General features: G+C 46.4%; 4 protein-coding genes across 6 annotated transcripts in view; 1 reads left to right on the top strand and 3 right to left on the bottom strand.

Moving 5' to 3' along the window:
• The window catches only part of CAPN13 (calpain 13), a 52,113-nt gene extending 18,797 nt beyond the window's left edge, over positions 1-33,316 (bottom strand). The window contains 9 exon segments of the mRNA XM_028168805.2: positions 339-413; positions 4,431-4,516; positions 9,941-10,015; positions 10,937-11,111; positions 17,402-17,535; positions 22,789-22,904; positions 24,182-24,260; positions 33,120-33,157; positions 33,160-33,316. Of these exon segments, the coding sequence (XP_028024606.2) occupies positions 339-413; positions 4,431-4,516; positions 9,941-10,015; positions 10,937-11,111; positions 17,402-17,535; positions 22,789-22,904; positions 24,182-24,260; positions 33,120-33,157; positions 33,160-33,316 (935 nt within the window).
• Positions 33,317-144,939: 111,623 nt separating this feature from the next.
• GALNT14 (polypeptide N-acetylgalactosaminyltransferase 14) lies at positions 144,940-369,333 on the bottom strand. Of its 2 annotated transcripts, none has more exons than XM_057558278.1 (15): positions 368,562-369,333; positions 232,281-232,450; positions 197,008-197,106; positions 190,944-191,011; positions 188,809-188,874; positions 188,545-188,675; positions 181,377-181,464; positions 180,520-180,604; positions 177,883-177,986; positions 164,249-164,375; positions 162,014-162,106; positions 157,749-157,832; positions 157,118-157,262; positions 146,735-146,854; positions 144,940-145,517 (listed from the first exon to the last, which is right to left on the bottom strand). In XM_057558278.1, the coding sequence occupies exons 1-15, from the start codon at positions 368,688-368,690 to the stop codon at positions 145,359-145,361; spliced, it is 1,668 nt and encodes a 555-aa protein (XP_057414261.1). In that variant the 5' UTR covers positions 368,691-369,333; the 3' UTR covers positions 144,940-145,358. The 2 variants fall into 2 exon arrangements, with proteins under 2 accessions (XP_057414261.1, XP_007191436.2); XM_007191374.2 differs by having other exon boundaries at positions 188,554-188,675.
• Positions 368,797-425,515, bottom strand: CAPN14 (calpain 14). Its single transcript, XM_057557894.1, is given in 21 exon segments — positions 368,797-369,035; positions 370,797-370,938; positions 401,016-401,071; positions 401,422-401,538; positions 402,177-402,255; positions 402,915-402,983; positions 404,620-404,684; positions 407,223-407,280; positions 408,624-408,680; positions 409,183-409,219; positions 410,746-410,983; positions 413,561-413,728; positions 414,743-414,906; positions 415,916-415,990; positions 419,156-419,241; positions 420,992-421,054; positions 421,669-421,843; positions 422,220-422,356; positions 422,492-422,610; positions 423,470-423,539; positions 425,504-425,515. Coding segments are annotated over 21 exon segments (2,226 nt in total).
• A 28,628-nt stretch (positions 425,516-454,143) lies between these two features.
• EHD3 (EH domain containing 3) overlaps positions 454,144-467,500 on the top strand; it is a 30,336-nt gene continuing 16,979 nt past the window's right edge. Inside the window, exons 1-2 of one of the 2 annotated variants that reach the window (XM_007191376.3) lie at positions 454,144-454,954; positions 464,863-465,039. In XM_007191376.3, coding sequence (XP_007191438.1) covers positions 454,728-454,954; positions 464,863-465,039 — 404 coding nt within the window. In that variant the 5' untranslated portion in view covers positions 454,144-454,727. The remainder of the gene's footprint in view (positions 454,955-464,862; positions 465,040-467,500) is intronic. The other variant, XM_007191375.3, reaches the window with a different exon arrangement.

Raw genomic sequence — 467,500 nt, 5'->3', positions numbered from 1 at the left:
CAAAAAAGATGGCAAAAGAAGTTACAGGCATGATAACCATGCATCCTGGTTTCCAGGAAACTGTTGGTTTCAAAGCTTTGGTGCCAATATTCCCTTTTACCATTAACATCTCCTGCGAGTTCTAACATTTCAGAGAGGAAATACCTTTCAGGCAAAGAGAGAACACACAATTTCCTTTTCAAAGCTTTTGTGTCTTGGTGGAGGAAATAGCCTCCTTCTACCTAGGTCTCTGAAAAGCGAATCTTTATTCTCACAGAAGTTTAGGGAAAAGGGTGGGGATTGAGGGTTTGGGCAATAGGTAAAGATTTAAAATCTAATTTTGAAAAAAGAGTAAGTACCAAAACTCACCATCATCCTTATTCTCATACAGCTGGCTTTTCTGGTGGTCATGAGTTTCCTGCCACTCCAGAGACCTGGGCATGGAGAGACAGACGATAGGATGAGACTTCCTAGGATGTTTCATCTCAACCACACATGGCCCGACAGGGGCCCTTTGCACAGGCCTCCAGTAGTTTCCGGGTGCGAGTGGACAGTGTCGTTCTACCTGGTGATTCTAAGCTGATGTCTTCCAAGCTGTCCCCCAGCCCCATCCTCTTTCCTGAGCTTTAGATGGATACATACTATGGTCCACTCCTTGTCTCCACCAGAGCCCCACCGTGACCTTGAAATCAACGTATCCCAAAATGTACTCATCCTCTGCCTCCTTCTATTGCCCAAGTGAGAACATGAAGGGTTATTCTCTCTCATACCCTCCATGTCCAAGCCATCACCAAATATTAATGATTTATTGATTCTACCTCCTAAACCCCTCTCAAAGCCATCTAATTATTTCCATCCTTATCACTGTTTTCAAGTTCAAGAAACCTCATCTCCTTCTTGGACTTCTCACCGGTCTCCCAGAACTCAGTCCGGCCCGCTTTCCTATTCATACTCCACACCTCCAATCAAAACAATCTTTCTAAAACAGAAGTCTGGTGAGGGCACTTCCCTGCTTAAAACACATCAGTGCTGCCCTTTTACCCTCAGGATGAACTTCAAACTCTGAAACAGAACTTGGCCTCTGCCTACCTCTCCAGGTTTACCCGACCAGCTCCCTGTCCCCCCGCCCTTGAACTGTACACTCCAGCAATAATGAACATCTTCGTTTCCTTAGAAATACCTGTCTGCCTGGTGGCAGTGGCAGCACCCAACCCAGACCCGCCTTGGCCTTCACCATGATGCTCCCTCTGCCTGGAATACACTTCCTCCTTTCAGTCCTATAACCCAATAACTTGCACTCATCTTTCCTCCTAAAGGCACTTCTGCCGGGAAACCTTCCTCGTCCCCCCTGTGGAGCCCTTCCTCTGAGCCCGCATGGCACACTGTACCACTCCCATCTCAGCGCTCAGCACCCTGTGTTACTAGTGCTTGTTTATTTCTCGCTGTCCCCCATTAGGCTCCCAGTGCCATGAGGTCAGTGACCTTGCTCACCATTATATCATCCGTCATACGGCTTTAACACAATGCCTTGGCACATAGTAGGATGCCATAATTTTTTGCTGGCTTAATTAATTAATAATTAAAGCTGTCTACTTCATTGGGATAATGTGTTCCAGAAGCTAGTCCTAGAGTCTGCGGTGAAGGAGGGAGACCTCACGGGCAGAAGGGAGCATCTGTCACTTCCCAGCCCACTCCTGAAAGTGGAGGCACATTCATAGGCGACGGGCCCCCAAGGCACAAAAGTGTAATGAGATCCTTCTCTGGGACTGACTTGCATGGAGGGCCTGGGTCACCTCTGTGCCGGGAGAGCAAGGCAGGGACCACTCAGGCTTCTGGCTGCAGGCTGAGCCAGTCAGATGTGTTATTGTAAAAAGGCCAGTTTATAATTAAGTGATAATTACATTTTCTGCAGTGTGTAAGGGAAAATAAATGTAGTGTAAATCAATATACTATCGATTCATGCAAGTCTGTCTTTAAGTGTGTGTGATTGAAATTTCCATTATGGTTGAGATTAGACCCCCCGCCCTCCCCATCCGTCTCCACTCCTTAAAACGTCAGGAAGGGGCTTCCCTGGTGGTGCAGTGGTTAAGAATCCGCCTGCCAGTGCAGGGGACATGGGTTCGAGCCCTGGTCCGGGAAGATCCCACATGCCATGGAGCAATGAAGCCCGTGCGCCACAGCTACTGAGCCTGCGCTCTAGAGCCCGTGAGCCACAACTGCTGAAGCCCCCGTGCCTACAGCCCGTGCTCCACGACAAGAGAAGCCACCGCAATGAGAAGCCCGTGCACCGCAACAAAGAGGAGCCCCCGCTCACTGCAACTAGAGAAAGCCTGTGTGCAGCAACGAAGACCCAATGCAGCCAAAAATAAATAAATAAATAAATTAATTAATTAATTAATTAATTTTAACGTAGGGAAGAAATCGACCAGTGCACGGCCATATCGCTTCCTTCCAGCCTGGTTGCTGGTGGGGAACGGGGAGCCTCAGCCCTCAGCCGGGGTACGTGATCCTCCAGAGTAGGTGTGGAGGGTGCATCCCCCGTCCCTGCTCTGCACACTTCTCCTCCCTGCTCGAAGGCCTCTATGAACCCCCACGCGTGTAGGTACAAACCCAAACCTCTCAGCTGGCACCAGGCTCTCCGGCTCCAGCCCCCGACACATCTCCCCCAGGTTCCTCTGCCTGCGGCCAGCTTCTTGGCCCTGAACACACTACAGGTGTTCCTGGCTCAGCGCAGCAGCCGACACTTCCCGCCTACCTAGGGATGGCTTTCAAAGTGAGTCATACTTTTTTTTTGGTTGAACTCCAGTTCAACCCCATTCATGAAGCCTTCCCTGAACAGGCCCGCCCATGGGAAGCTTCTCTTCCCTGACCTCTGGGGTCCCTTATTGCCTTCACTGGTCATTTGATCTTTAACCCGGGGGACGTGGGCAGAACGTCAGCTCACGTGAATTTCTTGCCTCTTCTACTCAAGGGGACTGTGCCTCTGACGTCTGCCCTTCCTCCACTCCTACTGCAACAGCCAACCCCGAATCAGGGATTCTGGCTAATCGGATCCCCCCCTCCCCCCGCCCCGGGCCATATTGGGCAGCTTGGGGTGATGATTGCGAAGGAGGGCCATGGATATCCCCAGGGAGGAAGAAAGGACAGAGGCAAGATAAAAGGAGAGAGTGCGGCGGGGAGTAAAAATATTGTCCAGTGGTTCGTGGTTTTGCAATTTCATTCCCCTTCTGTGCGGGAGGAGGGGATTCAGTTGCCCTGCTCTCCAGGGGGGCATCTGAGGGAGGTCACACCCAGGTTTATTCTAAGAATTCATGTCTCTCCCTCTCCCTCATATTCCTACCCTCCAGCCCCACCCGTGCAGGCACCTCAGCTGTTGGGCACCGCCCAGCCTGGGGCATCAGGCTCAGGGCAGGGACAGGAGAACTCTGCATTAGCCTCCAGAACACGCTTCTCCCTGTATTGATTTCCACCGCTGGCTGGGGCCTGTTCTCCCGCTTGAACGCAGCGTATTTCCTTTCAGATCATGTTCTCCCTCGTGCTAAGCTGCCACGGCTGGCCAAGGTGTCTCGACTCTTTCCGTGGATCTAACACAGGCCCTCAGAGACCTGCGGGCAGGCTGGGCCTCGCTGGCTACCGAGAGGAGCCAGTGCCCTGTGGCTGGCCTGCCATCCCTCTTAGGACTGCCATCTCGTTCTTAGTCAGTAAAGGGGTGGGGACCAGGGATCAGTCCTCCTGGCAGCTGGGAACACCAGCCCAGCTCTCCAGGAACTACAGACCACACAGCGGGGGCCCCATAGGTCAGCTGGGTCAGCGAGCAACTGCCTGGGACACGGCCAGCAGGGGCATCTGAGGCCCACTTAGCTTTGTTCACTCCTACCACCAGCAATGCATCAGCTGCTTGTGGGAGTCTGGACCAATAGAGCAGGATGGACGACACAGGTGGACTGAGTCAAAAAATCAGCCAGATCTTCGCCTCAGCTCCCCAACTCCCCCTAGAATGAAGTCTTTTCCATCCTGATGACATGGCATCATCTGGATCAGAATCCCATAGGATCCTTTTATGGAAGGAGACTCCTTCTCTCTATCTCTGTCTGCCAAGTAGAACTTGACTCCTGCCCTACCCTACCCCTCTTTTAATTTTGTACTTATTCTAGGTATATGGGTTCATCGCTCAAGACTGTTCCCTTCTGGAGGACAGACACTGTCTCTTGTCATCTGTATGCACCCCACAGCACCCACCCAGCACAGTGTACTTAGTCCAGAGTACACAGCAGGTGTTTAAATGATGCTTGGTGAATGGCATCATGGGAGTGTGAGTTCGACTGAAAGTCACACACACATGTGAGCTGGACAGACCTGCAGTGAGATCCACCTGCTGCCCTCATGGGCCAGAATGCTCTCCAAACACCAGGTCTCCATGAAGGAGAGAGAGAGGTTTCCAAAAGCCATACCTGTCACTCCTGCGCCCTCTCCATTCGCTCTTGCTCCAGGGGTTCCACAGGCGGATAAGATATTCCCAGCCGCTCCTGTACTGAATCTGCAAAGAACAGAAAAGGAAAACTGTCAGTGTTCTCCAGCAAAATTCAGCAGAAGGGATATGAATGCAGCTGCTTTTCACCTCCAAGGACTAATTTAACTTCTGACCTCATTGGGCTGCAGCCAGGGAAAAAAAATGGAAAGGAAAAAAACCAATGTCTCTGCCTGTGTGGAGTTGGAATGAGACCAAGGAGAAAACAGTCCTTCTTTCTGTGCAGCACCTTGAAGGGCAGGTGCAGCTTCCTCAGTCTGTACGATTGCATCCTAAAACCTGCGCTGGCTGAGACAACAGCAGATAAATAGATGGTACCACGGGCTGCAGAGGGGAGATCTTTACGGGTCTCCAGCCTCCTCCACGCCCTGTCACAGCCGGCATCTCTATTCCGCTCAAATAGCTGTTTACTTGCTGGCGGCCCCTTGGGAGCTGTGCTGGGGTCTCCACAGCACTGTCCTGAGCAAGGCCAGTAGGAGGCTGACTTGAGCAAGACAGGACCTTTGAGGCCTGGGAGCGGAGCCCTCCTGGCCTGCGGCCCCGGGGCTGCACCCGGCCCCCCTGGCAGCCTGCCTCTGTCAGCGAGCAGGGCATCTCCGTGGCCTGAACGTTCCTTCCTTCCCCAGGGGATCACATCATCATCTGTCCCAGATACAGAGGCTGGCACACTTGCTCCTTCAGACCACTGAGGCCAGAGGGCAGGACTCTTTGTTGAAAAGTTACAACAAAACAATCACAACCCTTTGAACTTATGTTCCTGGATCCAGGAGGCCTCCGCCTGGTGAGAGGAATTAAAGCATGATTGAGTTGTAGCGGCAGTATTGATCTGCGCTAATGTCGTCTGAGGAGACAGAGGCCTGGAGGGGTGAGGAAGGGGCGGACTTGTTCACTGATTCCAGGTCACAGGAGAAAGTCCCGAGTGGAATATTCCCACGTGGAAAAGAAACCCATGTGTGGAGGCAGGGCTTGCAGACAGGCCTGGCTGAGTGTGTGACGTGCACTACGGCCTTCAATCCTGAGGTAGATATTCATATAATCCTCATCTTGCAGAGGAGACAGCATCAGAGAGGTTAAGCAACTTTCCCAAGGCCACAGAGTAAGTGGCAGAGGAGGAATTCTGATCCCAGCCACTGTGAGTCTCCAAAGCCCAGGCTCTTAATTTTGGAATTGGGAGTGGATAAAGCATACAGCTGCTCCAGGGCCCAGCTCATTCTCACATGTGGATGAGACCCTGACCTTGCACGTAAATCCTGGGCCAGCACGTGATCACCAGTAGGGCAGTGCCATGAAGGAGCGATGTGGTCAGACAAGGGCCCAAGAACCCAGCTTGGGTATGGTTCTTTTCTTGTCTACTTCTGTCTAGCTGACACTGCAGTGGAAGGTACTCTTTTAATGCCACATGGGATGGGGGTGCCCCTCTCTGACCCCACCAGGCACCCCAGGCTTTGCACACAGTGTATTATTAACTGCCAGCACGTGACAGAGCCCATGGAACAGGGACGTGAGAAATGGTCGCCTGGTGGCCCAAAGAGCTTAATGAGCCACCCTCAGTGCCTAAGGGACAGGCAGGGGCTCAGGCAGGCACAGGGGAGAAGAGTGGCCAGTGGCCGGAAGGGGCTGAGAGCGGGGCTAAATGAGGCATGCAGAGAAACACGCACCCCTGGCCCCGGGGAGTCACTGACCCAGCGAGGTGCATGGTATAAAATGCCAATTTCATTTATCTTGCTGTCTGTGTCCCGCCCAGAGGGTGGATGGGATTACAAAGCACACTGCGTTTATGGGCTGATTTAATCTTAGCACTTGTGGTCAGAGTTACAACCTTCTCTTTCTGCAGCAAGAACCTGTAATCAAGTTCTTGGGCTCTTGTCTGACTGGGTCACGTTTTGTTTTTTTTTTTTAAAGGAACTCCTTTAATTATTTATTTTATTTATTTATTTTTGGCTGTGTTGGGTCTTCGTTTCTGTGCGAGGGCTTTCTCTAGTTGCGGCGAGCGGGGGCCACTCTTCATCGCGGTGCGTGGGCCTCTCACTATCGCGGCCTCTCTTGTTGCGGGGCACAGGCTCCAGATGCGCAGGCTCAGTAGTTGTGGCTCACGGGCCTAGTTGCTCCACGGCATGTGGGGATCTTCCCAGACCAGGGCTCGAACCCGTGTCCCCTGCATTAGCAGGCAGATTCTCAACCACTGCGCCACCAGGGAAGCCCATGTGTCACTTTTTTTTTTTTTTTTTTTTTAGTGATTCTTTTTACTTTTTTTTTTTTTTAAATTTAATTAATTTATTTATTTTTGGCTGTGTTGGGTCTTCGTTTCTGTGCGAGGGCTTTCTCTAGTTGCGGCAAGCGGGGGCCACTCTTCATCGCGGTGCGCGGGCCTCTCACTGTCGTGGCCTCTCCCATTGCGGGGCACAGGCTCCAGACGCGCAGGCTCAGTAGTTGTGGCTCACGGGCCTAGTAGCTCCGCGGCATGTGGGATCTTCCCAGACCAGGGCTCGAACCCGTGTCCCCTGCATTGGCAGGCAGATTCTCAACCACTGCGCCACCAGGGAAGCCCGTGTCACTTCTTTTTGACAGTGCTCTGTTGGTGATCACATGGGCCTTGGCCAAGTGCCTCAGGCGTAACCTTCGAGGCCAAGGTCACAGCTGCATCTGAGAATGGGCGGGCTTTCTTGCTTCACTCTCCTGGCTGCTGATGGTACCCTGGCCCTGGTCAGATCTCTCAGAAAGGGTGCCACTGGGAAGAGGTGATCCAGGTTATCTATCCTAGGATAATAATTCCTTGAAAGTATTCTCTTGAAGGCAAGTTGCAGAGGCAGTTAATTGTTACTCCTAGAAAAAATAAGGTTTCATGGCTAATGGTAGATTAAAACCAAGCTGTACTTATATTGTTAATACAGGCCTTCTCAGAGCCTTTAAAATGTTAATATCCAAATACCGCTTTCACAGAGCATCTCAGCAGGCCGATGCTCCTTACAGCACAGGCTGGGAAGTGTCAGCAGCCACAGAGTGGCAAGAATGGCGGGTCACGCGGGACACGGTCTTCATCACCTACGGTCACAGGAGAGTGTCCTGTTTAGACTGCTCAGTGTGTTATAAGAACAACTCAACGTGTGTGCTGTGGGGCAGGAAACATCCGGGCTGTGGGTAGAATCATTGGGAGCCCAGCCAAGCCCGCACTTCCACTCCCCAGTTCACCTCCATGACCTTGGCCCTAGGTGTTTACTTGGCTGCTCTATAAGCCGGCAGTCACTGCCATCCCCACGTCCAGCCTCTGCGGGACTCACATTCCGTGGCCGTCTGGACCTCTGGATACACAAGTCCCTTCTCCCCTGCATTCAGAGGAGAAAGGAAGGCCGTCTCAACGTATAAAAAGGGCCTTGCCAGGAATGGCCAGCACATCACGCAGGTACCATGGCTCCTTCCTTCCATGCCCAGCACAGATATCATTCATTGATCGCAGCTCTCTTTTTCCAAATCTGGAAGCAGAGCCAAAGTCTTGTCAACACACTAATCCAGGCAGCATTGCCTGGATGAAGGCCGGCACACAAGAACGCTGACTTTCTCTCCCTAACCTAGACTTGTCCACATCTGGGATGGGGAGCTACGCTGAGCAGAACGTCCATCCGTGGCCAGATGTGATGATGGTATTGCCTGTCTCCACTGAGAATTCAGGGAGGGGCATGGGAGGTTCCAGAGGAAGAGCATCTGGAGCCCCTGGGACTGGGATCTCTTGTGGCTTGGGTTTATCGGGGCCTCTTCCTTGCTTGTGGGAAATGTCATTTGAGCTCCTCACATACTCTACGATGGAGAATCCGTGATGTCATCCTCATAGGCCAAGGACAAATGCATTCATTCACTCATGCAAGCACACTCACCCATTGATCCAACAGGCATTTATTAGGTGCCTACTCTCCTCCACTTGCTGTGCACAGGAAGCATTTTGGAACTGATTTCCTTAGGGAGGAAGGTGGGAGACAGAAAATATTGCCTCTGGTTTTTTTTGTTTGTTTGCTTTGTTTTGTTTTGTTTTTTAACATCTTTATTGGAGTATAATTTCTTTACAATGGTGTGTTAGTTTCTGCTTTATAACAAAGTGAATCAGCTATACATATTCATATAACCCCATATCTCTTCCCTCTTGCATCTCCCTCCCACCTTGCCTCTGTTTTGCAGATTGGAACATTCACCCAAACACATAACAATGGAGTAACTGGCCTTAGGTCAACGGACAGGAAAGACAGATTGACACACAGAGAGGGAAGGCAGATATGAGAAACAGGCCATAAATAGAAGCTGATACTCTGCATTCCTTGGCCCATAAATACCTGTGAAAAATGGACCCTGGGGTTTGCGACACTGTCTCTTATGACCTAGAAGACATTATCAGACCTCAAGAGTTGTGAGAACTACAGAGATGGGGGAACATTTGTGGGAAATCATCACAAGGCCAGGAAGTGCTGTCCCTGCACGGCTGCGTGATAAGCATAGATGGGAACTGAGGAGTCGTGGTGTCTGGGCCCAGCCATTTCAAGCAGCTGTGTCACCCTGACCTTCCCCTCTCAGGTGTCGGCTTCTCATTTATGAATGGAGGAGGCTGGACTTTAGTAGTGTTTTCTAGACCAAACGCTACTGCACACACTGATGATATGCATTTTTGTCCACCCAAAGTCGGTTGTTGATCAAGGGGAAAGACTGTCCCCCCCAATAGCCATCCTCCCCTCATTCATGGGAGTAAAGTTCTAGCTGGGCATATAGCAGCCCAGCTAGATGGTATGTTTCCCAGACAACCTTGGGCCTCAGGTTGGCCCATGACTAGGTCCAGACTCCTGGGATCTGAGAGGCAATGGTGTGTGCCTTTACTGATACGTGCCTGCCTTAGGGATGTATAAGTGTCCCCGGCCTCTTTCTCGTACCCCGGCTGGGAAATGAGGGGACCTGAGGCAGCTGCCCTGGGCTCACAGATAGAAGCCCCATGTTGCAGATGACAGAGCCAGCTACCAGCTCTGGAATCACCTGCCTAGCTGAGAAGTGAACTTGATCTTGTTTGAGCCCCTGCATTTTCGAGTGTCTTTGTCAGAGCAGTTTAGTTGGTACGTAACAAATAAAACCCTTTTGGGGCAAAATTTCCTCCGAAGTCAATTGGGTAGTTAATTCTGCTTTCTTTTGGGGCTAATCCCCCAGCCTAGTTAGACACTCTGCCTGTCTGAGGCCATTCAAGGATAGTAAGATTTCTGGTGGGTCCCTGGGGGATGAGGATACTGGGTGCCAGAACTTCTGGATGAAGAGAGGGAATGAGGTTGTCCATGATGGGCCTGGACATGGTGGAGGCAAGGGTGATCACTACTTGTTTCAGCTTGCTGGGCTCACCGAGGCAAGTGATTCTGACTCCTGTGTAGGGGAGCAAGAACCCTGGGGCACTGTGTTCATGGGGAGCCTTACCTGCTCGGCGCCAGTCACTGTGTAGGCATGCCGACTCACCAGCCTGTTTGCCATCCTCGTGGACTCACTTGTCGGCTTCAAAGGAGGAAAGCAGACCAAGCGTTAAACATTCACACATTCTTCAAAAAGATAGAAAAGCACTATTCAATCAGCAGCTGGGCCGTGGCCAGATGAAAAGCATCCCACTGACTCACGTTGGAATGGCATGTGTTCCTGGATTTCTTTCCTAGAGAGGCACAGTTTGAAGGCTGTAGGGTGCTTGAGGCCCCAGGATTTCACACCTCAGGAGACCACCCCATGACAGACAGAAGCCCACCGAGTCCTGAGGACCTGGGCTGCTGGCTTCTCCAATTACTTGCTATCAACGAGACACAACACAAGACATAACTTCTGGGCATTTTGTGGGAGTCGGGAAGACCTACCACCTCCAGGCTATGAGGAATTGGGGTTTAAAGTGCATTCTGGTTTCATGTGGCATTTCAGACTAGGGGTGTGTGACTCAAAGCCCACATGGTTAAAGAGTGAAGGAAGTGTCCTCAGGGATACGGTGTTGGCTGTCTCAGAACAGACTCAAATAATTTGGAGGGTCATCCAGGCTTTTCAGAATGGGGCACTCTGCCTTTGGGATGCTGCCTTTAAAGCCAGTGAGAATCAAAGGGCCCCCCGATCACTCTAGACACCACTGCTTCCGGCCACAGGGAAGCACTAGGCAAAGGCTTCAGTATCAGACAACAGCATTTGAACCCCTGCTCAGCCACTCACTGGCAAGCATTTTACTTAGTCTCTCTGAGCCCATTTCTTCTTCTGTAAGTGAATTCTGCAATCCCTATTTCAGATGGAGGGCTACTGTGAGGATTAAATGAGGTGGTGTCGGTAAAGCACAGCATCAGAGCTCCGTGATGGTCACTTGGCCATTCCCCTGAATGGGCCAGTGGCTGAACACTCCTGGGTGAGGAAAGGCTCGAACCAGTGCAGTGAGATTCCTGGTCTACTCACCCCGGCCAGGGTGCTGCAGGTCATCAGGGAGCCTGCCTCGGCTACCATCTTCACCATTGTCATCAGGTCAGACGAGGAGGAATGCAGGCTGATGTTGGTGACCACCCCTCCCGTGAGGTCCACCAGGGCATCAGGGAGGTAGCCATAGTGCAGGTTGACACAGGACGCATGAAACCTGGGAGGGAGAAAGGCAGATCAACCCCTGTGGTGCCTTTGGTGCCCCCAGAAAGGGAGGTTGTGCCCGGACCTCTGCATATTTCCCAGGAAATGGACTTCCCAACCACCCTCGGGCTATGGCAACCTGCCCACCTTCTGTTCTTCTGGATAAAGAATCTAGCAATGTGCCACCATTATCACTTCCTTCCCCTGGCCTCTCGGGCCTAGGGAGCCCCACAAGTGGCACTGTTGTCTAGAGCTTAGGAATGCAGGTGCTGCAGCCCCAGGCCAAGTGTTCAATCCCAGTCTCACCAGATATTTAGCTGCTGGACCTTAGACAAGTTACTTAACCTCCTAGGGCTGGGCTTAGTGTAGTGCCTGCCACATGGGAAGCCTTTAATAAAGACTGGCTCTTATTATGATAAGGATCCACTGTTTCAGTATGGAGGTTCCATAAAAAACTAAAAATAGAACTACCATACGACCCAGCAATCCCACTACTGGGCATGTACCCTGAGCAAACTATAATTCAAAAAGAGTCATGTACCACAATGTTCATTGCAGCTCTATTTACAATAGCCAGGACATGGAAGCAACCTAAGTGTCCATCGACAGATGAATGAATAAAGAAGATGTGACACATATATACAATGGAATATTACTCAGCCATAAAAAGAAACGAAATTGAGTTATTTGTAGTGAGGTGGATGGATCTAGAGTCTGTCATACAGAGTAAAGTAAGTCAGAAAGAGAAAAACAAATACCGTATGCTAACACATATAAATGGAATCTAAAAAAAATAAAAAATGGTTATGAAGAACCTAGGGGCAAGACAGGAATAAAGACACAGACCTACTAGAGAATGGACTTGAGGATGCAGGGAGGGGGAAGGGTAAGCTGGGACAAAGTGAGAGAGTGGCATGGACATATATACACTACCAAACGTAAAATAGATAGCTAGTGGGAAGCAGCCGCATAGCACAGGTAGATCAGCTCGGTGCTTTGTGACCACCTAGAGGGGTGGGATAGGGAGGGTGGAATGGATGGAGACACAAGAGGGAAGATATATGGGGACATATGTATATGTATAACTGATTCACTTTGTTATAAAGCAGAAACTAATACAACATTGTAATTGTAACTATTGTAACTATTGTATTGTAACTAATACAATAAAAATGTTAAAAAAAAAAAAGGATCCATTGTTTCCTGTTTAACAACAGTGGTAAGTACTGGCTGTGTGCAGGGTACCTTGCTAGGCACTGAGCGTTCAAAGATGGATGAGACCCTGTTCCTGCCTTCCAAGAGTCCCCAGTCAACAACTGTGATGCTCGCTGTGGCCATAAGCAGCCTCTATTCTTACTCTGTGCGAAGCTTGACCCAGAATCCCCATTCCCATCCTCAAAACTAACCCACTCCCCCCAGAATCACCAGGGAGGTGATGTCACTGAAGGTAACACAGGTGAGGGTGAGGCTTACATAACACATCCCCAAAGCAAACCACCTAGAACTCTCAGACCTGTTCTCCAAAATGCCTCTTCCGGGACTTCCTTGGTGGTCCAGTGGTTAAGACTCCATGCTCCCAATGTAGGGGGCCCGGCTTCGATCCCTGGTCAGGGAACTAGATCCTGCATGCTCTAAGTAAGAGCCCGCATGCCACAACTAAAGATCCCATATGCTGCAACTAAGAGATCCCGTGTGCTGCAATGAAGATTCCGCATGCGGCAACTAAAGATCCTGAGTGCCACAACTAAGATCCAGCTCAGCCAAATAAATTTAAAAAACAATAAATATTTTTAAAAACAATAAATATTTTAAAAAATGCCTCTTCCCACCCTCCCATGGGGTTTCTGCTTCTGGATGCACACTCTGAGAAATGCCCTGTCTTATTGCCCTATCTTGCCCATCTCCCAATTCTCCCCCAGTCACCTATTAGACAGGCAGATAGTCTCCAGATTCAAGAGCCAACCTGCTCAGCCCAACTGCTGGCCTCCCCTCTCATGAGCTCTCCTCTCGGGCGGGAGGCTGAGCTTTTCAAGGCCCCCTTTGCTCCTCTGGGAAATGGGCTCTTGCGGTCGTGCTGCCAGGTGAAGCGCGCACAGCACAGGGAGAGGGTCTGGCTGGTGGAGGTGTGCTTGCTGTGAGCACGATCAGGACAGCAAGTCCACGCTCACCTGCTTCTACCGCCACACTCGTCCACCCCTCCACAGCAGCGCTCACCACCCACATGCTCTCCCCTTAGAAGGACACGTCGGGCTGCTTTGCCTTCCTTGGGTGTCTATTTGCTGTGAGAGCGCGTGGATCACCTTGGAACAGAGAGGAAGTAACTGGGGGTCCCGGGAAGGCTTCTGAGAGGTGGCACAACTCTGAACTGAGTTTTATCCAGGTCCGGACAGTGGGACGGACATTCTGGGGAGGAAGAGTCAAATCAGGGAGGCTCCAGAGCCAGAAGAGCATGGTGGAGTGGGGTTGATGATGGACTGACTGGTATTCCCGGGAGAGAGGGCAGATGGATCACTCACATGGAGAACCACTGAAGCAGGGGCCAGAGGAGGTCAGATTTGTTTTGAGAAATCAAGTTCCTGTCGATGGGGTGAACTGGAAAGGTTCCCATGGGCTCCTAAAATATAGGCAGGGCAGACCCACAACAGCATGGAGCTGAGCCAGGCCAGGCAGGAGACCCTGCCTCTTGGTGTCAAAGCTGTCCAGTGGGCATGTTCCCACACTGCCTGGTCACTCGGGCCTCCGGCCGGGACCTAAGCTTTCCTGTCCCTGACGGGGAAGCAGAGGCCAAGCCCCTTACAGGTTGGTAGCCGCAGGAAAGCTCCAGCTGTGGCTTGCTTTCTGGTGATGCAAAACCACGTGGGGGTCAGGCGTGGGTCCACCCTGCTGCCGCCTCTACTGGGGCCCGAGACCTCAGACAAGACCCCTCCCGGTCCTCGGCCCTTCACCTGGATCAGCTCTGGGGCCCCTCAGACACCCCTCTCTCACCATACTTCCACCTCTGAAGTTCTCTCCTCCTGGGGTCCCCCAGAATTCACGTAAACTCACCTCAGCCAATACAGATCAAGCAGCCGCTCTCAGCAGGACACCGTCCCAGGCACGAACACCATGGACGGCTTAGAGAGTCTTGTGTTAATGAAAGCAAAGGATCCACAGAACCCAAGGGCCATTCTACAGGAACCAGGTGGCAGATGGATCTCAACTTGTTATTAAACTGGTTCTAAACCTTATCTTCCTGTCTCTCCCTCTCTCTGACCAGGGTTGTCTGGTATTAGACTCTTATCTCTGCAGTGTTTTTTAGTCAACTGCAAAGCTTCCCTTTGGTCACGATCTTAGCCTAGGTAGGTCTCAGCGTCTGACTCACTTGATTTTCCACATGTTTTCTGGCTCTGGGTCCTAGATTAAGGGGGCTTTGTTGAGGGTGCTGGAAGATCACCAATACTACGGTTCTGGAACCCATTCCAGATCCCACCAGCATGACCTCCCAGAAGGGGTCTGGCTTCAAATAGAGCTTCACCAGAGCCACACCAGGAAAGCAGCTGTTGGCTCTGCCCCGTCACTTCAGGGCCACTGCCTCAGTGTCTGCAGGCCTCGTCTGATGGTCTGACATCATGCACTCCCCCCACCCTCTGCAGTTACCACAGAGACACCCAATGCAAGGGGAGGGACACATGGCCAGTGCCCCCCTCTCGGTGTCTTCCACAGCCTTCTCTCGCTGTGTCTCCACGATGCCCACGAAGCCTGTCCCAGCAGCAGCTGTGTGTTTAGACAACGAGCTCTCCCTCTCTGCTTTACAAACACGAGCTCAGAGATCCTGCTCATGCTTCAGGGACAAGTCAGCTCTTCCTAGCTCCCTTTGCTGCCAGGAAATAGAAAGGGAGGGAGAGAGAGCCCTGTGTTCGCCACACCTGTCACTACACGTGTCACCTGAACCCAGGAATTCTGAGAGCACCTTGTTCTCACCCCTCGGCTTCAGCCTCATTTTGGGGAAATGTCTACGTGCCTGGCAATGATATGAGAGAGGGAAGAATTCAGATGTCAAATCGGGATCCAAAAAGGATGCTGAAAGGTTATAATTCTGAGCCACAGAGATTCCAGAAAGGATGCTAGGCAGCTTACCAGATCTTGTCTCCCACTCTCCTATTTTATGACCTCTGGGGAAAAAAACCCTGCAAACAAAGATTTTTTTTCCCTCCACATCTGACTCACTTGACCAATTCATTTCTGACTCCCCAGCTGCAAGAATTGTTGAAAGTTTGGGATCCACATGTTCACTTGGTATTGCCTATACCCTTGGAGGGAAAGAGGACCATCTCCACCTGGACAGGTGGGTCCTCTGTGCTTGCGCTGTGGTCCCTCTGTGCCAGACACTGAGTTCCAAAGAAGCAAAAAGACAAATCATTTTCCTCTAGGACTGACAGTATCAAGAAATGATGGAAAAGCACGTGACTGGGGAGGACAGACCTGATCCCAGCTTGGCCTCAAACACGGTGTGACCTTGGGCAAGTCATTTCACCGCCCACCCCCCCCACCCCGAGCCTCAGTTTCCTCATCTTTCAAAGAAGGTAGGGTTTGATGCTGACAGAGGCTCCATCTAGCTCTCATGTGGTATAATTCTATTTGATTTCCTCCTGCATTCTATAACCCCCTTCTTTGGATGGAGGGGAAAGCTTTTAAATAGCTTTGGAGTTTGAAACATTTTCTCCTGCGCTAGATTTCTTCAGGCAGTGGAATGTGGATTCTGGGTCCAGTTTCCCATTTCTTTTCAAGCTGAATGATTGCTTTAGGTCAGCTGTTAACAAAATCGGGTCAAAGTCATCATTTCATCTGCGAGCTTTCTAATTCTCCAAGTGAACTGCCATGCTCCCCCTTTTAATAAGGAAAAAAACGAGGCCCTGGAGCGGTGAGCACTGAATCCACCCCGGAAAGATAATGGCAGTGTTTGCATAAGTAGCTTAGAAGTGAAGTAACCTCCCCAAACATACGGATTGCTTCATCCACCTCGCCTGTTTTCTGGGCTTCATTCTCAAATGCTAACGACCAGCTCTTCCTGACACTGGAAATGAGCAACAGCTTTAGCTTTGCACAAGCTGGCTCAAAAGAAAACGCACAAAAAGAGCCCTTGAGATGTGTCTTCAGAAGGACAAGGACTGGGGTAGTCTGTGGGGTCGTAACCACTCCTCAGGGCCCAGGATTGGATGGGGCGGGGTCTTCAGTCTTGCCAAATGATGTCACCTGGTCAAACGACCAAAAAACTCAGGAGACTCAGGTTAATCGCTTACACCTGCCATCACATCACTATTCAGAGTCTTGGCTTCCCCATTTGTCATTATGAGGCATTGGTTAGGAAGATTTTTGGGGAACCTGATTCCAGGACATTCTCCACTATTCATTTTTCTCCTGAAATATGTGGTCCCCTGACCTTTTGTCTCCTAGCATTGATTTCCAGCTCTGATGTGTTCCTCACTTGTGTGGGTCTTGATGACAGCGACCTCTTACACACACACATACTCTTGCACACCCCACCTGAGCTGGCGTGAGCGTCTCTTCCAGTCCCCAGCACAGTGCCCGGACTATGAGTAAATGCACCATACACATCTGCTGAATAAAAGCAACCCAAATTGTCTAAGTGAAACCGGTGACTTGGGGAGTTTATAAGTCCTCGAGCTTGTTAACACCAGAAGGTAGTCCCTGACTCACGGTGTTTGGACCATATAATAATAAGCAGCTCCCGCCCTGCCCCCAGTCATAAATGCAATCTCACGGTAGCCACACCAGGTCCCCAAGTGCCCTGCCCGGATCACTGCTCAAATCACTCCCCCGCCTCATATCTCCTCTCTCTCTTCTGAAATCCTACCCATCCTTCAAGGCCTCGCTCAACGCCACCTCCTCTGTGCAGTCCCAGCTGAGTCTCTGTGAGTCAGAACTGCTGTCTCTCTCCTCTGCTGTCTCTCTCCTCTCAGCAGACTTTGAACATGATACTACATTTTATTTGGGCCTGTACACCAGCCCTTACAATAATACCGTTGTCAGTGCCCATCTCTGTCCAGCTCTGCCCTGCCCACCCCTCGCCATGTGTCTCTGGGTCCCTCCACTGGCTCCAACTGAGCCTTGCGCACAGTGATTATTTACAGAGGATGCCCAGCGAGGTGGCAAAGGCTCTGGAGCTCCCAGGGGCATAGCGTGCATTGAGCAGAGCTGCCAAAAGCCTTGGCGCCGGCTGGTGTGGAGCATAAGTCAGGGCAAGTGGCTGGGCAGGCAGGGCCAGCATCCAGGCCCTGGGCAGAGGGGCGGGCCCATCCTTACTTGGCGCAGGCTTTCTCCAGCAGGCTCGGCCAAAACTCTTGTTTGTTGCGAGGATTAACAAAGAAGTACTCATTGTTCAGGACAGGTAGGCGATCGTCAATCACCACTTCCACCCACTGGCCACACTGCCAGAACTGGAGGAGAGAGAGAGGAATATATGCCCTAGTAGAGTTGGGGCAGGAGGGAGGTGCTGGCCCCCCGACCCAGGCCAAAAGATAACCACCATCGCCACTTAACCACCACAGAGCAACAAGGAAGTCTATCCAGACCAAAATCCCAGCCCAGGTTGGCAGACAGGGGACAGGATTGTCATCTCCACTGACAGGTGAGTCACAGATCAAGTTAATCAAGGAAAATACAGCAGGGAGGAAGGAGTCTTGGGCTCTAGCTGGAATTTATGGCTAACTCCTGCCTCACTTTGGCAAGTCCCTTGTGAGATTCAGGCACACTGAAGACTCTCCGGGTACATCTTGTATACAAAATGGCAGTAGGGGGAGCAGATGCTGAATAGCAAAGGAGAATGGGAGATACAGAGTGTCGTGATGGGGAAGGAGAGCCTTTGGGGAGCTGAAGGCTTGAGAGAGGAGGCAGGATTCCAGCAGGTGGCAAGGAGCAGGGAAGGCAGCCCAGAAGCGGCGGCGACAGAGTAGGCGGAAGCCTGGGGGCCGAACGGTGAGGTTGCTCGGGAGGACTGAGACTTACAGCCTCACCCTGGCCCTTCTCTCCTCACGTCCAGGCGTCCCTGCCAGCAGAGCAGCAGCCATGAAGCGGGCTGGCACTGTCGCTGCTAAGAGTGCAAAGGAACCAGATGCTCCTCTCCAAAACAGAGTGGTTTAATCTTCAGCATTCAACTCTTAATGGTTCACCCGGGGGCATTGCCAAATGAGGATAATTCATAACAAAGCCAGCTTTTTGGAGTTGGTTTGCTGGTCTCTGGATCAGCAACAGGGCTTCTGGCTTCAGGCCTGAGTCTTGACAAGACTCAGGCAAGCCTCCGATAGTTGGGCTTGGAGTAAAGCTGGGTGGATGCAATCCATCATCTGCTCGGTGGTGACAGGGAGCCTGGCCCACAGCTGGATGTCCCAGATGTTGGGCTTTTGCATACAGATGAGGATGCACTTTCGAAGCAGGGAGGGAGACCAAGACAGAGATGTCAGTGGAGACAAGACAAAGAAGATGTCCTCGCAGTCTTTAATGAACCAGCGCACTGGAGCTGGTGTTGCCCCAGCTGTGGATCTGCGTCCCGACTGCAGTAAGATGCACAGGAGGGTGAGGCTGGGAGCCAACAGGGATGTTATTACAGTGAGATCGTGAGACCTGGCTGAAGCACCAAGGAAGCTAACTCTAGCTCCTTGAAGGAGGATACTAGAAGCACAGACCCATCTGGATTTTGGGTGTAACTGGATAGCAAAGTGGAGTAGGCGGTATCCAGTCAGTGGAACCGTGCTCCAGTCCTGGTTTTGTTTTTTTTGTCCTGAGCAACAGATATTGGATAAGACACTTAATTCTCTGTGATTCAGTTTCCTCATCTGTCAAATGGTGGTAAGAGTAAGAGCTACCTCCTACTGTGATGGGATCAGATGAGTGTGTGAAGGTGAGATCACAGTTCTGAAAGTAAGAACTGTTTTTCGATAGGCTTTTCGTTCAGCACTTAGGATAGTGCCCGGCACACAGTAGGCCATAAAGAATGAGTGAGTCCTGGCTTGAACGAGATCCTCTTGTCGGTTCTACCCTCACTCACCATCTTCCCACACCAGTAATGCTGACCAGACTTGTTCTCCCTATACAAAGGGAACCTCAGATAAGATCATCGTTCCCAAAAAGGATGAAGATGGCCTGACTGGTGGTGAAGAAATGAGGCCACCGATCTGTGTTTCCTGGTGCACCGCTCTGGGTGAGGAGGGCTGGCACCTGGATAATGTCTGCACCCTTCAAGAAGCTGGCTGGTACCATTTAGCCAGCACCCCAGTGTCTGAGGGAAACCGGAAGTGCTTTGGGCAAAGCATGCAAGTTGCCCAGGCACCGGGCCCTTTCCAGAGAAGAGTGCCCAGGCTCAGAATGATGAGATGTACAGAAGTCAGCACTTGTAGCTATTTCTGGGGAACTGTGGGACTATCTTCACCACCCAGAAGGGCAAAGCATGTCCAGCCTGGGCCTCAGTTTGTCCTAAGTACCTGTCACCCCACCAACACTTGCACCCTTGAGGTGAGCCCAGACACAGCTACACACTGCACCCTCTGGCTAACTCCTCAGTGTGACCCTTGGACCAGCAGCATCATCTGGGAGCTTGTTAGAAGACCTAGCATGCAAATAATTGGACTTCAGGAAGAGAGAGCAGGATAAAGGAGGACACCCAGAAAAAATGGAGGGAAACAGCTGAGCAGAAAAAGGAGGCAGGTCTTCAGAACGAAAGTGCTCACTGAATTCCAGGCAAGATTAATCTTGTGTGGAATTCACACATCTGGACATTTCTAGAGAAATTTCTGAGCCAAGGAGAGAGATCGCCTCATATAAACTTGCAATTTGAGAGAATATGTCGCATACCAGGTCAAGAGAATAGATTAGCATTGGATTTTTCTTCTGCAACACTGGGGAAGGTACAAGACAATGGAGAAATGTTTACAGATTCTTGAGGAAAAGGAATGTAATCCAAAAATCCTAAACCCAACCGAAATATTGTCCTTAAGTAAGAGCAAATGAAAAATACTCATGTAATCTGAGGAAACTATTCAAGGAACTACTCCTACCAAATGTGGATGAAATTAGAACAAAAATCTTAAGAGGAAATGAAGGCTGAAAGAAACAATGGTGAGTAATGAGCTTTGAATATGCTTTGGACAAGAAATATACTGGTAACGTAGTGAAAATGAAATTGATAGTGAAAGGATGAGCAAAGATATAATAGGGAAATGTAAGTAACAGGAAGCTGGAGTAGCAATGTGAATATCAGATAAAGAGGAATTCAAGTTCAGAAGCATTAAATATAGCAAAGAGGGATACTGTGTAAGCTTTATTGCAACAACCGGAGAGCAAGAACATAAATATTTGGGCACCAAAGAATATAGCAGGAAAAGTATAAAGCCAGAACATAAGAGGAACCCTCTAAACTATAACTTTGGGGAAGAACTTTAACTCACTTCTTTTAGAATATGACAAATCAAACAGACAAAAAATAAGCCAAGATAGAAGAGATAATTGCAGATTATACAACCTGCAAATCAGAGAGCTTGATTCCATATATCATGGATATATTATCATGGATAATATATACTCTTCTCATATGTCCATGAAGCATCTATAAAAACTGTTGTGGGGGGCTTCCCTGGTGGCACAGTGGTTGAGAATCTGCCTGCCAATGCAGGGGATATGGGTTCGAGCCCTGGTCTGGGAAGATCCCACATGCCGCGGAGCAACTGGGCCCCTGAGCCACAGCTACTGAGCCTGCGCATCTGGAGCCTGTGCTCCGCAACGAGAGGCCGCGATAGTGAGAGGCCCGCGCACCGCAATGAAGAGTGGCCCCCACTCGCCGCAACTAGAGAAAGCCCACGCACAGAAACGAAGACCCAACACAGCCAAAAATAAAATAAATAAATTAATTAATTAAAATACTTATTAAAAAAAATCGATGGATACAGATAAGATCTGAGAAGGAAAATTTTAGTCTTAAATCTTTTATCATGAAGAAAAAAAGAAAGACTACTAAGTGTATAGTTTCAGAAAACAAAAAACCAATAAAATTGACCAAGAGAAAGTAAATGGGAATTAATAAAAATAAATTAAAATTAATTATATGGAAATCAAAACCCTAAAAGAAAAAGAATAGAAAGAACAATGAAAATTGAAAGTTGAGTCATTCAAAAACCAATACAGTAGATTGGCTGGATTAAGAAGAGCTGGATTAAGAAAAAAAGGAAAAATAAAAATATAGTTTAGGGATTAATAAAGTTGACTTAATCACAAATTAGAAGAAATAAAATAAAATTTCAGAGAATTATATAAGCAACTTTGGGGCAATAAATTTGGAACTACAGAAGAAAGAGTTGGTTCTCTTGGCAAAATATAAATTTCAAAAATTAACTCTAGAAGAAATAAGAGGCCCAAGCAGATCAACAGCTATTGAACACGTCAGAAGAGTTTAAGAAATCATATTTCAAAAGGAGATAGGTCCAGACGATTTAACTATTGCCTATTTTACTTTTAAAGAACAGATAATCAGTGATTAACAACCACTATACAAATTATTTCAGATCAAAGTAAATCTCAATAGGTTCATATTAAAAAGCAAGCATAACTCCATAGTAAAAACAACAAACAATGGGAAGCCAATTCTACATGTGATATAGATGTAAAAATTCTAATAAAATTTTTAGCAAATTTAATCTAACAGTGGATTAAAAGAATGAAAAACCAGGAAAGTATGTCACTAAAACCAAGAGACAACAGGATTTTGCTCGTCACTCTTATTCAAAATTGCAACCTTCTAATTAATGCAACAAGGCAAAAGAGCAAAATAAGCTCTATAAATATTAAAAGAAGAGACAAAATTATCTTTGTGGATAATATTAGATAACTAAAAAAAAAATCCAGACACTACTAAAGAAAAAAATTAGAACTAATAAAAGAATTTGGTAAGGTGGCTAGATACAACTTAATATAAAACAAGGAATAGCTTTCCTCTTTTTAGCAACATCTAGTTAGAAAAATCATTCATCTTAGCTACAAACTTGTAAAATATCTGAGAATACATTTACCAAGAAGGGTATAGCATGAATATCAAAACATAACTATAACATTTTACTGAAGGGCATAAAACTAGTTCCAAATAAATGGAAAGATATACTGTCTTTTTGGAAAGGAATAACTATAATAATAAAAGTTTGATTTTTCCAAATTAATACATAAATGTAATGCCACTCTATTCTGCATCACAGTGGCTTTTCTTTTTAAATAGACACAATGATTTAAAAATTCTCATAGAAGAATAAATGTGCAAGAATCACCAAGATAAAATATTTTTGAGGCAAGGATAATGAATAATGAAGGAGAACCTATGCCACCAGATATTACAACTCATTCTAAAATGACTGTAATCAAAATAACAAGATATGGCATGGGAATAGACAGACAAAATCTCAATGACGTACAGGGTTCTTGATGAATGACTCTTTTCTTTTGCTGACTGTTACTGCCATTCTTTACATTTACATGAAAACATTTTAACTCTCATCCTCCCTATGTGTCGTCAGATCACGAGCCAACACAGAGTAACTAACACATAAGTGTCTCTTCCACATCTCGGGCTGCCAGACCAACAGAACTTTCAAGACGGTCGCCTTCCTGTGCTCACAGAGAATCCCATTTAAGGAGCATCCCAGCAGCACACTTACCGGAAAACGGAAAATCCCCGCATATTGTTATGAAAAGCTTTGGTCCATTCGGATCTTCTGCAGGTGCTGTGGGTTCTGTGTCAAGGAGCCCTGTGCTGCCAGGAACCAGCAATCTCCTGGGAGGGGACATAAGCCATGAGAGCTGACTGGACACAGCTGGAAGCCCCATCCCATGTACTGCACAGAGTCAGCATACCTCCTTCTGAATAATGCATTTTTTTCTGTCTGAGAGAGGAGAACTGGAAGAAAGATTCACTGGGTTCAGTTTCAAGCAAAATAGAGAAGGTGATGGTAGTGGTTATGGAGATAGTGGTAGTGGTGAAAGGGGTGATGGGGGTAGAGGTGGTGATGGGGTGGTGGTGGTGGTGATGGGAGTGATGGGGGTGGAGGTGGTGATGGGGTGGAGTAGTGATGGGGTGGTGGTGATGGGAGTGATGGGGGTGGAGGTGGTGATGGGGTGGAGTAGTGATGGGGTGGTGGTGATGGGAGTGATGGGGGTGGAGGTGGTGATGGGGTGGAGTAGTGATGGGGTGGGGGTGGTGGTGGTGATGGGGTGATGGGGTGATGGGGGTAGAGGTGGTGATGGGGTGGAGTAGTGATGGGGTGGTGGTGAAAGGGGTGATGGGGGTAGAGGTGGTGATGGGGTGGAGTAGTGATGGGGTGGTGGTGGTGGTGGTGGGGTGATGGGGGTAGAGGTGGTGATGGGGTGGAGTAGTGATGGGGCGGTGGTGATGGGAGTGATGGGGGTGGAGGTGGTGATGGGGTGGAGTAGTGATGGGGTGGGGGTGGTGGTGGTGGTGATGGGGTGATGGGGGTAGAGGTGGTGATGGGGTGGAGTAGTGATGGGGTGGTGGTGGTGGTGATGGGAGTGATGGCAGTAGAGGTGGTGATGGGGTGGAGTAGTGATGGGGTGGTGGTGATGGGAGTGATGGCGGTAGAGGTGGTGATGGGATGGAGTAGTGATGGGGTGGTGGTGGTGGTGATGGGAGTGATGGGGGTGGTGGTGGTGATGGGAGTAATGGTTTTACTGAAATAGCACATACAAAGTATCTAGCACAGCCTTGCAGAAGTTCAATTAATGTTTGCTTCCCTGATGCTTCTCTCTACTCAGTGCTCAGATTAAACTCTGTGTCTATTTGCTCCTTTTCTTTGATAACTGCTCTCCCCAAAGGGCTCTGCACCCCCACTGCTGAGCCGACTTCCAGGCTGAGGGTCTGGGCATGAATAGTCCGTCCACAGCAACACCGAGGGTGCCAGCCTTGCCTCCTCAGAAGATGGGGCAGCATTCTGTGGCTCTGGGTGGGCACTGCTCTTGACCACCCCCCTACTCTGAGGCTGACTTTGGGCAGCCTGCCTCAATCCAGGGCTGGGAAGGAAGAGGTTGAGTTCTTACCTGCCTCCCCCTGTTGGCTGTCGAAACTGCTTGCACCTTCCAGGATGAAGTGAGGCTCTGATTTACCCTTCAATAAATCCTTAGAAAAGAGGGAGAAAAGCCATGAGCATCTTTCATTCCTCTATCTCCCAGTGTGCTACCCAAGACATCACTCTCCTTGTCTTTGAGGGGTAGAGGTTACTTCTTAAACAGGTGTTTAAAATCTGAGCTAGGAAAGCTGCCCTCATTCTTCAGGTTTTATTGCTAACAGCAAGGCAGATGTCAAAAGGGTGTATCTGTAACTGACCAAATAGGCAATAAATGCATAAGCAATCTGTGCCAAGAGATAAGGACTCAGGATCCTTACATCAAATGATCAGCCATCCTGGTACCAACAGCACTGCTTCATTAAGAGTTTATAAACAACCAAAAAAGAATAGGATGCATTTATTAGAGGAAACTTTTATAAGCATAACGACGCTTTCCTTGTGAAATGTCATCTCTCAGAAGTCAGTGTAGACATTCTGAGCTCCAGGTTCAAGTCCAGCCATGTGCTGTACAGGATAGAGGATGTGCATTACTCAGGTCTCTGTCCACTCCCTGGCTAACACACACACTGATTCTGGAAGACCCCAAGCAGCCTCTAGGTTTTCCTGCTACCAGGAGCCCACACGATTATCCTCAGCATCTCCTCTGTGCATCTCTTCCTGGATTTCCATTGCGTGGATTTGTATAATTTGGTAACTGTTCCTGTATCATTTCTTTTCACATTGACAAATAAGTCCCCAGAGAGCAGGGCGGCAAAGTAGATTCATCTACTCAACAGCCATGAACGTGTGGAGTCCTGTATCTTGTGAAACCTGTCAGCCCTTAGTATACTGCCGGCCAGTTTCCTGGTGGAGCCGCCAAGGGGCAAACAAAGGTGTGCGTGTCTGCAAACAAGTCAGCCAGCCCACCTCACCAGGCCTCCTCCCACCATCTTCTCTGCACATAACCAGCCCTCTCTGATGGCCAGGGCAGGGCGCTTAGGCCCAGGCCCTTGCAATGGAGGCATCAAGCTGACCCTCTGCCCTACCCTTGGCTGCTCAGAACTCGGGGTCTCTCCCAACACCAGCAGGAAGGGCAGCTCTCCACAGGGCCCTGGAGGGAGCGACTCTCCCAGTGTCAAAGCAACTTGGGGGCACTTCAGTGGCTTTAGCTGTCCCCTCACCTTCTACTGGAAAAGGGAACTCAAGGTCTCAGTGGAGGCTAGCTGGAGAGCCTCCACTCAGGAATTAAAGAAGAGGGTGGGGCCATCAGGTTTTTGGATGGGGTAAAAAAGACAGTGTGGCTCAGTTTTCTTGACCCAGCACAGCTGCAGCTTCTTCGTCGTTTACCCCTGGTTTACCCCCATGATGGGCAGAGGAGGGGTAGGTATGCCGAGAGTGAGTGAACGGAGCCTGGTGTGGAATCCTGCCTGCATTGTTCCCTGGGTGACCTTGAGCAACTTTCTTTACTTTGCTGAACCTCAGTTTCTTCATGTGTAAAATGGGAGTCAAATGAGAAAGCCATTGGTGCCCTGGCTGCTGTTACCAAACCCTCGCCGAGGACTAGATGCTCCATTCGCAGTGGTGGCCCGACAGAGCTGCAAAGCAGGAGTTTTTGCATTTTACAAACGAGGAAGGATGTGAAATACTTAGTGTAGCATCAGACAAGGGACCTGTTCAATAAATATTGATTCCCTGCTTCTGTAATATTTGCAAAATTAAAAAGACCACACTCACGGATAAACCCAGCATCTCAAAGGCATTCACTATTAAACGAGAGAGAATAAAAACGTGGATAACACAGTCAACTTTTAGATATTAGAAAGACAGAAAGAGCCTCACAAACATAGGCGGAAGGAAATGATAAACAGAACAACTGGTGAATTACAAAATAGAAACACAGCAAGATCAATAAAGCAAATATTGAAGACATTGTATTTGGGGAGAAGGTTTACTTAGACCCAACCTTTGGCTAATATGCTAGAGAAACCCAAATAAAATTAGAAATAGAAAGGAGGTTTTAGCAGTATAAAATCATGACGTAAAATTCTATACTAATCAGTTTAAGCATACTGATGATTTTCTGACAAGAATTAACATGGCCAAAATGATCCAACTTGGTAAATAACCTGAAAATCAATAACCTTGAAACAGTATTTTTAAATGATCAAAGAATATCTCCCTATTATCTCTGTCAAGGCTTCTAAGTACACAAAATTTTCTTGCTGAGTTCTCTCAGACTTTCAGGAAATAATTCCTGTGTCGCTTACAGTTTCAATGTTTAAAAAAAGAAAGAATCCTGCCGCCGTTTATTTTAAGAAGTCAGCACAGCCTGGATGCCCAACCTGAGAGAGAGACACACACACACACACACACACACACACACACACACACACACATATACACACACATACACACACACACACACACACACACACACATCACATCATAGACTGATTTCATTTACGGAAATATACTGAAATAAATACCCGGCAAATGAATCAACGATAAATTATACAACTAACCCACTATCATTAAGTAGGGTTTGCCATAGAAGTGCAGGATGCCAGGATGGTTTCCTATCAGGATATCTAATGGTATAAAATACCATTTACATGGGCCAAAGGAGAAACAATTGCTATCTTTCCAATAAATGCCTTGAAGGCATTTGATAAATGCATAAATTTCTCTGATTTACCGAAATAACAAAATCGAAAATGAAAAAAACCAGAATTTTAGTTAATTAGGAATAGAAAGATACTTTAATTTATTAAAATTAAAGGATAATTATTTCAAATAAAAAATCAATTGTCAACATCAAATTTATGGGCAAACACTAGAATTGTGTGCATAGAAGTTGGGCACCAGACTAGCATTTTTTATCTCCTGTCCTGAGCTGCCTGTTCCTTCCTCACTCTGGGCTTCAGAGGGGTCCTGGGTGATCCAAAAAGAGCAAAGGTTAGGAGGAGACAGAAATTATACCCAGAAGCATTTCAGTCTGCCGGGCCGACTTTCTGAGACCAGGCCCACAGAGAAAATAGATCAAGATGGTTGGAAGATGAAAATCCCCTGGCTCTGGGCAGGTCCCCTGTCACTAGGTGGGCTGGGCACACCAGGGCAGTGAGAGAGTGTGGTAAGGCTGGTGATGGGCAGTCTCTACCCCGAGTGTGACTCAGAATCACGCAGGAGCTTCGCAGACATGGAGACTGCTGGAGGCCGCCCCCCATGACCTGGATTTAGTAGGTCAGATGGAGGTAGAGTTAAGGATCCACACAGCTCCTCAGGTGTTTCTGAGGCCCAGCCAGGGCAAGGAGCAGGTTCAGAGAGGTTGAGTGATTTACCCTAGGTCCCACAGGAATCAGGCTGTGCATCAGGCCCTCCGCTCCCATAATGCCTTCCCCATGGACCACACCGGCAGGCAGGGTCTTCAGTGTTTTCTGATTCTGTGAGATGGATTCGCCCTTTGAGGTCTCTGCAACACCATTTGTACAGAAGGAAGCTGTGATAGTTCATTTTATGTGCCAATTTGACTGGCTCATGGGGTACCCAGATTTTTGGCTACACATTATTTCTAAGGAGTGTTAGCATTTGAATCAGTGGACTCAGTAAACAAGATTGCCCTCCCCAACATGGATGGACATCATCCAATGTATTGAGGGCTTGAATAGAACAAAAGGTAGAGGAAGGGAGAATTCACCCCTTCTCTGCCTGACTGCTGAGCTGGGACATTGGTCTTCTCCTGTCCTGGGACTGGGAATTACATCATCAGCCCCCCTGGTCCTCAGGCCTTCCCACTTGGACTAAACTACACCATCAGCTTTCCTGGGTCTCCAGCTTGCAGACAGCAGATCTTGGGACGCCTCAGCCTCCATAATTATGTGTGCCAATTCCTCATGATAAATAAATCAACAGGATATATCTATATAGTTCCTGTTGGTTATGTCCTATAGGAGATCTCGACCTCTCCCCTCTCCTCCTCCCTCTTCCCCTCTGCATCCACACCCATAACCCATATCTGAAGTGGTACCAAACCAGGCACTGCCCTGCAGTTGTCTCTGGAGGTGTCCCTTCTAACATGGCATCACTTCCTATGTTTTGGACAGTGATTCCTGTGTTCTTGTCAAAGGCTCCTCATGCCCTCCCCCAGACGGTGTGCTGCTTTTGGATGAGGAAACACCCGGTTTAGCGTGTTGGTCTTCAGACACAGGCCCTTTCAGCCGGTGGCCAGAATTCAGGCCGGGCCAGGTGGCAGCGTCACTCCCTTTTCTATTTTTGCTAGAGAACTTTGCTTTATTGGAATCAAAGTTCTTTGGCTCAGTGGCAATTGGCTGTTGGCATGCTCTCTTTCTGTCGCCTTCTTCTACCTGTTGCCTTCACAACCTACATTCAGAGCTCCACTTTGTTAACCCCTTCCTTTCCGGAATAACTCATGCTGAAACCAAGGTGAATCATTTATAGTAAATGATCCTTTCGGAAACTCTGCTCTGGCTACTTGGAAGATGAACATCGGTGTCTGGGTAGGCAACACTTCATTCTGGGATGGCCACAGGCCAAAATCCACAGTGGGGAGGGGTGCTAAGTCCTGAACATGTTTTGGGCCCCCAGCCCATTCTTCAGTTGAGAAATGAACATGTTTTTCACTAAAGAATGGGGACAAAGATGAAATTTCAATCCCTCAGTCTGACACAGTGGCAACTCTGCTGTGAAGATCTACGTCTACAATTCTGTGTCTTCCAATATGGTAGCCACAAGCCATATTGGCGACTTACATTTAAATAAAATCAAATAAAATAAAATTAAATTAAATCAAATCTTCAACACCTCAGTCACACTAACCCATTTCAATTGCTCAATACCAACATGTGACTAGTGGCTACTGTATTGGCAGAAAGGACATTTCCATCATTGCAGAAAGTTCTACTGGACAGTGCTGATCTACTGAATGAGGATAATAATATTATCTACCTCATAGGCCTGTTATGGTAATTAAATGAAATGTTGTATGTAAAGTGCTTAGATTAATACCTAGCATAGGTACATGCTTGATAAATGGAATTTGTTATTATTCATGAAATAAAATCTTTAGAAGAAAGTGACTCTAAGTGCCAAATTCAGTTCAGGGAAATATCACATAGAGTCTCCAGGTAGAAGCGTAATTCTCAGCATTGTCTCTTGCTGAGGCTGGTGTTGCAGAAAGCATTGAGGAGGATGAGGAGTTGGATCCTTTCAGTGCCATTTGCTCCAGGCACAGTCACAGGCATTTCCAGAACCTGACTGCCTGCTGGTGGGGGGAGGGGAGGGTGTGGGGAGTGGGTTACCAATTCCTCAAGCCCAGAAAAGCTGAAGGAAGCAATAGAAGGAGCTTCTACAGCAGCAAAATGGATTAGGGTTAATTGTTAGAGAGAGGGAAGATAAGAAGGAGGAAGAGGTAGGCAAAAGGAGAGAGAGAGAGAACATGAACTATGGGATGCGAAGCAACTTTTCTTCTTCATGGGGCATAGAAAGCTGAGCCTAGTTTCATGCCCCTGACTCTTGCACTGTTGTTGAACCCACCTAGCCTAGATGAGTACGAGAGGTAGAATGATATCCATGATGGTTTAACAGTTGCCTAGAGTATGAAGCTTTCCCATTATCTAGAAAAGCCTAGAATGCAGAAATGGCCTAAGGAGCCTTGGTGCCACCTCAGCCATTATATAATTGAAGTTTAGGGGATGCCAGTCAGGCCTCTGGTCAGGCACTGAGCAAGCTTTAGATTGGGAGGCAACCTTCTAATAGTGATAGGCAGCAGAATGTGAGAAGAAAAGCACTATGCACACTCCCTCCCAGGCTACCCTGGCCTCCCCAAATGGTTTCCTCTGACCCACATTTCTCCTTAAAAGTGTTTGCTGAAATTGGCTGAAGACTGAAGATGAGATGACTGGACAGTGAAAGCCCAAGAAATCCGAGGGGATGGCCCCTGGGGCTGCTACTCTATGCCATCCCTCCCAAATTAGTCATAGTAACAATAGCTAGTGTTTAGTAAGTGCTTACAATGTGCTAGACAATGTTCTAAGTATTATCTTCATTTATTCCTTAAAATAATCTTGTTAGGTACTGGTACCATTTTTATCCTCATTCTTTTCACCTATAAAAATGGAAAGAAGGGCAGAAGATAGACAGGGATTGATTCTGTTACCCAGACAAAGTAGGAGATTCTATTGGTGCACAAGATATTATTAGCAGCAAACAGGAGCCTAAAATATATCACGAGCTTATGATGAAGCCTTACAGGAGGTGATACAGTTGTGGTGTTAGGAATATGTCTCAGAGCCAGACTCCAGGGTTCAAATCCCAGCTCTAACACTTTAGGCAGGTCACTTAATTCTGTTTCTGTTTCTCATCTGTAAAATGGGGCTAATAATAGTACCTCCTCATGGAGTTATTATGAGGATTCAGTGAGTCACAGCACCTAAAGCCAGGCCTGCCATGTGGTCAGCACTATCTAAGTGTTGGCCATTACAGGTAGGATTGTTCCACGCTGGCTGGAGCTTCTCTTTCAAGGCTCTTTTCAGTCGCAGCTGTGAGCTGTGACAGTTGAGGACGTCACCATGTTTAAGGGGTGAGTACATCAGCTTTCTCCTCCACCATCTTACTTGGAAAACAGACCAACTCAAGAATTCTCTATTATACATGTAGAGCTTGAAACCCATTTCAGGTGCCTGTGGACAGAGTCATTCATTCACTCACTTATTCATTCACCCAAATCCTAACAGAATCCTGTGGGGCACACAATCCTATGTGAGGAATAGTACAATATGTGGAGTCAGAAATTTTAGTTTAAATCCTGGCTCTTTCCTACACTGTGTCACATTGTGCAAGTCACACCACCTGTCTGAACCTGTTCTCTCATAAAACTGGGAAAGAACATGAGACAAAGTAAGAGAAGACACATGGAAAGCTCTGGAAAATACTATACAAGCGTAAGTGCTGCCAATTGTGATAAGGGATACAAAGAGATATGACATATCCACATATACATTTTAAAAGAAATGTTGGAATGAAAAATGACCCCCTGGTAGAGCTTTTGGATGGGTAAGCTTTCGGATGAGAAGAAGAATGGGAGTAAAAAGTATCTGGCCCCTGGCTTCCTCTATTTTGGGTTCCTGGAATGGTTCTGTGTGAGTCATTTCATTTCTGTTTGCCTCAGTTTCTCCTGGACCTCAAAAGACATCACAATTTGAGATGTTGCTGGAATTCGATAATAAAAAACTCCCAACCCTTTCTAAATAAAAATGTTATAAATTCTTTAACACTATAAATATGGTCTCACATCTATTGCTCAGTACCTTGTGAAAAAAAAAAACATTCTAAAAGAACCTCATCTGAAAATAACAAAGGGAGAAAAATATAATCCTTCCAAGCTTTAAATAGAGTTCTCTGCTCAGCTCTCCGTAGGAGTGAAGTCCAGAAGTAGGGAGTCATTGTTGGGGACTTACTGCCTCTGGATGGTAAGATGGATTCTAGAAGCTTGAAGCACCCTCATCTTAACTAAGCAGCATCCTAAGCCCCACCTGATCCCCACTCACCCTCCCCTTCCCCAAAGCTACAAATTGGTCCTGAGTTAGGACAAGAGTTGTTACCTCCAGAGTTTCCGTCTTGTTCTACGTCATCAGAAAATACCTATTCTGCATAACCTAACCTGGCTTTATAGAGTGTGTTGCACAGAGTGCTTAGCATTTCATTCGCATTCAGTAATGCTTGCTGATATTATAACCATTAGCTTACTAGACATTATATTCTTTCCTCTTTTTTTTTTTTTTTTTAAGAAATTCACGTTCTTTTATTTATTTATTTATTTATGACTGTGTTGAGTCTTCGTTTCTGTGCGAGGGCTTTCTCTAGTTGCGGCAAGTGGGGACCATTCTTCATCAAGGTACGCGGGCCTCTCACCATCGCGGGCTCTCTTGTTGCGGAGCACAGGCTCCAGACGCGCAGGCTCAGTAATTGTGGCTCACGGGCCCAGTTGCTCCGTGGCATGTGGGATCTTCCCAGACCAGGGCTCGAACCCGTGTCCCCTGCATTGGCAGGCAGATTCTCAACCACTGCACCACCAGGGAAGCCCCTCTTTCCTCTTATTCTAGGCTCTGCTGGCTGCTTTTGGAAGCATGAACAGGGGGTTTGAGCATCAGGGCCCGCAAAGTGGCGCTTAGCCAGGTCCTTTGCATCAATGAAAATGATATTATGAGAATGCTTAGTGGGCTGAGAAATTTCCCTTGGAGCTTCATGCCCTGAAACTGAGATAGTTCTAGAAAAACCAACAGGGCTCACCTGGCTTCAAGGTGGAGTTAGTGGTCGTCTACTGGGGTGGGGGAGTCAGGGGGTTTGAACATTGCCATGAAATACCTCCCTAATTTTACAGCTGATGTTTACAACTCTTTTATAGGTGATCAGCCTTTACAAGATTGAAAATACACATATACATGACAGAGGCAAGGCAATTGTTGAAATTCATCCTATTGTATAAGTGACTGACATGTTATCTTCCCTTTGAGTAAATTCTAATAAGGAAAGAAAAAAGATAAAGATCGTAATACCTGACAGAATAAAGAATGATGAAGACTGACAGAGGGGCTCATTTACGGAGATTGAAGAGACCCCACAGCTACTACTACAATCCTCCTACCCATGCATTCCCATTTTTAATGTGGGAATCCTAAGGCATGTAATCTAGTGACATGCTGTCTTAGAACTGGGATCCTGCTTCCTGGTACAGGGTCATTCCATCCCACTGTGGATACAACAGTATAGCTGAGGGACCAGATGAACTTCAGTCTCCTTCCAGTTTAGTTTGGGCCAGCCCTGAAAACTAGGTCTCAGGCCCATCATTTCAGGGGGAGGCGCCATGGGAGGCACCATGTCAGAGGGTCCAGGAGCTAGAGAGGAGGCTCACTTACCTTTGGCCGCATCCAGCTTAGGCTGGAGAGGTTTTTCCCTTGAGCAGCTGTAGACCTATGGAATAAGTCTCAGCAGGGAATGTCTTGTCCTCAAACAGCAGGCCTCTGTTTAGGCAATAATCCCGTAAGGAGTAAAAGTCCTGTTGCTTGAACTTGGTGATGGGGGTCTTGGCTAGAAGCTCCTGGTTGTGCGCCATGAGTCTTCTTGGAAGAGGTATAAGGTCTTTCCCTTTCAGTGAGAAAAAAAGATATTTTTAGGGGCAAGCCATCAAGTCCTTTGCATCATTAGATGTGAACCCTTGAAAGGCACTCAGATGTCCCCCACTTTTACATGTGAGGAGACTGAGACCCAGATCAGTGCTATCCCTGGTGACACAGCCAGTTGGTAGGTGAGCCCAGACTACAATCCAAGCATCCTTCCTTGTAGTTCAGTTTTCAGTCTGCGGTACTGAACAGCTTCTCAGGATGCTCTTACGTGCGTGAGAGACTATTCATACATTAATGAACATTTATTGAGTACTGACTTTATACCAGGCACTTTTCTGAATGCCGGTGATCCAAAGATAAATATGACATGATCTTTATCCCCTGGGGGCTCATTATCAAGTGGGAAAAATAGATTAGACATTTCAACAACTAGCTCTCTTTCAACAGAAACGGTCTAATTAAAAATGTGTACAGAGTCCTGTGGATGGATATAAAGAGGAGGAGCTAGGAACTGCCAAGGAGAGTCTGGGGTGGTTCTCCCACAAGCAGTGACATTGGAATTGGCCTTGAGGGAAGAAGAATCTGCCAGGTGGAGAACTGGCAAGTAGGTTAAGAAAAAAAAAAAAAAGTCCCTCCAGGTGCCCTGAATAGCTAGTACATGGAGGACCAGGAGCTGGACTGGAGAAGTCATGGGTGTTAAGAGGGGGTGGGAGGGGCTGGAGAGTCAGTGGGGCGAGGGTTGGGAGTAGAGAGTCTTGGCAGACAAGGCCAGGAAGGTAGGTTGGAAAGCTGGATTGTTTTCGTTTTATACCCTGCAAGCACTGCAGGGCCACTGAAGAGGTGGATTATGATCCAATCTGTGTATAGGATTGTGGAGCAAGTTGGAGACCACACAGCGGGATGGGGAGGGTCTGAGACAGGGCAGAGGCTTGGAGGCTGCTGCATATTTGTCCACGGGAGAGACAGCGTTAGAGCAGCGGTAGTGAAGATGGTGGAGAGACAGATTCCAGAGTCACTTTTTAGGTAGAACCCGTAGGATTCGATGATGAATATAGGGGCGGGAAGTTGAGGATGTGGGGGAGGAAGAAGAAGAGGCAGTGCAGTGAACAATCAAATGAGCTTTGAAGTTTGCTCTCTGCTCTCACCACCTACCTACCAGTTCTGCAATAGTGCGTTAGTATTCAAGCCTGTGAACCTATCTCTCCACTTGTATGGATTAATGATACCAACCTCAGAGGGTTTATTGCTGTATTAAATGAGGTTGGACCTAACAGACTGAACAGAGTGACTGGCAAACAGTAGCTACTCAGTAAATGTTGGCGCCCTAATTTCTCTAAACAGCAGTCAAGGTAGCCTGGGTTTTCTTGTCCAGGAAGCCACAGGGGTGTAACTGATGCCATTTACCAAAATATGCATCACATCCTCCATCTGCAAGGCAAGCTGGCTTGGATCTGAATCCTAATCCACACTTACTAGCTGTGGGACTTGAAAAACCTCCTTAGCCCATAAAGTCGTGCTTTTCAATCTTCTTTGACCAGGGTCTATAAAGGTGACACAAAAGACCGGAAGGTCCATATGTCCTATCCATACCCACTTCACAGCGAAAAAGGAATCAGGTAATGATAAAGAACTGGAGAGGAACATGAAAGAACAACTCATAAAGAAAGAATATGAGCTTACAATCAGGATCTCGGATCACAGAAAAAATATGCAAACTTAAAAAATAACTTACAATTTTCTTACGATTAACATATAATAGTAGTATGTTGCAAATTATTTAGATAGCACAAATTCATCGGCAAAATAGCACCAATAAATATCATTGTACACGCATATTTGGAGGGAATGATGCATACAATTATCTAGCAAAAGAGATAAAAATAATTTTTATTTGAACTATTAGGTTGGACCATATGAAACTGCCATTTTTATAGGTCAAAAATGGTTGAATATAGTCAGTATCATACGGTTTAACCTAAAGTAAAAATGATTGAATATGAGCAATTTCCTTTGGTTTAGCCCAGTATGATATATACAGTTCTTCAATCTAGTTCTTGGAAAATAACAGGTGAAAATACGTCAGTGTACCTCACCACTCCCTATAGGGTTAAGAGGAGAACCTACAACAAACTACATAAATAGTGATAAAGCTGAAATAACAGTAAGGTATCGTTCAAGAACAAGAAAATGTTAGTAGAAATTGGTTGCCAATTGAAGACAATGGCAATGACACCTGATAAGTGAGAGTTGTGAAAACTGTGGGTCCACCATCTGTACACATACTTAGGGATAGTGGAGTCAATACAGCACTGCCAAGCCACCCACCTATAATTACGAGACTGTTATTAAGCAGTCCTTAACTGCAGGTAAAAATGAGTCTGAACAGTTTGGCTTGACTTCTCTATCAGAATCTTGCAAAAGGGCCTTATATTTGGGGATCAGTTCCCAGGCTCATCTGCAGGGCCCTCACTGCCCACCACTGGCCAGTGCACCAGCTGACTTTAGGAATTCCCCTTCTAAGACTCACTTCCCTCATTTGTGAAATGGAGATGCCATTAATATGCATGTTATAGAGTTGTTGGAAGACTCAGACAAAACCATGCCTGTCGAATACTTAGCACTGTGACTGGTGAGCAGAAAGCAGTCAATCAACAGTGGTTATTAGTATAATTAACATTCTTATCATTTTGGCCATGAAAGGATGGTGCAGAAGCCCCACACCCTCTAAGAGGAGGACCTGCACTTATGAGTGACAGGCTAGGCTCAGAGGGGCCTGCAGGGGTGAGGGCCAGGGGTGGGACATCAGACCTGTGCCCTCAGCTCTGCTACTGCTCTGAGAGCCCGGAAAGGAAGGAGAAGGCTCTGGGGGACAGGAGGCAGGTCTGGGTGTCCGCTGCTGGAGGAGGTGGTCTGCTGCTTCGGGAAGGAGGAGAATCTTGATGTGGAAAAGAGAAGACAGGCTGGAAAGGCAGCCTCCACCTGCACAGACCTCACACCTACTGGGCCCACCTTCTTGCTCTCCAAATTGCTAATGGCTTTACCAGGGAACAGCCTGTAGACTCACTTTCTCAGGCAGGAAGGGTTTACATAATTTGACAACATCTTGCTTGTGTGTGCAGCAGAAAAGGCCAAACAATTTTCCCACCTGTCACTTTGGGGAGGGCTCTTTGGCTTATTGCTTTCCTTCTATGTCCTACTCGCCTCACTTTGCAAAAAAAAAAAACAAAGGCAGGAGAAGACTCTGCTCTCTTGATAAAGAAAGAAAGATAGAAGGTCTACCTGATATTCAGGATAAAAACCAGTCTTGCTGCTGGGGTATCTCTTGGGTCTAGTGAGAAAAATGGCACAGGAGGAGCTAGAAAAATGGCAAAAAGAGTTGATATCAAGTTATTTTTTTAAATTGAAGTATAGTTGATTTACAATATTGTGCTAGATTCAGGTGTACAGCAAAGTGATTCAGTTATATATATTTATATATATATATATTAGATTCTTTTCCATTATAGGTTATTATAAGACATTGAATATAGTTCCTTGTGCTCTACAGTAAATCCTTGTTGCTTATCTGTTTTACATATTGTAGTTTGTATCTGTTACTCTCATACTCCTAAATTTATCCCTTCCCCCTCCCTTTCCCCTTTGGTAACCAGTTTGTTTTCCATGTCTGTGAGTCTGTTTCTGTTTTGTATATAGATTCATTTGTATTAATTTGTAGATTCTATGTATAAGTGATATCTTATCACTTAATATTTGTCTTTCTCTTTCTGACTTGCTTCACTTAGGATGATATTCTCTAGGTCCATCCATATTGCTGCTTAGGACGATATTCTCTAGGTCCATCCATATTGCTGCAAATGGCAATATTTCACCCTTTTTTATGGCTGAGCTATATTCCATTGTGTAGGTATATACCTTCTTGAACCATATGTTGATGGGCACTTGGGTTGCTTCCATTTCTTGGCTAATATAAACAGCAGTGCTATAACAGTGGGGTACATGTATCTTTTCGAATTAGAATTTTCATCTTTTCCAGATATATGCCCAGGAGTGAGATTGCCAGATCATATGGTAGCTCTATTTTTAGTTTTTTAAAGAACCTCCATATTGTTTTCCATAGTGGCTGCACCAATTTACATTCCCACCAACAGTGTACAAAGGTTCCCTTTTCTCCACACCCTCTCTAGCATTTATTATTTGTATACTTTTTGATGATAGCCATTATGACCAGTGTGAGGTGGTACCTCATTGTGGTTTTGATTTGCATTTCTCTGATAATTAGTGGTGTTGAATATCTTTCACGTGCCTGTTGGCCATCTGTATGTCTGCTTTGGAGAAATGTCTATTTAAGTCTTCTGCCCATTTCTTGATTGGGTATTTTTTTTTTTGATATTGAGTTGTATGCAGTTTGTATATTTTGGATACTACCTGTTAAAGTTCTTAAGGTGAGAACTGTGTGAGCTAATGAATCAAGCCTCAGAACTAGGATGAGAAGCAGGTAAGAGGTATATAGTTGGTGGTTCAAACCTGTTCTTCTGCTCCCATCAGTGTCTATAAAATGAGTTTGATTCAGTCCTTCCCTCTGTCCTCTACTGATATGGGCAACTGTGTTAGTCTGCTCTGGATGCAACAAAATGCCACAGACTGGGGGGCTTAAACAACAGACATTTTCTTCATCACAGTTCTGGAGGCTGGAAGTCTAAGATCTGGAAGCCAGCATGGTCGGGTTCTGGTGAAGACTCCTTTCCTGGCTTACAGACGGCAGCCTTCTCGCTGTGTCCTCACATGGCAGAGAGTGACAGAGAAAGAGGGAGACCTCTCTCTCTCTCATTTTCTCTTCGTATAAGGCCACAGGCCTATTGGAGTAGGGCCCTAGCCTTATGACCTCGTTTAACCTTAGTTACCTGCTTAAACGCCCTTTTTCCAGATACAGTCACATGGAGGGTTAGGACTTCGAACCGAATTTGGGAGAAACACAATTCAGTCCACAGCAGTGACTAACCCCAGGCTGTACAAACAACTCTCACGACCCCAGCTGCATATTTCAGGGAGTGTGCGGATCAAAGAGGACCTGGGGGCCTACCAATACCTAGATCTTAGTATCTTTGGTCTGCCAGCACCTCGTGCCAGGCCTGGCACACAGTAGGTATTCTATAAAATTCTTATGAGTGTTGGTGGAATGAATGTCACATGTCAACTATTCTCAAGCGTGTTCTGTGGAGAAGCCTCCATGAATAACAAATTATGAGGTCAAACTGTTTTGGAAAATATTTCATATTGAATACACTTTATGAAGATTCACAAAAGACTCCAAGAAGTCCTTCAATAAAGAAACTAATTTAAGTTTGCTTTCAGTGTTTCAGACATATATAACCAGCAAGTCTTTTTATTGGAAAGTTCTTATTAATGTGTGGAGAAGATGGACAAAAGTTAAAAGACCTCAGAAGAAAAAAAAAGCCCCAAAGTTAAATGACTACAGAAGATCCCAACTCAAGTCCTTATTCTGCCCCTTAATAGCCATATGAGCCTGAGGAAGTTTTTTAAGCACTTAGAACTTCAGTGTCCTCTTCTGTCAAATGGGTACAATGATACTTTGTTGAAAAATAAAATGAAAAATATGTGGGAAGGGATTTAAATCATGAAGCATTAAAAAAAAAATCATGAAGCATTATACAAAGATATTATTTATTTCTCTGACTCAAATAATCTTGTTCTAACCTTTCTTGTATTGCTCCCACTCAGAGGTGGATAGTTGTTAAGAATACACAGGTGGGGGCTTCCCTGGTGGCGCAGTGGTTGAGAATCTGCCTGCCAATGCAGGGGACATGGGTTCGAGCCCTGGTCTGGGAAGATCCCACATGCCGCAGAGCAGCTGGGCCCGTGAGCCACAATTACTGAGCCTGCGCGTCTGGAGCCTGTGCTCCGCAACAAGAGAGACCACGATAGTGAGAGGCCCATGCACCGTGATGAAGAGTGGCCCCCGCTTGCCACAACCTAGAGAAAGCCCTCGCGCAGAAACGAAGACCCAACACAGCCATAAATAAATAAATAAAGAGTAAGAGAGAGTCAAAAAAAAAAAAAAAGCTAAGAATACACAGGTGGATGATCCAACTACTTCAGCCTGGACACAGGATTAAGGGCATTTATCCCACAGACAAGACGCCCCCCCCACCCACAAACAATTGTGTTGGTGTTCTACATGGAAATTCCAGACTGGGTTATCTTTGGAAATGGAGAAGATAAACATGTATGGGTGTGTGTATAAATGCTCTTACAAATAACTTTAATATATACCAAGACAATTTCCTGTGAATTTTCCTAACGCTTTTTTTTTTTTTTGAAGAGTAGTCATCGTCCTCTCAAGACAAGTGAGCTTCAGACATATTTAAAAACAGGATTTTTTTCCCCCAGTGGGTCTCTCAGTTAATAGAAATCTTCCTAAGGATGGTTTAACAATAGGTAACCAAACTCTTTAAACTATACAAACCAACACATTCTTTAATTTTTAAATTAGGCCACTTTTGATACATATAAGAGAATATGTAAGCTATATAGGTTATAAAATATCATAATCTCATGAATACCCATGAGCCTACCACCAAGATTATGAACTTACCAATACTTATGAAGGCACCTGTGATTTCCTCCCTGATGCCACTCCCTCACCTCCCCCAGAGGAGGCCAACACCAGAATGCTGTGTTTATCATTCTCTTGCTTTTATTGAAAAATAGCTTTATCACATATTTATGCATCTCTACATTGCCTTGTTTTAATTTTGCTTGTTTCTCAGCTTTTAAAAATTATAGAAGAGTTCCAATTCCTTTATGGCAATGTAAGAAGCCCCCTATACAGACCACCTCTTGAGCTGATTATAGCTATAGCCTCTGGAAACAACTACCCGAGAATCTGAAAACAAAGGCTGGCAAATCACATGGGGGAGTCAAAACTTGGAGAAGAAACAAGCACGAAGGTGAATTTCCAGGTCTTTGATATTTGTCTCTCACATTTTTGCCATGAGGGTGGGCCCCAGTCATGAAGTGGCCTGGTGCAGATGACTGAAAGAAACCCTGCCATCTTTCTGGGAAAGGAGTTCCTACAGACCTCGGGGGAGAACACCAGGGGAAAGAAGCAGAGTAGAGAGGGCACCAGAGAATGAGATACTCTAATTATGTAAGTAAACTTGCACAAGTCTTAGCCTAACCCATCTGTATTACAGATGTGTGGTATGTATCCAAACCAGCACAGCAGAGGCTTAAAGAAACGAATTGAGATTTGAATTACTTCCCACAGAAGGTGAGCTAGAATGCATAGTCTGAACTTAATCAGGTTGATTCCTGCTTTAAAAAATTTAAAAAAAATCAACATTCCCCAGAGGATTATAACAGAACACAAAGTCTACCCAATATAACATTCACTTTGTCCAGGATACAATCCCAAACTTCTCAAAATAAAAGAGTAAGAAAATGTGACCCATTCTCAAGAGAAAACACAACTGACAGGTGCCAACACTGTAGTGACCTAGATGTAGAAATTGTAAGAAAAAGATTTTAAAGCAGCTACTAAACTATGCTCCATGAGATAAAGGAAAACACACTTGAAATGAATGAGAGGATAGGCAATCTCAATAGAGAAACAGAAATTATAAAAAAGAAACAAATGGAAACTTTGGAGTTGCAAAATATAAAATCTGAAATAAAAAAATTCACTGGATGGGCTGAAGAGCAGAATGGAGGTGACAGAGGAAAGAATAAGTGAAATGAGAGGAAAGAATAAGATCAATAAAAAGTATCCAAGTCAAGAACAGATTGAATAAAACATTGAAAATGAAGAATAGAACCACAGGGAGACACGTGATGTGATATCAAAAGGTCTGACTTATGTGTAATTGAAGGTCCAGAAAGAGAGGATCAAGATATTAGGGCAGAAAAAGTATTTGAAGAAATAATGGCCCCAAACTCCCCAAATTTGATGATAAATTTATGAATTCAAGAAGCAAGTAAAGTCAAGAAAACCATAACTAAACACATCGTAATCAAGCTGTTGAAAACCAAAGATAAAGAAAAAATCTTGAAAGTAGAGAAAAATAACACATTAAATAGAGGGAACAATGGTGATAATGATGACAAATTTGTCATCAGAAGCCATGGAGGACAGAAAACAGTGGAATAACTTTAAAGTACTGAAAGAAAGAAATGTCAACCTGGAATTCTATATCCAGTGAAGATTTCAAGAATAAAAGTAAAATAAAGACATTTCAGATAAACAAAAACTAAGAGAAATCATGTAGAGACATGCCTCAGAAGAAATGATAAAGGAAGTTCTTTAATTTTTTTTTAATGTGGTGAAAAATTATTTTATTTTTTTCAGTTTTACTGAGATATAATTAACAAACAGCACTGTATAAGTTCAAGTGGTACAGCATAATGACTTGACACACATATACTGCAAAATGATTACCACAAGAGGTTTGGTTAACGCTCATCACCTCATACAGTTATAAAAAATGTTTTTTCCTTGTAAGAACTTTTACTATTTGCTCTCTTAGCAACTATCAAGTATACCACACAGCAATGTTAACTATAGTCATCATGTTTTATATTACATCCCCAATACTTACTTATTTTATAACTGTAAGTGTATACCTTTTTACCACCTTCATCCAGTTCCCCCAATCCCATCCCCTGCCTCAGGTAACCACAAATCTGGTCTTTTTTCTATGAATCTGGTTTTATTTATTTTTAGCTTCCACATATAAGTGAGATTATTTCTCTGTCTGACTTATTTCACTTAGCACAATGCCCTCAAGATTCATCCATATTGTCACAAATGGCAGGGTTTCCTTTTTTTATGGCTGGCTGCAAAATATTTCATTATAGATATGTACCACATTTTCTTTATCCATTCATCTATCCATGAACACTTAGGTTGCTTTCATGTCTTAGCAATTGTAAATAATGCTGCTATGGGTGTAGCTATCTTTTCAATTTACTGTTTTTGTTTTCTGTTTTTCATCTTTATTGGAATATAATTGTGTTACAATGTTGTGTTAGTTTCTGCTGTATTAACAAAGTGAATCAGCTATATGTATACATATATCCCTATATCCCTTCCCTCTTGCGTCTCCCTCCCACCCTCCCTATCCCACCCCTCTAGGTGGTCACAAAGCACCAAGCTGATCTCCCTGTGTTATGCGGCTGCTTCCCACTAGCTATCTATTTTACATTTGGTAGTGTATATATGTCAGTGCTACTCTCTCACTTCGTCCCAGCTTACCCTTCCCCCTCCCCGTGTCCTCAAGTCCATTCTCTACCTCTGCATCTTATTCCTGTCCTGCCCCTAGGTTCTTCAGAAGCTTTTTTTTTTTTTTTAGATTCCATATATATGTGTTAGTATATGGTATTTGTTTTCCTCTTTCTGACTTACTTCACTCTGTATGACAGACTCTAGGTCCATCCACCTCACTACAAATAACTCAATTTTGTTTCTTTTTATGGCTGAGTAATATTCCATTGTATATGTTGTACACATATATACAAAGAAGATATATATAAAGAAGATTGTGTCACATCTTCTTTATCCATTCATCCATCGATGGACACTTAGGCTGCTTCCATGTCCTGGCTACTGTAAATAGTGTTGCAATGAACATTGCGGTACATGACTCTTTTTGAATTATGGTTTTCCCAGGGTATACGCCCAGTAGTGGGATTGCTGGGTCGTATGGTAGTTCTATTTTTAGTTTTTTAAGGAATCTCCATATTGTTCTCCAAAGTGGCTGTATCAATTTACATTCCCACCAACAGTGCAAGAGGGTTCCCTTTTCTCCACACCCTCTCCAGCATTTATTGTTTCTAGATTTTTTGATGATGGCCATTCTGACTGGTGTGAGGTGATACCTCATTGTAGTTTTGATTTGCATTTCTCTAATGATTAGTGATGTTGAGCATCCTTTCATGTGTTTGTTGGCAATCTGTATATCTTCTTTGGAGAAATGTCTATTTAGGTCTTCTGCCCATTTTTGGATTGGGTTGTTTGTTTTACTGATACTGAGCTGCATGAGCTGCTTGTATATTTTGGAGATTAATCCTTTGTCAGTTGCTTCATTTGAAAATATTTTCTCCCATTCTGAGGGTTGCCTTTTTGTCTTGTTTATGGTTTCCTTTGCTGTGCATAAGCTTTTAAGTTTCATTAGGTCCCATTTGTTTATTTTTGTTTTTATTTCCATTTCTCTAGGAGGTGGTTCAAAAAGCATCTTGCTGTGATTTATGTCATAGTGTTCTTCCTATGTGGAAGTTCTTTAATTTGAAGGGCAGTAAAACAGGGAAAACTGAATTTTTGGAAATGGCATATAGTAAATACCTGAATAAACATATAAGACTATTTTTCCTCTTAAATTCTTTAAAATACACACATGTGTTTAAAGCAAAAATTATAACATTGTCAGGAGAGGTTTCAAATGTATGCAGATATAATTCATATGACAACTATAATGTAAGGAACAGTAGGAGGGAATTAAAGGGACCTATATGGTTGCAAATTTTCTGTATTTTACAATGAAGTGGTACAACAGAATGTAAAAGGTAAGGTATGTGCATTCTAATTCCTAGACAACCACTAACAAAATAGGTAAGTTAAAATGGAATACGAACACATATTCAAATAATCAACAGAAATCAATTAAGGTGGAATAGTGGATAAAACAAACAAAATGGACCTAAATCCAAGCATATTAATAATTAAATGTTAATTTAATTCCAATAAAAGGCAGAGATTGACAAAATTGATAAAAAAGCAAGACTCAACTATATGCTGCCTATGAAAGACACGCTTTAAATATAAAGGCATATGGGCCTCCCTGGAAGTCCAGCGGTTAAGACCTCACGTTTCCAATGCAAGGTGTGCAGTTTCTATCCCCGGTCGGGTAACTAAGATCCTACATGCTGCATGGCGCAGCCAAGAAAATTTTAAAAATAAAATAAAATAAACAGTTGTTTAAAAAAAATATAAAGGCACAAATAATTTGAAAACAAATAGATAAAAAGAAATATACCATACAAACAGTAAGCATAAGAAGGCTGGGATGAACGTTAGTAGATTGATTAGTCAGACTTCATAACAAAGAGTGTTACCAGGGATAAAGTGGGGCATTTAATACTGGTAAAAATATATCAGGAAGAAATAAAATCATACATGTGTAGGCACCTAATAATAGAACCTGAAAATATATGAACCAAAACTTAACAGAATTAAAGGAAGAAAGGAGCAATCCCACAATTGTAGTAAGAGATTTCAGCATGCATTTTTCATCAATTAATAGACAAACTAGACAAAAAAAAGTTAGTGAAAACATAGAATATCTGAATAACACTATCCATCACCTCAATCTAATTAACACATATATTGATACTACACTACATCTATAAACTGCAGTATATACTTTCTTTTCAGATGTATGATACACATTCACCAAAACAGACAATATGCTGGGCCATAAAACAATATTATTTCCAAAGATCAAGTCACATAGGGTATGCTCTAACCGCAACAGAATTAAAATTAGAAATCAATAACAATATTTAAGAAAACTCCAAATATCCTGAATTAAACACACTTCTAAATAATCATGAGTCAAATGTGATATCATAAGGGAAATAAGAAAACCTGAAACAAGTAGAAGTAAATAAAGAGCAGAAATTAATAAAGGAGAAAAACAGTAGAGAAAATTAACAAAGCAAAAACTGTTTCTTTGAAAAGATCAACAAAATTGACAAACCCAGAGTCAAACTAGGCAAGGAGAAAAGAGTGAGAACACAAATCACCATTATCATCATTGATAAAAGAGTTATCACCACATATTTTATAAACATTAGAGATCTAATAAGAGACTACTATGAACAAGTTAATGCCAACAAATTTTGTAAGTTATATGACATGGATAAATTTCTTGAAAAATATAAGCTTACCAAAGTTGACCCGAGAAGAATCTGAATAACCTTATATCTGATCAAGAGATTGAATTTGTTATTAAAAGCTTTCCAGGGACTTCCCTGGTGGCGCAGTGGTTAAGAATCCGTCTGCCAATGCAGGGGACACGGGTTCAAGCCCTGGTCCGGGAAGATCTCACATGCTGCGGAGCAACTAAGCCCATGCACCACAACTACTGAGCCTGTGCTCTAGACCCCACGAGCCACAACTACTGAGTCCACGTGCCACAACTACTGAAGCCCGCACACCTACAGCCCGTGCTCCGCAACAAGAGAAGCCACCGCAATGAGAAGTCTGCGCACCAAAACGAAGAGTAGCCCCCGCTTGCCGCAACTAGAGAAAGCCTGCACACAACAATGAAGACCCAATGCAGCCAAAAAAAAAAAACTAAAAAAAAAAAAAAGCTTTCCAAAAAGAAACCCCCAGACCCAGGTGGTTTTACTAGTGAATTCTATTATACCTTCAATGGAAAAATAGCACTAATCTTACACACTCTTCTTCAGAAATTAGAGGAGAAGGGAAACACTGCTGAATGTATTTTATCAGGTCAGCATAACACTAACAACGAAGCCTTATAAAGGAATCCACCCCCACCCTGCCCCGAAAAAAAATTATGAATCAGAGTCCCATGTGAGCAGAGATGGCAAAGATCCTTAACAAAATTTTAGGAAACCAAATGTAAAAAAGAAAAAAAACAAGGATAATACATCAAGACTAAGCTGGTTTTATTTCAGGAATGTAAGTTTGGTTTAATCCCACAAAAAAAAAAATCAGTGTAATTAGCCATATTAAAAGGCTAAAAAGAAAACCAATAATTGAATTAGGATTATTTGACAAAATTCAACACATACTTATGATAGAAACTTTCAGAGGAGAGTTACCTGAAAGAGTAGGTAATATTCTCAAACTGATGAAGGACATCTATGAAAAATCTACAGCTAAAATCATACTTAATGATGGAAGAGTGTGTTCTTTTTCCGCTATGATCATAATTAAGGCAAGAATGCCTGCTGCCACCATTTCTATTTCACATTGTACTAGAGGTCCTTGCCAGTTCAATAAGAAAATAAAGAGTAAAAAGATGTGAAAGAAGAAAAAAATGGTCCCTATTTGATATTTGGATTGTAGAAATGAACTACTAGAATTAATAATTGAACGTAGCAACATCACAAGATACAAGCAGCAAACAATAGGAAAACAGTAGCATTTTATTAAAAATGTTTGGGGAAAAATCTAACTAAAGACATCCAAGCTCTCTATATTGAAAACTAAAAAACACTGCTGTGAGAAATTAAAGACCTAAATAAATGGAGAGATAGATCAAGTTCATTGCTCAGTATTGCAATTCTCTCCAAATTAATCTATGGATTCAATACAATCCCAACCAAAATTCTAGCATGCTCGTCTTTTAGAAATTGACAAGCTGATTCTAAAATTTATATCTAAATTCAAAAGATCTAGAATAAGCAAAGAATTTTGAAAAAAGAAAAAGAAAAAATTGGAGGACTTAGCCAACCTGACTTCAATACTTGTTATAAAGCTATACTATTGGCAAAAAGATGGATGAATAGATCAATGGAGCAGAGTAGAGAATCCAGAAATAGACCCAAACATATATGGTAAGTTAATTTTTGACAAGGTTCCAAGGCAATTCAATGGGGACAGAAACATCTTTCAAAAACTGATGCTGGAGCAGCAGGATATCCATGTGGAAAAAAGATAAACACGAACCCTTACTTCATGCCATATACAAAAATCAGTCAAAATGATCACAAACCTAAAGATAAAACTTAAAATTATAGCACTTTTAGAAGAAAACATAGAAAATATTTGCGATCTTGGGGTAGGTAAATGTGTCTTTGATAGAACACAAAAATGAGCCTTAAAAGAAAAAAAAATGGATAAATTAAACTTCATGAAAAGTGTGAAAGACACCATTAACAAAAAAGCAAACGATGGACCAGGAGAAAATATTCATACATAGCACATATATTAGGCAAAGGACTTGTATCCAGAATATATAAAGAACTCCTATAAATCAATAATAAGAGGAAGACCACTGATCCAAAATGGTCAAAAGATTTGAGCATTTTACCAAGAAATATATAAAAATAGTCAATAATCAACATGAAAAAATGTTCCACTTCTTAAGTCATCAGTGAAATGGAAATTAACACTACGATGAGATACCACCACACAGGCAGTAAAAAGACTAAAATTAAAAATACTGACTACAGTAAGTATTGGTGAGGCAATGGAACAGCTAGAACTTTCATTTACTACTGGTGCATATGGGAAATGGCACGACCACCGAGTACCAGTGGTATAGCTTTTGCATATATTCAACTTCACTAAATATGCCACAGTATTTTCCAAGATTGTATCAATTTATAATGTCACCAGCAATGTAAAAGAGTTCCCACTGCTCTATCTCCTTGCTAACACTTGGTATTGGCAGGATTCTTATTTGTATGCATCTGGTGGGTGTAAAGCGGCAACTCCTTGCAGTCTTAATTTATGTCCCCTTGAAATTACTGGTAAGACTGAGCATCTTTCAATATGTATATTCTTCATTCACATTCCCCCTTGTATGAAATGAATATTCATATCTTATGCCCATTTGTCTATAAGTTATCTTTTTCTTATGGACTTGTAGGAATTCTTTATTTACTCTGGATATTCATATTTTGTTGGTCATATGTGTTCTAAGCATCTTCTCCCAGTCTGTGGCTTATCTTTTTACTTCCTTTACAATGTCTTTGGATGAACAGAGATATTCTTCACTTTATACAAATATAAATGTGTTATGAATCTTTTCTTAGAAGTTTCATTTTTATAAATTGAGCCAAATGTTAATTTTTATGGGAACTTAATGTAAGAAACTTTGTGATTCTCTTTTTATAAACAGAAGGCTTATTTGTAATTTACACATTCATTCCCCCAAAGCATTGGTTAAAATTTTTTATAGCTCTATAATAATATTTTTAAGAAGTATGATATTCATAGCAAAATTCTGAAATGGACTTGCAAAGAAACACTGAGTACTTAGGAAATGATGTGTGTATTTCTAGAAGCAAATATAGCCTTACCAAAATAAGTTACTTAACTTTCCCGCTCTTTTTTTTTTCTGATTCTAAAAATAGAGTTCCAACTCCAGAGGAACAGGAGAATGCCATATATATGGTCATATGTATTGATTTATATAAATATAGATAGATAAAATATCTTGATTTTTAAAAAGTGTTTGATAAAATCACCCCTTATTCCTTATATATAAGATGGTAAAACCAAACAAGACCACTAGACTGGGTAGGTTATATGCCACAGTATTGTACATAAGTACAGTGTAGAGTAGCACCGTAAAGTAAAATATAGTAAATATAATTCACAGTTTGAACCAGAGATCATAGATTAATGATTCTGGATTATCTTGGAATCACCATACTGTAATAGTCACAGAACTCTGTCCTTTGCACTAACATTTTAAATCTTGGTCCTGGATGAAGATGTTGAAATGAAAACGAAGTTACTTTTCAACGTTTTCATCATTTTTAATGATAGAAAGAAAACAAGAACAATTAACCACACAAATGGCAGAATCCAAATTCTAAAGGACCTCAAAACCAGGAAGATGGAATTTAACCAAAGGAACTGCAAATCTGTCTTCACATTTAAAAGTTAACTGTGCAAGTGAATAGTGAGTGGGTTCTGCCTTGGCTAAATTTCATTTCAGAAATATTTTGTGTGGCTTACTTGACTTCCTGCTTTAAATGAGGCAATGCGGTGAAAGACTTGACACAATCTGAACTGCTATCACAGTAGTAAGGGGTTGCTCTAGACAGGATAGCTCCAGTCCCCTGTACAAAGCTGCTCGACACCACATGGACTGTTCAGTTCTGGGGGCCACATTTCAAGAGGTACATCAACAACCTCAGTGGTGTCCAGAGAAGGTATTAGAGTAGCATAGGGCTGCTTGCAAGGATGGTTTCCTGGCATGCGGTTATAGCCACCGGGAAAACGTGATGACTTTTTCTAATTGGCACAAACATGCTATCAGCTAAGCATGCAAGGAACCTAGAGATTACTTCCTGGGAAATTGGAAATCTAGAAACGTTTATAGGGAGAAAGACAGACTGAAAGACTTACAATGACTGTCAGAGCCAGCCCTGCAGTCCTGATCCCCAGCCCTCTACAATAATCCCGGTCCGAGAGAGCATGGATTTAACCACCTCTGGTCCCACAGTTGGGCTCCTCCTTGCTGCTTCTCTAACCCCCAAGGTAACACTGCCTTTCGGAAAACTAGGCTTTGCCTTGTCTCTTCAAAAAAAAAAAAAAGATATCATGGAATGATGGTCAAGAGCATGTGGAATCAGGCTGAAACTTTGGTTCAAATCCAGATGTGGCTTAGTGACAGACTGACTGAGCAATGCCAAGCCCTTAATATCTCTGAGCCTCCTTTTCTTACGTATAAAATGCACTGGAGGTGGTGGTAGTAAAACCAGCCTTTTAGCACTAGGTGGGTATTAAAGGAGAAGCTTCTTGTAAAGGACTTGGCATGGAACATAATGAAGTCTAGGTAGGTAGGTCTCGTGACCATCACCCTGTCAGGATCTCCCCAGGTGCCCACTGCCCTGTCCCTGTGACAGGTGGAAGCACCCCAGGCATTGGTCAGTTACTCCTGGACTTCCAACAGTAGGTCTCCTCAGGTCCCCAGAGTTGAGTCCAATAGAGTAGCCACTAGCTCCATGTGGCTTTTGAGCACTTAAAATATGGTAAATGCAACTAAGGAACTGAACTTTAAGTTTTATTTAATTTTAATTAATTTACATTTAAATTTGAATACCCATACATGGCTAGTGGCCACCTTTTTGGACAGAGCCAAGAGTAAGAGCTGCTAATGGCAGCCATGACCACAGAACCAGGAGGGCCCTGAGCACCCTTCAATGGAGATAGTCAAGCTGAGGTTGGATGATTATTAAAGGGGGGTGCAGAAGCATCCCTGAATTAGACAGATCCTTTCACTTTGACCTGCTGGGGTTCTCTGCACTCAGCTGCTTTTCTTCAACATGGTATTTTTGCCACCAAACCACCCAGTTGCTTTCTGTCAGTGACACGACAGGACAGACCTCACAGTGACAGGTGCAAGGCTTGCCCTGGTGACCCGACTTCCAGGCTGAGCTTAGAACATCCCAGCCAAAAAGGGGGATTCTCTTTGCATTTTGTTTTCAATCCGCTAAGAAACAGGAAGCAGCGTTCAATTGTTCCCTGCCCCGGAATGATGCACACCGCTCTCTCCTGGCTGGTGTTTTCCAGAACAATGGAAATAAATCTGATGTAACGTAGCAGAACACGACAAGGGACAGATTGCCCCTTAACAAATACTCATTTGAAATGGTGCCCACACCCTGCACGAGCAGCGATCTATTTCCCACAACAGTGTTCCGGCAAAACCCATTACTAATTCCACAACTCAAATTAAAACTAACAGAGCTTGAAGGCTGGGGCTGATATGCTCCCTGCCAACAAGGAGCGAGGAAGGGTGGGGGGAGGGGCCCGGCGCATTTCGTGCGTATGTGTTTAATTACACTGTTTAAGCATCGAGAATAATTTAGCCACCGGAGTGGAGAAAATAAGGCACTTAACTGCTCTCTGGAGGAAAAAAGCCCCGTGCAAACCACTCTCAGCTGTGTGATACCTCGCACACCTCAGGGCTTTGTGGGGCGGGGAGAGAGAGAGGAAGAGAGAGAGGGAGGGAAGGGAAGGAGAGACAAAGAGGGGGGAGAGGGAGGGAGAGAGGGAATTTTGTGCATGTGCAAATCTACTGTGAGTTGGGAGGACATGTGACTGTTTCTCAAGAAGAGCTGGTATGCAGTGGTGTAAAGGTGAGAATGAACATATGTTTTAGGTTTTAAGATTCAACTTAACACCTAGACCAGTGCTTTCCCTGGGTCACTCTCCCACTTCAGAATCATCTCAGTGAGGTTCCCTGCCTTGGTGGCCTGAAAGCCATGAGTGAGGTTTGTGGCCCCCAAAAAGGCAGTCCTCAGAGGAAGACTACCCAGGGCTCTCTTTGCAGAAGGGAGCATTTATCAAACAAGAGGCGTTTGGACAGTGCTTGGAGTAGACGGCTGTCCAGCCCCCAGCTTCAAGGCTGGTGCCCTGGCCTGGACGCAAAGCTTGTCCCTGCCAAGGGGCACCTTACTTTCTGTTTCATTAGGGCTGAGAGGGGTCTGAGATAATCTGATCCAAGGGCCACGGGAGAGGGAGTAATGAGAGAAGCCTCTTCCGTGGCTTCAGATACACAGTGCCGCAGCGCCTCCGATGGGGAACAGGTGCCAGAGAAGTGAGTGCTCAGAATAGAACTATCCATGGCCTGCCAGTGACTCTGGGTTCAGGGCCAGCCCGACTGCCAAGGAGATGAACAGCCTGGCAAGAGAGAGGCAAAAAGCAGAAACCGCTTTGCATGGCCCACAGACGATGCAACCCTACCCTGCTCTCTCTGCTGGCCTCGCCATGTGCACCCAGCCTCCTTGGGGACTCATGGCCTAAGGGAGCTCGGAGACCTCAGCTGATGGGTCCCGCCCAGGCACCCTATGGGGTAACAAAGAGAACGCCTGCCTGGCAGAAAGGAGTCTGCCCTGGTCCACTAAATTTGTGAGCCGCGCCTCTCCTCTGGCCTCAGGTTCCCTGCTTGGAACACTGAGCAAGTTGGATTTACTCTTCCAGGTGCTTTTCAGCTGTAATGTTCTGTGTCATGGGAACTGAGAACGTGAGTTCTTACGCACCCTACGTGATATTGTTGAGCAGGCAGTGAAACAGGGATATAGTATTCCTTTCAGTTAGGTTCGCCACGTGCAAACACAAAAAATCAGAACGTCTTTGCATGAAATGATTCTCCTTACCATCCCCAAAGTGCTTTGGTACGTGTCATTCAATTACAGAAGAGGCCTAGAAAGCTCCTGAGTAGACTGTCAATGTATTCTGAGAACAAGGCAGAGTGTTCTTTCTGGGTTCTATAATTACATGTGTCCCAGAAACACCGTGTAATATTCGGTATGATCTTGGATTTCTGGGCATGTTTCTTTTTTTTCCCCCCCCATCTATAAAGAGAGGATATACTTCCCATTTAGCTAATTCAAGCTCCCTCTTAAGCTAATTAGGGGGATTTAGGAAGTTGGGGCCTGTCATGTATCAAATGATAATCTGGTCTTAAGAGCTACTATTTCCAACCCATCTTCCCCAGGCCGCTCCAGACGGCTCACCTCCCAGCGGCAGGAACCAGAGAGGGCTAGGCAAGCACCGTGCTCACTGAGTTTAGGGCCTTTTAAATAATTTCTTTGGAAGGCGATACCACATTTAGACAATCAGCATATTCTTAAACAATTTCCTTTTGGCCTATCTTCTTAGGCTTTCAATGAAATGAGACAAAGAGAAAGAGAAAATGGATAAAACATAGAGACAGGGACAAAGAGACCCAGACAGACGGGGGCAGAGAGACAAAGACAGAGACAGCCAGCCAGCGGAGATGCAGATGGTGATGAAGAGAGTGGGAGGAACAAAAGGGCCAAGACGTGGAGAAGGGCAAGTCCACTAATAAAAAGCATCCATGTGCAATGCCAGCATACGACTGTGCTGAAATCACACCCAAACATCACCATGCTTTCTCACCCCTCAGACGTGAGCACTTGAGGCACACCTGGAAAACAGATGTGCAACGGCTGAGACTCCCTGGTGGCGCTCTTTGAAGTTCCCTCCTGCTGTGACAGAGCCACACGGGGAGATCCAGGGGATCACCCAGGGGAGAGAAAAAGGCGGACAGCAGCAGTTGGACCTCTGGCCAGGTCACCTCGGGCATCCCGGTCTGTACCCGGCCACCCCTGGGCACCTCAGGCCTGTGGAGGCCACAGAGGTGAGTGGGCAGAGCCTTGGACTTGGGCCTGCTTCTGGCTCTGCCAGTGTCCACTCCTCACTGTGGTGTGAGGGTGCGGGTGGGGAGAGAGGTACACTCGCACCAGCACCCAAGCACTGTGAGGGAGAGACTCCCTTTTCTGACCAGCTCAAGGACATAAGATGATGGTATGTCCCCAAAAGGCCCAGGCCAAGCTACTTGGTCTGAGACTTTTCTGAAAGCAGGCTTCCATCCAAGTGGATGGAGTCATGCTTGTGGGGTTGGGGACAGGGCACGGGTCAGCAAGAGGGGAGAAGTTTTTTTGAAATTAAGAGTTTTCTGCGGGAGTTCCCTGGTGGCGCAGTGGTTAAGAATCCGCCTGCCAATGCAGGGGACACAGGTTCGATCCCTGGTCCGGGAAGATCCCACATGCTGCGGAGCAACGAAGCCCGTGCACCACAACTACTGAGCCTGTGCTTTAGAGCCACAACTACTGAGCCCGTGTGCCACAACTACTGAGCCTGTGCGCCTATAGCCCGTGCTCCGCAGCAAGTGAAGCCACCGCAGTGAGAAGCCCCCGCTCACCACAGCTAGAGAAGGCCTGTGCACAGCAACGAAGACCCAATGCAGCCAAATAAATAAATAAATACTTTTAAAATTAAAAAAAAGAGCTTTCTGAATTAATTATGTTGAAGAGCATCACAAAAGAGAATGAACTTAGAACACGACTCTGTGTGTGAGCATGTGTATAAACGTGTGTATAAGCGGGTGAGTGAAGCAGTTTTGAAAAGCAGGTTGAGGGGGTTCTTAAGCCTCTCAGGGCTCCCATGCTCTTTTCTTCACTCTTAAGAAGCAGAGACAGTAGGAAGAGAGAGGAGCAGAAATGGTCTAGGAGCCTGCTTGGAGGCGGGGCCGAAGGGGAGGTGGTGGGAACGACAGGCCAGGTGGGAGAGGGACCGCGCCTGCATCCCTCCAGCGGAAGATGGAATGCAGACGCTGCCACAGGAAACCTCGGCCTCCCTTCCGCTGCCTGGGCTGCAGGCCTGAGGGGGGCAGGTGAGTCCTGTGCCCATCTGGGGAAGTGACCTGGTTGAGGAGGTAGCCAGGGTCCTCAAACAGCATCAGAGGGGGACAGCGTCTGGATCAGGACAGACTCCGAGGCATGTGCCTGCGGCCTAGCTGCTGGCCCGTCCTGAACGCCTCTGCCCTGAAGTTCTCCCCCCGGCAATGCCATCTGAAAGTTTCTTCACTTTGGTTCCTGAAAAGAAGCCGAAAATTTCAGACATGGAGCGTTATGATGTAGCTCGGCTGGCAGCAGCCTCTTCTCATTAAGGATTAGACTGGGGAGAAAACAGAACATTTGGCTAAGAGACCCAGGGAACAATTCCTGTGACCTCTCCTACCTCAGGCACTTGAGAACCAACTGGATCCAGATGTGAGTCATCGGCTGTGCCTCCAGAAGGCAGATGTGTGGTCCGTCCAGATGGAGACAAGCCCCCAGGGTCTCTAGTCCCCAGGCTGTGATGGGGTCTGGCTCAGTTCTCTGAGCTGTGTGGGAATTCTTGGTCAGGCTGGATCCACAGGCATGGCAGGGCGGACCTAGCCAGTGATCAGAGGGCAGAGTACTGCCCAAGGGACCACTCTTTCAGAGAGAAGTCAAAGTTCTTGGCCACTTTCGGTTTTAAAGGTCCCCTGTGGCCGATGTGGCGCAGTGAGAAAGTTAACCCCAGAGCTGCAGCTCTCTACCAGCCCAGGGACTCAGAGGCAGCCCATCACCAGGGTCACTCCCCTTAGTACACAGTACTTCTCTCATCTTAGAAAAACTCTACCAGAGGGGGCGGCATTGGGGCAAGTCTTCACTTCCACATCATCGCTTCAAAATTTGCATTTGTTTATTAGCTAAATAGATCATCTCTGAGGCAGCTCAGGAGCTGGATGAGATGACCTTCAGCTGCCTTTCAACATGATCCTCACAGATTACAATGGTTTGGAAGGCTCCTTAGGGATCACCTTATTCAACGACCTTAATAATTAAGATGAGGAAATTGTGTTTGGCCGAGATTTTCCTGGTTTTTTATTGGGAGAACCAGCTTTGCAGACTAGTGAGCATGCATGGTAGAGAAGAGCTTCCTGAGAATTCAGGGATAGAGACAGAGAGAGATGGAACCCAGGGTCGCTAGGGTCCAAAGCAGTGCTCCCGACCGGTGTTGAGTATGGGAATTGCTGATGCACTCAGTTCAACCAGTTTCTTTATTTTGCCTTCTCAGAGCCTTTTATGTGAATCTGAGTCATGACTCTCCAAAGAGGGGAAGATAGGCGGCAACATTCACCCAAATGTTTGATCACAGAAACTTTATATCAAAGAGCTCCCAGCAACAGTTCCTAGAAGTAGTGTTCCATGTACCATGCTTGCCCAAGAGATAGAGTCCCCAAAGGTAGCAGAAAAAAAAAAAAAATCAGCATTCGGCTCCTGATTCTGTTCTGCTCTTTTGCACAGCCGTAGACTTTCTCACTATCAAAGGATGCTCTGCCTTATAAAGGTTTGGGAAAGTGAAGGATGTACTCAGTCTGACCTCTTCCAAACACTGAGGAGAGATGGGATAGACCTGAGGACTCTTTCATGGTTGTCTCATGGGAGAAAGGGGGAGGTGACTCCCTCATATCAGGAAACATTAGTGCCTTGCACAGTGTCCTGCAAATAATAATGATAATTTGATCCGTATTGGACTAATCTTATGTGCTGTCTCAGGTCCTCTTGGTCTCACCCGTCTCTGGGTCTCTTACTCCTCTTTGGGGGGTTTTCTTTGACCCCAGGAAAAGAAGTGGCTCTTCTCACCACTTCTGGACTCAGATGAGGTGCCAAGCCACAAGGAGTAGGATCTGGATTTCCCAGTGGCTGCCAAGGGGCCAGATGGCACAAGCCAGAGGTTCAGAAGCATTAATTCCCCACGGGGCAAACTCTGAGCAATGAGAGATGGGACACAGGAGGGAGCCCACATGTAAATTTCCTCTCCAACCTCTCTCGTGTGGACTCTTCCAAGGCACAGCATTTCTGCAAAGCTCGTCCACAGGTGTCCTGCTTTAGCCAAGTAGCTGGCTATATCTCTTTGTGAAGAGAGGTGGGTGACACATCATCTTATATTGCTTCCCATCCTCCTCTCCTCATTTCTCATTTCCCTCACTCTCACTGCCCTGGTATTGCAACTCCCAGTGAGGCATTAGCACTTAAGCTTTGCCTCAAGCTTTGTTTTGTAGAGAACCCAGGCTCAAATAACGTCAATAGTAACTACTAAAATGTTTTGAACACTTACCATGTGCCAGGCGCTGCTAAGTACTTTACATATATTATCTCATTTAATCTAATTTATTGTTATATTCTAGTGATGAGGAAACTGGGACTCAGGTTGTGTAACATGCCCAGATGATAGTATCAGACAGCACACATGGTAGCGTCAAGCACAGTGCTAGACATAGAGTAAGCCCTCAGGGTCAGTAGGTGGATCATTAATTTGTATACTTCTCACTAGCACCTTTTCTTCTAAGGCATTCTTTCCAGTGAAATCACTCACTAAATACTACCAGTGAAGAAATCAAAGAGGAAATCAGAAAATATGTCAAGACAAAAGGAAAATGAAAGCACGACACTCCAAAAATCTATGGGATGCAGCAAAAGCAGTTCTAGTATATGTGCTGCCAAAGCGAGCACGCAAAAGCAGTTCTAAGAGCGAGGTTCATAGCGACACAGGCCTTCCTCAAGAAACAAGAATATCGCAAACAACCTATTTATAACTTACCACCTGAAAGACTTAGTAAAAGAACAAAGCCCAAAGTCAGCAGAAGGAAGGAAATAATAAAGATCAGAGAAGAAATAAATAAAACAGATCAAAAAGACAATAGAAAAGATCAGTGAAACCAAGAGCTGGGTTTTTTTAAAAGATAAACAAAATTGATAAACCTTTAGCTAGGCTCACTAATTAGAAAAGACAGGACCCAAATAAACAAAATAAGAAATGAAAGAGGAGAATTAATAACTGATACTGGAGAAATGCAAAAAGTCATAAGAAAATACTATGAACTATGAAATACTGTTCTATATGCCATCAAAGTGGACAACCTAGAAGAAATGGACAAGTTTATAGAAACAGCATGCCAGGAATAATATAACTATTAACTCAGTCATTTGCATCTTGCTTAGTAGCAAGTGGCTCACCAGGTACCTTTCTTATTCCATCTACAAATTGGGAATAATAAGTTTATGTTACATATAACTCTTGCTTATTACACAATTGGTAGATAATTATATTCTCAACAACCAATGTGCTAACTAGAGTCCTCCTGCAGCTATCACCCACAAGAACAAAAATTAGGTCCAGTTGGGTACAAGTGGGCCAATTCCAGAGAATTGCTGACTGAATATTCAGGTAATGCCATCTGGGGGGTCATCAAAGTTCTGTTTCTGTCCCAGGACAAACAGGGTAGTTGGCAGGTCATAACTGTAACTGCAGAGGGAAAATGTCTGCACTCATTCTAATCTGGTCAGCTTGGGTTCAAGCAAAATAGCTGTGGCTCTGTCTCCCCAAGTACAGAATCACATCTCAGATTCCACAACATTTGTAGCCATAGAGGCACATGCATTGACCAGGAAGCAGCTCTAGGGGTATAGGAACCACCTGAATCTCTGCAGTGGTGTTGACCAGCCTTTGGGGATTAACACAGATTTTTCAACTTGGTATAATTATTAATCTAGATCATTAGAAAACAAAAGGCAAGCCCTGGGCCCCATTCCTCCAGCAAATATTAAACACCGACTATGTGTCAGAAACTATACAATGGTGAACAAAGACATGGTTCCTGCCATCAGGGTATCCCTTATGACAATGTAGCCCTCCAGGTTGTAACTAAATGAGCAGAAATCCAAGGTGACGCAGTGATTAAGAGATCCTCTCACGGCATGAAGTGTGCAAAGCTTAGGTTATCTTCTCTTAGGGAGTCAACTCACCCTTTGCCCTAGTTTTTCTTAAAACTTGTACTTGGACCCTTTGCATCAGAAACACCCACTTTTCGGAGCTACTGAATCCATATCTCTGGGGGTGGAGATTTAGATCTACAGATTTAAGACTGTCCCTGAAACATTTATGTGCTCACCAAAGTTTGGAGCACTGTCTTGGTCCGAAGCCCTGGGAGGTCACCACTCACATCCTACCTGTTTCAGAGGCAGGTGGTTTGACAGAGCCTAGTCAGCAGGATTCCTGTGGGGAGCTGAGCTGGGACCGGGCGGGTCCCACAGGCTCGGTGGCAGCAGCAGCTCTGCGGGATGGAGAGCGGCATAGGAGACTGGTGGTGGAGGACCGCGGCAGTCCCTCCGGAGAAAAGGCAGGCTGAGAGCCCCACAGCCAAGCATCTGCTTGCTTCGTCCCCTCGGGCTCTTCCTTATACAGGCACAGTAGGTACCGCCCCACCTTAGTTAAACAATGACTCCAGCCTGGCGCCTGGCTCCTCCCTCTCGGAGAGAGGATATTGGATTTAATTGCAAAAGTTCCCCAAAGATGCTCCACCCTAAGCCTGTCTCCACCTGATCCCACCTCACTTCCTGGAGCCCCGAGCTTTCGACTTCTTGGCTGCCTGAGTTGTGGTCGTCCGTTGTTTCCAGATAATTCAGTTGCTTTGTTTTTTACTTCAGCAACTTCTCCTTCAGAGGAAGTGCTGAGACAGGGAAGTGTCCTTCCTTGGTGCCGCATTCTCACACCGGAAGTGCCTTCGCCAGGTGTTGCATGTCAAGAGCAGATGCTCAAAGTAAATCACACCACCTGGGCTTTCTGCAGGAAGAAGATCTTTCCACAAATATAAATGGCAGATCCCATGAACCCTTGGGCATGGAGAGACCCGGGGAAGGTCTCCGCATCATCCCTGCTTAACGGATCAAGGAGAAAGGGATGAGGCATGTAAAGCAGGTGCTTCCTGACTCCAGACTCCCGATAGCATGTCTCACCCTACGTAATAGGTGTTGACTGAAAAAAAAATGCACCACCTAAAAGCTGAGAATTATTAGGACTTCAAGCCCAGGAGGCAGCCTCTCACATAGCTCTGAGGGACGGCTCTGAAGAGGTAACGGAGGAGCCAGGATACACAGGAGTTTTTGCAACAAACACCAGGTAGTTGGAACATCAAAAGGTTACTGTTAATTAAAGAAAACCGGACATATCAAGTTAAGGAATGTAGCACTTTTCTGTGTATGGGAAGATGCAAGAGCCTGGACTCACTGCAATCATTCCTTTGATATGCACCTTAGCTATCTACAGCCAGTATCCTGTTCTTTCCCAACCTGAGTCCCCTGCGGGGTGGGCGTGCTGCGGTGCCTGAGGGCTTGGCAGTGGGCAGCCCTGTTTGTCTCCATCCTGAGTTCCCTCAGGGCTCACCAGCGGGGGCTGCTTTAGTGGCTGATGGCTGCAACATCCTTTGTCTGCTGATATGGCAGGCAACATTTTTCATTCACAGCCTAAAAGAGGGAAACCTCATCTCTACGGATGAGTCATGGGAGTGATGGAGGGTGGGGAGCCTGCCAAGAGAAGAGGTTGGTGATGTGGTCCAGGCAAGGGTGAGCAGAGTGAGAAAGTACAAATGCCAAGTGGACAGCTTGAGGAATTTGCAAGAAGTGAAACCCAAATCACCAGCACCCAGATAAAGAGACAACATTACCAGTACCCCAAAGCCCACTTGGGACCCACCCTTCCCATCACTATCCTCCAGGATAGCCCCAAGACAAACTATCCCCAGCGACACCCCCCCAGCCCCGTGCATTTTGATAAGCTCCATCCTCTTCCTCATTTTTAAGAAAACAGATTCAGTGTTTTGTCCATTATACCCCAATAAAGCTGAGAAAAAAAACCAAAAAGAAAAAACAAAAAAAAGGAAAAAAAAAAGAAAACAAATTCAGGGTTGATTTAGGGGATTAAATCAAATGTCCCTGCAAAATATGACAAAGGAGACTAGTGCGGTAGGGCAAACAGGTGTACAGAGTATTTGCCATGTAAGCAAATGGCTCATCTAACAGATTTCACGTGTTTTTACATTCCTCTCTGGGTGGAAAAAGTCGTCAACAAAGTGAGATGATTTTTTTTAGTGCCAAGCAGTGTGAAGTGCAGGCTCACCCAGCTCCGGTGCTGTGCTGTGGGCTGCATTCTGGACGAATTAGGCAAGTCATGTTCTTAGACTCAGAGCAGTAGGTGACAAATCGAACAGTATCTTCAAGAGAAGCATTATAAACACTCAGGTTTTCAAACCAGAATGTCCCGGCGCTACCACTTACTTATCGTGGAATTTTGGACAAGCAACTTAACACTAAGCCTGTTTCCCTAACTCCAAAATAGCGATGATAATTGAATCTAACTCATCAGCCATTATGAGAATAATAATAAAAAAAAAAAGCAAAGGCAGGTGAATTGCTTGCTACTAAGTCTGACACATAGTAATTATGCAACAAAGGGTGGCTATTATTTAGTAAAGCCAGACATAGTACTTGGCTGGTGGGAGTTTAGGAGAACTAAGTCAGAGAGAGGCTGGGACTTCTAAGGTGGAAACCTTGGACTCTTTTGGGAAGGATAAAGGTGATGCCCGAGGCTAGGGAAGTAGAGCCTTACACTGTTGGAGAGAAAGTCTGGAAAGGGAAATGAAACTTGTCTTCATTCATTTCTTAAAATTCTGTTTCAGTAACAAGTAAATCTAACCTAATTGTCTGTCAGCAGAGGAATGGATAAAGAAGGTGTGGTACATATATACGACATATGGCTTTTTTACAGCCATATAAAAGAATGAAATAATGCCATTTGCAGCAACATGGATGGACCTAGAGATTGTCATACTGAGTGAAGTAAGTCAGACAGAGAAAGACAAATATCATATGATATCCCTTATTTATAGAATCTAAAAAAAAGGGTACAAACGAACTTATTTACAAAACAGAAGTAGAGTCACAGATGTAGAAAACAAACTTATGGTTACCAGGGGTAAGGTGGGGGAGGGATAAATTGGGCGATTGGGATTGACTTTGATTGACTGATATGTTGATTGATATTGATTGATATGTATAGTAGTAGTATACATACTACTATATATAACACTGATAACTAATAAGGGCCTACTGTATAGCACAGGGAACTCTACTCAATACTCTGTAATGGCCTATATAGGAAAAGAATCTAAAAAAGAGTGGATATATGTATATGTATAACTGATTCACTTTGCTGTACTGCAAAAACTAACACAACATTGTAAATCAACTATATTCCAATAAAAATTTAAAAACAAACACACAAAAAATAAACAAACCAAAACCAAGTAAATCCACATAAGTATTGCCTGAAGAAACCAACAGAGACCGGCATGATGTGTTTGTTTCTGGTGTTGCCACATGTTGCTGACCTGAGAAAGACAGAGGCATCAGGCCAAGTAGAAAGGAGCTCTGCTACCAAAGTGGAAACCTTCGTAATGAGGGGGCTGAAAGGAGATGGACCCCTTTCCCTGCCTTCTGATGTGGTGGCCATGGTGAAGGGAAACTGGGGAAACCCACATCTTGCTTGTGCTGAAGGAGCAGGAAGCCAGCACCCTGAGAGATGTGTGTCTGTGTCGGGGCAGGGTCCCTGGGCGCTGTTCTGGCCCTGTCAACGTTCCAGCATCCCTCAGGGTAAGCTCCGTTGTTGGATGCCCAGTTCCACAAAAGCACAGTCTAAGGGTGGTCACTGTCATGGCAGCCTGAGGAGGACACATGGACCAGAACTGCAGAACTGTCCTGAGACTACAGTATGGGTGAGGATAGAGGACTGTTATTGCTGCTTCCTTCTTGGGTTACATCCCCAGTAAAGAAGTTCTCAGAAACTGGAGGCAAGAAGGCTTAGGTCAACCAACACACGTGGGTGGATTAGGGAGGATTAGAGTCAGCTGACTCCCTACTTTCATTCCTGAGCGACCCCAGGGGACTGTGGAAAACTCTCCCTTCTTCCTGAAAGGTGACAAATGGGGTGGAGTAGGAACAAGTACAGATAAGAAGGGTTCAAAGTTGGTGCAGAGTGGCTTGAGACGAAGGGCATTTGGTAACCAGGCTGGGAAACACTGCACTTGCCCAGAAAGGTCAGTGACTGACCTTGGAGGTGAGCAGACCTCAGGGAGGAAGAGGCAGTGTGCCCAGGACAAAGGATGACAAGCAGGTTCTTGCAGGGACTGGGAATCCATCTAAACTGGTGGCAGCATCAACCCAAACTCACGTGGGGCTACGGCGGGCTTGCTTAATTTTGAGTCATTTGCCTGTAAAGACGCTCTCAGTCCTGATGGCAGAGAGCTCCAGGGAACCTCTAAGAAAACGATCCTGCAGAGCCTGGTCAAGCCAGTGCAGCTTCTGCCTATGGATCTCTAGGCTTCTCCATCTGTCTCCCAATGTGATGGACAAGAAAACTAATTAAAAAGGATGCTTATGCTCATTGGGGAGACAGAAGGCTCCACCTAAGCCAGTCTTGGGGTGACAAAAGGAACTACCACAGAGCAGATAAATGAATCCCCATGAAAAAAGAAGAGAGAGCAGGGGGGAGCCTTGGAGAAAAAAGAAAGGGGAAACCCTGGGTCTGAACCAGCAGAAAATCTGCACTGTGCTCTTTATGGGGCTGCAAACTGTCCACTGACACACTCTCTGTGAAAGATAATCAAAATAATTTCATTATTATGGATGCGGCACCCTCACAAAGTAACTAAATGAGGATGTTAAACTGCCCAGTACCGTGTATAAGGAATACACAGAAGTGCCTCATAAAGATGGGGCTTCAGTCAAGCTCAGATATACCGGTTTTGACTCCCAAAAGCCAAGATGGGAAGTCAAAGAAATAGTTGTGCCTCTTTGATGAGAAGATGCTACTGGGGGGTGTGGTGTGTACAAGCCTATGAATATCTAGTTTTATCCACCTCAGGGCCTTACTTAATCTTGAGAGCGCACTCATTAGACAATGGGCCGAGCCTGAAGAGAAGTACGGGTGCTCAGTGGCAGATCTGCCTCCGAACAATCAAGCTTTATTCATTTCTTGTTTGCTCACCATGTTAACCGTTTATTATGCAAAACTGTCGACTCAATTGCAGGATGCCAAAAAAAAATATTTGGGCCAATTCACAAGCCATGTTTACCATAGCTGCTAAAAGGAAAAAAAAAAAGAACTGGAAAGAATTTGCTGAAGAGGATTCTCAGGCTCTGCTCTCAGATCCTCACTGGCAAGCTGATCTTGTCCTCCAGGGACCTGACTGCCTACTCCAGTGTGCGTTAGAAAACCAGGAGCAGGCCAGCACTCCTTTGCTGCAGAGAGAGCAAAGCTTTCATATCAGCAAACTGGTGTGTAAGAGAAAGTTCCCTGGAAGTGAGCTCTCAGTAGCAGTTCTCAAACTTAGGTGCACAAGATTCATTGGAGGGGGTAGGGGTGTGTTTAAACTGTGGATTTCCAGGCCTCACTCCAGAGATTCCTATTTAGTAGGTTTGGGGTAGGGCCAGAGAATCCACAGGTTTGACAAGCATCTCAGGGTTCGGATTAGGATCGGGCATTGAGAATAAATCCCTGTAGTAGACTGGTTGGGGCTGGTCCCCTGCTTAGAAAAAGCAACCCCCTCATCACATGCACACATGGGCCCTGCTGAGACATGGGTGCTGTCAGAGGGGCCTTCCAGCCTTCACAGGGTCAGGAGGTGGGGCTCCCCTCTGTGAGCTCAGCCTGGGGCCCAGGAAGTGGTGAGTCAGGGTTTGTTTAGCAGGGGGCAAAGTAAACTTGCAGAGTAGATTTTAGGGGACGTCATTAGCCTTCCCTGCCTGCCCACCTCTGTTAGCCAAATGATTCTCCATCCTGCCTATGCATTAGAATCACCTGGGAAGATTAAAAAAGTGCTTAAGACTGGGCCCCACCCCTGATCAGTCAAGTCACAATCTTGATGAGTAAGGGTGCTCCTGGCAATGATAGATTTGAAAAGATCCTCAGGTGAGTGTAGTGTGCAGCCAGGATTGAGAACCACGGGTTTAGTCTCTTTCTTACTTCCTGGGTCCCTTCTCTTCTGTCTCCCTTGTGGGTGGGGGCACTTCCAAAAGTTCAGTGCTCAGACCACACCCTCTGGCTGCCTAAAGGCCCCTGTTCTGCCACCCCATCCAGGCCTGCTCTTTCTCGGAGCACCTGTGCATCCCCTAAACACACTCCTGTCTTCCCTCAGCGTGGTGCTGGGCGAGTATGCCAGGCTTCAGGAGTCCTAGAGGGAAGATGTGCATTTCTATATCCCCTTTGTCCACAGTGTGTCAATGACTAATGGTTTAATGGTCTCAGGGCAAGTTCCAGAGAAACAGACTCTAAGAGATTTATGTATACAAGGTTTATTGGGGACTGTTGCTGGGATCACTGCTTGCCAGGTAAGGGAATGAAGGAAGAAGTACGAAGAGAGGGAGGTTATGGATAGAAGTAAAGGGATAGAGGCCATTGCAGCAAAGGTCTCAGCTGACCCCACTGGCAGGTCTAGACTCTGGATGGCCCTTCAGAATTATCCTACTTTACGGGCAAGAGGGCAAGCCCTTTAAATCCCCCAAGTGGACCAGTAATGGGATGCAGGCTGCCTTTGGGGAGGAGACATGACCTCGGATGAGGTGATTCTCTTCAGTCAAGGACAATTCAGGGAAATGTCTGGAGAGGGACTCAGTTGAGAACCATCAATTGTTAACATGCCCAGAAGGAGGGGAATGATATTCAGGACCAAATGTCTCAGTCCTGAACCAGGGACTACCTGCCACACCACATCACCCACTATACCAAACATACCCAGGGTCTTTATTTTTTGAGAGAAGCCTGCCAATGTAAGAGAATACTAGTTAGTTTCCTCAAGGAAGGGAGGCTTCTCAGTGGCCTTGAGAGGCAACTTGAGTGTGTTATAAAAACTTTGAATTTGGATTGGAATCCCAGCACGGCCCCTTACTTATCTCGGGCAACACCTAAAAGCTCTAGGTCTGCATTAATTTGTCTTAAAAGTGGGGCTGATGAATGAGTACCTTGTGGAGTCTCTGAGATTAAATGTAATGGGTGGTGGGGGAAGGATAAATTGGGAGACTGGGACTGACATATACAAACTACTATTTATAAAATTGAGAACTAATAAGGACCTACGATATAGCACAGGGAACTGTACTCAATACTCTATAATGACCTATATGGGAAAAGAATCTAAAAAAGAGAGGATAGGGCTTCCCTGGTGGCGCAGTGGTTGAGAATCTGCCTGCTAATACAGGGGACATGGGTTCGAGCCCTGGTCTGGGAAGATCCCACATGCCGTGGAGCAACTAGGCCCGTGAGCCACAACTACTGAGCCTGCGCGTCTGGAGCCTGTGCTCTGCAACAAGAGAGGCTGTGATAGTGAGAGGCCTGCGCACTGCGATGAAGAGTGGCCCCCGCTTGCCACAACTAGAGAAAGTCCTCGCACAGAAAAGAAGACCCAACACAGCCAAAAATAAATAAATAAATAAGTAAATTGAAAAAAAAAAAAAGAATAGCGTTCTTCTTAAAAAAAAAGAAAAGAGAGGATATATGTATATGTATAACTGATTCAATTTGCTGTACACCTGAAACTAACACAACATTGTAAATCAACTATACGCCAATAAAAATTTAGAAAGCAAGAAAGAAAGCAAGAAAGCAAGCAAGCAAGCAAGAAAGAAGTGTAATAGGTGGGCAAGTATCTGGGGCAATGGAGTATGTGTGAACTGAGCCTTGCCCACCTGGGCTCTCTCTCCCCATCTCTGACCCCACAGGACACTTAGGACAAGACTTAGGAGCCACTTGTCTCCAGTTCATGCTGCCTGTCCTGGTGGCTGAGATGCTGAGAGAACACTGGCAATGTCCCTGGAGGGATTGTTGCCCCATGTTTGGTCCTAGACCTCCTTGATTCTCAGATCCCCACTTTTCTCACTGGAGTACCAAGCAGTACCTTGACCAATTTTCCTTTAACTGGTGGCCTGGCAAGAGGGGGCTTGCAATTTGCAAAGAGTGTTATAATGGTAAATAAGACCCCCCAACCCTCCCGGACCTGAAGAAATCCCAAAGTCAGTGTGGAGGACAACCACCAGTGGAGCCAAAGAATTGACTCAAACTGGATTTCTGCTTCATCAATGGGTTGCCAGTCTCCCAGATAATATTCATTATGAAGTTGATTAACAACCAGCCTTAGCAAAATGCTATGAGACTATCAAATGGAAAAAAAAAGTAAGGCTCAAAATAATATATTCAATAAGATTTCAACTATGTTAAACAATGGTTCAGGAAAATTCTGGTAGCAAGAATGCCAAGATGTCACATAACTGCCTCTGTATGGCAAGATTGTGGCTGATTGCTTTCATGCCATCTTTACATGTTTCTATAGTTTTAATCTTTTCCACAATGAGCAGAGGGTGGGGAAAGAAAACTGAAAATGCACTCCCACCAGGGGAACGCACATGCCGACGTTTCCCACTGGTTTCCCCCACGGGTGACAACGGGCCTGAAAGGGGCATGCAAAGCTGGATGTCCATCTTACTTTCCCAGGCTCAAGTGTCTGTGTGAGGAGATGTTAGCAAAGCAGAAACTTGTGGTAATACGTGCTTGGAGTTTGGCTGCTGAATGTTTTTGGGGTACCTCATTCTTAGCTGCAGGCTGCCTGCTGTGTGGGGTGCGTTTCCCAGCCCTCACAGGATAATTTTGTCACCAAGGACAACATTTGTAGTTCTGCATGAGCAGCTCTCCTTGTGGGATAGAGAGGGAGACTGCAGCTCAGGTATTAGGGCCGAGGTGGAAGTGTGAGAAGGCTGGTATACCAGATGTCTGAGGGAATTGGAAGCTGTAAGTAGAACTGAAGGGCATTTGGAGGCCCATGGTGGTGGGAGCAAGCTTTGATGGATCCTGGTAAGTCCCATCTGTCTTCAAAACATATTCTCCCTCTGATACTCCACTGCTCACCCAGTTCTTATAAGCCTTGCCTTGGGACCTTTGGGGCAAACCAGTTGAGCTTGATTCCTTAGCTAACAGCACTTGGGAGCTTCTTGGGGTCTGTGAATGACACCTGTCTTTAAAATTCAAGAAAGAACAGAAGCAAGTCCAAATCTGATTTTATTTTATGACTCAGGCCTGAACTCTTCTCCAAAGAGGACATGCAGATGGCCAACAGGCACATGAAAAGATGCTCAACATGGCTAATCATCAGGGCAATGCAAATCAAACCCACAATGAGATATCACCTCACACCTGTCAGAATGGCTATCATCAAAAAGAACACAAATAATAAATGTTGGCAAGGATGTGAAGAAAAGGGAACCTTCCTACACTGTTGGTAGAAATGTATTGATAAATTGGAGTAGCCACTGTGGAAAACAGTATGGAGATTTCTCAAAAAACTAAAAATAGAACTACCATATGACCCAGCAATTCCACTACTGGGTATATGTCCTAAAAAAACAAAAACACTAATTCAAAAAGATACATGCACCCCAATGTTCATAGCAGTGTTATTTACAATTGCCAAGGTATGGAAGCAACCTCAGCATCTATCAACAGATAAATGGATAAAGAAAATATGATATATATGTACACACACACACACACACACACACACACACACACACACACACAATGGAATACTACTCAGCCATAAAAAAGAATGAAATTTTGTATTTGCAGCAACATGGATGGACTTGGAGGGCATTATGCTAAGTGAAATAAGTCAGAAAGAGAAAGACAAATACTATATGATATCACTTACATGTGGAATCTAAAAAATATGACACACTAGTGAATACTGCATAACAAGAAGCAGACTCACAGATATAGAGAACAAACTAGTGGTTACCAGTGGGGAGAGAGAACGGGGAGGGGAAATATAGGGGTAGGGTATTAAAAGAAAGGGTTATAATGGGATTATATGAAATCATGTTTGTGAAACTTTTGAAACTCATAAAGCACTATAGAATTTAAAGAATCTTTTGTTTAATTAAAACAAAAATCCCTGGGGATATAAGGTACAGCATGCTGACTATAGTTAGTAATACTGCATTGTATATTTGAAAGTTGCTGAGAGAGTAGATCTGAAAAGGTCTCATCATAAGGAAAAAACATTGTAAATATGTGCGGTGATGGATGTTAACTAGACTTACTGTGGTGATTATTTTGCAATATATATGAATATTGAATCATTATGTTGTACCCCTGAAAAACTAATATAATATTATATGTCAATTTTACCTCAAAAAAAGAGGCCTGGGATAGTTCTTCTTGAGTACCTTCAGAGGGAACATGGCCCTGCTCACACCTTAATCTCTGACTTCTAGTCTCCAGAACTGTGAGGAAATAAATTTTTGACGTTTAAGCCACTCAGTTTGTGATACTTTTATTACAGCAAATTCTGGCAAATTAATACAGAAGGTTTGGCAGAAGAAGGACTTACAACATTAGCCCTGTTGGATGGAAGAGGAAAATCTATGAATTCAGTCATCTATGCCAACCCTGTACCTCATGACCATTAACAGTGAGACTGGAAAACTCATAGACAAGCTAGATTATTTGCTGCAAAGTTGGAAACTCAGCTGATCACTCAAGGACCTAAGAAACGAAATACTGTCTGTGGTTTGGTACAGCCACACACAACACGTCCATCAAGAGATTGCCCCGGGGCTTCCCTGGTGGCGCAGTGGTTGAGAATCTGCCTGCCGATGCGGGGGACACGGGTTCGAGCCCTGGTCTGGGAAGATCCCACATGCCGCGGAGCAGCTGGGCCCGTGAGCCACAATTGTTGAGCCTGCGCGTCTGGAGCCTGTGCTCCGCAACAAGAGAGGCCGCGATAGTGAGAGGCCCGCGCACCGCGATGAAGAGCGGCCCCCGCTCGCCGCAACTGGAGAAAGCCCTCGCACAGAAACGAAGACCCAGCACAGCCATAAATAAATAAATAAAAAGCCAGACCCTTAGCTCTTTAAAAAAATAAGAGAGATTGCCCTGGCTCCACGGAAGGTGGCTGACTCTGGACCAGGACAGAAGAGCTCAGGTCTGAGTCATGAAATAAAAGATTTGGACTTGCTTCTGTTCCTTCTTGAATTTCAAAGGCAAGTGTCAGTCACAGACCCGATAAGCTCCCAAGTGCCATTAACTAAGGAATCAAGCTTAATTGGCTTGACCCAATGACCAGGTGTGTTAGCATGAAAGCCTGGAGAGGGGCTTAACACACTTTGACATAAACCACAGCAAGATCCTTTTTGACCCACCTCCTAGAGTAACGGAAATAAAAGCAAAAATAAACAAATGGGACTTAATTAAACTTAGAAGCTTTTGCACAGCAAAGAAAACCATAAACAAGACAAAAAGACAACCCTTAGAATGGGAGAAAATATTTGCAAATGAAACAACAGACAAAGGATTAATCTCCAAAATATACAAACAGCTCATGGAGCTCAATATCAAAAAAACAAACAATCCAATTTAAAAATGGACGGAACACCTAAATAGACATTTCATCAAGGAAGACATACAGATGGCCAAGAGGCACATGAAAAGATGCTCAATATCACTAATTATTGGAGAAATGCAAATCAAAACTACAATGAGGTATCACCTCATGCTGGTCAGAATGGCCATTATCAAAAAATCTATAAACAATAAATGCTGGAAAGGGTGTGGTGAAAAGGGAACCCTCCCGCACTGTTGATGGGGATGTAAATTGATACAACCACTATGGAAAACAGTATGGAGGTTCCTTAAAAAACTAAAAATAGAACTACCAAATGACCCAGCAATCCCACTACTGGGCGTATACCCTGAGAAAACCATAATTCAAAAAGAGACATGTACCACAATGTCCACTGCAGCACTATTTACAATAGCCAGGACAAGGAACCAACCTAAATGTCCACTGACAGATGAATGGATAAAGAAGATGTGGCACATATATACAATGGAATATTACTCAGCCATAAAAAGAAACGAAATGGAGTTATTTGTAGTGAGGTGGATGGACCTAGAGTCTGTCATACAGAGTGAAGTAAGTCAGAAAGAGAAAAACAAATACTGTATGCTAATGCATATATATGGAATCTTAAAAAAAATGGTACTGATGAACCTAGTTGAACAGCAGGAATAAAGATGTAGACATAGAGAATGGACTTGAGGACACGGGGTCTGAGGGGGAAGCTGGGGTGAAATGAGAGTAGCATCGACATATATACACTACCAAATGTAAAATAGATAGCTAGTGCGAAGCAGCCGCATAGCACAGAGAGATCAGCTCGGTGCTTTGCGATGACCTAGAGGGGTGGGATAGGGAGGACGGGAGGGAGGCTCAAGAGGTAGGGGATATGGGGACATATGCATGCATATGGCTGATTCACTTTGGTGTACAACAGAAACTAACACAGTATGGTGAAGCAATTATACTCCAATAAAGATCTATTAAAAAAAAAAAAAGAGAGAGGCAGGTGATGAATAAAATGCAAGAAATATAGTTTCTTTCCCATTATTAATCAAAGTTTTCCTTGAATCCCTTCAGGTCAGCACCTGAATTCTTTTTTTTTTCAGTAAGAAGTGAGGTGTAGGGACGCATGGCTGTCAGAGATGCTGTCTGGCCAGGACCAGTCTTGGAGACAAGGGGGGGTCAGACCAAGAGTGCTTTCTCTCCTTTCTTTCTTTACCCTGTACGCTGCATTGGAGCTCACAAAGCAGTGAGGGGCCCCTGGATTAGAAATTGCCTTTTTCTCAGATACCTCTGTTTCTAGGAAAGTGGCCTGAAATTCTAATCTGTCGACACCTTGTCAAGTACACTGATTTAGCTGGAAAAATGCCATACCATCATTATGGGGAAAGATTTATCTCAAATGATTAAAAAGCAACTTGGAACTTGAAGATGTAACTGCCTGAGGATGCCACTGTGTATAAGGCAATGCAAAACTCTGAAAGAGCCCTGGCCTAGAAAATGGGAGATGAAAGAGATTAGCCATTTTGAAAATACATTTTTCTTAAAAAAATCAGTGGAACTGTTTCTTCAAATAATTATCAAAGAATTACAAAGAGATAATATACCCATTCTTAAGAAATTCACCGTCTAAGGGGAGAAGTCTATTACAAGACTACTCTTACTAAGAAAACAGCTTAAGATTTGAAAGCAGACACACCCTAGGGACTTCACTGGTGGTCCAGTGGTTGAGACTTAGCCTTCCAATGTAGGGGTATGGGTTTAATCTCTGGTCAGGGAATTAAGATCCCACATGCCTCAGGGCCAAAAAACCAAAACATAAAACAGAAGCAATATTGTAACAAATTCAATTCTTTAAAAGTGGTCCACATTAAAAAAAAAAAAATCTTAAAAAAAAAAATAAATAAAAATAAAGCAGACACACCCTGTTCCTGAGAAATCCTTATGTATTAATAGAGGTGTGTATATACTTTGAGTCTGGTTCACTATTTAGATAAATGTTCACTCCTCAGATGACCATATTGATCACAGCAGGACCTGCCAACAGTTTGATCTCAGGTTCCTGGCTGAACCTGAGATACAATTGGCTGTGACATGGGACCAAGGGAATTTCTCTTGGTTTCACATTTTTTTTTTTTTTAAATTTTTTATAGCTACTTTATTTATTTATTTATTTATTTTTGGCTGTGTTGGGTCTTCGGTTCGTGCGAGGGCTTTCTCCGGTTACAGCAAGTGGGGGCCACTCTTCATCGCGGTGCGCGGGCCTTTCACTATCGCGGCCCCTCCCGTTGCGGGGCACAGGCTCCAGACGTGCAGGCTCAGCAGTTGTGGCTCACGGGCCCAGCCGCTCCGTGGCATGTGGGATCCTCCCAGACCAGGGCTCGAACCCGTGTCCCCTGCATTAGCAGGCAGATTCTCAACCACTGCGCCACCAGGGAAGCCCCTGGTTTCACATTTTTATGTGAGACTGTACCTTCTAGAAGATTTCATATCAAGGATTTTTTAAAGAGCTGTGATCTAAACCCTTCTGAAGGAAGCTTATTTTATTTTATTTTACTTTGTTATTTTATTTTATTTGAAAAGATTAAGTAAGATTTTGCTAGGTTGAATTTGGATATGGCTTGGAATCCTGCCTGTTATGATAGAGATATAGTAGGCAGATTTCCCTATGGGCAATGTTTCATTTCTGAAACTTGTTTTAAAATGTGTTTTTAATCTAGTTGGTTCCTTGGGAGAATGATATGCAGACAGTAAGCTATAGCACTGGTTGACATGCAGGCAATCTCCTTCTAAACGTCAAACTATCCGCTTTTGTGATGATTCCATGTGTTTGGGGCTGTCCACAAGTATAATCCCTTACATGGACAATCAAAGAGCACTTTGTTTTGGAGAACACTAATTTGAAGGGAGTTTGTAATTCAGGAAGGTAGACTCGGTATTATTTGTAAAATATATCCAGAAATTTATTTCTCTCTCTTTATCATTGGCTCTCAGTGTTTGTGTGTATATTTAAATGCTAACTGGATCAGAAAGTATTTAGGTGGGTCATGTCAAGTGGGATCAGTCAGAGAAAGCTTCCAGGAGGAGGCAAAACATGTGAGCAGTGATTTCAGGAGAAGAGTCACATGGTTCAACAGGGAAGAAAAGGGGAGGACTTTCTCAAAAAGAGGGAAGCCTATGTATGGTAGGTAGAAAGTTGATTTGTTTGAATCAAACAGGGTCTAAACACAGTAGGAATAAAGGGTCTTGTCTAAAATCATGAACACTGGGAGGTCAACCAAGATGGTAACATAGAAGTTCTTGGACTCCCCTCCTCCTACCGACACACTGAATGTACAGCTACACACAGAACAATTACCTCCGAAAGAAATTCAGAAACTAGCTGAACAACTTCTACACATAAGGTGATTGACATAATACTCACATTGAAATGGATAGGAAAGGCTGAGACACACACTCATCATAAACCCCATGCATGGTGTAACATCATACAACTGAGAGGGAACTCCTAACTCCCAGCTTTTCTGTGAGGTGTGAAGGGTTGGGACCCCACATTTTACTGCTCCAACTTTTAAAACTGCCACCTGAGCAATAGACCCCCAAAACATCTGGCTCTGAAAGCCAAGGAGGTTTGTATCCAGGAGACTCACAAGACTATAACAAAGGGGCAGCTGTTAATGGGCATGCAGGCACTCTCTAGGATCAGTACAGAGGGAGCAGAGAAAACCGCCCATGTCCCAGTCTCTCCTTGAAAGCGGTTCATCAGAAAACTTTCAAAGCTGCTGCCTGAGGGTCAGGTTTCTAATTTAACACATCCAGGGGCTGCTATGATCTTCCCCAGGGGCTGGATAGCTGGCAGACACCTCCCCCATTGTCTCCTTATAACTTGCTCCAAGTCACCAGTTTCTCCCAGAAAGAAGCTTGGGCACACATTTGCACCAAAGCTTTTGCAGCTGTTGCCCAAGGTACATGTCCCCAAATTGCCTGGGTATCATTGCCAATGGGGCTTCCATTTGTGAATTCCACAGGACTCTACAAATCAAAGAAGGAGTTTTTAACTGACTCAGCACAGAGGGGACAGACAAAATGCTCATCTCCCAGTCCTCTCCTGAAAAGACTTCATCTCATACTTTAAGAGCTGCTGCCAAAGTGTCAGCCTTCTAATTTATCATATATCTAGGGGCTGGCTTGGATCCTCCTAAGGACCAGGGAAACTGGTGGACACTGCCACTGCTATCTTTGTATACTCTGATCAAAATTGCCAGTATCTACCTGAAAGAGCTTATACACACCTCCATGCTCTACTTTTTTGCAGCTGCCACACAGGGATGGGTTCCTGGATCCCATGACTCCAACAGCCAAAGAGACTTCCATTCATGAGTCCCATAGGGCTGTAGCAATCAAAGAAGCAGTTCTTAATGGGTGCAGGAACACCTGCACCACAGCTATACACATGGGCTCAGTCCAGAGGGAGCAGACAAAACTACCTATCTTCCAGTTTATCCTTGGAAGGGGCTTAAGTACATACTTTCCCAGCTGCTGCCTGAGGATCTAACTTCTTATCACCCTGCATACAATTTACATATTATAGAGGTCCCAGAAGGAGAAGAGAGAGAGAAAGGGGCAGAAAGCTTATTCAAAGAAACAATGACTGAAAACTTCCTTAATCTGGGGAAAGAAAGAGACATCAAGACCCAGGAATACCATAAAGTATGAAAAAAGATGAACGCAAAGAGACCCGCACCAAGTTACATTATCACTATATAACCAAAAGTTAAAGATAACGAGAGAATCTTAAGAGCAGCAAGAGAAAAGCAACTTGTTATATAGAAGGAAATCCCCATAAAACTATCAGCAGATTTGGGGCTTCCCTGGTGGCGCAGTGGTTGAGAATCTGCCTGCTAATGCAGGGGACACAGGTTCGAGCCCTGGCCTGGGAAGATCCCACATGCCGCAGAGCGGCTGGGCCCGTGAGCCACAGCTGCTGAGCCTGCGCGTCTGGAGCCTGTGCTCCGCAACGAGAGAGGCCCGCGCATCGCGATGAAGAGTGGCCCCCGCTTGCCACAACTGGAGAAAGCCCTCGCACAGAAACGAAGACCCAACACAGCCAAAATCAATCAATCAATCAATCAATCAAACATACGCATCTGATTCAAGATCCTCATTAAAAAAAAAAAAAAAAAAAAAATGGTAAAACTATCAGCAGATTTGTCAGCAGAAACTTTGTAGGACAGAAGGTAATGGTTTGATATATTCAAAGTGCTGATAGAACAAACAAATCCTGCTAACCAAGAATATTCTACCCGGCAAAGTTGTCCTTCAGAATTGAAGGCAAGATAAGAATCTTCCAGACAAACAAAAGCTGAGGCTGTTGATCACCACCAGACCACTCTTACAAGAAATGTTAAAGGGAGATTTTCAAGCTGAAATAAAAGGTCACTAGTCAGTAACATGAAAACAGATGAAAGTATAAAACTCACCGGAGTAAAAGAAAATATATAGTTAAATTTAGAATACTCTAATGTTGTAATGGTGGTGGGTTAATCACTTATAACTCTAGTATGAAGACTAAAATGCAAAAGTGTTAATATAACTATTATTACAATAATTTGTTAACGAATACACAAGATAAGATGTAAATTGTGACATCAAAAACATAGAATGGGGGAGGGTTAAAAATGTAGAGCTTTTATATGTGTTAGGAGTTAAGTTGTTATCAGCTTAAAATAGACTGTTATAAATACAAGATGTTTTATGTAAGACTCATTGTAACCACAAAGCAAAAACTCATGTAGGATACACAAAAAATAGAGAGGAATCAAAGCATACTACAACAGAAAATCATCAATTCTGATGATTAAGAGAAATAAGATAAGAGAAAGAAAGGAGGAAAAAAGGAACAAAGGAATTACAAAACACCAGAAAGCAATTAACAAAATGGCAATAGTAAGTCAATACCTATCAATAATTATTTTAAATGTAAATAGACTAAATTCTCCCATCAAAAGACATAGAGTGGCCAAAAGGAGAAAATAATAAGACCCAAATATATTCTGCTTACAAGAGACTCACTTTAGCTTAAAGGACAGAATGGACTGAAAGTGAAAAAGATATTCCATGCAAATGGAAACCAAAAGACAGCAGAAGTAGCTACACTTATATTAGACAAAACAGACTTTAAGCCAAAGACAGTAACGAGAAATAAAGAAGTCCATTATATAATAATAAAGGGGTTAATTCACCAAGAAGATATAACATTAGTAAATATTTAGGCATCCAACAGAGGAGCACTTACATACATATATAAAAGAAATATTAAAAGATTTAAAGAGAGAAATAGACAGAAATACAATAATAGTAGGGAACTTCAATACCTCACATTCATCAATGAGTAGATCCCCTAGACAGAAAATTAATAAGGAAATATTGGACTGAAACAATATGCTAGATCAGGAGAACCTAATAAACATTTACAGGACATCCCATCCAACAGCAACAGAATGCACATTCTTCTCAGGCACACAAGGAACATTCTCCAGGAAAGATTATATATTAGGCCACAAAACAAGGCTTAATAAATTTAAGAAGATTGAAATCATATCAAGCATCTTTTCTGACCGTGATGGTATAAAACAAGAAATCAGTTACAAGAACAAAACTGAAAAATTCACAAATATGTGGAGATTAAACAACATGCTCCTGAACAACCAATGCATCAAAGATGAAAACAAAAGAGAAATAAAAAATCTTGATGTGTGATAATCATTTCATGATATATGTAAATCAAACCATTATGCTGTATGCCTTAAACTTATACAGTGATGTATATCAATTATTTCTCAATAAAACTGGAAAAAAGAAAAAATACTGTAAGACAAATTAAAATGGAAACACAACATACCAAAAGTAGTGATGTGCAGCAAGAGCAGTTCTAAGAGGAAAGTATATAGTGATAAATACCTACATTAAGAAAGAAAAAAAACCCTCAAATATGCAAGCTAAGTTTATACCTCAAGGAACTAGAAAAGGAAGAACAAAGTAAGCCTAAAGTTAGGAGAAGGAAGGAAATAAAAAAGACCAGAGTGCAAATAAATGAAATAGACAGTAAAAAGACAATAGAAAAGATTAATGAAACCAAGATCTGTTGTTTTGAAAAGATAAATAAAATTGACAAAACTTTATGTAGACTTAACAAGAAAAAAAAACAGGATTCAAATGAATAAATTTTTAAATGGAAGAGAAGACATTACAATTGATACCACAGAAATACAAAGGATTATAAGAGAGTACTATGAATAATAATATGCCAATAAATTGGAAAGCCTAGGAGAAATGGATAATTCCCAGAAACATACAACCTTCTAAGATTTAATCATGAATAAATAGAAAATCTGAACAGATCAATTACTAGCAAGGAGATTGAAACAGTAATCAAAACCTCCCAACAAACAAAAGTCTAGGACCAGATGGTTTCACTGGTGAATTCTACCAAACATTTAAAGGATACCAATCCTTCTCACAATCTTTCAAAAAATAGAAGAGAAAGGAACATTTCCAAACTCATTTTACAAGGCCAGCATTACCCTGATACAACAGCCAGAGAAGTAAACTACAAGAAAAGAAAATTATAGGCCAATGTTCCTGATGAACATAAATGCAAAAATCCTCAACAAAATGTTAGCAAACCGAATTTAAGAACACATGAAAAGGATTATACAACATGATCAAGTGGGATTTATTTCAGGACAAGATGATGTTTCAACATCCACAAATCAATCAATGTGATACATCATGTTAACAAAATGAAGGAGAAAAATAATGTGATCATCTCAATAGAAACAGAAAAAGCACTTGACAAAATTCAACATACTTTCATGATAAAAAAAACTCTCAAGGATGAGAGGGCAGACAGCAGAAGCAAGAAGAACTACAATCCTGTAGCCTGTGGAACAAAAACCATATTCACAGAAAGATAGACAAGATGAAATGGCAGAGGGCTGTGTACCAGATGAAAGAACAAGATAAAACCCCAGAAAAGCAACTAAATGAAGTGGAGATAGGCAACCTTCCAGAAAAAGAATTCAGAATAATGATAGTGAAGATGATTCAGGACCTTGGAAAAAGAATGGAGGCAAAGATCGAGAAGATGCAAGAAATGTTTAACAAAGACCTAGAAGAATTAAAGACCAAACAAACAGAGATGAACAATAAAATAACTGAAATGAAAACTACACTAGAAGGAATCAATAGCAGAATAACTGAGTCAGGAGAACGGATAAGTGACCTGGAAGACAGAATGGTGGAATTCACTGCTGCGGAACAGAATAAAGAAAAAAGAATGAAAAGAAATGAAGACAGCCTAAGAGACTTCTGGGACAACATTAAACACAACAACATTCACATTATAGGGGTCCCAGAAGGAGAAGAGAGAGAGAAAGGACCAGAGAAAATATTTGAAGAGACTATAGTCGAAAACTTCCCTAACATGGGAAAGGAAATAGCCACCCAAGTCCAGGAAGCACAGAGAGTCCCATACAGGATAAACCCAAGGAGAAACACGCCGAGGCACATAGTAATCAAATTGGCAAAAATTAAAGACAAAGAAAAATTAATGAAGGCAGCAAGGGAAAAATGACAAATAACATACAAGGGAACTCCCATAAGGTTAACAGCTGATTTCTCAGCAGAAACTCTACAAGCCAGAAGGGAGTGGCATGATATACTTAAAGTGATGAAAGGGAAGAACCTACAACCAAGATTACTCTACTCCGCGAGGATCTCATTCAGATTTGATGGAGAAATCAAAAGCTTTACAGACAAGCAAACGCTAAGAGAATTCAGCACCACCAAACCAGCTCTACAACAAATGCCAAAGGAACTTCTCTAAGTGGGAAACACAAGAGAAGAAAAGGACCTACAAAAACAAACCCAAAACAATTAAGAAAATGGTCATAGGAACATACATATCGATAATTATCTTAAACGTGAATGGATTAAATGCTCCAACCAAAAGACACAGGCTTGCTGAATGGATACAAAAACAACACCCATATATATGCTGTCTACAAGAGATGCACTTCAGACCTAGGGACACATACAGACTGAAAGTGAGGGGATGGAAAAAGATATTCCATGCAAATGGAAATCAAAAGAAAGCTGGAGTAGCAATACTCATATCAGATAAAATAGACTTTAAAATAAAGAATGTTACAAGAGACAAGGAAGGACACTACATAATGATCAAGGGATCAATCTAAGAAGAAGATATAACAATTATAAATATATATGCACCCAACATAGGAGCACCTCAATACATAAGGAAACTGCTAACAGCTATAAAAGAGGAAATCGACAGTAACACAATAATAATGGGGGACTTTAACACCTCACTTACACCAATGGACAGATCATCCAAAATGAAAATAAATAAGGAAAGAGAAGCTTTAAATGACACAATAGACCAGATAGATTTAATTGATATTTATAGGACATTCCATCCAAAAACAGCAGGTTACACTTTCTTCTCAAGTGCACACAGAACATTCTCCAGGATAGATCACATCTTGGGTCACAAATCAAGCCTCAGTAAATTTAAGAAAATTGAAATCATATCAAGCATCTTTTCTGACCACAACGCTATGAGATTAGAAATGAATTACAGGGGAAAAACACGTAAAAACACAAACACATGGAGGCTAAACAGTACATTACTAAATAACCAAGAGATCACTGAGGAAATCAAAAAATACATAGAGACAAATGACAATGAAAATACGATGATCCAAAACCTATGGGATGCAAAAGCAGTTCTAAGAGGGAAGTTTATAGCTATACAAGTCTACCTCAAGAAACAAGAAAAATCTCAAATAAATGATCTAACCTTACACCTAAAGGAACTAGAGAAACAAGAACAAACAAAACCCAAAGTTATCAGAAGGAAAGAAATCATAAAGATCAGAGCAGAAATAAATGAAATAGAAACAAAGAAAACAATAGCAAAGATCAATAAAACTAAAAGCTGGTTCTTTGAGAAGATAAACAAAATTGATAAACCATTAGCCAGACTCATCAAGAAAAAGAAGGAGAGGACTCAAATCAATAAAATTACAAATAAAAAAGGGGAAGTTACAACAGACACCACAGAAATACAAAGCATCCTAAGAGACTACTACAAGCAACTCTATGCCAATAAAATGGACAACCTGGAAGAAATGGACAAATTCTTAGAAAGGTATAACCTTCCAAGAGTGAACCAGGAAGAAATAGAAAATATGAACAGACCAATCACAAGCACCAAAATTGAAACTGTGATTAAAAACTTCCAACAAACAAAAGTCCAGGACCAGATGGCTTCACAGGTGAATTCTATGAAACATTTAGAGAAGAGCTAATACCCATCCTTCTCAAACTCTTCCAAAAAATTGTGGAGGAAGGAACACTCCCAAACTCATTCTATGAGGCCACCATCACCCTGTTACCAAAATCAGACAAAGATACTACAAAAAAAGAAAATTACAAACCAATATCACTGATGAATATAGATGCAACAATCCTCAACAAAATATAGCAAACAGAATCCAACAACACATTAAAAGGATCATACACTATGATCAAGTGGGATTTATCCCAGGGATGCAAGGATTCTTCAATATATGCAAATCAATCAATGTGATACACCATATTAACAAATTGAAGAATAAAAACCATATGGTCATCTCAATAGATACAAAAAAACTTTTGACAAAAATCAACACCCATTTGTGATAAAAACTGTCCAGAAAGTGGGCATAGAGGGAACCTACCTCAACATAATAAAGGCCATATACGACAAACCCACAGCAAATATCATTCTCAATGGTGAAAAACTGAAAGCATTTCTTCTAAGATCAGGAACAAGACAAGGATGTCCACTCTCACCACTAGTATTCAACAGAGTTTTGGAAGTCCTAGCCATGTCAATCAGAGAAGAAAAAGAAATAAAAAGAATACAAATTGGAAAAGAAGAAGTAAAACGGTCACTGTTTGCAGATGACATGATACTATACATAGAGATTCCTAAAGATGCCACCAGAAAACCACTAGAGCTAATCAATGAATTTGGTAAAGTTGCAGGATACAAAATAGATGCACACAAATCTCTTGCATTCCTATACACTAATGATGAAAAATATGACAGAGAAATTAAGGAAACACTCCCATTTACCATTGCAACAAAAAGAATAAAATACCTAGGAATAAACCTACCTAGGAAGACAAAAGACTTGTATGCAGAAAACTATAAGACACTGATTAAAGAAATTAAAGATGATACCAACAGATGGAGAGATATACCATGTTCTTGGATTGGAAGAATCAACATCGTGAAAATGACTATACTACCCAAAGCAATTTACAGATTCAATGCAATCCCTATCAAATTACCAATGGCATTTTTTACAGAACTAGAACAAAAAAATCTTAAAATTTGTATGGAGACACAAAAGACCCCGAATAGCCAAAGCAGTCTTGAGGGAAAAAACCAGAGCTGGAGGAATCAGAATCCCTGACTTCAGACTATACTACAAAGCTACAGTAATCAAGACAATATGGTACTGGCACTAAAACAGAAACATAGATCAATGGAACAAGATAGAAAGCCCAGAGATAAACTCACGTACCTATGGTCAACTAATCTATGACAAAGGAGGCAAGGATATACAATGGAGAGAAGACAGTCTCTTCAATAAGTGGTGCTGGGAAAACTGGACAGCTACATGTAAAGGAATGAAATTAGAACACTCCCTAACACCATACACAAAAATAAACTCAAAATGGATTCGAGACCTAAATGTAAGACTGGACACTATAAAACTCTTAGGGGAAAACATAGGAAGAACACTCTTTGACATAAATCACAGAAAGATCTTTTTTGATCCACCTCCTAGAGTAATGGAAAGAAAAACAAAAATAAACAAATGGGACCTAATGAAACTTCAAAGCTTTTGCAGAGCAAAGGAAACCATAAACAAGATGAAAAGACAACCCTCAGAATGGGAGAAAATATTTGCAAACGAATCAACGGACAAAGGATTAATCTCCAAAATACATAAACAGCTCATGTAGCTCAATACTAAAAAAACAAACAACCCAATCAAAAAATGGGCAGAAGACTTAAATAGACATTTCTCCAAGGAAGACATATACATGGCCAAGAAGCACATGAAATCTGCTCAACATCACTAATTATTAGAGAAATGCAAATCAAAACTACAATGAGGTATCACCTCACTCCTGTTAGAATGGGCATCATCAGAAAATCTACAAACAACAAATGCTGGAGAGGGTGTGGAGAAAAGGGAACACTCTTGCACTGTTGGTGGGAATGTAAATTGATACAGCCACTATGGAGAACAGTATGGAGGTCCTTTAAAAACTAAAAATAGAACTACCATATGACCCAGCAATCCCACTACTGGGCATATACCCACAGAAAACCATAATTCAAAAAGACACATGCACCCAAATGTTCATTGCAGCACTATTTACAATAGCCAGGTCATGGAAGCAACCTAAATGCCCATTGACAGGTGAATGGATAAAGAAGCAGTGGTACATATATACAATGGAATATTACTCAGCCATAAAAAGGAACTAATTTGGGTCATTTGTTGAGACGTGCATGGATCTAGAGACTGTTATACAGAGTGAAGCAAGTCAGAAAGAGAAAAACAAATATCATATATTAACACATATATGTGGAACCTAGAAAAATGGTACAGATGAACTGGTTTGCAGGACAGAAATAGAGACACAGATGTAGAGAACAAACATATGGACATTAAGGGGGGAAAGCCGTGGGGTGGTGGGGGTGGTGGTGGGATGAATTGGGAGATTGGGATTGACATGTATACAATGATGTGTATAAAATTGATAAGAACCTGCTGTATAAAAAAATAAATTAAAAAATTAAAAAGGAAAAAAACTCTCAAAAACCTGGGAATGGGGGAAATGTACCTCAACATAATAAATGCCATATATGACAAGCTGACAACTAACATCTAACTCAATGGTGAAAAGCTTAAATCTTTCCCTCAAAGATCAGGAAAAAGACAAGGATGCCCACTCTTGCTACTTTTAATCAACATAGTACTGGAAGTCCTAGCCCAAGAAATTAGGCAAGAAAAATAAATAAATGGAATCCAAATTGGAAAGGAAGGAGTAAAAGTGACTGTTTTTGCAGATGACATGATATTATATATAGAAAATCTTAAAGGTCCCACCAAAAAACAGTTAGCACTAATAAATGATTTCAGTAAAGCTGCAGGATACAAAATCAATATACAAAAGTCAGTTGCATTTCTATACATTAACAATGAAGTATTAGAAAAAGAAATTAAGAAAGCAGTCCCATTTACATGGTATTGTAAAAGTACCAAAAGGAATAAATACTTAGGCATAAATTTAAGAAGGTGAAAGGCCATATGAAAACTAAAAGACATTAGTAAAATACATTGAGAAAGACACAAGTAAATGGAAAGGTGTTCCATGCTAAAATGCCCACATTACCCAAAGTTATTTACAGATTCAGTGCAATCCCTAACAAAATTTTAATTACATTTTTCATTGAAATAGAAATAAAATCCTAAAATTTGTATGGAACCACAAAAGACAATCTTGAGAAAGAACAAAATTGGAGGAATCATAGTCCTGATTTCAAACTATAGGACAAAGCTACAGTAATCAAATCAATATGGTAATGGCAAAAATATAGACATATAGATCAGTGGAACAGTAAAGACAGCCCAGAAATAAACCCATGAGATATGGTAAATTAATTTTTGATAAAGGAATAAAAAATATACAAAGGGGAAATCATGTAATTCACAGTTAAATGTTCATATGGTCACTTAAAGTATAATTACTCAAATTAACTACTTAAATACAAAATCATCAAAATGATGATTCATCAAAACCAAAAACAAAAGCCACCTATAAATTCAATGCAATCTATCAAAATTCCAATGGCATTTTTCATATCAATAGAAAATAACCCCAAAATTTGTGTGGAACCACAAAGACCCCTAATAGCCAAAGGAATCCTGAAAAAGAAGAACAAACCTGAAGGTATCACACTTACTGATTTCAAATTATACTACAAAGATATAGTATTCAAAACAGTATGGAACTGACATAATAGACCAATGGAACAAAATAGAGAGCCCAGAAATAAACCCATACAAATATGGTCAACTAATACTAGACAAGGGAGCCAAGAATACTTAATGGGGAAAAGATAGTCTCTTCAATAAACGGTGCTGGGAAAACTGGATAACTACATGCAGGAGAATGAAATTGGATCCCTGTCTTACAGCATTTACAAAAATGAACTCAAAATGGATTAAAGACTTAAATGTAAGAACTAATACCATAAAACTCCTAAAAGAAAACATGGGGAAAGCTCCTTTGACATTGGACTTGCCAATAATTTTTTGTATACAGTACCAAAAGCACAAGCAACTAAAAGCTTCTATACAGCAAAATAAACAGTCAATGAAATGAAAAGGCAACCTATGAAATAGGAAAAATATTTGCAAATCATGTATCTGATAAGGGGTTAATATATAAAGGATTCATACAAACCAATAGCAAACCCCCCAAACAATCCAGTTAAAAAATGAGCAGACAGGTTTTCCTGGTGGCACAGTGGTTAAGAATCCATCTGCCAATGCAGGGGACGTGGGTTCGAGCCCTGGGCCAGGAAGATCCCACGTGCTGCGGAGCAACTAAGCCCCTGTGCCACAGCTACTGAGCTTGCACTCTAGAGCCCGTGAGCCACAACTACTGAGCCCACATGCCACAACTACTGAAGCCCACGTGCCTAGAGCCCATGCTCTGCAACAAGAGAAGCCACTGCAACGAGAAGCCCGTGCACCACAATGAAGAGTTGCCCCACTCGCTGCAACTAGAGAAAGCCCGTGCACAGCAACGAAGACCCAACGCAGCCAAAAATAAAAATAAATTAAAAAATAAAAATAAACAAAATAAGCAGAGGAACTGAATAGACATTTTTCTAAAGAAGACATCCAAATGGCCCACAGATATATGAAAAGATTCTTGACATCACTAGTCATTGGGGAAATGGAAATCAAAACCACAATGAGATATCACTTCACATCTGTTAGAATGGCTATCATCAAAAAGACTAGAGGCAAGTGTTGGTGAGTTTGTGTAGAGAAAGAAACACTTGTGCACTGTTGGTGGGAATGTAAATTGGTATAGCCACTATGGAAGACAGTATGGAGGTTCTCCCCAAAATTGAAAACAGAACTACCATATGATCCAGGAATCCTACCTCTGGGTATATATCCAAAGAAATGAAATTGGGATCTTGAAGAGATATCTGCATATCTATGCTCACTGCAGGTTTATTCACAATAGCCAAGATGCGGAAACAACTTAAATGTCCATTAAGGGATGAATGGATAAAGAAGATGTGAGATATATATATTCAGTAGTCAAAAAGTGGAAGCAATGCAAGTTGACACACACACACACACACACACACACACACACACATTCCACAGTGGAATATTATTCAGCAATGATGAAGGAAATTCTGCCATTTGTGACAACATGGATGGACCTTGAGGGCATTATGCAAAGTGAAATAAGTTAGAGAGAGACAAATACTGTATGATATCACTTATGTTTGGAATCTAAAATAGACAAGTTCATAGTAACAGAGAGTATAATGGCGATTACCAGGGGCTGGGGGCTGGAGGAAACAGGGAAATGTTGGGCAAAGTATACAAACTTCCAGTTACAAGCTGAATAAGTTTGGGGGATCTAATATACAGTACAGTGATTATAATTAACAACATTGTATTATATACTTGAAAGTTGTTAAGAGAGTAGATCTTAAATATTCTCATCACAAAAATAAATGATAATTATGTGAGTTGATGGAAGTATTAGTTAACACTACAGTGGTAATCATTTCATAGTATGTAAGCGTATCATATCAACATGTACATCTTAAATTTACACAATTTTATGTATCAATTATATCCAATAAAGTTGGAATAAAAAGAATTTTATACAAGAATAATTTTAATAGATACTTTTATTGATCTAATTTAGCTATGTCCTATAAATAATGAAACATTTATGCAGTGGGATACTGTATAGCCATTCACGCACATACACGCATATTTATCAACACTTTGAAATGCTCACAATATAATGTGGAATAAAAGAAAAAAAATCATAATTGTATAGATAGTACTATCTAAATAATTCTGCTTGAAAAACACAAATAAAATCATCTGAGGCCCATAAGGGTAAAGTTACAGAGAACAAAGATTGGACAGAAACATTTCAAAATATAAACATAGGTTATCTCTGAATGATGGTATTATGAGTAACTTTTATTTTCTTTTACAGTCATTTCCATATTTTCCAAATTGTTCATAAAGCATGTATATTATCCTTAAAATTAAGGAAAATATATTAAAACTATTTTTGCCACTATGAAAAACAGCATGGTACTTCCTCAAAAACTTAAATATAAAATTACCATATGATTCAGTAATTTAATTCTAGGTGCATGCCCAAAAGAATTGAAAGCAAGGACTCAAACAGATGTTATCACCCCCATATTCATAGCACTATTTGACAATAGTCAAAAGTGGAAGCAACCCAAGTATCTATTGATGGATAAATGGATAAACAGAATGTAGTGTAAACATACACTGACTAGTGTTCGGCCTTAAAAGGAAGGAAATCTGCCACATGTTACAACATGAATGAACCTTGAGGACATTATGCTAGGTGAAATAAGCCAGTCACAGAAGGACAAATACTGTATGTTTCCACTGATATGAAGAAACTGGGTTAGTCAAATTCACAGAGACAGAAATTAGAATGGTGATTACCTGGGACTAGGGGAGAGGGCAATGGGGAGTCACTGTTTAATGGGCACAGAGTTTCAGTTTTGCAAGATGAAAAGAGTTCTGGAGTTGGATGGTGGTGATGGTCCCACAGCCATGTGAATGTACTTAACATCACTGAATTGTACACTTTAAAAAAGTTAAAGTGGTAAATTTCATGTGATGTATATTTTACCATGACTTTAAAAAGTTTATTTTCATCTGATTTGAATTAAAATCCAGATAATGCTAGGTCCTAGATAAAGTGATAAAGTTGGTGACAAAGCTGAAAGGCAGTGGGCCAAATGGTGGACCAGGGCCTTGACAGCCCAGCTGAGCTGTGACATAAGAGGAGCTATGGGAAAGTGACACGGAGAGAATGGGACTGCAGGAGAACCTGTTACTCTCAGGATGAACGAAGCAGGAGAAACAGGAGAGGAGAAGGAAGCCAGAAGTCACCAAAAGCCTGTTATATCCTGGATGCTCTGCATATGCCTCCATATTGATGGATAAGGAGATGAAGCCTAAGAGAGACTTGCCCAGGGTCCCAGAGGTAGCAGGTGGCAGATCCGTGTCTTGAGCTCAGACGTCACAGATTGCACATCTCTGCTCTGTTCTTCACACCATGCTACTTCTCCCATATATTATAAGTGAAAGAAAGGAAGAAGAATGGTGGGAGAGGAGAAGAAGACAGAGAGAATGGGAAGAAAGTAGAAAAAGAGAGGAAAGAAAGGGGATGCCAGGAGAAAGGAAGAGGAACTTCAAAGCTGCAAACAAGAACAAACTGTTAAATAAGGCCCCAAGTCTGCATTGAACTTTTGACAATTACGTTTTGTCAGCATGTTAACTGATTCATAATTATTTCATGGGATTTTAGCAACTCTCTATGTAACTGTCTTGGAGCAGTTGCAGAGCTGTTAATCCTGAATGTTTATTACCCACCATTCAATAAATAGCTTAATAAATCTAAAGAAGTCCAATTTATGGGGATGGTTATAGCATGCTATTCAAATTCCAAGCAATTACAATAAAATCACATCTATTGATGGTAATGCAGTTTTTTAAATTTGATACTGGAGGATGCTAGAACCTGATATCCCTTTGAGCTATTCTTTGTTCTGTGTCTGGGCCACAGGGGCCAGAGCAGGATAGAGGTCAGAGGCTGTCTCTGGGTTGCTGTTTGCCAAGGTGACAGAGTGAGATGGGACATATGTTCATCAATTTGAATGATGTTTAGGGATCTGGGTTCTGGGTAACAGTGACATTTCAAGGCTGTTTGGTTCTCCGTTCAGGGCTCACCTCTGACCCTGGTGTGGTAAAGTATGCCATAGCCCAGGTTGGGTGGGCTTTGGGCATCTTCTAGAAGGTGAGTGACTTGGGAAGAGTCAGGAGTGATGACTTCTCTCCTCACAGATCCTGTCAAGATCAGAGACTTCTCTGCTCATTTCCAGGAGCCCAGTGCAGCCACACAGAGGGCTGTATATAGCATAGAAAGGAGGCAAACACACAAAACACACACACACACACACACACACACACACACACACACTTGATGGACCCCATGGCCCATGGATTTCCTTTCACTCTCTGACACTTTTCCTTCCATTGTCTCCCATTAGGGTGACAACTGGTTGAAGGTGGTGCAAAGAGGGAGCAGAGAGAGACAGGCAAGTGGGAAGATACTGTCCTAAAGAGAACTGTCCTAAGGGGCCCTGGCCGTGGCTCTTATCCTTGCCATGTAGCCTTGGACAAGTCACTCCAACTGTGGGGCCTCAGTTTCCCCTTCCAGTTCTGACATTCTGTGGTTCTATACTTCAATAAAAGAGAATGGCAGGTGAGCTAGAGAGGCAGGCAGAAGAAGTGCTCCACCGAAAAGGACGCCTGTCCAAACGGGAGATAAGATTTTACATCATCTATTACCCCATGCCTGTTAGAATGGCCAACATCAAAAAGACAAGAGAAAATAAATGCTGGCGAGGATGTGGAGAAAAGGAAACCCTTGTGCACTGTGGGTGGGATTGTAAACTGGTACAGCCACTGTGGAAAACAGCATGGAGAATCTCAAAAAATTGAAAGTAGAACTACCATATGATCCAACAATTCCACTTCTGAGTATTTATCCAAAGGAAACAAAGAACACTAACTCAAAAAACCATCCGTACACCCACGTTCATAGCAGCATTATTTACAGTCGCCAAGACATGCAAACAACCTAAGTGTCCACTGACAGATGAATGGATAAAGGAGATGTGGTGTATATATACAATGAAATACTATTCAGTCATAAAAAAATGAGGAAATCCTGCCATTTATGACAATATGGATGGAACTTGAAGGCATTATGCTAAGTGAAATAAATCAGACAGAGAAAGATAAATCCTGTATGATCTCACGTATATGAGGACCCCACCCCCCAAAAAAAACCCAAAAGCCAAATTCATAGAAAAAGAGATCAGATTTCTGGTTACCAGAGGCAGGGGTTAGGGGGAGAGAGAATGGCAGGAAGGTGGTTAAAGGTACAAACTTCCAGTTATAAGATAAATAAGTACTAAGGATGTGATGTACAGCGTGATGACTATAATTAACACGGTTGTGTAATACATAGGAAAGCTGTTAAGAGAGTAAACCCTAAGAGTTCTCACAAAGACATTTTTTCTTTTTTCCTTTTTTCAGTTATATCTATATGAGATGATGGACGCTAACTAAACTTATTGTGATAATCATATCACAAGTCAAACCATGATACTGTACACCTTAAACTTACACCGTGACATATGTCAATTATATCTCGATAAAACCGGAAAAATGTAAAAAAAAGAAGACACATTTTTAAAATAAAAAGGCTTAGAAGTGAATAAATAAAAAAAGACTCTACATCATCAAAAGGCAGACACCTTCTTTCTGCTCACTTACCGAGCACCTACCTATTCAGTGTGAAATTCAGTGTTTGAAACTGTACATGAGTGAGACACATTCCTCTCCCTCCAAAGAGTCCAAATTTACTGAAGTTGAAGACACACATTCAAATAATTGTAGTACAAGGAGGTAGATGCTAAAACCGCACTTTGTAGAAAATGTTACAGGAGCCCAGAGAAGAAAAGTCACTCGTTTTGAGTTGGGGAATGTTGTGTTAGGCCAGATTTGATGGAGAAATTGATATTTGAGCTAGACCTCGAAGGATGAATGAATACACTCACCATGGAGAAGAGAAGGGAAAAGCACCCCAGGTGAAGGGAGCAGCAATGGTGCAGAAGCATGGAAATATATCCATCCGCCTGTGAAATGCCAGGGATGGTTTCAGGGTACTTGGAATATAATAGTTAATAAGACAGTCTCTGATATCATGGAGCTCACAGATAAGCGGGTAGGGACAGGTATTAAAAAGGCAAACATATCAATGAATAGGGTGGTCTTAGGAAATAAACAAGCCTGTGTGCCTGAAGTGTGGGGTGCGGTGGGAAAAAACTGTACATGAGCTTGAAAAGATACAAACTTCAAAGATTGTGGAGGGTCTTGAGCGCACTGCTAAGGAGTTTGTACTTTGTCCTTTAGGTAGTGGGGAACCAACAAAGATTTTTGTAGTGGAGAAACATTACCAGATATATGTTTAGAATTAAAACCAAGTAAAAACTACATTAGCGGGAAAGAGACTGGATGCTGAGAAAGCAATTAGAGTGTTATTACTATAATCTAGGAAAAAGAGGATGAGAATGGATGCAGGGCCTTATCCATGGGAATGAAGACAAGGGCAGAGATTTGAAAGGCATTTCAGAGGCACAAAGAAGATTTGGTGACATGAGCAATGATCGAGAAAGAGGCAAATATACAGTTTACAGATTAAGTGACTTGGGAAATATTTACGCAATTCTCCAAGATAAGGAATACAGAAGAAAGGAGAGGTTAAAGGAAAAACATGCAGTTGAAGTTAAGGTGCCTATGGAACAGCTTGTAAGTTGATGGAAGTGTCAGCTTGGATCTCGTAAGTCCAGGCTGGAGCTAGTGACTAGAGAATCTTCAATCTAAAAGTGTGAATTTATAAATAAAGAAGACATTTCCCGTCTTTCCCCAGGGGAATGCATGAAGCCACTCAGAAAAGAATGAAGAAGAAGACTAAGCCACACTGATGAAACTCATGCAGAAGGAGGTAAGTGAAGAAATTTAAACTACATGCTTAGGGAGAATGCTGCCCTAGAGTCAAGGGAGGGAAATAAAGATGAAGGGGCTTCACAGGAGAAATGCTCCCTGAAGGCCAAACAGAACCAGGGGAAAAGGGGGTCACTGAATAATTCAGCAGCGAGAAGGCTAATGGAGACTTTGGGTTAAGCCATTTTATTGAAATGATGGGAGCAGAATGCATTATGTAAAAGATTATGAGGAATCAGAAGTCCAGAATGTAGAGAAAGCAAGCATATAAAACACTCTGATAGAGCATTCCAGCAAAGAAGGACTCGAAATGACTGGATATTACAGTCATGGCATTCATTCACTCATTCAATAAACATTTTTCAAGCTGATAATACATTCCAGGTACTGAACTGGGAGTCATTATAGAAATCAGTGAGATATAATTACTGCCTTCAAGGTGCTCATAGTCTCGTAAGAGAGGCAGATGCAAATGCTGCACTAAAATTAACAGTGGAGGTGTATAGAGGTGCAGGGGTAGCTCAAAAGAAGAAAAAATTGTTCCACCTGGTGGAGAAGTTGGGGATACTTCCTACAGAGATGCCATAAAGCTGGATTTTTTTTTTTGTAAAAATCATCTATTGTGCTTTTTTTTTTTAACATCTTTATTGGAGTATAATTGCTTTACAATGGTGTGTTAGTTTCTGCTTTATAACAAAGTGAATCAGCTATACATATACATATATCCCCATATCTCCTCCCTCTTGGGTCTCCCTCCCATCCTCCTGATCCCACCCCTCTAGGTGGTCACAAAGCACCGAGCTGATCTCCCTGTGCTATGCGGCTGCTTCCCACTAGCTATCTATTTTACATTTGGTACTGTATATATGTCCATGCCACTCTCTCACTTTGTCCCAGCTTACCCTTCCCCCTCCCCATGTCCTCAAGTCCATTCTCTACGTCTGCGTCTTTATTCCTGTCCTGCTGCTAGGTTCTTCAGAACCACTTTTTTTTTTTTTTTCAGATTCCATATATATGTGTTAGCATACGGTATTTGTTTTTCTATTTCTGACTTACTTCACTCTGCATGACAGACTCTAGGTCCATCCACCTCACTACAAATAACTCAATTTCGTTTCTTTTTACGGCTGAATAATATTCCATTGTATATATGTGCCACATCTTCTTTATCCATTCATCTGTCAATGGACACTTAGGTTGCTTCCATGTCCTGGCTATTGTAAATAGAGCTGCAAGGAATATTGTGGTACATGACTCTTTTTCATAAAGCTGGATTTTGAACAATTAAAAGGAGCTTGCCAGGTGGAAGAAGATGGGAAATTCATTCCAGAGAATGGGAAGAGTACATGCAGTAAAATGAAGGCAAGGAAGAGAATGTAATGTATTTTGGGAATTCAAGCAATTAGGTATTATTGAAGCATGAATTGTGCTGGGGAGTGGCAACCGATGGGGCTAAAAGGCAAACAGGTACTAGATCATAAATGACTTCAGGTGCCATGCTTTAGGCTAAGAAGCTGGTCTTCACCTTGTAGGTGGAGATAAAACATATAAGCAAGGAAGACTTGGGGTTGAAAGAGCTCTTTGATTTTAATTTTTTCTTTACTGATTCTTTTTTTCCTGATTGTTTGGTTTATTTCACTGGTATAGTTAAAGTGAGCCCTTGGTTCCTTTATTTTCCAGTGTTCTTCTTTAAATAATTGCATACTGCTTTTATAGTGTCTCATATTATTTTTGTATAAAGTGTTATATTTTTCATTGGTATGAAGCTAGTAAGTAATTTCTTTTTTAATTTCTTCTTTGAAATCAGTGAAATGGAAATTTTAAAAATAGAAAGGATAAATAAATACTAAATCTAATTTTTTTGAGAAAAGTAATAAAACAGATATACCTCTTGCAAGCCTCATTAAGGGGGAATAAAAGAGAGCATAAACATAGACAAGATTGGAAATGAAAAAGGAGACATGCCACTATTATGTGCTTGAATTATATACAAGCAAAATTTAAAACTTAGAGTAAATGTATTAATTCTAGGTAAAACATTCCCAATTAGAATAAAGAGGAAATGAAAATGTTGACTTGATCAATTACTAGAGAAAAAATAGACAAACTGATTAGTGAATTATCACTGAAAATGTCATTAGGCCTATAAGCTAAGATTTTATATAACATAAGAATAGGTAATTTCCATTTAAGTGTTCCAGATGATAGAAACTTGCCAAACAACAAAGAAGAAAAACTATATCCCAATATCACTTATAAGTATAGGTACAAAATTCAAATTGAAATATTAGCAAATAGAATCTGGCAATGATCTAAAGAAAAACATATTGTGATTAAGTAGATTTTATACTAAGGGTGGTTCATTATGAGAATATCTATTAAAACAATCTGTTATGGGGACTTCCCTGGTGGCGCAGTGGTTAAGAATCTGCCTGCCAATACAGGGGACATGAGTTCGTGCCCTGGTCTGGGAAGATCCCACATGCTGTGGAGCAACTAAGCCCATGAGCCACAACTACTGAGCCTGTGTGTCTGGAGCCTGTGCTCCGCAACAGGAGAGGCCGCGACAGTGAGAGGCCCGCGCACCGCGATGAAGAGTGGCCCCCGCTCGCCACAACTGGAGAAAGCCCTTGCACAGAAACGAAGACCCAACACAGCCAAAATTAAATAAATAAATTAAATTAATAAGAGGATTCCCAGCCATTGGTCACTGGGGATGCTTTAAAAAAACAACAACAACAATCTGTTATATCATTATGTCAATATACCATTATATAAATAAATTGAATATGTATGTGTGTTTACACACATATATGATGTATATTGTTTGTATGTATCATATACATGCATATAATTATACATTTATATTACATATAGGGTATTTATGCATTTCTATATATATTAACCTAGGAGACTGCAATCTAAGGTTGAGCAGACTCTGCTAATGAACAGTGGACACCCAGAATGAATAAAATAAAGCAGAGATATATTTAACTGTATACAAATTAAAGTAAACCTTTACAAGAAAATACAAATTAAAATTAACTTTTACGTGAAAAAAAGATATAACAAAGACATCAGTGAAGATGGCAGAGTAAGAACTTCCAAAAATTCTCTGCTCCGAAAGGTAATAATAACACTAGCAAAAATGTTCAGAATCAAGGATCAACTTTTTCAGAACTCTGAAAATTAACAAAGGCTTGCAGAAATCCAAGGGGCATTTATATAAGAAAAATGGCTGAATTTTTGATAAGAACAGTTGACATACAGCATTTTAGCTTGTCCTATTTTCATCTCCTCTCACCAGCTCTGCAGTTGCGCTGAAGACCAACAGCTCACAATCTCAGTGAAAACCAGCAGCCTGGCAGCCACCAGGGCAGCTCCTACTTTGAAAATAACTAAAAAATATATAGTAAAAGAAGTGACAAAGGACTTAAGGTGAACTATTAGAAAATATTTAACACAATGACACAGTACGGAGGACTGGAGTAACAGAAAAGACATAAGATAGGTAAAAACAAATAACATAATGGCTAATGTAAATAATATCTCATTAGTGATTGCATTAAATGCAAACATATTAAGCATTAAATGTAATCATTAAACTCCAATCAAGAGGCAGAGATTGGGCAGAATCCATGAAAAATAATCCCACCCTATGCTGTCTGCAACAGATACATTTTAGATTCAAAGACATACATAGGTTGAAAGTATAAGGATGGAAAAGATATATCACACAAACAGTAACCAAAAGGGAGCTGGAGTGGCTATACAGACATACCTGTCTTATTGTGCTTCACTTTATTGTACTTTGTAGATGCTGTGTTTTTTACAAATTGAAGGCTTGTGGCAACCCTCCATCCAGTAAGTCTATTGGCACCATTTTTCCACCAGCAGTTTCTCACTTTGTGTCTGTTTTACATTTTGGTAGTTCTTACAGTATTTTGTATTTTTTTTATTTTTTATTTTATTATTTATTTTTGGCTGTGTTGGGTCTTCGTTTCTGTGCGAGGGCTTTCTCTAGTTGTGGCAAGCGGGGGCCACTCTTCATCGTGGTGCGCGGGCCTCTCACTATCGCGGCCTCCCTTGTTGCGGAGCACAGGCTCCAGACGCGCAGGCTGAGTAACTGTGGCTCACGGGCCTAGCCGCTCTGCAGCATGTGGGATCTTCCCGGACCGGGGCACGAACCCGTGTCCCCTGCATTGGCAGGCGGATCCCTAACCACTGTGCCACCAGGGAAGCCCGTTCTTACAGTATTTTAAACTTTATTTTTATTGTTATATTTGTTATGGTGACCTCTGATCAGTGATCTTCAATGTTACCATTGTAATTGTTTTGGGGTACGATGAACTGTTCCCACATAAGATGGCAAACTTAATCAATTGCTGAAATGACAACAAAGGATTTAGAATATTACATAAATTTAGTTGATAAAACAGCGGCAGGGTTTCAGAGGATTGACTCCAATTTTGAAAGAAGTTCTACTGTGGGTAAAATGCTGTTAAACAGAATTGCATGCTACAGAGAAGTCATTCATGAAAGGAGAAGGTATTCATGAAAGCAAAAGTCAATCAATATGGCAAATTTCACTGTTGTCTTATTTTAAGAAATTGTCACAGTCACCCAACCTTCAGCAACCACCACCCTGATCAGTCAGCAGCCATCAACACTGAAGCAAGACTTTCCATAAGCAAAACGATTATGACTTACTGAAGGCTCAGATGATCGTTAGCATTTTTTAGTTAAAAAAGTATTTTTAAATTAAGGTATGTATATAAATTGTTTTTTTTAGACATAAATCTATTGCACACTTAATAGACTACAGTATAAACATAACTTTTATATGCAGTGGGAAACCAAAAAATTTGTGTGACTCATGTTATTTTGATCTTTGCTCTATTGTGATGGTCTGGAACCAATCCTGAAATATCTTCAAGGTGTGCCTGTACTTTTTAAAAATTTTATTTTATTTTTTTTGGCCACACCACACGGCTTGTGGGGTCTTCCCTGACCAGGGATTGAACGCAGGCCACCACAGAGAAAGCCCAGAATCCTAACCACTATGCCACCAGCGAAGTCCAAGGTATGCCTGTACTAATATCAGAAAACAGACTTTAAGACAAAAATTGTTACTAGAGACAAATAAGGACATCAAGAAGATATAAAAAGTATAAACACATGCACCTAACAACAGAGTTCCCAAATGCAAGAAGCAAAATATTATATGACAAATTGAAGGGAAAAATAGACATTTTAACAATAATAGATTGAGTCCTCAATATCCCACTTTTTTTTTTTTTTTAAGAGTTATTTTTTTTTTATTGATTGATTGATTGATTGCTATGTTGGGTCTTCGTTTCTGTGCTAGGGCTTTCTCTAGTTGCGGCAAGCGGGGGCCACTCTTCATCGCGGTGCGCGGGCCTCTCACTATCGTGGCCTCTCTTGTTGCGGAGCACAGGCTCCAGACGTGCAGGCTCAGTAATTGTGGCTCTCGGGCCCAGTTGCTCCGCGGCATGTGGGATCTTCCCAGACCAGGGCGCGAACCCGTGTCCCCTGCATTAGCAGGCAGATTCTCAACCACTGCGCCACCAGGGAAGCCCCTCAATATCCCACTTTTAATAATGGATAGAACAACTAGACAGAAAATCAATAAAAAAATAGAATACTTCTATATATAGAACAACAACACTACAAGCCAACTAGACCCAATGGACATCTATAGAACACTCTACCTGACAAGAGCAGAATAGACATTCTCAAATGCATATGGACATTCTCCAGGATAGACCATATGTTAGGCCATAATACAAGCCTTAATAAATTTAAAAGGATTAAAATCAGGCAGTATGTTCTTCATCCACAATGGAAGGAAATTGTAAATCAATACAGAAGGAAATTTGATAAATTCACAAATGTGTTAATATTAAACAACAAACTCCTAAATAAGCAATGAGCCTAAGAAGAAATCATAAGGAAAATTAGAAAACAGTTTGAGAAGAATGAAAATGAAGACATGATTTTCTGAAACTTATGGGATACAGCAAAAGTGGTGCTTGGTAGAAAATTTATAACTGTAAAGTACTATATGAAATAAGAAGAAAGATTTCAAAACAAAATCCTGTCTACCCGAATTAAAAAACTAGACAAATAAAGTAAACTAAACTTCAAGCAAGGAGAAGGAAGGAAATAATAAAGATTAGAATGGAAAGAAATAAAATATAGAATAGAAAATAATAGAGAAAATCAATACAATCAAAAGTTGGTTCTTTGAAAAAAAATCAACAAAACTGATTAATTTATAACCAGATTGATAAAAAAAGAAAGAAGACTCAAATTACTAAAATTAGGAGGCATTGCTATTGACCATATAATAAACAGAATTATAAGGGAATAGTATGAACAATAGTGGGCCAACAAACTAAAGGACTTAGATAAAATGGATGTTTCTAGAAAGTTACACATTAATTTCAGGAGAAACAGGAAATGTCAATGACCTATAATAAGTAAACAGACTGAGTTAGAAATAAAAAAATTTCCCACAGAGAAAAGCCCAGAATCTAGTTTCTTCACTGGTGAACTCTACCAAAGCTTGAGAGAAGAATTAGCGCTAATCCTTTTACAAATTCTTCCAAAAAATAGAAGAGGGGGCAAGTTGAAAGCTTCATATGTTACTGGTGGAAATGTAAAACGATGCAGCTTCTTTGGAAAACAACTAGTTTGGCAGTTTCTCAGAGGTTAAACATGGAGTCACCATGTGACTCAGCAATTACACTCCTAAGTATAGACTGAAGAGAAATGAAAACACATTTGCACAAAAACTTGTATACGAGTGTTCATAGCAGCACTGTTCACAACAGGCCACAGGGAGAAGCAACCCAAATGTCCATTAACTGATGAATGGTTAAACAAAATATGGTACGTCCATACAAGGGAATATTGAGCCATGATAAGGAATGAAGTTCTGATGCATGTTACAACATGGACGGACCTTGAGAACATTATGCTAAGCGAATGAAGCAGACACAAAAGGCCACATATTGTATGATTCCCTTTATATAAAATGTCAAGATTAGGCAAAGTCATAAAGACAGAAATCAGATTTGTGGTTGTCAGGGACTGGGGAAAGAGGGAAATAAGGAGTGATTGCTAACGGGTACAGGGTTTCTTCAGGGTGATGAATATGTCCCAGAATTAGACAGGAGTAATGGTTGCACAACCTGTGAATACACTAAAAGCCAATGAATTGTACACTTTAAAAAAAGGTACATTTTATGATATGCAAATGTTATCTCAATAAAAAATTTACTTTATGCATTCTGGCAAAAAAGAGAGGGCAAAGATAATATACATACAACACAGCCATAAAAATGTTTGTAATTCAGATGGTAGATAAAGTGTCAATTCCATTACTACACAAAGAGAAATTATAAATTGACAGAAAGACTAAATCACAATAAACAGAACAAATTATATCAAAATACAATTCATAGAAGGGCATATGCAAATGGCACAAAATGTACTCAGTTCGCTGATAGTCACAGAAGTCTAAATTAAAATAACAATGAGGTATATTTTTGCACCTATCAGACTGGCGAAAATTAAAAAGAACTATCATATCTATTGCTGGCAGGGATGTGGAGAATAAAGAGCGTTCTCATACATTGCTGGTTGGGACAGTGATGTAGTTATAGCTATTTTGGAAGCTAGCAAGCAACAATCATTAGTATTCAAAGTACATATATCCTTTGAACTGGCAGTCCCACTTCTGTGAATCTAGCCTATATAAATAAAAAGAATAGTTTCTAAGGACACAGACACAGGTGGAATATGTATATATATATATATTTGCTGAATTGGTTATTGATGTTTATAGTGGCCCCAAACTGAATAGACTGGTACATCTATACTGTGGATTATTATGTAACCATAAAAAAGTAGGAATTGGAGAACTACCAGAAGACTTAGAGGAAATTCCACGGGTTTTACTGAATGAGAAAAGAAAGATACAGGAGGGTCTGTATAATATAATCAATCCCCTCTTAATAAAATAATTACAAAGAACAATATATATATATATGCATATATTAAATACATAAATCTATATATGATTATACTTTTAATATACCTATAAACACAGAGGGGAAAAGATAACTTTGGTGGTTCTAGTGGGGAAGATACTTGAAAGGAAGCAGAAATGGATGGTACAGAGACTAGGAGGGAGGCTCCTGCAATGGTCCAGGAGAGACACGATGAAGACCTTGACTAAATCAATATCAGAGCCCCGGGGATAGAGCACGTCTCCAAAGTGCTGCTGGGACATCCTCTCTGGGGCTGCCTTTTGGATACTGGAGCCCCTGTGTGCCTTTTCTCCTGCAGACCGGGTGACAGGCCTACTGGGTTTCTGCTCTCCAACCACCACCCACTCCATCTTGGATTTTCTTTTTTCCACAAGGTCAGTGAGAATGAAAGCATCTTCACAGCTTCTCCCTACACCCACCCCTGCCGCCTCATGGTCCTGAGCATGCCCTCATATCCTTCTGATACTCTGCACGAATTTGGACCGTGGAATCCTCCCAAAACACACAGGGTCAACAATAAGACATCCAAGATGATCTCTTAATGGCCTTTTCCCATATTTATCCTCGGTCTATGTGGATAATAACATCGAGCTGTGACCTTTCTTCACCTCTTCCCTGCCCTCTGCACGTTTTCTGTCTTCATTCTCCTGGGAGTCAGTTTCCCTTTGTTTTCTTTCTTTTTTTTTTTTTTTTTTTACTATCTAGAGCTTCTGAGTTCTCCCGGAACACCATGTACTCCTCCATTCCAACCCAATGCTCTTATCTTCAGACCTAGACTAGAGAGTCTCATGTTGGGGGTGGATGAGTTTATTAAATCCTGTGGGGAAAGATTTTCAAAATACACACGCCTACCACTCTCCATCCTGCTTCCCTCCCCCATGTGTCATAGGTTCCTGAAAAATGAGGTTTTAAAAAAAATGATAGTAATAAGATGGTACCGTCCACTATCTCCATTTTGCAGATTAGGAAACTAAGGACCAATGAGATTAAGTGATATTCCTACTATCTGACTCTAGAGCACATACTATTTCTATTGCACTCCCAGCTTTTTAGGGGAATTCATCAAAGACTCGGAGGAGGTACCTTTACTTCTCAGAGGAACCCTTGGGAGTCTAATGCCCAATAGCTTGTTTGGGTTTTCACTGTTCTGCAAACAATTATTGAGCTTCTAATATGTGCTAGGCATTATAGTAGGTCCCTGGTGTTAGAGGTGAGGAAGTTCGAGGAGAGATATGGAAACAGAAAGATGAACAAAACAGGGCATCTGCCTTTGATAAGCTCATATCCAGCGGGAGAGTAGATCAGTGCCTTATGAGAGGCACTTAAAATCAATGTGATTAGCGCCTTTACAGGCTAGAGAAATTTGGGATTTATTTAACCTCTGAGTGCCTGAGAAGCTTCCCAGCGAGCAGGGGTTAATCCACTTAATGTAAATGGACCTATTTAGACTCAGCTGTTTATAAAAGGGAGTAATCCTGTCCTCCCTTAACAGAGTCTACCGTTTCCCATGATTTCCAAGGGCTGTTCATGAACCAGGATGTCATGAGAGTTTTTGTTTTGTTTTGTTTTTAAAGATTCTTTTTGATGTGGACAATTTTTAAAGTCTTTATTGAATTTGTTACAATATTGTTTCTGTTTTTGTGTTTTGGTTTTTTGGCTGCGAGGCATGTGGGATCTTAGCTCCCCAACCAGGGGTCAAACCCACACCCCCTGCATTGGAAGGCGAACTCTTAACCACTGGACCGCCAGGGAAGTCCCATGTCATGAGGTTTTGACAACAAGGTCTTTGGATGCTCCCCAGCCTCGGGCAGACAAAATAAATGCATGAAAAAGCAACAAAGTGAGTGGGTCTTTAAAGTGTTTTTTAAGAAGTGAGTGTGATTTTATAGGAAAGATTAGAGGTTCATCAGGTGAAGGAAAAGAAGAGATGAGAATTCTGAACAGATGGAGGAGCATGAGCAGAGGCAAAATTTCAAAATGCTTTTGATTTCTGTTAAAAAAAAAATGCTTTTGAAATTTTGCCTCTGTTCCATGGGCATGTTCTTCATAGATCATGGACTATGGAGCTAGCCTGCCTGGCTTTGAACCCCAGCTCTGCCACTCTCTAGCTGTGTGGTCTTGGGCCACTTATTCAGAAGGAGAAGGACATTTCTGATTCTGAAACAGAGAGAAATTTGGGGGGAGGGTGTGGAGGAGGTGGTGGTGCTCCCAGTAGGTTGGTCCAGACTGTAAGGATCTTACTTGAGTTTGGGCCTTAGCTGGGGGAAACTGGGGGCTAGAGTAGATTTTAAAGTGAGCATTGCAAGGTCCAAAAAAGATTATTTTTGATCATTTCTTCATAACTCCCCAGTGGTTTTCCTAACTGGCAGGGATTTCTGTGAAGCATTTGAAGAATGCCTGTGAGTGAAATCAGCCACAGAGAGATGGCAAGAGAACACACATCTGACATGGGCTGAATCACATATCTCTTCAAAGCAGAGCGGAACCAAGGGAAGAAGGGAGGTATCCCAGGTGAGAGAGTGGGAGCAGGTCCGCAAAGCCAAATGTTTGTGCAGTTTTTGCCTCTGGGGCCAAAGAACTCCTGAAACCTTTGCTCTCCTTCTGTGCTTTCAACCTATAAAAACTGCCTCTTTGATGTAAAAGAAAAAAAATGGATTCAGCCTCTGGGTTAATGTTGTTGGCTAAGTACTTCAGAGAGGCTGCATGACTTAAGCATGAACAGAGAACACGGCATCGGAAGCAGCAGCTGTGGAATAAAGGCAGTCCACTTAACCTCTATGAATCACAGTGTTCTCATTTATGAAATGGGGGATGTAACCCCTGTCCTACATTCCTTCCCAAGGAGGGGACACAGGAGGTCATACAAGGCAAGTCTCCTCATCAGATATCTGTTGCCACATTAGTGATGTTGAACAAAACCCTCAAAACCACAGTAGCGTACAGCAGTCAACACTGAATTAGGTCAGGAGTCTGTGGGGTTCAGCTGATCCGCGCTTGGCTGCTCCCGATTTGCTTGCTTGCCCATGTGACTGTGGTCAGCTGCAGGTCACAGGTGAATGGCTCTGCTGATATGAATGTGCTGGGCTCATTCATATTGCTGGGAATTGGCTAGCTATTGCTGATCTAGGATGGCCTTGGGACAATTGGGATGCCTTGCCTCTATTCCATGGGCATGTTCTTCTAAAGGCGATGGCAGAGGGCAAAGATAAATGTCACGTCTTCTGACAACCCATTAGCCAAAGCAAATCACATGGTTAAGCCCAACATGCAAAGTTACAAAGGCATAAGGTGAGGATGCAGGGAGTGGTGAAGAATTGGGGCCATTTCTTGCCATCTACCATGGCCCTATACACCATAAGCTATGCAAATAAATGTAAGGTAATATTACTATCCAAACGTAATGTAATCAATGTGTTCTTGTTGAATTGATTTATATGGCCATTGGCCTGTCTCAGACCTGATTACTTCCAAAGTTTTTCCAATTGCACCATAGTTTTTCATAGCCAGAATAAAACTCCATTTAAAAACTATCTGCAAGTTTTTCTTGGACAGCTGAAGCTCTCTGCTTTCTCTCCGCCTGATACTACAGTGCATGTATGTGTATGTGCCGGGGTGGTAGGTGTTAGTGGTGATTTTGTGTTTCCATTTAGCTTAACTCATCAGCGATAACTTTAACTTGGCAGTTTCATCAGGGCGCTTTCTAAATGTGCTGACATTTCAATTAAATGTCAGTGGCATCATTCTGTTTACCAGCTGGAAGATTTGTAATGGGGAATATTGGTAGTGCCAGAGACTATAGAGATTTCCATTTGGTGAAATGCCAGCCAATGTCTTTGTCTCTGCTGTACCCCGAGGGTCCTCTGCATGTGTGTTTTGACAGACTGATTGTTCCTTCAGTATGTCCCTGGTGCTCTAGGTCAGGAATTTCAAACTGTTCCCCGAATCCTAATGGGGGTGCTTCAGGGGCGAGGTTGTCTATTATTTTTTATTAGAACATGGAATAAGACTTCTCTGCCCTCCCAGTTTAATTAAAGAATAGCCCGAGATTGCAGGGCAGGCGATTAAAAAGTTATTCTTTACAACTATGTATTTATATATATTAGGCTTTTCATTGGGAGCAGCAGAAGCAAATAGTTATTCGAATCCTGGACTATAGCGTTGGCTGCCTGGGTTTGAACCCCAGCTCTGGCCACTCCCCAGCTGTGTGATTTTGGGCCACTTAACCAGGTCTCTGGGCCTCCATTTCCTCCCCTGGGAATGATAATATAATCTGTTAGAGTTCTGAGGCCTAAATGAGTTAAAATGTTTGAAGCACTCAGAGCAGTGCTGAAGTATTAGTTATTATGCATTATTAATACAATACACCCCAAATAAAATGCAGCTATAAATCAGATGCTGAAGCTGATATAAAAAATGCAACTGTCATCTGCAGTTCCTGATTTAATCTTATTTGTTAATCAAAACAACCTCAGTACTGTCACAGATTGACTTTGAAAAAAGTATTATTAGTTAGAAATTATAAAATAACCACATAAATTCCAGACGAGATTTCATTTGGGGAAAAAAATCCTCTGCTGCTCAGAAATTTTGAAAGCCACAGTTCTCAGCTATCACATATGATTCTGAGTTAGGGGCTTAAAAAGCGATTCAGATAAGGAGCCAGCTCCCAACCTATAGTGGCCTTGGAGGACAGATTCCAGGTCGAGTGCTTAAGTATAAAAGCACAGAGCTGAAATCATTCCCTCATGGTTTCCACTAGCACACACAGTTGAACCCAACAATTTGTAAGAACATTTGGTGACAATGATCGTCTATGAAAATATGTAGTAGTAATTGCCTTGTGCATTGACCAGAGTCTGGAAATGGTCCTCTAAATGGTTGCTAAAGCATGAGAAGTCCCGCGGGTATGTGTGGCTATTACCATCATCGCTGTTAGGCCCAGTTCTAATATTCTGGTTCAGCAGAACCCACAAATACAGCAGGGCCCCAGGGGGAGTCATGGTGGGTCCATGCCTCTCCACGCCTGCCACCGTGTGGACAGACTGCTGCACATCAACTTGACTCAGGTTATGGAAGAACCCGGTGGGCGGGCAAGTCCAGACAGCAGCGGTTGGCCCCCTCTTCTGCCAGGGTGCCATGCTGAAGCTGCCCTCACTCTCCCTGTGCTTGGAGAAAGCCCTGAACGACGGAACAGCAGGGAGACACGCTCCTGGGAGTGCTAGCGGCTACCAGTTGTGCTCAACACAGCTCCTCAGTAGATGGAATCCTCCCCATTTTACAGATGAGCACCCTGAAGTCCCAGTGACCCAAGCGGGCCTTGAACTAATGGTTTCTGACTCCAAGTCCATTGCGGTTTTTATTCTCCCAGCTACCTCAGGCACTGCTCCAAGGAGAAGCTGGCAAGTGCTGGAAACTTTAACTTAGACATGAATACAAAGCTTGATTCACTCGCATTATCACTGTTTTTGTTGTTATTATTATCCTGGGGTCCATGCCAGCCATTTCTGGTTCTGCTCATATACAATATGCCCAGGACGCCTCAGGGAGAGAGACTTGCTCTTCCTTTAGCTACGACCATTGTGGGGAGCCAAATGCTCCCCTGTCATGGGCTCCTACTTCCATTTCAGCGGCTCTTTACTAATCTACAGAGTTGAAATAGTTTATTCTTAACATTTTGGTTATGGTTGACCACGTATGTTGTTTTTACTTTTACTGTAATGTATATTGATGTAATAAACATCTTTGTGTTTAATGCCAAAACATCTTTCTCAGTATACAGGTATGTAATTTGTGTGTGTGTGTGTGTGTGTGTGTGTGTGTGTGTGTGTGTATACATATATATTTTTTTTATTGTGGCAAGAAAAACAGCTCAATTCTGAGAGTGTAGAAGGAATGCAAATATTGGACTTGCTCAGACACCTCACTTGACTGAGTAGGGTTGGGGGATGGTGCACGGAAGGTTGACCAAATTGTGGGGGGAGCTTGGATGGCAAATGAAGGTATTGTGACTTTTTTATGGGGAAAAGGATACTGCTAAAGAGGAAAGGAGGGTGAAACGTGGAGTGTGGGACTGTAAATCTGAGGTTGAAGGGTAGAACTAAATGGAGCACAAAAACACGAGGTCAGGCCCTGATTGCTGGAGTTCTTACAACTTTCTGGGTCTCTGTTTCCTTGTCCATGAGATGATTGGAAAGCTCAAGGTACAGAGCAAGAGTCCCAGCCTCAGAGCCAGACAGATCTTGATATAAATGCTGGCTTAGCTACTTACCCATCTGTAAAATGGGGAGAATTTTACATACCCCCATACAATTATAATGGAGAGAACACAGTCCAATGGTTGCACAAGCCTGGATAAGTAGTAACTGTTTCAATTGTATGGACTGGAGGTTGCCTAAGCTGTTTTTTAGCTCAGATGTACCATGGTTCTATTATGTGATGAGAAAATAATTTAGAAGAATAAGGGCTTAGAAATTAAATCACTGGTTAATGGATACATGCTTTAATCTATTTTTAAAAAATCCTCTCCTGGCAAGAACCCAAAGGAAAATAATAGGTAGTAAAGATCCAAACACTTCTCTGAGGAAAAACTAATGTTGACTAGAGAGGTTTTCTTTAAAGTGGGTTTAATTCACATCACTTGATGCCGTCCAGGCCTTACAGGTCAGTACTCCCAGTTCCCAGGAGAGGAACGGCATGACATGAGGAATACACCTTGAAATTCTTGGATGATAAAAAAGGATTAAAAATCAATAGTCTTTCAGCTTCAACTCTTCCAATTTTGTTTTCACCTCCCTTCTGTAGAAAGAAGCACAGCTACTGAAGAATAACTGGAGCTTCTGGGGGACCTGGTGTGTTCTGCCAAGGATGTAGGAAAGTTTCTCCAAGTGTCACCACCAATGGCAAACTTCCACTGCATCACAGTTTGGCAGAGGCTGTGGTGCTGGGCCTTGGGGAAGAGAACACGCTAGAGCTGTGCTGTTCCAACATGGTAGCCACTAGCCACGGGACTTAAAGTCTCTGCTCCTCAGTCACACTAGCCACATGCCAAGTGTTCCACAGCCACGGCATGTGGCTAGTGGCTATTGTATAAGACAGTGAGGTATAGAGCATTTCCATCATTGCAGAATGTTCTACTGCCTAGCACTACCCTACAGACTAATTTGCTGATCCAGAATCCAAGTGTCCAGCTATTGGAGAGCACAGAGGGCTAGTAGAGATTGTCCAGTCCTGCCCCAGACCAGACTAGGAGGCAGAAGACCTAGTTCCAGTCCCAGCTCTGCCATAAGTCATATATAGCCTTGGCCTATCAACTAGGGATAACATGCCTTGGTTTACTCATCTGTAAAATGGGTTTATGCACTCATTTAGTCTGTCGGTGAATTATTTTTTTAACATCTACTAAGATGAGGCATTGTGCTACCCACCTGTTGAATTTCTAGCAGCACCCCTCAGAGCCGATTGAAACACCGGTGTGTCACAGCCCTGACAGCACGAACTGCCCAGATAAAGTGCATGAAGTGCCTTCCACTGGGCCTGGCACAGAGGAGGGCTCAGAGTGCTAACTGTGCTGTCAGAAACCACTGAGATCAAGTGGTCTTTTCAGAGAACTCCTTTCAGCTTCTCCCTTCACGTTCTGCTGGTCTTTTCATATTTTTGCAAGCTGAAAAGGGCTTAGGGAAGAGACAGAGCAGAGATACAGAAGCTGTGTGTCTGGCCAAGGTGTGGCTTTAATCTCAGGCCACCTCCCTACCTTCCTACTCCTGCCCAGCCAGGTTACAGCCTCCAGGAATCAGTGGAAAGAAGCAGCCCATGTGAACCCACACAGCTCAGATGACCCTGGAGTATCTGATCCAGAGGGAGAAGCTGGAGGAAGTGTCTTCACCTTTCACCTTGGCCCTACAGCATCTTAGCCTACCAGCATCTCCTGTTTATAGGTGAGGAGGTGGATGGAAGAAGTGAAGCCCAGACAGGAGAGAAGACCCACCCACACTCAGATTCCTCAGAATCGCTGGTACTCAGGCCTCCTGTGGTATCCAGCGTGAGGACCATGCTTTAGGTGTCTGGCCCTCATGCCCACCTCAGTACTGTCTCCATCATGTGTATATCCAGGTGAGGACACCTCAGCTCTGCAGCCCTGTGCTTCCAGAGGAGCGTTCTGGGCTAGAGGAGAGGAGACCCAAGGTCCCATCTCAGCCCTACCATCAACCTAGCTGTGTGATCTTAGGTAAGGCAACCAACCTCTCAGGTGCGTGCATCAGTAAAATGACCGCAATGCCTATCTCGCGTGTGTGTGTTTTAATGAGAACCAGAATTTGGAAGCTAAAAGCAAAGACTGTGCACAAATTAAAGCCCCAGGCAAAGGTATTGATACTTTGCGACTAGGATGGGTGCTCTGGAGAAGGACTGGTGATGCCTGGGGTAATATCCCGTGTAAGGAATCTGAAGCTTCAGGACCACAGAGAAAAAGCAAAGAGCTAGGACAGGCTCTCAAACCCTTCCTCTATTGCTAATCTGCAGCTTGTGCTAGTACCCCAGTTTCTTGCTGAGCCCTCTCTAATCACAGAATCTCAGGGACAATTGGATCCAAATCTTCACCTGTGATCAGTTACCCATTACAGCATCTCTGCATGCAGATTACACAGCCTGTGCTTGAATACCACCAGTGACTGAGAGCTCACTATCTTCTCAGCCTGCCTATTCCATCTTTGGGCAGTCCTAGCTGATAAAAGGGGTTCTCTTTGAGAGCTGTCTCTAATTTCCTATTAATGACTGCCTGAACAGCCAGGTTAAGGAAGATGCTGAGGCCGTCTAGGCTCAGTGGCAGGGTGATTGACTAATTAACCATGTCTGCCACGGGTATGGAAGAGGGCAGCTGTAGAATGGATGCAGCATATCTGCCCCCAGTGCTAGAAGCTTTTCTTTCTATGAGTCATCTCTGCCTCTACCTATTGGTCCTTGTTTTCCCCTCTAGCAAACAGTGTCCATAGCCTTGCCAAATATCAATCTCCTTTCTTCCTTCCCAACAGAGCCCAATACTGCTCAGGTTGCCCCTGAGATCTGCCAGGAATTTCTCCCCTGACATCTCAGGGGAAGCTGACCTGCAGCAGTTCCAGGTGAGCCATGATTAGTCTTAACCAACCACAGTAATACCATCCTCCCTACCACAGTGAGTAATTTACAAATGAGCACGCGACCCAGTTCCAGCCAGTGAGATCAGAGATATTCGCTGAAGGCTTCTAAGAGCTCTCCTCATTTTTCTGAGAGTTATGGGAAGTCAGCTCTTGCTTTCCTATTGGAAAAGAACAAGAGAAGATGTAGCCCTGATTGCTACTGGCAGCCATCAAAAGCACACTGGAGGGCTTCCCTGGTGGCGCAGTGGTTGAGAATCTGCCTGTCAATGCAGGGGACATGGGTTCGAGCCCTGGTCTGGGAAGATCCCACATGCCGCGGAGCAACTGGGCTCGTGAGCCACAACTACTGAGCCTGCGCGTCTGGAGCTTGTGCTCTGCAACAAGAGAGGCCACGATAGTGAGAGGCCCGTGCACCGCAATGAAGAGTGGCCCCCGCTTGCCGCAACTAGAGAAAGCCCTCGCACAGAAACGAAGACCCAACACAGCTAAAAATAAATAAAAACAAACAAACAAACAAAAAAAACACACACTGGAGTCACCAATTTATGGTAAGGCTGATAAAGTGAATAGCAGAGTGGAGGAATGGAAAGAACCTGAGGCCTAGATTATATCACTGAGCCCCTGAATCAACCAACCCTGAAGCCCATCTACCTCTGGACCTCCAGTTATACAAACTAGTAAATGCCCTAGTTATTGAAACCTGTTAGAGTGGGGTGTTCTGTTATCTGCACCAAATTCATCCTCCTTGGGCCGTGTAGACGTTAACACATAGAATTCATCTTGGAATGTCAATAAATGGCCACCTTGTCTTCTTTTTTCCTGGTTCAACTTCTTTGGTTCCTTCAACCACTCGGCATATAGAATGGTTGGGAGTAATTCAGCATTTTGGAGACTCTCTTCCAAGAACGTTCACATTGTTTTGAGTAACTCTATAACACCTGATAATAGTTTTCATCTTCCACCTCTAGGCATTTGTGAGGCCAGTAGAAAAGTGAGCCCCAACTGTATACTCTGCCACTCTGCCTTCTGCCATGGCCCTGGGACTCTGTGCTGCTAGTGGTCACAGGGGGTTTCTCTTTGTTCAGCTTGGCGGAGGCAGCCAAGTTCTTCCTGGCTTCTGGGTAAATAACTCATGTTCTCGTCACTGCGCGTCACAGATAGAGAGTTTTCAGTGGGGTTCAATGTAATTGCTACCATCTATCACTTTAATAGCCTAATGAAGGTGAGATGTAATTAGAAAGGGTGTCAGTGGAATATGGAGTTTGTTTTACAATTATCTATGCAGCCGGGGACCATCGGCACAGAACATTGCCTTTTAAAAGCCCAAGAAACATATGGCATAAATGTTCATCGTTGAATGAGTTAAAGGTACCTGTGGTCAAATTCCACCGGGTTTTCTTGTAGCTCCTTTGAATACTGATGCAGGTTTGTTTGCTTTGGACAATAGGTGGGCTCAGAAGAAAGTTGCATAAAAGCTGAGTTTTACTGAACCAAATCCTCATTTCCTCATTGAGTTACATTAACATTGCAAAGCTGTTTCTCTTGTCCTGTCATCTCTTGAGTGTTTTTGGCTGCTCCTTCTTTGATGAGCAGTTAATGATTGCTAAACAAACATTATAATTGTCCTGGACTCATTACTGAAAGGCACTCTGGTAGCATAACATTCCCATTTCTTCAAGTGAAGCATTTCTCCCTGAGGGCTTTTTTATTGTAGTAAAATATACATAACATAGGATTTACCATTTGAACCATTTGAAGTGGACAATTCAAAGGCATTAAGTATATTCACAATGTTGTGCAACCATCAACATGATCAATTCCAGAAATTTTTCATCATCCCAAACAGAAACTCTGTATCCATGAAACAATAACTCCCATTTCGCCCTCCCCTCAGTCCTTGGTAACCTGCATTCTACTTTCTGTCTTTATGAATTTGACTGCTCTAGGTATTTCATAGAAGTGGAATCTATAGTATTTGTCCTTTTGTGTCTGGCTTGTTTCACTTAGCATAATGTCCTCTAAGTTCATCCATGTTGTAGCATGTGTTCCTATTTCCTTTGTTTTCAAGGCTGAATAGTATTTCACTGTGAGTATATACCAGCTTTTGTTTATCCATTCATCCATCAATGGACACTTGGGTTGCTTCTACCTTTTGGCTGTTGTGAATAATACTACTGATACTATGAACAACATATATAAATATGTTTCAGTCCCTGCTTTTAATTTTTTTGAGTATACACCCAGAAGTGGGATTGCTGGATCATATGATAACTCTATGTTTAACTTTTTGAGAAGCTGCCATACTGCCTTCCACAGTGGCTCTGCCATTTTACATTCCCACCAGCAATGCACAAAAGTTCTGATTTGTCCACATTCTCACCTACACTTTTTATTTTCCATTTTTCTATTTTTTTTTTTTTTTTTTTGCCTGCGTTGGGTCTTCATAGCTGTGCGCGGGCTTTCTCTAGTTGTGGCGAGCAGGGGCTACTGTTCGTTGCGTTGTGTGGGCTTCTCAGTGCGGTGGCTTCTCTTGTTGCAGAGCACGGGCCCTAGGCATGTGGGCTTCAGTAGTTGTGGCTCACGGACTCTAGAGCACAGGCTCAGTAGTTGTGGCACACGGACTTAGTTGCTCTGCAGCATGTGGGATCTTCCTGGACCAGGGTTCGAACCTGTGTCCCCTGCATTGGCAGGCAGATTCTTAACCACTGCGCCACCAGGGAAGCCTTATTTTCCATTTTAAAAAATAATAACCACCCTAATGGGCGTGAAGTGACATCTCATGTGGTTTTGACTTGCATTTCTCCCTGGGGTTTTAAATATTCAAGTCCCTCAAGAGGCGCTTACCTGTCTTAGTACCCAATGTTAGCAAGGCCTCAGAATTGGAAGCAACCAGAATCCATGCATAGCAACCTCCCAGAGTCTCAGCTGCCAGGTATGTAAGCCAGGGATTTTCACTTCTCCATAAGAGGTTTAAGCACCAGATTATACTCTAGTTGGAATAGGGGAGAGAAGCCTTGGATTTGAGAATAAACAGATATAGCCCTCACCACTATCCTGTCATTGGGTTGGTCTTGGGTTGGTCATTCAACCTCTCCAAGTATCAGTTTTTCATCTGTAAAATGAGGACACCTTCCTCTCAGATTAGTTATAGAGTGTTAAACAATATAACGACGTGGAAGTACCTGGCACCGTTTAGCACACATCAGGCCCTCAATAAGTAGGACCCACCTACAGAGCGGTTCATGATTGTGCCTTGGCTTCTATGAGGTTCATTTTGTCCAAAAGTGAACCTTAATAAATCCCATGAGGGCACACAGACTAAATCACGTATTCTTCTCAAATCCCCATAGCCTAGTACAGCCTCAGCTACACAGGACTCTCTACTGATTGACAGGACTCACTACTTGGACCATAGCTCTCAACCTAAGACCAAAAGAGGTAAAATAACAGAAAGAAGGCCAGCCTCTCAGTCAGTAAGACGAGTTGTGCGGGACAGTGCAGGGCAAACAACCTCGACAATATCAACCAAACCCTAGACCTGAAGGGGAGCAACGGTAGGTCACACGTGAAGAGCAATCCACAGTCCACACGGCGTTTCTTAGATACGGTATTATTATCTCCCATAGGCCTCACAACAGCCCCTGAGAAAGGGGTCGCTCCCATTCCCATTAGGCAGATGAGCAAATCAAAGCTCAGGGAAGTTTAGGGACTTGCCTGAGGTCCAGGATCCTGGAATCGGTGGAGCCTGGACTTGAATCTCGGTCCTCTGATGCAGGGGCCAGGACCAGTTGATGACAGTTCATTCTGAGCTCCTCACTCGAAACCCATTCCAGATTCCGGTCTGATGACAGGAAGACAAGCGACAGAGATCAAGAGCTACAAGAGCCTGTTCTTTCACCTTCCTCACATCCAGAGATTTCCCTGGATGGTCTGTGACATTTATGTATGAAAGTCTGCTGAAGTGGAAATGAGGGTTCTCCCTGGTGCTGTCTTCCGTCTTCTCCCAAACTTGTCAGAATCAAAGCTCAGGCCAGTTTCTCTGGCTCAGCTGCGGAACGACCTCCTCCTTAATCATCTTCTCTCTCCCTGCCCCCACCCCAGTGCCCTCGCTTCCTTGGTTTCATCCCACAGGAAGAAATCAGCGACAGACAGAGCCCTGGATGGCTGACCCTTATTTAGAAGATACTCTCAGTGGGAAGAACATCGCCACCAGATAATGATTGCTCGCTGCTAGATAAATGCCAGGGCTTGTCTCCTGACGGATGCTGTGCAAGAAAATAACAATCACTCACCCTAGCTTTGCTGTGGGCTCACCCTTGCCAAGGGGCACAGACACCCAATTGGGACTGAGTCGCTGGGGACCAACAGCAGCCTCCGTTTGACACCCAGTGCCCAGACCAGGAGGCAGGAGATGCAAGTGGGTAATGGAGAGGGAAAGAGAGTCTCCATCTCCAAACTGCTGTGCGACTTTGGGGTGCTTTCCTGATCTGACAGTGCCTCAGTTTCTCCAGCCTGTACTATCACAGTTGTCACTTGCCACCCCAGGCTGTTTCAGGTGTTAGAGAAACACTTGAAACCAACATTAGGATGTCAAATGGCATTCCCAGCCCTGGTGAAGTACCTACATCAGCTCCATTTTCACAGCTGGCAGGTGGCAGGGGCAGGAGGGTTGGAAGGAGAGACGGTGGGGTGGGAGAGAGGCATGAAACAGGCCGGGAGATAACCTCCCCCCTCAAAGTGGGAGGACATTGGCCAATAAAGGAACTCTCAGGACAACACAAAGCCCAGTTTTCCTTCCTGGGCAGAAGAACACTGGATTTGGAGTCAGATGGCTCTGGATTCAAATCCCAGCTCAGCCGCTCATTAGCTGTGTGACTTGTGAGCCAGACAGGACTGTTGGGTTTCAATTTCCTGATTTTAAAATGGAAATATGATCCTGCCCAAGCCTGGATTATTGCAATAGCCTCCTAACTGGCCTCCTGGTTTTCCCCGTACCTCTCTTCAATCAGTTTTTAAAAACTCAGATCAGATCATTACACTCTTGTATTTCACTCCCCCTGTGGTTATGGCTTCTGTTGCATAGAGAGTAAAATCTACAGTCTTCACGATGACCTAAAAGACCTCCCAAGACCAGGTCCCCTGTTCCCTCTCCGACCTCACCTCCTCCTACTCATTCAACGCAGCCTCCTTGGCCCCTCCCTGCGGTTCTGAGCCTTTGCACTGGCTGTTCCCTCTACTGGGAAAGCTGTTTGCCCAGATATTTGTCTGATTCACTTCCCTCATCTTCCTCAAGTGCTTGCTCAAGACCTTCCTTCTTAAGGAAACCTACCCTCATCATCCTTTTGAAAACTGGAAGCTCAACCCCCTTCGACTTTCCCAGTTCGCCTTATCTCACTATATTTTTCTTTAGTATATACCACCTTCAACCATACTAGATACTTTAGTATATACCACCTTCAACCATACTGTTAACTTCTTAGATTATAGGTATTCATTAGGTTTATTGCCCGTCTCTTCTCACAGGAATGTTTGACTACAAAAGGTGCAGGGATTTTTGTCATTTTTATTCAATGCTGTAACTCCAGCATCTAGAAAAGTGCTTGGCACGTAGTAGATGATCAGTAAATATGTATTAAATAAAGTGAGTGTTGAATTATGCATGTTTTTCAGGGCTTTGTGGAGGATCAGAAATAATACATATAAGGCACCCAGCACAGGACTCAGTCCCCGGACAATGTTCCATCAACGTTAGTACTAAATGTGCATGCAAGGGGTATGGAGTGGTGTGCATGATGTGGTGTGATGGGTAGTGTGTGTGATGCTTCAAACTCTACCTGCTTCACTGATCGACACACAAGACTTCCTGGGACTCATATGAGAATATGTATATCAGCACAGAAGGACTTAACAAATGCTCACAATACTCTTTGCAGGATGTATTATTATCATAATTCTCATTGGAGATAAGAGCCTCATCTTGTCAAAGTCACACAGCGGGGCTTCTAGTGGAACCACTCCACCCCCACCCCCAGCTCCCAGTAAGGGGAATAATTGTACCTATTTTGCACAATTGGTGGCTCACATTTTAAAAAATGTTTCTTGTAGAAACATTTGAGAATAAGAGTGTAAAGAAAATTAAAATGTCCCAAATACCACCACCCAAAGCTAGGTATGATCAACATTTTAGTATGCATCCTTTCAGGCATTTGTTTTATATATAAGTTATAAATGAATAGCTTTATTTAATAAAAGTGTATTTGTATCAATACTATAAATATTATATATCAACTTGCTCTTTTTTAAAAAAACATTATGGATATTTTTTCATGCCTTTGCATTCAGATCAGTTTCATTCTTTTCACTGGCTATGTAGTATTCCATAAACTTAACCAATCTTTTATTGATGGAATTTAGTTTTTCTCTAGTTTTTCCCCATTACAGATAATGCTGCAATGATCATCCTTGTATATATTACTGTTTCTGTGGGCTAGAACCTAGAAGTGGAGGTTCTGGATTGAAGGACATGCACATTTTAAATTTTGATTAAGGGTCTCATTGTCTATAGTGGTTTCCGAAAAGTACGTGGACCAATGAACAATATTTCTGTCCAAACTCATCATTCATGTGGAATTTTTCCATACCACATCTCTCTCTTCCATTTGAAGAGGAGGCAAACACTTCAGCCTGAGAACATGTGTTTAGAACATTTTCCTTGCAGCCTCAAATAATAAACCAATAACTGCCCCATGGCCCACTAGGCTTCTACTGGAAAAGCTCCCTGCATAAGCAATAGACTCTATTACTTAATAAGTATCCAAAGTTCACAATTAAGTGTAATGAAAACCATAAGGTTTGTACCCATTTTTTTATCCAATTGAAGAAGTTCTTTCCCTAATTTACTGAGTATTTGTTGGGTATTATTGAATTTTCTCAAATTCTTTTTCTGCATCTGTTGAGATGATCATATTATTTTTCTCCTCTACTCTATTAATGTGATGAAATATATTGATTTTCAAATGTTGAAAAAACCTTGCATTCCTGGGATAAACTCCACTTAGTCAAGATGGATTATCCTTTTTTCGGGATGTGACTTGCTATATTTTGTTTATGATTTTTGTATCGTGTTCAAGAGGGCTATCAGCTGTAGTTTTCTTTTCTTTTTCAGAGAAAAATCTGGCTTTGTCAGATTTTTGTATGAGACATATGGTAAAATACAGTGGGGCATGTTCCTCCTCATAAAATATAGTGGGGCATGTTCCTCCTCTATTTTCTGAAAGCATTTGTATAAGATTGTTGATAAAATTCAACAATAAAACCATCTGGATTTAGAGGGTTTTTTTTTGTGGGAAGGTTTTAGATAAATCTAATGTCTTTAATATAGGGCTATTCAGATTATCTAATTTGTTTGTGTCAGTTTTTGCAAATTTTGTTTTTCAAGGAATTTGTCCATTTCATCTAAGTTATCAAATTTATAGGCATAAACTTGTTTATAATATATCCTTATTATCATTTTAATGTTTGTGGGATCTGTAGTGATAACAGACCCCTAATATAGATTATTTGTGTTTTCTCTTTTTTTTTTCTTGATCAGTATTGCTACGGGTTTTATTGATTGTATTAATCTTTTCACAGGACCAAATTTTGGCTCTGTTAGTTTTCTTTATTGTTTGTTTTATAGCTCATTAATTTCTGCTCAAATTTTATTATTTTCTTTCTTCTATCTACTTAGGGTTTAATTTGCTCATTTTTTAAATGGTAGAAATGTAGATAATTAATTTTAAACCTTTCTTCTTTTCTAATATAGATATTACAGCAATGAATTTTCCACTAAGTGCTGCTTTAGCTGTATCACCAGTTTTGATATATTGTATTCTTATTACTATTTAGTATGAAATATTTTCTAATTTTCCTGTGATTTCTTCATTGACTCATGACTTATTTAGAAACAAAGAGTTTAACTTCTAAATATTTAAGGCTTTTATACATATCTTATATTAGATTTCTAATTTAATTCTGCTGTCAACAGAGAACATACTCTAAAAGAGTTCAGTCTTTTGAAATGTATTGAGATTTATTTTGTGGCCCAGCATATGTTTTATCTTGGTGACTGTTCTGTGTGCACTTGAAAAGAATATGTTTGTTGTACTTGTTGAGTGTAGTATTCTATAAATGTCAATTTGATCAAAATGGTTTATAGAGTGGTTCAGATCTTCTGTGTCCTTGCTGACTTTTGTCTCCATTTTTATCAATTACTGAGAGGATGATATTGAATTTATCTAGTTCTCCCTTTAATTTAATTTTGGTATGTTGTATTTTTGTTCCATATACTTTAAAGATCTGTAATTACAAAAAGTTTCTGTATTTGTGCATACAAATTTATTATTGTTATATTTTCTTGATGAATTAATCCTTTTATCATTATGAAATGTAATATTGCTTTACCCTGAACTCACTTTGTATGATATTAATAGAACGACTTCAATGTTCTTTGATTAGTAGTTGCATGCTGTACCTTTTTCTGGACTTTTACTTACAACCTGTCTCTTTGTATTTAAAATGTGTCCTTTGGTGGACCGCATACAATTGGGTGTTGACTTTTATCCATTCTTATGACCACTTTTAATGGAAGTGTTAAACCATATAATTTAACATAAAAATTGATAATGTTGAATATGGACTACCATTTTGATATTTATTTTCTGTTGTTTCAATTAGTTTTTTGTTTTTCTGTTTCTTCTTTCATATCTACTTTTGGGTTAATTGAGTATTTCTTACTATTTCATTTTAATATCTCTATTGATTTTTCACCTGTACCTTTTGGCATTAATTTTCTAGGGATTACAATGGAATCTTCAACTTCTCACAGAAATTAGAGTAAATATTGTACCATTGCACACTAAATGTAAAGACTTTGCAGCAGTGGTTTTGTTTAGTACCCTCCCTCCCATTCTTTGACTATATTTATCATGTAGCATCCTGGCACTGGGGCAGTCAGTTCAGACACCATAGGTATTTGGTTTGTTCCAAGATGCCAGCTCCTCCTGTTGAGTGGAGATCAAATAAGTCCTCTCCATGAACCAGGGGGTGCCCATAGGCCTGTGTTTCCTCAGGTAAAGAAAAAACATAGAGGGAACTGGAGATCATCTTGAGGATACCCCAAAATATACAAATGGGGTAATGACCAAGTTCCTCAGTGTCTAACAATAACCTGTGCAGGGCTGAGGACACATGACATCCGAAAGCTCTGAAGAATGTGCACAGGCTTAGGATCAACCTGATCTAACTTATGAGAATTCAAAATTAAAAACTAAAGGATATGAATAAAATACCTAGGAATAAACCTACCTAAGGAGACAAAAGACCTGCATGCAGAAAACTATTAGACACTGATGAAAGCAATTAAAGATGACACAAACAGATGGAGAGATATACCACGTTCTTGGATTGGAAGAATCAACATTGTAAAAATGACTATACTACCCAAAGCAATCTACAGATTCAATGTAATCCCTATCAAACTACCAATGGCATTTTTCACAGAACTAGAACAAAAAATTTCACAATTTGTATGGAAACACAAAAGACCCCGAATAGCCAAAGCAATCTTGAGAATGAAAAATGGAGCTGGAGGAATCAGGCTCCCAGACTTCAGACTATACTACAAAGCTATAGTAGTTAAGACAGTATGGTACTGGCACAAAAACAGAAATATAGATCAATGGAACAGGATAGAAAACCCAGAGATAAACCCATGCACATACATATGGTCACCTTATCTTTGATAAAGGAGGCAAGAATATACATTGGGGAAAAGACAGACTCTTCAATAAGTGGTGCTGGGAAAACTGGACAGCTACATGTAAAAGAATGAAATTAGAACACTCGCTAACACCATACACAAAAAGAAACTCAAAATGGATTAAAGACCTAAATGTAAGGCCAGACACTATAAAACTCTTAGAGGAAAACATAGGCAGAACACTCTATGACATACATCACAGCAAGATCCTTTTTGACCCACCTCCTAGAGAAATGGAAATAAAAACTAAAATAAACAAATGGAACCTAGTTAAACTTAAAAGTTTTTGCACAACAAAGGAAACCATAAACAAGACGAAAAGACAACCCTCAGAATGGGAGAAAATATTTGCAAACGAAGCAACTGACAAAGGATTAATCTCCAAAATATACAAGCAGCTCATGCAGCGCAATATCAAAAAAACAAACAACCCAATCCAAAAATGGGCAGAAGACCTAAATAGACATTTCTCCAAAGAAGATATACAGATTGCCAATGAACACATGAAAGGATGCTCAACATCACTAATCATTAGAGAAATGCAAATCAAAACTACAATGAGGTATCATCTCACGCCAGTCAGAATGGCCATCATCAAAAAATCTACAAACAATAACTGCTGGAGAGGGTGTGGAGAAAAGGGAACCCTCTTGCACTGTTGGTGGGAATGTAAATTGATACAGCCACTATGGAGAACAGTATGGAAGTTCCTTAAAAAACTAAAAATAGAACTACCATATGATCCAGCAATCCCACTACTGGGCATATACCCTGAGAAAACCATAATTCAAAAAGAGTCATGTACTACAATGTTCATTGCAGCTCTATTTACAATAGCCAGGACATGGAAGCAACCTAAGTGTCCATCGACAGATGAATGGATAAAGAAGATGTGGCACATGTATACAATGGAATATTACTCAGCCATAAAAAGAAACAAAATTGAGTTATTTGTAGTGAGGTGGATGGACCTAGAGTCTGTCATACAGAGTGAAGTAAGTCAGAAAGAGAAAAACAAATACCATATGCTAATGCATATATATGTAATCTAAAAAAAAAAAAAAGGTTTTGAAGAACCTAGGAGCAGGATGGGAAAAACGATGCAGACATAGAGAATGGACTTGAGGACACGGGGAGGGGGAAGGGTAAGCTGGGACGAAGTGAGAGAGTGGCATGGACATATATACACTACCAAATGTAAAATAGCTAGTGGGAAGCAGCCACATAGCACAGGGATATCAGCTCGGTGCTTTGTGACCACCTAGAGGGGTGGGGTAGGGAGGGTGGGAGGGAGACGCAAGAAGGAGGAGATATGGGGTATATGTATACGTATAGCTGATTCACTTTGTTATAAAGCAGAAACTAATACACCATTGTAAAGCAATTATACTCCAATAAAGATGTTAAAAAACAAAAAAAACTAAAGGATAAATAAGGGGGTGATTCTCTCTCTACAGTAGGATTCCCCATAGGGTTCCTTTAAGCAGTGAGCTCTTTTACTGCCATTAAAATATTATTTGATCTGCAAAATTTTAATTAGACCTAACTTTTCCGGAACACATTTACTGTGCCCCTGGCTACCTTGGTTTTGTGTAGATTTCACTTGCTCATGTTTATTTGAGCATTTATTATCAGGTGCTTGTGCTCAAGAATATTGAGGTGAGTGAGACTCAGTCCCTGACCTCTAGGAGATCAGTGTTTCATGGAGGAGTTGGCTGTGTGCACATCTAGCTGGAATGCAGTAACACAAATGTACACAAAGTGCTCTGAGGACACAGAGAATGAAGCAGTGACTTCTGTGGTGGCAATGGTGAGGACGTATACTGGGAGCCTTAACAGAGGAGGCAACACCTAAAAAGGAGTTTCATTCAAACATTCAGGTCACAAATATTTGAGTCCCTGCCCTGTGTCAGGTATCATGTAAGGGTCTGTCATACCACAGGGATGACAGTCAGGGTTCCTGCCTTCATAGAGCTTACATTCTATCTGTGGAGATAATGAACAGGTAAACAAGATAATTATAGATTGTAAAACATGTTATGGAAGAGGTAAAGAGGATGGTATGTGGGGGAGGCCTATTTTAAATCCAGTGGGTTGGGAAGTATTATAGGAGGGGGCACTTGAGCTGAGACTTGAAGGATGACAATAAATCTCTTACAAGAAGAGCTGGTGGAAGCTCCAAATGGAGGAAGCAGCAGGTGCAAAGGTCCTGAGGTGGGAAAGAGATCACTGTATCCTGGGAACAGAAGGAAGATGCTGTGGATAGAGCGTGCTGGGCAATGGGAGAGGATGCACCCACAGGGTAAAGAGCTGCCTTGCTGCTTTGGGGAACAGGGGAGGTGTTTAAGCAGGAGGAGGAAGTTCAATTGGCTTTTATGTTTAGAAAGAGGTGCATCCCCTGCAAACAACCTCAGCACTTCCCATCTAGCTTGGGGCAACTCCACTGTCTGACTGATCCTGTTGATACTATCTTTACTTAAATTATAAATTTAAGTTCATTATACATTTTTGCATTAGTTTTGATTTTTTTGTAATATTGTATTAGAACATGATTTATCTTGATTACTGAATTCTTGGCACCCCCTACATTTTGTGCCCGAGGTGAGTGACTCACTGCCATCATCCCAGTTGCAGCACTGCTTCCTAGGCTTTTACCCTCTTCCTCAGATGCAGCTCAAAGGGAAGGAAGTTGGCTCAGCTTCTATTTCCTGCCAAGAATTTTAACACCTCCCACCTCCGCCCCTGCACCTTTCTCTGGCACGTTTATCATGTGAGCACAGAGACATGGCTCTTCTCCACCATCTAATCTTTCTCAAATGCAAGGGAGCTGGAAAACCATCAGCCATCCTCAGAAACTGGTAACCAAGGAGGGTTTCAAAGCAGACAGACTCTCAGATGCTTGGGGGCAGAGCCCCACTCTGTGGACCCAAAGAATCTGGCTGTGCCACATGGGGACCACCAGTAGTCTTAAAAAGGGGCTTGCTTTCTACTTGGAAGAGCCAAAGGAACCAACAGAGTCTGGGGACGGGTAGAGATCAATGAAAAATTTTAACAAAGGGCCTTTGGTAAGCTCTTAACTCCAGGCCAGGTAGCCACTGGCACGTGAGCCAGGTGCAGATTTTGATGTCTTTATCTGGCTTCCTCTGAAGCCCTGGAACACTTCCTGATGTTGGGCTAAATAAGATGCCCTGTGAAATCAGAGCGTGTATTTGAGAGGCCTTGTGGGAGGAGCCCCGGGTAGGTAAGGGGATAGGGGCTCAGCTCTGTGCAAACTCCATGGCCACATCTGTTTCATACCTCTGAGCCTCTGTGATAAAACCCCCGCAGGGACTTCCTAATTCCCTACTGGACACTGAATCTTCAATGGCTGGGATTTGTCTTAATCCATTTTTTAAAATCTTATTTGCAGCCTGTAGTGTGTGCCTGGCACATAGCACACCCTTAATAAATTTTGGTTAAATGAAATAGTGAATGATGCCTAAGATTAAAAAAGAAAATTGGCAATGGTGACGTGAAGTCCTATGCCAAGGAAGGAGGGGCTGAAAGCACCCTGGAGCCTCTTTAAGTTTTCCTTAACTCATCAATCCTTGTCTTCTACTCTCTGCATTCTCGACTGGATTTATTCTTCCTAATAAAGTCTTCCTCTCATCAGAGGCTAAATTGGAAAATTCTTCATTGTTCTTGAAGAACTTTGAATAATGTCTCAAGTATATTTAATATACTAGACGGAAGGTTGGATTTAGGGAAGGATATAGATTTTATGCATAACAGACCTAGGCTTGGAAATTTATTTTTTAAAAAAAATGATTTCTTAAGTATTATGTGAACTTTGAGTGCAAGGGAGAGGCATTCACGTAAATTCCTCAAACTCTTGCCATGGTCAATGGTGAGCTCTTTGTGGGAAATCCAGTGGGTAAGATTTTGTGGGAAATCTTTTTGTGCTACTGATTTTATGAGTCCTCTCTGCAGTATGTCACTAAATGCTCTTCCTGGAATTCTCTCCTCTCCTGGTTTCCATGATTATATCTCCTTTCTTTTCCCCTCTCAATCAGTCTTTGCTGTTTCCGTTCCCTCCTCCTGACCCTTAAACATTGGAATTCCCTGGGGTTCTCTCCCAGGATGGTCTCATTGCCCTCATGCACTGTGTCACTTACATGTCTATGGCTTCCACATCTTTCCCTCTGGCTCTCCCCTCATCCTGGGGCTCCAGGTTCAAATACCCATCCTCCTTGGATAACTCCACTTGGGCTCTTATTGTGCCTGCAATTAAATTTGTCTGAGAAGAAACCATTCGCCTTTCCTCTCAACTCCCCTCACCTTCTCCCTGACCTGTATTCTTTGTCTCCATTAATGACTTCACCAGCCATTTAGATGTGCTGGAGCAACCTTCGAAGCTTCCTGCCTGCTCACCTCCCATACACATAAACGCAAATGCTACGGGTTGTCCTTGGGAATGTTTCTCATCTGCACCTTCCTCTCCATATCCATTAGCCCTGCTCTATTCAAACCGTCACTTATTTTGTCTCTTGCACAAATGTTGCAAAACCCCCTAATAGGTCTTCCTCCCCTTAGCCTCCTTTTCCAATCTGTCCTCCACCCCCTGGTCCATTTTATTGCTGTTTTACTGTCTGGAACCTGCCGCTAGGATCGGTGTCCTTCCCTTAGCCAAATGAATGGACCTGGGGAGCCACAGGACCGGAAGGTGGCTGGGACAACGCTCCCCCCGTGCCCCTGTGCCCTGCAGATTGCCCCTCCCTTACCCTGCCTGAGGAGGTGGGATGAGGGTGCATGTAGCCTTCATCCACAGCAGTCCTGGTGTGGCAAGAGCTGACAGTAAATCCTCCTCTGGTTTTTCTCATTCCCTCTGTAAGCTCCCACTCAATGGGAAGCAGAAAGCCAGCTCTTGGATCCAGCTGCAGAACTAAGACTGAAGATTTCAAACATCTATGGAAATAGAAAGGTATAATAAATCCCAATGAACCATCATCCACCTTCAACCGTGTTTAGCTCATGGCCAATCTTGCTTCTTCTCTACTCCCTGCAACCCACTTCCCCACCCCCAGCCTGGGTTATTTGGAAGCAAATCCAAAAATGGTGTTTAAACAGAGCAGGAGAACCAGGGGTACAAGTCCTTTGGTGAGTCACAGACTTGGGGCTCACGTAGCAGCTCTCGAGGGCAGGGCTCTACCAGGGACTCTGGGACTCAGTCATGGCTAATCAAGGCTCGTGACCCTTGCTCCGCTGTCATCCATGGGCGACACCACCCCATCTCCGAGGGAGCTGAGAGAACTCCTTGGGGCCTCATGCCAGGATTCCCTGCACTGTGGCCGGTTCCCCACCCAAGCCCCCCAAGCACTGCCCTCTGCTGGAGGGATCTGGGACAGCCAGCAAAGCACTGCTTTCCACCTCCCCAGGCGGAATGCCTCACCACCAGGGCGCTCAGCCGACTTCTCAGCAAAAGTTAGAATCCATTCCTGAGCTTAATGAGGGGCTGAGGGAGAAGGAGCAGCTGCACAAAGGGAAGGAACCTGGATTCTGGGGAATTAAGGTAGAAAAGACCATATTTAGGTTCCTAGGGACCCCTGGAGGGACCCAAGAGTATAGTCTGGGGCCGGAACAAGGGTGACCAAGCCACGGGTGCCCGGCAAGGCTGTTGGAAGAGAGGAGTGTCAGGCCAGAAACTGCAGTGGTGGTGCGTTCCCTGAGGCCTCAGCATAGCCTTTTTTTTTTGTAATCAAAAACATTTGCAGGGCTCTGGGCTCAAGATACAAATTTGCATATTGCTTTACATAAGTCAGCATATGGAGTTCGTTCACCCCTAACACCAAGAAAGAGAAATTAAATTCAATTAGATTAATTAGTGCAACTGATTGCAAATTGTTTTCAGACCTTCTATTAAGGGCTCTACACGCAGGAAATACAGAATGGATTATTTAATTGGGAGAGCGGGGAGGATGGGAGGGAGCCAGCCTGGGCAGCGCAGCCAGGTTTGCTAGAGAGGACTGAGGGCGAGAAAGAGCCAGGGTGGGCGGAGGGCGCGTGCCTGTACTTCCATGGGACATTTCAGCACCCACACCCACCCCTGCATACATCACTCCAGGTTGGGCAGAGGCTGACTCCCCTGGAAGATGAAACTTAGGCTTGGGGCCATTTTCTGGCACGACTGCTTCCAAAACCCAATGTTGCGTTTTCATATTTTAAGAGAACCCCCCAAATTGTATGAGTTTTAGGTCCCTGAAAACCTGCATCTGTCCCTAGTACTTTCCTATTATTCCCCTCCTCCCTCCTTCGTTGGTTGGCTTCTCTCCTTTCCTGCCTTGTTTCTTGGAATTCAGAGCGGGAGAAAAGGGCTCAAGGGAAGGGAGGTCTTGGGGGTGGGTGCTGGGGGCCGCCCCTGCCCTGGTCAGCCCTGCAGACCTGCAGCCCTGTGAGCCGGTCCTGACTCCCAGCCAGGCTCACCCCAGCAGCCTCTAGCTCCCTCAGGGTTAGGAGGTAACGGCCCACCCTTATCAGGTGTCTGCCTGGGACCAGTCTGTTTGGGGCTTGCCCCTCCCTGGCCTGCTGGGGTTGCCCAGTTCACGAGGGGGATGAGCAGGTGCTTTATGCCCTGGGCTGAGAGGGCACCTGTCAAGACGCCCAGCTCACATGGCTGGGGCCCTGACATCCTGTGAGCCCTTTCACTGCCCCCTGGACTGCCGGTGCTAGCTGGCAACCTCCCGCTAATCTGGCAAATGACACAACTCTCCCCTTCCCGAGTGGCCTATGTTCCTGAGGTCCCAGCATGCCTAGGGCTGAGTCGGTCTCAGTTTTGATAAAAAGGGACTTCCTTTCTTTTTGCTTTCCAGGCCTGGTCCCTTTGATGAAATACTAGAAGGCCAGGGCACTTCCCAGAGCCTCTGCCCTACTTCCTTTTCATTCACTTTCTTAACAAGATGCCATAGACGGGCTTTCTGCGCGAGAAGTCACAGTTGGCGGCACAGCGATTCCTGGATGGCTAAGCAGTGTCCTGGAGACTCTTCCACATGATTCAGGTTGGAAAAGTTCGTTCGTTCGTTGATTCATTCATTCATTCATTCACTCAACAAACACATATTGTTTTACATGTACAAACACCCTGCACTGGTGTGAGACGGTTCAGAGGTAAACCCATACAGCCTAGTAAGGCGCGTTAAGACAAGTCCAGAAATAACCATGATTTGAGACAGAGTAGGATACACCGTCAAGAGAGGCACAAACAGGTCCTAGTTTGTTTAGGTAAGGAGGGCATATCTGGGTGGGCAATCAAGAAAGACCTTGAAATGGAGACTATGTAAAGTGGCCTTCCTGGTGGGGTACGGTGACAACAGGTGGGGCTGGAGGGTAGGGTTCAACGTGGAGGGAGCTGAAGCTGACACAGGGAGAAGTGGCAGGAGTCTCACCCCTGGAAGAGCAGCCATTCAGCTTGGCCTTAGAGTTTGGGTAGGGAAGACATTGACAAGTTTGGAGAGCTCTGTGGGCAGAAGGCAGCCTAAGGGGAAATGAGAAGCCCAGGAAAGAAGAGGGGGAGGGTGGGCATATGGGGGTGGAGGCATCAAAGGCCTCTTGTTCCTTTTCACAAATTCCTTTCCTTTCCCGCTACTCCCAGCTGATGGCACAGAAGGAGGTTGGAAGACCTCAGCTCAAGGTCCCCAAAGCTTGGCTCTGCTTGGTCTGGGCTGAGGCCTCCATGCGTGTTTCACGCTGCAGCTGGGGGTTCCTGGGAGGTTCTGCACTGGGCCTCAGGCTTTCTGAACCCACTGCCTTGGGCATCTGACTGGGGGCAGCACTTCTCCACACCGACCTCGGCCTGTTCTGTGTAACGATGCGCTCCCCCGACACTGCTAACGGCTGCCTTCTAATAAACCCCATGCTGGTGGGTGCAGTGCACGAGGTAATGATCACTCTTCCCGGCTCCCTCAAAGTGTAGTCAGATTTATAAAGACGCATGAATCAGAGATGGCAGCCTGTAACAAAAGCTTTACCTCCAGCTGTTTTGTTCATTTTCCGAACAACAACAGAACATTCCTTCCCGTCTCTACCCCTCCCGTCTGTTCCTTTGTGATTGGGATCCATTATCAGCCAAATGCATTCGTCGAAAGCTCCAGGCTCACACAAGTGGAGGGAGGGAGGCCAGAAACAGCTGAATCATAGGAGCTGACCTGTGTCCCATGGTTTCTTGCTTGTGCCTCTCCTTGCTAATAACTTCCCCACTGGAAAGAGGATCCCAGGTTCCTCTGTGCCCAGTTAAACATAGTCCGTCTCCCCTGCTGGCTCTGCCCTGACCGTCTTCCAGGGCTACACCTGCCTGGGGAGCCCTGGCCCTGTATGCTGAGGCTTCGCACCAGACCCCCTGGCTAATAACTGGCCTACTGCCTTGTACTGAAGACTTGGTCCACATCATTGATACCCCTGTTCAAGTACCCGGGAACCTGCCTTGGTCCCTGCCTGGCGCCAACGTTGTTCTAAGCTCCTGACTTATTCTTTGTTTTTAATTGAGGTTAACTTCACATGACATAAAATTCACCATTTTAAAGTGACCAGTTCCCCGGCATTGTACATTCATACATCCGTAATGTTGTGTAACCACTACTATCTTGTTCCAAAACATTTTCATCACTCCAAAAAAACAAAAACAAAAATCCCACACCCATGAAGCAGTTACATTTCAGTTTCTTCTCCCCCCCAGTCCCTGGAAAGCACCAATCTGCTGTCTCTATGGATTTACCTATTCTCGATATTGCATATAAATGGAATCACACAATATGGGACCTTTTGTGTCTGGCTTCTTTCATTTACCATAATATTTTTGAGGTTCATCCACATTGTAGCACGTATTAGTACTTCATTCCTTTTCATGTCGGAATAATATCCCATTGTACGTATACACCACAATTTGTTTATCCATTCTACATTTGGCGAACATTTGTATTGTTTCCACTTTTGGCTATTGTGAATAGTGCTGCTATGAATATGCATGTGCATGTACTTGTTTGAGTAGCTGTTTTCATTTCTTTTGGGTATATATTTAGGAGTAAAATGGCTGGTGCATGTGATAAACTCTGTGCTTAACTTTTTCAGAAACCACCGACCTGTTTTCCATAGTGGCCAAACCATTTACATTTCCCATGTGTTATATTTATATAACACAATGTACAAGTGTTCAATTTCTCCACATCCTTGTCCACACTTGTATTCTCTCTTTTTTTTTTTGTATTGTTATTATTATAGCCATCCTAGTGGGTATTAAGTGGTATCTCATTGTGGTTTTGATTTGCATTTTTCTAATGACTAATGATGTTGAGCATCTTTTCATGTGCTTGCTGGTCATTTGTATGTCTCCTTTGGAGAAATGTCTATTTTATTCCTTCATTCATTTTTTAGTTAGGTTGTTTGTCCTTTTACTGTTGAGTTGTAAGAGTTCTTTATATATTCCGGATACTAGACCCTTATTAGATATATGATTTTCAAATATTTCCTCCCATTCTATAGGCTGTCTTCTCACTTGCTTGATAATGTCCTTTGATGTACAAAAGTTTTTAATTCTGATGAAGTATTATTTATCCACTTTTTTTTTGTGCTGCCTGTGCTTTTGGTGTCATATTCAAGAAGTCACTGCCAAATCTGAGGTCATAAAGATTTATCCCTATGTTTTCTTCTAAGAGTTCTATGGTTTTAGCTCTTATATTTAGGTCATTGATTCATTTTGAGTTAATTTTTGTATATGATGTGAGGTAGGGATTCCTAACTCTTAATTCCTGCTCCCGAGCCCACCTCAGCTTGGGGTCCAACCTCGGTCCCATAGCCTGCTGGCAGTTACCCCTGATGCCTGCCCTGCTGAGTGTTTCTTGCCTGAATTATCTGTTGGTCTGGGACACCCCTCCATCCTATGTCAGCTTCCATGAGGTGCATTGCTTGTCTGGACTGTTACTCTTGCCTTCGATTGGATTCCATCAGACAGAACTTCATCTCAGCTGACCAGCTGGGTCTGTTCCTCCAGCTCTAGCCCATCCCTGTCATTGGTCTAACCCAGGCTCTCTCCCTCCCCTGAGACTGAGCTATCCTGCTATTGCATCAAGCCACTCTAGCAATATCTTGTGACAAAATCAAGTTTCATCAATAGAGTGCAATTGCTAAGGGCACAGACTCTGGAACTGGGGACCAACTTCCAGCCCCGCCACTTACTACATGGGTGACTACAGAGAGAGCTGTTTGCCATTTTTGTGCCTCAGTTCCCTCATCTACAAAATGGGGATACTGATTACACCTACCTCACAGGGTTGATGTAGCAGTTAAGTGAGTTAATACATAAAAAGGGTTAAGAAGAGTGTCCAGCGTATTGTAAATCCTCCATGGGTGTCAGCTCTTCTTAAGAATTTCTGAAAAGACCACTGGTCCCCTGGGAAGAGTATTGCAACTGACCAGAACAACATTTTAGTTTGAATGAGCTCATCCTTTTCCTAGGTCTAAGGTTGGAAGGGGTTACCTACCAGACCAAGGAGGACAATAAACCTACTCATGCCAATGGCCAGGGCAAGCAACTAGACACAAGGAGGGAAGGAAAGGAGGGAGAGGTGCAGGACCCCAAACCAATCTTGCTGGTTGCAAAATTCTGCTGGTACCTCTAGGTTAGATAAATCTACAGCAAATTCAGTGGCATGATACCTGTGATCTAATAAAAGTGGCAGAAAGCAGGAACAGATTTTGCTGAGTTGTCCTTGGTTGTTCTATTCCGCCCCCCCCCCACCCCGATTTGCCTGCTATTGAGCTCTGAGGTAATCTTGTTATATCTGATGTAATTACCACTGGCAGGTTTGTGTCCCAGGGCCAGAATCACAAAGGTCCCCCAGAGTCACCTATAAAGAAGCCTGGGAGGAGTCCCCCTCCCTGTTGCCACCCCTGTGGCTGTGTCCTTTGCAGAGTTTCGGATGATTCATCCTCGGGAGGGAGGTTAGCCACCAGATTTATTGTCTGTCTGAATAGGCTGTGTGCAGCACGACCAAAATAAAAGGGAAAAAAGAGAGCTGTCTCAGCAAAATCTGCTGAATCAGAATTAACAAGACAATCTTGTAACTAATGATCAGAAATTGAAATGTACTCAGGAGTTGCGGTGTTTAAGTGAATAGCAGGGCTGTGGGGGGATGATGAGGATAATGGGACTTGGAACAGCTCATATCCTGCAGTGGCAATGAGGGTAGCCTGTTCACAAGCTAATCCAGGTGGGAGGCTGGTCTCCTAACAACCTGGGGTAGCCCCCACCCCCCGACAGGATTGCCTTCTCCCCTCGCCCCAGCCCTCTACTCCTCTCATCAAAGGGACCTCATCTTTCTAAAGCACATCTTGGTTTACAATCTATAGCCCACTAGATTCTCATGACAGCCTCATGGGACAGCTTAGTCTGACATCTCTCCATTTTACAGAGATGAACACTGAGGTGCAGAGAGGCTATGCCAGTAAGTGGTAGGGCCTGACCTAGGATTCAGGTTTTCGAATTATTGGAATTCCTGTACAAAGGCATCCTGGTAAACAAACGAATAATCTCCTCTAGTTTAACTTTTCGGTGAAGTTAGATTTTCATGGATTGTGTACTTACAGGGCCACGCATGCTGGCAAATATTGGTGTCTGAAGTGCAAAAGTGGGGTTGTTTTCTATATTTTAAATGTTAAAAATTGCTTTCGTTAGAACAAAAGTCAAATATTTTCTTGCTTGACTAACTCTAAAAGCACTTAACAAGTTTTACAAAGTAATTCAGATCTGGGGCTGCATTGAACCATGAATGTTTTCAGTCTCTGAGTAAATGTCTCAGAAAGCTATGCGGAATGAAAAAGAAGGGTGTAGAAGAAAACAGGCTTGCAGCGTGGCTGTGCCACCTCACCTTGCAGACAACTCTCACGGTCGCCGAATTACCAAGATCACGGCTGGCCACACTTCGCCTACCACAATAATGGACGCCCGTGGGGGAGGAACCTGGTGATCTACATGCTCGGGGGGAGACACAGTGTGATTTGATTTGAGTTTCATTTGCAGCTGTCTCCCTGGGAGGAAAGAGAAGAGGCTGCTGCCCCCAGAGGGGAGAGCTGCTTTCTTTAATTACAGGGAAGCAGCAGGAGCAAACCGCAAGGAGAAAAGAAACCAGTCAGCACACTGGGCTGCCGGTCTTCCTCTTAGCACTTAGTATTCTTGAGGTCTTGAGAGAACAATTCTCCTCTGTGCCTCATTTTCCACATCTCTAAAATGGGGATAACCATGCTTCCCTTGAGGGTTGTTGAAAGTCTCAAATTATATATATATATATATATATATATATATATATATATATATATATATATAATATACATATACACACACATATGCAGTGCTTATCCTAGAGTAGGGATTCAATGATAATGTATATGAATATTAGTAGGAATAGTTATAGTAGTAGTACTTGTAGTAGCAGGAGGCATTTGGTAAGTATTTCCTAGACTTCACTTCATCCTCCTCTATGACTATGCAAAAATACTCTTCCGCTAAAAGTCCAGCTGAAATCCCATTTCAGTGTGACACCCCCCTGAGATGCCAGCCCGAGGTCATCACTTCCTTCTCAGTGTTCTTTGTCTGCATCGCTCATTAGACCAAACATCGTAACACCCAGTAGCATGCTTTCTAGTTATGGGACTCACAGCACAGGCAGATCCAGATGGGTCAGGGCAGAATGAGGCAAGATATCAGACTTGGGTGTGTGTGGGGGGGGGGGCGCGTGGTGGGTGGCAGGTGATGGGGCAGGGAGGACATGAGTTCTGGCAAGGGCAAGTAAGCCCTCCTGAGTCCAGGAAGCCAGTGTGAGGACAGAGAGGAGCCACGTGGGAGGCCCATAGCTGAGTGAGGATGCAAAGTTTAAGGTCCGGGGTTTAGGTCCTGTCCAACCAGGGCAGTGGGTGGGCAGAGGCTGGAGTGGGCAGGTAGTCTGACCCAGGGACATGTGGTCCAGGACATCAGAGCTCCAAATTCAGGCATTAGGCATGAAAGGCAAGGGTGTGGCAGACCCCTGTCAACTAGGAGGTGACCAGAATCACTTAGGTGATCTTCTCAAAATACAGATTCCCAGGCTCTAAAGCCAGTGAGATTCTTTTTTTTTTTTTTTTAAAGATTTATTTTATTTTTTTTATTGATTAATTGATTGATTGATTGCTATGTTGGGTCTTCGTTTCTGTGCTAGGGCTTTCTCCAGTTGTGGCAAGCGGGGGCCACTCTTCATCACGGTGCGCGGGCCTCTCACCGTCACGGCCTCTCCCGTTGCGGAGAACAGGCTCCAGACGCGCAGGCTCAGTAATTGTGGCTCACGGGCCCAGCCGCTCTGCGGCATGTGGGATCTTCCCAGACCAGGGCTCGAACCCGTGTCCCCCGCACCAGCAGGCAGACTCTCAACCACTGCGCCACCAGGGAAGCCCGCCAGTGAGATTCTGATAGAGTAAATCAGACGCACTGTTGGAAGAGACGATGGGCTTTCCTGCTCTGTGACTGAACGAGCTTACCCAGTGATGACTAAAGAAGGCCTTCTCACAGCTATGACCTTGAAACTCAAAGACTTAACGAAGGTTTACCAAGAGGCAGGAGGACTTCAAGGCACATGAACCAGATGCTCAGAAAATGAGTGTGATGAGTTTACAAACATTCCGTGAAGAAAAGTTTTAAAAAAGAAGGGTCCCAAGAAACCGGGATCAAATTACATAAAGAGAAATAGGAAAGCAGTCATTTTCTGAAGAAAGCTCCATGAGGAAATATCACCACCTGGACCCCAGGTTCTCTCTTTAGGATGTCCTACATCAGATGTCCCTCTTCAAACAGACCCACAAAGAATGACAATGTCTGCACGAGAGAGCACAGTATAAATCAGGAAGTATTTGAATCACATGTCCTGTTGATTGGATCAATTTGTAGGTAATTTCCTCTACAAGACAAGAGGAGTCTCAGGCTCTAAGCTAAGGCCCACCTGTCAGAGGCTAGGGATGAGGGCAGGACCACCATAAGGATAACTGGGTCAAGTGCATTGGTTAACCAAATGTATTTATTTCTTCTCCTTCATAAAAACATGCTTGGTGAAGTGTGGCAGCCTCAGCTCTCTTCCCTTGCCTTATTTCCAGAAAGCCAAGCCTGGCATAAATCTCCCAGGTAGGAAACCAATAGACTGTTTTCTGGAGAAACTAGAAGAGCCAAGAGCAAACACCTACTGATTTTGACAACTGGGAGCTCCCACCCCAACAATGAAAAGGCCAAATCACCCTTGATCACCTTATGGCTCAGCTTACCAGGTGGCAGGCCCTGGCCAAACACACGGAACTTCCAGCTGTTTTAGTCTCTCATTCTTTTTTAAAAATTTTTTATTTATTTATTTTTGGTTGCCTTGAGTCTTCGTTGCTGTGCGCGGGCTTTCTCTAGTTGTGGTGAGCGGGGGCTACTCTTTGTTGCGGTGCGTGGGCTTCTCATTGCGGTGGCTTCTCTTGTTGCAGAGCAAGGGCTCTAGGCACACGGGCTTCAGTAGTTGTGGCTCACAGGCTCTAGAGCTCAGGCTCAGTAGTTGTGGCGCACGGGCTTAGTTGCTCTGCGGCATGTGGGATCTTCCCAGACCAGGGCTCAAACCCATGTCTCCTGCATTGGCAGGTGGATTCTTAACCACTGCGCCACCAGGGAAGCCCTAGTCTCTCATTCTTTTTTTTTTTTTTTTTATAAATTTATTTATTTATTTATTTATTTATGGCTGTTTTGGGTCTTCGTTTCTGTGCGAGGGCTTTCTCTAGTTGCAGCGAGTGGGGGCCACTCTTCATCGCGGCACGCGGGCCTCTCACTATCGCGGCCTCTCTTGTTGGGAGCACAGGCTCCAGACGCGCAGGCTCAGTAGTTGTGGCTCACGGGCCCAGTTGCTCCGCGGCATGTGGGATCTTCCCAGACCAGGGCTTGAACCCGTGTCCCCTGCATTGGCAGGCAGATTCTCAATCACTGCGCCACCAGGGAAGCCCCTCTCATTCTTAAATATACTCTGACAACCATAGGTAATGGGAAACGAGGAAAATCCTCCAACCTGAATGACAAAGCAAATACATCTAAAGAAAACTAGAGAATTCCATGAGGGGATACAAGGGAGAAAGAGACCATCTAATAATCAAAGAAATGGTGTAAGAAAATTCTCTAGAAATGCAGGATGTAAGAGTCTCCAAGTTGATAGATGGAAATTTCAGAAGACCAGGTATAAAGAGATGGTCCAAAGGCTTTCAAGGGAGGAAAAAAAGGCAACAAACTACAGAAAACAGCTGCACAGACATCAGTGGCAGCTCAGGAGCAGTGGGGGAAGCCAGGAGGCAAGGAGACACTTTTTAGCAGACACTTTGCCATGTGTCTCTTGCATTTCTGAGTGTCTTACAAGAGAGGCCCTGACTGCCTTTTGGTTTGGATGGACTATACTTTCAAGCATGTTCGTAGAGTGAACAGCTTTGGAAGACAGAGATAGTGTTTCCGTCCAGAGCAAAAGGCAGGCATGCCCATTATAAAAGATTTGGGTTCCCTAAGTGCAGGGTTCCTCTCTTATAACACAACCCATTGTGTGTGTGCAGGTGGCATTTGGTTCTCTTTACGTCCTCTATGAGAACTGGGGTTAGGGGCATAGGTGCAAAGAATGCTGATATTCTGGCTTCTCCCACAGCTGTGAGTAATAAGCTGTCCTATGTCTGACCCAGGAGCCTCAGGCCTTCTGTCTCCGTGAAGCTGGAAGCTAGTTGGTTAGCTTGCCAGGAGGGTAAAACCTGACCCTTCATAGTTGTGGACAGCAATGCATTCAGAATTCTGAAGGAAAATGACTTTCACCTTAGGATTTCTTTGTTTGTTTTTTTTTTTTTAATTAATTTATTTATTTATTTTTGGCTGCATTGGGTCTTCATTGCTGCGCACGGGCTTTCTCTAGTTGCTGTGAGTGGGGGCTACTCTTTGTTGCAGCACGCAGGCTTCTCATTGCGGTGGCTTCTCTTGTTGCAGAGCATGGGCTCTAGGTGTGCGGGCTTCAGTAGTTGTGGCGTGTGGGCTCAGTAGTTGTGGCTCACAGGCTCTAGAGTGCAGGTTCAGTAGTTGTGGTGCACGGGCTTAGTCGCTCTGTGGCATGTGGGATCCTCCCAGACCAGGGCTCGAACCCGTGTCCCCTGCATTGGCAGGCAGATTCTTAACCACTGCGCCACCAGGGAAGTCCCCACCTTAGGATTTCTTATACAACCAGAGTAGAAAACAAATGTGGAGCAGAATAAAGACATTTTTGCAATTCAAAAATTTTGCCTGTACAAATTCAAGTTCAAAAAATACAATGTGCCCATTCTTAGGAATGCACTCTAAGATGTTGTTCCGCAAAAAAAAAAAAAAAAAAAAAAAGTAAATCAAGAAATAAGAAGATATCTGATCCAGGAAAGAGGGGAACCAAAATTAGAGACTGGAGGAAAAAGTTCCCAGCTTGTCTGCTATGCAGCATGCACTGAAAACAACCGATAATGTTGGGACATAGGGACATTAGAAAAGAGAGCCTCTTGTGGGAGGACTCAAGGAAAACAAAATAAAACACAACAAAAAAGGAAATGAGGATTTGTTTGAAATTATGGAAAGTATTATTATGACATAGACAAATTTGGAGAGAAGTGTGAAAGATTCACAGAAAACCAGGTAAATTTGTAAAAAAAAGGAGGCAATTATTAATTCTAGGAAAAACAAAAGATTATACGAGAAAGGAGGTTTGGTTGTATTTCACCATTTGGCTCAGTGTGTCACTGCTGATTATTGATTTTTGCCAAAAATTATTTTATAAATATGTCACAGGGATAAAAGGAGAGAAATGTGGCCAGTGGTATGAAAAAAGGAAATCCTTATCTACCATGGCCCAAAGTGGATAGATAATGTCTAAAGTTGATATTTCAAGAAATAGCAGTATGATTTTAAAGGACAGAGGTAAATGCTAGGGGGAAGCCCTGGAAATGTGAGGGGTGTTCTCTCTGGGGAGAGGGAGCATGTGTGGAATGGGGGATTTCTGTACGTAAATATTACTTCAAACAAGTATTACTTTTATAAAAATAGTTAAAACATATAAATTTGAGTTTTAAAAAATGACATAGACAGCTGCCACAGCCTTTTAGTGGGCTGGATCTTTTTTCAACCAAACTAGTCATCAAACCTCAGCTTTTCTCATCGTGAACAAAAAGGACAATTTTTAAAATGTGTTACATTTTGAACTCCTTAGTTACACTATATACAGTATCAGTTTCATGTTTTTCTTGATTAGACTTTTAAAGTTAGACTTTCTTGAAAGAAAAGGAAAGAGGACAGGGGCCTGGGATCTGGAGCTGAAAGAAGTGGGTTCCAGCCCTGACTGTCCCCCGCCCCCCCTTACTTGCTGTGTGTCCTCGGAGAAGTTACTGCACTGCTCTGAAACACAGTTTCCTACTCTGCAGATGAGGCAAACACTACCTTCCTCACAGGGCAGTTACAGGTGGGGCAAGGGCACTTCATTTCACTGTAGCCTCAGTAGACCCTGACTGCTTACACAGAGTAGGCGTTGCTGAGTATTGATCTGATTTGAGCAAATTAAGAGTGATTTCTAAAGGCACTTAAAAATAGAAGCAAATGGCTGCTATGAGTTGGGGACAGGTCTGCCAAGAAGCTGGAGTTGGACTAGAAATGCTCTTTCAAAGTTCTGTTTGTGCTCACTATTCTAGATTTTTCTTTCATTCTACCATAGGAATACAGAATCCAAGGCAACGCAGGCGTGCTGTTACAATTAGAGAGACTGGGTAGAGCAGAGGCAGAGGTAATCGAGCCTGTTTTTCCCGGAATGACTTTGGTTCATACTGGAGAATTCGTGTTGGGCCGTGCTGGATACCCAGCAGATGCTTCCGCATGGGAGCTTCTGGTTCTAGAATCTGAACTATGGAACACGACTGCTGGTACCCGCCTTGTCTTCCTACAGATTCCCCTCCCCAGGCACCACTTCACAGGTTGGCTGTTACCCTGAAGCTGACTGAGTCTGGATGTCCCAAACCCAACTGCGGCAGGGGAGGGCGGTCAGCGGTCACCCCTCTGGGCTCCTGGCCTACTGCCCTGCCATCCTCGGAAGGGCCGGTCCTGCTCAGGGCGGCTGAGTAGCCCCCGAGGACAACGGGAGCTCCCTAAGGCAGTTCTGAATATTGCAAAGTCCCTGCTAGGTTTGTGCTGTAAATCCCCAGGGCCGCAGGGCAGGGGCACCTGACTATCCATCAGCAGAGGTCAGGTTTGGGAGGTTTTCATCACTTTTATGATCCAACAGAAAGAACTCTTGGCAGTTAGAATGAACTATGGCCTGTCTGTGCTGCTTAAGTTGCAAGGGCCTGTTCTGGACAGAAATATGTCTATGACCCTGGCATGGCTGGTCGGATGTGGGACCAAAGCAGGGAGCAGCTTCACCTGGAAAATCTGGTTCGGTCCACGCAGGGTGGTTCAGTTCAACATGTACCCTCTGAGGGCCAGACGCTACCAGATGCAGGTGGGTCCCCTCCCATGAGGTGTGTCCAAACAGATGAGGGTGGGCGGACAGACACATGAACAGAGGAGGTACAGGCCACGGAGTAAGTGCTCCGTTAGCTGTGCCGAGGGTGCTGTTCCCACGGAAGGACCCGGAGACAGAGCCTTCCATGGGGACACAGGCTACCATGGGGATACAGAGGGGACAGCCAGCCTCTCTGCACCCTTCCTCCTGGGGGGCCCAGAAAGGGGTTCCTAGGAGATGGCTCAGCCTTCCTCCAACCTCTCGATGAAATCGTCGCAAGTTCATAAAGAAAATGCCACCCTTACATTATCGCCAGGGTTGAGCCAGGGGCTCCAGGACGGTGTGGAGACGCAAGCTCGGGTTCCTGTGTCTGGAATCCCGCCTTCTCTTCCTCTAGTCCTGTCAGCCTTACAACTCAGCCGCCCCATCCTCTGCGAAGCCTGCCCATCCCCTCCTCTGTGCCCCTTGCATTCAAGTGACCTCTTACAGCTGTGGTCATGCTGAGCACTCCCTCCCTCCCCCTCTGCTCTTCACACCCCAACCCCGGCCCCCACTCTCTCTAAATAGAACCCGGTTCTCTCCTCTGCTCGTTTTCCTTGAGGGCACGGTCAGTGGCCAGCTCCTGGCATAGTGCCTGCCATATGACAGGTGCCCAGGAAATATTTATTGCTTAGTGATTGCCATAGGCATTTGGGGGCTGAATCCCCACGCTCGTGAGGCAGCAAGGTCACCAAGAAGAGGCAGACAGCTCTGCCACATATCAGCTGGGTAACCTTGACCGGTTATTTCATTTCTCTGAGACTCAAGTTCCTCATCTGTAAAATCTGAAGGATAACCTACCTCATGGGATGCTGTCAGCATTCCACAAAATAGTGACTGCAGAGCCCATAAGCACACAGTTGGCACATAACTCTAGCTCCCTAAATGCTGATTCCCTTCACCCTTCCTACCTGATGCAGGACGACTGATGGATGGATGAATGGAGGCTCAACATGGCTCACCATTGTTAAAGATGTAGAACTACGTAATTTGACAGGTGAGCCCACTGGGGAGCTGTGCACGAGGGACTTCCCTGCATTTGCAGCCTTTTCTTTCTGGTGAGGACACGGGTATCTGTTATTCTGTCCTCCGAGTGAGAAGCAGCAGAGGCTAGTGGTTCGGAACCCAGCACTCTGGAGTGGACTTCCTGAACTTGAATCTCACTTCTACAATATTAACCTTCTTGGCTCTCAAGCTACTCACTTGTAAGATGGAGATAGTAATAGCTGTTATTATATTATATCACTACTATTTTCAAGAGGATTGACTAAGTTAGATTCTTTAAAGCTCTTAGAACAATGCCAAGCGCAGAGGAAGCACTGTGTACGCAGTTGCTATGCTACCAGTCTTCTTCTGTGTGTCGGAAATGTGTTATAATTGAATAATTAAGCCTGGTTATCAGATACTCAGTTAAATGTAGGCCCACGAAGGCACTTGCTCAGCCGGCAGAGCAGAATCCCTCTGACATTAAGGCCCTTCTCCTGCTTTGCTCCGTCTCCTCTCCCTCCTTCTCCTCCCCTCCCATGTCCGCCGCCAGGATCTCCCATAACTGTTGTCTGTTTTCCCCTCTGACTGATGGTGACACAGTGCAGGCCTCATACTACTTCTGGAGTCTCCATCAGGCCCCTCTTCACGGAATCTCACCTCCAAACCACCTTACTCTCTGCTGTCCCATCCGTCTTCCTCCTCTTCCACCCTGGCCAGTGTTACTCCCTTGCTCCAACACCTTCAGTAGCTCAAAAGCACTTACCCAATTAAGTTCAGCATCTTCTGCCTGGCATTCGAGGCCCCCTCTCTTGCCTTACCTGACACCCTCCTCCCTCCCCGCTCTCTTCCATGTCTTCTACACCTGCAGCTAGCTGAGCTGCTCCACATTCTCTGAAAAAGGTCCATCCTTTCCTGCTTCTGTGTCTTTGTTCATGCTGTTCTTATCCCCTAGCATGTGTCTCTGTGTTCACCTTTTTGAAGTCTCATGTATGTTTCAAGTTCATCTCACATGGGGTCTTTTCTTCCTTTGGACCTCATAGTTCTTTACTGGAATCTCTTTTCTGGTGCAACATTCTGTCTGCACTTCTTTGGGCCCTTAACATCCTATCCGCCTGCTCAGGACCAAGTGTCCTGTAAAGCCGGTGTGGTGAGATAGATCAGACCCTACTCCCGGAGCAGGGGACCCCACAGGAAGGCAGGCGGAAGCCTGGGGCACTGAGCGCCGGCACCCGAGCCGGACCCGGTGTCCAACAGCATCTGGGGGTAACACCAAAACTGAAGAATCACGCAGGGGCCAGGCCGATGAGGGAACAGAGGCAGAGTTCAGGTGTGAGAGCTGAACTCTTAGGTTAGACTGAAGAGCCAAACAGAGGGTCGAAGCAGAGCTGGAGACGTTTCCTGGGTGTTGGGGTGTGGTGTGACCACCGTGCGAGGGTAGAGGGGGGTTCTGGGGGTGCAGGGCCGGGCCGGACTTCTCTGCCAGGCCTTACCCGCATGCCTGTCCGCTGTCCTTGTCTATGACACCATTGGCGCTGTGCACAACGTGGCCTCCCGCGGGGCTCTGCACGGATCAAGGCGCACACAGGGCCTAGCGCACAGGTGACAGACCCGTCAGTGTGAACCCCCGAGCAATGAACACACAGGCTGAGGCAGCACCAGGAAAGGCGAATGGTGAATTGCAGGCAACAAAGGGACAAGGCCAGTGAGGGGCATCGCCATTCCCTCACCGTCCTCACTGTCTCTCTTTGCTTCCTCCCCTCCTGACACCAATTCAGAATCAAAGAGCAGGGCTGCCGGGGCTTCTCCTGCCAACCCCACAGAGAGTCTCAGGCCCCAGCCTGACCTCTAAGTGGCTGCTGAGGATAGAGGCTCAGCCCTCCCCACTCCCAGGTCCTGCCCTCTGCTCTGGAAACTGATGTTTCATTCTCACAGTAAACCTATAACAATGACCAACATTTTTAGACATAATACGTGCCTGGCACTGTGCTGAGAACATCGCATGAGTCATTTCATTTAGTCTCACAATAAACATATGAGGTAGGTACAATTATTAGCCCCATTTAGAGAGGAGAAAATTGAGTTCAGAGAAGTTAAGTAATTTGCCCCTAGTCACACAGATAGGAACTAGAAGAGCCAGGATCTGGACCTAAGTCCATGGGACCAGCTACTGTGCTTTCGAGGAGCGTGTTGGCCAAAGAAAAAGGGGAGACCAGGTTCAAGGGAAGGCTTTTATCTTTATGTCAGGGTGGGAGAAACCGGGACACTGTTCAGTTAATGGGGAGGGGGTAGCAGAGGCGGACGCATCACTGCAGGAGCAAAGGGAGGAAGATGAAGGCACAGGTGAGGGGTCAAGAATGAGGAGGGGGAGGAGAAAGAAGGGGAGGGGAAGGAGGTGGTGACTACTAGGGGAAAGAGGAGGGAGCTCGTTCCTCAAGTCCCCAAACCCCTCCGCTAACCGAGGAGAAAGTTATTTTCAGTACAAGGCAAGGCAGGAACTTGGGCCTGGGTGGAATGGAGTTCAGTCTCCTGGCTGTGGGGAGAGGCCTGGGGCATCGCCTCAAGCTCTGGACAGGTCTGCAGAATGGAATAAAAGGCCCACCTGAGCTGGCTGCCCACCCTGATCTTACACCTCAGTGCTATAAATGAGAACAGCTTTGGAAAGAGCTTTGTCTCTCTGTTGACTCTTATTTAGCCCCTGGCTTTCAGCTCATACGGAGGAAGGGACCTATTCTTTCCTCCATCCTGGGGATGAATGAAGGCCCACTGGTGAAGCCACTGTGTCTTCTGGAGGGAAGGGAGGTGCAGTGCACACCAACACCCCAAGACCTTGCCCGGCCATCACCAATGGCAGCCCTTTGCCCCAGCGCTGTGGCCAGCCCAGGGAGGGCTGAGCTCTTGGAAGCTGGAATTTCTCAGAAGGCCATCCAGTGAGCCTTTTGCAGGGGTGCTCAGGGCTCCTTGCTGTGCTGGGCAGTGAGTTATTGCAGCCTGTTAGCTTCAGCAGCAGGTGGAGGCGTCCTGGGCTGCGCTCCTTCCTGCGAGTGAAGCCAGGTAATATCTACTGGTGCCAATGAATAAGGTAACCAGCCCTTTCGTGACACAGAGGATGCATCTCTCACCCAAGGTTTTTTTTTTCCCCCTCCTTTCTTTCTTCATTATGTTTGTAATTTTGCTTTATTATTCCCCATTGGAAAGCTGTGAAATGAAAATGATGCAATCTACTGCTGTGAAATAATGTCGTGCTCGAGTCCTTTTCCAATAAGCCCTGAGGTTTGCTCTGTGACGGCTTCATTAAATTAGTCGGCTCCATGGCAAATGGAAAAGCGCTCGGAGCTTTGGATTTTGCTAATCCGAATTGGGCTGCCTGAGACCTTAGACCACCAGGGAGCTCGAGAGGTTGGCTCTGCATGCTGGGGAGAAGAGGCTCCCTCCTACCGTGGGTGATGTCCCAGAGGCCACCACGTGCGCACGGCTGCCAGACCTCTCATGCAACCCTTTGCCGTGCTGCTCTGCGTGCCAGATGCTGCCCCAGGTGCTGTCACGTGCCAAGGGACCCGATAGGTCAGGGCACTGTCTCTCCAGGAGCACAACATGTGGGGTGGGGGAACGGAGGAGGCGTAACTGCACTGCAGGTAAACTATGATGGAGCACAGGTAAAAGGTGAGCCTGTCCTTGAAGGCTGGCCAGGACTCAGATTACCAGATGCCAGTGAATATGCCTGAGATACTTGCAGAGGAGATGTGAGGGCTCCCCACTTACCCTCCCATCTCCATCCCCCAGAGTTTATGAGAACAGACTCTCTCTTGCCAGGCTCTATTGTAGTGTTAAAGATTTCCATTACTGATAGTTCTTTCTAGTTAACGCTTCCAGGATTAATCTCTGTCATTATGAAGTAAAATATGCATGATCCCTAAATCTTTGTGTATTATAACGAGATTTCATTGTTATAAATTTGTCTTCTCGGTCCTCCATTTCTGCCTTTGCTATCTTTTTAAAACTCTAATGTCTGGTAGCTATAGCCAGGAGGTAATTAGGAAGTAGTACTAAAGAATCACGGGCTTATTCTCTCACTCACTCACGGAAATTTATTGAGGGTCTACACTAAGATATGGTCCCAGAGCCAGTGGGAAAGACAGTGGTGACAGCTAATTATAGCACTAAGGAATTTTGGTCTGAGCTGACACAGGAAAGCCCCCTGCCACAAACACCTATAAATATTGGATAAAATACAATAAAACAATTTGAAATCACAGCTGCATTTGAAAGGAAGAAAAGAGAAATTCCAGATTCCAAAAATGAGTGGGAATTCAAAGCCAGCATGGTGAATGAGAGCTGAAAGGGAGTGGAAGCCAGATATCTGTGCAATCAGGACTGGGGTTTCAACACCCCAGTGGAGGCAGATATGAAGACCACAGCTTCATGAGTGGCTGGGGCCAGAAATGGGACCCTACACTTAAGTGGGTGCTCAGAAGGGCTAAACAAACCCCACCTACCAGCCGGCATGGGAGCAGGACAACAATTTGGGTAGAGGAAAGATAATCTGCAAAGGATCAAAATCCAAGATTGTGCCAAGCACAGATGTGGGGTCCAAATTCACTGAACTTTCACAGTGTGGAAACTACAATTGGAAACATCAGTGTACATACTGGTTTGAACTCAATGGAACCCAACAGAGGCAAACTTGAACCTTCCCTGAGGCATGCTTCCACAGCCCAGAGGAAATAACTCCTGCTGAAGATGAGCTCACACACAGAGAAATTACACAGTACATAAGAAAAGAAACTGCCAAGAGAGTGAGTCTCAGATTCAATATAGCACCCAGTGTGGCCACCTATGCTGCCTCCAGAACTACTGAAAAACTCCCATTTCTGCCCATCCACTCAACACCATCATCCCTCCAACTCTAATCCAGGTCCTGGAGAGTGCCTGAAGCCCCTGTCTCTCTTCTTTCCAGTTCACAAATGTATACAACGTATGTATAAATTCCCTTTCGTTTAATTCGCACATCACACCATTTAGATACTTAGGAGCCCATATTGCTCATGTCTGTTCGCACTAGCCAGAGGCAACCCCTGGTGAGGCGTTTCTGCCACACCTGGCCACCTTCTCGCCCGGCAGTGCGATGAGATTGCTGCAGAGTGGTGACTCGCCAAGCTGGGTTTGGGGTCTCTATCTTGCTACCCCATAAGATATGAAGAGAGTAGGTCCTTTTCTGCTTTCATATGCTGATGTCATTGACAAACTTTCACTTTCACCCACAATACTGCTGGCCTACAAAGTGAGCCGTTCCAGGTTCCTGAAATCTGGCATTCAAACTCAACGATCAGAGCTGACCAAGGACTCTAATTCAGCACCCACTAAAAGACCTTACTGCCCGGCAAAGCTTGGCCACACTTGCTCTGCTGCATAATTGCAGGACACAGGAATCTCAGACTGGGGCAGGTTGCTGTCCCATCCAGGTATCATCAGCTTTGTCTTGAATCGGTGGAGCTTTGGAACTGCTGCTATTCTTGCTTTTAAATCACAAATTACTCTTGCTTTGGCTCCATCACCATCAACTTAGTGAAGAGAGGGTATTTGGATAACCCTACACAGTTATAGTGATCCCTACTGGCATCAGTTTTTAAGTTCTGCTTTCCACTAAGGAGGTCTTAAGATGCACACCCTGAAGCCCAAATGTGAACCTTTGGCGTCTCCATTAGCAAACTACCCCCCACGTCCTTCACAGAGTCTTTGTTACTGTCCCAAGTTCTTTCACTAGTAAGAGGAAGGTCAGTGGGATCCCCGAGTCTTAGCTTTTCTGCCACATCTAAGCAGCTGAGATTAAAAAAAAAAAAATGTTTGTCCCTCTGGGGCAGAGGCCTCCATTCCTGTTTCCCCGTTTCCATGGGTATTCAACAGATATCTATGGCCACCTACACTCTGTGACTTGACAGGGGGAGTAAAATAGGAGTAATGTCCCTTCCTCTTGGACAAGGAATAGTGTTTCCAATCACCCATGTAGGAAAATATCCACTGAGAGCTTGATGTGCCTGACTCAGTGCTGGGGCTAAAGTCAGTCACAAGCCAGCTTTCCTGCCACCGGGGAACTCCCAGACAGGCACAGATACAGAGGGAGACAAGGACACAGATGGGGACAATGCCAGCTCCTTTAGCTATTTTAGTGCAGAATCTGTTTCCCCGATTTAGGGGAGAGGGCGCTGGTGAAACTGCCTGTTCTTTCTTCTCTGCAAAGCTGGTTTAAACCCCGTGGACCTATAGCTTGAGGAGCCAACAGAACATCTTCTTCTATAGATGTCTTTATCACACGGCCTCCCCTCCTGTCCACAGTGGGGAGTGAGCCAGCCCCACAAAAGAGCCGAATGGTAACTAAAGAAGGCAACAGGAGGATTGCATAAACAAATGCACAAATGCACAAATGCAACCACCAGAGGACACGCTGGATCTGCAGGCCCAGCCCTTCACTTTCCATGTCTGCAGTAGTCCACAGTCATGGATTTTTTTAATGATGAGCTTGAACAACAGCCATCACGGAAGGCTTTCTGGATGAAGGGGAGACAGACACCTGTTCCGGGTATAAGATGGGAGATGGATTCCGAAGTGGATCCAAATGACCCCCACCTCCTGGTACCAGCTCTCTTGTGTAATCCTCTCCCCTTGAGTGTGGCTGGGCCTAGCGGCTCACTTCTCTCAAATAGAATGTGGCAAAAGTGATGGGAGGTAACTTGTGAGACGAAGTTGGGAAGGACTGTGGCTTCCGTCTTGCTGGTACTCTTGCCTTCCTGGCTTGCTTGGCTTGGTGGCTGGATTAGAGAGGCCGACACGGTAAGGAACTGAGGGCAGCTTCTGGCCAACAGCAAAGAGCCAGATCCTATCAAAAACCACTGCAACACCTTGATTGCAACCTTTTAAGTCACCCTGAAGCAGGGGACCCAGGGAGGCTGTGCCCCGTAGCAACTGTGCGATCAAAGATGTGTGTTGCTTTGAGCTGCTAAGTTTTGGGGTCATTTGTTTCTCGGCGATAGATAGCTAAAACCATTACTAATTAGCACGTGGTGAACTTACCTCGGCTGAGAATGTACAGGCATATTCCGGGAACTTTTAAACAACATGGGTCGGTTCTTTTCTTAAAGCCTAGTTACTAAGAATGGACAACCACCATACCCAGTTCCCAGAACACACTGGGGATTTGTTAGAGGAAGAAACTCCCACACCGATGGCCACAGACTATAAAGCCATCAGGGCCCACAGAGACGCCTAGAGCAGTGATTCCAACCAGGGAGGAGCCTGGGCCCTGCCCTGGACCTACTGCAGTGGGATCCCCACAGGTAGACCCTAGGGCTGCTGAATAGATGCAGTTTCCCCAGATGAGACAGACTGTGTATCCCTAGGTAGGAAACACTACTGTCCTTCGCCTCCCCCACTTGATGTAACAGGAGATGAAGGGCCAGAGAATTATGTGTCTTCTCCAGGTCACACTGCCTGCCAGCGGCAGCTCAGGATCAGAGGGCAGGTTTCCCATCTCCCCGTCCTCGTTGTCGACTCCCAACAAGGCCCCACCAACTGCCCACCCCGACTCGAAGGAGAACTCAGCCTAGCTCTGAGCTAACCTAAGTGGAAACAAAGGAGGAGAGACACAGACAGAACTTCCACGGTTCCTTTAATTGTTTTGAAAAGCACCTCCGCCCTTCATCTCTCAGTCGAGTCCTGGCCTAGTGACGACGAAGGCTGTTCTCTCTGGCCTCTTTCGTTAAGACAGGGAACAACATCAACACTTCCCATCAGATCTCTGCCTCCAGATACCGTGCAGGGGCAGACCCAGCCAGGACTGGAACTTAACGGTCTTGAGAACGCGGGGATCTGTCTGTCTCTGAGTTGCTCTTGGCTTGCAGTCTCTTCCTGCATCCTCCCTGACAGCTGCTCCTGTCCTGGGGGGCTCTGCCTTCGCCTCCCCATTCAGGGCTTCTGCAGTAGTTCGGGGCTTCCTGCAGCCTGGTTTCCAGTCCGATTCTCATCCGGGGAAGCGCCACCCCATGGCCCCTGCCGGTTCCGACACGGATCTTCAAGAGCTCACCAGGTCCCAGTGCTGGCTCATGAGTGAGGACTCACACGGATTGACAACGATCTCCCTGCCGTTCTCAGTGCCATCGCCAAACATGTCCGTGTCTAGGCAGAGGTGGGATGCCACGTGCTCGATGCGGGACCCAGTCTTGGTCCATTGCTGGGAAGATGGAGAGGGGAGAGGATGAACCAGAATTCTCCGGCTAAGGTCCCGGGTCCTAGCAATAGTATTGGGAGTTCCAGCGTAATCAGAAATGTTGACACCACATGGCTAGGGTCATCCAGAGACTTGACTTCATGGTCTCATGGAGGAAGAAAACTGCAACTAATTGCCTTGCCAGGTATTGTTGTTGGTTTTCTTTTTTTTTTTTTTATCGGATTAAAAAAAGTAAACGCGAAATCAATGTTTGCTAGGAAAACTCATTAGAAGGCAATAACTTTCCAAGCAATAGGCCAGAAAATATGAAGCGAGTTAGTCACAGGAGCAGCGAAAGAAATGATCCACGCTCGGTATCTGCACCGTCATGAAGAAGTGGGTGAGAATGAGGAGGGGGGGATGGCGAGGCAGGAGGGGTGGAGGGGCTCCTGGGCAGCACCTGAAGCTGAACCTCTGCTCCTCCAAAGTGCTTCAGCACACGAGGGGCCCAAGCAGAGAGGGGGTCTCATGCTGCTGCTTCCCAGACCTCACCTCACCGGGCAAGGAGGGAGGGGATGGGCACGTATTGGGGAACTACCACTGACCAGGTATCATGGATCATCTCAGTGAACTGCTCTAAACAGCTACCCTGTGTGATGGGCATCATCAACCTCATTTCATAGAGGAGGAAACGGAAGCTCAGAGAGGTCCAGTAACCTGCCAAGGGTCACACAGCCAGTGAGCCATAAAAATGGGTATTTGAATCTCGGTCTCTCCAACACCAGGACCCAGTTGGCAGGAAACTGAGTGGACCCAACACTGTGCCGCCAGAGAAACTAGGCACAAGGTGCATCCAGAGTGCTATGAACTTTGCTGGACGTCCTGCCAGAGCCCAAGGCCCCCGAAGGCAGAGGTTCGAATCTTGTTCATCCTTGTGGCCCTGCAGGCTCTGTCCCAGTATGCTCCTGCTCTGGGATCCTGGGTGGGCGTCGGAGCAAAACAGGGCAGTACAAGATACGCATGCAAGCTGAGGTCCAGCGCGGTCAATAGGCTTTCACATGGCAGCTGATCGCTGCCGCGTGCACCACGGATGGTATCAGAGGCCCCTCCCTCCCTCTCCTAACCAGAAGGACCTCTTCCTTATCACCCCTTCCTCCTCTGAAGCTTCTCTCTTTTCCTGCACACGAGACTTAGACTTACACCGGCGGCCACGTGCCAGGGCAGACGCGCTGAGCACTTACCTGTCTGTCATCTCCATTCTTGCAAAGGACAAGAACCACTGGGGCGCCAGGGAACAAGGTGACGACTGACAGGCACAGTTCCTCCTGCAGGATCTGCTGGGTGTATGTGAAGGCCCAGATCTGGAGGGGAAGAGGCCAGAAAGGGTCACCTCAGGATGCCTGGAAGCCACCCCTGCTGGGATACTACTGTGCCTACGCGTGACAATTAGCACAGCTTGGTACGAAGCACTGGGGGGGTGGGGGGGAGGTCCTAGCGGGAATCGACTGTCAACAGGTCACCTGGGAAAATGCTACTCAAGAGCCAGAGATTCTTGGGTCACACCCTCGGTGAAGTCCCCGCCCCACTCCCAAGAAGGGGCCTGGCCTGGGGCATGCAGCTGCCTCTGAGAGGCAAGGAGCAATTCTGGGCTTTGGGCAGGAGACTGAACGACACCTCGGCCTAGCTGCATGGTCCCCAGTTTCTCCGTTTGGATTGGTGTCTGTTCCCCACACTTGATATTTCATGCCGCTACCCGGCAGGTCACACCCCCCGTCCCCCCCAGCTGTCTTTAGAATGTCCCTTCTTTGAAAAGGAGTCCAAATCGGTGCCCTGAGAACATGAGAGTTGTGACAAGAGGCAGATGGAGGGGCAAAGGGAATGAGGAGGGGGTGGCAGAGGAGCAGGAGGGAAAGAAGGAAGTTGTGAGAAATAAAATCATTCCAAGAGGGCGCATGCACGCCAGCACTCCAGGACAACGGAGCACTTGGCCCCGGAGCTCCTGCAGGGGGAGCAGCTGAGAAATCGGATGGACATGCAGAGTTCTGACGGCGGCGAAGGGAAAGGGGCATTCAGTGAGGTTCATTACGAGGAAGGAGGAACGTTTCCTTCAAGTGCCAGAGACCAGAGAGCAACCAACTGCTGAAGCGGCCCGGGACACCGCCCAGCTCTTCAATCAGGGGCGGAAATGCTGGCGTAATAGTTGTCAAACGTGAACCTTCAAGAGGTTTTTCCTGGGTTGTAAAACAGGGATAACATCTGTCCTTTGCCTTCATCATGGGGCAGAGAAGACTTGTGAATTGGATGCCCCGAGGGGAGCTGCAGAGAGGACCCCTTTAAGGGCTGTACCCCTCCTCTTCCACGACACCCTTACCGTCCAGTGGACCCTCTGTCCCTGCACCAGGCCACTTGGTGTCGAGAGAAGACCTAGACCAGAAAGTACTCCCTGGGGAGTGGATGGAAATAGAGACGAACAAAGGCTGGCTGTGAGTTGAGAATTCCTGAAGCCTGGGGATGGGTACACGGGGGTTCTTCATACTCTTCCACTGAGTTTGATTTCTGCATCTATTCAGTTTTTTTTTTTTTTTTAATAATAAAACGTTAGGAAATGTACTCTTCTGGCCTTGTGAGCATCACCATGCTATGCAAACTATTTGCCTTCCTCCAGGGTAAGCTGCAACGGGAAGACGCCTGTGTGCATGGAGGTAACGTCGGAACCATGACAAGATGGCTAACAGCGGCTCACATTTCTTGAGCACCTACTATGTGCCAGGCACCGTTCTGGGACCTTTACACATGTTAACTTAATTACAAGACTCCAATTAGGTAGGTGTTGTCATTATTCCCCTTTTACACATGAGGAAGGTAAGGCTCAGAGAGGTTATCCTAAGTCAGGTACAGTAAGTCGCCCCTGCACCCATTCTCCCCAACAGCTCTGCTCGAGCTACTGCTGCCGCTGGGGTCATGGCTCGTTCCGGGCCCTTTGATTCAATTTAATCTGGGGAGACCCCTCCTCCAGGTCGTAAATATTAAAACGCTAGATCAGCTCCTCCTTGACAGGAGATAGCTGGCAGGGGCTTCCCCCTGTTGGCCAGTTCCCAGTGGCAGCCCCTGTGAGAAGGGAAACCAAGCTCACACCCCGTGTCGGGGGCTGGGGAGGGGGCAGACCAGAGAGTAGGCCCCTCCCCTGACCCTGATGGGAACTGGGCAAGAGTATGAACGGAGGCCCACCCGCCGCGGACGCCACACCAAACCAGGGGACACGTGTGGCGCTGGCTTCCAGCATGGGCTACCCCCCTTTACTTCCCACCCCACCTCTGTCCCCCACTGTGAACTCCCAGCCTGCATCTCCCTGCTTGGTCACTCCCCTCTAAAGGGTCCCCCTAGGGCCTGGGTGTGTGGACCTGGGACACAGTCCATCCTCTGGAACGGACCCAGGGGAGAGAGATCCATGCAAGTCCTGAAATCAGGCTCAGGTCATTAGGGTGGTGGGTTCTGGGGTCCTACGCATTTGGGGAGTGTAATGTAGAAGGTAGACACAGGTCCTAGGCGTGAGCCCTGAGAATTCCTTGGCCGGTGGTGCGGGGGGAGAGCAGGGCCCAGGTTCAAGGGCAGCGCTGCCAGGGGGCCATTTGCCCAGGCCCACCGTACCACTGGCCTCAGTGTTAGACTTCTGCATTGTCTGGAAATGAGGATAAACACACAGTCACGGACGTGGAAAGAAGAAGAGGCTCATCGCTCCGTCCAACTACCCGGCCACACAGCTTGCAGTGAACCATGAATTAGCATTTTAAAAATAAACCCTGTAATTATCTTATGATCACTACAATACACTGGGCTTTGTGTTTTTTACGTTAAAAGCATTAACTGATTAAATATAAAAACTTAAAATATACCACAATTTCTGGTAGCCCATTTTGGCATTTCTTTTTGAATACCCTAGGGGCTTCACAAACCAGAAGTGCTGAGGATGGCATGGGGTAGGGTGGGGAGTGGTGGTCCTTTTAACTCTGAGACACCCCATCCACAAATGCCTTTCGGGAAGGAATGTATATGGTACCCCGGGGGCTCTGAGGAAACCACCTCGAGACGCCCCGGGGGAGAACGTGCACAGGCACAGACAGGTATTGAAGCCCTCATACTCTGTGGACTTTCCATTAGCTGGTGCTTTACTGGCATCGAAATAATTCAGCCTCGCAATTCCCCAGAGGAACGCAGCTCTGTGGTCACATATGCAAGAGGAGAGAGTTGAGGGGGAAGCAGAGCACGGGAGCAGGCGGGGCAGGAAGCAAGGAGAGGTTTTCCGATTCCTATTCTGCGGCCTGTCAGGCTTTGCAGAATGGTTGGTGATGAATGGGTTTATTAAATGAATCTCAGAGTCAGAAATGAATTCAAGAAGGCAGCACTGGTTGCTCAGGCTGGCCTGGCCTCGATCGGTGAGCACTGACGGCTCCATTTCGGGGACTGGCAAAGTCACAGCTTTCAACCCAATGCACACAGACACGGCCATATCCATGGAAGCTAACCCAGAGGCCATCCTGGAGGCGGTGTGGGATGCCTCGCCCCTCTGGGACAGGGCTGGTAAGGGGCTGAGGAGGAGGCAGTCCATTCCTGGCCCTCCAGCCTCTTTGCCGCTGCCCTGGAAGAGGGGAACTGATGATGGGGAGGGGATGGTCCAGGCCGGACAGCCTGAAGACCTTCTGTGCTCAGAGGAAGTCTCTGGAGCTGCCAGTGTGGGCGGGAGACGGGAGTGGCCCGTCACTGGGGGAGGAGACTTCTCGCTAGTAAATGCTCACCTGGCCACGGCAGCCAGCCTGGGGCTTACTGTCCTGTACTGGCTGGAGAAGCAGAGAGGAAAGATTTTCTTCAGAGGAGATACCTGAAGGAGTAAAGTTCTGAAGGGAGCAGGCATGAAGCTAAGTGGGGGCCCAAGCCCAGGGGCTGATCTTAGAATGGTCCAGAGCCACCGCTAGTAGGCAAGGGCACTGCTTCTCAGCTGGGGCGCTTTTGCCCCTAGCCACCTACGCAGGGGACAGCTGGCGGTGTCTGGAGGCATTTTTTGTTATGACTAGGTCGGGGCTGTCACTGGCACCTGGTGGGTGTGGTCAGGGATGTTGCTAAACATTCTACAATGCACGGACAGTCCCTGCAACGAAGAATTACCTGGTACTAATGCCAACTGTGCTGAGGTTGAGAAACCCTAGCCTAGCCTTTTTTTTTTTTTTTTTTTTTAGTTTTTGTTGGATACAGTTGCTTTACAATGTTGTGTTAGTCTCTGCTGTACAGCAAAGTGAATCAGCCATCTGTATACACATATCCCCTCTTTTTTGGGTTTCCTTCCCATTTAGGTCACCACAGAGCACTGAGTAGAGTTCCCTGTGCTATGCAATAAATTCTCATTACCTGGCCTAGTCTTAAGAGCTTGGTATCTGGAGGCGGCAGGCCCGTGTCTGAACCCTGCTCTGGCGCTACTAGCATATGACCTGGGTAGCCTTGGTCAACTCCTCTAAGCCTCGCTTCCTCCATCTGTGAAATGGGGGTTATCGTGAAGATGAAACAGGCAGATGCACGTCGAGCACTCAGCCCGTTGCCCAGCCCCTGGAGGAGAGTCTCCGTGAACCATCTTTTTCCAACACGTGGGAAGGAGGAGTGGTTGGGCGAGGACAGAGAAACATTGCCATGTGGACAGACGTTAGGGGGCTGTGTTTTCCTTAAGGCAGAAGCACACATCATTTTCTGCTGGTAGTGAGTCCCCTGTTCAAAAATTCTCCCGTGTGCGGAAGAGTAAACAACGGAGAAGAAACAGTGAATGGGAGGCAGCCCTTCTGGCTGTGCTGTGGTTAGACGGCCGAAATAACTCGGTGCCGAGGGACGCTTCTGTTCTAGATTGTTCACCTTCCATTGTCTACGTGACCCTGACAGCCACCCTGGGAGGTAGGTACGATTGGATGGAAGGCGGACTGAGGTCAGTGGCTGCTCTGGGCAATGCCAGGGGCAGACCCTGGGGTTGACTGTGAATGCGGGACCTCCCTGATGAGACGGGATCTGAGCCAAGCACGTCCAGGGCCACGGGCTGGCCTCAAACCTCGTAGGCCACACTGGGCATTGCCCTCGTCCATCGAACACGCCCTGAAGCCTGCTTCAGACAAGATGCTGGGAATGAACAAGTGGGTTCAAGCGAACCTTTAGTTCAGCCGACCTCTTGATGCACCTGTGTGGCCGCGGGATCCCCCAGACGCATTGACTGGCTGTGCGGGGGGCCTTCATCACCCGCAGGGACAGAGCTCAGCCGTGCCCTGGTGGGGGCCCTCTGACCAGGGGCGGCTCTGAGATGCTCCTCTCCTTCAACTGGGACTAGACTCACTTTGGGGACCTTTGTTTCTAGCCCATCGTGTCCTTTCCTCCCAAGTTGTAAGAATTCACCCAGTACATATGGTGTTGGGCCAGGCTGTTGGACTCTGGAGTGACTGCCGGGGCTAAGACCCTGGCTCGCTTGTTTTTTTAACCCCATAAACTTGGGTGAGTTACTTAACTCTGCACCTCGGTCCCCTCAGCTGTGAAATGAAGATAACAGCAGCCCCGAACTCGGAGGGTAATACATATACGTGTCCAGAAAGGCGCTGACCATGGAGCAAGGGCTCAGTTACTCTCCGCCTGTTGGCTGTGATGCTGGAGGATGCCAGCAGGAGGAGAGACAGCCCTGGAGATCCTCCTTTGGAAAACTGCCTTTGCTTTGCCTCCCAGGACAGACGCTGCAGAGGCAGTAATGATGGGGCCATTCCCAAGGGTGTGCTGAGAAAGCCGGGGAGGAAGGGTGGTATCAGGCAGGGAAGGTGACTGCTGGCAACCTGTCCCACTGGCAGACTCACCGAGAGGTGCCAATGTGAGTCCAGGTTTGGGGGAAGAGCTTTGATATTCATCTCACCCACCCAGGCTATCTAGCAGCCTGCATGCATCCTTCACAAGCCAGTAGCCTGAACTGCTGGGGATCCAGGTGGGAGGACACACTAAAAAGTCTTTCATTTATGTTTTCCCCCTTTCTTTAAATTGGGATACAGTGAGATTGGTGCATCTGTCTTCTTTCTATCTTTCACAAATATTTTTCTAGGGAATCCAATAAAATTGAGAGGAAACTTACTACCCAGAAGGCTCCTGGGGCTTCACACATTTACAAACTGATGATGTATTTCTCTTTCTACCCAAGGCATCAGGTTGCTGCCATCCTGAATACACACTCAGGTTAGATATTTTGTTCCCAAGGTTGACAAACCAGCCAAGAAAGGGAAGCAAGGGAGGGTGAGGGATGGAGGGGGCTGGGGTGGAGCACGGTCGTGAGCCAGCACTGGAGCCAGAGGACAGCCACGGTCGGATGGTCTCCTTTCAACAATGAGGACAGCCACGTGCACGGGGACACGCCACCTGGAGACTCAGTGGCCAGCTGGAAGCAGAGCTCAGGGCCCTCGAGCCCCATCCTCTGCTGCTCTTTCACCCCACACGTTGAAGACCCCGGAATCCACCACCCAGATAACCTGAGCCTGATTTCAGGACTTGCATGGATCTCTCTCCCGTGGGTCTGTTCCACAGGATGGACTGTGTCCCTGGGCCACACACCCAGGCCCTAGGGGGACCCTTTAGAGGGGAGTGACCAAGCAGGGAGATGCAGGCTGGGAGTTCACAGTGGGGGACAGAGGTGGGGTGGGAAGTAAACGGGGGCAGCCCAGGCTGGAAGCCAGCGCCACACGTGTCCCCTGGTCTGGTGTGGTGTCCGCGGCAGGTGGGCCTCCGTTCATACTCTTGCCCAGTTCCCATCAGTGTCAGGGGAGGGGCCTACTCTCTGGTCTGCCCCCTCCCCGGCCCCCGACATGGGGTGTGAGCTTGGTTTCCCTTCTCACAGGGGCTGCCACTGGGAACTGGCCAAGAGGGGGAAGCTGCTGCCAGCTATCTCCTGTCGAGGAGGAGCTGATCTAGCGTTTTAATATTTACGACCTGGAGGAGGGGTCTCCCGAGATTCAACTGAATCAAAGGGCCCGGAACGAGCCATGACCCCAGCGGCAGCAGTAGCTCGAGCAGAGCTGTGGAGCCAGGTTTCCAAATCCTGCCTTCCTCGCTTACTAGTGTATGACCTTGGATAATCTCTCCAGGTCTCAGGTTCATCATCTGCAAAACGAGGATAATAGTAACACCTCCTTAATCGGCTTGATATGGCCTCTCAGAGACAGAGAGGTAGGGGCAGGAGAGAAGGTGAACAAGTCACATGAAGGGGTCTGAGGGGCAGATGCAACTTCTCTGGACAGGCCAAGAGGCAGAACAAGCTGAGAGACGCAAGAGGGGAGAGGAGGCAAAGGAGGGTTATCACATTAGCAGGAGGCGCTGGGAAGCAGGACGACAGGACGGGTAGTTTATGTAGGAAGGAGGGGCAGACACCGAAAGCATGAGAAAGGTAGTGTCAGTCAGTCCTGCAAGGGTATATACTCCACGCACACACGTGCACACACCCAGAAACACATGCACACGCCCACACACTTGGGGGGACGAGTCTAGCTGAAATTGCTTTGCGGATTTCTATCAGTGGGTTCAACGCCTTCAGAATACTTGGACAGGCATCCCAGGCCTGATGTCGGCCGCGGGTCCCGCTAGGAGCGGTCTGTGTCTAACCCGGCGTAATACCACCCGGCACCGCAGCATGCAGCCTGGTGCCCAGGGCACCGTGCACACTCGGTGGGTGCCATCTGTTGAAGGGAACTGAACATCGTCCTGTCTCCTGTGTTCTTCCCATGTCCTGAATTCGCTCTGCTGCCACACACACCCAACTGTTCTCTCCAAAGCAGAGAAGAGTGACAGCTTGGCACGATTTTCTACAAAAGAACTCTTTGCTCACTTGAACGCTGTTACTGTGCTAAACCTTAGTTTCCCACAGTGACAGCTTTTTTCTCTCCCCTTTCTCACTCCGCTGGAACGTCAGCCAGAATAGGTGCCGTTCTCCTCTAGTCAAATAAAGGCCTGGCAGCTTCTCCCTGGGCCAGGCTATTGGGTGGCCCCTCCCTGAGATCCAGAGATCCCATGGCTCCCCCCGCCACCTTCCTTATGCAGCCAAAGACATTAAGTACCAGAAAAAACCCTACTTTGCTAGAAACAGATGAGGCAAACTTCTGTCTCAGGGAAAGGGGGATGGTAACATTTTGGCTGTTTGCGATCCCCCATGAGCAGGGCCCACACATAGACTCAGAAGAGAGGGATGTGCATTATCCACTCACACATTCTACAAAATGCCACTAACAAGTGGTATCATTCTCAACCAGGCTGCCACACCTAAAGCAAAACTGACACCTCTATTTCCTTCCCCTTTTCCTGCCTGACTCAGGCAGCCCCCTTCCGTGTCTTGCTGGAGCAGAGATTATTTTTGGAAAAACTCTCAGCAAGCTGGAGGCTGGTGGTGCAATGCCTCAAATGTCAGGCTGAGAGTGTGGGTTTTTGTGGTAGACAATGGGGAGCCATTGAAGGCTGTATGGAGATGGGGAACAATGGTTTGGTGATCACATGTTACTGGAGGCTGTGGCCATAATCTAACACAGTGGTTCCCAAGCAAGGTGGTTTTGTCCCCCGGGGGCATTTGGTAAAGCCTGGAGACAGCTTTGACTGGCATGACTAGTATGTATGGGGCGCTCCTGGCATCCGGTGGGCAGAGACCAGGGATGCTGCTGGACAGCCTACAGGACACAGGATGGTCCCTGCCACAAAGAGTGATCCAGCCCCAAATGTCAATAGTGCCGAGGCGGAGGGCCGCTGATCTGGCATGAAGAGGTGAACGTTGGGGCCAAGAGCAGCTATTCCGAGGGGAGAAGGGATGGGATTTGCAGGAACGGGGGATGTGGGAGAAAGAGGAGCCACGGAAGATGGACAGAACTACAACCATCTGGAGAGAATTAGTGGGATGGTGAGATGGCCGGGGAGCCTGACAGGTGCTTGGGGCCATCTGTTGGCTTGAGTTTCAGAGGCGTTTGTTGTGGCTGTGGACTCATTAGATCACCCCGTGTTTGAGAGGGAGAGTCCGGCAGGGATGTCTAAGTGTAAACCCGCCACCCTGGAGCCATCTCCTGGGCGCTCACAGCCTCCTACCCCCGAGGATAAAAGTCAGTCTCCTCAGCTGGGAAAAGAGGCCATGACGTGCCTCTTCCCTCCTCTCCAGTCTTACCTTTGCTGCTCCCTCACCGTTCTACCCCTCTGACCACAATCTCCCTGCAGCCTTTCAAAGGCATCCTGGCTCCCAGCCCCGGGCCTTGGTACATGCTGGATTTGCCCACCTGCCCTTTCTTCCCTTCGTGACCTGGCCTATTTCTACTCATCTCTCAGGATACAGCTCATCTTCAGGTCCTCTGGGAAGACTTCCCCAATCCTTGTGTAGAAGTTGGATATCATCTCTCTGCACTTCTATAGCACCGTGGACCAAACTCTCTCCAGGACAGAGATTATATCAAAATGGCTGCTGACTTGCTTCTTTTTGCGTTAGATCCCTCGAGGGGCCATGGGGGCCTGCAACCTAGCCTTTCACCTGTGCATCTCCACAGTCAGCAGAGAACATAGATGTTCGTTGAGTGAATGAATGAATAAATGAATGAATTCATGGATGGATCAAGATACAGAATTGGTGAATCAAGAAAACAGAGGAGGTTGCCAAAGCTGGAAGCATGGATAAAGTCTCCAAGGAACCAGTTACAGAGAAAAGAACAGTGAATTGAGAACTTGGGTGATTACTCACCATAAGGGTATGAGAGTGGGGAGAGGAGCCAGCCAAAAAAAAAAAAGAAAAAAGGGGTGGAAAGAACAGGAATGCAGGACAGTCAGGATCATGCAGTGTCTCCAGAGCCAGGAGGGAAGTTATAAGATGGATGTGCTTTCACGCATCCAGCAGGCCAAGTGTTACAGAGGTTGAGACAGGCTGTGAATTTGTCAGTGACTTTTGAAAAGAGCTCTATCCTCAGAGGGGAGTGCACTGACCCACAGCGTTGATGAAACAGCTAAGGCACAAGGAAACCTCTCTGAGAAGGGGCGACGATGGTCCCTCCAGACCCGGGGGAAGCAGGAGACAGCAGAGGTGGAGTCACAGGCCTGCTGAGGGCAGAAAGGGGATGATCGACGGCCCTGCCCAGAGATGGGGGGCGGTGGATGGTGGGGAAGGCTGTACCACATCTGTCGTGACTGTCTGGAAGTCAGGGTTAAATCAGCGGGGAGACTCACAGAGCAGGCGTTTCACCTGGAGACAGTGTCACCCAGCAGGATGCTTTTCTGTCTGCATCTCATATTTTCGAGGTAGCTGTGCTGTCCACCCTGCCTGATCCAGCCCACATTTACTGCCAGCAGCTTGGACACCAGTGACATCCTCATTAAATGCCTGCTAATTTAATGGTTAATTCCTATAGGCGCTAAGTTGCCTGGTGAGGCGTCTTTCAGAGAAGGTCTGTGCATTTGGAAACCAAGCGGAGCGAACCCAGTCCCAGAGTGAGGGGGATCGTGCTTCTCTCGCTCTGCTGTTGAGCTCCGGGTATAACTAGACACCTGATTCCCGTAAAAGCAGGAAATAGAGGCCAAGTCCATTCACATGTCCAAGTATCCCCAGCCAGTTACTTTACCTGGGACTTTGCTTCCTTGTCTTCAATCTTGACACAGGGGCTTAACTTGAGGTTGGAGATCTCTTGGTCTTTCTGCTTTTGAGACTCGAGGCACTTCTGCCTCTGTCGGATGCTGCCCTTCTGGATGGAGGACTCCTTGGGTACTCTAGAGGAAAGCCACGGGAGGGATGAGAATCCACTACTCTTTGGATTAGTAGTAACACCAGCAGTTGGAGAGGTCAGGCAGTGTTTGGAGAATGGCAGGGGCATTTCGCCCCGGCTGTGTTACAATGACTTGCACTGCTCGGGGCCTGGGGATGGGGGAGGTGCCACTAGGAGCAAGGCAGCAGGGAACAACCCAGGAGACTGGAGCCTGGAATGGAATCAGTGAGTCCATGCCCTGAGGTCACACCCTGGAGTTCAAACCCCAGCAGTTGAGAAATACTGCTACAGCTGACCTCAATTCCTCATGCTACTGATGAATAGAATTCTCTTTCTGGTTTCAGGGATAAGCAGAGCCAACTGGCCTTCTCAGACCTCCATATACTTAAAAACCCTCATCCAGATGGCCACAGGTGGTCCCTTCTCCAGACTGAGTCAGCAGAGGGTCTCTCCCTGCAGCTAGCAAAGGCTCAAACCACAGGGCGGATACCTGAGTTCTGGATAGACGTTCTCCAGGTACCACTTGAAGCTCCGGCACTGCAGGTTCTTCCTCAGGTTCAATCTGCTCTCAATGCTGGGGGCGAAGGGGGAGGGCAGACACAGAGACAAAATACAGCTGTGTCAGAGACGGGTACCAGCAACATGGACCCAGAAGGTACCAGCCCTGCAGGCTGGGAGGCGTACAGCACAACCCGTGCCCATGCTCTGCACCCACGTCTCCCTGGAGGGTGCTAGAGAAAATAACTGGGAGAGATTTTGAGAGCTCCAGACAGAGCTATGGAAACACTTAGCAATATCTCACAGTGGAGTGGTAATGACACCAAAGATTTGTGCTTTACTTGAAAACAGAATTTGGGGGTGTTTTTACTTTTCATTAAAAACAAGGCTATGAGAACATTCGGCGTGTTGTTAATAATTCACCGCCGGGGCTCTGGGTCTACTTACAAATCTCTCTTTGGATTCTGCTGTTGAACTGCCATCCCCCCGACGCCCTGCCTCAACCAGCCCACCCTCAAAGAATCCTCTTCGTTAGCTGGTTCTGGGCTTTGGTCATGTATTTGTTCATCACATATTTCCTGAGTACCTAGTATGCGCCAGGCATTGTGCCCAACGTGGGACGTGATGGTGAACTTTCGAGCAAGAGAGAGACAGGTAACGAACCAGGTGGTCACAGCCCGATGTGGATGTGGGGTGGGAGCACCTCAGAGGTGGTCCCATGCCTGTCGGGCCAGTGGTGGTCGAGTGGTAATGTGGAAGCTAGTATCTGGAAGGAAAGTGGACGTTGTCCAGACAAACCAGAAAGTGAGTGAGGTGGGGTCCCCTGGTAGTGCCAGGGGAATAGCAAAGAGAGATTAGTGCACGTGGAGAGGGAAGGGGTCTGTTGACAGGAACAGCGGTGCAGGTTAGAATATGTGTGTGTGAACGGATGTATGTGGGGGGATGGGAGAGGGGAGGTGGGTGGGAGGAGAGATGAAGGTGCAGACCATAAAAGGTCCTGTGAAATACTGTGGAGGAGCTTGGACTTCATTTTCAGGGCAATGGGATGCCATGGATGGGTTCTAAGCAGAGAACGAGGTGGCGGTGTTAGCCCTTTAAGAGCATCTTACTGATGGTGAATGCGTCTGATGTGCAAAGCTGGGAGAGCAGTTAGGAGGCAGCGGAAGAAACCCAGGCAACCCAGGCGCTGCTCATGATTGCTGGCAGGGAAGTGGGGGTGGGAACGGAGAGAAGGGCCAGGTTTAATTCTCTCCACTGCACCACCAGCACCCACCCGAGTTCCATGTACACCTTGTCTCTCCTGCGTGACCACACAGAACTGGCCCTGCTCTCTCCAGCCTTGCCTCCTTCCACCCCAAGGACTGGACCGGGCGCCCTCACGGCACTGGAACTTCTTAAACAGCACTAACCACCATTCCTCACCAGACTCCAAGCAACATGAGGGCAGGAATGACATTGTTTGAAAAGGGCTAAATGTTCAGTATTTGCTAGAACCCAGATGTTCAGTGCATGAGTGAGGCAGGATCTCTGGGACTTGGTGATCGTCTAGGTGTGGGAGGAGAGGGGGAGGGAAAAGTCAAGGTTGACACTCAGATTTCTGGTTTGGCAACAGGATGCAAGGAAGAGCGTTCACTGAGACGGGGAATATGGGGTAAGGAGCAAGTTTAGGAGCGAAGAGGAGGAGTTCAGCTAGGACTTGTCGAGTTGGAGGAGCCTGGGAGGCATCTGGGCAGAGATGTCCAGTTGCTACTCGGACATAAGGGATGGAGCTCAGAGGAAAGGTGCAAGACAGAGATGGAAACGTGAGTATCGGCAGCACAGTGGTGGTTGATGCCAGGGAAAATGTGGAGTAAGAGGGCTTATGACAGATCCTCAGGGAACGCCAACATATAAGGGTGGGGAGAGGAGCCTGAGCCTGCAGAGGGGACTGAGAGGGTGCAGCGTGCACCGCAGGACAAGAGCCAAGACTGCAGTTCTGGAAACCGAGATCAGAAGTGCGCCTGAAGCGGGCTGGGTGGGAGAAGTCTCATACCAATGGGGTAACATAGAGAAAGGTAAGGGGTCCCAGGGAGTCATGGGTTGGCCAGGTGGGAGTGATCGCAGGGGGTGGGGGCACGGCCTCAGGTCACAGTCAGGAGAAGGGGGAGGGAGAACCGCAGACAGCGATGCAGGCAGCTCTTTCATGAAGCTTGGCTCTGAGGGAGCAGAAGACCGGGTGTAGGTGATGAGCAAAGCTGGACTGAGGGAGAGTTCTTACAGTCTGTTTTCTTTCCTTCTCTTCCTTTTCTGTTTTTAAAAACGATGTAAGATACTGAATAAATTTAAATGCCAATGGGGACCATGCAATAGAGAAGAGAGATGGGTGATCAGGGAGAGTGAAGGCACACAGAGGGCAAAGTCCTCTAGAACAGGAGCTCCCACACTGTCTGCGCATTAGAATCACTTGATGGTGGGGGGTGTGGTTCTTTTTACAAATTCTACAGCCCAGGCCACAGCCCAGAGGAAATCCACTCTCTGGGGGTGCAGTAGAGGCAGCAGAGTTTTTGAAGCTCCCCAGGTGACTGCGCTGTACAGACAGTTTGGCAACCATCACCCTGAAACCTCGCTCCTTGAGTTGAGGTCCGCAGACCAGCGGCACGGCACCACCTGGGGCTTACAGAGCTGCAGACCTACCGAACCAAAATCCACACTTTCACAAGATCCCCGGGAGATCTGTGTGCACATTAAAGTGCGAGAAGCCGACAGGCAGGAGGAGATGAATCCAGGCAGTGGGACCTCGGTAAATGATGATTTATGAATGAATGCAGGGGGGAAGAGTGTGTCCGGAGAACAGGAGGTACACCTTATCCTTCAAGACGAAAGAGACAGAAGGATGGTGCAGATGCAGGTTCGTCTGTCTTGGGAACTTGGTGCTATTTCATCTACAAAACAGAGGTGTCATCTTCTGTGAGTGAAAGGAGTGGGGTGGACTCAGCAGCTGGGGAGAGTGGAAAAGGTACAAATGGAGATTGAGGGAGAACGCTGGCCAGGCAAGGTGGCAGGATCAAGAGGTCCACCAAGGGCCCCCCTGAGCCTGATGGCCACGGAGTGGTAGCAGCACCAGCTGACAGTCCCAGAACTGTTCAGCAGCCTATGAACAGGGGAGGAAAAGGTACAAAGCCGGGTTCATCCAGGGCTAAGAGAACTTCACCAAGGAGGGTTGATAGATGCCCAACAGAGCAAGAGATCTGAGGACAACATCTTTTAAGCATTCTCTTTAAGCAAGAAGGTGGAACCCAAGTTGGAGAGGGGAGAGCAGTGAAGAAAGGAGGGGTGGACCCACATGGCCAATAGACCGGAAGTTGGCTGAGGACTCAATAAACGCCGTGGGAGGCTCTGAGTAGGAGACGTGGAGAACAGTGTGGGTTTATGGTTTCAGAAATACAAATCACTTTAGCAGCCTCTGATTTAATCCTCCCGGGCAATGATGGGCTCGACCTATGGAGAGTAGGCTGCAAAAATCCCATCTGTCAACAGCCTTAGAATGACTGAGGGACATTAGATGACAAAAGCCACCGGCTGCCCCCCGCAAAAGATGAATGATTCCCCTGGGTTGGGGAATGCAACATCACAGAGTTTTGGAATATGACAGGTGTGATTTGAGCCTTCTCCTCCTCCTGTAATGGTGTGACCCAGGGCAAGTACCTGAACCTGTAGAAGACTCAGTCTCCTCATCTGTAAAACAGGGGTAATTATACCCATTTCTCAGTTTGCAGAGGACTAATGGGATATCTCATGTAATGGTATCTGGCCCTTAATTTCTCTCTCTGTCCTCTTCGACCCCCATGAAGCTGGAGCCTGGCTCTAGAAGAGATCTGCATGGTACCGCTCCTCCTAGGAAGGCAGAAGATTTAGGCTTGGGCAGCTGAGGACGAGGAGGAAGGAACTCCGACCTGGAGGGACCAGGGCTGCTTAGCCCAGCACCCCACCTTCCTATAAAAAGCTGGAAACACCAGTCCACTGCACAAGGCACAGCTCTGCCCACTGAGTAAATGGCCCAGGTTGCCCGGGGGTCATCCCACAAGAGCTGTCCAAGGCCCTGCAGCCGGAACTGGGCAGGAGCAAGAAGGCACATGAAGGGAGAAGAGCCCCAGCCTGGGCCCTGGAGGGGCTTGGGGGCTCGGGAGACCAGCTGAGCACACAGGCCTGTTGGGACCCGCTCTCCTCGGGCCTGTGAGCTGGGGCTCTTTGCACAAATAAACCAGGAGGGACACTTACTTTCCAAAGGGTCTCTCCAGGGCGAACGGCCGGGAAGCATAATAGTACTGCTTGTATTCATCCATCCACACTTCAGCTGTCCGCTTGGTGTTCCTGGGGAGACAGGGGGTGTCGGGGAGAGTCAGAGAGGACCTGGGACATGTCCAGGTAAAATATACACAAGCGGCAAGCTGGCAGCGTCACCCCCGTGGGGCCCACCATGGTCCAGTAACATTACTCTCCCCACAGTGCTGAGCCCAGCCACTACCACCAATCTCCAAAGGGACCTCTACCCCAAGACACACGATTTTAGTAGTCACTACATACTCTTTTCCCAAAAGGCGCAGGCCAGAGAAATTACACCAGAAACTGAACTTCTGTCGCCCTCAAAAAAGAAAAAAATCAGGGAGAAAAGAGCCAGGAGAATCTGGTGCAGCCCTGTGGTGCCGGTACAAGAGGAGCAAGTGCTGACCGTCTCACCTCTGGCCGTCCGCGGGCTCCTGTTCCAGAACTCTCCCCTGCGGCCCGGGGCCCAGCTCTCCAAGGGGAGAGCCCGTCACGCACGGGTTTCCCACAGGCCACGTGATTAGCTTGGTGCAGGTGTAAAGAATTAAGCAATCACGCCATCTCGGTCAAACGTTTGCCAGGACTCTGAAGTTTTTAAAACATCAGCTATTCGCTCTGAGTTTGACATCCAAGGTCACAGAAAAAGAGACAGAGACAGACACGGAGGATGCCAGTACCCAGCTGTCCAGCAGGCAGGGGCACCAGGAAGAGAGGATGTGGGAAAACCATCAGAAGCCAGGAGCAGGGCCGGGGCAGCACCTGCCAAGGCCCGAGTGCGTGGACTCGGGGTCTCACCGGAAAGGCCATGTCCCTCCAGGTTTCTGGCTCTGTGTGCCACGCCCTTCAAGCCCGTGAACCTGGAAGGAGTTACGCACACGCAGCCCAGCTGTTGGTGCTCGGAAGGCAGCTAACAGAGCCTTGCCGCCTCCCTTCACCGGCCTAACCACCGGCAAACCGGAAGCTGCCGAGGAGACACTGCCCCACATTTCCCTCCCCTCCAATGACCCGCTGGGGGCACACAGAATGCCCGCTGGCCAAGGCCCAGTCTCAAACACAAGGAACGTTCTGGAGCCCAAGGCTCTGCCCCCTCATTCCCAGGCTGGCCCCTTTCCCCATCGCGGCCCCACCGCTTTCCTGTGCCAGGTGCCCCCAGATCACCTTTCCCTGTAAAAGCCCAGAGCCCAGGCAGCCCCGCCTTTGTTCCTGTCCCTGCTGACCGGGTTCTCACTGCCCCGCCCTGCCCAGCATGGGGTCAACTTTCTCCCTGTTCAAGCCCATGGCGCCTCCACACCTGTCCACACCCACAGCTGTCCATAGTGTGAGAAACCGAGGACGGGAGAACCCAGACGAGGAGAACACCACCGCAGGGGAAGCAAAACACCAAAGGAGGCGCTTGTCTCCTCCTTCTCCCAAATGGACCAAATGAGAGAAAAAAAGGGCACAGTGGGAATAAATGGGGAGTGAGCTGTCAAGTGACAAGAGACAAGGGGAGGCGAAGCTGGAGGACCAGAAGAACAAAAGGAGAAAGAGGTGTAAAGAATTATTTTTAAAGAAAAGGAGAAAGGTTGAAGAAAATAGTCACGGAAAGCAGAAGGGAGTATGGAAGGAGGGAGCAGGAATAGGCAAGTGGGCACCGCTGGGTCACTGAGACCCCGGGATCTTCGTCCTGTCCCCAGGCAGGAGGTGACAAGTCCCAGGAAAGGAGCCCAGGGCCGCAGGGCCTACGCCAGCCTGGCAGCTTCTGTGCACCCTCGAGGCCCTGGAGCAGTCAGGTGGGTTGTATCCACTCATGCCTCCCCATTCCCGAATCTTCCCAAGGGCCTTTCCCCTGGTGACCCAGCCTGAAGGTGGGAGCAGCGGATCTTCCAGAACTCAGGGGCAAAACGGTCACCCTTCCCCCACCCCAAACAACCCAAAATACCCAGGGCCCTGAGCCCTGCAGGATGGAGCCGCCCAGAGACTTGAAGCCCCCAAGGCTACATGTGGGGGAAGCCAACAGTGGAGAACAGCCTTGGGGCTTCCAGCCTGAAGCTGGACGGGCAGGCCTGACCTCTCCTGCTCAGGCAGCGGCCCAGCGAGCAGGACCCGCAGCCCCTGTGCATCCAGAACACTCAGGCGACCTACCAGAGAACCCAGGGCGGCAGCAACCCATCGCCAGAAAAGCCCTCGGCCACTGCAGCGCACACTTACTTTATATACGTGTTGGCATTTCCATCTGGGAAGACATACGGGTGCTTCTTCCGGAAGACGTGGCCCACTCGGCTGCAGGGGACGATCTCGAGGCTGCCCCCGCACATCCACACCCTGAAGGAGATTTCTGCAAGACAGCCAGGCCCCCCATCGCTGCTCTGCCTCCTGGGCGGAGGGGACACAGGATGGCAGCGTTGAGACTCCAGGCGCCAGGGAGTCCCAGGTTCCTGGGAGCGGGGAGGGCCGGCTGCATCCAGCCGCGGGCGCGGCGGTTACCAGCGTGCTCCACTAGCCCGGCAACCTCGCTCTCCCGGCCCACAACAAGGGTGGTAACAACTCGCACCTGGGAGGGTGGTTTGAGTTAATAGGGAAACAGTGGCCGGCAGGGAGGAGCACACAACAATCACGCCCTGTTCCCCGCCCTCATGGAGGCCTCTGGATCACACTCAGGGGCCTGCATGGCGGGGGCCACTGCTGTGAGGCTTTAGCCTGGAAAGAGAAGCCTGGGGGCTACGAGAGAGCTGCTTTTGAGCACGTGGAAGATGGATTAGACGAGCTCATATGATCCCAGAGGGTTAGAGCCAGGACCCAGGAGAAAGAATTTCCATTAGAGACTATGGGAGAATTTTCTGATGGTCAAGGTCCAGATAGAAGGGGCTGTCAGGGGGCTTCCCTGGTGGCGCAGTGGTTGAGAATCTGCCTGCCAATGCAGGGGACACGGGTTCGAGCCCTGGTCTGGGAAGATCCCACATGCCGCGGAGCAACTAGGCTCGTGAGCCACAACTACTGAGCCTGCGCGTCTGGAACCTGTGCTCTGCAACGGGAGAGGCCGCGATAGTGAGAGGCCCACGCACCGCGATGAAGAGTGGCCCCCGCTTGCCGCAACTGGAGAAAGCCCTCGCACAGAAACGAAGACCCAACACAGCCAAAATAAAAATAAAAAAAAAAAAAAAAAAAGAATTACATGGGATTTTTTTTTTTTAAAAAAAGAAGGGGCTGTCATGGAGTAAGTGTGTTTGCCGCTCTGACAGGCCAGCAAGCCACATGGCCTGGAGGCGACAGAGAGGACCAGTTCCCAGGAGGCACCTGGACAAGGTGTCCAGGCCAGAGCCTCCCAATACTGAGACGGCAATTCTACCCGCTGCAAGGGCCCCTCAATCTTAGCCCGGAGGAGGAAGTCTGAGCCGTAGTCGAGAGCTGGGAGCAGCCATAGAAAGTGCTGGAAGCCTCGAAGCTCTTGTTGGAGGTGCTCCCCTGGGTGGGGATTTGCACACAAACCCATTTTTCCCCGTTGTGCTGCTGCAGGGACCTCCGGGAGGTGGGCGGGGTGGAGTTAGCAGAGGCGCTGGGACTAGGCTGGCGGGTGCATTTCTCCCTCGGGGCTGCTTCCTGCAGGCTTGGAGCAGTGGTTCTACCCCAGAAGGAGGCAGCGGAATTCAGCGGTGGTGGGGGAGTATCTCTCATCACTGCCCTGGTTTGGAATTGCTGAACACTGTGAGGGGGTTTTATTATCGCTTTTAACTCCTCTACAGATGGTGCCTCCCCTTACTGACTGCACCCAGGGCAGCCTCCTCGCTGCACCCCACTGGCTTCCCACCTGAAATGCTTGCCTGGCCCATGCTTCTGCAGTCAGGCTCAAGCAAGAGGATGGCTCAGGAAAATCCCGTGCCCGTGGGCAACTGCCCCTGGAAGCGGCCCGGGTGTCCACGAGCAGGAAATGAGGATGCGGGTATTCCAGTGCTGTCCCACCATGTACGACGTGCCCCGCACCCTCCAGCACCTTGGGCCCCACTTCCCTGGGTTTCGTCACCACGGGGTCCTCTCCTTTATCCTCTGTCCCTCCCATGTCCTGCTCTCCTTCTCCCTTCTTTCCAACTCTCCAAGCAAGTGCTTGGACACAAATTCTTCATCCTGAGCCTCACCTGCTCTCATACTCGCCTGTCCTCAGTCACCCTTTACCTGTCCCCTCCTGCCTCCTGCCCTGTGTCCCTGGAAAAGTTGCAGGCCAGGCTGCCTTGACACCTGTCGCCCCCTGCCCAGGTACCCTCCCAGACAGGCTACAGCTCATTTCCAGCAAGCTCGGATTTCCCTCAGGGTGGGGGCAACGTGGACACCAGGATGAAGAAAGGACGTCTCAAGATTGCTGTCAAATGATGGCAAGAACACAGGGTCAGGGAGAGACGGGAAGAGCTCGGCTTTGGGGTCAGTGGCCCCAAGTCTGCAGTAACCCACTAGCCGTGTCCCTGGGAAACCTGCTTGACCTCGCTGAGGCCGGGTTTCCTCACACGTAAAATGAAGATCATAAAAGTACTCCACAGGATTGCCGCTGACATCAAATGAAATGGAATTTCAAGAATAACTGTGAAAACTCTTACGTGTGCTGGAAAACTCAGTAACAGTTACAAGACATTCCTCTGCAGACCGTCTCTTTAAGACGTGGACACCAATGGCATCGCCCACCTGTGCCCACTTCCAACTTCCTAGATGATTTACAGCTTCTTGCTTCTGCCACAGGAGGCAGTTGAAATCTGTGATACTTAACACCTGAGATTTTGACTCTCCATAGAAATCCACGATACGCGGCGCCCTGGCGTTTGCCCGGTTGGAATCGGGGGCACCGGCCTGGTGTTTGCGGGGGATGATGAGTGAGCTTAGCTGATGGACAGCATACGGCTCTCCATCTTGCAGTGATGCACGAAGGGTTGGAGGGCTCGGTGCAGGGAATTGTGATGGAACACGCGTGAATTGAGCCTCCAGGGCTAAGGTCTACTGGGCTCCAATCAGCTCCTCTCCAGGATCGCAAAACAGGGTTTCCAGTTCCCAAAAAGGAAAACCCTCTCATCCCTCAAAACCAGAGATGGAGGCCTTGCTTACTGGATATAACCTACCAATTCTGTGCCAGCTTTCTTCCAAAAATATGCATACATTTCAGCTATGGTCTCTTCCTTACATGTATTCAAATGAGACATACGTCCCTCCTCATTTGCAAAGCAAATCCCTCCAACCTGTGCCTCAGTCCCACCCACCCTCCCCGCCCCTGAAACCTGTTCCTCTCCCTGTGCTTCCTTCACCCAGCATTCTGCTTCTCTCTGAATCTATTGGCCCCCCTCCTCTGCCACCATCATGCACAGACCCCACCTCAGAAAGTACCGTTCCCCTCTCCACCTTCCTTTTGGGCTTCTGGCATTCTCCACCCCAAGGCTCTGTCTCTGAGTGCCTTGCTGACACTGCTTCCTCATCTGACCCCAACATTCACTTGATGCTGAGGACTCAGCCCTATTCCACCAGCCCAGCTCTACTCCGGGCTCCAGCACTGACCTCCGGGGCTGCCTGACGCTCTGTCGAGGTGCACTGGATGTCCTCAGATGCGGTATGTCTTCTACCCCATCAGCATCCTCTAATAGCCCTCTGCAGGCTGCCTCCTCTCCTCCGCCTCTAAAACCATCCTTCCTCCTCGTTTTCCTGTGTCTGTGCTTCTTTAAAACATCAGAGGGCTTCCCTGGTGGCGCAGTGGTTGAGAGTCTGCCTGCCAATGCAGGAGACACGGGTTCGAGCCCTGGTCTGGGAAGATCCCACATGCTGCAGAGCAGCTGGGCCCGTAAGCCACAGTTACTGAGCCTGCGCGTCTGGAGCCTGTGCTCCGCAACAAGAGAGGCCGCGGTGGTGAGAGGCCCACGCACCGCGATGAAGAGTGGCCCCCGCTTGCCACAACTAGAGAAAGCCCTCACACAGAAACGAGGACCCAACACAGCCATCAATAAATAAGTAAAGGGGCTTCCCTGGTGGCGCAGTGGTTGAGAATCTGCCTGCTAATGCAGGGGACACGGGTTCGAGCCCTGGTCTGGGAAGATCCCACATGCCGCGGAGCAGCTGGGCCCGTGAGCCACAATTGCTGAGCCTGCGCGTCTGGAGCCTGTGCCCCGCGACGGGAGGGGCCGCGATGGAGAAAGGCCCGCGCACCGCGATGAAGAGCGGTCCCCGCACCGCGATGAAGAGTGGCCCCCGCTTGCCGCAACTGGAGAAAGCCCTCGCACGAACCGAAGACCCAACACAGCCAAAAATAAATAAATAAATAAATAAATAAATAAGAAAATCCTTTAAAAAAAATAAATAAATAAAAAAATAAATAAGTAAAAAAAAAAAAAAAAACCATCAGAGTATCTCAGATCTGCATGGGAGGAAAGGACTGTTTCATTTATTCCTGGGCTGGGCTTTGTTTGGTCCTCCCTCAGGCAGTAACTTATTAGTCATCCTAACAACCCCACACATGGTTGTGGATGTTATTTTACGATGCAGAAGCAGTCCTGATAGGACAACTGACAGCAGGTAGCTGGCATCTGAAGCCCACCTCCCCAGCTCCAAAACTCCTGCCCTTGCCCTGACCCCACCTCCCCCAGTGTGAACACACACCATCAGCCAATGCGGCTGTGGACACGAAGATCCTGACTGCAGGGCACTCACAGCCGAACCAGAGGCCAATGTATAACCAGCTACCTCATCCACTCCTTCCTCCAGTCCTGACACCTGCCTGTCTCAGCTCTGCTTCCGGCCAGCTGATGCTGCCCACAGAGGCCGCAGCCTGAGATGCAGTAAGAGCTTCTCTGCTCTGGAGTCCAGACTGTCGTAACCAAGACGACCTGAGACACGTGGCTTGCTGTGCCTCGGCCAGAGTCAAGGCCATCTGGGTGATGAAGCTTGGAGTGTTCAGATCAGTGTAATGACTTCCAGGTGCCACAGTGTGGAGTATTCAAAACCTAGGACATATCGTTGTCCTACCCTTAACTACACCACTGACGTCAGGATAACAATGTGTATCCTCCCAGGACTGCAAGCCAGGTCCGGTGATTCACAGATTTGTGCTGAAGCCTCTGGGAAAGGCTTGTGATCCCGAGGTCCAAGCAGTGGGGCCGTAGACCGAGGTGTAAAGCAGTGGGCCTTCCAGGTATAGCCCAGACCCTCCACTTGCCATGTCGGCAGTTCCTGCAAAGTCATCACTTTCTTAAGTGAAGGAGCAAAAAGATGATGTAGGGAGTTTGTGGGGAGCTCTCACTGAGTCAGCACCCGCATAATCTCCCTGGTGATGAATGTCACGCAGCCCCAAATCTGCTCTGAATTCCAGGCAGGGAGATGTGTAATTATTCCATCCTCACTGGGGGCGCTGTTGCCTTCTTCTTTTCTTTAAACTTCAGATTAATATTTGGGAATAAACCGCCCTCCCCCAGCCTCTGTTCTCAGCTCTTTCCTTCTGTCTCCTCACCAACTCATCCATAGTTTTACCAGCGCTCTTAAGACCCCAACCCTTAACCAGAGCCAGCGTCTACCTGACGAGCCGTGATGGGGGACAGGAATTCAGGGGAAAGGGGACAGCTTCCTCCCCAGGAACCGAAGCACAGCTATTCCTATGCCACTCCTTGTCCATATAGGTCAAGTTGGAATCTCCTCTGATAGCCTGGTTTCTAGACAAAGGCAAAGGGAGCATTAGACACGGGCTCCCCTGAAGGCAGTGGGCCTGTTTTTTTTTTTAATTTTTTTAATTTTTACTTAATTTATTTATTTTTGGCTGTGTTGGGTCTTCGTTTCTGTGCGAGGGCTTTCTCTAGTTGCGGCAAGTGGGGGCCGCTCTTCATCGCGGTGCGTGGGCCTCTCACTATCGTGGCCTCTCTTGTTGCGGAGCACAGGCTCCAGACGCGCAGGCTCAGTAGTTGTGGCGCACAGTGGGATCTTCCCAGACCAGGGCTCGAACCCGTGTCCCCTGCATTGGCAGGCAGACTCTCAACCACTGCGCCACCAGGGAAGCCCAGTGGGCCTGTTTTAAACGGCACCTCATGGACTGTATACAGACACATATTGTCTACACAGCATTATCCACTCTCCCTCTGGCCGAGTTGAAATCCAGTGAGGACAAAGGGACTGGAGTGGAGAGCGGTGAACAGTAAGAGACAGCCACTCAGTCCACACAGATAAATGCGGTGACAGGGACCTTTCCCTTCAAGACTCTTTATATTCTCAGGGCCACCTGGGCTAGAAAGCTCTGTTATTATTTTCTAATGAGTACACGGACTTGAGTAGAGGCAATCTTATTGGGCCACAAAGGATAACCTTGAACCTATGAGCAAAATTATGCTTCACACCATCCGGGACAATCAAGGTTGCATCCAGGTCCCTGACTTCTGAACAAGCAGTAACCACAGGCCCACCCTGGTCACCACGGGCTGTCCAGCTGCGAAGGTCACGGCGGCACCCTTTACCTCTCCACAGTCCCTCTGGAAAAGGATGGCCTTGAGGGACCGCACCTGGGCCTGGGGCTTAGCAAGCAGCCCCACCTGCGGGGGGAAAGATGACTTTTCATCAGACTTGGATGCTCTTCCCAGATGAGGCCACTTCTCTCATCTTGAGCCCCTGAGCCTGGAAAGGGTGAGGCCGAAAGAGAAAGCGAGAGGGACCCACTGTTCCCGCGGGCGTGACACAGCGCTCCTCTGACAAACCCGCTCGCCCGCAGCCCGAAGGCGAGGCCAGGCCACTGCTCGGGGCCTCATTCGTCTTCACAGTGGCCCTGGGAGCATGTTTCTACTGCTGCCGTAACAAATTACCACACCAACCTAGCGTGGGTTTGGTTGGGCCCTCTGCTGAGGGTCTCTCCAGGCCGCGATCAAGATGTCAGCAGGATCAGGTTCCCTTCTGGGGGCTCTGAAGCTTTCGAGTTGACTCAGGTTGTTTGCAGAAGCCAGTTCCTCGCGGTCGCAGGGCCGCGGTTCCCTTCTCCTCGCTGGCTGTAGGTCAGGGGCCCCTGCTACATCCACGCTGCTCCTCCCTCTTCACACCCGTGGCAGCCAGGCCAGTTCCTCCCAGGCTGCGAACCTCTCTGACTGCTTCCGCTACATCTCCTCTGACTCCAGCCGGAGAAAGTTCTCTGCTGCAAAGGGCCCGCGTGATTGGACTGGGCCCACCTGGACACTCCAGGCTACTCTCCCAGCTTCAGATTCAGGAGCCTTAATCACATCTGCAAACTCCCTTTTGCCGTGTAAGGTAACCTCCTGACAGGTTCTAGGTGAGAAGATGCTCTCCGTGACCAAACTTTACTCAGGCTCGCCCTCTCTCTGACTAGGCGTGAACTGTTGTTCCCTACCCTCGTCAGGCCTGAGTCCCATTTTAGCAAGAATCCTGCTAAGCCGGTTTAGAGAATCCATCCCCCCAGGCTGCCCCGGCCCCCATATCTGATTACCCTGGTAAGAAGCCTTAGGTCAGTGTAGCAGAATTCCCCCCACTTTGTTTTTAAATTAAACTTTTAATGTTGAGATGATTGTACATTCACAAACAATTATAAGAAATAAAATAGAGACCCTGTGTACCCTTCATGGTTTTCTCTAATGGTACTGTCTTGCAAAATTATAGTACATGAATTTAACAAAGATATTCACATTGATACAATCCATCAATCATATTCAGGTTTCCAAGTTTCATGTATATGAATTTGTGTGTGTGCATGTGTGTATTTACCTCATGCAATTTTATCACATGCATATGTCCATGTATTCACCAGTAAAGACACAGAAGAGTTTCATTACCACAAAGATCCCTCATGCTACCCTTTTAATCACACCACCTCTCTCCTCTCCCGTCAACCTCACCTTTAACCCATGTTAACCATTACTATTTCCTTCATAATGTTGTCACTTCAAGAATATTATCCCCCCCACTTTTGATGTTCCCTCTTAGTAATTTCCATCCACCGCCCCCCACCCCGCTCCTTGGATCCAAATCCCCACCTGTTCTTGTTGTATTTGGAGCTGAGCCCCATACCCCCCAGCCCTGCCATTGCGATAGCCTTGACACCCATTGTGAGAGTCCTGAATAAAGTCTTTCTTACCATTTTAACAAGTGTCAGAATAATTTTTTCTCTAACACGGGGATTAGGGCGGGGATGTATTTTGGTGGAGGCCCTTCCCCTACCACGGGGATCACTGTCTCCACTTTAAAGACTTGGAAACAGTGCGGTAAAGCAACTTTCCCAAGGACACACAGCTAGTGATGACTGCAGGATTCAAACGTAGGCCTGATTCCACAGCCCATGTTGACACACAGGAGTGTGCCTGCCAAACCTGACACAGCCTGATGTCCTTGACTGTGTTCTGGGGATGGGGGAGCTGGTGGTGGCAGCTTCTCTCTGAGACCCTCATCTCTCTCCTCAGCGCTGTCTTTTGTATCTGCTATGCTTTAGAAATCCCCCATTTTAAATCCAGAAATCCCATACTCTCCCTTCATATATGTGCCAAGGTCTCCATTTTGGAAAGGCACACCTCCTACCCCACCACTTACACACACACACACACGCGCACGCACACTTTCACTGGGCAACAGGTTCCTTTCACCTCTAAAGACCAAAAGCTAAAGTGAGTAGATGTATTAGATATTTTCCATGTATCCTGTGTTACGAAAATTGGAGTTTAAACATCCAATTTTAATGCAAAGCAACTTCTGAAAAATAAAAGGCTAAAAGCCACATTTCCCTAAAGCCTGTTGCTATGCTGAACTGCAGATGTAATTATCAACACTTCAGCTCCTCTTAGAAACGCTTTGTGCGAATGATTGCACCAGGGTCGGGCTGCTCGAGTGCATAGCGAGTGCATAGCGGGGGCTGGCTTTCAAGTGGCCGCTTGGGGCCGCTCCCGGCAGATGAAAGTGAGATGGGCGGGCCAGGCAGCGTGCCACTGAGGATGGTCCCGGTCACCCTGGCCAGAGCCTTGTCCGGTGATCTCATGGACTTCTGTGCTGTGAAATCAAGTCAGTGCAACAAAGGCAACTACGTCTGGCACACACAGAAATCCCACGTCTTGGGAAAGGAAAGACATCTTTACCCGCCATTGTTCTTCTCCACAGGCTCTGTTTAATGCGCGGAGACTGACTTTAAATGGAGCCTCAGAGCGGTGTACATGTGGTCCTTCCCACCCTGAACCCCCTTCCTGGTCAGTCTCCCGCTTTGAACACACATTCAGCAAGCAGTTTCCACCGCTCCAGGCATCGAGGTCGAGAAGTTGGATGAGTGTTCTTGTAGGTGGAGGGTGGAGGGCACAGAAGAAAAAACAGACAAATACACGAGAGGGCCCAGTACCAGAGTGGAGAGGAGAGCAGGGTGCTGAGGGCAGTGGGCAGAGGGTGGGCAGGGAGGGTGTCCTAGTCCTGGGGGAGGCCAGGCAGCCCCAGAGCTGTGATCTGTGGCCATTCGGCACTTGGTGGAGGATGGAGGCTGGGTCTCTGTAGACGGCTGGGCGTGTCCGGGCAGCGCAGGAGGGTCTGTCAGTGCCTCTGGACTGAAGGCTGGGGAGGTGGGCAAGGTCAAGGAATGGTGTGGGCCTTGTCTTTAGGACAAGAAGGGGCCACAGGGGGTGCCAGACCCGGGAGGGTGGAGAGATTGGCATTTCCAAGAGCACTTTGGCGGGAGTGTGTGGGGATGGCTTTGAGGGGAGCAGACTGGAGGTGGAGAATCCTTTAGGAGAGTGAGAGGGGGATGGACATGAGTGATGCTGAGGGGAGAGGATCTTCAGGACTTGGAAGCAAGGGGCCCTCTTGCCACACACTGGAGCTGGGATTTTTTACTCTGACATGCACATTCCTTTACCCCTCTTCACCATCTGTCCTTTGCAGGTGGACAAATGGGACCTAATCAGACTTATAAGCTTTTGCACAGCAAAGGAAACCATAATAAAATGAAAAGACAACCTATGGACTGGGAGAAATATTTGCAAACGATGTGACTGACAAGGGCTTAATTTCCAAAATATACAAAAAGCTCATACAGCTCAATATCAAAAAAACTCCAAACAACTCAATCAAAAAAGGGGCAGAAGACCTAAATAGACATTTCTCCAAAGAAGACATACAGATGGCCAACAGGCACATGAAAAGATGCTCAACATCACTGATTATTAGAGAAATGCAAATCAAAACTACAATGAGCTACCACCTCACACTGGTCAGAATGGCCATCATCAAAAGGTCTACAAATAACAAATGCTGGAGAGGGTATGGAGAAAGGGAACCCTCCTACACTGTTGGTGGGATTGTAAGTTGGTGCAGCCACTGTGGAGAACAGTACGGAGACTTCTTAAAAAACTAAAAATAGAACTACCACACTACCCAGCAATCCCACTCCTGGGCATATATCTGAAAAAGACGAAAACTCTAATTCAAAAAGATACATGCACCCCTATGTTCATAGCAGCACTATTCACAATATCCAAGACATGGAAACAACCTAAATGTCCATCAACAGATGAATGGATAAAGATGTGGTATATATATATAATGCAATATTACTCAGCCATAAAAAAGAATGAAATAATGCCATTTGCAGCAACATGAATGGACCTAGAGTTTATCATACTAGGTGAAGTAAGTCAGACAGAGAAAGACAAATATCATATGATATCACTTATTTGTGGAATCTAAAAAACATATATAAATAAACTTATTTACGAAACAGAAATTGATTCACTGACATAGAAAACAAACTTATGGTTACCAAAGAGGAAAGTGGAGGGTGGGGGAGGGATAAATTAGGAGTTTGGGATTAACATCTACACACTACTATATATGAAATAGATAACCAACAAGGACCTACTGTGTAGCACAGGGAACTATATTCAATATCTTGTAATAACCTATAATGGAAAAGAACCTGAAAAAGAATATGTATGTATACGTATAACTGAACCACTTTGCTGTACACCTGAAACTAACACAGCATTGTAAATCAACTATACTTCAATTTAAAAAAAAAGCACTGCATGTTCTGGCATGTAAAATGCTAAAAAAAAATCCAGAAATGACTTTTAAAGTGCTGGGAGCTGGCTTTAGTATAATGGAATGTTGGAATTGGAGAAAACAGTGTTTCCTGTGATAGCTGTCTGCAGTGCTTTTTTTGTGATTTAAAAACTTTTGTGATGGATTGTAAAATGTCTCTCCCACACCTCTCCGGAAGCCCCTCCCTACTTCCCTGGTCCAGTCAGCACTTGGTGATGCCAAACCACTGGGAAACCAACAAGAGGAGATCACCCTGGATGTGAGCAGGTGTGTGTCAACAGTGCTATAAAGAGCAGGTACTGGTCGGTTGGACCAGAATGTGACATCATTGAAAATAACACGCTGCCTGCATCCACACGTGGCTGTCATGGAAAGGAAGGATCACACATACTTTGTGTGGGTCAAGAGGGCAGAACAAGGCCTGACTGATGGAAGCTGGGTTTCGACTTAGAAGAATTTTCTAACAATTCAACACAAAAATTCTCAACAACAGAACCTACCATACTGTGAAGCAGCAAACACATCATCGTAAGTAGCATTCGAGCAGAGATTGGATGACTGCTGTCTATCAAAAGGGCTGCAGAAGCTCTATTTACAATAGCCAGGACAGGGAAGCAACCTAAGTGTCCATCGACAGATGAATGGATAAACAAGATGTGGCGTGGCACATATATACAATGGAATATGACTCAGCCATAAAAAGAAATGAAATTGAGTTATTTGTAGTGAGATGGATGGACCTAGAGTCTGTCATACAGAGTGAAGTAAGTCAGAAAGAGAAAGACAAATACCGTATGCTAACACATATATATGGAATCTAAGAAAAAAAAAAAAAAGGTCATGAAGAACCTAGGGGCAAGATGGGAATAAAGACACAGACCTACTAGAGAATGGACTTGAGGATATGGGGAGGGGGAAGGGTAAGCTGGGACAAAGTGAGAGAGTGGCATGGACATATATACACTACCAAACGTAAAATAGATAGCTGGTGGGAAGTAGCCGCATAGCACGGGGAGATCAGCTCAGTGCTTTGTGACCACCTAGGAGGGGGGATAGGGAGGGTGGTAGGGAGGGAGACACAAGAGGGAAGAGATATGGGAACATATGTATATGTATATCTGATTCACTTTGTTATAAAGCAGAAACTAACACACCATTGTAAGGCAATTATACTCCAATAAAGATGTTAAAAAAAAAAAAAAGCGCTGCAGAAAGGATTCAATGTACAGGAATAAAGGCTAGAGCACATCAGGAAGAATCATGAGAGGTACTGTGAACATTAGGACATCTGATGGGCTCTGCCCAGAAGGAGAGAGATCTTGTCCCCATTGAAAATGTCAAGGGTGTACCCAGCTCCAAGTTCTCCCAGGCTGGTGCAGGCAGATCCCCCCTCAAACCCCACCCCAAAGACCCCCATGGCATCCCAGGACTGAGTCCCAGTCAGGGGATTTGGTTTGGTTTGTGGGAACTGGGATTTTCTGTTTTGTTTGCCGAGCTTCCAACCTGGCCCCCACATGGCAGGACACGGACTTTTCTGATAGATTTCTCTACACTGTCCAGTTTAGGAGAACAGATGCTGTGGGTCAGGCCAAGAGCCATAAATTTCCAGGAAATAACTCTTAATGACTGAGGAAGAAAGCCATAACGCATCCTGGAGACAGGGACAGGAGAAAACAGGGGCAGGGGACAATGTACGGGATTACCGCTAAATGCCAGGACGAGCCCCATGGATCCTTCTCCTGGCCTGCGCCACTGCTCGGGGAGCCCGTGCCAAACACGCTCCCCGGTACCCAGGAAGGGGAAGGGGCCCTGACACCCCGGACTCTTCTTCTTCCTCTCTTGCGGTTTATTTTTTTATTTTTTTAACATCTTTATTGGAGTATAATTGCTTTACAATGGTTCTCCTGCGGTTTTTCAACAAATAGTTACTGAAGCTTCCTTCGTGGCAGGCACCATACTGGGCAAGGGAGATGGCCGTGAACAAAGAGACCAAATCCCTGCCTGGTGCAGCTTACGTGCTGGTCATCTCTTAGGTCTCACCTGCTGGAGGGAAGAAATGGCAACTAACGTGTATTGTGTCCACATGGTGCCCAGAGGTTTTACAGATTTACCTGAATGGATTTCCACAGCAACCCCCAAAGCATCCCTGTGTTACACTTTTAACACACGAGGGAACTGGAGGGTCAGTCATTGTCATCATCTAGATGGGATGGGTCTCCGACTACTTTCTTCTGTATCTGCACATGGCAGCCCTACACCACTGCGGCCACACCTGGCCATCTGTTTACACAGTTCTGGAACACGTAACCCAGCCCCTTCCCCCTCCCCCACGGCTTTCTCTGCGCGAAAAGATAAGGGCTTCTGTAGCATTCACCCAGACCCTCCTCATTAACCCAGTGCCGAGTGCTATACGCCTAGACCAGCCAACAGATGTGATCCAGATGTTAATGGCGTTGCTGTCCATCCTCCTCCTCATCCTTTTTATCCCCAGTCCCCTTCCAACTCCAGATTCCCAAGTTCAGTACTCCCAGCTCAAGCCTGCCTCTGGCCCTCAGACTTGGTGCTCCTCCTTGGTCTTTCCAGCTTTTGCATCTCAACTTCCCCCTAATGGTCCATCCGGGCGTGTTTCCCTGGTCCTCAGCATCCATGTGGCCCCATGGATAAATCCCCTCCTTCCCTCCGCCCTCCCAGCAACCACTCCTCTGGTGCCCCATGTGGTCTTCCCCCAAAGGAGTGACCCGCTCCCCATCTCCCTGGCCCTCATCCCAGGCACATGTGGTCCAATGACACGGAGACCCCCGCCCTAGCCCCTGGATGCAGAGACAGCGACTCACCGAAGTTCTCCCCGCCCCAGATGTCCATGTCCATGTCATACTTCCCCAGGTAGTCGAACCAGGATTTGTCCATCACGAAGAGCCCTCCAGCTATGATTGGAGTCCTGTGCGTTTGGAAGGAAAAGTAGGAGGGTCAGTCGTGGGAAGGGGGCTGCTGCCGTGTTCTTCTGTCCTGGTGGTCCTGACCTCGAGGCCACATTCTTCCCGTTTCCGCTCCTCTCCAGAAAGACCGACACATTGTCCACTTGCCTCACACAGGAACATGCCCCAGGGCTTTTCCCTTTGACCATGAATCTCCTGACCCTGCAGACAGGCTAATATGCTCGTCCGCACACCTCCTGCGGGGCAGTCGGGATTTGCTCAGAGACCCGGCTGTTCAGAGGGCCTGGGGAGCCTCCCCCCGGCTTCTCCCACAGGCCCTGCCCAGCGGGGCTCTCCCGGGAGCTCCACGACAGGGAGCGGGGACCATGGGCCACTGACCAGGCAGGGAAGAGGGGCTGCGGCAGCACCTGTGAACAGCACATCCATTTCTTGAGACTGGACTCTCTCTTCTTTTTTTCCCTCTCTTTCCTTCTGCTCTAGATTGAGTTATATCCCCCGGAAAACATGTTGAGGTCCTAACCCTGAGTACCTCAGAATGTGACCTTATTTAAAAAGAAGGTCTTTACAGAGGTGATCAAGTTAAAATGAGGTTATTAGGGTGGGTCCTAATCCAATAGGACTGGTGTCTTATAAAAGGGGATATGTAGTTGCAGAGACAGACATGCACAAAGAGACGACAATGTGAGGAGACACAGAGAGAAGACGGCCCTCTGCCAGCCCAGGAGAGGGTCCGGCACAGCCCTCAGAAGGAAGCAACCCTGCCAACACCTCCGTCTTGGACTTCCAGCCTCCAGAGCTCAAGACAGTATGTTTCTGTGGTTTAAGCCACGCAGCCTGTGGTACTCTGCTGCAGCAGCCCTAGTAAACAAACACGCCCTCATCTTCATTCTCTTTCCTTGGAGTCCTCTCCCAAGCTCCCCTCCCCTTGACCACTGAAAGAGATTCCAGAGAAGCCACTTGGAAAGGAAAGGGCTGCAGAGTCCAGCCAAGCAACCCGATAAGCACAAGGACGCATGTCTGCAAGAATCAACAGCTCGGGTGGGGTGGTGGCAAGCCCTCCGGGACCTGGCCCCTCATTCAGTGGGTCCAGAGGGCGAAGGGCGTTTTCTTCCATGTCAGACAGTTAGTTGACGGGGAGCAGGTCAGAAGCTCGGTCTCCCGATGCCACGACACCCTACTATCCTCTGGGAAACACTTGTCCTCTGATGAGCAGAGATATTCCCACAAGAAGAGAACCTGCCCCGAAAACCCTACCCCTGGGACAGAGGAGGGACACTCAGAGGCAGCTGTACCATCACCGCCTTGTCCTTGACTTTGTCCAGGTCCACTGCCACATCAGACACTTCTGGCAGCAAGTAACCGAGGCACTGGTGTGTGCTGCATGGCCCTGAGGACGGTGAGAAGGTTCTGCTCTCCCTTTAGGAGCGAATGGCACTATCTGGCATTGCCACGTGGCTCCAACCTCCCTCTCGGCATCACTCCAGATCATGAAAGCTGGAGGAGGGAGGAGGGGCTGGCAGGTAGATGCGACAGAGGTCCCACTGCAAAGTTCTCCCAATTCCCACCGTTTGTCTGAGTGTCACCACTCAGCTCTTCACAGCCCTTTGAGTCTCAGTTTGACTTAAGTTAGTTCAATGAAAATGATCAAACATTTACTCTATGGCAGGCCCCGAGTTGCCCCTGAAGAGCTCAGAGTCCCCCTGCAACCCCGGCAGGAGCAATCCCCGTCCCGTGGTCTTCTCTCCACATCCTCAAGCACTTGCTGGCCTCCTGACGTTGCACTGGAGGCAGGAAAGTTTTAGCTTGGAGGTTCCCAGCAGGTCTGGGACACATGCACCCTCCAGTCTTGGAAACACTGAAGCCGCACACACGATGCAGACACCGCTGGGTGGACCCCTGTGCTCTACTCTACGCCGAGCCCTCAGATGGGCCTGAACCCCAGGCGGCCATCTGGCCACTGTGCTGTGGGTCACAATGGGGTCTGGAAGTGAGAATGTAGATGAGGACAAAGCCATCTGCAGCACCGCAAAGGCAGCCCAGGGCTGACGCCCCTGTCGTGTTCTTGCGTGGGACACGGCAGTCGCGTGTGTTAGTACATAGCAGCGGCCATGCCTCGACAGCAGCCTCTGCTTACAGCAACGGCTCACTCGACCTACCTGGGCCGAATCCTGACATCCAGCACCTGAGGGCTAAGGAACCATCTTTTCCCTTGTCAGAGGCTCAAACGGGACCATCTGGGACCCTCCAATGCTTAGCTGGAAGCGTAAGTATTGACATGGCATGTGCGTGGGTGGACAGCGCTGGGCAAGTCCTCAGCACAGGTCTCCACCGGCCCCCATCCCTTCAGCAGAAGTCTCCATGAGGATGCAAACCTCCTAAAATAAGGGCAAAGGCGGTGCTGGCCTGGCAAAGGGACCTCTTGGTTTCTGCCCAATCGTTCGAGCACCTCACGTGGACTGCTTCCCTATACCACGTGACAGTGGGAAGGGCCAAGTAGTTATGAATCTGCCGCCCCCAACCCTTGCCCTGACTCACCTAATGGGCTCAGTGGGGTCCAGGCGCCGAGCCTTCTGCGCTGGTGTGAGCTGCTCCCATTGGAAGTGGAGGCTCCAGTCAAACCCTGAAACACAGCATCCGCATGGCTGACTTGGTCTCTCTGATGTACCTGCAGACCTTGCTCATTCCGTCCCTTTACTAGAAGCTCAAGAACATACCCAGTTTCCCAGGTGGTCCCAGGGATAACAGGTCTCACCTAAGCTGGTCGGCAACAGAGCTTCCTGATTTCCCTTCCACGGCTTCCTTCTTTCTCTACCCACTACTGCCTCTCTGAGCCTTCTCTGCTGGGTGGACTTAGGGAACAAAGGGCACAGGATAAAGAGTGGGAGTTGACAGAGCCCAAGAGTGGGACCCAAGGGGGACATGATGGACAGTTATGGAGTGTGGCCCCTGGCCAAGAGTCTCGGGAGTGGGGGCGTGTAAGCAGGAGGTCTGTGAGGGGCTGAATCACCCCAAATCCATCTTGAGGAGCCAGCACTCAGCCCTGGGCAGAACTGTGGTAGGCCTCGAGGAGAGGGAGGCACCCAATGCTGAGATGCTGGAACAATTCAGGCCCCACATTGGAGGGGGGCCCTTGCTTCCCTTGAATCCTCAGGCCCTGGAGTGACCCCATGTTGGAGCTAGAGCTCAGGGGGCTGGGAGTGACCTGGCCCCTCCCCGGCCCTTCCATTCACAGTGCCCATGGTGAGGGCCACCCTGGAGCTACTGACATTACAGGATACAGGGCTGGAGGTTCCAGACAAACCACTAGGAGATTTTTCTCACTTTCCCCCTTGGCAGCAACGACTAGGAGAAAAAGAAAGTCCTTCCTGGGCAAGGGCGTTAGCCCCACTCACCCCCTCTAAGTTCTGTGGCCGACTCGATGTAGTTGAAGGTGTCCAGGTGGATGATATCGATCACGGGGCACACCACCCGCGTGTAGTCCTGTAAAACAGAAGGCCTGCACGCTCAGATGGCCATAAGGGAGCCAGGCCGGGGCTCGGTAGGGCCTCGCCCTGGGAGGGCCGGAGACTGGGTTCAGGGCCTTGACTGAGAACTTTCCTCTCTGGATCTCAATGTTCTCATCTATAAAATGGGCCAACAGACACGTGACCTCTCTAGTTACGATGCCTACAATGCTAAGAGCCTTTCCTTTACTCCTGGGCGCCTTCTCATGGCCACGTAGTCATGGTGGAGACACGGGGAGGCTGGCTGGAGCGTGCTGCACACTGAGAAAAGGGACATCAGGAAGAAGGGGAGCCCTGAAGTCCTTCAGTGCCACGGGGCTCTCAGGAGGCAGAGGACACAGTCAGCCAGGAAGGTGGCCTCGAGCCTGCAGCTCCAAGAAGCAAAGCCACACCTCCACAGTGGGAATTTCCCAATACTTAATGTCTACGCCTATGGTTCACGGTCAAGTTGATGCGTAGCATCTCCAGAAATTCCTAACTTCAGTCGTCACCTGTGATAATCAAGTCTGTACATCCAGCCCTGACGTTGCTCCTCACTTCCAGACTCGGGTGGATCCAGTACACCGCCGGCCCCTCCATGTGGACGCACACAGCCCTTCAGTGGTGCCCTCACCATCTTCTCCCCACACACGCTCCTTCCCTTGGTTCCCTATTTCTGTCAACATATCCCCCCTTCCTCCCCAGCACTAACTTAAGAAGCTACACCTCTGCCCATCAACTGGATCAATCCTGCTGACTGTAACTCTAAAACTGCTTTTCTGAATGGATGCTGACTCTCCCTTATCCCCTCGAGCCTGGCGAACACGGCAGTGGACTCCCAGCTCCTCCCCATCCTCATCTCACCGCTTTCCCTTTCATTCTACAGGTGGCTGACAGAGTTGTCTTTCAAATCTCACTCTGTAGCTCAACAGCTAAAAACTTGAATTGCCTTGAAGATAAGGTTCAAACTCCTTAGCCTGGCATCCAAGACCATCAAAAACAGGCCTGTTTCTAGCTTTCCGGCTTCATTGCTTGCTACTTCCCCCAGGCTACCCCGCTGATAAGCATCAAAGTCATCGAGGGGACAGTTTCAAAATCTTCAAGACAAATTCACCAGTTCTTGGGGGCCATCAAGGCATTGCATATGTTTTTAAAATGTTCCTTGATTCTGGATGAACACTCCCGTACTGGTATGCAGGAGGGGAAACTGGGCTCCCATGGGCAGGATAATTGAGCTGTGACCAGGAGACTCAGTGGCTGAATGGGAATCCAGCAGCTGGGAGGAGACAACAGGACTGGGCCTACAAGGCAGGACCACTTTTCCAATCCTTCGCACCTACCACCCCTGGTCAGCATGGGCAGGAACTTCTGTTTCTCTTGCAGTCATTTAATTTCCTGGTTCAATCTCTCCCATAAATAAGGCCGTCTTCTAATTTTAAGCTCAGATTCACCGAGCACCCGCCTTGACATTCACAGACTTAATCTGGCCCTGGGCCTCCACACACAACTCATCTCCACGGTGCCAAGGTGCCTCTGAAGCCAACTGAAGTTCCAATTTCCCGTGGAAGGAAATGCTCATTTTCAATGCATTGCTTCCCCCTCTGGGATGTGCACAGATGCTTCCTGTACAGCACCTGCCCAGCTGCCACAGTGCTCTGGGGCCACTGTCACCATGTGTCCGTGTGTATATGCACACTGCATGCATGCACAACCATCCACCACCCACACCAATATCTCCACAGAGACACACCTCAAAGACATTCTCCTGACTTGAATTCTGAAATGTTCTCAGAAGTTCAGAGACTGATCTTCTTCTGTGGGTCTGACAAAGTCCTCTTTTTGCCTTTGTCTGCTGAGTTTGGGCCTCTACAGCTTCACTGAGTCTTTAGGTAAAAACCCTTGTGCCATAAAGGATTAACCTAAAGATACGTTTAGCCCTTGCCCAACTCCGGAGAGGTAACTTCTAAGCCCTTGGCATGTTCTGCCTATAAAAGTGTCTCTGTTTACCTGGGACCCTGGGGTTACACCAGATAGTCTATGCTAACGGTGAGATTTGTGGTGATGGCCTTGGGTCACGGGGTGCCAACTCAACTTGACCTCTGGAGGGGCATGGAAACCGTGGCGGTGATTAGCCACGTCTATGTGACTGACCTCCAATAAAAACCCTGGACACCAAGGCTCGGGTGGACTCCCCTGTTTGGCAACACTCCGTGCATATTGCCACACACCCTGGCTGGGGGCAGCAAGTGCTGCCCGCACACCAGCACTGGGGGGGGGGACAACTGCACGATCGTGCCCGGAACTCCCCCCGTGCACCTCTTCCCGCTGCTGATTTTAATCCAGATCCCCTGGCGGTAATAAACAGTAACTTTGCGTGTAGCATCTTTGCCAAGTTCCCAGTCCTTCTAGTGAATTATTGAGCCTGAGTGTGGTCTTGGGGACCCCAAACTGCAATCCTGTTTTTTTTTAATCTTTCCTCAATATTTGGAAACTGCAAGGCAAAATAAAATGCTGGACCTTGGCCACAGGCTTCCCCAGAAGCCACCCATGGGCTCTGCCTCCAGGGCTATGACAGACTCCGGGGTACTCTTCTGTAAGTTCTGAGGGTTTCTGTCCTTCCACAACTCGGGTGTGACAGCTGCTTGGCTCAGAGTCATGGAGGCCAGATAGGCAGAGAGGGATGTTTGGGGCTAAGTGCTGTGTGGAGCCAACCTTAAGAGGGGGCTGCAGGAGACGTTAGACATGACCCCTCGAAGACAGGACACAAACCTCCCTGAGTGACCCTGGGGGTCATATCTGCTCCACTTCTGTATCCCTCAGCCCCAGGCCAGAGCTGGCTGGGCAGCAGGTGTTCAGCTGGCATTGGCTAAAAGAGGGCAGCTATGAACTCTCTCTGAGGGCACTGTCAATGGCTAGAGGCAAAGCCGGTGGATCAATTACAGCTGAGCAAGATGGCCTCTCCTCACACAGGCTCAGGGATGGATGGACTCTCCATAAAGATGCCCAGACCCACTGCAGGTCCCCACCTGTGTGCTCCAGTGGCTTTATCTTTAAGGCTAGGTCCACAGGTAAGCTCAAACGGCAGCTGGTGAAATCCCCGGCAGATCCAGAACAACACGCCCTCCCCCTCCCCGACACAAATCCAAGCCCCAAGCCCCACTGAGAGCCAATGGCCATCAATCACCCCTCCAGTCATACCTCTCTTCTTCCTCCACCATCTCATATAATTAAAACCACATTGTAAACGGGCAATCAAAACACTTCTAGAGACGACCATTCACTCATTGCATCCACCAGCATCACTGAGCACCTACTATGGTTTAGGGACTGTGGATGGTACAAAGATGAATAAGACCTTGCTGTCTAGGGAAGGTGGTGGACAGAAGAGCAGAGGAGTACAATGTGGGGTCTCTGTTAGCCTGGAGGGAGGGATGGGGGAGCAGGAGGGGGGCCAGGGACCTGGGTTCCCATTCTGGTTCTGACATCTAGAATACATTTGACCTTAAGCAAATCAGCACACTCTGAGCAACTCTGTTTCTTCATCTATGAAGCAAAGGCAAATTATCATTTGCAAAACTCTCCTGCCTTCCTAACAGGGCTTTTGGAAGGAACAAGAAAGGAAGCATGTGAAAGGGCTTTGAAGCATATGTAAGCCATTATTTATATCAATTTGCCAAATGCTACAGGGATTGAAATTTCTTAAAATCTTTTTTTTCCTACTAAAGGAATATGTAGATAAGGGTGGCAGGGAAGAAGCCTCTGTTTAAAAAAGCCTAACAACTTGGTGCTTGTTTCAAGTATCATCATGTAATTGAAGGGAAGGAAGGGAAATCAAGGAGATTTTCCATGTGGAAAACACCAGCTGAGGACAGCTTCTGACAGCTCAAGCCCAACCTCTTTCTTATCTCTTTCTATTTTTGAAAATCCCAAACTCCAATTACAGCTTAAAATTTCCACTTCCACTCACAAGATCAAATCACGTTTTACTCTGAGATGAGACACGTACGAAGACACGTGGAAACAGAGGCTGACACACGCCCACACTCCCCATCCTGAAGGGGATGTCTCAGCAGAACCATCTCGTCATCAAGAGTCGGGGTCTGGTGAAAACCTCTGCAGGTGAGGGTGGGACCACAGTCTGGGGTTTGTCTGAGCAATCCTCTGCCATGAAAGCTTTAGGTCAGACAGTGGTGGGGACCGGGAGCTTGGCCTGGGGGGCTGAGCCCACTCTTGGGGCCACATGACTCCTATAGGAGGATTGCTGTGCAGGGATACACAAGAGAGCATTTTTTCAAAGAGGGCTTCAGAGATGGACTCAGCGCCACGGGGAAGGAAAGGGCCTCCAGGTTCATTAAGGCCGCCCAAGGAAAGCATCCTGCAGGGACACATCAGCCTGGAGGTCCTTATAGGTCAAACACCGAATTACCACACAACCCAGCAATTCCACTCCTTGGTATGCACCCCAAAGAATTGAAAGCAGGTACTCAGAGGAAAACCTGTACACAAATGTTTGCAGCAGCATTATTCACAATGGTAAAAAGGCAGAAACAACCCAAATGTCCATCAGTGGGTGAGTGGATAAACAAAATGTGGTATATACTGTGATGTTGTGATATGAAAAGAAATCTGAATTTAGCCTTTGTTCCTCCTAAAACTCTTGGAATTTCCTGACTGATTGGGGGTGACAGGAGTATCTTTTGTTCTCATAATAAGCCTTTTTCACTATATCTGAGTTCATACTAATGAGGTGACTCTTGGAGGAGGGGGGGTTGGTTCCCAGAGGAACCAACCATGTGATTAAAGGGCTGGAAATTGCAGCCCCATGCCCAACCCCCTCACATTCCCTTCCCCATTTGCCCCCTACCTCCAAGGAGAGGAGAGACGCTGGAGATTGAGCTCAACCACCAATGGCCAATGATTTCATCAACCATGCCTATGTAAACAAACCTCCATGAAAACCCTAAACAACATGGTTTGAAGAGTTTCCGGGTTTACTAAGAATGGACTTGAGGACACGGGGAGGGGGAAGGGTAAGCTGGGACAAAGTGAGAGAGTGGCATGGACATATATACACTACCAAATGTAAAAGAGATAGCTAGTGGGAAGCAGCCACATAGCACAGGGAGATCAGCTCGGTGCTTTGTGACCACCTAGAGGGGTGGAATAGGGAGGGTGGGAGGGAGGGAGACACAAGAGGGAAGAGATGTGGGGATATATGTATATGTATAACTGATTCACTTTGTTATAAAGCAGAAACTAACACACCATTGTAAAGCAATTATACTCCAATAAAGATGTTTAAAAAAAAAAAAAGAGTTTCTGGGCTGGGGAAGAAAGCAGGGTGTGGATTCCTTTTCCATGGTCCATCCCAACTCTCCCTCGAAACTCTGCCCAAAATAGGTGTTCGATAAATGTCTGGTAGTTAACTTAGAGGCATGAAGCGAGCCCGTTTTCCTCCTATTCCAACCTTATCACTTCCCGTTGCATCTAGTTTCGTATTATTATCATTTCCAAACTCTGAGCACCTTACTCTGTGACCACAGTGAGGTGACGGTGCCGCCCTGGGTTTGTCGTCTGTTAAGGGAGACAGAGAACTAAACCCAGAAAAGGAAATTGTAGGGTTAAGTGGGCAATTCTTGCTGGGAGTGATCCCAGCTGGCCACGCAGTCAGGAAAGACTTCCTGGAGGAGGGGAGACATGGGTGATGCCCTGGAGAGCAAGGGGGTTGTGGAGAGGAGGGGAAGGGCATCCAGGGACAGGAGGGGCTTGGAGGGAGATGAAGCAGTGGGCATGTCGGGCACGGTCAGGGAGGAGGAGCAGTCTAGCTTTGTAAGAGTGTTAGACTGGGGAGGCTTGCTGCATGTGTAGACGGAGCACAAAGGGAGGGGAGGACGCGGAAGGGCCTCCAGCGCCGGGCCAAGCCCCTCAACAGAATGGTCTGCTCATAACCGACTATGTCTCCATCCAGACCTCTTCACCTGGTTACATCACACACTTATACGAGCCCTCCCGATCTCAGAGAAAGTGGGCACGGGATGGGTTTTAACATCTAGGCCCAGGTGTGGGAACTTTGTACACCCACCGAGGTTCTCTCAACGGATGAACAAAGTTGGTAAGGATTTCTTAGTACTCTGAGCAGTTCACACATCTCAATTCTTTCATCCTCAAAACCGTCATTTTGCAATAGGAGTCAAGGAGCCACCTTGAAGAGTGAGAAGGAAATAACCACAGCACAGGGGAGATGCTGTTGAGGCAACACTGAGGGCCCTGGTGTTGGCGGTACCAGCTAGGAAATATCAGCCCAAATTATATGATTCTCCCGGAGGCTGTATCCTCACCTGTGAAATGGGTATGTTAAAAATACCCGGCTTCCCACTTCACAGAGCAGCTGCAGGAGACAGTAACTCACGGAGGAAATCAACAGCATAAATGCTAGTCACAGACACTGGCATCTAAGCATGCAGTGCTTTCTGCAGATCAAGGCAGGGGAGGGGTGGATGGATTTTTGGGAATATAAAATAATGATGGGAAAATTATTAAAAATTTTTTTAAAAATTTCAAGAGGAATAACTGAGACCCAGAGAGAGAAAGCAGACAGAGTTCCAGAGTAATTTAAGGGCAGACAGAGGCAAGGAACCCCCCGCTCCCACCTTGGCCTTTGGATGAGGGTGACACGTGGCTGGAGATAAGTCAGAAGCCTCAGGATTTGCGTTATGAGGCCTGGTTAATCCCACTGCCTCCTTTTCACAAATGACACTCATCAGGACTCCCTTTCTGGAACTTTCTAACGTCTGGGAGAAATCGTTCTGGGCAGTCCTCTTGGCCAGGAAGCTGCGTGTGTCACGTACCAGCCATCGGCAGCCCCACCTGCAGGCCTGCTGTGGGTGACAGTGTGATGCAAAGACGAGGTCCTGGGCTTTGTTCCACCGCTGCCTGCTGGGCGACCCCGGGGAAGGCCACTCTCCCCCATTCTCCTCATCTATAAAATGGGGACAGCAATCTGTCCCACCCACCCCCCGAGGGATTGAGGGCATACGTGAAGTCCTGAGCTTAGCAAAGCGGGGGGCACGGAACCCACCTCGCTCACCTCTTTGACCCTGTGCAGCAGGGGCTGGAGCCAGTCCCTGTTCACCTCACAGTGGCTGTCGAGAAAAGTCAGGGTGGTGCCCTGGGCAGCATCAGCACCCCGGATGCGGGACCGCACCAGACCTGCAGGAGGGACAATCGGCCGAGTGGGCGCCAGCGTCGCTCCATCGTCTGGGACCACACAGAACACACGCCCAAATGCATCCCACCCCCACCCCCACCCCCACCCCGGCCCCGCCCAGCAGCACAGACCCACCTTGCCGCTCGTTATTGCGTAAGCATTTCACCTTGGGTAGCTTGATGAGCTCTCTGCAGTCCTCGGCTGCAAAGACAAGAGGTCACGTGGATTGAGCGCCTGGGGGTGGAGGTGAGCCGGCGGAGTAGGTGAGGCAGCCCTGCCTGCCGTCCCCGCCCCCAACCGCGGTGCCCTGTCTTGATGCCAGGGTGCTTGTGGGCTTTGGAAGGGGCTGACTGACCACAGCTAGCAAAATACAACGTGGCCCAGTCTGTGCAAAGTGGCCGCAAGGGGGCCACTTTGGAGCAGGTCAGTCACACAGTGGCACCTGCGTACTTGCTGGAACACTGCCAGATGGGAAATCTTGGCATGGTCACCTGGGGACATTTCTGCCTTTTTATAGATCATTCAAAGCATGATCAGAGTCCTATTCACTTACGTGGGGCCTGATAAAAAGCCACTGGGAGGCCAGAGAATGGGTGAGACAAATTTTGGAGTTTCCTTTCAGTTCATGGACTCAGTACAGGAGACCCTATTTGTTAGGGGATCCGTCCGGTGTATCCCGTCACCCAGAGCTGGTTCAGCTCTCCACCATGCAGGGAAATGTGCTGGGATAGGCAAGAGACCCCTCCTAGGCATTCACCCTGGGTCGCCCTGGCGTGCCTGCCTGCCCTAGCACTCCTTGGCTCTGAACTCCACATCATAAGTTTTGATTTTGCTTCACTGGTTGGCCAACCTCAGCCTCTCTGCTTGGGCCTGGACTCTACAGAGTGACCACAAAGACTTACAGGGGCTTCCTCGGAGCCAGGTGCTGTTCTAAGCACTTCAAATATGCTAACACGTTCATCCTTATATAAACCATATATATCATTGTTATCTCCATTTTATAGGCAAGGAAACTGATGCGCATAGAGGTCAATAATTTGCCCAAGGCACACAGCTAGTGAGTGAGTCAGTGACAGGTCTCGGATCTAGCCATGCTCTAACCACTAAGCTATTCTGCTTCTAAGTGAATCCAGCAGCATTCCCGTCTCCAGCCTCAGTGTCAGCTACCTCCCAGCAGGACGAGTGTCTCCCCAGCTCCAACCCCTTTCTCACTAGGGAAGGGAGATCAGATCACTGAGTTTCAGAACTCAAGTCCGATCTGATTACCCTGGATCTGGTGCACAACACCCTTGTGCATGACTTCCAAGGTTCTGAGGCTGTGTCAGAGGTGTGGGTTTCCAGCCTTCCTACAGCAGACCCCAGGGTGGTAGCGGCTCCGACGCCCAGCTTCCAGCATCAGGGCTGGTGGGGAGAGGCTCCACTCTCCTGGGACTCGGAGCTGTCCCCAGTGGCCATCACCTGCTTCCCCTGGTTTGTCACTGGGAAGAGGCGGTTCTGGCTGCACGTGGCCGACTGCCTGCAGCAGCGCTGGGGCTGGGATGACGGCTCTCGGAAGAGGCGCCAGCACTGTCCATTCCTGAAGTGTAACAGTGTTTCTGCGATGATCGTGCCTGATCGTCAAACTGAACACACAGGGGTCTGAAACCTCCCACGTGCTTTTCTCGGGGAAAGTGGACTTGGATTGTGAATTTGGGTGGGACCAGGTTCTTGGACAGGATGACTAGGGGATGGTAATGACCAGTGGTTGGAAGGCTGGAAGGCAGCTGCTCACTGCATCATGGCCAAGTGATGGGATGTCCCAAAAACTGAACCCTCACCTCCCCACGAGTCCTGCCGTGGGAATGAAAGGAAGAGGGTAGGTGGCCTCAGCCCAGGCTGGTGGATTATCAGAGTATATGAGTGACGAATCTCTAGTCATGGACCCTGTTTCAGGGCTCAGGGTCTCTTTGAAGGTATGGGGTCTCTTCAAGTCCAGGAATGTAGGTTGGGGGCAGGGACACACATGCATACACACACCTACCTCATCAAGAATCTACTGAATTGATCTGGTTAGATCCTCAAAGACTCATGGCAGAGAACCCAAGACATTGTTTCTCAGACGTAAGGTTTATGTACTTCTTGAGCCCCGCCTGGACACTCAATGTCTTCCAACCTACTACAAACCCAGGCTTCTTCCACCCCCAGGGAACCAGTGGCCTCACCTCTGCTGGTTACACAGGGGCTGGGAACAGACATTTGTGTCCACAGCACAGGAGAGCGATGGTACTTACGGTCATTGCTAAAGTCATCGACTAATATGATTTCCTGGAGGAGATTCATAGGGGTGCGGTTTAATATGCTGTGAGATTGAAAGAAGAAAGATCATTATGACTTCCAGCGGCAAATACATGTATCAACCTGAGCTTTAAATAGACACCACTGCATTTGAAGAATAAAACTCAGAACAACCGAAAAGCTTTGTCCAGCCACACTGCTCACCTGTGAGCCACTGCGATACAGCTCTGCTGTGTCTTAGTGAATATCACCACCACCCCCCTAGCACCCAGAGATCCACAGCCACCCTCAACGACCCTCCCTCTCCCCGAAATCCTACATCACATCAGTGACCAAGATGTGCTGGTTTTCCTTGAAAAATATCACTCAAATCACCTTCACCTCTTATACCTCCAGCCTGATCCAACCTCTTTTGCCTGTTTTTTTTTTCAGTAGCCTGACCTGTCAGGCCATCCTCCCGTGACCTCCAGAGTGAGCTTTCTGAAGCATAGATCTGATCTCCGATCGTGTGACTTTCCTCACTAATGCAAGTACATAGGTTGACAAAAGGCTCCCCACAATCTACACCCCAAACCCGCAGCATGCTCTTCAAGGCTTTTCCCAACCTGGAGCCAGCCCTCTTCCCAGCCTTCTCATGCCCAGTGCCTTTATCTGGAGACATCCTGCTTGTTACAACCGAGGGCCATTCTCCTACTGCTGCCACAGCGTGAAATGCCCCTCCTGTGCCACAAGGATCCATTCAAATGTCACTTCCCCTCTAGCGGCTTTCCAAGCCACTTAGTGAGAATGAACTGCTTCCTCCTCTGGGGTCCCTCAGCTGTATCTGAAGCTTCCTGCGGATCTCACGCCAGCCTGACTCCAAGGGCTGGTTTTGTTGGCCCATCAAAATGGCCACCTCCCCGGCGGCAGGGGCATTGTCAAGCTACTGTCTGTACTGCCAGAGTCCAGCTGTGCCTTGGCCCATGACCATGCACTCCAGGGATGTTTAATGCACACCTACTATGTGCTGGGCGCTGGGTATATGATGAGGATCAAAGGAGATGTGAGCAGCCTGTGGTCTAGGAGCTACTTACTACAGGCTGTGTAATCTTGGGCAGGTTAATTTACTGCTCTGTGCAGTAAAGTATTCCCATCTGTATAACAGGGATAATAATAGTACCTATCATTCACAGGGCTGTTGGGAGAATTAAAGGAGAATGTTTCTAAAACATTTAGCACAGTGTCTGCTGATAACAGTGATAAAAAGTGTAGCAATTATTACTGTTTTGTGCATCAGTGGTGATTTTTGAATTGACTTCACTTCCTCTCCTGTGCTGTGGATCTGTACCCACAGGGCAAGGTTAGGTTTCTGTGTTCATTCCGGGTTTCAGGCCTGAGATGGCTGGATCCTGCTTCTCCTGAACACGCCAAACTGCATGGGTCCTCAGAAACATTCCGGGGCCACACCACCCACCGTGGGGCACCCAGCGCCCTGCGTGTACTGAGGACGGGGCTCAGATGGGCACTGGCGGAGGCGTGTGCGCACCTGAGCCCTGCTTCTGGTGAGCTGTCCTTTCTAAGCAGGATGCAGAGACTTTCCAGGAGGAGAACTTCGCCTGGAGCTACCTTTATTTATGAAACCTTAGTTCTCACCATGGCAACTAGTGTGAGGGGGAGAGAGGAACCCCGACCCCAAGCCCTGAGCCCGCTTTTGGGAGGTGGGGACAGGGAGGGCACGAGGTGGTGGGAGGGAACCCTCGCCACAATCATCCGAAAGGAAACACACCAAACCCAACAACCAGCCCTCTAATCAGAGAGGGATGGGGAGAGCGAGGCTGACAGAGAGGGAAAAGTTGCTGGAAGAATACCCTCTAATGAGGTTTGATTACGGCTGTAGCTTCTGCACGCGATCTCCCCAAATCCCTGCCGGCTCTTTGAAATTCAAGAGTTCTCTTCTGTGAACATCAAAAGGTAAATCGCATGCAGCTCTGTGCTGGTTGAACTGAGAGATGATTAGCGAATAAAAAATGTCCAGGGTTTAAAAAAGAAAAAAAAAAAAAAGAATGAAATCGTCAGCGGTAAGTGCTAATTACACCATTTCCTGGTGACACCTGGCTGGTTTTTGCTCCTCTCAACAGAGCAATTGGAGTGATAGTAGGGGCACCGAAAAAGTGACTCGGGGCTGGGAGGGCCTGAGATGGGCAGGTGCTCTGGGCGCCTGGGGTGGCTGGAGAAGGAGACAGGTCAAGTCCAGCCCAGGGGACCTGGCTCGGCCCAGATGGTCCCCCTGGGTCCTCTCTTCTGCACACCCCACCCTCATCCCCCGGACCCTGGGTGGCTTCCATCTCCCTCCTTTGGTCTCACCAGTTCTCTGGCAGGACAGCTCACCAGTCCCTCCACAGCCAAGCCGACCCTCCCTTTCCTCCAGGGCCCGGTGTTTTCCTTGCTTCACCCCCACTGCACTGTTCTGCGCCCTCTCCTTTCACAGCCTCGCAGGGGACTGAGCGCTCGCCTCATGGGCGCATCGGGGTCACACTTGTCCTGGGAATTGTCCTAGAACTGAGTCTCCTATCCACAGCTCGCTCTCTGCCAGAGGGCGGCTGCCAGCAGCGTCTACACCTTCTGCCCGCCGCGCCCTAACCATGGGGCCCCCCGGAGCCCCCTGAGAGATGGCAGGTACAGCAGCGTGGGAGGCCGGGCAGCCTCTACCATCTACTACTATGCGATCCTGAGCAAGACACCGGGCAGGTCCCAGCCTTCATTTCCATCTGTAATTACATTTTCCTTGCAAAGGCAGGTGATGTTAGTACTTGACCTACTTCACAGGCTATTGTGTGTATGAAATGAGGAAATGTATTTGAAATTGCTTTGTGAACTGCACGGGGCTATAGGCAGGCAGCGTTTATCAGACGTTCCATAAATACCAGTTGAATGAAGACCTGAGGCCGGTTGACAGTTGAGTTTAATCGTTCTGGAGTCAGACCGACTTGGGTTCGAGTGCTGTGTCTGCGTATCTGCCATTCACTAGCCGGAGAGCTTCAGGAAGTACCGAACTGTCAGCACAGCTGCCTCAGCCACAGAGAAGGAGCTTGGCACCCCGCCTGGTGCCCGGCAGCTGCCCCCGGAACCTGAGGATTGATAATGATGATGATACCGGCTCTCAACGTGTGATCCCAGAACCAGCAGCGTCGGTATCACCTGGGGACCTCGTAGAAATGCAAAGTCTTGGGCCCCACTCTACACCTACTGAGTTGGAATATGTGGGGATGGGGCCCAAGAAACCATGTTTTAACGAGCCCTCCAGGGGATTCTGATGTCTGCTCAAGCTTGAGAGCCACAGCACCAGAACCCCGCTGCCTACCCGGGCTGGGGGTGCCTCATGGCACTTGCTGTCACCTCCCCAGGCTCACTGTGCCAGGCAGTGTTCCAAGGCCTTTACCTACCTGAAGTCGTTCACTCCTCTCCACAATCATGTGAGGCAGTTATTACCAGTACTCCTTGTTTGGCAGAAAAGGAAACTGAGGCAGAGAGGTGAAGGAGGTGCCCAAGGTCACACAGCTGGTAAGGGCAGAGTGGGCAAATCTGGCCCCAGGGTCCAATTTCTTAACCACCTGAATCCGAGAGACTGCTCCTCTAAATCTAGGTTATTACCAAAAGCCACAGCAAGGAGATTCAAGATATAAACTGGCCAGTCAGCATGCTCCAGAGCCGCCTGGGAGGCAGGGGGCCAGAGATGCTCCAAAAGAAGGGGGCGGCCCTGGGTCTCACATATACACAGGGTCTCGTGGCAACACCAGTCAAGATAAACCATTCTTCAGGGCTTTTCTCAGTCCTTAAGTGAGAAAAGTCCCCTAACTCATCAAGGCTGTGACTCTCTCTCCCTCCCCCCATCACCCACTGCATCGTGCCTCTGCCTGGCTCTGAGTGCCCCCACGTGTGCCTTCCCACACCCCCCATCCCCGGCTAATGCAGGAGCCTGGGCAGGGATGGGCAGAGGGACCAAGGCCTGGCCAGGCGCTGCATGGGAGGGACGAGAGGGCAACTCGGTCCTTCCCAGTTCCTCGAGCATCTTTCCCTTGCCAGAGCCTGGCAGCAAAGCCATGAGAATTCTAGAAAGTTAAAGATGAAAAGACGCCTTAGGAAAGATCCTTTCATTAACAACAAAAGTGAGATAGGAAGTGCTCTTCATTCAATTCTCTCTCAGTGGCTAGCGATTTATTTGTGCAACAGGATAGGGAGTAAAAGGGAGGTACGGATTCCCAAGGCAAATGACACCTGGCCACGGAATTTCCTAGAAGTAATCTTCTTGCCTCCACCCCTAATATTCACTTCCGCCCTGCCTGCTAATGATGTTAACGCCCGTCTGGTCATACCTGGCTCTCGGGCCCTAATTCTGCTGTTTTCATGCATCACACTTGGGTCTGAGCCAGGGGCCTGGCTCACACTGAAGTTCCTGAGAGGCAGGAAAGAGGTCCTGAGCTCTCTCAGCAAAGCGCCCAGCAGAATTTGGGGTACAGTCTGGCAGTTCATGGGGCCTTCTGAAGAGCATGGTGTTGATGGGCCCCAAGTCCCCTTCAGAGTGCAGGGCACCAGGGCCTTGGGGGAAGCCCTCCGTCAGGCTGGCAGACAGAGGCGCTGGGGCTGCACCCCTACTTCTCCCCACTTCCACCCAGGAAGTCAGAAACCCGAATCCTGGCTCCTGTGCTTCCCAGCTCTGTGGACTTGGCCTCCGTTCACTACGTGCACCTGGACTTCACAAGGTCCGATGGGGCTCCAACTGAAGTGACAGATAAAATGTGTTCTGTGGACCATTAAGCTCAGCATACATTTAACACGTTAGTATTATTAGCATAAAGTACCGTTATTACTATTATAAAGAGACGCAGGAGCAGCAGGAAGAGAAGGAGAAATATGTCTTAGAGCTGAAAGGGACGAGTCTGAGGGCAGCAGCTGAAGTGCCCCCGAGAACATAAACATAGTGTAAGGAAAGCATGGGGGACCTGGGGTGCCCACATTATAATGGCCCCCAAATGTCCCAGGGTAATGTCTTCTTGTGGGAAATGTGATAGAACTTGAAACATGAAAGACCTTTCTATCACCATCTTTACAGATGTGGGAAATGTGATAGAACTTGAAACATGAAAGACCTTTCTATCACCATCTTTACAGATGTGGCTAATGACCTGTCCAAGGTCACAAGGCAAGGAAGTGGTAGGGTGGGGACTTGACCCAGGTCTTCAGACTCCAAGTGTGGTGCCCTTTCAGGTACCCCAGAGCCTCTTTTCTTTTGAGAGCTCACTAGCTGTGCAGATACAGGGATGGCTGCTCTGTGCCAGCACAGCCTCAGTCCTTTACCTGAATTAACCAAAGCAGCTCTAGGCCGTAGGACTAATTATTATGCCACAGGGAGGTTAGGTAAGACGTGAATAAGATACAGGCCTTACCCGTCAGGAGTTCATTGAGGATTACATCTGGGAAAAATGCATTAAGTGCTAGAGTAGAGATGTGCAGAGAAGCAGCCCAGAAGAAGGCCCTGATGGTGTGTGTGTGTGTGTGTGTGTGTGTGTGTGCACGTGCGTGCGTGTTGAGGGGGATGGAGGTGCATGGCCTCGGAAGACTCCTCCAAGGAGGAGAAGAGGTCAGCCTGGAAGGCAAGGAGTCTCTCTCGGATGCTCTTGGCAGACCCGAGTTCTAATCCCAGACTGATGCTGGGGGTGGAGGATGTACTCAGCCTCTCGGGGCCCCGGCTTCCTCATCAGCTGTGAAAATGAGAACTCACGTTCTAGAGGCAGTCTACGCAGTGGTTAAGGGCAAGTGCTCTGGGACCAAGTCCTCTATGACTTCCAGTGACCTTCTATAAGTAACCCGATGCCTCAGGCCTCTATCTTTCCTTCTATATAATGGGATAATAGCCGCCCTCATAGGAGCGTGAGGAGTGACTACTAGCGGATGCATGTGGAGTGTGCCGAACAGTGCCTGGCAGGTACTTAGAAACACTTGAACTGGTCCCCCTCCCCGCGCGGGCAGACACGTCCTCGCCAAGTGCCAGCCTGGAAGGCTGACAGACGGGAAGGCTCTTACCTGCGGACGGTTCTGAGCAGGGTGGAGCGGGCCTCATTGTGGAAGGTGATGATGATGCTGGTGGGAGGGAGGTCCGTGCAGTACCCCAGCAGGGTGCATCTGGGGAAGGCAAGGCAGCGGGACAAGAAGACCTTTAGAGACAAAGCAGATCTCAAGGGCTGGAACCGAGGGCATCACTGGTGTGGACCGATGCCTGGCGTCTGGTGGGGCCCCCTCCAGCTGCACAGCACTGTGTAAGACCCCAGGGCCTCACCTGGCCCTAGGGGGGAGCCCAGGAAGCTCCGAGAATGATTAGAGCTGAATCTCCCACCACCTCGGGGGAACTTGGGCTTGGAGTCGAATTAAGCTGACGTACAGAACATAAATGCGGGATTTCCCGCATGCCTGGGGTACAGCACATAGTTCCTGGTAGCCACATAAGCCCACCCTCGAGCCTTGCGCTCTGCTGCCCAGTCTGTGTCCATCCCAGCCTGCCAAGGCCTCACTGTGTTCTGGGCCAGCAGCTCCAGCCCACCACACCATGCTGACCCCTGACTGCCGGCCACACACACCGAAATCTGGCATATTTAAAGAGGCAGAGCCCTAAAACCCAGCACTCGCAGGAAAACCCCATTTTGAAAAAGCATTCACTTCCCCATGTCCAGGATCATTTTGTATGACAATTACATCTGGGGTAATATCAATTTAATACCTCACTGCAAGTGAAAATTGTAGCCTGCAGCCCGAAAATTACTATAATAATGGAAATAAACCCACCAAGTGAGGCTGGGGCCACCAGGGGCGATCCTGGGTAAATGCTGCCTCCTGTTTCTCGCTGTTCCAGGGGTATTAAACGAGGAAATAAATAACAGATGTTTGGTGAGTCAAACATTTCTTCTCCTCATTTTCTAATTTCTTCCTAGGCTTGGGGCTTTCTTGGGGCTTTTAACTTGGGGTCCAGAGACCCAAGGATGGACTTCAAGGAGACTGTGAGCCCCTGAACACTTTTTCCTACAAGAGCAAACCCTGAATAAGAGGACTTACACAGACAAAGCAGGGCTGTTGTGCTCAGGACCTGAGCACAGACTGGGATGGGTCAGCCACGAGGAGCCAAGAATCGGGAAAGGAAGGCCGCAGGGGTAGAGACAGTGGAAAGGCTGGTCATGACCTTCAGGCCTGCCTGTGCTCCCCCTACAGAGACAACTTCTCACCACATCACGTCAGCACCACCTACTAATAAATCCCCACATCCTGAACCCACCTCTCCTTTCTAGTCCCCATGGGCCCGGCTCAGAGAGTCTTTACTCCTCTGGGGGATTCCTGCAGCAGTCTCCTGACCAGTCATCTTGCCTCCACCCTCTGCCCCTGCCAGTCATGTCCAGTCTACCACAAAGCTCCGCCCAGGTCTTCCTCTGGCTTGAAGCCTTCAGTGGCTCCTGATATAGAAAGTCCAAACTCCCTATCACAGCCTTCAAGACCTTCCACAATTGCAACTTCATATGCTGCCATGACTTTCTGTCACTGCTCTCACTATTACCTCTGCATGGAGCAGTGTCCTTTCTCTTTTCTCCACCAGATGAACTCCTACTCATCCTTCAAGACCCAGAGCAAATATCTCTTGTCTGAAAAGGTGTTCCATACTCCCCCAGATAGGTAATGACCTGTCCTTTGTGCTCCCATAATTTTGTACATATCTCTCTCCTGGCACTTCTCAAGATGGACTATCTCCCCCACTTGACTATGAGTTCCTCTAGGGAAGGACCCTTGGCTATCTCCATGTCCCTAGAACAAGAGATAAGTATATCAGATGCCCATTCATGGAGAAAGAGAGAAAGAAATTCAGGAAATGCATTCTTAGGTCAGCTGATGACTTAGCCTTTTATGCTTTTAAAAGGAGAGGTTGCCAGCCTCCCAGATGGCTTCCAGTGATTCTCAACTACTGGTCCTAGTATAGTTCTGTCCCTCACTGAATCAGGGCTAGCTTATAGGACTAATAGCATATGATGGAAGGGACAGTGTGTGACTTCTAAGGCTAAATCATAAAAGCACCAAAGACTCTGCCTTGGCCACTTGGAGGGAAGCCAGCTGCCATGCCGTGAGGACACTCAATCAGCCCTGTGGAGTGATGCTGACGTGTGTTGGAACTGAGGTCTCCTGCCCACAGTCGGCACCAACTTGCCAGACACAGGAATGAGCCCCCCTGGAGGTGGGTCCACCAGCTCTAGTCAAGCCTTCAGATGACGGCAGCTCTAGCAGCTCCAAGCCTGAACCGCCCAGCCAAGATGCTCTGAATTCCTACCTCACAGAGACCATAAGGACAATCAATGATTCCTGTTGTTCTAAGCCACTGAAGTTTGGGGGTGATTTGTTGTGCATTAAATAACCATTATAAAAGAGGAGGAAAATGCCTTGAAATGGCCCCTAGTGAGAAGAGGCCTTGGACTTGCCTACCTTTGGATTCAGACCTGAGTCTAAGCTGGGAGCAGTGGGGAGGGAGGAGGGCGGGGGGCTGGCAGAGGTGGACTTGGTGGGGGGGGGATCCCTCGATTGGTGTGCTGCAGGGTCCATGGGGGGCAAGGAGGGGCTGGGAGGGACCCAGGCAGAGGGGTAGGCGGCAGTGAGCACGGTCAGCGCCGAAAGGAATGAGGGGGATGTCAGGGAGCGGAATGATAATCATGTCTCTTTATCGGAAGGTGATAAAGCAGAGAGCTTAGCAGAACCTCCCTGTCTCCATCAGAGACGGGGAGAGAAGACAGACGAGCAGGATGACTGAGAAGGCCGTGCTGCCAGGGCTGCGCTGAGGGTCAGGCCTGGGCACTGCGCTGGAGACGGCGTCCCATTCCACACCCTGGGCGGCGATGGGATCCCAAATCCCACCTTTTATGAGGTAAGTTATTCGGGGGCAAGTTGGTGCAGGAGGTACTGGGAGTTACCCGCTTAGAGAGCTTTTGGGGACGGGGTTCCTTTTCCTGCCTTGGAGGCATCTAGCTGGGAGGCAGGTGTATGGCCGCACAGGGACGCAGCGGCATGCGTGTGGCGCTGGGAGAGCAGAGGGAAGCGGACCTCCGCCCGGGGGCGGGGGCGGGGGCGGGGGGTGGTGGTGAAGAAGGCTTCATGGAGGAGGAGGAGCTGGATCTCACAGGGTGAGATGGGGATGGATGGACACAAACAGGGTACAGCATCCCCGTCACAGCATGGTTCTGGACCCGCAGGCCAGATGCCCAGTGAGGCAGTTGGCAGAATACTGGCCCAGGGGTCTGGATACCGCTGACCAGCTGCGAGACGGTGGGTAAACCACCCACCTCTGCAGGCTGCTGTCTGCTCATCTGTAAAACAGAGCTTGGGCCCAAGGCTCTCCTGCTAAAGGTTCCCAGAGCATCAGTAATCAGAAGCTTTGATCGTAGCTGACATGCAATAAGTGTGGTTGATTTGAACGAAAGGCCGTGAAGGCCATTCTGCAGCTGAGGCTCAACTGTGTGGCTGGACATCCAAATTTACTTTTCTAAGACTCAGTATCTTCATCTGGAAAGTGGAGACAACAACTTTTAACTTGTAGATTTTTCCCCCTAAATTATTAACATGTTAGGTAATAATAGATGCTTGACAAATAGTGACTATCATTATTTTTAACATCACGCTTAAATCTGCGGGCTCCTCCTCCCGCTGGGCGGAGCCAGATCTTGCACAGGCTGGAAAGGCATCCTTAGTGAGTGGTTCTGCCCTGTCTGACAGCGGGTGAGGGGCACCGGGAGGCAAGAGGCGGTAAAGAGAGCAAAGAGAGCATCAGTGTTAGAGAAAGGAACCTGGGCTGTGACGTCGACGGGAATCCTGGATCTGCTGAAAACTGGCTGTGTGCCCTTGGGCACGTCCTTTACCTTCTCTGAGCCTCAGTGTTGTCACCTGTAAAATGAGGACAAATACCTCCCTTTCAGGCTTGTTTGTGGAGATTGCAGAGAATCCAGGCAAAACACGTGGTGTTTCATAGCTGCTGAGTCAATGGTGGTGAGAATTATCATTGTAATAATAGTATTGCCTCCAGGCAACGTTCAATACTTTTGGACTAGAACTACGAACTTAGAGTTCAGCCAAGGAAGGAAGGGGCTTGGAGATGACCTAGTCCAACCTCCTAAAGCGGGCAGAACTTGGCCCAACAGGCGTCCATTGGCGCCTGGGCTGCTTTGCTCCTGGGCCTCAGCCCCCGCCAGCCTCCTGCTCCTGCAGGATAAAGGGCAGGGGCTCTTCCTCGAGGCTGGGCAGAAATCCCATAAGCGCCCCCTGTGTGCACAGCCCCAAGGGAGGGCAGGCCGGCAGGAGGCGGTGCATCACAGCTCTGAGGCACGGGCATTGCGGCTCCCGGCTCCCGGCACTCAGCACTGCCTTCCTCCTGCCCCTGCTCTCAGCTCATGGTGCCTGGACTCATCCTCCGTCTCCTCGGACCCTCACAACAGCCTCTGAGAACCTCTACTCCACAGATGAGAACAACCGAGGCTCAGGATCTCACTCAAGCTCACACCCCTGGTGAGTGGCCGAGATGAGCTGCGTCCAGGTTCCGTGACTTCTAATGTGGTCGTTGTCCCTAGCGTCCACTGTGAACTCAACCTGGTTAAGGCACAGGAGCCCGAGGGGCTGGTTCTGGACGGGGCCCAGCTGCCCGAGCCCTGCGCATGAGCCACCTGCCCTTCAAGGCCCAGGGGGGGCTGCACTCCCGCTAGGAGGCGAACCCTGGACACCGCAGCAACAAGGCCGAGGGGCCAGGAAAAATCCTTAAAACAGGCCACTGTGAGGAGTCAGAACATGCGTGGGCTTCCTGTGAGAGGATCTGAAAGATTCATCAAACAGCAAGATCTATTAGGGGCACCAGGGGAATGCAAAAACTGCCAACACTGAGATCTGGCGCCGGCAGATGGACGAGAAACATGTTTATAATTTATTAAAGATTCAGGGCTTTTACTGGAGAGAAGAGCTAGCGAGCAGGAAGGATGGGTATGAGGGTGGAACCAGGAGGAAGGGCGGGACCACCGCTGTGTGCAGAGACAGATGCCAGCCCCGGGCTGCTGTCCTGATTGCCACAGCAGCTCCTGAATAATGCGTGCTCCTCTGAGCTGATTCTTCACCTGTAGTTTCTTTTTTGACTTTTCTTTTTTTTTTTAAATTATTTTATTTATTTATTTATTTATTTTAAAATTTTTATTTATTTATTTATTTATGGCTGTGTTGGGTCTTTGTTTCTGTGCGAGGGCTTTCTCCAGTTGTGGCAAGCAGGGGCCACTCTTCATCGCGGTGCGCGGGCCTCTCACTGTCGTGGCCTCTCTTGTTGTGGAGCACAGGCTCCAGACGTGCAGGCTCAGTAGTTGTGGCTCACGGGCCTAGTTGCTCCGCGGCACGTGGGATCTTCCCAGACCAGGGCTCGAACCCGTGTCCCCTGCATTGGCAGGCAGATTCTCAACCACTGTGCCACCAGGGAAGCCCCGACTTTTCATTTTTTAAAGAAAGATTCAACTGACTTAATTTCTCCAAGTTCAGGTGGGTCTCACAGTGCTTCCTAACCATCCATTTCTTGAGGGTTCCGTGTCATTTACTGGCCGAGGATGCTTCCAGAGAGGTGTTCTGGGATGCTAACCCCTGGCACGGGGTCAGAGCTTCCTCTTCCATCTCTCCACCAGCCAATCACTGCTCGGCTGCCTACCCCGCCTCATCCCTGCACCTGAACAGGTGCCAAGCGGGGATGTTAGAAACACCCCAAGTGAGGACGGCTGTCAGTTATCACAGAACTGTTAATGCTGTGCACATGCCTTTTATTTTATTGCACAAGCTCATTAAACTGGCAGCAGCCCGTAAACAGAGTGTTATGATGATGATCGTCATCTCCATTTTAGCACTGGGCAGCAGGGAGGAAAGATGTGGTCATAAATTAGAAACATTTGGGATTTTATTCTCGAGGGTAAAAACAGGAGGGAGTGATGGAGAGGCAGACCTGGTAACTTTGAAGCAGAGAGTAGAGCATAATAATTATTATCACTAAAATGTCCAGAACTGACAATGGCTCTGTGTCTAGGAGGCAAACTCTCGAAGGGGGGGGGGGGGCTCTGGCATCCCAGCGGGAAGGCTGAGGGCAGTTAGAGAAAGGGGAAAGGTCACGCAAATATGTAGCATGACACAGTGGAAATCAAACAGGCCTGGGGTGGGACACACTGGGCCAACCCTTTGCCACTCGGGAGCTGGGAAGTGACTTCCTTGATGAAATTATCCACCTCAGGGAAGGTTTTTTTTTTTTTAGCATCTTTATTGGAGTATAATTGCTTTACAATCAGGGAAGGTTTTTAAACGACTACTTAGTGACCCCTGCTGCCAGGCGCTGTCCTGAGCACCTCGCATATTTAAGGTTCACAGATAGCCCTGGGGGAGGGGGGCACTGTTTAATGGATTCACTCAGGAGGAGACCGAGGCGCGGGGAGGTTAAGTAACTCACTGCAGCTAGTGAGCCCAGGCCTGCCGTGCATCCTTGTCACCAAGCCACCATCTCTCCGTGCCAGCACCGCTCCAGGCATCAGGGTATCCATAGCTGCCGTCTGTCCCCTAGGTGTACTCTGGGTCCTGCACACCGTGCGGACCCCTGGGCTCACACTTGATCACCACCCCCAAGGAGCAGCTTCTACCAAGCTCTAGAACCCAGCAGGGAGGGACAGGCTGCCTGCCGTTCCTGGGTAGTGACAGGAAGACTGGGACACTGCTGGCTGAGCCGCCACAGGAACACCCTAACAGGGGCTCCCACTTACGTCCAGATGAGCCTGAAAGGGTGGGCACAGGGTGATTTCAATGAGACCCTGGGAGGCGCGTGAACCTGTTTTTAAGCAGAAAGCTGCAGTTTGTCCCTCCGATTCCCGCAGGTCCAGAGCCCGCTCCAGAGGCCAGACCAGACATAGAAAACGAACGGGTTATCTTCTCCACATATGCCATTTGCCTGAACTCTGCAGCTGCAAAGGCCAAGGGAAATAGGCATAAGCTGTAAAGCGGGGGTAGGGCTAGTTTCCCGGGAGAGCACTGTCCCCAGGGGAGTGACGACCTGGATTCCCTGCAGGTGGGTGGGGCACAGCCTTTCCTTGCTCCCCGCTTCCATCTCTGGCCCCCTGTGTCCTCCACTATAGCCCAGAAGAGGTCCCAGGGAGACCACGTCTCCTCCCCATTTTCCTGCCACCAACACCCCCCCAAAGCTGATGTGTGTGAGGAAGAAAGGACGAGAGGGGGAAAAGCTCTTGGCCCAGTGACCTTTCCAGAATGTCGGCTCCCTCAGGACAGGGACCAAGAACACCTACTACATTTCCCAGCTCAGTTCTATGCAAGGAAGCCTGCTGTCAGCTATGAGGAAAAGGAAGATGACCGAAAACTATAAAATGCCAAACCTGTAACTGACCTCTAGGTTCAAACTTGACTCTTTAGAAGAGAAAAACACGAGCAGTATAAAAAGTATGACAGCTGTAAAACCAGAAATTCCTTTTAATCTCATTTCATGGGCAACACTATACACTGTAAGGCATGAAATTTTTATTTCGTGTCAACTTCACTGGGATTTCACATGCAGATTAATTTGTTCATCCACATAAACATATACCGCTCCGACTTCTTGCCTCAAGTCACCCTCACTTAGTGTTATGGAAATCCTGCGTCTCGTAAAAGACACTTAAGATAACAGTGAGATCTGCTATTCCATGACACTGCTACGTTTTGAATTGCTGAGCATGTTATTTTTTTTTTAAAGATTTTTTTTTTTGATGTGGACCATTTTTTTAAAGTCTTTATTGAATTTGTTACACTACTGCTTCTGTTTTATGTTTTGGTTTTTCGGCCACGAGGCATGTGGGATCTTAGCTCCCTGACCAGGGAGAGAACCCGCACCCCCTGCGCTGGAAGGTGAAGTCTTAACCACTGGACCGCCAGGGAAGTCCCTGCTGAGCACGTTATTAAATTCTAGTATCCTGGGAACGGGATAAGTGGGCCAGGGCAGGGAACTGAACTGCTTAGGAACTTGGTTGAGCTCTTGGTGGGCAGATGAAGGCCCCCAGCACCCACCTCCTTGTGTAATCTCTTGGCCTTGAGTGTGGACTAAACCTGGTGTCTTGCTTCTAAGGAACAGACTACAGCTAAAGTGATGGGATGTCACTTTTGTGATTAGGTCACAAAAGACAGTGACTTCCATCTTTTTCGCTTGTATGTTTTGCTGAAGCAAGCTGCCATGATGGGGAGCCCCACATGGGAAAGCACTGAGAGTGGCCTCTGGTCCATAGCCTGTGAGGGACTGAATCCTGCCAACAACCATGTCAGTGAACTTGGAAGACAGTCTCCCCCGAGACGTGCCCTGAGATGCCTGCAACCCCAGCTGACACCTTGAACACTGCCTGTGAGAGACCCTGAAGGAAAGGACCCACCTTGGCCATGCCTGAATTCCTGACCCACAGAAACTGTGAGATGATAAACATTATTTTAAGCCACTAAGTTTCATGGTAATTTGTTATGCAGCAACAGACAATGAATACTGGTACCCTTAGCTCCTGAAAACCCAAGTCCACCAGGATTTCTCACTGCCCTGGGGTCAAAGGTAAATTCTCTCGGGTACTTGGTGGAAGAGCTAGGCAAAGGCATCACGATTCTCCCAGCACAGAGCTCCAGAGCTCCCACGGGACCCTTCATTCATGCTCTGTTGGCATCAAGATGTTGCTAGGTATAGGATTCCTATGGCCACAACATACAGAGGGAAATTCTTCAGGGGTACCTTTGGGGTTTGTTCCAGTCTTTACAGATTCAGCTCCCTTGGGGCTTCTTAATATGAATCAAACACATAGAAAATTGTTGAGAGACTCTCTTCTCACTTCTCCCGTGGATGGTGCATAACTAGCACCCTTCCACATGCACAGAGGAGAAGTTAATTCATCTCATATAATGGATGTCATAGGGTTTTAAGGCTTGATTCACTTGCAGAAGTCCAGTAAAGAAAGGCTGACCTAGATGGTATCACAGACATCCCTCCATTCCATGAACACGAGGCCATTTGGCAGAGCCCTTGGTCTCAGGCTGGGCCTATTTAGGCCAACAAATGCATTCCCTGTACCAACCATCACCATGTTCTTGGTTGAATCTATCTGTCAGGCCAGCTCAGGGTCTGCAATTCACCTCTTGCTCCTCGGAGAACCCTCTGGATTTCTTAGCTACCTACTTCCAGTAGCATAACATTTCTAAGAAAACCTACATCTTGACAATTCTAGGGCACTTCCACCATCATTATTAATTGCAGGCTCCGCAAGCTCATTTTCCTGGCGATGTACCAATGCCCCAAGGGTTCTTTGCTGACACGCTGCGAAGCTAACTGGAGAGGGGGGACACTAGGATGTAAGGGGCCATGTTGTCTGGAGGCCCCCAAAGGCTCAGTCTCTGCCGCTATTTCGCAGCCCAGAGTAGCTGGAAGACCTTTCCCTCTCTGGCTCCATACAGACTCCTGGGCTGCTGCAATACTGGACTGGGATGGACCACAGAGCTCCTCTGCTTAGTCAGTCCCTACATTGTGAGCTGCTGGACCGCATCTCCAGGAGAAGCCTATGCATGCTCTGAATAAAGTCTACAAGAGTCAAATCAGTTTGGCACATGAGAAATACTGGAAAACTACTAGATTAACTTTTTGGTGATCCACCCATGCACACTAACATGTTAAAGGTTCTGAGACTTGCGCTAGCATCCTGTTTACCAAGCTTTGACCTCAAACCCTGCCCTAAAATCCTTCACATGTCATGGGAACTCACATATTCACAGGATATATATATCGTATCAAGCCTACCACTTAACATCCTACCAAAAACAGAATTTTGTAACACACAGGTTTTAAAAGCATTGCTTCCAGCTCCCTGTATTTTTTGTTGTTGTTGTTAATTAATAGCTACTTTATTTATTTATTTATTTATTTATTTTTAGCTGTGTTGGGTCTTTGTTTCGTGCGAGGGCTTTCTCTAGTTGCGGCAAGCGGGGGCCACTCTTCATCGTGGTGCGGGGGCCACTCTTCATCGCGGTGCGCGGGCCTCTCACTATCGCAGCCCCTCCCGTTGCGGGGCACAGGCTCCAGACGCGCAGGCTCAGCAGTTGTGGCTCACGGGCCCAGTTGCTCCGCGGCATGTGGGATCTTCCCAGACCAGGGCTCGAACCCGTGTCCCCTGCATTAGCAGGCAGATTCTCAACCGCTGCGCCACCAGGGAAGCCCATCCCTCCTTTTTTAAAGATGTGCAAACTGAGACCCAGAACAGTGAGCAAATTGACCTGCCACGTTCACCCTGCTTGGCAGTGGCCAAGCTAAGACCTCCTAGTTCTTGGCTGTTGAACTTGCTACTTCCTTAAAGCACTCAGGCTTGGGGGGCCCTGTCAGATGGTTTAGAGAAGTCCCAGTCCACATAGGGTACTGGCCACCTCTGCTTTCCAGTGCCCTTTTACCCCCTCAAAATATTCCCACCAAGGTCCCTATTACTTCTCTATGTTGCTAAATCTAATGGAAAATTTTCAGTCTTTTCCTTGCTTGTCATCTCTGTAGTAGTTAATATTGAGGGTCATACATTTCATTAAATGTTTGGATCTTTGCCCTTGGCTTTGGTAGAATCACCCTAGCATGGTTCTCCTCTTCTTAGGCTGTTTCTTGGTTTTCCTTTTCTTTCCCTCCTCTGAAATTCTGGTGTTCCCCTCCAAAATTCTCTCCTAAGCCATTCTCTTCTCAATCTTCCTTCCCTCTAGATTATTTTACTCGTTTCCAAGCCTTCAATTTCCCATCTGTTTGCTAATGATCCCAACCCTAACCTTAATCTGATGAGCATCTTCTCTTGGATGTCCCCACGAGATGACCTCTTCAGCCACCCTCTGCCTCTCATACCTCGCCCAAGCCTGCCGACCCTTCCGTGTTCCCCAGCTCACCATCTACCATGTGCCCAAACCCAAGAGATATTCTCGAATCCTGCCTCTCCGTCCCTGACACCAGTCTCACTAAACCTAGTCCTATCAACCCTTCTTACTTATCTCTCCATCTGGCTGTTTCTCTCTATTCCCATCATGTCTTTGCTGGATTACTGCAGCCACTTCCTAGCTGGCTTTATCCCCTTCCAATCTCTCCTGCATGCTGCAGCTAGAATGATCATTCCAAACTGCAAATTTTTAACATGTTTCAACACTGCCCAACTGCTCACAAAATAAAGTTGAAACCCCCAATCATTGCTTACCATCCTCGGTGACCCGGCATCACCTGCGACTCCTCTCTTCACATCCTCCCACTTCCAGCCACGTTCTGCCTCACCAGCTCTTTCTCCCTCTGGACCTCAGCAGGCGCTGCCCTCCCTCCCACGTGTCTGAAAGGCACTCTCCTCTCTTCCAAGGCCTGGTTATTTTTTCCTCTTCTAATCCTGGCTTGGAAGGTACTTCCCCTTGGAAGCATTTCTTGATCTCCAAGTCTTTTCTATTGTGCTCCCCTAGGACCCTGCACTCACCCCATCACTGTGGTTTATTACCAAGCACTGGGAACTCTCCGTCTCTCCTGCTGACTCTTAGCTGCAATGAAGGCTAGGACTTTTTCATAGTTAAAACCTCAGTCCCTGGCACGGCGACTAAACATAGTAGACGTACAATAAACATCTGAATAATGAGTGGATGAGTGAATGGGGGAGGAAGCAGATGAGGCTTCCATGGGGGCAAAGCCAGAGGAGAAAACATCCCTTGCCAAGTGACAGGTAGCACCAGCTCACGGAAGCTGCAGAGCTGTAAGCTGAGTGACGTGCCAAGGTCAGTCACACAGAGGAGTCCAAACAAGTCACCAAAGCTGAGAATGGTACCATGTGGGGAGAATGGGGAGCCTGGGGCTAAGGCTGTCCTGGGAGACTTCGGGACAGTCATCTGGTGCCTGTGGACAGGTCTGACGCATTCTCTGTTGCATTGAAAATACTCAGCTATGTTTAAAAAGCTGGGATGTTCCCCTTGTTCACTGAAGTCCCAGAGATGAACAAGGCTTCCTTACGTGGGAGGGGAGAGACTGAATCCTAGCTGACAGGACTGCCAGACTATGACTCAGATGCTTTTCTCCCAGACCTGTGCTGTCTAATACGGTAGCCACGAGCTACCTGTGGCTATTGAGCATTTGAGATGTATCAGAATAGAGATATGCTGTAAGTGTGAAATACACACAAGATTTCAGACTGATAAAAAACGCAAGATACCTCATCAGTAATTTTTTTACCTTATTATATGTCAAAATGATAGTTTTGGGTGTATTGGGTTAAATAATACATATTATTAAAACTGATTTCACTTAAAAAATTTTAATTTTTAGGGACTTCCCTGGAGATCCAGTGGTTAAGACTTCGCCTTCCAATGCAGGGGGTGCGGGTTCAATCCCTGGTTGGGGAGCTAGTATCCCACATGCCTCACGGTCAAAAAACCAAAAAAACCATAAAAACAGAAGAAATATTGTAACAAATTCAATAAAGACTTTAAAAAATGGTCCACATAAAAAAAATTCTTTAAAAAAAATTTACTTTTTAAAATGTGACTATTAGAAAAATTTAAATTACGTGCATGGCTTACATCTATTTCTATTAGACATCGTTGTCCTAGGTCATTACTGAACCTAGCTTGTATATAATCTAATTTAAAATTTCAACATTAGTGTCAGACAATAGTTTCTAGATATTGGGTTCTTTCATATAATAAAATGTAAAATAAAATTTTAAATGTAAAATAAAATTTAAAAAAATTGTAGAGAAGATTACGAGGTTTGCAACATTTTCTTTTGCAGCAAAATTATATTTTAAAACTCTCATCATCTACCATCATTGTTATTTCATAAAAGAAAGGGTGTTTAAACACTCAAAAAGGCCACAACCTCAGAATCATTAAAAGCGTTATAAATTGTAAAATTAAACTTTAAGAAAATCTCCCTCAGCATCTCCCCTTTTCCCCAACTCCACAGATCAGATCTGCACTAATTCACCAAATGGCATCTGAAAGTACAGTTCAAGGGTTTGTCCCATAAATTATGATGCACCTATGTCCACCCTCCACAGACAGCACGTATACTAAATGCAGAAGACAAGACATCTCCACGCTTTGCTCTGGAAGCAGCAGCTCCAGCTCTGTTCTTGGTGCTGCTGATGCTATGACTTGGTATGATTTTTCCAGTCTCTAGCCCCAATGTATCTCCTCACGCACTTCTGCTGTCCAAGCTGTCACGCGCAATCTGGGCTCAGAATGCACACCTAACTTGGCGAATGCAGACGCCTCTGGCCACATTTAGACCTCCTAGAAATGACCATGGCTCCATTCTGCACCACTGTGTTTTTCCAGACAACTCAGCCCCTTTGAAGTGAGTGGAACACTGAGGTTTGGTGGAAACCACAGGGAAGTAACAGCGCCTTTTCTCCAGAAAGATCAGCTGCTCTCAGGAAGCTGCAAAGAGGCTTCTCTTGGGATGCTGCCAGGACCTGGGTTAGTTGGTACCAAGCACTACCCAGATGGCAGCTGTGTGCCCGTGTGTGTGCATGTGTGTGTGCAGAGGAGAATGTTCTCAAAAGGCAAATGCAGAGTCTAGCCAGGACCAGGAAGTGTGGAGGTGGGCCAAGGCTTATTTTTGAAATGTTTCCTGAAAAAGATTCCTCAGTGTCTGAGACTAGGGCACCTCCAAGTCTTATTTTAGTCCTGCTTGAATCACATTACACAATAGTAATAATAGATAACATTTACTGAACCCTATGTCTCAGGTATTCTTCCAAGAGCTATAAATCTGCACAATCATTCCCTGAGGTAGGTGCTCTGAGACCTCCTTGCTTGTCGTGGAGAAGACTGTGAGGTCACAGTCAGTAAGCAGCAGAGTCTTGATGTCACACCAGATAGTCTGGTTCCCAACTCAGCTCTCACACTCCACTAGAATGACCCTTGATGGTCAGCCAACACACTCATTTGCAAAACTTTGTTTCATACTGACCTTTCTCTCTGTCTTTGCTCTTGAAGTCTGCACGCTGGAAGGTTCTGGAAAGATGGAAAATCAGAAGTCTGGGTGTCCCTCGCCTGCTAAGGAAGGATGTCTCCCCTTGATCTTCCCTGAGCTATGTCCTGATACTTCTCAGACTTTCCAGCTAAAGGATCAGAGAAGAGTCATTCCCTTCCTTTACCTGAAGGGGGAAATGTTCCTCAAACTGAAGCAGCTGAGATAAAGACCTGTAGCCTAGCGACTCCAGGCATGTGGTCAGACCCAGCACACTGAGCGCCAGAATGGTCTGGTTGAGGACCAAGCATCCAATGTCTCTTCTTCTCTAGGGGACTCATAACGGTGGGCCCCTGTGGAAGGTCTGAGCTGGGGAGATAAAAAGCCAAGACCTCCCATGCCCGCCTGTACCCTTCTAGACTGTCGGCCCATCCCAGAGTCAGTCCTGTACCAAATTCTGCCTCCACCCCCTCTTTTTACTCTCACTTCCATCTGCCCAAGCCTGGCCCACCCCCTTGATCTGTGGGACTACAATGGCCTTCTTACTGCTCCTCATCTCATTCCTCCCCTCACCTTCCACATTAATCTTCCTAACATCCTGCTTCACACACGTAGCTCTCCCTAACTTCCGTAGTTACCTAAGCTAAACCTTGGTCACATCCCAAGGCCCCCACCATCGTGTTAACCCTTCAGCTCTGCCCCACGGTTCTCTTGCCTGAACCTTCTAGCCCTGCTAACCAGTCCACGCCTCCTTGGTCATGCCTGAGCCACGACCTCCACACACCTCCCCATCCAGCCACCGTCCTTCCTAGGGCTGCCTCAGTGTAACTTTTGTGCAATGCTTAGCCTAGGTCAGCTCCTCCATTGCACTTCTCGTGGGCTCCCTGGCCTCCCTGCCCCTCCTGCATGGCTGTGCTATCTTCTCCGTGGGCAGCGGCCACGTGTTTCCGTGGGCCAGTTACTCAACCGACTGCAGTCACTTTCCTCATCCCTAAACCCAGGATCATAGCAAAGTTGTCATGAGGCTTAACTGAGAGAACATATGTAAGGTGCCTACCACATGTCAGGGGACTAGTTTGATCAATAAATGTTGGCTGATTATGGTCCTGGATTTATGTGGTAACACAGAGAATTCTTTGTTGAGTGAAGGTCGTTTTAAGTTTCCTGTGATTTTTCTCCCTCTGTTCTGAGGATACATTCCCACGCCTGCACTTGCAAACCCGGATGTTTTCAGTAGATTGTCTGAGAATGAATCCAGTGGGGGTGCTCTTTGAATCCATCAGTCATCTGCTGATACTGATGAAGTGTCTGAGTGCCAGGCACCGTGTGGAGCTCTGCAGGTAGGTGCAAATGTAAGTCAGCATCCCTGCCCATGTCGCTCAAGGAGGGGAGAGGGAAAGCTTGAAACTCGGGGTAACGGGTGCTGCTCAGAGGTGAGCGAGTAGGAGGTGCCGCCCTACTTAGCCTGAAGGGGCAAAATGTCTTCCTGGAGTGGGGACCCAACCAACCCGCGTTCCTGAAAGGTGAAAGAGCATCCCAAGCAGAGAGAGCAGCGAAGATGAGAAGGCATGAATGAACCCTTGTGCACAGTCAGGCAGCTGCAAGCCTGGGCTTGGCTGGGGTGGGCGTGCCTTCAGGGGCGGGGTGAGCTGGCAGCTTTGCCGGGTTTGGAAGGGGAGCGATGCACCGGCATTTGGGATGCTCTCCATGGAGGAGGTGTGCAGGGTGGACCAGTGGGGGGCCAGAGCCCAGTGGGAGGGCGGCTGAGGGCTGCTGCGGTCACCCAGGTAGAGGGGAGAGCTGTGAGCAGGGAGCAAGGGCAGGGACCAGGAGCTATGTAGGAGGCAGACCCAACAAAGTGAGGGTGAGAGAGGAGGGGACGCCGAGGGTTTGACTTGGGTCACAGGGTGAAGAGTGGGCTTGCCCTGAGATGGAGACATGAGAGCAGACTGGGTACCTGATGTCTCGACAGGCAGGCTCAGAGTAAGGAAAAAATGATGTGTCCATATGATGAATCAAGGAGAGACAGGGAGAAGTAGGAAAACAGGGAACAGAGATAACGATGTCTGGTCTGGCTGGCTGCAGGGTCACTGGGAGGGTGAGGTGAGGGCAGGAGGTGAGAGCTGTCAGATACGATATGCTTCAAGTCCAATGTAAGTGGCTCCTCTTGCTACATCCAGGACACTAAGGACCCCACAAGGGGCTTTTGCTGATCGTGCCCCTTGTCAGTCCAGATGGAAGCCCGGCTGCCACGTGACTCCACGGGTCCCCCAGCAGAGCCCTCCTTCTGTCACGTCACACATTCCTCAGTGAGTTTTCCCGCTGTCCTTGGTCCCCGGGGCTCACGTCGCTCCATCCCACTGTCTGTCACCACAGCTGCACGGGCAGCCTCCTTCCCACGGCTTCTCCCACCCACAGCTGTCATCTCCTCTCTGCTCTTTTCATCTCTTGTCAAACACATTTTGTACTTCCTGGACCCCAGCCCTTAAATCACTCCCTCTGCTGGCCTTGGCGTCTATCCCCAGTATCTGAAAAATGCAAATTTCACCAGACACGGCATTGCAGTTGCCTCATGGCTTATTTTGCATTCCAGTTTCCAAAGTAAGTCTGACATTCAGGCACGTGAAGTGTTCGGTGCTGAGAGCCAAGGATGAGGCAGGATGCTCTCTGCACAACTTCCCTGCCCGCGCCCCTGCCACCCCTGCCCGCCTTGCTCTTGGAGCGCACCCCAACTCGGAGGTGGGGGACAGGGCGCTAAGCCAGGACCTCTCCAAACTTACTCACATCACCCCTTTGTCCTGGTTTGGGTCACCCTCTCTGCCCGCCTCTTGGACCTGCTTTTACCCACAGCTGTGGAGCAGTGAAAAGGCCCCAGGGCCTGAGTGCTAATGCTGGTCCTCAGACTAATACAATTTGACTGCTCATGACCACAGCTAACAAACAGTCACCAAGTGCTTACTAGGGGCTAAAGACTGGGCTCAGCATTTGACATGGATTATGGATTTGCTCACCCTTACAGCAATCCTGGGTACCATTATTATTCCCATTTTAAAGATGAGGAAACTGAGGCTCGGGAGTTGAGTAACTTGTCCAAGGACCAGCTGGTAAGTGGCAGAGATGACTTGTCTCAGGGCTCACACGGCGAGAAGACCTACTCTGCCACTTAGCCAACCAGTTGCCTTGCCTGGGCCTCTGTTTCCTCTGCTGTGAAATGACAATGGCCCCTTCACCCAAAGGGCTACTGAGGACATCATCGGTAAGGGATGGGAGAGTGCTTTGGAAAGTCTCCCGTAAATATAAGGTGTGATTATTCTCATTCTAGGCACTTACTACAAGGTTCAGCCTTTCACTAAGAAATTGCCAAAGGTGCCCTGAGACTCCTTGGGCCTCATCAAGCCAGTCCTACCAGCCCTGTTTCTCTCTGGCTCTAGGGGCATCACACCACGCCAAGTGCACTGGGGGTTGGGGGATAATGGTAACTGAACATGACAGCATCCTGGGTTTTAAAGGGAAAAAGTCCGTATGTTCCAACTCCCTATACTAGACTGAAAAATGTGGGCAGGTCACCAGTTTGCAGTCAAGCTGCCGCCCACGTGTCAATTCCAGGGGTAGATGGTTTTGTTGTCGTCGTGTTTAATAGATCCTGAGACCTTCGGATAAGTGCAAAGATGGTGTCAAATCAGCTTACATTTGGATCTCCAGCTGGGAGGGAGTCTGGTGACCTCCACTGAGGGGAAGGCATGAGGGGGCAGTGGAGCCATACAAGGAAACGGCCACGGCAGCAATAAAAAAAGGACAGCTCTTCCGGTTCTGCGGGGCCCTCGCGTCCTGTCAGGAAGGGAAGTGTGTGAGGAGAACGACTAATCCAGGGTCTCGGGGGCGGGCCACTGCTGCTGAGCTAGAAGGAGTCCTGCGTCTGGAAATAGCCTCCAACCTGAGTCAGTTCCTAAGTCACTTCCCGCACATTCTTACTGGCAGAGTATTTTCCACCAGCAGCAGAGCTAGAAGTGACCTTAATAACAATCTCTGAGCTACTTCTCTCCTCCTACAGGTGAAGAAATGGTCACCCAGGGAGCTGAAGAGTTGGGGAGCATCTCAGGACCCAGATCTTCTCATGCTCCGTTCAGCTCTTCCCCCCTCATTTTATCATGCTGCCAAGATGTGGGACAAAATGCCAGAAACTAATCAGAAGAGGAGGAGATAACTGAGGACGGACTAAAAGCCAGGCTTCATGCTTGGTTCTTGGGCAAAGAGCACAGAAAGATGAACAGGGAAGGGGCAAGACCCTTGATCAAGGATTCAAGTGGCTGATACACTTAGGAAAAGGTGTTCCGCTTCACTGACTCGCGGAGAAAGGCAGATTTAAACCACAACGAGACACCCCTACTCAGCCCCTAGAAAGGCTAAAATGAAAGAGACTGACTATAGCGAGTGACGGGCAACAAAGACACAGAGCCACTGGAACTCTCACGCTGCCGGTGGGGGTGGAAACGGTCTAACCGCTTCCTTAGATGTTTGACAAAATCTTAAAAAGCTGCCAGGGATACACCCTACAGAAACGCATATGCCTGTTCGCCAGAAGACAAATACAAGGTTATTCATAGGAGCTCTATTCAGAAGAAGCTCACACTGGAAAAACCACAAATGAGCATTAACAGTGGAACAGATATATAAATTGTAATATATTCCTCAAAAGGAATACTATACAGCAATGAGGATGAACAAACTGTCTCGCAAAATGTGGCTGGATTTCACACACTTAACTTTTTTTTTTAATAGATTTTTATTGGAGTATAATTGCTTCACAATACTGTGTTAGTTTCTGTTGCACAACAAAGCGAATCAGCCATATGGATACACATGTCCCCATATCCCCTCCCTCTTGAGCCTCCCTCCCATCCTCCCTATCCCACCCCTCTAGGTCATCGTAAAGCACCAAGCTGATCTCCCCGTGCTATGCTGCTGCTTCCTACCAGCCAACTATTTTACATTCAGTAGTGTATATATGTCGATGCTACTCTCACTTTGCCCCAGCTTCCCCCTCCCACCCCAAGTCCTCAAGTCTATTCTCTATGTCTACCTCTTTATTCCTGCCCTGCAACTAGGTTCATCAGTACCTTTTTTTTTCCCCCCCTTAGGATTCCATATATACGCGTTAGCATATGGTATTTCTTTTTCTCTTTCTGACTTACTTCACTCTGTATGACAGACTCTAGGTCCATCCACCTCAATACAAATAACTCAATTTCGTTTCTTTTATGGCTGAGTAATATTCCATTGTATGTATGTGCCACATCTTCTTTATCCATTAATCTGTCGATAGACATTTAGGTTGGTTCCATGCCCTGGCTATCGTAAATAGTGCTGCAATGAACATTGCGGTACATGACTCTTTTTGAATTATGGTTTTCTCAGGGTATATGCCCAGTAGTGGGATTGCTGGGTCGTATGGTAGTTCTATTTTTAGTTTTTTAAGGAAACTCCATACTGTTTTCCATAGTGGTTATATCAATTTACATCCCCACCAACAGTGCAGGAGGGTTCCCTTTTTACCACACCCTTCCCAGCATTTATTGTTTCTAGGTTTTTTGATAATGGCCATTCTGACCGGCATGAGTGATACCTCATTGTAGTTTTGATTCGCATTTCTCCAATAATTAGTGATGTTGAGCATCTTTTCATGTGCCTCTTGGTCATCTGTATGTCTTCCTTGGTGAAATGGCTATTTAGGTCTTCTGCCCATTTTTTAACTGGACTGTTTGTTTTTTTGCTATTGAGCTCCATGAGCTGTTTGTATATTTTGGAGATTAATCCTTTGTCTGTTGTTTCACTTGCAAATATTTTTTCCCATTCTGAGGGTTGTCTTTTCGTCTTGTTTATGGTTTCCTTTGCTATGCAAAAGCTTTTAAGTTTAATTAAGTCCCATTTGTTTATTTCTGTTTTTATTTCCATTACTCTAGGAGGTGGGTCAAAAAAGATCTTGCTGTGGTTTATGTCAAAGAGTGTTTTTCCTATGTTTTCCTCTAATGGAGAAAAGACAGCCTCTTCAATAAGTGGTGCTGGAAAAACTGGACAGCTACATGTAAAAGAATGAAATTAGAATACTACCTAACACCATATACAAAAATAAGCTCCAAGTGGATTAAACATACACATACCTTTGAGGGGAGGCAGACACACAGAGCACACACTGTGTAATTCTATCTGTAAACAGTTCAAGAACAAGCAATGCTAGTCTATGGCATTTGAAGTCCAGACATTGTTACTTATGGTGGGGAGCAGGAGTGGGGAACAAAGGTGGCTTCTGGCAAACTGAGGGTCTTGTCCTTGACTGAGGTGCTTGATATAGGAACATGGGTAACTTCTCTTAGGAAAAGTTCATCAAACTGTACATGTACAAAGTGTGAACTTTCCTATATGTATGTGATACTTTGATAGAAAGTTTACTTAGGATGAAGAGAGATCCTCATCCATGGGCATATTTTGGTCTTGCAGGAATATTTCAAAAGCCACGGAAGTGGAAGGATTCAAAATACAGCCCATGAAATAGGCAAGGACTGCAATGAAATAGGTAGCAAACTCATCAGTGCCTTGTCCCCTTCTTAGAACTCCAACCATCCTGGTGCCCTTCATAGTGCTAGAGAGAACACCCCAGAACACAGAGTGCAAATCCAAGGTCCCCTCAGCCTTCTGCCTCTGACCTTTAAAAGTACACACCCCAGACAGCAACAGTCAGCTCTACCCACCACCAGAGCCTCCCATCAAGCCTCTTAGATAGCCTCAAACACCAGAGGGCAGACAACAGAAGCAAGAAAAACTACAATCCTGCAGCCTGTGGACCAAAAACCACAGTTACAGAAAGACAGAGAAGATGAAAAGGCAGAGGGCTATGTACCAGATGAAGGAACAAGAAAAAACCCCAGAAAAACAACTAAATGAAGTGGAGATAGGCAACCTTCCAGAAAAAGAATTCAGAATAATGATAGTGAAGATGATCCAGGACCTCGGAATAAGAATGGAGGCAAAGATTGAGAAGATGCAAGAAATGATTAACAAAGACCTAGAAGAATTAAAGAACAAACAAACAGAGATGACCAATACAATAACTGAAATGAAAACTACACTAGAAGGAATCAATAGCAGAATAACTGAGGCAGAAGAACGGATAAGTGACCTGGAAGACAGAATGGTGGAATTCACTGCTGCGGAACAGACTAAAGAAAAAAGAATGAAAAGAATTGAAGACAGCCTAAGAGACCTCTGGGACAACATTAAACGCAACAACATTCGCATTATAGGGGTCCCAGAAGGAGAAGAGAGAGAGAAAGGACCCGAGAAAATATTTGAAGAGATTATAGTTGAAAACTTCCCTAACATGGGAAAGGAAATAGCCACCCAAGTCCAGGAAGCGCAGAGAGTCCCATACAGAATAAACCCAAGGAGAAACACGCCGAGACACATAGTAATCAAAGTGGCAAAAATTAAAGACAAAGAAAAATTACTGAAAGCAGCAAGGGAAAAACGACAAATATCATACAAGGGAACTCCCATAAGGTTAACAGCTGATTTCTCAGCAGAAACTCTGCAAGCCAGAAGGGAGTGGCATGATATACTTAAAGTGATGAAAGGGAAGAACCTACAACCAAGATTACTCTACCCAGCAAGGATCTCATTTAGATTTGATGGAGAAATCAAAAGCTTTACAGACAAGCAAAAGCTAAGAGAATTCAGCACCACCAAACCAGCACTACAACAAATGCTAAAGGAACTTCTCTAAGTGGGAAACACAAGAGAAGAAAAGGACCTACAAAAACAAACCCAAAACAATTAAGAAAATGGTCATAGGAACATACATATCGATAATTACCTTAAACGTGAATGGATTAAATGCCCCAACCAAAAGACACAGACTGGCTGAATGGATACAAAAACAAGACCCATATATATGCTGTCTACAAGAGACCCACTTCAGACCTAGGGACACATACAGACTGAAAGTGAGGGGATGGAAAAAGATATTCCATGCAAATGGAAATCAAAAGAAAGCTGGAGTAGCTATACTCATATCAGATAAAATAGACTTTAAAATAAAGAATGTTACAAGAGACAAGGAAGGACACTACATAATGATCCAGGGATCAATCCAAGAAGAAGATATAACAATTATAAATATATATGCATCCAACATAGGAGCACCTCAATACATAAGGCAACTGCTAACAGCTATAAAAGAGGAAATCGACAGTAACACAATAATAGTGGGGGACTTTAACACCTCACTTACCCCAATGGACAGATCATCCAAAATGAAAATAAATAAGGAAACAGAAGCTTTAAATGACACAATAGACCAGATAGATTTAATTGATATATATAGGACATTCCATCCAAAAACAGCAGATTACACGTTCTTCTCAAGTGCGCACGGAACATTCTCCAGGATAGATCACATCTTGGGTCACAAATCAAGCCTCAGTAAATTTAAGAAAATTGAAATCATATCAAGCATCTTTTCTGACCACAACGCTATGAGATTAGAAATGAATTACAGGGAAAAAAAACGTAAAAAAGACAAACACATGGAGGCTAAACAATACGTTACTAAATAACCAAGAGATCACTGAAGAAATCAAACAGGAAATCAAAAAATACCTAGAGACAAATGACAATGAAAACACGACGACCCAAAACCTATGGGATGCAGCAAAAGCGGTTCTAAGAGGGAAGTTTATAGCTATACAAGCCTACCTAAAGAAACAAGAAAAATCTCAAGTAAACAATCTAACCTTACACCTAAAGAAACTAGAGAAAGAAGAACAAACAAAACCCAAAGTTAGCAGAAGGAAAGAAATCATAAAGATCAGAGCAGAAATAAATGAAATAGAAACAAAGAAAACAATAGCAAAGATCAATAAAACTAAAAGTTGGTTCTTTGAGAAGATAAACAAAATTGATAAGCCATTAGCCAGACTCATCAAGAAAAAGAGGGAGAGGACTCAAATCAATAAAATCAGAAATGAAAAAGGAGAAGTTACAACAGACACCGCAGAAATACAAAACATCCTAAGAGACTACTACAAGCAACTTTATGCCAATAAAATGGACAACCTGGAGGAAATGGACAAATTCTTAGAAAGGTATAACCTTCCAAGACTGAATCAGGAAGAAACAGAAAATATGAACAGACCAATCACAAGTAATGAAACTGAAACTGTGATTAAAAATCTTCCAACAAACAAAAGTCCAGGACCAGATGGCTTCACAGGTGAATTCTATCAAACATTTAGAGAAGAGCTAACACCCATCCTTCTCAAACTCTTCCAAAAAACTGCAGAGGAAGGAACACTCCCAAACTCATTCTATGAGGCCACCATCACCCTGATCCCAAAACCAGACAAAGATACTACAAAAAAAGAAAATTACAGACCAATATCACTGATGAATATAGATGCAAAAATCCTCAACAAAATACTAGCAAACAGAATCCAACAACACATTAAAAGGATGATACACCACGATCAAGTGGGATTTATCCCAGGGATGCAAGGATTCTTCAATATACGCAAATCAATCAATGTGATACACCATATTAACAAATTGAAGAATAAAAACCATATGATCATCTCAATAGATACAGAAAAAGCTTTTGACAAAATTCAACACCCATTTATGATAAAAACTCTCCAGAAAGTGGGCATAGAGGGAACCTACCTCAACATAATAAAGGCCATATATGACAAACCCACAGCAAACATCATTCTCAATGGTGAAAAACTGAAAGCATTTCCTCTAAGATCAGGAACGAGACAAGGATGTCCACTCTCACCACTATTATTCAACATAGTTCTGGAAGTCCTAGCCACGGCAATCAGAGAAGAAAAAGAAATAAAAGGAATACAAATTGGAAAAGAAGAAGTAAAGCTGTCACTGTTTGCGGATGACATGATACTATACATAGAGAATCCTAAAACTGCCACCAGAAAACTGCTAGAGCTAATTAATGAATATGGTAAAGTTGCAGGTTACAAAATTAATGCACAGAAATCTCTTGCATTCCTATACACTAATGATGAAAAATCTGAAAGAGAAATTATGGAAACACTCCCATTTACCATTGCAACAAAAAGAATAAAATACCTAGGAATAAACCTACCTAGGGAGACAAAAGATCTGTATGCAGAAAACTATAAGACACTGATGAAAGATATTAAAGATGATACCAACAGATGGAGAGATATACCATGTTCTTGGATTGGAAGAATCAACATTGTGAAAATGAGTATACTACCCAAAGCAATCTACAGATTCAATGCAATCCCTATCAAATTACCAATGGCATTTTTTATGGAGCTAGAACAAATCATCTTAAAATTTGTATGGAGACACAAAAGACCCCGAATAGCCAAAGCAGTCTTGAGGCAAAAAAATGGAGCTGGAGGAATCAGACTCCCTGACTTCAGACTATACTACAAAGCTACAGTAATCAAGACAATATGGTACTGGCACAAAAACAGAAACATAGATCAATGGAACAAGATAGAAAGCCCAGAGATTAACCCACGCACCTATGGTCTACTAATCTATGACAAAGGAGGCAAAGATATACAATGGAGAAAAGACAGTCTCTTCAATAAGTGGTGCTGGGAAAACTGGACAGCTACATGTAAAAGAATGAAATTAGAATACTCCCTAACACCATACACAAAAATAAACTCAAAATGGATTAGAGACCTAAATATAAGACTGGACACTATAAAACTCTTAGAGGAAAACATAGGAAGAACACTCTTTGACATAAATCACAGCAAGATCTTTTTTGATCCACCTCCTAGAGTAATGGAAATAAAAACAAAAATAAACAAGTGGGACCTAATGAAACTTCAAAGCTTTTGCACAGCAAAGGAAACCATAAACAAGACCAAAAGACAACCCTCAGAATGGGAGAAAATATTTGCAAATGAATCAACGGACAAAGGATTAATCTCCAAAATATATAAACAGCTCATTCAGCTCAATATCAAAGAAACAAACACCCCAATCCAAAAATGGGCAGAAGACCTAAATAGACATTTCTCCAAAGAAGACATACAGACGGCCACGAAGCACATGAAAAGATGCTCAACATCACTAATTATTAGAGAAATGCAAATCAAAACTACAATGAGGTATCACCTCACTCCTGTTAGAATGGGCATCATCAGAAAATCTACAAACAACAAATGCTGGAGAGGGTGTGGAGAAAAGGGAACCCTCTTGCACTGTTGGTGGGAATGTAAATTGATACAGCCACTGTGGAGAACAATATGGAGGTTCCTTAAAAAACTAAAAATAGAATTACCATATGACCCAGCAATCCCACTACTGGGCATATACCCAGAGAAAACCGTAATTCAAAAAGACACATGCACCCGAATGTTCATTGCAGCACTATTTACAATAGCCAGGTCATGGAAGCAACCTAAATGCCCATCAACAGACGAATGGTTAAAGAAGATGTGGTACATATATACAATGGAATATTACTCAGCCATAAAAAGGAACGAAATTGAGTCATTTGTTGAGACGTGGATGGATCTAGAGACTGTCATACAGAGTGAAGTAAGTCAGAAAGAGAAAAACAAATATCGTATATTAATGCATGTATGTGGAACCTAGAAAATTGGTACAGATGAGCCAGTTTGCAGGGCAGAAGTTGAGACACAGATGTAGAGAATGGACATATGGACACCAAGGGGGGAAAACTGCGGTGAGGTGGGGATGGTTGTGTGCTGAATTGGGCGATTGGGATTGACATGTATACACTGATGTGTATAAAACTGATGCCTAATAAGAACCTGCAATATAAAAAAACAAACAAAACAACTAATACTAAACTTTCATTGGGTTATTTGTATGGAAATATGTTAATATAAATGTTTCAGACATTACATGAAATTTCTAAAAATCTTATATTTGTAGTTGTATGGAAATATGTATGGAAATATGTTAAAATAAATGTTTCAGACATTACATGAAATTTCTAAAAATCTTATATTTGTATTTGTATGGAAATATGTATGGAAAAAAAAAAAAAAAAAGTACACACCCCAAACCAAATTTTCAAGAAAAAGATAATTTAGAGGAGAGAGAAATGATACCACCTTCCCCTTGGTGTTACTGGCCCTGAGCACCAGCACTTAGTTTCAAGGCCAGAGTAAGGGAACATTCTTCCCAGGGGGAGTGACCCTCAGGTGAGGAGGGACTGGTGGCCTGCAGGGGCGCTAAGGTAGCTCCCAATCATCCAGTGGGGGATTTGCTCACTTGGGGAATCTCAGCTCCATGAGAGCAAGCACCAGGACTGCTCATTTACTGATATGTCCCTAATAGCCTAATTACTCAATATGTATAAGTAATAAGTATTGTGGGCTGGTTTTTTTTCATGGCAAATATTAATTCCAAACCAGTTTCCTATTTTGGGCACTGAATATACTTCTCCGTCTCTTTCTACATCTCTTTCCATTGCCTCTTTCCTCAGGCATCATGTAATAAAGGGGACAAACCCAAGGAGGAGGAAGGGAAATCTGCCCCCAGAACCAAGGCCATTTAGTACCTTTCAAAGCCACACAGGGTTCTTCTTGGGGTACCTGCCCATTAGAATTTGGCCTCAGTGACAGAACACCAGAAGAAACTACTGACTCCATTAGCCAACCGAAATATGTTATTTCTGTGTCTCTAAGCAAAACTAAAATAAAAATATCAAACTATCTTATCTGAGGCCCAGAATCCTCATGCAGCATCTCTTCGGCTTGTTCCTACAAGCACAAGTCAAACACACACACACACACACACACACTCACTCACTCAGTGAACCTGGCCATAATAGGGGTTTTATGTTTGTGACAGAATTATATATATATGTGTATATATACACACACACACACACACACACACACACACACACACACACACACACGCTCACCTAGAATCTAAAAGCTTGATTCTGAGTTTCACCCAAGCATTGACTAGCTGTGCAACCTTGGACAAGTCCCTTAACCTCTCTGAGCCTGGATCTCCTTACCTAGGTATGTGGTTAATCTGCTAGTCTTGCTGTTCTGCCCAAATCTCCACAGCCAGTACTGGTACTCAATCCTGAAGCCCAGCAGTTAGTTTGGGGGTCAAGGACAAACCCCCTTTTCCAGGTCCCCACCAGCTCCTTTTCCTGCTGGACCAGTTCTGGTTTCTCATCTCTCCCACCTCACCTCTGAGTAAACTCCCAGGTGTAAGACACAACATTCCCACCCTGAGGATGCCAGAGCCTCAGAGCCAAGATCCCACATTGCCCTCCACCGCCTTGGGCCGGCTCCAGGTTCAGGCTGGGCTTGGTCCCCTCCCCCAGGCAGGAGCTCCCAAAATATGGTGCTGCCCCAGGATGTGTTGTCTAGGGCATCTCTCAGGGTTGCTCTGATGAGGGGCCAGGGCCAGTGTGAAAGTGAAAGCATTTCAGTGTTTACTGAATTAACTGTAAGGTCCTCACCCCAAATCCAAGGCTTTGCCCCAACACGACCCGAAGTATCCCTTCCAGAATTATCCTCCCCCACTCATCCCCTCCATTATCCCACCCTCCAAGGAAACTGGACTGACTCCCACAAGACGCTGTGGCCCTTCCATCTCCTTGCCTTTGGCACACTGTTCCCTCAACTTGGAATGCCTCCCACCTGCAAAAATCCTACCTGTCTCCCCTGGTTCTTCCGGTCCAGATGCTGCCTCCTTCAAAAAGCCTCTGCTTCCCATTCACGTGTAAATTCCTTCCCTCCTTATGCCAGCCTAATGCTATTTTGTCTTTTTCCTACGGGAAAGCTCCTAACTCCTGTGTTCTGTTCCATGGTCAAGACAGAAATAGCTATACCCAACCAGAGACAGGGCAGGAAATGGGCGCTTGGAAATCAAGGGCGGGAAGGCTGTGCCTTAACTCCAGAAATAAGGACATGGCTTCAGGGCGATCCACATTTGAGCATCAGGAATCCGTCGCTGTGCACTTCTCCCACTAGACCATGAGCTCCTGGGAGCGGAGACCAGTTCCTAGCACGGAGCTGGGCATGCAGTTAGTGTTCAGTAAATGTGCCGAGTGGATGAATGAGTGGATGAATGGGGAAATGAGTGAATGAGTGAGATGCACAGTGGTGGGAAGTCAAGTTGGTGGGAATTAACTAGGAAACAAGGTGTGAGAAAACATTAGCTAAGGCGGTTTGTCCAGATGAGTTCTCATCAGTAGCTTTTCTTGACTGGCCCCCTTTCAAAGGCTGAAGAGTTGCCCTTTTGGGAAATCTGTCCGAAACTCATAGAGCAGGCCGGGGGTTGAGGGAGGGACCTGCAGGGGCAGCACAAGGAACAGGGGACCTGAGTGGAAGGAATCCTGGCCCAGAGATGTCTGCTCTCTCAGCCTTTGTGGTCTTTCTTCCTCCACACCCTGGAGAGAACCCCTTCCCAGGGCCTGTAAGTGGTCCTGCAATCAGGGGTACCCAGGGCAGCAGACACAGTTCTCCTGCTGAGAGATTCCAGGCTGTTGGGAAACTCTTCCCGCTATTCCCTTCCAAAGCTCCCTGAAACTCTCAGATGCTCTGGAGTGAAGCACTCTCAGAGCCACTGTCAACGGGCTTTCAAGCTCCTGTATTGGAAAATGGCCCACAGGAGGGACCAGAATGCAGCAGATGGGAGAGCTTGTTTGCAAAGCTTACTGTCTGTGATGGGTTTCCCCTCCCCTCCACCTTGATGTGGAATCACCAAGTCTATGCTGAGCTAGTGGAATTGCCTTGACTCTGAGGGAATATGAACATTTTTTATGCTTAGCCATTCCAGCCATAAAGATTTTGATCCTATTACTGCTAAGTGACGAGTACAAGGATAGAAATGATGATGATCTTTGGCAGCCATTCCAACCGAGTAAATTCAAGGAAGGATAAATGCAATCCTAGACTGGGCCACGGCCCCTTCATTTCCCAGGATGAAAAGAAGCAAAGGAAAAATGTCTTCCCGGTGAGATGTATCGAACTGTGGAATTTTCCCTCCAGGCAAGCGATGGGCATCCCACTGTTCGAATGATTTAGCACCGCACCGGACAGAGCCCAGGAGGATATGCCGAGGGGAACAATCAAACCCAGCATGGCCGGGGGAGGTGACCTAATGAGGCTTCCCAGCTCTCACTCCTCCCAGCTCCCAGCTCACGGGCGCATCCACCCTGCCACCTGCTCCCCCTGCAATCAAAGCGACCCCATAATAAGCATTGCTAGGCAACAGCGAAAATATACATGTGCCTTATCAAAATATTTCCCCCTTCTCGAGGGGTGTGCCTCCACTTAATGGCTTCCCGTCTGCCAGCCGTTTTATGTGCTACTTGGATGAGAGCAAATCCAGCTGTTGTCACCAGAATGTGGTGACAGGGATGGGGGCGGCAGGACTGGAAAATGAAGACTAATTGTTGGACCAGTCAATGCTTTATAAACAGCAGAACTCCCCTGGGAAATCTTCTCAGACTCACCCCAGCTAGACGCCGTCTCTTCCTCACACTGAAATATTTACGGCACCCCACCCCCAGCCCCCAGCACAGGCAGCCACAAGTATTCATCCTTGCGACCCCACAGGACTTAGGCAGTGCCCTGGAAATTAAGGCTCTCATCCGAGTTCACAGAACGATGGGCCTTAGGGGGAAAATTCCGGACTAGGATGCCCCGATGAAGCACCCCGTGTTGTATTCACACGAGGCCGAGGCGGGTGGGAGAGCGGAGTGTATGTTTATATCTGGAAGAGAAGGCCAACCACGGAAGAATGAACCCATCTACAGTTGTGTGGCATTCAGGGAATGAGAAAGCTTCGAGGTTATCTAGTCCAACTACAGATGAGAAAACAAGCCGAGACAGGGCAGGGATGGGCGGAAGGCCATTGCTGGTCACCTTGCCCCCACTGCTCTCACTGGGCCTGAATCAGGGGTGGGGAGAACAAGCTGTAGCAAAGACATGTCTGAAGCCCCAAGACAGCAGGTTTCCATCTCAAGATTGTGAAAATGTCAAATGTTACGTAAGGGGTAGGGCGGGCAGGGGAAGGTTGTTAACCCCAAAGGGTGAGTGAGTAGATCCACCGGAAACTGTAGAAACTCATTTCTAAACTATCCTCACTGCTGACCCCATGGACCCCACGGCCCCCATAAACCCTGGAATGGAGAGTTCAAAGCCTGCCCCCCAGTCTTATCTCCTACTCCTCACCTCAGTCATCCCAGGCTCCAGGTAAACCTTGCTGCCTCCCACAAAATACCGTGGACTCCACGGGGTAAAGGACCAAGAGAAAGATGGTGATTCTATGCCATTTCACATAGGGGATCAAGCCCCTGGCCCCTCTGGGGCTTCTTCTATCACGTGACACCCCGCCATGACTTGTTTGTCAGCGTTCCACGCCACCAATGCACTCGCTTTTCAATCAGCACAGTGGGTGGTTGGTGAAAACCTCCGAAGCCTTCCTCCTTTCTCCCCTCCTCACTCCACCTGGGTACCTTTGGATTCCTAAGCCATTCCGCCCAGTGCCCACTCTCTCAGCAGTGTCTGCTCTGATGCTCAGCTAACAGCTCTGTGTTTCAGGCGTTGCCCAAACGCATCCTATAAATCACAATGCAATTACTGTGGTAGGAAAATTGGAAGCAAATTTAATAAGCTCAGACCCCTCTCACATGCTGTTTCTTCACTCTTCTCTTCTCAGTAATGAGAACTCTTTACGGGAAAAAGGCCTTTTTCCTTTAACGGAGGCTATTCTCCTGGTCCCTTATCTGAAGCCCATGAGGATGGGAGGATACGGAGAAGGGGGCTTCCTCTAGCTCCTCTTGTCCTATTTACCCATAAGGCAGATAGGAAAAGAGTCATCAGTTGTCTTTCCAGGCTTACTCTCCCTTTCATTTGCTCAACAAACATTTATTGAATTCCTATCACACATCAAAGATTTCTCCCCCTAGAGGGCAACTGGTGTCATAACTAGTAGAACCTTAGCTGCAAGGCATGATGGGAGACAGGGAGAGGGAAGCTGTGTCCATGGGGTTGGGTCCCACAAAGGAACCAGCAGTCCAGGGTGGGCCAATGGCCACAGTAGGAGCTTCTTAAGCTTAAAGGCGATGCCAATTGCCAAGAGGATGGCAGCATATACACCCTGTGGTTGAAGAAACTGAGAAGAGGAAGGGGCAGAGAAGCCAGAGGTCTCTACAGGGCCTGAGACAGAGCCCCATCACCTGGACAGAGGGAGAGGACTGCAGCCTGTAGGCGGGAAGGCATCTTTACTCCAGGGCCTACTTTCTACTCAAACCCTGGGCCTTTCAGCTGGACCAACCCACCCATGGACTTCATCTGACCCACAAAAGGAAGCCGCAGTGCCAGCTGATGCTCGTGGTTTGCAAATTTGAGCAGGCATCAGAATCACTGGTGGTGCTTGTTGAGACACAGACTGCCAGGCTCCACCCCAGAGCGCCTCACTCAGTAGTTCCGGGGGGGAAGCTTAGAAACTGCAGTTCTAACAAGTCTCCAGGTGATGCCAGCGCTGCTAGTCTGCTGGTTTGGGAAACCACTCTTTGAGAACCATCGTTCTAAGCCTTTGCTATTCGAAGTGTGATCAATGGACCGTCCATCGGCAGAACCTGGGGGCTTGATGGGAATGCACACTCTCAGGCCCCACCCCAGACCTGCTGGATCAGTTTGACGGGAACCTCAGATGATTTAAGTCTGAGAAACACGTACCTGGAACGGCGTTTCTCAACCCTGGCTGCTCCCTAGAATCACTTGGGGAACTCAGAAGAGACACTTCAGCTGCTTGGAGGCTGGGTATCAGCATTTCTTAAAAGTTCCCCAAGTGATTCTTATGAGATGCCTGGATTGAGAACTGCTGGGACCCCTACTCGTGACCAACACTCCACACCCATTTCTCCAGCTTTGAACTTACCCTTGAGGCCCTCCTCTGTTCCTCCCTGACCCCCACCCCTCCTGACAACTTAAGTGATCTCCCTAATGCTCCTTCCTGACACTCGGCGTTTGGTTGCCTCTCTTGCCTGAGTATCTTCAGTTTTCTCAGGAGACCCCCATCCCCGCCCCCGACACTTCCCTTCCATTCCTGGTCCTGCAGTGCCAGCCTGCCCATATTATTACCGTGTAATAATAACAACAATGAAAAATTTTTTTACTACTTGCTAAGGAGTATGTAAGTACTTTACATATAGATTATTTGATCCTTATGAAAAGCGCATTAGGTAGGTATCATTGTTATTTTTATCCCTACTTTTCAAAAGAGGAAAGTGTGGACCAGAGAAGCCAGGTGATGATGAGTTTGCTCAGCTAGGCAGCAGCACAGGCAAGACTGCAAACAGGGTGATCTGATCCCAGACTCTGTATCATTAACCCCTGGGCTGTACTGCCTTCTGCTTGACTCTGACTTAGGGGGAAGATATGGCCTTATCCTTTTGCTGGGGCTGAGAACGCATATTTACGTTTCATTCTTGAGAACTCAGGTAACAAGCAGGGCTGGCTTTATGGCAGGCGTTCTCATTGCAGTTTTGCTCCCAGGGGACATTTGGCAATGTCTGGAGACATATTTGGTTGTCACAACTTGGGGAGGTGCTACTGGCGTCTCGTGGGTAGAGGCCAGAGATGTTGCTAAACATCCAAAGTACAGGACAGCCCCCCATAACACACAGTTATCCAGCCCCAAATGTCAGTCACCATTGAGAATCCCTGGTCAGGTGGACGCAGGTCACCAGCAGCCACAGCTGGTCAGAGCTGGGACAGGCAGGGCCTGAGAATGGGCCCTGGGGCTCTGTCAGCCCAGGCAGGCAAGCCCCAGGGTTGGAGGAGGGTGAAGGCAGGATACAGCAGAGAGGCTAGAATCACAGAAGGATTAAGGGACTTAGCTGGTGACTTCAACCTCAAGGACACGGACTCCCTGGGAGGTAAGGGTTGGAAGTGGGAGGTCCTGTAGACAGAAAGTCACCACTCAGTGGGGGCCCATGTGAGAGAAGAACATTGGGCTTTGCAGTCTCCGGAACTCCCATCACCACGAGGGTGATACAGGCACAGGGTCAGCCCCGTACCAAACTCAGCCTGCAGATAGCTGATCAATGGGCGGCTTCTGTCGGGGCTTGCTTAGGGTTTTGCACACAGTAGGCGGGACCATGTGCTTGCCCTCATTCCCAATGCCCCGTCCTCTCCCCTTCTTGCTCTTTCAGATTAGGATCCGTAAGTCTGAACTTCTCTGAGTAACACAATCCCAGGTCCCACAGAGCAAGGTCACTGTCCCGAGGCAGACGTGTGGTTGATACACTTTTCCTCGCTGTCTTCCCAAAGGGTGTCTGCATTCTGTCTAAATCTTCTCTTCCCTTCTTGCTGCAATCCCAGAAGATCACACTTACTTCACAGAAGAAACACACTGGGTCAGGTAGGGAGCCTGGAACTGGACCTGGGGAACTCAGATCCTTGGGGACAGGCTGAGTTCTTCACCCACAACTACCACTGTGTCCAGCCCTGTAAAATGCTTTCATTTCTGCCTCTCAGATCATAAAACAGGGTGAACGCAGATGTTAGTCCTGCTCAGGTATCCCCGCAAATTGGCCTGCTCAGTGAATTCCCCGACGCCTCCTTCCTGCAGGTGGGAGCTTTCAGAGGCCGCTCCGACAGCTGTCACCCAGATGCACCAGCCCCTTTCCTGGCGAGGAGGTGTCCCTGGGTCCCTCTACAGGGCCTCAGCATCTGGACACAAGACAAGGGAGGCACCACCCGCTGGAGACCCAGTGGAGCTTCTCAGCCTTCTGCCTGCTCCCTCTTCCCTGTTCTCCTATACATACTCTCCACCCCGCGAAATAAAATAAACTAATATTTAAATAAAATTCTATCAGGTCCAAGGACCAGGGTAAGTGCTGGGGAATTTTAATAGGAATAATACAAGACTCTGACTTGAAGCTTTCAGGCAAGCAGCAGGGAGTGTCCTGGGTAAAGGGGACTTCCAGGCCCCACTGCTAAGGAAGCGTCTCCAGGGTACCTCGAGGGGAGGGTTGAGTTCACAGACTCTCAGAGTGAGAAGCCATAGATCTCATCCAGTTCAGTCCTCTGGCTTTATTCATGGGGGAAACCAGGACTCCGGCTCCTCTTAGGAGTGATGGTGATTAGCCAGGACTGGTCAAACCCCTCCGTGGAAATAAGCTGCATAAGTCAAGGTTCTGAGTTGTGTAGCCTAGTCGGGAAGACTGGGTCCACCAGCCTTCCCATACTGCCAACTTACGCACCACCTGATTGACCAGCCTTGTTTGTCATGAAAACGTTTACTGGCCTTCTCCTAAACCCCAGTGTCCACAATTCGGTACCCATAGGCCCAAACAGACACAGAAAGCTAAGACGCTAACACCAATCCTACAGTCTCTCATTTGACATTGCCTTCAAGCCCCTCTACCCCAAGCTTGATGGTCTGCTATTTTGGGTGCCCAGTCAATTTCCCGCAGCAGACAGGAAACACACCCTCATGGGGCTTTGGCACAGCTGGGCCTCCCAGCTTGGAGGTCAGGAGGGGAGGCGCTGGGTGAGACTGACCTGCTTCCTCAGGCCTCCCCAGGAAGCAAAGGGCTGGCTGACTCTAGGAAGGCTCGAGAGGCTAAGCGCCTTCACAAAGCCTCTTTTTGCTGGGAAACAAAGCTTTCCACATTGCCCCAGGGCTGATCTCTGCAACCCATCTGAAGGGGGCCTGACCAAGGGGATAGCAGGACAGAGGCTGTGTGAAAGGGCTGCTCCGAAGCAGACAGCGGACCCAATGGCAGGTGTAGAGGCCCCTCTGGCTTCTCTCCTCACGTGCCAAAATGTCAGGCTGTAGGACCTCTGATGGCCTGACATTTTGGCACGTGAGGAGAGAAGCCAGAGGGACCTCCCAGCGACAGAAGAGACCACCAGCCTGACTGCCCAGAGGCCTGTTCAGCCTGCCCTCCCCCAGTGTGAAAGCCAGGCCAGGCCATGGGAATCTGCCAGGGGAGAAAGGTTCTGGCTGTAGGGTGTTTAGTGTTCCATGACCCCATGGCGGGTATGCCTAGGGTGACCCCCGGGTGAGGGCGGCAGGGTGCAGGTGGAGGCCTCCTCCTTCTCCACGGGGTGCTGTGGGACGGCTCGCGGCAGCAAGCAGCACAGCGGGGTAAACTGCAACATCACAGACCCCTTCGTGTCTAACGCAACAAACGGTTTGCCTGCCCCGATTCCTGGCACTGGGCGCTGCACAAAGCAAGCCTGCTGTGGATCTGACATGACTGTGGGGAGGGGTCGGGAGGAAGTACCTGAAAAGGCGAGTGTCTGGGACCACCCGGCTGCTGGCAATCCGCTCGCTCTCCCGCTGGTTGAAAGCATACAGCTTATAGGGATCATCACCGACGCGCCACTTCTTGGCATTCAGGTACCGCCGCTCATCAAACTGGTCCCACAGGTCATCCCAGTCAGCATCCGAAATCTGTGAGACACGAACAGGAAGTCTGTGAGGATGGCTCCCGTCCTCTCAGCCCCCTCTGTCTGTCAGTGCCCAGCCGCCGAGACCGGGCTTGTGCTGGCGAGGTTTAGCTCAAAGATAGGGGCAGAGGTAGGACGTTAATAACACCATGAGCAACAATAATAACAACAGAATGACGATGACAATGACAGCTACCATTTAATGAGTGCTGTGCTCACATACCAGGCACGGTGCTAGGACCTATACTCACATTATCTCGTGTAGTTCTCAGAGCAGTTTTAGGAGATGGATATTGCTTGTATTCCGACTTCACAGACAAGGAAGCAGGCTCTATGGCCCAGGCAGCTTGCTCAAGATCTCACAGTTAGGATGCGGCAGGGCTGGGGCTTGGATTCTAGAACACTAACCCCAGAGGCCACTTCTCCAGGGTAATTTGAGACACTTGGTGAGAAGTGCTGGCACAGTGGCTGGCGCATAGTAGGTGGTACACAGTGACTGTCATTCCTTCCTCTGCCAAAGGAAGGTGGCGATGAGAAGTAAGCAGTCCATCTATCATGGTGTGCTACCCACCAGATGGATGCCTGTGTGCTCCTTTCTTCCTCCAACCCAGGAATCTGTGCTTATTTTTAAGAAGCACCCATGGGGGAGCAAGTAACAACCCTCACCACAAGAGAAGACAGTACTTTAGAATGGATAAGGCGGTTTCTGCATTCACGATATCGTTTCACCCTCCCCAAGACCCTCTGCAGAGTAGGGAAGACAAGCCTTCAGAAAGGTTACTGGCTTGTCTGAGGTCGCCCAGGTGGATGGTGGCAGAGCCCAAAGCAGAGCTCCGTCTCCTGGACCTCCCAGCGCAGAGGAGGTGAGGGGATTCACACAGGGAGGCGACGGCTCCTGCCCAGAGCCCAGGCTGCTGCCTCCGCTCTGCCCACCCCGGCTCTGCAGCCAACACAGACTCCACACAGCCAGCAGGAGGTATGGGCTTCAGGGCCTCGGCAAACTGGATGCTTCCCTTGATAGCCACTGCCCAGTGGATGCTAGTGCTGCCCCCACTAGGGGAGAGCCGCTCTGTATCAACAAAGCTCAGACCTTTCAGGTTCATCACAGCCAAAAGAATCCTGTGCCAGGAAGAACCTACTGACCAGGCTCCGACCTGGACCATGAGGGCTGGAGCCCTGAGGCTGGCATCGAGGACGAGATGTTCATTCATGTGTTACTGGCCCTCCTCGCTGTGCAAGTATCTGAAGCTGCCCAGGTACCACCCATCCCATCACTGGCCAGGATGCTCTTCTGCACTCAGGGCATCTAAACAGGAAGGCCCAGGGCAGGTGCTGCCAACAGCAGTGCAAGCGCTCGGCCCACATTTGGCAGGTAAGGGGGGGCTGCTCGCCCGCATACACGTTCATCTCAGGCACCACTGCATCTTATCTGATAATTGATCTTTCCCTTTCGCTCTCTCTCTCTCTGTTATATCCTTTTGAACCAGCATTCCCCTGCTAATAGCATAAAATGAAGCACTGGAAACCAGTGATTTTTATCCAATAATTGATTTTATTAATGTCCTGTGATACTGCTGCTACGTGGGGGTATTTGTGTGTGGGGGGATATGAAATCCCCAGCCTGGGCTGTGTCATGTCACAGCCTGACAGATGTCACCTGTGCTTGGAACATGACCTCAGGGCCACCCTGACATCCCATTCTTGCGGGAAGGGCCATGGGGCCCTGAACCATCTCCAGCTGGCTCACGCCCCACTGAATTCACTGCAAATCTCAAAATAAGTTGTGAGCCCCTAGAGTGCTGTGTGCTGGGGAGGGGAGATGCGGAGACGGAAGGCCCCTGCCCACCAGCGGGCGCAACATTGTAGACACACCTGTGTGAAGACACCTATAACAGAGGAGCGAGGGAAATGGGAACGGCTTCCCAGAAGAAGCATCAAATGAGTTAGGACTTGAAGGATGAGCAGGGATTTTGCTTTGCTTAAGGGGATATGGGGAAGGGAAGTACGTGCGCAGTGAAAATCCAGATAAAAGGCAGAATGGCTCGGGGGAGGAGCATCTGTTCAGGGAATGGCTAGGTCAGAATGGGGAGGCCAGAGTGCGGACTGCAAAGAGAACATGAGTGAAAGAAAATTCCAGAATGCGCTGGTCCCGTATGAAGCAGGTCAGGGGAAAGTATCTCTGGCTGCATGTGCAGGATGGAGTGGAGGGAAGAGAGCTCCACGAGGAGACCAGTTGGGAGGTAACCTTAGCACTTTAACCTGGTGGGAAGGGAAGCCTGATGGGGCCCCGGTGTACAGTTCCATCCATCAGCTGGAGAAGCAGGTGGTGGCGCAGGCACCGTGGGGAGGCACAGGGGCTGGAGTGAGGGCACTCGACCAACCTCTAAGTCTCATCCCAATCCCTACTTTCTGTTAATACCAGACCAGGCTCAGGGCCAAGGGGGTACAAGGTTGGGTGGTTTGCTCAGCCTGGTAATCGCCACCCTAAGGGCAGCTGAGCATCCTTGGCATCCTTGGAGATGGTGTCGTGAGAACTTAGCTGGCTTCCAGAAGGCCTAGAGCCGGAGCAGCAGCCAGGCTGGCAGGAGAAACTGCCTGAACAGTCAGTCGAGGGCATCCTTGGCGGGGACCACTCCCTCAGATGGTCACAGGTGCGGAGCTCGTTCCCACTTTGCTGCACTGCGTCCGCTGGGGGGATCTCCCTGTACTGGGAGCTTGGTGTTTCTATAATGATATCTGGATGTATTAAATGATGGTGAGACTGTGTTTAAAACAACACTACCATTTGAATAGCAATCTCTATTTTATGAAGCAGCTTGCAGGTATTGTCACAGAATCCTCACACAACCCCCATTTGGACAGGGAGGGGTTGACTTAGAGAGGTAAGGTGGCTTGCCCATGCACGACGGCTAGTAAGTGAAGGGACCCCCGACTGAATCTCCCCAGGGCCTCCCAGCGCCACGGTCTGTTCTGTTTATCATGGACAGAACAAGGGGCGTCCTCTCTGCTGAGGATGAATGGGCAGAGAAAGACCCCCCTGGAGGAGTGGAGTGGGGGACATGCCTGCAGAAAGGGCCAGCCACTCTTGCCCTGCTTGCCCCAGAACAGAGTTGACCGCGGTCCTCCCGGAATTTCTAAAGGGGCAGCGACTTTGCCAAATACTTCCAGTCGTGATTTGGAGCTGGTTTCCAAGCTCTTCAATTCGTAAGTCCCCACATCTGGCCTCTAAGGGCCCAGGGCACGTACGTTGTACCCATGCATTGGATTCCTCGCTTCCTGGCTCATGTGAACATCGAGAGAGTTTCTGAACAGGCACTTTCACCTTCACAAGCCTTCCTAGCACAGGACGTGCAATGCTTTTCCAAAACAAGAACACACACCAAGGAAGCCCCCACAAGCGCCCACCCCAGAACTGCGCCCACTGCCACCTGGCCCCCCAAGCTGCCACCACTTGACTTTCTGACTGGAATTTATTCCATCTAGAGTGTGTGTGTTTCAAAAGAGGAGTATGATGCCACAAACAAAAACGAAGACCATCTTTTAAGTAGAAACTATCTGATTAAGTCAGCCAACCCCCTGGCCAAGACCAGTGCTTAAATAATTTGGCACCAAAAATGAAAGCTCAAAAGCACATCTGTTAAGTTGCTTCATTTCTTTCGTCTCACCACACTTCCATAAGAAATCATGAATCCCCTCTCCTCCATCCTTCCCTGGCCTGTTTTCTCTCACTCTGGTTTCAAGCTGATTATTTGGCTCAGGAATCATGGGTGTAGCCTTCCCTTCTGTTAGGTTTTGAAGATGCCTCTATTTTCCACTAATGTTTTTGTCTCCCTCCCTTCTTTCCCCAGCTTGGTATTACTAGTTTTCGCTTATTGATCTAATTCTCTTCTTTTTCACTTTCAAATGAGAGAATCTCTAGCCCTTGCTAAGGCTTCCGTCTTACTCTGAACTGCACCTGATCCTTAAGAGAATGTCTCAGACTCACCCTATAATAAACAGCTAACACCTTGGGGGGCTCTTATCATGTGTCCTAAATATTTACATTTAATCCTCACTATAATAGATATCAATATTACCATTCCCATCTTATAACTGGGGAAACCGAGGCACAGAGAGATTGAGTAACTTGCCCAATGTCACACAGGTAGTGTTAGAGCCAGGATTTGAGCCCAGGCGGCCTAGCTCCAGCTCCCATGAGCTCACCCATTAGGTGACTCAACCTTAGTACACACTCACTGCCATTTTCTTGGGCTACCTTCGAAGACTATCTATGTGTTTCCCACCATTTTTCGAGGTCCAGTTCTTCCTTTGCTTAGAGATCTTCCTCCACGCAAGGATGTCTGTACCCCTTCTAACCAGCCTCCCGCCTGCTCTTCACTCCCCCTTCTGGGCAGTCATTCTCCTCTCAGCAGGGGGCTTCATCCTGCCAGCCTAGGGCAAGAAAAGGGGGAACTCTGCAGGCAGATTCCTGCAGGAAGATGGGAATGTGATAGACTAACACACAGAAGGTCATAATTGAAAAAAATGATATAACAGATAATTTAAAGACGATGTAATTCATCTACCCACCCAATGTTTGAAACTCCAGTGTAACCTTCCACTGGCGGACATCCCACCAGTCAGGGACAGAGCGGTCCCAAGAAGCCCACTCCAAGCTTCAAAGGACTGTAACTTCTAGAAGTTTCCTTCTAATTTTGAACCAGAATTTGTCTCCGGGTAATATCTCCCTTTGGGGCCTGGTTTTATCCCCAGGGATATTTAATGCAAATCTGACCTTTCTTTTTCATACCCTTCAGATATTTAATGGCAACTATGTGTTCCCCAGGTCTTCCAACCCCCAAGCTTCCAAGTCTTATATAAGACTTGCTACTCAGAAAACATGACACAGAGAAGTGCAAAAGATCTACCAAAGGATCAAGAGAATGAGAGTAAGTGAAGTCGGGTGGGGTTCATCAAGGAATTCAAACACCCTGGAAACCCTTCCGTATGTGCAGAACGAGAAGGGAGACATTGCTCATAATACAGTCTAACTTTTACATGCAGGCTTCCTAGATCAAGTTGCTCTGCTGCACCTTTGATAAGGTCCATCACCTACTGGGCACACAAAACTACCCATCCCAGCTCCCCTATCAGAACCTCAGAGGAAAGTAGTGAGGGAGGGGTAACCCAAATGATGTCTAACCCTTACAATCCCAATATACAACAGAAAATTGTATCCCCAATCTCCAAGTGAGGAAACTGAGGCACAGGCAGGATTAATTATTTGCCCAAGTTCACACAACTGAGAAGTGTGCCTCAAGGCCTGTAGACCCAGTTTCTACACTAGCTGTGCAGCCTGGCATTCACATCTCCATGCATCCAGGCTGCTTCCAGGACCGCAGCCTGTGGCTTCCCAGCATCACCCCGAGTGCCCCTGTCTTCTACCCGCTGGAGCTGTCTGCTTCTAGCACCATGGCAGACCAGATACTCGCCAGGACCTTCATGCTGAACTGCAGCTAGATCCTGCATAAATAACAACAAATGTGGTGGGGTTTTTTTGAAGATATATTTTGTTTTGTTTTGTTTTATTTTATTTTATTATTTCTATTTTTGGGCCACGCCCCACAGCATGCGGGATCTTAATTCCCGGACCAGGGATCAAACCTGTGCCCCCTGCATTGGAAGCGCAAAGTCTTAACCACTGGACCACCAGGGAAGTGCCACAAATGTGGTTTTTAATGCATTACTGGGCTTTCTAGAATGAAAATCTTCACCACAAGAGGAGAGGTGAGGCCAGGGAAAATACAGGGTGCTAAAGCCAGAGCTGGGATAGTTGAATGGTAAGTAAAGACAATATGTGAGGCTGCCCCGAGGGTAAAGGTCACTGAGAAAGTAAAGGCAGGCTCCTAAAAGGTGGAGTAACTGAACCTGAGTCTTCCATAATTAAGGTCAAGAAGTGGGACTAAATGGTCCCAGATCAGCTGTAACCTGGCTCCCAGCAGAGACAAATATAAATACTATCTGGAGGAAAGCATCTCCAAGGTAGGCTCCCAGGATTCCTACGTAGCTCACCAAAAGATGGAATCACAATAAAAAATGACCAGACACAGAGGGAACAAGTCCACTATAAGGGAGAGTGAGTGGAAACTATAAACAACATATTCTGTTCCTCCAAGAAATCCAGACACAGAAATTACAGATATAAAATAAAGCATATGTAGGTTGAAATGTGGAATAAAAAATTAGGAAAGAACAAAAGTTATTTGTAAAAGAACCAAACAGAATTTTTAGAAACAAAAAAGTATAATAATGATTGAAAGACAAACAGAAATGTTTACAGTCTTCAAAGCATTTTCACTGGAATATCCATTTGTATTAACCCCATGCAGGTGGCAGGCCAGTTAGGTTGTTCCCATTTTGCAGATTGGAAAACTGAGGCTCGAGAAAGCAAAAGAGCTTGCTGGAGACGACTGAGACTCTAACCCAGGAATTCTGACCTCAAAACCGGTGTTCTTTCCCCATCACCAGATGTTTCACTCATCCACGGGGCCACTTTGTTCATCCTGCTAGGCAGTCACAAAAATGCAGGAGGATCTGCCCACCTCTGTACTGTTCTAATGTGCATCCATCTGGGAAGTGACCTTGTTTTTCCAAACAAGAGGACAGCAGAATCCCTCATCACACCAGTACAGCTCTGTAAGTCCTACCTGGTAGGAATGGTCTGGGAGAGGAGTGACTGCCGGTAACAGACTCCCCACAGTCTGCAGGACCAACTCAAACAAAGAAGGAGGGGCAAGCCAGCCCTTCACTCACCCACCTGGGCTCATGACAAAGGAAAGAGCTGCCAAATCCTTCTCCCTCATCCAGGGACAGCACATCAATTATGGATTATTAGATAAGATCTCCATTTTAATATTTCCACCATGTATTATCACCTCTTCCTCTCACTGGAATTCTGTCTGGGGAGTTATTTAACTGATGTGCAGAAATCTAAATTTAATTTATTATGATCTAACTCACTTTAGAAGCCAAATTACCCTGCACTGGAGAAGGATCAAGTCAATATCCCACTTGGCTTTCTATTTATCTTCTGCACGGTTTTCTCTTCTTCTCTTTAGGATTCATTTTATCCCGGGTGCTGATAATAAATTTAAATTTTCCTCAGAATTAGGCAATTGCTCCTTCAATGTTGTAGTTTAATGGTTAGTATTAATTATATGAAAGTCACTCTTAAAGAATTTGATAGATGGAATGGGCATATAATAGAGGAGGAAAGGGCTATTTCTCAGGCCAAATGAGGTAGCAGATAATTCAACAGGGATAAGTTTACTTTTCTATTCCACCTCCTTCTGTCTTTCTTCCCCACTTTCCTTCTCACCCCCGCTCCCTCAAGAGCCAGGTGCCTAGATATTGGATCTGCTGTGGCTTCTCTGAGCCACTGGGGGGTCTTGACAGTCTGGATACCACAATGACTCTACTGCTGGCTTTAGTCTCATTTGGTCTCGGACAAGAGACACCACCACCTAGCTCTCTCCTCCCCATCATTGCCCAATACACACACTGACCACATATTTTCCAATTGCACATCACATGCAAATACGGCTTTGGGGGATGCTTCGAGCTTTCTGGAAGAAGAAAAGTTCTGATAATTATTATAATTGCCTGAAACCTCCAACTGTGAAATATAATGTGATTAACAGAATGGACAGAAGCCCAGCTTTTGTTTCTGGAATAAGGGGAAAAAAAGAGTCTCATGCAATTTGGGCCTTATATGGAGATTAATTTGCTTGCTAATTAGCATGAGAGGGAGGCACCAGGGAAGTATAAATCAGCGTGACTGGGCAAGAAGGTATGGTCCCCCTGCACGTGCCAGGGTGAGTGAGCTCTAATGCTACATGTCTGCTCCCTTCCTACCCAACGCCCTATACATTCCACCACCAAAGACCAAACCCAGAGCTGCTTTATGGAGATGGGCATCTCATATCACTTGTTTGCTTGAAGAGCACCTCCCAACTGCTGGTGGGCGTGAGGATTAAGAGAGAGCTGCCCCCACCCACATCATTGATTTCTGCATCTTCTTTGTGTTCAAAGATGGAGCAGTGAACAGACCACGGGAACATGAGAAGCTTCTGTCCCTTTCAGCTCTGGAACCCAGAGAGCAAGAGATCAAGTGGGGAGGGAGCCAAGTAACCAAACGGGGCCCAGGAGGAAGAGGATTTGGTGGACCGCATGGTGGCACAAGGAGGGTGGTTGTGCCTGTACCCAGGAGGCTGGTGCTGGAGGACAGCAGGCATGAAGAGACGGAAGCTGTGCTCGGGTGGGACCAAGGAGAGGGTCTGGACCTAGGGAGAGCGGACCGGAAGTGAGCTCAGAAAGGGAGGCCTCCAGCTAAACAGAACTGGACACTGAAACTCATTGTTTCTGGAGTGGACAGCTGAGTCGTCTTGGGCACAGGGTCACCTCCAAAGACTGAGGTCTGCCGGGGTGACACTGCCGCCATCTCTCAGGGCAGGGGTGCGAGGGAAGAGGAGGGCATTCCTCCTGGGATGGCCCAACAGTGTGGCCAGAGTGGCTTCCAGCAGGAACAGAGATGGAGCCCTGTGGTAAGACACACACTCACTCACTAGAAGCAGGAAAAAAACAAAATACTAAAAACGAGATTTGAATTTCCCAGTGACAGAAGAGGTCTCCCTCTTCACCTGTACAGGGCCAGGAAATATCTTAAGGCATCATCAGTAATCTCGTTAGCCTCAAGGAATAGCTATGGAGGCAAGCAACTTTCAAGGGGCCCGACTGAACCAAGGTGTGCAGCAGGGGTCACAAACGAACACGCCTTCAGGGTCACCGAGAACAGAAATGTGAGCGAAGACCTTACAGGTGCCAAACAATACCTGCCTAGTGACACTGCCTTAAACCTCCCCTTTGGGTGAAACAAAATACACCCATGGGGTGAGTCTGCGGGCTACCAAATTGTGACCCAGAGACAGTAATGGGATAAAAGGAAGAGGGTAAAGATAAAGGAGGGAAGAATGAAATGAAGGGAAAAGTGCTCATGCTATACGCGTCAAGCTTTTGTGACTTCTCTTCTCTTTCAAGGGGCCCCTTGTACATTTCAACCCAGTTTCACCCGGACAGACATGCAGCAGCAAGAGTGCTGATGTGTGGGAAGGTGGAGATGGGCAGAGAAGGGGATGCACGGCATCAGAGAAGATCCTGTAATTCCTGTCGACCGTCCCGTAGATGCTAAAGGAAAACAGGAGTCAGGAAAGCCGGTCCCGAGCCTGGCTCTGCTCAGCAACGCCCTTTCAACCCCTTGTGGTCGGTTTCTTCCTCCACCCCAAGGGCAATATGAATCTTTACCCCACACAATTTTACAGTCCTGGATTAAGTCTCAGAAATGAGATAAGACACGAAAATTGTTCTGTAAAACATAACGCGAATGTAACACATTATTATTGTCAACATTGCTGTGGTTACTATTATTCCTTTTGGGGATTGAATGCTGATGGGGAGAAAATTTACTATTTTACGATTTACAGTCAGCTAATTTACGTTTAGCTTCTTCCTTCCCTGTGGCAGAAATGTGGCCTGTGACTGCATCCTCAGGTGACTGGATGCACCTCCTAACTGTCCGGCTGTGATGAAAGACACAGGTCATCATCAATGCTGTTGTTGCCTGGGGCTCAGGAGGGCTCATCCACCCAAAAGCCCCATCTCAGATATGGGTTTGAGCACAGTGCCATGCAAACGACACAACCAGAAAACTACTTTTTAAAAAAGGAATACATAAGGTCATTGCCAGCTTGGAAGGCTGGAAACTGAGCTTTGTGTGGCCTCTGTGCTAACTCCCTTTTTTATGTGTGTGAAGGTGGGGTCTGCGGCAGGCACAGAGGCTGTGCTGGGTGATTCTGGGGGGACACCTGGGGATCCCAGGGGTGGGGTCAGAAACCTGAACCTGCTTGAGACCCCAAGGCTCCCATCAGGCCAAGGAGCCTGCTCCCTGCTCGACTGCTGGCCCCTTTCCTCCTCTGACGCATTAGCCCCGGAGGGTCTTCTCCAGGCGTCCTGGGACTTGGCTTCCAAGGGCCGGAATGGCCAGTCCTACAGCTATCCTCACAAGGGATATGTTCGACAAGGTTTGCAGCTTCCCCAAATCTCCCTCTAGGTTCTTCTTGAACAAAGGTGACCTTGGAGAAATCAAGGTGGAGATGGCTGTGAGAAGCCAGGGAAGAGGACCGACTTGAAAAGGTGATCAATTCGCACACTGGACATAGTCACTCAGAACAGCAATCACAACTAATTGTTTTGTAGCATTTACTGCGTGCCAGGCTCTGTCCTGAAGATGTCACTCATTGAATACTCAGAACAAACCTGAAGCAGGTGCTATTATGAACCCTATTTTACTGAAGGTGAAACTGAGGTTTGAGGAGCTAAAGAGACTCAGCCAAGGTCACACACCTAGTAAGTGCAGATGCTGGGATTAAACCCAGGCAGGTGGGCTCCGTCATATCCTTTACCGGGACCTACAATGGCAGAGGGTCATTCGTGGAAAGAGGCTTCCAAACCCAGCTCCTGCCTAGAGAAGGATGGAGGAAGGAGGCGGGAGGAGGTGCCCGCCAGAAGCCCCGTCATACACTTTCCGCCGAGGCTATCCTGCAAACACCTCCCTTAATCCATAGGTCAAAAGGTGCTAAACTGGATTTTCTGGCTAGAAGGAGTTTCAGGGTCATGTCCCCTAAGCCCTACCATTCATTCCCCAAATGTGACATTAGCAAGAAGCCTCGAGCTCTTGGCGGAGGAGAATTTGTTCCTCTCTTCTCCGTCTCCAAGGTGCCGGCTAGATCTCCCCAGATACTGTGTGCAGGCAGGGCCCAGAGCTTAGCGCATTTTCTATCCGCTCTGTAAATAAGGTGACATCCAGATACCCTCCAGCTCCCTCAAAACTAGGTCAGCTTCTGAATATGCAGGTGTGGGGTTGGAGTGAATAACTCTGAAAGGGCTTTATCTCCCAGGACTCCATGGGGGCTGCTGGCTGGCTTTCAGTGAAAGGGGCTCTATTATGTCAAAACCAGACCCAGCAGACATCACGGCTGCTGAATCTGGGTGGGGAAAGGATGCCCACCTCTGTGAAGGGCAAATTTAGTGCTGCAGGCAACATAGCAAGTGATAACGGCAGTGGGTTGAAAAACTGAGAGAAATCCTTACGAGCCTGTCCTAAATAGTGACCATCTTTACAGCCTGGCAGGAATTTCGTCTATGGCATCTTGCATGAACTATAAAGAAGGGATTTATAAAGCACTTGCTTTTGCAAACAAGACCCACAGGGGCATCTCTCTCACCTTACGAAGCACCAATAATTGCTCCCCAAATGACGTGCTCGTCACCAACCATTCTTGTCCATTCGTTAAAGCACCTGTGGCATGATCCCTTCTGCAGGTTAATCCTGAACTGTGTGAGGGATGCCAAGTGCTGGAGTGACATTTAAAACATCTTCTACCCTCATCTGTGTCATATTTTAGACTCCACATATAAGTGCTGTCATATGGTATTTGCCTTTCTCTTTCTGACTTACTTCACTTAGCATGATAATCTCCAGTTGCATCCATGTGGCTGCAGATGGCATTATTTTGTTCTTTTTTATGGCTGAGTGGTATTCCATTGTATATATGTACCACATCTTCTTTAACCATTCCTCTGTCAATGGACATTTAGGTTGTTTCCATGTCTTGGCAACTGTGAATAGTGCTGCTATGAACATAGGGGGTGCATGTATCTTTTTGAATTAGAGTTTTGACACAAATGAACCTAGCTACGAAACAGAAACAGACTCATGGACACAGAGAACAGACTTGTGGTTGCCAAGGGGGAGGGGGTTGGGGAGGGATGGAGTGGGAGGCTGGGGTGAGCAGATGTAAGCTATTATATATGGAATGGATAAACAACAAGGTCCTACTGTGTAGCACAGAGATTCAATATCCTATGATAAACCACAATGGAAAAGAATATATATATATAAAAGAATGTATATATATGTATATGTATAACTGAATCACTTTCCTGTACAGCAGTAACTAACACAACATTGTAAATCAACTACACTTCAATAAAAACAAAAATAAAACATCGCCAATCCTCTAATTCAACATCTTTTAACCCACAGTGGTCTTCTCTTTCGCTTCCTCAGAATAAAGCTTACTCTGACTTTAACCACAAACGAGACTCTCTGGGGATCCAGATTTGCAATTGAGATACATCGAGAAGAGATTAATCACTTGGCCAGAGCTGCTTTGGTTTATGTCCTATTGCCTAAGAGCACTCACTACAAGATTCCTTTAAGTAATCCATTTCCTTAGTGCACTAAAATTAGACTCTGGTGACAAAGAAAATTCAGTATCTCCACTTTTCCAGAGCACTGTCCTGGGAATGAGGTAAAAACCATCAAAGCCCTCTCACCCCGTGGCTCTCCACCCACCGACGTTCTTAGCTTGGACTCCCTCTGGTCCACAGCCGCTGGGCAGGACCCTTTCCTCCTGCAAGGCCTGACACTAAGTCTCAGGTTCAATCTCTTCCCGAAAGGAGGGAGTCAAAGCCAATGGCATGAATCCGACCCTCACATTTTTCAACACCATCCTCTTTCTTCAGTTTCCCAAGGACCAGATTCTCTCCACGGGTTCTTCCACCATCAGGATCTTAGATCTGCCGGGGGCAGTGCGGAGGGCAGGGGGGTGGTAGGGCGGTATGGCATCCTCTTGTCTCATTTGCTAAGTGGCTCAGTGCTGGTCTCCCCCTGGCCTGGCCAACTTCGGACACACGCATCAAAGAGCCTCTCCCAGCACATTAAACGTTAAGGCTTTCCAGGCAGCAGACACAACTGTACCTTCTGGTCTGCCTCTGAAAGCGAGGCTGGGGAAAGCGGCAGCCCTGGGGGTGGCAGGAGGGTACGGTGGGTGCACAGACAAAGTAGGTCATTAGTGGTAAAGACTACAATTTTCAAGCGGTTGTTAATGCTTTGTTTATATGGATTTCTCCAAATGTGACATTTTAATGGCATCATAATTGTGTGATTACAGTGCAGTCGACGCCGCTGGGCGGGTGGGGGGAAGGCGACAGGGACTCCGGCGACCTGCTGAGGGAGGCGGCTCCCTGCACCAGCAGCCAAGGGGACTGTCTCGGTCCTGCTCAGGCCGGGATGCCTGAGGAACACGCGAAGTGGCTCTCCAGAGGGCCCTCTGCTAGACAGGAGCCATCAGTGTCCAGCAATCTTGCACCCAGCCTAGCCTTGGGACAAAATCAATGCCCAGGGCTGCAGGAGAGGAGATGAGAGGAGTTGCACCTCACCCCGGAGACCACCCATCACAGCTGCCCTTGTCATTCACATCTTCATTCATTTATTCATTATTTCTTGGGTTCTTACTGTCATCTGAGGGAAAAGGCAATAGATATTCAGAAATACAGGAACAAATTAAGACGGAGAGAGTGGCAAGGTAAAGGATCCCACGTTGATCGGGTGCCCGCTGGCTGCCCAGCATTGAGCCAGGATTTGGCACATGCCTCTTCCTTGGTCCCTCAGCAGCATCTATCCCACCGGGGACACCCCCCTTCAGGTGCTCTTGTCTCTTGGCTCCCAGGAGCCCTCTTTCTTGGGCTCTTCCTCATCCTCTGCCCTCTTCCCCACCTCCTTTGCTGGCCTCTCCTCCTCCCTGGCTTCTAAATCTTGGAATTGCCTGTGGATTTAATTCCCCCCTCCCCGACCCATTATATGCTCATCACAGGTGACTGCTTCCATTCCTGTGTCTTCAAAGGCTTCTACAGGTGGATAATTCCCACTATATCTTTCCAGCCCAGATCTCTTCTGAGCTCACGTCTAGATTAAACAGATGCCTACTTGCCATGCCCACCCGGGTGTCTCACAAGCATCTCCCGCTGAGTAGGTCCCATATGGAACTCCTGATCTTCCCATCACAACCTCCTCCAGTCTGCCCCCTGTGAGGAAACAGCACCAGCATCCGTGCAGCTGCTCAACCGGGAATCTGAGTCATCCTTCACACTCCTTTTCTCTCACCCGCATCTTCACTCTGATCGCCTGTACGCCACCCACCACCATGTCCTATGGATTCAACCTCCACCACGTGTCTCCATCCTTCCCCCCCACCATCCCCATCTCTACAACCACGCCCACCACCACTGACTGCTTTCTGAAATACTGACTGCAATAGGTCCCAACTCCGTATTTCTACTTTCAGCCCCAACAATCCATTTTCAGGAGTTACCTTCTTAAAATGACACCTGATCCTCTCTCTCTCCCATTCGGACTCAAAACCCCTCCAGTGGCTCCCCGCTGCACTCAGAATACCATCCGCACTCTGTACCACGACCTTCCAAGCCCTGCCTGATACGGCTTCATAAATTCTGCAGCCTCACTCCCGTCTCCCTTCCCCTCTTTGTTTACTACGCTCCAGTCACACTGGCCTGTCTTCAGCTTGTAGAACAAGTCAAGCTCTTTCCCATCTGAATTCTGGTCCCCCAAAATTCATCTGTTGAAGTCTCCAATACCTCAAGAGTGTAACTGTGTTTGCAGATGGGGCCTTTAGCGAGGTAATTATGGTTAAATGAGGTTATTGGGGTGTACCCTGCTCCATGTGACCGCATTTGGAGACAGGGCTTTCAAAGAGGTGATTAGGTTAAAAAGAGGCCATCAGAGTGGAGCCCTAACCCCGTATGACTGGTGTCCTTATAAAAAGAGGTAGAGACACCAGGGGTGCCCTCCTACCAAGAAAAGACCATGATGAGAAGGCGGCCATCTGCAAGCCAAGGAGTGAGGCCTCAGGAAAAACCAGCACTGTCAACACCTTGACCTTAAACTTTAGGCCTCCAGAACTTTGAGAAAATAAACTTCTGTAGTTTAAGCCACCCAGCCTGTGGTATTTTGTTATGGCAGTTCTTGCAAATGAATACACCATCTCAGGCCTCCATGCCTGCCGTGTTTTCTACCTGGAATATTCTTCACCTGATCAACTCCTCTTCATCCATCGGCTCTCAAACTAAGTGTTATATCTTTAAAGAGGGCTTCCATGAATCTTGAGGCTGCATAAAGTCCCTCCTATACTCTCTGAGGAACTTACACATCTCTTTTACAGAACTGGGAAATCATAGCCTGTATCAGGTACATTGGTCTAATTATATATTTCATGTGTGCCTCTGCAACTTGGCCACACCCTTCTTGAGAGCAGGAACTGTCTGTTTTGCTCACCACTGTTGGCATATTGCATGGCTCATGGTAGATTCTCCAATATTTGTGGAATAAATGACTCGATGGATGTTAATTATCTCATTTAATCCTCTTAAAGTCCCCAAGATCTGGGTATTATTATTGCCATCTCATATACAAGCAGAGCTAGAGAGGAGAAGTAAACATGCTCAAGGGCAGCCATCAGGGAAGTAGCAGGACTGAGAGTTGAACCAAGACCATCTGCCTACGAAGAACTTACAGTGGTCCTGCCTATCCAGAGAAAGGAAGCAACAGCCAGGGCTGGGCCCGTCAGAGAACACTGCAGGGAGGGGGAAGTCCTGGCCTGGGCCAGACTGAGACAGGAGTGCAAAAAGATGGGAGGTGGGGATGGGTAGACTGGATGCCCCGAAAGAGCTGAGTGCGCCATCCCTGTCCTCCAGTTACCGTCTATCTTGGGCAAGGGATTAACCTCTCTGAGTGAGCCTCAGCTGCCTAGTCTGTAAAATCACGATTCTGTTTTGTGAACAGATAGACTAACTGAAGCACGTGCTCACACTAAGCACTCCGTCAACGGCAGCTACAACTTCACTTGTTAGTAAAGTGAAGACAACATCGTGTGTCCATGGGGCAGGAAGTGATCCCACCAGAGAGGCAGCGAGGATTCCCGGAAGGAGCCAGGAGATCAGGCTTTTAGATCTGCCTCTGCCACTACCTTGTATCCTTGGGTAAATCACTTCTACTCACTGGGTCTCTGGTTAGTTTCCCCACTTGCCAAATGTAGGAGTTAGGGCAGGCATTCTTAGCTATTTTGAGGACAGATGGCCCCCTTTGCAACATGATGGAAGCCCCTCTCCCCAGAGAAATGTCTGTGTAGACACATATACAAATTTCTGCTTACAGTATCAAGGACCCAGTGCCACCATGGAACCCTAGGAGGCACGCGGCTTTCAAGTCCGGTGTACAGGTATGGGTGCCTCCCTGAAAAGATGAGCTCACACAGGCAGACCTGCCTGGCAGGGAAGAAATCAATGATGTCTTCCTTCCCCCCACCCCTAAGTTATACTTTAGGGGGCCAGAGCCGGTTCCCCAGCTCTGCCAGCCTCTGCCCATCCCATGCTGAGCACAGTAATGAGGGCTGCTATGCAGAGGGACCGCATAATTGGGCCCTGCTCCGTGCTGTGCTAGGAAAAAGCAACAACCTTGAGATCTATTATCCCTATGTGCAGCGCCTGGCCCTGGCTGTCATCTGGACAGCTCTAGAAAACATCTCCAGAGGTCCACGAGGGAACAGCATTGGGAGGAGAAGCTGGGTTTCTTCAGCTGCTGCCCCAAAGCTGAGGGTGTCTGAAGTGGGGAAGGGATAAAGAAGGGTGGAGGGATGTCAGCTTGTCTCAGGAACCTCTCTACTCCATGGTGCCCCAGCTCCAAGTACAAAAGTTATTTTCTTGGCCTCTTTGCAGAGCTGACCCACAGATATGCTTTGGGGATGTTAAGTCTTCAGATCCGTATTTAATTTTCATGCTGCTGCTGGAGGGACTTTTCTGAAATATATAGTTGGATCCTATCGACAGAATAAAGGCCAAGTTCCTTACCACGGCCTGCAAGTCCTTAATTCCAGTCCCCACAAAACTGGTATCCTTACGTTAAACTGCCACCACTAGTACTGAAAGTAAGTTGAGAAAATTTGGTCCCTGCCATCTGAAAGTGGCCCCTCCTCTTACATCATGGCACTTATTATAATTACCTATTTATTGGGCCTTCTTCTCCCAAACTGCATAGACGTAGGAGCAAGGATTTTCTCGCTGACTCCTGGCATCTGGGAGAGAGGCTGGGTGTCCTAATGAAGACTACTCCCAGCCTCGGGCCAGCTCTCCACTTCCATTCTCACCCCAGCCAAGGTTCTCAGGCTGCAGAAAAGTGGACAGAACACAGAACCCCCAGCCCTCAAACTACTCCTGGTGGAGAAAATGAACAAGCCAAGACATGCTGGGAAAGGGGTCAAGAACTGACTCACACTAAGTCAGGGTCAGTAGGAAAGGCAAACGGAAAACATACTGCATGGCAATGAAGCAAATGTCATTGTGGAGTACGGGGGTGGGGGGTGGGGAGATGAACAAAAACGAACAAAGAAATGGAGCATAGCATGAAAAAAATTAAAAATCCCACTGCACATACACATAAACCAAAAACCCCAGCCTAAAAGAAAATATAACCTAAGGCACAGAAAGAAATTACCCAAACATGCTTCATACTATAGAACAACTTAAGAACATGAATTTAATAGAACAAGAGCTAGAAGATCAGATGATAAAACAAAGAAACAAAATGAAGGATTATAAAATCGAGAACCACTAAATGCTTTTGCAGAACCAGTAAATAAATGTAGAAATTCCAAGTAGCAGATGAAGCAGAAAATCTAATTTCTGACACCAACTAAAGGGTTCCATCCCCGTCTGCCACCCAGTAGCAGTGGGTCCTTGGGTGAGTCACTGTGACTGAAAAGGAGAAAAGCTCAATTTATTGAAGCAACTAGAGGAGAGAAAAAATCATGCAGAAACAGCAAAGGTGACCCAACATCAGAAAACCAGCGAACCTGAAGGCGAGACACAGGTGGAACGCACAAAAAGGTATTCATCCTTTAAAAAAAAAAGCCCCTGAAATGAATAAAAAATGGAATCTGTACAGCAAAAGAGCATGCCACGTTCCACAAAAAATTGATACAGAACAATTGACCCAGAGATGGTTCCTGATTTAGGTATTGAACTTGGACAATTGAGACAGAAATCATCAAGCATCCAGGCAGAAGAAACAAGACATCTTCTCATCTACAAAAGGAAGAATGTTTGCTGACTTCAAACTTCCCCAGAGCAACATTCATCAACAGATGACAGTGAAGGAATAGCCACAAAGGCTAACTTCAGATATGACCCGAGAGCATCTTAACCTGTTCAAGTGTGGAAGGCGAGAGACTGACATTCCCACCGTCAAAGACCTTGGGGATCACAGCACCTCTGAGCCCATTTTGAAGAATCTACTAAATGATAACATCCAGCCAATGAAGAGATGGTTCAAAATGAACAGCCCAGGAACAGAGTATAAGAACCAGGAGCACAATGAATCTATTTAATTATGAAATCAAAACGAAACAGCTATGGCAGTGGTCATATAATACTGTGAAAATGTTACAGGCTCTGACAATCTGAAAATAATAATAATAATGCGGATAATGGCTTTAGGCTTTTATCTCTGTAAGCTATCATAAAAGCTGCTAATAAGGAACAAAAATAGACCTAAGTTTTCTCAAGACCTGGGCTCTGATGCCAGCTCTACCACTCACTATTTGTGTGATTTGGAGGAAGCTACTTAACCTGTTTGAGCCTCAGTTCCTTCACCTGTCAAATGGGGAGACTCATGCCTATCTCATAGGGTTTAAGGATTAAATGAAAATATATATATAAAGCAGTGACTTGCACATAATAACTGTTCACTAAGAGGTGAAGGAGACCAAAGATGAGGGTGAAAACGGGAATGAAAGTGAGCACCTCCACCTCAACGCTCCCCGCAAAGAGGCAAGAGGATGAACCACTGCTCTGGGTCTGGATACCCATGGCAGACGCTGGGCTTTCACAAAGGTCCCTGTCCCAGTGCTCCAAAACAGGGAGCAGCGTCTCCACAGAGAGGCGTGGGGCCCCCAGTTTCCAGCCAGGCAGAAAACAGCCCCCTTTCTCAGGACTGAGGAAGAGGAGCCAGGACGGGAAGCCAGGCTTCCCCGCAGGTGAGGTGCAGGCTGAGAGGCGGGATGGTTCCAGCTTGCCAGCCGGCCGGCACCTCCTCCTGACCACCCGGGGTGACCTCTGCAGGACCAGCCCTGAGGGATGCGGCAGCCCGGGGAACAGAGCGCACGGAGGTCAGGAAGCCGAGCTCCAGACCTGGCACTGGCACCCACTTATTCCTCTCAACCTGTCTGTGTCTTTCCTCCTCTGTGAAGGAAGTGGGTGGGAGTCAACGACCTGGAAGTTCTCTGGTTGACTGTATGTGTAGAGTGCAGAGTTCTGGGCAGGCTGCATGCCCCATATGATGTCTTTGTGGCCTCAAGTGACTCAACAAGCAAACCAAAGGAAGGAGGGAGCAAGGCCAGGAAACACGAGACTGAAGTGTAAATGAGCAGGGGAGGGGACAAGGAGAAGGAAAGGAAGCAGGAAAGGACTGAAGCACCGATCCGATAGCCATAAAGGAGCGTCAGCTCGCTGCCTGCAGAGAGAGCTGGAGATAGCTGCCTTCAACCTGCTCCGAGCCCCAGGGTCCCACTCCTGATAAGGGAACTGCTGAAAGAAGCCAACTCCACCTTATTAAAGGAGTCCAGAAAATGGCATAAAAACTGCATCCAACGATCCTAAAACCAGAGTCAAATCAGGATACTTGCAGAGTCTCAAAGTATATCCCTCTAAGATTTTTTATTAATTACAGAGAGGAAAAATGGTATTTTACAATGGAGAAGCTGGGCACCACCTTAGCCAAGGGATCAAGGTTAACACCACGCTCATAAGACACATCGACGGCATGTATCCCCTGAAATGATGTGCTGAGAAGGGCTCAATACGGCCTCTGCAGCATCCTCACCCAAAGCACAGAACCTCCATCTGGTCGGGAGGAAACATCAGACAAACCCAATCGAGAGACATTCTACAAAATTACTCACTGGTGCTCTTCAAAGTGTCAAGGGCACTGGAGACACGGAAAGAGAGAAACTGTCACAGATTAACTGCTGTACCCAGACTAGGGCAGCAGTGTGTGTGTGTGTGTGTGTGTGTGTGTGTGTGTGTGTGTGTGTGTGTGTGTGTGTGTGTGTGTGTGTGTGTGTGTGTGTGTGTGTGTGTGTGTGTGTGTGTGTGTGTGTGTGTGTGTGTGTGTGTGTGTGTGTGTGTGTGTGTGTGTGATGCAGGCCTTGGTCTGGTAGCCTGGAAAGCCATGAAGCACGACTATGATGTATAGAGGTCCCGAAGTCAGAGAATGTGGGTTCAAAGCCCAGCTTGGATTCTTACTTGCTAGGTGACCCTTGAAATATTACCTAATCACTTTGTGCCTCAGTTTCCTTATTGGTAAAACGAGATTAGAACAGCAGGTCCGTAGAGAGGATCCAAGGTGCCATAGATGCTCTTACTGTCCCACCCTGAGCCTTTTCCTGGGCTCAGGACACTCTTCCCCCCACTGACTCTTGGCTGCTGATGAGCTAATGACTCAGAGCTGTCTCCTTCTCCAGAGAATTCACCCCAGTGAGCAGGAGTCTGGCAGAGTCCCCTCCTGGGAGTAACCCAGAAGCCAGTGACTAACTGGTAGAAGGGACCCAAGGCCAGCCCTCCTGCATGAAAGTCGGACCAGCTCTGAAGTAGTTCCTAATCCAGAGCTCCCAGCAGGACCAGGCTAAAGCAAGTCTCCAGTGGAGACTACATCCCTGCCCTATCCTGCTTCCCTGAGGCCCCTCCTCTTGGAGGCATGTCCCAAGTAAACCACTTCCACAGAGATCCCTGCCTCAGGCTCTGCTTCCAGGATCAGCCTCTAAGGAGGTGGATAACATGCTGGCTGGATGGCCATAGGCCCCCGACACTGGCTGTGGATGGAAGAAACTGTGGCAGTGGCTATTTCTAACAGCCTGGTGATGGACCAGTCAGGATACAGGTAAAAGGGTGTGCCCTGGCTGGTGCAATGCAACTGGTGTTTAAGGAGTTTGAGGGAAATTGCACCTACAAAAACTGTGGAATCAGGTGGCTGCTGTGGAATCAGGTGGAGAAAAAAGTCGGTCTTCTTTCAAAAAGGTAACCATAGCCAGGTCTCTTGAGGACTATCAATTACAGGGTCTAATTTGTTACTGACACCTTGTGACCCAATGTGCCATCAAAGTCCCCCTGCTGGATTGGGGGCAAAGAGGGGTCTGCTAAGAAATGGAGGCCTGGCCCAAATTAGTCTCACAGTGGGTTGACTGGATCCACAGACTTACCTGGTGGTCATTTCCCTGGTTCTTCAATATAAAACTGCAAAGGACAAATTTAGTTAGCAGAAATACCACGTTGATTCTCTGACCTGTAGTATGAGAGCCACTGTGATAGGAAAGGACAAGAGGAAGACCCCGAAATCCATTCCCCCTGGGGAATTAGTGCCATCCACAAAGCTTTAAAAATGCCAAGGTAGTGATGCCTATCAATGCTCATTTAAATCACCATCCTGGCCAAGGCAAAGACCGGATGGATTATGGCAGATGACAGTAAACTACTACAAACCTAACCAGGTGGTGGGCATGAGTAAAGCTGCTGGGCCAGTTGTGGTATATTTGCTAGAACAGAGTGACACAGCCTTGGGTCACAGCTACTGACCTGGTGAATGCTTTTCTTTCAATACCCATCAGGAAGGAAGATCAGAAATTCACTGAAATTCATATGGAATGGACAACAATATACATTCATAGGCTAGCTCCAGGGCTACGTTAATTCTCTGTCACAGTATCATCCAAAGGGCCCCGGACTATCTGGACGTACCTTAGAACATCACATTCGTCCATTATATGGATGGCATCATGTTAATCAAGCTAGATGAGTGGAACTAGCAAGGATCTTTGAAGTCTAGGTAAGATACACGTGCTGCAGAAGATGGGAGAAGCACCCTATGAAGATGTAAGGGCTTGACCTATGGCTGAAGTTTTAGGGATCCCAGGATCTGGGGACTGCTGGGACATCCCCTCCAAAGCAAAAGGCATGGGATTGCACCTTGCACCTTGTCCACTGATAGAGAAGCATAGCACTTGCTACGCCTCTTCAGGTTTTGCAGTCAGCATATTCCACACTTGGGAATACTGTTCCTACCCATTTATCAGATAACTTCAAAGTCTGCTAGTTTTAAGAGACCCAGAACAAAAATGGGCTCCACGGAAGGTCAAGGCTACAGGTCAAGCAGCTCTGACACTTAGCGCATACAACTTGGCAGAGCCCATGGTACCAGAGGTATCTGTGGTAGAGAAAAACGCTGTATGTAGCTTCTGGAAAGACCCAAAAGAGGAGCTGCAGCATAGAACCACAGGGCTATGTAGCAAAGTTATAGATGCCATTGAAGCATGGAAGTATATGCCAGGACATGCTTCTGGGCCCTGGTAGAAACATAATATTAAAACACACACATGCACACACACACCCCTAACCCTGGGATATCAAGTAAAAGAAGAGCATAAAAAAAATCTACCCGTGGAACATGAAGCAACCACAGAGCCAAAACTACTCACAATGAACTGGATAGTGTGGGACCTACCAAGTCATAAGGTTGAGTAGGCCTTGGAGAAGCCATCATAAAATGGAAAGGAACGTCCAGAATTGGGCTTAAGCACATCCAGAAAGAAGGCTTCAAAAACAGGTGGCCCAGACCCCTCCTCCTCCTCGTCACTTAGAACGATCGCACCCACATTGCTCACTCGGCTCACCAATCCGGCCTCATGGGGAAGGGGTCGGGGTTTCCCATGACAGATAAAGGGGAAAGCCTGAGCTTTGTTCATGGGTTAGTTGGATCTACAGATGGGTGCAAACCACAAATAGACAGTGGTTGCATGAGCTACACCCCACTGTGGCCTTGGAATGGTGCTGAGGGAAAATCCTCCCAGTGGGTAAAGCTTCAGACGAGGCTCTCAGTCATGCGCCTTGTGCGGAGTGGCCCAAGGAAAGGACATCCACGGTCTAATGAGCAGTGGTGAATGGAGCTGGTTGGTCAAGGGCCTGGAAGGAGCAAGGTTAAGGCTGGAGACAAGGAGATCTGGGTTGATGCACGTGATGGCCTTACGGATGCAGGCACGTGTGAGGAACTATGTGTCACGTGTTCATGCCCCCCAAGAACATCCACGGCAGAACATCCACGGCAGAACAGGCAGCCAGCCTCTGTCCTCAGCCACCCCAGCGCTTTCACAACTGGCTCAGGAATAAAGTAGCAGTCATGGAGGCAAAGGTAGAGGGTATGTGTGGGCTTAGCGGCTTGGGCTCCCTCTCATTAAGTCTGATCCAGCCATTGCCACAGCCATGGGGCCAACCTGCCGACAACAGAGGCCAGTGCTGAGTCCAATACAGCACTATCCACTGGTTGCTGGAGACCAACCAGCCACTGGGTGCAAGTTAATTACAGCTGACCCTTGAACAATGTGCGTTTGAACTGCACGGGTCCACTCATATACAGATGTTTTTCAATAGTAAATAAAACACTACTACATGGTCTGTTGGTTGAATCTTTGGATGCAGAGGAACTGTGGATACAAAGGGCCGACTGTTAAGTTATACTCAGATCCCCCCCAGTGTTGTTCAAGGGTGAACACTGGACCCTTCCATAATGGAAAAGGCAGCGAGAGATTCATCATTCCCAGATGAACATGTATTCCAGGTGTGTGTTTGAATTTCCTGTCTGCAGAGCCTTGACTAGTACCACTGCTGAGGGCTCACACAAAGTCTGACCTATCGGCAGAGGATTCCCCATAATGGCATCATCCTGTACCAAGGGACTTACTTTATGTCAAAGGGGAAAAGCAATACATACAAGACTACAGATCCACTGATCCTAAAACATACTATGCCGTCTAAAAGACACGAGCCTATTAGAGCGGAGCTGAGGCACCAGCTTGGAGATGATGCCCTGAGAGGACGGGACATCAGCCCTCAGGGCACCCATGACCAGGATATGGCTCTACAGTCAACACGCGGGATTCACAGCTGGATCTGGGAACCAAGGAGTAAAAGTAGGAGTGGGCCCATTCACCACTCCCACACTTAGGGAATTTGTGCTTTTCTCCACAGTTAAAGGTCTCTGTGAAACAGAAAGGGGAGTGTCACCTCTCCCTTCCACCCCTCAGTCCCACCTAAGTGGACAGAGCCCCCTTAAACTTAAAGCTATGGCTACCACCTCTTCAGGTTTGCTTCCTCTTATCAGTAGACAGCAGGCACAGAACATAGCTACCTAACCTAACAAGAAGAGTGGCTGAGGTGAGGTGAGGGGGTGGCGTTGCTGTGTGACAGGGCAAGAATGGGCTTGGCACTCAGCTGGCTTCCCGGAGCATCTCTCGGCACACGGGCGCTCAGCCGCAACTGTACACGGTGCAACCAATGACTGACAGGCTCCGAGCGATACAAGTTCTCTTCAATTACAACTTGAATGACGTTTGAATTTACTGTAAGTAATACGTATATATAGCACACTGTCCATTTTTACGAATACTTAAATTTCCTCCTAAGAAAACAGAAGATTTTTATTTTAACCTACAGGGAACCCAGGTTCTTGGACAGACTGATGAAGCAAAAGGTTTAAAGACTGGAATCTTCTGCCCCAGGTACTGACACAGAGATGAGTGAGAGGAGAGTAAAACCCATAACGCTTTCACAGCGCCCGGAGCGGGGGCCCGTTCTTCAGGGACAGCGTTCCGGTTAGCCTCTGCCCCATGACCTTGCAGTCCGCAGAGACCACCGGGGAAGACCCGGAAAGGCCAGCAGCAGCCCCTCTCACCTAGCACTATGCCGGCGCCGCTGCACCGGGTGATGGAACGGTTGAGAAAGAGGGCACTTGATGAAATTAAAAGGCAACCAATTTAAAAGAGATTAAGCAGGGAAAAGGGGATTTAATGATCAGCTTTTGCCACTGTGAACTAACTGAACCCACTGGCACGGAGACTAATGGTTTAATATGTTGTTAAACAAGGGTGAGACGTCTGTGTGAGTAATAAGGGCGTCTGTAGTTATAGACAAGGGTGAATTACCCTCCCTCAGGCCCTGGGCCCTGGGGACAGCTCTCCGCTCATGTCCTGACTCAGGTCAGGGCCAACAATTCAGCAGCCTCCCAGCTCCGGGAGAGGCAATTTTCCTGAGAAGAAAGGGGCCTGGAGATGTGTGAAAGGGACAAAGGCTTGGAGAACAAGGGGGCGAGGCCAGCCCTCTGGGATTTCACTCCAGCAGGGCAGCAAGGCCTCCGGGCCTGCCTCGCCAGTGGAAAGGAGGTCACCCGGTCTCAGGCTCTAGGCAGCCTCAGCTTCGAAGCACTTGAGAGGAATAATCGCCACTTACTGTTCATTTTTGCTAAAGAGTCTAGAGGGGTGGTCTGTTTTTTCCTTCTTTCTTTCTTTCTTTTTTAAAGGTATTTGAAGCAAATGATATCTGGAACAGTGAGGGCTTCTAGGGATGGACAGAGTGAGGAGTAAGAAAATTTGTGCAGGTTCTTAGGGATGTGAGAGCATGAGGTCAGCGGTGGTGACAATAAAACGCACAATTTTACTCAGCACGTAGCCCTCAGGACTCCTGGCCTTTCACTGCAGCCTGCAGGCTCGCGGTTGCGTGGTGGAGCCCCGCGGCCGTCTGCCTGGCCCAGGCCCAGGAAGGGCAGACAGATTCTAAGTGAGTGGTCATTAAATGGGTGAACGAACAGTGACCCTGGGCCCCACAAATGCCAGTGGCACAGGGGCTGGTGATGGGCGAGTTAGATGTCTGTGGGCACTCCACTTAATGCTTTATTAGACATCATCTCATACAATCCTCAGAACAATGCCATGAGGTAGGAAAGATTGTCATGTCCCCAAGGCCCCAGGCTGGTAGAGGGCAGTCAGGCTGCAAATGCAGGCTGTCCTCAATCACCACACCATGTGCCTCCAGGGTGGGAGGGATGGAAGCCCTGAGGGCCGAGACCTTCTCAGAAAGGATGGAGGCTGCTATGATTCCACTGGGTCCTCCAACTCTAGGTCAACATGAATCAGTGCAGTCTTAATTTAGAATCGGACTTGGGCTGAGAATTTGTTGACATCAGAGCTTACTTTGAGTGGGTGTTGCTTTAATTTTCATTTGTAAAGAACTCTTCCTTCTGGAATTGCAGAGCCCAGTGTCTGACACCTGACTTGTCATTTGGGAGAGGCCCAGGGTCCCTCATTCATTCACCCATTTAATGACCACTCATTGAAAATCTGTCTGTGTCCTGCAGGGCCTGGGCTAGGCAGCAGGCCACAGGGGTGCACCACACAACCACATGACCACACAACGTGCATCAGGAGCCTGCAGGCCACAACAAAAGGTCATGAAGATTATGACAGGGCTGACCTGGGGGTGCAAGGGTTTCTCCTCGACATTAAGCATCTTTGCCTCCTTTCCAGAGGCCAGCACTTAGTCCCTGTGTGACCTTAGAAGTCCAAGCTTGGAGCCTCCATTAGCCCTTCTGTCAAATGGGAATCATGATACCTGAGCTGCCTAGGTCACAGGGTCACTGTGGGAATGAAGTAAAAAGATGCATGTAAAAGTGCCTTGACAACATAACAGCTCTCTACAAATATAAGAGATTATTATTGTGCCAGAATCTAAGTATAGAATTGTACTAGAATAGGAGTGAGAGGTTCTCAAACAGTCTACCCTATGAACAGCATCTCTGCTGGATGGGCCAGCGCTAACTGATCAGGGATTGGGGAACAAACATGTTAGACGTGTTTCGTTGCTATAACACGCAAAGCAGTGCTGGATCTTTATCCGGGACATGAACATAGACTCGCTCTATAGACTGTACATTTTAATTGTGTTCGTTAAAGGGGGATTGAACTAAAGTCAACCTACAGTGAAAGCTGATTTTTGTAAAACGAGTCCATCAAATACATGGCTGCAGCTGTTAATACCTTCATGTGGGTCAACAACACCTCAGAGAACAGAGAGGCTTAGAGAGAAGCGGGGGACCTCCAGCAGCCCCTGCCCTCCCCACCATCAAATGTTGTCACAGCACCCTCTCTGGGCAGCACAGAGCTGGGGGATGGGCAGTTCCCACCTGCGCCTGGAGTTCAAGGTGGTCTCGGGGTCATGAAAGGATGGTCTAATTTACAGACCCCAAGGGACCCAGCACCCTGGGGAAGCTATTTAATTCTCTTCTCAACAGTCATGCTGGGTCTAGGAATGGTCCTCCCAGACCCACTTCTCCTGCACCCCCTGGAGAGGGGGGTTGCTAGTGGGAACAACTTACCTTCTGTCTTGTCCTAACCTGCCTCTCAGCTCCCAAGCGTCATACAGTTCATAGTGATCACTGAGGACAAGGTGGCCCCCACCTGCTGATGCAGCATTCATCCAGCTCATCCCCACTCTGGGTGAACCAGCCTTGGTGGCTCAGAAGAGAGCATGGTATGTAGGAGACACAGGCTTTCCAGCAGCCTGCATGATTCTGAAAAGCCAATTACATGCTTATTACTCCTCTCCAGGAATGAAACCCTCATCCCACGTGGCCAGCCCCCTTCCCCAGCACAGGCTCGCTTATCTCAGCCACGCGGTCCCTTCTGCCAGCCACTGCTGTCAGAAATGTAGAGCTGGGCTCTTAATCACCTGCCAATGGGCCTGGAGGGAAGGCAGGAGTGGAAAGGCCCATCCTGGAGCCAAGAGAGATGCACGGGAGAGCTGGAAAAGCCAGCAGGCGTTTTACAGATGGGCCAGTTTGCCGGTGAGGAAGGGACCCTCAGAGGGCTTTGTGAAGCCGTGGTCACAAAAGGGCGTGAAGGAAGAGGCAGCTTTGGAGGAGGTCTGGGGTCCTCTCTCTCAGACCTGTGCACCAAATCCAGCCCACCACCTGCTCTGATAAAAATGTTTTACGGAAACACGGCCACACCCACTCCTTTACACACTGTGCTGCTTTCTCACTAAGCAGCAGAGCTGAGACCATATGGCCTGCAAAGCTTAAAATATATACTATCTGGCCCTTCAGAGAGAAAGTTTGCCAACCCCTGGTGTGGTAGAAAGAGAACTCTGCTGGACCCTGGGAGCCAGGAGACTGGAGATTAACGTGTGCTCCGTCCTGTCCTGGCTGTGTGCCCCGCAAAGGTTTCCTCACTTCTCTACGGATCAGTTTCTCTCATCCATAAAATGGGGATGTAACATCTACTTTACAGGGTGTTGTCCTAATTAGTAAAAATGAGATAAGCTGTGTGTGCAGTGAAGGCATGGAAGGCAGAATCATCAGTAAGGAATTAGATGGAAGAGAGATTCTTTCTTCCTCTGTGGCTCGGAAATATACCTTTCCAGCCTATTCTTCATGGGCTAGAATATTTTCAGAGACCCTGCTTGTGTTTTGCAAATACCTGTCTGGATGGATGGGAGGTGTGGGTCAGAAAGGAGAGGAAGGGAGGGGAGAAGGGAGAGCTGCTCTTTGATAACCACTTGATTTTCTCAGGAGAAATATGGATGAGTAGGCAAATCAATGCCCGCCTTCTCTTTTAATATGGACACTGGCACACTCAAAATATGGCCACGAAGTCCCCCAGGGGGTCCCTTGGTGGCAGAGGCTGGGATGCAGGGCCCATCATAACACCTGGCTTGGGTCAGCCCCCCTCTTGGGCTGAGTGTATGGATTGTGACCCTAGCCTCAGCCCTGTGGCCCTGCTCTCTCCCGGTTCTGGAATAAGACCACCACGACTCTACCCTCCTCAAAGTCAGAATATCATCCCACACGGGGCCTCCAGTTTCCATGTAACACTTCTGCAAAACCGTGTCTTCACACACAGGAGATGTATATTTAGGAGCTTGGGAGATGCTGCAGAGGCCCCAAGACAGGTGGGATGCAATGCATCCTCCAGGCACTCACAGCCTCCTGGGGGAGAAAGGGGGGGCGAGGGCAGCCCAATTAGGATCTTTAGGGGGTCCTAAGACCAGAAGAAATCATGATGCCTCCCAATATATAATTCTAAATAAAAACAATATGCCACAGTAAAGCTTACAAGTATATTTACAAGTATACTGAAACGGACAGAGGTTCCTTGTAGCTCTTCCAATACCAAAATTCTGGGCAAGTTGGTGGGAGCTGAATTCCCTCCCTCACTTCCCACCCACAGGTGGCCCTGCTATGCTGCTTCCCTCAGCACGCACTCCGTCTGCTTAGTGAAGAAGTCCGCACTGATGATAAAAGCACTCGGACAGCCCAGGCAGAGAGCACAGATGGCCTAGAGGGACCACTTCCAGGACGGGTCTGGTGGGAACGCTACTTGCCTCCCCTCTTGCCTACTCAAGGAATTCCTTCCCGTAATTGCACTCTCTCAGTCTTACATCATCACAGTTCCCCTCTCTGCTGGATCAGTCTCACTAGCACACAGATCTAGTACCATATTTCCCATCTTTAAAAACCCTCCCTTGACCCCCAGATCCCTCTCCAGCTATCAGCCCCTTTCTCGGCTTCCCTTCATGGAAGAAGAATCCCATCTTCACCATCTCCTCCTCTTCTCTCTTGAACCCCACCCCATCAGGCTCTTAGCCCTACTGTCCTCTGAAATGGCCCTCATGGAGGTCATCCATGATTTATGAATGGCCCATAGGAAGGTCATCCTTCCACAGGGTTAAATCCAATAGACAAGTCTTAATTCTCAGCATATTTCATCCAGCAGCATCACTGCACAGTAACTCCAGCCCTCTTACTGGGGTGCCTTCCTCCTTCCCCTCCGGGACCCCACTCTCTCCTGGTTTTCCTCCCACCTCTCTGGCCACCCCTTCTCAGCCTCTTCCTCCCCTGGATAAGCACTGAAGTGCCCGAGATTCTGTACTCTGTCATCCTCTCTTCTGCATCCACACACACACCCTACATGACCTCATCAAGTCCCAGGATTTCAACACAGAGATGACCCCTAAACCTATATCTTTACCTCCAACCTCTTCCCTCTTCGTTTCCAACTGCTTACCCCAAATCTCCACTTTAAGGTCTAAAATATATCCTGAACATACGTCCCCAACCCAAACCTGATTTCCTCTTTGAACCTGCTCTTCTAAGCCTTCACCGTCTCAGTACGAGGCAAATGCCTCCTTCCAGCCTTCAGTGTGTGTGTCACTCTTGACTCCTCTCACTGTCGGCAAAGATGAAATACACACCACGTGACCTCTCAGCACGCCCACCACTATCACCAGAGCCCGAGCCAATGTCACCTCTCATCTGTACTCTTAACTGGCCTCCCTGTTTCTCCCCTTTCTCCCTAGAGGTTATTCTCCACACAGAAACCGACAACAGTTATCCTGTAAACATGTAAGTCAAATCACGGCACACCTCTTCCCCGAGCTATCTGCTGGCTGCACAACTCCCTCAGGAACAAAGGCCTTACCGTGGCCCAAAGACCCCACACGTTCTCATCTCCTGCTGCTCCCCCTCACTCACCCCATCCTAGTCATACTGGGCTAACCCTAACCCTAAACCCTAAACCCTAAACCCTAACCCTAACCCTAACCTTAACCCTAACCCGGGTTGTTCCTCCACCATGCCTGCCAAGCTCCCACCTCAGGGCCTTTGCACGTGCTATTTCTTCAACCTGGAATGCCCTTCCCTGAAATATCTGCATGACTCACTCCCTCCTGCTTAAATCTCACCTCAGCTCTTCAGAGGACTTATCTGGACCACCCTTTCCCTTATTCTGTTCTATTTTTCTTCTTAGCATTCATTTGCACCATAGAGATTATACATCTCTTTGGAGAAGCAATGGGGAGCCACTGAAAACTTCTGAGGAGAGAGATCCTACACAGTCTTCCTGGCAGTGACGGTGGGCTGTTGGAACAGGAGAGAAAGAGCCCTAGACTGGAAGTCAAAATACTTGACACGTGGCTCAGCTACACCACAGACACTCTTCATCAGACCAGTCACTTCATCCATTTGGGCCAACGTTTTTTTCCTGCAGTAATAATGAAACTAGCTAACATTGATTTGCACATTTCTATTGGGTTAAATACTTTATGTGGATCATCTCACATAATTCTTCTCATAACTCTTAAGATGCACATGTTACTATTATACCTACTTCAGAGATGGGAAAACTCAGGCAGAAAGATTTATAGTAGTGCCAGGAAGTTGACAAGCCTAGATTCCAATGCAGGGGGTCTGATTCCAGAACCAATGAGCAGGGGTTGGATTTCATGATCTGCAAGGCACCCTCCCACCACTGACACTCTCTAATATGGACAAATGGAGGGGGAGGGGAGATAGACGATACAGGGAGATATGGATGGAGAGAGAGAGAGAAAGAGTACGAGCCAGCTAAAGAGGCAACTGCAATTGTCCAGGTGTGAGGCTAAACAGGACCGATTAGAGAATGACAAGACAGGGCTGGATGTGAGACGGGCAGTAGAAAATGACAGTCCTACGGTGGTGAGAAAACACTCACAGCCTTGTTGGCCCACTGGATGTGGGTGGAGGGAAGAGGAGACCTGAGGTGAGGTCAGCTCTGCAAGTTCTAACCTGGGTGGGGATGAGGACGCAGGGACCTGTAACAGGAGGAGACCTGGAGATGAGCTGGTGTGTGTATTCGTCAGGGTTCTCCAGAGAAACTTAACCAGTAGGAGAGAGAGGGAGAGATTCTAAGGAATTGGCTCCAGCAAGAGTTTGATGCTGCGGTCTGGAGTCCAAAGCCTGGAAACTCCGGCAGGGTTTCTATGCTAGAGTCTCGAGGAGAATTCCTTCTTCTTCAGGAAACCTCACTGTTTGCTCTTGAAGTTTTCAAGTGATTGGATGAGGCCCACCCACACTGTGAGGGGTCAATGGCTTGACTCCAAGTCTACTGATTTAAATGTTTATCACATGCTTAAAATACCTTCACAGCAACATCTAGACTGGTGTTGACCAAACAACTGGACCCCATAGCCTCGTCCAGTGGACACCTGGCATTAACCATCACAGTGGGCTTGGCCTCAGACGTGTCGAGTGTGTAAAGCTGGCCAGAGACCCACGGGCGCTTCCAGGAAGACAGTTCTCTCCAGTGAGGGGCTGGGCCACTGGCTTTTCTGCAGGTTTGCAAAGGTCAGAGTGTCCAGCTTGATTCCCCTTCTTCTCTCCTTACTTAGTCAGGTCCCTGAGGCCTTGTAGAAGCTTCTTCCTTCCCACAATTACGGCTGTTGTTATTATCCTTCTTAATCTTGGCACGAGGATGCCCTGGCTGGCTTCCAAGAAGGAGAATTACTTTCTGTCTCCCTTACACCCTCCTGTTGCTTTTAATTGGATGCAGAATATTTTGTCTTCTCTCCCCAGACAGACACTGGACTGTGGACGGCGATGGTTTAAGTGGCCACCCTGCCCCAGCTCAGAGATGAATGAGGCCTAGAATGGGGTGACGCCAGGTCCTCCTGGTCACTCCGTGGAGACGTTTGCTTCTAAGGAGATTCCTGAGGCCCTCATGCCTATTGCTCCCCAGAAGGGAGGCTGCGGCAAGAATCACAGTGGGTCCCAGTCCTGCCTTGGCCACTAAGGTGCCATGTGACCGTGCACAGCCTTTCCCGAACTCTGGCCTTGAGTTGCCACGCAGACCTGGCTTATCTCCGAGGTGCCTTCCGGCTGGACCATTCCACCATGCCACTGTGACTGGTCATTTCTGTCATGTACAAAGAAAGGGGACTGGCCTGAGTCAGGGTGTGTGAATATGTGCAGAAGAACTCAAGGGCATGGCCGGGAGCTGAACCCAGGACCTTCAACTTCAAGTCCAGAGCCCTTTCCTCTCCAGCCTTCCCCACGCTGCCCACCTTTCTGAGTTCAACCCCAGGTAAGAAATACATTTCACACTGTGGCCAGTACATCTACACAGCACACACACCCGCAAGCACAATGAAAGCTCACATTTTATGAATGAAACTCTCCCTTTCTGCTTGCAATGCTTTCTCATTCCAGCCCGTGCCTTTAAAAAAACACAATTCACTGATGCGTCATACTCCGCATTAAACACACACTCTGGTCTACCTCACACTAAATGGGACACCCACATGCTCTCACTGAGGGTAAAAGATGGCCTCTGGGCTTCCCTGGTGGCGCAGTGGTTGAGAATCTGCCTGCTAATGCAGGGGACACGGGTTCGAGCCCTGGTCTGGGAAGATCCCACATGCCGCAGAGCGACTAGGCCCGTGAGCCACAATTGCTGAGCCTGCGCGTCTGGAGCCTGTGCCCCGCGACGGGAGGGGCCGCGATAGAGAGAGGCCCGCGCACCGCGATGAAGAGCGGTCCCCGCACCGCGATGAAGAGTGGCCCCCGCTTGCCGCAACTGGAGAAAGCCCTCGCACGAACCGAAGACCCAACACAGCCAAAAATAAATAAATAAATAAATAAATAAATAAGAAAATCCTTTAAAAAAAAAAAAAAAAAAAAGATGGCCTCTGCTCTCAGCATTTTCCTCTCGGAGGTGTCACAGGGCCCGGTCAGGGAGCAAACCTACAAATTCTGGGGTCCTAGGCCAGTTCACACAGATCCCAGACAAAAGGGGTCCTGGGTGAGATCAGCCGACCTTGGTCACTTTAGGAAGAGACCTGGATGCCAGTGGGTCAGTAGTGTATCCCAAGCTTTCCTTTCGGGACTGGTATAGAGTATCTATTGCCCATTATCTCTGCTTCTGTTTCTCGCCACAATTTCATGTGCCCAACCTTTGTGGTGGAAGCCAAATGAAATCTACATCCACCATCGTGCACCCGTGTACACCGTACACCTCTATAAATAATAGTTTTTACCACTGGAAGGCTTTAGGCGACAAATGCTGCCTGGGGGATATGACATGCTAAGAGGCCATGGTGTGCACGTGTGCACGTGTGTGTGTGTGTGTGTGTACACGTGCCGGGGGCAGGGTGCTGCATGGTGACATCCTCCTCAGGTAACAGAGGTTCGCTGAGTCCATTGCTCAAGAGGGTATATAGTGAGGCACGTAACTCATATGAAAGTGCCTGTGAACTCTATCCCCTTCCTTAGTGTTAATTATTCTCCTTGTTCTCACTGTTACAGGCGTGAACTCTTTCTCATCTTCCTCCTGCTGCCCACTGTGGAAGTCTGACCCCCTCACCCATGAGGCTGCCCAGGGAAACAGAAGTGAGGGTGCTTGGCCTCTGTGAGGGGCCTTAAGGACAAGCACTTAGCCGGCCAAGGGCTCTACCACACTACAGCCACTTCCCTCCTCCAAGATGATGGTCCTCTACCCCCAGGACAGAATGGGCTGAAGCTGCCACTCGGCCCAGGTCTCCCTCCTCCTCCCCACCTCAACTGGGGCCAGATCAGGGCCGGCTCTGGGCCCAGCACGACGGAGCCCCTCATTCAGCCCAGCTGGGTGATGATGTCAGCACTCAGGGCTGAGGGGCCACTGCCCGCAGCCAGGCGCAGTGACTGGACCTTCTCCATCCAGGCTAGCGCCTCCGCTGTCTGTCCTTCTCCCCCACGTCTCCCACACATAATAGGCTATGTCAGAAATACTGCTCCTGTATTATAAATATGCAAAGCTTGGGAGGCAGCAGGCGATGGGGATAAAACATCAGGGATTATTTACGAGCCTCTGGCTCAAACTCTGGGGCTTTATTTGCTTAATGAATGGCCGGGGCCAGCCATCAGCCCAGGGATTTATTTGTCACTGGGAGCAGAAGACACTAGGATGTGGAGATGTAAAAATGACAAATTCTCCGACTCTGCCAAGGTGGTATTTCATTGCCACGGTATCTAGCGGGGGACGGGAAGGTGAGGGGAGGGAGAGGACGGTTCACATGCTAAGCGGCAACGGCTGAGAGGAGCTTACAGTTGAGGGATTGGCTATGTTAACAAAAACCAAAATGAAAGCACTGCTTTCCAGAATGCAGGTGGAGGGCCAGGAATGAGGGCATCTGTGGCAGGTCTCATATGCTCTTACAGCCCTCAGGTCTCCTGGGTGCTCCCTGTGTTCCCATGTCTCAAACTGCCCCACCCAAGAAAATTCTAAAGTGCGTAGAGGGTAGAGCAGAGACTCGGCTCTGAGTTTCTTTTCAGCAACTCCTGAGTGGTGGGACCTTGAGCAAGTCACTTCAGCTCTCTGGATCTGTTTTGTCATTTGCAAAATGAAGGGTCAGACAAGCTCTGTGACTCTTATACAAAGAGCCAAAGTCAGGAAGAGCCAGCCTGTCTATGCACGCATATTCTGCCCCTTGCGCCCCACATTCACGGTCACAGATGCCTCCACGACCATCACCCCCAAATGCCTCATCATCGCCACCAGCATCCGAACACCTGGCCCTCCACAGAGCCGGTCAGTCTCACACGGGGTGGCAGCAGCGCCTGCGTCCCCTCGCGGTGAAGCCATCTGGGCAAAGACTAATCTCTGTCTCCTTGACTCTCTCTCCACTCCATCCATTTGGTAACAGAACCCCTGAGTTCCAGCTGGGCACACCCACCCAGCTAGCATCTGCACTTCCCAGCCCGCCTTGCGGCAGACGGAACCACATAACGAGTGGAAGGTGAGTGGATATTACGGGTACAAGATCCAGGTCACAACCTTTATAAAGGAAATGGGCTGTCCCCGCTCCTCTCCTTCCCCCTTCCCCTGTGCTGGGACTTGCACGTGATGGTGGCGGTCAGTCTCAGGAATGGGGACAAGGACAGCACGTTAAGGTGTGGAGAAGCAACAAGACAGCTGGGCTCTCTACGTGAGTGCATGCTGCAGAGCACGGCCCACCCTGGACCACCTCTGGTCTGTTCAGAGAGGAAAGAAGCGGCGTCTACCTTAGTGCAAGCACGATAATATTTGGTGTCTTTGTTACAGCAGCTTAGCCCATATCCTGATGGGTACAGGCTCCACCGTCCTTCTGAGAAGAGCGAGTCCTTGGCTGCCCGGGGCGGCCCCGGTGCGCCCGCTCTCTGACGGCACTCTATGAGAGCACGTCATACAAACGGACGTGGCTGTTACACGTGTGCCTTCCAGTGAGGAGCTGGAGCGCATGCCTGCGTCTTCTTCGGTCCCAAACAGTTCCAGCTTGTTGGCACACCTCTCAATATCCGGATGCATCCAAATAAGGTCATATGGATGAAAAGGAAGTCTTCAAATGTCCTGCCCGAGGCTTGAAAATAGCTGCCACGCTTTGAACCCCATGCGGAAATGTGGCTTTGGGCGCAGGATCTTGGCTACACATCCCGACCTCTGAGGAGGGACAGAGGTTCCCCTTCCCCTCCCCGCCCCCGAGGAGGCGCAGCGCAGGGGTTGGACACACCCTGGGTAACATGTTCTCCCTCCAGTAAGTGTCTTCCTGTTCGGAGCCGCGGTCTCTGGCCTTGCCGAGCTGGGCCCTGCTCCCTGTGCCTCCTTGGAGGAACTCCTTGGAGCTGCCATACCATCTGCTGGGGACCTTCCTTCAGAAGGACGTGTCTTCATCCTTCAGGAAAGCCATGCTGAAGCCATGGTGGGATTTGGGGAGGAATACCCAGGGGCCAGGCTCATGAATACAAAGGAATCCTTCAGGTCCCGTGGTGATGAGACCAGCTCCCCAAGGTGGGAGACCAATCAGGGGCTCAGACTCAAAGCCCTCACTTATGACAAGAGTGATTTTTCTCAGAAAGTCTTCTGCGCCCATGGTCCCTGGGGAACTGGTGGGGATGGCTGGCTGACAACTCACCCACTCAAGATACCTCCAGCCACCGACATCCCAGAACTTTCATCCCTACCTGAGCCTGGGTTGGGGAAGAGAAAGTCGGGGTGTGGGGATTGGGCAGGGAGGCCACAGTGCAGGGCTCCAGGATGTCGTGAACAGCAACCAAAGGCAAAGCAAGTTTCATTTCCAGGCTGCAAGAAACAGATAAAGTCGGCAGTTCAGGGTAGCTGGGCTCAACGTTTGCTGCTTTTACTTTTCTGGTGCCTTCCGAGGTCCAGCATATTAAGAAGCATCCTGGGGCTGTGAAAGAACAGAAGCAGCCCAGAGGTCAGTGCAAGCGAGTGCACAACTTGCTTCTGCTATCTTCCTGCCAGGGGGAGCTGTTGAGAGTATTCCTCGCTGCGTCCTCCCCCTCTACCCTCCAATTCTCTCTCTTTCCGGCCCAGGAAGCCCCGGCTCAGCACAGCCCAGCAGTGCTGCTGAGCCATGAAGGTCATAGCAACCGCCCACTGATCTGCTGTGAAGAGCAGGAGGTGCATCCTGCAGTCTGGAGCCAGAAAGCCCTGCCGCGAGCTGCACTTTGCTCCACGCTGGAACAACAGCTGGGCTCTGCTGGGCTCTGGGAGAGAATGAGCCAGAAAAGGCTGCGTCCCTCGCCCTAAGGGCACCTCTGGATTGGTCAGCTCCCAAAGCAGCCCTGAGCTGGGAGGGACCCGGAGTCACACCAAGCCCAAGTTTACTGCTATACTGTGAGGGTGGGCATCCTTGGGTTAGGGAACAGATCGGCCGCAGGGGAGGGGATAGATGGAAGCAAAAGAATTAGGTCTCCAAAATGAGCCCTGCTGCCTTGGTGGGGGGATGCTTCTCCACATGCTCAGGCGACTGAGCCCTCGAGGCTCTGGGGTATCTCTGATCTGCCAAGCGTTTCCCTCCTGCTCCTGTGGACTGGGGTCCCCACCTCTCTGTGGCGTGTGGCAGGGCTCCTACTTGCAAAACCCCATGCACCTGTCCTCCCTGGTGGCCTCCCTCGTGACCCTGACACTTCACACAGCAGAACCACAACAGAGTTTCCATTTCAAAATAAAGAATGACGACGTCTCAATGCAAGACTCTGAGATTGTCCCGATTCTCTCTTCCAAAGCCAGTCATTTAAATGAACACTCTATCCTGTGACCTACCTTTCCTTACTCTTTATTCTCCAGCTAAATTCAGATAAGGCTGCCTTTGATTCTATCACTTTCTACGGAAACTCCCGTGTGTAGTTCAGATATCCCGTCATTCCCAGACTGTTAGCGTCTCCCTCTCACATCTCAGAACTACAGCTCTGGGAAACCTTGTACCTGAGTGAGTTCCCGCTTCCTTCCAACCCTGGCCTGCCTCTGCCCCTAATGGGTTCCATTTCTCTGCTGGCTGAGTCCCTGCCCGTCCCACCCCACTCCTCTCTCCACTCCTCCCTCTGGGATAGGCAGGTGAGGACAAATGTTGGCTCTGGCACTAACTTCTCTCCAGAATTCCCTCCCACGTTTCCAACCATCCACTCAACATTTCCACGTGGATGGTCTCACTATTGAACACACGTGTCAAAAACGAAACTCATGATAATAGAAAACAAACCCTCCTACTTGTCAAGAGTTTGAATGTTCACAAGTGGTTTTTATACCTCTTTTATGCCCATTATTCCATTTCAATCATACTGAAGATCCAGGAATATAGGCCAGGCAAGCATTGCTAGCCTCATTTCATAGATGAGGGACCTGGGGGCTCAGAAGAATTGCCTAAAATCAAATAGCAAGTAAATGATGGAGCCAAGACTAGACTCAGTTTTCTCCTTTCTTACTTCTCAGATCAAAGATCCAGACAGCCATCAAATCCTGTGAAGTCTTCCTTCCTTCCTGACCCCTTTTATACTGAATCTGTCCTTCCACTGCCATGATTCAACTCTGGACTTCTGTCCCTAGCTGCCTGGATTACTGCAGTGGCCTCTAGCTTCACCTTACTGATTTCATTCCTTAGCTTTTATAATGCACTGAACACTGCTCCCAGATAATGAACACTGCCTCCAGATAATCCTTTAGAATACTTATTTCATTTTGCTACTCTTCCAGGAGAAAGTTTCAAGGACTCCTCTCAGCCCACACTTCAAAACAGGGTGCTTAGTCCAGCACCAGGACCCCTCACAAAACAGCACCCATCCTTGTTAGCCTTGCCTAGAACGTTCCCTTGAGCTCTTTGTGGCTTACTCCAGTCACTGACTTTTGATCTTTTTCTAGTCCTCTGATTGTTTTCCTATTCTCTATTTGACTTATTTCTGCTCTAATATTTATTAATTTCCTTCCATCTCTTTGATCTGCTTTTTCTAATTTCTCAAAGTGGAAGTATAGGTTATTGATTTGAGATCTTTCTTCTTTATAAATATAGGCATTTACAGCCATCAATTTCCCTCTAAGCACTGATTTATCAGCATCCCATAGGTTTTGGTATGTTGTGTTTTCGTTTTCATGCTTCTTAAAGTATTTTCTAGTTTCCCTATGATTTTTTCTTTAATCCATTGGTTATTTAGAAGTATGTTGTTTAATTTCCACATATTTGTTCATTTCCCAAATTTCCTCTGTAATTGCCTTCCAACTTCACTCCACTGTGGTTGGAGAAATATTTTGTATGATTTCAGTCCTTTTAAATTTATTGAGTTGTTGTTGCATGGCCTGATATATGGTTTATCCTGGAGAATGTCCCATGTGCACTTGAGAAGAATGTCTATTCTGTTGCTGTTGGATGGAGTATTCTACGGATATCTGTTAAAGACTACTTGGTTTCTAGTGCCCAAGCCACTTTTCCCTTGTTGGTCATCTGCTGAGTTTTCTATCCCTTGTTGAAAGTGGGGTATTGAAATCTCTAGCTATTATTGTCAAATTGTCTGTTTTTTCCTTCAATTCTGTTCATTTTTGTTTCATGTATTTTGCGGTCCTGCTGTTAGGTGATTATGCTTATATTTGTTATGTCTCCTTGATCAACTGACCCTTTTATCATTATAAAATGTTCTTGGTCTCTGGTAAAAATTTGGTTTTAAAATCTATTATGTCTGATATTAGTATAGCTCCTTGTCGTTACTGTTTGCACGTTATATCTTTATCCTTTTACCTCCAACCAATTTGTGTCTCTGAATCGAAAACATATCTCTTGTAGACAGCATATAGTTGGATTACGTTTTTTTTAAATCCATCTTGCCAAACTCTGCCTTTTGATTAAAGTGTTGAGTCTATTTGAATATAATGTAATTAGTGATAAGGTAGGATTTATGTCTGCCATTTTGCTATTTGTTTTCTATATGCCTTGTGTCTTTTTTCCTTTATTTCTCCATTATTGCTTTCTTTTATGTTATATGGATGTTTTCTGGTGTACCATTTTTATTCCCCGCTGTTTCTTCTTTGTCGTCTTTTTTTTTTTTTAATTATTTTCTTAGTGAGTTCCCTGGAAATTACAATTAACATCTTAATTTACAGCAGCCTAGTTCAGATTAATATCAACTTACTTTCAACAGTATATAAAAACGTTGCTCCAATATAGCTCCATTCATTTCCCTTACTTCATGGTATTACTGCCAAACAAAATACATCTTTATGCATTATAAGCCTATCAACAAAGTTTTATAATTGTTGCTTTGTATATTTGTCTTTTAAATCAGATAGGAAAAGAAAAGAGTAATAAATAAAAAATACATTTACGTCGTAGTAACTTTTATGACTGCTCTTTATTTCTTTGTGTGGATTTGAGTTACATCTAGTGTTTTTTCATTTTAGCCTGAAAGATTCTCTTTAGTATTTCTTGTAGAGCAGGTCTTCTAACGACATATTCTCTTAGTTTTGTTTATCTGAGAATGTCTTAATTCCTCCTTCACTTCTGAAGGATAGTTCTTACTGAATATAAAATGTTTGGTTGACAGTCTTTCTCTGTCAGCATTTTGAATATTCCAGACCACTGACATCTGGCCTCCCAGTTCTCTGATGAGAAGTCAGCTGTTAATCTTATTGACATCCCTTGTACGTGACAAATCTCTCCTGCTGCCTTAAAGATTCTCTGTCTTTGACTTCTGACAGTTTGTGATGTATCTACGTGTGGATTTCTTTGAGTTACTCTACTTAGAATTCATTGAGTTTCTTGGATGTGTAGATTAACGCATTTCATAAATTTGGGAAGTTTTTGGACATCATTTCTTCAAATATTCTTTATGCCACTTTTTCTTCTCTCCTTCTGGGATCCTATTACCCGTATGCTGGTATGCTTTATGGTGTGCCACAGGTCTCATATTTTGTCTATTCTTCTTCGTTCTTTTTTCATCCTGTTCCTCAGACTGGATACTCTCAATTGACCCATTTTTAAGTTCACTGATTCTTTCTTCTGCCAACTCAAATATACTGTTGAGTCTCTCTAGTGAACTTTTCACTTCAGTTATTATACTTTTCAACTCCAGAATGTCTATTTGGTTCTCATATATATTTTTTCTATCTCTTTACTAATATTCTCTATTTAATGAAGCAATATTCTTATACTTTCCTTTAATTCTCATATGTCCCTTAAATCACTGATAGATCCTCAGATGTATTTCCTTAGTCCTATCATGTATGAGGTAGAGAAAAGTCCACCTTGGAGGAACTCTTTTCTTATTTACTTCCACATTATTCCTGAAACCCAGGAGGGTAACTTAAAAGATGATGTTACAGATATGAAATAGAGGGAAAAAACAAGCATATTAACTGAAGAATGATTTAGTCAGCACCTGTTAAACACCAGGCACCATGTGAAGCATTAGTGATTCAATGATGAAGACAGAGTCCCAGCTCCAATGCTCAAAAAGATTTCAGCAGGAAAAAAAATGGCCAAGGGCCATCAACAGGCAAAGGCAATATCAGGAGCAGAACCCACCTGCCCAGACTGGCCATACTTTTTTGCCACTTAGGTTATGATCTTTAGTAGATGATTATTTCAGTCTTTGTTCCATTTAGACTATGATGCAGTGGTGATATCAAAAATATCTGGCCATCTTTAGAAATCTGAGCAGGAGATATAGGTAGCAAAAGAAGGAACCAATATCTGTGCTCAATGCTCCCATGTGCAGGGCCCCAGGCACTCTTATCCTCACACATAGTTAACAAGAGGCACAAGCTACAGGAACAGAGACCTGCATGCAATATCTCAGAAGGCTTAACTTGATATGCCCTCTATAAAGCTTCACAAGAGAAATTTATTTTAGAACCAAGTAACAGAAAAATCTTTGCCTCTCTTGAGAAACTGATTGTTTCTCCCTTTCTGATAATAGAGTTATGAAACCTCATCTCCCTTTTCATTTTGACAACCAAATACGAAGCTTAACTATAGCAATTATAGCTACTGGGACTTTGGGTTCTTTCTCTGGTCCAAATTCTTTATTTCTATTTCTATACCATCACAAATTTATAACGTGTACTGAGCATAAATCAGATTATTAATATGTATGACAGAAAAGTCATTCTGATATTGATTTCTTTGGGCAATATTGAAATAGGCTAAAAAGAACAAGAGGTATTTCCCCTCTCTCATCTGGTGGAAGTTTTGAGAATGTCCCCTGAAGTGATGCAGCATGGTTTCTGGACGCTTCTTGAGTAGTAGAGGCTAGCATCCTTCTCCTTGCAGTGCCCGGGGACCATGGGAGAATCTCAGAAAGGACCTCATGCTCCCAGCCTGGGCCCTCCAGCTCTCTTAACACAGAAGCAGAGGAGCCACTGGCCTGCAGATCACATGAGTTATGATGTGACCAGTATGGACCCCAAACAAAGGGTCCTTCCTCAGCTCTTCAGAACTAGTGAGAACCCTGAGGCTTTTGTACAATCCTCAAGGAGTAGTTGGGGGTGGGAGGCTGTCAAAAGACAGACTGAATTTCCGGCTAGCTCAGCAGGTGGAAGCTTGGCACTGATTAAATTTGATTTAGAGAAACAAAGAAATGTGACATTCCTGGCACCCTACAGTTGTAGCCTGAAATTCATACCCGCCACATGGGATATAAATCAGTGAATGAATGAATAAACAAACCAGAGGCCAGAGTGCCTGGGATGAACCTTGAAACACAAGGGCTAATGAAGAACTCAGTGCTTAGCACAATAAACACTGTCTGTGGCGACAGTACAGTAAGGATGGAGGTAAAAAACCAAAGGCAGTTCGCGACTTCACAAAGCTTACAATTAAATGTGGGCAGCACATGTCAACAATAAAACATGAATAAGAAAAAGGACAGCTGTACAGTCATACAGCACATTTTTCTTAAGCGCTCACTCCACATAAGACATGAAAGGAAAGGTGAGGTTGAAGACGGCACCCAGCAGGCATACAGACTGGTGAGGAAGATATGAGAAGCAGAATAAGGACATACTAGAAGGATATGGCCTATGAAAATAATTTGCATAAAGTGCTATGGAAGGAGAGGTCATTTCTGTCTGAAGAACAGATGTCTTCCAATAGGAAGGGGTGCTTGGGAGGTCTTTGAAAATGGAAAGGATTTGAGCAGAATAAGGCGGCTTGAGGGGCACTGCAGGCCAGGGGTGATGAAGGTGTGGGCCCACACCTGCTCACGCTAAGGACCGCGGGCATGTCTCATCACAGATGCCCCTCACGATGCATGAGGATGAAGGGATTTACAGGTGCTGAGAAGGCCAGAGAGGTGCATGGAGGCTGGTGCAGACAGGGGCGTGGATACCATGCTCAGGGGTTTAGTTGCAAGCTAGAGGCAAGGTGATGGGGAGATTACAGATCTTTGAGCAAAGAAGTGTCACGATAAGAACGATGCTTTTGGCAGTTTGCTCGCATAGCTGAATGGAGAATGATGCATTAGAGAACAGGGCTAGAATCCTTACAGGGAGAAGAGTTAAGAAGTCCATGCCCCTGAACTATAATAGAGGCAGAGGGTCAGGGAAAGAATGCGGGAGATGCAAGGAAGTTCACAGGTGTGAAGTGACGAGCTGGGTGTGGGAGGGACAGAGAGACGGATGAGGACAAACATCAAGAGATGATTCTGAGGTTTCAGGCCTGGGTGGAACAGGGAGTTCAGGAGGACGAGGGTTGAGGAGGAAAATGACGCGCTCAGGTGAGAACGCACTAAGCCTGAGGTCCCAGTGGCCCTGTGATGAGATGCCTAGCAGGTGCCTCACGTACGGAGACATATGGGTGTGCACTCAGTTTTACACATCTATAATCTGATCTTTCAAAACTGATAAATTACTGGAGCTCCATAGTCATCTAACAAAAGGACTCTTAGCCTTACAAAAGCATTAATAATAAGGTACTTTGAATAGTTCGCTCCCCTGGAGAATATAAAATAGGCTTAATATTTTTTTAAAAGGTGACTTACACCTCTCTTTTCAAAAACTCATCGATTGTGTTAAGTAAAGTATATCTCTGTATGAATATGGAATGAACTGGGAGACTTCAGCCAGGTAAAATTAATCAAGGTAGATGTCACGAAGGAGGAGATGAATCTTAAAGGGGATAATGAAAGGGTAGCGTTTGAATTAGTGAAGAAAAAGATTGTGGGTTCAAAACAGAAGCGGGGACTCTCATCTCACTCCACATTCTCCCCACTCCTCTTCCTTCCCAGGAATGGAACCAGTGGGGCGGGTGGGGAGACGGGGTATCCAGCTCCACCCAGAGCTTTTCTCCATGACTGTGGATGGCAATTCCATCCCTCCATCTGCTGAGGTGAAAACCCTGGGTTACCCCGTATCCAATCCATCAGGAAACCCTCTTGGCTCTCCCTTTGAAACATATCCAGTATCTGCCTCTTCTCTCCACCTGTACTGCTGCTACCATCTTGATCCAAGCCACAAGCATCTTTGGCCTGGATTATGTCAATAGCCTCCTAATAGGTCTCACCGCTTGTACCCTTGCCCTCCTAATGTCTGTTTTCAACATGACAGCTAGTTCTTTTTAAAAACAAGTCAGGGCTTCCCTGGTGGCGCAGTGGTTGAGAATCTGCCTGCCAATGTAGGGGACACGGGTTCGAGCCCTGGTCTGGGAAGATCCCACATGCCGCAGAGCAACTAGGCCCGTGAGCCACAATTACTGAGCCTGCGCGTCTGGAGCCTGTGCTCCGCAACAAGAGAGGACGCGATAGTGAGAGGCCCGTGCACCGCGATGAAGAGTGGCCCCCGCTTGCCGCAACTAGAGAAAGCCCTCGCACAGAAACGAAGACCCAACACAGCCATAAATAAATAAATAAATAAATAAATAAATAAATAAATAAATAAATAACAAACCAAAAACAAGTCAGATCATGTCATTCCTTTCCTCAAAACCCTCCAATGTCTCTCCATATCCTTCCAAATCTAAGCCAAAGTCCTATTTATGGCTTACAAGACTCTACTTGATATGGGTCTGGTTACCTGCCTTGCCTCATCTCCTACTTCTCCCCCCTTCCACTCACCCAGCCCACTCCACTCTGCTGGCCCCTGGCTTCAGACACTCCAAGTGCACTCTTACCTTGGAGCCTTTGCTTTAGTTCTTTTCTCTGCCAGAAACACACTCCCCCAGATATTTGTAGACAAAATCCCTCGCCTCCTACAAGTCTTTGTTCCAACCTCACTTTCTCACTCTCATCCCATGAAATGCTGTAACCTACTGCCAGCCCCACCTCAACATTTCCAATTCCCCTCCTTGCTCACTTGCTTCTTTTTTACATAGCACTTATTTCCTTCTGACATATGATATACCTTCCTTATTAATTATGCTTATTATTTATTGGCTATCGTCCCCTGATAAAACAAAAGCTCCATGAGCCTTCTTTTCTTTTTAATTGGAGTATAATTGTTTTACAATGGTGTGTTAGTTTCCGCTGTACAATGAAGTGAATCAGCTGTATGTATACATACATCCTTTCCTTCTTGGACCTCCCTCCCATCCCCTACCCATCCCGCCCATCTGGGTCATAACAGAGCACCATAAGCATTCTTCATCTGTTTTGGTTTGTACCTAGCCCACTGTAGCCGTTCAATAAACAAAGTAAGAATGAGTCAATGACTGAATGTGTAAGAAGAAAAAAACAATGTAATCAAACAAGAGGGGGGGAAAAAAACCCCACAACTTGATAACTCCAGCCAAAAACACTTGTACTTGGAGATAGAAAGCAGAAGATCCAGTCCCCGTACAGGCCACATTCTAGGTCTGGGGCTCTGGACAAGCTATTAAAATTCTCTGGGGTCCTCCACCTTACCAGAAAGGGATGGACCAGGGGTGTGTGTGTGTGTGTGTGTGTGTGTGTGTGTGTGTGTCCAAAATTATTTAATTTATTCAGCAAATACATATTGAGGGCCTACTACATGCTAGGTCTTGTGCATATGAAGATTAATAAGACATCACACCACACTGGTCCCTCCCCACAATCCAGAGAGATCAACATGTAAACAAAGAATTATAACGCAGTACAATAGCAACATCTGTAAGAAGTCCCTTGGAATTGCAGGTACAACAGTGGTGAAATCAGTAGCGGGGCGGGCAAGGGTAAAGGATGATCAGGGAAAGGGCTTGCCAGGCTATTGGATGCCTCCCTGTACCTCAGAAAGCAGTACCAGAAGGACCCGCCCTCTGGGAATGCTGTCAAGTTTCCTGACTGCCCACTTCACATACTGGACCCTATAAAGGCACAGCAAAGGACCAGCAACTTACCACAAGACCCTTTAATCACTCTAAGATCAATTTTTTCACACAATTGTTTCTTCATGTCCCTTAGTAAGTCTTCTAAAGCCACACATTGTTGTAAAAAGAAGGCCTTTTGTCCTGACACATCAGAGTTCCTAAAACCATTTGGAAGGACTCAGCAGTAAAATAATGCACTGCTCATTTCGTCCAGCAATGGCTTGCAAAGTCAACACATTCTCCCTTAAAATAAATACATTGCGGAGAGCTTGCTTTCCTCCGAAAACTCAAGTTTTGTGTTCAAATCAGGTAATATTTTCCTCTTTTGCTGTCCCAGTTATTATCAGTTACTGACACTACCACCATCTTCATCAGGACATTGATTTAAGTATCCTTCTGTGCACAGAATGTAAATCAGAGCAAGATAAACAGATGTGTGGTATGTGCACTCTAGAAACTTGTACTTCAATGCTCCATATTAACAGTGCACAAACCAGAAAGGATTCTTCTAGAAATTACATACGGGCTACACTCTATCCCAGGAGCATTTGGGTAGTCAGAAGTATGGGGTGTCAGATCTATCTAAGGTATTGGAAATTCAAGCCAATATGCTCATAGGAAATCACCACCCAGAAAACCTTCAGAAAGGGCTTCAAGATGGGAGGTGGGAAGGCAGATGTCAGAGCCACATGAGAAGAATGACCAGTTTGCTGAAGGAGAGGGTTAGATACAAGGTACAGGCAGAGATGGATCTACTGAAATAGCTGAACAGCACCCATGTTCTGGCACATTCAGGAAGATGAGAAAACTGGCCCAAATCTTGAGCTTTGAGGCACTAGCCATGAGGGGGCCATTTCCATGTCCCAGTATCCAGGGACCACCGAGGTTTAAAAACAACCAAGGTGTCACTCTGGGCTCAGACCTGCCAATGAGGAAACAGTTATCCAGGTATATTCACAGTCATTTCAACTGAGGATGAAAGTTTTTTCCACTTCTTTTCTTGAACAAAAGATAAGCATGGATCCAGGAGGAGCTTCCAAGATCCCTCCTCCCTTTTGATAAGAAGCTTGAAACTGGCCATTTCTCCCTGGTCCCTGTGGTTAACAGGAAGCTCAAAGTAAAATACAAACTTTCCAAAGGAACAGCATGAGACCTTTGTGGTCATCTTTGCTCTTAAGTTCCGACTCTTTTTTACCGCCATCCCTTATTCTGTATTATTACTGCGTTCCTGCAGCATAGGCCCCTCCAATCCTTTGTGCAACAAAGCAGAGAAAAACAATAATAACACAACAATAATCATCATGTCGAACTTTTACTGAGTAAGTTATGAGCAGTCATTGGGCTAAGCTTTTTATGGATTATCTCATTTAATCTGCACAGGATTCCAGTGACATAGGTGCTATTATTACCCACATTTTATACATGAAGAAAATAATCGAGAGTACAGGAAATTGAAATAACGTATCCAAGCACCAGAGACCAGGTTTGAATCTAAGCAGGCTGACTCCAGAGCCCATCTCTTAGACACACACACATGTCCAGGCATAAAATACTTTGTAGGGCATTGTTTGCAATGCTGCTATATCATAGTTGATGGCTGTGGTATGGAAACCTAAGAGAGCTACCTGGCTTTTGAATGACACTTTACAGTAGAGGTTAACTGTTGGCCTGCAAGCCAAATTTGGGCCTTATCTATGAGTCATTCAGAGCCCATGGTATTGACTTTTTCTGATTGAATCTAATTCCGTTGTCCGGTTCCCCGCAGCTCCCGCCATTCCTCACTGCCCAGCTCACTCATTTAGTCCCACATATCAAGTTCATGGACTTTGCTTCAGAAATTTCAAGATATTCTCCCACCTCTCAACTCATGTGGCCTTTGGAATGTTTCTATAGGGGAGGCAAGACAGAAATCAAAATCCCCTTTCACAGATGGAGAAACTAAGATTCGGGGAGGTTGGACCCCTTGCCTGGGCACAGATGCAGGAAGCGGTGTGGCTGGAAACAGACTCCAGCCAGGCCTCCTGCTTCCTCGTGCGGGGCTAAATCTCACAGCAGAGATCACCCTCCCCAGCGGAACCCCCAGGAACAGAGGGAGTGCAGTGCCAGCCACCATCGGGGGCAGGGTATCCCTCCAGGAGAAAACAGAGCAGGGCCTGCCCGGCAGGAGGCTGAGCATGGGCCTCAGGCAGCCGAGAGGAGCAGGGAGGAGGCCCCCACCTTGCAGCCCTGCCTCCCCCGCTGCTGGGAAGGGTCCCTCACCCTCCTTACACTGCCCCTCACCTCACCCCTTCACTATAAGACAGCGTGTCCTGGTGGCCCAGGCTCCCATTTGTAGCCACTCCCTTGGCTCTGAATAGCTTCAGAATCAGGTCTTCCCAAGGATTCTGTCTTCTGAGGTCTGATGGGCACTACAGGTAACATTTCTTCCCTTTTGTGTAACTAAAGTCAAAGGGGAGGGAGGCCCCAGGCTGTTCCCCAGTCTCCCTTCCACATCCAGATCTACGAGGGCCTAGGCTAGTGACCTTGAAGGGATTCTTTCTAGGAGGGTGGACTCGAGCAAGGGTTCCCACATCTGGGTACACGTCAGGACTACCCAAGAGATCTCTGTCAAAATGCAGATCCCAGGACCATACCCCAGACATACTGAATCATGAACTTGGCAATAAGGCCCTGGAATCTGCATGTCAACCATCTCGGCAGATGAGACTCCTGCCCTGAGAGGACAAAGCTGGGATGGAGTCTTCTTAAAAGCCAGGACCAGAAAGAGGACCCACCCACCTTCATCTCCTGGCTCATTTTCAGTGCCAGTGTCCAACCTATTCGGGGGAGCGCTGGCTTATGGCCAAGCACCAGCCCCTTGGGGCTCCAGCTTATGGTCCATAATAGGTGGATTTAGAACATTTTAATCCAAAGCTGCTGAGCAGGTGGGATGCCGCCAAACGCCGGAGAGCCAGCTCCCAGCTCTCTGGGAGAAATGGCCCAGATGTGAGGGCCATGAATCCACATGCAAGGGCCCCGAGGGGGATGTTCAGAGTCAGGGATAAGCTCATCACCCCCAAAAGGGACCCCTGGGTGTATGCGCTGCCCACCCCAGGCAGGAGGCGGGTTGTAGGAAACATGAACTGGTCTTTTTTTTTTTCCTGCTTTCTATTAAGAACTTCAGGCTTGGGGCCCTGCTGGCTCTATGGCTTTTGGCTAAGGGATATAGGAATGCCCAAATGTGCCTCGAACCAGAGAGGTTCTTCTCCCCCACGAGGACCCTGATAAGGGAGAACAGCAGAGAGAAGACAGGGCTCTACTTTGTTAGCTTATAGCCTTCATGGTAGCTGGATTGCAAGGCCCGGCCTGGAAGCTCCAGGCTGGGGAGGACCTCACCCTGCCTTCATCCATTTCCAAAACTCACCACCCGCCAGCCTCTGGAGGCTAAAGCAATGAATGGCCAGGTTCTTAGGAACAAATACGAAAGAGAGGGAGACAGAGTGCCAGACACGACCAGGCCCTGGGACAGCCTCCCCACCCTGATGCCTGCCTCACCTGCCTCCCCGTACCCAGGGCTGCGTCCTTCCACGGAGCTCTGCCATCGTTCCCCCATGCTGAGCCCTCGCTGGGGGGCCGCAGTCCCATCCTCTCCCCGTCGATGTACCGAGAGCTCTGCGCTGACTCCTTCACTTCATGCCGCCGCTATCACTCTCTTGACCTTGGGCCAGGTCAGCTCTCTCCCCCAGACCCCAGAGAAGCCCCTCTGTCCTTGCGATGAGGACTGAACTTGCCTTCCCACCACTCACCAGGATTTGGGGCCCTTCCCCTGACCCCCTCATTCCCACCAGGACCTCTTCATTGGATAGATGCTCCCTCCAGCCCACAGACGTCTCTTCCTTCCTTTCCCTCCCTTCCCCCGACCCTGCCCGGCCAGCCTTCCCTCACAAATGAGGAGGGAGGACCCCAGGCCGTGACAAATATCCTGTGCCATCCTTGGAGATCCCACAGCTTCCCACGATGTGTACTTTATGCAACTAGTTCTCTGCACTGTAACAGAGTCATTCACCGGCTTGCTTCTTTGTACTCCGGGTGCAGCCGTCCGTCTGTCCACTTCAGTGCCCTCTGTCTTGGGGCTCCCTTCTCAGGGTTAGGGTCTGTGTCTGCCGCTTGTTCTCAGGTATCACATGCAAACTTGCACTTGTTAAACACTCAAAGCAGGAACGATTATCACTCAAGACAACTGAGAAAGATGACCCAGGCTCCTGGTAAATCTCCAAAGTCCAATCAGAGGCTCCTGAGTGCTCCTAGCCAGAGCCGGGAGGGCTCCGCTGCATGGCTCCCAGGGCCCCCGGGGAAAGCAGGCTGGGGCCGGGCTGAGGCGCTGAGGAACTAGCCGGCAGCTCACTTCCTCTGGTCACGGAGAACTGGGTGTACATGGGGCAGGGGTCAGGGGGACGAATGATGGGATGAGGGGGCGAGGGGTAGGAGTGGGGTGCAGGCTAAGAAGAGGGGAAGGAAGCCACAGGGCAAAGCAGGGAGGCCAGAGCTCTCCTTAGAGTGACGAGCCGGCAGGGGACAAAATTGCAAACCTAAGGGTCTGTAAGATGTTTCCCCTTCATTCAAGATTCTGCTCAGACCTCCTTCACTGATTCCCTAGTGACTTCACGCTTGTAAACAGCATCAGAACAATTTACTACAGCCTTCCTTTATATGCCCTGGTTTAAATAATAAATATTTTTGTTTCACTCTTCTGTGAAATGAAACTCTTGGGGGGCAAAGTCCAGAAAAGCAGAGGTGGGACATGAGGAGGGGGAGGTGGGGCAGGAGCAGGAAATGATGCAGCATCGGGTGATGTGGGAGTTCCCAGACCCAGCCAGGAGGAGCAGTCCTTTCCACTCTGTCTCTGGGCTGCGTGTTAAACACCATCCTTCTCATGGCAGACAAGAAAGGCAGGTCCCACGGGCAAGGGGCCATGTTGATGGGCACAGCTCATAGGGGCCCCAGGAGGGCACAGAAATGACAGGCTCAGGATGTGGTCCACAGCCCCGCAGGACACCCCCAAAGGGTACGGGCTGGGAGAATCAAGCTGAGGAGGAAGAGGCCAAGGGGAGAATTTGGGGGGAGTGAGGTTTGAGGCGCAGGGGAGACATTATGGGGACAGAACTGAGTAGGAGCCCAGCAAGATCCCTGGTGAGTCTGAGACTGCAGGGATCCTGGCCCTGAGAGCCCTGCCCCAAGAAGCAGCAGAAGCCAATCACTTCTGGGATGTTCTAGTTGCAGGCCAGCACTAAAGCTTCTTAAGTAGAAATCATTCAAGCTCCCAGGTCTCTCGCTAAACCCGAAGGGCCAGCAACCAGCCAGCTTGTTACCATCTTTAATGAATGCCTTTCTATTTCCTGCAGAGTAAACAACTTGATTCCATTAGATGTTGTAAAATATTTACCAAGCGGCCAGGGTGGCTTCCTTCCTCCCAGCGTGAAAGAGGGAAGAAAGCTCCAGGTTAGGCCTCTGCGCAAAGATCAACAGACATTGCCATGAGCCTCGGTCAGTGAACTTTCAAGCCGAGACACCCTCTCGGGAGGGGAGGAGGGGAGAACTAGGAAGGGTGTAGTGAGAAAGTGCAAGGGGCCGACAGAGCCTGGAAGGAGGAGCAGCACTAAGCACAACGTGACATCCTGGACCGGCTCCCGGAACAGGAGAACTGGTGAAACCCAAGGTCCGGAGTTAATCGTAACGCACCTATGTTGGTTTCTTCGTGGTGACAAACGTTCCATGTGATGTAAGAGGATAACATTGGGGGGAACTGGGTGAGGGACTGCACGAATGCTCTACTATCTCTGCAACTTTTTTATGAATTAAAAATTATTCTAAGCTAAAAGTTTAATTTAGGGCTTCCCTGGTGGCGCAGTGGTTGAGAATCTGCCTGCCAATGCAGGGGACACGGGTTCGAGCCCTGGTCTCGGAAGATCCCACATGCTGCAGAGCAACTAGGCCCCTGAGCCACAACTACTGAGCCTGCGCGTCTGGAGCCTGTGCTCTGCAACAAGAGAGGCCACGATAGTGAGAGGCCCGCGCACCGTGATGAAGAGTGGCCCCCGCTTGCCGCAACTAGAGAAAGCCCTCGCATAGAAACGAAGACCTAACACAGTCAAAAATTAATTAATTAATTAATTAATTTTTTAAAAAAAGTTTAATTTATTGAAAAAGTGAACGTACTGCCTTCTTGGAGGTGAGGGTTCTCCATCATGGGTGGTGGGGTTTGGGGGCAGCCCCACACTGACAGGGACCTTCCCTGTGTGTGACCTCACCCCAGAGAGAGCCTGCAAGTCACAGGCAGGTTATAACTAAAGAGAAGAAGGGCAAAGGGGGAAGCAGAGGGGGAAGCCTTCCTACAGAGAAGGAAGAAAAGGGATGAGGCAGGAAGACGCTACCAAAAAACCATCTTTATTGTCAGAAAAGTCTACTGGACAGAGGCAGTGAAACGAACTGGGCAGAAAGCCTCATGCCATGCAGAATACTCTGGGCTTGCACAGGGCAGCCATTGTGGGAATCCTTTTGAACTTACCTCCGGTGGGGTGTGTGAGACCCTCTAGACAGCTGGGCATGTTTGGAAATCTCACAGGCCCATGGAGGGAGTGTAACATCCCTGACCAGGGAGGGGACAGCTGGCAGCGACCTCCTGTCTTATGCCAGTCTCTCCCGGCCTCTGCCTGGAGGCCCACCAAACCTCCTCCAGGGCAGGGGCGTGGATCAGGTGGACATGCCCACTGTGATGTGCACCCTCCCTCCTCCTGCTCTCCTGAGCTCCTGGCTCGCTCCCGCTGTGCCAAGTTCCTGCTCTGCACACAGGTGACCACACCTTTCCTTGGCTCTCTTCTTATCCAAGGCAAGGGTAGAGTCTCCCGACTCTCAGGATAGGCCAGAGGAAAAGCATAACAATTTTATGTGTCAACTGGGTTAGGCTATGGTGCCCGGTTGGTCGAATACTGGTCTAGATATTGCTGTGCAGGTATTTTTTTTAGATGTGTTTAATATTTACAATCAACAGACTCTGAGTCAAGTAGATGGCCCTCCATAAGTGGTGGGCCTCGTCCCATCAGTTAAGGCCTTAAGAGAACAAAGACTCATCTCCCCTAAGCAATAAGAGATCTGGTGTAGTAAGAGGGGCAGGGGAATCAAGATGGACACTCTGGCCTTTGTGAACCTCGTGTAGAAAAGCCAAGGGAACATCCCCTTACTGGAGAGAAATATCCGCATGAAAGTGGCTGAGACTCCACCTGGGTCTCCAGCCAGTTCTGCACACTCAGCAAGTCTGAGGACAAGCCCACTGTGATGGTTAGTGCCATGTGTCAGCTGGGCGAGGCTATGGGGCCCAGTTGTTTGGTCAACACCAGCCTAGATGTTGCTGTGAAGGTATTTTTTTTAGATACGGCTAACATTTAAATCAGTAGACTTTGAGTGCAGATTACCATTTAATTCAGCAGACTCAAAGTCAAGCAAATGACCCTCTGTAGTGTGGGTGGGCCTCATTTAATCAGTTAAAGGCCTTAAGAGCAAAGAGTGAGGTTTCCTGGAAAAGAAGGAATTCTCAAGACTGCAACATACAAACCTAGCCGGAGTTTCCATCCTGCCTGGCTTGCCTATGGATTTCGAGCTCAAGACTGCACCATAAGCTCTGACCTGATTATCCAAGACCTACAGATTTCAGACTTGCCAGCCCCCCATCATGTGAGCCAATGCCTTAAAATGAATCTCTCTAGATATACAGATAAATAGATGGATGGATAGATAGATGTAGATGTACAAGACAAATATGCATATGTAGAAGTAGACACACAGACTGGCTCTGCTTCTCTGGAGAACCCTCACTAACTCAAGGGAAACAGAGGATCCGGAAGAGCCCGGGCTGGGTCAGAGGCACCTGCGCTCTTCACTGTCCCGCTGATGTCCCTCAGTGGGTTTAGAGACAGTGACGCCCCATCACTGGTTCTCCCCAGCTTCAGCATCCGGTCACTGAAATAAAGAGTTTGTATTGATCGTCTTAAGAGGATGCCTTTCCCTGTACTCAAAAGTGACAGGAAGTGACAAACGTTTCAGAAATAGCTTAGTGGACATCCCCCTCCCCCCACGGCTCATTTTCAACTCGAAAATAACAGCACATCACTGAACTCTCTGCAGTCACGTGTGCCTGGGCTGACAGAACTTCCTTGGGGAGGAGGACAAATGTGCCACCTGCCAAGGAGATATCCACAGCACCCAGCGGAACCAACCCACTGAGACAGGCTGCTTGCCCTTCCAGGCTGTCCTGCCCGTGGTTCTCTCAGCGTCAAGGAAACCAGTAGCAACCATGGAGCTGCTGGGAGTCCACAGATCGGGGTGACAGCCCCAGAACCCCACACAGCACTAGAGCACACACTCAAGGTCAAACGGCAGAGCAGGAAGTTGGGCATTTTCACTTCAGACACTTTTTCAAGGAGGGGAGCAAAGAGCCACAGCCTGGGAGACGGCAGGACATGCTCCTCCACTCTGCCAAGAGACCCCTTCTGTCTGTGCCAGCCCGGGCCACTCTGGCTGCTTCCCTCAGCCCAGCTGCTGACCCAGAGGGCCCCGTGCTCAGGGAGGTAGAGGAGAAACACCAGCTCTGCCAGCCTCAACTGCAGAGGACACGCCAGGCAGCAGATGCATCAGAAATCAGTGGTTTCTTTGGGAGCTTCTGCCTTTTGCCTTCAAATCAGGATTGCCAGATTTGGCAAATAAAAATACAAACTGCTCATTTAAATTTGAATTTCAGATCAACTACAAATACACATCATGTGATATTTGGGATATACTTATAATGAAAAAATTATTTGTTGTTTCTCTGAAATTCAATATAACTGGGCATCTTGTATCTTATCTGGCACCCTACTTCCAGTGGGGGAGAGATGGGAGGGCTACAGCATCAGGCCCTGCTGGTCCCCAGCCTCCAGGCCTCTCGTCCCATTTCCTCACAGCTGGCCCCCTCATTCAGCCCAGGCCCAACCCTCAGCTGAGACAGGAGGGGTTTAAGCAGCTGCAGAGCCCCATTGCTCCCAACAGACCCTTCCTTGGCCCCCGGCCCTAGTCTTGCAATCCACTTTTTGGGCCTGTGCTGAGGTTCCTCCTGGCACCTCTTTGCAATCCCTATCAAATTACCAGTGGCATTTTTTACAGAACCAGAACAAAAAATCTTAAAATTTGTATGGAGACAGAAAAGACCCCGAATAGCCAAAGCAGTCTTGAGGGAAAAAAAACGGAGCTGGACGAATCAGACTCCCTGACTTCAGACTATACTACAAAGCTACAGTAATCAAGACAATATAGTACTGGCACCAAAACAGAAACATATATCAATGGAACAAGATAGAAAGCGCAGAGATAAACCCACACACCTATGGTCAACTAATCTATGACAAAGGAGGCAAAGATATACAATGGAGAAATGACAGTCTCTTCAATAAGTGGTGCTGGGAAAACTGGACAGCTACATGTAAAAGAATGAAATTAGAACACTCCCTAACAGCATACACAAAAATAAACTCAAAATGGATTAGAGACCTAAATGTAAGACTGGACACTATAAACCTCTTAGAGGAAAACATAGGAAGAACACTCTTTGACATAAATCACAGCAAGATCTTTTTTGATCCACCTCCTAGAGTAATGGAAAGAAAAACAAAAATAAACAAATGGGACCTAATGAAACTTCAAAGCTTTTGCACAGCAAAGGAAACCATAAACAAGACCAAAAGACAACCCTCAGAATGGGAGAAAATATTTGCAAACGAATCAACGGACAAAGGATTAATCTCCAAAATATATAAACAGCTCATGCAGCTCAATATTAAAAAAACAAACAATCCAATCCAAAAATGGGCAGAAGACCTAAATAGACATTTCTCCTAAGAAGACATACAGATGGCCAAGAAGCACATGAAAAGCTGCTCAACATCACTAATTATTAGAGAAAGCAAATCAAAACTACAATGAGGTATCACCTCACACCAGTTAGAATGGGCATCATCAGAAAATCTACAAACAACAAATGCTGGAGAGGTTGTAGAGAAAAGGGAACCCTCTTGCACTGTTGGTGGGAATGTAAATTGATACAGCCACTATGGAGAACAGTATGGAGGTTGCTTAAAAAACTAAAAATTGAATTACGATATGATCCAGCAATCCCACTACTGGGCATATACCCAGAGAAAACCATAATTCAAAAAGACACATGCACCCCAATGTTCATTGCAGCACTATTTACAAAAGCCAGGTCATGGAAGCAACCTAAATGCCCATTGACAGACAAATGGATAAAGAAGATGTGGTACATACATACAATGGAATATTCCTCAGCCCTAAAAAGGAACGAAATTGGGTCATTTGTAGAGATGTGGATGAATCTAGAGACTGTCATACAGAGTGAAGTAAGTCAGAAAGAGAAAAACAAGTATCGTATATTAACGCGTATATGTGGAACCTAGAAAATGGTACAGATGAACCTGTTTGCAGGGCAGAAATTGAGACACAGATGTAGAGAACAAACGTATGGGCACTAAGGGGGGAAAGCGGTGGGGGGGGTGGTATGATGAATTGGGCGATTGGGACTGACATGTATACACTGATGTGTATAAAGTTGATGACTAATAAGGACCTGCTGTATAAAAAAATAAATAAAATAAAATTCAGAAAGTAAAAAAAAAAAAATAATAAGACCCACAAAAATGCACTAGGAACCATGCCACCCAGACATCCCATGGCTTCCCCTGAGGTCCCTGTTCCACTTGCAGCCTGAAGTCCAGGTCTGTCCCCTGCTGCTAAGAAGCAGTCCTCTGCTCCCATTTCTAGTCTTCCCTATAGATACGGCTGCTTCCAGGCAGCTCAAAGTCCAAACAATTATACTTCTGAATAGACTGGCTTCTTAGCTCTCCTGGCACCCACGCCTTCTTAACAAGAGGCATAGCAGGGCATTAATATTTTACTAAACCTTTCCTTTGCGTGCAGTCTTCAGACCACACTGTTCAAGGGACCAGCAAATCAGATCAAGGCTGGGAAGACCCTTGCTGACTTCACTTACCAGTTCTCGCCCACTTTTGATCCTCTGTCACTGCCTGGCAAGAACCCCACACCACAAAGCCCGAGGAGAGTGAAAATCAACACTGTGCCTTCCTTCCTCCTCCCCGCCTCCTTCCTCCCTCCTTTCCTTCCGTCCTTCCTCCACCCATTGAATTTACTGTAGGCCTCCCCTGAGTCAGGCACAGCATCAGACTCTGTGGATACAGGGAAGAGCAAGTCAGGGTCCCTGCCTTCAAGGAGATGACACATTATTTAGGGAGGGAGAAAAGGAATCAGACCATTTCACAGAAATGTGACAAATGTTTTGAGACCCTGGGGTGAGCTGTCTACTTAATGGCTGTTCTGATTTTTTTTGAAAGATGGTTGGCAATAAGACTGAAGTCACATTTACAGATGTGTAGACCGACTTGGGCCACTCTGTCAATGTGGTCAAAGATAACCTTGGCGTGGCTGGCTCCTTCCTTCTTGTCTCACCTTAAATGTCCCCTCCCCTGAGAGACTTTCCCCAACTGCCTGATCTAAAGCGGTCCCCATCACTCTCCCTCCTAGCCTCCTATTTTGTCATTATTATGGCTTTTCTCACAGCCTGGCCTCTCCTTCTTTGTTCATCTGTCCTCCTGCATCCTTGCCTGTGTCCTTTGACACTACACCTCCAGCACCCAGCAAGTGCTCCCTCCACTGAAGTTTACTGCACAAATGAAGGAACAAATAAAAGAACAGGAAGAACAACCATCCAGTGGTTCCCAACCTCCCGGGCTCCTGTGAGCTACTTCCATATATTCCAAGGCCTAACAGGCTTTATCTGTTTCCTTACCCTCGATAAAGCCCCACAGGAGAAATAGGATGTCACATTTCTTTGCCTTTGACTACAAGGATATCAACTCAGTATTACTGGCTCCCTTGCTAATCAGAAACTCTAATTAGTAAATATATTTTGACTATTAAAAGTGGGAAAACAAAAGCATAATAACATCCAAGCTGTTTATTTAGTGGATAACAACTTTCAAGAGAGGAAACCACGGAGCAAGATTAAAAAGTACTAAAGTGTTCTCCCGGTAGAGGAGAGACTGGGAAGAGCTGCCCATTTTCTGGATGGCAAGACTGAGGCCCAAGCCATATTGAGAGCCACATGCAAGAAACCTGGGCCAGAGGTCTGCCCACTGAACTATCAGAGCAAAGGAGGATAAGACTTGGCCATGAAAATATTGCACATAAAAGAAATCATGTTCTGGAAAAAAAGTAATTTAAATGAAAGTTGAAATTATCTGCAGCACAGATACTGTGAATCTTCAGGCTTGCTGCTGTCAAATGGATCATCCATATAACACTGGCAATCTTCTGAAGGGCTAATGAAAATCTGGAAAGTGTGCATGCATTAGCAAGGTGCCAGCAAACTGTTTTCATTTACCCTACTATTTTAGAAAACATAAATGACATGGGCACTTACTCCTTGGAAGCTGACCTTTGAACAGCTCTTTAAATGCTGGGATTAAAGGTGCTGGATAAACCACTGCCTTGTCATTGCACTTGATCAACTGACTGGCCATTGCAATGCAAAACTTCAGGGTCAAAAGAGAACAGCCCAGGTCAGCTGAGACTCCAGCTGCTGGAGGCCAAAGGGGCCATTAGGCCATCACCTGCTTTCTGAGCCCTGGCATGCTGCTGCCACCCGAGTGTCTGTGCCACCCACCCGTAGAGCACTGGGTCCCCTGTTGTAATGAGAAGCTTTGAGCGGCTCACTGCAAAAGGCACAGGTTCCCCGCTGGCCAGCCCTTGGCTATGGGGACTTGAAGGACTGTCCAGTGGATATGTTACTTCTCCGGGCTTCCAGAGCAGACGGGACGAGACCCTGCTAGTACAGCCCCTGGCTGCCTTATTTCTCTCATGAAAAGTGGCCGCCAGCGCACCGCGATGAAGAGTGGCCCCCGCTTGCCGCAATTAGAGAAAGCCCTCGCACAGAAACAAAGACCCAACACAGCCATAAATAAATAAATAAATAAATAAAATTAAAAAAAAAAAAAAGTGGCCGAGCCAGAGAGGACAGCACAGAGCCTGACAAGAAGACCTCTAGTTACGCTAGACAAGAGCCAGATAGACCGGCACAGTGCAAGAAGCCACGATTCTCCTCCATGCACGATTTTCTCCAATTGGAGTGGAACTTGGTTTAGAAATGAGATGTGTTCTTGAACACCCATTGCAAATCTTAAACCTCAGGTCCAATTAGCAGCTCCAGGGCATAGGCAATCGAAAGCAGTGGTTCTGGGTCCAAATATCAGCGTGCCCCCAAGTCACCCAAGAAACCCATAAAATGCATATTCCCAGGTCCTGCTCCCTAAATTCTGATTCAGTGGGTCTGGAGTGGGAATCTACATTTTAATAAGCTTCCCAAGTGATCCTGAGGTAGACAGGGGATGAACAGATCACACATTGAGGAAACTCCGAGGTGAAGGTGACCAGCTGGTTTACCCTTGTCCACTCGGTAGGTTCAGGTCCCCAGTCTCCCTTCTCGGGACACTTATCTCAGAAGTGTGATCCTGAGAAAGGATCAGTGTTTAGGTCAGTGAATCCAGAGGCAGAAAGAGCCAGAATCATCCCAGGGACACTCCTGAAGCTCGGTCCAAGGGTCTCAACCTTGGGACCTGGGGAGCTACTGGCCGAGCCCTACGACCCAGACCTTCGAGGCATCACCTGCCACAATCCAGCTGCAATACCTGTGGTTGCAACAACATATGCAGGAGGGTCAAGACCACCCAGTTCAGAGGTTCTGAATCTTTTGTAGGGTACATGCTGTGGGGAAGCCCTTCTCAGAATAATGCTTATAAATGCATAAAATTAAATGCAGAGTGTTACAAAGGAAACAAATTATATCCAAATACGGTTTTTCAAAAAAATTTTTTAACTTGATGTAGCGTATATGTGTTTCTTTATTAATGCATTCAACGGGATCTAGCAGTGGTCTAAGAACTGCTGTAATTTCAAGGTAGTAACAAAATGGAAAAAAAATTCAAAACACCTGTAGCAGCTGCATTGCATAAGTATAAAGCTAGGGCCAAGCTAAGAAGCCCAGTTTAGGCACTGAGGCACTGGGCCTGGCTCCAGTAGCAAAGGACAGGCAACGGCCCTCTTTACAGTCACCAGGAAGAACAATCACCAGGAGCTTCACTTTTTTGTCATCACATGACAACCACACGCCACCTGAGAGCATGTGTGCAACACTAGCTGAGCTTAGTGATACGGTAACGAGTCCTGATTTTGATGCCAGAGAATCAGGTTTGCATCCTGTTATTCTCCATTTGCCCCCAGATATATTGTCTCTGAACTTGCCCCTGCTGTGCACCCCGGGAGCTGACCACTGACTGCAGAGCCGTCCTATACCTGGGCACCAAGGTGGTCCCCTGCTCCTGTAACACCATCCCTCTCCTGCCCCTCCAGCCCTAGGGAGTAACTGCTCCCTGCCGGTGCTGGTCCCTGGGGGGTTCTCCGTCTCCTGCTGGCTCCCTTACCCCTGCCCATAGAACTTTGTTTGTTTGTTTGTTTGGGTTTTTTTTTTGTTTGCTTTATTTTGCAATTTTTTCATGGTTTAATTAACTTTTTAAAAACTTTCTTTTATGAACAGTTTCAAATATACAGAAAAGTAGAGATCATAGAATAATGAACACTCACATACCCATTAGTCAGATTTAATAAATCTTAACATTTTGGCATGTTTTGTCTTTTTTTATTCTTAAGTATTATAAAGTAAATTACAGATCTTCATATTTTACCTGTAAATATTTTAATGCGCATCTCTTAACTACAAGGACATTTTCCCTAATAACCACAATGTCATTAAGCGCACCTAACAAAATTTAAAATAATTCCTAATACTACTCAATACCCAGCTTATATTCAAATTTCCCGTATTGTTCCCAACAAAATGTTTTCCTTTTGGAATTTATAAATGAATATTAGGAAAAATCAAACCCATGTTATCAAGAGGATATAAAAAATATATATATACACGTATACGATTGGTTTAGATATAGGCCATGTGACATTTTCTGGCCAATGAGATGTGAGGGGACGTTTGCTGGGGGTTTCTGGGAAAGATATTCTCACCTGCCCGCAGATCTTTAACCAGCCTCTTTACTAAGGTCCCCTGAGCCACACTGTGTGTGCCAGCTGTTTCTTGCCTGAGCCCTCCTGATACATCCCTGCCCTGCTACGTGACCTTGAACAAAGCACCCAACCAATCTGAGCTTCTTAATCTATGGAAGGGGAACTGCAGCACCCACCGCCATAGGCGGGCTGTGGGGATTAAGCGGAACGGTGTGAGTAGCGGGTCTAGCAGAGTGCCTGGCCAGGGAAGCTCTTGGTGAGTCACCTTCATTTTAGAGCCGGCAAAGAGCTCCGAGGACAGGTTACCCTGCAGCTTGTTCTGGGTAGACAGACCTAGTATATCTCCTGTCCAGAATGGCCAGAATCACTCTAGGGGAGGTCTTTTGGGGGCACACAGGGCTCAGACGCCTCTTGCCCCTCAGAAGCACACAGCAGCCAGGGGGCCATTCCCCGTAGAAGAAGGAGGAGGTCAGGCTGGGCCCAGGGGAGCCGTCTGGCTTAGGGGGTGATCCCCTCTAGATTTCATTTTCCCTCTTCCCACTTCGGCAATAAATCCCCACACCTGACAGGTGCACAGAGCTTTCACAGATGATGCTCATTTGATCTTCACAATATCATGAAGTGGCCCTTACTACCCTACTTCTTTTTGGGGTGAGACAGAGTTCAGAGATAGGGGAGACTTGTCCAAAGTCACACATCTCCTGAGGACCAAAACCAGACCTAGTTCTTAAATTTTCTAACCAATGTCTCAATTTCTTTCCCAGCAGGAAGAGCTAAGACAGCAAATATAAATGACTCAACAAAACCCTCACCCTTCAGTAAATCTTTGAACCGGAAAGACAGGCTCTTCCACTGAGAAACAGAAATGGCATCGAAGAGATACAGTCGTCCATCTACAAGTCATTGAGCGTTTATGGTTTAATTGTGTAATTTAGTGAAAATGATGTCAGGAAAAAGCAGAGAGATAAAAGAAGCATCTTATGTTTCAGTAAAAGTTCCAGAGTTGAAAGTCTTACCCTCTTTATTTCCCAAGGGACGAAATTATCTTCACCTTTATTTTAAGGGCAAGCGAGCCTGCCTGGCAGCTCTGCCCTCTTCCTCGCCCGTCCAGCACTAAGGGAACAACAGGGGTAGTTTTCTTTGGATTCAAAGCAGACATCACAGCCCACTTCTCGTCTGAACAGACACAATCCAGTGCTTTCTGTACCTCTCCCAAAATGTGACTTGGCCTGAATAAATACTATCAGGAATTCAATTTAATGATGTATTGGCGATGCCAAATTATATTTCCCCTCGCTTTCAACAAGAATTCCCAACACTCAGCATGGACACCACCACCAGTCCTCTCCCCTCCCCAACCCTTGAGATGCTTCACGGTCATTAATTCCTACAACATACCCGAGAGGACGAGAGGTGTTATGAGCTGTACTTCACAGATGAAGAGAGCAGAGGCAGAAAGGCTAAATGGCTTGACCAAGAGTGACAAGGAAACCAGCGTTGCAGCCGGGACCGGGAGCAGGGAGGGCCCAGGTCAGGGATTTTTTTCTGTCAGCCTGGGAAGATGCTATTATGATCACGCAGCTGTTCCAGACGGCCTCTCTCCGCCCACCGTAGACCAGTCTCTCGAGGCTCTGCTTTGCCAACAATCCACGCGAGGCCCCCAGACACACACGCCTACCACCCAGGGCCTCCTACTGAACTTGAATAGGGCCGGTGCTAAACAGGCTCCACTCCTGACGGGGAGAAAACCCACCCACACCGAACAGTCCTCGAAGACAAGATCAGAGTTTTAATTTATTCCTACCCTAGTATTTCATGCAGTGCCTGAACCAAACTGTTTCAATAAAATCTTGAAAATGAACTGAATTCCTCCCTGGTAGTACTTGAGAATACTCTTCCTGGATGGAAAAGATTTGAAAAGACAATTCTACAGGAGGGGACTTCCAAGATGAGGGTTTCATTCTCATTTCATCCCTATTGGGCAGAGTCCTCTTTTACAGATGGCAAGAGAGGAGAAATGGCAAGGTTCACGGCCAGGTACACCAGAACACAGAACGGATGTCACATCTAGACTGATGGAGAGTGGCCCTCTCCTCCAGAGAACCTGCTGCAAACCCTGGATTCTAAGTGGGAACAGAGATTGGAACTCAAGTGGGTACAAATCTGTTTTTATGCTCCTGCTGTGTACAAGGGCACAAATCAAATGGAAGACATTGTTTCTGCCCTCACAGCGTTCCCTGGCTCCGTGGAGGGTCCAGACACAGGCACAACCCTGTGGAGGGGAAAGATGTAAGATAGTAAATTTCTACATTATCAGAGCTAGAGACAACCTCCGGGGGCAACTCCTCCAGTGCTTTCCCCACCTCCCTCAGAGCCCCACATCCTATCAGAGCGCAGAGAGTCTGTCCCAAACCCTGGCCCCCTAAAACCAAAGCTACACTTTCAACTGGTTCACATCTGCTACCTGGCACAGATTTCAATCCAACTAAAAGGATTCACTGGGGGAAACGTTTGAAAGTTAACATCTATTCTAATTCCCTAGATCATTCAATTAGCTTATAGAATACCCAAGACTGTATGTTTACATGTCAGAATATACGGCGCAGGGGATACTGATTTCTGTTGGACTGTCAGACTTCAGATCATCCTATCGGATCTCGCCAGACACCCCTAGCCCTTAAGACCTGAAGTCAGCAGGGCACTTCCGTCTCCTTCCCCACCCAGCACGGGTCCTCTCTGCCTCTGCAGCCCTCTCCTTGGCTCAGGAAGCAAACATTCCTGTCTAAAGGAAAGAGGTGTGCCCCTTGTGCTGTGTGGCCATCAGACCTGGGCATCCGGGTCCTCCGCTGGCCCTGCCAAAGACCAGGCTACAGCAGCTAGAACTCTCTGGTTCACTACCCAGCATTGCTTCTCAGAAATGGCTCTGCTCTGAATAAATGTGATGGGGGAAGGCAAGCAGGACCAGGGAAGAAGGACTAAGGATATTTTTGAAAACCACATGGCCAGGTCCTCTCCAGGGAATAACTTTTCCTTCGTCTGTATTGATTTCCAGAATAAACAGAGATAAGGGAGAGAGTGGTGAAAAATTGTTAGCACGGTTAAAGAGATTCATCTCCTCCTTCATTCCCAGCAGATTAAGCGCTCACACTCAGGCTGGCCGCGCTTCTCCTCGGGGATGAAAAGTGAGGGAGACGCAGGAGTGGCTGGAAGCAAGCCCCAAACTGACCTCTCCTTTCCAGATCAGCCCTGAAGACCCCCCAGCTCTGGGCTCCCACTGAATTAGCAGTCTGTGCATCCATCTTGGTTCTTTATCACCCACTCTTTTGTTTTATTATTTTAACTATTACATGGATGCTTGAAGTCTGACTTGAGGGCAGAGACAATGCCCTATGTTTTACACTCTGTCTTTAAGCTTCCCCCTTCCTCCCCCCTCCCTCCATGAAAGGCTGAGGTGACCATGGGAAAAGCATTGCTGTGAGTCAATCCAGATCCCTCCTGTCTATTTCAAAGCTGTGTGAACTTAGGCAAGTTCACTGACTTTCTCTGCCTTCATTTTCTGCATAGGAAAAATGGGGAGAATAATTTTCAAGAGTGGTTAGAATTAAGGGGAAGTCGATGTTCTAGGTAAAACACGCAGCTCAGTGTCTGGTAAATCTCAGTGGGCACGATGCAGCACCAAATCAGCAGGGTGCTGGGTGGGGTTAGCCAGAACCCATAAGGGGCCAGGAGGAAGGCCTGGGATGGACCAATGCTGCTATGCACTTTCCAGACCTGTCAACTTGGTAATGGCCCCTCCTGAGTCTCAGATTTACTGCTCACCATATCAGATTTAAAAAATGATGTGTGAATTGAAACACTGTGAAAGGGGACCTCCTGCTTTGAGAAAGATCACAATCAACCATCCTACATGTCCTCCCCAGATGCCCAACAAATCCTAGGTGTCCAGCAAATCTGGCCTGGGTGCCCAGGGGAAGTAGAACAGCAGGGCGGAGGGCATGAGGTGGACCTGGGTTTGAGTTCCAGCTCTGACACATTCGTGCCATACAGCCCCACAAACTGCCCAAAAAGGCAGCAGAGCACGATGACCAGAGCGTAGGCCTTCAGCTCAGGATTCAAATCTCTGCCCCAGCCTCTCCCTAGCTGTGTGACCTCGGGCAAGTGGCTCACCTTCTCTGAGGTTCCCTTTTCTTAGCTTGCTCGCAGGGTTGCTACATGAGAGAGATGACATCATAGCTTTAAGGTACCTCACCCAGAGCAGCACATCACGTGGCAGATGCCCCCTTCCCAGGACCCCATTCCCTGCTTCCCATCAGTCTGGAGGTTCCACTCTGTGTGCCCACTGTAAGATGCTTCTCATCAACTGACTCCTCAGCTGAGCCGTTTTTAGGCCGCCCCAGGGGCCAGAGCAGCACGGTCAGAAGGAGACGGAAGAATGCATAACACCCTCCCCTGCTATAAAGTACCCAGGAGCCTGTCAGAAGCTAGAAGAGCAGGGCTGTGGCTTGGACAGCGGCCGTTATTCACCGGCTCTGCCCATGACTCCTAGTGGCAACCAGGGAATGGGGATGGGGGAGGTTGTGTCCAGCCACCCTTCAGGGTTTGCTGGTGCAAGAGAAACAAGGGGCTCATTTACGTCACTCGGGCTGAGCAAGCAGGGAGGGGGCCGTGCAGGGAAGCCTTTAATTAGAGCTCTTCCCCTCAGAAATGCTGACACGGGCTGGCCAGGAACTGCATCTCGGCCCCTACCATCCCCGCGGAGAGATAAAATCGGCTGCAATATTGGTTTCTGCAAAGAGTCGGCATGCGGGGCGACCTGCAGGGCTGGTCGGCAGGTGGGCAGGGCGCCGCCCCGCCGCCGCACCAATGGCGCCTCTCCATGCCGGCCCCCCAGGCCGGGCCCCTTTCCACACACAGAAAAGAGAAATCAAGTCAGTGGGAAGCCGCTCCGGCGGTGGAAAACCCAATTCCATGCCCACTCGGGCCGAGAAGGGGGGACTGGATGGGGCACCGGCCCCAGGCCTACCTCACCCACGTGTGACGATGCTCGACGCCAGCCCGAACCCCTCGAGCAGGGGGTGCCCACGGCCCAGCAACACCAGTGATGCAGCTGGATGGTGCCCCCCGGCCGCCCAGCCAGGGACCCTCCTTCTGCCCCCAGCAGTCAAGGCATCATCCTTTCCTCAGGGGCTACTTTAGCCGCTCGGACTCTTCCTTCTTCCGGTCCAGGGCGAGCAGACGCGCCCCGTCGCTCTCACCCAGTCACCAGGCCTGGCTGGCCATGGTCCCCGCATTGGTCACATGGCCGAGAGCAGGGAAAGCTAGCGGGAAGATCCCCTCCAGCCCTGATGATCCGACGAGAAGAGGAAGAGTGTTGGGGACCCAGCCTTGCAGCCACACAGCGAGTCCAGAGACAGAAGCAGCGTCCCCCCTGGGGCCGAGGAGAAGGGGCAGAGACCCACATCCCCATGAGCGCAGACACGCAGAATCATGGAGGCCGGGCGGTCTCCACCGCATCCTAAGGACTTACAGAATACCGAGCTTCTCCCCGAGGGCCCTCCTCCAGCGGGTTTTGTGACAGGCAGACACATTTACTCAGGAGAGTGGGGCGTCCACAGGTGACTGGATCTATTGTGAAACTGGGCAGGGCTCCCGGCTCTGCCCCTAGTGGTGCTAAGACTGAGGGTGCCTTGCATGCCTCTGTTTACCCAGCTTCAAAGGCAGGGGAGCCGATCCCCAGCCTATCGCAAAGGGAGGACATAGGAGTGGCGCCTGCTCGTGCGATAAAAATGAGCCTGAATTACAGATGCAGCGCTGCGCTCCCACTCCCATAGGCTCCATGAATTTTCATTAACATTTTAGGAAGCGGGCATGACTCACCCCATTTTTCAGACGAGGACTGGAGCTCTGAGGTGCTCAGGGACACGCTCAATGTCCCCCTGCGCCTGAGCCACAGCCTGGCAGTCTGAACACACGCGGAGGTACTGTTCCCATGCGCCATGATCTGGGGGAGATGCAGGCAGAAGGGCTGGGGACACAGCACCCTGAGCTCGAGTCTGCTCTGCCTTCCTGTGGGTGTGGATTCTCCCCATCTGCACCAGCAACAAAGTTCAGGAGCCTCCACTCCCCACCCTGCTGCCAGCTCTGCCCAGAAAGGGGCTCCAAGTCATTCCCCAAACTGGAGCCTCTGGTCAGGACTGTGGGGCTCAGCCCTGCAGGCACCCAGATTCTGGCTGATTCCAAAGGAGGACAAAGGGCTGCAACCCCAGAAAGGCCCCTAACTAATAGGACATTCACTTTATTTTTATTTTATTTATTTTTAAAAATATTTATTTATTTATTTATTTATTCTGGCTGCACTGGGTCTTAGTTGCAGCATGCGGGATGTTAAGTTGCAGCATGCGGGATCTTTTAGTTGTGGCATGCAGACTTCTTAGTTGTGGCACATGGACATCTTAGTTGTGGCATGCGAACTCTTAGTTGCAGCATGCATGTGGGATCTAGTTCCCCAACCAGGGATCGAACCCAGGCCCCCTGCATTGGGAGCACAGAGTCTTACCCACTGGGCCACCAGGAAAATCCCTGGACACTCACTTTAAAGAGTAACAAAAGGTACACAGCTAACCCCATTCCCCTCTCAACCCCAGAGGATCTAAATTAGAGGCTGGGCCACCTTGGAAGTGGTATATGGCCACTCACTACCGGGTCCTGGCATCCCAGGACAGCAGTGGGGCCCCTGGGTGTTTAACATGATGCTGGGTTACTCACAAAACAGTGGAAACAACTCAAACGCCCACCAACTGAGGAATGGGTGAATAAAATGAGGTACATCAATACAAGGGAATATTATTTCCCAATTAAAAGGAATGAAGTAGGGGAGGACCTTCAAGATGGTGGAGGAGTAAGACGTGGATATCACCTTCCTCCCCACAAATACATCAAAAATACATCGACGTGTGGAACAACTCCTACAGAACACCTACTGAACGCTGGCAGAAGACCTCAGACTTCCCAAAAGGCAAGAAACTCCCCACGTACCTGGGTAGGGCAAAAGAAAAGAGAAAAAACAGAGACAAAAGAATAGGGACGGGACCTGCCCCTCTGGGAGGGAGCTGTGAAGGAGGAAAAGTTTCCACACACTAGGAAGGCCCTTCACTGGCAGAGACTGCAGGTGGGGGTGGCAGAGGAGGGAAGCTTCGGAGACACAGAGGAGAGGGCGGCAACAGGGGTGCGGAGGGCAAAGCAGAGAGATTCCCACACAGAGGATCGGTGCCAACCAGCACTCACCAGCCTGAGAGGCTTGTCTGCTCACCTGCCGGCCGGTACGGGTGGGGTCTGGGAGCTGAGACTTGGGCTTCAGAGTTCAGATCCCAGGGAGAGGACTGGGGTTGGCTGCGTGAACACAGCCTGAAGGGAGCTAGTGCGCCACAACTAGCTGGGAGGGAGTCCAGGAAAAAGTCTGGACCTGCCAAAGAGGCAAGAGACCATTGTTTTGGGGTGCGCGAGGAGAGGGGATTAAGAGCGCCGCCTAAACGAGCTCCAGAAACGGGCGCAAGCTGCAGCTATCAGTGCAGACCCCAGAGACAGGCATGAGACGCTAAGGCTGCTGCTGCAGCCACCAAGAAGCCTGTGTGCAAGCACAGGTCTCTATCCACACCTCCCCTCCCGGGAGCCGGTGCAGCCCGCCACTGCCGGGCTCCCGTGATCCAGGGACAACTTCCCTGGGAGAACGCGTGGTGCACCTCAGGCTGCTGCAACGTCATGCTGGCCTCTGCCGCCGCAGGCTCACTCTGCATTCTGTACCCCTCCCTCCCCCCCGCCTGAGCCAGAGCCCCCTAATCAGCTGCTACTTTAACCCCCTCCTGTCTGGGTGAAGAACAGACGCCAGAGGGCGACCTACATGCAGAGGTGGGGCCAAATCCAAAGCTGAACCCTAGAAGCTGTGCAAACAAAGAAGAGAAAGGGAAACCTCTCCCAGCAGCCTCAGGAGCAGCGGATTAAATCTCCACAATCAACCTGATGAACCCTGCATCTGTGGAATACCTGAATAGACAACAAATCATCCCAAAATTGAGGCAGTGGACTTTGGGAGCAACTGTAGACTTGGCATTTGCTTTCTGCATCTAATTTGTTTCTGGTTTTATGTTTATCTTAGTATAGTTCTTAGTGCTTGTTATCATTGGTAGATTTGTTTATTGGTTTGGTTGCTCTCTTCTTCTTTTTAATTACTTTTTAAATTTTTTTATTTTAATAATTAAAAAAAAATTTTATCATAATAACTTTATTTTATTTTATTTTATTTTATTTTATTTTTTCTTTCTTTTTTTTCCCCTCCCTTTTCTTCTGAGCCATGTGGCTGACAGGGTCTTGGTGCTCTGGCGAGGTATCAGGTCTGAGCCTCTGAGGTGGGAGAGCCGAGTTCAGCACATTGGACCACCAGAGACCACCCGGCCCCATGTAATATCAGTCGGCAAGAGCTCTCCCAGAGATCTCTGTCTCAACGCTAAGACCCAGCTCCACTCAACAACCAGCAAGCTCCAGTGTTTGGCAAGCCCCATGCTAAACAACTAGCAAGACAGGAACACAACCCCACCCATTAGCAAAGAGGCTGCCTAAAATCATACTAAGTTCACAGACACCCCAAAACACACCTCTGGACATGGTCCTGCCCACCAGATAGACAAGATCCAGCTTCATCCACCAGAACACAGGCACCAGTCCCCTCCACCAGGAAGCCTACACAACCCACTGAACAAACTTTACCCACTGGGGGCAGACACCAAAAACAATGGCAACTATGAACCTGCAGCCTGTGAAAAGGAGACCCCAAACATAGTAAGTTAAGCAAAATGAGAAGACAGAGAAATACGCAGCAGATGAAGGAGCAAAGTAAAAACCCACCAGATCAAACAAATGAAGAGGAAATAGGCAGTCTACCTGAAAAAGAATTCAGAGTAATGATAGTAAAGATGATCCAAAATTTTGGAAATAGAATGGAGAAAACAAAAGAAACATTTAACAAGGATCTAGAAGAACATAAAGAGCAAACAAACAATGATGAACAACACAATACATGAAATTAAAAATTCTCTAGAAGGAATCAATAGCAGAATAACTGAGGCAGAAGAACGGATAAGTGACCTGGAAGATAAAATAGTGGAAATAACTACCATAGAGCAGAATACAGAAAAAAGAAGGAAAAGAATTGAGGACAGCCTCAGAGACCTCTGGGACAACATTAAATGCACCAACATTAGAATTATAGGGGTACCAGAAGAAGAAGAGAAAAAGCAAGGGACTGAGAAAATATTTGAAGAGATTGTAGTTGAAAACTTCCCTAATATGGGTAAGGAAATAGTCAGTCAAGTCCAGGAAGTGCAGAGAGTCCCATACAGGATAAATCCAAGGAGAAACATGCCAAGAAACATATTAATCAAACTGTCAAAAATTAAATACAAAGAAAAAATATTAAAAGCAGCAAGGGAAAAGCAACAAATAACATACAAGGGAATCCCCATAAGGTTAACAGCTGATCTTTCAGCAGAAACTCTGCAAGCCAGAAGGGAGTAACAGGACATATTTGAAGTGATGAAAGGGAAAAACCTACATCCAAGATTACTCTGCCCAGCAAGGATCTCATTTAGATTCAATGGAGAAATTAAAACCTTTACAGAGAACCAAAGGCTAAGAGAATTCAGCACCACCAAAGCAGCTTTACAACAAATGCTAAAGGAACTTCTCTAGGAAGGAAACACAAGAGAAGGAAAAGACCTATAACAACAAACCCAAAAGAATTAAGAAAATGGAAATACGAACATCCATATCGATAATTACCTTAAATGTAAATGGATTAAATGCTCCAACCAAAAGACATAGACTGGCTGAATGGATACAAAAACAAGACCTGTATATATGCTGTCTACAAGAAACCCACTTCAGACCTAGGGACACATACAGACTGAAGGTGAGAGGATGGAAAAAGATATTCCATGCAAATGGAAATCAAAAGAAAGCTGGAGTAGCAATTCTCATATCAGACAAAATAGACTTTAAAATAAAGACTATTACAAGAGACAAAGAAGGACACTACATAATGATCAAGGGATCAATCCAGGAAGAAGATATAACAATTGTAAATATTTATGTACCCAACATAGGAGAACCTCAATACATAAGGCAAATGCTAACAGCCATAAAAGGGGAAATCGACAGTAACACAATAATAGTAGGGGAATTTAACACCCTACTTTCACCAATGGACAGATCATCTAAAATGAAAATAAATGAGGAAATGCAAACTTTAAATGACACATTAAACAAGGTGGACTTAACTGATATTTATAGGACATTCCATCCAAAAACAACACAGAATACACTTTCTCTTCAAGTGCTCATGGAACATTCTCCAAGATAGAACATATCTTGGGTCACAAATAAAGCCTTGGTAAATTTAAGAAAATTGAAATCATATCAAGTTCTTTTCCGACCACGACTACATGAGACCAGATATCAATTACAGGCAAAAAACTGTAAAAAATACAAACACATGGAGGCTAAACAATACACTACTAAATAACCAAGATATCACTGAAGAAATCAAAAAATACCTAGAAACAAATAACAATGTAAACACGACAACTCAAAACCTATGGGATGCAGCAAAAGCAGTTCTAAGAAGGAAGTTTATAGCAATACAATCCTACCTCAAGACACAAGAAAAATCTCAAATAAACAACCTAACCTTACACTTAAAGCAATTAGAGAAAGAAGAACAAAAAAACCCCAAAGTTAGCAGAAGGAAAGAAATCATAAAAATCAGATCAGAAATAAATGTAAAAGAAATGAAGGAAACGATAGCAAAGATCAATAAAACTAAAAGCTGGTTCTTTGAGAAGATAAACAAAACTGATAAACCATTAGCCAGACTCATCAAGAAAAAAAGGGAGAAGACTCAAATCAACAGAGTTAGAAATGAAAAAGGAGAAGTAACAACTGGCACTGCAGAAATACAAAGGATCATAAGAGATTACTACAAGCAACTATATGCCAATAAAATGGACAACCTGGAAGAAATGGACAAATTCTTAGATAAGCACAACCTTCCGAGACTGAAACAGGAAAAAACAGAAAATATAAGTAGACCAATCACAAGCACTGAAATTGAAACTGTGATTAAAAATTTTCCAACAAACAAAAGCCCAGGACCAGATGGCTTCACAGGCGAATTCTATCAAACATTTAGAGAAGAGCTAACACCTATTCTTCTCAAACTCTTCCAAAATATAGCAGAGGGAGGAACACTCCCAAACCCATTCTACGAGGCCACCATCACCCTGATACCAATAACAGACAAAGATGTCACAAAAAAAGAAAACTACAGGCCAATATCACTGATGAACATAGATGCAAAAATCCTCAACAAAATACTAGTAAACAGAATCCAACAGCACATTAAACGGATCATACAACATGATCAAGTGGGGTTTACCCCAGGAATGCAAGAATTCTTCAATATACACAAATCAATCAATGTGATACACCATATTAACCAACTGAAGGAGAAAAACCATATGATCAGCTCAATAGATGCAGAGAAAGCTTTTGACAAAATTCAGCACCGATTTATGATAAGAACCCTCCAGAAAGTAGGCATAGAGGGAACTTACCTGAACATAATAAAGGCCATATATGACAAACCCACAGCCAACATCACTCTCAATGGTGAAAAACTGAAACCATTTCCTCTAAGATCAGGAACAAGACAAGGTTGCCCACTCTCACCACTATTATTCAACATAGTTTGGGAAGTTTAGCCACAGCAATCAGAGAAGAAAAAGAAATAAAAGTAATCCAAATTGGAAAAGAAGAAGTAAAGCTGTCACTGTTTGCAGATGACATGATACTATACATAGAGAATCCTAAAGATGCTACCAGAAAACTACTAGAGCTAATAAATGAATCTGGCAGTGTAGCAGGATACAACATTAATGCACAGAAATCTCTTGTATTCCTATACACTATTGATAAAAAATCTGAAAGAGAAATTAAGGAAACACTCCCATTTACCATTGCAACAAAAAGAATAAAATATCTAGGAATAAACCTACCTAAGGAGACAAAAGACCTGTATGCAGAAAACTATAAGACACTGATGAAAGAAATTAAAGATGATACAAACAGATGGAGAGATATACCATGTTCTTGAATTGGAAGAATCAACAGTGTGAAAATGACTATACTACCCAAAGCAACCTACAAATTCAATGCAATCCCTATCAAACTACCAATGGCATTTTTCACAGAACTAGAACAAAAAATTTCACACTTTGTATGGAAACACAAAAGACCCCAAATAGCCAAAGCAATCTTGAGAAAGAAAAACGGAGCTGGAGGAATCAGGCTCCCTGACTTCAGACTATACTACAAAGCTACAGTAATCAAGACAGTATGGTACTGGCACAAAAACAGAAACGTAGATCAATGGAACAGGATAGAAATCCCAGAGATAAACCCACGCACATATGGTCACCTTATCTTTGATAAAGGAGGCAGGAATATACAATGGAGAAAAGACAGCCTCTTCAATAAGTGGTGCTGGGTAAACTGGACAGCTACATGTAAAAGAATGAAATTAGAACACTCCCTAACACCATACACAAAAATAAACTCAAAATAGATTAAAGACCTAAATGTAAGTCCAGACACTATCAAACTCTTAGAGGAAAACATAGGCAGAACAGTCTATGACATAAATCACAGCAAGATCCTTTTTGACCCACCTCCTAGAGAAATGGAAATAAAAACAAAAATAAATGAAACCTAGTTAAACTTAAAAATTTTTGCACAACAAAGGAAACCATAAACAAGATGAAAAGACAACCCTCAGAATGGGAGAAAATATTTGCAAACGAAGCCACTGACAAAGGATTAATCTCCAAAACAAACAAGCAGCTCATGCAGCTCAATATCAAAAAAACAAACAACCCAATCCAAAAATGGGCAGAAGACCTAAAAAGACATTTCTCCAGAGAAGATATACAGATTGCCAACAAACACATGAAAGGATGCTCAACATCGCTAATCAAGAGAAATGCAAATCCAAACTACAGTGAGGTATCACCTCACACCAGTCAGAATGGCCATCATCAAAAAATCTACAAACAATAAATGTTGGAGAGGGTGTGGAGAAAAGGAAACCCTCTTGCACTGTTAGTGGGAATGTAAATTGATACAGCCACTATGGAGAACAGTATGGAGGTTCCTTAAAAAACTAAAAATAGAACTACCATACGACCCAGCAATCCCACTACTGGGCATATACCCTGAAAAAAACATAATTCAAAAAGAGTCATGTACCACAATGTTCATTGCAGATCTATATACAATAGACATGGAAGCAACCTAAGTGTCCATCGACAGATGAATGGATAAAGAAGATGTGGCACATATATACAATGGAATATTACTCAGCCATAAAAAGAAACGAAATTGAGTTATTTGCAGTGAGGTGGATGGACCTAGAGTCTTTCATACAGAGTGAACTAAGTTAGAAAGAGAAAAACAAATACCGTATGCTAACACATATATATGGAATCCAAAAAAAAAAAAAAAAAGTGGTTCTGATGAACCTAGGGGCAGGACAGGAATAAAGATGCAGATGTAGAGTATGGACTTGAGGACATGGGGAGGGGAAAGGGTAAGCTGCGACGAGGTGAGAGAGTGGCATTGACATATATACACTACGAAATGTAAAATAGCTAGTGGGAAGCAACCGCATAGCACAGGGAGATCAGCTCAGTGCTTTGTGACCACCTAGAGGGGGTGGGATAGGGAGGGTGGGAGGGAGACGCAATAGGGAGGGGATATGGGTATATATATATATATATAGCTGATTCACTTTGTCATATAGCAGAAACTAACATACCATTGTAAAGCAATTATACTCCAATAAAGATGTTAAAAAATAAAGTAATGAAGTATATTTATGCTACAACATGGATGAAACCTGAAAACATGCTAAGTGAAAGAAGCCAGTCACAAAGAACCACGTATTGTATGAGTTCATTTGTATCAACTGTCCAGAACAGGCAAATCCATAGAGACAGAAAGTAGACTAGTGGTCTTCAGGGGCTGGGTGCGGGCAATGAAGATTCTCTAAGATTATATTGCAGTGATGGTTGTATGCCCTGTGAATACACTGTAACACTGAACTGTATACTCTCTATGGGAGGGTTTTATGGTATGTAAATTATACCTCAGTAAAGGTATTAAAGTGTTGACTTAAAAAAATGCAGAATGTGAGAGATGCGAGTTAAGTTTTATTTGGGGGCTAAGTGAGGACTGCAGCCTGGGAGACAGTGTTTCAGATAACTCTGAGAAACTGCTCCTGGGAGGTGAGGCAGGGGAGCCAACTTATATAGAAGTTTTGTAACAAAGGGCAAGTAATCTGAACATCAAAAGATTATTGTTAATGAAAGAAAACCAGATATCTCAAGTTAAGGAATTTAGCACTTTTCTATGTATGGGAAGATACAAGAGTCTGGGGCTCACTGGAGCTCAAAGGAAATCATTCCTTTTTAGGCACCTCCGCTATCCGCTATCCGGGGCCAGTATCCACCGCAGGGAGTGGCTGCAGTCTGATGGCTGCTAGATGGCAGGTATTCTTTTCAGCCCTGAGTTTCCTCAGGGCTCACCGGCTCACGCTGGAGGGCTGCAATTATTTTTTTTTTTTCCAAACATCTTTATTGAAGTATAATTGCCTTACAATAGTGTGTTAGCTTCTGCTTTATAACAAAGTGAATCAGTTATACATATACAATATGTTCCCATTTCTCTTCCCTCTTGCATCTCCCTCCCTCCCACCCTCCCCATCCCACCCCTCTAGGTGGTCACAAAGCACCGAGCTGATCTCCCTGTGCTATGCGGCTGCTTCCCACTAGTTATGTATTTTACATTTGGTAGTGTATATATGTCCATGACACTCTCTTACCCTGTCACGTCTCACCCCACCCCCTCCCCATATCCTCAAGTCCATTCTCTAGTAGGTCTGTGTCTTTATTCCCGTCTTGCCACTACGTTCTTCATGGCCTTTTTTTTTTTTTCCCTTAGATTCCGTATATATGTGTTAGCATACTGTATTTGTTTTTCTCTTTCTGACTTACTTCACTCTGTATGACAGACTCTAACTCCATCCACCTCATTACAAATACCTCCATTTCATTTCTTTTTATGGCTGAGTAATATTCCATTGTATATATGTGCCACATCTTCTTTATCCATTCATCTGTCGATGGACATTTAGGTTGCTTCCATGTCCTGGCTATTGTAAATAGAGCTGCAATGAACATTTTGGTACATGACTCTTTTTGACCTATGGTTTTCTCAGGGTATATGCCCAGTAGTGGGATTGCTGGGTCGTATGGTAGTTCTATTTGTATTTTTTTAAGGAACCTCCATACTGTTCTCCATAGTGGCTGTATCAATTTACATTCCCACCAACAGTGCAAGAGGGTTCCCTTTCCTCCACACCCTCTCCAGCATTTATTGTTTCTAGATTTTTTGATGATGGCCATTCTGACCGGTGTGAGATGATATCTCATTGTAGTTTTGATTTGCATTTCTCTAATGATTAATGATGTTGAGCATTCTTTCATGTGTCTGTAGGCCATCTGTATATCTTCTTTGGAGAAATGTCTATTGAGATCTTCTGCCCATTTTTGGATTGGGTTGTTCGTTTTTTTGTTATTGAGCTGCATGAGCTGCTTGTAAATCTTGGAGATTAATCCTTTGTCAGTTGCTTCATTTGCAAATATTTTCTCCCATTCTGAGGGTTGTCTTTTGGTCTTGTTTATGGTTTCCTTTGCTGTGCAAAAGCTTTTAAGTTTCATTAGGTCCCATTTGTTTATTTGTGTTCTTATTTCCATTTCTCTGGGAGCTGGGTCAAAAAGAATCTTGCTGTGATGTATGTCATAGGGTGTTCTGCCTATGTTTTCCTCTAAGAGTTTGATAGTGTCTGCCCTTACACTTAGGTCTTTAATCCATTTTGAGTTTATTTTTGTGCATGGTGTCAGGGAGTGTTCTAATTTCATACTTTTACATGTTCCTGTCCAATTTTCCCAGCACCACTTATTGAAGAGGCTGTCTTTTCTCCACTGTATATGCTTGCCTCCTTTATCAAAGATAAGGTGACCATATGTGTGTGGGTTTATCTCTGGGCTTTCTATCCTGTTCCATTGATCTATATTTCTGTTTTTGTGCCAGTACCAAACTGTCTTGATTACTGAAGCTTTGTAATATAGTCTGAAGTCAGGGAGCCTGATTCCCCCAGCTCCATTTTTCGTTCTCAAGATTGCTTTGGCTATTCGGGGTCTTTTGTGTTTCCATACAAATTGTGAAATTTTTTGTTCTAGTTCGGTGAAAAATGCCAGTGGTAGTTTGATAGGGATTGCATTGAATCTGTAGATTGCTTTGGGTAGTAGAGTCATTTTCACAATGTTGATTCTTCCAATCCAGGAACATGGTATATCTCTCCATCTATTTGTATCATCTTTAATTTCTTTCATCAGTGTCTTATAATTTTCTGCATACAGGTCTTTTGTCTCCTTAGGTAGGTTTATTCCTAGATATTTTATTCTTTTTGTTGCAATGGTAAATGGGAGTGTTTTCTTAATTTCACTTTCAGATTTTTCGTCATTAGTGTATAGAAATGCAAGAGATTTCTGTGCATTAATTTTGTATCCTGCTATGCAGTTATTGATGGCTGTGACATCCTTTGTTTACTGATAGGGCAGGAAATATTCCATTTATAAATATTCCATTCCATTTATAAATATTGCATTTATCAAAAGAAAATAAGAAGATTCTGGGTCATCCCCTTTATCTTCCTTTCTGGAGAGGGACAGGGAGAAAGTCAGTATCTCAGAAAGAGCATTAAACATTCTCATGGTTATTTACCCCCAGGCCACATCAGGAAGGCGAGAGGGTCTGTGTTTTATTAGAGTAATTTGTCTATGGACAGGTTAGACAGCCGGCATCTGACCTATAATCATCATACTTATCACTGATCGCATCCTAGTTACGTCCTAAGCACTCTGCTGGTATCCTCTCATTTATCCTTCACGATTGCCCTATAAAGGAAATGCTTTTATTATCCACACTCTACAAACGAGGAAATGGACTCTCCGAGAGGTTAAATGTGATATCTCGCCCGAGGACAGGCAGACCCTGAGTGTGAACCCAGGTGGTGTGTCTCCAGAGCCTTCCTTCTTCCCCCTGAGCCTGGGAGAGCTCGCCGCAGGAGAGGGGCGGAGCTTCCTGGAAGCTGACCCCCCCCCCCGCCCCCCCGCAATAAAAACCAAACTCGCGATAGGAAGATGTCATTTTCTTCCCGAGAGGCCTCGGGCAACAACAAGATGGATTTCCTTTTAAATGACTGTCCACTGTTGTGTGTGATAGCTCCTTGGTTTTATCTAATCCTCCTCAGTTTACGTTACTGCGGTCATTTGTCTCCCCATCCCGATGGGGTGATGAACGGCCTTGCTCCGTGAGAAGCCCCCACTGTGACAGGGAGGGGAGAGAGCCATCAACACTGACCCAGACCCGGGCGAAGGAAAGGACGATGGCTTAATCACCCAGCCAACAGCAAAGCCACACTCCTTCCTCCATCCACCTACACCTCTCCTCTGAGTTCCGCAAAGCAGCCTCCAAGAGCCTCTGGGAGGAAAGAGACGAACCACCTGAGTGATTATCCCAGGATAATCAACGCAACCCCGCATTCAAGCCTCCTTCCCACGTTAATCAGGGACTGTCCCACACGTCCACCCACTCACCAAGTACCAGTCGGAAATTCAGCCGGCGCTTGTCCACCATCCCAAAAGGAGCCCAGAAACAAACCTAGGACATCAGTTTGAGGGCAATAACGGGGACCCTTTAGGTCCTAATGTCCCTCTGAAGACAGAAGGAAGTTGGAAATGGCAGCATCACACAGGCCTTGCCCAACAGGTCCTGTCCTCAGACACAGAAGTGCTTCTGTACTCCTGGTGGGGCCCTGACTCAAAGGCCATCTTCTTCCACCTGCCATTTCACACTGAACTTACACAATACACAAGCTTGCATTTAGGCTCCGAAAGCCCACTGATGCATCCATTTTCTACCAGCCCGAAAAACGCTCAGCAGCGATTTATCAGTGCGCCCGAGGGTAGGCGGCTGACAGCCACGAGCCAGTGCAGCCGAAACAAGCAATGCTGTGAACCACCCTTCTAATTTTAATTTGAAATCCTACACCCTGGAGTCTGAATTTTTTTCAGGTGCATCCAAATTCCAGTGTGTAGCAAATGCCCAAATCACTGAGTGGGTGGAATAATCCGAGATCATTTGCCCAACTGCAAAAATGCAGATTTGGAAGTGTGGGTTGGATGTTTGCAGGATGGAGAGAGGCGGGCCCTACTCGGGGCTGGGCACAGGATTGCAGGAGGAGTAAGGGCCATCTTTATTGGCGAAGAGATACCAGGGCCTTCCTCGGACTTGGAGAAAAGTAGAACCGGGGTCAACCAAGAATGCCCATCATGAGTCTGAGTACTGTCCAGACTGATGCTTTTGCAGCTGTTTCTTGAACAATGTCCAGAGGACAGCGAGCATAACAGAGAGCCAGTGGCTTCAAGGACAGCCACTTGGATCTAACACCAAGGGTGGATGGAGAAGCTTCATTCAGAAACTGGTGTCAAGTGATATCTTTTCCTCATCACAGCTGTTCCAGCTCCTTTCCCTGCCCACAAGCGCAGGGTCAAGGCCCTGGAGCTTCTGACTCTGCATGTCCCTAGCCGCCTCTCCTGTCCCACAGAATTACCTGGCTCACCTGGTCCCAGGAACTTGCCCCACGGCTTCCAAGTTGCTCCCGGGCCCTCCTTCTCCGCACCTGACCTGGTGTGTCTGGGTTTCCCTGGCTCTCACCTCCACCCTCCTCTGAATTCTGGTGTCTCTCCCTTCCTTCAGACAGCTAGGTGGGCTTCTGGGCTCTGAGAGAGGACTGGCTACTTAACTGGTAGGTCCCAGTGCAAAGAAAAGTAGAGCTTCCTTGTTCAAAAATCATGAAGAATTTCAAGAGCAGACTTGAAATCAAGCACAGAGCCCGTGTGCAGCTTCAGGAGCCGCAGGCCCAGGAAGCCGGCAGTGCTCTGGGGGCTACCCTGACCAGACATCCCGAGCGGAGGTGCTGAGCAAACCGAGGAGAGGAGATGTCACCTAGGGTCTGCGCGTGGGGTTCACTATGTGTGGGAGAACAGGGAATCAGGACGGGCAGAAAGGGAGGTGACCGAGACACATGGAAGAACAGGCGAACCCGGGGAGAGAGGAGCACTTCAGGCTGGGAGGACAGGATGGAAGGCATGATCTTCACCTTGTGCTGGGCAGAGGCGTGGGGGAGGGGAGGAGAAGCAGGGGTGGCCCAGGCTCCGAGGCGCTCACTCCCCTCCCCAGCTTCCAATCGCCTTCCTCCACCTACTTTATTTCTCTCTCTCCCTCTCACACACACAGACACACACACACACACACCACATACATATTTTTCCCCTTCCTGATCCCATTCTTTTATATCGTTGTTCCTTCATTGCTTTCTTCTCTCTCTTTCATTCTTACTCCTCTGGTCCCCTGGCCTCTGCTCTTTTTGTCCTCACTCTGCCTTGCTTCTCTGCTTCTCTTTTCCATTCCATTTCACAGGCCCCTGCTCTGCTTTGCTTGGACAATTCTGCCTTCCTTGGTTTCTCCCTTAGTGGACTCACAGACCCACAGACTCGTATTCCTGCAGCTGAAGGAGACCTGGAGGACATCCAGTCCCACGACAGACGACATCCCTCCAACAGGACCCCTCACTCAGTGCATGGGGACCAAGGGACTTCTCCTCCACCCTGTCGATGGGGCCAGAGAGTGAGAGAAGCCATGCACACTAGGACCCCAGGCAGAGATGTGCAGGTTAGGGTGGCCCAGGTCACCAGGCTCTAGCCCGGTGCTCCTGCCATGACCACACATGGCCTCTGCCCTGCTCGGGCCCTGCTAATTATCTATGTATCTTATTTGAGCCCTATATTCTCGACATATGACGATAAACTGGCCTTTGCACTTAAACATCTGAGTGTTGGGTACATGGAAGAAGATGTAGGTAAGGAAGACACCCAGGTTCAAAGGTAACACCAGGAACTGCAGGGGCCAGGCAACCTCTGCTGGGAAAACCCCTCCTCAACTGCTTAGTGATGGCAGCAAGCGGTCACCTGAGAATAGTATCTAAGGGCTCTGATCTGGAGTCCAACAGCCCAGGCTCCAAAACTAAGCAGCTCTAGGATCTTGGACAAAATATTTAACCACTCTGCCAAACAGGAATATTACTAGGACTCACTCCATGGGGTTTTTACAAGGTCTAGCTAACATAAATAACTTTGCCCTGTGCCTGGCATATTACACGCACTCAAAACAGGTTAGTTACAAAGATGGGACTTAACGAATATATTTGTTGCACGCCGCTGTGTGCAGGTGTTTATCTAGGCACAGGGGACACAGTGGTCGAGAAAACCGACAAAGACTGTGCCCTCTTGGAGACTGCATTCTAGTGGAGGAGAGAGGCAAATCATAGATGAAGTATCTCTGCTGTGAAGAAAACTGAGGCAAATGTGGGACTAGAGAGAACGGGAGGAGAAACATCTGGGGTGGAACCCCCCTCTTTGCACTGCCACACGGAGCTCTCTGCTTTACCCCAGGCTGCCTACTTATCTACCTGTATATTATTTGAGCCCTGAGTTCTCTGCACATCTTAATAATCATTTGGGGCTTCCACTGCAAATAGTTGCCTGTGAGCTGGGGACCTGGAAGAGGCAAATGTGGGTGAGGAATGACACCAAGGTGCAGGGGAAGTAGATAAAGGAGGCCAGAGGTCACTGCAGGAGACGACTCAGGTCTAATGGACATTTTCGGCTGACCATAACTGAGCAGAGAACAGCCTGCAGAGTCAGCTCGGGATCCAACTCTCAGCTGGTGACCTTGGAGCAGTCATTTGACCTCCCCAGTCTTAGCTTCCTCCCATGTAAAATGAAGTTAACAAGGGACAGTTGTCGTGAACATGAATGGAAGCACATTTGCAGAGTGCAGCTCAGAATGGGGTTCCACTGTCCCCACACATCTTTCACACGCAGATCTGGCTCAAACATCCTTGAGCCTCCACCCTCCCCCCACCCAGAAGCTGCTCCAAAAAGGCCTCCTAATTGATCTGCAAACAATCAGAAACAATCTCTGGGTAACAGAGACATGGGTTGGAACAGTGTTTCTTGACTGATACAGAATGTGTGTCACAGCTGGCTCTCGCAGCGCTTCCAAGAAATAGAGACAAACATCAGAGAGAGGTTTGGCTGGACCGTGCCCAAGCCCGAGAGTGACAGCATGTTTACAAGAGCTATTAGGGGCTGCTGCTCTTCACGTGCTTACAGGATGATTTACTCCGCCAGAACTGGCAGGCTGCTCCTTCGCCTTTCACTGTTGAATTGATTATTGAATCACAAATATCCCATTTGAATAACATGATTTAACTTCAAGGCAGACAGGAAGTACACATGGTAGGAAGACCTCTCCCCGACACTGGGCGCTGTGCCTCTTGCAGGTTCTACACATGCATTCGTGAGTCAGGGAGAGAACCCTTTCTAAAGCACCCTGCACACAACTCCGACAGCCATGTGAACTGACCTATCCATCCCCCTGGCCAGAAGCTGCCTTCACTCAAGCATACCCAGGTCACCAACGGACCTGAAACCCCAGTGTATAAAGAACAGCTGGGAGAACTGAAGGAAAGAGTGGGTAGGGGCAGGCAGGGACACGATGCTGCCCACGTATATTTAGAGGGCCGTCCTGCTCAAGGCTCCCATTTATTGAGCACCCACTATGGTCAGGCACTATGCAGTACAATCCTCCTAACAAGACTTCCAGGTCTATTTTGTTACTCTTCTATATGAGCAAACGGAGACTCAAAGAAATACAATGACTGGCCCAGGAGATGTTTAGGGTGCAAACTCATTGTCGGCCCACAGCTCCACTTTAGAACCAACGCTGCTCCTATGAACACCATGTCTCCACTTCTCCTCTCAGCCCACTGTCCTCTAATGACCCCCTTTGAGCAGTGAGGGAGGGGCTCACGGAGCAGCAACAGTGGGAGGGGAGGGTCCTGGAGAGATGACCACTTAGGATGAGAGCACCGCATCTCTATGTGACAAGCACTGTTGAAGCACTGATGCAAATATAAAAGAAGTACTAAACTGTGTGTGTGTGTGCGCGCGTGTGTGAATACACACACAGATTTACACATATTTAGAGTGGCCTCAAGAAACTCATAATCTTTTTGAGAAAATAGGAAGCAATGAATAATACTGTCTTACTGGTTGAGACAGTAAGAACCACATGTAGGATAACTATATGATTTGTCATCCACACCAGAATGCTCTTAAGAATGAAAGGAGAACACTGCTAATAATTGCACTAGGACAAAAGGTATAAATGGAACTGGCCAAGGTGAACCAGGACGTAAGGTCACCTAAGGTAGCTAGATGGTCATAAGTCCCGGCCAAACTCACGCAGGCTCCGCTTTCAAGTGTCCTATACAAGTGCTGAATTCTGCACAGTGCCACCCTATCCCTTGTGACATCAGCACTAAATTCTGTTATTTGTATTATTATAGTAACAATCTTTATAATAATTGCAGCTTCTCTAATTGTTGATTAGAGATGCCAGATACTGTGCTAAGCCATTACAGATATCAGCTTGTTTGATTCTTACAATGATAAGAGATGGGCATTATTAGACCCATTTTACAGAAAGTAAAACAGGGTACAAAGAGTGTCGGTTAAGTGACATGCCCAATGGCCATGAAAGTGAGTACTCCAGCAGTTTCTGAATATAAAGGGCCTCGTCTTAATTACAAGCTTAAGTTCTGACCGGTATTCCTCAAGGAGGCTATGAAGTCCAGTACACACGTCCATCTTTCACCAACCACAACTCAGCTCCTGCCATCTCAGGCAGTTTTCTTCTCTCCATTTTAATTTCTGTTTCCCTACTTAACATCTGTCCTTCTTTCCCTTCAATTATCTCGGAAAATACTTTCCCCTTTTCTCTAAATATTGCTTTCCCCGTTGCCATTCCTGTTACAAATCTCCGAAGATGCTCACTAATCTTGTTTGATAAGCCTAAGAGTTCCTTCATGAAGGCAAATGAAAACCTAAGTTGTAAAATAAAATTTAAAATAATAAACAGTTATATCATCCAATAATGACATTGAAAGTGCCCTGACGTCCCCTTGCACAATTCCCAGAAATCTCTATTTACCTCTTCATCTGTCTTTAATTAAATCGACTTTTCCCTGAGTACCAGCAAAATACACACATTTCTCACTCCGTTTCATCACCTTTGGGTTTCATCCCTTAATAAGCAGGGCAGGCACAGCACTGCCTACTTGCCATGGCATATGCATTGCATTTCAGTGCCAGCCTATGCTGAAAGCCTATGGTGGATGGGCCGAGGAACCTGACCAAGACTCATCACGTTGTGTCCACAGAGAAATTTGTACCAGGTCACAGATGGAGTTGTCTGGTACCACCCTGGGTACAGGAGAGACCAGGGCAGGCCACGAGGCTCAAGTCGGGAGTTGAGGACATTGCTACGTCATGCCAGAGGTGACAACACAGGAGCAAAAGTGACGGGATACAGGTAATCTTGAGAAAGGACTGGCTCCAGCGGAGACTGTGCTGAGTCTGAAAAGAGGAGGCTGGAAAAAAAGGCCAGGACCGATTATGTTCATTAGTCAATAGGGACAACCATCAAAAAGTATCAGGCTCAGCTATGGCAGAGAAAGTTCAGGCTCGTTAGGAGGAGAAAACTTGAATGGTAATGATCCTACTCCAAAACTTTACAGTTTCAGCCAGGCTTTGAAAATGGTAATTAGGTTTGATATCATTAGATACTTAAGTTCACCAGGTTTGCCCCCCATTCCTGTCTCCATCAGCCCTTCCCTTATTAACAGAACACAGATTGATAAGAAAACCCTGTTGTTTTAAAGGTTACCGGAAAATTGCATCCAGAGTTAAAGCCAACTAAATGACTTCAGAAGAAAGGGTCTAAATTGGAATTTCTCTTCACAGCAATCCTGGGAGGATTTGGCCTACTGAAGGTTTCTCCTCCCACTCTCTGGAAGTCCGACAAATCAGCCCACTTACCCCGCACTGAGCTTGGCTGAGGTGAGCTGTCTTGGGGCCAGCCCTGCAGCAGTGCCAGAACCAGGGAGCTCTCAGGCCTGCCCGGGCTCCTGGGGGCCACGCTGCCCACTCAGGACAGTGCTCACTCATGGCAAAGGTTCAGAAGCTGGACAGCATGGTGAGGCCACCAAGACGAGCAACAGGGATGGGCACAGGCACTTGAGATCAAGGCATGGGACAAGATACAGACCTGGGAGAACTTGGGTGCCAGAGAGCAGAGCAAAGCAGGGTTGGTTCATAGATCAGAGTACAGGGCTGCAAACTCAGGCACTTCAGGTCTGCTGGAGCAGGAAGCTGTGTAGCCAGGTCTGCTGCTGTGCAAGCCCATCTCAGGGCCTTGGAGGGAGAGCAGAGGAGCTATGCTGGGGGGCTGGGGCTGGGTTCAGAGATGGGTGGGCCCAGACCTCAGCTGCAGACCGCTTTCAATTCACAAAAACATAAAGAAATAAGAAATGGAAATGCATGCCATGATATGTGGCTCAGGTGACCACACCTTTGGGAAACCAGTTTGTCTGAATCAAGAGCCACAGCTTAGGCTCCATGTCCAGAGGGAAGATGATGGCCAACAAGAGCTACTACTGCAATTAGAAAGCCATGCATCTAGGGATAATTGGCTTCTGTGTGAGGCTCCCATCAACCAGCAAATTGGCTGTGTCAGCATGAGCTTTCCACAGGCTTCCTTAATCAGGCAGGGTCTAGATCTCCCATCCTGGGCACAGTGAGGTTCGTGTCACTCAGCCCCCATCACAGCTACTCCCTCTGGTGGTCACTCCGACGCCAGGCCCTCCTGATGCTTCCCAGAAAGACCAGGCTGGGAACTCAGGGCACCGCTCCAGCCTCCAGCACGTGGATTTGGCCAGTCTCCTGTGACCTGGTGCCACACAGGTTGGCTTAAGCAGGCGTGAGTTCTGCAAGCATCAGGATCCCTTCTTGAAAGGATGCAGTGGTGCACATTAATGAAAATGGTGCGTGGGGGCAAAATCAGAGCTGATCAAAATGAATTTTTTTTGTCTTCAGTTTCCTTCATCAGTGTCTTATAGTTTTCAGAGTTTAGGTCTTTCAGCTCTTTGGTTAAATTTATTTTAAGGTATTTTATTCTTTTTGAAGTGATTGTAAATGGGTTGTTTTCTTGCTTCCTCTGTTAGTTCATTATTAGAGCATTTGATGAAATTCAACACCCATTCATGATAAAAGCTCTCAACAATGTTGGTATAGAGGGAACAGATCTCAATATAATAAAGGCAATTTATAACAAACCCACAGCTAACATCATACTCAATGGTGAAAAGCTGAAAGCTTTTCCTCTATAATCAGGAACAAGACAAGGATGCCTACTCTTGCCATTTCTATTTAACGTAGTATTAGAAGTCCTAGCCACAGCAATCAGACAAGAAAAAGAAATAAAGGGAATCCAAGTTGGAAGAAGTAAAATGGTCCCTATTTGCAGATGACATGATACTATATATAGAAAACCCTAAAGTCTCCACCAAAAGAAAATTAGAATAAATGAATTCAGTAAAGTTTCAGGATACAAGATTCATAGATAGAAATCTGTTGCTTTTCTATACACAAAATGATTTTTTTTTTTTTAATGAAACAAAACAGAAGAGCAGAGTATGCAGTGAAAATATAACTCAAGCATGTCTGGCCACCTCTAAGATGGATTAGATACATTACTCTACACCTCAGAAAGAGCATGGGTAACCAAATAAAACACATTACCCTGAATAATAGGGAGAATAGGATTTCCAGTTAAAATACAGGAGGCCCAGTTAAGTTTTTAGTATAAGTACACCCCATGCAATTTCTGGGATATACTTACACTAAAAAAGTATTGTTTATCTGAACTTCAAATTTAACTGGGCATCCTCTGTTTTTATTTGCTAAATCTGGCATCCTTACCAGAAAACCATCCATCCTATACTTAGACTCTAAATGCAGTTCTATGAAAGTCCAGCAAAGAAGTTATAAATGAACAAAAGTTAGATGTTTGCATATGGAAAATAATTTTTTAAAAAATCATTACTTTCCAGAAGAGGAAGACTTAGAGGAGAAACTACTCAAATCCAGGCATGATTTATTACAGGAAACACCATGTTCTGGGATACCCAGAGGACATGGTTTCTTGTCCCAGGCTTGTGACCTGTGCAAGTCACTTAATTTTTATGTTAGTTAGTTTGAGGATGGACTAGGAAATGGCTATTTTCTTTCTAATCCTGAAATGTTATGATTCTATTCAATTAGAACTATATGAACAGGGTGAAACAAATGTATTTATGTTCCAAGTCCTAGAAAAACAAAACTAGAGGGCACCTCTTGCAGAAAGATATAGGTTCTTTCTTTCTTTGCAGGTCTCTTCTTTCTTTTTTAACATACCCATTACCTCACATAGTTACCTTTTTGGGGGGGTGGGCATTGAGAACAATTAAGTTTATTCTCTTAGCAAATTCCAAATATATAATACAGTATTATTAACTAGAGTCATCATCCTATATATTGAATCTCTAGAATTTCTTCATCCTTCATGAACTCTTTGACCAACATCTCCCCATTTCCCCTTCCTCCCAGCCCCTGGTAACCACCATTCCACTTTCTGCTCCTATGAGTGACTATTTTAGATTCCACATATAAATGAGATCATGCAGTATTGCTCTCTCTGTGTCTGGCTTATTTCACTTAGCATAATGACCTCCAGGTTCATCCATGTTGTCACAAATGACAGGATTTCCATCTTTCCTATGGCTGAATAACATTCCATTGTATATATAAGCCACATTTTCTTTATCCATTCATCCATTGGCAGACACTTGATTTCCCAGCAGGCACAGAATTCACATGGCCGTGTTCTAAGAGATGGTGTCACGAATTGAAGCCAGAAATAGGGTCAGAAAAGATAAACCCAAGTAAGTTACCTGGGCCTCTACTGCTCTATGGGGGTCCATCCCAAACCTTCCAAGGCTGATAGAAGGAAAGAGAAGCCCTTCCATAAACAGCCCTATTAAGACTGTATCTGATTCCAAAGGTGTGTCTTAAAAGGTTTTGTTGTTGTGAAAATACTTTCTTAAAATAAAATCCACTGATCCCCATGAAGACAATTTGTTTCAGATAGGGTAAAGCTCAATTAATCATGAAAGATGCTGACAAAGCTTCATGAAGGTCACACCAAAGGCTGGCAGAAGTCAAGCACTGGATTCTCAGCAACGATTAGGAAGAATATCAAGTTTGTGTGATCACAGCTATTTCTTCTCTACACATACAAGAGTGTCTCCCAAAGAAGACTAATTCAGTCTAAACTTTAAAACCATTTGGGAACTACAAAAGGAGAAAAGCCTACCCTTTCTTTCCTAATATGTATGCAAGCAGAAAGGAAAGGTAAAGACTGAATTAACTCCAAACTACATAAGCATTTTGGGTTGGATCTGCCCGAAAGAGTCTAATTTCATCTCAGCAAAGACACATTTTTACATTTACAGAAAAAAATAGTTAAACATTCAAAAGTACACATGCTTATTTTGTTGGGAAAATTATACACATTTGTTTGATTAGCTTTGGTAAATAAAATAACCAAGTCATCACTCAAGACAGACGTGGCTGCAAAATTGATTCAACGAAATGTCAAAATAAATCACAGCTTAAAAATGCATGGTATGTAACTTCTAAAAATGAAAACCACATCTATCTCTGTCAGAGATGTGAAGGCTGTGCGTTAAAATTGTATCAAAAATGAATGCATTTTTGAAGGGAAAATATTGATTTAATCGACTCTTCCTGACTAGTGATTCAAATCATGATTTGAATCAATTTGATTTTAATCGAGCCCACCCTTTCCAAAAGTCATTTATACGTGCCTTTGGAGTGCATGATGTTATTTCCAGTGGTCTATTTGTCTCTCTAGTTATAGGATGTTCAGACTGATATGAAAAAGGCTGTGCTCCCCACGCCGTGCCAACAGAGCAAGAGCACAGCCTTCTGCAAGCCCAGACCAGTTGAAGATAATTCCAGGAAGGCTGACCAAGCACCAGCTATAATTACTAAGCGGTGAGCAGGCAGCCACGCAGGATCCAAGTGCAGGTGTAAAGGCCAAGCCTCAGCGATAGAAGTTCAAGTGCCACACTCCAGGCTCTTGTAGAATTCCAGGATGGAGGTCAGGAACAAGGCTGACCTTGGTCCCAGGGTACTGAAGTACTCAGTGGATCTCAGCCATAGGAAAGGCTGAGAGCCAGAAACCAGGACAAGGCAGGAGCTTGGGGGAAACCAGAGGATTAGAGTAGCCCCTGCAGGAGGCTGACCTGCTGCCAAGAACATAAGTTAGGGGTTCGGGGAAACAGAATCGTGCAGAAGCTGATCAGATAAATTAACTGTAACCTCTGTCTCAGCTTCCTGAAGGGGATTACCAACTTCCTAAAGATGTACAATGTGTGGCACAGCTCAACTTGGTACATGGGAAGTACTTGATATGAGTTGTTACTGATGAGGAGGAGGATGAAATGTTCCCTGCCAGTGTAACCAACTGTCCGGGGCCGGGTTCCCAAGATGTGGTTCATCCAGGGCTAAACCAGGCAAACTGGGATGGCTGGTCCTTCTCTCCCTGCGCTGTGCCCAAAATGATCACAGAGCCTGGGCTGGGTCGGAAGCTGCAGGGGGGCTTAAGTGCCTTTAGCTGTGGGCATCGAGGCCATTACAGTCAGGGAGCCAGGAACCACACCTTCCTGGGGGAAAAGCTGAGTTTTCTTGTTTGAGGATCATGGTCTGGCATTTCCCGTCACAGCGCCTGGTGAAGTGAACGTAGTGAATCGATGATCGTTAACGAGCTGCCCAGTCTAATCATTTCCTCCCGCCGGTTCCAGTTAAAGAAAACAGAACAAGGGGGTGGGAGGGGATGGTAGGAAGTGGCGTCTGGCTGTGCCTGGGCTCACTGAGTTTCAGCTGGTCTCCCCACCCTTCACCAGGTGCCCACCCAGAGCCTCACTCACTGCAAGAGCCTGGCAGGTGGTGGGCACTCAGCCACATGCAAAGCATCTGAATAAGCGGAGCGATGGGGCCAGGGTTCCCATCTGCTGCCTCCTTGGCTGTGTCTCTGCAGAAAGGCCTAGACTCTCAGCTGGGAATTACTATCAGGGAGCCCTGGTTCAGTGGGCAGGCCCTGGTCTCCCGGGTCAGGAGCCGAGGCCCAAGGCCTTCCCCATAACCCGTCACCAGACCCCACGTGTAACCCGACAAGAGGGCAGTTACACAACTTCGAGTCCCTACTTCCTCTCCTGCTGCTGGCGAATCTTAGAACAGTGGAAGCAAGGAGGGCCCAGGGGATGCTTGGTGAGAGGCTGTTGGTGGGGGAAGCTACAAGGGACACCTTAGCTCCCTGAGGTTGTAGGGATGGACTTAGGAACACGATTTCTAGAGACGGCTGATATACAGCAAGTGGGGGAGAAATTCAGCCTTGGCTAGCGCACGCCGCACAGGCACTGGGACCAGCCACCGTGCAAGGCACTGTCTCAGATTTTGTCATTTAATCCTCAGCACAAGACTCTAAAGTAAGCATTACTATGCCCCATTTTTTTTTTTTTTTTTTTTTTTGGATGAGGCAACAACCTCAGGGAGGTAGACTCTGAGGCTAAGAGAAGTGAACTGTTGATGCAGCAAAGCTACTTAGGAGTTTGGTGTGTTGGCTAAAGCAGAAGCAGTTGATTCTGGAACTGTAAAGATGTGGGCTGGGACGGGGATCAGTAACATGCACCGAACCGATGGTGGCTGATGCAAGGAGCCAGGAACCTGGTGCCCGAGGAAGAGTCTTCTTTGGACCAGCCTTCCGGTGTGGCGTTTGAAGCCCCGTGGTTGATGTATGCAGCTCCTCCACGTTTATTAAGCGCTTTGACACCCGGACCTGATGCTCAGCCTGCCTGGGTCCTGGGGACGGGATTGGCATGGGGCGTCCTCCTTGGAGACACTGCGGCGGTGGGCCAGTGAAGGAGAAGCAGCACGGGTTCGTACACCCCACACAGTAGGGTTGGAATAATGGCTCTGCTCCTTGGTAACTAGGCAGCCTTAAGCAAGTCACTTAACCTCCCTGAACCTCAGTCTCTTCATCTATAACCTGGCTCACCCATAGCTGGTGTGACTATTAAAAATAGCATGTGTGACACGCTTAGCATTGCATGGGGCGCAGTGTAGCCCTCCATACATGGGGAACGTTATTTTGAGCAACATTTGCTAACCCGCCAGGGTGCCAGGCCCGCAAGCCAAACAGAAGCGATAGGACTCCCCCATTAACGGCGTTTAACCACGCCAGGCTGACCTGTCTGACTAGGAGCCCGATTCAAAGCCTTCGCTCCTCGCTCCTGGTCTTCCAGGCATCCAGAAAGGCAAGCCAGGATCAGGACAGCAAGAAGGGCTTCCAGAGAGAGGGAGGAGCCAGTGCTCAAGCATAACCTTCAGAGCCTCAAAAAGGTGCTCCCAAAGCACAGCCGCAGAGCTCAACTCCGAGCCCAGGGACAGCAAGGGAGCCTTAATCACAGGAAGGCGGTGGGGAGATGGGGTGGGGGGCGGGCTGGGCGAGGCAGGGGAGTCAGCCTCTGCAGCCCCTGGCCCGGGAACTGGTGTCCTCGCCGGGAAAACCCAAGTCCCAGCCTGACTTCCGCCACCTCCGTCACACTTTCTCTGGCTCCCTGTCATCACTCCCCTGCCACCCTCTAACGGGCTCATTAGAAGCCACTCCATTTCCTTTCTGTGCATTGCTGTGACCCCTCAGCTCTCCTGTGCCTTTTTGATGCTTCTCTAATTGAAATGCTCAGTTCCTGCCCGTGTGTGACACTTGCTCTGTCACCTCCCACCCTGGCCATCAGGCCTTCACTACGTCCCAAGATCTCTGGATTGGGGTCACACTATTCCAGGCTAAACCGTGATTTTCAGGCACACAGAGTTGCCATCTCTTAACCCTTTCACCTGCCACTACCCTCCAAGTCACTGCCTTTTAGCCCCGCAAGTCAGCTCAGGCCACAGCCACGGGCCCACCCTGCTGAACCGGATGCCTCCAACCATGTGCTCACAGCCATGCTCTTAATCACCAAGCTATAGGGGAAGGCTCCCCAGGCCCCTGACCTTTACTTTCACCTCCCTCCAGGCCTTTCTACTGTTGCAGAATGTGACCTTGAGAAAGTAACTTCATCCCTCTGAAGCTGTGTTTACAACTATAAGGACAGAGGTCTATGAATTATGTTAGAAGGTGAGATAAAAAGACCCTATGAATGTAGTAATACTTTCAAATGAATTTGTATCTTATTCATTACAACACCATCATTTGAAAAATAGTAGTACATAGATGAGCGAGATCTATTATTACTCGTACACTATGGCTTCTTGGACCCAGGGTAATGATTCCACAGTCCCCCAGGGGTCCACAGCCTGTAGGTTGGCAAACAGAGGACGAGATAATCTCCAAGGGCCTTTCAAGGTCATTAATTCAACAAATATTTACTGAGTGCCTGCCAGTAAGTTTGCATTCTAGTTAGGGAAACAGAAAAAAATCCAAGAGAACAAATGAAAGAATGACTAATTGTGGTAACTGGTAGGAAACATAGGACTGACATAAAAAATGAGGTAGTCTGAGGAGAGTGGCCTCCTTTAGAGAGAATGGTTAAGGAAGGCTTCTCCAGGGTATTAACATTTGATCATATGACCCGGACGATGGCAAGACACCAGCCATGGGAAGGGGTGGGTTGGGGAGAAGGGGGACAGAAGGCATTCCAGGAAGAAGAAACAGCCTTTCCAAAGGCTCTGAGGCAGGTGCCAATGTGGTCTGTTTAGGATCTTTATGGCTGCGGGTGGCGACATTGAAGGGGCAAATTACTGAAGAGACATTGAAGAGACAAACAATCCCATTTGGATGTACTGACTTCAAGGGTTATGCATGGCAACCAAACGGCACCGTCAAGGCAGCTGAATAGAGAGGAGGTGAACACTCAGATCTCTGAGCTAGACACATGCCTTCAGGAGTCATCAGTGCAGAGAAGGCACCTCAAACTCTGTGAACAGTGATGGAGTTTAGAGAAAGTAGAGAAGAGGGGCTCTAGACCAAGTCCTGAGAAATACCACCCCTGAGCTGGGGGAGAGGAGCAGAAGAAAGAGATGAGGAGGGACAGTCATGGAAAGAGAGGAAAACCAGGACCTGGTGAAGGTGTGAAATCCCAAAGAGAAAGGAATTCCAGAAGGAGGGAGCGCCCACCTGGGTGGAATGCTACTGAGACATGGAGATCGTAAGATGAGGATGGAAACATATCCACTGGCTTTGACATTGTGGATGATGTTGGTGACCTTGATCAGAGGGGCCTAAGTGGAGTGGTTGTGGCAGTAGCCATTGGAGGAGACGGAAACAGAACAGGAGGTGAGGAACTGGGGACACCGTGTGTAGGCAACCTCTTCCAGAGGTCTGGCCCTCAAGAGGAACGGAACAAAGGTGCGGAAGATGAAAGAATATGGTGGAATATTGCTCAGCAAGCATGCACTCCCTCTCCCTCCATCCACAGGAGACGAGTGTGTTTCCCACCCCACTGATGTTGGGCTTGGACCTCTGACATGATCTGGCATATGAGATGGGCAGCTATGCCCTGAACAAGGGCTTGAAATGCACTTGCCTGATTGGGGCTGCTCTCTGTGGCTCCTGCCTTTTTCCATGAAAAGAACATACCTTGGGTAGCCTCTAGATGAAGGAGGATGAGTGACATGTGGAACAGATTAGGACACAACCCACAACTTGGAACCCAGCTTAGATCTGTGGACTCCTAGCCAACCTGAAGGCCTATGAGCAAAAAAAAAAAGCTTGTTGTATGAATGCCCCTGAGATGCGGTGGTTATTTGTTATGCAGCATTTTTATGGATATGGCTGACTGATACAAGGGAGAACTTGTAGTCAGATATCTTTATTTTTAAGATAGGTGATACTAGAGTATGTTTGTATACTAATAGGAAAATGATCTACTGACATGAAAAACGATTTTGATGCCTGGGAAATGTGAGATAGCTTTGGAAGGGCAACGTCTATGAGAAGAGCAAGAAGGAATGAGATCCTGAGGACAAGTGGAGGGGCTGGTCTTAGGTAAGAGGAGGGTGGCGTATCCATTGTAATAAGAGAGGAAAAGGTGGGTACAGATGCCAGAAAGTTTAAAAATCTGGTCGAGGAAAGATGAGGAGCTCAGGTTGGATGGACTCGAACTTCTCAAGGACTAATGATGCAAAGTCATTTGTAGGAAGTGTCCTTAGTTGTGGTGAGGGGATGCTTTGCTGCCTGCTATTTGCCTTTCCTTAAATGTGTAATCTTCTCCACTGATTTAAATTCTAATAAGCCCCACTCTCTCCTTGAAAGCTTTTGCTAACTACTCTAGCTTACCATGACCCCTCACTTCTCCTACCATATCTGCAGTCTCAACCCCAGTCCAATACTGATTAGCCTTCTCATTGTTTGCTTCAAGACTAATGCCTCCTCTTCCCTCTGCTGGACTTCAGCTTGATAAGACACACGGGCCATGCAGTCTGCTTCTTTTGAGTCCCCCAAAATACCAATGACATAATGATGGTCATGCTGAGGAGGCTTAATAATTACTTGTTAACTGGCTTAAGAAGAAAAAGTATTTGTCTGTCACTGTTTCATCTTCTAGAATAGCTGACTTGGACCAAAACAAACCAGGCAAGACCAGCTGTTAAGAGTTAGCCACCAGAACTATTGTTTTTTGGAGACAGACACATTTTCTCGTTTGGGGTTATTTTTTTTCTCACTTCTTATGCCGACTTCCCTGAAGCCTGATCCGTTTTTTGTTTTTTGTTTTTTTCTTTACTGCTTCAAAAATGCCTTCATCAATCCTGCCTCAGACGTACTGACATCTTCCCTGGGAAAGCAGAAGGGTTATTTTCCAGATGTTCTTTAATGCCATTGCTTAGAGGGCTTTCTGTTTTATTTATTTATTTATTTATTTTTTTGTTTTATTTTTAATGAAACAAAAGGCAGCAGATCTGACAGGTGACGCTGGGGAGCGTGTATTTCATGCAAGGGGTCCCAGAAATGATAAGCAGCAGGCCTGCTCCCTCCATCCCAACTACGCAGATCTAATTTATACCTGAAAGAGATTAGAGGGAGTTCGCTCTCAAGGGCCTTCCCAGCCTGAGCCAGGGTAGCAGAGTATACTTGAAGTCTCGGTTCAAGGTACCTGACAGTTTCCGAAGGTCCTGCACTGCCATCTTCAACACCCACCAGTTATGCGTGGGGATAACAGGACTGGTCCAAAGAACACTTGCTTGGCAACAGGGCTGCCACGGGCAAACTCGTGAAGCAGGTGCGGGCGCTCACCTTCCATCCCCTTGAGGGCTCCAATCCACCCTCCCAAGTCCCCATCATTTTCAGACACCAGAATCATCAAGCCAGCCCACCCCTCCTTCTCTGTTGGGGCAAAGTGTCCCTCAAGAAGCCCTCCGGTCCACAGCTGGGCTGGGTGAGGGTCCCCTCTTCTGAGCTTCCGGAGTACCCTACTCTCACCTTCTAGCCAAGCAATGACAGTGACATTAGGAATCTCTCCTACGAGGCTCTGAGCTCTCTGGGTCTGGGGCTGTGTCTTATCTACCTGTCTTTCCTTCTCTAGCAGTGCGCCAGACACAAGTGGGCACTGAATAAATGTTATATTTTATTATATTCAAACAACAGAGGTAGCAGAGAATTCAACTTGCCTGGGATAAGCCTCAGCTCTGCCTGAACCGTGAAGCCCGAGGCAGTCACTTCATCTTTAAGGCACTTTCTCCTCTTCTGTGAAGGTAGATATTTTAATATATACCTCACAGGTTCCGTGATGACAGAGTTAAATAATGCATGTTTATAAACTGGCAAGTGTTTTATAAGGTAAGTCATTTACAAGGTAAGTGTTTTACAAGGTAAGTCATTACAAGGTACTAATTCATACTAAAGTTGTAAAGCCTGGATTCCCTCACCCCAAAATATTTTCACTTTTAAGCAGACCCTCTGACATCCCTTCCCTTTTGCATGGAGGGCAATATTTCCCTCCTTTATCAGCGGGGGTATTTCAGGCATGGACGAAAGGAGTTGTATTTTTTTTTTTTTTTGGTCTGAGGAAGGAGCTCAGGGCTCTTAAATAGAGAATACAGACCAGAGGTCAGCAAGCTATAGCCCACTGCCCAAATCTGACCCACCACCTATTATTGTATGACAGGTGAGCTAAGAACAGTTTTTACATTTTTAAATAGTTGGAAAAACAAGTCAGAAGAAGAGCATTTTGTGACACACGAAAGTTATATGAAATTCAAATTACAGTGTCCATAAATAAAGATTTATTGAAACACAGCCGTGCTCTCTTGTTTACATATTGTCTGTGGCTGTCTTCATGCTACACCAGCAGAGCTGAGTAGCTGCAACAGAGACCATATGGCCTGTAAAGCCAAATTATTTACTAAGTGGTTCTTCAGCGGAAAAGTTTGCCAACTCCTGATATAGACCATCTTTCTACTTGCCCCAAGGCTACTCCCAGAAAAAGATCTAGAATGAGTCAGGATTTGATTCTGGGAATCGTACTTTAATAGAGGTATAGACAAAGTGGATCACATTCAGTTAGGCAACCAGGAGTGTTCTGGGACCCAGACACGTGTCACAGGAAGAATGGTTAGAGAGATAATTAAGTGGGTACCTTCAATTATCCAAAGAGCTGTTAGGAAGAAGGAAGATAAGGATCCTTCTCCATGGCTGCAAGGAGTAAACTTAGGACTGAAGACCCATTTCAGCTCAACATAAAGAAGCATCCTGGCTGTCTGTGCCAACTCAAGCGATGAGTTCCCCACCACTACATGTACTCAGAGTAGTGAGTATACAATATTGTGAGCATAACATGTAGTGATCAGTGACCAGCATCTGTTCATCTTTTAGAAGACTGTTTGTACAACAGGAGAGGCCACGCCACTTCTAGAAGCAGTGCCTGGGGAGTCTGGGGCTGCACATCCTGAGCAGGGACCACAGACATGGTATGTTGATTCCCACAAACCAGGCTTCATCTCTCCTCTTTAGGAAAAAGATAACGTGAATCTATCACACCACGCTGCTGCAAAGAATAATGAATAGCACTGTTAACAAATGACAAGTGCTACGTTTCTCATTATTATCTATCATGCATACATCACTTTATTTCTGTAGTATCCAGCAGGTGTTGAATGCAAATGGACTGAAATACACTGTTACAGACTTGCAGCCTCCTATAAAGAAAAACATCCAAGAGCAGAGCAGTAAGGCTGCCAGGTTATTCCAAGACCTAGACTGAACTACGCTGAGCTGGACTTGAGAAGCCCTTTCCAAGCATGTTGATTGGCTGGAAACCCATTGCATCCAGGTCATTCACATTAGTTTATGGTGCAATAAAATGTACCCCATCTGCAGGCTTTGACCTGGCCCATTTGGAGGCCAAAGCTATTTGTGTGAGAGCCACAGAAATTGGCCATGGGCAACATGTGGCCAGATCCCCTTGATCACTCTTTTTGCTCTGCCAATAGTATGTCCTTGGGTCTCCCTTGATCCATTTTTCTTGCACATCCCAGACTTTACCACTCCCCAGGTGTCTCTCAGCTTCTTCTCTGCTCTCTCCATTTTGCATATGGAGAATGGAAGTTTATGATTAAGGAATTTTCCCAAAGAACATGAGGCTGGTCTTGAGACTGGAAGACACAGGCAGCGTCTGGTCCTCCACAGAGACTCACTCTAGGGTGTGTGCTGGGCGAGGGGCGAGGAATGGAGTAAAGGAAACTGGGCTCTGGCCCCATTGTTGCCCCAGTGATATAAGGCCCCATGCGGGTCACTTCTCCTCTATGGCCTTAATAGCTCATCGGACCAATGAGCATATTAGACCAGAAGCCAGGTCAGAGCCACGGGGGAGGAGTATCAAGATCAAAATGAGAAATAGGCCCGGCACTGATACGAAAGAACCACTAGGTAAACATCAAGTCTTGAGTGGAATCAATGAGCATATTCTGGCTGAGTCACTGAGAGTGCAAATAAGGTGCTGAGTTAAAGACATATGGACAGCAGAATAGTCATGGAAACATCAGTGGGAGTGGAAAAAGAAAGAAAGGTGGCAAAACCCAGAGAAGACAACCAGAGATGACTTAATCTTGGTGGAGATTTGTCACTGCAATAGCTTAATGTCATCAACACAAAACGAGGTAGGGTAACCACTAGGATCCCATCCAGCATTCAGTGTCTATGAATTTCACCCTTGTTCCAGATGTGCTGACAAATGTGCATGAACCCCGACAAGAGAACAATTGCAAGCTGAGTATCTGACATAGCACGGGCCCTGCATTAAGCTAACCGGACACAGGGGAAATCATTCTAAAAAAAAAGTGCATAAGCCAAAGTCTCCACTTCCATTTATACAAAAAATGGTCTCTGCCTCAACTTCCTACTTTTTACTTTCCACTAAGATGTTCTTTGGTCCTGAGAAAGTCAACATGCCTACTCAGCAGGACAAGTAATGATTACACCAGGTCACTGAAAAATTTTACAGCTCTTGACCCTCCACGGAGGGAATGCAGGCTAGCTAAAAAGAGATGAAAATTTATTTCCATGACCAGCTATTTAATATCCTAATCTTTTCCAAGCTATCTCCATAGTAGTTATTGAATATTTTCAACACAACAACTCCTTTCTCTTGAAAAAGTTCCCAAAGTAGCTGACACTTATGACTTAGAAAAAGACCCTCTACCTTTCTTTGCCTACTTAAATGTGAGGAATGGTACCTGTATTCCTTTTCTATGACTGCTGTAACAAATTGCCATTAACTAGTGGCTTAAAACAATGTAAATTTATTCTCCTTCAGTTCTCTAGGTTAGAAATCCAGCACGAGCCTCAGTGAGCTAAAATCAAGGTGTCTGCAAGGGTATGGTCCTTCCACAGGCTCTAGGGGAGAATGGGTTCCCTTCCCTTTTCCAGCTTCTAGAGACCACCTGTATTTCTCGGCTCTGTCCTCTATCCTCATGGCCAGCAACGGTGGGTGGGGTCCTTCTCACATCCATCCCTCTGACCTCTTTTGCCTCCTTCTTCCCTTTTAAGGACACTCATATTTACATTAGACTCACCTGGGTAATCCAGGCTACTCTCCTTATTTTAAAGTCAACTGATTAGCAATGTAACTCCCCTTTGCCATGTAAGCTAACATACAGTTTCTAGGAACTAGGACATCTTGGGGGAGTAGGGGGCATTATTTTACCTACCACAGTGGGAAACGGTTTCCTCTACTAGCTAAGGCATATGACCCTGGCCAAACCTCTTGTCACTTTGGTTTTCTCCTGTAAAATCAAGGACTTTAGTCTCAGATCTTTGAGATATGTAACTTTATGGGGATAAAATAAGATCATTAAAAGATTAGCTTCTGTCGTGTGCATTAGTTTTCAAAGCACTTGCCTATGCTTTGTCTCATTTAATCCTCGCATCAATTGGGAAATACATAGGGAATATACTGCCATCATCCCCCCTTTGTAGAAGTATAATCTCAGAGTAAGAAGTTAAATGATTTGCCTAAGATCACACAACTAACAAATGACAACACTTGTGGTTTCAAACTAGAGTTTTCTAATAACACATGCCCTGCATGAAAACCTGTTCTGAATACCATGGAAATGTACACACAGGGAAGATGGTAACCACCACTACCACCATCACCACCACCACCACCAGCACCACCTTTCGGCCAAAGCACAACTTGACCTAAGTGGAGAGGTGTGGCAATAGTAGACACTGGCCTCTTAATATAACTCAGAACCCTGGTCTCTCACTTTGCATTTCTGTCCTCTGTCTGGCTGTTTCCCATTGAAAGTATCCTCCTAAAACCATACTCTTCCTTTCTTGCTGTGCGACTACACACCATCAGGTTAGTCCTGGTTCTAAATCAAGGAGAAGTAGTCAGGATCCTCCAGCTGGGGAAGGACTGGGAGGGGCGTCTCATGTACTCTGTGCGGTGCCAGGTGGTGTGAGAGGTGCCTCCCGCTTGTGTGAGACACAATAACCAACCACGATTACGGAAGCTTCTCCCCGTCCTCCTGAGTCAAATGCAGCAGAAGGGAAAACGTGAACATGAAGACATTTTCTAAGAAACAAGGAAGGAGAAGAGAGCTAAAGAAGATTATCTGAAAATCTTTGAGGTGCAGTGGACATTAGTTGTCTTTTGGCCTCGTGCATCCACTGTCACCTCTCAATGTCTTTGGGGGACAATTCCTCTCCCCACTCTTAGACCATGCGCTTGCTCCATCCTCCATCCTCCACTCCAAGGGCAGAGAACTAACTCCTCCCACAAGTATTTATTGAGCACCTAATATGTGTTCTAGGCATCAGAGATACAAGAGTAGACAAGCCAGATGAGGCCTCTTTGGTCACAGAGCTAACAAATAAACAAATGAGCAAAAAAAAAAAAAATCCAACAAGATCTTTTTGAGAGTGTTTTGCGCTATGAGAAAATAAAATAGGGGTTTGTTACAGAGAGATTATTATTATCTGGACTTCTCGGTTATGTTAGCTTAATTCTTCTGTTTCCTGTTGTCCACACGCAAGCATCCTAACATAGGACATTCACACCCTAATACTAAGCCTCCTTCATACTGTCCATAGAGTCACACTGTACTGACCACGCTAAGACCTTTGTGATCATGGGAAATGGGAAGATGGGAAAGAATCCAGAGTTGGCAGGTTCCAGCCCAGAACCTCAAGGCTCTCGCTCTAGCTCAGCACCTTCCACCAGGAGTGGAGTGTTTGCTCACCAATAAAACGGGGGAATTTCACGAGTGAATCTCAGTGATCCATTCCATGCCCTCTGTTTCATGTCCTAGGCTCTACATGGTCAGAATTGTTCAGACTTACATTAGAGCTGGGAACTGAGTAATCTCAAGCTGGTATCAGTCACCCTCATACATCTCTATTGAAAAGCTGCAAAACAAGCATCTAACACTTGATCCAGATCCATACCAAAGCGTCAGGGGAGATGCAAACCGCACACTCAGCAAATGCACTGCATTCTGCAAACAAACATTTCACTGCCTCATAAAAGTCAGTGATTCGAGATGATGCTGATTTTACCTGAAAAACTCACAGTGGACTCTGAGGAGCTCTGCCTTTATCCTTCACAGCTTATTAAAGGGGGAAAGGTTTGGGTAAATTATAGTTAGAGTAGAAGCATTTGTACCCCGTTCTGTAGGTGAGGGATAAGGGGGTGTGCATCATCTTGTGATATAAATATATCAGTGAATATGTCAGAATCCTGCTAGTATAATAATCCCTTTAAAAAATGGATGCATTTACACGGTTGAAAAAAAAAAGGCACACGATGAAAAGTTTCCCTTCCACCCCTGTCCATCCTGAGTTCACATCAGCACCCCTAAAGGCAAACCATAGTTAGCTTGTTATGTTTCCTTCCAGAATTTCCCATGCCTATAGAAGCAAATGTGAAATATACATTCTAATTCTGCCTCACCCCCACACCACCTTTTATACAAAAGTGAGTATTGTAAACACTCTGTTCAGAATTTTTTTTTTCATTTGGCACTCTGATAGGTGAAATATGGTATTTATATGTAGTTTTAATTTGACGTTTTCCGAGGTAAGGTTGAGCATATCTTTCAACACATTTAGGGGCCATTCATATTTCTTTTTCTATGACTTCTCTGGTTATATCTTTGCCTATTTTTTCTATAGGACTGAAATTCTTATTGACTCTTTGGAGCTCTTTATCAAAGTGATTAGTCCTTTGTCATTTGTCTTTTCGGTTTACTTTATACAGATTATTTTTTACTATTCAGGTGATTTTGTTGGGTTTTTTTTTTCCTTTCAATTTTTATCTAGTCAAATATATCAGATTTTTCTTTTACAGCTTCTGGATTTAAATCTTGGTTAGAACTGCCTTCTCTGTGTTTTCTTTTGGCACCTTTATAGTTTTATTTTTACATTTAAATCTTAATTTTGTTTTGAATTTTATCCTGGCTTATATATGGTATGAGCTATAAATGCAATTTTATTTTTCTCCCATATGGATTTTTTAAACTTTTAAGCTTTTCCTCCCATGACTTGAGATGCCACCTCTAACAAACACTAAATGATCACATGTATTTGGGTCTATTTCTAAACTATCCATTCTGCTTCTTTTAACTATTTGTGCATGTGCCTCCAACACTCTTTCAATAAATGAGGCATTATAGTAAGTTCTAATAACTGGGAGGGCCAGTCTTCCCACATTGTTTTTCTTTTTCAGAATTTTCCTGACTATTCTTATTTATTTTTTTATATGAACTTTAAAATAAGCTTACCTAATTAAAAAAAATCTACTGGTACTTTTATTTAGATTGTATTAAATTTATAAAGAGAATAACATCTATTGCCTTTCTATTGAACATGATATATCTCTCCCTTTGTTCAAGGCTCCTTTTGTATCCTTCAGTAGTGTTTTTAAATCCTCTTATATACCCTATATATCTTTTTGTTAAGTTTATTATTGTTTTACATTTTTTGTTGTTATTGTAACTGAGGGCTTTTCCAATGTACATTCTGTTTGATGTCTGTGTATACAAAAGGTATTGATTTCTGTTTACTAATTTTTGTACATTGTTACTTCATGGGATTCTTTTATTGTCTGAAATAGTTTCACGGTGATTTCTCATATGTTCTCCAGTCATGCAGCCACAATATCTCACACAGTGACTATTGCCTTCTCCCCATTTCTCTCTTCTAATTGTTTTCTCTTATCTAGTTGCAATGGAAAGTATCACCAGCACAATGATGAATAATAGTACTAATAGTATAGATCCTTATTCTTTACTTTAGTGAGAATTCCTTTAGTGATTCCCCATTAAGAATGATGCTGGCTTTTAGTCCGAGATAGATGTATTTTTAGCATGTTAAGAAAGTACCTAGCTGACAGGAATAAAGACGCAGACGTAGAGAATGGACTTGAGGCCACGGGGAGGGGGAAGGGTAAGCTGGGACAAAGTGAGAGAGTGGCATGGACATATATACACTACCAAATGTAAAATAGATAGCTAGTGGGAAGCAGCCGCATAGCACAGGGTGATCAGCTTGGTGCTCTGTAACCACCTAGAGGGGTGGGATAGGGAGGGTGGGAGGGAGACGCAAGGAGGAGGAGATATGGGGATATATGTATATGTATAGCTGATTCACTTTGTTATAAAGCAAAAACTAACACACCATTGTAAAGCAGTTATACTCCAATAAAGATGTTAAAAAAAAAAAGAAAGTACCTAGCTGTTCCTGCGTTTGTATGTATTTTCTTTAATAAAACATGATGATTGAACTTTCCAAAGGCCTTTTCAACATCTATGAAGATAACCATATCACTTTTCTGCTAATGTTCACTAGTGTAAAACTGTACCTGCATTCCAGGATCAAAACCCTCTTGATTATGATTTATTAGTTTTCAAATGTATTACTGAAATTGTTTTGCCATTTTTCCTAGGATTTTTGAATTGATATAATAAGTGGGATTAGTCTTTGGTTTTCTATTTGTGCCTTCTTTGTCAGATTTTGGTAACTATTTCTCTTGTTTGTCTATGCTCTGGAATGTATTGGAATTGCCTGTTCCTTGGAAGTTTGATAAAATTTTCTCTGTAAAACCATCTGGACTGTTGTTTTTTATTTTGGGGTGGAGTATACCTGTTTGAAAAGGATTTTTTGTTTGTTTTTTTGTGTTCTGCCTTGGAAATTTTGGATTCTTTTCTGAGGTCAGTTTAGTAAATTTTATTTTCTTGGAAAATAATCTAGTTCATTCAGACTTTCAAATATATCTGCATAAATCTGAGCAAAGTAGTCCCCTGTGATTCCTTTAACTTCCTGTTTTTGTCATTATTTCCCACATATCATTTCTTATTTTATGTATCTGCACTTGCTCCCACATTCTCTTGATTAGGTTAACTAGTAGTTTATCTATTTCATTGTTGTTTTTCCCCAAAACCAGCTTTGAAATTTATTTCAACTGTTTCGCTTCCTAACTCATTAATTTTTACTTTTATCTACTTTTTCCTTCTGCTTGCCTTCTGCTATAATCTTTTTATTCTGTTATAACTCCTTGACTTAGATGACTAATTCATGTGTTTTCATTCTTTTGTGTAAATATTTAAGGTCATCATTTTCCCTCTGAGTACTGCTTTAGCTTTATCACATCTGTCCTGATTTTTAGTGTTTTTATCAATTGTTGTTTTCCAGAAAATCTGAATTTTCAGTTTCTAGTTTCCTCTTTGAGCTATGCATTAAAGGGGTCTTTTTGTTTAGTTTTGATTTGATTTTACTTTTAGTGGAATGGTCTTTTGATTTTCTGATTTAGTATTACTTTCTAGCTTAATTGTACTGTAATTAGAGAATACTGCTTGTATCTTTTTTTCTAATTTGGGGGATTTACTGAGGTTATCTTTAGCCCCTAATAGATGGTCAATATTTGTGAATGTTTCCTGGGCCCTTGAAAGATGCATTCCCTTCATTTATTTAGTCTATGGGGTTTGCTATTTATCAATCAGATCTGCTTTATTACTGATGTTAATTAGGTCTTCAATATTGATTTTTATTCTTGTCCAGTTATCTGGAGACCGAAACATGTAGATTAAAGTGATCTGTTACTAGTGTGCTTTGCTCTATTTCTCCTTGAATCTCCTGAAATTTTTGTTTTCTCAATATTTCTGGTTTTTTCATTGTGAAATGCATACTTTAGCATAATGAAGTTCCTTTACCTCATTTAATGCATTTTAACCTGAATTCTACTTTCTCTGATGCAAGCCTGTGATTATTACTTTATTTCTATATTTACTTTTTTATTAACCTTTTAAAGCATTTTCCTGGTGTTCCTTTACTCATTCTTCCTGTAGTTTCAACCTTACCATTTCACTTTCCTTAGGGGTGTCTCTCTAAACAACATAGAATTGGGTTGTGATTTATAATCCTATCTGAAAATCTTTTTAAAAGGTGAGTTAAACTCATTTATATTTAGCAGTATGACAAATGGGCTTGCTCCTCGTTCTCATTTTATATCATGTTTCCTGGATCCTTGGCATTATTTTAGTCTTTCTGTGATTGTTTATTCTGTGGGATTCTTCTGGGAAGGTTCATGTTTTTATTCTAGTGGTTACATTTCATAACTAAAACATTATATACTAATCTTAATCTATGTCTTTAGACGTGATTTATGAGTCTTATACTACAAGCAAAGATAAAATTGGTATATCTCCTCCTCTTCCTCTTCACTTCCCTTTCCACAGAGGCATAGCAAAGGCATGGTCAGGGTAGGGAGAGAAAGAGACATACATCCCTGGACACCAGTTATAAAAATGCATAGAAATTTAACACAGTGGCAGCTGCACGCAGGGAGGGAGATGACAAACACATTACAGAGCCCCTGGGCACCATTTACGCTGGCTAGGCTGCATCCCTCTTCCATCACCTGATTTTAATCAATAATATTATCTTTCATAATGTTTACCATTTATTGTTAAATATAATTATGCTTATATTACTTCATTTGTCAGCTCTAAATTACATCTTTTGACTCCCTGCTATTATGGAATGAGGCATTCCAACAACTTACTTTTTCCCCCTTCCCCTTCCAATATTTGTTGGTTGTGTTATTTCTACATCATCAGGGCGCAGAACATTTACATTCTCCTCTGTTGCTCTAATCCTTATATTTGTTTTAGGTTTAGTGTAGATTGACAGTTGGAACTACTCGGCGTTCATCCTCACTCTTCCCTTTGTTGACTGAAGTTCATCCTCTACTAGTTTGCTCAGGAAGTGCTCATGGGAACAATATTCCCTGAGTTATCGCATGATCAAAACTGCCTTTATACTTAAAAGATGACTAGGATGGATGGGAATTTTGGGTCACATTTTTTTCCCTTGCTTATCTTGTAGATGTTTCACTGACTTCCAGGCGTTTAATGTTTCTGCAGAGGAAACTGGGGCCAACCTGATACTTTTCTCCTCATAAGTAACTTGATTTCTTTGCCCAGATTCCCAATGAATTCCTTTTCCTGTCTTTCTTTCCTTTTTTCTTGTCTTTCTTTCCTGTCTGTCTGCCTTTCTTTTCTTTCTTCCCTTCTTCCCTCCTTCCTTCCTTCAAACTGTCTTTTTCATGATCCCTTTGTTAATTTTGAAGTAATTTCAAACCTTAAAAAAAAAAGGTTGCAAGAACAATACAAACTCTTACACTCCCCTCCACACAAATCCCTAGATGAGAGCATTTTACTGTATTTTTCCCATTTGTGGAGAGTGAGAAAGAGAGAGATTTTTCTTGTGACATGACGTCTATCATCTCTAAATACTCCAGTGTATGCCTCCCAAAGATAAGGACCCTTCTAAGCAGAACCACCATACAAACCCTTCTAGTCAAAAAATCAACCCTATAGTGAGAGGCCCGCGCACCGTGATGAAGAGTGGCCCCCGCTTGCCACAACTAGAGAAAGCCCTTGCACAGAAACGAAGACCCAACACAGCCAAAAAAAAAAAAAAAAATCAACCCTGATACAGCACAGCCTGATCCACAGGCCCAATCAAGTATCTCCAACTGTCCTAACAATGCCTCCTTTCCCTTTCCGGTCTAGGATCCTATCCACCAACACGTGTTCCATTTAGTTGTCATGTCTCATCAGTTTCCTACAATCTGGAACAGTCCCTCAGCCTTTCTCTGTTTCTCAAGTCCTTAAAAGTCTCAGTTACAGGCCTTTCATTCTGTAGGGCCTGGGTACATCCGATGCTTCCCCATGACCAGACAAAGGCCATTCATTCTTGGTAGGAATACAATAGAAATGATGCTGTATTCTCAGTGCATCACATCCAGGGTACCCTAGGTCAACACATTCCACCACTATTCATGTTAACTTTGATTATCTGGCCAAGGCGATGTCTGCCAGGTTTCACCACTGATAATTCACCATGTTTCCACTGTATTTGATAACGGTTTTGTGGGAAGCTATTCCGTATTGTGCCAATAACACTAGATCCTTATGAAACCTCCACCCACAAGACTTAGCATCCATTGACAACTCCTGCCTGTATCAACTACCATCATAATGGTTGCCAAGTGATGAATGAATATTTATTTCCATTATTCCTTCTGCATTTCTCAGTTGGCATTCTACCATAAGGAAAAGTTTCCCCTTTTCCCCCACTTACCTATTTATCTATATATTTATTGATTGATTCATTCATTCATTCATCTATAACATGGATTCCTATTTTATGCAATGGTTGTAATCTGATACTTATTTACTTTGATGCTCATACTGTCCTTTGGCCCATGGATACTCCAAGCTGGCTTCTGTGTCCTGACAGGTTCCAATCTTTTCCTGACTTTCTGCAAAATAAAATATTTCAGGTTCATTTTACACTTTCTCTGCCCCATCCCTTAAATCAGCCATTTCTCTGAGGAGCCCCAGTAACTCCTAGTGGAAGGACAGTATTTAGAAAACAGGCTCTGAGTATTCAGTGTACACTCACGGCTGCTACAGTTCCACTGCCTCCAGACCATCTCAGCAGAATGAGTTAGGAAATACATGTATATACATATACACACGGATACTTCTAATTCCAATCCAGCACCCCACGCTCTTTCTAGCCCTTCCTCTTTACATGTTTATAAATCTCTTCTCAAACAGTGAAAACCATGGGTCCTATTATCCTCTCTATATATCTTTACTTGCTCAATAAATTAACTTCTGTGCCTGCCACCTCCACACCTACTCTCTACTCTGCTGGGGAGGGGAGGAGAGGAAAGGGAAGGAGGGAGGGAGGAGAGAAAGGAGGAAAGAAGGGAATTATTCCCTTCCCTTAATGCCTAAAACTTTCCAAGGCTATATCCTGGTGTTAACTGCTCTGGGTAGTTTTCCCCAAAGTCCAAATTTGTGTTCTTTCAACATTTAGATATTAACTCTTCTTTTATATCATAAAAGCTTTCTTAATTTATATTTTAAATGTTTGTTCCATTCAATTGTTTTGTGTTTTCCTTCAGGGACTAAAATGATGCTTTCTTTGGATTTCCATTGCATGTCTTCTATATCTATCATTTTCTCTCCAATCTTTATGAACACTTCTCTTATTTCAATTGCATTTATTCACTGTACTCATTTCTACTGTCTATGTTCCACACTGAATTTTCCAGTGTCTATTTGCCCTTGAGAGCCTTCCAACTTTATCTTCATTTCTGAGATAGATTTGCCTTTTTTCTCCTTATTTTCTCCTTGGGTTCTGACAGCTTGCGTTTCACCACCTCTTGCCATCCTGTCATCCTTTCCAGAATTCTTGTTTCTGCTTTGTAGTTTTTCTTCATAGAAATGATTGCTTCATTGGGTTCTTTAAAATCGCTGTGAAATAGTTGATTGAAATTTTCATCTCCTCCCTACATTTACATGGAAATGTTCCTTATTTGGTGTACTTTTTGTGGCTACTATTGACATTTTTTCACGGTAATATCTTTGCTTCTATTCTACCAATACCCTCAATTTCTCATTTCTCTTTCATTACTTATCATTGTATGAGTGGATTTTCTTGGACCAGTTTTTTGCAGGAAGTCCCTGTGGGATAGAAGGAAGGACCAGGGTAGCATTTCACTATTAAAAAAAAAAAAAAAAAAAAAGCTCTTTGTGGGAGGGGTAATGACTGAGGAGGCACAAGGAGACTTCTTGGGTGCTGAAAATGCCCTAGATCTTGAACTGGGTGGTGGTTACACAAGTGTGAACATATATAAAATTTGTCAAGCTAAAAAATAGTTATATACTTTACTGCATGTATGTTAGACCTCAAGAAAAATGTAGGCAGGCAGGAAGGAAGGGATGAAGGGAGGGATGACTTTTTTTCTGCTGCAACAGAAATTACTTCCAGCAAATAGGTCTCTCTGGGGGATACTTTGTATCAACCCACCTCCTCTGCTTCTCTAAAGCAAAACAGGCCCAGGAGGCACCTTCCTTCTGTTTGGCTCATGCCAGTCCCTGCCCAGTGTTTGAAAATAAGGGATACATCTTCAGGATGCCCTTGCACCTCCAGGACACGTATCTTACTGACACTCTCTGCCATCTGCTGCCCCGAGGCCCTCCTGCTGCTCTTCTAAACCTCTTCACATCTGCCAGTGGCCTCTCCCAAACCCAGCTGCTTAGGTAGCCCTTGCACATACTTCAGATTCCACAGATTATATCTATTCTCTAATTCCACTGAAAATGACATTTTGCATTTTTAAATTATTATTATCCCCCTTGTTGCTTTTGTGTAATATCCAAGGACAGAAAGCAAGAGGTTGTCTTGCACAAACAACCATATCATGCTGGAAGTTCTGTTTGCCTGTTCTGCTGGGTTACCACAACATCTCAAACCAGTCACCCCGTGAGCCTCAGTCTCCCCAAGAGCAGAATGGGCAGAAGGAACTGCTGTCCTTCTCCCAGCTCCTTCTGAAGATGATCAAAGCAGAGTATGGGAAGCGCAGACAGGAGGCAAGTCTCACTGCTGTTAGGGAGGGTGCTTTCCATGGTGCTGATCGTTTCACCTCCCGTTCTACTTCTCCTTTAGCACCAGCTCTTCTGTAGACCACCAGCCAGGAAACAGCTGGTTCTTTAGGACTAGACTGCAGACTCTCACCACCTCCCCAACACCACCCACACTCACACCCACAGACGTAGCAGATTCTTCAAAATACCAATTTGCTGGCTGCCCTGTCTCATTTCTCTTGCTGGCTGCAAAAGTAGCAGTGCCACTACTTGGCACCATCTGCCTGGCTGTGAGCAAACACAGGCTCCCTCAGACAGGTGGTGTGATTTGGGAACTACCAAACCCATGACCCCATGTGAACCCCAAAGTTTCAGGCTACAGATGGGCAATGTCAAATCACCGAGGCCCCAGGACTCTGCCGTCACCGTATCAGTCACAAATGTCACCCTTAGTAATAGAAGTGGCAGATGGGAACATAAATTCTTCAAAAGCAATTCACTTGCCAAGGACTAGGGAACACATGAATGAAATGTGAACAGTCAATTTTTCCAAGTCGGGAGGCCAGACACGTCACCCACTCAGCTGTACAAACAGGCTCTAGAAGACCTGACCTAGTTTTCCATCCAGCTGAAAACCTTCCTGGCTGATTTCCAGGCATACACAAAGGTTTGCTCTCTCTTCCTTCTGCTACCCCTTCACGGAAGGCTCAGAACTACAAGAGTGAAACTCAAGCAAGACAACATGGGTAGGAGCATTGGGCAACCCATTTTTCCAAAAGAAGGAGGATAAAAACAATCCTTTGATAAAATAATCCTTTGAAATCATATGCCCTCTTTCAGAAGGCTCTGTGGAATGGGAAGAGGCTCCTTGAGGAATGAGAAGTATGCAAGTGTTCATCGTCTGCATGCTCTGGGATGCTTTTCATGGCTGGAGGTTCTGGCAGGCCCCCAGCATCCTGCCAGCAGCTCCCATCTCCCCCCTGAGCCCTGCATTTGATGGAGGCCAACACAGCCAGCTTGGAACAGGCAGAATGCAAAGAGCTTGGGTTAGGCGCCAAGAGGCCAGGTTCCAGATAAGTTCCACCACCAACCAGCTGAGTACTCTTGAGAGGGTACCTTCTCCCTAGTCTCAGCATCCTCAGATGTAAGGAGAGCAAGTGGATCTGATAAACTCAAAGGCTCCCTGCTTCAGCAAGTGAGGATTCCGGTTTATCCCCCAGACCCTGGCTGTTACCTCACTCTCAGCTCTGATACCCCTAACCCCACACCGTAAGAGAAGGCCTTATGCTTTGTGAATCAGCCACCACTTCTCCCAGGCCTGGAATGCTTGCTGTTACCGTGGCAAAATGCAGTCATTACTTCAAAACCAACAGCAATGGCAAACGGCAGAGAAAATAAAATTCAGCACACTCTTACCGCAAAACCAAACCCGTAGATGAAAGAGCGGAGGAAGTGACTGCCTAAGTAACATTTCTCTAAAATGCCCACCTTTTGCCTCTCCACAAGAGACAGATAACAGAAGAAAACCACCCATGGAGTCGGAAAATGCATCATCCCTTGTTCTCAGATGAATCCAGGCTGCTAATAGCGCTGATACTTTCAGAAAACCAAAGACAAGGAATCTCAGGCTTAAAAAGAGCCTGTCAGAATGTGAAATGATGCCCTTTCTCCCTCCTTGAAAGTGTCAACTGGGTTGGCTCAAATTATGTCCAATTAGGACACAGTGAAAATGAAATACACAGAAGCACAAATACACAGAGACGCTTGCACCCAGGCACAGCCCCTCCGTCCTCCGGCAGTGCGGACAGATTGGAATGGACGCGATGCGATCCAATCATTAAACATCTCTCCAGCTTATTTGCTTGCAGTGTGTCTCAATAATGTGTTATGAGGTGTGTTTGTAATTGGCTACTGCTGATAGTGGTCCTTGAGAGCGAAATGGAGTGTGTCTAAATGCAGACAAAGCTACTTAGCGCGCCAGGACAAGATGGGACGCTCCTCACAAGGTCCAAATGGGATACCGGGGCTTCTTCCACCCATAGCTTGGGAGAGAGAAAAAGGAATAATCTGTCTCAATTTTCTCAGCTCCAGAAACAATATTTATAAAATAGAAGGTGATTTCAGAGCTCATTTATTTTCCTGGTTCACAGTACCCACTCTCTGCTGACATCATTTTCTAACCAATTTTATTTCCAACAATCACAGGAACAGCCTCAATTCTACTTGAAATCATTAAAAACAAATCCATTCTTTCCTTGTCTTTGAGCCCCATCTCTTTTTAAAAAAAAATGGTTTAATTTCTGCACTGCCTTTCTTTGAAACAATATTTCAGGTGTCTGAATAGCCAGACTCAGTCCTTCTTTCTCCCTTTCTTACCTCCTCAATCTCTTTATTCCCTATAAATGCAAGAAGCACACAGATCCCTCCTCCTGGCCCCCATTTCTAGACACTCCATTCGTTGGCTAATCAAGTCAAAGGTGGCCTACCTGTAGTGACTCCAGAGGACACGCCTTCCACACACTAGGCATCTTGGAAATTGAACAGGCCAAGGATTTAAAAAGTCACAAAAAGGAAAGAACCCTGTTTCTTACCCAGAAGGCAATCTTTAATGAGCAAAATAAAGGCAGAACAGGAGCTACCAAGCCTGGTTCTGGCTTCCATGAAAACTGTGGCCATATGCTGGCAGAGGGGACAGTTAGCGCTATCTCCCTTGGCCTGAGTGCTGGGGAAGGAGTGACAGCACATGGGCTAGATGTTAGCCATCGCTTGCTGTGTCCTTCCCCTGACCTCCCAGTAGACGACCATGGGAAAGAAGACGTGCTTTGTCCTGAGGGGAAGCCATGTTAGCCCTGGCGACCACCACATGTTTTTCTTAAGTGCTCAGAAAACCATCTGTTCAAAAATTGGGAGAGACTGATGTCAAGCTGATTGGTCTTTTTCTCTGAATGGGAAAAACTGACTCTGCAAGACTTATATCAACCCTCATTCATGAGGGAAAAAAATCTGCAAGTCAGATTTTCAAATATATGACTCAACCTGACTCATGTGGATTCAGGGAACTTGGATGGGAACTCCAAACCCCTGAACGACTTGGGGTCAAGGACTTTAGTCCTCCCTCATGTACGTGGCCATTTGTAAGACAGAGTTAGACAAACCGACCCTCTCCCTATAGTCTCCCAGCAGAGCCAGAGAACTGAAACCAGTGAGCACCCCAGAGCCTCAAAGGTGCAAGCTGGAGTGAGGCAGCAAGCATATGCTGTCCCCCTGCTTCCGCTCTGAAGCCCCAGGGAACCGTCCAGGCTGCAGACGGGGAAATGCCATCGCTGAGCTGCCCGGGATTCTGCAGTCCCAAGCCCCAAGGACACCAGGATGGAGGCCTCCCAGGGCAGCTACCCTGAAAGACTTCACAAGTCTCCAGGGCAAGAGGACCTGGGCTTACACTTTTATTCCCACAAGGCTGAGTTCATCCCTGGACGCACAACAGATATTCATCCTAAACATTTGTAGAATTTAATCTGCTCACTAAGTCGAGGGCAGGAAAGCCCCTCTCTGCTGGTTCCCAGGCTGGTTTGACTGCGACAGCTTTCCTGTCCACCCCCTGTGTGGCTTTCACCCAGGACTTCAAACCACAACCCATCAAACCAAAAATAAACTATAACAAACTATCACAGACTACGCAAATCCCACCCCTCTGGAGACTCCTGAGCTGCACCTTAAGAGTTTTTGTTTCCTTTTAAAATGAGGTGAGATGATGCAGGTAAATAGATGTTTGCTTAAGACATTTTTTTCAGACAAAGGGCCTTATCTGGCTTTCGTCACTTGTCTATGCAAGATGAGTTTCAATTTGACCCTCTCCTCCTTTGTATCTATTTTGCTTCTCTCTCATGCCTTATTTACTGTTTATTTTTTAAACAGGCCGCCAGAAGCACCGGTACCAACAGCACAGCCTCTCACACGGCTGTTGCCTCCACCGACGGGGCTGGGCGCCTTCTCTCTCTGTAGCTCTGTGTATTTGCTTCTCCTTTTTTCTTCTTTGTATCCCTCCTTATTCCTCAGAGGACCTGAGCTCCTATTTCAGTCCAATTCTGTAAAAGGCTGTCCTTGGAGACGGCCAGTGGTCACATCCTGCCCATTCAGCAGAAGGTCCTTGAAACATTCTTCCCGGCGAACCGGCTCCAGGGTGCAGGGGAGCAAACATACCGAGGTTGCTTTCTTATTCTGATCACTGCTTGAGCAAATTCTGGTCAAAACCCTATGCATTTCAGCCACACTATCACATAGGAGTCAGGCCTCCTGCTCAGCTAATAAATCACGGTGGGTGTTTATTGACCTGTGACCTTGAACAAGTCACTTAGCTTCTCATTCCTGCTCTTTATGTAAACTGGGGAGGAGGCTGCCTAACACAGAACGTTGGGTGGAGAGTAAACGAGATGTGTGGGACGGCACCAGGCACAATTCTTTGTAAGGAACCGGTGTTTAATAAATTCTGAAAAACAGGAGGATCTCTTGAATTCTTCATGAGCTAGTCTTTGGGACAGGTCACAGTCTTCAAGGCAAAATGGCCAACATTCACGACCTAGGTCATATTCCAGTTCTCTGCACTTGAAAGGACATCTGATAACATCTTGGCAATGAATTTCCCAGCAACCCAGGGTCCACCTGGCTTTCTGTCCACTTTACGCAACAAGATCCCGTGTCATTCTCATGGTCCACAACACCACTGAGTCTGTCCCTAATTTTACTTCAAACCTTCTCCTTCCTGCCACCCTCAAATTCTCCCCTTTGATCCTTAGGCTACACCAAGTCCTCTTTCCTCTGGTTAGAGAACCCCATCTCCATATGCTTCTGGAACTCTTACTTTGTGATGGATTAAACCTACCAGCCCCTAAATGACCCCATAAGGAAGTAATTTTGGTCTAGATAAATTAGGCTTACACAGCAGTATTATTATATGCAGCTACTATAAAATCACAGTAACACTTCTCAATGCACAGAAATTCTTTCAACACTAAAGCAAAACCCCCTCTCCTAGAAGGTGACAAGATACAAAAGTCGATGCAAAGACTCTATCTTCTCATCTTCCTCCTAGAACCGGATTGCTTTACAAAGAAACCTAAATTTCAAACAGAATTTGCTGAGAAGTTTCTGAAAATTCACTGTTGAAAATTCAGGAGTTGATGAAGCAGTTTTGGACAATGGTCTTGAACGTGCCCCTGCTGACAGTTGGAGTTGTCTCACTCAACGTCAATCTAACTAACCGCAGGTTGCTGTTGTGAGCCTGGCAGCCGCTGAGGCCAGCACACAGGTGTGGTCTGGAGTCTGTGATGAGAGAGACCTCAGGTCCTGCAGAGCTGGATGGAGAAGGCTGATGCAGGGCTGAAAGACAGCCTGGAGAGGCAAGCTCAGAGCTCCCAAATCCTGTGGGCAGCCTGGCCCAGAGTGGGATGGACCCCAGGAGGAAGGCAGCTCAGCTGGCGAGGGTGTTCAGAGAGGCTCTGTAGCCCACAGGAAGGATTGGAAGCTGAACAGGCCTGCCGAGTCCCCTCTAGCCTGAAACCAGGGTAGCTCAGGGGTTCCTTCTTGTGTCTCAGGGAACTGACTACCTGCCAGGTGAAACCACACCAAAGTACAGGAGCCAAGACTGTAATACCGTCACCACTCTCTGCTGCTCTTACCTGAAGGCAGCTGGTCCTGAGGCTCATCCAGGAAACAAACGTTCCCCATAGAGGGGACCAGAAGGCAGAGAGATGAAGGAGCAAATCACTTAGAAGTGGGAGAGGCTGGAGGAGGCAAAGGACCACACAAGCAACACAATAACAGCACTTAATGATGCTCAATTACAACACCAAACAAAGAAGACTTTCTGGAACTAAAAATCATGATTTTCAAAGTAAAAAGGTCATCAGATGAGCTGAGTAAAGGAACGGTCACTGTACCAACCTGAATCAGTGGCTCAGAAGAGCAAATGGAAAAAAAATATCACAAGAAGAGCAAAAATACAAAGAAATAGCAATCGGGGCAAAAAAGATATTTGGATAACAGATCTATTCGGAAGACCTAATTTGTGCATAAGAGTAATCCCAGGAGGACAGAAACAAACAAATAAAGAACAGACAAGAATTAAACAAATGAAAATAGAGGGCTTCCCTTGAATTCTGCCGATGGAACTGAGCTTCTTGCAGGAGTCATGGGAAAGGACGTACCCCAAAGTATGTTCCTGAGTTCCAAAGATAAGGAGGAAATCTCACAGGCTGCCAGACAGAAAGAACAAGTGACTTACAAATGAAAAGTAGTTAGCTATCAAGTTTACCTGCCATCTGCAAAACGGGAGTCTAGAAGACAGCAGGGAACCAGCCACAGACTGCCAGTCATCCAAGCCAGCGGTTATCCAACTGTCTGATTTGTAGAATATTTGTGGATATGCAAGGGTTCATAGAAAATATAACCCACATACCCCCTTCTCAGGAAAATACTCAGGTCAAAAAATGAATGAATTCAAACAGAAATCTCAGGATGAATGAGATGAAGAGAAAACAGTGGTGAGTGATGAACCATGCAATTTGCACGGTTGAATCTAAATAGATAGTATAAAGTGCTGGAAACGTAACAAAAGGGACAAATAAGAATACTTGAAAAAGAAGAGGCACTCTGCAAAGAAAAACTTGCCATCTAGCTCTAGAAGTGTTAAATTATCTTAGCAAAACCTAGAAATTAGTGGGGGTGGAGGTTGGGAGTAAAAGCCTTCTAAAGGTCTGCCAGATTTCAGTGTAAGAAAGAGTAAGGAAGTAAAAGTACTCCTAAAAGTCTCAATGTATTAGACTGAAAATAAGTGAGTAAAACATCTTTGTGGGGAAAACTCATCCATATCTTGTTTTTATAGAAATATCTATTTGAATGTCCTGAAAAGAAAGGTAACTGTCAGTGTTGATAGTATAGTAAGATGTCTGCATTTAAAAAGGAAACAGAAGTTGAAATAATGACTGGCCAAAATAGTGACAATAATACAAAGGAGAAAGAAAAATAAATAGTAAATATTCAATATATCAATTATTTGACTAATTATGATAGGCTGAATATTCCTATTCAAAAACTACCATTTTCAGACTGGACTGAAAAATAAAAATAGGTGTTCAAGGGAGTCAAGGGCTACCATTGAAGAAATCAGTAGTTTCAGAGCTGAGTTTTTATGTGCCCATTAAAGGACAGATATGTCAAAGTTATTTAAACTATTATTTTAACTATTTTACATTTAAAAGAAACACAAATCTCCCTAATTCATTTTATGGAAGCAGTATATTCTTAAATCTAAACCTTGATAGAGTACCAAAAAAAAAAACTATAAGCTAATTCATGAATATAGCTGTTAAAATTCCAAATAAATGCCAACAAATAAAATCCAGTAGTATAAATAAAAATAAACTATAACTATAGAGGGTTTATCCTAGGAAAGCAAGGATGGTTCAAAATAAGGAAGTCAAAATATTTCACTGCATCAATCAAACAGAAAAATTATATGATTCAATCAAAATATAATTAAAAATACAAAATTAATTCTAATAAAAACTTGAAGCAAAACAGGAAAGGAAACCACTACAATATGGTAAAGAATATTTCATAAATTTGAAATAGTAAATAGTGAAATACTACAGCCATTTGCATCAAAATCAAGAAAAGAGTCTTGTATTGCCATGGTATTTCATTTTGAATGTTCTCATGAATGTGACAAAACAAGATAATGAAATAATCAATCAATAATCTTCAGAAAGAAGAGATAAATTTAACTCATTTTGATAATGATATGATTTTATACCTGGAAAATCTAATGGACTAATTAACAAGTAACCCCTAGGTTTAATAAGAAAATTCTGGTAAAAAGTATGATATTGATATAGTAAGAGATAAACAGATCAATAGAGCAGAGTGGAGTTCCCAGAACTAAAACCCATTGTTTAGGGGAAATAAATATATGACAAAGGTGGTATTTCAGTTAGTGGAGGGAATGATGGCTTATTTAGTTAATGATATTGACACAAATAACTATCCATTTGGAAGAAAATGGAGTTAAATCTCTGCCTCAATCTAGAAATAAAAATAAAATCCAGATGGACTTAAGATTTAAAAGTTTTTTTAAATTCATATAGAAGAGGAAATTTAGGATGTTCTATATACAACCTAGTAGTTAGGAAGATCTTTTTAATAAGACAGAACATTCATTAACTAATTTTTCTTTTTAAAGTTCAGTAATTTGGGTTTTTAAAAAAATTTATTTACTTATTTATTTATTTTTTTATTGTTGGCTGCTTTGGGTCTTCGTTGCTGCACGTGGGCTTTCTCTAGTTGTGGTGAGCAGGGGCTACTCTTTGTTGTGGTGCACGGGCTTCTCATTGCAGTGGCTTCTCTTGCTGCGGAGCACGGGCTCTACACGTGCAGGCTCAGTAGTTGTGGCTCGCGGGCTCTAGAGCGCAGTCTCAGTAGTTGTGGCGCACGGGCTTAGTTGCTCTGCGGCATGTGGGATCTTCCCTGACCAGGGCTCGAACCTGTGTCCCCTGCATTGGCAGGCAGATTCTTAACCACTGCGTCACCAGGGAAGCCCTCATTAACTATTTTTTAAAAGACATATTTAACTATATAAAAATAGGCAAAAAATATATGGTAATATATACCATAAACAAAATCAACAGTGTAACAACTGACTAGAAAAAAATCTGCAATGCATATGACCAATAAAGAGCTATCTGTAACTTACAAAGAACTCTTATTATTGACAACAAAAGACACATAGGCCAGGGGAAAAATGGGCAGAGGATATGAATAGACACTTCACAGAAAAACAGATCCTTAAGGGCAATAAAAATATGAGAACATACTCAACCTCTTTGGTAGTCAGAGGAATGTAAAATTACAATAGGATTCCATTTTACACCCAAAATGGGCAAGATGAAAAGGACAAAATTTACGCTAAAGGGGCTGCTGGGGAAAGAACACTCACTTTGCCGGTGGAAATGTGGGTTATTACACTGCTTTCAAAAGCAATCTTAATATATCCATTAATATAAAAATTAGACTCCCTTTGACTCAGAATCCCCCCTCTTCAAAACCTATCCCATAGAAGAAGCACCAATATGTAAGAACATGTGTACATAGATATTTACTGCAGCACTGTGTGTAGTGACAAAAGATAAGAGACAAGGCAGATACCCGTCACATGGAAGCGTTGAATAAAATAAGCCACAGCCATGTCATAGCATATTATGCAGTCATTAAAAATAATGAACTTGCTGATCTGAGGATTTCTAGGGTATATGGTTAATGAAGAGTAAGATACAAAGAAATATATACAACATGATAAATCTCTCTCTCTCCTTCTTAATAATGACCAAAACAGATCAGTAAATATTTATATATGTTTACGTACTGACTAGAGGGTACACAGAGAAAGATATGGAAGTTTACACATCCAGGTTGTTATGTTGCTTACTTAAAATTGGGGAGAGGGGTGAGTGGAGGGCATGAGGGAAAAGACAAGGCTAAAATCAATAAATTAATAAGCAGCAATGAGAAATACAACATAGACAATACCCGTTTATGTATATTACCCATTTTGATGTTCTAAGATTTCTTTTCAATAGATATATGGTTTTAAACAAAATAGGATCCTACTATAGACACAAGTTATTTTTAACTTGGTACATCATGAGTATATTTCCATGCCCACTGGGTCAGGTACTTTCCTAGTCTAGCTTCCCAAGAAGATAATTTGGAGAGAGGCATGGTGGATCAGCCACACATCTCAGGGAACACCAGCCGGCCATCAGCCTTTGGGCTACCTGGCATATATAAGAAGAAAGAAATCTCCCAGGCCCTGATCCCCATCCATTCTCCTGGTAACACCAGGCAGGATATCTTCACTTCTTGATTCCTTGAACGAATGCACACAGACTCAGGTCTTCTGGACTCAGAAGACGTGACTATTCTACATGACTTCTGGCCACAGCCCTGCCAAGACCTCATTGAAGAGAATGTAGGTAGAAAAGATGACTTCTCCACGGGGCACTTCTCTAAGAGCAGCTACATGAACTAAAGATGAAAATAGGTGGTCAAGAAAAGCCAGAATCAGCCTTGGTGAGAAATAGAGAACGTAAACAGCAACTCTCATTTACACCAGGGAGTAAGAGAAAGGGAATGCCACATTGAAGTTTCCCTGAATTGCCCCTTTAAGAGCAATTAGCAAACTCCGAGCAGTTAAAATGCTTAAACCAAAAATATTTCCTGAACAAAGTCCCCAGTGATTAGGCTATAATATTCCCAACTGAAGAGATCCATTTACTTTCAGACACATTCAATTCTGAGAACAAAAATAAGCAAATGGCTTTATTTTAAAACTCTTCCGGGCTTCCCTGGTGGCTCAGTGGTTGAGAGTCTGCCTGCCAGTGCAGGGGACATGGGTTCGAGCCCTGGTCTGGGAAGATCCCACATGCCACGGAGCAACTAGGTCCGTGAGCCACAACTACTGAGCCTGCGCGACTGGAGCCTGTGCTCCCAACAAGAGAGGCCGCGACAGTGAGAGGCCCGCGCACCGCGATGAAGAGTGGCCCCCATTTGCCACAACTAGAGAAAGCCCTCACACAGAAACGAAGACCCAACACAGCCAAAAAAATGAAATATAAATAAATAAATAATTTTTAAAAAAAAACCTCTTCCACTATCTGGGCTGCTCCTGGTTTGCATGGACCTCTGGTCATTTGTGCCGAGTACCACTGCCTCAGGAAGACCTTCCCCACCCCTGCCAACCACACAATTGCCCTTTCTCTAAATTCCTACAGAATTTACTTCTTGTTCTACAGGAAGATATCCTAGATTTGCTAGTACATGGTGCTGCTCATGTCCCCAAACTGCACCCTAACACACTACAGGCATGGTAGGATAATGTACCGGGATATTCGTTTGCATTTGTTTTCATTCCACCCACTCACTCCCACCCCAGCCCTGTCCCAGCCCCTAACCTCAGCATACAACCTGGACAGGAAACTCCCTCACTCCCAGGTAAGTGGTACATAAAAGCTCTGCTGAAAGAATAAGTAGCCCAGAAGGTGATGGAAAAAGGGAATTCCTCCAGCTTGGAAAGACAATGAAGGTAGCCAGTCCTGAAAGTGGTGGGTGCCCCAGGGGGCAGCAGGGTCCCAGAGGCATGGCTGTGTGGTGCCCCTAGGGAGGTTGGGCCCTGGGCTCTGGGCTCCCAGCATCACAAGGAACCCACTAGCCCGAGAGCAACAGAATGATGAGAGCTTAGTCAATGATGTTACAGACATGACCATGATGCTCAGAAGGTTCTAGGCTCTTCCCACATCACCAGGCAATGAGGATCCTTGTGAAGTTATGAGTAGGAGAGGAATTCCCCACTCCAACCCAGGGGAATGGGAGCTCTGAATCAAACTGAATTCAATAAATAGGGAAACGTGGCACCAACTCTAGACCCCAGTTCGGGAAGTATGATTCATACTACCTTTTTGTGAGCAAGAGTTAGTTGCTATCTGATGCAGCGCTTCTCAAATGTTAATTGCACAAGAACCACCTGGGGGTCTTATTAAGATGCAGATTTTGAATCAGTAGCTGTGGAGTGGCCTGAGAATCCGCATGTCTAGCAAACTTCCACCCCTGGCCCAAGAACCACACTTTGAGAAGCAAAGGTCTAAGGCCAGGGTTAGCAAATTTTTCCTATAAAGATAGTAAAAATTTCAGCTTTGTGGGCCACCTAGTCTCCATCACAGCTGTTCAACTCTGCCACCCACGGCAGTGTGAAAGCAGCCACAGACAACACATAATGAGTGTGATGGTCCCCATAAAACTTTATTTATGAACACTGAAATTTGAATTTCAGATAATTTTCACATGTCACAAAATATTTTTCTTCCTCGTTTTGTTTCCAACCATTAAAAATATTTTTAAAAAACATTCTTAGCTCACGGGATAAGCAGAGGAGGACGGGGTTCTGAATTTGGCCCATGGGCCGATCCTGGTCTAGAGTGTCCAACACAGTATAAAACCCACGATAGGCATCCTCGACTAATTAAAGTGGGGGGCTCAGCCTATTTTTCTATCCTGAAGTTGGTTTTCCTTTCCCGTGATCCTTCCACTAGTGCTGTGCTTTTCAAACAGCAGACACTTTGGGGACAAGTGGATGCTGGCAAATGTACTTCTTCAAAACTCACTGAGCGGACTTTAAAAGGCCGTCCTAAATCCTTCTTCTTCTAATAAGAGGCCCTGTGGAATAACAGGTTCCTGTTTTAGTGGAAGAGCTTTAAGGCGGAGATTAAACTTCAACCACAGTTTTTTGAGCTAACAGAAGAGTGACATGATCAGGGGAAGGAATCAACCTTGCAGAACAACACCTAGAAAATTTGAAAGCAAGAGTCTCAAACATTTATCCCATGACCCCAGGTAAAGATTCTCTCCATCCCCTTGGCCTCACATCCCATTTTGACTTAGAAGACAAAAAAGACTTCTAGCCATTTTGCAGCCCATTTCACCATTTAACAGCCATCCCAGCGACACAGTTCTGTCTTTCCAGGAATAAACAACACACCTGAAAGTCCAAGAGGGAGACAGAGTTCTAGAGACAGAAGTCGCCAGGCGCCAGCCGGGGGCCACTGCGCCACACTCCACTACTCCCTAAGAATTCGCCCTGGGCAAGAAGGGCAGAACCAGCCTCGGCCATCACCTGCATCCTGCACAGCGCTTCGCACCCAGCAATGCCCATGTAGGTTTGCTGAATGAACTGATGAGCCTGAGCCAGTGGCCTGGTGCAGGGCAACTGGCCCACTCTGTCTCCGCCTGTTCGATAAGCCTGTCTCCCCATGCTGGATGGGCGCTCAAAGGGAGAGACTCCTTCAAGGAGCTCACTGTCTTTCTCACTTGCCGACTGCCCCCCTGGCACCTCAGCATCACCCAGACCTGTCTTAGCTCCGCCACTTACTAGCTCTGATGACTTGGGCAAGTTTCACTGGATGTTTATGAACCTTAAGCTCTTCATTGGTAAAATAAGGGTAATCAATACATCATCCAGAGATAATGTTCATAAGAGAACATTTAACAACCCGTACGGCTCAGACACTGTTTAATCAGAAAGCTGACAGCCTTAAACACCCAGTATGACTGTACTGGCAAGTACCAGGTAAATCTCAGCCTGCCTACCTTGTGGTAGGCCTTGTAAAGAATGAATAACTTAACACAGATAGAGCAGCTAGCATTTCTCCTGAAAGGCAGCCATACCCCCCTCTCCCCATGGAAGCCTCCTAGCATATGATGGTGGCCACGAAAAGCTCCATTGCCAGCGCTTCTGGCAGGACACCTGACAGTCACTTGCACCACTTATTGAGCACATGACCAGAGCTGCCTCCTGACTCCTACTGGAACTTTTCCTTGCAGACAGCCCAGGGAGCTCCCGAGGCTTCTTTCAGATGGTCCTACCCACAGAACTCATAGCCACCCTGGGCAGAAGACAGCTGGAATCTCATTCTACTGGGGGAACACAGTCAACCCACTTGTAGGAAGATGGCCTACTTGCTGGGGTGGGGTGGAGGGCACATACCCAAAGCACCCAAATGTCCATCCCAACTTCCTCAAATCAGAAAAACAAGGACCAAACCCCAAAGTGCCACAAAAAAAGCAACTGGGTCACTTCTTTGGCAATTAACTCCAGCATATATTTCACAGAGAAAATTCTACAATCCCTTACCCCTTATAAAGAATCCGTGCCCGTGGGAAAGACCGGGGTTCTGCTCTGGAATAACCCCGACTTCTTCCCTGAAAAGAACTAGCACATCTCACGTAGGGCCTTGACACGTGACACTCAATACATGTCAGAGCTGTCAACTCCTTTTGAGACCAGAAGGAAACAAGAAAACAACTTGGTTACAGCTCAGAAAACAGCTATGCTTAATATGACTGGGGAAAATTAGAAGTCTTGGCACAGAAAGGGAAGAAAGGAAATTGCACATTATAAAAAGGAATGTGTATTTCAAAGTAGAAAATATCATAAATGTGGCTTATTCTTTTTAATATTTATTTATTTATTTTTGGCTGTGTTGGGTCGTGCCGGCTTTCTCTAGTTGCAGTGAGCGGGGGCTACTCTTCCTTGCGGTGTGCGGGCTTTTCCTTGCGGTGTGCGGGCTTCTCATTGCGGTGGCTTCTCTTGCTGTGGAGCACAGGCTCTAGGCGTGAGGGCTTCAATAGTTGTGGCTCACGGGCTCTAGAGCTCAGGCTCAGTAGTTGTGGTTCATGGGCTCAGCTGCTCTGCGGCATGTGGGATCTTCCCGGAGCAGGGCTCGAACCCGTGTCCCCTGCGTTGGCAGTCTGATTCTTAACCACTGAGCCACCAGGGAAGTCCCCAAATGTGGCTTATCTATGGTTAATAGCAGGTATTTGTTTTTGGTGCTAATAATCTAATTAGCAGTCAATCCAGTGCATTCTTTATTATCAGCTGATACATAATTACTGCTCCATGCTGAGTATTTTCCCGGCACATGATAGCTTTCAACTCCTCAGCACAAACAACCAAATAATTGGTGCTATTATGTCGGATACAGGACTATTCCTCTCTGAGGGGTGATATGAGGGGGGTTACCATTCACTATGGCCTTTGCATTTTCAGCATCTGTTGATTAACTCCTTACCATGCCCTCTTTCATCAGTCTTGAGGCATGTCGACAGCACCTTAACATGGTCAAGAACGTGATAGCTTGGAGATTTCCTTTTTCAGTTTAACCCTGGGACCAGAAACATCCCCAGTCATCTGACGTGTTCACAAGGGATATCAAACAGTGCCAAAAGCACAATCTATTTCTCTTTGAAAGTTTTGTAAAGTTTTCTCCTTGACTATTGTTTTAAAATGACTTGTCCTGGAAGAGACAGTTTCTGATATAAAACTATTTCATTCAACAGCTTGTGGTCTCAATAAGATGTGTGTAATTCCAGGAAGCAGAACAAAAGCGGGCTATAAAGGCAGGTTGCTAAGGGGGAAATTATATTCAATCATCACTTTCAGGAGGCCAGATTCGGTGTGACTGTGAGGGGAGGAGAAACCTGGGGTGAGCGTGGTGACGTGGGAAGACGGTGGGCTCTGGAGCCAGACAGATCTGAATTGGAATCCAGTTCCTCTGCTGATGAGCGGCATGACTTTGGGAAAGTCACTTAACTTCCCTAAGCCTTGATGCTCCTCATCTGAAAAATAAAGCTACTAATGCCTATTGTACGGGGCTGTTAGGAAGAACAGATGTCTGACACAGGAAACACCTGGCACTCATAGGGGCTCAGGTTGTTAGTTCTCTGCTTTTTGTCCTGGGTGCAAAAAAAAAAAAAAGAATAGAAGGTGGTTTGCTACAAGCCACTAGCTTGTAGCCATATAATTCCACTCACTGTAACTAAGCCTCCACCTCTTAATTATAAACATAGGTAGATTTCAGCCCAGAATCACTATGGAGCCGAATTCCTATTGGCGGTTCCCACTGCCCTGAAGGCTTTCCTGCTGCCTGGCTCTCCTCTAGGATTCCCCTCCCCCAACCAACTTCCTATGATTCAGCAACTAGAGGGTGAACTCTCCGCAGGTACTGTACTTTGGGTGGCTGGTACCTGTACTACACTAGTTATTAAACGTCTCCCTGTATGTAAAAGGGAGTAAGAGTTGGGAAATTGGAAAGACTTATCAAGACCTTTCTCCAGAGACTCTCTTATTCAGAAACAGAAGCCGGTGGCTGTAAAAAGAATGAAAACTTCTATGCTCTGACCCCAAAGAGGTGCTAACACCTGAAGTCAGAAGCCACCCACTCAGTTCATTCTTTTTCTTTTTGAACATCTTATAGAGGAGGCATATACAAACAGAAAACAGCAGGCATTCGATGAATTCCCACAATGAACACACCTGAGTTACAAGCACCCAGATCGAGAAACTGACACAGTACCAACGCCCCAGATGCCCCCCTGCTTCCTTCTAGTCACTGATGCCAACCAAGTGTCACCGTGAAATTGACTTCAAACACCATAGATTAGTTTGCTCTGTTCTTGTACATTATGTAAGTGGAATTCCACAGCCTGAGGGCCAAATCTGGCCTGCCACCTGTCTAAGGATACCCTGGCAAAGTACGAATGGATTTTGCGTTTATAAATCTTTGAAAATCACGCCAAAAGAGGAATAATATTTCACAAGATGTGAAAACTGTACGAAATTTAAATTTCAGGGTCCATAAATAAAGTTCCATTGGAACACGGCCGTGCTCAATTTCATTTACATATTGTCCTTCACTCCGCAACAGCAGAGTTGGTTACAACAGAAACCATATGACCTAAAAAAACAAAAATTCTAAGTACATGACCTTTTACAGAAAAAGTTTGCCGACTTCAATTTGAGTGTGAGGCATTCGTTGAAATACGAAATGCATTTCTTTGGGGTTTATCACTAGGAGTGAAATGGCAGGGTCATAGGTATATACATGTGTTCAGCTTTAGTAGACACTGCCAAGACGTTTTCCAAAATATACATTCAGTTTTAAGAGAAAAGCTAAAACCTGGAGCAGAAGCCATAATCTCAGTGTTAAGAGAGGCAGGGAGAATTACAGGGTGTTTACCTGATCCAGAATTAAACAAATGATTAGAAACCATCGGGACTTTTGAGTGGAGAGCGAAAATATCAGAGTTCTCTAGGTTTACATTTCTTTTCATTCTTACTCCATGCACACTCTTTAAAAATATAGTCCCCTTTAACGTTGCCACACTCTGCAGAAACGGACAAGAGTGGAGAAGTCATGCTTCTGTTCAGGATCCCACAATAGAGACTGTGTCATTCAGGTCACATCACAAAAGCACCACCACCAGGAGCCCTCCGGGTAGCTTACCCGAATTGCAGACAAAATACCAGGAAGATATTAGCAACCTCCTGCTTTTATGCTGTCTTAAGTTTAAGCATATACGCGGGCAGCAACTACGTTACCCACACCCAACCTCCAAAGCAGCCACCAAGAGGCTGAACCCTGGGCCTTCAAGGCTAAAGAGCACGACGCAGGCAGGGCACCCTCTGTCTTCGAGCCCGGAGGCTCTCAGGTGACGCTGGCTACCTTCCAAAGACACTTCTTTGGAGTCATTCCCCCATACACCTGCCTCGCATGTCAAATAGGATGTACGTCTTAGGTTCTTTCAAATGACATATTTCCTCTTAGAGGGGAATTGCTTCTGATTGTTTAAGAACCACATTCATCACGAAAGGGATTCATATCAACAGTTTCTGTCTTAATTGCACAATCCTGTTGACTTCTGAGTTAAGCAGCCTCTTGAATGACAGCAGAGCCTCATTTCCTGCTGTCAAACCCCGCCAGCCAGGGAGAATCAAGGACAGACACAATGCCGACTACAGGACTCAGGAGTGGGAAAGCCTCTCTCCCTCCACTTCTCCCGGGACCATGAGTCTGCCATTCCAGGCCGGCACCTTCCCACAGTAGAAAACAGTGTCCTGTGGAATGTTTCTGCTGGGCCTGCGAGTGAGTTAAACTTGGCCTGTCCTGGGAGAAAACCCAAAGTCCTGGTGGCCCTCTGGAGACCGGCTCTAGTTCCCTTAATCAAACCCTCCGTTCCCTTTTACATGCAGAAAAGCAACACTGGTGTTTTAGCAGAGGTACGGAGTCACTTCTCAGCAAGAGCATAAGCTTTTTGTCCATATGAAAATATATACATAACATATATATATAAAATAGATGTCATTTCCCCTGGAAAAGGAAGCTAGCCAGACGTTGAGTGCAGCCATGATACAAACAGTACATGCTTTACAGTCAGATGAGTGAGTTCAAGGCCACTTACGGTTGGGCGAGCTTGCCAGTCTCCTCCCTCTTATAATCTCAGCTTCATCATACTTCAGAAAATGAGGATAATAATAACACCCACCTCAAGGGGTTGCAGGAAGGATCAAATGAGGCATTTTTTAATAAAAACGCTTTGTAAACTGTAAAACATCGCACAAAGAGGTGGAGGGAGGAAGCTCTTATCTTCCAGTTCCTGATTCACCTTTAATTAGTCAGGTCTTTGAGCCAGTGCCTCTGCAGGTAAAGACCACCAGCCCACCATAATAAGGACCTCGGTCGATTCAGCACTCAGCTGGCAGCTATCAACTGCCTGTCTATTAACAGCCAATTAGCTGGGTGGCTTAATTAATCCATGGACCAGACCACGTGGTCTGATCTCCCCAAGATCTTGGAAAACGAGCCTGAAACAGATAATCCATGGACGACATGGTCCGATCTCCCCAAGATCCTAGAAAACAATGAGCCCGAAACACGGGCGCCAGCTAATTTCTCAATGACCATCAAGGAGTTTGGCGTCCATTATGCCTGTGCGTTGCAGCTGTGAGTGATGGGAGCATAAATATTGATTGGCTCAGTCTCTCTGTGGCTGGGGGGGTGGGGAATTAACGATTAGAGCGTTCTCAGAGGAACAACAGGAGCTACATAAATCCTCAGCCTGGACCATTAGGGGAAAAAAAATCCTAATTTCCAAACCTTAGTGAGGACAGAGGAAAGGGACCGATGGCCTCTTGGGAGACAGCTTGTCAAGATGGGGCGGTCCTACCTGCTCTGTAGATGTTACCCACGCTTTCCTGGCTGGGAATGAGATGCAAATTGGGTTTAAACAACGGGATCATTAGAAAAGAGGCAGCTGGTGGTGGTTCTCTTCGTCTGGGCACTCAGATCCCGTGGCAGGAACATGTGCGTGTGCTGCTCGCCCTGCATTTCCTTGAAAGATCTCTGTAGTGCTCACAGTTAAGAAGACAAGTGACATGAGGAGAATTTAATTATTTTTTTTCAAATGCCTAATCTTGTCTCCAGGAAATGGTATGCAGAAGAGACTTTGTACTTGAAATTGGCATTGTCCGGGAGATAGTGGTCTGATGGCTCCTTAATTCCTGCCATGAGGGCTCATGCTGATATAAGAGCATCCGAGCAGAATGGCTCAGGATGGCCCAGAGCGGCTACTTCCCTCCTTTGGAAAGAACGGCCTTTGTGTCCAGAGCAGCAGCGAGACAGGCTGCTCCTGACCTTGGTCAGTGCCTGCAAGGAAGTACTGGGCTCCTGCACCTCCAGACTTCTTCCCGGGGCTCCTGACCAAGTGCCCTGTGCCTCGCTGCTCTGGGGCCCCCTCGCTTTCCAGGAGATGTGAGTAAGAGGAGGAGGAAGAATGATGAAGGGAGGAGGGAAGCGATGGAAAGAAAAGCAGGAGGAAAGAGGACTCCCTGAGTGGCACATACATTCCTCCCATCACAGAGATAGATCTCTTCCTCGCTCTCCCCATTAGCTTCCTAGCGTTCATTAGGTCCTGTGATGACAGCAGCTGCTGCCAAATGCAAAGGCTGCTGCCCCAGAAGGTCATCTCAGGCCATTTATTCTGAAATACCAAAATACCAGAGCCAGCAAATTTCAGGAGCTTCTGCAGAATTCCCCAGGGTGCCAGTGTACATGTGTGTGCATGCGCGTTCTTCAGTATCCCAAAGGGGTTCTTTCTTAATCAGTTCAACATCTGAGGACTCCGAAACTGATTTATCTTTTGGTTAATCTAACATTTCTGGTAAAATAATTAAAAGACAAGTAACAGACACAGAGTATCTGTGGTATAATTATTTAAAGCCACGAGGTCTCACTTCAGAATTATTCACAATTAACCCAAAATGACTCAGACTGCTGGCAAGGCAAGTGGGAGACAGGCAGTGCTGTAGCATGCTGCTCCCATTTCACAGTTGAGGAGACTGAGCCCGGAAGAGACTATCTGAGTTATCCCCAGCACTGCCAATGGCAGAAAGAGACACCCGGGTTGCCACGTATATAAGAAATACCAGAAGGTGAAATCACACTTGATTATGACATCATGGGAGCTGCCAGGAGAGGGCTGGGTTCTCCATCTTTCGACCCTGGTGAACACTGTGAGCCTCTGAGGTCCAGACAAGGAGGAAGGCTGACCACCCAGCTCAGGGTCACTGCGGGCAAGTGGAAGAGGCGGCAGCCAGCTGTAGAGGGCACTGGGCATGTCAGACTCACTTCCCCAAACAGATGGTGGGTCCATAATGCTGGTCTCGGGTAGAATGTGCAAAAGTCATGACAGGGTTCACAGACGCCCCCAGAGAGAGGAGCTGGGGATTTGTCCCTACTTTCTAATTCAGATTCTTTTCCAAAAAAATGCATCGGGGACTTTGAAATGCTCTGGAAGAGTGACAAAACTAAAAACGTTAGAAATTAAACAAGGGCACAGAAACACATTTCAACTTCAAAATGTGTTCCTGGGTGCCTGATAATGCATAAGACTGTTTTGGAAATTTGGGATGGGAGAGATGTGGGAAAGGATGCAGGCAAAGGCGGCAGACGAGATGGCATGTGAACCTGTCCCTGTAAAAATCCCGGGCCTTAGGCATCAGCCAACGGCAGCCTCATTCTGTCCCTGTTCAGTTAATAAATGACCTCTGATGACTGGAAATTAACACTTTTAAATGATACAAACAGATGAGCAACCTTGGAAAAGGGTAGTCTCTAGACAGGCTGGGGAAGCTTGTGACAAGGACATTAATTTCTCTTTCTTTTCTGGTTTTGCCCCTTTGTCTTCCCTGATTTGAGCAGATATCATTCTGTGCCTCTAGAAAATTTTGAGACAGGGATTCCTGGTCTTTACTTCCAAAAATACCAGGCCACTTAGGGGAACAAGGGTTTAGGAGGAGAGGGAGGGAGGGGGGGAGAGAGAGAGAGAGAGAGAGAGAGAGAGAGAGAGAGAGAGAGAGAGAGAGAGGGAGGGAGAGAGAGCTCCCCAGACTGACTCAAAGAGGTTCCCTTCGAATAGATCTGTGGGTCCCTGGGACAGGGCCTGGGGGAGAATGCCAGCTGGGAAAGCAAGCAGGGACAAGGGTGCAACCCAGGGCAGGCCAAGAATGACCCAAGGAGGAGAAATTCCCATCAGCCTGATGGGACTGAACAGGGCAAGAGAGGAAGTACAGGGGAGCTCAGGGTTTTTGGGTTGGTTTGTTTTTCTAAGCTCGTTGATATCTAGAAAGCAAAAGCATGCTATTTCTTGAATACCTGAGGCTCCAACCTTCTAGTCTCATATTTCCCAGCTTCTCACAGCAGCCACATCTGGCCCACAAGGCAACACCATCCCCGCCACCTTCTCCAGGAACTGCCTTAGACGGGAAAACAGCACAGCGTCCAGCGCGGGCACCAGCACACACAGAAATGAATGTTCATGAAGGATGAACGTTCATCTGATAATGAGCTATTTCTGGTCATGCCAGAGTCAAAATTCCCTGGACAGTCTAAAATACACCCACTGAGCGTCAGCAGATTATTAGGGCCTCTCTCTAAAATTGATGAATTTTTTTTAGTGGGAGAAATTACCTAATAAATGGGGAATACAATAACAGTGTCATATACATAAGGTATTTGCAATATACAAATATTACAGAAAACAGGCTCTTTTCTGATAGTTTTTGCTATATTTCTAGTACAGCACAAATACATTTACATGGGCCTGAGGCACTTTATTCAAAGCCTTTACATTTCCAATACCTTCCTCCAAAAGCACCCTCAGGCCTCAAATTCTTCTGCTTTTACTAAGCCCTAAGCCCCTGGACTAAATTTAGTTTCTTGGAAATAAGAGACAAATTTGCTGGGTTTTTTTTTTTTTTAATTCTGCCAGTTATTGTATAATTCTCCAAGAAGCAAACAAATGATAGGGGAGAGAAAAAATGGAAACATTTTTCAGGTCTTTTTTTTTAGTGGTACAGTATTTATTGCTAAAATACAGTTTAAATTAAGGCATCAAGCTTGTTACAGGATTTTCAATTAGGAATTAGAGCTTTGCTGAATTTGGGGGTGGGAAACCCCATAAAAAATCAAATCAACATTGAAAAGTCAAACTTAAATCTTTATTTGAGCTATTAATAGAAACAGCCCTTCTTGAAACTAAGGAAAAAAATCCAATTAATTTTCTTAAAGCTGGAGTGCAGCTTGGCTTCTCCATATCACTTGGATTGTGACAAAGCATAGGTTTTATTTTATTATCAGGCTCACTTTGGAGATCCCATTGCCAGGTGAATGAGGATGTTCCCTAACACTGAGGAAAGGGGAATAAGGGTCTAGCCCCCAGTGAAGGCAATTGGCTGCATGGAATCTACAAGTTGGGAAGTCCCCAGCCCAGGAGCCCTCGCCATAGCCCTCTCTAGTCCAGTCCCTCCACCATTTCAACTTCTCTAAATATTTTTAAGGGAAGGGAGCCCAGTGTTCTTGCTTTAGAAAATAAACTGACCCCCTCCACCACACTGGGAAGAGCCCTAGGCAGAGTCCCTCTGGCTTCAGACATGTCCAAGGCAAGAGCTCTCCCCATGACTGTGCATGAGCATTGTCTAGGAAAACCTTGGATGCTGAACTCACTCAAAAACCAAAAAGTTTTCCCTACAATAGACAAATGTCCCTGGATAATTCCTACTGTTAAGGAAACAATCTCCGCCCTGGCAAATGATTCCTAAACCAACGGTGGTGCTGCAACCGCCTGCAACCATTTGAGGCAACCCCCCAATGATGCTGCAACCTTCCATCAGACCCGCCCCACCAGGGTGCTCTCTATCCAGCCAGAGGAGCCTCCTCTGCCCCATATGACCTCCTCCGAGGGCAGAGCAGGATTCCCTCTGAAATGGTTTCCCCACAAATTACACCAACCTCCCTGGAGCTCTCCAAAGGCCAGCACCTAGGGATGAAAGTGCTTGGAAAGTAGGTGGGCATCGTGCAGCTATTAACATCCCTAACCTCACCCCATCACCCACTAGCGCAGACCCAGGCATCCATGTGGCTTGATGGCATGGAAGAAGCACTTGCGTGAGTAGTTGCCAGAATAATCCCATTCCATTCTTGTCCTGATGCTGCCACTTAATAATAGCCTTGTTATCTTGGGCCAATTGTTTAACCTCATTACTCAATCTCATCTGCATAAAAGTATGATCTGCCTTATTGTTTGTGGTCATTGTGAAGCTTAAATGAGCTAATATATGTGAAATGGAGTGTGCGAATTTGTAAAGCATGATACAAATGCTAGCTATTGTTATTTCACATGAATGCGCATGCTCACACAGGCTTGGTCCATGAGGAACTCAAGAGGAATGAAATCATTCGGCCATATTTATATGGGGTCCACCGAACTACAAAAAAACCCAAGAGACTTGGTATTCTTCATCTAGCTCCCAAATACCACCCATCAATAGGCTGCCTCAGACTCACATGGAGCCCTTGTAAAAATATTGATTCTAGGACCTTCTACCAAACCCACAGAATCATAATCTCTGCAATAAACACAAAAACGTGTAAATTAAATGAGCTCTCCAGGTGGTTCTGACATGGAATCAGGTTTGGAAACCCACCGCACTCCTTGGGACCTGACATGCAAATTTCCTGAGTAGATCAGTCATGGGAATACAACTGTTCTAGTGCTAAGAAGGACCTCTCTTTGTCTCTCCATCCCGCCCCTCAGGTACATATACACTAAAATACAGAGGGCTGCTCATCCACCAGACACAAAATACACCCACGAATACACACAACACATATATGTAGACACAAAAAGGCATAATACAGGTGAAAAACAGGAAGAAGAAACCTACTAACAAAAAAGGGTGACCAATAATAAGAATTATCAAGATTTTTAAAGTCTAGAGAATTCATGGTTATAAAGGATACAGAAAATGAGGGAAAAGGAAGATACTAAGACAAAGAGCAAGTGACTGCACAGCACTATGTCTGGACTTCTGACATTAGACCACTGCCCCCATCCCATGCCGCTACTCATTTGTTTGTAATTTTGCCTCAACCAGGAACTTGTGAGAGCCGCCCCCGCCAAACAGCAGGGGCACAGTGTACTTATCACAGCCGCCCCCAAACCTAGCACAGAGCCTGGCCTGTGGCTGCATTCGATCAATGTGTGCTCAGCGCTCGCCAGGATGAGAAGAGGCAGGAGAAGAAGACAGACAAAGTGCACAAAGAAGGAAACAGATCTCTTGTCCCAGCTCCCTGGTGTAGACTAGAATAAGCAAGCTTAAGGTAATGAGGTTCAACGCAAAACAGAGAGAGTTCATGCCCCCACAGACATCATTAACCTCACAAGGAGCAGAACCACCCAGGGAAAAAGACGAAAAGCTCTCCAGATCTATGAGCTCTCCAGATCTCACTCACCTCAGACCTCTCTAGGTCAGAGGTGAGTGAGGAAATTGACCCAGTGTGCTGAAGGCTGTTTGAAATCATCAGTCTGACCTCATCACTCCCCTGCTTAGTACACCTCCAAGGTCCCCTGGTACCCACAAGGTCCTATCCAACAGGACCGTTACACATCTTCCCAACCTCATCCCTGCCATTGGCCACATGCTTTGACGCCAAACTCACCCAGCGTGCTGTGTAATTCCTCTCAGCCTGTTTGATGCAATTAACCTCTACCTGGAATGCCCTCCCTACCTGCTGGCAAACCTACTGTTCATCCTTCTCAACTCAGTTCCCTTATGTCCTCCTCCTCCTCCAGGAAGTCCCCAGGCTCCCATGACGCCCAGCGCACTGAGCCATTGTAGCCCTCAGCACACTGTATGGTCCTGGTCTATTCCTGAGCAGATCCCCCTACTGCAGAGAACAAGTTCTGCATCTCTGTACCCACAGTACCTAGCACACTGCCCGGCACATGGCAGATCATCAATAAATGATTGTGGAATTCAATCGAGCATTGGCAAGATTCCAAAACATAAGTGACCAGAGACTTAGTTAAAAGGCAATCTCAAAGGCAACTTGATATAGTGGAAAGATCCTGAATATCGGAGGTCTGAGTTCAAATCAGTAGTGTCCTAAGGCAAGGTACTTAAAGACTGAACCGGTTTCCTAATCTACGGAATAAGGAGAATCCTACCCAACTCATACAACTACTTATGAAGAAGCACCCACTATGTACCTGGCACCTAGTAGGTGCTCTGCACTGTACTTACTGGGAGCCTCCCCTCTCTCTCCCTTCCTCCATTATTTTCTGTCTCCTGCTTGGGACCGTAAATCTTCTCCAAGGGCTTTTTCGCAGTCGTTGGAGGACCTCTCTGGACCCAGTTCATAAACGTTTCCTGGCTGGTCAGGAAACCCCCTGAGGCCTCCTTTTTCTGTGTCCTACAGCCAGGTCTGTGGAAGAGGAGACCGAGGAATAGGGGCTCTGAATAAAGGTAAGACTGAACCTTGCAGCTCCGCTCATATGAACCGACTGGGCAGGAGTTGGAAAAGCCACTTGGATTCTCATTTCCCTAACTCCCCACCAATACCAAGGCGTCTGTTTTTACAGGCTCTTTAGTGATGTTCAGGGCACATTCAATTCAACTTCCAATGCAGCTGGAGGGATCGAGGACAATTACACAGCAGGGGTGGTGAAAGGCCGGGTGGGCCCCGGCAGCAACCGCCCGGGAGGCTGCAGGGCGCTCTCCCGCGCCGCACACGCGCGCGCGGCGCACCCTCGGTCTCCGGCCTCCCCCGGTCGGGCCTGGCAGCTGAGGGAAGGAAGGAGATCAGCGCGGCCGCCCGATTTCTCGCGGGCGCCAGCACCTGCCGGCCCTGCCACCCGACCCCACCACCGGCGACTCTCTCGCGGCGTCCACGGACGGCCACCCCCTGGGCTGCTCGACCGTAGTGCCCCCGCCACCCAGGGACCCCGGCGCGCTGCCCAAGTTGAGAGCCCGCTCTGCCCGCCAGCGCGCCTACCATCCACACCCACTCCCACTCCCACTTACACACAGAGCGGGGCCGGGGATGCCCCTGAGCTTTTTGAAATCCAGAAACATCACACTGTAGCCGCATCCGGCGCCCGGTTACCTGCTCGCAGCACCCAGACCCCCGCCCTGGCTTCCCGGGAGCCCGCAAAGCCGGCGCGCGAGCTGCGCGCCCTCCTGCCCACCACTGCCCCGCGCCCGGCGCGCCGCCAAACCGGTACCTTGGGGGTCTGCACTTCAGGTCCCGCCGGCACCTCCAACTTCTTCTTGGTTACCCAGAATAACAGCAGCACGGTGATCCAGAGAACCCCGAAGATCGGCAGCACCAGGCGGCGAGTCAGACGCCGCATGGTCCCTCTTGCCTTCTTCTCTCGGCGGCGCTGCGCCCGTGGGGCACCCCCTGGCGGTCAGGGTCGGCGGGGCAGGAGTCCCCAGAGCGCCCTGCTCCCGGGAGCGCTAGCCCCGGGATCCGGGTGGAGGGCCGGTGGGATCCTGCCAGGCGCCCCGCCCGCTTGGGGGAGAAGAGAGCAGGGGTGGTGGGCACACGGTGCCCCGAGGCGCGGCAGGGAAGGGACGAGGGGCAGCCAAGCTGGACGCCCGCTCCAGCCGGAGAAGCGCGGTGGCCGCCGAGATGCTTCCCGCGCCGCCGCCGTTGCCGCCGCCTCGGCAGCCGCCGCGAGGGAAACTGACTCGAGCTGTGGGGAGGGAGGAATCCGAGGCTGTGCCCGGCACCCCGGGAGGAACACGACGGGGGAGGGAAGGGAGGGAGCGAAGGGGGAGGGAGGGCCGACAGACAGACCGACTCCGAGGGAACCCGGGCAGGAGCGAACGGGGCTCTGAGAGGGGGCGCTACCGCCGCCCGCCCACCGAGGCGCCGGGTGCTGTTCTGGGGTCGCCCGCGGCGAGCCCTGGGCGCAGCTCCCGGGCCGTACCGGGATGGGGCGGGGCGGGAAAGGTGCGTCCGCGAGATCCGCCACCCCCAGCTGCGCGCTGGGATCCAAGGGCCAGCCGGCGCCAGGAGGAGCTCTGCTTGGGAGGACTTTCCGGCTCGCCGCGGGGGTCTGCACGTGGCGCTCACAGCCCGGTCCCGCCCTTTGCGCACCCGCCCTATGGGAGCTGACGCCGAGACGTTGGGCCGCTGGCGGGGCTACTGCTCCACCCGCAAGCCACGCTCCCGGCCGTGCAGGGCCAAGGCAGAGTTCAGCCACCTCCCCAGGGTGTTTCTCTGCCTGCCTGCGGGTGCCTGGCAACTTTTTCTGCTTAATGGAACGCTGAGTTGGTCTAAATTTAACTTTAAAGAAATCCTTTTAAAAATTAAGGTGTAATTATCTCCCTTAAGGGTTTTCTCTCCCTATAAGGGCCAGGGCTCTGTGCTTGCAGAAAGGGGGTGGGGGATGGAGTCCAAAGCTGGGTCAACCACATGGGGTTCTTGGAAAGTGGCTTTGGGGCAGGGGGGTACTGAGCACAGAGGGTTATCTTTCAAAAACCCCTTTCCCCAAATGCCTTCTGGAAGTGCATCCTCCTTCCTCTTGAAGATTAAAACTACTTGAGTCCAGAGGCAGAGCAAAGTCTGAATTGGATTCCCATGTGGGTCTCAGCTAGGCTGGAATGATGGTGATATCACTGGACTAGGGGTTCCTGGCCCGGGTCAGCCACACTAGCTGTGTGAATCTTGGGGAAGTCCTTTACCTTCCCCGAGCCTTAGATTCCTCATCTGTAAAATGGGGACGATACTACCTCCTCTGACAAGTGAATGAATAGTTGTGAAAGCTAAATGCAAGGTGCTGGTGTTACCTGATCATCTAATCCCTCAAAGAGAGAAAGAAAGAAACCTTGCTCTCCCTGGGGAACAGTGCCATATTATGTCTGTTGCCTGAGTTGGAGGGATGCTTATCTCATCAAGTTGCCTGGGGAGGTGAAAGTGATGCATCTACTACTGTAGCCATCATCCTCCCTGCCTCTCCCTACAGAGCTCAGCATGGGGAGGTAGCGCAGGTGTAAAGCACGGCTCCAGAATTCACTCTCCAGTAAGATGGAGTCAGCAAAAAGTGGAGTCAGAAATGGAGGAATCTGCTGCAAACCCCTGTGTTTGGTACCTTGTCTTTCAGTCACAGGGCAGTCCTTCCTCATAGCCCCAAGGTGTTCTCAGCCAGGCTATAGATGAGAAGTTTTTGGTTGGGAACAAAGGTGGAAATCAAACAGCCCAGGAAAGCTGAGCACTCCTGCCAGCCCATCTCAAGATTCAGCTGAGCTCTCAGACAATCACACAGAACCCTGGGGATGGTCCAGGATTTGCCTTTATTAGCACACTGAAAGGTTGAGGTAGGCTTCCCAGCCACGACTTTGGCTGGGCATAGGTCCAGGTAGATCATGGTCATGGGAGGGGTGGGGGGCAGCAGCAAGAGAACCCCTGTCTGCAGCATCTTGAGCTTCCTGGATCCTTCCAGGAGCCTTACCCTGGACCTGCAGGCTGGGGCCTGCAAAGTGTTCTGCGGCAGGCTCTGCAGGGAAGCCCCAGGCAAGCCGCTGAAGTGCTGTGGGCTCCAGGCAGGAGCTGCAGCGCCGTAGTCCGCTGCTCAGCGCTTTGTGATGCTGCATCTGAGTAACAGATGGCGAACAGTTACACAACACCACCGCCAAGCTTTAGAGATGGTGCAGCACCACACCACCTGCTGCTGAGGGTGTAAGGTGCTTTGTGCTGTTTGGCATCTGGGGAAACTGAGGCCTTGGGTCTCCCACGGCAGCTCCATACAGGGCCTGTGATGCCTGGGGCAGCAGGGATTGCCTTCCAAGATGCTTGCTTCTTGATTGCTATTTTGTCCTCCATTCAAGTGGAGAAGATTCCCTGGGCCTATGAAAGCTGTGAAGGGAATCCAGTTTTGCCAAGTGTCATTACCTGATCCAGCCAAAAGGCATATTATTCTGGGTTGTCAAGCCAGTCACTGTCATTAGGGTTGAAACTGATTTCAGTTGGGACTTCAAACATCTGGAAGCCAGGTGAGTCTCCATGCAGGGTCCAGCCCTTTAAGTCTCTCCCAGCCTATTCTGGGGTCCCCCGGATAGTTAAAACTTTAATATCCACCTTAAGTAATGCAGAGCACAGTTGATCCCAGTGGGGGATTAGCTATCATTGGTGATTAATCCAAGTTACTTTTTTCTCATCACAGCCTATATGGGGAGGAAAAGCTCCTAGCAAAAGATTTAACATGGCAGGAAAATAAGAAAAATAAGAACATTCTGAATTAGGACTATCCTGGTGCCCTAAAATGGATCAACCTCTGGTCTTGATAGTCTGGAGCAAATTCCTGATTTCTCGGGGTCTGTTTCCCCATTCCTAACGTCATGCCCTCTCAAAGGCCTTCCAGCTCACACGTATGGGGTTGTAACCTTCCTCGTCCCTGAATTGGGACTCTTTTTTGCCACTCCTGTCCTTGGCAAGTTCTCGCCTAGCAGCCAAAGTCATTAGAGAGCGAATTGGGTATTGGAGCAGATGTGAGTCATTCGTGTTAGTATAAAAACTGTGGAATAAAACCCATTATGGCCCCAGAAAACTGTGTAAAGCAATACACGGAGCCAGTGTAAGCCGGCAATGGGAGGAAGCTGTGAAGTCCAGTGCATATGCTCTCCGGTGACTTTTGCTGTGGGTTTTCACACTTTGCTTCTGGTTGCCTTTAGCTGTCCTCCTGTCACTCTCACTCAGCTCACTGAAGAGGCTGCAGCCTTTTGTTCCTTTCGGATCCGATCCCCCGTATCCCTCCTCTCTGCCCACTGCATGACTTCAGCGAGAGTGTGTGTGTGCATGTGTGTCTTCCATCTGCATGCTTATTAGACCTGCCACCACCAGCGAGATGCCCTCTGTGCCCAGCCTAATGAGATTGTACCCACAGAGGCCCGGCAGCTTCCAGGTGAGGGCTTTACCCCTTCTGGGCCGCAGGGAAATGTAACTGAGATCAGGGCAGATTGGGGCACGGTGATGAGCTGAAACACATGCACACGGGCCCAGCACTGGCAAGGGTCTCCAGCAGCAAAAGGAGCAACAGCAAGAATTCAGAGATGTCTGTCTTTATTCCACAGTCGTATGGACACAAGTCTTTGGGCCTGATCCTGCGGCCTGCTTTATTCAAGTTCTTTATTCACCTGTAAATAATACATCAGCTCCCTTTCCCTCTGTGTTCCTCTCCTTTTTCCTTGCCACTGTAGACTCTGTCAAACTGTATGTCCTGAGTCTCCTGCGAGGCCTTTTTATAAAGTGAGTGATAGAATAGTTTAGGCTGTGTGGTAAATGAGAATGAGCTGTTACCAACCTTCTTACGTCCTCTCTCTGCCACATTGGTGCATCTTTGTCAAAAGAATAAAGCCAGCCGACTTTTCCTCTTATCTTCGCCACGTAGATGGGTGGCTTTATCTAAGGGATCTGAGACACCTTTCTGGATCTTTCTCCATCCATTAAACACCTCCTTTCACCATCCTACTACCCTCAACCCCGCCTCCCTTTTTTTTCTTATGTACCACGGTATAATTTGCTTCCTGGAAAGGGATTTATATCTTTGCATTTCAAAAGCCTGCTCCTTTCTTTCATTACTTGAAGTGCCCCCAAACTTTCTTTGTTCCTCACCCAAATGCCAAGTATAAAACTCACTATTGCTGCAGTGATAGGCCTTTGCTGGTTGTGAAAGTGGTTTGATCTTCAGTGGTGGTGTCCTGCAGTGACCTGAGCCATAGACCATCTCTCCCCACGTAGAAAATGTAAAGTTCTAGCAACATGAAGGGATGACCCAATTAGCTTAAAGAAAAGGAGAGGAAAATTCTTTAACCTGAATTACCTAGCAGGAAAGAGGGGTGCAGGAGCAGGAGAAGAAATGGAGGGATCCGAAGACAGATATCATTCATTCCTCAGGACCCAGAGTTCACACAGCCACGTCTGATCGCCACCTGCATCATCTTTGACAAATCAAAGACAGTCCTTCTTGGGAGGCTTAAGTTTAGAGGCATCAGTGAAAGGTAGAAGGGGGCAGGAGAGCTCAGATCCTGGAAGGAATGGAAACAGGGTGAGTCCTCTCCAGTCTGGCAGGAATTTCAACAATGAGAGGAGCCAAGCATGCCCAAGGGTGGAAATGGGACAAATCTGGTTCCCAGGACAAGCTGCTGCGGCCAATGGCAGATTTGTGATCAAGTCATTAGTGGGTGTTGCGCATTGAGCAGGGTGATTACATGCCCCAGTTTGCTTAGGGCAGTCCTGGTTTATTCCTATTTTCCTGGCATAATTATTAATAGTGCCCCCTTTCACTTTCAAGAAATTCATATTTTAGGCAATAAATTAGATGGCCACTGTCATGGACAGGACGACTCCAGTGATGTCGCTAGAAAAAGATTGATGCTCTTAGGTGACAAAAGGGTCTTTGCTGCTCAAGTTCTTCTGTGGGTGTGCTGAGTTTGGGACAGCCTAAATGTTCCTGTGGGGCACGATTCTGAGTGAACAATAATCAAAACATTTGTTCAAAGGAGAGACAATGTGGACAAATCGCACTGGCTTTAAATGGGAAATCATTGTGTTGCCCATATCAGTCAAAGGCTGTCTGATCCTATCCACCCAACTGAAGGAACTTTATCCACCCAGCAGCTCACACATCTCAGGAAGCAGCCAGGCTCCTGGCACAGGTGTCTCTTCAAAGGACAGGAGGTTCCTGACATCAGACTCTAATTATCCCTCCAACCCTCTCTCCCTCTACCCACATAACTCCGTGGGCCATGAATGAGTGAAATGGTATGAGATCAATGAAAACAATGAAACTGACATTCAATCTTCTTGTTGAGGACACAGTGGGAAGGGGCTGGGTACATGTAGGACTCACAAGGAAGCAGATCATTGCCAATGAAGATGAAGCGGTACCAGAGTTTTCCAACTTCTCAACAGAAACACAAGTCCAACTTCGTGATATCGCCTGGATTTTAACTGTTGTTAACTAATTCAATTCCCACCCCCTCTCCGAAAAATTAGGTGGGCTAAACTAAACAGGTCTGCAGACTGGATCCAGCCTCCTGCTTGCCAGTTTACAACCCGTACTTCAGCCACAAATGTTTCAATAAGCACTGAGATTTCCTGTGTACCATCAGTCTACTAACTTAGAACAGATAACACCCAGCCAAGACAAAGGGGAAATAGTGGAGCAGACTATATTAGAGTCAGAAGGGGCCTTGGAGACCATCTAGTTCAATGCTTCTTATTTTGTAATTGAGGAAAGTGGAGCTTAGAGAAGCTACCTGATCTATTTCCAGCAAGACAACAAGTTCATCAGTAGACCTTGCATTATAACGCATCTACCCCGAACCCCCAATTCTCCCAAGTGACACCCCTCACTAGGTTCAATAGACCAAGTGAAACAGGGAACGGAGACATTTTGGGGGCTAATAAGCCCAGAAGTTTCCAGGTAATCAGCAATCAACAGAGACATTGTAGGCACAGATTCTGGGCAATTTGCTGTGAGTAATACAAATAAATACAAACCTGTTCCCAACTCTTCAAGAAAGGGTAAGCTGGTGATTAGAATGCAGGTTGAGCGCCCAAAGATCTGGTTCATCCTCTCTGTTGAGTTTCCATTGAGTAATGATAGGAGTTCCAGGTAGAGGCGCTTCAGTCCACCTGAGAATGAGCTACATTGCAACAAGAAAGTCGTTTTTGTAGCCATACTCCTCACCTGTCTTCAGTTTCCCTCATTAAGTGCTGTGCAAATATTAATTAAACAGAGATTATTTGAAAAGTTCTTTTAGCGTTTGAACTCAGCTGGGCTGCATCAGAGGATGATATTAAAATCATCCCCCTGCTGGCAGAATGTTGTTCTTTTAAAATAAAAATTCTTTCCCTTTTGCAGTCCCCCCCCTACACCATAGGCAATTTATTTTGCCCATCCTCTGGCTGTTTCACCCTTGGTGTCATCATTTTCATGAGACAACTGAAAATAATATTTCTCTTGTGCTCCAAAGAGCCAAATTCCTTTTTTCTGGCTTGATCCGAAGAAGGAGGGTTTGCGCGGTAATAGAAAAAGACACCTGATGTACAGTCCAAGCACAAATCCTCTGGGAGAAATAATGCATCTCTTGGGAAAAAGAAATAGCTCATACTTATGAGGTAGTAGATTTTCAATTTATAATGGTTTTCCATTTCCTTCGATTGCCAGGATAACTGCATTCCAGAAAGGTTGGGCTTTCTGTATGTAAGGCAGACCTGCCTCTGGGATCTGGAAGGTAGATTCAAAAGTGATGAGTGATAAATAAGCATCCCTCTCCATCCCCCTGCACCACTGTCCCAGGGATTTGAAGCAATGCAGATCAAAGTGTTAAAATCCATTACCCAGAGAGATGGCAAAGTTCCTCTCAGTGATCTCTTCCCCCAACACTGCTCTCAGGCCTGAATTCCAAATTGATTTCCTTAATAACTATTAAAGATCTTTTAAATTAAACCGGGCATCCTCTTCCTTGGCAAACTTTTCTTGATGACATCTCTGGTTAATTAAAGGTTTAAGCTGCAAAGACGTATTACATAAGAACATGAGAAGCTGCTTTGTGGCGTGCTAATGAAGGACACTGCTGGTTCTTGCTGCAAGAAACCAGGGCTGCACCAAAGGGCAGCTCCTGGCTTCCTTTATGGTGGTGTAGGAAGTCCCAGAAAATGTTCGTAATAAAGGTAGTTGGGTGATGGGGGGAGTGTTCATTTTTCTGTTTCCCAAGGTTCAATTTCTCCTTTCAGGCATGCCGGCTAAGTGTGCATCAAGTGTTTTTCATTAAAAGCATGATTCATTTGGATCATAATTCACTGATACTAACAAGACATTTTTACCTTTTCATCCAAAATTCCTGAGGTAGGAATACACTTGGCAGTCAGAGAACAACAAACAAAGGCCTCTTTTCACCCATCAACAAAATGCAGTCACCTCTACAATAGAATGTAGCAGGTTCTCATGAGAAAGGGAAGAAAATCGTATATGGGTTTGCAATAGTAAATTGCTCTGATCCATTCACCTTCTTTGTCCTGGTTCCCTTTTTTCATTTTTTTCCCACCAGGACCCCTATTTTAAAATGATAGAACAGAGCAAGGTGTGCAGGATATCTTTAAGGAACAGAACTTTTCTTTCTGCAAAGTTAAATAGCTCTTCAGTTGGGAATCAAACCTATGACCCTGGCTTTGTGGTCACTGTGGTCTAAAATATGGGTCTCAAACCTAGATGTGCATTAGAATTACCTCTGATGTACATTAGAATTATATCTGTTAAATCAGATGCCTGTGTCTTGTCCTGAAATTCTGTGGGTGATGTTTCTAGGCCCCTAAGTTTGGGAACCACTGGACTAGTCAATATCTTCAAGTTGAGTCAGTATCACCTCTTGGGTCTGCCTGGAAATGTTGAAGATGGTTTATTATTTCAATACTTTGGTCTTATAGATGACTCAGACAGGCAAAACAGAGCAACGGGAAATAGAACCTCACCAGTACTGCTGAGGAAAAGTGATTCCAATTCTGACAAGACACCAAGCAGGGAATTTAAAAGATTTTTTCACTCACACATCGTCATTGGTCAGTGGCTCACAGCTCCACATCAGTGGGCTCAAACCATTAGAGAGAATCAGGATCACCCGGAAAACTTGTCTTACTAGTCATTTTACTATAAACATTTTTAAACACACAGGAAGTTAGGATGATAATCTACTCAACAGCCAGGCGTATAAGATACCTCCCACCAAGATTCAAAAATTAACATTTTGCCATATATGTGTGTACACACACAAGCATGCATCTATAATTGCTGAACCATTAAAAAGTAAATTACAGGGCTTCCCTGGTGGCGCAGTGGTTGAGAATCTGCCTGCTAATGCAGGGGACACGGGTTCGAGCCCTGGTCTGGGAAGATCCCACATGCCACGGAGCAGCTGGGCCCGTGAGCCACAATTGCTGAGCCTGCGCGTCTGGAGCCTGTGCCCCGCAACGGGAGGGGCCGCGATGGAGAAAGGCCCGCGCACCGCGATGAAGAGTGGCCCCCGCTTGCCGCAACTGGAGAAAGCCCTCGCACGAACCGAAGACCCAATACAGACAAAAATAAATAAATTAATTAATTAAAAAGAAAATCCTTAAAAAAAAAAAAAAAAAAAAAAAGTAAATTACAGACATGATACAGAACACCTAAACAATAACCCAGAAACACTTCATCACAAAGTCCCCGAAATTAATGGCATCCTGGGCATAACCACAACACCATGATCACACCTAACTGAATTAAAAATAACTTCCTAAGATCATACAATACTCAGTCCATAACCAAGTTTCTAGGGAACTTCAAAACACAGAACAAAACTAAAAAGCAAACCTTGCTGGCCAGATTCCCAAATATGTTTATTCAGGTAGGTGATGATCGTTGACTGACTAATTAAGAATGTTTGTGTTACCAATAACTGAAATGCAGTTCACTCTTTGTACTTGAAAATTGCTTGGCGATTTGCATGGCACTTAACAGTCATTATTTCATGTGAAGCTCTTAGCAGTGCTACTCTAAGGTAGATAGGAGCGATGAGGCAACTGGGACCAAGAATTGTTGTCACCTGCCCAGGTCCTGTAGGTAAATCTCAGTGGCAGCTTGAATTCCAAATCTGTGGTAAGGGACGAAGCACCGCCTTGAGTCTGGAACTGGGAATCCTGGTTCTCCCTCTGCTTCTAACCCTGCCTATGGGACTTGGAGCATTAGACCAAATTTCTCTGGTCTTTGATGTCTTCACCTGTAAAGTGAGGAACTCAATTGATTGTCTCTAAGATCCTTTCCACTTCAGTCTCTCTTGGATTCAATGCATTTCTTACTCCTCCTCCTAAATCCTTTACTCATCTCCATTTGGTTCTGCAGCCAATGTGTACAGGGTTTTATTGAGTCATAGGGAAATACCCACTGATTAAATGTTGATGAGAAGAGATATATTTGACAAAAGTCTTCCTGCTTGCTATGGCCAAGCATGTCCAGATCCCTTAAACTCAAGGAGGGTGTGAACCAATATTGAGAAATTCCTTCACTAAGTCACACGGGACAGGGGATTTGTGAGGATGATTCTCTTTCTTCTGCCTGAACCGGGAAGGTGGCCCTCTGGAGAGAAGCCAGTGGGCCAGGGTGCCAAACATTTGCCTCTGATGCTGGCTGCCTTAAAGCAGCACATGTTAGAGAAAAGGGTGAATCTCTACAGAGGTGCAGGAGCCCATGTCTCCTCTTCCTCACTCCTTGAAAAGAAAACTGCAAAAATCTAAGAACACATTCCTAGCAAAGTCCACAGCTTCTAAACAGAAAGGATAGGTTCAACTAGAGACCACCCCCATTTCATTAACAAGTGACCCCGGCTTCCCTACCCTTCCCTGTATAATGAAGGCTCCAGCTGCCTTAAACCCCTGCCCGGTTCACGCACATCCCCCAGAACTGTTCCACGCAGACCTATGGTCTGACAGGTAAGGACCAGAACTATTTAAAATTCGTCACTTGGAGGAGAATTTAATTTTATATGTATTGTGTGAATTTTTTACAACCAGACATATTCATGCATTGCTTATGTAATTAAAAATAAATAATTAAAATCTTTGACAGCTGATGGGTTTTTCTCTCTGGTCTCTCAAAGACAAAGCAATCCCCAGGGTGCAGCAAATGGCTCTGAGGTTTTCACGGGTGTGTGTGTGTGTGTGTGAGTTGGAGTGGGAGGACGTGGTATGGGTTCATATTTACAGGAACTGAATAGAAATGGTCCAGTAGTGCCCAAACAACAACAATAATAATGTTTAAGCACTTACATACAGACCACGGGCACATTAAGGAGCAAGATGAAAACTAAGGCTACCTAACCATGGCGAAAGCTGGACCAGTGGTGGGAGGTGGGAGAGACAGATGTAAAGAACCAGTTCCTCTAATTCTGTCTCTTTCCCTCAGCCTCTCATGACCTCTCTCAGAATATCCTCTGCTCGGGCTTCTCTGGTGGCGCAGTGGTTGAGAATCTGCCTGCCAATGCAGGGGACACGGGTTCAAGCACTGGTCTGGGAAGATCCCACATGCCGCGGAGCAACTAGGCCCATGAGCCACAGCTACTGAGCCTGCGCGTCCGGAGCCTGTGCTCCGCAACGGGAGGGGCCGCGATAGTGAGAGGCCCGCGCACCGCGATGAAGAGTGGCCCCCACTTGCCGCAACTAGAGAAAGCCCTCGCACAGAAACAAAGACCCAACACAGGCAAAAATAAATAAATTAATTAATTAAAAAAAAAAAAAAAAAGAATATCCTCTGCTCTTCACCCTCAGTGCTGCCAGGCCTGTCCAGTTGGGAGGCAGGTCCTCATAATGTCACTCACGTCATCCCCCACCAAGGCTCTGCACATGCTCCTTCTTCAAAAGTCCTTTTTCCTCATTAGGGAGTTAATCACCACCAGCAGCCCAGGGCCCCTCACCTCTGAAGACGCCCTCTCCACCATGGGAGTCTGATCTGGGGCTGCCCCTCTCAAGCATTCTGTCCACCAACCCTGGATATTGAATTGTCATTTGTTTGCTATGACTTCAGTATTTAAGCTTTACCATTTGTGTGTACGTGTTAATAGTTTGCTTTAATACAGCAATTCTTTGTTTTAAAAAAGCAGCCTGTCCTTGTCCTTTAGGGAAGGAACTCATCCCAGCAGTCAGGGTGACTGCCCTGAGATCATAGAACCCAGCAGCCTCACAGAGGAGGCTTAAAATCCAGAGCTTCTCTCGAGAAGGAGTCACACACTCTAGGAATGAGCCCTCCTCGTGGAAAGTCAGACGGGGAAGTGACCTTCACGCTCAGCTGGCCGATGCCCTGGTGCTCACTAGCCTGTGTCCTCAGAGGGTCTCTGGGCGATCTGGCTTTAGTGACACACCCCTATCTCCTGGAATCGCCTGAGGTGGACAGCATCCCTCAAAAACATGGGACTGGAAAGGACAAGTTTTAAAACCTCAAGACTGAATAAAAGGCATTCAGAACAATGAAGGCAAAGAGGGTCAGGTCAGCCTACACCTGGTGTGACGTGAGCACAGCTGATGTCAAGCCAGTTTGGCTTAGCAGCTAAGCACACAGGCACCGGAGTCAGAGGCCTGGGTTCTAAGCCTACCTCTGCCATCAGCTGCAGACTTTTGTCAAGCCACTGAATCCCTCTGTCCCCCAATTGTCCCCGGGTTGGAGTTGGTCACACAGACCTCTGGTTGTAGTCTGGGATCTGCTGCTTCTTAATTGTGTCATGTGGGCATGTTATGTAGCTTTTCTGAGTGCCAGTGTCATCATCTGAAAAAAAAGTGACATTACGAATATCTCCTTGCAGGGCTGTTGTGAGGATTTAGAAACAACAGATACAAAGCACCTGGTACAGAAGGTAATCAATATACTAGTCATCCATCACTGCCACTCATGATCATGTGATGATGGCTCGATAAGCTATCACCTTGAGGGCAAGGACTGTGTCTTTTGACCTTGGCACCCCTCTTTCACCACTTAGTGACATGATGAAAATACTCAATACGGTATTTGTTTGATGAATTTTTTAAAAGCAAGCATCTCCTTCCATTTGATAGACAGAAAGAAGGACTGTGAAGTAGTGGGCTCTGGAAAGAGATGCCAAGCCCACCCCTCACTGGTCATGTCATATTGGCAACTCTGGAGGGCACGTGATTGTGTTTGGCTGCCCACATCTGAACTCCTTTCCATTTGGGGGGAATTCCCTCCCTGATAAGGAGCTGAAGCAGCCTTTCAGAGGAGCACTTCCTTTCCTAGCCTCCCTTGCAGCTGCAGCCCAGATTTATGCTCTCCTGGTCAGACCACTTGGCCAAATTTTTACATGGAAGCTGATGAGACAAGAAAGAAGGGACAGAGGGCAGTGGGAGTCATGACAGCTGAAAAGTTGAATTTCTGGCACAAAAGAGGCATGGGGCTTGCAAAAATAGCAGAAGCAGTCTAGCTGAGTACCTGCACAAAAATGGCAGTGGTGCATATCCTGGCATCTAGTGCTCTGTAATGGTGGCCGTGGACTGCTCATCAGACCAGTTCTGCAGTGCAACTGTAGGCATACCTCTGGAAGCTTAGCCCTGGTTCTCTGTGAGCTTCCCCAAATCCTTTTAGTATTCTGTTTCTGCTTTACCAGCCAGAGCAATCTTCTGGAGCTTGCAACCCAGAATTTGACTGATCCAGCAAGGTGCTTAATCTCTGCAGTTGTTTCCCCATCTTTACAACAGGGTTAATTCCTTAGGGATAGAAGAAGATACTATACGTTCAGTGTCTGGCATCAGAGTACTCAGCAAATACTATTTCCTTAAACACAAGTCCAAGAGCAGTCAGAGCCTCAAGCTACAGGGTTACTTATATTCCTTTTTGACATTTGAGTACATGTGCATCTTGGGGATCCAAGTTCTAGAGAGATCCCAGCTTACTGGTTGGTTCTCTAGCTAGAGTGAAAGCAAAAGGCCAGGAATAAACTGTGCCTCAGGTTCACATGCAGAATCATTCAGAGCCATCAAGAGTGATCTGTATGACCTGACTCCAAGATGGGACCAGCTCTTGCCCTCAGTTCAAAGAAATCACAACTAATATCTCCAAGTTTCCTGGAATCCTACAGATTAAATGGGATAATCTTGACATGAATAAATACCCTTTTAATGTTTTCAAGAATATAATTTCTTCTATTTTCAAAATTTGCTAAAACTGGGAATAAGAAAGTTACATTTATTATCTCTTGTCATCTATTGTGCTCATAGACTGGTTTTTGCTCCTTTGTTAAGGCTCCTGCACCTTCAGAATATGGGCACCAGGTAGAGATAAAGAGCCACGTACTCTGACTAGGGAGCCTTGACAGAAATTCTAGGTAGCTCGTAACTGCTTTAGACTCACCTTGTGGATTTGTAGATGACTTTGAAATCTGTTAACTACAAGAAAACGAAAGGCACTCAAAGTGGCTTAAGCAAAAAGGGGTAATTCATTAGATGTATAGCAGGGTATCTCACAGAACCCAAGGACAGAAAGGACAGCCAGATCTCTAAAGAATCCTTCTCTGCATTTCTCTATGACCACATGAAGCCTTGTCCCTAACCCTCTCAGCCACCCCCTTCATTCTTTCCTCCTAGATAGCTACAGGGATTGTTCCCTTGTTTCACCTTCCCTGTCCTTCCTATCTAAAACAGCAGCCTCTCAACCCCATCAATCTCTATGGCCCTAGTGGCTTTCTTTTCCTTCATAGCACGTATTACTGCCTGAGCGCATAGTGTGTGTTTAATTATTTTACGTCTCTCCTTTGTCTCACTAGAAAGTAGACTCTATGAGGAAAGGGACTGTGTTTTAGTCACTGTTGTATCACTTGTGTCCAGAAGAGGGTATGGTGCATAGAAGGTACTCAGTGAATAGCTTTGAATGAGGAAAGAAAGAAAGAAAGAAAGAAAGAAAGAAAGAAAGAAAGGAAGGAAGGAAGGAAGGAAGAAAGAAAGGAAGGAAGGAAGAAAGGAAGAAAGAAAGAAAAGCAAGAAAGTAAGAAAGCAAGAAAGGAAGGAAGGAAGAAAGAAAGAAAGAAGGAAAGAAAGCAAGAAAGGAAGGAAGGAAGGAAGGAAGAAAGAAAGGAAGAAAGGAAGGAAGGAAGGAAGGAAGGAAGAAAGGAAGAAAGAAAGGAAGAAAGAAAGAAGGAAAGAAAGCAAGAAAGGAAGGAAGGAAGGAAGAAAGAAAGGAAGAAAGAAAGGAAGGAAGGAAGGAAGAAAGAAGGGAAGGAAGGAAGGAAGGAAGAAAGGAAGAAAGAAAGAAAAGCAAGAAGGAAAGAAAGCAAGCAAGCAAGCAAGAAAGAATCCTCCTTGCCCCCACCAGTGTTGTTCTCTGCATCTGAGTGCTCATGGAAGACATGGCTACCTAACACAGATCTCTGTGACCACCCCCTCCTCACTCAAGCTCCTAATTATCAACTAATTTAGTTTCTTAGTGAAATTCTTGAAGATAAAAAGAATCTAATTGGCTCTGTCCAACCTACAAATGAGTTCCTTTGGAGTCCACCCTAATTCCAAAGACCTTTGCTTGAAGAGTGGGGTTCAAAGCACCAAAGGGCAGCCAGAACTGTGGGCAGAAAGGATTTGCATCCCTATGTCAAAAACCATTATGGGCACAGCCTTGGACAATCAGTCATTGGTTTTCGTGATTACATACACACACGCAAATTAAATAAAACTCACATGGATGTGTCCTTCTTCATGAATTCCCAACTGTTTCTACAAAAGCCCTTCTAAGTGAATCTTCTCAGGTGCCCTGATCGGAAAGCTAAACTTTACATGAAACCTGAACCCCAACTCAGCAATTAAGCCTCTCCCTTGATAGATCTTTCATGCTGTGGTTTCCATCTCTCCTAAGAAACCCTTCACCCATTTTTTTGCTGGTCATCCACGTGGTTACGGGCTGAAATCTTTTCATCCATAACTCTCCCCCATACCAGTTCTCTCCCTGTCTTGTCCCAGTTAGCTTTAAAATGGGACAAAACCTCTACTGTGAAACTCCTTGTTTCTTTCTCACCCACCCCTCACAGAGAAGAAAAGCATCCCAACCAGCTTCCTCTTCACTAGAGTGGAGTACGATCACTGCAGTATTAACTAATTAACAGATTCTTGGTCTGGTTGCCCTGGCAATGCTCGCCAAAGCATCAGAACCCTTCCAGAACAGCACGTCCAGCAGGCAATTAACTGTTTTCTTCACACATGTAAGTCAAGTGCACAGAGCACCTGGTGCAGAGATGGGCACCGAGGGGACACGCTGTAAGCCCTTGCTGACTAGCTGACAGCACCTCGGCCAACAAAGACAGTGCTGGGTCCGCTGACTTGAACATCTGAAGGCATTTAGAGCTGGTGGCTGAGACACCATCTAAGGGGAATAGCAGCCAGTGTGATTTTACAAGAGCATCAGCGTGGTGCTAACACCTTAGAAATCATCTAGAAGAGCAGGGAAAAGACTATCAGCCCTTGGTCAGGCCAGGCTGCCATTGCACTGGAAGAGGGGGCGGCTAGATTGATTTCTTCTGTACCTGTCATTTTCACTACCGTCTCTCGAGGCAGCAAAGAAGACTTTCCACATTGAACCTCAGTCTTGGCAGTTCCCCCAGAGCAGGCCATGAGCCCAACTCATGCTAGGTCAGATGTCCAGCCAGCAAAGTCTCCCTCACCCATGTGTGAGTAACAGAGAACGCTAACTGTATAAATAAACACAAGTGCCAGCTTTCAGCTTAGTTACAGACAAGGATGATATTCCCAGCTTGTTTCTTCTGAAGCTATGTTTGTGGCTCTAGTCTTTAAGAAAGGTGAGTCCCCCGAGGTTCATCTCAAATTCAGATTTAAACTGTTTGCTCCATTACATGCCCAATCACTGATTGCTTCTCACATTTCTTTTGAAGATAAAGAACGGAGAGCTTGAGGCTCACTCAAGCTAGCCTACTTGAAGGAGAGTTTATCGAAAAGATACAGAACTCACAGTCACCTGACCCAGTCAAAGAAGAAGCTAATGTCATAAATACAAGCAAGATGATGGAGCTGGGACTGGGCCAACTGTGGCCCAAATGGCAGTAGGAGATGGATTTGAGAGACATTATGGGGAAAACCATCAAGAGCATGTAATTTGCTGAGAGGGCCAATGCACATACTTAACCTGTATGAGTTAACCTATTTTACATGACATAGAGAAACTGGTCGAAGAGGAAGGTAATGTTAACCCTAACCAGGAAAGACGTCATAGAGAACGTGGCTCTGAACTGGGGCTTATTGAAAGATGGGGAAATTTGGACATGCAGGAATGGAGGAGAATGGGGACTCCAGATGTCCCCTAGGAATATGCTTCAGGGTTCAGAGGATGAGTTGTCACACTAGTGTACTTTATACATAGCCTTCTAATTACCCAGTGAGGAGTAAAGCTTGAAAAAATAAATCAGGTAATATGGAAAGTGCACAGAGGTATTCATTTAACATTGGCCAATGTGTATTGGGTGTCTCCTCTGTGACAGACACTGTGATTATACACAAATTGACGTCACACAGGTGTTGCCCTGAAGATGCTTATGGTCCAAGCTCACTGTATTCACAGCCCGTGGAACAGTCTCTAAAAGTAGAGTCTGAAGACCACCCGTATCAATGTCACCTGGGCAGCTTGTTCCAAGTGCACATTCCCAGACTTCTCCCAAGACTGACTGAATCTGACTTTCTGGACTAAGACCCCAGAATCTTCCTTTAAAGCAAATTCACCAGGGAGTGTGTATGCATCTCAAGCATGAGAATGGAGTCGGGGGCAGAGGACAGAATAAGTATTTTCCAAGTGACCGTGCCCCATATGTGACAAGCATTTTACATAGTAATTCATTTAATCCTCCCAACAACACTACCATGTTTATATTATTATCTCCATTTTACAGATAAAGAAACCAAAATGCAGAGAGGTTAAAGGTTTTACCTAATGATACAACTCATATGTTTTAAAAAATAGAGGTTCCACAGGTGAAATCTCCTCTTTCACAAAAGACATTTTTTTAAGTTCAGGATAACAGTCAAAATATTGAGGCAGACCACCACCTTTCAGCTCACCAACAGAATGACATTAGTCCATTTGATGAAAATGCCCAATGAAGATCTACTGTGATTCTCCCAACAGAGACAAGCAGGTATAGTTCCCATGGGCATCTCCAGGACAGAGGAAGCAGTCAGGGAGAGAAGGAACAGAAGGAAAGGGGGGAATCAGAAAAGAAGAAAATACACTTACAAATTGAAAAACTGAGTCAGGTGGGACCGAAAATCACCAGAAGGGCCACTTGAGGACTCCCGTGCTATCACTTGGCAAAGTCATTGATTTGCAGATAAAACTGCCTCCCCTTAGCACTGAGATTCAGTGGGAACTCAGTGGCCCAGAGGTATAGACCCTGCAGAGCCACTTCGAACAGGGAGAAACAGCAAGCAAAAATATCAACACTCTTTCTTCCCCCTCCACTGTCATTTCAATATAACCTCCTGGGCCAGGCACTCCCTGATCCTTCCCAGATTGCAGACCATACTAAGCAAAGTAGACACAAACCCAGAGAACCAAATCTATAATGACGCCACTGGGAGTTAAGAGGAGAGAACTGCCAGGTAGAATAAGCAGGATTGAGACTGCAGCAGACAACAATGCAGGTTTAATTTCATCATGCAGGAGAAGATTGGCAAGCATGTCCCAACTGGAGCGGATTATTGCAGTGGAGGTGAAATATTTCATAGGGTATTTTCAGAGGGAGATGCATGCAGAGGAAACTGTTCCAAATATATATATTTTAAAATATCTTTGCAGTAACAAGCTAGGTAGGAGCATGTGGGTAATTGATACATATGCATGAGAGCATAATTAAGAACTATAAGACCTGGAAGATTTTCAAGCTCTATGGCAATTATAAACTATGAAAAAATACCCTTTCTTGGGGTGTAGGGCTATTATTCAAGCATCTCGCCTCATTATAGGAGCTGGAACTTACATAGCACTGCACAGAAATGGAATAAACAAGGGGGGAGTTGTCGTAAACTAATAATGACTCCTGGCTTTGTGTTTTTCCGAGAGTCATCCCACACAAGATCTTACTGGATCCCTACATGTATTAGTTTTCTATTGATGCTGTAACAAAATTACTACACATTTAGAGGCTTAAAATAACATTTTTTTCTCTTACAGCTCTGGAAGTCAGAAGTTCAAAATGAGTCTTGCCGGGCTAAATCAAGGTGTCAGTGTGGGGAGGGGGTGTCCCTTGTGAAGGCTCAGGGAAGAATCTGTTTCTTCCCTCTTCCAACTTGCAGTCCTTGGTCTGTGGGCCCTTCCTGCACCTTCAAGGCCAACCATGTAACATCTTCAGGTCTCTCTCTGCTTTTGTTACCACATTGCCTTCTGTCCCTCTGATCTCCTGCCTCCCGCTCATAAGGACCCCTGTAATTACATCAGACCCATCTGGATAATCCAAGCTAAATTCCCCATCTCAAGATCCTTAATTTAATCACATCTGCAAAGTCCCTTTTGCCATATAAGGTCACATAGTCACAGGTGCCAAGGATTAGGATGTGAAAATCTCTGGGGGACATTGCTCAGGTAATCACACTCCAAAAATCCTATGAAGCAGGCACATAAATCCCATTTTTCAGATGAAGAAACTGAGATCCAGAAGACTTATTGACTTGCCTTTGTTGGGTAGTTTCATTCATGTGTCCCACCAGTATTTATTGAGTGTCTTCTGTGTGGCAGACACTATTGTATACACAGTGGAGGAAAAGGAGCTTACATGCTAGTAGGAATAATAAACAGTTATTTAAAGATTCACATAGATACAAATATATTTGTGTTGTAAAGGAATGGGGCGGTAGGAAAGAAAAATAACAGAGGAATCATCATTTAGATTTGTGGGGAGTGAGGTCAGGGGAAGCCTCCTTGAGAAAGTGGTATTTATGCCAAGACCTGAAGATGTATGGGAGGAGACAGTCAAAAGGAGAGGGAACAGCATTCAATCCTGAGGGAACATAGATTGAAAATACTTGGAGTGGGGAGGAATCTGCAACTGCAGGAAAGACCAGCATGGCTGGAACATAGTGAGAAGATGTCACCTCTCCCTGGAAGCTTTTCCTGATCCTGGACTATGGACCCTCCTTGGACTTACATGACCCCTTACACTTACCCCTCATTAGAACACCATGCTGACTTTAATTCTCCTTAACTAGACTGTGAATTATGGAGAACTAGACTGGATCTATTCATCTCTGAATACCCAGCCTTGCACAGTTTTTGGCATGATGTAGGTGCTCAATAAACACTCATGGAATAAATGTACAAATGAGTAATGTATGGTATTTGGATCCTTCTCTGTCCCAGGACCTGCCAACTCAGACCACAGGCCCACAAAGGCAGAGTCCTCCAGCCCTTCCAGACACGAGGGCTCCTACAGCAGCTGGAGGCCTCTCTCAAATGGAGAAGGTGGTAAGAAAGCTGATTTGCCCATAAGTAAATAGCTGTTGTAATTATGGAACATTATTCTCAACAGACCAGCAGACGGAAAACAATTTGCATAACAGACGCGCTTATTCATGGAAATGTTTGTGATTTATCTACCAAAGCAGATGAAGACCCTAAAATTAAAATGTGTATGCCAGCAACAGGAAGCCAAATGCTCACTTCATCCTCTTCTCAGCAAGGTACACACGCTGCCAACAGGTCAGATTCAGCATCTTCAGATCCCTTTACGTTGGGGAGCTCTGGAGAAAGTGCAGATCTGAGAGAGTGGCACAGGAGGAAGGATGAAGAAATGTACAAACCGCCCAGCGTTTTCCTTTATGCCGAGAGGTCAGTGCTGGCAACGCTGGTGGGCACCTGGCATGAGTCGGGTACGTCCTGGCAACCTATCTCCAGAGCCCGTCTTGGAGAGGCATGGAACAAATGAAACCTGGCAAAGCGAAGTTAGGAGGTTCTGAAACACATCAGATCTTTGCATACATCAGAATCATTTCAGTGATTTTTTTCTGAAAATGGGGGTTTTGTGAAAACCTGGGTTTTCATGTCTTGGCCGCAGAATTTCAGATTTAAGTGGTGAGTGAAGGTGCCGCCCTGCACACCCAGAGAAGCAGCCACTTTAAAGTTCAACCAACAGGAAATCATCTGTAAGCTGGGAGAACGTGTCACGTCCTGAAAGCGCCAGATGTTAAAATGAAGAGGGTGATCTACGGGCCCCTTGAAGCTGTGTGATTAAAACTCTCCAGGAGATCTGATATAAGGTCCCACTGGTAAGACACACTGAGGAGGTAACCAGGTCCTCTACAGCATGTCAATTACCCAAACCCCAGAGTACATTCTTTTAAACCAAGTAAACAATCAAGAAACTCAGTTTTGAAGCGAAACTGAACTCCTGTAAAGACGACTTCCCTTATGAATGGGCTTTAATAGTGAGAGCTCTTACAAACCATTTGGAGACCAAGCTGTGGGGAACCGATACTCCCCAAATGAAACTTCATAAATGTGGGGTTCTGAGGGAGAAATTCACACTTGAGGATAAAGACCTGGGGTTTATCTTTAAGGGTTTGTTTCTTCTAAAAAATTAACTTTGAAATGCGTATTAACAACTTCTAATTGTTTGCTTGCCTTTAAATAAAAAAATTATTTGTGAGGGGTGGAAAAGCTTTCCATTTCAAAATCCCAAACTCTTAACTCAAAGGTTGGCCTTGCTTAAGGCCCCTGCACACTTTCTATTGTTTTTGGCTTAAAGGACATTTATCTAAGCTCCCACGGGCTGCCAGCAACATTAAAGGCAGCATCTATTAGTGAAATAAACCAACACATGTGGCTCTTTAAGGGCAGGGCAAATCACAGAGGATCTCTTTGATCAGACCTAATGGGAATCCACACTCCTGATGCGGATCAAGTGTCGAAAAGGAAATCTTCCCCGGAGTAAATCGGGCTGTGGGAGCAACTGGGAGAGCGCACACTGGTGAATTACTGGCCCTCTTCGGACACTCAGGGAAGCAGCCACTCAAAAACGCAATCAACAGAAAATGATCTGTAAACTTAGCTTGGCCTGCTACAAGCGCTAAATGTGTTCAGATGAAGATGATGTCACACAAGCTCAAGCAGATGGATGGAAGTAACTGACAGCTGATCAGGGCGCAGCCGGAAAGCAGAGCTCTCCGCGGTTGCGGAGCGCCGACCAGGGGGAAAACAGGAGCACGCATCTGGCAGCGCAAATATTTAATCACTAGAAAGGCCTGTGCTGCAGCGGCCCAGACTCGTCTCACTTCCTGGGCTTTAAGTCTGTTTAGCCATCTAATGATTTGTTTGCTTTTCCAGGTTCCCAGACGTTGTGCCTCTTGGAGGATGGACACAAGCATCTGGTCACCCTAAAGGGGCCTCCTTCAGATGGATGAGTTCCCAGGACACATTACAAGCACATGAGCATGGTGGTGGGGACCCAGTTGCCCAGATCACTTCTGGGTGCCCTGACCCGGGTTATCTGACCAGCTGCGTCTTGAACTGCAAAAGTCCCACCACCATACAACAAGTTTCCATGGTAATAAAAAGGGGTGTTTAAAACCGCTGCCCAGAGGGCTGGTCTTGCATAGTGTGAGTCAGAGGGGTGGGGATTAGGAGGGGACCTTGCCTTGTTCACTGATGCCCCGTTTGCTTCTGAAACAAAATGCCTTCTCGTGGAGAGGGGTGAGGCAACACTGAGGAGGGAGAAGCAGCTTTGAAGTCACCCGTTAAGCCTCCTCTTCCTTCCCTCTCTTCCTTTACCTCCTGCAGGACCCTCCTAGGGAAGGACGGCTGGGCAGGGCAGCCTGAGGCTCTGGGAAGCTGCCTCTACACACCTGCCTGTCCCCATCACACTCTCAACCTGGCCTCTGTCTGGGTCTCTGATGACGTGAGGTTGCATGGGGCAGCCTCCTCCCCTCCCCTCCCCTCCAGAGTGGCTTGATCTGCAGCCACCAGGGTGTGGGTTGACAGCAACTTGGCAGGAAAGGCACCTATCAGGCCCTTCTGGAATTCTAAGAAACCTGAGGAGGAGGCCTGGGAAGAGTTGAGTCATGAGGACCTACCACTTCCTGTGGACCTTGGGTAGGTCACTTACAATCTCTGAACTCCTTCCCATTTCTACTCCTACCAATCTGTCCTCTGCTAAGCTATTGGAACAATCTCTCTCCAAATCACCCTCTATCCTGCTGCAACCACTTGTCATTATAGCACTCATCCCTCTCCTGATGAATCCACGTTTTAATACTCTGTCCTTTCCCACGCCCTTCCTTCTACCGAGCTCATCCTTCTGTCCCTGGATCCGTCTTTGAGCATTCAAACTAAGTACCACACCCTCCAGGAACTCTTCCAAGCCTCCCCAAGCTAATCTGAGTTCCCCAGGTGTGTTCTCTCCCCCTACACTGGGCTACTTTCTTGTATTTTCCTCCAAGCAGACTGCAACCTCCTTAAGAACAGGAGCTGAATTTTCATCTCCATAGGTTAGGATCTAGGCCAGCACCTAAATGTCTATTAAAAAAAAAAAAAATCTAAATAATAAAATAAAATCAAATAGAGTAAGTAAAATAAAATAAAGAACTACCTGCCTTCTCTGTGCTTGGGGTTATTGAACAGACATCAGCTGTTACAAGTGCCTGGTCAGGCATCATTTTACTAATGAAGAAACCAAGGCCCAGAGTTTAGGTGACTCGATTACATCCCACAGCTAGTACATGACAGAGGCGGGACTCTGGCCCAGGTTTCTTTGTGCTCAGACACGTAGCCTCTCATGGATGACTTTCAGAAGAGGCTATGGGAAGGTGATGGTGAGAAAGTTGGAACACCGGTCAGGCCAGTGAGGAGAGCATGAGATTCTGTCAGGTGGTTGCTGAAATCACTTGACCTTCTGTCGTTTTAGGACAAGGGGAGAGAGCAGCAGGGTCGCTGGGAACCTCTCCACAACGTGTGGTCTTAGGCATTGCTCAGCCCTCTGCATGGGAGCTGACCCACCTGACGAGGGCTGCTGGGGAGGGGTGTACTGAAGGGCCCGCTCCACCCACCATGCGTGTAGGCACGGCACCCATACCTCAGCAGCCAAGCCACAGAGTTGGAAGCACGCAGTCCTCCTGCCCCCAGCCCCCAGCTCCCCATTCTGGTCCCAGGTGTCATGGGGGATATTACCTTGCTGCACGGATATCTTCCGACTCCTCTACCAGCAAGTCACCAAACAGAAGGGCTTGCGGACCAAAACGCAGGAGCCTCAGCTCACGTGGTTGATTGGGTCAATTGAAAACAGGGAAAAGCAAGGCAGGGAGAGATGGGGTAGTAAACACACTTAGGATATTGTAGAAGGTCCACGCCACTGAATCCTGGGCTACAGAATGCTCGGGTGTCCTGTCCCTCTGCCACATCAGCCCTTCCTGCTGACGGTGTGCTCACAAGCACCAGAGCTGAGGCTTTGAGCAAAAGACCGAAGGCTCTGGGCCCAACCACACAGGTGCTCTATCAGTGAGCCTCAGGCAGGGATGGCAGGGCACAGCTGCAGCTCGCCAATTAGTCAGCTGAAAGCCATGGTGCTTATCTGCATTTCTAGGGGTTAGAATGGGACCAGGCGGGCGTCACCAACGGGCGGCTGATTGAAGACTGAGTGCCTCATGGGTCTCGTGTATGTTTGACGTATCCTGACTATTTGATGCTTCAGGTGCCTCATGTATATTTAGTGCAAAGCATGAATATTCAGAGCCTACTCAGCTCCTGCATCCCTTCCTAAATTCACGCGGTGATTCACTCTCTTTATCTACGTCTGACTTGTCTCTCAAGCCATGTGCTTCTACACTTAGTTTTATCTATGCTCCTTATTTGTTGGTTTCTCTTATTTTCTAGAGCAGAATCAAATATTCTCAAATAATCCAGCAGATGCATATGACTCCAGGTCTATCCACTAGAATAGTAACCCCCAACTATGAACCCTACTTTACAATTTGCAAAGCTCTCTCATGCTCACAAGCTTATTTAATCTTTGCCACCAGCCTTGGAGGCAGGAGTCACCATCCCAAATCAGAACATGACAACACTGATACTCAGAGAGGTTAAATGACTTTCCTAAGGCCACACAACCTCACATCCAGTTGGTGGAAGAGGAGACGTAAGCTCATGTCATCTGGCTCCTGGTCAAATGTGTTGCCTATTTCACCAGCCCACCCCTGGATCATTCTCACTCCGTTAAGGACCCCAGCTTTCACAGTAGGACTTGCAGAATTCAGACCTCTCCTCTCAGCTGCTGAGCCTCCAGCCTGGCATAGCCTGATTTGAAGAAACCATCAGTTCTGGGAGCCTGGGTGTCAGACACACATGCACTCGGGCAGCAATGAGCAGCCCTGAGCAACAATTTCCCAGGCCCCTTTCCAGGCAGTGCCTGCAAACCGTACTGCACCTTCCCAGCCACCAGAGTCCCCGGGAGACCTCCCTGCAGCTCGCCCCTCCAGAAGCTCCTCCCCCACCCAGAGGCAGGGGCAGTTTTAGGGGAAGAGTGCCTGCCTCCTGAGAACTCCATGGCCCTCCCATCATTAAAGCCCTGGCCAAGGCACTCTAATAATCTCAGATTCCTCCCTTCTCAAGAAAGCCAAAAACCAGGAAAAGAATGTTCTGTGTGAGTCAACCATCCAAGTTGCACCCAGGGAACCCCGGACCATGCAAATGGGAGAGAGGGTTAGCACACAGCCCAGCCTTGCTGTGGGGCCTGAACCGGCCTGCTTCTCTGAGTGTGTGCAATACAGAGGGTGAAAGAGCAGAGGCGCCAGCCTGGGGCCCGCAACCTGTCCACCCGCTCTGCCTGAGTAAGGCCACTGCTGCCGCTGTGCAGCCTTAGCTGGGCTGCGTCTGTCATTACTGCTGATGAGCAAATCAGGCCACCAGCTGGGTGAGTGGAATGTCAAGCTTGGTGACATTCCCTCTTGGGGGAGACTTGATGTGAGGCCAATGGGAAGTCAAAACAAAGACAAAGATCATTTTGATCCTTTCATTCGGCCAAAAGGAAAATGAATCTGGGAAGCAAACCCTCTGTACGAAAGCCCCGAGATTGATGTTTTCCAAGCAGAACTGCAGCTTGGGTTTCAGGCATCAGAGCCTTGTGGCCTCTGGTTTGCCCTGGTTCAGAAACCACTTAGCTTCTCCCCTGGGGGAATCCTGGGGGGGGGCATTGTAGAGTGGAGTCAGCCCCTCCTGTGGGTCCACAGTAAACCATAGCAGAGGCCTGGCTCAGTGCTAAGCAGTGTACCTACGTGATCACACGTGATCCACACCATCCTCTGGACCACAGATACATTGGCAACTGGCCAAAGGTAACTTACACTAGTAAATGGTGGAGCCGGACTGAAGCAGGCGTCTTTTTTCAAGCCCAGCCTGTACTCTTGGCAAATTTATCTCCAGCCAGAGGCAGATTTAGAAGTTATACAGTCCAACCTCCTCCAAGTGCACACATAACTTTTGTAAATAGTTGAATTGAGAAGTTAGGGAACTCATCTAAGGCCCCGTGGATTGCTCTTCAGGAGAACAAAAAACACCCAGACTCCCTGCCAGGGTGAGGTCTGCTCCTTCCACCACCCAACCCTGCCTGTTCTGGCCTCATTTTCTTCTGCAAGCAGGAGAAGCTGTTGAGGCTTAGGATGGAGATGAGGACTTAACAACCAGCCTTCAGGCCCAGGACCAGCCGCCTCCCGCTACTCACAGAGCTGCCACTGCCACTGCCACCCTGAACGCAAAAATCTCTGGAACTTTCCTCAACTGGTTAATCCCTCTGGAAGGATGAATTCTGAATGTGTGAGAGAAAACGATGCCCAAGTCCCTGGAATGTCAAGATAGGAAGAATGTCTTCAGATAGAGCCCGATGAGCTTTTCAAAGGTGGTTTGAAAAGCCACAGTGCTCGGCATCAGAGTGAAACTATACCTCATGCAACATCAGAGGGACCCTTTTAGAGGAAAGTCGTTTGTCCCCAAGCAAACATTATGTACTAAATATTTTCCGCTAGAAACTCAATTAGATGCTGACTTTTTAAATGACAAGATTCACCTATTACTTCAAAAATCATTCATTCATTCAATAAATACCAAATGTGGGTTAGGCACTAAGCCAGGCGCTGGGTTCTAAGGGTGAGTGGACTGAGTGCATCATCAAAGAGATGCATTTGAAACAAGGGCTTAAAAGCATAGTTTGCTCTTTTTCAGAAATGAATGAGCTGTGTAAAATAATGCACAGTACATCAATTAAAACCTGAGCAGAAAAAGGAGGCAAGAAAAGGGGAGTGAGTCCATGCGGGGCTGAGGGGGGCCTTTTGCTCTGAGTCAGGCTGGCAGGACTCTAAACCAGCTGGCGTTTTCCAGGTCGGGGGCTGAAGTTGTCATCTGCCGTCCAGCACCCAGGAAGGAGCCCTTGCGTGGGGACAGGGCGCCATCTAGTGTCTGCTCATCCGCAGCACATGCCACAGATGTGGGAAGGAAGGTGCTCCGCCCCCAGCCTGAAAGATCAGGCTGAGCTCACATTTTTTGAAGTGCGTTGCCCAATGCCAGACACGCTCATATCTTGTCTCATGAAACTCACCCTGTGAGGTTAGCATGTTTCTCGCCGTCTTATCGATGAGGCTGTAGAGATTCGAAAAGGCGAGGTTCCGAAGTAACCCCTGAGCTAAGCCGTGATTTGAACTCAGTTCTTAGGACTCTGAGGTCCTTGCCTGCACCCTGCTGACAGTGGCGGAGAGGAAGGGCTTGAAGGTCTCATGGCCAAGCTTGAAGGCCTTGGCTGATGCCTCAGCCCCTCAGGAGAGGGTCCCGATGCCATGACAGAACTCGCTGGGCCCCTGCCTGCCTGTGCGGACTCGCTCACCTGCTCCCTCACGACAGAGCTAAGCCCCGCCCCTCGGGACCGTGGCTGTTTTCCAAACACACCATGCCCTTCCCTGCTTCTGTGTACTTTTTCTCCACGTGCAGGACCGTCTATCTGGAACCTCACCGTTCTCCCTTTACTGTCTTACCTAGTGCCTCTATCCTTTAAGACGGCCAAGCATCACCCCCCAGGAAGCTTCCCCCGACTCTCTCAGGTTGGCCTGGGCACCTGTCTTGTGTGTTTCCCCAGCACTCTGTGCATATCCATCACAGCGTGCCTTAGACCATCTGTCCGTCAGCTGTCAATCCAGTAAACTGTGACTCTGTGTCCCCAGTGCCTAGCACGGTGCCCAACCCATTATAGGAGGTTGACACATGTCTTCTGATGGATGGGTGAATGTTTGAACGGCTGGCTGGCTGGACAGGTGGAGGAGATGCAATCCCACTGCCCAGCTGGCCTCACCATGTCAGGGCCTCATCAGCACCACGAGCAAACCAGCTGAGCCAATCAGCATGGAGGACCACTGTGAGGACGTCGGTCTAACAGAGAGTAACTGCTTCCTTGCCATGGCTGTGCACTTGTCAGGCCTTCTCACTCCTAGTGTCAGGTCAGCTCTAGGTCACATCTAAATTATCCAACAGAGCTTCCGGAACAACTGCTGGTCAGTATGGTCTCCAGAGTTGCTTGGTCTGTGGTCCAGAAAAGCCCTCACTGACAACCCGGGCCTCTGACGAGTAAACCTTCTCCTGCTTCTGAAGTTCAAGGTGACTGGAGGACAGAGCCTGTGTCTGTGTGACGTGAGAGGAGCTTTAATAACAAGATGGCCGCTTTTGCAGGTGCCTGGCATTGGAGACGAGGGGTGCCCTCCTGAGGCCACACTTCAAGGAAGCAGTGATAGGTTCAGAGAGGGGAAGTAGAGGAAGAAGAGGAAAGTAGAAATGGGGTATGAAACCTTGGGCGTTTCAGAGGAGTGGTCGTTGTGAGTGACTGTGTTTTAAAAACAAAACTAAATAATAGTGGTTGTAATGAAAGACTTGTCCTGCCTAAGGAAAAAAAGAGCAGCTTCATCTACTGAGTGCCTACAGCATACCAGCATTATTTAATCTTCATAATGACCCAGTGACGTAGACATTTTGGGCTCCGTTTTACAAATGAGTAACCTGAGGTCCAATGTCATACAGCTAGAGTGTTCCTGCCCAACCTCTCCTCACTTTCATTCCTGTTGGATTTTGTATCCCTTCAGTCTTCGGGACTCTGGGAGAGCATTGGTAACTCAGGCCCTGGGGCCAGTGACCCCAGAGGGCTGTCTTCCCAGAGCTCCCCAAGAGCTAGACACACAGCTTACTCCTCCACAAAGCCAGGCAGAGCTGGCCCCCTTTTACCTACCTAGGACCCACAAAACTCATTTTTTCCTTTTCTTCCATTATAAATATTAAAAAACATATATTTCATTGGGAAAACATCAGCTTGGAAATCCTGGAGGCTAAAATCATTTCTCTAACCCGGCGGGACCACAGAAGGAAAGCAGTGCTCTGTACAGTAAGCTGCTGACTGCCCTGCCCTGGGCCTTAACTGGTATCTAGAAGGTTCTCTCTGGTGACTAAGTTTTTGTACAAAACATGAGAGAAAGGAAAAAAGAAAAACAGGGATAAATAAAGGGCAGGTATTTTAGTCCCCTCTTGCACTGTCCTTTTATCAGAGTCCTTTTTTTCTGAGATTTGAAGGCTTAGGACGGGACCCCCAGGCATGCTCTGCCTCCTTGGGCTGGACTTCTAGACAGCCCTACCTTCTGGACTCCCTGACTCACCTGTCTTGGCACCTGAGGACTGACTGCTTGCTCCTCCGTTGCTGGGCTTCTGGAATGCAGACTTTCCACCTGTCTTGGTCAGGATAATCTTCTGGCTTTTAACTTCTGGAAATCACTAATATCCACCACTCAGACCTTCGGCGTGACTTCATCCGGACCCTTGAACAGTCTATCCTGTCCTAGAGCTTTACTTGCCCCCCATGCCCTGGGGTGACATAAGATGGGGAGGGGATATGTGGGTGGGGACATGGCTTTGCCCCTCATCTCCAGTACTCAGCTTTGGGAGGGCACAGAGGGAATCAGTGGGGGTGAAGGTCAGCAAGGCACAGGGTATCTGTGAGTTGCTACAGTGATACCTAAATTCAGGGGGGTGAGGGTAACACACAAGTGACAGGAGGGCAGCTCAGACCACCACCAAGAAGCCAAATGGGGGGCTCTAGCAGAATTAATTAATTTGAATGTAGATCTCATCTGCACCAAGCAAAACCATCACATTGTAATGCAAGTGTCATGAACGGAATAATGGTACCACCTTCCCGTCACCCAAAAAATCTGCAAAATGGCCTTCATGGTGCAAAGCAATAATAACTTAATTAAACCAAATATTTAAAATGGCAGGGTCTAAAGAGAGAAATAATGATAAATAAATAGACATAAAAATCTTTAAAAGACTATAATTATATGACGACTGTTCACAAAATCAGTAATACCTCATGTATTAATGCGTATGGTACTTTACGGTAAACCATCTCACATTTTATCATTTGGAATAAATAAAGGTTTTTATGCTTTGAAAGTGCCCTTTTCAAGTGCTCCTTCCTCCCGCACTGCCCATCTACCAGGCTGTCAAACTTCCTTTAGTTCTGCCAATGGACACCCTTTTATCCCCTATTCAGCCTCCTCCTTTAGTCTGCTATGGACCTGGAAACCAGGTAGTCATGTTTGTTAGAACAGTTTGTAAATTAATAACAAATAGAATTTTAATGAATGGCTCTGGGTTGCTAACTTATGAGTAAAACGCATGGGCCTTGGGGAATGGCCATTGTTCTGATTTTCTGCCTGGGTTCTGGGTTTGTAGGGATGCCAGGCAAGTGAGGGGTCACTGTAGCACAAAAAAATCGGATATACCGACCATCCGCTGATTAACTCTACAATGCAGCGTGGATTTGTTGTTCTTCTTTGAAGTAGATCTGATAGCCCATAGGTCAGGTAAACAGACTGACACCCATCACATGCAGAAGCCCTTTAAGAAGTCGGGTGTTTTAAATTCACTGGCACCCCCCAAATCCAACCATCGGGAGATATTGTCAGCAGAAGATCACGCAGTGACCTCAGATGCCAGATCCAGCCCATCCCACCTGGACCCGGACAGTTCGGTTATTTTCTGTGTTCTTAAAAGCTCAGTGTACCCCCGTCCCACCCCCAGACCGTTAAAAGTTAGCCTATCCCTCTACCAGTTTATAGATGCCGGTACAGATGCCTACAAACATATCATTCCCTCTTCAGATCTTGAAACCTAGACTATTACCCCAAATGTGAGAACGCGGCATGTCTAAGGTCATTTAAGTTGGACACCTGTGGAGGCAGTATTGTATAAAGGAAAGCACACCGACCCTGGAATCAGATTGCTTAGACGACGTTTCTGCTTGTGACAAGGTCGTGGTCACAGGGAAAGAGAGCTGGTCTTGACAAGTCCAAGGCAATCTTTACTACCTCACTGCTTCCCTCTTTGTATGCTGCCCATCCAAAGGGGAGATCTGCAGAAAAGAAATCTTCCCAGATGAGAAGGTGATGACTGGAGACACAGTCCTGAAGAACTGTAGGTGGGTTGAGCACGGGTTGGTCTCAGCCAAAGGCCACCCTTGGGCCATATGCAGAGTCCTCAGCGAGGGCCGATGAGCGTCCAGCCTTCTCAGGATACAGAGTCATCGTCAGCCACTGGAATAATGGGGAAGAAAGTTATGATCTATTCAGACCCATCTCTGACATTCAGTTAAGGATGCTTCATTTCTCAGTCACCAGGTCCTAGAGCCTGACGCAGGGCTTGGGGCCTCCTCCCCCATCACTCCTGGGAAGCCAGAGACAGGACATTAATGGATAGCTTAGCCAGAGGGAGCACACCATCCCATAGTAAGTATAAATCAACCTGAAATATAATCAACCTTGACTTCCCTTGGTGCCTGTGAATGATGATAGCCAAGATGCAGGCTGATTCTATATTCAATTCTCAATGCAATTTTCCCCCATGAATTCAATTTGGCATGCTTGTGACAGCAGTGTGCAGGTGTGTGGAACGACTGGGTAGCAGAGATCCAGTAGAGCATAGTCTACATGTTTACATTTATGGGCCCATTTGTCTGACAGCTTTATGTGGGTGTGATGAACGGTCCCTCTAACTCACATGGGGGGGGACCTCTGGGGAAACCACTCCCCAGGCCAGTTACGTAAAAATGGTGCCGCTGATGTGGTGATGATGAAGATGAGAACGGTGAAGTTACCAGTGGGGTCAGAGAAAACCCCAGAGTGAAATTCCAGCAAGTTGGCTGCCACTCCCTGTAGGCCTCCTCGGATGGCCTTGAGGATCTCCTCAAGGAGCCAGAGATGGTCAGAGCTGGAGAGAACGTTAGAGACTACCTCACCCAGCCAGCTCATTTCGCACATAGGGAAGCTGAGGCCCGGCGATGTAGCGTGATTTGCTGACAGTCCCACAGGTGGTTACGAGGGGTGCTGTGGCTTCACCCTGGGTCTCAGGCCAGCTCTCTTGCCATGATAGCACGTTGCTTTCCAGGAGCCTGCTCAAGCTGTGCGCTGCCCTGTGTCAGCTGCCTCTGTGATGGCTGTCCTGCTCTCTCAGTGCTGAGTACGTCGCTATGGAAGGATTGCTTGGGATCAGGTGTCCTTGGGGATCTGTGCCTGGGTACGGGCTCAGAAGTTCTAACCATTGCCCCTCCACCTGCATCCCACCTTCACACTCAAATGTGGGAGTGATTGAGGGTAGATACATGTTGAGGGTCCCTATATCTTAGAAGCTTATTCCATAAACTGAACATCTGAGGTCAAGGAAGAAACCCCAGCTTTTATTAGTCTCTTTCTAAGCAGCCCAAACAGAGGATGTGTTTTAGACAGAAAGGGCAGATGATTCAACTCCAGACTCCAGTGTCTCCACATCTGGCCCATAGCAGGTGCTCAGTACATCCGTGCAGCTTGAATGATCAGGGAAGACAACCAGCGTCAGACACAGAGCTGTTTTCTCCTCAGCGTGTCACCTCATTCATTCAACGAACACTTGTACCTTCACATGTGCCTGGCACACAGCGGCTGCCCAGTCATATGTGAGGCACCCATGAATACGTGCAATGAATACCGTGCTCCATCGTGAGCTCAGCAGAATGAAGGGCACCCAGAACCCTTCTCCTTTATGAGCCCCTGAACCGGCAGCGGTCACTGCTCCCTAAGATGACGTGAATCGACCCCGTGGAGAAGGTCTTACCTCTGGCTTCTGGAGGTATATCCCTTTGCCATTTTGGGTCGAGTTTTGGAAGGCATCTGTGAAAATGCAGTAGAAAAGAACACAGCTAATGCGTGTGTATGTGTTGGAAACAAGGGGGACTAGCTCCTCCCGTATGGGCCCTCACCCAGGAAGCCAATCTCGGCCTCTGTGCAATCACACGCGCCACACTTGTTCTAAGCGAGCTGCCTCACACCTTTGCCCTGGAGCAGACAGGGCATAAGTTAGTTTGGGTAGACGCAGCTCGGTTTCACAGGCACAGAGCCAGCGTTCCCCGGAGCTCCCCGCACCGGCAACAGTCCTGTCTCGTGCTTGAACTGGGGACAGGTGGGCAGTCCACTTGGAGAGCAGAGGAAGCCCGGGCCCTCCCTCCTTCCCCCCAGCTCACCCTCCATGTTCTCCACACGCAGCATCAAGCGGACAAAGCCGACGATGTCCATCTGGATGTCAGGGCCACCGTAGCAGATAAGCATCAGCCGGCAGACGTCATCACTGAGCACGATTCCTGCATTGAACAAGGGATCCCACCGTGGGTGCCGGAAACCTCATATCCAGCTCCCCTCCCACCTGAGGCCCCTTAAATTGTCCCTCCACTTCCGGGACCTGAATCCTAATAGCCTAAGATCTTCTTTTACACGGTTCATTGTGAATTGTTCAATTTTTTAGCCTATTCATTTTATTGTCTCTCCATTCTCCATCCCTGTCCCCTAGGCAACCAGCATGAGGATCTTTTTATCGCGTGGGTTACTGGCCTTGAAGGCAGGAGGCAATCTGCTTAGTGGTCAAGAGCATCTGCCTTGGAGTCTGGGAGTCCTGGATTTAAGCCCCAGGCAAGTGAACTTCTCTGAGCTTCAATTTCCTCTGTGAAGTGGGGATTATAACAGGGTGTTGGCAAAGATTAAATGCGAGTATACATGTGCCAACCCTCAATGAATGTTAGCTGTGATCATAGTGATAATAATCAATGGTTTAGTTATTCACGGATCCTGGTCTCTGGGCCTCTGAACTCAGGGAGTAACTCTGCTCATCAGAAGACTGCAGGACACCACACGCCCTGCCCAGCACCACTCACCCCCACCCCCCCACCCCATCCCCTGCCTGGTGTGTGCCCTGCAGCACCAGCTCCCCACCCACCGGGCCTACCCGTGTCCCTCATGGCAGCCCGCAGCTGGGCCCAGTTCAGGCATCCTGAGCGGTTAGTGTCTTGCTTGTGGAAAATCTCCTGCAAAGAGCCCACACCAAAGGCTAAGGAAGCGAGGCGTTTCCAAGCCCCGCCTGAGAGCCCCTCACACCCCAGTGTCAAGGCTGCAGGACTGCTGAGTGTGAGCTCCACCAGCAGGCCCGGCTGCCTAGACAAGAATAGGGCAGCGGGTCCCGCCAGGATGCAGCCTCCTCTCCCCGTTCTCCTTAAGGCTTGTGAGAGGGTGCGGTCTTTCTGTTACGGGGGATGGAGAGTCTGGGGACAGGTAAACGTGCCTAATCTGAGCACGCCATCCAAATTTTGAAGGGCTTCCAACCTTATGACTCAGGAGACGGGAGGAGAGTTGTGAGTAATGATTGGAAAAGTAGGAGGGAGCCACTTTATGAAGGACTCTAAATGCCATGCTAAGGAGTGTGAACCCGACTGAAGGCCATGGGGAGTCTCAAAAAATTTTTAGTAAGGAAGCAATGTGATCAGATGTTGCCTTAAAAATTCAGAAGACTATTGCAACAGGCTCTCTGAGTTTGGGAGAGAAAGGAGGAAACACTAAAAGGACATTAGGGAAGATTGGGTGAGTGGTTGGGTAGAAAGGGCTGAAAGGGAGAGAGGTACCTTATAGTTTTGCAGAATTGACATTTCTGCACCGTCCCGCGGGAGGCATGGTGAACACTTGTTCTTACCTGATAGAGCATCAGCTGCTTCCACGGGTCCCTGAATTCCTGGATACTCACGGTGCCAGACGCATTAAGCTGATAGCAGGGTTAAGGTCAAAGCCGCCAGGGGAGTTTTGTCCACACCTCTGGAGGCAGTAATGGGCCCTCCACACAACAATGTGCACTTTGGGACACCCCATTCAATAGCTGGCCTCCCTTGACTGATCAGTCCAGCCCAGGGCTCCCCGGCCCTTACCAGGAAGGGACAGAATGAGCTGGAACACAGCAGCACTGGGAAGAGAGGATGGTCTGATGATGGTGATGATGACAGTTACCATTTAGTGAAGCAGGGTATTCTGACATGGCCAATCTGATGCGATTTAAATAAAAAATAGTAACTCTTTTTTTCATTGTTGTCAAAACCAACTCATGCACGGAGTCAGGCACAGGGTGACTAAGGATGCCTCTTGTATTTAGTCATTTTAGGAACAGTTAAAAGCTGAATGGTTAGTCCTGTAGACTACGTCCAAGTACCCCCGCATCAGAGAGACTGGCTCAGAAACACCATGACACACCAACTCTCTTTGAGCCCTGATGACGGGCCTAGCGCTGAGCTCTACACTTGACCTATGGAACTTCATTTTCACCTAGTAGGTGGGGTAGGTACTAACTCCTCCCTGTTATGGATGAGGAAATGAGGGCTCAGAGAGCATGATCTTGTCCAAGTTCACACAGCTGGTGACAAGGCTGGGACCTGCCCCAATGCCTCCATACCTGACCACCATCCCACACTGCCCGCAGCCTCTGCAAAGTCTCTGCCAACATTCTTTATATTTGCAACCCCTCTCACAGTATCCATTCTACGTGCCTCTCTGTGGTGTGGGTAATTAAACTCCAAATAACTTAAGGCAGACGGTTTGCTAGAAAAATGACAGTGTTAAGAACGAGGAAAGCTGATTTCGCGGCATGTCATGGAACTCCCCAAGCTCTGGTTTCCTGATCTGTAAATGGGGGCAGCTGCTGCCCCATCACCAAATGGAAAACTCAGGACCCTGAGGCTCTTGTAAAAGCTTCTTGTAACCTGGAGAATTGTTACTAACCGCCACCCTGCAGCTGCCTCCTCCTCGTTATCAGGAAGTAAGCTTATTGTTATTAATAACAATATTGATCACTTTTCGATGACAGTTCTGTCCTAAGCACTTTACATGGGTTATCTCATTTGCATTCACATACCAATCTTACAGAATAGGTTTTGTTTTTTGTGGGATTTTTTGTATTTTGGCTGCGAGTTTTTGGGTCTTTTTTGCTACTCACGGGCTTTCTCTAGTTGCAGTGAGCGGGAGCTACTCTTCGTTGCGGTGCACGGGCTTCTCATTGTGGTGGCTTCTCTTGCTGCGGAGCACGGGCTCTAGGCGCGCGGGCTCAGTAGTTGTGGCGCATAGGCTTAGTTGCTCCGTGGCATGTGGGATCTTCCCAGACCAGGGATCGAACCTGTGTCCCCTGCATTGGCAGGCAGATTCTTAACTACTGCGCCACCAGGGAAGCCCCAGAATAGGTTTTAATACCATCTCTGTGCTGCACATGAGGACCTGGGGCACAGTGAGGCTAAGTGACTAGTTGGAGATCACAGACGTCATAAGAGCTAGGGTTGGGATTCAACCCCAGGCAGCCTGGCTCCGGGGCAAAGCTCTCAAACAGCAGAATGCATCCTCCCACAAACCCAAAAAGACACATCCAGTAGGGCCAGGATCCCCTGGCAGGTCTCGAGGCTAAAGAGAGGCTGTTCGCTCCTTAGACCTGTGAAGGAACAGAAAGAGTCTGCATGGGGGTGGCCCCAGGACTGCATGGCCCTTTTCTGAACAGGAAGAGGCAGTGCTGTCTAGGCCGGCTATAGGGTCCAATGACCACCATTTACGTTGGGGCAGGAAGAATGAGAACAGTGGAGACAGAGAGAGAAGGCTTAGAGGGGATTCCTACATCCTAGTAACACAGTAAAACCCTGCAGAGAACATTCTGGTTTTGCTTCACAGTAGGTCAGACGAACATGGCCCTGTGTATCGGAGGGCTGGGGTGGGGGCAGACAGGACGATAGAGTCACAGGCTCCCCAGTCTGAAAGGGCACCTTTTTCAAGCTCCCACCCAAACTGGGAGACAATCTCAGATGTCCTGACAGATGGCCTGTCAGTTCTGGGAGCTCACTTTTTCACATGGATCCATAGCTCCAAGTCAGGAGAAATTTCTCATGTTAATTCCAAAGGAAGCTCCTGTAAAACTCACTCACTAGTCCTAGTTCTACCTCCAGAAAAGCATAAACAGGTATTTGTCCCCTCTTCGACTCCTCCCCTCCATTCTAAACATCTAAACCTTTCTCCATCGGTTCCCCAGATGATATGGTTTCTAAATCCCCACCTCCCTCTTCTACACACTATGCTTTGCCAGCGTCTCCCTAAAATGTGGTACCAAGACTGGAATGCACTCCTGCAGCCGCAGGTGGATTAAGCAGAGTACAGTGGGTCTATCACTTCCAAAATTTTCAGTCCGCATTTCCCAAATTAGGTTCCAAGGGAGAAGTTTTGCAGAGAAAGGGTTTTGAGTTCAAATACATTTGAAATATTCTGTATCTATGACCCTTGTCTCCATCACCATGTACCTTAGCACGTGGTCGGTATACAGGAGCCAATGTTGAAATTTTGTTTAATGCAGAATTTCCTAAGCACAATTGACCATAGAATCTAACCCATTTTACTTCATGGAACACTTACTAAAACCTCTTGGTTTCTAACATTTCTTGGAACACAATTTCAAAAACACACACTAAATGCTTCCATTAAAAACCGCCTGAATTTGGATTAGCTTATTTAGCAGCAACTTGAAACTATTAGCACATGTTAAGCTCAAGGCCAACTAAATTAACCAGATAGCTTTCAAATTAACTGCCACAAAGATGAGGTCTCTTCTGTTAGGAACTTGTGCAACTGATTTTTTAAATATTATAAAATGGCAGTTTTTAATTACCACCCTGACTACATTTCATCTTTTTGGCTTGGGCACAGCTTGTGGTGAGCATTCGGAATTTCAATTCTGTTGGCTATTATATTAATTATTCCTCCCAGTTCTGTGCCATCTGTGGATCTGATAAGCCTGCATGCCATGTCTTCTTCCAAGCCATTGATAAAAGTTGAGGAAGTGTAAGGGGACCAAGTGCAGAATACAGAGACTCTCAACTAAATATCTAAAACGTATAGGCTCTGACCCATAACATAGAATTATCTCTCTGGGTTCATATTTATATAACTCTTGGGATGATGATAAAACTTGTGAATCATATTGCAACTTTCCAACCCACATTTCATCATTTATTATGGGAGACTTTACCAACTATTTTGCCAAAAGCTATAGTAGCTCTCCAATCTATCAACCAGAATCCCTCTCGTAGGAATAAATGAAAACAATGTGTCCATCCATTCTTTCAAAAATCATTTTGCATACTTGTGATTAATGCCTTAAAAATTTTAATGTGCAGAAGCCATCTCTTTTACAATTTTTTTTTTGAGGAGGGGTAGGGAGGGGCCGCATCTCATATTGTATAATTTCTAGAGTCTCCCTTTCTGGCTCTTTTATGATACCCGAGTTTGGCTTTGAGAAACCATCTGGAAATTATACAGTTTCTGAGTGTGTTTGGGTTTGAAATCTTGGCTTCATGTAAAGGAGAAGCAATCACATATTTCAGGTAGCAAATACCCTTTAACTGTTTGGTTTACTCTTTTCAAAATCATGTTCTTCTCACTCAAAATATACACATAAAATACTTTTATATGGGCTTTAAGCTTTCCTGATGATTTATCCCAAGCTTCATACAAAGGCATCCACACCACCCATCTGCAGTTCTCCTACGCGATGTGCTCCTTCCTATCAGATTTCTGTGGGTTAATCAATTTAAATATGAGCTCATCAGAGAGCTCCCTGGTAAGCTAGTCGATACTTAATATTTATTTGCCGGGTTGAGAAAATGAATGCCATTCTTCCACATGGACTTTATATGCCAAGAAAGAAATATTCAACTATTCTTCTCAAACTAGCAAACTAGCAGAAATCTTCATTTTCACTGCCATCTATCTTTACACACTCAACTAAGCAAAAAAAAAAGAACAATTCTCTAAGCTGCATAAATTCCTCTACCTCTTTCTCAGACCACACGACCCACCCTGGTATAAGACACAGCTCCTGGGGCGACCAGTGGGCATTCACGTGTCCCACCAGGAGAAAGAGAAATAGACCCAGAGTTCAGAAAAGTTGTGTCCCCTGAGTCCTACAGGATGACTCTGAAATACTCACCTGACCAGGGCATGTGGTTCAGGATCTTCTGCAGTTGGACTGCATTTACTTCTGGATGCTAGAGCAGAAGCAGAGTGGTAGAAGAAAATCATCATTGCTGAAGGCTCGTTAGATGCAGAGGGTCCACAGCTAAAGCGGGCTGGGAAAGGCCTCTCCCACATCTGCTCGGGGTGGCACATATGCCATTTCTGGGCAGAATAAGTGATGCCGTTTTCCTGAACATAAGGAACATGACTAGACATACAATTAAATCTGGAATTTCATAAGAATTTCTACCACAGTTTAACTGGGTGCCAAGTTCAGAGCCCCCCAGCAGGGCAGGACTCTTAAGAGGTAGACTAATAGCGGTGATTCTCAAACTGGGTTCTATAGAGATGCTCTGAAAGTTCAGCAATTGGGTTTCAGTTTTATTATTAATAAACTATCCTTAGCCAAGAGTCCAGATTTCCATTTTAGAGTTCAGAAAAGCAACCCTTTACATGAACATTTAACTTTAGAACATATTAATGCAAAATAAGTACCATAAATTTGAACTTATAAAATGGCTATAAGTTATCTGTTCATATTTATCTGTTTTATATATGTTAGGTTTCTCTGTGAGATCCCATTTGATAAAAAGGACTGCCACAGAAAATGTTTGGAAACCCCTGGTATGGAGGAAAACTTTTATAAACAACACACATAAGATTCTGATGTATCGTCTCTGACGACATTAAGCAAGATGCCAGTGGTGAAGATGAGAGAAGACGGGAGGGCAGGCAACTTGGGAATGAAATCAGGAGTGTTACTAACACAGGGAGTTCATGTTCTTCCAGTTGTGATGACATCACTCAGATGGCAGGCCCAGGTTTCTTGCCCTGCTCCTAAATGTATTTAGTGTCCTGCAGGTTAGGGACGGGTGGCCTCTTGCTGGTGCTCAAACCTGGGTCAGCCCAAGGAAAGAACTGGAAGGGACCAGGTGGGTAGCCCTCCTCCTCCCCAATGCCTCTTACCAGTCCCACCCCGCCCCCAACCCACCCATGGGGTCTTCTCCCTGGGCTTCCCTCCCCCAGACCCCCCAGGGCTCACCATTGCCACGTTCCACCCACTCCCCCCAACACTGAGTCTCACCTCTGCCATATTCCATCGTCACAGGGATTAAAAATTAAAGTTGTTTTTCCTACAACAAATCAATGTAGCTTCCAAGAACGGATATGCATTTTACAGGAGCCTGCTGGAAACAACAGCTCTACTCATTTGTCTAAAACCTTGAGGGCTTTCATAGAAAGTGGCAGTTTGGAGACTAGGAAGCCTTAAATCACAATTTATACACAGGGTCAGGCAGATGCAAACCCACCCTCCATGGAATTATAGGCTCCACAGTGTCCCCTGCTCCTTGCTACCTCCCTTGGTTCAACTTACCTTGTCAAAGAGTTTGGGGAAGAATTCATCCTGCCCTTCACTTTGGTCTACAGTTTCCTATAGGAACAGACACACAGAAGGACTTGGTCATTCCCCTGGACGAATGGACTCTCGTGCACTCACTACTGTGCTCACGGCTCCCAGGCCTCTGAAGCCTGTGAGTCTGACCTTGAGTGCTGCTTTAAATGTTTTACCATAGCACTCACCTACCTCCCTGTTTCTCCAATCGTCACTAGCTTTGGGGAAGTAGCAAACCGTGAAAGGGGCAGAAGAAACACCAGGTAGAGAGAAACAGAAGAACATGGAGGTGTGACTCATGCATCTGGGGCTCTGGGCCTTCAATGCCAAGGACCTGACCAGAAGGGCAGTTATTTTAGTGCAAAAACAGCAGAAGATGCATACTTCTAGGGCACGATAGATAACACACTATGTGTGCCACAGAGTAGGGCCTGCAGGATCTGCAGACCTCTTCCCCCGACCCCTGAATGTGAGGGGAGAAGCCCCCCTTCCCGGCTCTGTAATCGGTCCCCATCATGTGGAATTCCACCTGACAACTCACCTTAGAGAAGACGACACTTGAATTGCGGCCAATTTCACTGAGGGGGGAGAAAAGACCGAGTTACTTCTTGGGGATCATTTTGGGAACGTTTTGACCAATATTCTCCCACCCCTGGGAACTCACCTTCCCAGTTCCTTAGCTGACGCCCCACTTGCCCTTGAAGCGTGCAGTCTGGCACAGGGCTCAGCACACGGCTGTACCTCCCCACGCGCCCTGTGTTCTCACCCCATGGCCTTTGCTCAAGCGGAGCCCTCCACCCTGTGTGCCCTTTCCTTCCCCCACCTTCACCTAACTACTCCCACTCATACGTTCAGACTCAGTGGTCTCACAAGGCAGTGAGGCCTGGGACCAAGTTAAACTATCTATACCCGAAATATGATGGAAAAAGAACTGGGTTCTAAACACTGAAGGGCTGTCATGTCAGAACAATCATAGGCAAAATACAGGCCTTCCTCATTTCACTGTGCTCCGTGTTAGTGCATTTTTTTACAGATTGAAGGTTTCTGGCAACCCTGCATCGGGCAAGTCTATGGGCGCCATTTTTCTAACAGCATTGGCTCACTGCCTGTCTCTCTGTCACATTTTGGCAATTCTCGCAATATTTCAAGCGTTTTCATTATTATATTTGTTACTGTGATCTTTGATCAGTGATGTTACTATTGCAAAGAGATTCTACCTCACTGAAGGCTCAGACAATGGTTAGCATTTTCTAGCAGTCAAGCTGTATTTTTTTTTTTGTGGCCGCACAACTCGGCATGCAGGATCTTAGTTCCCCGACCAGGGATCCAACCTGTGGCCCCTGCAGTGGAAGTGCAGAGTCCTAACCACTGGACAGCCAGGGAATTCCCGAGTATTTTTTAATTAAGGTATGCACATTGTTTTTTTAAGACATAATGCTATTGCACACTTAATAGACTACAATACAGTGTAAACATAATTTTTATATGCCCTGGAAAACCAAAAAAATCCTGTGACTCTCTTTAACGCAGTATTTGCTCTGTTGCAGTGGTCTGGAACTAAACCTGCCATATCGCCGAGGTAGGCCTATAATAAGTTTGGCTGGGATAAGTGTATATTGATTCATCTGAGCCTGATGGTTGATGACAGCCCCTCTCAACTGAACAAACCCTGTGCATCTCTTAGGAATCACCACGTCCTTGAAGCCACCCCTGCTTCCCCCAGGACCATGGAAGGTTGGCTCAGATGCTTTTCCTTGGTGCTCTCCAAACACGCTGGGCAGATAAACGCTTGCCCTAGACACAGCGTAACATAAATAACTGTTCATACGTCCATGTCCTTTCCAGACTTTGAGCTTCTGGAGGGCAGGGGCCAGACCTGTTCTAGCTTTTTCTCTCTACGTCCAGCAGAGTGTTCATTTGTTAGAAGGAGAGCGGGGAGGAAGAAGTGAGGGATGTCTCCGCACAGACAGCTGCCCTGCTCTCCTGCTCACCCCGTCCCCTGTGTTGGTCACAGAGACCCCCGTCCTCCACCATTTTTGCCTCGCCCTGCCCCCCTCCCCTGGCCCGAGTGGACCCCAACCTCCAGGAGAGGCCTGGACCTTACTAAAAGACGTGCTCCCTGCAGAAGACTCTGAGGACAAACTCAGACTCCGGGTGGGACTCAGTTGTGCAGGGCACAATGATGTATGTCCCAGGCTCCAGCCACAGCTCCCGACTCACTTCCTTCTCTCTGAGAAACGTCTCAGACCAATTCAGGGGAGCATTCTTCCAGAAGAACTTGGGACGCAGTCTCCTCTGGTCATCATAGCTCTGTGGGTGGAGGACAGAGGGCAGCAGTTGAGCTGATCACCCAGGGCTTGTGGCCAGGCCTGGGCCCCTTGGCCAGGAGCCAGGACTAAGGTGGCCTCTGATTTGCCAAATCCCACCTGCCCCAATGGAGGATGAGATAAAGGGATGAGGAGTGGAGAGAAAACACCAGAACACGTCCATAGTGGGCACCTTTGCTGGAACCCTACATGAGGTTGAATACATATGTCGACTGATTTGACTTTGTGTTAAAAACAATATCATACACAAAATGAGGTGAGGAATGTCACTGTGTCTGAACTTTCCACTTTACAGTTGAGGGTCTGAAGTTCAGACAAGTTAGGCCATCTGCACAAAGTCACCTAGCGGGTAAGAGTCTCAGCCAGGATTGGAATTCAGGGCAGCTGAGCTCCAATGTCCACGTTCTTGATACTTCCTGATGCTGCCTCCATGTATGTGCTACAATTTCAAGGTTGATTATGACATGATTATGCTCATAGGTACAGACGGACCACCAGCCATCTCCCTCCATACAGATCAACTGGAGATTCCATGTCATCTCAGTGAAAGCAGCCTCATAAAGAGGAAAGAGTACTGGCCAAAGCTCAGAAGACCCAAATCAGAGGTCTGGTTTGTGTTTTGTTTTATCTCTTATTTTTATTCTCTCTTTCTCTCTCCCTCCCTCTTTTATATCCCCCTTTTGCCCTATTTTTCTCTCTTGCTTCCTCTTCCCTTGGCTCTCATGCAGGACTATGGAGGGAGGGGACATCCATAAGGGGGATGCACACAGTTGCTGATAAAGACACTACCCACCACATAAAGACATTTCCCAGATTCCACTTAGGGCTGGGGAAACAAAATGTATCTCTTGGCGATGCATGCTTTCTTCATTGAGACAATGAGAACTAGAAAATCAGCCCTTTGCTGTCTTTGCCCTGGCTGCCAGGAATCTCAGAACTAAATTTTATAATCAGCTGTAGTAGCTGTTCTAGGTTTAATGTTCCTGGTAGAATTAACTGCTTCCCTATCCCTCATCTATTTATAACTTTTTTCTTGCCTTTTGAATTCTGTAACTGGTTCATAGTTTTGTTCTGTTTATACTTTTTATTGTAGGTTGACCCAATTCTATTTAGGAATAGGCTTGATATAAATAGCTTTTTTTTTTTAATGAAATAGTAGAATTTAATAGAAATTCATGGCATTTTAGATTTGTCTAGATTTACTAATGTCTATCTTGAGATCTGGCATCATTTATACTATTTCCTAGACTTTTTGTTTTTGAATTTTATTATTTTTTTATATAGCAGGTTCTTATTAGTTATCTGTTTTATACATATTAGTGTATATATGTCAGTCCCAATCTCCCAATTCATCCCACCACCCCTCCCTGACTAAATAACTTTTTCTTTTTAAATTAACAGGCAACTTTGGAAGCACTCAGTATTCCCTTGGGAGGAAAACAAAAAACCCAAACCGACCCAAGACACCCAATGCAAAATGGTTTCTTTACAAAAACACTTTTACTCGATTCAGTCCAATCTGAGAAAATTAAGTTTTTCACCTGTTTTCTTTGGGAAACAAAGAATAGCTGCCACCCTTCAGAGGCTGGGATAGCTCAGGCCTTCTCAACTGATCCCTCTAGGCTGCCACTGCAGCTGAAACACAGAGCTGCTCTTGTCCCCTGCCTGTGTTTCTGTTTTGTTTTCCCAGCCTTTGTCCCTTGTCCCCTAGTAGGTGGGCTGCATGGGCTCCTGATATCCCATCTGTTATAGATCTATTTTATTATGGGCTTCATAACTCAGGTAAAATTATGATTTATCATTCTTCCTATGCTGTGACAGTCTTCAATATTAGCCCTAAGTATTTATGTAGGGATTTAATCGATTCTAAAATTTATTGGTTCTGCATCAGGCTCAGACCTCTCTACGGAGGTATAAGGACTTTGGGGGGCCCTTGGATAAAAAAAGAACAGCAGATGCTCTTTACTTGCACACACAGAGGCAGTTGGCATTATTGCCAGACATTCCAGCGGCTCCTTACATAAGGCTGCTGCAGTCTCAGTGAACCCGGGACATCACTCCCTACCAGGGCCAGCCTGGCAAGTGTGCAACTCACCTTGCTCATCTGAAAAACAAAAAAGAGAGGCCTCATTAGGCAGTGAATCCAGCTCTTTCACAGGCATGAATTCTAATGGAGGCTGGTATACAAGAAGACTCTACCCAGAGGCCACTTCCCCTCCCATAAGACTTGCTGTTCCAGTCAGTGACATTTTAATCCATCATTAGAAATTCTAGAAAAGGGTGAGGCAAGGTAAGCTTGGCTTTTGGAGAGGGACAAAGGGAACCAGAATTAATTGTACCAACTGTGTGCCAGGCACAATGATAAGCACTGCTACACGATCTTCCTTTACTCCACCTTTTGCATAAATATCATTGTCCCCATTTTACAGATGTAGAAACTGATGTTCAAATGCAAGAAGGTGGCTCGTTCTAGATCACATATTCCCAAGGATTTGCACCCATGGTAGACAGAGAAGGATGTAGGTAGACAGAGATGGATGGTAAAGAGGACAGGAAACAGGAAGAAAGGATAAGACTCCATGAGAGGCCCACCCACCCTGAAGAGGTAGAAGCTAATGGCGAGGTGAGACTTCTTGTTGCATTGCCTGTGCCTGGGCTTCTGGAGTAAGGACACCAGCACGCTGCAGGGCATCTGGAACCTCCTGCCCTCCTGGGGCCTCCAGACCGACAGCAGGAACTGCGGGTTCTTCCAAAATGTGTCTGGGGCAGAACATAGCCAAGGTGAGACAGGCTCCCCTAGCATCTTGCTTGCCAAACCACAGAGAGGAGCACAGACCCAGGGTGCTGCCCCGGGATTCCCACCCAAGGTCCACCCGGACAGAGCTGGGGTCTCTTTCACCACAGCTCTGTCCCCCTCCCTCCCACCTCTTCCACCCCGGGTTCTTCTATGGACACACAGACCTGAGAGTTACTCTCCACTGTAGCTTTTGCCCAGCACGCTGCCTGGCACAGGCTTTGTGTCCTGGAGACGTTCACTGCCTGGGCCAGTGACTGTTAACTAACTGAAGAGAACGTGCCTGTGGTCCCAGGGAAGCAGCATTTTAACGGGGACCTTAGCTTATGTGCAGCTTCAGCCTTTGGGGGGACCCTGTGGGGGAGATGAAACCAGAGCCAGGGCCACCCGGGCCCCGCTGAGATCTTACCCCCTTCAAATCTTTCCTACCCAAGAGATGGCCCATTGTGGAGAAAGGGACACAGTCCCCAAACCTCTCCACTTGGAGAAGGTATACACCTTCATCTCCTATACCTGATGACCTGGGAATCCTTGATTTTGTTTCTCTACCAAACTCTAGGTAAGGAGGGCCCGATACATACGACATAAATACTATTTCAATCCTGCCTGTTATGGGGTGGTTACTTCAGCATATCAGTGACCTTATCCTAAAACCACAGAAAGATGTAACCCAACCTTCTACTATGCCTGTGCGCCTGTGGCCTCCTGGTGCCGATTAGGAAAGGGAACCCTCTGGAAAGATACACCCCCAAGAGGTAGGCAGCCTGACTGAGAATTCTACGCCTTGGTGCAAATTAGGACAGAAATGCCCCATCTTCCTGGTTCACATAGCCCGGGGCCAGCACACGCAGCTTGTCCAGCAAAGCCCCCTCACCTTCAGCCAGGGGCCCTAGGCAGTGGCTCTGTCTGCAGCCCCACCTTTGCCTGGAGAAGCTGCCACTTTAGACCCAAGAGCCCCTGGCTCCTGTGTACAGGCTCACCTCGGGGTGACTTTGTCGGGCCACCAGCCGTGGTCCCTTTCTCCCATCTCCCCTGCAGCATGGTGTACGACCACTTCTAGCCCATATCCTGACTCAGCAGGCCTGGGCTCAATTTACAGATGACCAGAAGCATGAAATGTGCTTTAAAGTCCTGCAGTGCCATCCTGTGTAGGGAACGAAGGAGATGACATCCAGTCATCAGGACCAGAAGGGAGGCTGCAACTAAGTAACGGGCATCCCAGCCCTCTGCTGGACCCAGGGCCCCATCCTCCACACCCCCACGCAGAGCTGAGCTGGCTTTGGACCCATGAGAGTGGGGCTGGATGGACCAGTGTGAGGGTCCATCTCGGGCAGGTGGTGCTACCAAGAAACCCCACCCCGTGGCTGGAAGCAGCGTCCAACAATGGCTGCCTGAGGGCAATGCTCCTGGGCCGCTGCTGGTGGTGATAAGGTGGAATTGGGGCATTCATAGCTAGTCAATTGATTTATACATGTTCAATAAGAATTGCACAAATCAGTTCCTCATCATCAATTGATAAAAATCTTCGCCCCTATTGGCTAATGTTGTGCCCCGAGGCGTGTTGTCTGAACCAGCTCAGTTTACTATCTGTTAACGGAAATAACAGTATTTGCGGGACTCTTGAGTTCAATGACCACCTACTTCAAGAGCGAAAGGGCCACAGCAGTCTGAAAAGGATGGGTACAGGGAGAAGAGGGACAGCGTGGGAGTTAATAGTAAGGGTGAAAAGTGGAAGGAACGGGGAGCAGGTGGGTCTCATGTCAGACACCCAGAAGCAGCATCAGCTCAGGGTGTCTGGTGACCTTTCATAAAAAGGGGTGAGAGGTTTTGGGGTGGGTGGGAGTAGTACTGCTTTGCTCTGGAGGGCACAGGTGCGGTGGCTTATAGTTGGCAAGAAACAGAAGTCGGAGACGAGGCAGTGGCCACACCCACCCTCTGCTTTGAGCACCCGCTGAGTTCCATGCCAGGGGTCTCTGCTCTTATCACAGAGACTGTGACTGTTTGATTGCCCTGCTAGGCCGTGAGCCCCTAAAGGGTCTTCTTGATCTCTGTATAAGAGATGCCTGGCATACATGAGGCACCCTGTAAACGTTTGCTGGATGGATGTCCTAATGTAAGCCAGGGCACGTGCCCCAAGTCTCTGAGTCAAATACCAGAATTCTCCATCATCATCTTTCCTCAGCAGCACAATCTTCTCCTTGGGGCTCAGTAGCTCCCACACACTTGAGCTGAAAACAGAAAAGAAATGTTTTCATGGGGAAGGAAAGGATTGAGAGGGACATGCAAGAAATTCTTCAGTAAATGCTCTATAGTGTTGCTATTTATTCTCATCTTCATACTGCTTGCAGACAATTACATCTCACATCCTCTATTATGAAAGCAACGTGTGACATTAATTCATCACTTACTCTGAGCCAAGTTCTGGGCTAGTCTCTTGACATATTTTATTTCATTTAAGGCTAACAGCAACTTTACAAAGTAGGGATTTTTATTGCCATTTTAGAGATTAGGAAACTGAGGTTAAGAGAGATTAGGTCACTTGCTTGAAGTCACAAAGTTATTAAATGTCAGAACTAGCATTGGAACCTATGTTGCTATTGGTTTTTTTCCCACAGCCCATCATTTTGGACTTCTGTTTCTGGCCACGAAGGAGTAAGGCTTTCATGTACCACTTCCCCACTATAAACAACTAAAAATGGGACAAAATACAAGAAACAACTGTTCTTGGACATTAGACAGCAGGCAGCACAGAATTGTGACCCCCAAGAGGATGGAGATGAATAAAGTGAGCCTTAACATTGCCTAGACTCCTGCCTAAAACTAATTCCCCGGACAGTGATGCAGGGAAGTGGACCCAAAAAGAGCCTAGCAGTCTTGCTGAGTGGAAGAGACAGAGTCTGAAGTTCAGGGAGACAAGACAGCTAGAATTTGCTGGGGAAAGTGCCCAAGAGGAGGGAGCTACTTAAACAAGGACCTCCAGAGAACTTCATAGGTGTTCCCTTGAGTCTTTGGCTAAAATAAAATCTGTGCATACATAAAATGAAATCCCACAAGACTGGACTATACACAGAACAATTTCCAGAGCTGACACCAGGCTGGAAATCATTTGAATTCCCACCAGCCAGAGTCAAAAGACCTTACAGTATACATGGGGTCTTTAATAGAGAACTCGAAGGGTCTACACCTCAGTAGTGGGGTCAAGTTAGGCCCCAACTAAAAGTTTTCCTAGATCTGTCCTAAAAGAAAACGTCAAAGTATCAAAATAATCCCTAAGCAACTAAATTTACAATGTCCAGTATCTAATAAAAAATTACTATGTATATGAAGAAGCAGAAAATGTGATCCAATATCAAATCAATATCAAAAAAACAAACAACCCAATCCAAAAATGGGCAGAAGACCTAAATAGACATTTCTCCAACTAAGATATACAGATGGGCAACAAATACATGAAAGGATGCTCAACATCATTAATCATTAGAGAAATGCAAATCAACACTACAATGAGGTATTATCTCACACCAGTCAGAATGGCCATCATCAAAAAATCTAGAAACAATAAATGCTGGAGAGGGTGTGGAGAAAAGGGAACCCTCTTGCACTGTTGGTGGGAATGTAAATTGATACAGCCACTATGGAGAACAGTATGGAGGTTCCTTAAAAAACTAAAAATAGAACTACCATACGACCCAGCAATCCCACTACTGGGCATATACCCTGAGAAAACCATAATTCAGTAAGAGTCATGTACCACAATGTTCATTGCAGCTCTATTTACAATAGCCAGGACATGGAAGCAACCTAAATGTCCATTGACAGATGAATGGATAAGGAAGATGTGGCACATATATACGATGGAATATTACTCAGCTATAAAAAGAAATGAAACTGAGTTATTTGTAGTGAGGTGGATGGACCTAGAGAGTGAAATAAGTCAGAAAGAGAAAAACAAATACCGTATGCTAACACATATATACGGAATCTAAAAGAAAAAAAAATGTTCTGAAGAACTTAGGGGCAGGACAGGAATAAAGATGCAGATGTAGAGAATGGACTTGAGGACTCAGGGAGGGGTAAGGATAAGCTGGATCGAAGTGAGAGAGTGGCATGGACATATATACACTACCAAATGTAAAATAGATAGCTAGTGGGAAGCAGCCACATAGCACAGGGAGATCAGCTTGGTGCTCTGTGACCACCTAGAGGTGTGGGATAGGGAGGGTGGGAGGGAGACACAAGAGGGAGGAGATATGGGGATATATGTATATGTATAGCTGATTCACTTTGTTATAAAGCAGAAACTAACACACCATTGTAAAGCAATTATACTCCAATAAAGATGTTTAAAAAAATAAAAGAAAGAAACTGTGCTCCATGACCACAAGTAAAAACAGACCTAGAAATAAGAGAGATATGATGGAATTAGCAGATAAGGACATTAAAACACCCATTATAAATGTGCTTCATGTTCTCAAGGATGTAAAAGGAACTATGGACATGATGAAGAGAAAAGTGAAAGATATTCTCAGATGGTATCTCTAGTATTAAAAAATATAATATCTAAAATGAAAACTGCTCTGGATGAGACTAACAGCAGATTAGACACTATGGAATAAAGCCCATCATTTTATTTAATCCTCATCACACCTCTGGCTCAAAGAAATTAAGAAGTTTGCCTAAGATCACACAGCTACCAAAGTTAATTTAACCCGTCATTTTTCTCAAAGGCAAACACTTGTTTTCCTAAACAAACCACTACCAACAACATTATGATGCTATATTTCTACAACACTTTAAAATTTATATAAATCGGGCTTCCCTGGTGGTGCAGTGGTTAAGAATCCGCCTGCCAATGCAGGGGACGCGGGTTTGAGCCCTGGTCCGGGAAGATCCCACATGCCCACTAAGCCGGTGCACCACAACTACTGAATCTGCACTCTAGAGCCCACATGCCACAGCTACGGAAGCCTGCGCGCCTAGAGCCTGTGCTTCACAACAAGAGAATCGACCGCAATGAGAAGCCCAAGCACTGCAACGGAGAGTAGCCTCCACTCGCTGCAACTAGAGAAAGCCCGCACGCAGCAACGAAGACCCAACGTAGCCAAAAAAAAAAATTTATATAAATCTTTGGATGCCATTTTTCCACATAGACTCAGTCCCTCCGACAATTCTCTTTATTAATTATAATAAATAGAGTATAGTACATTCTATCCGGAGTAATATTCCACTTATTTTTCTGAGTCTTCATTTTTTCATCTATAAAAATGATGAAGTGATAATGCAGATGTGAAAATGTCACAAGCACGCATTTGAATTTGTGTGCCAAAGGCAGCCTCCTTTGCAGCCTTCACCTACCCCGTCCTCACCCCTCCCAGCCGGTCTCAGAAGTTCACCTGTCACTCCAGTCTCCTTTCCATTCCACTCTTCCCCAGGGGTTCTGCAGCTTGATTAGGTACGCAGGTCCACGTTTGGAGGTCACCTGTATAAAATGAGAACCAGTCCAGGTGGCTGGGCTGAGTGCCAATAGCAAATATTGCAGATATCTGGGTGAGATTCATGACTGCAGATGAGACCTTGAAATGAACGATCAAAGGCCCTGGGAGTTGGCAAGAGGAGAAAATGGCTCTGCTGCTCACTAGCTGTGAGACCTAAGGCAAGTTACTTAACCTCTCTGTGTCCTTTTCCTGATCTGTAAAATGAAGCCAATAGTCACATCTACTGCAGTGAGTTGAATGGGTACCCTCCTCCAAAGATATGTTTACCTAGAATCTGTCAATGTGATCCTATTTGTAAAAAGGGTCTTTGCAGGTGTAATTAAGTTAAGGATCTTGGGACAAAATCACCCTGAATTAGGGTGGGTCCTAAATCCAATGATAAATGTCCTTACAAAAGAAGAGAAGGGGAAAGACACAGAGGAGAAGGGCGTGTGAAGATGTAGGCAAAGACGGGAGCTATGCATTCCAAGCTGAGGAATGCTGGGAGCCATCCTAAGCCGGAATAGGCACGAAGGATTCTCCCCTACAGCCATAGGAGTGAGTACGGTATTAAGGACACATTGATTTCAGACTTCTGGCTTTAAAAAACACTGTGAAAAATAAATTTCTCTTGTGGCAATTTGTTATGGCAGCCCTAGGACACTAATACACCTACTCATAGGACTGTTGTGAGGATTGAGTTAACATTGGTAAAGCAGTTAGGACAGTATTTATCACATATTAAGTGCTACATTTTGTTAAATACATTTGTTAAATAAATATAAAATCATAAACATAAATATTTTAAAATATAAATTTTGTTATCTAAATATGAAAATAAAAGTTCTTGACACACACAAACATGACTGATGGAGATCTAAGAGAAAGAAGAAGTCAGGTGCGAATGGAGTTGAAAAAATCTGAAACAGAGTTAAAGGGAATTGGAGGACTTTGGGGAAGTCACACTCTCTAGAGGATTGCAGAGGTTCTTTAAGATTCAACCTGCTGATTCCTTATCTCTGTGCTTTGCTCCTGCCCTCCCTCCACCAGGAAGGCCCTTCTCCCCTCACACAAATCTATCCATCTTTCAGGGGCCAACTCCATGTCACCTCCTCTATAAAGTCTTTTCTGATTTCCCTCCAACCCAACCAGGTAAATGTCTTCTCTCCTACCCTTAAACCCCTAAAGCCTTTCACCATTGCTTTCTTCTTTCAGTTTCTACTTTGCTTCCCTATCCATTTCAAATATGGTTTGCCTCCATACTTGACTGTAAGCTCCTTGTAGGCAGGGTCCCGGTCTGGTTCATCTTTCTCTCAATGTTTAGTAGAGCTCAAAAGATAGATAGCATCAGAAGGAAACTGGGAGACTGTGGGGAAAGGAGCATGTGGGAAAGAAGCAGGAATTTGGAGGGAAAACCCAGATAGAAAAGCTATCAATGGCAGCCTAGAGCGAAGTGAAGCTCAAAGAAGGGTTGTGAGGCACCGCAGGGCTAGATGGCTGATTGGCTGGGACTGTCAAGAGAGGCGGGGATGGTGCGATGGAGGTGGCAAAGGCTGGACCCACCACTTCACCCCAGAGAAGCGGCACGGAGGTCCGGGGAGACTAGTACCTGCTTTGGCAGGCCTACCAGAAAAACTCAGCCCCTAGACTGGGCACAGACACCAACGTTCACCAAGATGAGGCAAGGCCTCGGTGAGAAGGCCCGGGAGAGAAGGGAGAGGTTGAAGGGAGACAGAGGGGCTGGGTTCCACCCACCTCCCTGATCCCTGGGAGAGTACAGGCATGGCCTTGCACCAGCCCGTTCTTCAGCACTCTCTCCTTCTGCAGAGACAGAGAGCTCCTGTCAGCACTCTGCTGTGTACAGCTAACTTGGGAGTTGGGGGGATTTATTGGCTGGAGCCAGGGTTTATGGGGAGGGGGTGGGAGAGACCCATGCTGTGTTTCCTTACTGTTTTCAAAGCTCTTCAGCACCTGCAGTCTCATTTGAGCCTTTCAAGAAGTCAGGGTGCCACTCTGCAGTGATTAGTACCCCACCTTCCCGAGGGCAACACAGACTCAGAGCTGCCAAGTCATGTGAGGAGACACAAGGGTCGTTAGCAGAGGCAGGGCTGAACTGAGGGCTTCCTACTCCACGTCCGGGTTCTTGTTTGTTATGAAATTAGACAATGACAGCTAGTGGTGCTGGTAAGTGGCCTTGCATGTGGTTGACACTCAAGAATTGTTAGCTCCCTTCTCTGAACACAATCTGTATTTTATGGAGTTCTCGCCTGCCCCAGGGGCTCAGCTCTGCTGTTCTAGTTTGAACGTCAGGACTCTGGGTGCGGGAGCTGGTGGAGTCTGGGGGCCCACACGAGGTGAGAGCAGCAGCTGGCTGACAAAGGGGATGCGAGCAGGGGAGGAGGCCATCCTGCCAGGGCGCAGCCCAGCCTCACCCCTGAGTGGGTCTGACAGCCAATCTGGGTTCTGCTGTAGGTGGCTCGGGTTAGGATGTCCCAGAGGTTGCCAGGGGCTTCTGCCAGGTTGACAGTCATTGTCAGCCCTCCAGTGAAGTCCACAAGGGCTTCAGATACCTGTTCACGCTGCAAGTCTTCATAGGAGCCAGAGAGCCTGCCCAGGGAAGGCATAAGCATGGGATAAGGGAAGGGTGTTTATGCTGTAGCCTGGGATGGTCCAAACAAGTCTAGAGAATCCCCCGCTTGGTTATTCCCCGGTCATGTGTCTGCTATTCCTTCCTTCCATCCTAGGGGCAAAAAAAGAAAATATATACTCAGAGTTTCTAACCCTATTAACTCCATCCATTAGGGAAAGGTAAGACTCTTGAAAGCATGTTCCGATAGCGTGACCTCTATATTTGCTGAGATGCGCCTCATCTCTCACTTGAGAAAGTTTACTGCTTCTTCCTCTTGTTCTCCCTCAACATTGAAGAGAGGGAGACAGAGGCAGAGGAGGTGGGAAGGGCTGGGAAGGAAAGGGGTTGTCTTACTTAGCATAGGCCTTTTCCAGAAGAGCTCCCCAGAACAAGTTCTTGTAGGGAGAAGAGACAAAGACCAGTTGGCCAGCCTCTTTCACAGGCAGTCGGTCATCTACCACCACTGGAACACATTTCCCAAAGTGCCAGAACTGGAAGGAGAGAGTGCCCGCTGGTGAGTGAAGACTGCCATGGAGGTTAGTCAGCCCAGGGAGCAAAGACATGACTCTTCCAGAACCCTCTTTCCTATGGCCTCCTCCAGGCTGGGGCACCAGGAGGACACTCACCCAGAACCGGAAGATGCCAGCATACTTCTCAGTGAAACTCTGATTCAGGGGAATGACACGACTCAGGATGTCCTGGTGCAAAGTCAGAGCTTGCAAAGCCGCCAAGAACCAGCAGTCGCCTAAGCCAGATAGCACACAGTCTCCACATGAATCTGCTGGACATGCGTGCACAGACCGCAGTGTCTGCATGGGTGTACTGTACAGGCCTGCACATGCTACAAGTGTCCACAGGAATCTACTGAGGGCTCACTGCATGCAAGAAATGTCTGGCGCCAACTGCTATCCTCTCTGGGCTTGCAGCCTAGTTTAGGAGAAGGGAATTCTATATCGGGGAGGAAGATGGTGAGTGAGCAGAACAGAGGGTGGGGAACATTGTCTGGAATCCAGACTTGACACCAAGAACTGAACCATATTCCTGGACCAGCTTTTAGCTTCCCCATGTCCCAATGTCAGGCACTTGGACCCAAACACAACCAAACTTTTCTAAGGCCTGCTTCTGTAACTGATTTATGTTCTTCTGAGAAAGTCTCAACCCTTCTGGACTCCATTTCTCTGTCTGTGAAATGGGTATCACTACACGTGTGCCTTCCCTCATGGCCAAGGGTTTTTCTATTCCTCTAAAAACAAAGTTGGGTTGAGGATAGATCTGCTTGGATTCTGGGGTATCTAGTGACTGGTGTGCCAAGAAGGACTCATTACAGGGACTAAGGTAGAGTGAGTACATTTTCCAAAGATGAAACTTAGACCTGCAAACTGGTAACAAGGATGATCGTTAGGCAAGGTGTGGCATTCCCACGCATCCTCAGGGGACCAGTTGTGATCATTTTCTCATCAAAGGACAACATGTCAAGGTAGAGTTCAGGGTGGCCATTTCCCCCGTTGGGCTCTCTCAATCCCCCTCCTCCCCACCCAGCTCTGCCTTGTCTGGGTTGGGCTGGCTAGTGCCAGCTGTGTGTCTCAGGGGCTGTGCAGACTTACCTACCAGTCCCTGGCACAGATCCAGCCTTTTGGCCTTGGCAGAATAGAAGTGGGGATTGCTGTGCAGCTCCTGTAGGAACAAACAGAAATGTCCTTCTGAGCGAGAACAAAGAAGCTCCTGGAGCTACAAGGACCACAGTTTCCCATATCCCCAAACTGGACTTCTGGGGACATAAATATAGAACATATGTGAAATCAGGGCTGTTCCAGAAAATCAGGCACACAGATTCTGCCCACTGTATTTCTCATTCCTTCTTGCAGCTCATGTTAAGTGAGAGTCCTGGAGAAACCCGTGTAGATATTGAGAAGTAGCACTTGTATCAAGAATGTCTTTTCTTGGGCATCTGTGAAAAATGGAAGCACCTCTCTTAGGGGGTGTTCTCATTTTTCCTAGAGATCTTCTCATTCTCCTTATTCTCCCCCTACTCTTCCTTCCTACCCCCAACCCCCAGTCTAGCGGCCTCTCTGGCTTCCGTGCTGAGATGCAGGCTTGGGGGGGCAGGGGGAGTGGGGGGCCGTCTCTGCTCCACAGCAGGCCCTAATCCCTCCATCTTTGCATGTGCACGCTTCCCTCAAGGTCAGGTGTGTGACAGACTCACTACATCAGCAGTTCCCAAGATTTTCTGGGAGAAGGAGAATCTTGGCTGTCATCTAGTTTAGGAGGCTCTCTTGGGAATTTCACACACAGTAGGGACTTAGTAAGTCGGGAGCTACAGGCCCTGATGGTAACGGCTGAATAGGGAACAGAAAAGGGGAGAATCTGTAGCACAGATTGACTTCATTTTGTTCACTAGCCGTGTTTGGGAAATCTTGTGTGTTAACCAAGTTTGGGGGAGCTGGATTGCCTTTGAACACACTAAGAAGTTGCCTTTTAAAGGACTTGTTGATGCGTTTTATGAAGAGAAGACCACTTGTAAAGTGATTAATAGCTTCTTCAGGATGAGGCCACACACACACATACCTTATCTTTAAAGAAGTATTCCTAAGTCACCTTCAGGAGAGTCTAGACCCAGATGCAGCCCGTTGGAAGTTCTTGTGTGTCTTCTGTCACAGGCTGTGGAAGAAATTGGCTCATTCCCATATTGCCACAGCTCTCTACAAAGGGCCACATGGGTCTCGGTCATATGTGGAAATGCACTTTAACTGTTGTAAGTGAGCAATGTTGGAGCAGACCGGTAAATGAACACACTAACCAGGACACAGGTATTAGCGTGTGCAGCCTAAAGACACGCTGCCTGGCCTGAGAGCTTCCTTGGCTCCCCAGAGGGAGTTGGACTCATCCATCATGTTCTTCAGGTCGGGATTCATTTGTCCCCAGCAAATCAGTAGTCAGAGCCTCAACCTTCACTTTTCCCACGTTGGCTATGCTTGCCTTCTCTGTAGATGCTGAGGGCAAGAGAGAGCTTTATGGTGGGGAGGGGGATCCCTGGTACTCATGACCCCCAGGAGGCCTTAGAATGTTAACTGGCTGGTGAACATGGAGCACCACCACCAGGTGAGACACTGGGTCTCTTTCACGCCTCGGGTCCCTGCCCTGATGGTCAGTTCCTTCAGCTGTTTACTGAGAACCTACTATGTGCAGACACAGTACCATCCTGGACACATACACTTGGCTCTTGACTCACCAATAAGGGGAGAGTCAGGGCTCTGAAAAGGAAACAAAAGAAATAAGAAGCATGTCCCCGCTCACAGGTACAGTGGACCTGTAGAATCCTCCTACGGGATGACTGATTTCCAGAGAGCTCTGGCATCTTGCCACAACCCACTGAGTTGTCTCAGGTAAAATTGGAATAGAAACCTAGGCTCCTTGCACAATGGCTCTGTCTACGTGATTAAAAGGCATCAGATGGAAAAAATGATCAATTCCATCCTCTTGACAGTCGGAACAAAAGAACAAGACTAAGAATCAGCCCTGCCTGATTTATCTTGGGAAGAGCTATACTTCTTTTGTGTAACAGGCATTGTACAGTGTTCATGGTGTGCCAGATTTGGAATTAGAAAACCCAGCAGGTGGCTGGGTTTGCCCCTTCTTACCTGTGTGGCCATGGGCAGACCGCTTACCATGCATGAGCTGGTTGCTTTACCTATAAAAAGGAGATGACATATACTGTGCCTACTCTCAGGACTCAAAGAGACAACGATGTGAAGTGGCTTGAATAAACTCTAAAGCAGGGGATGGCAAACTATGGTCCATGGGCCAAATCTGGCCCACCATTGGTTTTTGTAAATAAAGCTTTATTGAAACACAGCCACACTTACCCATTTATGTACTGTCCATGGCTGCTTTTGCAATATACATTACAAAAGTAGAGTTGAGTAGTTAGAGCAGAGATCATATGACCAACAAGTAAAAATATTTACAGCCTGGCCCTTTACAGAGAAGTCTGCTCTAAAGCACTACCTAACCCAGGTGGATTGTTGCTGCGTGGCACTAGGCACAGCAATAAGCTCCAAGGAGGAATTCACACAATAAAATGTGGTTAATTGAATCCATCACTGAGAATTTATCTTAATGCAACAGAATTTTATCTCTAATTGATTTATTGATTTTTTTTTTTTTTTTACAGATTCAACATTTTCAGTTACATTTGTGTCTCAAAAAGACCTAAAGATTTGGCTTGTCAATTCTCTCTGCTAAAGTCTGGTCTCTAATGCATTTTTTAGAGGTGATGACATCAGGCATTCTTGAGCAGTTTTCAGGTGGTTTTGTGGGTACTGATTATGAATAGGAAAACCCACATCTTTATGTACAGATCATGACCTGTTCATAAAAGGGGAAATGATTTTACAAAATTAACAATTGGAAAGGATCTTGAAAGTTTTTACCATTTAGATATCTATCTGCATTTAGATTGAGTTTTTAATAGAAGACCCCAAGACATTGCCTTTCAGGAAACAATGAAGGACGTGGTCCAGCTATGAGATATTGAAGGCAAGAGTATTTTTTCCCCTGGATTTGCAGAGCCCATCATTATATTATGAAAAAAGAGGTGGTTGATAAGTGTTTGCTGACTGACTGACTGACTGAATGAATGAATAGATGTTTCTTCATTTGTAAAATGTAAAGAATGGTAAAGCCTGCCCTCTCCACCCCTCTTGATGTGAAGCTGAAAGGAGAAAAGGACAGGAAAACTTTCTGTGAGCTCTCAACCATTCGGCTGCTCTTCTGTTGTTCTGATCACATCCCTGGAACTAGTTTAGGCTGAGAACTGTTTTCAAAGGCCTCCTTAATAGCACTCCCTCCTCATCCAGGCTGGCTTTAGGGCTCCTTTTCAAGGAGGGTATGTGGGATCTAGGGCAAAGTGCCCTGAGGAACAAAGTAAAATCAAGGTCAGCCTTAAGGAGTCTCCATAGCGACCGTGCACCGGGACAGTAGACTGGGGCAGGGGCAGGGGTTAGGGAAGGAGAGGCAGGAAGCCCTCTGCCTTCACTGGTGATGCTGTGTGAGAGGGTCCTCTGGGGTGATTGCAGGACCATTTGGAGAAATAAGAACTTGGCGGATGGAGCTCCCTACCCACTCCCAACTGCCCCATCCTCCATCTGACTCTGTGAGACACTACACAGCCACAGGTCTCTGTAGAAGTGCAGACACCCCCAGACTCCCCCAGAACGTGAGAGTGCACCTTGAGTTGCCACGTAAATTTCTACGGGCTTCCGAACATTCACCTGGCCCATGTGGAAGCCAGACCCTGATGTCACTCTTCGTAGGTGAACTAAACGTCGGGCTGGAAGGAAGCGGGTGGTCCTCCCTTTCAGCGGCCCTGTGTAGAGGCAGGACCTCCGAGCAGTTTCAGTGGCTCTTGGCCGTCCAGCCTGGCTGGCGTAAAAGCCCGGGGGCATCTTCTTGGCGCATCCTCCTTTTTTACTTTTTTACAGGCTCCTAGACCGGAGCCTCAGCGGGGCCACACCATTTGCTTCTTGCAATTCTTACCACCCTAGTCTTGGAGTCATTCCCTACTCTGATTTCTCCAGCACCTTCCACCCTTTTAAAGGACCACCTTTCTGATTTTTCTCCTTTCTGGACATTTCAAAACACACCTGAATAGGAAGGAGTTCTAAAACAGATGTAAATGAGTTCCTCTTTTTTTTTTTCAGGAGTATTTGCATCTTAAGAGAGTCACAGGCTTTGAACTGCATTATTTGATGAAACAGAAATAGCCTTCCTTCCCCTGATTCACACAGAGCGTGGCCTCAAACCCAAATGGTCAAGCTCTCAGCGTTTGGGCCCCTTTCTGGGTAAACAACCCGCAGCACACGCCCTCTGCTCTATTCCAACACACCTTTCGCTCGCACACAAACACAAGATGTGTCTTGCCCTCTCTGGTTCAAACTGCATCCATTTTTCAAAGTTCAGGTCAAGTTTCCCCTCCTCCCCAGAGCCTTCTCCAGCTTTCTAGCATGTTTTATCTTCTCACAGCTGAGTTACCTCATTGATGCACAGATTTTTTACACCTCAGGAAAGGTATTCTAAGGATCTCTGAGCTTGTGTGACAGTATTAAAAGGAGACTGTTGCAAAAGAAGCCACCATGAAAGAACAATCCCAAATCTGCTATGACCTGGGGAGAACGATGCTGGGTGACAGCACTTCCCAGCCCCCCGAAACCTTGGTCCTGGGCTTGAGGAACGGGTGGCCTCGCATCTCAGGCTATGATTTGCACCACTCCAGAAAATCAAGCTATGCAGTTAGAAACCCAGGCAACACTTCAGATAAAGGAAGTCAATCAAAAACATCTTTCGCAAAAACTATTTGGCAGTCAATACTAAAGGTAAACATATATACATCCTCTGATGCAGCGATTCCTGGATATTACCTAACAGAAATGCTTACATCTGTGTATCACAAAACATGTACAAGGAAATTCATAACAGCATTATTCAAAATAGCCCTGAACTGAGAACTACCCACAAGGCCATGAACATGGATAAATGATATTGGGGAACATTCACACAATAGAATGCTATAGAGCATTGAGAGTGAACAAACAAGGACTACACGCTACCATATGGATGAGAGTCACAAACTTAGTACAGAGTGAAAACATCCAGACACAGAAAGTCTATGATTCCATTTACATAACTTTCAAAAAAGGCAAAACCAATCTATGTGTTAGAAATCAGCTTAGTGGTTACCCTTGGGGTGGAGAGATTTGTCCCCAAACCAATTATGCCACTAATAGTTAAATAGATTCTATTCCTTTCTACTGATTGTTGTGATCGTCAGTAGAGAGATTTACAAGGGAGATTGAAAAGTGATACATTCTACTCATTTAAACAAGTCTTGCTTGACTGGACACCTCCCCATGGGCCCTCAATGGCAGGGATGCAGGATGAATCAGAATTTCCGCCCTCAAGAACATCACAGGCCAAGAGAGAGGGCTCTCCTCTCCTCCCTGTGAGGTTTACTCCGTAATGGTCAGTACCCAGCCCATCCAAGAATCCTCACTCTCCAAAGTCAGAGATATGCTCCCACCCTGCCAGGTCTGGAAGATTTCCCCAGACTGAGAAACTTAGGTCCACTTCACTGGCTCAAAGTTAGGATCACAGTTCTAGCCCTGAGCTCCTGTAGACTGAATCTGGCATGTCCGGAACAGAAATGTTTAACCTATATCCAGGCTGCGTCCCACCCACACAAAGGGTATCTCCCTCTGCCTTCACAGGACAGGGTCGCACACTGAGCTGAGAGCTGACGACCTTCCTCCGGAGCCATCCCAAGCCTCAGAAGCCCAGAGGCCAGCAAACTGCTCCAGCATGGTGATTTCTAGATTTCTCATCTAGGCAAGCGCTACTCCTTAGCACCAAACTGACAACTATCACGTGAGGGACCATTTCGCTCTCACAGAAGGTGAGCATCGTCATCAGTGTTTCTTTACATCTGATTTCCCAGAGGACGTCAAACCAGCCTTGCTGCCTGCCAGCACCCAGAGAGCAGCCTGCCTCCCGGGACATCAGGACCCCACAAGGCCCCAGGACCCGTTCAGCCCCCTCCCCAAATCAAGGAGGATCAGAAGATCCCTGGGAAGTCCTGAGCCCCGGGAAATGACAGCACCTAGCAGCATTAATAACTCTACCAAATCACCATTGATGGAAATCAGAGCAGGAAGGACCCCAGGAATCACCCAGGCCCAAAGACCCCCTGATTTTAATGAGGAGACTGAGACCAAAGGGCTGAAGTCCACTGTTCTAGGTCACACCGGTGAGCAAATGCAAAGCTGAGAACAACATTCACATCTCCAGACTCCAGACTCTTTCTATATACACCCTGACCTGCAAAGCTCATACCAGGAAAAGCAACTACCTTTCTCTCACCTTCTGAACCCAGACCTCACAGAGGCCTCAGAGGCTCTGGGCTAAACTGGACCCACCCTTGGAGCTAAAGAAATTTACCTGCACAGGAGATCTTGTTCCTTTAAGCAACTGGACAGGCTCTAATCCCAATGCAGGTAGAACCCGGCTGCCCGAGACTACTCTTTATGTAAGGTCCTTCTTAGGCACAAGTGCCAGGCTGAGAGTCTGAGTTCCTGCCTTCCACAGTTTTGGTTCCTCCCCACTGTGTGTTCCCTGGAAGGGAGGGGACCGCCCGGGGCTTTGTGATGACATGGTACAAATCCAGTTATTTTCTTAGAACAATATACAAACAGAACTTGTTCCAGTAATGCCTTGAAGAGAGTCATCTTCTCAGTTCCAATCTAGGGAGGGTATTTGGAGATACGGCTTAGAGCATTATATCATCGCCAGAAATAATACAATTATTATTTTCCTTTGCGGTCTTCAGAGTCTGATGCAGCTTTTCCTGCTGAGGAGGAACTTTGTGGCTCCTTTTTACTACTGAGATAGGGGAGATCCCCCTCTCCCTTCCCAAATCTGCTCCCCAAATCCCACTTTTCTGCCAATTTTGCCTTCATGTCTTTGACCACTCAAAGCTAGAAATGTTGACCCCTATTGATTGTTTCCTTACATTTCACACTGGCTATTCCTCCCTCAAAACACTTCCTGGTGCTCACGTGGTTGCTCTTTTGGGAAGACTTCTCCTGGGTTCCCAGCACAACTTGCACAGATTTTCTTCCTGGTGATTAAGTCAGTTCCAGCTTGTCTGACTCCACGCTTGCACACCTTGGATCCCTAGGACCTAGAGCGATGGCTGGCACCCAGTGAGTGCTCAGTACATGTCGGTGGAATTAAAAGGTCCCTTACCTCTAGAACTCCTCTCTCCTCTGCCTTCCTACCTGCTTCTCTGCAGTGGCCTTTTGCCCTGACTCTAATCTCTCATACCTCTATCTTTCTGTACAACTATCACCTCACTCATTTGAGTAATACTGATAAAGAAAAGAGTACTGATAATAATAGCTGTTATGGACTGAATGTTTGTGTCTTCCCTAAAATCCATATGTGGAAGCCCTAACCCCACAGTGTGTCTGTATTTGGAGTAAGGAAAGAAATGAGTTTGTAGTGACTCAGCCCTGATCCGATAAGATTAGTGTCCTTATAAGAAGAGATACCAGAGGCGTGTCTCTCTGTCTCTCTCTCTCTCTCTCTCTCTCATTGTGTACCGAGGAAATGCCACATGAGGGTGCACTGAGAAGGCAGACATCTACCAGCCAGGAAGAGAATTCTTGTCAGAAACTGACTCTGTCTCCTCTTACCCAACTTCCTGGTACTCTTCTTTCAAAGAATCCGCGTGCTCTACACAAGCCAGACCTTCCCACAAACTTCAGTGCATTCTCTGAAGTATCTCCTTTCTTTTCCTCCAATCAAACTTCTCATTCTTTTAGGCCACTGGAAAGCAATCTGATTGAACTAGTTCTCACTATTGTGTGAAGGGGCTCGCAAATCCTTATCTTCACCATAGGTATTTGTGTTTTAAATAGAAAACTCCTTGCCCTAATCCTTGGTGGTTTGAATCTCAGGCAGTGAAATAAGAAGTAAAAAAGTCCAGGAGAGGAATAAGTTAAGGTGTCCAGTATAGTGAATAGTAACTGTTCAAAAGTGTTCATTCTTGCTTACGTGGATCACTTATGTTATTATATTAGACTCACATTAAAAAACAAATAAAGCTGTTATGTGTCAAATACAATTGTAAATGAGAAAAACTTCTGAAATACTGTGGTTAAGATCTAACCACTCCCTGCATTGATCCCCTTTTTTGCAGATATAAGAGTGAAACAAGAAAATCATGAGATATTATAGCTCTGGCAAGGGTTACTTATGGCAGCCCTATAGACAGGGATTTAAGGTCCTGGTGGTTATGGCAGCACCAAAGCTTCATAAAACAAATTGACAGTATCTCTGATGTTTCTTCCCAGTTGATCTTTATTCAGTTGGTTGTATGTCTTTAAAACTAGGATCCAACAAGGAAAAGAGAAGAGATTTGATTTGTAAGAGAAAGGAAAAGGAAAAATTGGTGGTTCCGTATATAACTTTTAAGCGTTAGAAATTTATCCAAAAACCAAGATAATAAAAAGAGGCTTTGTGGGCGAGCTCATAAATTAAAAGTCATCTCCAAGGTTCCAAAGTAAATTCTAAGACCTAAGTTATTAATTTCTTCACACTGAAAATATATTCAGAATGTCATAGGAAAATATTCTTTAAGAAACTCACTAGGAAGTTTGGAAATAAAAACAGACAAGGTATTTTTTCAACAGGAGGGTGTTTTCCTGAGTTGTCAGAGAGTTAATTAGAATTTCAAGGACATTTATTTCTAACCCATAACCCAAGGGAACTCCAATTGTCAAGGTGTGCTGTATCTGGGAAGGGCTTGGGGATGCACTGGGAGTCAGGTAGATCAGGAGGCAGGGCAGGCATCGGGGCAGGAGGGTCTGGAATGGGTGAGGGCAAAAAGATGCAGAAATACAGCGAGGTCCAGCTCCAGGCAGGCAGCGTCAGAGAGGGTCTAAAACAGCTATGGCGACCTGACCACAGAACACAGCTGGATTCCTAGAAAAGTGGCGGATGTAAGGCTGACCTCCGTCTCTTAGGGAAGAGGGTCTGAGGCAGGGAGCTCTTCTTGGTTTAGGATGAAAGGCAATTGCTTCTCATAGAAAACCACACAACAAGAGAGCAGAATTATTGAGATAGATGTCAAGGGCCCATAAAAATATCTAAATAAGGTCCTAGTTATTTCCCCAGTCTTGGGGCAGAATTGGTCACTAAATCTGGGGTGGATGGAGGTTAAAAGGAAGCAGAAGCAGGAGCCCTCCTCCATCACCCTCCATTCGGGTTATTGTCTTCTCTACCCCACTCTCTCTGGCCTAATATTGGTCCAGGGGACCAGGTTTGTGTAGCAAGTAGGGTCATACTGGGGTAATGCCTGGGACACACTTGTATATGACGTATATATCATATACATTATATAACATTTCAGTTGACTGGAAGTGCATTTTGGCATTTCTTTAGCAAGTTCGTGAAACATCCATTAATCTAGCACTCTGGCCTTTTTTTTTTTTTTTTTTTTTAACGTACTTTCCCCCATGGCCATTGGAAAGAATCTGATAACCTAATTCATGAAAAGATGTGCATGACTGATGACAGTTTAATTGTCAAATGCCAATGATTAAATTATAAAACATAGACCTTGAAACCTAGAACTTCATCTGTTAACCATAAGCCACTAGGGGAGATCTTCCTGGCATGATGGGCCTTCCTGGTATCCCCCCCCAAAATCACACAATTATGAAGTTATGGATTATTCTTCCAAACAAAGACTGTCCAAAGAGAGAAAAACAAAGGAACAAAAAGGTCTACATTATGATTTGTTTTTTCATTTCTTTTTTAGCTCCTAGTCTGGTTCCCTGACAGATAAAAAAACGTTGTCTAGACTTCTTTCTGCCAAAGCCTCATAGTATACATTTCTTATTTTCTGCCTCTATTCTTAATTGTATTCTTGGCATTATTAAGCTTGTCTAACTAATACACAACTACAGAGCATATTGCTAACCATTCTTCTTCCCGGCCCTTACTTTATTCCTGACATCATTTTGCTCTGAGTGTCTCACAATTTTACCTCTACTTATCTGTCGGTGTGGATCTGTTTATTTGTTTATTTTCCATTTGACTTGTACCCTGGGCTATCTTTATTGGCAGTACGTTTGCCTGCCATTATGATGCTCATGGCAGGGAAAATTGACTGCTGAGGAGAACAGTGTGGTTTCCATATTTCCTTCCAAGAGGTGGCGGCAAGATTTCTGTCAGGAAAAATGCTCTGATGGTAAATAAACCGTGACTAATCCCAGGGGTACAAAAATGAGTACGACACGGTTCCTCATGCCCAGAAAAATGCAAGAAAGGAGGTGAAAAAAGTCCCAAAGCCAGGAGCATTCCAGCCAGGGTGATGACTCCAGTAGAAGTGCCAATACAGTAGCTCCAATTCCTGAGAGTTCCGTCATGCATAACCGTCTAAAGTGATGTCTCTAGCATGGAAGCTTCCGGGTTGCCAATCAAAGGAAATCCTCACCTTTACAATTATGTCTACTAGCCGTCCTCAACCTCGCATTCTCTTAAAATAAGAGTTTCTCTATATCCAGAAAACAACACGCTTTTATGGAATGTGTGGCTTAAAGTTTTCAACAGGACATTGGCAGAAATTTATGTTGAAATATATTTTCCTCCTACAGTTCCATGGAAGGGTTTGTGTGTGCCTTTCAATACATAACAGATCAAACATCCTTTTAAGCCAAGAGCCTAATCTCTGATCAGCCTGAGTGTCCGGGCTTTCGAGGATGAGGCAGCAATTTTGAAGACGTCAGTCACCTAGTCACCCTCAGGTCTGAGCCTCCTAAATGCATGATGTGTTTTGCCTTGGTCTGCCCTCTCTGGAATTTGGAGTCTGTGTCCTAGAAAGAGCTTACATTTAGAGCCAGATAAACCTGGGGTTTGAACCCAACTCTAACCATTTACTGACTCAGTTTTATCATTTCAGTTTTATCAGCTACAAAATAGGGATAATATATACTTTGTAAGATTAGTGGGAAAATTCAACTATTCATTTCGTAATGAATACAAAACATTTAGTCCAGTGGCTGGTCCATAATAAGCATTCAGTAAATTGTGTTAAAATAGTAATTAAAATTATTCCTTAATGATTGAATTTAGTGCTTACCAAGAGGTCTTTGGGAAACTCTTAACTCCTGGGACTGAATGTGAGCTGCCTGTCTACAGGATATCCCGGGGACGCTCAGACTGGAGATATGAATGTTTAGGATTATTGGCATACAGATGGTAATCAAAATCTTGCAAGTGGGTTATAGCACAGTAGTAGATTGGTTGTTTTTGCCCTCGCAGGGAACAGTCCTCCAAATATAATTTTTAAAATTTCAGTTCCTTAAATTATCCATAATACAACATAGTGACTGGTTCCCTTACTGTTAACCATGCCATATCAGACCACATCTGGGTTTATCAAGCAGTTCACCTACACTTGATAAAAACTGTGGCACATGCCCTGCTCTGCCTCGTTCTAGGTACTAAGCTTCTGTTTCGCTCTCTGGGAGAATCATGACACTTCGAACTGTCATGAAAACAAAGTAAGTCATCTGTGTGAGAACAGCTAGCATAGTGCCAGCCATATAACAGGCTTCCAAGCAGCACTGATTGTCCTCATCTCCTATGTTTGGGCTCATGCGGCTCAAATCTTAGAATTATTTTTGGCAACTACATCTTAGTGTTGACTCACATTGAGTTTGCTGTCAATTCAATCTCATGTCTCACATGTTAAAACATGTGAGTTCTGTCCCATCCTGCAAAAGGAAACCCTTTGAGAAGATCCTGGACTGAGCTTCAGTATCCTTGTGGCTATCAGTAGGTATCATTTTCCAAACCTACTATTCCTCCTGTGGTCTCAGTTTCTGTTCACAGAATCACCATCTACCCAGGCTTCTAAGAAACACTCAGAGCACATAACACAAATACGTAATTATGTATGTAGGAGTCTATATACACACAAATACATGTATCTGTCAAATCTAAGAGGATGCTACATGCCAGATGCTAAGAATACTTTTTTATCTGACGAAAAAAAAAAAAAAAAAAGCATTGAAAAAGATCACAACTCCCAAGCCAAGGAGGTGAAAGAAAGAAGAATCCATATAGGTATCAGAGTAGCACTGACATGGGGAACAAAAAAAGAAGGCTCCTTTTTAAAATTTCAACATTGTTTTGAAAATTCTGGCAAAATATGAAATACAATTATAAACCTAAATAGTATTAATAAAGAAGAAAAACACTAGCTGATCCTCATTTAACTGGAAAACTAAGGATGAACTAAAAAGTACTGTATGAATGAGTATTAAGTAAAAAAACTATACAAAGATAAACACTTTTTAAAGTAATGGCATTCCTATATATAGCAATAAGCAGTTAGAAATTATCATAATAGAAATATCTTTCATAGTAACAATAAAAATATAAAATAACTGAGAATAATCTTACAGGAAATTTTTTTACCTATTTGTAAACTATGAAAAGTTTACACGGATGTAAAAGAATAAGTGGAAAGCTGTATCATTTCTTTGGATTGAAAATTTAAATATTAAGAAGATGTTAATTCTCCAAAAATTAATTTATAGTTTTATTGAGATTCTGATAAAAAATATCCCAATGATCTTGTTTTGTGCGGGAGGGAAGAGACGAGGAGAAGGTAATTGACAAAACATCTTCAAAATTAATCTGGATGAGTAAACACAGAGACATAAGATTAATGTCCTTATTGTAAAAACAAGGAAACTTTTTCAAAACAATGAGAAAAACACAAAATGTTTTTAGAAAAATGAAGGATAAACAAAAATAGTCACAGAAGAAATATAAATGGCTAATAAACAAATGAAAATTTTCAAACTTTTTTGTAATAGTATATACACGCATTTTAAAAAATGAGATATTTTCCAGTTCCCAAATTGGTGAATTTATTTAAATAATAACATACAGTGTTAGGGGAAAAAAACCCCTAGGAACTCTAACATCACTGCAATAGGGATATAAACTGTTGTACCTCTTTTGAAAAGCAATTTTGTGGTAAGTATCGAAAGAATTAATAATGTTCCCAATGGTTCCATTTATAAAATACATATTAAGTAAATAAAACCATGGATGAAGAATTATGTACAAAGGTGTTCATCTTTCAGTGAAACAGAATAGATAACTCTGAAATAAAGCTTTTATTATTGTTGGCAATAATTCTGCCAATGACTTACACGTTCATTATTTATTATGGTTAATTAAATTAAGGAATTTCCATAGAGTTGAATATTAGCATTCATTCCTATTAATTATTTGAATAGTTTTCCAGGATATGTGAAATACACATGGTATAATGTTGACTGGGGAAAGGCAGAGGATAAATAAATATATATTGACAGAAATAAGACAGAAACTAAATTACCCCCAAATTTCATAATTACTTTTCAATTAGAAGGAACAGAAGATTGAGAAAGAGAGGGAGAGAGAGAGGAGGAGGAGGGGGGGGGGTGGGGAAGACAACAAGGACAAGAAGAAAGTGAGACTAAGAGATTGTTAAAACATGGTAGTAAGGGAGAGTGAATATTCATACCAGATATTAAGATGTATCATAAGATTACAGTAATTTAAATGGCATGTTACTAAAAATAGACACAGCTCACTGAAACAGGATAACTCTGAAATAGGGCTTATATTATCCAATAATTTATAATAATGTGTCTTTAAGAAGACTTGACAAATCAAAAGAGAATGGAAGACTATTCAACAGAGAACTGGTAAAGAATCTGGAAATAATTTTGAATACATCACCACTCCACAACTTTATACCAAAAAAAAAAAAAAAACTAATGATGAATTTTAAAGTTACATATAAAAGTTTCAAACTAGAGAACAATTTCAAGAAAATAAAAACTCAAATTCTTGACCAGGAGAACTCTTTCTAAGTTTAATGTAGTAATGGGAGAAATCATAAAGAATAAAACCAATAGCTTTGGGCTTCCCTGGTGGTGCAGTGGTTAAGAATCCGCCTGCCAATGCAGGGGACATGGGTTTGAGCCCTAGTCCGGGAAGATCCTACATGTTGTGGAGCAACTAAGCCCAGGCGCCACAACTATTGAGCCTGCGCTCTAGAGCCCACGAGCCACAGCTGCTGAGCCCGCGTGCCTAGAGCCCGTGCTCCACAAGAGAAGCCACTGCAATGGGATGCCCACGCACCGCAACCAAGAGTAGCCCCCACTCGCCACAACTAGAGTATGCCCGTGTGCAACAACGAAGACCCAACACAACCAAAAGTAAAAATAAATAAAAATTTTTAAAAAACCAATAACTTTTCCTATAAAACAATTTTAAACTCAGTAAGCAAAAAAAAATTTTTATAATCAAAACTGAGAAGCAAAATACAAACTAGGTGTGAGGAGGAACCAAGATGGCAGAGTAGAAGGACGTGCTCTCACTCCCTCTTTCGAGAACACCAGAATCACAACTAGCTGCTGGACAATCATCGACAGGAAGACACTGGAACTCACCAAAAAAGATACCCCACATCCAAAGACAAAGGAGAAGCCACAATGAGACGATAGGAGGGGCGCAATCAGAGTAAAATCAAATCCCATAACTGGTGGGTGGGTGACTCACAGACTGGTGAACACTTATACCACAGAAGTCCACCCACTGGAGTGAAAGTTCTGAGCCCCACGTCAGGCTTCCCAACCTGGGGGTCTGGCAACGGGAGGAGGAATTCCTAGAGAATCAGACTTTGAAGCCTAGTGGGAATTGACTGCAGGACTTCGACAGGACTGGGGGAAACAGAGACCCCACTCTTGGAGGGTGCACACAAAATAGTGTGCGCATCAGGATGCAGGGGAAGGAGCAGTGACCCCGGGGGAGACTGAACCAGACCTACCTGCTGGTGTTGGAAGGTCTCCTGCAGAGGTGGGGGGTGGCTCTGTTTCACCGTGGGAACAAGGAAACTGGCAGCAGAAGTTCTGGGAAGTACTCCTTGGCGTGAGCCCTCCCAGAGTCTGTCATTAGCCCCACCAAAGAGCCCAGGTAGGCTCCAGTGTTGGGTTGCTTCAGGCAAAACAACCAATGGGGAGGGAACCCAGCCCCACCCATCACAAGTCAAGTGGATTAAAGTTTTACTGAGCTCTGACCACCACAGCAACAGTCAGCTCTACTCACCACCAGAGCCTCCCATCAAGCCTCTTAAATAGCCTCAACCACCAGAGGGCATACAGCAGAAGCAAGAAAAACTATAATCCTGCAACCAGTGGAACAAAAACCACATTCACAGCAAGATAGACAAGATGAAAAGCCAGAGGGCTATAGATCAGATGAAGGAACAAGATAAAACCCCAGAAAAACAACTAAATGAAGTGGAGATAGGCACCCTTCCAGAAAAAGAATTCAGAATAATGATAGTGAAGACGATCCAGGACCTCGGAATAAGAATGGAGGCAAAGATCGAGAAGATGCAAGAAATGTTTAACAAAGACCTAGAAGAATTAAAGAACAAACAAACAGAGATGAACAATACAATAACTGAAATGAAAACTACACTAGAAGGAATCAATAACAGAATAACTGAGGCAGAAGAACGGGTAAGTGACCTGGAAGACAGAATGGTGGAATTCACTGCTGCGGAACAGAATAAAGAAAAAAGAATGAAAAGACATGAAGACAGCCTAAGAGACCTCTGGGACAACATTAAACGCAACAACATTCACATTATAGGGGTCCCAGAAGGAGAAGAGAGAGAGAAAGGACCAGAGAAAATATTTGAAGAGACTAAAGTCAAAAACTTCCCTAACATGGGAAAGGAAGTAGCCACCCAAGTCTAGGAAGCACAGAGAGTCCCATACAGGATAAACCCAAGGGGAAACACGCCGAGACACATAGTAATCAAATTGGCAAAAATTAAAGAGAAAGAAAAATTATTGAAAGCAGCAAGGGAAAAACGACAAATAACATACAAGGGAACTCCCATAAGGTTAACAGCTGATTTCTCAGCAGAAACTCTACAAGCCAGAAGGGAGTGGCATGATATACTTAAAGTGATGAAAGGGAAGAACCTACAACCAAGATTACTCTACTCCACGAGGATCTCATTCAGATTTGATGGAGAAATCAAAAGCTTTACAGACAAGCAAAAGCTAAGAGAATTCAGCACCACCAAACCAGCTTTACATCAAATGCCAAAGGAACTTCTCTAACTGAGAAACACAAGAGAAGAAAAGGACCTACAAAAACAAACCCAAAACAATTAAGAAAATGGTCATAGGAACATCCATATCGATAATTACCTTAAACGTGAATGGATTAAATGCTCCAACCAAAAGACACAGGCTTGCTGAATGGATACAAAAACAAGACCCATATATATGCTGTCTACAAGAGACCCACTTCAGACCTAGGGACACATACAGACTGAAAGTGAGGGGATGGAAAAAGATATTCCATGCAAATGGAAATCAAAAGAAAGCTGAAGTAGCTATACTCATATCAGATAAAATAGACTTTAAAATAAAGAATGTTACAAGAGACAAGGAAGGACACTACATAATGATCAAGGGATCAATCTAAGAAGAAGATATAACAATTATAAATATATATGCACCTAACATAGGAGCTCCTCAATACATAAGGCAACTGCTAACAGCTATAAAAGAGGAAATCGACAATAACACAATAATAGTCGGGGACTTTAACACCTCACTTACATCAATGGACAGATCATCCAAAATGAAAATAAATAAGGAAACAGAAGCTTTAAATGACACAATAGACCAGATAGATTTAATTGATATTTATAGGACATTCCATCCAAAAACAGCAGATTACACTTTCTTCTCAAGTGCGCACAGAACATTCTCCAGGATAGATCACATCTTGGGTCACAAATCAAGCCTCAGTAAATTTAAGAAAAGTGAAATCATATCAAGCATCTTTTCTGACCACAACGCTATGAAATTAGAAATGAATTACAGGGAAAAAAATGTAAAAAACAGAAACACATGAAGTCTAGACAATACGATACTAAATGACCAAGAGATCACTGAAGAAATCAAAGAGGAAATCAAAAAATACCTAGAGACAAATGACAATGAAAACACGACGATCCAAAACCTATGGGATGCAGCAAAATCTGTTCTAAGAGGGAAGTTTATAGCTATACAAGCCTACCTAAAGAAAGAAGAAAAATCTCAAGTAAACAATCTAACCTTACACCTAAAGGAACTAGAGAAAGAGGAACAAACAAAACCCAAAGTTAGCAGAAGGAAAGAAATCATAAAGATCAGAGCAGAAATAAATGAAATAGAAACAAAGAAAACAATAGCAAAGATCAATAAAACTAAAAGCTGGTACTTTGAGAAGATAAACAAAATTGATAAGCCATTAGCCAGACTCATCAAGAAAAAGAGGGAGAGGACTCAAATCAATAAAATTAAAAATGAAAAAAGAGAAGTTACAACAGACACCACAGAAATACAAAGCATCCTAAGAGACTACTACAAGCAACTCTATGCCAATAAAATGGACAACCTGGAAGAAATGGACAAATTCTTCGAAAGGTATAACCTTCCAAGACTGAACCAGGAAGAAATAGAAAATATGAACAGACCAATCACAAGGAATGAAATTGAAACGGTGATTAAAAATCTTCCAACAAGGGGCTTCCCTGGTGGCGCAGTGGTTGAGAACCTGCCTGCTAATGCAGGAGACGCAGGTTCGGGCCCTGGCCTGGGAAGATCCCACGTGCCGCGGAGCGGCTGGGCCCGTGAGCCACAGTTGCTGAGCCTGCGCGTCTGGAGCCTGTGCTCCGCAGCGGGAGAGGCCGCGAGGGTGAGAGGCCTGCGCAGTGCGATGAAGAGTGGCCCCCGCTTGCCACAACTAGAGGAAGCCCTCGCACAGAAACGAAGACCCAACACAGCAAAAATAAATAAATAAATAAATCTTCTGCCCATTTAAAAAAAAAAAAAAATGTACAGATGGCATTCCACATCTGCAGGTTTCGCATCACAGATACAACCAATCTCAGATCAAAAATATTTAAAAAAAAAAAAAATCTTCCAACAAAAGTCCAGGACCAGATGGCTTCACAGGTGATTCTATCAAACATTTAGAAAAGAGCTAACACCCATCCTTCTCAAACTCTTCCAAGAAATTGCAGAGGAAGGAACACTCCCAAACTCATTTTATGAGGCCACCATCACCCTGATACCAAAACCAGACAAAGATACTACAAAAAAAGAAAATTACAGACCAATATCACTGATGAATATAGATGCAAAAATCCTCAACAAAATACTAGCAAACAGAATCCAACAACACATTAAAAGGATCATACACCATGTTCAAGTGGGGTTTATCCCAGGAATGCAAGGATTCTTCAATATACGCAAATCAATCAACGTGATACACCATATTAACAAATTGAAGAATAAAAACCATATGATCATCTCAATAGATGCAGAAAAAGCTTTTGAAAAAATTCAACACCCATTTATGATAAAAACTCTCCAGAAAGTGGGCATAGAGGGAACCTACCTCAACATAATGAGAGCCATATACGACAAACCCACAGCAAACATCATTCTCAATGGTGAAAAACTGAAAGCATTTCCTCTAAGATCAGGAACAATACAAGGATGTCCACTCTCACCACTATTATTCAACATAGTTTTGGAAGTCCTAGCCATGGCAATCAGAGAAGAAAAAGAAATAAAAGGAATACAAATTGGAAAAGAAGAAGTAAACCTTTCGTTGTTTGCAGATGACATGATACTATACATAAAGAATCCTAAAGATGCCACCAGAAAACTACTAGAGCTAATCAATGAATTTGGTAAAGTTGTAGGATACAAAATTAATGCACAGAAATCTCTTGCATTCCTGTACACTAATGATGAAATATCCTAAAGAGAAATTAAGGAAACACTCCCATTTACCACTGCAACAAAAAGAATAAAATACCTAGGAATAAACCTACCTAAGGAGACAAAAGACCTGCATGCAGAAAACTTTAAGACACGGATGAAAGCAATTAAAGGTGATACCAACAGATGGAGAGATATACCATGATCTTGGATTGGAAGAATCAATATTGTGAAAATGACTATACTACCCACAGCAATCTACAGATTCAATGCAATCCCTATCAAATTGCCAATGGCATTTTTTATGGAACTAGAACAAAAAATCTTAAAATTTGTATGGAGACACAAAAGACCCCAAATACCCAAAGCAGTCTTGAGGGAAAAAAACGGAGCTGGAGGAATCAGACTCCCTGACTTCAGACTATACTACAAAGCTACAGTAATCAAGACAATATGGTACTGGCACAAAAACAGAAACATAGATCAATGGAACAAGATAGAAAGCCCAGAGATAAACCCACGCACCTATGGTCAACTAATCTATGACAAAGGAGGCAAAGATATACAATGGAGAAAAGACAGTCTCTTCAATAAGTGGTGCTGGGAAAACTGGACAGCTACATGTAAAAGAATGAAATTAGAACACTCCCTAACACCATACACAAAAATAAACTCAAAATGGATTCAAGACCTAAATGTAAGACCAGACACTATAAAACTCTTAGAGGAAAACATAGGAAGAACACTCTTTGACATAAATCACAGCAAGATCTTTTTTGATTCACCTCCTAGAGTAATGGAAATAAAAACAAAAATAAACAAATGGGACCTAATGAAACTTCAAAGCTTTTGCACAGCAAAGGAAACCATAAACAAGACGAAAAGACAACCCTCAGAATGGGAGAAAATATTTGCAAACGAATCAACGGACAACGGATTAATCTCCAAAATATATAAACAGCTCATGCAGCTCAATATTAAAGAAACAAACAACCCAATCCAAAAATGGGCAGAAGACCTAAATAGACATTTCTCCAAAGAAGACATACAGATGGCCAAGAAGCACATGAAAAGATGCTCAACATCACTATTAGAGAAATGCAAATCAAAACTACAATGAGGTATCACCTCACACCAGTTAGAATGGGCATCATCAGAAAATCTACAAACAACAAATGCTGGAGAGGGTGTGGAGAAAAGGGAACCCTCTTGCACTATTGGTGGGAATGTAAATTGATACAGCCACTATGGAGAACAGTATGGAGGTTCCTTAAAAAACTGAAAGTAAAATTACCATATGATCCAGCAATTCCACTACTGGGCATATACCCAGAGAAAACCATAATTCAAAAAGACACATGCACCCCAGTGTTCATTGCAGCACTATTTACAATAGCCAGGTCATGGAAGCTACCTAAATGCTCATCGACAGACGAATACATAAAGAAGATGTGGTACATATATACAATGGAATATTACTCAGCCATAAAAAGGAACGAAACTGAGTCATTTGTTGAGACGTGGATGGACCTAGAGACTGTCATACAGAGTGAAGTAAGTCAGAAAGAGAAAAACAAATATCGTATATTAACGCATGTATGTGGAACCTAGAAAAATGGTACAGATGAGCCGGTTTGCAGGGCAGAAGTTGAGACAGAAATGTAGAGAACAAACGTATGGACACCAAGGGGGGAAAGCGGCGGGGGGGTGGGGATGGTGGTGTGCTGAGTTGGGCGATTGGGATTGACATGTATACACTGTTGTGTATAAAATTGGTGACTAATAAGAACCTGCAGTATAAACAAACAAACAAACAAAACAACTAATACTAAACTTTCACTGGGTTATTTGTATGGAAATATGTTAATATAAATGTTTCAGACATTACATGAAATTTCTAAAAATCTTATATGTTCTGGTATAATGTTATAAGTCATAATTCTAGTTATTACTTTAAAATGTATATCTCAGAAATAACTAAATTTCCTTGTCAATTGCATTATTATGAACTTTCATCAAATCTTTAACCGTGGTCATTTTTAAGTCTTTTGTCATTTACAGACAGTTCTGGGTGTACTCTGATGTTTTTGCAAATATGTTCCTATAAAAGGGTCTCATCTTCAAGGAATTCTTGGAAAAGACTCTGACAAGTACAGGTTTCTGGTAACTGACTGTACTGCTGAACTGAATGAATAAGCATTTTCAGAACTCTAATGAAAAACCGATGAACTCATAAAAGTGCTAACAAAAGATCAAGATGAAAAAAAAAATTAATTACATGGGACTGCGTGAACTGATGAGGATGATTATACTTTTTGTGACTTTCTGTTTGAAGGAAAAAATCCCACAAGGACTCAGAGGCAAAAAATATACAAGTCAATTTTCACTGCAAAGTAAAGGAGCTGTTACAGTGGAGGATTACTGGACTGAATGTCAATATTATGACATAGTTATGAGTGTGTTTCGTGTTTGGCAATTGCAATCTTTGTTGCTTTTGTTGTGGCCATCCATTTACAATGCTTGGTGCCAGTTTATTTATCTCTTGTAAAAATAAAATACAGTGTATGTGTGTGGGAAAACAAAAAAAAAAAAACAAGAAAATGCAAGTTTTCAGCTTGCACACTGAAAACTACAAAACATAATTGAAAGAAATTCAAGAAGACATAAATAAATGAAAAGACATCCTGTGTTCATGAATTGGAAAAAAAATACAAACTAAATAAAATAAAAATAAATACAGTTTTTAAATAGAGAAAAATCGAGACATAGTTGCTGGGTAGCAGATTTTTAAAGACAGGAGCAGGCTCTGCTTCTTCAACTTCCACTGTTGTCTGCTTTTGTATTTTTAAGTAATGCCTGCTCCTATCTTCTGCCTTTATCAGGTTCCTTCTGCTGGTACACACTTTGTGATGGTCATAGCCTTATTGTTTTACAGTCATTAGCCAACTGCAGGCAATTCACATTTCCAGTCTCTCTGCCCATCAAGAGCCACTTCCCTAATGAGTCAAGTTTGGGGCCTGCTCCAGCACTGAGCTAGACTTCAAGAGAAATGACAGCTCAGCCTTCTTCATCAAGAAGCTTCCTCTACCTCCCCTAGTGGGGAGACAGGCAAGATTTACCATCTAGGAAAGATGCTCAAGACTTGCCCTTGTTCCAGGGTCCCTCTGGATTCCTGTGTTTTTGTCGTTTCACTGCTTTGTTACTTTTATTACCCAAGGGGGGTTGTTTAGTGAGATGGTGCAATCAAGGTACTGCCTGCAGGGACAGATTGATATGTCTGGGCTTGGGACCAAGAACTTGCTTCTGGTTTTGCTTTCATCAGGAAACTCAGAGCCGCACAAGCTGCTCACTTCTAAGGAGCACTGGGTGAGCGCACCTCCCCCCGACATGATCGCTGCACCAGTCACCTGCCCCTTCTCCTCCTATCTACTGCCTCAAGGGTTAAATTATTTTTCAGAATTCAGGAGATTTTGGAAAGCTGCCTCACACCTTTTGTGGATTGATGGGAAAGGAGGTAGGATGATAGATAGCTCCACAGAGGATGCCTGTGTGGGCAAAGCTTTCGACCGCTCTGCGTGAGTGTTCCTCTCGAGGAAACATTCCTATCTTCACTTTCAGCACTGCTGTGAGGACCAGATGCTACAAGGGCAATGCCCACCCTCTAGGAACACAAGTGCTATGAAAGCAGAGACTGAAAATGAAGGTGATGATGGAAGGTTTTCTAATTATAGCTCACATCTTGTAAGTTACAAATGTCTTGCCTTTGGGAGATGAGGTTCTCAGAGAGAAAACTGAGCTGTAGGGGCTCAAGAAGCAGACACTTTAATAAAACCAGACAGCCACCACTGCCTCCCATGGTGTGGGCTTTCTTCCTTGTGATGTTGGACTTTTCTGGTGAGCTCACCCCTGGTAACCTAGGGATGAGATTATCTTTCTGCCCACGAGAGCTGCTGTGTATGACAGATGCACGTTCCAGCAATTAAGTATCAATAGGTGTGGCAGTAATGGTATGAACAGGGCAAGCTGTTCAGGGACAACTGAACAACTGGACTCAGCCTGTTACTTCATCTCCTTTTCTGTTTATAAATTTCCCGAGTACAATTTCCTAATCTCCTTATTTTTATTCCAGATTTCCCTTTCTTTGTATGCATTCAGTTTTCATTCATTCAAGGGGAAAGTACAGTAGTTCAAGTAGAAAGAACAGTAGTTCACTTTCCCCTTGAATGAATGAAAACTGAATGAACAAAAGTGAACTTACATGCCATATGTATGTGCATACATATATATACACACACATATATATACATACATGTAATTATGTCTATAGATAGATAGATATTTGTATAGAGATTATAAAATGGTATTAGGTCCTTAACCTACACTGTGTCAATTTATCCCCACGACAGCATTGTGCGGTGTCATTCTTAGACTGGGTTTTACAGATGAGGATATTGCCATAAGAAGAGGTTAAATAGCTTAGTCTAATTCTCAACAAGAGGAATTGTCTGAGCTGATGCATTTTCCCCTTCAGTGGAGCTCAACAAAATGAGTAAACTATGGTGTACTCATCTGGGAGGGGCCAGGCTGGGAGGGGCCCAAGCTCTAGGGTTGTGGACACCTGGGCCGCCACTTGAACCATCCTCCTGACTCCTCTAACCTCCCCAGGTTAGGGCCAGGGCTCAAGCTTTTTTTTATTCCAGGTTGCCACTGCAGTTTTCACCTTCTTCTCCCTCTACTTCTGGCCAGACTTTGGTGGTCTTGGTGAGAAAGGGAAGAAAAAGAAGGAAAAAGCCCAATTTCATGGTGTCACCCTCAAGGGCCTATAGTGAAGGCCACACATTCCACTACTAGCAGTTGTGTTTCTTGGAGCCCATGGGCCACCCTCAGTTAAGATACAAATGAACCGAAAAAAGTTACTCACTGACCAATGATATGCTAGCTTATTAAATACGTCCAGAACACAGGGCAGTGCCCACATAGTGAATAACAATAACAGTGATTATTATACTAAGAGCTAACAGTGTATACTGAGCACTGTCAACGGGACCAGGCAGTCACTGAGCAATCAACATGCATTGTCTCCATTCATTCTCAAAAAACTCTCACTCACAATGGAGCTGAGGCTGGGAGAGTGAAGCCACTTTCCTGAGGTCGCTAAGGATGTGCGGGCCCAGGGACTCTATCTACTGCAGGTTGTCTGCCTGGGAACCTCAGGGTAACAGACTATAGGAGCCACGTGGTGGGCTTAGGAGAAGCACCTGGTAGGAGAGAGGCCGCTAGGAGCCAGCGGGGGCTGAAAGCGAATGCTGCTGACAGAATGTTGAGTAGGAAAAAAATTAAGTTCCAGGGGACTACATGCAGCAGGATATGCTTTTTACAAAGTTCCAGAGCACGAAACCTCAACAATATGCTATTATTAATGGTAACATTAATTTAAAAACCAAGGGAATAAATTCCAGGTAGTGGCTAGCTCTGGGGCTGGTGGGGTACAGGATAAGGGAGGGACACATAGATACATGCAAATTATTGCTAATTTTTCCAGTTCTTGGATTGGCTGATGGGTTCACCAGGGGTTCATTGTATTATTTAAAAGTATGTTCAATAAAAAAAGAAAAACTGTAACAAAAAAGCCAGGTATAAGGAGTTTGTCTCGAACCATGATTATGAAAAAATAATCTAATTTTGTTTATCTAAGGACCAGATATTTTTTATAAAGGATAGGGGAAAAATAAATAAACAGCCAAGTACTCATATTCAGGGTTAAGAAATAAAGCACTGAGAATATATAGTTGAAGCCACCTGTGTCCCCAGCCCCAATTTCACTTCCGTCCTTAGTCCCCAGAGGACATTGTTTTCCAGATAGTTTTCTATTCCCTTACTTAAAAACTTCTGAGCATCGTGAACAACAGGGAGTGTTTTTTGCATAATTTAAAACTTTAGAGAAGTGGTATTTATTATGCTTTGCATCACAGCCTACCTCGGGCTTTATTTACCCAGCACTGTGTTTTGGCATCAGATCCAGTGTCCTCATTTTCACGTTTGTATAGTACTATTTTATTATATGAAATTAATTTTGTTATATGAACATGGCACAATTTATCCACTTTCTTGGTGAAGAAAATTTCATTGTTTATAATATTTTGCTGTTACAAACAATGTTGCCCTCAACATACTTATCTCCCCATGCACCTGCACGTGGGCAAGAGTCTCTCTAGATAACAAGTAGGCGTGGGATTGCACGGTAGATGGAGGACACGCACACCTTGAGCTTTGCCAGGTAATGTCAAATTGTTTCCTAAGGCGTTTATGACAATCTACACATCCACCGGTGATGAGTGAGAGTTCCCATTGCACCACATTCTCACCACCACTTGTTATCAACCAATGTTTTTCTTTTTGGCCATTTTGGTGGGTGTGAAGTTCTATCTAATTGTGATTTGGCATTTCTCTAACTACTGAAGAGGTTCAACATTTTTTCTTGCATTTATAGGGTAGAAGTCATGTAGCCTCTTTTGGAAAAGGAATGTCTTTTGCTAATATATTTTTTTCTGTTGGAATGTTTGTCTTTTTCTTACAGATGTGCAGGCATTAATTATATATTTTGGACGCTCTTTGTTTGGTTTTATGTATTGCAAATATCTTTTCACTCTCTTTTGTATCTCCAGTTGAATAACAGTGACTTAGGTTTACTATTGCCAAATGTATTTCATTTGCCATTTGTTCTTTTGGTGTCTTATTGAAGGAATTCTTCCTGACCTTGTTGTAATATATATATGCATTCTCTGTTACAACTTCTGTATATATCAGGTTTCCACATTTCCTGACTATTTTACTGGGTCACTGTTCTCTTGATCTATCTCTATGCTAAAACCTCACCACCTTAACCACTGCAACTTGATAATGACTTCTACTATGGCAAGTTCCCTTCACCTAGTTGTTGCTCTTGCTCTTGATATTGTCTTCTTTCTCTCCTCCTTCTCCCTCCCTCCTCCTTCTTATCCTCCTGTGCCTTACTCTCTTTTTCTTTCTTCTTCTGGGATACCTTAGCTACTCTTGGACTATTTATTGTTCTACATACATTTTGGAATCACCGTGTTAATTTCCATGGAAAACCCCATTCAGATTTTAATTTAAATTCTATCTATTATTGAATCTGGCAATTAAGCTATAAAGAATTCACATCTTTGTGACATGAAATCTCTCCATAATTGAACATGGTATGTCTCTCCCACTTATTTAGAACTTCTTTAATGTCTTGCTATTAAGTTTTATTACTTTTCATCTAAAGGTCTGTACATCTTTTGTCAGATTTATCCCTATGTTTTTTACTCTTTGTAAATGATTTATTTTTTAAAAAATTCTCTCTTGTAACTGGTTATTGTTAGTGTGTAGACATGCTGCATCATTACTTGGTTCCTTTTTTTAAAAGATAGATTTCCCAACTCTTCATGACTGAGAGCTAGAGTTAGATGTGTCAACATGCACTCGGTAAGTTAGATATTCAGGGCTGACATTTAGTTGTACACAATACCATGGCTGTACTAATTACTAAAATATTGAAATATTTCCACAAAGGAACTCCTGACTTCCCCACCAGCACCCTGGCCATCCTGGCCTCTCCCCGTCAACAGACCCAGACCTTCCCAACTTCCAGACACTACTAATGAGGTTTAACATCTTTTCTTATATTTTTAGGACATGCTTGTAGCCTCTTTTATAAAAGGAATTTTTGTGTCTTTTGCTAATTTTTTTCTATTGGAATTTTTTCCTTATTAACATACAGGCATTAATTATATATTTTGGATGCTCTTTTGTGGGTTTTATTATTGTAATATCCTTCACTGTCTTTTGTATCTCTACAAAAAAGGGCCTTAGGCCCTGCTTCGCTGAGAAGACAGACGTCTGTTCTGATTGCTCCATTCCCATGCCATGTGAGCTGTTAAATATTTTGAAAGTTGCCTCTTATGCTCATATGCCAGTGCTAACTTAACACCGAGGGTGAAATATTAATCTGAGTGGTTTCTCAACCAGGGGTGCTGAGAGCTCAGAAAGAGGCGATCTGCTCTGGGGTTCAAGTAGGGAGTCAGGAGATCTGAGCTGTAGCCAAGGAGATTGGAGCCAGCACCCACCTCTGACAATCCCCACTCGAAACCCTGCAGCTCACCACGCTCCTCCCCTTGGAGTTCCCATGGGCACCTCGACCACATGTTTCAGACTTTAAATGCTAAGTCTGCTCTCTTCCCGACTCCTCTAATTGGTGGAACAGTGTCTCCAACCATCTTGTCCCCTACAGTAGAAAATTCAGAATTATCCTAGACTCCATCTTACCCTTATTATTGCTTACCAAGATCTGTCAATTCTATGTCATTAAAAAAGAAAAAAATCTCTTGAATATGACTTTTTCCCAGCCTGATTACCCCAACTCCTACATTTTTGAATAGTTTCCTAATCAGTCTCTTGGCCTCCAGCCTCTTTTGCTTCTCCAGCCCCACCCCTGCACTGCTACCAGCATTAGCAGTCCCACCTGGCCCATTAGCCTACTCTGTTTCCTCATCTGTGGAGGGAGTATATGGGAGCCATCTGCCTTGGCAGGAGAGAGTATTTTGTCACTGATGCTGATGAGAATGGTGCGAATATAAAGCAGATTGACTTTGAGTTGGTTTTATTATTGTGTTTAAATTCCCTATAGACAAATACACCCCTTTTTGCCTACACCTGGCCAGCTGTCATCCTCTTCTCCTTGGCATGACACTGGAGACATGATCTGCCTCATAGAGTTGCTGTGAAGGTTAAATGAAACAATACTCGCTGGGAACTTAGCCCAGGCCTCTGCACATGGTGAGTGCTCAGTCAATGTTAACAGTTATTAGCAATAACATTATTATTGGTTCCTTATCTCCTCCATGATTCCTGTTTCTGCAAAACCCTTTGTGCCTGGCCTCAGTCACTCCCTTCCACCCTCCTGAACCCAATACTCTAGGTAGCAAACTGTATTCTCTGCCTTCACCACACCAAGTTTTTCCATGTTCCCCAGCCTTTGCAAGTGCCCTTTACTCAGCTTGGAATGTCCTCCTTCTTCTCTGTAGTTTTGTCATTTAAGATCCAGCTCATAATCAATGAATTTGGTAAAGTAGCAGGATACAAAATTAATGCACAGAAATCTCTTGCATTCCTATACACTAATGATGAAAAATCTGAAAGTGAAATTAAGAAAACATTCCCGTTTACCATTGCAACAAAAAGAATAAAATATCTAGGAATAAACCTACCTAAGGAGACAAAAGACCTGTATGCAGAAAATTATAAGACACTGATGAAAGAAATTAAAGATGATACAAATAGATGGAGAGATATACCATGTTCTTGGATTGGAAGAATCAACAATGTGAAAATGACTCTACTACCCAAAGCAATCTACAGATTCAATGCAATCCCTATCAAACTACCACTGGCATTTTTCACAGAACTAGAACAAAAAATTTCACAATTTGTATGGAAACACAAAAGACCCCGAATAGCCAAAGCAATCTTGAGAACGAAAAATGGAGCTGGGGGAATCAGGCTCCCTGACTTCAGACTATACTACAAAGCTACAGTAATCAAGACAGTATGGTACTGGCACAAAAACAGAAACATAGATCAATGGAACAGGATAGAAAGCCCAGAGATAAACCCACGCACATATGGTCACCTTATCTTTGGTAAAGGAGGCAAGCATATACAGTGGAGAAAAGACAGCCTCTTCAATAAGTGGTGCTGGGAAAACTGGACAGGTACATGTAAAAGTATGAAATTAGAACACTCCCTAACACCATACACAAAAATAAACTCAAAATGGATTAAAGATCTAAATGTAAGGCCAGACACTATCAAATTCTTAGAGGAAAACATAGGCAGAACACTCTATGACATAAATCACAGCAAGATCCTTTTTGACCCAGCTCCTAGAGAAGTGGAAATAAAAACAAAAATAAACAAATGGGACCTAATGAAACTTAAAAGCTTTTGCACAGCAAAGGAAACCATAAACAAGACCAAAAGACAACCCTCAGAATGGGAGAAAATATTTGCAAATGAAGCAACTGACAAAGGATTAATCTCCAAGATTTACAAGCAGCTCATGCAGCTCAATAACAAAAAAACAAACAACCCAATCCAAAAATGGGCAGAAGACCTAAATAGACATTTCTCCAAAGAAGATATACAGATTGCCAACAAACACATGAAAGAATGCTCAACATCATTAATCATTAGAGAAATGCAAATCAAAACTACAATGAGATATCATCTCACACCAGTCAGAATGGCCATCATCAAAAAATCTAGAAACAATAAATGCTGGAGAGGGTGTGGAGAAAAGGGAACACTCTTGCACTGTTGGTGGGAATGTAAATTGATACAGCCACTATGGAGAACAGTATGGAGGTTCCTTAAAAAACTACAAATAGAACTACCATACGACCCAGCAATCCCACTACTGGGCATATACTCTGAGAAAACCATAATTGAAAAAGAGTCATGTACCGAAATGTTCATTGCAGCTCTATTTACAATAGCCAGGACATGGAAGCAACCTAAGTGTCCATCATCGGATGAATGGATAAAGAAGATGTGGCACATATATACAATGGAATATTACTCAGCCATAAAAAGAAACGAAATGGAGTTATTTGTAGTGAGGTGGATGGAGTTAGAGTCTGTCATACAGAGTGAAGTAAGTCAGAAAGAGAAAAACAAATACCGTATGCTAACACATATATATGGAATCTAAGGGAAAAAAAAAGGTCATGAAGAACCTAGTGGTAAGACGGGAATAAAGACACAGACCTACTAGAGAATGGACTTGAGGATATGGGGAGGGGGAAGGGTAAGATGTGACAAAGTGAGAGAGTGGCATGGACATATATACACTACCAAACGTAAAATAGATAGCTAGTGGGAAGCAGCCGCATAGCACAGGGAGATCAGCTCGGTGCTTTGTGACCACCTAGAGGGGTGGGATAGGGAGGGTGGGATGTATGGAGACACAAGAGGGAAGAGATATGGGGATATATGTATATGTATAGCTGATTCACTTTGTTATAAAGCAGAAACTAACACACCATTGTAAAGCAATTATACTCCAATAAAGATGTTAAAAAAAAAAAAAAGATCCAGCTCACAGTCATGCTTTCTGTGACATCTCCCTCATATTATCCAGGCAAAAAGAATGCCTCATCCTGCTGTGCACCCAGGGCCCTCTGCTCCTATCTCCTCTTTAAGGCCGGCCTGGGCTGGAGCTCCTGGAAGGGAGAGACTGTATGTGCTCATCTTGGTGATCAAGTTTGTAACCACAGTCACCAAAATTGTGCCATAATACCGGTTCAATACTTGTGGAGGTTTTGCTTGTTTTGTTTGGTTTTACTGGACGGAATGAACAAATGAATGAATGAATGAAAATGGTTTTGACTTCATCCTAGACCTAGCAAAAAGTTTGGGTAGTGACAGTTTTGGTCATTCGGGGCAAGCTGATATTGGGCTCTTCTTTCCATGCCCCAAGAAAAATATTCCCAAGTAATAGAGAACCTGTCATCCTAAGGAATTGAACTCAGCAACTAAAGGAAAGACTATATCTAAGAGCAAGGAGAGCGTGAAGCAGGTCAACTCTGTCTTCGCAGCTGTCCCTGAGAGGGCGCTGTTCCCAAATCAAACCTCCAGTGGCCGGGAATGAAATACCAGACCGTTCCCGCCGGGCTCAGCATCCCTCCCTTTCCAGGCAGCAAGCGGTCGCGGGTCCCTAGTGGGGCGACTGCCCATAAACATGGCGGCGCCCTGCTCAGCTTCTCCCCGCCGGGGCCGCAGGGCCACGCCAGCCTTGCCAGTACTCGGGGACTTCCTCCGCGAGCCGGCTTCCTGCACGGCTGGCATTAAAACAGGCGCCTGGGGCTGCGGGCTGCGGCTGCAGATGCTGAGCTGTCCGCTGGGTGGGCAGCGCCCCCTCCTCCCCTGAGCCTCCCAGGCGGGCGGGAGCAGAGCCAAAGCATCTCTAAACTGCACCCGAACCAAAGCGGGAGAGAGCTGGGGGAGACCGGGGACCCCGGCATCTGACATTTTAATTGCAGGTTTGACTTTTTTCCCAAGATCGCAGCCCTCCCGCCCAGCCCAGATATTTTATCTCCCTCTGGCCTTGGTTGCTGGATGAAGCCGGGCCTGGGCTTGGTCCCAGGAGCAGGGGAAGAGCGCGTTCGCGGCCCCGCGCAGTCGCCCCAGGGACCCCCGAGCCCTGCGCCCCGGCCATGGTGTGGCTGAGCCCCGCGCTCCGGTGAGGCGGCGGCGCAGCTGCGAGCCCGGCGGACCCGCCCTGCAGGACGCCTTCCCCAAGGAACGGGGGTCGCCGGACTCCGCGCCCTCCTGCTGGGACTGCGCACCGGGCCCGAGAGGGAGAGCGGTGGCCGCGATGTTCAGCTGGCTGCGTTCCGATGACCGCCGCAGGAAGGACCCCGAGGTCTTCCAGACGGTGAGCGAGGGTCTCAAGAAACTCTACAGGACCAAGCTGCTGCCCCTGGAAGAGCACTACCGCTTCCACGAGTTTCACTCCCCCGCCCTGGAGGATGCTGATTTCGACAACAAGCCCATGGTCCTGCTGGTGGGCCAGTACTCCACCGGGAAGACCACCTTCATCAGGTGAGCCGGCCAGGGCCCCCGCAGCCCACCCAGCCGCCCAGCGCTTAGGCCCTCCGCTCACTCCCGATGTCCCCTCCTGCGTGGTGACAAGCGGGAAGTCTTCATTTGAAGGCTCTGAAGAAATCCTTGTGTGCGGGTATCCAAAGCTTACCCCACAATTTCATTGGATGGTCCCCTTCTCCATCCTACCTAGTGCCTCTCCATTGCACTTAGCCCTTGGCTTTGGTGGTCAGTCTGAAGTGTTAAAATTCAGAGCCATCCCTATTCTTCCCATTTTATGGACGGTGAAACTGAAACCTAGGAAGCCCAAGTGAGAAAGCTCCTGGTCGCAAGAGTACCTTAGGCTGGTGGGGTTGTCTTACCCCCTCTCCTTGTAGGGACATACCCTTGATGGGCAGGACCACTTCCCTTGCCTTCTAAAGGCTTCAGCCACTCATATGAGGTCTTTACAGTTGCAGCTGAGGAGGTGGGCTTGGGAGCCTGTGGCCCTCTGTCTGGTAGTTCCACTTGCCCTTCTTTTATCCGTTTCCTTCACTGAGCAGAGCTCCTACAGATATCTCTTGGAGACTGGCGACAAGCAGTGTCCAGAAGCAGAATGCTTTTTTCTTTTCCATTGATCTTAATGGCTCAGTAATCATATTAAAGTCTTTTGGAGGTGGAAGGGATATTGGCCATGGTCTCATCCAGCCCCTTGACTTGGCAGGTGAGGTAACTGAAGCATAGAGAGGTTAAATACATTGTTCAGAGCCATATAACAGGGTGGGAGGCTGACCTGGGATGCAGGTCCTGGATGCATGGGAGGAGATGGTTGGCTAAATGCCTGTAACTCTGAGGGTGAGTCATCCATCCCCTTGAATTACAGAATCCCTGGGCTGGAGGGATCCTCAGGAAGTCAGCTTGTCCACCCTGCGTTCAGAGAGGTCCATATATTGTCCACCAGAGTGATAAGGACCTTTCCTATCTTTAGAAGACAGGCTTCTCTCCAGTCCTCAGTCCACACAGCCTTCAAGACCAGGCCATCTTCCTTGGCCTCATTCACAGCCCTGCAAGCTGTCGAGGGTGCTCGTGGCCCTCTGTGTTGAGAGTCAGGCTCGTACAGAGTGGTGATGTGTGCTGTGCCCACCGCCCCCAGAGTCAATGGTGCTCATCTCCTGTGGAAGGTGTCAAAGCAGGGGTGCTCTTGTTTCCATTCATTGACCAAGCACCTGCAACATGCAAAACACTGTGCTTTGTTTGGCGAGGAAAGCAGAAAAGTTCACAGTCTGGTTCCTGATTTTCTAGATTCAAATTTTCCCTAGCTCTAAGCTTTTAACACAAGCCTTTTGGAAGCAGGGCATGTACCATACTAACATGTCATGTCTGAATGGAACACCAGATGAGTTTTTCCTTGTGGGGTGGACAGCCTTGGACTCAGCAGCTTTGAGAGGCTGAGTGATTTCTGAAGTTGGGTACCCAGGGGGAATATTGGCTTTTGGATATCTTATATTGTTAGAACTACAAGGGCCCTTAATGATGAATCTAATTCTTTGCTTCTTAACTTTTCAAAAGGTCAGTACCTCCTTTGAAAATCTGATGAAATATGTGGACCCATCTTTAGAAAAATGCACATACATCCCAAATTTACATATAATTTGGGGGGTCCAAGGGCTGCCTTGGCCCTTAGGGCAAGAACCCCTGATCTAATCCATCTCCCTTATTTTGTTAAACACCCATTGCTGCCAAAGGCACTTCAGAGCTACCTGGGTTCTGTTCACGGTTTCCTTTGTAACACGCATCCTCCGCCTGGCCCGGTTTATGCCCCATGGGAAGCACAGGCCTTTTACAGGTGGCTCCTGCCCTTGCACAGCCTTCTGCAGCCCTCTGGACACACCTTGGTTATAATTCGTAGTACGTTATTTAGAGCTTCTCCTTCCTGTAGCACCAGCACTTACTACTGTGCCTTAGCTCCCTGGGGCCTTGCCTGGGGTCTCAGCTACAGGATCTCCCAGTAGAGGTTTGCAGAATGGGAGGGGAGATGGGGAGAAGCTAGCGTCCCTGAGGGCAGGATCCTGAAGCAGCAGACGTGCCTCTTGTCTGAGACACTGTCCTGGCTTTGCCTGAGTCATGCTCGCTGTTAACTGGGTCTAAGAAAGTGGCAGAGCCAAGTTGCCATAGATTACTCCTTATCTGAGGGAGACTGGAAGGCCAGGAGAGGCAGATCCCTCCTCTCTCTTATCCTCCGAGTACAAGCGTTCTCCCTCCCCACTCATGTAAGTAACTGAATTTAGCTCGTGCATCAAACGCTGTCTCCCTTTGAGGGAGAGACTACCAGCAGGGGAGGAGGGGCTGCAGCACAGGGAAGCCCTCCAAAACCAAATTACATATTTTCCTTTCTTCTCATTAAATCCACTGAACAGCTATTTTTTTAAATTGGAAAATGCAGACAAGAATACATTTGAGGAAGAAGAAAAAAATGCCCCATCATCCCACGACTCGGGAAACCATTTTAAATATTTTATATATATATATATCTCTTTCCCAGTATTTTTAGCTATTTTATAACACAGTTGAGATCATGCCATAATGTAATTTTGTATGTGGATTTATTTCACTTATGGCATGAGCATTTTCCGGGTAAATTAAAAAAATCTTTGTAAGCATTATTTTTAAGAGCCACATGATATTTCACTGCATGTATATGCAGTTATTCATTTAACCAATCTACTTCTTTTGAATGTTTGAAGTTGTTTCTAATTTTATTTTTTGCTATTGTAGAATCACTCTGAATATCTCTGTGCATAATATTTTTCCACATATTAGACTGTTTTCTCAGAGATTCCCAGAAGTGAAATCACTAGGCCAAAGGTTGTACAGAGTTCTGGGGTTGTTTTTTTGTTTTGTTTTGGGTTTTTTTTTTTTTAACATTTTCTTACCTTTTAATCTTGGTATTAAGAGTCATATTTTTGAGTTGCTTTCCAAGAGGGTAGGCTCGTACAACACCCCTCCCCCAAAGCAAAGAAAGTTCCCCTTGGGGTAGCTAAATGCGCCTGGGTGCAGAGTACAGTCTGCCTTAGCAGCTACGCCCTCTCGCATCCCTGCTTCTTGCCTTGAACACAGCGATTCAGGTCTGTGTTCCGGCCTGAACCTGCGAGGGACCTTTCCCTCGGAAGCAGACTTGCCTCTTCATTCCCCGGCCCTTGGCCTTTTGCCACCTGAGTGTCCATCCACTTTCAGTTATATGTACTTGCCTCAGGGTCTATTTCTTGTCTCAGGAAGAACATACAGAAAAGGACATTCTTCTAACAACTAATTAATGTTCTATGACCTCTGCCTGAAATAACTTCCCTGGCCTAAGGCCCAGCAACCCAGGATAATAAACAATAAATTGGCCTGGTGGATTCTTCCTTCAACACAGGCTGCCTCTTCCAAGTACAGTAGCTCTGTGTCCTTCTGGCCTGACAGCCTTCCCTCCCTCCTCTGCTGTTTTTCTCCCTTCACTCTTCCTCCTGCTGGCCTGAAGCCTCAAGTCCCTCCTCTCTCTCACCGTTTGGCCCCCTGGTCGTGGAGGTGAATAACTGGCTGCCCCAGGGACTGCAAGGCCCAGTGTCCCCAGTGTCTGAGGGGCCGCAAGGGAGGCCTTGCTGGACCGCGGCGGCACTGGGTATGGGGCCCAGGGCTGCTGGAGCTAAGCTGCCTGGCGCTCCACAGGGAGATCTGAGCTGGTCTTGAGGATCGCCTGTGGCTCTTCTATAGCGTGACCCGGACTCTCAACTAAAAATGAGCACGTGGTGGGGTGGGCCAGTCGGGGGGGCTGCTCAGCCAGCCCTTTCGGCCTCCCCCACTTTTTCAGGGGGCTCTCTGCATCCTCCCCCCAAGGTGACGCAGCATTTGCCTGTGGTTGTACCCTCTCCCATCATCTCCCTGGCATCTCTCCTGCCCAGGCCTCATGGTGGCATCACCACCCAGGAAAGATGATTCTCTGGAAAGCTGAAGGGCTAGAGGAGGGGCCATCCTTCCATTCCAGGTAGACCCACTGACCTCTGCCAGGCCCATCCTGCCAGCCACGGCCCCTGCAAGTCCTCACTCCTGTCCCCCCTCTGAGGTCCATGGATATCCTTTTCCTGCCAGGGCTCTGATCCGCTGGTCCTTAAGTGGGACTAGGTGGAAATCCACCTGCCTCTTGCAAGGCTTGAGTGTTACTCAAGGGAGCAGAGGGCCTAGGGCAGAGACACTGGGTCCACCTGCCTGAGGTCCGGCTTAAGATCTGCCTTGAGAGCCAGGAGTGGAGGTCACTGGGAGAAGGACCTCTGGAGAAGGGCTCCATCCCACTCCCACTGACAGCAGAACGCAGCCACGGAAAGAACACGGGCGGCCCAGCAGAACCCAGGCTCCACCAGTTCCCAGCCAAGAGGCCATGTTAGGAAGGTCTGACCTTTCTGAGCCTCAGTGTCCTTGTCTCTAACATGCGAATAGTGACACCTCATAGGGTCACTCAGGCCAGCCTGTCGCAGGGGTGGGCAGACAAGGCAAGGCTAGTGGGAGGCTTGACAGTCTGGCCACCGGCGTCCTTTGTGCTGGGGTCACTTTGATCCCTGGTGGAGGCTGCTGCGCCCCAAGGACAGTGCAGCAGAGAGCTGACTCAGACCTCAACTCAGCCACTGAGTCCCCCACCTCCTGCCTCACTGTGTGTCCGTGGAGTGACTTACGGTATCCCTGGAACCCCAAGAGGCTGACAGGACAAGCATTATTGTCTTGACCCCATTTTAAAGCTGAGGTGCACAAGGCTTAGAGAAATCAAAGATACAGATATATATGGGAATTCCCTGGTGGTCCAGTGGTTAGGACTCCTCGCTTCCACTGCAGGGGGCACGGGTTCGATTGCCGGTCAGGGAACTAAGATCCCACACGCCACATGGTGCGGCCAAAAACACAGAAACAAAACAAACCGAGATACAGATATATAACACGAATAACCTATAACACGGGCAGAAAGTGATACGTGCCTTCTGCGTCTACCTGAAGATATGCAAATTAAGAGCTATGTGGATTTTCACAGAGGCGGCTAGGGCCCTGGATTTGGAGTCCAGGTAGAAATGCGCTGAGTTCTTACAGGCAGTGATGAGACATTTGTTTTCTCTAATTATTGTCTCTGCCAATGTGGGCGCATGTCTGATGTAGCCTTTGCTTTTCCCAAACTCAAGTATGTCATCTCAAAACCTTCACGCTAACCCTCTGAGCTAGTTAGAAACCCAGGATTAGCCCTGCTCTATAAACTGGGGAAACTGAGGCAGTGGGCTCTTGAGGGACTTGTCCAAGGTCATATCTGTGATGAAGCAGACACCCACCGAGGCGCATTCCCTAACTGAGCCAAGGCAGAGGGTCCAGCCAGCCCAAGGCCTCTGGTGGCACTTCCTGTGGCCCCGGGCCCTCTGTTCTTCGCCCTGGATGCTGCCCAAGCAGTGGGGAGGTTTGGTCCCGCTATTGCAGAGATGGGTACACTGGAGGCTGGGTTAAGATTCTTGGCTCCACGCCTTACCCTGGGTGCTTAGGTCACCAGTAATGCGAGCCACATGCTTAGACTGCCAGCCAAGCAGGACACCAAAAGATGAGGGAAATGTTAGGAAAGAGTTTGCTTAAGAAAAATATGAAGAAAAGTAGGCCTCATGGGTAAAATCTGAATTGCGTTGGACTTCCCTATACCCATTTTATGGTTTAGTATTTATCTTACATTGGATAGCAAAGAGGGGGGACCCAAAACTTTTCAGCTCTTTGGGCCTCTAAATATTTGTATTTGGCCCTGAACTCGGGCAGACTCCATCTCAACTTGCTCACCTGCAAAACTGAAATAATTCAGCCATCCCACAGTGCTTCTAGGACCGATTAAGTGGAATAATTCAGGGAAAGGTCGCCACCGGCCTTACAGCGGGTGCTCAGCCTGTCGGCCCCGCCTTATTCTCTTGCTTCCCCGTCTCAGCTGCTCCCACCCAGGCTTGAATTAACTTTTCTTTTTTTACACTGCCTTGGGAATGTTTTTGCCTGGCAACAGAGGCCAGCTGTATCACTCCCCATAGAGAAGCAGCCATGATATTCCTCAATAGGTTTTCCTTTCTGGACACAGTGGTGGCTTTGTTAAGGGGGCACTTGGGGCTGCAGGCCATACCCAAATGTCCCTGAGAATTTACCCAGCCCTGGGTTCTCTGCTTGGCCTGACTGCATCCCTGGACTTGCTGTTGGCTTCACTGGACTCTGTATTTCTCCAGTCTCATGTGTGGTCGGCAAACCTGGGGTCATGTGGGTTTAGCCGAGGAGGCAGGACAGCAGTTCCAGCCTCCAGGCCCTGGCTGGGCCGCCTGAGGCTGCGGTTCCAGAACGTCCCAGGAAGTGGCCCCCGCTATGCTGGAGCGCATCACCCTTTGCCTGCCAGCACAGTGCGTCTCAGGGATGAAATCTGAGCCGCCTGGGTCAGGAAGGTACTTCCTCACTGCTGCTTGGCAGTGTTCAGGCTGGGCATTTTCAAGGGTGCCTCAGGCTGTTTGCTTCCACCCCTGTCTATTTCAGCCGTCCCTGAAGCCTTTGATGATATCCACCACCCTCCTTCTGCCTCAGAATTCGCCCATGCCACACCCCCTGCCTGGGGCTTCTCACCCAGGCACCCACTGGGACTGGTGCTCCCTGCACATGGGCCAAGCATGGGTGGGGTTGCCAGATCATGGTGTTGATTCTCGTGAAACTGCTTCAAGTCCCAAGAATATCCTTTTAGATCCAGTGGGCCTGGGGCCTGCTTGGGTCACCTGATAGCAACAGCTTTTGCTGCCACGTCCCACCCACCGAGGCCGAAGTGTGAACCCCAAGGGCAGATGTTTATGGAGATGAGTAGTTCCTGGGTTTGTGGGCCCTGAAGCCTAACCTTGCCCCCAGGGCCAGCCTCCTGCCAAACCAGATTCTTTTGTGGCTTTCTTGCCCCACTTCTTCTAGTCCCAAGGGCGTGCTCAGCTCTTTTGCATTTCCTGATCAAGGAGATACCTCAGGCAGGAAGGGAGACAGCGAATGTAGTGGTTCGGAGCGTGAGTGTTAGATTCAAATCCTAGCTCTGCTGTTTACTGACTGCATAACCTGCAGCAAATAGTTTAACCTTTATCTTCTCTTCTGTAAAATGGGATGGTGATCTAGGTCCTAGGTACTGGTTTAGGTGCTTAAGGTCTGTAACTTATTTAACCCTCAGAACACCCGATGAGGTGGGTTCACCCATGAGGCCCATTTGATGATAAGGGTCATAGTGCTCACATCAGCAGAAACGTGACATGAAACGAGACAATTCACGGAAAGTCTAGAACAGTACCTTGCACATCACAGGTGCTTAATAAATCAGAACAATGATCTCCCATGTTACAGAGGAAAGTGCTGAGGTTTGCAGAGGTCGAGAACCCTTTGAAGGTTAGAGAAACCAGGTCTGCTGGCCCCGGGCCCTGAGGTTCCCTGTCTCTCGCCCGAAACCCTGAAGGAGGAGCGTCTGAGAAAGCATGAAGCGTCGTCCAAGTGCGGCTGTGGTGATTTTTCCTCATCACGATCCAGCTTTCAAAATGGTCCTCTGATGGGAGGAAATCCTGTCTTCACACCCAGAATGTGGGGCTGGGATCCTGGAGGGAGATGGGGGGCTTCCCAAGGCAACCTAAAACCCCCGGTGTAGGCGGGGTGGCCCTGGGCAGCGGCCCCTCCGCAGCAGCTCCCCTGCCAGCTCCTTGGGGAGGGAGCCCGTGGCAACCCGACTTGAACTGCCCTGGAAGCACAGAGTAAACTAACAGCTCAGGACACAGAGGGATGTCGATGAGCCGGAAGAAACCCCAGCCAGTGCCCCTGGCTGCCACGCGCTGGGCAGAGCAGACCCACCTTGGGGTGGCACAGGGTGGGCAGAGAGCATTTCCTCGGGGTAGAAGACAGTTGAAGAGAAAAGGATTTGGTGTTAGACTGATAAGGGTTTGGATTCCAGCTCCATCACATTAAAGAGTTAATAGTGAGCTAATAGGACGGCTGTACTGAGGAAACCCTTCAAAGCCTGGGTTTCCTCAGTACAGCCGTCCCTTGGTAGTATCCGCGGGACCTTGGTTCAAGGACCCCACCTCCCACGCAGATGCTCGAGTCCCGTATGTAAAATGGCACCGTAAGGCCGGCCCTCCGGATCCGCGGGTTCCACATTCTTGGATTCAACCACGGGTCCTCCGCGGTTGGCTGTATCCTCAGATGTGGAACCCGCGGATACGCAGAGCCCTACTGTACCTACCTATAGGGGTGCGGTGAAGCCAGAAAGAGATACGTTCTCAAAGTGATGAGTGCGATGTATGGCATGGACATGCTATTGAGCGTCAGTGGTGTTATCAGCATAATGACAGGGTCTAGAGCAGGTGTCAACCCCGGCTGCACATCAGAATCAACTGGGGAGTTCCTAAAAAGGACCGGTCGCCAGGACCCCGCCCTGAGCCGGCGGGTCAGAACCTCTGGGCTGGGCCCCGGCACCGTCATCTGGAGCTCCACGGTTGCTCCATGGGCAGCCAGCTGAGGACCGCTGGTCCTGGAGGTCTCAGGCTCTCTCCCCAGCCAGCAGCCTCTGACTTGCCATCTCTTCTCCTGAGGGCTCCTTGACTTTTCCCTCTGAGCGTGAACATTGGCCCGCAAGGTTTAGGGGGAGGGTCTTGGCACACGGTGCGGGCTCACCCAAGGGTCTGTGTTTGTTGGGCAACACACCCCTTAGCTCCTTGTCCATCATGACCCCTGGGACTCTTCTCTGACCAGTCCCAGCCCAGGGCAGTTCTGGGCTCCTCCGCCCGAAGTCCAGCTGTAAGCTGTTTGGGCTCAAAGCTGTTCTGAGCTCCTTCCAAAGGGCTTGGTTGCCTTTCCAGCCTGTTCTCTTCATTCTGTGGCTCACCATGTGTTCTAAAGGGAGCTGTGGAGAAGGGCAGTGGCCTTGGGCTCTCACTGCCCAGGCCTGGAGCAGAGCAAAGAGAGGCACCTGTCCCCTGGGGCTACAGCCTGGTACCTGTGCTAGAGGGTGGGACCAAAAGTCTAGGGTGGGGGCTTCCCTGGTGGCACAGTGGTTGAGAATCTGCCTGCTAATGCAGCGGACACGGGTTCGAGCCCTGGTCTGGGAAGATCCCACATGCCGCAGAGCGGCTGGGCCCGTGAGCCACAATTACTGAGCCTGCGCGTCTGGAGCCTGTTCTCCGCAACAAGAGAGGCCGTGACAGTGAGAGGCCCGCGCACCGTGATGAAGAGTGGCCCCCGCTTGCCACAACTGGAGAAAGCCCTAGCACAGAAACGAAGACCCAACATAGCAATCAATCAATCAATTAATCAATAAAAAAATAAATCTTAAAAAAAAAAAAAAAAAAAAGTCTAGGGTGGGATGGACATCCACTTGTCATAGTGTTCCTGTCACATAGTTTGTATTATGTACGAGCTGTTTTTACATTAAACGACTGACTAAGCAGATAAATAAATAAGGACCTATGAATGGTCAGCAGAGCCTATGGGTGATCTAATTCTAACCATGCCTGTGTGCAGGGACTTTGGCAGACTCCCTACAGCTGTGAAGTCTACAGTATTCTGTGTAGGAATTAGTTTCAAGCCATGCTTTATTTCTGAGCCCAAACCTTGCTCTTCCCCGCGCCCCCCGCCCCACACCCCCGGCACTGCTTCATGGAGGGAAAAAGAGAAGGACCAAGAAGGACAGATTTGTTATTTTAAGTTCAACTGAAATCCCACCTCCTCCCAACGGTCTTTGGACTCACCATCGGTGAAAATCTCTCCCTGCTGTGAAATCTCCTTGCTCCGGATCTGCCCCTCTGCCATGACTCACACTGTCTGCCTTGTGGTAGGCATGCGGTGTTGATCTGTGAATAGAATCCCTGCATCATGACTGTGTTCCCTTCTGCCAGGTACCTGCTGGAACAGGATTTCCCAGGCATGAGGATTGGGCCCGAGCCGACCACGGACTCCTTCATTGCGGTGATGCAGGGAGACGTGGAGGGCATCATCCCCGGGAATGCCCTGGTGGTGGATCCTAAGAAACCTTTTAGGAAACTGAACGCCTTTGGCAATGCCTTCTTGAACAGGTGAGTGCAGAGGGAACACACACAGGTCTTGGGGGCTCTCTTTTCTTCTTGGAGTATGAGAGGTGAAAGGGCGGGGCAGGGTCTTGGGAAACTGTGTACCTTTTCCAGACCTGGAATCTCTCTTGGTTGTCCCCTTCTTGCTGGGAATGAAACCACCATTGATTAGGGATGCAGGAGCTGCAAATACTGAGCTGATTTCTCCCGATCAAGTTGGGGGAAGGGTTCAACTAGTTAAATCACATTTCTCTAATGTGTACCTCCCTCCAGTAAAAGCAGAGAGGGCTGCTCTGTGTAGTTCCCAGCTTTTGCCTAAACTACGGAAGGGCTTTGCATCCAACTGGAAGGAGACAAGGGAAGGTTCCTCTCTGTGCCTAGATATTGTTTTTACTTGGTGGCAGGAGCCCTGGACGTAAGGTAGAAGCCCTGGCTTTGAGCACTGACCCTCCTACTAAACTCACTCTGTGGGCTTCCCTGGTGGCGCAGTGGTTGAGAATCTGCCTGCCAATGCAGGGGATGTGGGTTCGAGCCCTGGTCTGGGAAGATTCCACATGCCGCGGAGCGGCTGGGCCCGTGAGCCACAATTACTGAGCCTGCGCGTCTGGAGCCTGTGCTCCGCAACAAGAGAGGCTGCAATAGTGAGAAGCCCGCGCACCGCGATGAAGAGTGGCCCCCGCTTGCCGCAACTAGAGGAAGCCCTCGCACAGAAACGAAGACCCAACACAGCCATAAATAAATAAATAAATAATTAAAAAAAAAAAAAAAGAATTAAACTCACTCTGTGACCTTGGACAAGTCACCTCCCCTGGGACAAGTCAGCCTGCAGACACCAGGGCCATTGGGTCAATTTGAGTGGAGGAAGCTCTAGAGACTGCTTGGCAAGCTGACCCAGGCCTTCCCATTATTCTGCTTAACTAGAATGCAGGCTGATCCCCTGGTCACGCTTGTTATGTAGATCCACACCACAATGTTGCATCTGTATTGCATTTAAAATTTTTTAAACTACTTTCTCTAACTGAAGGCATTTAGAGTAAAGGTAAAGACTATGGGCTTTGGCTTCAGACGGACTTGGGTTCAAATCCTGCCAAATAGCACCACAATCTCAGACAGGTTACCTGACCGGTCTGTGTCTCACTTTTCTCATCTGTAAAATAGGATAATAGTAATGTCCTCCTCCAAGGCAAGAGGACTTGGCGGAAAAGTTGGCATTTGAACCGGATGTTCAATCATGAGTGAAATCACACTGAAAGGGTTAAAAAAAAAAAAAAGGACATTCCAGGCAGAGAAAACTGAAAATATATATATATACACGCAAACACATACACACAGAGGACTGAGAGAATGTGGCTTAATTCAGGAACAGTACGACATACATAGATAGCACTGCATACGTAGATGGCGCCGTAAGGTTCGTGCTTCTCTACAGGAGCGCGCGACAGCTGGGTGACAGATGTGTAGATTAACTGTTGGCCGGGGATCTGTCAGGCACATCCATTGGAGGGATAACAGGATTGGGGCGGGGCTGGGGTGGGAGGGGGCCCTCCATGTGCCACCAGCCTCACTGCAGCCGCACACCCACAGGGAGGCTACACCCCGGACGCCTGCTGCCCCGTGATCCCATTTCGCGGCCCTTGACATCTCCCCTCCCCTTCTCTGTGAGTGTTCCAAGCCTTCTCCAGACACCTCAGCCTCCTCTCTCTGCAGATGACCTTGCTTCCTATTCTAGAGAAGATGGAAGCCCATATCCATGGGTTCCCTGTAGTTGGTTTGTTTTAAACTGTCCGTAAAGGGAGTTCGCTTGCATCAGTCCCATCCCGTCCCCCCAACCCCGCCCCTGCCGTCCACGCAGCCTGCAGAGAGCTGAGTCCTCTCTTTTCCCCTCAGGTCTGCGCCCCTGCGCCCCCGACCCGTGCATCCGGCCATCTGCCCAGGGATGGCTCTGTCAGTTACTCTTTCTGACAGCTCCCCCCGTCCCTTGGCTCCTTCTCCGCCTGGAACTATCTATCTGCTCTTGCAAGCCCTGCAGCAGGCCCTACTAGCCCTTACCGCCTCGCTTTCCTCTCACAGCCAAGTTTCAGGGCTTCACCTCCTCACTTCTTCCTGTCCCCCAACCTGTGGAACATGGCCTCACCCCGTCACAGCTGCCCGTGTGAAGGTCATCTGCGACCTCTCAGTGACAAGCGGTGAGCACTTTCCGTCCTCACTTTACCCCATCTCTCTTGGGTATTGGTTTCTCTCAACCAGCAGCCCCTCTCAGCTCCTTGGCCCTCCTCCTGCCTCCCTAGCAGACCCTGGTCCCCTTGGTCTCTGGCTCCTATGACCTGGTGGCATCCTCAGCCCCCTGTCCTTCTCACTCCAGGCACCCAGCCTGGGTGATACCTCACCCGCAGCCCTGGCCCCAAACACCAGCCGCCCCATGTACACGACCTTCTGGTCACCAAGTGACAGCAGCCCCGCTCAAGGT

Source organism: Balaenoptera acutorostrata, chromosome 12, assembly GCF_949987535.1.
Source record: "Balaenoptera acutorostrata chromosome 12, mBalAcu1.1, whole genome shotgun sequence".
NCBI lineage: Eukaryota > Metazoa > Chordata > Mammalia > Artiodactyla > Balaenopteridae > Balaenoptera > Balaenoptera acutorostrata.
This window is presented reverse-complemented; position numbering and strand designations above follow the sequence as displayed.

What these genes read in the sequence shown, in the direction of transcription:
- GALNT14 (XM_057558278.1), bottom strand. Translation starts at nt 368,690, where the DNA reads ATGCGGCGTCTGACTCGCCGCCTGGTGCTGCCGATCTTCGGGGTTCTC. An exon ending in CTGCTCAGAACCGTCCGCAG is followed by an intron (nt 191,012 to 197,007) that starts GTAAGAGCCTTC and finishes TCAATCTCACAG; the next exon opens with CATATTAAACCGCACCCCTA. An exon ending in AGAATGGAGATGACAGACAG is followed by an intron (nt 145,518 to 146,734) that starts GTAAGTGCTCAG and finishes CCATCTTCCCAG; the next exon opens with CAATGGACCAAGACTGGGTC.